Source organism: Dendropsophus ebraccatus, chromosome 2, assembly GCF_027789765.1.
Source record: "Dendropsophus ebraccatus isolate aDenEbr1 chromosome 2, aDenEbr1.pat, whole genome shotgun sequence".
Classification (NCBI taxonomy): domain Eukaryota; kingdom Metazoa; phylum Chordata; class Amphibia; order Anura; family Hylidae; genus Dendropsophus; species Dendropsophus ebraccatus.
Window position 1 is genome coordinate 167,648,426 of NC_091455.1, and position 576,716 is coordinate 168,225,141.

The following is a 576,716-nucleotide window of genomic DNA, read 5'->3' on the forward strand; positions in this document are numbered from 1 at the left end:
TGTTCTCAGATTGATTGTGGCATTAGAACTAAGCTGTAGTACCTTTAATGGAACTGGAATGCAAAACCATACCCAACTATTTTGGTTTACCTTTTAGTTATATGTTTTTTTTTTAACTATTTTACTATTTACTTTTATGTCCACATTTTTTATTACTCTCACATCAGCTAAAATCCAACATGGCTCACCCTCCCCTGCACTGACATTTTAGTAGAGGGTGTATAGACAACTTACTCATTAGCTAACCGGATAAAAATAAATCCTAAAATAAAAAATAATAATAAAAAAAAAAGGTATACTTTCTTTTTCTTTTATTAGTAAATGCCATATTTATAAGATTTACTCTTCATTCTGGGAAAGAATGGATTTTCAGCAGTAAAACCATAAAAATCCTTTTAGACATTTAGATTAGATTTCTCATTAAATGGGACAAGAGATCCAATTGCAAATTCAGCATTTGCTCTTAAATTCTTAAATTCATGTTATTATATTGTCAACATGTAAACAGTCCAGTCTAAATCAGAGGAATGTTCTTAGTTAAAACTATTAAGTATCAGGATATAAATAATGGTCTTTAACTCTTAGGGGTTTTAGGTCTTTTAATTTTAATGAGAAACTAAAATTGTTTTGTATCCTTTGATGTTTTATCCTGTTTCATCTCTCTCCACTGGTTGTTCATGTCTACATATTAGTTGGAAAGTGATAAATAAGCCTTCTTAATATGTATCCTTCATTCTACTTTGGTTCTACACTCTACAGATGTCTTGCTGCTTTTATCTGTTATCACATATAGAGGCAAGTACATATACTTTGATTTCAATACCACCATCTTTTTTAAGTTTCCCACACCGAATCCTCAGACTCCTTTCCCTCTGCCACAAGATGTTTTCCAGCTGTTATTTCTTCTATGTAAAGCATGCACTCTCGACCCCATCCCATCATCTCTAGAATTGTTTCTACACTCAACAATTCTAATCGCAGATTTGAAATATAAGTAGACAATATAAATTATTTTATAAAATTGATATTTACTAATTATATTTGCCTACTTAAAAAAAATATGCCGCGTGCTGTTTTCTAACATTTAGTAAAAAGTTAAACAGCATTTATTAAATGTTTTGTTTAACTTGAGTTTATATTTACTCATAATAAATATAATAAATAGTAAAATTTTATAATATAATAAAATAATCTAATTTGCAGTGTATAGAATTATGTACACATTGAGGCCATGTTCACACTACATTAAGATTGGCCGTTCCGTGACCAGGCCGGGTCACGGAACGGCCGGTCTCTGAAAAGATAATCCTGGCTGGTATGCAGTACCGCCCGGATGATCTTTAGCGTCGCTAAATTCTGATGCAGTCGCATCAATGTGTGCCTGCATCAGAACTTGCCACTGCACACAATGAAGCAAGTGGCTGGAGCCGCTCACTCCACTGTGCACACTGACAGGGTTTTCTGCGGCCGTTATTCAATAAATAGTGGCCGCAGAAAACTGACATGTCAGTTTTTTACACTCCAGGCGGGATGCCCTCAGAAGGCAGCAATACGTAAGTTCCGCGGGAATAACGGCCGTTGTAACAGCGGCCGTGATTCCCACAGAACTTACGTTGTGTGAACATAGCCTATAGTGATTAATCCTGCTGCCCTATTCTCTCTTTAATGTCCTCATTTTCTCTTAAATGTCCCACAGCAAGCTATTGTAACTGTGAAGATGCAACAGCATGAAGCAAGGGAGAAATAAGTAAAACATTGCTTAAGGCCATGTTCACACACTGTAGCACGTCCATTTTTGCACGTACGTTGTATTGCAATGAATGTAATCCCTACACATAGTATACGCACCGGCCATGATTCCATCTGGCCACAGGAAAAACTGATCGCAGAGAACCTGTCAGCTTACACAATGTAGTGTGCGGCGGCGAATTGGGATGTGGGCACACATTGGCCTACTAAAAAAAAAAAGTATGCCGCGTGCTGTTTTCTAACATTTAGTTATACAGCATTAAATGTTTTGTTTAACTTGAATTTATATTTATTCATAATAAATATAATAAATAGTAAAACTTTATAATATAATGAAATAATCTAATTTGCAGTTTCCAGAATTATGTATACATGTTCACACTACATTGAGAAAGTCCTGTTTCTGAAAAGATCATCCCGGCCGATACTGCAGTACCGCCCAGATGATCTTTAGAGCCGATAGGTTCTGATGCGGGTGCATTAATGTGCGCCCAAATCAGGTCTCGCCACTGCACACAATGAAGCGAGTGGCAATACAACATACGTTGTATTCCAATGAATGTAATCCCTACACATAGTATACGCACCGGCCAGTATACAAATAGTATATGTACCGGCCAGGCGATCTGCGGATTGGGCTCTGGCTTCTTTGTTAGGAATACAGCTGCTAGTATGACATCAGACCCATAAGAAGTAAGCATAGTCAACTTCGATGATCATCACCCTTTTAACACCTTAACGACATTGGACGTAAGTGTACGCCCCCGCAGCTTGGTACTTAACGCTAACGGGCGTACACTTACGCCCGATGTTTACTGGATTGCTGTGTGTAAACACACGGCGATCCGGTAACGATGGCTGCTGTAATACACAGCAGACCATCGTAGCTTGTCGGCACAGGGGGTGGATTACATTGCTGACGATCGCTGTAATTGGCTGATTTATTCAAATCAGCCAACTACAGCGATTTTCCGGTTCCTGGGTCATCGGTGACCTGGGGCCCCGGAAATCAATGGTGTTTGGTGCTGGAGACAGCACCAATCACCATTAGTGTGTATAGTGAATGGTGCCACCCTCCAGATCACCGCTATTGGCCGGCCAAGCCCGGCCGGCCAATAGCGGTGATCTAAGTAAAAATAAGTATTATTACTTTTCTCTGCACACCTCAGTGAGTTAGCTGAGGTGTGCAGAGAAGGTGTGTGTGGTGTGTGAGCACCATACTCACCAGATCCCGACGCTGGAGAGAAGATCTGCGGTTTCGCGGCGTCCACGTCATTCTCCGTCCTCTCCCCTCGTCTCCGCTCGTCTCCCGTCAGTTTTCGTTGGTTTTCTTCGTAGATCTTCGTCCAGGTACTTGTACTGCCCCCTAGCGGCTGATTAGTGTATATAATACACTAATCAGTGGCTTTGGGGTAAAGAGGTAGCTTTTTTTTTCTTTTTTTCTTGCGCCTTTCTGCCGCTGAGTGCTGATCAGCATCGCACGCAAGTGCGCCGCTGATCAGCAACTCCTCTTTTTTGGCATAGGGTTTTTTTTTCCCCTTTTCCTCCCCTTTTTTTTCTATATCCTACCACCACTGTCTGCTGATAAGTACTGCACATAAGTGCGGCATTTATCAGCAACTCCTTTTTTGGCGTAGGTTTTTTTCCCCCCTTACTGTCAAAAACACGCATAAAACACTACAATACACTACACTACCCCACATTACACATTACATTACTTGAAATAAAGTTTTACACTACACCACTACACTACATTACATTTACATACCCCCATACACCAATCCCCGAATAAAAATGTCCCAGAGAGTGTTTTCGGTGGAGGAGGCACACGCGCTTATTGCCTCTGACACCGAAACGGCCAGTGAGGATGAATGGGGGGATCCTTCTTTCCTCCATTCATCCTCATCATCATTATCATCATCACCATCCAGTGATGATGACTTTCCACCTAGGCGTCCAAGGAGCACGCCTCGGGCTGCCCGCCGGACACGTCATCCCATCCTGCCCCCTGCCCCCCAGACAGGTGACCCCATCCCGCCCCCTGCTCCCCAGACACGTCATCCCATCCCGCCCCCTGCCCCACAGACAGGTGACCCCATCCTGCCCCCTGCCCCCCAGATAGGTGACCCCATCTGGACCCCAGACCCCCAAAATTATCAGCCCCGGATTCCTGGCTTTATGGCAACGGCGGGAATCCAAATTAACCACAAAGGTCTCAGAGAAATAGACTTTTTCAAGCTCTATTTCTCTGATGACTATGCCAATTTGATGGTGGCGCAAACAAACCTGTACGCGCACCAATTTATAGCCCAAAACCCCTCCTCTTCTTTTGGTAGGCCCATGGCGTGGATCCCTACTGATGCAGCCGAAATGACAACATTTTGGGGGCTCCTGCTGCACATGGGCCTAGTAAAAAAAAACACAATTCGGCAATACTGGAGTGGGGATATTATGTATAATACCCCACTTTTCAGTATGGCCATGGGACGGTTTCGATCCAAAGCCCTCCTAAAATTCTTGCATTATAACGACAATGCAAGGTGCCCCCCGCGAGATGATCCCTCGTATGACCGACTGTACAAAGTACGGCTGTACATAGAGCACTTCTCAAATTTACTGAGATGTATATCCCAGAGAAATACATCTCAGTAGATGAGTCCCTCCTGAGCTTCAAAGGAAGACTCCATTTCCGCCAGTACCTTCCTAATAAAAGATCGCGGTATGGCGTGAAACTATACAAACTCTCTGAGAGTACCTCAGGGTACACTTACAGATTTAGAGTATATGAGGTTAGGGAAACCCAAATCCAGCCCCCAGAATGCCCCCCCATCCTCGGAGTTAGTGGGAAGATCGTTTGGGAACTGATCTTCCCATTGCTGGATAAAGGTTAGCACCTGTACGTTGATAACTTTTATACCAGCATCCCCCTGTTTCGGTCCATCGCTGCCCGAGCTACAGTAGCTTGCGGCACGATCCGAAAAAATCAAAGAGGCCTCCCAAGTCACCCTGTTAGACAACTGATGCAAAGGGGGGAGAGCAGGGCCTATGCCTATGAAAATATGTTGTTGGTCAAATATAAGGACAAAGGCGATGTCCTTATTTTGACCATAATTCACAGAAATAGCGCCACCCCTGTCACTGTACGTGGTACCACAAACGTGGTGAACAAACCTGATTGTGTTCTAGAGTACAATCAGTATATGGGAGGAGTTGATCTCTCAGATCAAGTCCTGAAACCATATAACGCCACAAGAAAAAATAGACGGTGGTATAAAAAGGTGGCCGTATATCTGGTACAGACAGCGATGTAAAACGCTTTTGTGCTGTACCGTATGTCGGCCACCCGGGGAAATTCCTTGAATTCCAGAAAGCAGTGATCAAAGCCCTGATATTCGGCAGCCACGGAGCGGGCCCCAGCGCTTCTGGATATGAAGGACCCCGTATCGTACAGGGACAACATTTTCCAGGTGAAGTCCCACACACTGGAAAAGAGGGGAGATCCCAAAAGAAGTGCAGAGTGTGCCGTAAAAGGGGGATCAGGAAGGACACCATTTACCAGTGTGACACCTGTCCTGATCATCCTGGCCTCTGCATAAAGGATTGCTTCAAGGCGTACCACACGTCATTGGAGTTCTAAATTTTCTAAATTCTTTCCCTTATTCCTATTTCAGGGGTCACGTTGATCCAGGGATTATTCTGATTGCCATTATGCAGTCGGGAAGGAATTTTTTCCATGTGTTGAGGCTACTGTCATCTGCCTCACGAGGGTTTTTTGCCTTCCTCTGGATCAACACAGGTTGAATTTGATGGACACCTGTCATTTTCAACTTTATAAACTAATAATTGGCGTAATACTCCCAAATAAATTGAAAATTGTCCCTTTTCCCCAGCTAAATAGGCATGGCCACCATTCCCATTAGAGACTTGGCATGATGCAATTACAAAGTAGAAACAGTAGAAACCACCCACAAGTGACCCCATTCTGGAAACTACACCCCATAAGGAATCTAACAAGGGGTGCAGTGGGGATATGGCCCCCTAGTGACAAGCACATTTGTGCCATGAAAATGAAAAAAATTGTATTTTTCATCTTCACAGCACATGTTCTACATATGTGCCTGTCACCAGTAGGGTCCATATGCTCACTGCACCCCTTGTTAGATTCCTTATGGGGTTTATTTTCCAAAATAGGGTCACTTGTGGGGGGTTTCTACTGTCCTGGCAGCACAGGAGCTTTGTAAATGTGACATGGCCTCCATCCTCCATTCCAGCCTCTAAATGGCGCTCTGTCACTCTGGTGGCTTGCCCTGTGCCCATATGGCACATTATGCCCACATATGGGGTATTTTCGTTCTCAGGGGAAATTACCCTACACGTTTTGCATTTATTTTCTCTTTTAACCCCTTGTGGAAATGAAAACAATTAAGGCTAGACCAACATTGAGTGTAAAAAAAAAAAAAAAAAAAAAAAAAATTTACACTAAATCATTGATCTATTCTTTATTTTTTCTTTTTCACAAGTGATTAAAAGATAAAAAAAACACTAAATGTGTAGCGCAATTTCCCCCAAGTATGAAAATACCCCACATGTGGACATAAAACGCCAGGCGGGTGCAGGGTAAGCCTCCGCAGGGAGGGAGCGCCATTTGGCTAAAATGGATGGTAAATTCCATGTCGCATTTACAAAGGCCCTGTGTTGCCAAGACACTGGAGGCCCCCCAAAAGTGACCCCATTCTGGAAACTGCACCCCTCAAGGAATCTAACAAGGGGTGCAATGAGGATAAGGACCGCTTGATGATGGGCACATTTGTGCTGTGAAAATGAAAAAAACTAAATTTTTCACTTTCATGTCACATTGTTCCCCATTTGTGCCCGTCACCAGTGGGGTCCATATGCTCACTGCACCCCTTGTTAGATTCCTTGAGGGGTGTAGTTTCCAGAAAGGGGTCATTTGTGGGGGTTAACCACTGTCCTGGTAGCATAGGGTCTTTGTAAATGCAACATGGCCCTTGAAACCATTCCAGCCAAATCCAGCATCCAAAAGCCAAATGGCGCTCCTTCCCTTTTGAGGCTCGTCTTGCAGCCGCATGGCGCTTTATGTCCACATGTGGGGTATTTTCGTACTCGGGACAAACTGCTCTACACGTTTTGTGTTTTTTTTTCTCTTTTAAACCCTTGTGAAAAGGAAAAATTCACAGCTAGGCCAATGTTTAAGTGTAAAAAATTTTATTTTTACACAACATTGATCCAGTCTTGACATTTCTCATTTGCACAAGGGGTTAAAAGAGAAGAAACAGAACAAAACATGTAGAGAAATTTCCACAGAGTACGGAAATACCCCACATGTGGACTTAAGGCGCTATGCGGGTGCAGGGTAAGCCTCCAATGGGAAGGAGCGCCATTTAGCTTTTTGGGGCTGGATTTGGGTAAGAATGGATTTCGAGGGCCATGTTACATTTAAAAACTCCCTGTGTTGCCAAAGCAGTGAAACCCCCCCACAAGTGACCCCATTATGGAAACTACACCCCTCAGGGAATGTAACAAGGGGTGTAGTGAGCATATGGACCCCACTGGTGAGGTCCATGATTAAGGGTATGTGACATACCAGAAACATGTTGGCGTGAGACTGTGAGAGCCTATGTATTGTCTCCGTTGCTTTCTAAGGATCACAGAATAAAGCTATCATTGAGCACTGCATCGCTGAGCCCAGGTGATTTTCTTTTGCAAATTTCCACAGAGTACGGAAATACCCCACATGTGGACTTAAGGCGCTATGCGGGTGCAGGGTAAGCCTCCAATGGGAAGGAGCGCCATTTAGCTTTTTGGGGCTGGATTTGGGTAAGAATGGATTTCGAGGGCCATGTTACATTTAAAAACTCCATGTGTTGCCAAAGCAGTGAAACCCCCCCCACAAGTGACCCCATTATGGAAACTACACCCCTCAGGGAATGTAACAAGGGGTGTAGTGAGCATATGGACCCCACTGGTGACGGGCACAAATGTGGAACAATGTGGCGTGAAAATGAAATATTACATGTTTTACATGTTACATGTTTTAAATTTTTTATAATGTTGGTTTAGCCTTAAATTTTTCATTTTCACAAGGGGTTAAAAGAGAAAAAAACACACAAAATGTGTATAGCAATTTCCCCGGAGTCCGTAAAGGGAAGGAGCGCCAATTGGCTTTTGGAAGCTGGATTTCACTGGAATGGATTTCATGGGCCATGTTGCATTTACAGAGCCGTCGTGCTGCCAAAACACTGGAAACCCCCCTCAAGTTACCCCATTCTGGAAACTACACCCCTCAAGGAACCTAACAAGTGGTGCAGTGAGGATATGGACCCCTTGATAACAGGCAAATTTGTGCCGTTAAAGTGAAAAAAATTAATTTTTTCACTTTCACGTCACATTGTTCCACATTTGTGCCCGTCACCAGTGGGGTTTCCAGAATGGGGTCCCTTGTGGGGGGTTTCCAGTGTTTTGGCAGCATGAGGGCTCTGTAAATGTGACATGGCTCATGAAATCCATTCCAGTGAAATCCAGCTTCCGAAAGCCAATTGGCGCTCCTTCTCTTTGGAGGCTTGTCCTGCGCCTGCTTAGCACTTTATGTCCACATGTGGGGTATTTCTGTATTCGGGAGAAACTGTGCTACATGTTTTATTCCTTGTATCCCTTTGTGTAAATGAAAAATTGAAGGCTAGAACAATGTTTCAGTGTAATTTTTTTTTTCTTTTTTCACGCCACCTTGTTCTGAAAATTTGTGAAACACCTGTGGGGTTTTAATGCTCACCGCACCCCTTGTTACATTCCTTAAGGGGTGTAGTTTCCAGAAAGGGGTCACTTGTGGGGGGTTTCCAGTATTTTGGCACCCCAGAGCCTCTGCCAACCTGAAGTGGTACGGTCAGAAATGGCCAAATATAACGGAGGCGTTGAAATTCTCTAGGCGCTCCTTTATATCTGAAGCTTGTGGTTGCGTCAAATAGCGCAATAGGACCACATATGGGGTATTTCTATAAACTGCAGCAATGGGCAATCAGTATTGGGGTGCATTTTTCTGGTAATGGGTTTATAATTATGAAAAATATTGGATTACAATAAAATCTCAGCACAGAAAAATGTAAAATTTCAAATTTCTTACACACATAGGGGGACATGTATTAAGGTGTGTATCGGCGGAAAGTGACGATTTTCGTATTATTTTATTCGCAAATGGCCGATTTGCAAATAAAATATTCGCATATCGGCACTTTCCGACGGGTACGCCAGGGGGGCGGGGTGGGGGTGTGGAGGGGGCGGGACAGGGGGCGCAGACTCAGAGTCCATTGCGATTTATCTTTTGCTCCGGCAGTACGACTCTACATAAATCTCCGTAGCACCGGAGATGCAGGGACATTTTTAAGTCCGGCGTAAAAAGCGTCGGACTTAATAAATGTCCCCCATAGCTTTTATTTCTGTGACTCCCCTAAAGGGTTAAAAAAACTTTCTGGATGTGCTTTTGCAGAGTGTGGGGGTTGCAGTTTCTGAAATGGGGTGCTTTGTGGGGCTTTCTAACATACAGTCCCCTCAAATACACTTTAAACCCGAACAGGTCCCTAAAAAAATCAGATTTTGAAATTTTGCTGAAAATTTGGAAAATTGCTGCTAATGTTTTAAGCTTTCTATTGTCTAAAAAAATGAAAGATAGTTTAATAAATGCTGCCAACATAAAGTAGACATGTTGCTAATGCTATTTAATATATAATTTATGTGGCATAACCATTTTCTGTATAAGCAGAAGAGTTTCAAAGTTGGAAAAATGCATTTTTTCACAATTTTTCACGTTATTTTGTTTTTTTTTTTCATAAAGATTCGTTATAAGTATCGACTCCAATTTACCAGAAATGTGAAGTACAATATGTCATGAAAAAACAATCTCAGAATCAGCCGGATAGGTGAAAGCATCCCGAAGTTAATAATAAATAAAGTGACACAGGTCATATTCATAAAATTTGTCTCTGTCCTTACGGCCATTTCAGGCTCTGTCCTTAAGGGGTTAAAGAGGCTTTACACTGTTTACCGGTTTTTCAGCAAAGGTCACACAAGTGATCATTCCATCATTTGTGCAGCCCTTTATTCACACTTATTTTATAACAATAATTTTATTAGCTACACAAAAGAGCCAACTATTAGGAACATGTGATCTTACAACAGCTTATCCAGCTGATAATAAGCCCATGTAAAAGAGCATTTAGATAATCCTGAGATTGCATTTTTAGCAATCTTCTATCTCTGTTTTTAGCAGTACCATGCACCGACCAGAACCTGGAAGTAAGTAATCTTGAATGGAACCAATGCTTATCTAACAGTTCACATTTATGTCTGACCTTAGAGAAATAAACTTTTGCAGAAAACAAAACTTTTTTTTTTTTATCAGCAACAGCTTTACAAAACAATAATTTCATAAGAATAGAGCTCACAATATCCTCACTGGTTCTCTCTACACCCTTATTCCACAATTTGGAGCTTTATGGTCCTGCCCTATACTTGTCACCCCTTTCCAGGCTATTCTTGTTCAATTTAGCCCTCCCTTTGACCACCTAGCACATGCAATGGTAAGACCTCACCAGATGTTACCAGTAAACACTTGCTCCTGCAAATCTCAACTGTTGATCTCATTAACAGCAATAGTGCAGCCATAGAACAATCTCAAGGCAAAAACTATTCATGTTGAATTCGAGAAGACGTGAAAAGCAAAGGGTATAGGATCCTATAGGTAAATATCATCTGTTGAGTCACTGTAACAAATCAGATACTGTACCATCTGTAACATTGTAATCAAGAAACTGAATGAAAGATATAATAACATAGGACAGAGGAAGGAAACAGTACAGATCTTATCAATGAGACGTGTTAACCTCTGTCAGCAGTGAAGGATAAAAACTGCTATCAATTCTTGTCTGTGTTCAAGAGGCATTTACACCACATATATTTTCCCTGGCTGGACAGATAACCACTAAAATGCTTTTATATTAAAACCTTGGACAAAGAGGAATGTGTCATCAGAAAATGACCCATTGCTTAAATCGGGCTTCTATGTTCAACATTTTAAGGACGCCCCAATTTTACTATCTAGAAAAAAAACCTTGAAATTTAGCAGTTTCAATTTTTCTGCCTGTGATGATAAAGAGGAGACTGCTAGAAAGTGATCTGTACATAAATACCAAGAAGAATGACATCAGTTGATAGAAATATAATGGTTGTCTGGAAAACATGGATATAGCCAATGACTACATCCATGTTTTCCACATAGCCTTAGGGCTTTATCCAACTTCAGCAGCCACCGCTAATCAAATGGCGAAAGTTCGGGCTCGGATAGACTCGAGCATGCTCGAGGTTCGCTCATCTCTAGTTACTATTAACAGACAGAAAAACATAGTCAACACTATTTTTGTGTCCATTAAAAAAACGCATTTGTTTCTATCCATTTTTTTTGCATCCGTTTTCCCCCCCATAAAAGGTATATGTTAAACAGATTACAAAAACGCAGTGTGAACCCAGCCTTACCCGTTTTATTTCTGTTCCTATTTGTTCTCTTATTTCCCTGCTTCCTTCCTCTTCTGTCGTCTCAATTCTTTCTTCCCAAACAATCATGTAAGAGACAATTTATTTAAAACATTACAAATTCAGGACTTGGAAGCCTATCTAATACATTCTAAAATTGTGCCCCAGAGGCAGGAATTGGAATGAAGTGACACTTCTAATATATACCCTGTGCCTCCCTGTAGCATTTGCTGGACTAATTGCTGTTACATGGTCCATCAAGCCCAGGAAGTTTCTCTTGCAGGCAAAATGGCTTATCCTGTAACATATCTATTCTCTATCTGCACTGAGTTAGGATCAGGGTATAAATGGCAAAATATTCCCTCTTTCGATTTTGATACCAGTTTAGAGAAAAGCAAAAGTATTTCACATCATTCACTATTTACCAATTTGTTCTTTGCGGGAAGCTTTCACTATGATAATAACAAGAAATACATCTTACCATTACTGGTTCTAAAAAAAAAAATAAACTGCTAGAAGGTCACTTCTTTTTTCACTTAAAAATTTATACTAGCACCTATCAATATACTGAAGGTAATGGCATAATGAGGAGTAAATGAGGGGTAAATTTGCATTTTAAACAGCTTCAATTCCAACAAAAATTCTCCAATACTTAAAAGCATCCAGTCCATTAGGGTGGAAAATGGTGTAAATCTAGACTGTACTTCGCTCATTGAAATAAAACTTCATATAATGGTGCATTTTACATATAAAACTACAAAATAAAGAGTCCATAAGCCCACAACTAATCATGTAAATTCCTTATATGACTTCAACCATGAAGAAAATGATCAAACATGACCAAATTATCCAGTTCCAAATTTAGTAGTCACTGATCTGAAATCTTCCAGCACCAACTGATGCTTGCCATTGACCTTATAATATCCTGCTTATTGATCATTGCTGAAATGTACTAATGGTCCTATATTTGGCCTGGCCTGTTGCATAATGGAAACTACCATGGGGATGGTAACCTAAACATTCAACTAGATAATTCTTTATTTTTATTTTTGTATGTGAATGTTAAAAGGTTGAGTGTGTGTGTGTGTGTGTGTGTGTTTGTGTGTGTGTATCTCTCCAATTATATCCAATTACTCCTCATGATGCACACACAGTTTAGAGTGTGTCGATGTAGAAGTGGAAGCCAATTTGGTAGCAGATACCACCCTCTGGTTCCAGGGAAACAACTGCCACTACAGGAGAAGATGAGACTGTGTATGCCAACTTGAGGACTGCCTACTGTCACGGCCGCGGCGGCGTCCTGTGCTCCGGGCCGCCGCCGCGATCTCTCCATGCAGCTACCGGGGTCCATGTGCAGGCGCTGCTACTAGTTCGGCCCCGGGGGGCGCCTTACCTCGCCCCGCTCCTGTCACCTGCTGTGACGGCAGGCATCTCAGATTTAAAGGGCCAGTCCGCCCATAATTGGAAGTTGCACTAATCATTTCCTATAAATTCCAGCCCTGCCCCACTACAGGTGTTGGAGCCTCTGAATGCTTCCCATAGCGTTTGGCCCAGCTCCCTGTTGTTCCTGACCTTAGTCCTTGTCCCTTGTTCCTGTCTTTAGTCCTTGTCCCTAGTCCTCTCCCGCTGCCTTCCCATTGTTCCTGAGTCCTGTCCGCCACCTGCGATCACGTCTACAGACCTCTGCCTGCACAGATCTCCTGCCTACTGCTCTTGCCACACCTCGCCTGCCGTCACTAGCAACCAAGCCAGGGGTAGGGACCTGGGGGTCGCCTGTCGCAGCAAGTCCATCCCGCCTTGCTGCGGGCTCTGGTGAAAACCAGCGGCCCCTTAGACTCCGCTCCCTGGTGAGGTTAGTGCCATTGCTAGTGACGGTCCAGTGGATCCACTACTCCAGGCATTACACCTATAAAGCAGGAAGTGAGATGGTGTGGGATTTGGGGACTGCTCCTAAAGCAGAAGGTGAGATGGTGTGTCTTGACTTTGGGTCTGCTACTGAAGCAGAAGGTGAGATGGTGTCTGCCCATTTGGGGACTGCCCCTGAAGCAGAAGGTGAGATGGTGTCTGCCCATTTGGGGACTGCCCCTAAAGCAAGAGGTGAGATGGTGTCTGCAGACTTCGGGGCTGCCCCTAAAGCCAAAACCAAAGGTTTCTGTTAATAAATACTGCTTGTTATGATATTATCCCGCTTGGAGATTCTCCTTTGTGGTGTATGATATACTGGATTTCCCTACTTCTGCACCAGGCTCGTTTGGAAGGTTCTTTCCTGTCCCAATTGGTTGCTGCTGGGAATTTGCTCTATTCCTAAAGCCAAAGGTTAGATAATGTCTGTAGACTTCGGAATTGCCCCAAAAGAAGACATAGGGGGACATGCGTGAAAAGGCGTAAATGCCTTTTTTAGGCACAGATGGGCAAATGAGCGTAAAAATATTCCCAAACAGTATTTCTGTGAATATTTTTTTGCATCTGCCCCATCTGCACCACCTTCACCTGTGGGGTGGAGAGGGGGGCGTTAAGGGGGGTGCGGCTGCACGCAGAGGGGACACGGCCTCTCCATGCGCTGTATTTATAATTTTTTCTGTGAAAAAATGATACTGAAACCTACACCAGCTCTTAGCTGGCGTAGGTTTCAAAATTTTTGCAAGGACTGGCTCAGTGCGATCAGAATTTATGTAGAGGAAATGCGCCTCCACATAGATCCCCTGAGCTCCGGAGCTGTGGGGACATTTGTAAGCCTCGCGTAAAAAACGTCGGACTTCATAAATGTCCCCCATAGTGTCTGCTCACTTAGGGACTGCCACTAGAGGAGAAGATAAGTTGGTGTCTTGTACAAGAAAAAAGTGATTCTGCATTTTTGTTGAGGTTATGCCGCAAAAGCGAATAGAGAGCACTCTAAATAGAAGCTTCCCCCATAGAAAACAAAGTGAAATTAAAAAGTACTTCTTTTCCTGCAAAAAAGTACCCTTTGTATGCGTTTTCCTTTGCAAAAGAGCCCAAATAGTCCCACTAGTGTAGCTGCCATAGTTTAGCTGTTTTAGTGTGGTTCGTTTTATGGCTTATTTCAGAAAACTGCGAACCATATGAACCAAATTTTTGAAAGGTTTGCTCATCTCTAGTCAAAATGTTGGGTATGGATTGGACTAGTTGCATATTATAGCTGACACCCTACTGCAAAGGAATGGGTCAGAGATTACTTTAATTTTGACCACTTAGACGCAGTGATCAATAGTGCCCGTGGCTTCTTATAAGTTAAATGGGGCTTTTAGTCAACCAATGACCCTCCTGTGACTTATGTAATACTAAATGATTGGCATGGCAACTGTGCTTAGTGAAGGCCTTGGATCTCTCATGTTGACTATTGCAGTACTGCAACTGTGAGCATGTCTCCTAGTGTTCAAAGTAAAAACATTTAAAAAAAGACTTATAAAAAGAACACTAACATCAACTTTACCAGAAAAACACATCCCTGAATTAAAAAATAAATAAAAAATTGAAGAACATAGCAAAAAACTATATACATTTAGCTTTGTAGTGTCCACACTGACCTGCAAAGTAAAGTTACAACGAACTTTTTAAAAATTATACCCCAAAACAATGGTGGAATTATGTTTTTTTTAAACACTTTCTATTATAAAAACTTAATTTTCAAGTCTCCCAATGTATATAAAAAGGCTGTGTTCATTTTTTTTTAAATAGCTGACACATATATTAAATTTGTATTGACTATATTGAAGTGACTCTGTTCCGACAATCTGACCCCCCCAAACCACTTGTACCTTCAGATAGCTGCTTTTAATCCAAGATCCGTCCTGGGGTCCATTCGGCAGGTGATGCAGTTATTGTCCTATTTAAACTTGCAGCCCCGTGCCTAACGGGTGTGGCCTAGAGTGACTATGCATTAGGCTGGTACAACCTTTCTGTCCCTCCTCCTCACCCTCCTCATCATTAGGAATGCTCCAGGCAGATTTTCTACTATTTCCCACATGTGTCAGCCCGGCACATGGGCTAGATCATTAAGGCACCTGTGCAATGTTCAGACAGGAGAAAATGTTTCAGTGGCATTTCTAATGATGAAGAGGGTGGGGAGGAGGGACAGAGGGGTGGGGCACAGATATTTGGGGCACAGATATTCTAAGCTACACCCGTTGGGCACGGGGCTGCAAGTTTAAAAGTTGTTTTTTTTAATGACAATAACTGCATCACCTGCCGAACGGACCCCAGGACAGATATCCGAAGGTACAAGTGGTTTGGGGGGGTCAGATTGAGGGTACAGAGTCGCTTTAAGCATTAACCATGTCATCTTAAACTTAAACATTGAAATTAACAGTAACTAAACTTGAATTACACAATTTCTGGAAAAGGGATTTTAATAACTATGTTCCATAACAATGCACATGCAAATGATGTCTTTCTATAAAATAGTATCAACCACATTTGCATGTGTGGAGCAGGTCATTTGCTTGTAGTGGTCAAGGTCCTTCCCCGTTCTCTGTCATAATGTAAGCATTTGGCTATTGTGCTGGATTTCTCTGTGGATTAAGCTGAGAATATTGCCAGTTGGCACTTCATTATAATATCTATAAGGGAAAGCTTAGTTATTTCACAGGTAGAATTGGGAACAATATTACAGAAATTTAGTATTCTCTGTATAATGCTACACATCATCCATTATCCAAAATAAAATGTAAAATAACAGTATGCTAATCCACCTAATCCATACACGTATCCACTATAACATGAAGAAATGTAGAAATCAGGAACATGAAGATAAAAAAAAAAGCTGCACAAATGACATGACCTTCACATTTTCATAAACTGCTCCAGATGGGGGGGAAAAAACAGACATGGAAATATATCACACACATGGCACATCAGATGTACTAGTAAAAAAAAGAGCTACACATGGCACATCAGAAGTACAATTATGGACAGAACAATGAAACAACAATGAATCGTAAAATAATAAAAACCACCTAGTAACTCACCATAAATACTAAAAGGATGAGATTGTTAATCACTGTTTATAATTAAATGCATCATTCAGCACAATATGTAAGTATATAGTGTACAGGAATGTCTAATGTATTACTGCCATGGAATATCATGGAAGGTATAAGTTTTCTACAACCAGTTTTTGATATACAATGTATTTCCCATTTTGGTGCTTGAATGCTACAGCTCATTGTCACTAAAGAGCAATTCATGCACATACTTTATAGTCTGATCACCTGCCAAAGTAACATAGTTTACTGAGAAAGGTCAAGAGTAGATACATGAAAAGGAACTTTCTTTAACCCCTTGCCGCAAAATGACGTTCCTGAAACGTCATGTAAAACAGGTAGTTCCCGCAACATGACGTTTCAGGAACGTCATGGCTTCCCTGCCTCCCCCCGCTGTCCCTATAGAAGATCGGGCAGCAGGAGGATGCTATGTCACACAGCATCCTCCTGCTGCCTCTGCCCGGAGGGGAGCCGCGCTCCCCCCGGGCAGTTAACCCCATAAATGCCGCGGTCAATGCGACCGCAGCGTCTATGGGGAGATCGGGCGATCGGGCGGCGGGGGGAGGCTGCAGCACGTTGCCTCCCCCCACCGCCACAACAAGTGTGTCCCTCGGCCCCCTCCCCTTGTCCCCCGATACCGGAGATCACCGCTATTACCGTTATAGCGGTGATCTCCGGTACCGGGAATTACCGGCGCCGCCGATAGCTTTCATCTCCCCCCACCGTGAATCCACGGTGGGGGGAGATGAAAAATGTCCCCTCAGACCCCAGATCAGCCCCCCTAGTAGGGCGATAACTAACCCGCTCCCTCCCCGGGCGGCCATCAGATCCAAGATGGCCGCCCCCATCCCTGCGAACAAACGATGTTTGTTCGCTGGGATGGAAATGAATAAATGACCAAAGCCCCATGCTCTCCGCCACCGGAGGTAGCGGAGAGCATGGGGCAGTGATCAGGGACCCCCCCGTTTGGTCCCGGAGCAGGCGATCGGCGGTATATACTATATACCGCTGATCGCCTGTTCTCAGTGCAAAGAAGCACTTTTTATCCCCTGTCACCATAAATCATTGGTGACAGGGGATAAAAAGTGTCAGTAAGTCGCCCCCCAAGTCGCCCCCCACCCCCCCTGTAACCCCCGTACCCCAGTCACCCCCCCTTCCCCATATACTCACCTGATCCTGGAGCTCCTTCCTCCTCGACGTCCTGGCTGGTTATGAAGTGCGCATGCGCTCCACAACCAGCCAACTCTGAAAATTTAAAGTGACAGAGACCAATTTGGTCTCTGTCACTGAACTATGATTACTGTGATAGAAAATATCACAGTAATCATAGTAATACAGTGAAAATGAATGTGTAAAAGTACAAAAAGTGACAAACATACAAAAAAATAAAACACACACTTTTTATTATAGTAATAATTGCAGTTTACTCCCAGATTACCCCTAACCCCCCCAGATTGCCCGTAACCACCGCACGTTGCCCGTAACCACCCCCGGTTGCCCATAACCACCCCCGGTTTCCCGTAATCGCGCCAGATTGCACGTAACCACCGCACGTTGCCCGTAACCACCGCACATTGACCGTAACCACCCCCGGTTTCCCGTAATCACGCCAGATTGCGCGTAACCACCGCACGTTGCCCGTAACCACCGCACATTGACCGTAACCACCCCCGGTTTCCCGTAATCGCGCCAGATTACACATTGCCACTGACCACCGCACGCTGCCACTGACCACCGCATGTTGCCACTGACCACCACATGTTACCTCTGACATCGCACACTGCCTCTAACCACCCCACACTGCCTCTAACCACCGCACACTGCCTCTAACCACCTCACACTGCCTCTAACCACCCCACACTGCCTCTAACCACCGCACACTGCCTCTAACCACCGCACACTGCCTCTAACCACCGCACACTGCCTCTAACCACCCCACACTGCCTCTAACCACCGCACACTGCCTCTAACCACAGAACACTGCCTCTAACCACCACACACTGCCTCTAACCACCGCACACTGCCTCTAACCACCGCACGTTGCCTCTAACCACCGCACGTTGCCTCTAACCACCGCACGTTGCCTCTAACCACCGCACGCTGCCTCTAACCACCACACACTGCCTCTAACCACCGCACGTTGTCTTTAACCACCGCACGTTGACTCTAACCACCACACACTGCCTCTAACCACCGCACGCTGCCTCTAACCACCGCACGCTGCCTCTAACCACCACACACTGCCTCTAACCACCGCACACTGCCTCTAACCACCGCACGTTGCCTCTAACCACTGCACGTTGCCTCTAACCACCGCATGTTGCCTCTAACCACCGCACGTTGCCTGTAACCAACCCAAATTGACAATGAGCCCCTCCAGATTGCCCGTAACCACGCCAGATTGCCATAACCAACCCAAATTACATATAAGCACTTTAGTTTATCCATAACAAACCCAGATTGTCCGTAACCCCCTCACGTTGACCGTAACCACAGCAGGTTGCCTGTAACCACTGCAGGTTGCCCGTGACCACCTCCAGATTACCCGTAACCACAGCAGGTTGCCCATAACCACCCCAGGTTGCCCGTAACCACAGCAGGTTGCCCGTAACCACAGCAGGTTGCCGATAACCACCCCAGACTGTCTGTAACCACTTCCAGATTACACGTAACCACAGTAGGTTGCCCATAACCACCCCAGACTGTCCGTAACCCCCCCGCATTACCTGTAATCTCATTTTTTTTATTGTATTTTAGTAACTGCGCTATTCTAATAACCATTACTAGCTGCGGTTTTGCTCCAGCAAATTGGCGCTCCCTTCCTTCTGAGCCCTGCTGTGTGCCCATAAAGTGGTTTATGCCCACATATGGGGTACCATTCTACTTAGGAGAACCTGCATTATAGATTTTGGGGTGAATTTTTTCTCCTGTTCCTCGTGAAATTTAGAAATTTTAAACTAAACCAACATATTATTGGAAAAATTCGAGTTTTTCATTTTTACTGTCTACTTTTGAATACTTTTCTCCAATACCTGTGGGGTCAAAATGCTCACCACACCACAAGATGAATTCTCTGAGGGGTGCACTTTCCAAAATGAGGTGACTTATGGCGAGATTTTACTCTGCTGGCACTACAGGGGCACTGCAAACGCACCTGGCGCTCAGAAACTTCTTCAGCAAAATCTGCACTGAAAATGCTAATTGGCGCTCCTTCCCTTCTGAGCCTCGCTGTGTGCCCATACAGTGGTTTATGCCCACATATGGGGTACCATTCTACTAAGGAGAACCTGCGTTACAGATTTTGGGGTGAATGTTCTCTCCTGTTCCTCGTGAAATTTAGAAATTTTTAACTAAACAAACATATTATTGGAAAATTTTGAGTTTTTCATTTTTACTCTCTACTTTTGAATACTTTCCTCTAATACCTGTGAGGTCAAAATGCTCACCACACCCCAAGATGAATTCTCTGAGGGGTGCACTTTCCAAAATGGGGTGACTTATGGCGAGATTTTACTCTGCTGGCACTACAGGGGCGCTGCAAACGCACCTGGCGTTCAGAAACTTATTCAGCAAAATCTGCACTGAAAATGCTAATTGGTGCTCCTTCCCTTCTGAGCCCCGCTGTGTGCCCATACTGAGGTTTATGCCCACATATGGGGTACCGTTGTATTCAGAAGAACCTGCGTTACAGATTTTTGGGTACTTTTTTTCTACTGTTCCTCGTGAAATTGAGAAATTTCAAACTAAACTAACATATTATTGGAAAAATTCAGGTTTTTCATTTTAACTGTCTAATTTTGAATACTTTCCTCTAATACCTGTGGGGTCAAAATGCTCACCACATCACAAAATGAATTCTTTGAGGGGTTTACTTTCCAAAATGGGGTGACTTATGGCGGTTTTTCTCTCTGCTGGCACTACAAACGCACCTGGCGCTCAGAAACTTTAATCTGCATTAAAAAAGCTAATTGGCGCTCCCTTCCTTCTGAGCCCCGCTGTGTGCCCATACAGTAGTTTACCCCCACATATGGGGTACTGTTGTACTCAGGAGAACCTGCGTTACAAATTTTGGCATGCTTTTTTTCTCATGTTCCTTTTGAAAATGAGAAACTTTAATCTAAACGTATATATTATTGGAAAATTTAAATTTTCCATTTTTTTTACGGCCTAATGGTGAACACTTTCCTCCAGCCCCTGTAGGGTTAAAATGCTCATTATACCCCTAGATTAATTCTTTAAGGTGTCTAGTTTCCAAAATGGGGTCACTTATGGGGGTTTCCAGTATACAAGCCTCCTAAATCCATTTAAAAAAAGAACTGGTCCCTAAAAAAAATCCATTTTGGAAATTTCCTGAAAATTTGAAAATTTGCTGATACATTTCTAAGCCCCGTAACACCCTAAAAAAGTAAAATATGTTTACCAAATTATGCCAGAATAAAGAAGACATATTGATAATGTGATTTAGTAACTAATTAATGTGATATGACTTCCTTTTTTAAGAAGCAGAGAATTTCAAAGTTCATAAAATGCAAATTTTTCTAATTTTTCCTGATATTTTGATGTTTTTCACAAAAAACAAAACAAAGTAGTGACCAAATTTTGCCACTAACATAAAGTGCCATATGTGATGAAAAAACAATCTCAGAATCGCTAGCATACGTTAAAGCATCACTGAGCTATAAGCGCATAAAGTGAGACAGGTCAGATTTTAAAAAATTAGCCTGGTCATTAAGGCCAAAACAGGCTTTAGAGGCAAGGGGTTAAAAGACGGAAGTACATAAAAAGTAGTGTTCCCAGCAATACACTGATGAGGTAATTCTGAAGAATCCCTAACATATTTCTGTAAGTCATACCAAAACAAAGAGGATTCTTGTATCTTGATAAAGTCAGATAAGAAATATCATTGATGTTTGTGTAGGTATAAAGTGATCCTGTACTTGTACATTGCAGTGATGGGGAACCTTTGACACCCCAGCTGTTGCCATCACTGCACTAGTTGATTAGCAATTATCATAGTTTTTTATTACTTTATTCACTATTAGTTCTTGTTCCCACATTCAGGACAATGATAAAGACCACTATGCCATGCTAAAGGAAAATGCAATGCATATCAATCACAGCAAGGTAAATCAAAAAATATATATATATTATTCCTGGTGACAAGGTGATTACATTGCCTTCGCTACGGTTAGTCTTGTTTACCCCCTTCAGGACACACAACTATTTCTCATTCTCTCCATTTCAGGGGTGGAACATAAACTCAGGTAATTGTCAGCAGTTCACACACCTGGGCTTCCTTTCCCTTAATTATCTGGCCAATAAAAGGACAGCACCTATTCAAAAGCCATTGTCCACTAAGATAAGCCATTACACAGTGCCAAAGAAAGTGCATTGAATTAAACAGGCTACATTGTGCTGGACAAAAGCTAAGACATAAGACAGAAAAAAATCATAATAATATATATGAAAATGCAAGCCTGTTTTAGGCTATGTTCCCACACAATATTTTTGCTCAGTATTTTTCAATCAAAACCAGGAGTGGATTGAAAACACAGAAAGGCTATGTTCTTACACTGTTGAAATTGAATGGATGGCCACCATTTAATGGCAAATAACAGCTGTTATTTCAAAACAATGATCATTATTTTAAAATAATGGACAGTGTGTAAACATAGCCTTTCTGTGTTTTCAATCCACTCCTGGTTTTGGTTGCAAAATACTGTATGGGAACATAGCCTTATTGTTTTTCTATATGGGCAATCCTATGCCTTCTTTGTGTTTATGGACAAAGAGTAATGCAATTTATAAGCTAAGGCTTTGGCACATTAGAGTAAGCTTTTCCTCATTTGGTTTTGGCAGATTTTCAGACACTATTTATACTTGTAGCACTTGTCTGGATTTTCTAACAAAAGGAAATAATATTCATTCTTGGAAAAGCTGATGATTTTCTTTAAATCTGAAATAATATTTGTTATTATGACTGTCAGTCATTACCTAGAGAATGGAAAGACACTGAGCATCACGACAGTAGATAAACCAGTTCATGGATGTAGTGCGGCTAATTTTTTGCAAAAGAAACAAAATACTGACACACAAGTCAAACCCATCTCCCTTTATTCTTGGAGAAGTTCCCACATTTTTCCCTTTTACTGTTGTAATCTCGAAAACATTAAAATAACTTCCACAGGGAGTATGAGCACTGAGATGGAACTTGGACAGACAGATAGCATGTTATAATAAAGCTTTCAGGTTTTAATGGTTCAACAGTTCATTTGACCCTTGTTGTTTAGGAGGATGAATGTAGACTCCATTTTACATCTTCCACAGGATATGTACTTATATTATACATGCTGTTTTCTAACAAAACTAAAAGCAATAATAATATTTTACAATAAACATTTCAGCAACAATTACTGGTGTAAAGCAACGTATACTGAATAATCTATAAAACTATGATTTTGCTTTTAGTGCTGCATGTTTCCACATTTACAGCAAGACACATGAAGTCATTTTAACCCCTTAAAGACAGAGCCAATTTCGATTTTTGCGTTTTCGTTTTTTCCTCCTTGTGCTTAAAAGGCCATAGCAGTTGCATTTTTCCACCTAGAGACCAACATGAGCCCTTATTTTTTGCGTCACTAATTGTACTTTGCAATGACAGGCTGAATTTTTGCATAAAGTACACTGCGAAACCAGAAAAAAATTCAAAGTGTGGTGAAATTGAAAAAAAAAAAATGCATTTTGTTTATTTGGGGGAAATGTGTTTTTACGCCATTTGCCCTGGGGTAAAACTGACTTGTTACACATGTTCCTCAAGTCGTTACAATTACAACGATATGTAACATGTATAACTTTTCTTGTATCTGATGGCCTGTAAAAAATTCAAACCATTGTCAACAAATATATGTCACTTAAAATCGCTCCATTCCCAGGCTTATTGCGCTTTTATCCTTTGGTCTATGGGGCTGTGTGAGGTGTCATTTTTTGCGCCATGATGTGTTCTTTCTATCGGTACCTTTATTGCGCATATTCGACTTTTTGATCGCTTTTTATGACAATTTTTCTGGATTTAATGCGACCAAAAATGCGCAATTTTGCACTTTGGGATTTTTTGGCGCCGACGCAGTTTACCGTGCGAGATCAGAAATGTGATTAATTAATAGTTCGAGCGATTACGCACGCGGTGATAGCAAACTTGTTTATTTATTTATTTATTTACTTTTATTTATAACCTGGGAAAAGAGGGGTGATTCTGACTTTTATTAGGGGAGGGGGATTTTTATTAATAATGACACTTTTTTTTTTTACTTTTACACTTATACTAGAAGCCCCCATGGGGGACTTCTAGTATAAGTGCTTTGATCTCTCATAGAGATCTCTGCAGCATAGATAGGCTGCTGCAGCCGGAAGTAAACGAGTGTCGAGCCGGGGACGGCGCCATCTTGGAGCGGTCCCCGGCCGGCTTCAGAAACGGAGATGTTATCCCGGAGGAGCGATCTCCTCCACTAGACACCAGGGATAAGCTGAATCCGGTAATCGGATGCAGCTGTCATGTTTGACAGCTGCATCTGATTACTGTATTAGCGGGCACGGCGGGCGCGGCGCCGCTCTGAACTCCCTTACCGGCAATAGGGCGTAAATATACGCCCTTTGTCGTTAAGGGGTTAAGGGGAATATAAAAGGGATGGATGCGAGTAAAACTAAGAAGACCACATTCTTATATTACTCCTTATTTTACTCCTTTAAGCTATGTTCACACTACGTAAAAGTGCGGCTGTTGTTGCCAGCGGCAACAACTGCCGTACTTTGTGCGGGTGAACAATGCCTATTGTTCTATGGGATCCTGGCCGGAGCGTATACACATCGTATACACTCCAGCCGGGATTCCATGTGGGGCCGCAAAGAACTGACATGTCAGTTTTCTGCGGCCGCAGCTCAATGAATTGCGGCCGGAGGAAACCCTGTCAGTTCACACAGTGAAGCGAGCGGCTCCGGACGCTCGCTTCACTGTGTGCTATGGGAAACTCTGATGCAGGCGTGCGCTGATGCGCCCGCATCAGAGCTCTGCGGCCGGGAAGATCATCTGGCCGGTACTTAAGTACTCAGCCGGGTCACAGAACGGCCGGTCTCTATACGTAGTGTGAACATAGCCTTAAAATATATGTTTATCCCATTGATGTTTAAAGTGATTACAATCTTTGCACAGTGCTATGGAATATGAACGCCAGTAAACTGCGATCACGAGTATGTGATGCACGAGAAGGGGTAGATTAATAGGAAAGATTCTGAGATTTAAGTGGCAGGTTTAAGGAGTGAGGTTTTAAATGCTAACAAGAAGAAAGCCCCACCCCCTTGTTCCTTTGTACTACTGATATTTAAACACAAACTGATGGGGGAACAGAGAGAATGGTGTTTAGACGCTGTTGACTAAAATATTTCTGGTTGGAAATTCTAGAATCAAGACATGATGAAAAGTTACTATATCTTTAAAGGGATTGTTCATCTTAATAATTTGTTGTGATAATTAAAGGGAACCAATCAGCCCAATTGGGCTGATTTGGTCCATTGGAGCACAGTATAAAGCTCCTGTGCAGCTCACATATTGGCTGCAGCAGTGGCTTGATACCCGAGGAAAGTAAGTTTAATTCCCCTCGCGTGCTGCAGGGAGGGGAGCAGCTGGTAGTCATTTGGGCAGCTCGCCGCTTGTGTCTAGTCACCACTCTCTGCCTGTCAGCACGCTCACCAGGGATAAGTGAAAGGCAGAGAGGCTCGTTACTGGTGCCTCTCCTTGTCAATCATCCTGAGCGCAGTGACAGAGAGAGAGAACAGTGACTAGGCACGGCCCAGATGACTACCTGCTGTGCCTCATTTTCTCGGGTATAAAGCTGCTTCTGCAGCAGATACATGCCACGAGCTGCACATCAGCTTTATACTGTTCTCCAGGGAACCAAATCAGCCCAGTTGGGCTGATTGGTTCCAATGCTGCTGGGGGAACACTACATGTTGTGGCATGGTGTAGCTTTTAGAGGCAGTACTGTGCCTCTGGAGTGGGGATTGTGGTTCAGGTGGAGCTCCTGGTTTATATGCTCCACTCCAACCTAAGAGCTGATGAGGCACTGAAACCCACCTGGTGGAGCTCTATTAGAAACTTTAGAGCTTCCCAGGTGATGGCTCCTAGGTGAAGACTCCCAGGGTGGGAGAACACAGGCAGTGCTAGGCCTGTGGGAGCTTCAGCCAAGAAGGTGAGACTAGTGGAACTGGTAATGTTGAGTAATAGACTCAGAAGTGACAGCTAGGGAAGCTGTGTTGTACAGTAGTAAGTAATGTAAACTTTGTGTTGCTGGGCAGTAGTACTCTAAGGGATCCTAATAAAAGGGGGAAAAAAACTAAGAGAAATAACAGCAAAAAGCAAAAAAAATTTTTTTGTATAAACTGCACAATATTACCGATGCTTAGTGGAGAACCCAACAATTAATTGAGGCAAAAGCCTAGCTCCACAAGCCAACATGGTTGCATCTATAGAAAGAAGAAGGAATGTTAACTACGAATGTTACATATTGCTTGTTAATATGTAAAAACTAGACATGAGTGAATTGTTCATCTAAACAAATCGAAGTGCTTCATTTCATCTGTGCTTCGCCCATCAAGCCGCCGGCCTTTCAGTGCTGCTCCGCTCTCTGCTGCTCCACCCTGGGTGCTAGGGAAAAGCTGGATCCAATCCTGGAAAACTGGAAGAAGTTTCCCTGGATTGGATCCAGCTTTTCCCGCCATCCTGAGAGGAGTGGCAGGGAGCGGAGCAGCACTGAAAGGCTGGCGGCTTGATGAGCAGAGCGCAGATCAAATGAAGCACTTTGCTTCGTTTAGATGAGGGATTCACTCATTTCTAGTAAAAAAACATATATAGAAAAGTATCCTTATTTAACAAAATATTATTTCTAATTCCGCCAGTGTTCCTCCAAACCTATTTTGCCCAAGTGTTTACATGTTAAGTGTCTTTAAATCGATCATACATAAAAGTAGCTGTTATTTCTCAACACTGGAAAAGCAAAGGGACCCGAATATGTTGTGATGCCTTGCTTAGATCTGTTTGTCCCCTCCAGTATTACCCTTAAGCCTGTTTGTAACAAAAAATAAATAAAACAAAGGAAAAAAAGTGATTTGATTTTTTGAGTTATTGTGTGTTCCATTTTATAACTGTTTGATGCATGTGCTCCCTATAATCTTCCTTCAGGGGCCATGTTTTAATTTTTAAGAATAGGTTAGCTGCAACATAAATAAAAATGCTGGGGCTTCTTTTCATTATGAAATATATTAGTTATAACATAATATATATAAATAATGTATTGAGAAATAAGAAATGTGTGAAGCTTTTCCCACATGTATTTCTCATATTACTGCAGGCATTTGTTATGCCTTGGCTTTAAAGAAGAGAAAAGATCATTAGCATTAAAGTAAATATATCACAAGTGTAGACAAGCTTTTTGAGATAGAGCTTCATTGCTATAACACAAAATAAACTTAAAGGGGAACTCCAGAGGCTAATATATATATATATATATATATATATATATATATATATATATATATATTTATATATATTTATATATATTGGAAATGCATTGCTTTAATAAAGTTATATAACTTTGTAACCTTATTAAAATAAATGTTTAGTTTTAATTTACCTATGTACTTCTGTTGACTGGCAGAAGTAAGGGGCGACACGGCCCCCTATGCTGCTGCCAAAGTTTGTGCCGGGAACTGCTATCTAAGCCCTGGTTTTACTGGACCCCTGGTGTATGCCATACAGCCCTAAACAGCACCATTTCCCCTCTATGTGCCTCTTTCTCAATAACAGTGCAAGAAGTAAGGGGTCATAGCAATCACTGCTTGCTGTGTAAAGTGGGGGTCCCTAACTGCTGGTCTGTGGGCAAGGAATGGGTCATGGACAGTTTAATTCCAGTCTGCGGCTTTGGCACATAGCTTTTAGGGGATCAACATTCTCCCCCCCCCCCCCCCCCCCCCCCCCCCCCCAAGAATGTAAAGTGATTGGCAATGCATACAGTGTATGTATCACCACATATTTTAAGGAGGTAAATCCCTGCTCATGTATGTCAGGGTGGTGCGCATCTTCCTCTTCAAGCCGCGGGACTCCAGCGCTGGAGTAAAAAGAAAAGGTGAGTCAGGTGTTAATAATTTTTTTTAGCCATGAACTGGGGCATTTTGAGGGGGAGAGAGGATAACTATAATACAAGGAGTATTTTGAAAGGGGTTCACTGCAATACTAGGGACTTCATGGGAGTTATCTGCAATACTAAGGGAAACATGGGGGGTTAACTCAAATACTAAGGGCACCATGGCAGGTTAACTTCAAAGCTAGTGTTATCGGGGGTGGGCACAATATATTTCCAACATTCACAATATAAATGATCTAATTGAATGATACAATATGCACTAAACACTAACTCCCATCCTAACCCTGCCCCCCATACAAGCAAAGCCCTATCCCTCGGGCCATGGAAAAATGGTCAGGCCTAAAGACGGTCCTTGGTGGAAAAAAAGGTTGGGGACCGCTGGTGTAGAGGATGCCGCATACAGTAATGCTAAACCCAGCCTCCCCTGGGTACTACATGAATATAAAGTACAAAGGGTGAACAAAACCCTGCTATGTATAGGGCTTAGATGAGGGATGGGGAACTTTCAGCCCTTTAGCTGTTGCAAAACTACAATTCCCATCATGCCTGGACAGCCAAGGCTGTCCAGGCATGATGGTAATTGCAGTTTTTAAACAGTTGAAGAGCCAAGGTTCCCCATCCCTGACCTAGACTGTCTTGCAGTTCCTGGCAGCAGAGGAGCCTTTGTCACCCCTTACTGCTGCCACTCAACAGACGTGCATATGTAGTTATAAAACTAAACATTTATCTTAATAAAGGTATATTACAAAGTAATATAACTTTATTAAAGCAATGTTTTAGCAAAAAAAAATAATTATATTAATAATAACAATCAATCTCTAGAGGAAATTAAAGTGATCCTCTAATAACAAGTAAAAATGTAAGTCATTTTTTCCCAAGTAAAGGCACCAAAGTTATACTTCCAGAGATCCACTGGGTCTTCACACAGACAGCTCCTTCACTGGTCTGCACATTGTGGTCTAAAGCAGCAGTCGACAAGAGCTACCTAGTAATCTGTACAGGTAATACATTTCTTTTTGGATCCTGAAAAAGTTATCTTTCTCCTGTATCATTCCTTGGGTTCTGAGGTCAAATGTATTGGTATGCCTTTGGATGTGACAAGTCGCCCTTTCTTCAGGTTATTTTTTTCTACTATATAACATGAAAAAGCAGCAAGATGTGTTCCTATGTGACTGTCATATTGATTTGCCATTGTGTTGCATCCATTGGTTGTGGTACAAAGAGTTTGTCAATGGGGTCACTACAGTTCATGACATTGCGCTGAAAAACATTGCATACCAACAAGCGTCACAGTGAAGCAGAAGATGACAAAGTCATTGGTTTTTGTAACTTTACCGCTTGTTTTTTTTTTTTTTTTTTTTAAACAATATTTTATTCAAAGTTTACAGCGATACAGTTATACAGTTTAGGAGACAGGCTAGGTCCATACCCTTGGAGTCGCTTTCAAGTGCGAAATCCTAATAACTTTTAGGTACACAATGTGTGGATCATGCATTCACGCGGCAGGTTGTACAAATAATGCCCGTATTGATCTGAAAATATGTCTTTACCCCGCCGGAGCTTCTCAGTCTCCTGCCTATATCATGCAGACATTGGAGTATCTTTAGCAGAAACACACAATATCAAAATAGTCAAACAAAAAAAGAAAAACATATCAAACAATACAAATCCCATATGAAATCATGGCATTCCCATGTGCGAGTCTCCAAGGCGAATACTGATATAAAACATGTACAGTTACGGCAAGAGAGTTGTTATATGTACCGTCAAGTCACCTTCCAATGAACATGAGTCGACACCCGCCCCTTTATTACGATAGGTAAGTAACCAGTAGGTAGTTTGGCGCACTGGAGGGAGGGAGAAGGTGGGATCATAATAGGAAAACCCTTAGGGTTCACTTCCTGGTCGGTGGACTTTAAGGATGCCTAGTGATCCTTGTATATCCTCTGTAAGGTACCAGGTAGATTGTGTGAAGGCTTGGATCTCAGTGTGTGAGAAGTATGTCTCAATGAAACGCCTCCATCTGCAGAAGAGCGGTTCAGTCAGTTTATCTTTTTCTCTCAAGGCAAGTCTGCGTTCCACATAAAAGAGATGTTGTAATCTCTCTATCACTATTGTGATAGTTGGTATGGTAGGTTTTATCCACTCCTTGAGAATGCTCAGTTTGGCTACCATTACTATGTAGTGGGCTAAAGTAGGGAGATAGGAGTAGGGTTCTCCCGAGTCCACCGGGTTTAGACTAATGTGGAACAGTGCTTCCATTGGAGTTAACCTGATAGTAGATGAAGTGACCCTGTGGATAAGGTGTGATACCTCCCTCCAGTACACCTCTAGGCGGGGGCAGTTCCAAATACCGTGGAACAAGTTAGTTTTAGGGGTATCACATTTTGGACAGGATGGTCTGCGTTCCGGAAGCGCTATAGATGGAGGAAACGTAAATGCATAGATGGCATTATGGATAAGCTTCAACTGCGTTTCCCTCCATTTCTCATTCACAATACGCTTACGGAAGGCAGTCATCCCAGTCTGGATGTGTTTAGACATATCAGGGATATTCAGCACTGTGCCCCAGTATTTACCTGGGGGTACACTTGAAGATGGTAGTAACCGCGGGAGCATTGTCTTATACAGTAGAGAGATGGAGTTCCCAGGGGGGTGTAGTAGCAAGGAATCAAAGTCATTTGGGCAGGCCTCTGATGCCACATCTCGTAGTCTGGAAGTGAAGTAGGACTTGATCTGGTAGTATGAAAGGAAGTCGGTAGATGATGTTTGGAATGCAGTTCCTATCTCTGGCAATGTGAGCCAGCGACGTTCAGCTGGGTGGAGTAGGTCTCCCAGGACCTTAATCCCCTTATTCCTCCATCTAGAGAGAAGCCCGCTATTATCTCCTGGAGAGAAGTCTGGCACGTTCCACAATGGGTAGTGTTTGGAACACTGGAAAGGCCTATTGTAGGACCGCCTGACTTGTTTCCAAGCCAATATGGTATCACGGATGACAATGGAGTGTTTCACTTCCGGGGGGAGCACAGAGAGAGGACCATGCAGAATAGCCATGAGATCCCAAGGTTTTGATAGCTGTCTCTCCAGACGTGTGTTGGAGTGGACGGTAGTGTTATGTTGCCAATCCAATATATGTCTGAAGAGGCATGCTAAGTTATATCCTCGGATGTTGGGGAAATTAACCCCCCCTTCACCCTTGGAGAGCATAAGTTTGGAGAGAGCGATCCTCGGCTTCTTGCCAGCCCAAATGAACCTAGTGAAAGTGGATTGCAAGGAAAGAACGTCTGAATGTTTGAGCAGCATGGGTATAGTTTGGAGTGGGTATAGGAGTTTGGAAAAGCCTGACATTTTAACTAAATGACACCTACCCAGCAGAGAAAGGGGGAGTGAGTGCCACCTATATAGGTCGGAGCGTATTTTAGCAAATAAAGGGGGGTAGTTCAGGTCGTATAGGGAGTGGGACGTTTTGCCTATCTTTATTCCTAAATATGTTATGGCGGATGTTGCCATGGTAAGACCCAGGCTGGCCAGATCATGAGCCTGCGTTCTCAGAGGCTGGAAAAGAGGGAGCAATTCCGACTTTCCTGTGTTGACCCTGTAACCCGAATAGCTGCCAAAATCCCTTAGCACCTGTATGATGTTGGGGACGTCATTTATGGGGTCGTTAGAAAAAAGGATGATATCATCCGCGAATAGGGCTGCACGTACCACCTCCTCACCGACCGGAATTCCGGAGAACACCGCCCCAGAGGTAAGATATCTGGATAGCGGTTCTAGAGCTAAGTTGAAGAGAAGGGGCGATAACGGGCAGCCCTGGCGCGTTCCCTTTTGTAGATGAATGACTGGGGAGAGGAATCCTGGCGTGTAAATTCGTGCTGTTGGTGAGGAGTAGATGTGGGATAGCAGAGCTCTAAAGGGTCCCGAGAACCCAAATGCATCTAGCACTGCCCCCAGCCAGGGCCATCGGACGTTGTCAAAAGCCTTTTCGGCATCTAGTGTGACAAGGGTAGGATGGGCCCCTGGCTGAGGGCGGAGCCGTACTCTATCTAACACCGCGATCACCGTCCGGATATTAGTGACGGCAGATCTATTTTTGATAAACCCTACTTGTTCTGCGGATATCAGGTCTGGCATGATAGTAGAGAGGCGGTCGGCCATGATTTTGGACAAGATTTTGGTGTCCACGTTAATGAGGGATATGGGCCGATATGAACCTGGTTGCAAGGGGTCCTTACCCGGTTTGGGCAAAAGTTTTATGTATGACATGTCTGCCGATGGGGGCAGGCCCTTGTCGGATAGAGCTCCATTATATAGTTCGGATAGGGGGGTAGAAATTTGGTCGCCTAGAATTTTAAAGAATTCCCCCGAGTATCCATCTGGTCCCGGGGCCTTAGAGGGTTTAAGTTGTTTAATGGTGTCCAGAACTAACTGAGGTGAGATAGGGGCATTCAGAAGGTCTAGGTGGTCAGGTGTCACTCTAGGAAGGGGAATTTTTTGGAGAAGAGTGTCGGATATCTGAGTTGTGTCGGAGTCAGTGTATATCTGTGAATAATATTGGGCTAGGTAGTCGCTAATGGCTTTTGGGCTGGCAAGGAGTCTATCACAGGAATCGCGGAGGGTGGTGATATGATGGACCGCCCTAGGGCCTCTAGCAAGGTTGGCAAGTAGCTTACCCGCCTTGTTGCCAAATTTATGTAGGGTGGTTTCGAATTCCGATCTGTAGAGGTCCTCCCTCTGTGCTGCCCAGTCATCAAATTGGCGTTTAGCTTGAGTCCAGGCTTCCTTGTTCAGTGGGGTGGGTGTCTGTAGAAAAAGATCATAGCAATTACGCAGATGTTCACTAGCCGTTTTAAATTTTTCCAGTGCTTCCTTCTTTTTCGCTGTAGTATATGCAATGATATGACCCCGTAGTACGGCTTTTGCCGTGTCCCAAAAAAGTGTCATATTGTCCCTATGAGCTGCGTTATCTGCGTTGTATGTGAGCCACCATCCCTTTAGGAGGGAGGTGAAGTTATCATCCTTGCTGAATGATTGCGGAAAGCGCCATAAAATATCAGTTCCTCTGGGGAATACCTCAGCCAGAGAAATCGATATCGGGGAATGATCCGATATTACCATTTGTTCAATTGATGCTTGTAGAACTTTAGGGAACAGGGATTGGGAGGTAAAAAGGTAGTCTATACGCGACCAGGTGGACCTCGGGGCCGAATAGAAAGTGTATTCTCGCTCTACCGGGTTATGTGCCCTCCAGGAGTCCACCAGGTCGGCATGGGACAATAGTGAGGGTAATGCTTTATCTCTGGCGGATACTACCGGGACACCTGTAGAGGCAGTTCCCGAAGACCTATCTGCTTGAGGTCGAACCACCGAGTTGAAATCGCCACCCACAATTTTGTAAGGGGCGGGGTCTGACAATATTTGTGACTCTAGGGATGAAAAAAAGGTTGCATTGCCATCACTAGGGGCATATACATTGTATATACTCAGGGTCCCACTAGGTGTTTCCAGAACCAAATTATTAATCCGTCCTGCCTTATCATGAGATGATTTGAGGACCTTATAGGATAGGTTCCTGTGCAGCAAAGTAATCACCCCCGCCTTCCCCTCCACTGAGGGGGACCCATAGATCTCCCCCACCCACAGTTTTTTCATTCTGAAGAATTCGTCCTGGGTCAGGTGAGATTCCTGAAGCAGGACGACATCCCCTTTCAGCTTTTTGAGGTGGCGTAGGACCATGGAGCGCTTATTCGGGGAGCGCAGCCCCTTCGTATTCCATGAAATTATACGCATTAAAATATGAAAGAGAAATATTTTGGCTATGCCAATGATTACTTACTGTACTTAAGTCAGTGTTCCTCACTGCCTTGTGGTTATTTTTGGACTCGCACATGGAAGATGCGTCAACATACATAAACATGAACTGAATAGAAATAACATACAACAACAGCATTATAACCAACTAAAATAAAGTAACAGCGCCAATAGGTGGCGAGATGGCTAGTGCAGGACTACTAGCCAAGTAGTGAGGCGCTCTTGACTTCCTTTTTTCAGGGGGAGAAGCAAACCTCCAAACCAAATATCCTCATAATCATGAGATTAGCCTGGGAGAGTGGGGGGGGGGGGTAAAGGCGAGGGAGGGGAAGAATCAGGGGGAAGAAGGGGTGGCACAAGGAAGGGAGGGGGGTAAGGAGGTGGGGGGGGGAGGAGAGGGAATGGTAGGGGAGGGATGGTCAGGGTGGGAAGGGGGGAGACAGAGAATACACGGTGTATCATGAGACTAAGGAGAGGAGTAACCCTCCGTGCATCATTTTACACAAGCCTCCCCGTGGAAATGGAGGGATGAAAGAGGAGACGTGTGTCTAGTGGAGGCCTGAGAAAATCCAAGAAAGCCTTGGAAAAGAAAGTCAAATTTAACCGGACCAAAAAAGAATTTCAAAACCTGTTCATCCCGTTAAATTTGGAGAGGGAGGGAGAGGGGGGGCAGTATACAAATCAGATGGTCACAGTGGTTCCCCCATTATCCTGTTGTACTCCATCTTTAGCCGAAGAATCAATCACGGGGGGGCTAGTTCCTCCTCCGGCGCCGGCAGATGGTTCTGTTTGCGGCGTTTCTTGCCCGGGCTTATCAGAAATAGATCCGCTGACGGCTCCTGGATCATGTCTTCCTGAAGGGGGGAAGATGTCGGGACAGGTCGCAAAAGAGGGCAGTGGGCCGCTTCCTCAGCTGAGGTGTATGATTGCAGACTGCCATCACTGTATATTATCTTCAGGGTCGCAGGGTACTGCAGGCGAAACTTTATACCTTTCCTGTACAGTTCAGAGCATACTGTACTGAACGCTCTGCGCTTGCGTGTGGTCTCTGCTGAATAATCTGCAAACAGGATTATTTTACTTTCATTAAGCATAAGGGGAGTGTTCCTGGATCTAAAGGCTTTGAGGACATCCTCTTTATCATTGAAATCCAGGTATCTCATGATGACCTGTCGCGGGCGTGTTTTCCCGATACCGTTATTGTCATCAAGGTTTGTAATGCCGGGCCCAACTCGGTGCGCGCGCTCCACTTTCTTGGGGAAGGGCAACCCCAGGGCCTCTGGTAATATAGTCTCACATACATGTTTAAGTTGCTGCGGTTTGACGGACTCCGGGAGGCCGATTAGTCGCAGATTGTTGCGACGCGCCCGGTTCTCCTGATCCTCAAGGCGGTCCCTAAGTATGGCGGTTTCTCTTGTGAGGTAGCGGACCTGGGCGACTGTGGAAGAGGAAACGTTTTCCGCCTGGTGTACTCTGTGTTCAATTTCATCCATGCGAACTGCATGTTTTTGTACTTCTAGTTGTAAGGCTTGCAGGGATGCCCCTATGGTAGTGACCAGAGTCTCTCTCAGGTCAGGCGCCAGGCGATCCGCCACCGCTATAGCCAGGTGTTTGTAATTGATAGGGATCATGGGTGACTGTGGCGCAGCTGCCAGCTCATGCGGGAGGGAGATCTGGGAGTCCTGAGATAATAGAATATAGTCCGAGTCGGGTGTACTTATCTGTTCTGGTATGCTTGCCGGGTCATCATGAGCCCTGGCGCCCGCTCTGGTTTGTGATGGCGCGGCTGTACATGTGGCGTCCGCCATCTTGGGAGCAGAAGAGGCTGCCTCCGTGCTGGTGCCGGCCGGACCGGCGGGGACTCTCAGCACAAACCGGTCCATGCGAGGGTGATCCGGAGCAGGTGAGGGGTCTCACGGTAATGTCCGTCCCCAACTGCGGCCAGTTTCGTCGCTGTGTATGCGGGTATATTGAGGTGGTCTGGAGGAGCTGCGTCCCGCACGTCCTCACATCCCTGCGCCGGAACCGGAAGTCTTACCGCTTGTTTTTATGATGACATAAGTATGATACCAGGAGATGCTTTTTATGTAGTCTGGATTTATCAGAAAACTAAATATCATCTTCGTCAGTTGGATGTAAAAGATCTCAGTGTTCTATTCATACATCTTTTTTATAGCTCTCCATGCCACACAAGGGGAACCTTGTCCAGTTTCAAAATAATTGAAGCTAATGCACCTGTAATAGTTTCCATTTTCTAAGAGGTGTCACTGAAAATATAAAAATCAACATCAATAAATGGTCACCTATATTACAGCTAAATCCATCAATGTCTGAGCCATAGCAAACATTGAAAGAGCGCTTTACTCATCAGAATTGTGCTCTGTTAACAATTACCATTTCTTCATTGATATAATTGTATAATTATTGCCTTTGTGTTTGATTTTCCATTAAATGTGAGCACATTTCTCCTATGATTTGCAGAGATTGCTTCCAACATTCCCCATGTGCTGTACAGCTGTTTGAAAGTCAGCTAGGTACCTTCTGCAAACACATCGCTCTTGTTTCTACTTTTGAACAAAGTCTCTTTCAATTATGGATTTTTACCTATTCACATAGGTAAAAGCCTGAACGCAGACTTTCCAAACAAACCGTTCACAATGAAAAGACTCCCTGCTTAAATTTGCTAGATAACGCTTTTGTTATAATATGGTATTACTTTTTAAATTTTTTTAGACTATACTGCTTTAGTTTTCTTCTCCGTTTGTAGTAGTTCACAGGGAAAACTGCGCATTACTACGAACAAAAAGATGTCCACACCCCACAAATGCAAAAAGAATGCAGAGTTAAATGATAAAATAGGAATGCTGCTGAAGTATACTTATGTTCTTATATAAATGTCAGCCGTATTTTTCACTATTGCTGTTGTTCGAATGCCATGACATTGCTTAGTGACATTGCTAACAACAGAGTATTGTGTGTACTGCACTTGCAAAAAATTGTTCCTAAGAGAAAAACATGATTTATTAAAGAAGTTTAGATTACATAATCAGGCTATACCTGAGATATTGAAGTCACTGGCTCCATAAGGTAAATTAAAGGGGTTTTCTTTAAACTTACTTCTTATTAAATTTACTTGTAAGAGATTGCAGGAGGTTCGACCTTCATGCCCACAGCGTCCAGATCAGCCTCTGGCTCTTTTGTTTTAAATATAACCTCTGGTTTGCACTTGACCCACAGCTCTATTCATCCTCTATAAGGCCAATGAAGAGAGGCAAGTATGGAACTCGGGTCTTTCCAGTGGCTCCATAGAGAATAAATAAAGCCATGGGTCACAGACACTCGGCTCTATTCAAGACAAAGGAGCCTGGGCCAATCTGAAGATTGGAGAGGGGGGAAGGAACACGGAGGCCCCCCCCCCCCAAACACACACACAATCTTCTACTTGTCCCCTATCATATGTATAGGGGAAACCCCTTTAAAGGGGTTGTTCATTCTTTAGTGATGAAAATCAAGTCTTTCCTTGGAAAGAAGCTGCCCAACCTACCCAAAAGTTTTATTTACCTGATACAACTATCTAGCTTGACCCTATCACATCTTGTTTCTGCATCTTAGGGCCCATTCACACTACAGGATTCTGCTTGGCACCACCGCCCGCAGACTCATTCACACTACAGGATTCTGCTTGGCACCACCGCCCGCCCACTCCCGACTGCTATCTCTTTCAATGGGAACCTAGTGCAGCTCTCCTCTCTTTGCCTCTCCACTCCACGCAGAGGCGCGCAAGGCCTCCCATTGAAATAGATAACGGAAGGGATTCGGTACAGAGTCCGCAGGTGGGGATGCTGAGCGAGATACTGTAAAGATGAGCAAATAGTGAAATATTCGAGAATTCTAAATTCGATTCGAATAGCCCCCGATATTCAAATATTCAATCAAATATCGAATTCCTTTATAGTCTATGGCAGAAAAATACTCGGGACTTGGAAATCAAGATCCGACCACTTGGAGGTTACGAAGTCCACAATGACACCTCAGGAAATAATGGCAAAACCTTTGGAATGCAACTAGGACGGCAGGGGAAGTATGCCTGAGTGCATCTAACACATACAGTCGCACTATTATGCCACTATCACAGCGTTTCTACAATACAATCCAAACACAATATAACCGCTATGCATAATGGAAAAAATACTTGAAAAACTTCTTTCCTCTACATTAGCATGGACAGAAAGCTAACTATTAAGCAAAAGAAACTTTATCATGCACCCCTTTAAATCACGTTGCCCATGACAACCGTAGACAGACGAGGGGGAAATTAAACAGCACCCACCCTTAATTGTCATTGTGTATGTATGTGTGTGATGTGGTGAGCCCTCCAAAAATTCCTTCAAATTCTTTATAGGACACACAGTGCGCAAATCAGTAGTACCAAGATAATAGTTTTTGTGGCACACTACCAGTATACAGCTGTATACCCTATCTCTACAGTAGATACACTACAGCCTATTGCTCACACTGCACTGCCTGCCTATCTGAACATACTGTCCCACTGAACACCTTCTAAATCTCTGCTTTTTATACTTTTAGCCCTAATAAAGGCTCTTGGGGGTCCCTTTCTACCTAACTTCACCTAAAAGCTCTCTCTCCCTGGTGTACAGTCTCTCCCTCTCTAGCTCCAACCAGCAAGTGACACAAATCTGAAATCCATTATTCGTATACTTAGGAGGTGACATAGTTTAGCCAGCCAATCACAGTTAAAGTTGTTTTTTTAAGTCCTGCCTATTCCTATTTCCTGTCCAATCGAATTTTAAATGTATTTTCAATTGAATATTTGATTGAAAACGAATAGTTCGAATAGTGTAGTATTAGATCGAATAGCTATTCGATTGAATACTATTCACTCATCACTAGTATAGTGTATATTCAGCTTTGTGTCTTACTTTAATAAACATAACTTTTACCTGCTACAACACACCACTGCTCACTTTAGAGTATCTCTTCTTTAGCATTGTACAATGCACAATTGTCTCTGTTTTTTTATATATTTTCTTTCCATCTCTCATTCTATTCAACTGTTAGGACTCGTTCGGCTCCTGGCACCGCCGATGCATGCAGTCAAAGCATACATGACCGCTCAGGCCGGTTGCTAGGGGCGCGACGACGGCGCTCATAGCAGCTGGACTGCTTCTTGTGTTTTTTACCTACTCGGCTCTGCTATTCTCTGTTGTAGCAGAGGCCAGGGTTCCACTGCCCTGGCTGAGCAGCATACGTGTTGTGTGTGTTAGCTGATTGTTGATTGACAGCTGACACTACCAATCAGCTGTCAGTAATCGTGAGTCTGGAACCTATAAGTATCCTCCCCAGTCTGCTATGCTTCGCCTGTGAAAGTCCCTGGCTTGCCTGGTGTTACTTGATCTAGCATTCCCTGCATTATATCCTGGTTACCTGACTTCAGCTTTGACTACTTGACTATTCTTTTGGACACGATTTGGTACTTGGTTGCTCGGCTGGTTTTGACTCTGACTTCTGACTTCCCTTTATTGTGTTGTGTATTGTCTTGTTTTGTTTTGTGTATTCACTGTAGTTAGATCAGGGACTGCCGTCCAGTTGTCCGTTTGCTATATTAGAGCATCTGAGGCAAGCAGGTAGGGGCAGTGGGGCGGGTGCTAGCTTCAGGATTCACGTGTCCTTGTGTCTCTCTGTCCTGATCCTAACATTTTCACAGGCCTTACCCACGTCAGCGATTCCGACGGTTCAGCATGTCTGTTGATCCGTCCATAGCTGACAGTTTACAAGACATTGCGACACGTATGGAAGGTATGGCGGGTTATATGGCACAGCTGACGCAGCGAGTAGACGGCTTAACCCCGTCGACTTTCCAGATGACTATGACGCCAGCTCCTGTGGTCTCTCAGACTTCCCGACCTAAGATGCTTATGCCCGACCGATTTGAGGGGAACCCGGACAAGTTCAGAACATTCAGGGAGTCCTGTAACTTATAATTTAAGTTTAACCCCTTCTCAGGAGATGCTGAAAGAGTTGCTATGGTAGTGTCTCTCCTTCAGGGGGCGCCCCAAGATTGGGCTCTGGCCCTACCTCCTGAAGCCCCTGAATGGAGTTCCCTGCAAAGGTTCTTTGGGTCCCTGGGACAAATTTATGATGACCCTAACCGCGCTGCCCTGGCCGAATCTCACCTGTTATCCATCCAGCAAGGTCGCCGTACCGCTGAGGATTATTCAGCTGAGTTTAGGCAGTGGAGCGCGGTAACAGGGTGGACAGATGCACCCCTTTAAACCTTATACCGACAAGGACTGTCAGACCACATAAAGGACGCTATGGTCAGCCACCCCTCTCCTGACTCCCTGAGTGAATTAATGACATTAGCCATCTCCATTGACAGGCGACTTAGGGAGAGGAAACGGGAGAAGCAGGGGGTGACAACAGTAGTTTCACATCAGGTAACCTCAAGGAAAGCAGTGGTTTTGTCTCCTACTTCGGCTACTGCTCCACTTCGGCTACTGCTCGCAGGAAACATCGCCTGGACAACTCCTTGTGCCTGTATTGTGGAAAACCGGGGCACTTCCTCAGAGAATGTCCGTTCCGGCCCGATCAAGTTCCGGGAAAACTCCAGTGCCTGAGTGATGATCTGGAGGGTCACTCAGGCACACAGGTACCTCCTAGAGTGTTTGACAAGTTGTTACTGCCAGTAAAATTGTCTTCTGGTGATACTAATTTTTCCTGCCAGGCCATGGTGGATTCAGGCGCTGCCCTAAGTTTTATTCGTACACCTGTTGCTTTGTCCTTAGGATTGAAGTTGATCCCGTTGTGCTATCCATTTTCTGTTTCAGGTGCCAATTCTGCTCCTTTAAGTGGGGGTAATATCAGGTTCCGTACCCCTGAGGTATCCATGGGGGTTGGTTGTCTCCACCAGGAACAGATATCCTTTTTTGTCATGGACAAGCTGGCCGCAGATATAATTCTTGGGTTGCCATGGTTGCGTCTCCACAATCCAGTGTTTAGTTGGAAAACCTCTGAGTTAGTTAAGTGGGGTAGTTCTTGTGAGTCTCATTTGGCTCAGGCTTGGCAGTCCTTGTGTTCTGTCACTGATATGCTGGTTCTGCCTGAATTTATTTCTGACTTCCAGGATGTGTTCGATGAGGCGGTTGCTGATGCCTTGCCTCCGCACCGTCCGTATGATTGCGCCATCGATCTTGTGTCCGGGGCCAGGTTTCCCAAGGGTCGGATCTTTAACCTGTCCCCCCGGAGCGGGAGTCGATGCGCCAGTACATACAGGACAGTTTAAGGAAGGGTCACATCCGCCCATCCGTGTCACCCATGGGTGCTGGGTTTTTCTTTGTGGAAAAGAAAGACGGTGGATTACGTCCCTGTATAGATTACAGGGCATTAAATAAAATAACCATTAAGGACCAGCATCCTCTTCCTCTGATCCCGGACCTTCTTAACCAGGTAGTGGGTGCCCGTTGGTTCTCAAAAATAGACCTTCGGGGGGCATATAACTTGATCCGGATCAGAGAAGGTGATGAATGGAAAACTGCTTTTAACACTCCAGAAGGGCATTTTGAATATCTTGTGATGCCCTTCGGGCTCAGTAACGCTCCGGCAGTTTTTCAAAGGTTTGTCAATGACATTTTCCGTGATTTGTTTGGTCAATTTGTCGTAGTGTACCTGGATGACATTCTCATTTGCTCACCAGACTGGCCCTCCCACCAGAAACACGTTCGTGAGGTGTTATCTAGGCTCAGAAAGAATCTCTTGTGTGCCAAATTTTCAAAGTGTCTTTTTGGGATAAAAGAAATTGGGTTTCTGGGATATATTCTTACTCCTGATGCGGTACAAATGGATCCTAGTAAAGTTACAGCGGTGCTAGAGTGGGCAAAACCTACAACTTTGAAAGAGGTCCAAAGATTCCTAGGTTTTGCCAATTTCTATAGGAAATTCATCCGTAATTTTTCTCTAGTGGTTAAGCCTCTGACTGAGTTGACTAAGAAAGGGGCGGACCCAGCTTCTTGGTCGCAAGAGGCCGAACAGGCCTTTACGCAGTTAAAGAAAAGTTTTTCTACATCCCCCGTCTTGGTACATCCTGACTTGGATGTTCCGTTTGTGGTGGAGGTGGATGTCTCAGAGTCCGGAGTTGGGGCGGTACTTTATACTAATCTGAGGCCTGTGGCATACTTCTCCAGGAGATTCTCCTCTTCCGAGGCCAATTACGATGTTGGCAACCGGGAACTGTTGGCTATTAAATGGGCCTTCGAGGAGTGGAGGCATTTCCTGGAAGGAGCGAGACATCAGATAACGGTTTTAACCGACCACAAAAACTTGTTATACCTAGACAATGCTAAGAGGTTAAATCCGCGTCAAGCACGCTGGGCATTGTTCTTTACCCGTTTTAACTTTATAGTGACATATCGTCCAGGGTCTAAGAATATCAAGGCTGACGCCTTGTCCCGAAGTTTTGGTGTTTGTGACATGCCTGAGGTTGAACCCGAAAAATTTTTACCTCCAGGCATTGTTCTTGCTAGTATCTCCATTGACTTAAAAAAAGAAATTTTGGGATCTCAAAATAACGCACCTGCTAACGTACCTCCAGATAAGTTGTTTGTGCCTGTACACCTTAGGTTAGCAGTGTTGAAAGAAATACATGCATCCGTACTGGCCGGTCACCCTGGCATTGCTGTGACCGGCTATCTATTGTCTCGCTCATGCTGGTGGCCTTCATGGCAGAGGGACGTTCGGGATTATGTTAAATCCTGTGAAACATGTGCCCGAGCCAAAACCCCAAGGTCTCTGCCTGAAGGTCTGCCCCAGCCATTACCACTGCCAGGTCTTCCGTGGTCCCATCTGTCGATGGACTTTATAACTGACCTTCCCCCCTCACAGGGGAAGACTGTGATCTGGGTAGTGGTTGATCGCTTTAGTAAAATGTGTCATTTAATTGCACTAAAGTAACTGCCTACTGCCAAAACTCTTGCTAAACTGTTTGTTCGTCACATCCTCCGGTTACACGGGTGCCTACCAACATTGTCTCTGACCGAGGGGTGCAATTTGTGTTCAAGTTTTTGGAGAGCTTTTTGTGAATTGTTAAAAATATCTTTGTCATTTTCCTCGGCATTTCACCCAGAAACTTATGGTCAAACGGAACGCACTAATCAATCTCTTGAGCAGTATTTAAGATGCTAGGTCTCTGATAACCAAGGTTTGAGTATTCGCCAATGGCTGAGTTTGTTTTAAACAATCACGTCAACGCCTCCACACAGCAAACTCCCTTCTATTGTAACTATGGTTATCATCCCCGGTTTTCTGCAGTCCCCAATCAGGAGTCACATTTCACTTCCATTGCAGAACTTACCAAAAAACTGTGCACAGTTTGGGCGGAGAGTCTTGCGACTCTAACGTATCCCAACAAAAACAAGTTCAATACGCTAATCGCAAACGCCGGCCCGGTCCCCAGTACCTTGTGGGAGAAAAAGTGTGGTTGTCTACTAAGAATTTACATCTCAGGGTCCCTTCAGTCAAATTTGCTCCCCGATATATTGGTCCATTCCCCATTATAGAAATTATCAACCCAGTCTCCTTTAAGTTGCAGCTACCCCTGTCATTAAAAGTCCATCCGGTATTCCATAAAAACCTCCTCAAGAAATACACTCCTCCTACAGTCACTTGTCCTCCTCCCCTTCCAGTTGTGGTCCAAGGTGAATTAGAGTATGAGATAGAAAGAATTTTAGACTCAAGAAAAATCCACAGGACCATTCAGTATCTGGTACACTGGAAGGGGTATGGCCCAGAAGAGCGCACATGGGATCTCCATGCCTCTGATCTAATTAAAAAATTTCATTTAGAACATCCAGCTAAGCCTGGAGGTCCTAGTGAGGGTCCGGAGGCCCCTCCTCAGGGGGGGGGGTTCTGTTAGGACTCGTTTGGCTCCTGGCACCGCCGATGCATGCAGTCAAAGCATACATGACCGCTCAGGCCGGTTGCTAGGGGTGCGACGACGGCGCTCATAGCAGCTGGACTGCTTCTTGTGTTTTTTACCTACTCCGCTCTGCTATTCTCTGTTGTAGCAGAGGCCAGGGTTCCACTGCCCTGGCTGAGCAGCATAGGTGTTGTGTGTATTAGCTGATTGTTGATTGACAGCTGAAACTACCAATCAGCTGTCAGTAATCTTGAGTCTGGAACCTATAAGTATCCTCCCCAGTCTGCTATGCTTCGCCTGTGAAAGTCCCTGGCTTGCCTGGTGTTACTTGATCTAGCATTCCCTGCATTATATCCTGGTTACCTGACTTCAGCTTTGACTACTTGACTATTCTTTTGGACACGATTTGGTACTTGGTTGCTCGGCTGGTTTTGACTCTGACTTCTGACTTCCCTTTATTGTGTTGTGTATTGTCTTGTTTTGTTTTGTGTATTCACTGTAGTTAGATCAGGGACTGCCGTCCAGTTGTCTGTTTGCTATATTAGAGCATCTGAGGCAAGCGCAGGTAGGGGCAGTGGGGCGGGTGCTAGCTTCAGGGTTCACCTGTCCTTGTGTCTCTCTGTCCTGATCCTAACATCAACATTCTCAAAAGTCATTTTACCACCAATGAGCTTTTTGTAGCATCTAAATATCCAATGCAAATTCTTTAGTAATTCACCAGAACTTGTTAAATTGTTAAAAGAACAAAATGAGCATGTAAAAAGTTGCTTATTATTATTATTTAAGGTATCGAAAAATGTTTGGGACTATGAATTGTTTAGGTCGTGTTATCAACTAGGAGTTTGTGACCTACCAATAGACCTTGGCTTTAGTTTTCTGTTTGTGTTGCAGTAAATGTGTTAGCCTTTTCACATGAAATGCTCATTGTATTACATGCTAGAAACTCACACATAAATTCAAAGCAATGAAGGGAGGAGGAGCATGATTATGTACTGTATGTAAAAGACATGGCTATAGTTAAATAGCTGTAACTAATATAACTTTTGTGGGGGCATGGTGCATAACTAGTGGGAAGCAACAATGGCATTTTTTCAAGGTTTCAAGTTACAAGGGAAGTGCCATCAAGACATTTTGCCTTGGCCTAAGGGGTCTAGATACAGGACTATGACAGCACACTAAGAAATTAAACTATTAAGAAACTAAATGTATTAGGTGATAGGCTAACCAAGTCAAGTATAGAAAGTTATGTATCATAAACATACTATCCAAAACCATAACATACCATACAAAAAAATTGGAATTCACCGGACAAAAAGCAGAGAACATCAAATAATGTGACATGTAACATTCCATTCCACAGTCAATGTTCACGCATAGTTCACACATAAATATTTTCGCCAATGTTATTATCAGTAATTTGGTCAGCACCTGTAGCTAAAATCAGCAGTGGAAATGACAAAGAAAAACTATAATGAAAAGATTTGCAAAGTTTCTGTGTTTTTACTCCACTCCTGGTTTTGGTTAAAAAGATATTGATCAAAATGCTTAAAGAAATACGGTGTGAACATAGCCCTAAAGATGCTTCATTTACCCCCTATACAAATGATTTTTTTCTGGATGAACACTAGAGAATAGATTATCCTTTCTGAAATCTCCTGCGCTTTATCCTACAGAGTAATTACATTAAATTGTGAACTTTGGGTTATATCTTTTCTAAAACCCGACCTAACACAACCTGAAAACGAAAAACAGCTGGCAATTGGTGGAGTAAATAAAACAGATCATCCTTCAATGCTAAAGTAAGACTGAATCGCAGTTTTGGTACCACTTAAATAGTATAAATACATTAGAAAGACTATATGACATAACTGTAATGAAAGCAACAGCACATATACTAATTTTACTTTATATGAAGTGATAATGTGTTAATTGAAGGTAAATTTTACCTGATCACCTGGACACTGCTCACAAAGACACCGGATGTGTAGGCAAGTCAATTAAAAAGATACCAATAGAAACTATAAAATCTATAAAATAACCGAGTTTCAAAAACTATTTGTGATATAAATATGCATTGTTTTGCAGATAAAATTAACCCAGTTGTCTTCAGGCGGTTGAATTTGTCTTATTTGTCTCTCTGTCTTATCATACTTACATAGTTACATAGTTAATACGGTTGAAAAAAGACACATGTCCATCAAGTTCAACTAAGGAGGGGATGGATATAGGGAAGGGGGAGGGGTGATAGGTTCTATACATATGCATTTATATTATTTTGCTCTAAGAACTTGTCTAACCCTGTTTTAAAGCCCTCTACTGTTTTAACTGTGACCAGATCCTGTGGTAGACTGTTCCACAGATTTACAGTTCTCATTGTCAAGAAGGTTTGTCGCCTCCGGAGATTGAACCTTTTTTTCTCCAGGCGGAGGCAGTGCCCTCTTGTCCTTTGAGGGGGTTTTACCTGGAACATCTTTTCCCCATATTTCTTGTAGGGGCCATTTATATATTTAAATAAATTAATCATATCTCCCCTTAAACGTCTCTTCTCCAGACTAAACAAATTTAATTCTTTTAATCTCTACTCATACTCTCATACTCTCATAATCTCTACTACTACTATAACTAAGATTCTCCATTCCCCTTATTAGTTTAGTTGCCCGTCTTTGTACCCTCTCCAGCTCTAGAACATCCTTTTTATGAATCGGATTCCAAAACTGGACAGCATACTCCAGATGAGGCCGCACCAAAGCTTTATAAAGCCGTAATATTATATCCCTGTCCCGAGAGTCCATGCCTGTTTTAATGCATGACAATATCCTGATGGCCTTAGAAGCAGCTGACTGACATTGTGTGCTGTTCTGTAGTCTATTATCTACAAGTATACCCAGATCCTTCTCCATCAGCGACTCTCCCAGAGTAACTCCCCCCAGGACATATGATGCATGCGGGTTATTAGTACCCAGGTGCATAACTTTACATTTATCCACATTGAACTTCATTTGCCAAGTGGACGCCCAAACACGCTTGGTGTCATCTGAAAAGATAGAAACATTGCTGTTAATTCCATTCTCAATATCATTAATAAACAAGTTAAACAGAAGAGGGCCCAGTACTGACTCTTGGAGTATACCACTTATTACCGGGGACCATTCGGAGTAGGAATCATTGACCACCACTCTCTGGGTACAATTATTAAGTCAGTTTTTAATCCAGTTACACATTAAACTTTCCAAACCGATAGACTTTAACTTACCCATCAGACGTCATGAGGAACTGTGTCAAACGCTTTTGCAAAATCCAGGTACATGATATAAACAGCCGCGCCACCATCCAGGCTTCTACTTACCTCCTCATAGAAACATAATAGGTTGGTTTGACAGCTTCTGTCCTTAGTAAAACCATGCTGGTTATCACTTATAATACTATTAGCCACTACATATTCCTGGATGTAGCCCCTTATAAGCCCCTCAAATAGTTTCCCCACAATGGACGTTAAGCTCATTCTACTGTTAATATGAGTCTTATGGTATCACCACAATAAGAGCTGCATGAATAATGAGGACTATTGCTGTTTTTAGAACATTCTGTCACGCAATGATGGCTGACATTTTCTAGAGGTATATACAGTTTTACCGTTGTTACTTTGTAATAACTGATTGACCTATATGAGCCTAATAGGTTTTCACATCTTTATTGAAAATTCTTCTGCCTCAGATCCCATAAAAAGAGAATACAAAACTGCATAGCTCATTATGTTATTTCGTATAATGCCAGTCACCGTGCAGAAAACCAAACAGACCCCATTAAAGTTCATTGGACTTTGCTCATGTCTGTAATTTGACAACTTTCCTTTTTTGTTGTTGTTCCGTTTCAATGAAAATACAACACAGAATGATAACCAAACGTATTAGACTAAAAAACTGGACATAAGATAACACAAAACAGTTGGCTTGACCGAGTGTTTATACACCTCTTCCCGAAAACCAAATGATCCCCATCCATCCCTTATCTGACATAATCTGTTGAGAGTTAAGAGGTCACCAAGCATATAATATACTCAGCCAAACCAGCTTAAAGGGGTATTCCAGGAAAAATTCACTTTAGGAGATTGTGGGGGGTCCAACCCCTGAAGCCCCGGTGATCTACGTATCAGACCCCACCAATTTTGTTATGAATAGAGCCCTGGATCGGCATGTTACCTGCGGCTCTATTCATTCCTATGGATCGATGGAAAGAGCAAAGTATGGCGCTGTACTCTTCTCTTTCTGTCGCTCCATAGGAATGAATAGAACTGCTGGTCACGTGCCGACCCGGGGCTCTATACATAACAGAGCCGGCAGATCTGCCTGCCCTCTAGCCCCCCTGCAGTGTAACACACCCGGCCATGCTCCTGGTCTTGCTCCCTGCCGCCGGGGCAAACGTCCCTGCCTCTCGGGGTGAATTTAAAGGGACAGTAAGTCCCTAACTGGTTGTGCACCTTATCACCTTCCCTATAAATTCCTGCCTTGATCCTAATGTAGGAGTCTCTGCATGGTTCCCATAAGTGTGTGGTCCTAATTCTACCATCATTCCTGCCCGTGGTTTCAGCCATTCTTGCTATCTGTGGTTCCTGTCTGTGACTTCTATCCCGGTCCCAGCCATGAGTCCTGAAGTTTTCCTGTCTGCCTGTCTACGTGTCTCCAGCTGCTCCTCACCCACCACCACTAACAGGCCAAGCCAGGGGTAGCGACCTAGGGATCGCCTGCCTAAGCAAGTCCGTCCCACCTTGCAGTTGGGACTTTTGAAGACCAGCGGCCCCTTAGACTCCACCCAGGGGCGGATTAAGGGTACCATGGGCCCCGGGCGGTTCAGAAATAGTGGGCCCCTTGCTAACCACACCCCCTCTAGCCCTGCCCCCATTCAATAACCACGCCCCAACTAACCCTGCCTGGGATTTTCTGTGGCCATTAACCATATAAATTACCACAGAAAAGCCTTACATAGCATCTAGAGGTCACATAGCCTGAGGACATGGTGTATAGCCCCCTCAGGCTTTGTGATCTGTAAATGATGACTAGGGCCGGGCTTTGCTGTAACCATGTTTTCTGTTTGTCCCCTCACAATTTGCTCAGGCTGGAACATTTTAGCCTGTGGGGCTAAGCACTGAGCAGTGGCCAATGAGTCAAATTTAAAACCAATTACATTGATTAAATCATCAAATCTGTAATGTATTCAGTAAGTTTGAACAGAGCATTAAGGAGAATCTGTGAGGTCCATACTAGGTGCACGGCTGCAGGTACAAGGTGACATTGGTTATGTCACTATATCTCTCTAACACTTGTCTGCTGGGACCTATAGTCCTCTACCTGGTACAGACCTCACAGACTTCCTTTAAAAAATATAAAGGACTGTTTTTACAAACAGAGCATTACATCCAGTGACTCACAGGAGGCGTCTTCTCTACACGAATTACAAGGGACATCTTCCTAATCGAAGTTGTTCGTTTTTCCTTTTCATCGCCATCTGGCTCAACTCATCATGAAGACTCCTCCCGCCATGACTCGCCCCCACAGGATCTGTCAGACAGGCATTTTAGGCTCTTTGCTCCAGCATCATCCTCATCTCATATACAAACTCTCCATCTGCTTCACACAGTAACCGTGCTCCCTCTGTGCCCCATAAAAGCAGTTAGCCCCAGTTTATGCCTCCAAATAGTAGTCTGTCCCTAATAAATAGCCTTTTCTTTGCTGTGTCCCCATATAGTATTAAGCAACTCTTTTTGGTTCCACTATAGTAGTTACCCCCCCCCACCATATAGAATAAGCCACCTCTGTGTAGCATCCCCTCTGTATAGTATAGCCCCCTCTGTATAGCATCCCCTCTATATAGAATAGCCCTCTCTGTGTAGCATCCCCTCTGTATTGAATAGCCCCCACTGTGTAGCATCTCCTCTTTATTGAATAGCCCCCTCTGTGTAACATCCTCTCTGTATAGAATAGCCCCCTCTGTGTAGCATCCCCTCTATATAGAATAGCCCTCTTTGTGTAGCATCCCCTATATAAAACAGCAACCTCTGTGTAGCATTCCCCATGACCAGTCCCCCCCTGTAGAATCCTCCATGACCAGCCTCCCTGGAAAATTCCCCATGACAGTCCCCCACCTGTAGAATACCCCATGACAGTCCCCCCCTGTAGAATCCACCATGACAGTCCCCCCCCATATAATCCCCCATGAATAGCCACCCTCCCGTAGAATCCCCCATGACAGTCCCCCCCCTGTAGAATCCCCCATGACAGCCCTCCCTGTAGAATCCCCAATGACAGTCCCCCCTGTAGAATCCCCCATGACAGCCCCCCCTGTATAATCCCTCATGACTAGTCTCCCTGTAGAATCCCCCTATGACAGCCCCCTAGTAGAATCCTCCATGACCAATCCCCCCTGTAGAATCCCCCATGACCAGCCCCCTCCCCCTGTAGAATCCCGCATGACCAGTCCCCCCCTGTAGAATCCCCCATAACCAGTCCCCCCTGTAGAATCCTGCATGACCAGTCCCCCCGTAGAATCCTGCATGAACAGTTCCCCCATAGAATCCTGCATGACCAGATCCCCCCCTGTAGAATCCCGCATGACCAGTTCCCCCCTGTAGAATCCCCCATGACCAGTCCCCCCTGTAGAATCCCCCATAACCAGTCCCCCTGTAGAATCCATCATGACCAGTCCCCCCTGTAGAATCCTGCATGACCAGTCCCCCCCGTAGAATCCCCCATGACCAGTACTCCCCTGTAGAATCCACCATGACAGTCCCCCCTGTATAATCCCCATGACTAGTCCCCCCTGTAGAATCCCCCATGACAGTCTCCCCTGTAGATTCCCCCATGACAGTCCCCCACCTGTAGAATCCCCTGACAGCCCCCCTGTAGAATCCCCAATGACAGTACCCCCTGTAGAATCCCCCATGACAGCCCCCCCTGTATAATCCCCCATGACTAGTCTCCTCCCTGTAGAATCCCCCATGACAGCCCCCTAGTAGAATCCTCCATGACCAATCCCCCCTGTAGAATCCCCCATGACCAGCCCCCCCTGTAGAATCCCGCATGACCAGTCCCCCCCTGTAGAATGCCCCATAACCAGTCCCCCCTGTAGAATCCCGCATGATCAGTCCCCCCCGTAGAATCCTGCATGACCAGTTCCCCCATAGAATCCTGCATGACCAGTTCCCCCCATGTAGAATCCCGCATGACCAGTTCCCCCCTGTAGAATCCCCCATGACCAGTCCCCCCTGTAGAATCCCCCATGACCAGTCCCCCTGTAGAATCCCCCATGACCAGTCCCCCCTGTAGAATCCTGCATGACCAGTCCCCCCCCTGTAGAATCCCCCATGACCAGTTCTCCCCTGTAGAATCCACCATTACAGTCCCCCCCCTGTATAATCCCCCATGACAGTCCCCCACCTGTAGAATGGCCCATGACAGTCCCCCCTGTAGAATCCACCATGACAATCCCCACTGTAGAATCCCCCATGACTAGTCCCCCCCTGTAGAATCCCCCATGACACCCCCCCTGTATAATCCCCATGACTAGTCCCCCCTGTAGAATCCCCCATGACAGTCTCCCCCCTGTAGAATCCCCCATGACAGTCCCCCACCTGTAGAATCCCCCATGACAGTCCCCCACCTGTAGAATCCCCCATGACAACCGCCCCTGTATAATCCCCCATGACTAGTCCCCGCTCTGTAGAATCCCCCATGACAGCCCCCCCTGTAGAATCCCTCATGACAGGCCCCCCTGTGGAATACCCCATGACAGTCCCCCTGTATAATCCCCCATGACTAGTCCCCCCTGTAGAATCCCCCATGACAGTCTCCCCCCTGTAGAATCCCCCTGACCAGTCCCCCCTGTAGAATCCCCCATGACCAGTCCCCCCCTGTAGAATTCCGCATGACCAGTCCCCCCCTGAAGAATCCCCCATGACCAGTCCCGCTCATGTTGAATCCCCCATGACCGGTACCCCCCCTGTAGAATCCTGTATAACCATTCCCCCCTGTAGAATCCCCCATGACCAGTCCCCCCTCTGTAGAATCCCCCATGACCAGTCCCCCCTCTGTAGAATCCCCCATGACCAGTCCCCCCCTGTAGAATCCTGCATGACCAGTCCCCCCCTGTAGAATCCCCCATGACTTGTTCCCCCCCTGTAGAATCCTGCATGACCAGTCCCCTCCCTGTAGAATCCCCCATGACCAGTCCCCCCCTGTAGATTCCCCCATGACTAGTCCCCTCATCTGTAGAATCCCCCATGACCAGTCCCCCCCTGTAGAATCCCCCATGACCAGTCCCCTCCTCTGTAGAATCCCCCATGACCAGTCCCATGTACAGAACAAAATAATAAAAATATACTCACCTGGCACATTGATTTCCAGCAGCAGCTCTCTCCTTCTGGAGCTCCGGTCATCCGATCATCCTGCTGCGACGTCCGGCTTCTCTCTTCTCCAGGCCGCAGCTCCTCGTTCCTCCGCTCCGGAAGTGACTTCACAGGATGCAGGTGTGCCTACGTGCGGCACGTCTGATCCAAATGGAGGATATTTTAAAGGGGCAGAGTGGCTCTGGTGCACAAGGGGACTGGTGGCCTAGGGGGCAGAGCAACACAGGGGCACAGGTATGCAGAGGTAAGATTGTAATGGGGGCAATCTCACTTGGCCCCCCGGAGCCTTGGGCCCCGGGCGGTTGCCTAGATTGCCCTCATTATAATCCGCCCCTGACTCCGACCCATGGTGTGGCTCACGCCATTGCTAGTGGTGCTACAGCGGATCCGCGACTCCAGTTATTACAAGACCCACATCTATCAGATGCTTATGGCATGTACAAATGTCTTAAAGGGGAATACCCATTTAAAGCTAAACTTCAGTCCTCAAAAGTATTATGCAATCTAAAAGATATCCCTTATAACCTTGGGATCATCAACCCCTCTGAAAAATGCTACATCTGTGTAAGTAAAATTCAGCCTAGGCTCCTGAAGTTGCATTTACAGACATTACCACAAGCTCTATGCTCTTGACAAGTTGATGCATCAAAACGCATAAGTAAAAGTGCACGAGAAAGCAAACATACTGTTCTAACCTTATGTAAAAGATAACCAATCAATAAATCGCTAACTCATACATCATTCTATATTAACTGTTATTTCAATTGCTTCTATTGTGCAATGTTCCTATCAGCTAATTGCATTATTTATCTTATCAACTTTCCCCTGAACACATTCCCAGCTGATCCGCAGCAACAGCGCTTGCATTGTCTGGAATAGTGGAAAAATAATAGTGCTGGCAAATGAGAACTAGGTTGATAAGATATATATATTTTTCCTAACTAAATAGCTTTATCTAAACAGGATATTATCACACCTCTAAGGAAAGAGCATGTGAAAAGCAAAGTGAGGAAAATCCTTCTGTAGTACTCTTAGAACTGATGTCACATACAAGGCAAGGACATCACAAGGAGGAGTCAGATTACTGTAAGAATGGGCAGTGCAGTGTGCAGGCAGAGTAAGTGCTAGATGAGACAGGGGATTGGAACAGGGATAAGACTGTGCAGCACAGCACTCATCCTAAACACAAGAAGCACTCATCATCACTGTTGCAGTACTGGTTTCATTTCCACCTATTGAAGAATGAGATCTCCCTGCTTCACATGACAAGCTTGTGCTGGAGTTAATGCAGAATACACAGCAGCAGGGTTGTGATTGGAATGAGAAACATTATGTATTTTGGTAAGTGCCTTATCCTCCTTGTGCTTTGACTTGTCCATGCAAGGCAGCTGTTTTGACATATGCATAATATATTCTTCCTCATACAGGTCTAATGCTTAGATTACCTTCTCTCTATCTTCTAAACATGAACTGATCTGCAGTGATTCCTCCTCAGCAGTCCCAATGACTGTTTCAATGAACTTAGACTACATTGTGTTTAACCCTAAAAAAGTTGTCATAGTTCAATGTTTCATTGGTTATTTGCCTTATGTTCCTTACATTCACTATATAATGCTGTGGAGGAATTGAGTTCTTTTAAGGAAGCACAGTCATAAAATACATTACTTGTTATAATAAGTCCTTAGAGGGTTTTCACAGTTTTTTCTATAATGTGCTTGGAAGGAGTTGGGTTTCATGTTAGTTCTGAAATAGCTTAACAGAAAGGAACTGTACCTGCTTAGAGACAGCATGCTGTCATTTACTGCTATAGTCTAGCTGTATTCTATTTTACTCAGGACCCTGCTCTGTGAACTGACATTTAATAATAGCCTCATACTACACTGCTCTCAGACAAGGCATCTGGATTAGCTTCTGATTATCTATCGATATGGTTCAAGTATCTCTAACCCTTGAGTGTCATCATATTTTTACTTGTTTTATTAATATTGCCCCTTTCATACCACGTTGAGGCTGAAAATATTTGTTTTCTATGAAAAACAGAACTTGGTTCTATGAAGCATGGTCATGTTTTCACTCAAGAAGCAACATATGGTGAACAGTGATTTATTTGTAAGCCACAAAGAAATGAATAGGAGCTCCTTGGAGCAGATACATAACATTTTAATATTAAAAAACACACAGAAAAAGTCAATACAAGACTTATTTACTAACATGATGGTGAAGCTTGATACAATGTATAGTTGGGAATTATGTATCAAATATTGTTTATTAAACTTGAAATGTTTATGGCAATTTGTGACTTTGTTACATGAAACCAAAGAAAAGATTTTAGTACCTGGTCAGTGACGTACATTTACGCCACTAATATAGTGTAAGTACCTGGTATATAGAGGTGATAATACTGTGTTATCATGTTAACTGATAAGTTCTGTCCCACTTCTTACTGAAAACCTTGTGGAGATTTTGGAATCCATATGATGTAATATGATGATAAATATACATATTTATATATACATCTAATAATACACACATATATATATATATATATATATATATATATATATATATATATATATTATATTTCAGATTCAGGCATGTCACCCCCCCTGCCCTATATATATAACTCGTATAGTTTATATTGTACAAATATAAGTGTATGTACGTTTCACCAGCTATGATAATTGATGAGAATACATGACATGGTTAAATGATTACAAGTGTCTAGGCTGAGATTAACTTGAGAGTATTCACTTTGAAAAGCTAGCATGAGTCAATTGTGCCACGCAGTGTCATACTTAACAATACTATTATATACCAGGCACTCTGAGCTTGTAAATTATCTAATTCAACAGCTGTAGCAATAGGCACACATTATACACCACTGAGAGGAACAATCAATGGCATCTTCTCTAGGAAAACATCATGTTCCTATAGTCTGCATTGTGTAGAATGTTACAGAAATGCCATGTCCTTTACAAGTATATGCCATTAAGAAATAATCCTTATTTATAATGACTCCAGCTACCTTCATGCATTACTTAGGAACTACAGAAAAACCATAAAGAGAGAGGGTGGTGATTTCTATTGACAAACAATAGCAGCGGAAGGTATATAGACAGAGTTTGAAATATGTTTATGATGGAATTTGGTTAATAGCATTATTGAATGTGAGTCACTGAAGGGCAAATGAAGGGTGTATTGAAACATTCATACCCTGCTGCCTGAGCCCATTGCATAAAGATCCATCATGAAGTACATATCTTCTAATTGTCAGATTTCACACTCTTCACTAGCATCCTAGAGCAATTATTTCTGAATGCTGTCAAGAACTATAGTATAGGTTCTATAAGACATGTATAAAGCGGAATGGATGGCATCTTTTGTAATTAACTAATGGTATGGGAGTTTTGCCAAAGTCATATACAGAAAATGCTGAATTGCACATCTTGAATCAATTCTCGGAATATTGGTTTCTTCTATTCAGATCTCTACACACATTGGATCAGCACTGCTTTAACCATTGATATGTATGATAGTTGTTGTCTATAAAAAATTTCAGTGTCAAAGATGATGCCTATATGATTGGAAACCAGGGTGAGCATAGTCTTGCTAACAAGTGCACCATAATAATCATATAACATGTGCCATACATTATAAATACCCAATAGCCCAAAATATAACTTGTATATTGTACCTTGTATCACTGTCATTGCTACAGTTCCCATAAAAGAAAACTAAAAGACAAGTCGGCGTAAACATTCTTAATAGAACAGTAAAACCAGCTTATGTTTTGCTGTCACAAGTCTTATAGCAGACATAAAGTGTAATTCCACTACCCACATTGTAGATTGTTCTTCTCGAAGTAATGGAACCACTAGGAAGATTCACATTTATGGTTTCATGGTGTACTGATTTATGGACAATAAGTGTTACACCTCTAAAAGCCAAGGTTTAAGTAAGGACACTTTATTAAAGTTGTCGGAGGGTGATAGACTCTGGATTCAACCAAGTAACTAGATCTCTGCATTTGTTGGTTGTTTTTCTTTTACCTGGGAGATAATACCGACATCACGACACACTTTGGTTTCATCATACATAAAATTCTGAGAACTTCTCTTCTTATCGCAGATGGGAGTTGTTTTTGTAGCGTTAATGATATATTGGTTACTGGAGGCCATAGGGAATGCTTGATAAATAGAAGATCTTGAGATTTGTAGAACTTCCTTGTCTGAGGTTTTTGCAGATTTTTGGAAATAAATAGCTTTCCTATAAAGGATGAAATCAAGGTTTTCTCATTTATATTACTTTTTTACAGTCTATAAAAAGAGAATTTTGAAATTCACAAGATTTGGATGTTTCATGGTAGATAAGGCTTTTCAAGGAACAGTTTCTAATCTATTTTGTATACATTACTACTTGAAAAATTAAATGCAGTTAAAGGGCTATTTCTATCTGGAGTAGGTGTGCCCTGTCCAGTGTAAGCACAGGATGAGGCATAACTAAGAGATCACGGGGTCTGACCAATGGGACTCCCTGAAATCTTGAGGGGACTTTGAAACCTCTGCAGAATACCCCTTTAATAATGTTTATTATAACCCATATAACCTATATTTTTTCTACAGTGAACAGATGCAGTTTGTTGTTGAGGTTGTTTCTTTCCCAGCAACAAAGCTACACAGTCTATAGGTTGTGTCTAGTCTTGCAGCTCAGCCTCATCCCCTTGAATAAAGCTGTGATGCAATGCCAGACTCCAGAATCTATGGAAAAGAGCAACACTGTTTCCATAAGAAAGAAATAAATAAAAAATCTAGATAACCCCCTTTCAACCCTGTAATAGAATGCCACTTTAAGCACTCCCACTTTCTTGCTCTCTCTTTTCAGCAAGCTGTTTCCATATCTCCCATAAATTTGAATTGAAAGAACTGCAGACTTGTATCTCTCCCCTGGCAGAACAGGGTTCGGGGCACCCTAGTGGTACAAATATAAGAAGGTCCCAGTGGTTAGATTCCCCCATATTATATATGTATCCTGTCAACATGCTATATATGGTGATAATACTCCTTTAAACTTTGTCTTTAAAAACCTTTGATGGACTTCTAATGGACTTCTCTCTTTGGTCAGTTATTAGATAGTCTAACAAGAATGTAGGTAATATCTGGAAATGAAGAATGAATCTCGTATGTGGATAGTAATAGCACAAATTTATTTTGACCAGTCTGTTTTAATCAAAATGACAAATGCTCTTATATGGGAAAGTTGCCCACTGGTATAAAATGGTAGATATTATAGTGAGTATAATGGCTTCCCCCCAATAGGAATGATCATTTTATTACAACGTATAAGAAAATGGCAAGTGAAATTTATAAGTTTTTTTTTTTTATTATTTTATTTTTTTGTTTCTGGCCAAAATGGAATGACTCTTCACTGCTTAGAACACTTGGCAGCACAATAGAATTGCAGCAGCTGTAATGAAGTTAAAGTATTTGGAATTTTTATTTTATCTTTTTACAAGCTTATCATAGACTCGTGTGCAGACATTATAATCTAAACAAAAAGAAGACGTAGCTACATTTTTGTACTTCACTTGGGAGAGTGCTAGAATAGGGTTACCGATTATGAAGATCCAATTAAAGGGGCATTCTGTCTTGAAACATGACCATTCCTTTCCTACTACTACCATACTACCATTTGCTATCACTTAACATCTGTCGGTTTAATAGCTTATGGGTCAGGTCTTTTAATTTGGGCTATTCAAGCAATTAGAAGACTGATCAGGAAAGTTCTGGCTATTGGATTATGCTGTCCCACAGTTTGTAATAAAAGAAAGCTGATGTCAGGACTGTGCCTTGGCGTTCCCCGGTTTGGGCAGTGCAGCTGAGAAGGCGCTGAGTTTGGTGTTTCTGTGCAGTGTCCTGGACCCTGTCTGAACATAGGTGTATCTTAGGTTTGTTTAGCCCCACCTGCCTTGCTTGTTATGCTTTTGGCAGTTTCAGGGTTAACCCTGCTGCTGCTCAGGTGAGCTGTGTTAAGGATCAGGAGTCCCTGATCCTCCATAAATAGTATTCAGCTCCAGCAATCCTTGCTGGCTAAGCGTTTCTCTGCTGTGACCTGTAGTTCTCTGACCCTTTGTTTGTTCTCTGACTTTCCTGTTTGCTGCCTGCCTTGATCGTATTGGCTGACCCTTGACTACCTGACTGCCTCCGATTTTGTACTTTTTCCGCCCACTGTTTCTGACTCGAATAGTCGACTAAGAATTATTGTGTTTGTTTGTCTCTCTGTGTTTTGTGTACCACCTATATCAGTGCAGGGACCATCCTCATGGTTGTCCAAAGTTGCCTAGGGCTGTCAGTGTCAAGTAGGCAGGGACCATGGTCAGGAACAGATGAGGGCTCAAGGTCCATGTCCTTGTCTTTCCCACGGGTTGTCCCTGAGCAAGCTAACAGCTTGACTGTGGTTAAAGACAAAGAAGTTTAGAGAAAATCACATTAAAGAGAATGTTCAGATGTGGCACCATATTTATCATGCCCCTCACACATTTCTTTTGGACATTTATGCATTTAGCAAATAAGCCATCACCATCACTTTCCTCACACGGTACAATCTGGCATGAATCTGTAGCTGAGCCATGTTTATCAGATAGCAGATTCCTCAACTACTCAGTGGTACAACAGTATTGATAAATATGCCACAACGTCATTTATTCACATTCACCAAGACAACATTATGAACTCTACAGGACCACGCCTAACAGTACACAGGGTGTAGAAAGTAGGTAGAAATCTGCAGCTTCCATGATGATACTCACAGGGAAGACTCTGCAAAGTGAGGGGCGTACCCAGGAGCAGCAGGCATCAAACTTCCATGCTGCCTTCACATAGGTAATCTCTTTATTTGTTCTCTGAAGGAGTGGGAGAGTAGCTACAGGTATCCACTCAGCATCCTGTAGATGTCAGCAGTTGGAAACACAGTTGGGGGGGGGGAGTGGCCCCAGCAGCAGGCAAACAGCCAATCAGGAATGTTCATACTTGGCTCTCCTGACATTTATTGTAATCATAACAGCCTGCATAAGTGGGTAAATCTGTGAACGTTTTCCCCTTTTCCATCTTTCTATTCCAACTGCTCAACTACCTCCCCCCCCCCATCACTGCTGTCTACAAAATGTGGATTTTCTATGGATATGGATCTATCTATCTCTTATCTATCTATCTATCTATCTATCTATCTATCTATCTATCTATCTCATATCTATCTATCTATCTATCTATCTCATATCTATCTATCTATCTATCTATCTCATATCTATCTATCTATCTATCTATCTATCTATCTATCTATCTATCTCATATCTATTTATCTATCTATCTATCTATCTATCTATCTATCTCATATCTATCTATCTATCTATCTATCTATCTATCTCATATCTATCTATCTATCTATCTATCTATCTATCTATCATCTGTCTATCTATCTATCTATCTATCTCATATCTATCTATCTATCTATCTATCTATCTATCTATCTATCTTTCTCCTATCTGTCTATCTATCTATCTATCTATCTCCTATCTATCTATGGCTATGTTCACACAATGTCCAAAAAAGGAAAAAGGCATCTGCTTTTTGTGTTTAAAAAAACGTCCATTGTATTGAATAACGGACGTCTTTTGAGGCGGACTCACTCAATACAATGTGTGAAAAAGACGTCTGTTATTCCATAGACTTCAGTGCATTTTAGTCAACCCACTTAAAATAATGCAATAATGGACGTCTTTTTAAACACAAAAACAGATGTTCTTTTTCCTTTTTTTGGACGTTGTGTGAACATAGCCTATCTATCTATCTATCTACAAAAAGAGAAAAAAAGCAGCACTGCTTCGATTTGTGCTAAGTTGGTGCCAACGGACCTAGGTCTTGACTCTTGACCGGATGCAGATAGTAGGTAGATAGTCCACGGCACTCAAAGGGTTAACGGTGCAAACCGTAGATTTATTTTTAATAAATCTACGTTTTGCACTGTTAACCCTTTGAGTGTCGTGGACTATCTACCTATCTATCTATCTATCCACTATAACATTCTTTCCTGTAAACCCATTGTGAGTAAATGGGATCTGTCCTCATCGGTCTCCCATAAGAATCATTATAGCCATCATGACTTCTGTTATTACAGGAGCCATGAAGGATATAACAAGCCCGGTGGGAACAAAGCCTTAGATTGTATTCACACTACATCTGGGACATACGCTTGAGTACATTTTATATCTTTTATTTCCTTTAACAATGTGTGCTCATCTGTATGCACAATCCGTATGCAACTGGATGCCAATTTCTTTGTGATTAAATGTATACCTTAAATCTAATTTTTGGAGTATGAAATATTTCTGTAGATTATGCTTTCCGATACTGCTAAGAAACAGTATCCAGATGTTAGGCTGTCAAACATATGCCGCAAGAAAACACTTGGCATAAGCTTGGACGATAGAAACTTGTGGGTACAGTACAGGATATGTTTGGATAGATTTTCTTGCTTAGTATTTAATAAGAAATATTGAGGAAGCTCTATCTCTAATTCTAAAACACTAATAGTCAATAAAAGAGGCGTTATGTTATGTATGGTTTCATTTTTTACATGTAATATTCAGTAGAGTTCTACAGAAACATTCTTTATGAGTAGTATATAAGTTTACATTATGAGTATGTTATGGTGACACTTTTTGTGTAATGCATAAAGCAGCACTATTTATGTGAACTGTATGTCTGGTGGTGCTATTCATGTATAGGTGGTGCTATACATGTATAGGTATGTTAACATTATGTTCGGCAATAATGTTATTATTGTGTACAGAGATGAGCGAATTTACATTAGAAATTAAGCGAATTGCTTTGTTTGCTTGGCAGTCGGCTTTTAAGTTGGCTGCCTTTGATCTCTGTGACGCTCCCAGCTGCTACACCCTGGGTGCCTGGAAAAGCTGGATCCACTCCTGGGAAACTTCTCCCAGTTTTCCAGGACTGGATCCAGCTTTTCCAGGCACCTGGGGGGGAGTGGCCGGGAGTGGCACAGAGATCAAAAGCAGCCAACTTATAAGCTGACTGTGAGCAAACAAAGTGATTTGCTTCATTTGTCATCTCTAATTGTGTATATGGCAGTTGTGTTATTTATGTGTATTAAATGGTGATACCATGTGTATGTACCACATCAAAGCTATTTATTTGTCTAAAAAGGAGAATGGAGCTCTTTGCATTCCTTAGAGTTTATATTTTTATGGGCATAGATGTTAACCTCTTCCCGACGTACAGCTGTATCATGGGTCAGGTGAAAGAGTATGACATGGGCTTAATTGCAATCGTGATATCTAAACGTTTTTTATCTGTGTCATCGGTGGTTCAGTGTATTGATCAGCATTAGAGATGAGCGAACCTCGAGCATGCTTGAGTCGATCCGAACCCGAAGTTTCGGCATTTGATTAGCGGTGGCTGCTGAACTTGAATAAAGCCCTAAGGCTATGTGGAAATCATGGATATGGCCATTGGCTGTATCCATATTTTCCAGACAACCTTAGAGCTTTATCCAACTTCAGCAGCCCCAGCTAATCAAATACCGAACGTTCGGGTTCGGATCGACTCGAACCCAAACCCGCTTCGCTCATCTCTAATCAGCATCCCTGCAATTTAAACACAGGGTGCTGAACAGTTGTCACAGCAACCCAAGGCCTCTAGTAGGCCTCGGTTCCTTCAATGACTGACCTGTACAAATGCAAAAGCACACTGTAGTACGAAAGGGAACTTGTAAATTATATTAAAATAGTGAGCCTATAATAGTACTATAGAGAGACTGAAAAAAGGTCCCTTTCTTGTTAAGAACTCAAATCACCACAATGTAACATTTTCAAAAAATAAAAAAAATGTAACTATAGTATTACATTTAACCATCAGATTGAAACACTGTAGCAACAGAGCAATCTTGGTCTTCATAGAGCCTTAATGCAGGTCCTGGGCTGCCATGATAGCAAATTGGATCACAGCCTTGCTATACCACCACCACCACAGATGCATGTTCACACAACATATTTTTTTGACAAAAACGGACGTTGTTTTCAATTAAAACAACCTCCATTCTTATCATATTGAAATGTGTTGCATTGAAGTCAATGCAAACAGCGGCCATTGTTTCACTACGGCCGTGGAAATAATTGACATATCAATTATTTTCGGACATTCTGAGTTGTATTTTCACTCCAACAATGGCTGTTGTTTGACTCTCAAGACAACGATCATTGTTTTCGAGTGCCAAACTACAGCCATTGTCCATACTGCGTGTGAACGTAGTCTTAAAGGATAACTCTTGTAAAATGTAAAAATCTTGAGCAGGCAGGAGGTGCAGAGGACATTATATAGAAGCTACTTACCTATCCCTACACCGCAGCAGCACCAGCTAAGTGACAGTCACCAGTCTCCATTTCTTTTGGTTTCCAGCATTGCCATGTCACAGCAGGAAATACCCACTCAGTCAGTCAGTGACTGCAGCGTTATTACAAGTATCCCACAGATCAATATAGTTTACTGCAGTGAGTGTGCGATATATGAAATGAGTACACTCACGTTTCAGTAGTCTTCATCTTGACTTCTTTATTGTATGCAATGGACAAGATTCGGCTGTGTGTAGTCAGAGCACTGGAGGTAGCTAGAGGTTAGGCGTCCTCTCCCTGCCGCGCGGCAGGGAGAGGACGCCTAACCTCTAGCTACCTCCAGTGCTCTGACTACACACAGCCGAATCTTGTCCATTGCATACAATAAAGAAGTCAAGATGAAGACTACTGAAACGTGAGTGTACTCATTTCATATATCGCACACTCACTGCAGTAAACTATATTGATCTGTGGGATACTTGTAATACTGGACTGCTACATGCCAAAGAAGTGGGAGTTGGCGGTATCCACGTTAATTGCTCGAGATTGAGCGATCCTGTGGTCCGAAGCCAGACATTGCGCTTTGTTTGAAGTGACTGCAGCGTTGTCTAGCCCCAGTCACTGACTGGCTGAGCGTGCATTTCAAAGTCTGGATCTGGTGTGGTATGCAATTAAGCTCCATTCACTTCAATGAAACTTAGTTTCAAAACCTACACCCAAACTGGAGACAAGAGTGGTGCCGTCTCTGGAAGAAAGTGGCCATGTTTTTCTAATGCTTGATAACCCCTTTAAAGGAGGATGGCAGCAGGAGGCAGCTCAAATATCTCCAAAGTCGATATTCTTTGTACCCCCTTGACCAAACTCAACAGTTCCTCCTAGAGGTGGACTGGCTTGTAAGGAGTTACATAACAATACACTGTAGCTCATTCAACATCAGCAAAAGACGGAAATCTGCCCACATCCCCCCACACCCAACATGTTTTTGTATTTTTCTGATCATTGGTCACTGCATTATGAAATTTGTGCCAATTGAGTGTACCCTCAGGGATGGCATGAAATGTGGATGTCTAAAAAACCCCAACCTTAGACCCGAAAAGCATAAGAAGACACATTGGGGAGCTATGTAAAACAAGTTCCACAAGTTTGTATGCTTTTTAAAGTAACTGCATAAGGTTTTATACTATCCACTGTTCTAATACAATGATTTCTTGACATGTTGTATAACCCCAGAAACGAGTATAGTGTGTGATACTTTAAAATTATAAAAGTGTCTGGAAAAGCATATGGCAAAAACGTGGTGTAAAATGAGCATATGACCTATCTGTTCATAAGGTCTCATACATGCAATCATGTTTATTTAAGCCTACAATATGGTACATAAAACCTAACCATATTGTTGGCTCTGCAGCATAGTTCTGCACACAAAGCCAAGTTTTCTCATAGAATTATATAAGACATTCAATGGCCAAAACTTCACACAAATATATATCTATATACCGTTTTATGGGTCTTGGATGCACCTGGATTGGTTGGGTCAGCCAGAATAGGACACACTTTTACTCCTTTGCTCTTTGTGCAAGCTTATAAGAAGTGGATCAGATGCTGCAATCACATAGTATAAATCTTTAAATATATTCTTAGTACGATACTAACTTTCCGAATTCTATATAATCTATAGTTGTTTTGGATCTGATGCAGCATAAAACCTTACATGTATTATTGTGTCTCATTGTAGATCTTGCTGCATTGTATACACATTGTCGTATATGTAATAGGACTAGGGATGGTCTGAACCTGGTTCGGGTTGGGTTCGTACGAACCTGAACTCTCGGCAATGATCCCCACTGTCTGCCCGCTCCGTGGAGAGGGTGGATACAGCCGGAGGACTGCCTGGAAAACTGTTTTTCCAGTTTTTCAGGTGGTTCCCCCTGCTGTATCCACCCGCTGCACAGAGCGGGCAGACATCGGGAATCTGATGCCGAGAGTTCAGGTTCATACGAACCCGAATCTCGCGGGTTCGGACCATCCCTAAATAGGACCTCTGTTAAGTACAGCAATGTTTATCCTTAGCTTTTTTGAATTAAAGTATCCCTGTCATTTGCTAAATCTTTTGACATGTCACAGAGACTTGTCAAAAAAGTTGGTCTTCAGGAAGTGTTTAGCGTTCTCCACCAATTTCTGCATTAAACTGAGAGAAGCGCATGGCTAAGTGCTTCTCTCTCCATCTCGTTGTGATCTATGTCTCACTGCAGGAGATACAGGAAAAAGACATAAAAATAATTGAGCTGGGGAGTAAAACATTTAGCTGTGATCTTCTTCTGGCTCATTGTATAGTTCAGTGGGGGTCTGAACACTCAGACCCCAATTAGTTAAAGTGATATTTCCATTTCTCAGCACCATTCTTAAGCTTATTTCATATCTTACCGTATAAAGGATTTCTTGGTGGTCTCTCCCCTCAAAAATGAATATTATTGTTGGTGAACAGTACTGTAGGGGCACCATAACCTTTGTGGCATCATCTGCGTCTAGGCCTTGCCCCCTCCACAGTCATTGGAATAGGCTGACATAGAGGCATTGCCTGATGAACAGGAGGGTGGCATCCTCAAAACAAAGACGTTTTTTCAGTGTCTGCATGTATGTCCCTCAAATGTCTGCATGAATTTTATCACACACTCCAAAACATTGTGAGTCCCATTGGGGACAGGGAGTAATATGAGTGACTGCAATCTCTGTACAGCATTGCAGAAAATTTGGAACTATATAAATAAAGGAAAAATACAGTTATTATTGTACTGTAAGGATCTTCAGTGGCTGGGCAGTGTAATATGGAGAGGAGAGATGCTACTTCACCTCATGTCAGTCATTATAGTCCTACAACAGCTGAAATGCTGCTCAGAAAGCACTTGTAGAAATTCCCCTGCCTATAGGTAGAGTAGGCGGAGCTATATTTAAAAGGAAGGGGTGGAGCTCACAGGCTTGCAGAGCTGTGATGTCACTGCTGACCCTTGTGACCTGGAAGTTCTTTATGTAAGCAAACCACAAATCCAAAAAGCAGCAACAGAGGTTGTCCAGAGCCACAGGGATGTAAAAGGTTAGAGAAAAATTTGATTATAAATTATTCGATTAAGCAACCTCTTTCATTGACCTTAGTTTGTGGTGACATTCAGTGTATTGATAATTGTAATAAGATTGTTTCGTACTGTTAAGGGCCTAAAAGCCAGGACTATATGGGATCTATGCCAGGGTTCTATTTTACTATATTGTGCTATAACTGTTTGCCAAGATTCTATTGTACTATGGGGGACTGTAATGTTTGTCTGTTTTCTAAAGAACTTATGTATCTGGTTACTATGAAGTCTCCTACTTTTAGAGTTTACCACTGTAATTAAATATGAGGCAGTATTTTAGAAACCTAAATCAATAATCCTAATGACTAGGTGAGGCTTAAATATGTTTCCTATTCACAACAGCTTAAGGTCTGTGGGGACCAGCTTAGTCCCTGTTCCTCAACTCTTCTTGCTGCTGCGTTTACACGGAACGATTATCGTGCAAATTTGGACAATAACAATTGAATTTGAATGATAATCGTACGTGTAAACGCAGTGAACGATCAAACAACGAGCGAGAAATCGTTCATTTTGATCTTTCAACAAGTTCTCAAATCGTGGCTGATCATTCGCAAAAAATTTGCAGATCGTTCCATGTGAACAGTCGTTTGCTGAATTAACCAATGTGTGAGATAGGCTTTAAGCGATCGCACAACAAATTTCCGGACGATATATCGTACCGTCTAAACGCTGATCGTTATGAAAAAAAAACATTACTCCAACATCGTTAATCGTACGATCGGGCGAATTATCTTTCCGAGTAAACGTAGCATTATGGTGCGTTTACACGAAACGATAATTGGCCCGATCGTACGATTAACGATGTCGGAGTAACAATTTTTTTCATAACGATCAGCGTTTACACGGTACGATATATTGTACGGTAAATTCGTTTTGCGATTGCTTAAGCCTATCTCACACATTGGTTAAATCGGTGAACAACTGTTCACACGGAACGATCTGCGAATTTTTTGCGAACGACGAACGACGATTTGATAACATGTTGATAGATCAAAATGAACGATTTCTCGTTCGTCGTTCGATCGTTCGCTGCGTTTACACGTACGATTATCTTTCGAATTCGATCGTTATCGCGCAAATTTGCATGATAATTGTTACGTGTAAATGCACCTTTACTCCTGCAAATCTTTTCTCATTCTGCACAGCACACCTGGTGAAAGTGCATAGTGAGCTTGACACTCTCTTATCTTGGCTGCACTTCCCTGTTTTCTCTGCATTTTGTCCTCAGCTGCATCACATGGTGTATAATAATAATAATAATAATAATAATAAGGCTATGTTCACACTACGATGGCAACAACGGCCGTAGTTTTTGTGCAGTGCAACACAGCCTATTGAGCAATGGCATCCCGGCCGGAGCGTATACGATGTGCGTACATAGTGTACAGGTTTTACGTAGTGTGAACTAAGCCTTACCTGTGCGGCCCCGCAAATAACTGACAGGCCAGTTCACACAGTGAAGCGAGCGGCTCCGCCCGCTCGCTTCACTGTGTGCTATGGTAAGCTCTGATGCGGGCGCACGCTGATGCGCCCGCATCAGAGCTCTGCGGCTGGAAAGATCATTCGGCCGCTACTTAAGTACCAGCCGAGATGATCCGGCCAGAGACCGGCCGTTCCGTGACCCAGCCGGGGTCACGGAACGGCCGGTCTCATACGTAGTGTGAACATAGCCTAATAATAATAATAATAATAATGCTTTTATTTGTGTATTGCTAATTTATTTTGCATTGCTTTACGTAGTTTGTCAATATTGGTCCCTGTCCCCATTAGGGCTCACAATTTAAATTCACCTATCTGTATATTTTGGGTGTGGAAGGAAACCAACGCAAACACAGCGAGACCATACAAGATCTTTGTAGATGTTGCCCTTTGGGATTTGTTACCCGTTGGGATTTGGACCCGAGCGCTGCAAGGCTATAGTGCTAACCACTGAGCCACCATGCCACCAATGGCAAACCTTTAACCACTTTTCAAACTCTGGCTGCTTCTCCATGTAAACATCAGTATGGAGGAGGCTAGTTTGTCCATCATCTATTATAACTAGTGTTGAGTGAGCATGCTCAGTCGAGCATAGTGCTCGATGAGCATTAATTGGTGCTCGATCAGGCATCGGTTAGTGCTCAGGGTGCTGTTTAAAGATGTACAGACACAGTGTATTAGTACAATAGCACAAATATGTAAAAAGTTTTGAAGCTCCCGGCATCATCATTCATTATGATACCGTGAGCTCCGAAACTAATTAAATACTAATTCTAATTTTTGTATATTTCATTTACACATCTCTTCAAGGGATGAAATATACAAACATTTTAATGAAAAAATGCAATACTGCAAGACACATTATAGCTCCAGCAATATGCTGTCAATTGGCATGACCACTGTGTAGTGCCTACTCTAGGTTGCTTCAGCTTAACTCCCATTCACTCCAATGACAGCTCAGCTGCTGTAACCTTGCATGGCCACTACCTAAAGGAATTATCTGTTTCTGTCTCTGTTCACAGTGTAGATGTTGGTGTCTTATCCCTGTTGACAAGATTTTTATGGCCTTTTTTGAGAATAGGCCATCAATATATATAACTGGGAAGCTCCTGAAACACAGATTTACTCCAACTTTAATGGCTACATTTTTTATTTTACACAAGCATAGAATACTGTCTGATCACTTCCTCTTAGACTATTCCTAAAGGTCCACCGGTTTCCTAGGATTGGAACAATAAGCCACCTACCAGGTAACTGGGCATAAAATCCTTTCCTTTGTGATGGTTACTCACAGACTCAGGGCTCAATCTCACAGTGTACAAGACATTTTCCCATGCTAACGTATGGCCTTTTCTCAGTGACACCACTTGTGATTACTGCACAGTAGAACATTTCTACTTACTGTATATTCTTCATCAGGAAACAAACATTGGGGGAGATTCATCAAACATGGTGTAAAGTGAAACTGTCTCAATTGCCCCTAGCAACCAATCAGATTCCACCTTTCATTTCCCAAAGAGTCTGTAAGAAAAGAAAAGGGGAATCTGATTGGTTGCTAGGGGCAACTGAGACAGTTTCACTTTACACCATGTTTGATAAATCTCCCCCATTGTCTCTATTAGGATTGTCTTCTGCACCCTTCTGTCATTGTTGTGCCCTGCTTTAACACCAAAACACTTCCTCCCTGTCTCCTTTCATGAGCACAACAGAGGGACTAACTTTACCTCATAGGCAACCTTGTCCAGTCAGAGGGAAAAGTGAGGGAGTGGAGAGTCAATGTGAGTCAATTAGATCAATACTCCCTCACTGTATAATGAAAAAGAAACGGGTCCTTTCACTACATATGGCTGCAACCCAGTGGCAGAACCACCACAGTAGCATCCGCTAAGGGGCACGCCACATTAAAGTGTCACTGTCGTGAAATTTTTTTTTGCAGAAATCAATAGTCCAGGCGATTTTAAGAAACTTTGTAATTGGGTTTATTATCCGAAAAATGCATTTTTATCATGAAAAAGCAGTTTGAAGCTCTCCCCCCTGTCTTCATTGTTCTCCTATGGAGAGAGCTAAAGAAAAGACCAAAACAGGACAACAAAGAGTTAATCTACAAATCCCTCACCCGTTATCTGTTCTGACCATCACCAGTGACCTGTCTGAGCTCAGATTACAGCTGTCACCCAGCTCCGTGCCTGTAATCCTCTGTTATCTGCTTTCTGCTGCCGGCTAACTCCCTCCTTCCTCCTCCCCCCTCCCCTCTCCCTAGAACAGACAGGGGACGACTCCTGCAACAAGTCACAATTTTCAGATTTTTCAGAGTGGATGAAAAAGAGGAAGGAGGGGGGGACCTGGGAAAAGGCTTTTTACATGCAGATAATGGCAGATTTGGCTAATAAACCCAATTACAAAGTTTCTTAAAATCGCCTGGACTATTGATTTCTACAAAAAAAAAAAATACGACAGTGACTCTTTAAGGGGCCTGGTGATCCGGTAAGCCAGTGTGATGTCCCCTGCTAAGCCATTCAGGATGTTTGTCCTGACAATAGCTATCAGAGGTATAGAAAGTAAAAGGTAAACTTTTATTCCAACATTTAAAACATAGTACAGATTAAAAACACACGCCAACACGTTTCAGGGTGAAACCCTTTAATCATGGCTTGACTAAAGTGGTTCACCCTGAAACGCATCGGCTTGTGTTATTAACCTATACTATGTTTTAAACATTGGAATAAAAGTTTTCCTTTTACTTTATCAGGAGCGGTGGATATCTTCCTATATGTCTGATTGCTTCATCGCCTGATGGCCTTGGGTGCCACAACCACCTTCTCCTAACTGGGAACCAGTGCTACACTGCTGAAAAAAGGCATCTCAAAATCCAGAGACAGGAACTCTGGATCAGCAGCAAATTCCCACAGAAAACCTCTCCTGCCGTGGACAATTCCTGTCTCGGACATAGATGTCAGCAGAGAGCCCTGTGTCAGGCTGAAAAGAATGCATCAATTCCTGCAGGACATACAGCAGCTGATACATATGGGAAGACTTGATATTTTTTAATAGAAGTAAATTACAAATTTAAATGGCTGCATCATTTAAGACTGAAGCAAGCTGAGTACTTCATCTTAGGCAACTCTCACCCCTGCCTGTTTGGGGGGGCATTTTGAACCTACTTAGCTCTACTTTCATGAGAAAGACACCTGCAATTGCATCCCCCATCCTGGTAATCCTATGGAGATTGAGTGAAGTGAAAGGTTCAAGGTTCAGTGTAATGTGTGATAGGAATATGGGGCTGATGATGTGTGTGAGGAGAATGGGTGTGCGAGAAGCTGTACTGGCAGGGGCCCCCCCATAAATGGGGGGACACACGGACTTGCGCCCCCCCCCCCCCTTTTTTCTATACACTTTTACTATGGGACACACTTGGTCTGTCCCGTTATGTGCTTTCTCCCCCCCCCTATTCTTCCTCACAGGTGGTAGCTACCTACCAGAAAGTTCGGTCCAGGCCATCAGCTGATTGGACCGTTGAAAAGTGCGGGAACTAGGAATACAGGAGAATTCGTCGCAGATTGGTCGCTGTCGGCTGAGCGGGAATCCGGATTTGAATTTAAGGAGTTGATTTCGGCTTCCAGCTCAGTCGCCGCGGATCATCTCGGAGGAAGAAGCTCCCGCCCTCCCTCCCTATTTTTTAAGATCTAGGAAACGTCGCGGACTTTATAGTGGGGGTTTAATCTCCCAGTTCACCCTGGGAGGATAGGATTTTATCTTGGACAATTTTTAATGAAAGTTTTAAGCTTGGTTTATTTAACTGCTTTTTATTTATTGTAACCCTTACAAAGTACCGCGGCCATAAATATTTGCAAAGTAAAAGGTCTCCGTGTTTTTATTGTTAGGTTAAGTTTTGGAGGTGGGGGCTTGCAATTCCGTGACCTGAGCTGTCACTGTGCCATTCTGTCTTTTTATTCCTCACCCAATATTATAATGAGAATTATAAAACAGTAAAGTGACTATAGTTTGCCCTGGTATTCAGAAAATAGAAGCTCTACTGCTGGCTGCCTGTAGAAATATAATTGTATTTTATTTTTAGTTGCATGAAATGAAAAAAATTCTAATATATATATATATATATATATATATATATATATATATATATATATATATGTATATATATATATATGTATGTATATATATAGAGAGAGAGAGAGCCGGCAATGAAAATTGAGTTAAAAAAATACTCTTTTCTTGTGGAAGTGTCCCTTTAAAGAGCCATTACACCACACAGAACACCAAACAGCTCTTTATGTACTTTAAATCACATACATTGCATATATGACTATTAATCACAGAATAACAGGGTAAGGAATATAAAGTTAATGATTTACACACAGGTAACATTTATTTCCTTCATACATGATCAAATCTCTCTCTCTCTCTCTCTCTCTCTCTCTCTCTATATATATATATATATATATATATATAATCTATCAAAGACTTTTCTGGCACCCAGTCTTGAAGTACAGTAATACCGCGGTATTCAAATGAAAATTTACCTGGAAGTAATGTAAAAAATTCAAACTTTGCAGTGTATCTGAACATTTCTGTGAGCGTGGTTGGTGGGTTGTATGTGGTGAGTTTAGCACTGGTGAGGCTTCTCATTCAGTACAGTACTGTATAAGACTGCTGGAGTGCATGTACAGTACAGTAGTAGTACAGTCAGTGCACCACCATCTCCCATCCTATACTGTATAAGACTGCTGGAGTGCATGTACAGTACAGTAGTAGTACAGTCAGTGCACCACCATCTCCCATCCTGTACTGTATAAGACTGCTGGAGTGCATATACAGTACAGTAGTAGTACAGTCAGTGCACCACCATCTCCCATCCTGTACTGTATAAGATTGCTGGAGTGCATATACAGTACAGTAGTAGTACAGTCAGTGCACCACCATCCCCCATCCTGTACTGTATAAGATTGCTGGAGTGCATATACAGTACAGTAGTAGTACTGTCAGTGCACCACCATCTCCCATCCTGTACTGTATAAGACTGCTGGAGTGCATATACAGTACAGTAGTAGTACAGTCAGTGCACCACCATCTCCCATCCTGTACTGTATAAGACTGCTGGGGTGCATATACAGTACAGTAGTAGTACTGTCAGTGCACCACCATCTCCCATCATGTACTGTATAAGGCTGCTGGAGTGCATATACAGTACAGTAATAGTACCGGCAGTGCACCACCATCTCCCATCCTGTACTGTATAAGACTGCTGGAGTGCATATACAGTACAGTAGTAGTACAGTTAGTGCACCACCATCTCCCATCCTGTACTGTATAAGACTGCTGGAGTGCATATACAGTACAGTAGAAGTACAGTCAGTGCACCACCATCTCCCATCCTGTAGTGTATAAGACTGCTGGAGTGCATATACAGTACAGTAGTAGTACAGTCAGTGCACCACCATCTCCCATCCTGTACTGTATTGTATAAGACTGCTGGAGTACATATACAGTACAGTAGTAGTACAGTCAGTGCACCACCATCTCCCATCCTGTACTGTATAAGGCTGCTGGAGTGCATATACAGTACAGAAGTAGTACAGTCAGTGCACCACCATCTCCCATCCTGTACTGTATAAGACTGCTGGAGTGTTTATACAGTACAGTAGTAGTACTGTCAGTGCACCACTATCTTCCATCCTGTAGTGTATAAGACTGCTGGAGTGCATATACAGTACAGTAGTAGTACAGTCAGTGCACCACCATCTCCCATCCTGTACTGTATAAGATTGCTGGAGTGCATATACAGTACAGTAGTAGTACAGTCAGTGCACCACCATCTCCCATCCTGTACTGTATAAGATTGCTGGAGTGCATATACAGTACAGTAGTAGTACAGTCAGTGCACCACCATCTCCCATCTTGTACTGTACTGTATAAGACTGCTGGGGTGCATATACAGTACAGTAGTAGTACAGTGAATGCACCACCATCTCCCATTCTGTACTGTATAAGACTGCTGGAATGCATATACAGTACAGTAGTAGTACAGTCAGTGCACCACCATCTCCCATCCTGTACTGTATAAGACTGCTGGAGTGCATATACAGTACAATAGAAGTACAGTCAGTGCACCACCATCTCCCATCCTGTAGTGTATAAGACTGCTGGAGTGCATATACAGTACAGTAGTAGTACAGTCAGTGCACCACCATCTCCCATCCTGTACTGTATTGTATAAGACTGCTGGAGTACATATACAGTACAGTAGTAGTACAGTCAGTGCACCACGATCTCCCATCCTGTACTGTATAAGGCTGCTGGAGTGCATATACAGTACAGAAGTAGTACAGTCAGTGCACCACCATCTCCCATCCTGTACTGTATTGTATAAGACTGCTGGAGTACATATACAGTACAGTAGTAGTACAGTCAGTGCACCACGATCTCCCATCCTGTACTGTATAAGGCTGCTGGAGTGCATATACAGTACAGAAGTAGTACAGTCAGTGCACCACCATCTCCCATCCTGTACTGTATAAGATTGCTGGAGTGCATATACAGTACAGTAGTAGTACTGTCAGTGCACCACCATCTCCCATCCTGTACTGTATAAGACTGCTGGGGTGCATGTACTGTACAGTAGTAGTACAGTCAGTGCACCACCATCTCCCATCCTGTACTGTATAAGACTGCTGGGGTGCATATACAGTACAGTAGTAGTACAGTCAGTGCACCACCATCTCCCATCCTGTACTATATAAGATTGCTGGAGTGCATATACAGTACAGTAGTAGTACAGTCAGTGCACCACCATCTCCCATCCTGTACTGTATAAGATTGCTGGGGTGCATGTACTGTACAGTAGTAGTACAGTCAGTTCACCACCATCTCCCATCCGGTACTGTATAAGACTGCTGGAGTGCATATACAGTGCAGTAGTAGTACAGTCAGTGCACCACCATCTCCCATCTGTTACAGTGCTGGTGTGTGTGTGTGTGGGGGGGCTCTATACAGTAAAGGATGAGTGAAGTGAGGAGTAAGTGACTGCTGTACTATAATTGCTGGTTTTGTTGAATGTTTCTTGTATATAATGTCCTGTAAAGTATAGTGTTGTTCTGTAATGTACTGTACAGTATATAGTGCTGCTCTGAAATGTACTATAGAGATTAAAATGGGCACTTTTCAATGTAATAAATGAGTATTTTAGGAAATTATTGGTTGGTGCTGGAACCAATTAAACAAACTATTTCCTAGGGCTCTCCTGAACCAACTAAGTTTGAGAACCGAGGTACCAACGTGTATGTTTGTGTGTGTGTGTGTGTGTATATATATATATATATATATATATATATATATATATATATATATATATATTTCTCCTCCCCCCCCTCATAGTACCGGAAGGTAAATGTGTTTGCATAAAAATATGGGTTATTTTTCAGTAAGGGGGGGGGGAGATAAACCCTTTAATCCATGCATATATTATTTTGTTTTGCTTTGCACCTTTGTACTTGTAAATCTCATGAGAGAACAGGAAGAATGAATCATTTAAGGAACTGCCAAACCTTAAAGTGGTCTCTAAGCTATTTGAAGCCTCATTCATTTTTTAAAATATGCTAATTACCTATCTTTCTTCAAGTCTCGCATATGTACTTTTAGGAAAATTGCTGACAAAAATACAAGTCAGTATGCAAGAGCATTCGTTCTAAGTCAGGATTCTGCTGTGTCTTTGTAATGCGGGATAACAAACTCATTCATGTGCATTTCTTACTGTTTCTTCCTGCTGGTATCTTGTTTGTGTTCCCTATTTCTCTGTACTGGTACATTTGGGTCAGTAACACCTCAAATATTTTGAAAGCCAATAACTTTTCACCACAGGAGCCTGTGAATGTGTTTAACTATGTGGACTATGGCAGATGGGAGACGGTTATAGATAAATGGGATATGGTGACCCACAGATATATTCTACTGTAACTGAGGTGGTAGACATCAAAATTGGCCGTATCCAGCGTGAACTTTGAAGATTTAATTGCATTGCAGAATCTTGGGATCAATGCGCAAAACATACAAATAGCTGAAATAAATTGTACTGGAATAAGCAAGGTGTTAAAAATTCATTACGCAGTGTGCATTCAGAGTACTTAGAGAAATGCAGAATCATGAATATTCTAATTGTGAAAAAAGTTTGCTATAATACATAAAAAAAAAAAAATTCTCAAAGAGTAAAAATAAATGCCTTTTCAACCAACTACATCCATATGCACTTCAGTCTGACTGACTAGTGCCCCACAAGCTGTAAACACAGCCCTGAGCCTGCCCTCTGCTGCCTGTTTCCCTGTAGTTCAGGCAGCATGAAGCAAATGACAGGTTCCTTTTTATGTTAACTCACTGCAATACAATGGCTGTTGTTTGACAAGGGCCGTTGTATTACAGCACAGCACCTGCCACATTTTTGTATGTTCCTGTGGCCAATATGGCAGTAACATTGCTGAATGGTTATTTGATTTGCGGGCACATTTGGGTGTCGCGGCAATTCAATTAACCATTGACTTCAATACAATCTACAGGTATGCATTGTGTGAACAGACTGTGAACAACAGCCGTTGTTTACAGTATGCCGTCCGGAATTTATTCGACGACCGTAAGGGAACAGCAAGGATTGAACATGGTGTATTTTTCTTTTTCACAAGAGCGGCTGTTATAATCGTTAACAATGGCCGTACTTATAAAAATAGAATACACTGTGTGAATATTGCCTAAAGCTCAAAACATGGGTTTTAAGAGACTAATTTCGAAGGTTGGGGATCTGATGCATCCTCAGGAAAGGATATTTGGGGAATTTCAAAATTTTCATGTGTTGGCCCGGGACACTTCTTATCTTACAAATAATTGCCTTTCTGACATTACACCTCCATGTTTGGACAAGAGAGCATTTTTCAACTATGTTTCATGACTTTTTGTTTTAATTGGAAGAGGGGGTTGGTCATTCTTTATCTGACCTACAGTCCAGAATTATGGATAATACTATAAAGAACACTTTGATGTTCCTGTTTAAATATTTGGAAGCCAAACTGCTAAGCTAAATTGCCCATATTGTGGATGGGTAGGGGTTTGTCCGTAGGGTGACTATTTGGAAAGAAATGGACAGAGACTCTTTAGTTCCTTAGAACACCTGAATGCATCTCTTTTTGTCATCTGTTGCATTTGTGGCATGGTCTTTTAACTTGCCCTCCAAGTCGGCCATTTTAAACTCTTATGGTAGACCCTCATCCCTCAATCTTGCTTCATATTTTTTTTTTCTTTACTGATACTTCTATGACTCCTGTAGACCATGTCTTACTTCTAAGGAATACAATTATGCTTCCTAGCTTGCTATAGGGTTGCAAGCCACTATCCCTTTTATTATGTTGGTTGTCAAGAAAATTCTAAGGATTGTTTTGTTTTGTTTTTGTTTTTTTGTTTTTTTTTATTAAAAGCCTTTATATGCACTTTTCTTGAGCATGGGGAAATCTTTGATTTAATTACTTATTGTTTGTTTTTTGTATGTTTTTTTTTTTTTTTAAATCTAACCTTCATGATTGAGGTCAAATTAATCCAATGTTCCTCTCCACCTTCTAAGAGCCATAGCGCTTTTATTCTTCTACCTACAGAGCTGGTTTGGGTGTCATTTTTTTGACCATGATCTCTAGTTTTTATTGGGATCATAAATTTTGATTGTTTTTATAATTTTTCCTAATATATGAATTAAAAAAATCAGCAATTCTGGTTTTCCGTTTTTCATTTACGCTGTTCATCGTGCGGCAACAATATTGTTATGTCATAACAGATTAGGATATGTTATTTGTTTATTTATTTTTTATATATATATATATATATATATATTTATATAAGAGGGTAATATAAATCCTTCTTTCCTTCACATTTTGTATTGCATATATAATTCCCTTAGGGGACTTATATATGCAATACTCTGATTGCATATACCGATGAATGCCATAGCGTAGCATTCATCAGTATTATCGGTGATCTGTACATAGAGTCTGCCTGATTTGGATCGCTGATCCAAAAGGGACTTACCCCCACCTGTCATTACTAGTAATCGGGTACAGATCAGTCAGTGACAGGTCCTTGTCCTGTCACTGACTACCTTAAACGCCACAATCGCTATGCAGAGCAGCATTTAAGGAGGTTAATTACAGGCAGCTGAGGAATTGCGGCTGCCAGTCATTACGGTTTCGGGGGACAGTAATGTGCGCAGAGCCAATCGCATTGAAATGGCCCTTCACAAATTTAAACCCCTTCACAGCCAGGTACATTTATATACATTCCTGCTGCACGGGGTGTGTGCAGCAGGAACGTATATAGCCATATGGCTGATGTGAAGGGGTTAATTGATCATCTATGAATTTACAATCTACACATAACTATACTAAGCCCCGATTCTCGTAGTAAAGAGGAAGCAGTTGTGATGACATATATACTTGCAGAAGAAAGCTGACAAGTTTTATTTTCTTTGGACCACTTTATTTTGAGTTTAGAATAGAAAGCTTTTGAATAAACAGTCCCTTTGGAGTAGAATAATACAATTTGCACACAGGTAAAATACTGTACATCATATTTTGTTTTGCTTGATTGTAATATAAATTATAAATGGAGGTGTTGAATTTCTTTGTAACTTTTCTTTCTGCTTCTAGACTGTACAATCACACTGTTCAACCCTTTTGACTTTAACCCCTTAACGACATCGGGCGTAAACTTACGCCCTCGCGCCCTGGTACTTGGCGCATCAGGGCGTAAATTTACGCCCGATGTTTCCCCGATCGCTGCGTGTTCACACACAGCGGTCGGGGAAGATGGCCTGCTATAAATCATAGCAGGCCATCTTAGCTTCACGGCACGGGGGGTGGTTAACACCCCCCGTGCTTACGATCGCTGCTATAGGCTGATCAATTCAGATCAGCCAATAGCGGCGATCGGAACCTTTCCGGGTCATCGGCGACCCGATGACCCGGAAAAAAATGGCGGTCGGTGCTGTCCGAGGACGGCACCGACCGCCATTACTGTAAAAAGTAATGGTGATCGCCGTGCCACCGGCCCGATCGCCGTGAACGGCCGGCCGGCCGTTCACGGCGATCGGGCAGGTGGCACGGCGATCAGAGTCCCACAAAATAGTAAATACCTGCCCTGGACCCCTCAGCTAGGTAGCCGAGGGGTCCAGAGCAGGTATTTGTACATTACTCACCTGTCCCGGGCTCCTGATCGGCGTCTTCCGGGTTCGCGGCGTTCTCGTCTTCGTTCGGGTCTTCGGCTTCTTCCGTGACGTCACGTTCGGCTTCTCTCGGCTATTTTCGGCTCCAGCGTCGGCTCTTTCCGTATTTTGCGCTCTGCTGCCCCCTAGCGGCTGATATGTGTAATACACTTATCAGCAGCTACAGGGATATTCAGAATGTAGAATTTTTTTTTTTTTTTTTTTTTCAATTTTTTTTTTTTGTATTTTCCGCACCCGATCGCCGCTGAGTGTTGATCAGCATCGCACGAAAGTGCGCTGCTAATCAGCAACTCCTCCTTTTTGGCGTAGGGTGTTTTTTTTCTATATCCTACTGCCACGGTCTGCTTATAAGTGCCGCACATAAGTGCGGCATTTAGCAGCAACTCCTTTGTTGGCGTAGGTTTTTTTTTTATACTTACTGTAAAAAAACACGTAAAAAACACTACATTACACCACACTACATTGAATAAAGTTTGACACTACACCACTATATACCCCATATACCAATCCCCGTATAAAGACGGCCCCCAGGGTGTTTTCGGCGTCAGAGGGATACGTTATTATTACCTCCGACACCGAAACAGCCAGTGAGGATGAATGGGGGGATCCTTCTTTCCTCCATTCATCCTCATCATCCTGTGACGTGTCTGGGGGGTAGCATAGCGTACGCTGCCCCCCAGACACGTCTTTTCCGCCAGAACCGTCCCAATAAGAGATGACGGTATGGTGTGAAATTCTACAAACTCTGTGAGAGTACCTCAGGGTACACTTACAGATTTAGGGTACGTGCACACTGCGGAATGGCGAAGGATAACCCTTTGTGCATTCCGCAGCTGGCACCCACCGGCGGACTGATGCGGGCGCATGTCTCCACCCGTGTCATAGACTCCATTCTATGCACGGGCGGAATCCGTCGTCCATCCAAAGAATGAACACATTGGACGGAGAGCGGAATCCGCCCGTGCATAGAATGGAGTCTATGACACGTGTGGAGACGTGCGCCTGCATCAGTCCGCCGGCGGGTGCCAACTGCGGAATGCACGAAGGGTTATCTGTCGCGATTCCGCAGTGTGCACGTACCCTTAGAGTGTATGTAGGAAGGGACACCCGAATCTAGCCCCCAGATGCCCACTCCCCCCCCCCATCCTCGGAGTTAGTGGGGACATCGTCCGGGAACTGATCTTCCCACTGCTGGATAAAGGTCACCACCACCTGTACGGGGATAACTCTTATACCAGCACCCCCTCTTCCGCTCCCTCGCTGCCCTGTAGCTTGCGGCACGATCCGAACATATCAGAAGTAGTAATAGCGCCCTAATATTTAGCAGCCATGGAGCGGCCCCAGCGCTTCTGGATATGAAGGACCCCGTATCGCACCAGGGCAACATTTTCCAGGTGACGTCCCCCACACTGGAGAAAGGGAGACCCCAGAAGAAGTGGAGAGTGTGGCGTAACAGGGGGATCAGGAAGGACACCATTTCCAGTGTGACGCCTGTCCTGATCACCCCGGCCTCTGCATACTGGATCGCTTCAAGGCGCACCACACGTCACTGGGGTTCTACATTATCTAAATTCTGTCCCTTATTCCTATTTCAGGGGTCACGTTGATCCAGGGATTATTCTGATCGCCATTATGGAGTCAGGAAGGAATTTTTCCCCTGTGATGATGCTACTGTCGTCTGCCTTACGAGGGTTTTTTTTTTGCCTTCCTCTGGATCAACACAGGTTGAATTTGATGGACACCTGTCATTTCCAACCTTATAAACTAATAATTGCCCTAATACCCCCAAATAAATTAGAATTGTCCCTTTTCCCCAGCTAAATAGGTATGGCCGCCATTCCCATTAGAGGATGCCATGATGCAATTACAAAGCCTCTGTGCGGCCAGGACAGTAGAAACCCCCCACAAGTGACCCCATTCTGGAAACTACACCCCATAAGGAATCTAACAAGGGGGGCAGCGGGGATATGGCCCCCTGGTGACGGCCACATTTGGGACGTGAAAATGAAAAAAATTGTATTTTTTATTTTCTCGGCACATGTTCTACGTAAGTGCCCGTCACCAGTGGGGTCCATATGCTCACTGCACCCCTTGTTAGATTCCTTATGGGGTGTAGTTTCCAGAATGGGGTCACTTGTCGGGGGTTTCTACTGTCCTGGCAGCACAGGAGCTTTGTAATTGCGACATGGCCTCCATCCTCCATTCCAGCCTCTAAATGGCGCTCTGTCCCTTTGGTGACTTGCCCTGTGCCCATATGGCACATTATGCCCACATGTGGGGTATTTTCGTACTCAGGGGACACTACCCTACACGTTTTGTGTTCATTTTCTTTTTTAACCCCTTGTGGAAATGGAAAAAAATCAAGGCTAGACCAACATTTAGTGTAATTTTTGTAAAATTTTTACTCTAAATCATTAATCTTGTCATGTTTTTTCATTTTCACAAGGGGTTAAAAGATAAAAAAAAACATTTAATGTGTAGAGCAATTTCCCCTGAGTACGGAAATACCCCACATGTGGACATAAAGCGCCATGCGGGTGCAGGGTAAGCCTCCAAAGGGAAGAAGCGCCATTTGGTTTTTGAAGGCTGGATTTGGATGGAATGGATTTCGAGGGGCCATGTTGCATTCAAAAGGCCCCTGTGTTGCCAAGACAGTTGAAACCCCCCACAAGTGACCCCATTATGGAAACTACACCCCTCAAGGAATGTAACAAGGGGTGTAGTGAGCATATGGACCCCACTGGTGACGGGCACAAATGTGGAACAATGTGGCGTGAAAATGAAATATTACATTTTTTACACTATAATGTTGGTTTAGCCTTGAATTTATCATTTTCACAAGGGGTTAAAAGAGAAAAAAACACACAATATGTGTAGAGCAATTTCCCCCGAGTCCGTAAATACCCCACATGTGGACATAAAGCGCCATGTGGGCGCAGGGCAAGCCTCCGAAGGGAAGGAGCGCCATTTGGATTTTGGAGGTTGGATTTGGCTAGAATGGATGATGAACGCCATGTCGCATTTACAGAGCCCTCGTGCTGCCAAAACACTGGAAACCCCCCACAAGTGACCCCATTCTGGAAACTACACCCCTCAAGGAATCTAACAAGGCGTGCAGTGAGGATATGGACCCCTTGATGACGGGCACATTTGTGCCATGAAAGTGAAAAAATGAAATTTTTCCCTTTCACGTCACATTGTTCCACATTTGTGCCCGTCACCAGTGGGGTCCATATGCTCACTGCACCCCTTGTTAGATTCCTTGAGGGGTGTAGTTTCCAGAATGGAATCACTTGTGGGGGGTTTCCAGTGTCTTGGCAGCACGAGGGCTCTGTAAATGCGACATGGCCCTTGAAATCCTTTTCAGTGAAATTCAGCTTCCAAAAGCCAATTGGCGCTCCTTCCCTTTGGAGGCTCGTCCTGCGCCCCCTTGGCACTCTATCGCCACATGTGGGGTATTTCTGTACTCGGGAGAAACTGCGCTACACATTTTTTGTCTTTTTTTGCCTCTTATCCCTTTAAGAAAATGAAAAATTGAAGGCTAGAACAACGTTTTAGTGTAAATAATAAATTTTTCTTTTTTCACGCCATATTGTTCGGAAAATCTGTGAAGCACCTGTGGGGTCCAGATGCTCACCGCACCCCTTGTTACATTCCTTGAGGGGTGTAGTTTTCTAAATGGTGTCACTTTAGGGGTGTTTTTTAGGTTTTGGCACCCCAGAGCCTCTGCCAACCTGAAGTGGTACAGTCAAAAATGACCAAATATAACGGAGGCGTTGAAATTCACTAGGCGCTCCCTTATATCTGAGGCTTGTGGTTGCGTCAAATAGCGCAATAGGGCCACATATGGGGTATTTCTATAAACTGCAGAAACGGGGCAATAATTATTGGGGTGCATTTCTCTGGTAATAGGTTTATAATTATGAAAAATATTGGATTACAATAAAATCTCTGCACAGAAAATTAAAATTTTCAAATTCCTTACACACTTAGCTTTTATTTCTGTGACTCCCCTAAAGGGTTAAAACACTTTCTGGATATGCTTTTGCAGAGTTTGGGGGGTGCAGTTTCTGAAATGGGGTGCTTTGTGGGGCTTTCTAACATACAGGCCCCTCAAATACACTTTAAACCTGAACAGGTCCCTAAAAATATCTGATTTTGAAATTTTACTGAAAATTTGGAAATTTGCTGCTAATGTTTTAAGCTTCCTATCGTCTAAAAAAAATGAAAGATAGTTTAATAAATGCCGCCAACATAAAGTAGACATGTTGCTAATGCTATTTAATATATAATTTATGTGGTATAACCACTTTCTGTATACGCAAAAAAGTTTCAAAGTTGGAAAAATGCATTTTTTCACATTTTTTCACATTATTTGGGTTTTTTTCATAAAGATTTGTTATGAGTATCGACTCCAATTTACCAGAAATGTAAAGTACAATATGTCACGAGAAAACAATCTCAGAATCAGCCGGATAGGTAAAAGCATCCCGAAGTTATTAATGACTAAAGTGACACTGGTCATATTCATAAAATTTGTCTCTGTCATTAAGGCCATTTCAGGCTCTGTCCTTAAGGGGTTAAATATTGGTATACAACAAAAAAAAAGGAATATTTTATTTATATAGATTCCTATTCTCTTATTGATATTTGGAGGTTAAACATCAAGACAGATTGCTGGAGCCTGTTATTATTTGTATGCATTTACAAACAGTTCAGGGAAATCATAGGTGGGTGGCAATTATCCGAGCTTTATGGAAAAGAAAGAAGAACATGTAGAACCGTAGCTGATTTAAAACAAAGCAATAAAAGCTCACAAAGCAAAAATAGCATTAGTGTGGGGGTTTATTCCATAGTATAAACCTAGCACTTGTTCTTAATTTGTTGCTTATGTTTGCCTTTGTTAGATTTTAAAAACATGTTTTTTGAGCCTTGTCGATACAAATGCTTGGCTTTTTCTTGTTCAATTCATAATTGTGCATAAATTGCCCACTTTTTGCATATATCGTTCACTTTATTTAAATGATTTGAATTTGTTTTCTGGGCCTTTTACGACTATTATCAGGTGAGGCCGCAAGTGTCTGGTTGGGTGCTGACACCAAGAATCCCCAATGATCCGCTGTTTAACAGAGCCACTGTACCCGAATGTATTCAGTAATCCATGAGTACAAAGTATTTAAAATATTCATTGTAAAATGACTAAAGATGAGCGAACCTTGAGCATGCTCGAGTTCATCGAACCCCAAGCTTTCGGCATTTGTTTAGCGGGGGCTGCTAAAGTTGGATAAAGCTCTAACATTGTCTGGAAAACATGGATACAGCCAATTACTATATCCCTGTTTTCCACATAGCCTTAGGGCTTTATCCAACTTCAGCATCCCTCAAATGCCGAACGCTCGGATTCGGATGAACTCAAGCATGCTCAAGGTTTGCACATCTCTAAAAGTGACCATACTGGGCTGCTGCAGGTCATCTCCTATTCAAGTGAATAATAGCTTAGCTTCAGTAACCTGGCATGGCTACTGCACAATGAACATCACTATGTTTTCCAGGCACCATTTAGCTGGCATTGTTGGTTGCCAGCACTCTACCGATCAGATATTAATGGGCTATCTATAGGATAGTTATTAATAAAGTCCTCAACCCCTTTATGCCAAAAGTCATTGAGGCATGGATGTCCGGGTCAAATTAAAGCAATGTTCCTCTTCGCCTTCTAAGAGCCATAGCTCTTTTATTTTTCCACCTACAGGGCCGGTTGGGGTGTCATTTTTGCGCCATGATCTCTTGCTTTATATATATATATATATATATATATATATATATATATATATATATATATATTATCTATATAATTTAAAAAAAATCAGCAATACTGTCGTTTTTTTTCCCTTTCTCATTCACTCGGTTCATAATTTGGGAACAATATTGTTATATTTTAATAGATCAGACAATTCTGCAAGCTACAATACATAATATGTTATTTTTTTTTATTTGTATAATGGGAGAGGAGGAAATATAAATGTTTCTTGGGGCTTAGTTTTATTAAATATGTTTTAAAAGTATTATTCATTTATTTTTTACACATTTTATATTGCATGTATAATCCCTTAGGTGCCTTCTATATGCAATGCACAGATTGCATAGTCTGATGAATGCTATGCCATAGCATTAATCAGTACTATTGGTTATCTGTGCATAGAGTCTGTCTGAGAGCAGACTCTATTCCCAGATTGCTGATCCGACTGGATAAAGGTAAGTGTTTTACCCAACCCCTCCCTGTCAGTGTAAGTGTTTGGGACTCCTGCAGCCATGCTTAGGTGCTTAGCCTGTCTCTGACTTCCTTAAATGCTGCAGTCGCTATGCATTGTGGTGTTTTAGGGCAAATTATTTACTGTATGTTTTTATTAGCAAAGTAATAAAATGGGATGTAAATGCAAGAAAGTAGAGATAAGAGTTGCATGGACTGTACAGAGGTGTCCTTTATCACTTTACTTCATGGTTTAACATCCCTAACAGTGTATGTGTTAGAAAATGACCAGCTTAGAAAAAAACATTGTTTTGTTTTGCCATGGACACAAAGATATGTCTATTTGAGACCACAAAAACTGTCCTTAAAAAAATCAAGGTAAGGGTGAACATATCCGTAGCTCCTCAATTCTAGGAAACATACTGTAGAAGCTAGGAAACAAACTACTTACTTAAATATTACTGGACTACTTGGCTAAAAGATCGATAAACCTGAGGGTTTTTTTGTGGGGGCGGGGACGTAAAGCGGAATGATGGAAATGTTCCAGGTGGAAAAGAGCAGGCAACAGATAAGAGAAACTAACTGAGATGGTGGCTCAAATTGTAACCAGAAGGTACAGGTTTACCTAAAAGTAACACTGGTGGATACCAGTATTAAGAATCCTGGCAGTCAAATTATATGCAAATAATAGTAAACTAATGGAACTTAGCAATGCAAACTCTGTCACAATTTGGACTTTGATCATTTAAGAGATTGTTACACGCATGGAACTGGTAATTGTAAATCATGATATTGGGAAAACTCCAACCAGTGACTTGGGAGCAACCCCTAGCATTTTGGCTAGCCATAGTAAAGCAGATCTGTGACCTTATACACTAGCTACAAAATGATTTTTCATACATCATAAATTGCACACAGTAAACACAGATTGGAAGCACTAACAAGCAGAACCCTTTCAATTCATTGTCAAGGTGTATTTGCATTCCTAAACTTAGGTTTTATATGTTTATTGCCTGCCTAATTGAAAAGCTTTGGGAAATACATTTGCATTATAGAGGTAAATGTAGTATATGTTATTATTACTACATTACATGCAAAGAAAAAAACACACAAACGGCGCTGCATGTGCAGGTCAAAACACACTTTGGAGAAACATGCATATGTGTGCAAATGCACGCTCACCTGAGTGGGTCGTACACAATTAGGCACGACTCTAATAAGCGCTCTGGATCAACGGGGGATGCTGCCTTCCACCTTCCGATTCTCCAAAGTGGATCCTCGGTGTCAGTCACAATAGTGGTAAACAGAAGAGGTTGGTGGGATTTGTCTGGCGCAACCACCCCTATTGGAACACCGGCCACGTTCCCCTGTAACTTCTCTGAATGAGGAGAACTCCTGGCACTGGTGTGAAGTCAAATTCAGGCTTTTATTTGATGCAACGCGTTTCAAGGGTGCAATCCCCTCTTCATCAGGCATCATGAATGAGGGGATTCATCAGGCCTGATGAAGAGGGGATTGCACCCTCGAAACGCGTTGCATCAAATAAAAGCCTGAATTTGACTTCACACCAGTGCCAGGAGTTCTCCTCATTCAGAGAAGTTACAGGGGAACGTGGCCGGTGTTCCAATAGGGGTGGTTGCGCCAGACAAATCCCACCAACCTCTTCTGTTTACCACTATTATTACTACATTAGTAAGTCTTAGATGCTGACAGAATAGCAAACATCTTGCTGCAGTTTAAGGGTATGTTTTCTTTTGGAATTTGAGAAAATTGGATCAATGTAGAAAATTAAATAACTTTGCAGATCCCTTTATTTTTCTCATGCTGATCTTTAGGGGTATCATGTAATATAGTTCAAAAGGCTTCAGAACAATCGCCACAAATAATGCTGTATTAGTTTTTGTATGGATGCTTTGGTGATTTTTGTCTATGGAAAGTACGTGTTTAAGAACGTACAAAGCTAAGGCTACATAGCCTCTTTGACCATGAGGCTATGTTCATACGCTGTAAGAGACCGGCCGTTCTAGTGTCTCTAGCGCCGCTGAGTTCTGATGCGGGCGGAGCTGCTCTCTTTGAGTAACGAACCCCATTGAAGTCAGTGGGAAACTCAACCATTTTTGCAGGTGGCCAAAGCTTTTCACAGGGAAGGTTGCCTGAAAACCTAGAAACCTCAGAAAATGATGGAAACAACATGGAAATGGATAGGAAACAGCAGGGGCAGCATGCATGGATGCTTCCGGGGCTGGCTAATCGCAAAATTATGCCAAATTAGGGGCAACAGTTGGGTGATGGCCCTCAATATAATTTTACTGACCAAGATGGGCAAGGCAAATGACACAGCACAGTGAGGATAGGTATAGCTAAACTACAGATCCCAGCCAGAAAAGATAATGTCAGCAACAGGACAAATTGACTACTGACAGCTGCGCTACAAGTCCAAGCCAACAGCCAAGAGTAGAAAAAAAAATGTTGAAAAATTTTAAGCCCTTAGAAGGACTCTTGGGTACTTCATGTCAGATTCCTGCCTAACTGCACACTAATTCCCTGCCTAACACTCTCCCTGACAGACAGCAGCTCTCTCCCTATGCTCACCCAGCCTGTGTCTGACGCGAGCATCGCAGGACCTGATTCTTATATGCCCAGGTTATCTGATCTGGCCAGCCAGTCGCTGCTATCGACATGTACGTGATGCTACGAGCTCCCAAGGACTCTCCTGCATGATGATTGGCTGAAAAAAAGCTGCCAAACATGCAGGAAGAGGAAGGTTTTATTGTCTTGAGTATTGGGAGATGCTTGTCCGAGTAACGAGTACCATCGAGTACCCTAATACCCGAATGAGTACCAAGCTCTGACGAGTGACTCGTGAAGAACAAACAATCTTTCTGGGAATATCTTTAGTTTTGAGATCAGGAGCTAGTAACTGATTAAATATAGAATAAGAAAACACTTTACTTTCTCTTACCTTCCCCTTACTTTTACCTAGTAGTATCTTTCTAAGTATAATTTATAGATCAATGTGTACTGTATTCTCTCTGTCCTCCCTCATCCTTGATCTGCCGCTGGTTTATAGGGCAGTAAAGCATTTTAATGAGAAAAGTAAACTTTTATTAACAAGCAGCAACTGTAATGGGTGCAGTCCTCCTCTGTGAGCAAACAGAATATTACTTATATTATTAAATAGCGCAAATCCTTTAAAGGACCCCAAATCCATTTATTTCTTGATGTAATATAGATGGCAGACTACCATTTAGCTTTTAGATTCTAACAGCTGAGTGAGACAATTAAACCTCTTCAGTTGTACCAGAACAGAGCATTTATGTATCATGTTAATGGCTAAAAAAATAAGTAATTATTATTATTATTATTATTATTATTATTATTATTATTATTATTATTATTGTTGTTGTTGTTATTGTTGTTGTTGTTGTTAATAATAATAATAATAATAATAATAATAATAATAATAATAATAATAATAATAATAAATGGCAGTCACTTAGTCACTAAGTGTCCCCAGACCATGTAAAAGTGCAAAACTTATATACTGTAGGTCGGAATCTATAGTGATGCATTATGTTAAATAAAAACATATTCCAAATTTAAAAGCATTTCTTAAAATTTATCTGCTGCCCTTGATAATGGCCCACCAGGCATCCACTTCCTTGGGATGCTCATGCTCAGTTCAATCCTAGTCACGTGATCTGTCTGATTAGTACTGGCAGTTGGTTTTCACTTTACGTGCAATGGGGGTTTGTGGGAAAGTGCCTGCACTGTTGCATCAGCAGGGTCACGGTTCAGAGAGGAAACCAGGAGCAAATGCATTGGGAAGAAAAAGAGTACAGGGATGTAAGCTTCTTTACTAAAAAATACTCCTTTACGTAAACATATGGGGCTCATATCTGATTTTACCTTCTTTGATTTGTGACACAAGCCTTTAATTCCTAATAATATATCTTATATGTATACCTTGCGGTGCTGGAGAACCTTTTTTGGGGAGGGTTTCTCAATGGAATACCGTAGAGGTCTGGACTATGTTATGCATAAGGTTGCTCAATGGAATAACGTAGAGGTCTGGACTATGCCAGCCAGCAGACCCCCTTTTATACATCACAAATGTAGGCCCAAATGACATACCTTTGGACTTCGTCAAGTATCTGTTAAGCCATAAACTGGGATTTGGCACAAATGTGGGTGTAGTATTAATATAGCCCTATTCACAAAATATAGGCAACACTTTGAATAAAGAAAATTAATTTCTGAAGAAAATGAGGCTGCAATCAAATAGTGGAAAGTTAAGATCCCAACAACCTGGGGCTGCTATAGAGGAAAACTTTATTACTCCTGGTTGAGTGCCACATTTTCATGCTAAGTAATAAAAAAACAAAGCTATACTCACCTGTACTGTATACAGGTCAGTGATTGGCTGCAGTGGTGACATGTGGTATGTTATTGCAGCAGCCATATAAATAAAGGCAGCTTTGTTTTATATCATTTGGAAATACCAAGAAAGCAGGAGCATAACTTTGCTGTGGTTGGGGGAAAAAAAAGTTTTAGTGAAAGCAACATCTAAGTTACAGGTAGAGATAAGCAGTGCCCTTGAAGTTATGCTCTCTGAGAAATTGTCAAATTCCGACATTAAAAATAAAAATGTTATTTACAGAGATGTCAAAGAAAAATTCTAAAACGTTGGTTATATTGGGTTATATAACCCATATTTAGAAAAATATGTATTTTAAGTTTCAAAATAGGATCACAGTGAAGGCTAATGGAAAGATCAGCCTGGATTCTTTATATACATTATTAGGACATGGTGTGGTGTATGATTCTCCCAGTTTTGTCACTAGGAATAGTCCAATACCCAAGGTATATTATCTTTTGGGGTCATGGGTATGTCCTCTTTAACCTCTGGGGATCAGTCACTGGAACCTACATCTGGACTCTCATTTTCCTTGCTTGTATTGGTGTGATATCACCAGCTGCCTTCCTGGTAAAGATATATAGTGTTATGATGGATTCCTTTTAAGATTTCCCACTGTTGTCTCGCATGTCTGACTGCAGAGTACAGCTGGTGTCAATGGACTCCAGACAGCACATTGTAGTAAAGGTGCCAGTCTTCTGATAGATTGTCATGACAAAATAATTTTTTGGATGCGAGTAGAGATAAAGTGAAAAATTGCAGTAATAAGGGCATATTAAAGAGTAGCTATTTAATATTCTCATAATTCTCAGAATGGTTAATTTTATAATACAATGTTTGTACTATAATAAAAAGTGCGCACTGATACAATGCCATAGTACCAATTTCTACTTGCTCTGGGGTGCATTGGCTTCTCGTAGCATAGTTTTTTTTCTGCCTGTGCGTTGAAACATGACAATATACTAATAGTTACTATTATAGCAAATTTATGTTTTTTATTTCATCAGAATTTGCCCAGGTTAGGACTGCAATTTAATCAATGTCCATAGTTTCTTAAATGCAGCATGAATTTAGTTTAAGCTAGCCTTGGAGGATCTCTTCTCTTTGCTTAACTCCTTCAGGACTTTCGGGACATTGGGTTCTGCCACTGAGGCCCTCATTGATTACAGAAAAACAAGAACAGAGGCCAGCAGTGTTCGTGTGTTGCCATCATTCCATTCCATTTCTATGGAACTTTAATACATTTGGTTTAGTAGATAGCCCATTTTTTGCAGTTCAAGTTATATGTTTATAAGAACCACTTTGGAATTAATATAAACTGTTTATAAACTTTTTTTAACTTAATTTTTTAAGGCAGGTTACTTTTTTTTACATCAATTGTTACATCATTGTTCAATTCAATGTTTAAAGTACATGTTAACTTACTGTTATCTCTTACTTTAGTTTAGCTTAAGAGCCTACAGTGTGTCTGAGGGAGTTTAAAAGTCTGATAACCCTATGTAGCTCTTCTTCCTTAGATTGGCTACCAGCAGATTGGTGCATTCAGAGCTGACATTCATGACAGCAGGGATAGAATGGTTATAAACTACAAGCAACTAAACCACTGGTGAGAAGAAAATATGATTCTCAGCTAACCACTGCACTTATAAGCAGAAACCTGCAGGGTTACTTGGATTACAAGATTTTAGCTAGTCTGATAGTGGTTAGTGGAGATGAGCGAACCGAACCCGTCAAACCTGGGCTCCTTTTGAACTTCCACCGAAGCAGTCAATACCATCTTCTACTGACAGCTTCACGGCTGTAACATGTGTCAGATGTGATGAAAGTTAAATATCCTGCTTGAGGACTGACATTTTTCGCACTATGAAAATTTCACTTTTTTCACTGTAATAGCTACTGCTGCCTCCCAAACCTATTCTCTGTAATACTACCACTAATATAGCTACAACAGTACAGCCATTATAATGAGGTTCCAACCTAAACAAACCTTGCTGTAAAGTTCGTTGAACCACATGAACCGAACTTTTCAAAAGTTCGCTCATTTCTAGTGGTCAGTGAGAATAGGTGATTTTGGTCTTGCAAATGATAGTTTGTGATTGCCATCAGCAGAATTATCTCTGCTTAGGGCCCTATTCCACGGGCTAATAAATAATGTAAACGAGCGCCGATCTGCTAGATCGGCACTCGTTTACTAGGCCTATTCCACGGCCGATGATCGTTTAGCGAGGGCTTCAGGGACATCGTTACCGATGTCCTTGCAGCCCTTGCAGCATACATTACCTAGCAGGGCTTCTCCTTTGCTCCGTCTTTATCCCGGTCCCGCTTGCAGCCTGTGATTGGCTGAGCGGTCTGACAGCTCAGTCAGGCAGCGCTTGGGACCGGGATGAAGATGGAGCGAAGGAGAAGCCCTGCTAGGTAATATATGCTGCTTGAATCGTCGGTCACCCACCGCGCATCGCTATTCAACGCAGCGATGCACGGTGGGTGACCGATGATTTTAGGCTTGGGCCTAAATAAACGATCAGCCGATGACACGATAATCGGCTGATCGTTTTCTCTATTCCACTGAGCAATAATCGTCCGAATCGGGCTGATTTGGCCGATTATCGCTCCGTGGAATAGGCCCCTTAAAGTGTGATCAGCCAAATCATTTGCCACTCTGCACAAGCTCACTTTGGTTTTTATTTGCAGTCATCTGCCAATTTGGTGTGCCATCTTGTTGGCACAATTGTTTATATGTATAATTCCTTAGGACTTTGGCTGGTCATGTGTTGTCAATAAAAGTCCCTGGTGTACAGCCAGACTTTTCTTCTGTAACTTACTATCATGATGACCTTTGACTTCTTTAATAGTCAAGTGTTAATAAGTTAATTAACTTGGGTGGGGATTATTTTTAGAGGGGATCATGAATAAGAGTCCTATTACATTCAGTGATCTTCGTCAGCGAGATCAGAGCTTGTTTGCAGTGCCTTCACAAAGCATGATTGTGCGGCTGGGCCCCATGAATGATCGGTTTACACAGGAGACATACAGCTGATAAATAATATATTTTTCCACAGGTCAAAAGATCCAATCAGCCGAAAGTATATGTTTTCCCGTTCCCCATTCATCAGCTATTCCCTGTCACTTTTACACTGGCCGATTATTGGTCAAAAAAGCACTAGAAATAGAAACACTAGTGTCATGTCTATCCTTAGTCAGACCTCGGCACAGTCCTCTGCTCATAAGGTACCGCCAGAACTGTGCTTTTAGCCATGAATTAGTGCTTGTAGTCTTATTTTGGCACCAGTCTGACTCCTGACCTCAAATTTATACTTCCTTGGTCTGTTAATCCTTTGCTAACTGTTAGTCTTACTTGAAAGCCTGCTCAGTGTTCATCTGTTGCTCTATTTTCTATATTGTTATATCTAGCTTTCCTGACCTCGGCTCTTGTATCCCTGACAACTCTTTTTGTTCCTGATTTTGTGCTGCATTGTCCATTTGGTTTGACCCCGGCCTGTACAACTATCCTTTGGTGTTTGTTTATCTTGTCTCTGTTCTCGGTTTTAATCATAACCTTTGGTAAGGGACCAACTCTGTGGTTGTCTCCAGTTGCTTAGGGCTGTTTGAGGCAAGTAGGCAGGGACAGTGGGCAGGAACAAGTTCAGGGTTCATAGTCTGCGTCCATCTTGTCCCATCCCTTGCTAAATTCTAACCATGGTTGTGTCAATAATTGGCCACTGTAAAAGGGATTTAAGTAATATTGGGAATCAGGAAGGAGATATGAACATACATTACATCTATTCACTATTTCATTGGAATTATAACTGACTGGGCATTTCCCCAAATGTTACAGTGTTCTTCTGAAGCACAGGTGCATTGCTCATGCTTTAAAAGAAGTGTAGTCAAAAATACCCAGGTGATGGAGATGGATGTGACCTTCCGGGCACTACACCACCAATGACAAGCGGGCAGAACGAGTTTGCATGCTGAGCATGTACTTAGCTGCCTATTCACCGATAACTTGCGATTGCTGGACATTGGTCTATTCCCATTTGAGCTATGCTTAATACGTCCTGTCACTGCTTTGCTTCATATATACAGCATGCACTGATTAGGCCAATATTATTACTGTGATACCAGCATATATATATGTTCGGACTACTTTTTCCCTGTGTGTATGCATAAATGTGCTCGCTCTGCCTCTGCTGCAATGCAGGTCCTGTTGCAGAAACCTCCGATACACAACAAACTAGACCGAGAGCCTCTGGGTCCTATGTACGTGCTGATTACTTTAAGAAACTTACCTTGTTATCCAATGCCATTAGCTCACTAACTTCACCTTGCTATATATGTAGCCGGGAACAGGGCAAAGTTCCCCAGGATCCCACTATAACTTAGTACAAGAGCGCCCCCCGCCCCCTGTACCATGCGTCACTGTCACATGATCGGCAATCCCGTACCAGCTGACGCTCTAGGTGGGCGGAGTCTGTGCCGCGCGCTTGCTATTTAAACCTGTACCAGAGGCACTAGTACATCTCCGCCATCAGAGCCATGCAGACACCACTCCACATCACTCCTAGCCACGTCCCTGATGAATGCCCTAGCAGGAAACGCGTTGGACGCAGGACATTAGTCCGCTGACTGATAACTCTGACCTGTGAGAGCTTCAGAATCACGGTAATCCTTTCGCTGCACACACATTGCATAACTCCCGGTGCATGGGAATACCGACGCTGTTGTGATAAGCAATCTGGGACTGCTGGATCTCCATGTTTGGTCACTAAATGTTATCTGACCATCTATTGGACTAAATACTGGTACAGTATGATACTTTGTTGTACCGATGTCACTGTAAATAAATGAGCACTTTTGCAATCATAAGTTTTCATGATCCACCGTCTTTACCTATCAGTCTGCTATAATACAGGGGTTTGAAGTGTGTCCATGTAATGGGCGATATATCCAGGTGAGGTATTATGACTGGAATGTTGTTACCATTTTAAATTTCCAGATTTTCTTCTCCCTGACAATCTTAAAATTATTGTTCTGTATTACCTTTCTGATCTTTTGATCTATCATATTGTATCCTGATCCAGAGAATATCCATGGATGTACAGCTGAAATTAATAGCCATGTTAATTAATTCCGGCTATAGGTGACGTTAAACAACGGCCATTGTTTATACAGCAAGGGGACATAGCATTATAATGAGACTTCTTAAGGCAATTTTTCAATGTCAAAAGTTATCCTCATCCACGTGACAGAGAATATCAAGGTCATTTTTTTGGTCCACATGCTGGGATTTTGACCATTTTTGACCCAAGGAATGGTGGAGCATAATGTGTGTGCATGGTCAGTAATCCATATTTGTTCCAAACCTCAGACCTGAGCACAGGAAAAAAATAATAATTTGGTGCTTTCGTCTTTATCCTTTTGTTGATCAAGGGACATGTTTTTATAAATTTAGGCTGGCCACACTTAAAAAATGCTCTACACAACTTTTTGAAGACTTCAGTTTACAGCTGTGGGCACATTTACAGTAAGCTTGTTATGCCTCAGTTGAAATTAAGCATGGCTTTGAGTGAACTGTCTTTAGCTATAATGGTGCTTCCCTTAGGACTGTCTATTTATTGTAGGAGGCACGTTAATTAAAAATTCATTCGAAAAGATGACCTCCTGTAATATTTATTGCAGTGATTTCTTTATGAAACACAACAGTAAAGAAAAGGTGTTAGAAACAATATTGCATTTATGTCTATGTCCACGCCCATGGTTAGGAAAATGGTTTATAGGGTTTCTTGAACTTTTAAAAATACAAAAAAAAAGCAATGTTCGACTTTTTTATTTTTTATGTTGCCAAGACTTTCTCTGAAAGGAATTACCAGTTTCCATGATTCATCATATTGTATTACAGATGGTTTTTACAAGGTATAAACTGTTGCTGAGATGACCCACTGTCTTCACTTCTAAGGCTATGTTCCCACAACATAACTTCCTTAGTAATCACAGCCATAGTTGCAATGGCCGTGATTAGTACAGAACTTAGGTTGTGCTAAAGACTGAGGGCAGGGGCGTAGCTAATGTCTCCTGGGCCCTGGTGTGAGAGGCCAACTTGGGCCCCTCCTTTCACGACCAAGTGATGCTATTGGTGTGTATATATATATATATATATATATATATATATATACACACACCAAGACAGATATTACCAATAACACCAGCATATTAGAAGAGAAAGTATTATCACCGTACATATTACTGCCATACTGTTACCGACCAAATCCTGTATACTGAGACCAATATTACCAGTAATACCAGTATATAGGAAGGAAACATTACCGCCACACCACAACCATCACCACCATATTGTTACTGACCAAATCCAGTATACTAAATCACCTCATCCAGTCATATAGAGGTGGCCCCAGCTCTACACAGGCTCTATACACCATATACATTACAGTGCAGTTATATCAGGTGACTCACAGGAGACATCTTTTCTGATCGGAGTTCTTTCCTTTTCATCTTCTCCATCCGTAATGGGCCGTTATGAGAACTTCTCCGAGCCACGAATCCACAGAATCTGCCAGACAGACATATTAGGCTCCTCACACTGGCACCATCCTCATCTCTATACACACTGCACATCTGTATTGGCCCCTTTACACCCTCATTTAGTGGGTAGCCCTGACTCTATGTGACCCCCTAATAATATATGCCCACCTCTGTGTATTCCCTCTCCCCCTATGTTGCCCCCCAAATAGATGGCCCCTCTCCCCCCATGCTGCCCTCCTTATAGATGGCCCCCTCTCCCTCCACCTCCCTTATAGATGGCCTCCTCTCCCACTCCATATAAATGGCCCCCTCTACCCCCTCCCTTATAGATGGCCTCCTCTCCCCCCTCCTTATAGATGGCCCCCTCTACCCCCTCCCTTATAGATGGCCCCCTCTCTCCTCACCCTCCCTTATGGATGGCCCCCTCTCCTCCCACCCTCCCTTATGGATGGCCCCCTCTCCCCCCACCCTCCCTTATAGATGACCCCCCCTCCTTTATAGATGCTCCCCTTTCCCCCCTCCCTTATAGATGGTCCCCTTCCCTCCCACCCTCATAGATGGCCCCCTCTTACCCCCCACCCTCATAGATGGTCCCATCTTTCCCCCCCCACCCTCATAGATGGCTCCTCTTTCCCCCCACCCTCATAGATGGTCCCCTTTCCCCCCACCCTCATAGATAGTCCCCTTTCCCCCCACCCTCATAGATGCCCCCCCTCTTCCCCCCCACCCTCATAGATGCCCCCCCCTCTTTCCCCCCACACTCATAGATGCCCCCCTCTTCCCCCCACCCTCATAGATGCCCCCTTCCTTCCCCCCACACTCATAGATGCCCCCCTCCTTCCCCCCACCCTCATAAATGCCCCCCTCTTTTCCCCCACCCTCATAAATGCCCCCCTCTTTCCCCCCACCCTGCAGGCTGATAAAAAAAAAACAAAACTTAACTCACCTGACAACGTGCTCCCACGTCTATCCTCACTCCTCCTGGTCTGTCCCCGGCTGCTGTGCGGCTGCCGGGGGTGTCGCTTCTTATCCCCAGCGGCGCGCGCATCCCAGAGCTCCCTGCACGCCGGAACCGGAAGTCAGGGCCCAAGGCGCGCAGGGAGCTCTGGGATGCGCGCGCTGCCGGGGATAAGACGAGACACCCCCGGCAGCCAAGCAGCAGCCGGGGGAAGACGGAGCTGGACTCTTGTGACCGCAAGCAAAACAATGCTTGCGGACTCACGAGTGATTGATTGGAAGGGCCTTCGTGGCGCGACCGCGGTAGTTACGCCACTGGCTGAGGGCATCCCGGCTGGAGTGTATACACATAGTATACACTCCAGCTGTGATCCCTAGTGGTCCCACAAGAAACTGTTTTCTGTGGCTGCTATTTAATGAATATTGGCTGCAGAAAACCTGCAGCAGTAAAGATTAGTGATGAGTGAATACTGTTTGATCGAATAGTAAGGTATTCGATCGTATCGAATATTATCGAATAGTTCACCAAATACTCGATAAGTATTCGATGAGCGTTCAAATCCCCCTTCTTCCCTGTTTTTTCCCTGTTTTTTTAGCCGATCAACATGCAGGGAGGCTGCCACAGCCCCTTGGTGTACGTAGCATCTCGAGAAACGAGAATAACAATGATTGGATTGCATAGTCACATGACCCAATAACATATATACATGTGTTCATCCAGTGCTACGTGCTGCTACGTCATACATAAATACAAAGGGTAGTGCAAGCACACTGCTCACCAAGTGCTTTGTGTTGCTGATACGTGCTAGACTGCTAGATCTAAAAAAAAAGAGTAGTACGTGTGTTCATCCAGTGCTACGTGCTGCTCTGTCATACATAAATACACATAAATACAAGCAGGCTGCTGTGCTACTATAAGGCACTCTGTGTACCAAGTGCTACATACTACATAATACAGCCGTCCAGCTTTACCTATAAAATATTCATACACCCTTTAATAACCAGGTAATTCACCTGTATAACATTGACTTTTTTCTTAGCGATTTTGCGGTGTCAGATGCTTCCCCTGCTGTTTCAGTTGCATTTTAGTGATGTTGGCATCATTTCCTGAGGTGTCATTGTGGACTTGGTGAACCTCCGAAGTGGTCGAATAGATGTTTTTCAATAAATAAATACTTGTTCCCATAGACTTTAATGGGATCGAATATTCGATCAGATAGTCGAATATTGGGGAGATATTCGAACGAATATCAAATATTCCAATATTTCACTATTTGCTCCTCACTAGTAAAGATCATCCAGTACCGGCCAGGATGATCTTTTCTGAGACCGGCCGTTCCGTGACTGCAAAATCCTATAGCCTAAGACTGCAAAATCTGCGGCCCTGTATGAACAACATGCCTCCAGAGTCAAAAATGGGGCTGAGCAAGGGAGAAGTGGAAAAAAGAGGCGTCAATTAAAAGTGTTTTCCTAGAACAAACCTTTATTTATTTATTTTTCTAGGAATGCTTCCAGGTGCGGTAAAAAAACTAAATGCGTATTAATGGCATATTCTACAATCTATATTGTTTAAAAAGCTCTGCCCTTATCTCTTGTGGAAGCACCAATTATACACATTAATGACCTGATTACCAAGCCCCCACCTCATCTTAGAATATGTCCTCTTTTCATCCCATAATGCAGTCATCTCTGTCTAGACAATTTCACTTCTAATCAACCTTCTTAAAACTTGAGGACTGAGAATATTTTAGTAGATATGTTTCCGTCTAACCTTCTGAGGTTAGGTTTCACTGGATTAGAGTTTGATTTGTTGATATTTGTTCTCATTTGACTTTTGTGGAGCTTAACCTGCAGATAGTCACGTAACTTTCAGAAGAGTGGATTGTCTCCTTTCATGCATTATCACGTATCAGAAAATAGCTTCTAGCAATTACAGTTCACTTTGCTACTTTAATCTTTATATATATATATATATATATATATATATTTTTTTTTTTTAATAGAAATTATAAATATTGACCTATTGTCTCCATTATTACAATATTAGTTCTTACTGTTGTTTAATTATTTAAACACAATTAAATCACAATCACTTTTAGAGATGAGCGTACCGGTTTGGCCAGTATGGGATCCGGTTCAGATTTTTCCAAAAGTCTGAGTCCAGTCAGATTCGGACTTTTGAAAGTCCGCTCCGATTTTTTTTTCTTGCTTTCTAAAATGGCAGCCACCATTTTAGAAAGCAGGAAGTGTTCTGGCGGGAAAAGCGCTTTCCTATGATGCCTGGAACACATCCAATCAGCATGAATGTTGCACTAGCCCACCCCCTGTGTTACATCAGTATTGCTTTAAGAGGAGCGGTCACATGACCGCATGACGCAGTCTGCACAGAGAGAGAAAGGAGACTGTTATCATTGCACAGAGCTCGTCAGTGATAAAACGCTGCTGCTGCTGTACTGAGAAGATATTGTAAAAAAGCAAAGACAAAAAGATTATTAGGAAAGTGGAGAGGAGAAACATATAGTGATTGAGAGAGAAAAATAGAGAGGGTGAAAGATAGGTAGATAGATTAGGAATAGGTGAGCAAAGGGTGCACAGAACAAAAACGTGCCATACAGATATACAAGTTGGACCCTTGGAAAAGTGTATATGACATAGTTGTTTTCAAACTTTTTTCAAACTTTTCAAAAAAATCTGGAAGTCCGGTCAGAAAAGTTTTGAAAAGTTCGCTCATCTGTGCCTTTATAGTAAAATTGTTCAGTGTACAGTTTACCCCATAGAGCTACAGTCAGTCTTCCCTCTTCCAGACTGTGCTGTCCTGCTCTCTGAAGAGTCTGCCCCAAAGATATCCGACATGGAGGACATTGTGACCATGCCCTCCCTCTGTGTCCTCCATAGGCATATGCAGGCTTAGTCACCCTCCCCCCTCCCGAAACAACTTTTTGTGTTTAATCTTCCTGTCTCCACTGTTGCTAAAATTTTAATTCCCCTAACAACAGGCAGTGAACAAGAAATTGCAGAGAAGTGGGAGATCTGGTGACTTTAGAGCTGTTATTTTGGTGTTAGGAGTAATTTTTGGTAAATGGAGTGATATACAGAAATGTTAATAATAATTCCTTTATTTTTATAGTGCCAATCTATTCCATAGCAATTTACATAGCTCAAATCAGTCCCTGTGTACATTAGGGGTCACAATATAAATTCCAAATTCATCTGTATATCTTAGAGTTAGGGAAGAAACCGGAGTACCTGTAGGAATCGTCCAAACATGGGGGGAATATACAGTACACACTCCTTACAGATGTCTTTGGTGGCATGTGAACGCAAGATATTAGGCTCCATGGCAACAGTGCTCACCACAGAGCCACTGTGTTAGAAATCATATTTACTATAAAATGAAGGATAGTTTTTTATATTACTATTTTACTTCTTAATTGTTTTTTTCCATTGTACATTAGTTGTGTTGTCTGTTTGTCTTGGACTTACAAATCCACTGAGTCAAATCAGTACATGGTCCAATAAATTGTCACGTAGGCTTATAATCTAAACACTTGAGGATATACCTGCTTTGTTTTGTACAAATTCATTGGGTGTGCATACTGTATGTCCTCTGCCCTGCCCAGAACTTGGACTCAGCATGGAGTTTTTCAGCATTGGTTCTATGAGTAAAATTCTTTGTCCATAGCTTGTACATCCAGAAACTACATAGGGTGTGTTAACACAGACAGATTTATCTGACAGATATCTAACAGATTATTGAAGCCAAAGCCACGAACAGACTATAAACAGAGAACAGGTCATAAAGGAAAGACTGAGATTTCTCCTCTTTTTAAATCCTTTCCTGACTTTCCTGATTGGCTTCAATAATCTGTCAGATAAATCTGTCTGCGTAAACACACCATAAGAATCTGCAGTAGGAAACCTCTGCTCATTCTTGTATTGGCTCTGTGACATAGGCCAATGTTGAGGAGGAATCGAGCTCCGACCTGTCAGATCAGTGCTCGCTTCCTCCTTGTTCCCCGTCCACTGTCTGTGCTATTACACGGGGAGGAGCAGCAAGACGCATTCCTATTACACCAAGCGACATGCAGCAGACCATCACTGATGGTAATGTCAGCTGATCGTGACCTTTTCGGCTTTTTTTTATTTGGCTTCTCTTGATTATTATTCTACAACACAGGTGTCGAACTCATGCCCTCCAGCTGTTATCAAAACTACATTTCTTATCATGCCTGAATAGCCAAAGCTTTAGCTTTGGCTGCTCAGGCATGATGGGGATTGTAGTTTTGCAACAGTTGGAGGGCATGAGTTTGACACCTGTGTTCCAGAACATGGGTACATGCACAATGCTAAATTTTAAAGCAAGTAAAAGTAACTTATAACTAAAAAAGAGGGACATGTCTGGGTCTGTTTATATGTAAGACACTCTATCAATGTTACAGTGAAGCACCATTCAGGGGGGCTTTAATTTAACACACTGCATATTAACTCCCTCTGGGAGTCCTCTTGGCTCAAAGGACATGCTTTGAAATTTCTTTGAACCTTCTTATCAGCTTGAATTGAGTCCTGGAACATGACAATAACCATATGTAGTGCATACTATTATGGCCCCTGATTGACCCTAAAGGAGCTGATTAGAGCATGCAATTGATATAAAAGGGTCTTTACTGGTGACAGTACTCCTGGAAATATACATTTTACTATGCACGTTGTCTGTAATTGTATCTTCCAGAGTCAGAGACTTTTCCCAAGTATACAGTCTTCAAAGAGCTCATATTCTAGAACACTGTCCCTTTCAATTAACAGTAATGATGACCAGATACTGGAAACTGAAGATCAATGGAAAGCTTCTCAGTGTTTTCCTATTGATATAGCAACATCCATTGAACAAACAGCCATTACTTTTTCACTAAAGAGAAGATCTTGATTTTATTATCTCTCCGTTGCATCTGACACCACTACAATAACCTTTTATGTAAATGTCACAGTGCAGAATTAGCCTGTGTGCGTTACACATCAGATGATGGAAGTCAATTTGTATCTAGTTTGCTGTATATTCAATAAATGAGCACTGTGCTTAAGAACCATTAGTTATCAGTCAATAGATAGACAAATTTGTTTTTGTCAGGCTGAGGTCTGATTTGCCACAATTGGATTCTGCGGAGACCATGGCACTGTGCATCCTTGTTTTGCTTTTATTACAGTTAAGTTGTTCTGCTGCAAATAGCAAGTTATTCAGCAGTAGTGGTTGAAAGGCGTACAGTAGCTTCCTCCAGCAGCACATGAAAGAAATAACAGCAATTTTGGCTTTGTGCTTGTGTCTTTGTTCCAACACGTTGAGTATACTGTCAAAACAAAAGATACCTTATTTATTATGAAACTACAAGAAAAGGCTCTTGCTATGTAAAGTTTGCAATTTTTCATTTTTTTTTTTTTACTTTATATTGCACATGGATTTCATGTACAATATATGCTTGTCATGTCAGAAATTCTTAAAGGAAAATACTGTTTAAATTTGCCCTTTCTATTGTACTTTACAGTCCATAAATTCTACGCAGAAATATTGAAAACCATAGCATAAATGACTACAGATGGCTGTTTATGGCAGTCTGTAAGTAGGATTTATGATATAGCATCTAGAAGATGGAATTCTTTGAACATCAATATATTACCAACATATACTAACTGCCTATAGGTACATTCCTAATATTTTATGTGGGACTTCCTAATATACATATTAGGAAGATATTTTACTATCCGTAAATATTGGTATACTAAAAACATTATTCCATTACCTAATACGTTTTGTGTATCAATTTTGTGTGGTTTACAGAACAACTGTTTGCTAGAATCTTTCCTGTTCTTGGGATTTTCCCAAAGGTATATTGTTTATAACTTATTGGAGCACTCTTGCAATAAGCCATACATATGTGTGAAACAAAGAGAAGGCTAAAAACATATGTATATCGTCATGATATTCACAAAATTGTGGCATAACCATAATCACGTTTATTGCTCTGAAGCAATAATTATCCCTACAATGGAAGGGTGTGATGGTAGTGGTGGGGTGGGCAACCAGGGCATGAAGAGGGAATGGGGGAAGCAAAAAGCCAAATTGCCTTGGCCTAGCTGCTTATGGCTTTATTACACGAAACTTACTTGGCTGATTACCGGCTGCACAGGCCGACAATGGTTTTGTGTAAAAGCGTATGTTGAAAGGCAATGAACAGCCAACATGCACAAAGGTCGTGGTCTTTTAACATGCTGAAATAGAATAGTCATGTCAGACGGTCTGCTGAGCCTCGCTCCATGTAATAGGGGTGGTAGAAGCAGACCAAACAATCTAAAGACCATTCAGGCAGCCCCTGCTGCTGCAACCCACTCCTCCCCGCTGCTCCCCACTCCTCCTTACTCCTCCCCTCTCCTCCCTGCTCGCTGTCTGCGTATGTAATAGGACTGGTGGCAGCAGATCGAACAATCTAAAGACTGTTCAGGCAGCCCCTCCAGCTGCTTTCCAGTCTTCCACGCTCCTCCCTTCTCCCTTTCTGTGCATGTAATAGCACAAGCAGCGAGTAGGGCAGGAGAAGGAAGCGAGTGTCGACCTGATTGGCTCTTACTTCTCCCCAGCAAATCGTGCCATGTAATACGACTTTTAGATATAGGATAAGCACAATGAAGTAAACCTTTGCCCTGGATATAAGGAAGCCAAGCCGTTGTTCTGCTACAACATGGAAAGGGGAAATCAGTACCTTCTTTATTTACAGATAACATAATACAGTAGTCAGTATTTGAATGTAACTTTGTTTTCATTTAGTGATTGTTTCTGTCCTAATCAGCACTTTGGTACTCAGACAACTGCAATGTAAAAATAAGATTTCACCTGCCCATCTAGGACTCTTCTACAGGTCTGTAGTTTAGGAGAATAGGCGGGGAGTAGGATGCAATATTGTGTGTGTATACATTTGTTGTTGTACGAGTTAATAACCCTGTTTATTATTATTATTGTTATTATTATTATTATTACTACCATTATTATGGAACTGTTGCTTAGCAAATTAGGAAAATGGCATCTACGGGTTTCCTTGCCACTAACTGTGCTATGCTAGGTAGGTGCTTATGGCATATGGCAACATATACCAAGAGGAAGGTATAAAGCTGATTCTGGAAAACTGCAAGAACATTGGGTAAAAATGGGACCCAGCTACCAGCAGTGGGAGAGGACTGTCCCCACAAGAGTGAAAGAAATTATTGGGGTAGTGCTACCTAATGGAAACCCCCAGTGAGAAAATGTCTCATAATGATGTATAGATATTAGCCAAAATACAGCACCAAATCAAACTATTGTGAATTGTACCAATTTCTGTGCCTTAATATATATAAAGGAATGAATATCATGCTGCAACTACTTCAGTAAACAAGTCTATGCATCAGCTTCACTTCTGTGGATTCTCTCTCCATCAACAAGGGACAACTCCTTGTATGACCTGACCTCCAGTCTTTGCTGATTATAAGCATTGGTTCACTCAGGTTATATATTGTAGTCCCATATAATTTAATAGAGAAATAACATGTAACTTCTAGTTGCAATGTAGATTTTTTCATAGGGGCCCTACATGTGCTATTAATAATACAGGTGTCTTCTTATGTGACAGAGAGACCTTTGGGCTATGTTCACACTACGCAAAATAACAGCCGTTGTCCGCGCCGCAAAACTGCAGCCATTGTTTTGAGGTTCCCTATAATGACTGCAATGCAATGTAACTATGGCCGTTGTATTCACACTTCGTATCAGATAACGGCTGTTGTTTATACGGTCCCGTGAAAAATGAAAATGTCGATTATTTCCGGCCGGTAATACTGCAACAACGACCGTGGATTTCAATGCGGCCGCGAACGTAAAACTTATATCTGCCGAATTAAACTTGATTTTGATGTAAAAAATTTTCTGAGTGGTTTCTCGGGCTGGGCGCAGTATTTAAAGTAAATGACCTGTTTCATTCATTTTATAATCAAGCTAGGAATCAAAGTTAAACAACGGCCGCAGTTTCGCGACTAGCCCGTATGATAGTAATTCTACGGCCATTGTTTTGGCCTCAAAAATAACGGCCGTTGAAAATAACGGATGTTATTTTATGCAGTGTGAACATAGCCTTGGGCTCTGATACTACATTTTTAGGACAGTGGGTCTACTGCCATTACATTCCCTATAAAGACATTCCTGTATTCAAAGTATAAGACCTCACACAATTGGGGTATGTTCACATAGAGTAAAACAGGCGGAATTTCGTGGCAGAACTTTCTCCCGCGAATCCCCCCTGTCTCAGTGTCCCGTAGCCCATCTATGGGAGAGCACGCGCTCCTCCGCACCCACCACTCTCTGCTCAAAAAGTGAGTGGGGAGTGGAGGCAGAGCAGGAGTGCGCGCCCTCTCATTCGCTGACAGCAGGACACTGAGCACGGTGGGATTCCGTGGCGGAGAGATCCGCCACAGAATTCTGCTGTATTTGCTCAGTGTGAACATACCCTTAAAAACTTCTGAGGAAATTGTCAGGTTTTTTTCTTTACTTCTGCCACAGTTACAAAGTAAGTGTCATACAGCTGTCTATAGAAGAACATTTTTTTTCTCTGGGCTGTGAAATGTGCCTTGTTTTTGCTCTGTTTATTCTTTTGTAAAATGCTTGCAGATTTCAGTGAGCAAGGTGTCCTGGCAGATAGTATGTTTCAATAAAAAAGATATACAATTATGAAAGCTGCAATAATAACAGTTATATGTCTCCAAGGACAGCTATATTCAATCCCTATACGCTATTTACCAGATGGTTAGGCAGCTTTTCAAAGCTTGTTAATGATTTGTGTGGGTTAGTGTTGTTACTTGAAACCTTTTATGTTTGTCAAGATATCACAATTGTTGTCCTTAATCAAGAAAATATTGTTCTCCAGAACTTTACCCAATTTAATTACTACATTACAAGATGATTTGATTTGTTTATTAATAATTGAATGGCTGAATTCTTTGAAGTGAACATTAATTTTTGCCATCTGTTTAGAAACTTAATTTTCCTAACGTCATAACTGCTTAATCATATAAATGTATTTACTGTGCCTGTTCAAAAATTAGGTTGTGTAAAGTGATCTTGGAAGAACATTCATGGACAACATCCATGAGGGCCATGTTCTACCATCTAGCTCCTTATCACATCCGTCTCTAAGCTTTGTATATTGTGTTAACACATGCTTTTAGCAATTGTTGGACATATTGAACATGATTTGACTGTTCAGACCCCAACTAATCAGGAAAACGAATGAAAAAAGAAGAGACCCAAATTCCCATGCGCCCCTTCCCTGCTCAGTGTGATCATAAATGTACATTATGCAGTCGTCTCAGTCATGTGACTCTACTCCTCTCAGCTCGTTCTCCTCATCACTCATAGGATGAACAATCAGACCCTGATTGATAAATACTTTTGTTTTTTCTCTAGTTTCTATATCGATTGTTTTTTTTTATTTCCATATACATGTTTATTGGTTTAACCAACCAAACTGTATGCTAGGCTTTGTTCCATGTTCACATTGTTTTTGAAATTTATTTTACAGAAAGAAAAAAATATATAACGTATTGATGTAGATTCTGTGTGATGCCTGGGTAACATGAATGATGTACTAGTTTTAATAGAGTTACTACTGTACTAGCACTAAAAGAGCAGGTTGCTGAGGGTTGGGGAAAAGATACATAATGATCAATTGATGCCAGGGCAGATTCACTCTCAGAGGTATTTGTCTAGTATGATCTCAATCCTTTGATATCATAAAGTTATGTTTTAATGATTATTGTTGATCTGTGTTTTTTTTCCTTTTTTTTGTAAAATATTCTATATAAGCACAGTGTCATAATCAGATAGAAGGTTATTTCTGTATTTTTGTACTGGTCACAGCTGTTTCTCCCAATGGTTTATGCTGTGAAGTAGCTCAGTGTAGGTGTCACTGAAGAGTAGATGACAGTTCTGTTATGGGGCAGTGCTGTGTTGCAAGATCACAGCATTCAGCATATCATTTTCACAAACACACATATGTATATAGTGTATGTGTAAAAACATTTTATTTTAGAATGCTGGTGGCAGTATATAATTATATACCACATGGATATTTTGGGCCTTGTTGTCAAAGCTATGTTATACAATGCTGGAGGCTTTTGCTGTGATCATCTAGCACAAACACAAGACATTCAAAGCAGAACCAGCAGATATACCGTGTATATTTCCGGAATCAAAACAAGAGGAATTTATTTATTTATTATATAACCTGCAATGAGGACAATTACTAGTATGAATGTAAAGTTGTATTGAATTACTGATAAAATAATAATATTTGGTGGAGTATAGTTTCATGGAATACATTGCATGTAGCCATACACACGTAACTAACACACAGGTACCAAAAAAATTTGTATACAACTCCTGGAAAATGCTTATGCAAAACGTGCATTGGAGGGAAGCATGCACACACTTCTACACCAGTTATATTTTTTATTTATGTTCCTGACCAAGGATGAGCGAACTTTTGAAAAGTTTGGTTTGGTTCGATCCAGAGAACTTTCGTGAAGTTCGGATTCGTCCGAACCGAAAACGAACCTTGCTCTAATGGCTGAATAATTGCTTACAATAGTGGGAGTGTGATAGGGTATAGTTTTGTTTAGTTGCAGTTTCTATTACAATGAAAAAAGTGGGGGGGGGGGGGAATGGGAAAAAATAATGAAAATAAAAAATAAAAATAATAATAATAATAATAAAAAAAATAATAATAATAATAGGAATACTAATAAAATATAGTGAATACAAGTGCAAAAATGGTGACAAAAAATATTGAAAAAAGTTTAGGAGGAGGATTCGGCAGCACTTGATTGCACACAGGCCAGTATTGTTGAGAAGAGACAAGTTGAGGAACAGGAGGAGGCATCAGTAGATTGCTCGCCTCTCTGGCCAGTATTGTTGAGAAGAGACAAGTTGAGGAACAGGAGGAGGCAGCAGTAGATTGCTCGCCTCTCAGGCCAATATTGTTGAGAAGAGACAAGTTGAGGAACAGGATGAGGCAGCAGTAGATTGCTCACCTCTCAGGCCAATATTGTTGAGAAGAGACAATTAGAGGAACAGGAGGAGGCAGCAGTAGATTGCTCAACTCTCAGGCCAGTATTGTTGAGAAGAGACAAGTTGAGGAGCAGGAGGATGCAGCAGTTGATTGCTTTCAGGCCAGTATTATTGAGGAGAGACAAGTTGAGGAGCAGGAGGAGGCAGCACTTGATTGCTTCCAGGCCAGTATTATTGAGGAGAGACAAGTTGAGGAGCAGGAGGAGGCAGCAGTTGATTGATTCCAGGCCAGTATTATTGAGGAGAGACAAGTTTAGGAGCAGGAGGAGGCAGCAGTTGATTGCTCTCAGGCCAGTATTATTGAGGAGAGACAAGTTGAGAAGCAGGAGGAGGCAGCACTTGATCGCTTCCAGGCCAGTATTATTGAGGAGAGACAAGTTAAGGAGCAGGAGGAGGCAGCAGTTGATTGCTCTCAGGCCAGTATTATTGAGGAGAGACAAGTTTGGGAGCAGGGGGAGGCAGCAGTTGATTGCTCTCAGGCCAGTATTATTGAGGAAAGACAAGTTGAGGAGCAGGAGGAGGCAGCACTTGATTTCTTCCAGGCCAGTATTATTAAAAACAGACAAGTTGAGGAGAAGGAGGAGGCAGCAGTTGATTGCTCTCAAGCCAGTATTTTTAAGGAGAGACTACTTGAGGACCAGGAGGAGGCAGCAGTTGATTTCTCTCAGGCCAGTATTATTGAGGAGAGACTACTTGAGGAGCAGGAGGAGGCAGCAGTTGACTGCTCTCAGGCCAGTTTTATTGAGGAGAGACTACTTGAGGAGCAGGAGGAGGTAACAGTTGATTTCTCTCAGGCCAGTATTATTGAGGAGAGACAAGTTGAGAAGCAGGAGGAGGCAGCACTTGATCGCTTCCAGGCCAGTATTATTGAGGAGAGACAAGTTGAGGAGCAGGAGGAGGCAGCAGTTGATTGCTCTCAGGCCAGTATTATTGAGGAAAGACAAGTTGAGGAGCAGGAGGAGGCAGCACTTGATTTCTTCCAGGCCAGTATTATTAAAAACAGACAAGTTGAGGAGAAGGAGGAGGCAGCAGTTGATTGATCTCAAGCCAGTATTTTTAAGGAGAGACTACTTGATAATAATAATAATAATAATAATAATAATTAAAAAAAAAAAAAATAATAATAATAATAATAATAATAATAATAATAATAATAGGAATACTAATAAAATATAGTGAATACAAGTGCAAAAATAGTGACAAAAAATATTGAAAAAAGTTTAGGAGGAGGATGCGGCAGCACTTGATTGCACACAGGCCACTATTAGTGAGAAGAGACAAGTTGAGGAACAGGAGGAGGCATCAGTAGATTGCTCGCCTCTCAGGCCAGTATTGTTGAGAAGAGACAAGTTGAGGAACAGGATGAGGCAGCAGTAGATTGCTCACCTCTCAGGCCAATATTGTTGAGAAGAGACAATTAGAGGAACAGGAGGAGGCAGCAGTAGATTGCTCACCTCTCAGGCCAGTATTGTTGAGAAGAGACAAGTTGAGGAGCAGGAGGATGCAGCAGTTGATTGCTTTCAGGCCAGTATTATTGAGGAGAGACAAGTTGAGGAGCAGGAGGAGGCAGCACTTGATTGCTTCCAGGCCAGTATTATTGAGGAGAGACTAGTTGAGGAGCAGGAGGAGGCAGCAGTTGATTGCTCTCAGGCCAGTATTATTGAGGAGAGAGAAGTTTAGGAGAAGGAGGAGGCAGCAGTTGATTGCTCTCAGGCCAGTATTATTGAGGAGAGACAAGTTGAGAAGCAGGAGGAGGCAGTACTTGATCGCTTCCAGGCCAGTATTATTGAGGAGAGACAAGTTGAGGAGCAGGAGGAGGCAGCAGTTGATTGCTCTCAAGCCAGTATTATTGAGGAGAGACAAGTTTGGGAGCAGGAGGAGGCAGCAGTTGATTGCTCTCAGGCCAGTATTATTGAGGAAAGACAAGTTGAGGAGCAGGAGGAGGCAGCACTTGATTTCTTCCAGGCCAGTATTATTAAAAACAGACAAGTTGAGGAGAAGGAGGAGGCAGCAGTTGATTGCTCTCAAGCCAGTATTTTTAAGGAGAGACTACTTGAGGAGCAGGAGGAGGCAGCAGTTGATTTCTCTCAGGCCAGTATTATTGAGGAGAGACTACTTGAGGAGCAGGAGGAGGTAGCAGTTGATTTCTCTCAGGCCAGTATTATTGAGGAGAGACTACTTGAGGAGCAGGAGGAGGCAGCAGTTGACTGCTTACAGGCCAGTATTATTAACCCTTTAAGGACATGGCCCATTTTCGTTTTTACGTTTTCGGTTTTTCCTCCTTGTGTTTAAAAGGTCATAGCACTTGCATTTTTCCACCTAGAAACCCACATGACCCCTTATTTTTTGCGTCACTGATTGTACTTTGCAATTAAGGGCTGAATTTTTGCATAAAGTACACTGCGAAACCAGAAAAAAATTCAAAGTGTGGTGAAATTGAAAAAAAAAAACGCATTTCTTTTATTTGGGGGAAATGTGTTTTTACGCCATTCACCCTGGGGTAAAACTGACTTGTTATGCATGTTCCTCAAGTCGTTACGATTAAAACGATATGTAACATGTATAACTTATATTGTATCTGATGGCCTGTAAAAAATTCAAACCGTTGTTAACCAATATACGTTCCTTAAAATCGCTCCATTCCCAGGCTTATAGCGCTTTTATCCTTTAATCTATGGGGCTGTGCGAGGTGTCATTTTTTGCGCCATGATTTGATCTTTCTATCGGTACCTTGATTGCCCATATACGTCTTTTTGATCGCTTTTTATTAAATTTTTTCTGGATTTGATGCGACCAAAAATGCGCAATTTTGCACTTTGGGATTTTTTTGCGCTGACGCCGTTTACCGTACGAGATCAGGAATGTGATTAATTAATAGTTCGGGCGATTACGCACGCGGCGATAGCAAACATGTTTATTTATTTATTTATTTGTTTACTTTTATTTAAAACCTGGGAAAAGGGGGGTGATTCAGACTTTTATTAGGGGAGGGGGCTTTTTACTATTAACAACACTTTTTTTTTTTTTTTTTACACATATACTAGAAGCCCCCCTGGGGGACTTCTAGTATATACACTTGGATCTCTCATTGAGATCTCTGCAGCATAGATATGCTGCAGAGATCCATGAGATCGGCACTCGTTTGCTTTCGGCTGCTGCAGCCGAAAACGAACGAGTGCCGAGCCGAGGACGGCGCCATCTTGGACGCGTCCCCGGCCGGCATCAGTAACGGAGATCGCTCCTCCGGGACAAGGTCCCGGAGGAGCGATCTCCCCCACTAGACACCAGGGAAACGTTGCCTCCGGTAATCGGAGGCAGCTGTCAACTTTGACAGCTGCCTCCGATTAGCTAATTAGCGGGCACGGCGATCAGACCGTGCCCGCTAATAGCAGCGGTCCCGGGCTACTCGCGGCACCCGGGATCGCGGCACTTCAAAGCGGGGCCGCCGCGCGTCCCCGCTTTGAAGTGCAAGTGAGGACATAGGACGTACCGGTACGTCCTATGTCCTTAAGAGGTTAAAAACAAACTTTTTTTATTTTATTTTTTGAAGTTTTTTTTTACTTTTTGGTTGCGGGCGTCTAGATGGGGTTGACGGCACCCAGCAGAGCAAAAACGGACAGCTTTTGTGGGGAGCTGACTTAGCGTCACCTATAACAGCTTATCACAAAAAAACAAGCAAACTTTTTTTTAAAAATGTTAAAGTTTTTTTTTTTCCTTTTTTGGTTGCGACTATACGCGGTTAACGGCACCCAGTAGAGCAGCTACGTCTAGTGTCTCCTCTCAGTCACGGAACAGTAGCTGGTTCAATGCTACGTGTCCTGAGTGACTCTTCTTACTTTTCTCTCCCTATTTCTTTTTTTTTGCTCCCTATCTCTCCCTAGATATCACATTTTTTTTTAGTTAGGTGCCTATCTCTCCCTCTCTCTACCTAACTCTTGATTTCTCAGCCTCTTTCCCTATGTATGGGCTTATCTTCTATATCAAGCTTTCCCTGGATCTTGCGATTTTTTTTTTTTATCTTCCTCTCTCCTGCTTCTCTCACAAACAATATATACTCCTTCTCTATCTCTCCCTGTACTTATCCAGTTGTTTGGCTATCTAATCTATGTGTTTTCGCTCTCTGCCTAACGTGGACCTCCTTTCTCTCTGCCGTCTGGAAACACAATGAGAAACTGCAGCCAGGCTCAAGCACTTCCTGTTCCTGGAGTGACATCACACACCTTGATATTCTCATAAAAACAGGATACAAAGGATTATAGGAGTAATAATCCCTTGTATCCTGTTCTATTTTCTGCTAAAAGTCCAGTTTTGCCACGCCGTTGTGATTTTAACGAGATTCGTAATGAACTTTCTCAAAGTTCGGTTCGGTACCAAACTGAACTTTTTGCAAAGTTCTTAACGGTTCAGTTCACTCATCTCTATTCCTGACCTCCTCTGGGTTACCTTTACACTAGTGGGGATACCATATGTAGTAGAGGGATACGGTCAGGTGATTGTTTTAGTGCAGTAGGATATATAAAGTTTACAGACTTCTGTGCAATAGATTGGTATCATATGGTTCCCCCTGTACATGAGTTGTGCAATTTTTTGGTACCTGTCAGGAATCGAGCCGCGCGCTCGGCTCCTGCCTCTGCCGAGGCGTGCGGCTCAGCTGGGAGAGATGCTGATGGCGTCCGTGGTTACGGGCAGAGCCGGTTGCTGAGGGCGCGCCAACGGCGTCCTTAGCAGCCACTCTGCTGTTTGTGCGCTGCGGCACTTTTTACCTTTAGTCTATTCCTGGTTTTGTTGCGTTCTTTGTTTATGTCTTCTGTGATCCACTCCATGTTTTTCAGTTCTCCCTGCATTTCTTACTGTGACTAATTCACTGATTGTTTCTGCTGTGACACCTGACACCTAGCCAGTTAGCTGTCAGCACATAGCTTCCTGTTCACTATAAATCCCAGCCCCTTCCCTCACTCCAGTGCCTGTGATAGCACATTCTGCCTTGATCTCGCTATTCCCTGACCATATTTGTTTAGTGATTCTGACCTTTGGATTTGTGACCTCAACTTCATTTTAGGATTACGATTTTGTACCTTCTTCTGCCCGATTGTTGCTGAATCTGACCCTTGGCCATTCCATTTTTATGTGAGTCTTGTCTTGTTTCGTGGTTTTCACTTGTAACATCATAGGGAACGCCGCCCAGTTGTCCGCAGCTGTTAAGAGCTGTCGCGGCAAGTAGGTAGGGCCAGCTGGGGCGGGTGCCAGTTGTAGGGCTGCACTCGTCTATGTCCTCACAAATCCCTACCTGACAGTACCTGTGTGTTAGATTGTCCTCTGTGTATAGCTACATGCAACTTTTGAATTCACACAATGTATAAGTTCATTAAACAAGGGCCGTAGTTGCAGGTTTGCAACCACAGCCGTTATCTAATGAATTTGCTGTTTGCTTCAAATGCTATGGAATCCCAGCCGGAGTGTATACAAACTTTATACACTCCGGTCAGGATTCCATGCGGCCTCTCAGAAAACCGACATGTCAGTTTTGTGCGGCTTCTGCATTCCTGCATTCCAATTAAAAGGAAATTAAGTTCATCCGACCGGTACTGCAGTACCGGAAGGGAAGAACTTCACAGACAGAACGGTAGCTGTTTTACAGTGTGTGAACCCAACCTTTAACTCCATGTAATCTTTGTAAAGTTTTTATCAGTAATTCAATAAATCTATACATTTAATTCTTCAGAAAAGACACAGTATCGACACTTCCTATAGTACAAAATACGATATGTGCACAGTGGATACAGACTTAGTTGTTACACTACGGGGTGCTACACTCAATAAATAATGTCCATATATGAATCTTTGAAGAAAGATGACAAGAGGCACTCACCGTTTAGTGTGTCATTTCTTTGTACTCCATAGAAAACAAACAGGTCATGTTAACAGACCACAAGGACACCAGACACCTCAGCCAATTGTGACAGACTCTCTCTCTGGAGAAGCATGTGATACATGTGAAACAGCTGTCACACCTGGGTAAGGTGTCTGGCGTCCTTGTGGTCTGCTAACATGGACTGTTTGTTTTCTATGGAGTACGAAGAAATTACATACTTAGCCGTGAGTGCCTCTCGTCATCTTTTTTCAAAGATACATTTAATTCATACTATTAGTTGTTGTTGTTGTAGATTATACTGTATTTTGGCTGTGGGCAAGCTGTTTGTGGTCTATTATAGGAGGGTGTTCTTTTTTGAAGCATAAAAAAACTGCTTCTAACTTCTCCTCCGGATCTTCAGCTCTTTATACAGAATATTAGGAAGCTACATTTGAATCATTTTTGTAATGTACTGTACATACATAGGTAGATATTAGTGATGAGCGAATAATGTTCGATCGAAAAGATATTTCATCGAATAGTGAGATATTCGAATATTCGATATTCGTACGAATATCCCGCGAATATTCGATAAATATTCGATAAGTGTTCAAATCCCCCAGCTTCCGGTTTCATCCTCCAAATGGTCAAATAGATGTTCTTCACTAATCGAATACTTGTTCCCATAGACTTTAATAGGATCGAATATTCGAACATTCGCGGGATATTCGTACGAATATCGAATATTCGAATATCTCACTATTCGCTCATCACTAGTAGATATTTTATACTTTACAAGAGCTTACAGTATATTAAGATCAGGAATACAGATTTTCAGCGGCTTCCCACCTTCCCCACTGACTACAGGTTGTAGTAAATTGACTACAGTAGTTGATGATCATCCAGCTTCAGAATCTGTTACATTTATGGCAGTCAGCAGCTGTGGAAGTTTTTAACCTCCTGCAATTTATATGCTTTGGCTGAGGTATGTTTAGTAGGACACTGGTATCTAGACATTTTTGTAATATTTATTAAAAAATTATACACTAAGACCTTTTGTATGCAAACCAATTACCTTCTAGTTTTGGAGTTGGCAGAGTGGACTGTATCAAGAATTCAACTCAAACAAGTATAATTATAGAGATCATTGATCTCAGTGGTGAGCATGTACCCACTAAAATATGCTGGGCTTACTTACAATACATGATGTTTTGGGTTTGTTATGTTATTCAACAGCTGCATAGGACACAGTTGAATGTGGACTGTAAAAATGTAATTGCTTCTACAATACTGTACAATGAAAGCAACTAACTGCAATAGAGCTTAAATGGATTTGCTGACATAGTGTATATGAGGCATAAACAACTTGTAAAGCCGGGCCACTCTTCTGCTTTGTGATTTTCTATGCTTGTCCATTGTATTTTCTGGGTTTTCAGTGCATGCGTTCCATTATTCTGGTACACTGACTTATGACAAGGCAAGAAAACAAGCTTCATGTAATGCTTCCGCCATCATTCAGAAAACAACGCACAGAACAAATGTATAAGGGATGCAGTATTTCAATAAAATGAGTGCATCCAGTCTTTTCTTTCTCAGTATTACTTCATGTCTCTCTGACAAAACTAACCAGTTTGAATTTATAACAAATGGAATTTATGCTAAAAAATTACTATTAGGTTCCTAATAGTGATAGCTCTCTGTTACAAAGTATTATTTTTAAAGGGTCTTCTAACCAAGTTGATATCTATTACAAATAGTCTACAACTAAGTACCTAAATATATTTAATCTGTTTATCTATCTATAGCTTATAAACCTATATTGCAAAAATTCTTATTGTGACCATTTCCTGGGGACAATATTTTATCGTTACACTTTAAATAATGTACCAATGGCCATCTTGCAATGATTGACGTCAAAGTATATAAAGAAAATGGCTGTTGTACTCAAAAATGGTTGTTATTTCGCATATCAAATGGTAGCATTCATATATGATAAACTACAAATAGGAATGCCATGTCAATCAGCTACTTTTATGCTCAGCAGGATGTAGTAAAACAGGCATGGACTCGGGATATAATCTTTCTGGTGCGGCCTCATCTGGAGTCCAGTTTTTGAACCAGATTCATAGAAATGATGTACTAGAGGTGGAAAGGGTGCAAAGACGGGCAACTAAACTAATAAGGGGAATGGAGCATCTTAGTTATGAGGATAGATTAAAGCGAATGTACCATCAGTACATAGGCTTTAGGTTTTGCACATGAATAGAACGGCGCAGTGAATAGAATACTGCAGTTCTTTTTTTGAGCAGTGGCCCAGTTCCTGCTCAAGGCACCGGTCTATAGCACCAGCCCAGGATGATTCTAATGGAGCCACTTCACAGAGGGAAAGGCGGTTTCCTCCCACTGGGGGTGGGTCAGGCCAGCTCCAGTGCTTCAGCTCGGGCCGGCTCTCGGTAATAGATCCGTAATAGATAAAAAAAAAAGGCTTGCGGCCCAGCTTCCCCATGACAGCACTGTTCTATTCATGTGCAAAGTTTAAAGTGAATGTACTGATGGTACATTTGCTTTAAGGGAGTTAAATTTGTTTACTCTTGAGAAGAGATGTTTAAGGGGTAATATGCTTAATTTATTTAAATATGTAAATGGACCCAAAAGAAATATGTGGAAAAAAATGTTCCAAGTATAAAAAAAAAAAACCTTAAAAGACAAGAGGGCACTGCCTCCGCCTGGGGAAAAAAGGTTCACTCTCCGTCACAGTCTACCCCAGGATCTGGTCACAGCAAAAAGGGCTTCAAATCAGGCTATGTTTACACAAAGTGTTTCGGTCAGTCTTTTGGTCAGTCTTTTTTCAACCAAAACCAGTATTGGAAGTGACAGGGCAAGGTTATAATGGAAAGATTTGCACAGTTTGGCTATGTTCACACAATGTCAAAAATTTAGAAAAGGCGCCCGATTTTGATATTTAAAAAACGTCAGTTTTTGCCGCAACTTAACTGACTACAATGGCAATGCATTGAAGTCAATGATAAGACGGACATCCAATGGGCACAATGCATTGAAAAGCGGAAGTTTTTACTGTGGACGTCAAAATAATGAACATGATCATTATTTTCGGACGTCTTTTGCAAACAGACGTTTTTATTAGCGTTTTACACACAGTTTTTCTTTTTCCACCGTTCCGTCTCCGTTTTTACTATGAAATTCAATAGACTTTTCAATTAAGCCACACCCAAAGGGCACTTAGTAACCCCAAACTAGAATAATGTACCAACAGCCGTCATTGCACTAAGGGAAGGCCAGACAGCTAAATAACGCCCATTATTTTAGACTCAAATAACGGATGTCATTTTAAACTGAGCTGAAAAAACATTGTGTATGTGCCTTTCTGTGTTTTCAACTTATTCCTGGTTTTGGTTGAAATAGGTTGACCAAGGCTATGTTCCCACAACGTCAAAAATAGAGAAAAGGCGGCCGATTTTGATATTTAAAATAACATCCGTATTTGCCGCAATTTAACTAACTGCAATGGCAATGCATTGAAGTCAATGGGAAGATGAACGTCCAATACACACAATGCATTAAATAACGGACGTTTTTTTCCACCGTTCTTTCTCCGTTTTTACTATTAAATTCAATGGACTTTTTAATTAAGCCGCACCCACAGGCCAATTAGAAACCCCAAACTAGAATAATGTACCAGCAGCCGTCATTGCACTAAGGGAAGGCTAGACAGCTAAATGACGTCCTTTATTTTAGGCTCACAACGGACGTCATTTTAAACGGAGCTGAAAAAAACATTGTGTGAACATAGCCCAAGACTGACAAAACCTAGCCTTTGACAAGTCTGCGCCGCAGGGCATGATATATTAAAATCATGTAGGTAGAGGGGAAACTGTTTGAATGTTTGAGCAGCTGTAATGACAAACATGAATTAAACCATGAATTGACAGGTACACCATAAGGCTGTGTTCACACTGTCTGTATTTCAAAACAACAACGGCCATTGCTATGAAATATGGTCATTGTTTTTACACAGTGTGAACATAACCTAAAGCTTTAGACAATGTTCTTCTTGGGTCCTGGCATTCATGTGGATGTTGCCTTGATATGTATTACCTGAACATTGTTGTAGATCAATTACACCTCTGCATGACAATGGTAATCTCTTAGTACAGGAACAGGATAATGTATCTTATCAAACTGTAAACATATTTGGCAATGGTTTGGCAAATATGACAAGAAATTAAAGTTATTAACTAAGTCTCCAAATCCCCAGATTTTTAATGATCAATCAACTATGGGAGGTGCTAGAAAAATAAGCCTTCTCCTTCTAAGTTACACAACTAAAAGGATCTGCTACTAATATCTTGCAGAATCCATGCTTTTGCTGATCAGAGCTGTTTTTGATGTCATGAGACTATGTTGCAGGTAGTTTAAGGGGGTTACCTTTGCTCTATGGTGTTCTGCGTCCTCCCTGTTATCACCCTCATGCAATGATTGTGATACAGTACTTGCCCAATATCTCTGAAGTTATACTTGTTAATTAACAGCAGGGCAGAAGTAGATAAGGAAAGGTAATACCCCTTTAAATTTTAGATATACATTTTCTATTTAATTCAATTTATCTGTGATCCTCTACTAAGAATTATACATAATTACATTGGAGTAAAAGGTGAATAGTACAGTGCCTAATGGAAATAATTATCAACTTTCAATATGTGTTGGGTGTCAAAGAGATTATTGTTTATAATTGTTCTATTATGTATTGTAGCACTTTGTAAATTTATACCATATGTATGTTCCTGCGGTACACAAGGTTAATGTGTGTCATTGTGAAACATTTAAAAATGCATTAACTTCATTAATACCACCATTAACATATTCATTGACCATAACAAATTAATAAGGTTAAAGTGATTATTAACCATATATCGGCCACGTCTAGCTGACTCTAAGTAAGAGGTTATTTCAGATAAACTGGAAGCAATTATTTATAAATGGCCGCTTGACATCTAACACCACATGTAAGCCTCTTGTGTTTTTCTTTGGTTCTATGCAAAGTAAGTCTTGTAGTAGAATAACAAGGAGCTAAATTTTGTTGGACCAAGACCTCAATCAAGATAGTTAATTGTATTTTGTTGCATTCCCTAGCTGAAATATGTGATGTCCTATGCATCCTGCTGAGTCACCAGAGGTGCTAAATTAATCTAAATGTGTTTGCTGTCTTAGCCATGGTGACCATGGGTCTTATAAATTGCTTCCTGATCCTTTTCACCTGCTTCAGCGGGCGAGTTATTTGAAACATGTTATGCTCTTCAACTAGGTGAATGTTGTAAGGAAATAAAAATTTTGCCTGATCAAGAAGTAAATCAAAATCTCCCAGTTTAACCATCTCATTAATTGCAATCTTACCATTAAGTTGTATAAATTTCAACGGGCTCTTTTTTAAAATTCTCTTCTATTTGTGGGATTTACCAAGACTTTGTATGGTAAGGCTATGTTCACACCTCGTAATGTTTTAGTAAAGAATGGACACTGATTGTAATAAAATGAGTGTCATATATATATATACACTACCGTTCAAAAGTTTGTGGTCACCCAAACAATTTTGTGTTTTCCATGAAAAGTCACACTTATTCACCACCATACGTTGTGAAATGAATAGAAAATTGAGTCAAGACATTGACAAGGTTAGAAATAATGATTTGTATTTGAAGTAACATTGTTTTTACATCAAACTTTGCTTTCGTCAAAGAATCCTCCTTTTTCAGCAATTACAGCATTGCATACCTTTGGCATTCTAGCTGTTAATCTGTTGAGGTAAGCTGGAGAAATTGCACCCCACGCTTCTAGAAGCAGCTCCCACAAGTTGGATTGGTTGGATGGGCACTTCTGGCGTACCATACGGTCAAGCTGCTCCCACAACAGCTCAATGGGGTTCAGATCTGGTGACTGCGCTGGCCACTCCATTACAGATAGAATATCAGCTGCCTGCTTCTGCTGTAAATAGTTCTTGCACAATTTGGAGGTGTGTTTAGGGTCATTGTCCTGTTGTAGGATGAAATTGGCTCCAATCAAGCGCTGTCCACTGGATATGGCATGGCGTTACAAAATTGAGTGATAGCCTTCCTTATTCAGAATCCCTTTTACCCTGTACAAATCTCCCACCTTACCAGCACCAAAGCAACCCCAGACCATCACATTACCTCCACCATGCTTAACAGATGGCATCAGGCATTCTTCCAGCATCTTTTCATTTGTTCTGTGTCTCACAAACGTTCTTCTTTGTGATCCAAACACCTCAAACTTGGATTCATCCGTCCACAACACTTTTTTCCAGTCTTCCTCTGTCCAATGTCTGAGTTCTTTTGCCCATCTTAATCTTTTTCTTTTATTGGCCAGTCTCAGATATGGCTTTTTCTTTGCCACTCTGCCCTGAAGCCCAAAATCCCGCAGCCACCTCTTCACTGTAGATGTTGACACTGGTGTTTTGCAGGTTCTATTTAATGAAGATGCCAGTTGGGGACCTGTGAGGCGTCTGTTTCTCAAACTAGAGACTCTAATGTGCTTATCTTCTTGCTTCTATCTTCTCCACTTCTTTCTCTACTCTGGTTAGAGCCTGGTTGTGCTGTCCTCTGAAGGGAGTAGTACACACTGTTGTAGGAAACTTCAATTTCTTAGCAATTTCTCACATGGAATAGCCTTCATTTCTAAGAACAAGATTAGACTGTCGAGTTTCAGATGAAAGTTCTCTTTTTCTGGCCATTTTGAGTGTTTAATTGATCCCACAAATGTGATGCTCCAGAAACACAATCAATCTGCTCAAAGGAAGGTCAGTTTTGTAGCTTCTGTAATGAGCTAGACTGTTTTCAGATGTGTGAACATGATTGCACAAGGGTTTTCTAATCATCAATTAGCCTTCTGAGCCAATGAGCAAACACATTGTGCCATTAGAACACTGGAGTGATAGTTACTGGAAATGGGCCTCTATACACCTATGTAGATATTGCACCAAAAACCAGACATTTGCAGCTAGAATAGTCATTTAGCAATGTATAGAGTGTATTTGTTTAAAGTTAGGGCTAGTTTAAAGTTATCTTCATTGAAAAGTACAGTGCTTTTCCTTCAAAAATAAGGACATTTCAATGTGACCCCAAACTTTTGAATGGTAGTGTATATATATGCTCGTTTATATACATATATAACGAGCATAATTCGTTCCGGGACGGTGCTTGTAATCCAAATCCACTCTTAAACCAAATCAAATTTTCCCATAAGAAATGATTAAAACTCAGACAATTGGTTCCACACCCCAAAAATAATGATTTATTATTTTGAATAACATGTAAAACAGATGAAACAAACATTCAGAAACAGCTGAATATGTGATATTATAAGTTACTGTACAGTAATGGAGAGGATGGGAAACACAAAGGCTGACAGACTTCAGGGAGCATGAAGGAATGACGAGGCATATGTGGGCAAATACATGTAGCACTCTCTGTCCGGGGAGAGAGGGGTTACAGCTATGAAGAGATTACCTCCACAGTCCTGTCACCTGATGTAAGCCCCAGCCTGAAGTGGATCTGCTATGATTTGGAAGGTGAAGGAGACTTCCTGGTAGACCAGTACAGTGCTGTAGACCCAACTATGCAGAACATGCCCCTCCCCAATTCACGCTCCCACTCGGTAGAGGGAGCTCTTAAACCATAGCATTGCTCCTAAACCAAGTCGTAATTTATGAAAAATGTGAGCTCTTAGACCAAAATACTAACCAAGTTACTCTTAAACCAAGGTACCACTGTGTATACATATATATATATGTATGGTTGTATGCACAGTCACATCCTTGTAATTTTTATAGATCACCTTCATTTTTATAGGCAAAAACAATATAAAATGGGAGGTAAACACTAGGTAATGAAAGCACAAGCACATAAATAAAGGACTATTTTATTTATTGCAAGGTTTTGTGTATAGTCCTTAGGGGCCCCATCAAAAACCTTTAATCTGTCTCCATGTAAAATGAGAGGCACATTAAGGTACTCTATGGGTCCATAAAATTACAGGACCTTACCACACACATCCATAATATGACACTGTGCATGAGCCCCCAAGGAATGCAGGCTTGATATCACATAATAAATACTCAATTTAAAAAAGCAAGTTACATTGAGCATTATCTTGTAAATGCCTAATGTCCTGCAGTCCCTTGTATAATCCTCAAGAGGTAAATATGAGTTGTTTGTTTCCATTCCTTTTTTCCTTTTGTATTAGTTTGCAATGACCTTTAAAACTTTAAGCACAATATCGAAAGCAATGGTAGTTGTTTAGAAAGAGTATAAGGGTACAAACCCACTTGACGTATTTGCTGCGTGAATCAGTCTTAAAAATAAGCAGGCAAAACGCAGGTTGGCTTTATACAATTGTTCTGTGTTAAAATACGCAGTTGCGTATTTTTGAAGCATGAAGCTACATGCGTTTTTCACACAGGTTGTTAACAACTGATGCTTTGCTAACAACAAGCTTCATGCTTCAAAAATACGCAATTGTGTATTTTAACGCAGAACAATCGTATAAAGCCAACCTGTGTTTTGCCTGCTTATTTTTAAGACTGATTCACGCAGCAAAAACGTCAAGTGGGTTTGTACCCTAAAGCAGAATTGAGTGAATGTAAAGGAAACAAAGCTTTCTTATGTGAGTTTTCTACTTTGTAAGAATATTTGGTAGCCCCAATGTGCTAGATTGTAATGCTTCAGAGAGAATTAGTTTGGAAAGTTCAGTAGAAAAGTAATTATAACTAGAGATTAGCAAACATTTCAAAAGTTCAGTTTGGTAGGTTCGCCAAACTATTATGTAAAGGTAGGGTTCATCCCAGACGGAGCAGGCTTTCACCACAGAAGATGCCGAGATGGGATCAGAGGACCAGGCAACACTGGGGGATCACGGACAGGTGAGAATGTTTTTTTTTTTCTCCCACATGACCGGTGCCATCTTCCCGAACCCCTCTGAACCTGGCATGAAGTTTGGTTCGGTAGTTAACTGAACTTTTTGCAAAGTTGAAAACAAATTTGGGTGGTTTGGTTTGGTTCTCTAATTATAACTAGAGAAGAGCGAACTGCTCGGACTATTGGTATGCGCAAGTATGCGGCCGGGATCAAAGGCATGATGAGAGAGCGCCGTCCGCTCATCTCTAATTATAACATAATATCACATTATGGACGTGATAACAGGACTTGTGCTTATCCTGTTTGGCCTATTATATGCAGTGTTGATCGAAACGAAGGTTAAAAAATAAATGAATGTTTCTAAATCTACGGAGGGAAGAAGCCAATTGAGGCCTGACTGATCAAAACTTTTGACATTTCTGTGTGATATATACTTTCTTTTCTTTCTTTTTAACCCTTAGAGGACCCGGCCAATTTCAATTTTTGCATTTTCGTTTTTTCCTCCTTGTGTTTAAAAGGCCATAGCACTTGCATTTTTTCACCTAGAAACCCACATGAGCCCTTATTTTTTGCACCACTAATTGTACTTTACAATGACTTTACAATTTTTTCATAAAGTACACTGCGAAACCAGAAAAAAATTCAAAGTGTGGTGAAATTGAAAAAAAAAAAACTCATTTCTTTTATTTGGGGGGTTTGTGTTTTTACGCCGTTTGCAAATATATGTTCCTTAAAATTGCTCTATTCCCAGGCTTATAGCGTTTTTATCCTTTGGTCTATGCGGCTGTATGAGGTGTCATTTTTTGCGCCATGTGTTCTTTCTATCGATACCTTGATTGCACATATACGACTTTTTGATCGCTTTTTATTACAATTTTTCTGGATTTGATGCGACCAAAAATGCGCAATTTTGCACTTTGGGATTTTTTTGCGCTTACGCCGTTTACCATGCGGGATCAGGAATGTGATTAATTAATAGTTTGGGCGATTACGGACGCGGCGATAGCAAACATGTTTATTTATTTATTTATTTGTTTATTTTTATTTATAACATGGGAAAAGGGGGGTGATTCTGACTTTTATTAGGGGAGGGGGCTTTTTACTTATAACATCACTTTTATTTTTATTTTTACACATATACTAAAAGCCCCCCCATTAGAATCTTTCATTGAGATCTTTGCTGTATATTTATACAGCAAAGATCAATGAGATCGGCACTCGTTTGCTTTCGGCTGCTGCAGCCAAACACAAACGAGTGCCGAGCCGGGGACGGCGCCATCTTGGAGCGGTCCCCGGCCAGCAGCAGGCACAGAGATCGCTCCTCCGGGACAACGTTCCGGAGGAGCGATCGCCCCACTATACCACCACCAATCATCTGCCTCCGATTACCTGATTAGCGGACACGGCGATCACACCGTGCCCGCTAATAGCCGCGATCCCGGGATCACGGCGGCTCAGAGCGCGGCCGCCATGTGGCCCCACTCTGAACGCAAGGACTGTCATTAACCCTTAGGTGACCCTGGGCATACCCAGGGTCGCCTAAGGGTTAATGACAGTGCTGCTTTGAATCATATGTTAAAAAGAGTAAACAATTAAAATCATAATATATTTTTAGCTTATACGGGGTTAAAACTTTTTTGATGTAGACAATTTGCATCAAAATCATGTGCAACACAACTGCAATAGTTATGGAACATATAGTGCAGTTAGGGGGGAGAAAAACATTTTTAACATCATTTGTCACCAGTATGAATTCTTGCTTTTCAGTGATCTTTAACGTTATTGGAAAAGGTTGGGTTGGTTTATATTACATCTCAAAAAGAAATCTTGATTACATTTTGATTAGTTGTTACCTACAAAATGATCAAATTGCCGCCTGCACATTTTCTACCGGACTGACTCTGAATCGCACCATTCTGTTATCTGACACCATGTGAATGTGCCCTGGAGAACCATAGAATTAAGTCATGTGATAAAATATTAAAGTTAAAGTTGCCAACATGAAGCATTTGTACTTTTCATTTTAAATCTCTTGCAAAATGGAAAATGTTATCAAGGAAAAAAGGTCTCCATATAATCATCCAAAGCAGTCAGTCAATGCATTTATATGCATGATGGTGTAAAAAGATAAAAACAAAGCTCTTTAACTCTAATGGGACCTTGGACATGACATGCTGGGGCCAGTGATTGGCTCAGGAGGCATTTTCTGTAGGATCAACATGTCTGAGGAAGCATGAAGCAGTAAAAGTTAGGGATACTATGCATTTTAATGCATTGGATTTACTTTTAGGTTATGTTCACACTCTGTTAAAACAACAGCCATTGTTTGAAAACGGCCACTGTTTAACATGTTCCTCCGACCGATACTGCATTATAGGCTGAAGGAACTGAAGGAACATTATTTAGAGCCCACTGAAAGCTGACAGCCATTTGGATGTGCCTGGAAATCAATTAACCATTGATTTCCATGCACAGTATGGCTGCCACGACAGCCACACAGTGTGTGACGTCAATTATTTCCATTTCCATTATTTCCATTGTTTAATACACTATGTGAACAACGGCCATTGTTTGCCGTTGCTTTACTCAAATTTTTTCTGACGCAAATACATAGTTCGAACATAGCCTTAAAATGTTTTCAGTATTGGAATGCCTCTTTTAAGTCCCAGCAAATTCCAAATCCTATCTACAATATGAAATATCTCAAATTGACAATTTTAAATGAACACCTGGAAAAAGTGTTATGATGTGATAGAAACTACGAGAATTTTTAATTTAGTTATATATTTTGTTTTTTATTTTTCAATGTTAACATAAAACCCCTGTTTTAGTTAACTTGTATAGACCAAGGTTGCATTCACAAGTCCCAAAAAATTGTTCGTGGTCGCCAATTTTAGGTACAATCAAAGTGAATGCAGCCATTCACATGACCGTGCCTTGACCCCACTGTGATCTGCGCCGCAAAAAAATAGGGCACTTCCTAGTGCGGAATGCGGCACTGATCTCTTCCGCGTTGCTGCCCAGCAGCAGAGATTATAGGAGCCCATAATGTGCGCTCCTGTCATCCAATCTGACTACTCACCTACTCCCTTGTGCCGGACAGCTTACATATTCACCAGAAGTGGCCTAGACTATGCTGCCTTCTCCCGGCAGCGTAGTCCAGCCCACTTCCAGTAAGCAGGTCTAGCCGGTCTGCACGGGGGAGTAGGTGAGTTGTCAGATGCGCGGACTGGAGTGCACATTATATGCTCCTGTTATCTCTGCTGCAGGCCGGTGGGGGGGATCCGTGTCGGGCAACAGGGGGGTTGGGGGGTTTTGCACTGCTAGGGGATTCGTGCCGATCACGGCATGCAGGGCCGTATTTACCACTAGGCACCTGTGGTCCGGTGCCTAAGGCAGCACTTTGCAGGGGGGCAACACCAGGAAGCAGGTGGGAAAAAAAAATATTTTTTTGTTTTTATTTTTTTAGTCTCTCTCCTGCCGGTCAGATTTTCCAGTAAATCTGTTGATTTTTGAGGGGGGTGGTGGTGGTGGTGGTGGGGGAGGTATGATTAGGTCTGGATATGGCCTGGGTATGATCAGGATATTGGTCAGGTCTGGTATGGCTGTGACGCCTGGAACTATTACCTACCAATCTACCAATCCTGTGGTGAGAATTCCTTCAGACAATATACAGACTGCTCTTATCATTCACTCAATGTGGAAATTTATGTTTTAACAATGAAAATGAGATTCAGACAATATTTCTATATGTAGAGAAATGCATGTGGCCGAAACGATGCGCCCAAAGATGAGGCGTCTTCAGGTTAAGTGCCTAGGGCAGCAGCAGCTGTTAATACAGCCCTGACGGCATGGATCGTGTGAATGAGGCCTAAGTGCACATTTATTAACTCTAGGTGTAAAACCAATAATAAATTACATTGGCTTTATTGTGTGTACCATAAACATAAAGCCTGTAATATACAAAGAGCTTAGCTCTTTTAAAATGTTCCATCTAATAAAAGTAAACTTTTCTTACGCGGAACTTGCCATTTAATTTAATAGGCTTGAGAAGATCACCAAACACCTATTTATTAAAGTTTGACTTTGTCAATGCAATCGTGTCTGAGAGCGGCATGACATTTCTTCAGATTTAAATCGAATGTGCTCAGCACTCTTCTAGGGATATCTCACTGACATAATGTTCTATGCTTCAAACTCCATTTTAACTCTTCTTCTCAGCTCAAGCAATGTGTTGAGAAATATAAGAGCATGTGTTGTAGTTAAATTGTAATGCATTGTAAAGTTTGTTGAAATTTTAGACATGAACCAAGATGAACTGAAATCTAAACAGATCTAATAGGAAGTGTGCATTCATGGACTGCTTATGAGTCATTTTAGTGTAAGTGCTAGATTAAAGGATAACATTAAGCTTGTCAAAAGATTGATGACCAAGTGTGGGAAAATAGCCCTATTGCCTTTCCTATGTTGGATAAAGTAGTATGGTCAGAGAATTATATACTTCAAGGGGAGGAAGGGCTTCTATGTACTACACAATACCCTAAGTTACTTCCTGCAGTAAGTTGTTGTTTGCTGATGGGTAATGCCACGAGAACATGCTTGTGTAGTTTGTTTGAAAGCATTTTACAAAATTACTATGTACAAATTACACTTGTAAGGTCAGAGGGTGGGACTCATTTGTTGTTCCTGTCTAGGAAAAAAAAAATGGAAACCTCTTCTTCAGTTAAAGAGGCACTGTCACAAAAATACTGCTTCCCTCAAAATAAGACATCCTCCGAAAATAAGGCATAGTAGAGGATTTACAGGATAGCTTAAAATAAGGAAATAAGGCATCCCCTAAAAATAAGGCTTCCTTCAAATCTAAGAAACCTGTCGTTTCCAGGGTTATGTCTGGTTATGCTGGTTTGTGATGACAACTACTGTACTGTATATAATAAATATTCATATGTTTTTTTTGTTCAACAATAAGTGTGAATTCTCCATGGAAAAATAAGACATTCCTTGAAAATAAGACATGGCACATCTTTTGGAGCAAAAATGTATATTTTTATGAATTTATATTTTTGGGAAAACATTTATCATGCCAGAGAGACGTGTCAAAAGTTTTGATCAGTGGGGGTCTGAGTGTTTAGACCGTGACCAATTGATTGAGCGAGGCAAGAAAAGCTCACACTTAGAGTTGTTCTATCTCAGCTCTGTCGCATGATAAGACGGCCACATAATGCAAGTGTATGGAGCACATCTCTTCACACTGACAAAGAGTGGGGCAAGGATTGCGCAGCAGTGTGGTTGTCTCCCTGCTCATTTCTCTGATCAGTCAGGGTCTGATCAATTAGACCCTCACTGATAAAAACTTTTGACATGTCTCCCTGATATACAAAAAATGACCAGCACTTCCAATGACACTATTCACACTAGATGCATGCTGCCATGGCTAAAGTACAATATTTGTACAATATATATGGTATTTCCCTATTTATGTTCCAATACTCGCAACCGAGTGGGACTTAAGGGACTATTTATCAGGAAGGTGTGGTGCTCTCCCCATCATGGAGGCATCCCGTGGCAACAGGCTAGAGATATCTGGCTATCCTGTGTTTTGAGACTCGCAACCGAGACTCCACGCATATTTAAATTTTGGGGGGCATCAGTGGAGACTCTTGATTGAGTACTTCATTGGAGTTTTTTTCACTGTTCTCCTTGAGTTCAATGATTACTGTGTTTTGTTGGTTGATTTGTCATTGCCCCAAGTAGCCAGAATCATACTCCACACAGACGAGGGGCAAATACCCCGAAACGGCTGTCTGTGGATGGAAGCCTGCCTTGGCAAGTCCTTGTCATGATCGCAATACTCGTACCTTGAGTAAGACATTGACAAAAAGGGGCCACCCTGGTATTTCCCTATTTATGTTCCAATACTCGCAACCGAGTGGGACTTAAGGGGCTATTTATCAGGAAGGTGTGGTGCTCTCCCCATCATGGAGGCACCCCGTGGCAACAGGCTAGAGATATCTGGCTATCCCGTGTTTTGAGATTCGCAACCGAGACTCCACGGACTCTTGTTTTGCATATTTAAATTTTGGGGGGCATCAGTGGAGACTCTTGATTGAGTACTTCATTGGAGTTTTTTTCACTGTTCTCCTTGAGTTCAGTGATTACTGTGTTTTGTTGTTTCATGGCTAAAGTACAGACACAAAAACAAAAGAGTGCAACAGCATACTGCAAATGCTAAGACATATGGTTAGCATAGGTATTTAGATTTGTAAAACTGCCATAAGGAAAAAAAAAGAAGAAAATGAGGATCTTAGCAAACAATTTGATCAAATAGAGTGTATTATCCCACCACGTTTTGGTGACCTTAGATGGAGAACCTGCACTGTATACTGGCCTCTCTGGGGCTAGTAGTAAAGGCTGTATTACACAGCCCAATGCGAGCGCTGAGTTAACAGGTCGTCATCCCCACTCGTTGCCTGTGCTATTACATGCACATGCAGCAAGTGGGGATCAGCCGGATGAGCCGTCCAAACGATCCTTAGATCGCTTTCCAGACTGCCGTTGGCAAAATTGTGATCTTTCCACATTTTGAAAGACCACGATCAACCAGCAATGTGCATGTCGGCTGTTCATTGCTTTTCAACATGCGCTATTACAGTGAACAATCATCGGCCTGGGCGGCTGGTAATTGGCCTAAACATTGGGCATGCCGGATCTAACTCATCTGATAATATAGATGGAGCTCAACTGCCTCTTCCTTTAACTGTCCCCTCAGTCCTTGGGGAATGGGAATTCTTAGAAGAATGACCCAGCCCAGGGTAAATTCTTTGTATTGACAATTCACAAAAGAATTGCATTTGTTCAATCAGTTTAAGGTGAGAACACTACAAAATCGAGCTGCAAGAGTGTCCACTCTGAAGTCTGATACCTATATTCAGGAAAATGTGATATTTCTGTCAGTGCTTTAAGGTACATAGTTGATAATTGAATAGGATTAATTACTCCACCCACAATGTTATTGTAATGATATTCAATGAAGTGTTAAATGCAGAACCAGTGTGGCTTTTTCACATAGTGTATTGTAAGACGTCCACCTCAAAAGACTTCCATCGTTCAATACATTGTGGGAAAAAGACGTCCATTATTCCATGGACTTCAATACAATTTATTGCAGTCAATAAAAATTATGTAATAATGGACGCTTTTTACAACAAAAAGCGGACATCTTTTTTTCTTTTTTGGACGTTGTGTGAACAAAATATTAGCCCACATTTAGGTTAGTCATGAATCATTGATGCACATACTTTCCACATATATATTTATCTTGCTGCCTCTAGACACACACTATTATTATTGTCATTCTGTAGTGAGTTCTTTTGTCCGCTTATCCCCTAGGCCAAGAATTGCCAATAACCATTTGGAAAGTGCCCATCTCCTCTGTATGTGTGGCCAACTTGCTAATTTTTCCATTAATTATTTCTTTCATAAACTAAAAAAAAAGCTTTATACCAATAAAAATATATTTAAAGTGGCGATAATCATGCAACCACAATGCAAGAGCCACATGTATGACCCTTGACAGCATCTTAGGGCTACACATTTCATACAGTTTCCTATGTACATCGTTCACTTAAGAGTGGAAGATGCCTATGCCTGTTCAATCTCTATTATGATTATTTCTTTTTTTCCATAGACAAACTTACAATTAACTCACAATCATTCTTAATAATAGACAATAAATTACATAGTCATTGTAAATAATATTTCTGCCCCATCCTTGCTGAGAGCGACATAAAAATATAAGGAGAGAACAAGATCCAATTAAAGAACTTAAAAAAAAACATTTTGATTCTGAGCAGATGTAGTTTTCTATATATAGTTTTTTTTTCCTGATGATTCAAATAAACCAATTTGTTTAATAAGACATTTTCCATAGCCTTGTTTTTCCATGTGTACAGTATTTAAGACATCTACCGTATTCTCCGGCGTATAAGACGACTTTTTAACCCCGAAAAATCTTCGGGGGTCGTCTTATACGCCGGGTATGGTCACCCCATAAGGTCGGGGGGCTCAAAAATGGCCGCATCCCCACTGTATGGGGCGACCATTTAAAAAAAAAAAAAACAGTTAACTCACCCTGGCCCTTCCCGGCCTCTGCATGTCTTTTTCTCGGCTCCCGTTCCCTGGCGGGCGCAGTGTGACGTACACTGGCTGCACCTGCCGGGGGTGTCCGAAGTCCTCCCAAGCAGCCGAGCGTACAATCTGAGACACTCGGCTGCTTGGGAGAGCTTCGGAAGAATGACAGAGGCTTTAGAAGGCTCCGGAAGTACCCGAAGCCTCTGTCATTCTTCCGAAGCTCTACCGAGCAGCAAAGCGTCTCCGATTAGATGCTCAGCTCCTCGGGAGGGCTTTGGGCATCCCTGGCGTAGCTAGTGTACGTCACACTGCCTGTGCCGGGGAACAGGAGCAGAGAAGAAGACGCGCGGAGGCCGGGAATGGGCCCGGGTGAGTTAACTTTAGTTATTTTATTCATTTAGCTGCAGTTAACTCCTGCCTTATCGTAGCAGCGCTGTGGTCAGGCAGGGGTTAACATTTTCTGGCGTATAAGGCGAACCCCTGACAATCTGATTGAAAATGAGGGGTCGTCTTATACGCCCAGTCGCCTTATACGCCGGAAAATTTGATAATTTACCTTCATTTACAATATTTATATATATATATATATGTATATATAAATCTCAGGGAGTGCTTACGTAGGGCCCCTTCACCTCTGCCAATGGGTCACCTTTTACCATGTGACATGGGGCCCTGCACATTTTAAATCTCTGGCCTCACTTAAAGGGATTCTGAATTGTAGCATTATTTAAAAAATGTGCTTAGCCTGCTCTATAATAATAATAATAATAATAATAATAATAATAATAATAATAATAATAATAATAATAATAATCTAACATCAAAGCTCTCACCACTTATCTGTCAGAGTTAGGCCCTTTCCACAGTGCCTTTTCTGTTTGGGGCCAGCACATGCAATGTCTGCTCAGCCAAACAGCATCTGAGGCAGAACCCCACTTAAGGCCCAATTGCACAAAGGGATTATCGGCCATGTATCAGTCATGCACAATATTGGCTGATCGTTGTTTTCAACAGGCTGAAATGGCAAAAATCAGCTTGGCAACGATCTGCTGCTGTCACCCCACGTAATAACGATATTACGATTGCCCGGGCAGCCCCCCCAAATTTCAATCACAATTGTTATTCTTTACGGAGGAACGTTGTATAATGGCATCTTTTGACAAAGGGAATAAAATGTGCCAATTTTATAATGTATCACCTATTATTTAAATATGCAGCATAACAGACTGTGAAATTGGTTATTATGATTGCTAATGGTTATTCAAATGAAGAGAAACCAAAATATATTGATGTTTACAAAATATCCTGATTTAGAAATTCCATGGCGTGATTCGTCTTCAACTTAAGCTACAAGATGTTCATTTTGATGAATTAATATATTATAGGCCAACATATTGTGTTATGAGATTGTCAACAAACCTGTTGTCAATGAGAGGAGACACTTGTGGAGATTGTTTTCGCTGCAATAATATTTACAACTAGCGTGGATGAGAACAGACAAGTGCTTCTTAAAAGCCAACTGTAAAATGTTTTCCCAGGTTATTTACTGTTCCGTGTTTGAAAATATACTGTACTTATTTGATTATTTAATGAATGTTTGGCATTGATTTCCAAGATTTGTTTATTTAAGACCTAAATCTTTAGCCACACGGAAAAGTAATACCATAAAGAAAAAATAAGTAAAAAACACTGAAAGTAGATATATAATAAGGTTATTAAATCACATTAGACAAGGGATGGAGACATTTGTGAAGAGAAAATGTAAGTGACTAAAAATCTTATAGTGCTTTCAGAAACTATCTCTCCTCTTCCCCTATACTCGGCTAATCATGTGTTCCCTATGGGAAAGGCAAAGCTACCACCAGACTGCTTATCACTCCAAGAACAAAAGGAACGGATGGCGTTTTCCATGTGTTTTTTTATTTTTGCCACTTTTCGGGTCGGCGTTTGTACCTAAACATGGACTTCCCCACAGAAGTCTGTGTTTGGATCAAAGTGCCGACCCAAATGCACTCTCTCCAGAAAGGAACACTTTAAGTGAACCATTCCTTGCTTAAGAGGGAGACAGTGTGCTTTATTGGGGGGGGGGGGTCATATAGCCCAGCGGGTGGAAGAATGCCACAGTCTGGTCCCCAGGGGATTAACTTATACCCCTGTGTGCCAAACTGTGATCTGTAGGGGGGTGGGAGGGGGTCCAAGGGGTGACAGTCTGGTCCCCAGGGGATTAAATTAACCCCCTGTGGGACAGACTGTGCTCTGTTATGGGGGCACAGTCAGAACAGGAAGACACATGGTAGTTTTCATATACCTGTGAATGTAGGATGTAGAAAATGAAGTGAAGTACACCAAGCTGTAACACTTCCTCCCTTCCCCTCCCATACCTGACCCTGCTTGGGATTTAACTTCCAGGTGTCAATAAAGCATGGAGGGGGGAGAGACTAGACATTCCAGCTTGCTCATATTCAGGAGCTTGGAAAAGCCTCTGACTCATTGTACCAGAGAATAAAATCATGTCTCTACATCCTGTAGCACAGCTGGATATAGGAAAGGTACCATGTGTCTCCTTGTCCTAACAGCTATATAACAGTGTCAGCAGTTTCGGGCTATGTTCACACTAAGTAAAATAAAGTAAAAAAAAAAAAAAGAGGCATCAGTTTTTCCCTTTAAAAATGCCGTCTGTTATTATTGCATTTTAAATCAACTCAATGGAATGCTTCAAAGTCAATGGAATGACAACCACCCAATGCACACAGTGTATTAAATGTTTGCATGGATGTTAAAATAATGTTTGTGACAATTATTCATGGATGTCTTTTGCAAACAACAGATGTTAATTTTTTTTTTTTAGTTGTTTACACACAGTTTTGAATTTTTTCGCCGTCCTTTGTCCATCTTTACTATAAAAGTTTATCTGTCGTTATAAAAAAAACTTTTGACATGTCATAGAGACATGTGAAAAGTTTGGATTGGTCCAGGTCTGAATGTTCAGACCCATACCGATTGGGAGATAGAGCGGACTTATAATGGGCTCCTATGGAGCCTGACTTTTTTTTTCACTCAACTGAGCACTCAGACCCAGACCAATCCAAACTTTTCCCATGCCTCTATGACATGTCAAAAGTCTCTTATAATGACAGGTACACTTTAAATTAAATAGTCTTTTCAATTAAAGACACACCCAAAGGGCAATCGGTCCACCTGAACTAAAATAATTTTTTAACAGCTGATATTGTAATGACGGGAGTACAAAACGTGAAATGACTGATGTAATTTAGAACTCAAAATGACGGACAACATTTAAAAAAAATGATAAACGGAAAGGAAAAATCATCATGGGAACATAGCCTGGAACATGAATTACAGCTGAAAGATTCCCTTTAACATTAACTGTGTTTAAAATTTAGCAGCTGTTTTAATATCACTTTTATATATTCATTGGTGACTTAATGTCCTCTTAAAATTCTATCTCCAGACGTTGTTTATTGCAGTTGTAAAACATTTATTGTTTCCTTTCAAATCTTTGAAAATAGTTTGTAAATGATGAATTCCATTGTATGGATAAGTGTGTGGTAGTCAGAATAGCTTACTTGACACCTGACAAAATAACGTGTTGTTAACATAAATGAATAGAAGACATACAGTAGACGTTTAGTCAAAGTTGTGACTAATCTGAAGTTACATGTCGAACATTTTGTTTAAAATTTATATTTTATTCAGTGTGAATTAAATGAAGAAATTCCTTACCAGTTTATATATATATTTTTTTTATTAGGTGGTACATGCCAGAGCCCAGCGCTCTCTGCGCTGATGCGTCCCCCGCTACCAACATTTCAACCACCACTGGATATTAAACAGTTCCTTCCATTTTCTTTGGAAGCTGCAGCGGCAATTAACCTCTTCCCAAACATAACTGCAGTAAGTATATAACAAATGTAGAATTTACAGTTTGAAATTAATTCTTGAAATGTTATTGGAATTTACTATGGATACCTATGGATTTTGACAAACTGTATGTTCCCTGTGCCATTCGGAGACAGATGCTAGGAGGGACACTCTAACCATTTGAGCATTAAAAATGTTGTGCCATAAAGCAAAGCTAGTAAAGTGCACCACATTCATATATGTAAAGGAATACAAATGCACTGCTTTTAGTAAAGAAACTCCTATCCAAGGGCTATGTTCATGCATACTATTGTCGTCAGTCTTTTGGTCAGTATTTTTTCAACCAAAACCAGGAGTAGATAAAAAAAAGAGAAACTGTGCAAATCTTTCCATGATATTTTTCCCACTCCTGATTTTGGCTACAAATACTGACAGAAATACAGGCCAAAATACTAGTTACGGGACATTTACTAAGGAGTCTAATGTGTGTGACTATTCTAATGAGGATTGGTGTGTATTTTGTTCCAATATCTTGTGACTGATTTATTAAAATGTAGCACTGCAATAGTGAATGTATGGCTATGTTCACACAATGTCAAAAATGGAGAAAAAGCACCCGATTTTGACATTTTAAAAAACGTCTGTTTTTGCCGCAATTTAATTCACTGCAATAGCAATGCATGGAAGTCAATGGGAAGACGGACGTCCGATGCACACAATGTATTGAATAACAGACGTTTTTGCTGCGGAAGTCAAAATAATGAACATGATCATTATTTTCGGACGTCTTTTGCAAAGAGCGGACGTTTTTTATTAGTAGTTCACACACAGTTTTTCTTTTGTCACTGTTCTTTCTCCGTTTTTTCTATCAAATTCAATGGACTTTTCAATTAAAATACACCCAAAGTCCAATTAGTAATCCCAAAGTAAAATAATGTACCAACAGCCAGACAGCTAAATGATGTCTGTTATTTTAGACTCAAAATAACGGACGTCATTTTAAACAGAGATGAAAAAATGTGTGAACATAGACTATCTAAGGAAAAAGTAGCAGAAAAAGTCACAAAAAAGCAGGCCTACTGACCAGACAAAGGCCTGCACCTGTTAGAGCAACTTTTTAAAAAGTTGCAAATGTTAAATTGGGCGCTAATCCCGGATTATGCAAACTTTTTGGTGAATACTCAAAACAGGCAGATTAAAAAAAAAAAAAAAAAGTTGCAACTAAAAAATATTTGCCCGTCGAATACTTGTTGATAAATAGAACTTAGACCAATAATTTACCTAAAAATAGGTGCATAGCCCTTATTCCCCCCTATGTGTGAACATAGTCCTGTACTGTTTTTGTCTCCCATTGATTTAATCCTGGTTTCTTCCCTGAATCGTAACCTTGCTGTCATGCCACAGTGCACATACTTCTCCACATACTTATCTCTAGGTTAGGGTATTTAGAACGACTTTAAAAAATTAAGCAACAGAGTATCTTTTCTAATAAAGCGTTTAATGTTCCTTTCTCACAAAACAACCTATAACCCATCAGATCTAACAACAGATGAGTGAGCTTAAGAGCTTTACCTCCCAATAAACTAAAACATACATGATGATCAAACAAGTATGTTACCAATACAGTTAAAAAGAGTAGAAGCTCCACCAATGTAGAGAAATCACCATAAAGATATTAAGGTCCAATATATTTCAGTTTTAACAATGTATATCAGAGACTCAGATAACTTGTTGCTCAAGTTGAGCATTTTTTAATGCTCAAGTACTCGACTCAAGTAACAAAGCCTCCTTAGGCCAAGCACATTACATTAATTAATATTAATTACTGTAACATTACGTAATTTCTCAGAGCTCTATTATATGTGTATTAGAGTAGTTACCACATACTAACAATAAATGGGCAGATGTAAAGCTACTTAAAATTAATGCGACTTAAAATAATCAAAATATCGAAAGGATCTCAGTGCTACAAGGCGATAGTGCAAAGCTTTGAGCAACCACATCACTAACTAACCATATAATAGTTACGATTGTATATTTTGTTCAGATACTAGAGTTTTGTACGTTGTGTTTTTACATTAACAGACATTGCAATTCAGGGATAGGCTATGTTCAAACAATGTTTTTTCAGCTCCTTTTAAAATGACGTCTGTTATTTTGAGTCTAAAATAACGGACGTCATTTAGCAGCCTTGCCTCCACTTAGTGCAATGACGGCTGCTGGTATATTATTTTAGTTTGGTTACTAATTGCCCTTTTTGCCCTAGTTGCGGCCTAATTGAAAAGTCCATTGAATTTAATAGTGAAAACTGAGACAGAACGGTGACAAAAGAAATACTGTGTATGAACAACTAATAAAAAACGTCCGCTGTTTGCAAAAGATGACCGAAAATAATGATCATGTTCATTATTTTGACAACTGTGGTAAAAACGTTATTCAATACATTGTGTGCTTTGGACGTCTGTCTTCCCATTGACTTCAATGCTTTGCCATTTAAATTTCAGAATCGTCCGCCTTTTCTCTATTTTTGATGTTGTGTGAACATAGCCATAGGCTATGTTTCCACTAAGTTTTTCTCTGGCTGTTATTTGACATCCAAAACAACAGCCATTGCTTTCGGTCGCAAAGAAACCTCCTTTTTTACATACTCTGGTGTCCACCATAAGGGCCAGTTCACACTGAGCAAGATCGTCGGAATTCTGCAGCGGAAATTTCCGCCGCGGAAACCCACCGTGCTCAGTGTGCTGCTGTAAGTGAATAGAGAGGACGCACGCTTGTCCGCTGCCGCCAACTCCGCTCGAGGAACAGTGAAAGTACAGCAAAAAATATGTGTGAATTACTAAAAATAATGTCTGTTGTTTACAAAATAACATTCTCAAACAATTGTAATAAACATTAATTTGATGAACAATGTCCTTTATTCAATACACTATGGGGGAGATTTATTAAACTGGTGTAAAGTACCAGTTCAAAGAATCTGTGAGGAATGAAAAGTGGAATCTGATTGGTTGCTAGGGGCAACTAAGACATTTCTACTTTACAATAGTTTGATAAATCTCCCCCATAGTGTATCGGGCGGCCGTCACTCAATGTACTTCAACGCATTTAATTGAGTTCAATGATATTTCAGTGGACATTCAGTGGACAAACTGCCTTTTTTTTTTTTACACAGTGTGAACATAGCCGTATGAAACATTGGCAGCCTATACAATGTGGTGTTTGAAGTATTGTAGTTATTTTCTTAAAAACAAAAAACAAAAAACAAACAAACTGGTTTTGAAGAGATATATTGATATCATTGTGACTTATTAATGTATCAGTATTGTATAATAGAAGCAACTCTAAGTTTAGGGTGAGGCAAAATTATATGTTTTCTCTTTAATTCTTTAATCATCTCACACTTCTCATTAGCTTTTTTTTTTTATATATCATTATTATATAATTAAAAACATGTCGGCATTCTAGTCACAAAGGCTTTTCTGGAAGTAATAACTGTGATCTGAATCTGCATCCCATAATGATTAACGTCTTTTAGAGATGAACTGTTGATGTAATAAATTATTGATTATTTTTTTTTAGTTCTTATCATGTGGCTAAGCATCTGATAACACATTCACATACTGTAGTTCATGTTACCACTTAAGGGATTGGGTTTAAAAGTTTAATTAAAGCAATACTATTACTCTTACACCGCCAGAATGTTGGAATGTTGAACAAAAGAATATTTGTCTTTGGTAGGCTGCTAGTATTGGGAAACAATTAAAATGCTGACTCCAAATGACCCCCCCCCCCCCCCCCCCCCCATCCTAGGAAAAGTGAATAGCCCCAGTAATCTTAAACTTTAATCTTATAGGGGCATTGATCAAGGTTTTTGCACCCATTTTTAGGTATATATAAAGTGTTTGTGACATTTTAAAAACATAGTGGTATTTACCAATGAGTATTCACTGGTCGAATATTTATTTTCTGCGATTATTTTACATTTGTCTATTTGTGCATAAAATGTAAAAAAAAAATCTATGTAGAAAAGACTACGTCTGTTCCAGCTAATAGACAAACAATAATTTTCCCCCTAAGTGTTTGTTGGCACATATATGATAGTATATTATTAGTCTCTATTCTTTGGATCCCCATGGAACCTCAGATTCTTCAATTAGGGAATGACATGTCATTTTTTCAGTCGCAAAGTACTTTACTTCAGAGATAACTATTCATACATTCACTATAGATGTTATAACGTCCGTTTTTCAAAAACGTCCGTTTTTCAATGCATGGTGTGCATTGGACGTTTGTCTTCCCATTGACTCCAATGCATTGCCATTGCAGTCAATTAAATTGCGGCAAAAACGGACGTTATTTTAAATAAGAAAATCGTCCGCCTTGTCTCTATTTTTGACGTTGTGGAAACATAGCCTAAAGGTGTTGTCCGACCAACAACACATCCTTTATCCACAGAAAAAGGGTTAAGTGTATGTGTGCTTGATACACAATTAATGGGAGAACACAATCAACTTGAGAACAGGGTTCCCATTGTAGTAGAGTGCTGATCACTCTGCTTCCACTCTATTTACTGCCAAAGGAAATTCTGGAAAAAAGCCATATACAAAACTCAGGGTATAGGGATCGACCCCACCAGTCATAAACTTAATGCATATCCTGTTAAGGGTATAAATATTCGTTGGACAACCTCTTCAAATAAGCACGTAATTACCGCCATGTACATTAGGTATTACTTTACACCTGGTTTGGTGAATATTTAACCAATCATTGCCCTTTGTAAACTACTTTTTTTTTTTATTTGCATATGTTGACATAAATTTAAATATACAGTTTTTATCAGGGCAAAGCTTTACCTTTACCCAGGAAGATTGGGTTTGGCTTTGAGTGAAGTATTGTTTGGATGTAGAGCTTAGATCTATGACAGAAATAGGCTGAATTTATCAGAATTGGAAACGAATGACTTAAATTACCACAATTACCGCACATAGTAGCAGAGACTGACAGAGATCGCTTCTGCAGACCTATAATTACAGCGAGGTATATAAATTACATAACATTGATTTTTTTTCCCCCCATTGTATTAGAATACACATATTTAGCTTTGATATTTTGTTGTGACACCTTATGTCTTCTGATCTAAACTCTTGATTTGTATCTCAAGTATTATACGATACAGTCTTGTCATCATTCCTGTATAATTATTGTTTGTTATTTTGTTTGTCCGTAAGAAGAATGGCATGTTAGATTAGCTATGATCAAATTACATGTTTTACAAGTAATAAAAAAAAAAAAAAAGAATAATAAAATCTCCAATGTACTGTCCCTTCTCAGGACTGAAACTGTATGTTTAGACAAAGCTTGGAAGCAATGTCTCCCGAGTTAATTCAAGGAGCATAGAATTACCAGTTCTTTGCATTGTACACATATCATGTCAGAAGCCTATTCTGTAAAATTAGACCTTGTACTTTACAACATTCTGTAAAAAGAGGATAGCGGCACTCACCACTCTTGTAGTAATTCCAAAGTTCCCACAGACCCACAGGGGGCTGTAGAAGTGCTGGGAGAGCTTGAAACAGCTGTAACCGGCATTTACTAAGGAGTCTAATAACTATTCTAATGGGGATTGGTGTGTATTTTGTTCTAATACCTTGTGACTGATTAATTAACATGTAGCACTGTCATAGTAAATGCATCTAAATAAAAAGGCGCAAAAAAGGCACAACTATGAAAAAATTGCGCAGTTTTATTCACTTGGTTCTGACCAGACGTAACCGTGCGTCTGTTTATGCGACTTTTTAACCCTTTCCCGCACGAGGACATAACTGTACGTCCTCATGCGGGTGCGAGCGTTCAGAGCGGGCGACCCCGCTTTGAACCGCCGCGATCCCGGGTGCCTCATGTAGCCCGGGATCGCGGCTATTAGCGGGCATGGTCCGATCACCGTGCCCGCTAAATAGATAATCGGAGGCAGCTGTCAAAGATGACAGCTGCCTCCGATTACCGGATTAAGCCGTTCCCTGATGTCTAGTGGTGAAGCCGGCCATCCCCTGCTCGGCACTCGTTTGTTTTCGGCTGCAGCAGCCAAAAGCAAACGAGTGCCGATCTCATTGATCTTTGCTGTATAACTATACAGCAAAGATCTCAATGAGAGATCAAAGTGTATATAGTAGAAGTCCCCCAGGGGGGGCTTCTAGTATATGTGTAAAAAAAATAAATAAAGTGTTGTTGTCAATAAAAAGCCCCCTCCCCTAATAAAAGTCTGAATCACCCCCCCTTTTCCCAGGTTATAAATAAATGTAAACAAATAAATAAATAAACAAACATGTTTGGTATCGCCGCGTGCGTAATCGCCCGAACTATTAATTAATCATATTCCTGATCTCGTACGGTAAACGGCGTAAGCACAAAAAATCCCAAAGTGCAAAATTGCGCATTTTTGGTCGTATCAAATCCAGAAAAATTGTAATAAAAAGCGATCAAAAAGTCGTATATGTGCCATCAAGGTACCGATAGAAAGAACACATCATGGCGCAAAAAAATGACTCCTCACACAGCCCCATAGACCAAAGGATAAAAGCGCTGTAAGCCTGGGAATGGTGTGATTTTAAGGAACATATATTTGTTAACAATGGTTTGAATTTTTTACAGGCCATCAGATAAAAGAAAAGTTATACATGTTATATATCATTTTAATTGTAACTACTTGAGGGACATATATAACAAGACAGTTTTTCCATAGGACACATGGCGTAAAAACACAATCCCCCCAAAGAAAAAGAATTGTGTTTCTTTTTTTCCATTTCACTGCGTATATAATTATTTTCTGGTTTCCCAGCATATTTTATGCAAAAGTTCAGCCTTTCATTGCAAAGTACAATTAGTGACGCAAAAAATAGGGGCTCATGTTGGTCTATAGGTGTAAAAATGCAAGTGCTATGGCCTTTTAAGCACAAGGAGGAAAAAACGAAAACGCAAAAACGAAATTTAGCCTGGTCCCGAAGGGGTTAAAAAGTCGCAAATGATAAATTGGGCGCTAATCCCGGGTTATGCAAACTTTTGGGTGAATACTTAAAACAGGCAGATTACAAAAAAGTTGCATCTAAATATATTCACCTGTCGAATACTTGACAGGTGTGAAAAATGCAATTATTCACCAAAAATTAGGCGCAAACCCCTTGATAAATGTCCCCCATTATTTTTCACTGGCGTCTCACCTGCTGTAATAATGTAATAATCTTTTTAACAAATAAAGGAACTTTGGAACTACTACAAGAGTGGTGAGTGCCCCTATCCTCTTATTACAGAATGTTGTGAAGTAAAAGCCTATACTTTACTAGCTGAGCACCTCACAAGAAGTTTGAACTGTTTTATACACTTGCAAATATTAACCCTTTGCATGCTAGCAAAGAGTAAATCTTCCTAGAAAGTAATCTCTGCTGTGCCGATACTTTGTCTTGTTATTGGAGACCTTGTACTTTAGATGACAGAATTTTCTGGCATTTGAAGAAATTGATTTTAAAATTCTAGATGCATTCAGAATGTTTTTTTTTTTATCAAACATCACCTTGTGTTGTTTACCGAAAAGACTTTAATTTTTACCATCTAATTTTGGCAACCCTAATGGTAGAAGAAAATGTCCTACAAAAATCAAAACACTTTTTCCCCTTTGTGTAATTGTTCACTATTGCTCAATGGACTTTCTTCTTTGTATGTTAACGTTAGGCTATGTTCACACTATGTATATTTCAGTCAGTATTGCTGTCCTCATATTGCAACCAAAACCAGGAGTGGATTGAAAACACAGAAAGGCTCTGTCCACACAATGTTGAAATTGAGTGGATGGCCGCCATATAACAGTAAATAACTGCCATTATTTCAATATAACAGCCGTTGTTTTAAAATAACATCAAATATTTGCCATTAAATGGCGGCCATCCACTCAATTTCAACATTGTGTGAACAGATCCTTTCTGTGTTTTTAATCCACTCCTGGTTTTGGTTGCAATATGAGGACCACAATACTGACTGAAATATACGTAGTGTGAACGCAGCCTAAACATGTACAAGAAATAAGGTTGATCCCACGATAATAAGGTAACATCCCACAATATATGAGTAGCTCACAAAATATTGCTCTAGAATAGGGGAGGCCAGATATTCAGTATAGGGTCTATTGATAATGAAGGTTATATCTAGACTGTTAGGGTAACATGCAGTAAGTGAAGATGCAGAAGAAGCAACTGCAGATTTTTGGCATGTACTTGTTTCAGGTTCTCAAATGTGCACATTATTATTGTATGGCACAACCTTGTCTTATTAATACATGACTTTATTGCTTTCACCATGTTCCTTTCTGTATACTAGTATGTATATTAGCCATCAGAAATTGGCCTATTAAAGCTAATCCTATGGATCAAAACTCATCTGATATGCTTTGCCTATGTAGCTTTGTTGGCCTCATAACAGATTCTACTTACCCCACACCATGAAGTCTATTAGTAGATATAGTTAAAGGAGTACTTTGTCAGAAAGAAAAGAACATTTCAAATAAACGGGGGTCAGAAAGTTATACAGATTTGTAAATGATTGTTATTTAAAAATCTCAAGTCTTCCAGTACTTATCAGCTGCTGTATGTCCTGCAAAAAGTGGTATATTCTCTCCAGTCTGACAATTCTATCTGTGACAGGAACTGTCCTATGCAGGCGATGTTTTCTAAGGGGATACGCTGCTGCTCTGGACAGTTTCTGCACCTAATTACCGGAAAGCTTGATATTTTTAAATAGAAGTAAATTACAAATCTATATAACTTTCTAAAACCAGTTAATTTTAAAAAGTTTATTTTTAGCTCGAGTACCACTTTAAAAACAAAACACTACTACACTAACATGGTCATGATTGCACCTGAACAGAGGTGGTCATGCATTTTTTTTTCAATACATAGGAATAACAAGCCTGTAAAGTCACAAAAGAATGGCCAATTTGGTAGACACATAATAGTGGCCAAAACCAATAGACTTTACGTTTGATTATTTTGCCGCCGATTCTAAAAAAAAATATTTAGGTTGGTTCTTTGGTATAGTGAAAGCAAAGGGCCAAGAGTTTGTTCTGTTAATCTTGGTGGTGTAAATATCATGTCAGTAATAATCTGTGCCCCATGTCTCTTCGATCCAACAATAAAAAGAACTAGAAGCAGCTTTGTAATATGCCAAATGAAGAATGGAGTTTATTCACCAATGTTTTCCTTCTAATGCTGCCTCCAGCACTTAATAATAATAATAATAATAATAATAATAATAATAATAATAATAATAATAATAATAATAATAATAATAAAAATGCTTTTATTTGCATTGCGCACACAGATTCCGCAGCACTTCACATAGGTTTTTTTTTGCCAATTATTGCTTCCTGTCCCCGATAGGGCTCACAATCTAAATTCACCTATCTGTATGTTTTTGGGTGTGGGAGGAAACTGGAGTACCCGGAGGCAACCCACACAAACACGGAGAGAACATACAAACTCTTTGCAGATGTTGCCCTTGGTGGGATTTGAACACAGGACCCCAGCACTTGTAAAGTCACCTATCCTACACCTTTTCTTCTAATCCTACATATGTTTTCACTTAAAGGACTACTCTAAGTCAAATTCAAACTTGGGAAGGTCTTCCCTTTTCACAGGTATCACCACTGCTTTCGAGAGGAGATTTGCCCTTTGGCAAGCATTATTGACAAATTTAATGTTTAATGTGGCATTAGAGATGAGCGAATCTCAGGCACACCTGAACCCGAACCCTCTGCATTTGATTACCAGTGACTGAAGGAGTTTGATGTAGCCCTAGGACTTTTTCAGGACTTCCTAGGGCTGTAACCAACTTTTTCAGCCACCGGTAATCAAATGCAGATAGTTTGGGTTTGGACAGACCCAATCATGTTCAAGGTTCACTCATCTGTAATGGCCACCATTAGGCTTATTCGGCCCCTAATATTTAACAATGAGTTTAAGCCTTTGGCTATGTTCACACAACGTCTTTTCCTCTCCTTTTAAAATGACGTCCGTCATTTTGAGTCTAAAATAACGGACGTTATTTAGCAGCCTGACCTCCCCTTAGTGCACTGACGGGTGTTTGTACATTATACTAGTTTAGAATTACTAATTGAACTGTGGCTGTGGCTTAATTGAAAAGTCCATTGAATTCAATAGTAAAAACGAAGACAGAACGGTGACAAAAGGAAAACTGTGTGTGAACTACAAATAAAAAAACGTCCGCTGTTTGCTAAAGACATCCGAAAATAATGATCATGTTCATTATTTTAACGTCCGCATTGTGCATTGGACGTCTGTCTTCCTATTGACTTCAATGCGTTGCATTGCAGTCACTTAAATCTCGGCAAAAAACGGACGTTATTTTAAATATGAAAATCGGACGCTTTTTAATATTTTTGACATTGCGCATTGTGTGAACATAGCCTTATAGTGATATGTAAGAAAATGTTATTTAGTTTTGTCCTGTACTTTGTACTGTAATTCATGGTAGTAAAATCATGGAGCAATAAATAGTTGGCCCAACTAATATCCTCTAGTTCAATGAAAATGTTCTTTCTTAGAGAAGTGTAAAGAACTAAATTTCAAGCTCTTAACAAAAGTCATTGGAGCATGGTGAGTTTTATGTTCGCATTTAATCTTGACTATGCTAATTTTGGAAGATTTTAGCAGTATAAATAATTACTGAATTACATTGAATCAAATGAGTGAGTTCCTGAGGGAATCACTTGGTAGAAAAGAGACACTTAAACTAAGCAAGTCTATTTTGTTAGCTTTGTTGTAGCTTCAGAAGAAAATAAAAAAAACGGTTCTAAGAAGATATTTATAAGCAAGATAACTTTGTTTTGTCTGGTAAGACATTTAGTTTACACATTTTTTAAGATATTTTTTTCCACAATTTTGCTCCTTATTAAAAATTCCAACGTTCCTAGCAGCTATAAAGAAAGCAATGTATAAGCAATGTATGAGTCCAAAACATTTGGAAAGGTATTATGACTTGTTATGATAACCCTCTTATAAAATGTTAAGGATCATGGCAGTGGGGACAGGGAAAACCATGGGTAGCTGGTGAAGTATTGATTGGTTGACTCTACCATTACCAGGGGAAGTCAACAGGTAGGGCTGCACGAACAAACACTGGAGCATTGATGCAGCCCTTCTATTGTCAGCCACATCCAACATACAAGTGGTACCTTAATTTAAGAGTAAATTGGGTTAAGGGCGTTTTGGTTTAAGAGCTCACAGTTTTTCAAAATTGTGACTTGGTTTAAGAGCATTGCTTTGGTTTAAGAGCTCCCTGTACTGGGTGGAAGCATGAGTGGAGAAAGGGCATGGTGGTCTACAGCTCCGTATTTAGACCCAGGAAGTCTCCTTCACCTTCCAAATCATAGCAGATCCACTTCAGGCTGGGGCTTGCATCGGGACAGGACTGTGGAGGTAATCTCTCCATAATTGTAACCCCTCTCTTCCCAGACAGCGAGTGCTGCATGTATGTGCCCACATCTGCCCTGCCCATTCCTTCATACTCCCTGCACTCTCTGTCAGCCCTTGTGTTTCCCATCCTCTCCATTATTGTACAGTAACTGATAATATCATATATTCTGCTGTTTCTGAATGTTTATGCTCGTAATCCAAGGCACCACTGTACTAGGTAATGAAACCTGATTAAAAGGTGTGATCAGCTGACAAATGGGCTTTTGCTAATTCTTTGACTGATTATTGTACCTACTATACAGGGCAATATTATCATGTCTGGCCGTTAAGCTCATAAGGCCTTAACATATGACTGCGGCATCAGACTGCATACAGATATGGCTGCCTTGGTTTACACAGAATGGCAGTGCAGGGCTAAAATGTCAGCCTAGGATGTATACAAAATGAGAAAAATCAGGATAGGATTTACTTAACACACACAACATATAAAAGAGAAGCCATTTTTAGGACATAGGAATACCCCTTTAATTCAAATAATTTATTTATATGATGCTCCTTTTACACCTATATTTTCTTCAATGTGTGTATCATTACATTACATAACATTATTTGCTGTTTTAGATACAGCAGAGTCTTGTTCTTAACAGACAAAAAAAGAGAAAAATGCAACAGCAACCTGCAAATGTCAGGACTTACTGTATATACTCCCTTCCGTCATACACATGATAAAAAACTGCTCTAGAGATTTTTTCAAAGACGAGGTTCTTAGCAAACCATTTGATCAAATAAAATGTACCATCTCACCATGTTAATGTGACCTCAGATAAGAGATGTTTCATACACTACACTGGCCTCTCTTAGGCTTACATTAAGCCTGCAGCTAGGCATGAAGAATCCAACTAAACACCCACAGGAGATGGGTGGAGTGCAAGCCAAAAGGAGGTAGCCATAACCCCCCACATATTTAAAAAAAAAAAAAGGCCAGAAGGGGAGTATATACAGTAAGTCACACTGTGTTTTTGCAATCCGTTTTTTTTTTTTTTGCCAAAAACGGATGTATTTGTGTGCATCAGTTTGATCCGTTTTTCCATTGACTTCCATTGTAAAAAAAAAAAAACGGATCAAAACGTATCCGTTTTTATTAATGGACACAAACGTAGCTGACATTACTTTTGTGTTCGTTAAGAAAATGGATCCATTTTGATCTGTTTTTTTTTTTTTTTTACAATGGAAGTCAATGGAAAAACGGATCAAAACGGATGCACACAAATGCATCCGTTTATTCATCCGTTTTTCATCAGTTTTTTGCAAAAAAAAAAAAAAAAAACGGATGTAAAAAAAGGATTGCAAAAACCCAGTGTGAACCTAGCCTTACTCTTGTATTTTTTTTTTAGTCTTTTCATTTGCCATAGCAGAGTGCAACCTGCACAGTGCGAACAGTGTTGTTGGAGTGCTGGCCTTTTTTTTTTTTTTTTTTTTTTATTATTATTGTGTTGTGTGTGTGTGTGTGTGTGTGTGTGTGTGAGAGAGAGAGAGAGAGAGAGGGGGGGGGGCTACCTCCTTTTGGCTTGCACTTCACCGATCTTCAGAGAGTGTTTTAAACAAAGTTTAGGCTTAATGTAAGTCAAAAAGTCATTGTGTAGGACTATTTCTTTTCTGAGGTCTCCTTAACACAGTGAAATAGTACACTCTATTTGATCAAATGGTTTAGTAAGAATCTATTTAAAAAAAAAAAAAAAAAGAGCAGTTTTTTATCATGTGTTCTCTGCCTCTGAGGGAGTATATAAGCCCTGCCCCATTTAGGTTGCTGTTTTATTTTTCTCTTTTTTACCTGTGTATTAGCCACAGCAATGTGCAACCTGCAAAGTGTGATCAGTGGTGTTGGACTGCTGGCTGTAGTTTGTTTTTATAATCTTGTCTGTAACAGACTGATCTGTGGTTCCAGACAGGAATACATATAGAAACCTCGTAAATAACCAGACAGTGAGACTCTAACCTATATCAAATACTGTTTCTTGATTTAGGGTGCTTTCACACGTACCGGATCCGCAGCAGATACAGTATGTGACCTGGCCCCTTTAACCCCCTGCCGCCCTCTGCCCGCAGCCCCGGGCCGAAGCATACATTACCTGCTCGGCGCCGCGGCTGTGTGAAGCTCCCAGCTCCCCTTGCTCCTCATCAGCCAATCAGTGCATGGCAAATCATGATAGGAATCCTTCACAACTCCAAATTAGTTATGTTGAATAAATCAAATAAAAAGGACCAGAACCCTGGTACACATAATTATATAACTAACCAACATCCTCATTCCAGAGTATCCAAGCTCCTATAAAAGAAAAACTTCAGTCAAGCTGATGGTGAAAACTTCTTTTCTTTTTAAAAAGTAGTTTATATAATAGTTTCTTTTTTTTTACTTATTTAGTTTCCCTTTGACTATAAATCTTATTTTTTGGGGGGGCCCTCCATTTATATAAGTGGTTGCTTTTCCCGCAGAACAAATTTTGACCAAGTATAACTCTAACTTCAGCACTGCCGAACGTTGTATTAAACAGGGACAGAGCTACAGGAGTGGTGCTTTTCCAGTTCTGGTCTGATGCATGTCATTGCTTCTCAGCACCGCTGTAGTGTAATCTTCAGGCAGGAATGACTAAAAAAGGAATCATCATATTGGTGTGAAATAGTTTTAGTTCCAAAAACACCACAATATTTGGCTTTGGGAGAGAAAAAGGAATATTACTTATTGGTGTATATGTGTACAGTTTGACTCTTGCAAAGAAAAACAGAATGATCCTGATCAGACCCCGACCAATCAATACTTTTGACATGTCTCTATGACCTGTCAAAAGATTTCTCTAATACTCTTTAATATTGCTATGCATAGTGATAATGTCAAAAAACAGTTATCTTGGTAAACTTGGAAATGTTGCTGGGTACCCACTATAGTTGCCTTTCTAAACCTATTCAAACCCTGAAAATGTCTTTTATCCACACTGAGGCTGGGTTCACACTACGTATATTTCAGTCAGTATTGTGGTCCTCATATTGCAACCAAAACCAGGAGTGGATTAAAAACACAGAAAAGCTCTGTCCACACAATGTTGAAATTGAGTGGATGGCCGCCATATAACAGCAAATAACTGCCATTATTTCAATACAACAGTCGTTGTTTTAAAATAACAGCAAATATTTGCCATTAAATGGCGGCCATCCACTCAATTTCATCATTGTGTGATCAGATCCTTTCTGTGTTTTTAATCCACTCCTGGTTTTGGTTGCAATATGAGGACCACAATACTGACTGAAATATACGTACAGTATACCTTAAACTGCAGATAGTTCTTTATGCATAGCGTAACTAGAATTTAAATAGAAAATACACACAATCATGTAAAAAGGTACCATATACAGTTATATGCCTTATTTGGCATATTTCCCCTGCACTATACCATAACCATTCTGTACTTGCAAAGTAGACAGTCACATTGCACCACCTCACCCTACTTGGGGAGCACATGACCATTATAGCCGAATTAAAAAAGCGGTTTGTTCAAAAAGAATTCAAAAAGCAATGGTTTAACTAATGCCCCCATATTATTTCTCTGTCCTGGTTATGATTAGGGATGAGTGAACCCTGACTGCATCTTCGCTCAATTAGTATGCCTGTGATGCCTGTGATCCTGGATGCATAGTTGCGCTCCCGGGAATCTGCGGGCAGGATCTTCCAGGGAATTCAAGATACCCGCAGATTCCCGCAGATTCCCGGAGCGCAACTATGCACCGGGGATTGCAGGCATCGCACTGGAGTGAGCGGCTTTCGGACCAAAAGTCCGAAAGTTCCGCTCATCTCTAGTTATGATCCTTTTACACATAAAAAGTTACATATTGTACTCCACTGACTTTCACTTATTCATGAAGAGAATTAAAACGCACCTATAAAAATTGCTATAAGGAAATAAATCTGCTCACTTGAACACCATTGTGTCTATTATTCTTTAGATTTATGAAAATTTTAATAAAAATTATGTAATATCTTTTCTTTTTACTGGCATTGACTTAAATATTCTGAATGCTTGTCAGTCATGCATTTCTCTCAACCCTGGACTGGTGCCCATTTTTCCATTTAGGCTCTTCAGTTAGAGGAACATCTTCATTTAACATTCATTATCTTAACTGCATGATAATATAGGATTAACAGGGGGAATATTCTTTTCTGCGTTAAGATAAGGAAAGTATCATACTGGTTAAATGCTCTAATGTAAATGTAGATGAGAGTGTCAGAGCAAATTTAGAAAGTTCTATTCTGCTGCTTTCGTTGACCAGAGCAGATAGGTTGTCCTGGTGCCCAGAGCATTAGCATATGCTTCACAGGCCTCCGTTCCTAAAGTTCCACATTCACAAAGCCATATGGTTTTGATACAGAAACCACGCAGATGTGTAGCATGGGGTGAAAAAGAGGTCACTCACATCCCAACCAATACTTACCTTTGTAAAGTCAACCCCCCAACTGAATTTCCTAAAAGACGCACGCCTCTTAGTAAATCTTGTGAGACCTGAGCCTGCCACAAGTTGGATGCAAAAAATCTACTAGGTGTAGATTCCTGTTATGGTTAACACCTTTTTCCAGGCATAAACCATGATAGATTAGACGCGAGAAGAGGCCATGCCCCCCCCCCCATGCTACGGAGAAATATCCGTGGAAATATAAGGCACAATATGAGCCCAAATATTTTTTAAAAGTGTGTGCATGAGGCTTCATGGCTACTTTGTAGTAACAAAACTATAAAATTATATAAATGTGTGTAAAATCCAGCAGATTATAAAGGTAACAAGTGACATATTAGTCAATTTAGTTTCCACAGTTGAACTGCTTAGAGCTAGATAAATAAAGCAGCGTGCAAAAGAATGTTTGTGTTGGCACTACCATCCTGAAATGAAAGTGTTAGATTACAAACAAATCAGGAGAAACATGCAGCAAGAACAGAAAAACACCACACACTAAACTAAGCTAAATGGCTTGAGTTTTCACAATGTTTCATAGAAAATAAGTAATAATAAATAAAATGATATTTTTTCAAGATACTCACAGTGGGTGTTTTAGATTTGTTCCGTGTCTGTAACAGTTTTCTTTAAAGCGGACACTGTCAAAGCAGTTTATAATCCCGATTATCACACACGTCCCTTTAAATGCCACACTATAGCGTCACATAAATACATTTAGCCATTAGATTTTTATATAACGTGCAAGGATTTATTCCCATCTGCATCTCCCTTCCCTTCTGTACCAGACTTGTACTGTGCCCACAGACCCAAATGACTTTTATGTGTCTTTATTGCCATCAAAAGTGACAGAACTATGACATACAAACGGAATCCTGAATAGTAGTGTGAATAGTTTCATGTCATTATCAAGGATAAACCTATTTTCCATGATGTATTCTGTCCCTTTAGCTGATGTGCTCACTCATTCATGTAAATAAGGCTTCTATGGTCACTGTGGTTTCAAGAAACTGTGCATAAATGAACAGTACACACGAGTGTAAGAAATTTTATCATATATCTTATTGGAGAAAAATGCCTCTTGCTCCACCTATCAAGTCTCCCCACCCAAAACTTCACTCTGAGAAATACACCATTCTATCTTGTGTCTGACAAAAGAAAGGACTGGCAGTTAGTTTACATGCTGTCCATATAAGTCTTTATGATGGACAAGTCTATATGATGGACAGAATAAAGCCCCTATTACATGGGGCGACTGGAGTAGCAAACGGGCGCTTTCAGTGCTCGTTTGCTCCCTGTTCCCCGCTCACTGCCGCCACTACTGCATACGGCAGCTAACGGGTAAGTGCAAGTGTAAGAGCTGCGGGGGGGCTGCTCGGGTGATTGCTAGATTGTCTGGGCAGCCCATAGCAGATGGCAATGGTCTGCTGCCGCCACTCAACATATTGAAAGACAAAGAACAGCAACGATCAGCCAACATTGTTCCTTCTATTACCTGGGAAGATTTTCAGCCATAACAGCCGATAGTCGATAATCATTCTGTATAATAGGTCCTTAAGGAGGGAGATGAGGGAGAGGGAGAGGAGAGGGGGTTAACAGAGCCAAAAGCTTCAGAGACTGCCAATAGACTACACAAGAATTTACTGTGAGTAATAGATCTCTGCCCACTGATTCCCAGCTTACATTGTTCACTACTGCCCTATAATGCCTTTCATGCTGGTTCTACTTGTATATAGTTGGTATAGAGGTACGGAAGTGCAGAATTCCCTCTTCCTCATGCGTAGTCTATGGGAGACATCATAGCAGCCACTCTAGCACCTACTAAATCAACTGAAAAGTGGTCAGTATTAGTGCTACTCCTCATACACATACACAATAAATATATTTATATACAGTATTTAATTTAAAAAAATATATGATAGCAAGATCTTAAACAAAAATAACAGGTGGATATACTGTATAGGGCCATAGGATGTGCAACTAATGGTCCTTTACAGGATTTTTGTGAGTTTTTTTTTTTTTTAAATACATTGCCAGGCCAGCCTGGGATATAAATCTTACAGTATTGTGATTTTTGTTGGATTCCAGGAATGATTAGCATTTCACTTTGTAGTCTAATTCAGTCAATTTGTATCAGCTTTAGGTTACATTTCATGATGAAAATAAGTCTATAGAATGTATATTACATACACCTTGTATCACTATTAACTTTTCTCTTAAGAAACTGGCAAACCGTACACGCTCTGAGCTATTTCAGTTTTTGGCGACAGCAGTTTCTGCTAATAGACTATCCCCAAAGGGTTTGGTTCACAGCAAGAAATAACTTGTATTGAATTGCAGTGATGTAAAGAAGTGAAGCATGTTTGGTCTGAAAGCATACATCCCGAAAAGTCATGAACTCATGTATTACACAGGTTAGAATTATGGGATTTTTTACTTATTACTGTATATCTAGCACAAAGAATGGAAGTGCTGAAGTCTCTTGGATTAGTAACAGAAAGTGCAGCTGTAACTATACTTAAATTACTTTTATTTTCAGACTATAAAAACCTTTTTTGGCCTTTTTTGAATGCTGAATATTTATTGTTTACTTGCACTTTTATCTGTATGTGCTTGGAAAAATAAATGGAACATACTGTATACTCAGGGGTTTAAAATACGTTGGGCTTACACCTATGGGCACATTGCCAACGTGTGGGCTGTGTTCCGCAAATGGACTGCACATTGGGTGTAAATTGAATTGGAACGGGGCTGTGTATCATGGTGACTGTTGATCCCTAAATGAATTAAATACAGTGAAGCCAAATGTTTAGGAAAGAACCATTCTGTGACAAAAGGACATAGTGTTTCTTAATAATGTTTTTTGTTTTCATCATAGACAAACTAGTACATGAAGCCAGTTTCCTTGTAATTACAGTACTGATCAGTACATTCTCTAAAATCAATTTAACCTAACCAAACCATAGGCTTATGGCCCTATTCCACGGGTCGTTTTAGAGAAGCAAACGAGCGCTATTAGCGCTCGTTTGCTCCTCGTTCCTCGCTCGCTGCCGCCGCTATTCAACGCGGCTGCAGCGAGCGGGTGAGTGCGGGAGGGGCGGCAGGGAGCTGCGGGGGGGCTGCCCGGGGGATCGCTGATCGTCCGGGCAGCCCATAGGATATAGCAGCGTCTGCTGCCGATGCTCCTATTCAACGGAGCGACGGCAGCAGATCGCTGCTATATCAGTCGCTTGTTTTTCAACATGTTGAAAAACAAGCGACTGCAACGATCAGCCGACATGAACGATGTCGGCTGATCGTTGCACTCTATTCCACGGAACGATTATCGTCCGTAGCGGTCGATATCGTCCGAAAACTAACGATAATCGTTCCGTGGAATAGGGCCATTAGGATATGTTCACGCAATGTTTGTTCTATGGCCATCCAAAAAGACAGCTGCAAAACGATGGTGTGTAAACATAGTCTTAAAGTGTCCCTGTCACTTACAAAAACTGATGAGATGTCACAGCAACATGTCAAAAGTTTTGGAAGGCTCAATATGTTTTAAATAGAAGTCATTTATAATTCTGTATAACTTTCTGACATCAGTTGATTAAAAAAAAAATTATCCAGAGTACCCCTTTAAGTCATACCAAGTGCCAAAACTGAGCACAAACAGAGATAGTAGTGCTTGCCAGAGTGTGGTGCCCCTTTCAAGCAGATGATTGACATTCCAATCTTATATTGATGACCTATCCATAGGATAAAGCATCAATTATGAACAGCCAGATAATCCCTTTGACGCAGAGATCATATAGAAAGCAAATGGCTTTAACAGTCAAAAAAGAAAAAAAGAAAAAACTAAGAGAATAGCAAACTATTGTATACTATCTGTTAAAAAAAAAAACAAGCAGAATAACAGGATCTACTTTATTGGGAACTTATTGTATTTGCTATTAGAAAAAAAAAATCTAATAGAAATAATATCGCAGTTTTTCTGTAAAAGCCACAGAACAACGTCCAGACAATTGTTAATAAGAGCCAGGGAGAGATACTCAAAATGATAGCAGAAGACAGTACAACTAAGCTTATCCTATGTATGGCAGAACACATGTTCCAGGTAAAGACAGATCTGCTCCATCCAGCCAAATCAATAAATCAAGTAAAGAACAGCACATACAATTGTAATTACACTCTTTGCTTTCAGATGGTCACAACAAGCTGGGTAGGAAACTACAAACCCACAGACTATTTGGGCTTTTTCTTGAGCAATGAGATAAATAATAGAAAAGGATGGCAAAATATAGAGAAAAAACAATACAAAGTCTTAGAACTCAAGAACATAGGGGAAAGTCTCCAGTACAATTGCAAACTTACTTATACATCACAATGGTTTAAACAAAGGTGCAAAATTCTAGAAATTACATCAACAACTGAAAACAATAAAGGATATAAAAATGAGACAACAGCGAATAGAGATATAAGATTGTGGCTTTGATTTTACTGTGCTGCACATTTACACCTGACCACTAAAAACTGCTGTTTTGCCCTTAATCTTACCCATAAGAAAGGTGGCCAGGGACTGATAGTCTGCAGATAGCTTTACATAACAAAACCTGTTATTGTTTCCTTTTTAATATGCTTTTTAACATGCTGCTGATCCTGCCTGGTCTCCATGTTGGGTACTGCTGCTCCTGCCTGGCCTCCATGTTGGCTACTGCTGATCCTGCCTGGCCTCCATGTTGACTACTGTTGCTCCTGCCTGGCCTCTATGTTGGCTACTGTTGCTCCTGCCTGGCCTCCATGTTGGCTACTGTTGCTCCTGCCTGGCCACCATGTTGGCTGCTGCTGCTCCTGCCTGGCCTCCATGTTGGCTACTGCTGATCCTGCCTGGCCTCCATGTTGGCCACTGCTGCTCCTGCCTGGCCTCCATGTTGGCTACTGATGCTCCTGCCTGCCCTCCATGCTGACTACTGTTGCTCCTGCCTGGCCTTCTTGTTGGCTACTGCTGATCCTGCCTGGCCTCCATGTTGGCTCCTGCTGCTCCATCCTGGCCTCCATGTTGGCTACTGCTGATCCTGCCTGCCCTCCATGTTGACTACTGTTGCTCCTGCTTGGCCTCCATGTTGGCTACTGCTGATCCTGCCTGCCCTCCATGTTGGCTACTGCTGCTCCTGCCTGGCCTCCATGTTGGCTACTGCTGATCCTACCTGGCCTCCATGTTGACTACTGCTGCTCCTGTACTGGCCTCAAATGACTATTGCTGGACCTCCACTGGCCTCCAATGACTACTGCTGCTCCTTCACTGCATTTGTGACCTTTTTCCTACATAGACCCTGTAATGGTGAATTTTCTGCATAAACCCTGTAATGGTGAATATTGAAGTCTAAAAAAAAATGACTTTAAGATATTGAAAAGATAATGATGTTACTGACATGTAGAGCCCTAAATTCAACCAAATACACTACCCCCATATCATATAGATGCTTTAAACTATGAAACTTTCCTGACTTTGGGGGCTGTATATGTGTACAGGACTGCTGCAGTGAGAGCAGTCCAGCACACATCAGTGTGGCTAGGGTCAGAGATAATGACAGGCAGCTGCGATCCCATTCCTGAATAACCTCTTAAAGAGCCAAATATATCAAATAACAGATAGTTAGGCTTTATGTATTGGTCATAAAGAGAAAAAAAACTAGGCAAAATGCTGGAAAACATGAAATAAGCGATAGTCTTTAGCATTAAAATTATTTGATTAGTTTACAATCTCTGCAATCCTTCCTTGGAGACCACTTGCTTCCTTATAATTTAGCAGGACATTTACAAACAATGAGGAAAACTCTGTATGAATGGAATATGATTTATTAGCGCTAATGGCCAGGTCTGGCACGAGGCCCTAAGGACATTTTATAGAACTGTAGAAACACAGATTAACCCCTTGCCTCTTCAGCCTGTTTTGGCCTTAATGCCCAGGGCCTATTTTTCAAATCTGACCTGTCTCTCTTTATGTAGTGATATCTCTGCGATGCTTTTAACTATCGCGGTTATTCTGAGATTGTTTTTTCGTGACATATTCTTCTTCATGTTTGTGGTATACTTTGGTTGATACACTCAGTAGTTTTTTGTAAATAACACAACATTTGCGCAAAAATTTGAAAAATTTACTATCCTTTATATTCAAAATTCTCTTTTTCTGAGAAAAATAGCCATGCCACATGAACTAATAATTAATGCAACATCTACAACATGTCTACTTTATGGTGACGTCATTTGGTGAACGTCCTTTTACTTGTTAGGATGTTAGAGGGCTTCGAAATTTTGCAGCGATTTTTCAAATTTTCAGGAAAATTTCAAATTCAGATTTTATTAGGGACCAGTTCAGTTCTGAAGTGGATTTGTGGGGCCTGTATGTTAGTTACCCCCATAAATCCCTCTACTATAAAAACTGCACCCCTCAAAGTATTCAAAGTAACATTTCATAAGTGTATTAACCCTTTAGGTGTTTCACAGAAATTTAAGCAAGTTGGTGGGGAAATTTAAAATTTTCATTTTTTTTGGCAGATATTCCATTTTAATCAATTTTTTCCCTCTAACACAGCAAATACTAACTGAGAAATACCACTCACTATTTATTCCCCTTATTCCAATGTTTCTATAAATCCCCCATATGTGGCTGCTGTGCGTCACCTGACTCAACCACAGGCCGCAGACATGACAGAAGCCCTGTGTATTTTTGGGGTCTTTTCTTATTTCAGGTTTTTTATAGCCATTATATCATGTCACAGAGGCCTTGCGGTGCCAAAATATTTGTGTAAGACAGGTTGATGTTTCCATCGATACCATTCTGGGGGACATGTGACACCCTCATCATTTTTTATTAAATTTTTTATGAGGTGGTACGAATAAAAAAAACACAATTTAGCAGCAGTTTTTCTCCATTTTTTTGCATGACGTTTACTATACATCACATATGACATGTTATAGTTGTCCGTCAGGTCGGTACGATTACATTGATATCCATTGTATATAGCTTTTGTTATAGTTTATGGCATTTATACTATATATACTGTTTGTGTCTTGCATATTGTAAGACCTGTATTATTAAACTTTTTTCACCAATGGAGTTATGTAAGGGCTTCTTTTTTGCGGCACAAGCTGACACTTTTAGTGGTAAACCTTTTGGGTAAATGTGTGCTATTGATAGCTTTTTTCTATATTTTTTAGGGGGCGGGATTAACAAAAAAATGTCATTTTGGTTAGTTTTTTATTTATTTTGTTAATGGCAATAATCGGGCGGTATAATTAACGTAACGGGTTAATAGACGGGGTGATTACGGCCGCGGCGATACCAAATATGTGTACTTTATTTATAGGGGATCATTTATAAAGGGGGATGGGGAATATGTATATTTATTTGTTTATTTTAATTATTTATTTATTTAATTCATGTAGTTAATTATTTATTTATTGGTTTAATTAATTAATTTATTAATGTATTTATGTTTCTGTGTGAGTTTTGTGTTTTTTACTTTTCAGGTACATATATACAGTATAATGCACTACAGCACGTGATGAGTGCTGTAATTCACTATACTGTATATTGAATGAATGAATGAATGAGCAGTCAGTGTTACACACTGACTACTCATTCAAACGATCAGACTCCTGCTACAGTGCAAGGGCCTGATCGTTATATATCATAGTAACCCAGACGCACCGGGAAGCGTCTGGGTTACTATGGTAACCCCTCCGAAGCCGTGCGATTGCTCGTGCGGCTCCGGGGGAGGGGGGGTTGCGGAGGAGTCTGAAGCCCACAGGAGGGCGATCAGTGCTGGAGGGACGGATCGGGGGTGGGGGGGGAACAGGCCGGGGAGAGGATCAGGGTCCAGATCGGAGGAGGGGACGGAGGAACACAGGGAAGGTGAGCACGGGGAGGACAAGGAGCACGGGGGAGGGGGGCTGGGTAATGCACATCCGGGGGGGGGGGAGTGATCCGGGGGGGTGAAACTGGCCGGGGGGAGAATCAGGCAGTGTCGGCAGGAGGAGGCAGCATGCCGCAGCCTCCTCCTGCCGCCCGATCTTTATATTAAGCCACAAATCTCCCCATAGACGCTGCGGTCACATCGACCGCGGCGTCTATGGGGTTAACTGCCCGGGGGGAGCGCGGCTTCCCTCCGGGCAGTGGTAGCAGGAGGAGGTTGTGTGACACAGCCTCCTCCTGCTGCCCGATCGCAATTAGGGACAGAGGGGGGAGGCAGGGAAGCCATGACGTTCCTGGAACGTCATGTTGCATTAACTACCTGCTTTACATGACGTTCCAGGAACGTCATTTTGCGGCAAGGGGTTAAATTATAGATCGTCGGGTTTCAAGCAGCTGACCCCAGTCTTTTCCATGAGTAAACCAAGTCAGCATATTCACAACCAATTAAACTGTAAAAATAAACCAAATGCGCTCCTTATGGTTTTAGTAATAAAATAAGCAATACTACAGATACAGATAGCCAATGAGTTGTTGTGAGTGCTGCTGTATGTAGATGAGATATCAGTGTCACTAAGTGGATAACCCTATATTATTATTATTATTATTATTATTATTATTATTATTTTATTTTTTGGAAAACAGAGAACAATGAACACTGGATAACATTGCCACACCAGACCTGACCAATACCGCCATACTGTGACTGGATAACACCGCCATATTAGACCTGACCAATACCGCCATACTGTGACTGGATAACACTGCCACACCAGACCTGACCAATACCGCCATACTGTGACTGGATAACACCGCAACACCAGACCTGACCAATACCGCCATACTGTGACTGGATAACACTGCCAAACCAGACCTGACCAATACCTTCATACTGTGACTGGATAACACTGTCATAACACACCTGACCAATACCACCATACTGTGACTGGATACCCACAAAGAGACAAAGAGCTAGACAAATATTAAGTGCACTCCACCATATAATAAATACATAAAGATATATGTCCAGAAAAATATATATGTAATTTTTATTAGTTGAAAATACTCATATAAGACACTCACAAAAAAAAAAAACCCACTACACAATACACTTAAAAACATTTAAAAATTCCAATAAGGAACATACAAGTCTACGGTCTACCCACACAATCAATAAAGGGTATCAGACCTACGGGGAGTAGCAAACAAATAATATTGTCAACATGACCCAAAAATGAATCAAAAATATCGGCAAAGCAACAAACCAAAATGCCAAACCATAAAAGATATATAGATGTATGAGGCTAAGAAATTTTTTTAAAAAATATATATCACCCAGCGCAACACAGGCAGAAAATGTATATATCTCGGTGCCTGGATGGATACAGGGTCATGGAGCTGCTACCCCCGGCAAAGAACCCCACGCGTATCGTCACCCTCCGGTGACTTCGTCAGGAGTAAATACTGTGTGTCACAGTGTCCTTAAATACTTTAGTGAAGCTGAGTGTATATGCAATACAGCTGCTAAATTAAATAATCGCGGCTACCTGGTGGTGTTGTGCTGTGTCGATGACCCGTCAGACATGGCCGCTCTTGGCGTCCTCAGGCGGCTAATGCGCATGTCCATGCGCTCAATATCATGTGTTCATGACGTCACCCGAGTCCGTCATGTGTTCATGACATGACCCGAGTCTGTAGGATCAGGGCATCACGTGACCTCCCATATGACAAGTCACGTGTCTCCCATGTGATACAATGTTTACAGAAATACAATGAATTAACCATCGTCATGCTATGACGTGACTCAAAACGTCAAATGACCCCCATAATAGAGACAATACGGCCAATATGTAACGTAGAGTTCACGCTAACAAAAAAACTTTTTGCAAGAAGAAAAATAAAGTAAAATAAAAGAAAAAGCTAGCTTATTTAAAATCACCAATATTAGCACCTTGGTGACCAGGTTCAAAGCACGGGTAAACATAAAAAATATAAATGAATATATAAATCACCCAATGTGAAGTGCTGATACATGACCTAACTAGTTATTAGTATTATAGAATGTGAACACCCAACCTACCCATGATTGTACTTGTATTGATATTGTTTTCAATAATCTGTTATTATTTTATTCTATTTTATATTTATTGTTATTTAATTATTTATTTTATTTTTTATATATATTTTATATTATTTTTTATTTTTTATTCTTTATTTTTTATTTTATATTTTTATATATATTTTTATTTATATTTAATATTGTTTATTCATTTATTTTTTATTTTTTATTTTTTATTATTATTTTATGTTATTTATTATTTATCATTTATTCCCTTATTATTGATTTATTTAGTGATTTATACCTATTGCTATCCCAATGTAGTTTATTTATGATAGCATGTGGTATCCTGTATATGAAATATAGTAAATTATTGATTATTATTTATTTATTTATATCACTATTCACAGAAATTGATTTATTATTTAGCATTTATTTATATAAATATAAAAGTGTAAACATAATTAAATAAACACATAAAAAACACAGTAAGATGAAATGACACAACACATATATAAATAACCCACCAAGTTGAAAATTCACCTGTTTAGTTAGAACCTGGCCACCGGTGAAAACAAAAATGATTAACTAAACCAGAATGGGTAGAGCATAATTAACCACAGAGAAAGAAGAAGGAAATACACATAGAGCCAAACTGGCCACAATATGTCTAGAATACGGAAGCATCAGATGGAGGATCATGCCAAAATACACATCATACGGCCAACAAAGGACCATACGGTCCTACAGAGTTGGAAGTCCCATTATCTTAGACATCAAAAAGGTCCATGTCTGCATGATCAGATAGATAAATCCAGTTCAATTGACTCAGTCCCTTCAAGAACCATTAAGAAGAAATCATAACTCAATAGGTAAGTAATTTCCTTGATTTTAGGGAATAGCGGAACAAACGATCTTGACGGGCCAGCGATGATTGGTGGATCCACGGGCAATCATTGTACAAGAATCAGGCATCCAAAGTTAGAATTCACAAGCACCTCCAAGCATCCCGGAACAATCCCCACACTAGATATAAAACAAAAGGTAAGTGCCATTTATAAAAAGCAAGAACGAGTTTCACACCGGTGGGGGAAGGGAAAAAGAGAGGGGAGGGGGGGAGAAAAAAAAAAAAAAAAAAAAAAAAAAAAGGGGGGGGGGAAAACCGTGTAATGCACACCCACACAAAACCAATCTGAACATAAAAATGAGTGAAAAAGTATCTGTCATGAATTAAGTAAAAATTCTAAATGCAAATTATGTGAAATAAACGTATTCCTTTCTAAAGTGAAATACTTAAACATTAATTATATAAGAAGCTGGCTGGCAAAGTGATGCCACCAGCTTAGATGTGAAACAAACTAATATGAAAATTAGATGGTATGAAAATTAGAAAATAAATAAGTGTAAACATTAAGTGTACAAACAACGTGTGTGTCGTGAAATAAGGCCAGTCAAAATGCATTGTGTTACCACATAAAATAAAAAGCCACATCACCAATCCCTACTCCTCCCCTGAATCCCATCCCCTCAAATTTACTCACCGAGGAATCCCGTAAACTGAAGTTCTTCATTTAGTCCATTTGGAGCAACAGATCTCAGATTAAATATCCACTTTGATTCCAACCTTAGTAGGGAGTCCTTGATTTCTCCGCCTCTGATATTTGTTTGTAGCTTCTCCAAGCCAAAGACTCTGGTACCGTCAATCCTCCCGTTATGCTGTTTCAGATAATGCGATGCCACCGAAGTCAAGAGTTTACCCAAGTTGGTATCCCTACGAGCCAGTGCAATATCAGAAGCATGCCTTTGGATCCTCTTTCGCAGTTGCTGGGTAGTCTGCCCAATATACACCTTCGAACATGGGCAGAGAATTGCATACACTACATTTTTCGTTTTGCAGTTAATATACTGCCTAAGATTGTAGCTCTCATTGGTGTATGGGTTAGAGAATGTTCTGGCAGGAACCATCAGGCGACAGGTGACACACTCGCCACAAGGGAAAGAACCACAGTACGGTTGTCCCCTCCCTAATTTTCTTGTCGGTCTCTGGAAATGGCTTCTTGTAAGCTTGTCCCTTAGCGTGGGTGCTCTCTTTGCCACCAGGAGAGGCCTAGCAGGTAACATGGTGGAGATTCTGTTATCCGTTTGTAATATCCCCCAGTTTCTTGTCAATATATTACGAACATCCGCCCATTGGTTGTTATATGTGGCAATAAATCTTAGTTGATCATCATTTTTTCTCGGATTAGGTTGCAGGAGCTCACTTCTGGATCTCCTTCTTGTTTTCTCAAAGGCAGTGGAGATCACTCTTTGGGGATAACCCCTATCTCTGAATCTCTTTGTCAGATCCATGGCTTGTTTCCGAAAGTCTCCAGATTCCGTACAATTTCTCTTCACCCGGTGGAATTGCCCCACTGGAATCCCCTTCAAAGTGTGTTTTGGATGGAAAGATGTATAATGAAGCAGATTATTCGTGGCTGTCTTCTTCCGATATAGATTCGTCAGAATGCGATTCCCCTGTAATCTCAATTCCAGGTCCAAGAAATCAACTGTGGATCGAGAGATGCAGGATGTCAAGTGAATATTCAAATTATTGCTATTAAGGCAAGATATAAATTCTTGACATTCCTCAACCGTCCCCGACCAAAAGAATATAACATCGTCGATGAAACGGTACCAACGTATCACTTTACTGAAATACGGCGAGGGGTACACGTGCTCCCGCTCCCACCAACCTAAAAATAGGTTGGCGTAGGACGGGGCGCACCGTGCACCCATCGCCGTACCAGAGACCTGAAGGAAAAATTGTCCATCAAACAAGAAAAAATTGTGCCTAAGTACAAAATTAAGCAGACAAAACAAGAACGAGTCCAGTCCCTCCTCTGACCCAACCCTGAGGCTCAGAAAATACTTTACTGCCTCCGTTCCTAAATCATGAGAGATATTGGAGTACAAAGACTCAACATCACATGTCACCATTAGAACTTGATCAGGTAGTGTGGTATCATCCAAAATTTGGATGAGATGGCTGGAATCTCTCAGGTAGGAGGGAAGTGTTGTGACTAGTGGTTGGAGAAAATAGTCCAAAAAAACACAAGCCTTCTCACACAGACTGCCTATGCCAGAAATAATTGGCCTACCCGGTGGATTAGAAATGTTTTTATGGACTTTAGGCAGCATGTAGAATGTGGGCGTGCGTGGACAAGGTACCTGCATGAAGTACTAATACTAATCCACCGGGTAGGCCAATTATTTCTGGCATAGGCAGTCTGTGTGAGAAGGCTTGTGTTTTTTTGGACTATTTTCTCCAACCACTAGTCACAACACTTCCCTCCTACCTGAGAGATTCCAGCCATCTCATCCAAATTTTGGATGATACCACACTACCTGATCAAGTTCTAATGGTGACATGTGATGTTGAGTCTTTGTACTCCAATATCTCTCATGATTTAGGAACGGAGGCAGTAAAGTATTTTCTGAGCCTCAGGGTTGGGTCAGAGGAGGGACTGGACTCGTTCTTGTTTTGTCTGCTTAATTTTGTACTTAGGCACAATTTTTTCTTGTTTGATGGACAATTTTTCCTTCAGGTCTCTGGTACGGCGATGGGTGCACGGTGCGCCCCGTCCTACGCCAACCTATTTTTAGGTTGGTGGGAGCGGGAGCACGTGTACCCCTCGCCGTATTTCAGTAAAGTGATACGTTGGTACCGTTTCATCGACGATGTTATATTCTTTTGGTCGGGGACGGTTGAGGAATGTCAAGAATTTATATCTTGCCTTAATAGCAATAATTTGAATATTCACTTGACATCCTGCATCTCTCGATCCACAGTTGATTTCTTGGACCTGGAATTGAGATTACAGGGGAATCGCATTCTGACGAATCTATATCGGAAGAAGACAGCCACGAATAATCTGCTTCATTATACATCTTTCCATCCAAAACACACTTTGAAGGGGATTCCAGTGGGGCAATTCCACCGGGTGAAGAGAAATTGTACGGAATCTGGAGACTTTCGGAAACAAGCCATGGATCTGACAAAGAGATTCAGAGATAGGGGTTATCCCCAAAGAGTGATCTCCACTGCCTTTGAGAAAACAAGAAGGAGATCCAGAAGTGAGCTCCTGCAACCTAATCCGAGAAAAAATGATGATCAACTAAGATTTATTGCCACATATAACAACCAATGGGCGGATGTTCGTAATATATTGACAAGAAACTGGGGGATATTACAAACGGATAACAGAATCTCCACCATGTTACCTGCTAGGCCTCTCCTGGTGGCAAAGAGAGCACCCACGCTAAGGGACAAGCTTACAAGAAGCCATTTCCAGAGACCGACAAGAAAATTAGGGAGGGGACAACCGTACTGTGGTTCTTTCCCTTGTGGCGAGTGTGTCACCTGTCGCCTGATGGTTCCTGCCAGAACATTCTCTAACCCATACACCAATGAGAGCTACAATCTTAGGCAGTATATTAACTGCAAAACGAAAAATGTAGTGTATGCAATTCTCTGCCCATGTTCGAAGGTGTATATTGGGCAGACTACCCAGCAACTGCGAAAGAGGATCCAAAGGCATGCTTCTGATATTGCACTGGCTCGTAGGGATACCAACTTGGGTAAACTCTTGACTTCGGTGGCATCGCATTATCTGAAACAGCATAACGGGAGGATTGACGGTACCAGAGTCTTTGGCTTGGAGAAGCTACAAACAAATATCAGAGGCGGAGAAATCAAGGACTCCCTACTAAGGTTGGAATCAAAGTGGATATTTAATCTGAGATCTGTTGCTCCAAATGGACTAAATGAAGAACTTCAGTTTACGGGATTCCTCGGTGAGTAAATTTGAGGGGATGGGATTCAGGGGAGGAGTAGGGATTGGTGATGTGGCTTTTTATTTTATGTGGTAACACAATGCATTTTGACTGGCCTTATTTCACGACACACACGTTGTTTGTACACTTAATGTTTACACTTATTTATTTTCTAATTTTCATACCATCTAATTTTCATATTAGTTTGTTTCACATCTAAGCTGGTGGCATCACTTTGCCAGCCAGCTTCTTATATAATTAATGTTTAAGTATTTCACTTTAGAAAGGAATACGTTTATTTCACATAATTTGCATTTAGAATTTTTACTTAATTCATGACAGATACTTTTTCACTCATTTTTATGTTCAGATTGGTTTTGTGTGGGTGTGCATTACCCGGTTTTCCCCCCCCCCCCCTTTTTTTTTTTTTTTTTTTTTTTTTTTTCTCCCCCCCTCCCCTCTCTTTTTCCCTTCCCCCACCGGTGTGAAACTCGTTCTTGCTTTTTATAAATGGCACTTACCTTTTGTTTTATATCTAGTGTGGGGATTGTTCCGGGATGCTTGGAGGTGCTTGTGAATTCTAACTTTGGATGCCTGATTCTTGTACAATGATTGCCCGTGGATCCACCAATCATCGCTGGCCCGTCAAGATCGTTTGTTCCGCTATTCCCTAAAATCAAGGAAATTACTTACCTATTGAGTTATGATTTCTTCTTAATGGTTCTTGAAGGGACTGAGTCAATTGAACTGGATTTATCTATCTGATCATGCAGACATGGACCTTTTTGATGTCTAAGATAATGGGACTTCCAACTCTGTAGGACCGTATGGTCCTTTGTTGGCCGTATGATGTGTATTTTGGCATGATCCTCCATCTGATGCTTCCGTATTCTAGACATATTGTGGCCAGTTTGGCTCTATGTGTATTTCCTTCTTCTTTCTCTGTGGTTAATTATGCTCTACCCATTCTGGTTTAGTTAATCATTTTTGTTTTCACCGGTGGCCAGGTTCTAACTAAACGGGTGAATTTTCAACTTGGTGGGTTATTTATATATGTGTTGTGTCATTTCATCTTACTGTGTTTTTTATGTGTTTATTTAATTATGTTTACACTTTTATATTTATATAAATAAATGCTAAATAATAAATCAATTTCTGTGAATAGTGATATAAATAAATAAATAATAATCAATAATTTACTATATTTCATATACAGGATACCACATGCTATCATAAATAAACTACATTGGGATAGCAATAGGTATAAATCACTAAATAAATCAATAATAAGGGAATAAATGATAAATAATAAATAACATAAAATAATAATAAAAAATAAAAAATAAATGAATAAACAATATTAAATATAAATAAAAATATATATAAAAATATAAAATAAAAAATAAAGAATAAAAAATAAAAAATAATATAAAATATATATAAAAAATAAAATAAATAATTAAATAACAATAAATATAAAATAGAATAAAATAATAACAGATTATTGAAAACAATATCAATACAAGTACAATCATGGGTAGGTTGGGTGTTCACATTCTATAATACTAATAACTAGTTAGGTCATGTATCAGCACTTCACATTGGGTGATTTATATATTCATTTATATTTTTTATGTTTACCCGTGCTTTGAACCTGGTCACCAAGGTGCTAATATTGGTGATTTTAAATAAGCTAGCTTTTTCTTTTATTTTACTTTATTTTTCTTCTTGCAAAAAGTTTTTTTGTTAGCGTGAACTCTACGTTACATATTGGCCGTATTGTCTCTATTATGGGGGTCATTTGACGTTTTGAGTCACGTCATAGCATGACGATGGTTAATTCATTGTATTTCTGTAAACATTGTATCACATGGGAGACATGTGACTTGTCATATGGGAGGTCACGTGATGCCCTGATCCTACAGACTCGGGTCATGTCATGAACACATGACGGACTCGGGTGACGTCATGAACACATGACATTGAGCGCATGGACATGCGCATTAGCCGCCTGAGGACGCCAAGAGCGGCCATGTCTGACGGGTCATCGACACAGCACAACACCACCAGGTAGCCGCGATTATTTAATTTAGCAGCTGTATTGCATATACACTCAGCTTCACTAAAGTATTTAAGGACACTGTGACACACAGTATTTACTCCTGACGAAGTCACCGGAGGGTGACGATACGCGTGGGGTTCTTTGCCGGGGGTAGCAGCTCCATGACCCTGTATCCATCCAGGCACCGAGATATATACATTTTCTGCCTGTGTTGCGCTGGGTGATATATATTTTTTAAAAAAATTTCTTAGCCTCATACATCTATATATCTTTTATGGTTTGGCATTTTGGTTTGTTGCTTTGCCGATATTTTTGATTCATTTTTGGGTCATGTTGACAATATTATTTGTTTGCTACTCCCCGTAGGTCTGATACCCTTTATTGATTGTGTGGGTAGACCGTAGACTTGTATGTTCCTTATTGGAATTTTTAAATGTTTTTAAGTGTATTGTGTAGTGGGTTTTTTTTTGTGAGTGTCTTATATGAGTATTTTCAACTAATAAAAATTACATATATATTTTTCTGGACATATATCTTTATGTATTTATTATATGGTGGAGTGCACTTAATATTTGTCTAGCTCTTTGTCTCTTTGTGGGTTAACATTATTGCTATCTAGACATTGAGTGGCACCCCCGTTATTTCACACAGTACTTGGTTGAGCCACCTGTTGTTTCTTATGCTCAATATACTGTGACTGGATAACACTGACATACCAGACCTGACCAATACCGCCATACTGTGACTGGGTAACACCTCCATACCAGACCGGACCAATACCACCATACTGTGACTGGATAACACCGCCATACCAGACCTGACCAATACCGCCATACTGTGACTGGGTAACACCTCCATACCAGACCTGACCAATACCCCCACACTGTGACTGGATAACACTGCCACACCAGACCTGACCAATACCGCCTTACTGTGACTGGATAACACTGTCATATCAGACCTGACCAATACCACCATACTGTGACTGGATAACACCGCCACACCAGACCTGACCAATAATACCATACTGTAACTGGATAACACTGCCATACCAGACCCGACCAATACCACCATACTGTGACTGGATAACACCGTCATACCATACCAAATAACACCGCCACACTAGACCTGACCAATACCGCCACACTGTGACTGGATAACACTGTCATATCAGACCTGACCAATACCGCAATACTGTGACTGGATAACACCGCCACACCAGACCTGACCAATACCACCATACTGTGACTGGATAACACCGCCCTACCACACCTGACCAATACCGCCACACTGTGACTGGATAACACTGCCATACCAGACCTTACCAATACCACCATACTGTGACTGGATAACACCGCCATACCACACCTGACCAATACTGCCACACTGTGACTGGATAACACTGCCATACCAGACCTGACTAATACCGCCATACTGTGACTGGATAACACTGCCAGACCTGACAAATACCACCATACTCTGACTGGATAACACTGCCACAGCACCTCCTTCAACTCTATACTACAGGTATACAGAACCCCAAACTATACACTACAGGTATTCAGGACACCAAAACTATACACTACAGGTATACAGGAACTCCACCAACTATATACTACAGGTATACAGGACCCTCAAACTATATACTTCAGGTATACAAGACCTCCACCAACTCTATACTACAGGTATACAGCACCTCCACCAACTCTATACTACAGGTATACAGGACCCCCTATACACACTGACACTTTATACCCAGGCATATCGTGGTAAATACTTGAAATCAAAGTATTTTAGGAGTGATACCTTTATTGGCCAACAAAAAGTTGTTAGAGCTGTGAGCTTTCGGGATTCACAAGATCCCTTCGTCAGACAAGTTCACAAATGAATAACTTACAGAAAAAGCACAACATTTTAGGGATGTTACAAGCAAGAAGGGAATTCCTCCTGGAATATAAGCAGAAGGAGGAGAACAGCCGGGTGCCATTGGTGGTCACTTATAACCCTAATATGAAGATCCTAAAAAAGATTGCTGCTGAACTACAACCAATATTCCAGAGGGACAACAGACTGAAAGAGATTTTCCCAGAATTACCACTTCTTTCATTCAAACAACCCCCGAATTTAAGAAACCTCCTTGTAAAAAGCGCTCTGACATCTACAACAGAGACTGGCACCTTCCCCTGCAACAACAGAAAATGCAGCACATGTCCCCACATATTGCAAACAAACACAATCCGCATCCCCAACACACAGCGAGACTACACAATCACCAATGGTTTCCTATGTACATCCTCCAATGTCGTCTACATGATAAAGTGTACACGATGCCCCACAGGGATTTACATTGGGGAAACAAAACAGAAACTACAAACTAGAATGAACTTACATAGACATACAATAAAAAGAAGTCTCAACACCCCTGTAGGCCAACATTTCTCAGGACTGGACCATAGAATAACAGATTTAAGGGTTATGGTCCTCAAAGGTCACTTCCAGAGTGACAGAGAGAGGAAAGTGTGGGAATTCAAATTGATAAAAACATTCCAGTCATTAACACATGGATTAAACCTGGCACCTGGATTTATGACCCACTACATGGAAACACTCCACAGATAAGACTGAACTGACCAACAATCTTGGACTTCCAAATAACCTTTAATTTACAACAAGTCCTTTTTATTGCCCTGGCTTATCTACGTGATGTATATACCCCCTCACCCCCCCCCCCCCATTCACAGATGTCTCTCCCTTCTTGCTTGTAACATCCCTAAAATGTTGTGCTGTTTCTGTAAGTCATTCATTTGTGAACTTGTCTGACGAAGGGATCTTGTGAATCCCGAAAGCTCACAGCTCGAACTATTTTTTGTTGGCCAATAAAGGTATCACTCCTAAAATACTTTGATTTCAAGTATTTACCACGATATTCTAGTTATCTAATAAAAGGGAGAGCAACTTTTTTTTAAGATAGCAATCTGCGCCTTTATCTTCAGGGCCCATGTATAGTGTTGCACACGGGAAATGTCTGATCCTGCATGAAACTACAGCAGTTAAGTTGATAGACAGACCTATACCTTTAAAGGTTATGTATTCTCAGGGGAGATTATGTGGGGGCTACTATCAAAACATCATATCAAACCTAAAGCAGAATTTTCTAAAACTAGTTTAAGGCGTGTGCTAAAGGCAGGTTGAGGTTCTGATTTAAGGGGCATTACTTCAGCCAGGGCTTCATTGTGCTATACTGTCCCTTTAAATAAGAATTCAAAGGGCAGAAAGAGAACTGAATCACTTATCTTTTCATTAACATAAACAACTCTATGAAACATACATCTAAAAACTCTACACTTTGTCTCAGGAAACAATGTTAGGCTATTTTCACACAACGTATGTGTTGTAGAAATCACGGCCGTTGTTGCAACACGTCCTATGTGAAAGTATAGAATCCAAGCCGGAGTGTATACACATAGGGAGACATTTATTAGGTCTGGCGTTTTCTGTGTCGGACTTAAAAATGTCCCCGCAGCTCCGACAGTACGGAGATTTATGTAGAGGTACACTGCCTCTACAAAAATCCTGTGCGGGCAAGTGTGCGCACCAGGAAGCCTACGCCAGCTCAGAGCTGGAGTAGCTATCCAGACTATTTTATTGCGAATAAATTGATGAATTGAGACGACTCTGAGTCCGCACCCCCCATTTATTAATTCAGCGGCCACAGCGGCCACAGAAATACCCGTCAGCTCACACAATGGAGCAGTGGGGAATTCTGATGCGGGCGCGCACTGATGCACCCGCATCAGGATACAGCGGCAGTAAAAATCATCCAGATGGTACTGCAGTACCGGCCAGGATGATCTTTTCTTACACTGGCTTTTCCGTGACGCGGCCGGTCTCATACAAAGTGTGAACATAGCCTTACTTTGTATTTTCCTACAGACATCCTCTTCAGATTCAGTATTCTCAAAAGAGCACTTGCTGGCTTCAAAAACTGCACATACAATCACTGTTATTTTAATTCACTTTTTACAAATTCTTATCTGCATTTAGATAAGAAAGAGTACTCTAAAATGTTTAACACTGCGTCTACAGAAATGGGATTTCTGACTCTCTTACTGTCTTATTATTACACGGCAGAGCTGTAGCGCAGTTTACATAATGCATATCTAGCTGATACAAATAAGCACAATAATTTGTCAGCCAATGCACATACATCTAAGATTATTCACTTGGGTCTTTCAAATTCTTATAAAAATGGAGATTACTTATTTTGATTCAAATTTCAGCCATTGCATAGAATGGAAGAAGCAGAAGCTGTAAATTGAAGCTATCTTTGTTCATTCAAATATGAATAGTTCCTATATATATTTCCTCTGCTGGTTTTAATTCTAGTTGTCTGTGTTGTCTTCAAACATTATTTTGCTTTGGCTTAGAGAAGTGCATTTAGAAACGTAAGCTGCTTATGCATAATAAAGTTTTCTTGGTTTTCTTATCATCTTCGTCAGGATGGGCTCACAATGTGATGTGTCTCCAATGACTTAGCATTCTTGGGGGAGTGGGAGGGTGAAAGATGGTCATTTTTGATGATTTATTATGGAGGACCACTTTATCTTCCTGGGGACATATGTTCTCAGTTGAGCACCCTCGATTATGGAGGATTGAAATGTGGGGATAGTTAAAGGGGATGGCTGTTTTATAGTAAAAAAAAAATTGTGTATTCACATTACTTACTGACAGCAGCTCCCTGTGTACCTCACAGAGCTAAAATCAGACTTCCCTCCTCCAGACTGTGCTGCCCTACTGTGGAGGTGCCCCGCTTCCAGTGTCCTCCATAGGCATATACAGGCTCAGCGGTGGACACTGGGGATGGGGCATGGTCACATGCTCCTCCATGTCGGCCATCTTATGGAAAAACTCCTTATAGAGAAGGGCAGTCCAGCCTGGAAGTGGGGAGGGGATTTTAGCTCTCTGAGGTACACAGGGAGCTGCTGTAAATACTTTGAGTACACTTACTAATGCTGTACACTAAACTATTTTATTATAAAGTGGCCAACAATAATTATCAGCTTTAGACATGTCATTTGCACAGTCTATAGCTCAATTCTTGCCTTAATGAGCGAATCATTAAGCCAAGATAAAAAAATTAAAAAAATTTACTGTTAAAAATATAACACAATGTAGGGAACAGTCAATGTGGTAAATGATGAATATTACAGAAAGCTAAAGACAAAAATGAGCCATAACATAAACATAGATGTTCTCTTATACATACTAAGGCTAGGTTCACACTACGTATATGTCCGGCCGTATATTTTTCGCGGCCGGACATATACGTATGAAACTCCGGCCGGGACTTTACGCAAGTTGCGGCCGGATACGTACGGACCGCGAACTTACGCCCGTAGCGTACTTACGCTTCCCGAGCGCTCTTCGTAGCGATCTAACAGCGGTCTTTTACTTGGAAATCTTCGCCTAGCCCCGGACACCCCACAGAACCTTTTGGATCGGAACAAAAAGCTGGCAAAATGAAGAAATCACCACTACGTACGGGACCGCATGTTACGATATGGGCGTAAGTTACGGCATTTCCGTCCGGAAACAATGGTCTGGTTAATTTTTTACGGCGCCGCACGATCCGGGCGTAAGTTCGTACGTAGTGTGAACTGTGCAGCCGTACATCGTATACTTTCCATTGTACGCAAAGTACGTAAGTTTCCGGCCGCTTATTCACGGAACGCGCTACGGCCGGAAACTTACATAGTGTGAACGTAGCCTATTAGTCTATCCTAAAGGCTAATCTTTTGTTTTATAGTTACAGTACTTAATTTTCCACATATTTTTTGTCTAAAAATCATGGACACTATAAAAAATAATTCCATAATAAATCACAACAATTATACTTTATGTAATCTATACCTTTTGCTAAGAATACCAATATAAATATACAAACTGAATTCACTGTGAAGTGCAAATGATGATAATTACACCTTATTTTTAGGGACTGAGTAGGAATTTATGAATGATTGACAATCATGCTGCTCATACAACCAGGCCTCAGTGAATATGGGCTTATGTAATGCACAGGAGTTGGAGTGTGATATTTTAAATACTCTAAAATAGCATGGGATATTGTAGCGATGTTATACTGCTACAGTAGTAGGATCTGCGTTTCAGGTTATGCTGATACCTGTAGTCAGCTAGAGTGTAAGAATCTGTGTATAAAAAAGTAAATGATTGCCTTCCTGTTAAGTAACTCCACTCGCTCTAGCAACACAATATACCACAAGGTGTGCTCACTGCCATTGACTCAATATGAAATCCCAGGTGAATATAATCCACTCACCCTCCACGATTATGTCCTTTTAGTCCTCATATGCAGACCAGTCTTGGCCCGCCATTGCAATATTCAAGTTGCAATGGGGGGGGGGGGGGGGGGGGGGGAAGGGGGCGGCGTCACCGGCCGGGACGTGTATCTATGGCAAGAAAGACATACCCACATAGGAAAAATGTGAAATTAGAATAGGGTACAAGCTGCATATCTAGGTACTCAATAAGCTCCTAAAATCTGGTTACAGATAGAATAATTGACCAATAGTAAAAATAATTAAATAATGGAATAATATCTGCATGGTTATGCAATAGATTTGGACAGGACAACAGCAATAAGGATTTCCTAAGAAATTAAACTAGAAAAAATAGATCAAAATTGTGTCTGAAGGTAAAATTTCTGGGGTATGGCCAATGACTGTGTCGAAGAATATATATGTCATGGATCTTTCATAAACCAGATATAGGCAGATTGGATCGCAGTTTATGGAGGGAAGGATTGTGAAAACTTTTCCACACTTTAAGGCTATGTTCACACTGCGTATGTTTCCGGCCATAGTGTGAACCGCGAATATACGCACATAGTTTTGAGGTTGATGCGTTTGCTTGAAAGTATACGATATACGCCCGCACAGTGCACACTACGTATGAGCTTATGACCGGATCGTATACGGTGCCGTGAAAAATGAACAAGACCATTGTTTGAGGGCGGAAATGTTGAAACTCACGGCCGTGGACTTCCACCCGTAAGGGTACTTATTTCAGCCAAATTGAACTTGAGTTTTCGATCCAAAAGGTTCTGTGTGGTTTACGGGGCTGGGCGAAGATTTCCAAGTAAATGACTTGTTTCAGATCGCTTCGAAACCAGCTAGGGAAGCATAACTGTACTACGGGCGTATGTTCGCGGTTCGTACGCATCCGGTCGCATATCTATTTTTCCCACGCCTGTAGTTTCAGCCGCACATGTACTGTGGCGTATGAAATGCGTCCGGACTCATACGCAGTGTGAACTTAGCCTTAATAAGTAATTCACACGTATCAGGTTTAAGATTTCCTTATGCTTAAATAACACTAATATATTTAGGATTATATGTGAAAAAGCTTATCATATTGCATTTTACAGTATAATGTAATATTATTCGACACCTTTGAGAGATTACAATAGAAAATTAGGCTGGGAAAGTATAGATGATATTTAATATTTAGATAAGTCTCATTTCCGATGTAACAGATGTGTTTCTTACGCATAAATGGGATTCACTTGTGGAAATTTGAGGAGGAAATGAAGTCTGCATTAATAATCGACAGTAGAGTGAATGGCAGGTGTCAGACAGTTGCTGAAAAGAATAGAAAGCTGGAATGCATAAAATCATAGCTGATCAAGATACAAGCATTGCTTTACCTCTGTGTAAGATAATATGCAGACTTCCCAATACGGGCTGTTGTTCAAAATGCCATAAAAGAAGTCCAGCCATTGAAAAACTTTCCCATGTTCCTAAATCCCCATGTGTAATATTTTGTGACATCTGGATATGCAAAGCCCAACGATATACTATTTATACTATTCTGCCTACTAAAGCACACACAGGAACTTTTTTTTCCCACAATAAAGATCTTGTAGAGTGGATTACATGGTTATATAACCCTCTTACCTTGCTGTCTTCTCTTAGTCTCTGTCTTAGTCTCTTAGTCTTAGTCTCTGTTAGTCTTCAATCCAGTTACTCTAGTTAGCAAAAAATAAATATTTCCAAATTACTGTATACATTGGAAACATACATTACTAAGATATTATTCAGCACAGAATTTAGTATTAAGTTACAAAAAATTCCCCACCTTGGTAGCCTTTATCCCGTTCATAGGAGATAGCATTTTGAGTTAAGAATACTACTTTAAAGTGTTACTGTCATTTCAAATGACTTGTGACATGTCATAAGACCTGTGGAAGGTTATTAATCTCAGTGGGTTTACCAACGAGGCCCACTCTCATCTGGAGATACTGTACAATGGGTTGACCAAAGATCCAATTGGCCAAGGATCTTACTTCGCTCCTTAGACTATAATATGGCAAAATAGTCAGATTTGATTGAAAGCTGGGGAGAGACGCATGCTGACCCGCTCTTTCCCCAGTTGTATCACAGGATCTCAGTGGGTCATAGCAGTGAGGCCCACCATTATTAACCCTTAGAGGACCAGGCCAATTAAAATTTTTGCGTTTTCGATTTTCCCTCCTTGTGCTTAAAAGGCCATAGCACTTGCATTTTTTCACCTAAAAACCCACATGAGTCCTTATTTTTTGCACCACTAATTATACTTTGCAATGACAGGCTGAATTTTTTCATAAAGTACACTGCGAAACCAGAAAGAAAATTCAATGTGTGGTGAAATTGAAAAAAAAAAAAGGCATTTCTTTTATTTGGGGGGTTTTCGTTTTAACGCCGTTCACCCTGGGCTAAAACTGACATGTGATATATGTTCCACAGGTCGTTACAATTACAATGATATGTAACATGTATAACTTTCATTGTATCTGATGGCCTGTAAAAAATTCAAACCATTGTTGACAAATATATATTCCTTAAAATCACTCCATTCCCAGGCTTATAGCGCTTTTATCCTTTGGTCTATGGGGCTGTGTGAGGTGTCACTTTTTGTGCCATGATGTGTTCTTTCTATTGGCACCTGGGATTTTTTTGCGCATGGGAAAAGGAGGGTGATTCTGACTTTTATTAGGTGAGGGGGCTTTTTATTATTTATTATTTTATTTTATTTTTTACACTTTTTTTTTCTTTTACACTTATACTAGAAGCCTCCATGGGGGACTTCTAGTATATACACTCTCATCTCTCATTGAGATCTATGCTGCATAGATATGCAGCATAGATCGATCAGATAGGCACATTGATTGCTTCCGGCTGCTGCAGCTGGAAGCAATCGAGTGCCAAGCAGGGATCAGCGCCATTACAGCGCTGACCCTGGAAGGAGTAAGATGTGTGGATCGCTCCTCTGATTCACCCCACTAGACGCCAGGGTACGGCTGCATCAAGTAATCGGATGCAGCTGTTAACTTTGACAGCTGCATCCGATTACTTTGTTAGCGGGCACGGCGATCGGACCATGCCCGCTAATAGCCGCGGTCCCGGGCTATGAGCGGCACCCAGGACCGCGGCGGTTCAGAGCGTGGCCGCCGCGCGGCCCCGCTCTGAACACATGGAGGTGGCCCTGGATGTACGGGTACGTCCAGGGTCGCCTAAGGGTTAATGTCTGATTATTACACATACTCAATCTGTTGCATATTTCACTCTGTAGAGTTGATGGTGATCATTGTATCTACGTAGATACAGTTAAATCCACAGCTTTAAATACTCAGAATTATATCTGTAGCAGATTACATACATATGAACTTACCCTAAAGGTGGACATTTACTTTAACCTGCATGTAACAATCATTGCACTATTGTAACATTTTTATGACATTGATTATTGGAAACTAAATAACAATAAACTTGCTGGAGAAAAAAACCTTAAAATAATTATATGTTTTCTGTTATTCTGGCTAGATCCAGACATTACAAAGAAACCTTCAACCATTATAATGCAAATACAGATGTATCCAAGATTACCAAATCTTGGATTAAGGATTACAATATCTCATGAAACAATTTCTCAATGTATAAAAGATGACATGCTAGCAAAACCCTCATCAGGCAGCTGTTCACCTCACAACCAGTGGGTGACTACTTGTAGATACATATAGTATACACATCTGCAGCAAGAGTATTGCAAAATCATGTTTTTTGTTAGTCATCTTATAACACACTTGATCTATAGGAGTGATGAAAAAAAATAAGAAAGATCACATCTGCATATAACTTGTATATTAGCTTTCCAGAACTGCAAAGAAGAGTTAGTTGGTTCTTTGAGATAAAAAGAGACAACCTCTTTAAAGTGAATGTACCACTGGTGGATCGCTTTTCTGATATTTACATGGATAGAGCGGCACCGGCACAGGGATGCTAATGCCGCTGTCCTTTTTTGTACCACCTGTCGGTTCCCGCATGTGGTGACGTTCTATTCACGGGCACCAGCCAGGGGTGAAGCACTGGAGGCAGGCCAGACCACCCCCAGTAAGAGGAAACCCCCACCTCTCTATGACGCGGTTCCATTAATTCTAATAGAGCTGCGTCATAGAGGAGCGGGGCTTTCCGCCCACTGAGGGCGGGCCTGTCCATTTCCAGTGCTTCACCCCTGGCTCGTGCCCAGGAACAGAATGGCATTGCATGTGGGAACCGGGTCGCGGTTCAAAAAAAGGACTGGCATCTCCGCACCGGCTCCGTTCTGTCCACATAAATAACAGAAAAGCGAAGTACCGGTGTAACATTTGCTTTAAGCTCAACCCAATATTTATATGTATTAATTGCTAATATGAAAGAAGAATGCGCTATAGATATTACAATGAAAGCAAATGTTAGGAAATTTAACCTGTTGTGAGGAATAGCTTGATCTGAGTAGACCCCAAAAGTACAATAAGTCTACATGCACCAGATGTGCTAGTGATCTTTCCTTGGGTTTAATATTGCTTTACGATTCATGTCATTAATTTTCTCATTTGTGTATAATTTCCAGACGTAAAATACACTTGTGTACTAAAGGATACACTGTAGTACTGTTTTCAAGATTTACAGTACCATTATGAGCCAGTTCATTCAGCTCCTGTTTATGTTTATGTTTATTCTTTCTTTTCTCATTATATGATATATGAAATCAAAATCTTTTATACTATAGCTTAACAAAATGTGTGTTTATTCACATTTATTGCACCTTAAATGCAAAAAAGAAATTTAGTCAAAATTATCATCTGACATATTATCTATACATGTGAGCATGGAACTCCTCTGATCTGAGATCTATCTCAGAACCTGCAGACCATTTGGCATTGCTTAGAGATTTCTGTTACTCAAAATTTAACTCAGAATTTTAAGTAAACTGTTTTGTCAGATTTCCAGTAATAAAATCTTGGGATGCAGTCATGTAGAAAATGTTTCATAAAATCTTATATTCTTCTTTATACTTTTTTACAAGAAATGAAATAGGCCATGTAACAGAAAGTCTTATTACTTTGTCAGATTCCAAGTATCTATATGTTAGTTGAAATAAACAAAAGAAACAACTGAGTTATTACAGTAAATGACTTATCAAAATTGAGAGCCTCCCCAAGGAAACAAAAGGATAACTGTTAAGGGAATCAGCTTAAACTGAAGCCCTATGTGAATAAAGAAGAGAGTAAGACAGTGGAAGTTGGAATAAGTACAGGACAGGTACTAGTGTTAGCGGATAGTACTATTTTTTGGTCCTAGTGGAAAGTTAGCAAACAAAAAGGATAGAAAAGGGACATTAGATTTATCTTTAAAAGAGAACTCAGGCCAAAGGGAAAAAAAAATCAGGGAGGGCAGGTGGCGGTGGGAACATACAGTAATCATTAAATAATACTTACCTGTCCCAGTGTTATCACAGCTCAGCACCACCTCTCACTGTCACCCTAATTTCCTGTGTTCCTCTGCTGTCATTCCCCACCAGGAACTACCCCCTCGGTGGGTCAGTGACTGCAGAGGTTTTGTTGAGTGAAGTTGTGATGTCACAGAACTGAGAGATCCAGGTGACTGGAAGGTGAGCAGTGGAGCTGCACTATGGGAGCACCAGAACAGGTAAGTATCACTTCACATTCTGCCCACCCTGGTTTTTAACTTTCCCTGGAGCAAAATGCTTTTCAGTAACTTTTTAATAGAAATAAACATTGTGAAGACTGTATCAAGAAACATATGGACAATTCAGAATATACTGTCCAGAACAAAAAGTCCTAGAGTCTTCACAAAGACCAGTTTATTGATATTCCCCGTTTCAGACTACTATGTTGGAACCCAAGGGTCTAAAGGTACTGGTTGACCTGTAGAGGTAACCTTGTGTCGCATCATAAACAAAAAAAGATTTTTCAACTTTTATACATCCACAAAAACAAAAACTTTTATTTAGTTGCCAGAAGTGTTTTCTCTCAAAAATGATCTTTACAGACTCTTGGGTATAAATATAATTTATTGTCTAATCTTCTAGTCAACGTAAATTCACAAGTAATTGATAAATTATGCTTATGCAAATGTCAATAAACTGTCTTATCATGAGAGATTAATTATGCATTGTAAAATCTTTCAAAGCAGAACTGTCATTTCCTTGGTAATAATAACCTATTAAGGACATCACTCCTCTTTCATATGTCTCCAGCTGTGTGTGTGTGTGTGTGTGTGTGTGTGTGCGTGTATATATATATATATATATATATATATTTTATTTTTTTTTCAGTTTGTGGGTGGCTAAATGCAAAAGTAATGCAAAGTAAAACAACTACAATAAGACAGAGAAGGAATGGGGGGACACAGACTGTGAGCCCTAAACTTGCCCCACCATCTGGCCCTGCCTACTTGCCTGAGACAGCCCTTGGTGGCTGCAAGCAACTGGTTGACAGTCCCTAGCCTGTAACCAAGGTGTAGAAAATAAAACGGAAAGAAAAAAAAGACAAACACTAATAGCTAGTCATAAGGGCCAGGGTTAATCCAAATGGGCAACGTGGTAGAAAGACAGGATCCAAATAGAGAGGTTAGAGCTACAAAAGCCAAGATCAGAAAAACAGCAAAAGGGCAACAGAAAATATTGAAGCAATGGTCACACTTATAAAAAGACTAATAGCCAGCATAGATCAGAGGGCAGACCAACACTTTATAGGAGATCAGGAGCCCGGTCCAGAACATGATTGCCCCCCTGATCTCCAACAAGACACCTGTGATCACACCATACTGACTGGCAGGGACACCTGTAAGTCAAGACTCTTATAGCAGCAGTATATCTGCATGTCAAGAGATGGACCCTCCCGCCGGTCAGGCGCACCTGCATCGCTCCAGGTTACTAGGAATGCCATTGGATATCCATGAGGTCATCAGGTGGGAAGTGCCATATAAAAGACACGGAGCGCGCTCCTGCGGCATGCCCATTGTGAAAAAATTGGTAAATGGGTCATCCCAAGAGCTTGGCACTCTTGAGAGTTCCAGCCAACCAACATCAGAAATTAGTATATAATTTGATCAAACCATATTGCTTCATGTACCACGTGCATGTCCTCTGATACACGAGTCCATATGCTAAACAACACTGTGCCGGTCAGCAGACGCCGACCCCGCAAAGCAAGCGCAAGCAGGGAAGGGAGGCCACAGAATTGCCCTGCAACCCAACTGTCACAGGATCTAACCCCAAAGGCCTCCCCAAACCCTGCAGGTGCCTCCGGTGGAGAAGGTGACTGCCAAGCAACACAAGTGTGAACAAGTGTGTAAAATTACATTTTTATCTTTTCATTTTTTTTTTTAGAAGTTTGTATGAAGTGAGGCTCCTTTATAGTCTTATTACAGACCAGATATGGTCTAGAGCTTGTACCTGTTTTATCTTGGTTTTTCAGTATTAGATGATTATTCTGCAATATTGTATGGACATTAAAGGTTGGCTTAAAAAATCATAGGGTGATGTCACACCACATTATCTTACTAAATTGATCCTACTTTTAAGCCAATTTGTCATTAGTAAAAACTTTTGACATGTCACAGAGACTGGGATCGGGGGTCTGAGTGATCAGACCCTTGCCGATGAGTAGACCAAGCCGGGAGAAGTCTGCATGCAGCATGTTCCCTCCCGACTGGGTATCATGTGACCGAGATGGCAGCATAATGTATGATTATGGAGCCATCTAGCTCACACAAACACAAAGCAGAGAGAGGAATGCATGCTGAACACTCAGACCCCGACTGATCAACCTTTTGACATGTCTCTGTGACACACTATACCAGAGGTCCAGCAGCACCAAATAAGTAGGTGTGGGATGTACACCAGAGAGTCTCCAAAACCAGAGTCCATACATAAAATGTGAAATACTCCAACAGCATCCAGTATTGTTAAGTTTATTCATCAGGCATAAACAGGAGCAATGTTTCGACCCAACAGCGTCTTTGTTAAGAGTGTATGGTGTTGGATTAATTCACATTTCAGGTCTCTGTCACATGTCAAATGTTTTTTTTTTCTAAGGACAGGTACACTTAAAGTGAATTATATTGTGGACATTAAATAGTAACAAAGATAGTTACTATTCCTATTAGCCCCTGTCTAATTTCTAAACACACACACACAATATATACCTATCAGATCATACAAATTCCAGGCAGATGTTTTTCTTGGTAAGCCTAAGTCTCAAACCCTAATTTTGCTAAGCAACAATGTTAACCACTAAGACTTTCTTTGTTAATTTTAGCTTAGCCTTAGTTAAAAGCTATGCTATAAATAATCATGTGGCTGAACTGAACAAATAGCAGGAATTGTGGTGAACGTAGTCATCAATGTAAAGGCAAGACAGGTTTTTGGTTTAAACAGACCGCAGCAAATTTAGAACAAAGTGCTGCATTTCTGTTGGCTAATTTAATTTGTCTTAGATGAGTTGCCATCTAAGACTAATGAGTCCCATTTGCCCAATTATGCTTAAAAAGAAAGACAAATGCATTACTAGTATAAGTGCTAAATCAAGACTCCAATTTAGGTGTAAGATATAAGCCCTCTTATCCATTGAATATTCAAAAACATTAGCTCTGCAAAGTCTTCTGCTGAATCAAATAAAGAATTTTAGATTATTGCTCTCATTGGGAACTATTATGCCTGTCAGTTTTGTAGTAATATTACTGTACGCGTGACCTTAGTAATCATTTCCTAGTACTACTGTATGTATGTAATTTTTTTTTTATTTCCCATTTGTGGTTAAAATGTGTACTTGAGTTAGGAGATACAAAATTTCCATTCCATTGTTGAATAATGGAGGAAAAGGAAGACAAAAATGGAGGCACTTTTTTCTAATTCCATCCTTAAGAAATGATCATAAAATATAATTAAAGACAAAAGAGTATTTTTTAATATCTCTATCTCTATTTTTAGACCCAAATGAACAGGCCTGTTTGAATTTTTAATAGGATTGTCCAGTCTTACCTGTTCTGCTCCACTTCTGTATCATGTATCATGTATTATCATGAAACTGCACAATGTTCAAAAGTTGCACAACTTCACCACAACAGTGCAGCTATTAGACATTGCTTATCGGTGTGGTTTTACCCAAACGCAGCGAAACCAACTTGGTTCTTGTTTTAGGAGATATGATTCTGAGATGTGCTGAGGTTAGAAGTGGAGTTTTGGGGAACAGAAGAGGCAAGACCATTTCTCTTCCCTCGACAAACCCTTTAAAGGTTTCCTTCCACTCTGCTTATGCTGCAGGCTGCTTTGTGAAAGCTCCGACAGGCAAGCAGTCGACAGAACTGCCGGAAGCATCTTAGACATGCATTGTAATACACTTCCAATGCTGTCTATGGCAATTCTGGCAGTCTTATCGACCACTCGCATCAAAAGTGGACTGCGTACCTGCTGGAGTTTTGACAAGTTAGCCTGCTAAACAAGTAGGATAGTAGTTATCCTTTTAAGCGGTTGTTAAGGGAGGAGAAAAGGTTTTTCTGTTCCTCAAAACTCAACTTCCACCAGCTCTCTTTTAACAATCCGTGTCAGGAATTGTTTCTGACACGGACAAATGTGGCAGCGGAGAGCACCGTGTTAGACTGGTAATAATACACCACTTCCTGCGCACCATGTCAGACTGGAAATAATAAACCACTTCCTGCGCAACATGATAAGTACTGGAGGATATGTTGTTGCTGTTTTTTTTTTTTTTTTTTTTAGATAGAAATCATTTTCAAATCTGTACAACTTTCTGACACCAGTTGCTTTGAAACCTTTTTTTCTCCCTCCGCATTACCCCTTTAAGATCAAGTATGTTATTTGTGTAACCTCAGACACAGCTTGGACCCACTGAAAAATCATTCGGTACATACAGTAGTTAGGAGTTGTAAACTTTATTATAAGCAAATTTTACTATGTATTCTCAGTTCATTGTCCTTTTTTAGTTTTCTGATTGTTGTATTTCGCTATTTGCTTTTAGCATGTATTCAGCAGTTTTTAGGCAGCAGTCAAAAGCAGGAACTTAGATCACTTCTTCAGTCTTGCTAATGCGCTTAAGCAGCCATTTTGTAAAATGGATTGAGAACGGTCATTAAAAAAAAAAAAATGTAGTTGCTTAATGATCTATTGGCTTCATTTTACCTGCTCATGGCATTCTCATCAGGTCCTTTAAAACGAGCTTTAAATCTGAAAACACATTTGCAATGAATGCATGCTACACTGCTACTTGTGTCGTCATTTAAAACCCTCTGCCCCTTTGTGCATAACATCTAGTTCTATCAGTGCGGTTTAATAGCTTGTTCTTCCCAACTCAACGTTTTTGTTAAAGTGGGTATTTAATTTAAATGGCATGCTTGTTACTATTAATTTGCTGCAGCATGAAACAAACGGCTTGACATTAAAGATTTTAGTGATTGTAGAACGAGAGTTCACTGATTGTAGTGCCAGCTGCCAGTCGCCTATTTACAGCTGTAATGACCCTAGCGTTGAGACTGGTGTTTGCATGACTGGCCTGTAATGATAATGCCTATTGCAAATCTTTAGTATTTTTATTCCATAGCTTTTTTTGTTTTTTTTGTTTAAATGACTCCTCTATAAAGAAATATGTTAATTAGTAACCAATAGATATAAAGATTGTCAGGGACAGTCCATTAATCCAATTTACCTCTAGAGTGTTGAGCTGAGTTTCCAGTAATGCAGCATTCAGGATAGATTATAAATGTAATTTTTTGCATCATTAACTTGCTTGATTAATCTGAAACAGTAAAAGCCAAATTAGAGAAAAGCATGGCTTGCAGACATTTCCAAAAGCCTTGTGTTTTTATCTAGTCGGGAAGCTCCGAATGAAACATAATGAATATGTACAGTACATTTCCCTGTTTATCTGAACAGTATGATATTTGTCATATCGCATGCTTTCTTCAAAAAAATTAGCTGTGCCCTGCTTCTTCCTATTTTATGTGTTTTATGTTTCCGTTTTGATTAGCGCAATTATAGAGTATTTGCATAGTAATTGGGCATCATTAGCACTGTTCGCATGCAGCTTATGGTGCATTAAAGTAAGTACTTTTTGTGATTTTGCCCTTCATCGAGCTGCATGCTTTTAAAGACTTGGCTCCTTTCGCTAGACTATGTAATTTGGATTTATAAAATCCTGGTTGAAAAGGTTGTTGTATTGAGCATCTATCAAGAACGGACACTCTCTGGGAAATTTTAGAATAGAAAATTGTTACTGGATTGTAACACAGCAATTTTTTTAAAATCATAGTTAGAGTATCTGTTTGTAATTGTAAAATCATTTAGCCACTTGATTTCCTTTCTGAGCCACAGTAAATTGTAGTATTATTTGTTGTTTTCTAGCTATACAAACTGGTGTTATATTCCAGGCTTTGAAAGTTGACAATACCGCAATCAAAGACTAAAAAGAAATAGTTATGTAAAGCTGGCAAAGTTCTCATAAATCTTCCGATAAACCTGAAGAATACAGATGTATGTATAAACCACTGTAGTTTTAAGGTTTAAAGTTCTATGTATACAATAATAATCCATAAGGAGTCTAGCAGTCACATTAATAATCTGAAACCATTCTATGTCAAAAGATGGAAATATAGCTTTCCTATGTTTTGTAAGGGGCACTAGGGGAACCATTAAGGTCATATTACACAGCCCAACCTCCACTTTTAGAAAGAGCTGATCTGGTAACTAAGCCAAACGATTCCAGACAACACTTCCATGCAGCACTTGGTAATGCTGCCTAGAATCTTTTTGCTGTTATTGGAGTGACTTTGGACCTAATCTTAGGGGCCCCAGGGCCTGGATCGTAGACAGGGACAGACAGACAGTGTGAGCCTTGAGCTAGGCTGTAAGCGACAACTTAACATCGGTCCCTATGCTGAGTAAGAATGAGAGGGACAAACACAATAAAGAATGGTCAGGCAGATATAGGTCAAATCTGAGATAGAAGAACAGGACAAAAACAATCGGCAAAAACAAAGGTTGGAAAGAAAGGCAAAAGAGGTTAGAATTCCAAGTAATCCAATCCAAAATAAACGCCAGTTCAAGCTATAAGAGGCTAGCACAAGCAAGGTCCCACAGCACAAGTAGACTTCTTATAAGATGCCAAGTCCCAGTCTAGAGTGTGGTTAGACCAGCCAAACAGCACTCAGACTGACAAGGAATAGAAATAAGTGGTGAAGCCAACTCTGCATCACCACTCATATTAAACTATCTGCAGCCTAGGACTAGGTTAGCAAAATCCTAGATGAGAGTGATAGAAACCTGTCAATCACCCTACAGCAAGAGCTAGAATAATGTTTCTAGTACATGGAGTGATAATCTGCCCGATCAAACCGATTCTTTAGATTAACAATCCATTTAATAAAGAAAAAGATCAGCCGAGGAGGTTAATGTTGGTCAATTGTTGTTTAAACCTGCTAAAAAAGCTTCATCTTCCGGCTGTGCATAGCTACGTGCAGTGGTGCGTGGCCGACGGTTCATTACACTGTAAAAAATAATAAAATTCATACTTACCTATTCTCCCCCAGTATCTTCCAGCTTTTCCCCACTCACTGATGCTTTTGGCATAGTCTCTCCAGTGACAGGCTGTTCAGCCAATCACTGGACATCAGTGGTGGCCCATCTTGTCCAGTGATTGGCTGAGCAGCCTGTCAATGAAGGGACAAGTAAGTTTAAACTTTATTTTTTTTATTAATAAAAAACAAACGCTGCAAGGACACCGCTAACAATGTCCATGAAGCCCTTGCTGCATCACGCCATGTATGGGCTTGGTAAGCGAGTACCGATCTAGAGTGCTGCTCGCTAAGTTGGAAAAGTGAGGCCATCTAATACAGCCCTAAGACAAAGGAAAACAAAAAAATTCTGTAACTGAGTCATGGCCAAAAGTGCAGTCTTGGCTTAATTTTAGGAGAAGAGGTCTGAGGTCTGAATAGGCACGGACATGACATCCAGGCCCTAGAGGGTGAACATTCTGATGTGACATACTGTATACATACCTTAACTGCTTTTAACTCATGTTTTTTTCAGTGATCTGCTTGATCAGTGCTTATTTTACCGAGCCTATTTCACGGATCGATAATCGTGCGGCCAAGGCTGCACAAACATCAATTGCGATGTTTATGCAGCCATTTTCTTTAATCAGCCTTTGGCTGCACATCTCTTGCATAGAGTGATATGCGGATGGTGGCAGCTTATTTTTTGAAATGCTTAAAGGCAAGTGTTTGCTTGCTCATTGGCTGATCGCTGTCTCTAATACACAGGAAGATATCAGCATAATTTCGAAGATCTCTCCGTGTAATAGGGCTGAATTGGCCAAAGATTTGAGAGGTTTGTCCACTTTTAAAGCGACTCTGTACCCACAATCTGTCCCCCCCAAACCACTTGTACCTCCGGATAGCTGCTTTTAATCCAAGATCTGTCCTGAGGTCCGTTCAGCAGGGGATGCAGTTATTGTCGTAAAAACAACTTTTAATCCAGCAGCGCTGTGTCTAACGGCCGGGGCTTACATTTGTATATGCATTAGGCTGGCACACCCTCTCTGTCCTTCCTTTCCACCCTCCTCAACATTTACTGCTGTTTGAGCTTTGCACAGGTGTATTAACGATCCAGCCCATGTTCATTATACAAACAGGTGGGGAATAGGGAGCAATCTGCCTGGAGCATTCTTAATGCTGAGGAGGGTGGGGAGGACAGACAGAGAGGGTGTGCCAGCCTAATGCATATACAAATGTAAGCCCCGGCCGTTAGACACAGCGCTGCTGGATTAAAAGTGATTTTATGACAATAACTGCATCCCCTGCTGAACGGACCCATGGACAGATCTTGGATTAAAAGCAGCTATCCGAAGGTACAAGTGGTTTGGAGGGGTCAGATTGTGGGTATAGGGTCTCTTTAACAAATTGTTTTTGTTTTGTTGTTTTGTAAAACTGCTGTAATCAAACCTTTGCTGCACAGTACAAACTTGGTAGACCCATGGCGCTCTCAAAATCCAGTAGAGAGAGCTTATACCTTTTATTCAGCGCAAAGAGACTCTTGGTCCCGCATAGACTATATCCTGGTGTCACAAAATCTGTATGCAAGAGTTGCACATGCAAACATAGAATCACTAGTGATCTCAGACCATTCTCCTGTAGAGCTAACGTTAGTAGAACAGTTCCCTAAAGGAACAGATATCCTGTGGCGCTTCCCCTCCTCGCTCAGCACGGACGAGTCCTTTGTCTCTTTCCTAAAGGGTTGGTGGATGTCATATGCTGCTGATAACAACACTCATAGAGATGACCCGGCCCTCTTTTGGGATACAGCAAAAGCGGTCATACGGGGAAATATTATAGCTTATATGACAGCCAAAAAAAAGGAGATACAGAAAAACTATGACAGTAATAGTACACTTCTCAGAACCTGTTATACTACTTTTTTACAGAACCCGAGCTCGGCCACCAAAGAGGCTTGGATACAGGCCAAGCGTGTCTTTGACGACTGGGCAGCGCGGAGGGAGAGCTTTTTCCAGTCCGAACTTGAAGCCACCCTACATAAATATGGGAACAAGGCGGGTAAGTTACTTGCCAATCTAGCCAAGGGTCGCACCCCACTTAAACACATCTCAGCCCTTAAAGACGATCACAACCGTATTCTTACCAGCCCAAAACTCATCAGTGATTATCTCGCCCAATACTACACTACTCTTTATTTAGATCCATCTAATTCAGATATGGCCAACACTCTTCTGTCGAAGGTTTCCCTCCCGACTATTTCCCAAGACCAGCTTGACCAACTCAATGCCCCTATTACCCCACAAGTTGTCGGAGAGGCAATTAAAACCCTTAAGAATTCCAAAGCCCCTGGCCCTGATGGGTATACCAGGGAATTTTTTAAGATATTAAATGAACAGATATCCACCACCCTGTCCGACGTATATACTGACACCTTATCTGATAAAGGCCTACCCTCTACCGCAGACATGTCATACGTCATACTATTACCCAAGCCGGGAAAGGATTCTCTCCTACCTGGATCCTACAGTCCTATCTCACTTATAAACGTCGATGCCAAACTAATCTCCAAAATAATGGCGGACAGGCTGTTGGATATCTTGCCTTCCCTTATCTCCTTTTAACAGGTGGGTTTAATCTGTAACCGCTCAGCTGTTACTAACCTCCATACTGTTCTTACGGTGCTCGATAGAGTGCGTCTCCTCCCCCAGCCAGGGGAAGGTATTAGACGCCATAGGTATCAGGGGGGCCTTTAGGAACCTATTTTTCTCATATTTATTCTGCTCCCAAAGCCAGGATATATACTCCAGGTTTTTTGTCCCCAGTCATACCACTGTGTAAAGGCACAAGACAGGGCTGTCTGCTCTTGCCACTGCTTTTTGACCTAGCTCTGGAGCCTCTTGCAAGGTACCTCAGTTCGGGAGCAGTCTTACCCGGCATTTCTGTAGGTGAAGTGGCGGCGCGGGCAGCCCTCTTTGCTGATGATATAATTCTTTTTTCTGACAACCCTGTCCGTGAAGTACTGAACCTGATTAAAACCTTGGACGACTTTGGAGCTTACTCTAGCTACAAAGTCAACATGGCCAAGTCGGAAATCCTCCCTCTCTTTAATCCCTCCCCCTCCCAAATGGCAAATCTAACACAATTGGGGGGTTAACGGTAGCTAAAAAGTCCATTACCTATCTAGGTATCACTATAGGCAAAGACCCCCACTCTCTATACTACCTTAATTATCCGCCTTTAATCTCCAAAATACAAGCAGATCTGTTTAGATGGATTTCCCTTCCTCTATCCCTCATGGGTAGATGTCATCTCATAAAAATGTCTTGTTTCTCCCGTTTACTTTATCCCCTACAAACAATCCCTATTCTTTTAAGACACTTAGATGTTAAAGTATTGACATCTTCCTTTACTAGATTTATTTGGGCTGGTAAGAAACCACGGATATCCCTGACTAGACTTCAACAGTCTAAGGATTTAGGCGGGGTAAACTTGCCAAACATAAGGGGCTATAACTTGGCTTGCTTATTTCGACACGTGCTAGATTGGCAACATAACACGGACACACTCTAATACACCTCTGGAACGACAATTGTTTGCTCCTTGGAATCCAATGGCTATTCTCCAATGCCCTCTCTCCGCGCTGCCAAGGGCTTTGAAGCTATCAATTGTGATAAGAGACACAGTCTTGGCCTGGAAGCACATCAGCCTGGCCTACAACAGGCCCTTTACATGCTCAAAACATTTTCCGCTATGGAATGCACCTGATTTTCCGCCTGGCGTTCATAGCAGACTTCTGGCTACCTGGAAAAGCAAGGGAATACGGGTCCTGAGTGACCTTCTTCACACAACAGAACATAGATGGCTAACTATAAATGAGCTGTCGGCTAAGTTTGACATCCCACCTACTGACTTCCTATCCTTCCAACAAATTAAATCTTATTACCGCGCTAAACTCATAAATACAAGAGTGGAAGCCCCCCAGAATGATTTTGATAACTTGTTGCTTAACCCCCCTGGTAACTCCATATCATGTCTCTATAAGAAATTGTTCCCATATCTGTCTCCTAATCCCAAATCCCCGTCTGGAAAGTACTGGAATCTCACATTACAGAACTAAAAATATCTTAGTAGGACTACAGGCCTTCCGCAAATGGATTGTGAACGAGCAATGGAGAGAGCTCCAGCTTAAGCTCATACATAATGCTATATATGCCTTCACTTTCCCACCCTCAGTTCTGCTACCTGATCGTAAACCAGTATGTCCCAAATGCTCAACTCCCAAAACTGACCTTTTTCATGGACTCTGGTCCTGTCCGCGATTGGAGGCATATTGGAGAGATGTATATAATCTTATACAAGAATTGACCCCTTCTACACACACAATGTCCCCAGTAGAGGCTCTTTTTCATGTTGGTTTAGCAGAGGATGGAGGCGAAGAATCCTACAAATATATTCCTCTATTCGCACACTATATCTTAATAGTAGCTAAGAGGTGTATAATGTTAGAGTGGATACGTTCATCCCCCCCAGTCATGTCATTAATAAACTATGTGACCTGTTCTATGTCGAACGTAGATTGGCTATGAGAAACAAAGAATCTCTCACAGGTCCTCTTTTCCGCAAATGGAAACCTTTCCTTACCAAATATATTTCCACAACTGAATTGCCCTCTATAATCACACCTTTCACCGAATCCACCTGGTATTTGACGGAGGATTTGAAGGGGACTTTGGGAATCCTTAAAATATGGGCTCCCACGGCCTCCCTCACTCCCTCCCTCCTTTACTCCCCCACCTGAGGGGCGCCTCCCTCCGCACTCATCATGACCAGCGTCAATTGCCATTGCAGGCTCACATAATGATTCTTCGGTGCTAACGCTTATGTCGTTGTGTATGTTAATAATCTAACCCCAGTGACTAGGACACAGGACACCACCAGGATGCTATTTGTTATGCAAGTTTATTGTTTATGTTTATTGTTTATTTTTTGGTTTTATTATTGCTGTAATTCTGCCTAATGTACATGCTCGTGATTGGGAGGTGATGGGCTACCACATTATACCTGCTGCTCTCTATCCATCATAACAGGACAGATAGCCTAATAGTCCACCGAGCTAGCGCCTGCTTCACTCTCTATGAACAGATGGACACTATTGTTCGCGACTATTGGGCTCTTGCTACTCACTCTCCTCTTGGTAAACTATGCTGGACTCATTGTACGGCGGGAAAGATTGTATCTGCATGTAGCCTTTATGCCCGTCCTCCCATTTTATTCTGTTTGAATTGCAGCTTTGGTTTGCTGCATACCTTCCTTTTCATTGTGTATGATTATAAAATTGAATAAATCGTTTACAAAAAAAAAACTGCTGTAATATGTCAGATGTGGTAGTGCCCAAGTCCCTATGTATCCAGAAGAGGGGAAATAAGGCATTACACAGTACCTATTAAAATCAATGGGCTGTAAAGCACAGATGTGCTGGGTCCTCAAGGGTGAGACATATCTGTTACTTTAGTAGTTACTTTATGTTCTTACTGATCGATGAAGACTTGCATCTATTAATTAAAAATGTTCTCCTTTTAATTACATGAAGGTTAGTATGTGTATTCCTATGTGTTCTCTTGAGATTCCTCTTGCGCAATAATATTAAAAGTAGGGCAGTTTTTTTTCCTTTAAAATCAGCCCCAAACTATATGATGTTTAGATTAGAGTTTAGAATCCTTTATTTAATATGTACACTGCCTTCAGAATAAGGTACAGGATCTGGAACTGATTTTCAAATACTTAAAGCAAATGCAATGCCCAAAAGACCTAAAAACAAAAATAACCAAATTGATTTGACTTCAAGAATAAATGCACATCTGCTTGTAAAACTTGTACATGACAAGATCCGATCAGCATGTTGACAGAAGAAGACATTGTTTCTTTGTACTGCTTCTTTATACAGATTCTTGTTTCATTGACGGATTCTTGTGATTTTTAACCTCTTGTAAAAAAAATTTATGTTGCATTCAGTTACATGTATTAGGTTTTCCCACTGGCAGCTGGAATTTGCACATACGCTACTATTTCCTGTTTTCTGCAGTTTACTCTTCATAGTTTTTATATAGTCTGGAATGGGATTGGGAGAATCTTCAGATTATTAGAAGGCAGGGGGTTTGAGTAATAGATGGCAGCCCTAATGTACTGTGAGAGGCCTAGGTAACAGATAAGGCTAGAAATGCATTTGCCCTTTCAGTGTCTAGAGAAAAGGACTGTAATCCATTACTTCCTTAAGAGAGGGGAAAGGGAATGATAAAAAGTAAGTAAAAAAAACTAACAACATATTTAACTTTCTTATGCTCCACCAATAGTATTATAGAGCCTGCTATGTGACCAAGACAGGAACTTTCCAGAGCAGGAGAGGTTTTCTATGGGGATTCATAGAAAATCGAGACAGAGTTCCTGTCTCTGCAAGAGATGTCAGCAGAGAGCACTGTGTCAGACTGAAAAGAAAACAACATTAACTGCATGACATGCAGCAGCTAATAAGTATGGGAAGACTTGAGATTTTTTTAATAGAAGGAAATCACAAATCTATATAACTTTTTTTTTTTATAATAAAAGTCAATGGAAAAACAGATCAAAATGGATGTACACAAATGTATATTTTTTTTTCCTTGCATAAAACGGATGGGAAAAAAAGATTGCAAAAACGCAGTGAGAACCCAGCCTTACAAAAAATATACTTTACAGTGCATTTGATAGCAATATTTTAAAAGAAAGCATTTTTTTTTTTTTTTACTTAAAGAAAACTTATTCGTGCCATGGAATAGAATTTGGACGATACCCTCAGCCATTACAAGACAAGCTGACGAATAGCAATATTCTCTGCTGAAGGTTACAGTGATACCTGAAGTCACTTGAGATGGATGTGGTCAGCACTAATCATGTGTTTACATGGTCAGAGCACAGAAAATGTAACTTCTAAAGTCCTTCTCCTGTATAAACTTGCTCTACTAACTCTATTAGAGATGTTAAAGAATGATAATAAGGTAGCTGTATCCTAGGTTAACACAAAGTTAAAACAGAAGGATTACCAAAACCTCACGTTAGTTAAAATTGAATGCAAATCATATTCAGATAAGCTGAAGTACATGCTGTTTGTAATCCTCTTCCTTTCTCTCTCACTAAAAAGCTTAATTTGAAATGCTCATTTTGCATTTCATTTACATGTAATTATGTTAGGAATCTGTCAGGCAGCCAAGAAAGACGATGATGACGATGATGATGATGATAATGAAGATATTAGCAATGACGATGACAGTGATAATGTGCGTGTACTAACATTTACTCTGTATTTACAGAGTTACATCTGTTATTGTAGAGAGGCAAATCTCTACTCTCTGAATATGATTTTGGTTAGTTGCCTCTATATAAGTATGGTGCCATCATTTCACTGGAAGACTCAAAGCTTCCTGCCACTTAAAGTAGCATTTTGGATAAAACTTACAGACTATGTTTTACAGTGTATATGGCCTGAGTGGCTGGTTCTCTTTATTTGGGCACTGTCATTTCAAGCTACTTCCCTCTATTTGATAGCTATTGTGAACCCTAACATATTTGTCAACAACTTCATTTATACGTGGGCACTAGGTGTCTCACTTCTCTGCAATCCAATGTCGACTATCTGTTGGCAGAGAAAATGCATCTCTAGTAACAGACAGAACAGGAGAAAACACAGGAAGTGGGGGAGGGTTTAGCATGTGCTATCAGAGGAGAGAGAGAGAAATCCTGAGAAACCCTGGCCTGTGTTCCTGCAAGCTAAGCTAGGTTGCCTGCTGAAGATTGTCCACATTGTTCCTCAACGGCATATCACAGTTTCCCGCTTATTTATAAATTACAAAGAGGGTATTTTACTCCGGAGGACCATGTTCTGCATTATATGCCCAACCTGTTGATGTGAATGGGCACTGTGTAATGCTTTGTTTTTTTCTATAGTGGTGCTGTTGTAAAAAGGTTTAATTAAAAAAAAAAAAAGGTATCCCACATAGCAGACAGGAATATATGCTTTGATTGGCCAGAGTACTGCTAGCAGACAGCCTAGCTTTGGTCCCAACACTTGAAATAAAGAGAATGATAAAGAGCTATGTACTATGGAGAGAACTCTCTGAACTTTTTTTAAAGAGCACTAAAATCACCATGTTTACCACTCTAAAGGGGTTAATCTCATAAAACTAGTTTTTAAAAATGTTTTTAAATAAGTGTATAAGTTGGGTTAAGGATGTTGATTTAAAGTTGTCCACTTTGAATGATTTAACCACAAGGAGAGCTGGGACCTCCAATGACCAATGACTAACCCATGGTATATAGTATTGTAACTTTTTCTTTATTCCTCTGTTAAAATATATATTTTTTTAATTCCCCTTTAAGACCACAAGTAGAGATTTACTGTTATAAAAAGATATATAAATCTCTCTGTATAATTTCTTTGAAGGTATAAATTGCACTTGACAGAACCATTTTTTGTTCACATGATATAAATTTAACTCAGTTGGAGTCAATATAAATTTGATCTCTTGCCTCCGAGTACATTATCATTCTCAGGATTCTGTGTTTCTTCTTTATGGGAAGAAGATAAACATTCTAATGAAATGATACTTCTTTTTAGATGGTTATATAACCTAATAGAAAAGGACATTTAGCTTTAATCATCGAGCTAGTGTGATCTTAATGGAACTAAATTGATTATCTGATTAAAGGGGTTGACATTACACACTATTAAAGGTAGTGCATAAAACTGGTATCGAGCATTTAAAATATGAGCTACAGCCAGATGATCAAATGAAATCCTATAATATTTTATGGTTATAGGAAAGAACTCAAAAATTTCCCTAAAGAACACAATATAATCCAAACTTTCTTCTGTAATTTGATCTTTAGCCCTATTATGCATTCCTTCAATTGGCATCGCAAATTTCAAAATCACACATCCTTTAGTCTAAAGCACAAAGGGGAAATTTTACATTAGGGCACATTAACACACAGTATTTTTGCTCAGTATTTTGCAACCAAAACCAGGAGTGCGTTGAAAACACAGAAAGGCTATGTTCACACACTGTTGAAATTTAGTGGCATCTAATGACAAATAATTACCATTATTTTTAAACAATGGCCACTGTTTTGAAAAAGAAAAACATTATTTATTGTTAAATGGCGGCCATCCACTAAATTTTAACAGTGTGTGAAAGTAGCCTTTCTGTGTTTTCAATCGATACCTGGTTTTGGTTGCAAAATACTGACCAAAATACCGATCCAAAATACTATGTGTGAATATAGCCTAAGGGAGAATTTGTGGCATACTCAGTAGATAAATCTTTATGTACATAAAGCAGTGAAAGAAATTGAAGCTTAAAGGGAAAAAGAAGAATCTAATCTGCTGATATGACCCTATAGCGCAAAGGGCACTGAGAATGAAGGTAATTTTTTTACCTTGATCCTCAGTGCCATTTTTGGAAAATTTGTGATTTATGCAATATGTAAATGAGGAAGTTTGGTGCACTGGTAGCGGGGCTATCGCCCTCAGTGCATTGATTCACCCTGGCCAGTCTACCTCTTTAAATGAATATTCATCTATTCCTTAAAAGGGGTGTACTAAGTGGGCCAGGGTGGAAGTCACTTCCCCAGTGCACCAAATTGCTTCATTTACATATCTAAGCTGGGTTCACACACTGTATACTTCAGGCAGTATTTGGTCCTCAAGTCAGGTCCTCATAGCAACCAAAACCAGGAGTGGATTGAAAACACAGAAAGGCTCTGTTCACACAATGTTGAAATTGAGTGGATGGCCGTCATATAACGGTAAATAACTGCCATTATTTCAATATAACAGCCGTTGTTTTAAAATAACAGCAAAAATTTGCCATTAAATGACGGCCATCCACTCAATTACAACATTATGTGAACATAGCCTTTCTGTGTTTTCAATCCACTCCTGGTTTTGGTTGCTATACAGCCTCACAAATACAGCCTCAAATATACATAGTGTGAACCCAGCCCTAAAGTGCAAAGTATCAGAAAACTGTGCCGAGGATCAAAGTAAAAAATTTACACTCATCTTTAACGTTGTGTGTGCTATGGAGGCATATCAGCAGCTTAGATGCTACCCTTTAGGCATCTTCATGGACATCTCCAGGGTACGTTTGTTCTATTAACAGTTGTATCACAAACTTTTTATGATAAATGTAGTTTTTTGTGACATTGTAAGAGCACTGGGAACTGTGGGAAGATACCAATAGCTTTTGTGTAGGTTATGATGTAAAATTATAAACGTTTTTGAGCAATCGCTTATCTGCTGAAAATGTTTTGACTTTTCCACTGCTTTGCACAAAAATGTGCGCGCTTTGTGCAAAAATTTACAATGTTGTCTAAAAATGAGCAACTTTTTACACTGGTTTTCTCATTATAACATTGATAACTTTACATCCAAATTGTCATTATATACAAAGACCAAAATTATTATGTTGTGTTAATATTGTGATGGCTATAAGGTAATATTATATTATTAATATCATATGTAATGATGATGCTTCACTTCCTAATACATGCATTGTAATTATATTATTTGGTTGGATTGTTTTACCTGATCAGTGTTGCATCTCAAGCAATGATCATTTCTTTCTTAATGAGCATAAATTACAATATGTTCCCTTGTTGTTCACAAAATAACAATTGAAAATAACTATTAAAAGGTTTAGTTAAAGCCAGCATTCGCATTAAATGTTTTCATTAGTTAACTAAATATAATAGGTATTAGAACGTGCTGCACAGCGTATCACTTTTCAGCAAAGTACAAAATCAACAGACAGAAACATAGATAGCCTAAAGGCTAAGTAAGAAACATTGTTACATTGGAGAATTCTCAAAGGTCAAATTGGGCTATTGCTAAGATAACTAAGTCTTATGTCTTGAATACAGTACACAAGTGTTTTAGTAAAGACCACCATATATAACTTCATACATCTTAAGCTATCTCAAAAAGTGGATCCTACCACTGATAATTATCATGTTTTGTTATTTGTTATGCACCATTTAACTCTTTTTTTCTGATTATATTTGAATTGTTGAATTGGGCAAAGCACAAAAAAAATAAAAAGATATTTTATTTTAAGTTAATTTCATGGCTGTAGCTAGTCCAAGTGGATGTCAAGAGCAAACACTAGAGTTTGTCCTGCAGTGGGCTGATTCATTAATAAATGCTAGACCTGGGGGGGGGGGGTATTAATAAGGACTGTGTGAGGGGCCAGTCTTGATAGATTCCCGCTATATATTTAAACAAATCTCGGTTTTAAATTGTATCCCAAAATCATCTAGATTTCCAGAAGCCACTTAGTATCGCCTAGCTGCAATGACATTCCATATACCACATGTGTTGTGCTTATGTGTTTATGTGCTTACGTGCACAATTTATCTCTGCTCTCCTTGGAACAAAACAGAAAGGTCTAAGAATTGTTGAAAATAATAGACTTAAAAAAAAATTATTTATTTATTTTTAGCCTATGCGACTCTGATATTTATACTTCAAATTGTTTTATAAGTTCAATTGAATGGTAAACTTTACAAAAATAACCTGCATTTTAAATTATATTTATTTTATTGAAAAAAGGTGAAATCTGATACAGTCTCATGTGTATGGAGTTGGAATATTGTGAGCAAATAAAGTCAGTTGATTTCAGTATGTCCAGTAACTTGATTAGATCAACATGTACAATAGTTCAATTATGTTTTCATTTGGAGACAAAACTTAAATTCTCAGAATAATTTCGTCATTTCAAAGAACAACAATCATTCCCAACCAAATTTTTCTTTGCTCTGTTCCTGGAAAACATTCAGCTATACATCTTCAGTTTTTTTTCTCGATGTTAACGGTTTTCTGACTTTCATGATCTATTTTTCACTTGAGTCTTTGTTTCTCTTTATGTCACATTACTTCTCAGCCCTTTATGGTGAAATGAAAAGTGCTCATGCTGAGCTGAGATGTGTGGAAGCAATTAGCTGGCATAACTACTTGATTTTTCAAGCATGGCCAAAGTTTTGGGGTTAATTTATGACTAAGCCTTCATGCTCTGTTACACGTGTCATTTTTTATATAATCTGTGTGAGTAGTAGAGTTTGACTTGTGTATGAGAATCTTCCCTATCAGCGCTTTACTAGTACGCATCATCCAAGTTCGGCTCTCTATCATCAGTCCTGTTCTTTGGCACCTCTTCGTCGCAGACAAATAGCCATTCAAAGTGATATGGGAGTTTTTATTGTCAAAATATACTTTATGGATTGATTTGTTACTAGAGATGACTAACTTTAGTGTCTGTTCTTTCAGCTGCATAATTTCAAAAGCTGTACCTGCTCCTTACTTTGTTGTGAAATAAAACTGCCTGACGTTAAATTATATAGCCATTAGTTGACATTCCTAAAAAAAATTTTCAAGGATTTATGTCTCTGTCTAAACATCTTAAGCTGTAAGGAAACTAATATAGCCGGCGGCAGTGACGAGAATATATATTAATGTGGTATATACAGTATAACAATATTTTCACTCAAGGCTTTGACTCTTTCTTGCTTTATTCTTCAGTTACATTAATTGCTAAGAGTTTCAATTATCGTTTAATCATTAATTTAAAAAAGTGTTACTTTTTTAATTGTATGTATACGTTCTTGCTGCAGATTCACCGACTGTGAGGGGCTTTAGAGGCACTGCAGTTTAAACGGTTCTGCACACATCAGTGTATCCATAGCTGACCATAATTGACAGGCACCTGTGATCCCACAGCTGCCTGTCATAAACCCCTTGATGACAGCACCTGTCTCTGACTGATCAGGACCCCTTCAGCCATGCTGCGGAGGTCCTGATCACTTGTACCAATGGGGGGTAAGGACACTTACCTCCGTTCTGTTGAATCAGCATTCTGTAGACAGAGTTTGCGCTCAGGCGGACTCTATGTACAGATCGCCAATAGTACTAATCTATGCTATGCTATGGCATAGCATAGATCAGTATATGCAATCTTATGATTGCATGTTTAATTGTAAAATAAAAGTGTAAAAAAAGTGTAATTAAAATAAAGTTTCTAAAAGTTTTTTTTTTTTTAAAAACCTTATAAATCCCTCAATAAAAGTTTAAAACACCTCCTTGACCATTATAAAAATAAAAATGTTTTTAAAAAAATAAACTAACATATTGCATATCCTAGCATGTGGAATTGTCAGATCTATGAAAATATAACAATATTGTTCCCGCACGGTGAACTGCGTCAATGGGAGGAAAAGAAAAACAGGATTTTATTTTTAAATTATATATCACAAAAAAGTATAAAGTGCGATCAAAATTTTTCTTTTACACCAATATGATACTAATAAAAACTAGAGATCATGGCGCAAAAAATAATACGTGGAAATAATAGGTGGAAAAATGACAGTGCTTTGACTCTTAGAAGCATTGCATTAATTAGACCCGGACACCAATGACCTCAGTCATGAAGGGGTTAAAGAAGTATTCAACTTTTTTTTATTTTATCAGTCTTGTTTCTTTTATTTCGTATTCTAACCCCCCAACCCACCCACCCTAATTTTGAAAACTGCAAAACTAATTATAAATCTAATCTGATAATTCAGTTATTATTTTGCTTATTTAGCCTAATTGTTAATAAATATCCATTGACAATATTCAGCACCAGATGGTCAGCTGAAATATAAAGCTTTTGCTTCAGTAATTTTTGATAAACTGCTTACTAATAAACAATTTATCTCTATTTTATCCAACAGTATACCTAGGCAAGCTGCACAGTAATGTTTTTCTACTAATCTTCTTTTTATCTTTTGTGCAGTAGAGCAATGAAGATTGTGTTTCTGATATGATTATCTACTTAGAGTATACTTGGCAAAAATACAGATAGCATTAATCAGCATAGAAGGATTACTTGGTATAGTTTTTAGTGGCTTACTGTTCTATTTACAGTGTGAAAGCAAATAAGCCTATTAGTGTATTTCTGTGTACATTTTTCAATTATACTAAACAACATTATGTGCCAGTTTTTTGTATTGTTTATTCGGTTGCCCATCAATTATACTATAAATCGTATGCAATTATTTAAATGTACTTTTGCTTCTGGTACATCATTCACCATATAGTAAATATTATTCTTTCACAATATTATTTGCCTAATTGGCTTTGTGTATCTGTAATTTCTGTGTAGCCGTCTATGTGTTTCAAACTTAACCATCTTACTATGTGTATCTAAACTATTTAAGATTGAAACTGGGAATTTTAATCTGTTTATGCCTAGCCCATTTTACTACATCACATAAAGGATAAAGAATAAGACTCCCTATAGTAAGCAAGTACAGATCTGTAAATTTCTATTCTTTATTTTAGATGGTTATTGTGTATTAAAGGGCAGAAAAAAATGTCCTAATGCTTTAAGCTGCAAATTCTCCTTGGTTCCATACATTTTAGAGCCAAGGAAGTAGCAGGTTTTAGTATGTAGTTGCTTTATCTCCTGTAAATAATCCAAACATGTGAAGCATGGCATACCCACGCTGACTTGTCCAGGCTACATGGACCCTTAAGGTCTCCATAGACTTTAGTTTTTGTTGGTAGAGATAAGAGATGGTGATGATGGTGGAGATAGAGGTTGGACATGGTGAGAAATCACTGCCTGACCCCCTTTGTACTAGGAGAGATAACAAACAGTGAGAGCTCTTTGGCTGCGATTTACCCCTCCTCTCCACACTGGAACACTGGACTGCTGATCGTTCCTGTGTATGGAGAGAATGGAAGAAGTAACTAACTGCTGGTGGATCACTTGGCCATTAGTTTGTAAAGGTGTACGGACAAATTTAGTCATATCACAGTGGTAATAATAACAAGTATTGATTGAAAGAATCTCAGGTCCAATCATCTGAGAGATCAGGCTATAGTTGTAGTGAAAAAGTCTGAGAATAAGAACAATTTCCCTCTAAGAGTAGCTGCATACACAACGGATTCGCAACGGATCCCGGTTGGATGTCCCACTCAGCCAATCAGAGCGCTGCGCCGCCGCAACGCACTGATTGGCTGAACGGGACGTCCAGACGCCAGGAGCCCCCGAAGCAAGCCAGAGTGTGGAGCAGGTACAGTAAGCTCTGGCCAGCGGGGGGTTAACAGGCGGCACTGCATGTTTTCTCATTCAAAATAAATGACAAGGGGTGTATATTCGCAGTGTAAAATTCACTGCAGATCTGTTACATGTGAAGCTACCCTTAAGCTATTAATGTAGATACATATGGCAAGATACAAAAACTTAAGTGCTGGATAATGACAATATTAATGTTTGAATACAGGGTAAATACCATTGTCATCAATAATAAAGAATCTTTAACATTAGTTGAACAAAGGAAACCATAGTGGATGTAAGCTATTACAATGTCACATCATAAAATATGTGTTTAGTTGTGAAGCAAGGGTCTAATTGCTTATTCCTACCTTGATTAATGCATGTATTATAGTGAAAGAGAGAGGGAGAGGCGCCTTCTGGTGTAGTATGTACAGTTACCGACAATCATACAGGAGATAGCACTCCGGAAGGTGATATACAATCACCTATTGTGGTTGTGCAAAATTATAGGCACAACACTATATCCAGCCTGTAAGTGAAGTCTTCCATCGCAGCTTGTCAGAGGGGTACCACCAAACTTGTGTAAGTGCAACAGACAAAATACGTTGGTCCGAATCTAATCAGCTTGAGAATTCTCTAATCAGCACAAGCACAGGAGGGAAAAAGGAAAATATGGTGTGACCGTGGCCACAGAGAACACCACAGGTAACATATAATGGTACTAACAATAAAATTATTTATTTTAAATCGCAATGCTTTTTGGCCCTTGCATAACAATAGAGCCCTTTCAAGCATACATCTTCATGTTCCAACCACCTTTAAATAATACAGCACCATATGACAAGCTGATCCCTGCCAGGTCAAAGTTCATACAACAGGTGCACACTAATTTTAAACAAAAGGAGTATCTTTTATTCCCAACGTGTTACCATCATAAACATTGCCTGTTCACATTGTGTGCAGTATTTTCTATGCAACATCTAAGTATTGCACTTACTATTAGTAACATATTCACACTCATAGGTCGCATCGTTCTAAATGAATCCACTAGGCTATTATGATTCTTATGATGCATGCATGAAAATGCCAGATAGATAGATAGATAGATAGGAGATAGATAGATATATAGGAGATAGATAGATAGATAGATAGATAGATAGATAGATAGGAGATAGATAGATAGATAGATAGATAGATAGATAGATAGATAGATAGATAGGAGATAGATAGGAGATAGGAGATAGATAGATAGATAGATAGATAGATAGATAGATAGATAGGAGATAGATAGATAGATAGATAGATAGATAGATAGATAGATAGATAGATAGGAGATAGATAGATAGATAGATAGATAGATAGATAGATAGATAGGAGATAGATAGATAGGAGATAGATAGATATATAGATAGATAGATAGATAGATAGATAGATAGATAGATAGATAATGCTCAGTTCAGGTGTGTTTCTCATCTTGAAGTATAAACTATAGAAGCAGCTTATGCTGCTTCAGGAATCATGTGATCCAGTGGTATAAAGGTGAGAGGAATTTAATCACTGACGGACTAAGTCTGATCTTTTAGCTCTTGGCAGAAAATAATTAGACGTCTTCATAACCCGATATGCCATGTGTGATGCGAATCTTTGCAGTCTAAAATAAAACACTAGTCCAGGTACTGTCAAATAATAACCCAACTCCATATGTGAATGCAAAAAAACTCTTGTAAAGGAGAAGGCAGAAGGCTGTTACATAAGCAAAATATAGGACGCAATGTATACTAAATCGATATTATTGTACAATTAAACATGTTATGGCTATGTTCACACAACGTCAACAGCGGATGTTTTTTTTTTTGTATTTCACACACAGTTTTCCTTTTGTCACTGTTCTGTCTCCGTTTTTGCTATTAAATTGAATGGACTTTTCAATTAAGCCGCATTCAACGGCCGATTAGTAACCAAACTAGAATAATGTACAAACACCCGTCAGTGCTGCTAAATAACATCCGTTATTTTAGACTCAAAATGACGGACGTCATTTTAAACGGTGATAAAAAGACGTTTTGTGTATATAGCCTATAATTGTTACAATGTTGTTGTTTTTTTTGTGTGAAATAAGCTCTAACAGTACAGTGTAATGCCTGTAAAATGCATTGCTCTAAACCCCATTCATGTGCAGAGAATAAGGCAGAAAATGCAATCTATAGCATACATTATCTGTTGTTTCCTGTCCCTGCAGGAATTGTTGACACATGGCATGCATGTCTATTTATAATGATATAGTCCTTAGCAATCGTTTTACAGCCTACAGTAAAAAGGGAATATTATTAACCTAAATAAAAGACATAAGGGTTAAAGAGGGCCTGTGGTCTGTATAATAAATTAAGTTATTGGGTGTATTTGGTTTATTATCTACAATAGTACTATCTTCTGGAATAGTCAAATGGAGAACTTCATTATATAAAGGGATGTGAATAAGGTTGTGGTGGTGGTGGGTGTTAAATGAAGCTGAGGGACACATATAAGGCTCAGGGCTGTACATACATGGTGAATAAAACACCCCCTAAACCTTGCATTTATATGAATCTGACTATTCATATAAAAAATATAGATAGTTAACCAAATAGTAAACCCTATATACTGTATCTCAGAAACGGGGGGTGGGGGGGGGATTTGGGAGTAGCAACAAAATAAAAACAGCATTGGAATCACAGCACAAAAAGATATACTGTCTCTTTAATGGCAATATAAAAAATATTTCTACTTCTGCAGTACTATTTCTATGTCTACTGCACTTTCCAAGTTCAGCAACTCTTACACTGACAATAGCAAACAACTGTGGACAGCTGGCAAAGTTAAATGTAGTGGGCAAGTTTGCTAGGAAAACTTGGTATTTTAACTTTCCATATCCAGATATATAGACTTGATATATGGTTGATAGTTTTACACACAATACTCTGATTTAGTGTTAGAGATGTAGCTGAAAGTATACCTGACATTTCAGTTTTCTTTTCTGTATCAGTTATGTGTGTATGTGAGGAGTGGCACTATTTGTGTCCAGTACAAAACTTGCAAATTGCATTTTCAACAGTTTTCCATTCTTCAGGCTTCATTTTTAATTTATACAGTAGTTGTCCCTCAGATTATGGGTGGAATCTAGCCTCTATGATGTCTCAAATACATTGCACATACTGTACATAAAAAAAGAGATCCTCACCTATTTCTATAGCACACCCTCAGAAGCAGTGTCTTTTAGGACATTACAGGGCAGAACTAAGCAGTTTAAGCTGTAAATAAAGCATTTAAAATAGCTGTAACATTTACTATTTTTTTCTGTGTTTGGCTATGTTCACACAACGTTTTTTTCAGCTCCATTTAAAATGACGTCAGCCATTTTGAGTCTAAACTAACGGACGTTATTTAGCTGTCTGGTCACCCCTTAGTGCAATGACTGGTGTTTGTACATTATTCTAGTTTGGGGTTACTAATTGGCCTTTGGGTGTGGCTTAATTGAAAAGTCCATTGAATTTAATAGTAAAAACGGAGAAGGAACGGTGGAAAAAGAAAAACTGGGTGTGAACAACTAATAAAAAAAGTCTGCTGTTTGTAAAATAACGTCCGAAAATAACGATCGTGTTCATTATTTTGACGTCCGCTGTAAAAATGTCGTTATTCAATGCATTGTGTGCATTGGAGGTCTGTCTTGCTATTGACTTCAATGCATTGCCATAGCAGTCAGTTATATTGCGGCAAAAACTGACTTTTTTTAAATATCAAAATCAGGCGCCTTTTCTCAATTTCCGACGTTGTGTGAACATAGCCTTTTTTCTTTTATCTTAGTGTCGTTAGCCTTTCCCCTTCTTTTGACTATCTGCTCCATAGAATTTTATGGGCAGCTGTAAACTGATATTTCAATAAACTGATCTGTCTTGAGACAAACTTTAGACATTTATGCAAAGTGAATGATGGATGAATTGTGGGGGTGGGCTAAGGAACCTGCTAAGTGGAGAAAGACATACATTATCTATATTTGCTTAAACTATTGATACAGTATATGTAAAGTTTTCCAAAACAGTATATGTTTAAAACTACTTGGTCCCATGTAGAAGATGTGTACCTTATGTCACACATCATTTATAGTACTTTACTAGGGATAGATAGATAGATAGATAGATAGATAGATAGATAGATAGATAGATAGATAGAAGAATTACCACAGCACCCCAAGAAAGTCAATTCAAATCAACTTGTTTATTTCCCCCAAAGAGAAAACGTGTTTGGGTGAAATAAACACGTTAATTTAAACTTACCTTCTTTGAGTGCTGTGGTAATTCTTCGCTTGGATATTACTACATATCGCTGGTCGCTGGTGTTTACCGCTTGGCACTGCTGCTTCATTACCTCTTGAATGCTGCATTTGCCTTATTCTACTAGATAGATAGTTAGAGAGAGAGAGAGAGAGAGAGAGAGAGAGAGAGAGAGACTCCAATGTGTTCTCGCTATATAAAAATATCAAGGTCAGATCAGTCATAATGATTTTAACAGAACAATTTACATGTGTTTAATACAGTTGTCTTGTTATAACAGATTGCTAACATCAGAAAAAAAAAGAAAACCTGAAAACATCAATTCACAGAAACATTAATTATCATCTTGGAACTTTGTATGATTTTTATTTGCTTTAGTTGTAAAGTGCGTCAGTAATTAAAACCACATTACCGTGATTAATAATTAGCGATCAAGCAATCGAGTAGATGCACCTCTTTAGACCTTGGGAGGCACGTATACAATTTACAAGGGTATGGTGCTTCCATTTAAATTCTGAAGCTGCTACAGACGTGAATGATGTCTCCACAAAGTAAAGGTGTTTAAAGATCAATGACTAATACGTATTATGCTTTGCATTTTATTAATATTTCGATTGAGTGCAGATTTTAATGAGCTCTACAGCGTTTGCTTCATTCTCTGTTGTCAGCCTCTCATGGGTGATATTCTAATGAAGTAATTAACCTCAATTTTAAAAATAGCCTACTATTTTTTTCTTGATCAAATACAGTACATCTTTCATGCTCGGTTGCCTAATATCTTTAGTCTCTCTTAAAAAAAAAAGCTTAAATTTATCTTAGTATAGCAACCCTGGGGATCACGGTACTGCAGTATGCTATTCGTTTTCTTTTCTTTTTTGAAAAAAAATTTCTGTGTGTTCCATGTTAGAAGCTGTATTGCGGTAAATAATACATTCAGTGTTAAATCTTGAAAAGCTTGGAAAGGACACATGGTCAAGTTCAACCACTTCACAATCTTGGAGAGCTTTTGTGTTAACCCCCTGCTTGATCCTACATCGTAGTCTTTCAAGTTTAAAAAGTTGTGAAAAGAATTAGAAATTTTTTTAAGCATTACATTGGAATGATAGTATCATTATGTGTTGCTTGTTAAAGTCCCCATACAACTTAGTAAAAAGACTATAAGATGCTCAATGTAAGTCTCATAGAGTGAAATTGGGAAAAAAAAAAAAAAAAAGAAAGAAAGAAAGAAAGGTTTCCAGTCCACACATTGCGGACTGTGTGAATCAGCTAGTTGCTTTAAGAGGAGCAAAACTGGAACAAACCTTCATCTCATCTGGAAATGGAGCTTCCCAGTATGAAGGGGAGTATGCCAATGGCAAAAAGGAAAAACAAACCTTTTTCTGGCCTACTTCCTGAGGCCAGGTTCACACAACGTAAGTTTTATTTAAACAACGGCCATTATTAAATAAAGTGGGCGTTTGCATTGAAGTCTTTTGAATCCAGGACGGAGTGTATACATTGAATATCGACTGCGCAAAGTTGACAGTTTGTTGACAGATCACGTTCGCTGACTGGCACAGTGTCGTTTATCGTAGGGACTCGTGTATCAGAAGACCTGCACATGCTACATGAGGCAATATGGTTTGATCAAATTTTATACTAATAGGCCATGTCACAAAAGGACCACTGTCATACATTGTATGAACCAGCCATAAAGTGTACCTCCAGCCCCCCAAAAAAGTGTGTAAAGTCTTCTTCTTCAAAATTTAGCCATCCAGTTCAATCACCTATTCTCCTTTCTCAGATTACAAACCCAAGGTATTAAATCAGCATTTTCCTTGAGCTGTATTTCCATCTTCCATTACTGTATGTCACCCATGTCAGTCACTATTACTGCCCATCCCACTCTCTTAAAGCAATTATGGTTTAGCAATTAGCAGTTCATTGATAATGCCCCACATTTATTAATCTCCCTGGAACCAAAACTGTCTGGCTTTGCCCAAAAGAACCAAATACAGTCAGCTCTCTCAATTTACCAGAGCTAAGATATAAAATGAGCTGTGAATGGTTTCTATATGAACTCTGATTGGTTTCTACAGTATATAAGCAGTGCTTGATTTCTATATGGGCTGTGATTGGTTGCTTTTATGAGTGATAATTGGCTATAGGCAATACCAGAGAGTTTTGGTGTCAGACAGATTAATGGATCTGGGACCATTATTTTAAGGGATAAGGCAATATTATGGCAACATGTGCATGTATACTTTTACATGATTTACAAAAAAACATTAGAGCTCAGCTCAGACTAATACACAGGTTATGCTGCATTTACACGTAACGATTATCGTGCGAATTTGCGCGATAACGGTCGAATTCGAACGATAATCGTACGTGTAAATGCAGCGAACGATCGAACGACGCACGATAAATCGTACATTTTGATCTTTCATCAGGTCATCAAATCGTCGTTCATCGTACGCAAAAAATTTGCAAATGTTTCCGTGTGAACAGTCGTTCGCCGATTTAACCAATGTGTGAGATAGGCTTAAACGATCGCAAAACAATCGCAGTGCGAATATTCGTACGATATATCATACCATCTAAACGCTGATCGTTATAAAAAAAAATCGTAAATCCGACATCGCTAATCGTACGATCGGGCCAATAATCGTTACATGTAAACGCAGCATTAGGCTCTGTTTTTTTTTTTCTCACTACGATATGTCCTTCAAAAAAAGGCAAAAGCAAAATGACCTAAAGTTGAAATTTTACTTAATCTAGATTTCTTAGATGTGTTAAATATATTTTCTCTTAAAAAACGTGGCATTGTTTAGCAGCAATCACTACAGAACCTAGGTAACATTGCTTCTCTACCGACCAGAACAAATAGACCCAGGGTAAGATGATAGAAGACTTTTAACTTTTTTGGAATAATAGGCTGGAAAGTGGAAGATTTGAAAAGATTTTGTATCTTTATTGGTATTACTAGCCCTGATATTGGATCTATACATTCACCCAGAAGAGTACCTACAGGAGGTACAAAGGTTGTACCTTTGCATTTATGTCTAAGAGGGTTTAAAAGCCCCCTCTGCCCTATAAGAATACATTAGTTTTATAAATGACACATAGCAGACCAGGGGCCATGTTACAGATTTGCTTTAGAAGAATTAAATTAAACATCTGCAATGTTGTTTTTAATAACTCAAAGCAGCAACATTTTAGTATAAACAGCACATAAATATATTGTTTAAGGCATGTTAATATATTGCCTTCCAAATGTGCTCAGTCATAAGGCTCACCACTGCTACCATCTTCATCATATGAAGATAATCTGGGTTAAACAAGACTTATTTCTGTCTTTCTATTGCAGATGGACCCAGTTCAAAAAGCAGTCATAAGTCACACATTTGGGGCTCCCTTACCACAGAGAAGGAAGCAAATCGCCCCCTGCAATATATGCCAACTGAAATTTAATTCGGAAGTAAGTTTATCATTTTCTAGTCCTGATAAACACTATATTGGCAATAGAAAAAAAATAGTAAAGGGCAATGTTTGTGTGATACAGGAGCAGAAGGCTTTTTGTTTGGTTAATCTTATGGTAATTATGTGATTATTATGATCATAGTCTTTTTTTTTATCAGGCACCACAAACAAATAATTAGACATTCTTTTTGGCTAGACTTAAATGAGGATAGAAAAAAATCCCTTTCGGGAACTGTGAAAAATACAAATAATTGCTGCACTGAGATTTAAATATTATACAACAAAAGGAGATATGGTCCAATTTGAACAGAGAAAATTTGACTGCACTTATAAATCTGAAATATTTAAAGACGTAGACTGAGTGCTGGCAGAGGTGATGGTGACATCTGTCCTGATCAGGTGTGAGACCATTGTATTCTGGTGAACCTTCCGTCTTAAAAACTGTGGTGCTAATGAATGACAGTCTTTCATTCTTGGCCAAAAAAGCTCTTCAGGATGTAAAATTCTATTTTTGTGACAGTAAAGCTTTTCTGTTTAGAAGCCATATACTGTAGGTATTGTATTTTAATGGCACATTGGTTGTTTGTTTCTTGGCCAAAAATGATAGTAACCACTTCTTCTTAAAATAAATATATATCTGTGTATTATTTTTTTTTTTTTTGCCATTAGTCTTGTCTGGTCATGGCAACTACAACTATTTGCATCCACTCTTTAGGTCATCATGAATAAGTTAAAGGGGTTATCGGGGTAAAAAAACAAAAACAATATTCCAAATGATCCCCCTTCCCAATACCACCATATGTCTAATTTACATGTATAACCTATCTTGACCCCTTTCACAGTTTTTTCCCCCTCATATTTACCCACTCTGGATGTCTAAAATCATCTTCTCTGTGTCCACTCTGACAACAGGCTGTTCCCTGTTTCCCCCACCCTTTGTTAGACACAGGACATGTGATCTCTCTGGGGCTTGGTTAGCTGTCTATTGACTTGGTAACCTGGCCCCTAGGAGACATCATCTGCACCTGATCACTGCTAGTGAAAGTGCTGCTTCCATAGAGCCTAGGTTTCTGTCATATGAAAACTTATAGTTCTATCTCTGCTTGCTGTCAGTGAACGCAGGCACAAGTGCCGGTCTTTGTGTCACAACTCTGTATATTGTAAGTGTTATGGATGTTCTTAAAGTGTCAATAGAACTAAAAAAATTTCATTCACAGTCAGCAAGCAGAAATTTAAACCTACAGTACACCCCCAGTAAACAGTTGCTCGTTATACAGCACATAACTACATCATGCGTGTGAGCTCTGCTACAACATCAGCTAGTATGGAATACATACTGGGGTGATGTGATAAGATCAGTAAGACCAGCTAGCATTTCATTTTTAGCTCTTAAATGGTCAGTTAATTTATTCAGATTTACTCAAACTGTCTGATTCTTTAGGTGGCCATATATCTTCAATATTGTTCAGCCATCAGTTATGTCTTCCATATTCAGCACATCCTCCCGACAGAGGAACGGCACAGCCGAGTGTTCCTGTATTCTCGAGGGGGAGGGGTAAGCTGCAGCCAGAGCGCTCTGAAAAACGTCCTCTGTCCATCAGCAAAAATACAAAATAGTAGACATCTGTTATACAGTAATTAAACATAGATCAAACGTCAGTCTGCATTGCAAAATATGTATATTTTTTTAATAAATCTGAACATCTGCTAGATTAATCAATCTTTGGTACAGAGGAGTTGGTGGTCAAATTTTTCTGAGTGGCTTAAAAGGCCATTTTGGTCAGTTTATATTGATGAATAATTTTTGGAAAAATCAATCTCTTTATCTGTTAGATGTATCGATCTTTCGTGCAGAGGAGTTCCCAAGTATTTTTCTCCCATAGACTATAATGGGATTCGATAGTCATCCAAATATACAAATGCCGGGATCTATTCAAATTGAAATTTAAATTATCGAATATTTCACTATTTGCTCATCTCTAGCAGTATTTTACCCCCCCAATGCAATGCATTGAAGTCAATGGGAAGAAAGACATCCGATGCACACAGTGTATTGAATAACAGACGTTTTTGCCGCGGGCGTCAAAATAATGAACATGATTATTATTTTCAGACGTCTTTTGCAAACAACGGACGTTTTTTTATTTGTAGCTCACACACAGTTTTCCTTTTGTCACCGTTCTGTCTCCGTTTTTACTATTAAATTCAATGGACTTTTCAATTAAGCCACAACCAAAGTCCAATTAGTAACCCCAAACTAGAATAATGTACATACACCCATCAGTGCACTAAGGGGAGGTCAGGCAGCTAAATAACGTCCATTATTTTAGACTCAAAATGATGGACGTAATTTTAAACGGAGATGAAAAAACGTTGAGTGAACATAGCCGAAAAGTTGTTGCATGTTTCCAGTTTACTCTTCTGGATGATAATTACAATTTTCCTACTACATATAGGTGTCACAATTAACCCGAACATCTCCCATTGACTTTAATGGGTTTAGAGTTCGAGTTTGAGTCAAACTTCGAACCAAACTTCACTACTGTTCGAGGTTCGACTCGAACTCGAACATTTTACTGTTTGATCATTACTACTCATAAACTGCTCCAATCTGAAATTGCCACCTATTTGGGAAACAAGGTGCAGACAGGTAAAGAGTCACAACATTTTTGGGGGGCTTTGCAACTTTCTACTTGTCTGCACTGCGTGCGGATCTTGATAGACGTCCATCTAAGTTTTATTTTTAATTGTTTGGGGTAAACATTTTTACATTATTCTCAAGTTACAATAGGAATCCTATAACGAGTATATTTAGTGACTTTAAAGACTATTTTTCAATAATTTTTAGAAAATAGTGTATGCAGATAAAATATATTTGTACTTTGGCATGTTACATAAAATGTGGCTATGCACATTAGGCAAGCAGGGAGCATTTTTCTGTTTTCACATGATGTCACTGTGTATTAAGAACCTTTGAAGGTTAGACATAATTATGTAGTCTTAATGCCTGCTTGTCTTATATGAATATATACAATGATTACTCAGAATGGAATAACAGTATTGTAAGTCCCTTAAAATATTTTTGTGAAATAAGTGTTCTACAGACGTTGCATTCCTTGTCTAAGAAAATTAGAAACAATGTAAGAAAAAGTAGCTGTTTTTATAATCAAAGTAATATGTAGCCACTTAGACAATATGGTGTAGCTGCAGGGTCCTCAGCATAGTGCTGATTTAGTCCATTACTTTTGATTTAGTTTTCAATTACACATCTTGTTGCGTATTACTCAGGGGGTGTAAATACAGATAAATAAGGACATCTTATTTAGAACTGTAAAAAATATGCTGTAACACCATAAGAGATGAAAATGTTAATGAGTTTGTCAATATACTTAATTTTAAGATTCCTTACCGTCCCTTTGTCACCAATCTGGTAACTCACCGCTACTATGTAAACACACTGGTGTGACATATCTTATGCACTTATGTGATGTGCCATACCTATGGATATATTTACAAAATGTTGTTTTTCAGTAAAGAATGGACACTGATTGCAATGGAATCAGCGTCCGTTTTTTTATTGCAGGGGTGGCATTTCATTGAAGTCAATGCAATGCCTTCCGCTGTGTTCTCACATTGTTATTTTAACACCTGTTCTTTAGAACAGGCATTAAAAAAATGTACCTGTCTATTATTTCCGGACGCTGTCCTTTGACAGCGTCCACCAAGGTATCGCCAAAAGAAAAAACACGGAAAATGCAACATCAGCCTATTGGTGCAAGCACTTAACCGTATACACACGATTAAAACCTGCTCTGTAGATATAAAAAAATGAGGATCTTAGCAAACTATTTGATCAAACAGAGTGTACCATGTCACCACGTTAAGGCGTCCCCAGAGACACGGTCCCTACTCTAGCATTTTCACACTAGTAATGGCCTCTATAACTGGGCAGATAGGATCCAAATAATTTTTTTTTATAGCAGCTTTGGGACATGGGTGGAGTGCAAGAGATTATTTGGATCTTATCTGGTCAGTTGTAGGCTTGTTCAGCACAGGAGAGGCCATTGCTAGTTTGAGAATGCTAGAGTAGGACCATGTCTCTGAGGACTCCTTAATGTGGTGACATGGTGCACTCTGTTTGATCAAATAGTTTAAAAAGATCCTCATTTTTTAATATCTACAGTGCAGGTTTTTATCATGCATACACCGGGGGAGTATATACAGTACGTGTTTGCACCTGTAGATTGCTGTTGCACTTCCTATTTTTTGGTCTGTACTTAAGCCACATGCAGCGTGCAACCTGCAGTGTGAACAGAGGGATAGAGGTACTGCTTTTTTCCCCTTTTTTCCTGATACAGAGGAATCAGCTAAAGGAACGCCCTGAATGCAGCCCGGCCACCGTCAGTTTAATAGCTTGGACTGTAATGCATTCCATTGAGGTCAATGAAAATGCAGTAATAATGGACCTAATTTTAAAAAGAAAAAGCAGATCTTCTCAAACAGTAGTACCACATATTTACTTTGTTTGCAAATTCCATCATTATACTATGCACTATGCACTATGAGATTTATCCAACATGGTGTAAAGTGAAACTGGCTCAGTTGCCACTAGCAACCAATCAGATTCCACTTTTCGTTCCTCACACACTCTTTGTAAAATGAAATCTGTGAAGTGGAATCTGATTGGTTGCTAGGGGCAACTGAGCCAGTTTCACTTTACACCACATTTGATAAACTTTCCCCATAGAGGCTATGTTCTTACGATAACAGTTGTTATTTGATGTTATTTGATTTCGTGAACATTATGTGGGGCCATTATTTATTCAAAAATTGTCATTCTTTGAAAAAAGTTTTTTTTTCCCCTAAAAAAAAAGGGCTTTAGGCTAATTGTAAAATGTAATGACCCAATAGCTGAGTAGCTAATTGGAGTCAACTTTCACGTTGCCTTTATCTATAACTCTTTTGACTCTTGTCAAAAGGCACCATCTTGTCAAAATTCCATTAGGTGCACACACTTGCTATATTAAATGTAAGCTAAGGCTAGGTTCACACTGCGTTTTCAGCATCCGTTTAACGGATCCGTTTTTTTAACGTCCAGAAAAATAGGGTCAGCAACGTTTTTTGGTCCGTTTTGGTCCGCCAAAAAAAACGGATCCGTTTTTTTTTATAATGGAAGTCAATGGAAAAACGGATGCACACAAATGAATCCGTTTTTTGCAATCCGTTTTTCATGCGTTTTTTGCAAAAAACGGATGCGTTAAACGGATGCTGAAAACGCAGTGTGAACCTAGCCTAAGCAGAAAGACATACAGTATATGCCTTGCTCCTTTGTAGACAGGAAATCCTGCCTTTGCTAAGAGTCTCTACTTCTTTATATACAGTACTTCCTGTGGTAATCTTCATTAATGGAGTTGGGCACCACAGAATTTGCTCAGAATAAATTAGAAATTTAGGAAAATTTCAGAGCAGGTATGACTCTATTATTAGTATTAAATGATTTTTTTAAACCCTGAACAACCATTAGGATATGATTATCATTTCTGATAATCCTTGCTGCCAATAAAGGGGAGTCATTACAACTGAGACTGAGATAGTGGGACTGCAGTGAAAACAGTCACAAAAAATGCATTCTTGTTGGACTTTTGGTCACAGGCCACATATTACTTTGTGTTTCTAGTTCTAAGAAACATAGATTGTCAGCAGAAAACTGGTTTATCTAGTCTGCCCTTTTAGTATTTGCCTTCTTATTATCTTAGGACATATACAGTATATGTTTATCCCAGGCAAGTGTAAAGTCAGTTATTGTATACGCTCCAGCCGGGATCCCGTGCGGCGCCGCAAATAACTGACATAGGAAACCCTGTCAGTTCACACAATGAAGCAAACGGCTCCGGCCACTTGCTTCATTGCGTGCTATGGGAGGTTCTGATGCGGGCACGCGCTGATGCGCCCGCATCAGAACCCTGCGGCTGGAAAGATCATCCGGCTGGTTTCATACGTAGTGTGAACATAGCCTAAAAGGGTTCGATCATGTCCCTCCTTTTCGTTCTTACCTCCAAACTATACAGATTTAGGTCCCTAAGTCTTTCCTTATTTATGCTTCAGAATGTACACTATTTTTGTGGCCAGTCTCTAGATCTCTGCTGTTTTATCAATATCCTTTTTGTAGGTGAGGTCTCCAGAACTGGGCACAGTATTCCAGATGTGATGTCACCAGAGCTCTATACAGCAGAATCACAATCTCCTCTTCCTAGTGGTTTTACCTCTAGTTATACAGTCCAGCATACGATTAGCTTTCCCTGCCACCTGGTTGCACTGGTGACTGATTTTAAAGCTGTCAGAAACCACTTAAAATACTTGACAGATAATGTATGTTCTATGTTTTTATTTAAAAGCTAAGCCCAGATAATTGTTAGGATGACTGTATCCATATACCAGTCATGTGCCACCTCCAGTTCCCCATAGCTCCTATACATTTCAGATCACTCTTAATACTTTTAAAAGCATCAAGCATATGAATATGTAAGTAACTTAGTTTTATTAGTAATTGCTTCAGCGTCACTTTCCATTTACATTTTATCTTAGGTTCCCTATCTAAGCTAAAACCCTCAATGATTACATTCCATCAATTCCATACTAACCTGATCTTTTTATTGATTCCTTTCTCCCTTTAAATGAAATCTATTCCCAGCTTTTTCCAAGTATACATGTTGAGTGGTTGGTCATTAAATTCCTTTCCTTTACAATTTTAAAGCAATATGACAAATTCATTTATATGTAGTTATGTTAGTGTCTTTTATTAAATTCGTTGCTTTTGTATGAATTAATGTGCACTTGTAATTTAAGATGACTTCAAAATAAGTTGTCTTTTGTGTTCATGAGAGATAATGGTATTTCTGACGGTTGTATAACGTGTGTGGCGTTTTCACCACTTTATTCCTCTGCAAGCTTTATATCTAATTGTCAGCTTTTCCTAAGCACAGCTTATGAGTGAGTGAATAAAGCTAAGCAGTTTTCATGTCTCCTATAACCAGCCCTAATAGACAAGAGGAGATCCTGCTCTCTGTAGCACCTCTGAGAAACAACAACAGGAAGCAACATTATAGAGTAGTACTGAGCAGTGTAGTGATGAATCCCACACTGGGTGGAGACTGGAGTCGTGGATCCGCTGTACCACCACTAGCGGTGACATAAGCCACACCAGGGAACGGAGTCTAAGGGGACGCTGGTCTTCACCAGGACCCGCCTCAAGGCGGGATCGACTTACTGTGACAGGCGACCCCCAGGTCGCTACCCCTGGCTTGGCTTGCTAGTGGTGTTGGGCGATCTGCAACTGGAGACAGGTAGGCAGGTAGGCTTGGGCTCAGCAGGACTCTCGGCTGGAACCAAAGCAGCAGTCAGATTTCTGGAACCAGGAATGTCTGGGACCAATGAGCAGAAAACACACTATGGGAAACATGCAGAGGATCCATCAGGGAATGTCAGGACAGGTGCCTTACTTACAGGTGATTTTTGCACTAACCAATTAGGTACGTACTGTCCCTTTAAATCTGTGACAGCCGGTACGCACACGCCCTAGGAGGTGGGGACACACGCGTCGGCCGGGAAAATGGGGAGCAGGACCGATGAGCGGTGAGGCGCCCCCAGGGGTTGAAGCATCAGCGCAGGGCCCCTCCATGTGGGCTCCAGCATCTGCAGTATGCCAACGCAGCCCTTTATATAGTAAGCCAGTAACATATTTGCATAATACTGCATTGGAAAGCCTGAGACACTACTTGGTCTGAGATTTTCTTGACTTTTCAGAGTTACAGCAAAGCACATTTATAAATGTCCACTGCTAATAAAAATACAATAATAATATGTAATGTAATAAACTAAGAGTATCATACATTAATATCAGCATTTAACATTAAGTTTTTACACTTTAGAGTCTTACTCCCAGGACCTTCACTTATGAAAAGAACAGGGCCCTCCTACGTGATATGCCATAAATATCTCAGAGGAGCATACCCTTATACTGGAATATTTCCATTTTTCATTTTCTTTATTTTATTGGGAATGTGTATGTTCTGTGAACCTTCTAGAATGAGTTGTTGTTTTACAGCAAATATTTACCCTGCACAATATAGTATATTCATAATATATGTGAAGATTAAAGGTTAAGCTACTTCCCAGATATTTGTTTCTGCCTTAACTCTAATGCTATCTTTTGTGCAATCATTATTCTCCATTACCTATGACATGTATTAAACACATATGCACATTTAGAAATACAAACACATGTGCAGTAAATACATCCTTATGTTTGATAGATGTTTTTTCAATTACTGTATATAGAGGATTTGGAGTGAGTTGAGTTATATAATCTTGGCTGCCTGCAACCACCACTAGAGGGAGCTAAATGTTTAAGCAGCATACAGCAAGTAATAAACTCAATGACAACAGTATAAATCCCTAGTGATCGCTGCTGGTAGCTACAATAACTGTTTTACGACAAACCCTAGAAGTTGGCTCCAAAGCCACCACTTAAAGCCTCTTTCAGGCATGGTTCCATGTTCTACTTACTTAGAACAGCTAACATTGAAGTGAGAAGTGCTCAGACTACCACTCAGCTGTTCCAGTTCATGAGAGAGATCACAGGAAAAGACTACCGCAGAGTCCACATAGGAACATTAGATTACTTCCCTTTGGTGGCTTACAAATAAAAGCTTCAGGAAGCGCTGTTAGAGATGATTGATTCCATATATCCCATATCTTTATAGGATTTGATTTTGGGATACTTTCTATGTAAATGGAATAGATGATTCCATTCCTGATACCTTAATTAAAACCATCTAGAGCAAAATGGAAAGAACGTGCTGCCACAAGAAATGTGGCTTGGTAGTAATCTCCAACTCTGGCCCACATAAGAGGTTCTGAGAGTAAAGACCCTGCTATGACACCCATATGATTTTTGACCCGATTTATGAAGCAACCACCACTCCGTTCTAAAAGCAGTGGTTTATATATATTTTATGTATAGTGTACATACTTAAAAATATACAGTACTAGAAAATGTACCCGGCGCTGCCCGGGTATAAAGTGTCAGTGTGTTAATTAGATTTGTTCTAAGGTGCCCAGGAGGCCAAGCTAAAGGTATTGTTTCATCTGAGTTAATCAGTGGAATTAGTGTATACCTGTAGTGCATAGTTGGAGGGGTTCTGTATACCTATAGTGTATAGTTGAGGGAGGTTCTGTATACCTGCAGTGTACAGTTGGTGAAGGTCCTGTATACCTAAACTGTATAGTTCGGGGGTCCTGTATACCTGTAGTATATAGTTGGTGCTGTATACCTGTAATGTATAGTTGGTGGAGGTCTTGTATACCTGTAGTTTATAGTTTTGAGGGTCCTGGATACCTGTAGTGTATAATTGGTGGAGGTCTTGTATACCTGTAGTATATAGTTCGGGGGTCCTGTATACCTGTAGTAAATAGTTTGAGGGTCCTGTATAATTATAGTATAGAGTTGGTGGAGGTCCTGTATAACTGTAGTGTATAGTTTGGGGTCCGATATACCTGTAGTATATAGCTGGTGGAGTTCCTGTATACCTATAGTATATTTGGGGTCCTGTATACTTGTAGTATAGAGTTGGTGAAGGTGCTGTATACCTGTATTATAGAGTTGGTGTAGGTCCTGTATACCTGTAGTGTATGGTTTTGAGGTCCTGTATACCTGTAGTGTATAGTTTGGGGTCCTATATACCTGTAGTATATAGTTGGTGGAGTTCCTGTATACCTGTAGTGTATAGTTTTGAAGTCCTGTATACCTGTAGTGTATAGTTTGGGGTCCTGTATACCTGTAGTATATAGTTGGTGGAGGTCCTGTATACCTGAAGTATATAGTTGGTGGAGGTCCTGTATACCTGTAGTATATAGTTTTGGGGTCCTGTATACCTGTAGTGTAAAGTTTGGGGTCCTGTATACCTGTAGTATATAGTTTTGTGGAGGTCCTGTGCACTTGTAGTGTATAGTTTTGGGGTCCTGTATACCTGTAGTGTCCTGTATACCTGCAGGGTTGTATTTACCCGTATGGCAGTGTTATTCAGTCACAGAGTGTCGGTATTGGTCATGTCTGGTATGGGGGTGTTATCCAGTCACAGTATGGCGGTATTGGTCAGGTCTGGTGTGGCGGTGTTATCCAGTCACGGTATGGTGGTATTGGTCAGGTCTGGTATAGCAGTGTTATCCAGTCACAGTATGGCAGTATCGGTCAGGTCTGATATGATGGTGTTATCCAGTCACAGTATGGTGGTATTGGTCAGGTCTGGTATGACAGTGTTATCCAGTCACAGTATGGCAGTATTGGTCAGGTCTGGTGTGGCAGTGTTATCCAGTCACAGTATGGCGGTATTGGTAAGGTCTGGTATGACAGTGTTATCCAGTCACAGTATGGCGGTATTGGTCAGGTCTGGTGTGGCGGTGTTATCCAGTCACAGTATGGCGGTATTGGTCAGGTCTGGTGTAGCAGTGTTACCCAGTCACAGTTTGGTATATCTGTTGTGCCCTGTATATACATGTACTGTATGGATGGAGTAGGGGGTCCTGTATATACATGTACTGTATAGATGGAGTAGGGGGCCCTGTATATACATGTACTGTATAGATGGAGTAGGGGGCCCTGTATATACATGTACTGTATAGATGGAGTAGGGGGCCCTGTATATACATGTACTGTATAGATGGAGTAGGGGGTCCTGTATATACATGTACTGTATAGATGGAGTAGGGGGTCCTGTATATACATGTACTGTATAGATGGAGTAGGGGGTCCTGTATATACATGTACTGTATAGATGGAGTAGGGGGTCCTGTATATACATGTACTGTATAGATGGAGTAGGGGGTCCTGTATATACATGTACTGTATAGATGGAGTAGGGGGTCCTGTATATACATGTACTGTGTAGATGGAGTAGGGGGTCCTGTATATACATGTACTGTATAGATGGAGTAGGGGGTCTACCAGTTAATACTGTGGATGTTGTGAGGCAGCTTCCCTAGCAACCATTGCTTCCTGTGAAAATGAAAGCAGTAATCCTATTGGTTGCTAAGGCTCCAACTGCCGTGTCTGCTGCAGCTAATTATATCACCTGTGTTTGCAGTGAGGAGATTTTCCCATTCATCTCTATGAGGCGCCTCTCTTTCCCCTCCCCCTCCCCTCCTGTACATCTGGCGGGGACGGGACCTTCGCAATAACCTTCCCGGGCACCCAATGTATCTGTGGGCCAAATTTGGGGTCAAACGGTTCAGGCGTTTGGAAGTCTATAGAGGACAGACAGACAGACAGACAGAAGGACAGACAGACAGACAGACAGACTTTGATTTTTATGATATAGATTTATGCACTTTTACACTTTGGCTATGTTCCCACTAGCTACCGGGCTTCATTTAGGACGTTCCTGCAGCTGATACCTCTGCATTGGTTCCAGGAACATTCTTTTCTTAACATTGACTTACAGGCACCGTTGGGTGTGCCCAAAAATCAATGCCGTTGCACGGTCCGGTGCCTCGTACATTACATTGTGTTAAAAGCTATTATTTCCAGATGCTGCTTGGTGAACAGCGTTTGGAAATAATAGTCAGGTCCATTTTTTTAATGTCCCTTTTTAAAGAACGGGCCTTAACATAACACTGTGTGAACACAGCAAGTGCCATTGCATCGATTTTAATGCAATGGTGCCCCTGCAGTAAAGAACGGACACTGATTCCATTGCAATCAGCGTCCCTTCTTCACCTAAAAAAGAACAATGTATGAACATAGCCTATCAGGAACATTTATTAAGACCAGCATGTTGGCCGTTCCTTAATAAAGCCCCATGCCCATGCATCCCACTTGATTTACTATGAGGCACTGTTAGTAAATTCAGCAGGACCAGTTGCAGAAATCCATACCTGTGCCACAGAAGGTGTAGATTTTTGTTATCTAAAAGCCAGACCACTGCTTTTAGAGCAGAGTGGGGATAGGTAACCTACAGTAGATAACAAGCTGTCAACAATAGGAAGGAAAGAACAGCATATCAGGAAAAGGAGGCAAGTTTGCTGAATGAATGTATTTGCTAAAATATATTAACTTGACATCCCCTATAAGTATAACTATATTAGCCTAGAAAGAATTAGCCCTTTAATGTACATGCCATAAAGCTATGATGGATGTGGGTTTGAGTAGTGATGTCTTCTTTGATCCTGCATCCGGGAATATTAATCCCTGTTTTTGTGCTAGACTACTCTCTTGAAACTAGACAGGTACACACAAAAAGGACTATTTGCAAAGTTGCTTCATATTTAGTTTAGATGCATTCTTTCAAGGGAGTTTCCTCAAATAACACAAAATGCAATTTTATGTGTGTTGTATGATATATTTACACACACATGTATTACTTTTTTTTTTTTTTTAAATAATTATTATTATTATGGAGACTCTACAAAAGTCTCAGGACCAGCATTGTTTGGTGAACAGCACTCAAGTAATTTTTCATCCTGTATTTGCTAGAGACAAATTGTCCCAGAGTAATTAAGATCAAATAGACTTCTGACCTGTCTATAGAAAACACATTGTTCATTTCTGTGACCCATGAACTTTATGAGGAAATGAGTATTTCGTAAGGTTACATTTGTTTTCAAGCCTATCCTGTGGGACCCAGCCTTTTCTATTCTGTTTAGAATAGAAAAACGATTTTAGATTTAAAACAGTACTCTTCCGAGATCTTATTCACATATGTCAGTGCTTGTTTTAAGTTAGGTATAAGGAACAGTCACCTTAACTCTAGGTGGTCTCAAGACTGTGGTTTGATCAATTCTTTAACTGTTAATAGTATACAGTATGTTAGCACTTGTGTTAGTTGGGATCTGTCAGGTTTTGATGCTCAGATACCATGGCATTGTTCAAAAAATGGCATTGTTCAAAAAATAATACTTGACAGGAACATTATGAATGGGAAGAATATTGTACAATGGGTTCACTACACAAATCGTAACAGATCTGTAATATTTGTCATGATCAAATAAAAACCAGAAGCTGACACCAATGTGAACAAAGCAAACATTTTTTTCCTGTTTGCTGTGTCTTATAATGGTGGACAAGGAATAGAATTATATCTATTTAAAAAAAAAAAATTAATATATTTAAGATGGGAACTGTTAGGATCCATGCTGTTGCTCGGCACCCCACACTGCCGGAGCACGCGGCCGACTCTCTGACAGTGCCAACGGCATCCCTGGTGACTGGCCTGGCCAGTTGCTAGAGGCGTGCCGACGGCATCTTTAGCAGCGGGCTGGGTTGCTGGGGATGCATCAGCACTTCTTTGTGATGTTGCCGCAGCTGGGGCTTCACCGCTCCTGGCCAATCGGCATTAGGTGAATAAAATTATTGACTGACTGACGGCAGACACCACCAGTCAGAAGTGTGTATTTGCCCTGGGACTCCAGGCTCCATAAGTATCTTCCCCTGCGGCCCATTACTTGCCTGCAATAGAGCCTATTTTACTAGTGTATCTTGACGTAGCGTTTTCTGCATTTCGTGTTTATCTGGTATTTCTGGCTTTTTGTGTATTTCTGGACTCTTGACTACTCTCTCGAAACCTGTTATTGTACTTTGCCAACCTCCTATTATTGACTTGGATCCCTGACTTTGATTTATTGGGGTTTGTCTTGTCCTTGTTCACACTATATAGGATAGGGTACCGCTGACCAGTTGTTCGCTGCCATTTAGGGCTGTTGGGGCAAGTAGGCAGAGACAGTGGGGTGGGTGCCAGTGTTAAGGCTGCACCTGTCCTTTGTCTTGATGGTCCCCTATATCCTGACAGGACCCTTGTTGTTATGTTCTGTCCATCATCCATCAGTTCTATCCATAATTTTTACTAACGTATATAGGGGCTTTAACCCCCACTTAACTGCAAGGGAACTATTTACTAACATGACTATTCAAATGGGTGTGTAAATAACTGTAACCTTTAGGAACAACCCTTCTAAAAATTATATCTTTTTGGATTGAAAGTTTTCATTTCAGCTGCCTTGCTAAGTCAAGATGGGAAAACCTCAGTTCCAGTCATCTTCGGCAAAACAGAAAATCTTTGCCTCTAAAAGTCCAAAGTTAAAGTTTAGCTGAAAAGGGAAATGAGATAGTATTTATCTATTAAATGATCACCCACTGTAAAAATCAAAGCTACAATAATATATTACTGAGAATACAAGGAACTGCTTGTACACCATAATTATAGAAGGACAACAATGTATTTGCATTAATGTGTACAATATAAGATTTTATGGTGAGTAAAGCCGCTACATAGTGATTGACAGTTCTAGTCTCCTGCTTTGTCCCATTTAATCCTTTGAACACTAAATACAATGCTATCAGCTTTATAAACCATCATTCACACATACTAGGTAGTACTGTATAATTACTCTTCTGATCTCAAGACTTACATTCTTTGATGCAGAAATCGTAGATGATTGCTGCTTATATGAGAAATTCATCAGTTTAGAACAGTTGGGGCTTCATGTAATAGATTGTATAAATGCAGCATTACCAAACCAATGTTCCTTTATGTAGTGGTGAAATATATACTGTATACAGCACACAGGAACTGTGTGGGTAATAGCTGTATGACCTAAAAAATACTTGTTAGTGCTAAAATGCAAAGTGATCATGTTTACCGGTGCAATGAGCAAATTTACAGTACGTTTGGGTTTGCAAAACCCCAATGCTTAATGGCTGTATTCATGTTTTCCAGGCATCCCTAGGGCTGTATCTATCTTCTCCAGCCACCATAAGTCAATGTCGAGCATTTAGGATTTCATGAACCTTAACTTCAGTAAATTAGTTTAAGTGTAATTAGAAGTTGACTAGTGATGAGCGAATACTGTTCGTTTGAATAGATATTCGATCGAATAGTAAGGTATTCGATCTATCGAATATTATCATATATTTCACTGAATATTCGATAAGCGTTCAAATCCCCCAGCTTCTGGATTTTACCTCCAAGTGGTCGAATAGATATTTTTTTCAATAATCGAATACTTGTTCCCATAGACTTCAATGGGATTGAATATTCGATCGAATTTTCGGGAGATATTCGTGCGAATATTGAATATTCGAATATTTCACTATGCACTCATCACTAGAGTTTACTTTTAAAGCTAGAGATGAGCGACTTTACAGTAGGAATGAAGTGAAGCGCTATCTGCATTCCATTCATCAGGCTGTGGCCTTTGAAGTCTGCTCTGCCCCATGCCGCTCCTTCCCAGGTTCTGGAAAGATGGATCCAGTCCTGGGAATCTGAAAGAAGTGGACTGAATCCATTTTTTCCCAACACCCGGGGAGGAGCGGCAGTGAGCGGAGCAGACTTTAAACCCTGCAGCCTGATGAGCGGAATGCAGATAGGAAAGAAGTTATTCACTTTGTTCCTACCGTAAATTCGTTCCTCACTATTTAAAACTTATGTCTGAAATTAGAACACAAATAAATTATGTCTAATGCATGAAATACTGTAACTATTGGCCAAACGCTATTCGCCCTACTCCACCAAAAACTTACATGCTATGTTTTCCCATGTGTGGATGTTTTTTTTTTCCAGTGGGCAGAGGGGAATAAGCCACTGCCAGGCCCATTTGACAATGATTTATCTCTAACGAGAACAAAAGATCTTGCATGCTGAAATCATGTCTAAACCTTAAGGCCCTTTTACACAAAGTGATCATTGTTTAAAAAATTGATATAACAATCGAAAATGAGAGATTGAAATGAAAAATAGTTCATTTTTGTTTTTCAACATATCAAAAAAATTATCGTTGGTAGTTCGCCGATCGTCGCACATCTGTTTGTGTGATAAGTCATACACCGATTAAAGAGAACCAATCACCTGAAATTAACTGTCCCTATAATAAAAGATTATCTCTCCCTAAATCTATTCCTGAAGATACAGACTGCCTGTGCAGTCTGTATCTTATGCTTTTACCTAATCCTACATAGCGGAGCAGTAAGGGCGGGGGCGGCCATCTTGATGACGTCACAGTGGTGTGTTCCAGCGCTGGAACACAAGGGACGTAATTAAGATGGCGCCCGGCTTTACTGCACCTCTACAGAGGACTGGGTAAAGTATAATATACAGACTGCAAAGGCAGTCTGTATCTTCATGAAGTTTATTTCTGAAGATACAGACTGCCTGTGCAGTCTGTATCTTATACTTTACCCAGTCCTCTGTAGCGGTGCAGTTAAGCCGGGCGCCATCTTGATTATGTCCCTTGTGTTCCAGCGCTGGAACGCACCAGTGACGTCATCAAGATGGCCGCCCCCGCCCTTACTGCTCCGCTATACAGGATTAGGTAAACGCATAAGATGCAGACTGCACAGGCAGTCTGTATCTTCAGGGACAGACTAATAGGCCCAGTTATAATAGACATACACAGCGATCTCGCGCTGTATAGCACGGCATCACTGTGTATTTACAGAGCGGCGGCAAAGGCTCATGGGAGCCCTTCCCGCCGCTCGGCATGCCGGGAGATTCCTGTCTCGCTCCGGCTCTTTTGAAAAGAGCCGGCGCAAGACAGGAAAAGAGAATGTGTATATTGTAAAAACGCGGGCATAAAATTAACTAATCCCAATTACAAATATTAATAAAATATTAATTTACAGCTAATTAGCAAAAAAATTTTTTTTTAATTTCGGCCATGATTGGTTCTCTTTAAACATGTTGTGTGGGTCGTCTTGATTAGCAACCGTTAAATGACTTAAAAATGATGGTTCAAAACAGTAATCTGTGAATGTAATAACCTCAGAATCGTTTGCTACTAAAATTGCTAGTTTTCACTAGCGATCGATTGTTATAGCTAATCTTTAAACAATAATTGCTAATACGGGCTTTAGAGCAGAGTAGTGGTCGGTAACCTGGACAACAAGCTATCAGCAATGGGAGGGTAAGAGCAGCATATCAGAAGAAAGAGGCAGTTTGCTAAATAAATGTATTGGCAAAACTACAAGTTTAAGTATGTTATTTGAGAAAGCAATACTCCTTTAATGTTATCATTAAAGTTCAATTGTTACCTCTCAGTCCATTATCTATACTGAATCCTATAATCTTTGGTAAGAAACGAGAAATTGTAAAATTGTGTCATATAGAAAAATGATCTTGACCTAGAGTTGCAGTATTTTGAGCTCCATCTGTGTTGGAATTCACATGAATAATATTTGTTCCATGCAATTTCTTCATTGGCCATATTCAGAAACAGTTTTAGTTCTTCAAGTATTGTAGACCAGCTGTTGTCAATAAACTGGAACCAGCAGAGATTAAGTATATGCTATTTACATTACACTGTAAAATCTGTTTTTAATTAAATCCATGCTAACAAACAAATGCCAATTGATGTCCCAGTGGTGAATATGAGGGGCTTTATTTTTCAGATAACATTCCTCCTATGAAGAACATTACATTTTACGGGATGCATTCTTTGGTCTCCGTGGTCTGTTCTTATGTCACAAATTGTTTCTCACTTTATTAACTACATTCTTTTTTTTTTAATATAACAACCACATTATTTTTTGTGCTGAGGTTAATAATCAGTAAAACAGTACTTATGGTACATATCTAGTTTAACGTTTATTGTTACGTTGCAAGGATAAATTCAATAATAAGTAATAGAAGCTGTAAAACCTTCATAAATGGGAGTGTTTCACTGGTTTCATCCAAATACCATGCTGACATTTCAAAACGAATTTTAAGAGAAAAAAGGAAAAAAAAACAGAGGTTTTACCAAAAGTTCAAAAAAGATAAAGGTTCAAGACTAGAGATGAGCGAACCTCGAGTATGCTCAAGTCCATCCGAACAAGATCGTTTGGCATTTGATTATCAGGGGCTGCTGAACTTGGATAAAGCCCTAAGGCTATGTAGAAAACATGGATATAGTCATTGGCTGTATCCATGTTTTCCAGACAACCTTAGAGCTTTATCCAACTTCAGCAGCCACCGCTAATCAAATGCCGAACGATCGGGTTTGGATGGACTTGAGCATGCTCGACGTTCGCTCATCTCTACTCAAGACATATGGTCCTGTACCCCTACTTACGCATATATGAAAAGTGAATACAATGCAGTTAAATCCAGTTACAAGAAATTTCTTCTTGAACGATAATATATCTTATACATAATAATTTTTTACATTTACGTGGTAGTCTGGGGCCAGACTACCATGGTAATGACTTACAGTCAAAACTAGTAGTAATAATAAAAGTGTCTCCTTTTGTTCACCATAACATAATAGTATCCCTATAGAGTAATAATTTCTCCTTTGTGCCCTACAGTAATAGTTTTGTTTATTATGTCCTCACACAGTAATAAAAGCCCCTTTCTGTCCTCAACAAAAGTAATAGTTGCCCCATAATAAAGATTCTTCTTTGGAATGGATCATGTAATATGGTTTGGAATGAGGTTAGGTAAGTTCATATTTTTTGGGGGTAGCCTTGCTATGCTTGAGAAAAGTCTTGATTGAAAGACTGAAACGTCGCATACCCTGTTCATGGATTGAATAAACCTCTGTTCACTTTTTTCATCACATTGGAGTGCTGCAGCAGTATTTAATTTATACATTTATACATTGAACACCGGGTGATCTCCGGCGTGCAGTTGGCACCCACCGACCTCCACGAGTGCCGCGTCAATATTGTATCTTGATATGACCTAAATATAGTTGAAAGTATACGTATGGTGAGAGTTCCGGCCGGCACTAACTACAAGGTACACCCAATGTGGGAAACCCGGGACTGGAGTATATAGCACACAGACTGTATCCAAACCGTGGAGCGGCGGTGCAGAGACAAAAAAGGCAGGATAAATGAACAAGGATCAAGAAACAGAGTCTCGCACTCACCGGACTGAAGATGCAAGTGGTTTATTTCCGATACATCAGAGTAGGCTAGGCGGGGAGAGGGGAGATGGTGAAGCAGGTGTGTTCAGCAGGAGCAACAAAATGTTTCACGCCTACAGAGGCGCTTCGCTACGTTCCTAGCCCGACGAAGCGCCTCTGTAGGCGTGAAACATTTTGTTGCTCCTGCTGAACACACCTGCTTCACCATCTCCCCTCTCCCCGCCTAGCCTACTCTGATGTATCGGAAATAAACCACTTGCATCTTCAGTCCGGTGAGTGCGAGACTCTGTTTCTTGATCCTTGTTCATAGTTGAAAGTATACTTTAAGAAGTTTAACTATAATAAAAACATATTGGATGAAAAAATAGATATTAAAGGGAAACTATGAGCAGGTTAGACGACTCTAACCAGCTGATATGTTTCTTTTGTGCATGGGGCTCTGAGAATGAAGATAAATCTCTTAACTTCATCCTCTGCATCATTCCCATGCAGTTAGTAATAAGATCCTTATGCCAATCAGGCAGTTTGAAGCACTGGGGGCGGGGCTGCCAACTACAGGGCACCAATCTGCCCCCGTCTGTAGCACCTCTTGGAATGAAAATCTACCTGCACATAAAAGATGCAGAGGATGAAGGAAAGAAACTTAATTTCATCCTCAGCATTCAGTACACAAAAGGGAAACATCAACAGGTTAGATATCCCTATCTAATTAATATTGTCTATTTTTTATTATTATTTTAGTAAATTAAGGTTTTTACATTGATTGAAAGATATACAGAGGTACAACAACAAAGGTATAGAAACAGATATCTCTCCCTCCTATAAGCAGAGCACTGCCTGTCTGTCAAGGTGTGAGAGGGCAGGGACTTCCTGCACAGAGGTGTTGGGGCCCAAGGGCACAGCAGACCTTAGCCCGCTCCTTTTTTACTCTTGTATGGCCCATAAAACTGTAAATTTTGGCAGAATACTGGCACAATTGATCTTTAAAGGGTATTTTTTAGAGGTATCATCCGTATAATTTGTTACATTTTAACAACGTCAATGGTTAAACATCAATTTTCCAGATGATAGATTTGCTTTCATGGTATCAAACATTATTATATACATTTAATGTGCTAATAATTATCTGGATAGAATTCTTTAGCCCATTCTATTTATCTTAGTAATGCTAACACATCCCAGTCACTCTCTCATGTACATTACTTTGTTAGAGCTGAGTTGTATGTATGTGAGTATCTCTCTAATAAATCATCTTTACATTCTGTTCAAGACAAATATGTACAATATTGCTGTACTGCATGTAGATTCTCATGATGTAGCTTGCTGTTTTTTGTCTAATCAAAATCATTATTGTTGCATAAGCTGCACATGGGCCCAAGAGACATACTCTACCTTTCTTTCTAAAAAAAATATTGAGTAAAAACAGAAAAGAAAAAAGTGCAAGAATTCTTGCACAGACCTAGAATATACCAATCTTTTTTTTTTTTTTTTCTGGTGGGAACTAAGAAGCTATAAACATATCTCTCCCAGTGCTATTTATGTTAATACTATGTAAAAGGTAATAGCACCACTTAATACTACATTTTTTTACAGAGACTGTGTTTATGGCCAAACAGCCCCAACTTATATACTTGTTGGATTTTTAAAAAAATAATCACAATTACTGCTGAAAAATGCCTCATGTGGTAACATTGGTGATGGGAGAGATAACCTATTAGCTCTTCTAAGCAGAATGCACTGAGTGCACTTGTGGTGCCCATTGGATATTCATTACTAGAAATTACTAAATCTCCTGAAATTCACTTTAGGTCTGAGTCCAGATTCAGATCCTGATTTGGTCTAAGAAGTGTCCCATAGGCATTGTAGTTACCAACTCATAGGGGGAGATTTATGAAAGGGTGTAAATATACACCTGGTGTAAACTGCCCACAGCAACCAATCCCAGCTCCTCTCATGCACGTTTGTTCTGAGGAAGGGAGAACCTACTCCTGAAACATGTTAACGCTGTGCTTTCAATAAAGGAAAACCTTTTTCACCTTACATCGCTTTGAAAGAAGAATCTTTCCAAAGGAGAATTTTTGCTGGGACAGCGCTGGTCAGTGCACATACCTTTTCTTTTTTCCTTTTTTATCCTCCTCCATTATTTGCGGGCTACCAATTCAGGAGCATCCGCCAACAAGGTATCACCAGCTTGCAGTCCCCCTTTTCTAGTCCCGGAGTGTGGATTATTGCACCATTGTACCCGTTTAGGGTGATATGCATCAAGCCCAAGTGGCTACAAGGTGAGCATTTACCTCGCCTTTACCTTTCTCTGTACCTTGGATAACGCACTAGGCGCCTGTGCCTTTCTTTTTGTTCTTTTTTTCCTTATATTTTACCAGAGCTGAAAGCTGAACTGTGATTGGTTGCTGTGGGCAGTTTGCACCAGGCGTATATTTACACCCTTTCATAAATCTCCCCCATAGTGTCCACAGGAGCAGGGATACCTGGCAAAAGCAGGAGTCCCTACTCCTCTACAGTGCATGGATTGATTAGGCCCGATACAGCAAATGTAGTAAAAAGAAGATGAAAAAAATCATAAAAAGGTCTGATATATATATATATATATATATATATATATATATATATATATATGCAAAAGTCTGTTTGTTGGTCAGCTCACCTGCTGTGGTATAGCCGTCGGTGCATGGTAAGACCCGGAGCCAGGGTCACAGCATACCAGAGAAAAAATTGGTTATATTCACTTCCCACTTTGAACTTACTCCTTAAGGGTTAACCTGCTTTCCAAGCCTGTGAAGTTTTTAACATGTGTTATATGGTTCTTAATTGGGGGTTAGTCATGTGATGTACAGCACTACCCTTTATATAGCAATATGAGCTTGTATGTATCATGCTTCAGTTGTGAACAAGGCTCGAGAAGCGCTGAAACGCGTAAACTTTTATTACTGTCCTATGTGAAGATTGTTTAATAAAGTATGGAATTTTAATGGTATATGCCGACCTGGTGCTGGACTTTTTTTTCTCTGATATATATATATATACATATATACTTTTTTTTTTTTATTGGGGCTGAATCTGTGTAATGCCAGATCTATCTATTACTTATCTCTATACATTGCACAACATGAAGAAATTCAGGCTTTATATACTGTATAGTGAGGCTTTAAAGCAGGGATGGGGAACCTTCTGCCCTCCAGCTGTTGCAAAACTACAATTCCCATCATGTCCGGTCAGCTAAAGCTAAAGCTTCGTCTGTCCTGGCATGATGGCAATTGTAGTTCTGCAACAGCTGGAGGGCTGAAGGTTCCCCATCCCTGCTTTAAAGTGATACTACAGAATCACAAAGAAGTTGTGAACTGGTTAAGAACAGACATGCTGGAGTGTTAAACTCAATGTCCTGACCATCATTTTATAAAAAAAAAAAAAAACAATAGATTTACATGTACAGTAAACATTGCTATTCTCAGCACTTTGGACAAATAAATATGATAAGTACCTCAATATGCATGGTGTTTTGCTTCTTCTGTTTAAATTGAGAAACTTCAAGGAGGTAAATAATTATGCATGTAACTATTTTATAATTAAAATTAAATATTTATTGCAGAATATGTAGATTAGTTAGATTAGTTTTGTGTTCTAACATTAACAAATATTTTTTGCTTGATCATCTTTTTAAAATAATTCAATCCATGATTTCCGGTATTATTGTTTTATAACAAAACATAAGAGTGAAAAGTGGGTGAACAGCAACTTATTAGCCAGGACGGTAATCAGTAAAATCCAATAAAGTACACCTATTTTTAAAATATGCCAATTATCATAATAGGTTACTGTGCAGAAACTGGCACAAAGTGGCTTTATGGGTATTTAGTTTAGATATGGCTCAGTTGAGATGCGGTCTGTGCAATTATAAATTATTTTAGGATAAGATATTTCCCAAGTGATACATAATGTAGTCATAGAATCACAGATTAAATAGAGCATCTCTACTAGCCAGCTCATTGCCCTACATATATTTAAAATATAAACCTTTGTGCTCAAACTAATTTAGTAAAGCCTAAATTGTGAATGTCAAAACTGGAGTATGCTCTGAAGATACTCTACTTCCTGAAATTTCAAGTAAATAAGAGAAAAATGGTCATACATGACAATGTTAATGTTTTAGCATAATAAAATATATTTTTTTTCACAGGAATACAATATTCCATTGTCCTAAAAAGGAAGAAGTAAATTATTATTGCAAATATGAGAGAATTGTTTTTGAAAATAAATAAATAAAAAATAAAGAGACAGCTTTAAAAAGACCTTTGAGGGATATATGGTACCCCAATGAACCCACTAGTATACCTTTATTAGTATACCTGATAAGGTTGTCTATGAAGAGGTTCACTTTCAAAGTTATATATGCTGGTAGATGCCACACATTTCCCCTGTATTACATACCAGCCTTGCAAAAGAATTACCATCCATGAATGCTCAGGGCCTGCTAGGGGAGTAATAGAACAGCATCCTATTCTTTTACATAGAAAGTGGTTTACCACCTTTATGATACCTATAGGGAGTAATAGCCAGGCAGCATCTTAATCAACTCCTTGGCCGGCTACTAGTTCTGATAATGTAGTTGCATAGACTTACATTGTGGGAATTGGCCACTATGAATATATTGCCCAAAAGGGGATTGCTCTTCTGCTGCTCTCCCTCCCTGGCTATACTGTATCTACTCATCACAGCGGGTCTCAGCAGCGAGATGTGATCAATAACTTTTGACATGCCTGATGATATGTGAAAAGTTATTTTTTTATGACAGTTACTCTTTAATAACTATGCAATATATAAATACTGTATTTTCCAGCGTATAAGACAACTGGTCATATAAGACAACCCCCAACTTTTCCAGTTAAAATATTGAGTTTGGGATATACTCACAGTATAAGACTACCCCTATTTCAATGCACAACAAATAACAATGAATAAAAAACATCAGACAGCTGTGAGAGCTGAGAGGCAGAGAAGGAGGTATAGTAATACCGGTAAGATACAAGGGCGGGCCAGACGGGTGATAGAGGTGTGTTTTTCCGGTCACAGAGCCACTCTACCGTATCTCTTTTTTAACATACCACCTGCATCTTGTGCTGCCCTCCATACAGTCCACCATATGCGGCGACCACAGATTCTCCAGTCTGGTTATGAGATTTCTCAGCACCCGCCCAATTAGACGATACCCAGCATATAAGACAACCCCTGACTTTTGAGAGGAGTTTACTGGGTTAAAAAGTAGTCTTATACGCAGGAAAATACTGTATATCAAAAGAAATCTCTCCTGTGATTTGGCTAAACACAAGACCATATATAACAAGGAGGCATCCTAATGTAGAGAGGTAGTCTTTTTGTAAATGCAGTGGGTGGCTATGTATACACTGTGTGCATTGGGCATTTTTACAGTGTGGGAACATAGCTTTAGCCTGCTTTTTTGTTCATTTTTAAAAGACGTGTATCTTTTTCACAGGCTTCCCCTTGTGTTAACATAGCCTAATAATGTCCCCCAAATGAAGTCACTATAAAATAGGGCAGCAGTGTCGTTAGTAACTTGCTAGTAATTGGTTTGTTAATTTTTAATCTGTTCACTTATTGTTTTTTTTTTTACTCAAAATTATGGTTATATTTAGCTTCTTATGTTAGTGTATGTGGACCTAGCTGTACAAAGTATTTTACTATGTTGTATTGTATGAAAATATACACTCTCCAGAGTGTTTTAAGCTGCTACATTTGGGAGAATTTCTACATAATAGCATGTAATAATTTGTATTATAGGGAACATAAGTAAATTTGACGATATGGAAGAAAAGGTTGTAAGTACATTTGATTATACAGAAGAATGTTGTTAACAAACGCTGGAAATAAATGATATTTATAGCAGTTATGCTCTTTTTTGTACTGTTGTGTTTGTTGACCATTTTCCATTACTATAGATTTGTTGAGCTTTTAAAGATATTTTACAACTAAATTGCACAAATTACAGTTCTAGGCTATGTTACCGTGCTGTACAAATATTGGCCCCTAATTCCAGGCGTAGGTGACGTTAAACAATGGGTGATGATGAGGAACAGCCATTATTTATGCAGCGTAGGAACATAGCATCAAGAAATGAAAAAAAAAATTGTATTGTATACAGAGATAAATATTAGAGATGAGCAAATCGAATCTGACGGATTCTAATTTGAAGAGAATCAGGTATTGAATTCACTTTCATGAATGCCCCAGAATCGCTTTACGAATTCGCTAAACATGGCCGCCACAATGGTGGCCACACATGTTAGCCTATAGTACTGTCTTTAGACGAGAGCAAGGGATTATCCATAATCCCAAGCACCTGTCCAGTCAGCTGCAAACCCCACTGTGATGTCAGCACCTCCCCCTCTATATAAGGTGATTGGCTTCTTGGAGGCGGCCAGTCGGCTGTGTATAGTGGAGATTAGGTTGCAGCAGGCAGGTAGAGCAGGAAGAGAAATACAGAGAGATAGGGACAGAGAGGAGAGGATAGAAAGGTGGATAGTGGGTGGTTTTCTGTGGGAGCAGTGAAGCCATAGTCCAGTATACCAAGTCACTGGGTGACTGTTGTTTATTATACCAAGTCACTGGTTGCTGAGTGTACATTATAGGAAGTCACAGTGAACACAGTTTCCATCTTAATATCTCACTGGGTGCTCATTTATTAATGCCCACTGCTGTCCTGGGAGAAAATTGATATGATGCCGCTGATCCAGAGCCACTTTAAGGAAATACTCTAATATGAGTATAAATTTGCTGTGTGTTTTAAGGTTGTACTAGCTTTCTTGTCATCCAATGCACAGACTGCTAGACAGCGTGATTTTGTTCTGTAATTATGCACCCATGCATAATGTCTGAATTTACTTTTATTCTTTTATTCCAAGGGGATCTATGTTAAGACATCACTATATTTGCAGTTCCCTACAATACACAGATAGGTTGCTATTTTGGCTTTTCGTGGCTTTGCATTACCTATGCCCCTATGTATTTGCATAGTTTGCATTCAGCAAACCTAGTCTATTTCACAAGGGAATCAAATCAAACAGCAACATCCTAATGTACTTCCACATTTGATTGATAGCTTTGTCAGAAAGAAAATGGGAATATTTCTGCAGTCAATTCCCTTATTCTTAATATTCTGAGCTCTGCTAACCTTAAACAAGACTGTTAAATGATCATCACTGTGGCTCATTTTCTTCAAGAATGTGACATTTAATTGCATCTTTTCTGTGTTTTGTGAAAATGGAAATGCCAGTATCTTCAAGAAACCCATTTAATTTCAGTCTGTTTCTCCATAGTTAACAGTATTTATAATCCACACGGAGTATTTGTTTGGGATTAAACTGCATAAAACAATTTCAGTAACCCTTATTACTTTGAGAATGCAAATGATACTGTAAATTATGTCTGATTTTGATGTGGTTATCTTTTTCTTTTTTTACTTTTTTTACTCTTGTAGTTAAAGTAGCTGTCTGAAACAACCCTTTTTATAGTTTTCTTTTTTATCATGTATTTCAAATTAACTCTTTTGTTACTACTGAATCTGGCAAATACAGTACACTCCAGGAATATTTCCTAGATTGAAGGAACACGGCTAAGTATCTTTCATAGAAAGGCTAGGTTCACACAACGTCAAAAAACGGCTGGTTTTAGATTAAAAAAAAGTGGCCGTTTTTGCCGCAATTTAACTGACTGCAATGGCAATGCATTGAAGTCAATGGGAGGATGAATGTCCAATGCACACAATGCATTGAAAAACTGCCTTTAAAAAAAAAAAAAAAATATATATATATATATATATATATATATATAAAAAATCAGACTTTTTTGACATTGTGTGAACCTAGCCATAAATCTACACGGCTAAGTATCGAGCAGCCATAGCCACATGAAGAATTGCTGGATCCTAGTGTGGCCCTATCCTTCTATCATTCATTAGCCACACATCCCTCTATTACATGGGAAAATGTCATAGATCAGACCAACTTTTATTTTTTATTTTTGTCAAAACCCTATGATCAGCTGACAAATGAGCATTTGCTAAGCTCATTACCTACGTCTATTTACCATGAGGATTATTGCCCTTTCTGACCAATAACCACCCCATGTTAAAGAGCCCTAAGAGATGATTAGAATAAGTGATTTCTCGAACAATACATATATGTGGAAAAATTATATAAACATTGTTGCAGAGTTGCAATACTTATCAAAGAAACACAAATAACAGAGGATAATGAAGATTAAATATTTTCACCTATGGTCTATTAGGCTGGACATGGGATGAATTAAACCAATTGACCCACATTGAGTAACTGGTAAAAAAAGCTAAACAATATGAAAATGCATAATGTGATTATTATACTGTGGGAGTCATGGAGCATCATTAGCAGCTGGAAAATCTAGCTTATAGTTCAAAGGTATTCTGTGTTACTACACTTTTACTGTGTGTTTGCACAATGTATTTTTTCAGACGTATTTTAGAAAGGCAGTTATTTTGATAATACAGCTGCATTTGCCTAACTACAGTTATTTAAGCAGGTGCTCCCTTTTCCGCAGAATGGACGGTATCTGGTTAACATGAAAGTGACAGTTTGGCCCCCAGGGGGGTCAATAAAAAAAACGGGTGTGATGAGATGAATGAATGTGGAACCCCCCCCCCCCCCAACACACACACACACACCCTTGCCGGACTGCCTTGCCCAGGTGGTGTGGCTTGAAGAAGAGGGTGGTGGAATTCAACCAGTGTTATTCGTTAGTTATTTATTATTTATTTATTTAATTATTATATTGTGTATATATAGAGACATTCATATGTTTTTTGTTGTTGTTTTTGTTTAATGTCGATTCCTTCATGCCTTTCCTAATGGAATTGTATAATCTTTTCTTTTTCTCAAGTCTTCTTTTGAAATCTTCTTTTTAATCCCCATAGTTGTAACTCTTAAATGTGTGGGGGTGTTGGAGGATGGTATAGATAAAGCTTCAGAACAGGAGGCTTGGGGGAAAGAGTATTTTTTCCCAGGGAAGGAAGTGCGTTGGGTAATACTTGGAGGGGAGGGAGGGGATGTAAATATAGTTCATTATCATGGTGGTTGGTTTTGTACTAAAAAGGTTGTTATTGTTTAATTCACATATAAATAAATAAATAATAATAATAATAATAATAATAATAGTAAATTAACCCACTAGGGCACAGAAGACTGTCCTCTGTAGGTGAAGAAGGGGAGTAGGGAAATTATACTTACCTCTCATTACTGCCGCTCAGCCAATCAGCATCTGAGGCGGGACACCACTGCAGTCACTGATTGGCTAAACAAAGTCCACTCCTGTTGTAAGTATACTTTCCCTGCTTCACCCATCCCCCCCATGTGGCTTAAAGAAGCATGATTGGATCTCCCAGATCAATGGTGAGATCCTCTGCTAATCCAAAGTGTCCGGTTACCATGGATACAGAGACACAGTCAGACAATAATGCATTATCATCTCATAGTGTCTCGGCATCCATGGAGTCCTGACCTTAAAGCGCAACTATAATTTCAGTAGCCAAAAAAATGAAATCCCTCAAATAAAAAGCCCTCGTGTTTCCCTTTAAAAAGAGCCCTGAACTGTGTTGATAGCATGTACGCTCACTGAGATATCACCAGCTGTTTGGCTCAGAGGAATAAATTAATTTTTCTTCTGGCTGAGACAAAGTGGGCGTGGCCTCTCCCTCCTCTCCCTGGCTGCGTCCCTCCATTCACTGACCAGCACCTTAGCAGATGTATCACACATAGCAGGATCAGATAGAGCCCCAGCAGATGGTATCACAATGTAAGATTAGATACAGAGCCCCAGCAGATGGTATCACACACAGTGGGATTAGATCCAGTCATCCGCTCTCATTACACTGTAGGATAATGTCAGCCATGGAGGTGGCGGCACCTGCTGCAGACATCTGATAGTGAGTGTGATATGTACTATGGAAGGACTACAGCTGTGTTGTGCGCCTTCCCTCAGTGATTCACCAACTCTCCCTCATGCAGCACATTGTCATGGTGACATGTGCCTCCTGGGTGAAGCACTGAGTACTTGTCCCTCCATCCAGCTCCTCCCCATGCGCTGCTCCTCACACACAACACCCTCAGCTCTGCTAAGTCACCTCTGTGAGGGGAGGGGGGAGAACCTGCTGCTAGGAGGGGGGAGAAGGTTTTGTTTATGTGTGTGTCAGGACTGTTATCTGATCCTCCTGTCAGAGTCCGTACACTCAGGACAGATCTGCAGGGAGGGGGCGTGTCCAGCAGGAATGCAGAAAAAAGTCAGAGCCAGAGAGGGCTATAAGGGCATAGTCAGCCTTAGGTATTTAAAAAACTGTTCATTTTAGGTTATTAATGTATATTGCAAAAATTCTTATCATGACCTAAGCTAACTAAAACTGAAAGGTCAAAATATTTTATAGTTACGCTTTAAGGAAAGTATCTTGCCACTGATCAAGTAGGCCCGATTGTGACAAGTACACTTTATTAATGCCTCATTCACAGTTACACAAAAATGTGTTCGGGATTGTGGACAAGTTTAGAACATATTGCTTTCAATAGGGACAAACACATGTCTGCATGTTTTGGCTCTGCATTTGTATGCTGATAAAAAAAGGACAGGTTGTAGTGCGGGCCGAAATTGTTTTCCTCTAGAAATCTATTAGATCCTCATCAATCAAACTGTCCGCAAAATGTAATGTCTGCAAATCTGAAAAAAATAATTATGCTGATCACAGCACAATTAATTAAACTTTATTAATTAAACACTGATTACTCTCTATAATTTCTCAATATTCACAAAAAACATGGATGCTATGAATGGGCACTACTGATGTCTTTTTGCAGATTGCAGATTCTAAAATGCAGACACAAAATTTAGTCTGCAAAATATAGTGACATGTGTGAATAAAGTCTAAGGCTGTGGAAATGCATTATGCAGAGCAGCACGCGGTACACACTCAAATATTGAGTACTTTGGAGTAGCCTGATACTCGTACAAATACTTTACTTGATAGAGAATGCTCATTCATTCATCATTCATCATGAATTATCAAAATACCACCTTATTTTTGCCTGAAAGTAAAAGCCATTATAAAGTACAGATGAAAAAAAAAAATGTGTGAACATACCTTTAGACTAAAGACTGAAAAACCAAATAGGGTTGCTTGGTAGAACAGGTTTTTACGGAAGCCAGGCTAGGTCACCATACAAAACTGTCCTTAGACAGTTCTTGGAAAGAATCAATGAAGTTCAGGTTCCATTGTATTGTTCGCCTCTAAAATCTTTTTCTCCAAGTTGATTGTTCTAGTTTTCATTGTAGGAAAACTCCAATCCTATTTATTAATCTACTGGCCCACCTTTGAACCCTGCCCAGTTTTCCTATATGTCTATACAATGTAAATTCAAAAATGAAATCCTGTATTGTAAGATATTTCTATCAAGGGATTTATTACTTTGGGATTACAGTTTTTTTTAATGGACACTGTTTGCATTTTAAGCTGCTTTTCTACAATAAACATTGCTACATAGCTTGTTTGTTACTAGTATACTGTACCTAGGTCCATGTCCTGTTCTGTTATTTCCAGTTATCTATTCAATGTATGGTAATACAGTAAATGAGGATTAGACTTACAATTGTCATCATATGAGGGGTTGCCCAGTCATTATTGATATTTTGTCCAAAAAAAAGTTCCAGCACTCACCAATCTTACTGAACCTCGAGGAATTTATTTACAGTGCATCTTAGGTTAGGTGGGCTTTTAAAGGGAATTTTTCAGCTCTCGGGCCCTACCTAAGGTGCTGACAGTATGCTGTAGCTGGCAGTCCCCTAGTGAGCATGGTGCTTTTTGGTAATATTCCATGCAGTGGATTATGCACAACCTCACGTCTCCTACTGTACTGAAGAGGCAAAGAGGAGTTTTTTTGTGCCACACTCTGGCACACCTCTCCACTCCTTTCTCCCCCCTCTCCTTCATGAATAATCAATGCTGCCTGGCCTCCTGCTTGCTCAGCTGTCAGCCATTGTCTCTGATTGCAGATCAGTCCTCTGTAGGCAGTTAATGTCCAAAAGAAACTGTGTTGGAGCTGTGGTCTAGGGGTCTAGTGACCTGCCAGCAGTTTGGTCTCTGGTTCAAATCCCCTGATGGACATGAAATAGAGCTCTTTGTTTTGTTTTTTTTCTAATAATTATTGTATCATTGTTAAGGCTATGTTCACACACGGTATTTTTGCTCAGTATTTTTGTCAGTATTTTGCAACCATAAAAAGTAGTTGATTGAAATCACAGAGAGACTTTGTTTACATGCTGATGAAATTGAGTGGATGGCAGCCACCTAATGGCAAATAATTACTGTTATTTTAAAACAATGGCCGATATTTTCCATTAAATGATGGCCATGCGTTCAATTTCAACAGTGTTTCTATAGCCTTTCTATGTTTTCAATCCAATCCTCTATTTCATTACAATTAGGGGATCTGAACCAGAGAATGAACTGGGGGCAGGTCTCTAGACAAAGGGTTTCTTTTAGACATAACCTGCCTACAGAGGACTGATCTGCAATCAGAGACACTGGCTGACAGCTGAGCAAGCAGAAGCTGGGCAGCATTGATTATTCATGAAGAAGAGGGAGAAGGAAGGAGTAGAGAGGTGCACCAGAGCGTAGCAGGAACAACTTTTCTTTCCCCCTTAAATACTGTCGGAGACGTGAGATTATGCATAATCCACTGCACAGAAAATTAACAAGAGGCACCATGCTCACTAGGGGACTGCCAGCTACAGCACACTGTCAGCACCTTAGGTAGGGCCCGGGAGCTTACAGATTCCCTTTAAACCTTTATCAGTTACCTCATACCTCATTGATAATTTAACATGCTGACAAAAACGTTTACTTACCCCTCCCTTTACCCAATGCAGACCAGGCTGTGCAGTGTCTGCTGCTGTCCTCTTCATCAAAGATATATAATATTGCATTGTATGTGAGTTAGTTTAGGAATTCTTCTAATCTTTCGAAGGTGTGCCTATTGATGAGCACAGGGTCATCTCTAGTTGTTTAGGGCCTTTGAGTAATGTCCCTTTTAGAAGGGTCGAGTTGATCCCAATTGTAATTGCGCTGTTAGGGCAGCATAAATGATCGCTGCATCATTTTTGTGGTCCTTGAATATCATAATTGTTAGCCACATATCTGATGATCATGATGATTTTAATGCCTACATAAACGATCCAATAAGCCAACAAACTAGTGTCATTCTTATCCATTAGCTGATCACTGGCCCTTTTACATGGAACAAGCATGGAACAAGCATTTCTGTAACTGCTCATTTGACCAATGTAAAGAAAACTTAGCAGGGTCACCATGGGCCCCTTAAGTCTAGCTAGCTCTGGCTTTGGCAGAGGTCTACTTTGTGCTGATGCTGATGAACATGACACTAGTATATTTATTTGAGTTCAATCTTTTTTTTATTAAAAACAATAATAATCTTGAAGAGATAAACAAAATTGTACTGTACAATAAAGACAACAATAACCTTGTCAGGCCAAGTGCATTTCCAAAAAGAGATGTCTCTCAAGGCAAGCAGTGCATTTCTTTACAGGAAAGCATAGTCATTTTCCATGTTACATTGTAGAAGAAAGAAACATGGTGGGCTGTAAAAGTTGCCGATAATGTTGCGAGAAAAAACAAAGATTAAGGAAGAAGAAGGAAAGGAAAAGCAAGATGAAGAAAGAGGGAAAGAGGGAAAACCGAAGGGAAAGGCAAAGGGAAGGGAAGGGATCTAGCCTATTCCGTGGAGCATGCAATCATTGCAGCCAACTCTTAAAGTCAGCAGACTCTCTGAATATGTCCCAGGCAAGCCAGGTTTGGGTAAAGGGGGTATGCTTTTCCATGTCAGCTGCCACCATCTCCAGCTTCCAGAATCACTGTATAACCACCCTGGCAGCTCTCATAAAGTGTCTCAGGAACCCTTTCTTAGCTTTAGGTTGAGGGCCGGGCAGGGCCGTTTTAATACATTGGTGGGCCCAGTGCACAGCCCTCAAGAGTGGGCCCCCCCTTCCCTTTCGGCACATTGTATAATGTACTGAATTTGCCCCCACACTGTATCAAGAGCCCCAATACATACAGTAGTTACCTTATAACACTATTTCCACCATACAGTGATTACATATTACATAAAAACTGCACTGAACAAAACAGAAAGATATCACCAATGATACCATTACATAATACCGCCACATCATGACCCCTAACACTACAACCCTATAACAGAGTGCAGTTACATCCAGTGACTCACCGGGGGCGTCTTCTCCGATCAGAGTCTGTCACCTTTTCTTTTTCTCTCCATCCAGCCTGGGCCACCTTGAAGTCTTCTCCTGGCTGTGAATCTTCTCTCCAGAATCTGCCAGACAAATATTTTAGGCTCCAACACATACAGTAGTTAGGTCCCTTGTACCCCTATACAGTAGTTACACCCCTCTGTGCCTCCATAGTTTTAAGGTGTCCCTGTAGTATATAGACCCTCATCTGCTCCTCCAGTTATATACAGCCCTCCTGTGCGCTCCCCCATTTTATATAGCCCCCCTGTGCACTCTCCCCAGTAGTATATAGCCCCCCCTGTGCTCTCCCACAATAGTATATAGCCCCCCTGTGCTCTCCCACAATAGTATATAGCCCCCCTGTGCTCTCCCCCAATAGTATATAGCCCCCCTGTGCTCTCCAATAGTATATAGACCCCTATGCTCTCCCACAATAGTATATAGCCCCCCTGTGCTCTCCCCCAATAGTATATAGCCCCCCTGTGCTCCCCCCAATAGTATATAGCCCCCTGTGCTCTCCCCAATAGTATATAGCCCCCCTGTGCTCTCCATAATATATAGCCCCCCTGTGCTCTCCCCCATAGTATATAGACCCCTGTGCTCTCCCACAATAGTATATAGCCCCCCTGTGCTCTCCCACAATAGTATATAGCCCCCCTGTGCTCTCCCCCAATAGTATATAGCCCCCCTGTGCTCTCCAATAGTATATAGACCCCTATGCTCTCCCACAATAGTATATAGCCCCCCTGTGCTCTCCCCCAATAGTATATAGCCCCCCTGTGCTCTCCCCCATAGTATATAGACCCCTGTGCTCCTCAATAGTATATAGCTCCCTGTGCTCCCCAATAGTATATAGCTCCCCTGTGCTCCCCAGTAGTATATAGCCCCCTGTGCTCCCCAGTAGTATATAGCTCCCCTGTGCTCCCCAGTAGTATATAGCCCCCCTGTGCTCTCCATAATATATAGCCCCCCTGTGCTCTCCCCCATAGTATATAGACCCCTGTGCTCCTCAATAGTATATAGCTCCCTGTGCTCCCCAATAGTATATAGCTCCCTGTGCTCCCCAATAGTATATAGCTCCCCTGTGCTCCCCCATAGTATATAGCTCCCCTGTGCTCCCCCATAGTATATAGCCCCTGTGCTCCCCAGTAGTATATAGCTCCCCTGTGCTCCCCCATAGTATATAGCCCCCTGTGCTCCCCAGTAGTATATAGTCCCCTGTGCTCCCCAGTAGTATATAGCTCCCCTGTGCTCCCCAGTAGTATATAGCTCCCCTGTGCTCCCCAGTAGTATATAGCTCCCCTGTGCTCCCCAGAAGTATATAGCTCCCCTGTGCTCCCCCATAGTATATAGCCCCCTGTGCTCCCCCATAGTATATAGCCCCCTGTGCTCCCCCATAGTATATAGCCCCCTGTGCTCCCCCATAGTATATCGCTCCCCTGTGTTCCCCCATAGTATATAGCCCCCCTGTGTTCCCCCATAGTATATAGCTCCCCTGTGTTCCCCCATAGTATATAGCCCCCTGTCCTCCCCCATAGTATATAGCCCCCTGTCCTCCCCCATAGTATATAGCCCCCCCTGTGTTCCCCCATAGTATATAGCTCCCCTGTGTTCCCCCATAGTATATAGCCCCCTGTCCTCCCCCATAGTATATAGCCCCCTGTCCTCCCCCATAGTATATAGCCCCCTGTGCCCCCCATAGTATATAGAACCCTGTGCCCCCCCCATAGTATATAGCCCCCTGTGCCCCCCCATAGTATATAGCTCCCCCTCCCATATAACATTGAAAAAAACAAACACTGTTACTCACCTCGGTCCACGCGTTCCTCTTCTCTTCCCTCTTGGGGCCGCACTTCCTGCGGTCACAAGAGGCTGCACTCCCCTTACCCTCGCGCCGACGCTCCAGTGACGTCGGGCGCTAGAGGGAGAGTGCGGCCTCTTGTGACCGCAGGAAGTGCGGCCACAAGAGTGACTGACAGGGAGGGAGCCAATGGCTCTCTCTCTCTGTCAGTGTCGCTGCTGCTGCAGAGCTGAAGCGCCGCAGCAGCAGCGGACGGGGGCAGCGGCGAACGCCGGGGGGGCCCTGCAGGGGGCGCCATGGAGGGGTAAGTAGATTACCCATCCATGGCGCTCCCCCCTGACAGGCTGGTGGCCGCAGCGCTGTGCGACCGCATTGGTCGCACATAGCAACGGCCGGCCTGCTCGGGGGGGCCCCTTTAACCAGTGGGCCCGGTGCACGTGCACCATGTGCCCTCTGGTTAAAGCGGCCCTGGGGCCGGGCATAAGAGACAGAAGGACAATTTCCAGAGTTGCAACCATTGAGGTTGAACATATCTAGTTATATAATTGACAGAGGCCCAGAATGGCTGAATAATGGAACAGTCCTACCAGGTATGAAGATATAAGCCAATAGCTCCACCAAACCTGCAGCATGTGGGGAAAGCAGATGGGAACATTGTGTGTACCCTTTCTGGGCATCTGTACCATCTACTAAAGACTTGAAAAATTATTTTTACTGTATCCTATGTGAGATGAATGCCTTATAAGTCATAAGGAAGATCTTTGATAAGTCTTGTTCTGAAAAGGTTTTATTATTGGCAAAAATCTTTTCATTTCACAAACTTTGTCTTTACTCTTCCTTTTTTTTTTTGTTAGAACATTTTGGGATGGAAGCGTATGCAAACATTTTGTTAAATTTTACCACTGCGCTGGCAGAGAGAATGATAAATTTTCCCCTAAGTTTCTAACCCAGAACAAAACAGATTGTAATCCTGTATTAATATTTTTATAGTTCCCAACACATATTTTTCTAAAATATGAATTTAGTGAACTGTAAAAGCCACATATGCCTTACATATGTTGTGCAGCTCTCTAATATCTACATTTACTAAGTATTTCACTTGTGCTTTTAACTTGTTGAACTTCATAGAAAGTAAAAAGAAAAAAAAAACTGTTTGCGTGGCTTACTAAATCTGTCCAAATGTAAACAGTAGGTTCTGATTATTATAAGTGAGCAAACTTGCAAGAAAACATTAGAAGACAACCACATCAAAAGAGTATTAATATTTAAGTGGATTTTGTATTACCGCTTTCACATATGTTTGAGAACATAAGTATCATTTTAGAAAGATATGTTGTCAATAAATGTGCTTATAATACAGAAACGTGCATGTAAACCTTTGTATCTTATTTCAGAAGAGGGCCATATGGTGGCATTGGCACATCAGTAAACATGCTTTCTTATCCTGACATGTTAAAAGGGGATGTAGTGCCTATATTGTTTTTTTTTTCTACTAATGAAAAAAAAAGATACTGACAAGTATTAATATTTCTTTATTTTTTGGGGAGTTCATATATTTTCTATTCTGTTGATTATAAGAGTCATCAACTTGCCTGAGCTGTTTCTTTGCTCTATGAAGAGACGTTTGTTTAACACATGAAAGTAAGAAATATCATGAATCATTGGCTTTTATGGTAGAGCCTTGAGTGCTAGCAGAGCTTACTATGCAGGTAGGGGAAGGAGGTAATCTGTGTTTATCACTTCTCAATGGTACTGGATATCCTGTGTTATCTGCTTTCAGCTTTATTATAGAGGTTTTACTTTTTCTTTTTTTCTTTTTTATCGTAACCCTGACTGTGATGATGATGCTAAAACTTGAAAGTGTCAGCCAGGTTGTAGGTGTGTGTCTGTGTGAAAATCGCAATATTTTCTAAAACAATAGTTTCTAAATATACATGCAAAACAGAAAATGAAAAATACAATGCTATGAAAGTTACACAGAAAATAGGTTTAAATAAGAAACTTCCCTTAAACAAATGGTAATTCTCTGACAACATATTGTTTGAGCCCTCCCCCCCCCCCAGCATCATCAACCCTATTGCAGTAAACTCTGTTTTCTGTAGAAACAAAATCTGAATCAAACTTTTATAAACAAAAATGTTATGTCATATAAATCATTCGTCACACCAACATATTTCGAGCACTGCTTGCTGTCTTATTCATAGCTACTATAATCACAGAATCACATATTAAAAAGCTTTTCTGCAAGAGCATTCTCTGAAGGCAGTGCTATGACATATATCAATGCCAGCATTGACAGAGAAACACATTCTAACCAATTTGCAAAGAATATGTTCTAATGGAAAATTAATAGTAAGTTTTCAATACTATAATGAAGTAGCTATCCGAGACCCAACCATAAGTCAACAATGATGCATGCTATCTTAACCATATTTCAGAGACAAATGAGTATTACGATTATTTAGCCAAATCTTCAGCAAGAATAAACATTACATATACTTATAATGCAACAAATGAAACATGACATATACCCCAGCAAATGGTACATTACCAGTACATAACAAATTATGATAAACCTCTTGTGATATGGTTATATTAAATCAGTCATGAAATATTACCTCCCTTTTGTGGTAATTTTGTTGTAATCTTTTTGGGTGTATAGTGTCCAGTTGTTCAGCTTAATCACTTAGTGACCTTGCATATATCTTTTTATGGCAAGTGGGTGGTCACCGCATATGGAGAGGGCTTTGCACTTTTTTTTTGCACATTCACTGTATGAAAACAGCATGGTGTGCCACTTAAGTTTCTTGAAAGGAGAAGTCCCATGGAACTAACAAATCTCTAGCAGACAGCGGAGGGTGGGAACATAATAAAAAATATATACTTTCCAGTCCCTGTGCCCCTTTGTATTTCCTTAATTGTGCTTCCTTAATCTGCCAGCTGCCAGCCTCCTGCAGCTTCCCCAGCTGCAATGTCAAGGACCAGCTGATGGATCATCCAATCAGCTAATCAGTGACTGAGGGGGGATACTGTTGCAATCACTAACTGGCTGAGCGTGCAGTCCATCATCCAGTCCATCAAATCCACTTCATCTACACAGATTTACCTAGGTACAGAAAAGCACTAGGTACACCTCACATGCTGTCAGACTTGAAGCTCTGGGAGCTGTTCCAAGGCCACACTGTGCAGGTTTCATACCCTCCTGTCCCCCTCCTCATGTGTCCCGACTGCCAGCAGCAGCACATAGAATAGATGGAGGCAGCCTGATAGGAAGAGGTGGGTAAGGGTACCAGGGAAAAGGAGAGGGTCTGCATGCTACATGCTGCTGCCTGTCACTCCCTGCCTATATATAAGATTAATTACCAGGTTACTATATAGAGGTAGTGAGTGACCAGGTGACATGCATGTTCAGCAGTGCTGGGAATTATATATCTTCCTGAAGCCACTAAACAAGGAGGTCCACCTCCTGCTCAGGGGCCCATCAAGGGCTATGGACTACCGGGGGATTCCTCTACTTCCCTGTGGTCTAGTCCGAGGCTGGAGAGGACTCACAAACTAAACTCACTCCATTTAAAGCAGGTGCTGACTGCATCTTAAAGCTGAAACATGCCAGGATCAGACTCTAGTCCAATCCCTGCAGTTTAACTCTTGAGATCCTGCAATGAATAGCGATTGTGGTGTGTAGAAGAAGACAGATGTGGCACCCGCCAAGTCTCCAATGGGCAACCCTACAATGTATATTTTGCATGCCACTTGATTGCTATGGCAGTCAGGGGTGTTTTTAAGACTTCTGTGTCTGCCTTATAGACTCTACTCATACAGTCTGCTACAGGCTGCACAGTAGGGCACCAATCTAACGGATCAATGTAACGCATTCATGTGTGTAAACAATCTAGTGATTGCTTGAAATTTTCAAGTGATTTAAAAAACAATGTGGTATCACTGCATGGGGAATCACCCAAACTACTAAAAATTAACATTATTGATCCTGCAGGGTGAAAATGTGATTAAAACTCCATGTCTACGAAAAATGGGTGCACATAGCTCTGTAGACAAAAGAAAAAACCTTTAGGGATTTAGGGAATGGGGCAATTCAAATCATTATATTTTAAACAAAACATAATTTTGAAATAAGTAGTGATAAAAATGATCAATACTTTGCTACTAATGAATTGCTATGAAATTGTATTTAGCCTGTGTGATGCCTTTACCTTTACCTTTTAGTTATCCAGGGTTTTTAAATACTTTAAGTGGTCCCATATCTTGTTCTTGCGGGAAGGAGGGGGGGACTCTCTCACTTGATAAATCTTCTGAGTCTGAATCTTCATACATGGTGTAAAACATCTAGGGGGAGGGGGGTCATATGCTTGCAGGCAGGTAGAAGCCATTTTGTATTGCAACAAACTAAGCCTGGCTTTAGTGACTGCCATTGTTTCTTCTATTATAATGGATAGATTTTCTACATAAAGTTATCCCCAAGCCTTTCCTTTAAATACACATAAGGAAAATACAGTCTTTGCCCAGACTTATGTACAGAGGTGATGTATTGTTACAGCTGATAAAACATCATTTGATGTATGTAAATATTGTCATCCCCATGAAAATAAATTATGAATACTATATAAATGATTAAGTTACTAAGAGGCAACAACATACAGTACAGTGATGACATTATCAATGCTGAGCATTTACATAGCTTTTTTTTTTACATAACATTATGGACTACACAGGTTATGCATGACCTAGCATTAGAGCTTGAAAAAAAATCTAACAACAGGATTTAAAGAAAAGGCGCGCCCACAGACCATATGACATAGGTCATATGGACAGAACAGTGAAATTATCTTTAACATAAACATTATGGGGGAGATTTATCAAAGGGTGTAAAATTTAGACTGGTGCAAACTGGTGAAAGGGAAGCTGAGCTGTGATTGGCTGCTGAGGGCAGTTTGCACCAGTCTAAATTTTACACCCTTTGATAAATCTACCCCTATGGGTAAATTTTTATTATTTTTCTAGTACTTTTAGATTTCCATCGATTACAATGTTGTTACTGCAAAAAGATTTGTGGCTCGTAACTACTATAGGAAATCATTTGGATTTCATGATTTCACAAGCAAAGTAATACTCTGTGCATTATTCACAAAACATCCTGTTGAAAATGATTTTTAAAGTAAAATGTTCGAAGTGACAAGACAAATCAACTTTCTGCCTGATTGCATAATTCATGTATTTTTGTTTCTATGACAACTCTTACTAAAATAGATTCTTACAATAATTACCATACCACTTTACTTTTTTTGTTTCATTCCTCAGAATTTCTAAAAAAAAAAGTGTGTAAATTTGTTATTTATAAATAGAAAAATACTAAGTCAGTGATGATTGGTTTCTAATTAGTCAGGTCTGTTAAAAAAAATTATATTCTTTTGGAATCTGACAAATATCCAATATAAATTTCTGACCTATAAAAATAATCAATTTTAATGTAACAATTTTAAAAATGAATATAACATTTAAAGATAATAAAAGTATATATATGTTTTCTCAGCAAAGTGTTAGTCTATAGAGGCAGTTTTTCAAGATAATATTACCAATAAACAACACATGCTATGACATTGCAAAAATGATCAGACCAACCCCTGCCTTGATCCATAAAGGTGCCCATACGCTTTCAGTAGCTGTTGATGAAGTGTTTGCATGGCTGACAGGTATCTCTTCCCATGGCCCCATACACATAAACATTTGGCTTGCCTGAATCTACCTGTGTTGTTAATAAGGAGGGGGGAGGTTATCTGCTGCCAGACGGCTTATCTTCTGGAACACAAACAGACCATGTTGTTAAACCCACCCAACCACTCACTCAGCATAGCATTATTTGTCAGTAGGGAGGCCCTCATACACATTAGAGAGTGGACAGTTGCAATTGGTGGGGTCAGACAACTTTTCAATTACTTGTATGACATGTAATAATAAGCCAGCTCGGCTGCAGGTGTGGGAAAGAAAGAAAGGGTTCGGAAAGCACATGGCATGATGGGAGCAAGTAGCATTCCAGTATTTTTAGTAAAATAATGTCAATTTATTCAGGTAGCACTTTGGATGGTCAAAAGCAATAATTTTGCTGGAAACTCTGAAGTTCCATTTGTTTACTGAAGTGTATTGGAATCTTAAAGCATTACTGTAATCACTCCTGAGACCCTCTGTGAGTCTGAAATATAGACAGGGGAATGCACAGCAGAATATCTGATTCTTGACCTTCATAAACTGTAATGGAGCTAAATCTGATTTGTTTGACAGCTGGGAAGAGTTGTGCAACTCACCCGGCTATATCTCAGGATCACAGCAGGTCTCAAGAGTGAAATCTGCTGCGATCAGTAACTTTTGACTGATGAGTCTGACTTGGTTCATATGTCATACATAATGTCCTGATAAGGGACTGACTGCAGAAAATCTACATTATGTTGACGTTTTGGCCCTTGTAAATTTGCAGTACATTCTACCAAAGTAGTGATGGTTTTGGTGAAGAGTTGAGTATTATAAGGGCGGTAGTCAGATAAATCTCTTAAATCTCTCTTGTTCCATCAATTTGAAGGCTGAAAAGGTAAGAGTGTAAGGTACAAGTATAAAACAAAGTATTATATATAAAACTGAACAGTGTTTACTTAATAAAAAATAAAGCTTTCAGTCCAGATAAATGATGCTCTCAAAAATGTTACAGTCAACACTTACAGTCAATAACATATTAAAATTCCCTTTGCTTTTGGCAGCTATCCTTTGCATTGGCAATGATTTACCCTTCCCTGTTTGCTCCACCAAGGGCATGATTGATGTATTTTGAAAAGAACAAGGAGATTTATGGCACTCATATCATCTTTATGTATTGAACAATATGTGTGTACAGTGAATTTAAAATAGAAATCTTATTGCATGTCATATTAAGGTGATTTATTTATTGTCTGTTATTTATATAAAATAGTCTAGAAGGATTGGGTAGACGAAGTGTAGGCAACCTAGACATCTTGCTGAAAAATAATAATAATAATAAACTGAAAAGGCCTGTGTTCAACATTGATTAATCCCTTAAGGACCACGGGCGTACATTTACGCCCCCGCTGCCTGGGCCTTAAGGCAGGAGGGCGTAAATGTACACTCACAAGCTGAGCTCACATATCTGCTGCCAGGCCCTCACCCTCAATGGCCATTAACCCCTTAAATGCCGGTCACTTACCAATCGCATTGCCTGACTGCCGGAGGTATACTCCTTATTGTCTTGTAGTCCGATCTTCTGATCGTCTGCCACAGGCCACAGGTAGGCACTATCAGAAGATCGCAGATTACACTTATCCCTACTATGCTATTGCATAGCAGTGATCAGTGTATGAAATCTAATGTAGTATGGTAAAAGTCCCCTAAGGGGACTTAAAATGTGTAAAAAAAAATCTATAAAAAAATATCCCAAAGCCCCTTCCCCAATAAAAGCGAAAATCCCCCCTCCCATATTTTACATAAAACACATAAATATAATAAAGTTCATTAACATGTAATATACTGTAGCATGCATTATCATCTGATCTATCAAGATAAAACAATATTGTTCCTGCACGGTTTACAGTTTGAACAAAAAGCAGTAAAAAAAATGCAGGAATTGCTTTTTTTTTTAAATTACTTTTTATGTTTAAAAAAATTTACAAAAAGTGATCAATATGTATGATCTAGAAAAAAAATGTTACTAGTAAAAACTAGAGATCATGGCGCAAAAAATGATGCCCCATATGACCCCATAGGGGAAAATATAAAACCGCTATAGGAGTCACAATAGGGCCATTTTAACATACCTATTTGCAAAACAAAAGTTTTACTGCTAATAAAAATAGTAAAACATTAGGAAACCTTGTAAGCTTGCATATAGCTGTGTTCAGACTGACCTATAGAATAAAGAAAAAATGGCAGTTTTACTGTAAAGTGCATTACGTAAACATGGAACCCCCCCCCCCCCCCAAAAAAAAAAATAAATAAATAAAAATAAAATTGCAGAATTTAAGTTTTTGACCCAAATTCGCACCATGAATGACATTTTGGAGGTTCCGTCATTCAGTTTATGGCAGTTTGAAAGATGGTATTTTAAACTACACCTGTTACTTAAAAAAACAAGCCCTCACATGGCCCTGAAGATGGAAAAATAAAAGAGTTATGGGTCTTATAAGGAAAGGAGGAAAAAACTAAACCGCAAAAGTGACAATTGGCCCGGTCCTTAAGGTCATGTCAGGCCCATTCCTTTATGTGTTAAAGACCAAATATTGCAAAAAATTAAAACAAACAAAAAAAGTAAAGCCTTTGGGGGAGATTTATCAAAGGGTGTAAAATTTAGACTGGTGCAAACTACCCACAGCAACCAATCACAGCTCAGCTTTGGGCAGTCCTGAAAGGAAAGCTGAGCTGTGATTGGTTGCTGTGGGCAGTTTGCACCAGTCTAAACCTTTGTTTTCTTTTTTTCCACAAACAATAAAAACAAAATTTTTTGATATTTTGAAAGTTTTGACTGGTTGGGGACTGAGTGTTCAGGCCATGACAGTTCAGGAGAACAAACTGGGAGAAGTATGCGTTTAGCGCATTCTCTCCTGATCCTTTGTCACATGATCTAGACAGACTCCCAATTCAAGTCTATAGGTGTTAGATAGAAAGCGGAGAGAGGAGTGATAGCAGTGTGGTCATTTCCCTGCACATTCTACTGATTGGTCAGGGTCTGAACATTTGACCGTGACCAATATAAGCATATTATATGTCTCTCTGAAATGTCAAAAGTTTTTATTTTTGGCAGACACTTTTTTAAAAAAATACATAAACTAATGTTTTGACCAAATGTATTGTACAATGAAAAATTAATTAAAGATGCATGTTCAAGCAAGCGAAAAAAGTAATGACAAAGTAACTGTAAAATCTGTTCTTACCCATAAACAGTTACAGATGCCTAGTTTATACGTATCAGTGGCTGCTGTAAAGCTATTTGCTGAACATCATAATTCCATAACTGTTGGAGAACCATCATAGTTTCCATTCTTTAAGCCGTAACCATATCCTGGTGTATGTAATAGAAAAATAAATAAAAAATTAGATTTTTTTTTCTATTAGACTTATGTGAAAACAAGTGGAAGCTGTCAGTTATGGACTGTTTGTTTTAGTAAAACTGACCAAATTGCTTCTTTGTTTGGAGTACCCCAAAAGCATCACAGCTGCTAAGCAACTGAAGCAATAGACAATGATAAATTGTCTAAAATCAGCTGCCAGGCTGGTTACTGCCTGTTACTGTGCAGCCCCTTCCATAGCTTATCCTTTGCAAATGATGTGTAACCATCATGCTGCTGATGTCATCTGGCTATTATGCAAGCCAAAGAAATTGTTTATTAGCCATACAAATATGGCCAGAGTTTCGAAGTAAAAAGAAATTCCTCTGGATCAAAATATAGCCAAAATAGTTCTACAAAGTTATTGGAAGAAAGTAACTTTCTTGTGTACAATAAAAATGAAATCTATAATATACCTATACAGTGCATGCAATGTAAATAGTCATGCTATAAAAAGTCTGAGAAATATTATACTAATTTTTCCCAGTTCCATTTCATACGATTAAAAGAAAATTGGATCCCACGGTTAGGAAAATATTGACTAGTGTTTCTGTTACTAAAACACAGCGCACATAGATTTAGTTGCTACAAAATTGAGTGCAGACACATATAAAGTGAATTATAAACTATGAGTACTGTGGGAAAGTATTTTCCCCTATCTAGATAGCTCTTGTTCTCGTATACTAATCACACAAAATTGTTTCTGAAATGTAAACAAGATGTAATATTAGACAAAGAGACCAGAATAGATATATTACTGTTGTATCATTGTAAGGTAGAACAATAACTGGTCTCTTAGTTATCAACCAATTAATTACAATTAAGTAACCATATTTATTTGCAGATTTTTTAGGTCACACTAAGGGTCCCTTTACACACACAGATTATCTGACAGATTTTTAGAGCCAAAGCCAGGAACAGACTTAAAACAGAGAACAGGTCATGAAAAGAAATCTTAGTTAGGAAGACTGAGATTTCTCTACTTTTAAAATCCATTCCTGGCTTTGGCTTTGAAAATCTGTCATATAATCTGTCAAGATTGTGTGTGTGTGTGTGTGTGTGTGTAAAAGGACTCTTAGGCTATGTTCGGACTGCAGATAGAACATAAAACACCCCCAAAAGTCAATGCAATACTAGTTTATTGAAAAGTCTATAAAAAGCCCCTTTAATCTGCCCAGTTAATAGAAATTAATACTTTTTCCTCCAGAAAAGGTGCAGACAGTTGATACAGAGACAAGTGCAGCCCTAACACTGTCCCTACCTACTTGCCTCAATGTGTCCTAGGTGACATAGGAAAACTTGGAGCTGTCCCATATGTTAATGTAGGTGGAACAGGACACAAAACACAGACAAGACAAATCTCTGACAATCACGAGACAAAGACAAATATACACAATGGCAGTGGTCAGCAAGCTAGGGTCAAACCAGGAAATTCAGATACCAGTACAAAGTCGCTAGGCAATAAACAGAGTCAATAAGGCAAACCAGAGCAAAAAAAAAACACAATGGACAAAAATACAGACCAAGTCAGGAGACAAACACGTAGTTAGGGACACAAGCCAAAGTCAGGTTACCAATATCAAGATAGTAAATTGCAGGGTAGAAAGTGAGAATAAACACGCTAAGTATATGGTATAGCAGGCATCAGACATAGTGAGTAACTGAGTTTTAAAATTCCTAGTCTCAGAGGTAATTGGAGCAGACAGAGAAGGACAGGAGGATCGGGCTATCAATCAATGGCAAGGCAAGGAGTTAACCATTTAGGTGCTGGTAGAAATCACTGTAGAAAATGCACAGGCATTAACCAGAATTAATTCAAGTAGCCCAAGGCAGAATCACCCGTGTTCACACTAGAAATATACAGAATGATCCTGGCTGTGCCGCCTGTAATTAAGGACACTGCTGGGGTGCATCCTGAAGAGGCACAGCACAGTGGCTGCTTACAGGTCTACCATAAACATGTTACCTTCATGGGCCATAAAATTAATAGTAAATTTCTATGTCCAGTAGCCATGACTCTTGTCTAACTGATAGGAGTCCATGCTTTTCAATATCACTTACCAGATCCTTGCTCCTGCCTGTGGCCAAGCATCTTCCTAATTGGCCTCCATTGTCTATTTAGTAGTCACTTCAGAGGACAAACCTGCAGCACTCTTGTGATCACTAAATGGTCACAGGAGTGGGGAGCAGGTGAATATTAATTTTGCATGTCTCTGAGGCTGTATGTCTAGGAATACAAGTTATGTCTGGCCACTTAGCAAATCCAGGGAGTAAATCATAAAATATTTTGAATTCTAATAAGAATATTAATTGTTTGTAAAATTTAAACACAATTGATGATTCACAATCAATTCCCTCATCACTTTTCATAACTGAAAATATATTAAAGCTTTTCTGTGTAGACTTTGACAGCGTAAACAGAGCAACAGAGAAATCCAATTTTTATTAGTAGACATTGTATTTAATGACAGATGGCAGCTGTATCTTACAATTGTACACACAAACAAGATCCCATTCATCTCCACTGTCACAACCTGTTCTGTAAGGGAGGGAAAAGTATTCTTTCTGGAGACTGTGTCAGATTATTAAAACTTTTCTGACCTGATTTTTTTTTCCTTCTCATTTTAAATTCTAAAACACCAATTACAGTTTGCAGTAAAAAAAAAAATGTTGTTTGTCCATGTTCTGTTTTAAAATGTGATGAAACTCTATGCAAATTGTATTGGAATGAGTGATGAATTATTAGTGAGTGTAAATGTCACTTAATTCACCAATCACTTAGACAATAGGACATAGCATAATGTAACTATCACTTTGCATCACAGCCGAAAAGGGTAATCAACTTGCTGCTGATGCTTGCTTAAAACAATTTACATTAATTTGTGCAAAAGACTGATAGATTACATTTTGATTACAGTTTGGAAATAATGAATACAGATTCACTCAGTGTAAGGTATATGTAGTACATGATTAATGATGAGCTTGCTTACTATGCAAGTGAGTTCCTGTTTTGTTCTAATCCACTAGCTATCATTTACATCTCATAAATAGGGATAACACAAACAGTTTTTACTGCAAAAAGTATGAAGGTTTTTCTTAATACCTTAAATAAAGCATCTAAAAATAGTACTTATGGAAATGTTTTTTACTTATTTCTATATTCTATTCCCAATTCCACCCTCACCCCCAAAAAAGGAGGTTTATGGTTAATAAGTAGAACTATGAAATCCATCCATCCTTCTATCACAAATCCTAAAGCATAAGATAAAGAACTGAAGAAGAAAAAAAGGCGAGCAATAAAAAATCTTGCAATTTCTAATCCTTCTCTATCCTAGTATCTTATTAAAGGTGGTGTTATATTGTACTTTAAAGGGCACCTGTTAGTAGTTTTATAGGTTGAATACGAGAATGTAGCTACATCTGCTGTTGCATAACATTTAGTACTGGGATTCCTAGTTGTTGTTTTTTTACTGTTTTGTTTTTTTACTTTTAATTTTGCTGTATTCAAAAGTGTATCTATCTATCTATCTATCTATAACAGTTTTTTGTTTATGTTTTTTTAATGAATGCTTCTATATGGAAAAAGTATAAAACAAAAACATTAAATGTGAACACAAACACACAGCAGGTGTTTAGGAGTTAAGCTCTTAGAGAAAGCTGTATTGAGCTTCCTAGCTCCTCCTCTACAAACTCTAGTGTCCAATCAGGAGGCAGAGCTGTTGATCAAAGCTCATGGAAGGGGCAGGGAAGTTTTGGCTCTTTTACGCTAAGGAGGGAAAAAAGAAAGCGGGTAATGGAAGTTTTTTTGTTCTTTTTCATCCCACTATAGAGCTATGTTCACACTGTGTAAAAAAGGTGTCCTTTTTCATTTAAAATAATGTCTGTTATTACCACATTTTAATTGAAGTCAATGAAATTCATTGAAGTTAAAAGAATGACAGCCTCCTAATATAGATAATGTATTCTATAAGGAACATTGCGCAGATTTTAAATGAATGGTTATGATAATTTTTTTTTTGCAAACAATTGATGCTATTTGTAGTTGTTCACACACATTTTTTCACCATCCATTCATCTTTCATCTTCTTTATTACTATATTCAATGAACCTTCAGAAAAGAACCACACCTGCAAAAAGCCTAAATTAGAATAATGTACAAACAACTGTCATTTTAATGTATTCAAAATGATGGATGTCACTTTCAGAAACCAAAAATCGACAAAAAAAGCTTCATGTGAAAACAGCCTATGCTATGTTCACACAATGTATTTTGGTCAGGATTTGTAGCCAAAATCAGGAGTGGAACTGACAGGGTAAAATCACAATGGAAAGATTAGCACAGTTTCTGTATTTTCAACCTACTCCTGGTTTTGGTTGAAAAAAGACTGACAGAGATACTATATGTGGACATAGCCATATACTGTGCTTCCTGGTTGTTTCCTTGTATACTATAGAACTTGGGTTTCCATGTCCTACACTGATGAGCAATAAAAATATATAGCAGCTGTATACAAAAAGTGTTATACAAAAGCTATTCTCAGCTTCAGCTTTGGATGGAAAGTTATAGCCACAGTTTCTAAAGAGAATAATTTGCTATAAGCGTTGTCCAATTAACTCACATGTTTTGAGTCTTGAATATCTTCTGCTCTGAGAAGGCAGTGTCTAAGAATTTCCAGTCTTTTATTGTCTTTTTATTGCACATACCATTGTCTTACTAATTAAGCTCCCCATAAATCATTATTTCTCCACATAACTAAGCTAAAAAAAAACCTTAGTTCTCTCCACATAACATTTTTTTTTCTACTTTTCTGCACTCCATCCCCATCATCCATGAAACAGCGCACTCCCATGAAAGTCACCTTCCATAACTGCTGCTGGCTTCATGGGTGGATCCTCCTGCCAGTCCTTTGCTTGACATATTTGGACTGGGTGATTCTGAGCAGTGGGAGGCATCTAGCAGTAAGAAGTGCCATCATGTTGCCCCCCCCCCCCCCCTTATTAGTAAATGTAGGCTTCAATAAGAATACAACTTCGCTCTAGTTTTAGTTAAAGGCACTTCCCTGTTGATACAATAAGGAATCAATATATTCTTCTGGAGCTGAATGCAAAGGTTATCCGGTTTTAGCATCCATTGAAAAATGAAAACGAGACCCACGCTATCACTGAATGGAAATCTTCACTATTTTTCTCCAAATAATGAAAATCTGTTTAGTTCATGAGATGCCCCCACAAGTGCATGACTCACTTCAAGAAAAAGCTCTGATAAATATACCAGATATATCATAAAGAACAAGCAAAGCACTTGTGTGATCATCACATAACTGGAACAGAATTCCATTGAGTACCTGCATGCATAGATATTGAATACTGTTATACAAAATGCATATTAGAAGTCTGTATAGCCTTTCATTATGTAATACCTAACCTTTATAGGTTTAATGAGCATGTTCCTTTAAAAGCTGTAGTCCACATTAATTCTCCAAATGTGAATTACTCTGATTTGCTTCAAATTGATTGATGGCGAATTAATTCTACCATCTCTAATTCCGACTCCTAAGAAGAGTTGATAATAATGTTGATGATGGCCTTGCAGTTTTTTCCTGTGCGTGCTAAGCAAGCTTTGACATGAGCAATATTATTCATGCATAAAATTGCTGCTCATGAGGGCATTTAGTCACTTGTCTTGCTTTATGTAAAACAGTTCTTGTAGAGATCTTTGACATTTGCAATAACCGAACCCGCTTTTTTAAAAATCAGTTTGTGTTGCTTTAATTTGTGAAATGTGCATGATTCCCATTTATGTTATTCTTAAATGTATTTTATTAACCATCCAGTGTTCTTTCAATAAGGGTACCTGCTTGATATGCAATTGTTTGTTGCCTATAAACTATTGTATCTTAATTTACATCATTGTACAGCGTATGGTAACACACATCAGCAACATATCTCTGATGAGAGTATTCTATGTATTATGTAAATATATTTGTTTTTACTGCTTCTTTTATGCCTTTTCCATATTCCATGTGGCCCGGTTTTTACTTTTCATTAGACAACCTAATTAAGCCTTAATAACATACAATACATATCTATAAATCAAACATATTGCTATGCTAGTATGTAAAAAGATATTATGCCTAATTAGAGGGAGGGGGTGAAAAAGGCCTAGACTCGATTCACACATCTGTAGAGCTGTCCGTACCCGCAAACGCGTAGCTATGGACAGCACTACGGCTGTCTATATTTGCGTTGACCCATTTCATAGGAGTATCCCTGTGGCAAACATGGCCCATGTAATGGCTTTACCGCTTTCATTGCATCATGGATTCTGGCCCCAACAAGGATATCTGAGTGTGTATATGGGGCTATAGTAATGAATCGGCACATATGGACAGAATAAACTGACATGTGAAAGGGGCCTTAAAAGATTCTTAGAGCAAATTAATTTGAAAAGTATAAAACTCTCATTTTATAGGTTTCCCCTTTATCCACATCTTCTTTTCTCCCTTTGTTGAAACTGACAAACATGTTTTTTTTTTTTTTTGCAATCATACTATGTAAATGTAATACATATGAATACATACAACATAAAATCAGCCCCTCTGTCATATAGGTGAAACACTGATGTGATGTGAGTTTATGATATAGAGATCAAACAACCCTAAATTTTACCATAATTATAACAATGTCTGACTCTTGATAATTTGAAGCAAAACATTTTCCTTACCTCCTCTACCAAAAAAGCTTACCCCCACCTGGAGATTAAGTGCTGATATCGTAGTGATCATTGAAGATAAAAATTTAATGTAAATCAATAGAACACCAAGACCAAGAAAATACATAGAACACAGCAACGCCCCAATTCAAGTTTTGATTGCATGTTATTACAGTTTTCAAAACTCTCTACTCATCTACATGTTAAAGCTAATCTGTACCCATATGGCACCCCTCCCCCTCCCAACCACTGGTACTGTTGCATAGCTGCCTTCAATCCATGTCCTGTTGCAGGGTCCGTTTGGCTGGTGATGTGGATATTTGCTTAAAAAAACATCTTTCACTCTGATGCAGTGTCAAAGAGGCGAGGCCTAGAGCCTCCATGCCCCTCTTCCTCCCCACCCCCCTACTCTCTAGCAATGCCCCAGGCAGGGTTCTCCTCTTTGACCTACAGCAAAGAGCCCGGCTGCATCAGTGTGTCTGTGCCGCTTCAGGTTGCATGGAATTAAGTTGGTGCCAGAGAGGTAATCCTGCCCAGGGGGCATCAAATGGACCCCAGGACAGGATATTGAAGATGGCTATGCAACAGTACCAGTGGTTTGGGTGGCTGACCAGGAGGACTCTGTTAGAGAGGGTGTTTAATATTTTACTTAGCCATAGCTTGTATCATGTGGTTAAAATATATTTTATTTTTCTTAGTAAAATATTTGCAAGAATAGGATTTTTTTTCCAAATGTAAACTGCAGAAGAACACTATGCCTATGCATCACTGCCCTTCTTTTCCTCAGATGCATCAATTATTGCATTCTTGTAACTGTCATAGGTATTTAAAGTAAGGGCATTCATGATATATTATTAATTAATATCATAGTGTATAAGCTAGATACCACCAGAGTGAGAGTGTACAATATAAGTGCACCCTTTAGCATGCATGTGTTAGTGATTCTCATAGATGCCCTTTTTGCAGGGGTGATGTATTTACCAAAACTCAAACGTCTATAAGTGTCACTGTCGTTAAAACTTTCAAATTCTAAATCAACAGTAGATGTGATATAAAGCAAGTTTGCAATATACAGTCATTATTTTTTTTGTTGTTATCATGCGGTAAAACAAAGCTATACTTACCAGAAATCCAGGTCCAGTCTCCAGAAGGAAGATTTTTAGACTGGTGCTGGTTGAAAAAACAGACTAAACACAGGAATTCCGCCCAGTACAGAGTGTCACAGCTGAATGTGTCCATCAATCACATGACTGACCTCTTTCTGTGAGCGCTCAGATGACCTGGGATATACAGGACTTCCTGTTTTCTGACTGTTTCCTGTTTTTTGAGAAAAACACATTCAGAAAACAGGAAGTTCCATGTTTTCCATAACTAAAAAAAATAAAATAATAAATGTAAACTGCAAAGTTGCTTTATATCACATCTACTGCTGATTTAGATTTTGAAAGTTATAATGACAGTGACAGTTTAGGAGATGTAATGATTCAGAATTTCTCATTTATTTTACCTACTGCCTGATTAAAAATGGTTTCATTCTATAGTATGAATGCAAACACGAAAAAAAATAATCCAAATGTTTTCATTTGTTTTTAAATATATTTCTATGATCTCACTACTTCATAAAGGATAGAAACTGGATAACCATACAGGTTTAATGTGTTTTCTGATCTGCTGCATATATATTATAAGGTACCCTTTATTGAAAGTGTGTCTGTATTTGTAATAATACAGCATTTGCAAGTTTAGAAATGAGCCTGATTGCATGGTTCATTTTGTTCTCCTTTGTAGAGCCAGGCTGCGGCCCACTACAAAGGCACTAAACATGCCAAGAAGCTCAAAGCACTGGAAGCCATGAAAATTAAGCAGAAATCTATTGCTACAAAGGACAACGCAAAGACTATCTTCACTTCCATCCCTACTAATACCATCAATGGCACTTCTGAGAAAACAGGTTAAGCAATAATCTCTCTTTGTTTGCTTGTTTGTTGACTGTTTAACTATATGGTTATGTGCCTCTTGTGCTCACATTCTGTTTGTCATTCCCTCTCCATTGATTTGTTTTACAATTTTCATATATATTTTAAGATGACTGTTAAGAGACATAATCTGTGTTAAATTAAATCCTTAAAGCTACAAATACCTTTGCACAGCATGCCCCCCACTGCCACATGCTCCTTACTCATATTTTAGTGGTCCTGGTTCATGCCATGTCCCTGGGGAGTACTGGCACTGTGTTCATTCTGTTAATTTAATATGCAGCACAGTGTATGATCATAGCCTTGGGGCCACTTTGACATAATTTGTTTGCATAGGGCATACTTGGCTTAGACAAGTGAAGAAACACTGGCATAAAGGACCTGACAGATTCGCTTTAAATCTATTACATTGATAAATTGGTTGTCATGTAAAAAAAAAAATACTGTAGGTGCAGACATGACACATGCATTGTATAGTAATGGAAGATTTGTCTATCCTCTTTTTTCCTTCTCTGCATCATTACTTACACCTATGTCATTGGAAGGGTTCATTTTCCACATTCTTGTGTACCAGTGCTTGTCAGTGATCATGCAGTGCACAAAAGTTACACCCACACAAACAACATTGGAAGACTTTTATAATGACAGCTGCCTTCTAACAATAATGGTAAGGTTTGGAAAAAAAAACTCCTAACTTGGCTGTACACAATGTGAACCATACCCCATGCTTACTTGAAGCTTTTGTTGGGTAACCCATTAGTATGTAAAACTCCACAAGACCTCTGAAAGTGTCCCGTTGTAACTTGTACAGTATATTAGCATCAGATCCTTTAAAATCCCATAGGTTGCACTTATTTATCAAACACATCCAACAAATACCCACCTGAAGTGGGGTTCTGAGAAATATGGGGACCAAACCAACATATTGATGGTCTCACATTCCTTAAACCATACCTCAACAGTTTTTTGTTTGTGAATTATCCCATTTAAAGTGGCCACTGCCATTAGGCAATAATGTTACCATCAAGGAGCATACTTGCTCTATAGCAAATTTTAAAGGGGTTGGCCACTTTACAGTAAAATAGTTCAGTGTAGAGTATTAGTAACCGTACTCACAGCACTTAGGGCCCTATTTCACGGGCCGATCAACGGGCCCGTGCTCCTATTCCTATTCCTATTCCACGGCCAGATGATCTTTCAGCAAAGGCTGCAGGGACATAGTTACTGATGTCCTTGCAGCCCTTGCAGCATACATTACCTAGCAGGGCTTCTCCTCCGCTCCGTCTTCCTCCCTGGGTCCCGCGGCACAGCATCAACTCTGGAGTGGCCTGACTGAGCTGTCATACCGCTCAGCAAATCACTGGCTGTGGCGGTCCCGGCCAATAATTGGCTGAGCGGTCTGACAGCTCAGTCAGGCTGCACGGAAGCTGATGCTGCGCCGCGGGACAGGGGAGGAAGACGGAGTGGTTGAGAAGCCCTGCTAGGTAATGTATGATGCTTCTCAAATCGTCGGTCGCCCGCCGTGCACCGCTATTCCACGCAGCGATGCACGGTGGGTGACCGATGATTATCGCTCCGTGGAATAGGCCCCTTACAGTAGCTCACTGTGTCCCTTATAGAGCTAAAATCAGACTACCCTTCTCCAGGCTGTGCTGCCCTGCTCTGTAGTGAGTCTGTCCATAAGATAGCCGACATGGAAGAACATGTGAGCATGCCCCACCTCCAGTGGTCTCCATAGGCATATACAGTGGTGGAAACTGGGGGCAGGGCATGGTCACATGATCCTCTCCTGGATCATTTGTAGAAGACACATGCTACTACTACATTGTATGGCTACCTAGAAAACCTGTACAAAGTCTACTCGTGTGAACCCAAACTTTCAGAAAGTTCGCTCATTTTTACTTTTTGCCCAACACAATTTAATCTGCCAAAGTCACATAGACCTTTGCCCATTTGCCCGACTTTCAACACATTAACTTCAAAAATGGACTTTTCACTTGCTGCTGAATATATCCCAGGCCTTAATAAGTTCTATTGTCACAAGAAAATCAATGTTATAGATTTCACCTGGTTCTATTGTTTTGGCTGGAATGTGCATATTACCTTAATTATAGGAAGGTTTATATCAAAGCTCCATTCCAGTGTAACCAGGTTTTCAGAGGTTCAAGTTCCATGTTGTTTGGAAATTTGTAATAAAATGGCAAATAACACATTTTTTCTAATACCTGCATTTAAAATGTAGCTCCTATACACTTCTGATATTGGTGCCGTAGGCCCTGTCTAAAAAGAAATATATAGTTGCCCACAAATGAGTCCATAGTAAATCATCCCAGGGGCTAAGCAAAATGAACATGTTACCAGTAATGTGAAAACTACCCGACATACAATATGCCATGCGACCCTTGGTATTCGGTTAACAGTGTCCAGGCTTCTTACAGGTGAATAGTAGTTTGCTGAGAAGCAGAATTACTGCCTACAGCAGGATCTCGGCATCACATCTGTCAGTGTCTGTGTAGCAGCAGCTTTTACATTCTTCTTCCTGTCTCCTCGGTGTGCTTCGTTTTTATCACATGGTTCACTTCATTAACCACTTGCCTACTACTGAATGAAGAAATATGAAAAATTATTTTAAAAAAGTAATTTTTGTGTCACCACCTTTTGAGACTCATAAATCGTTTCCTTTTCTACCAATATACATGTAGGGGCCTATTTTTATAGGATTGGTTGTAGTTTTTGCTGGTAGCATTTTGTGGTACATACAGTAGTTCCTTTATGCAAGCAATTTATAATATATCTATAATATTAAACCGGTTGTCCGGAGATAAAAATGGCTGTGGGTGGTATCTACCCCGATCTCCTGTTATAAAGGCTCTCTGCTCCATTCCATCATTGCTATTTTTTGTTTCCTGGTGATGCATCATCCCCGTAGGAATTTCTCCATTCAGCCAATCACTGGACACAGTGGTGTCATGGGAAGAAGAAAGCAGCTGTGATGAGCACTTACCAGAGGGATCGGGTATTACTTGTTTTAAATTTTTTCACCATCCACAGCCATATATAAAAAAAAATCCCCAAACAATCCTTTTAAGTCACTATGCATTCACCAGTCAAATGTCAAAATATTTTCTTTTAAACACAATAAAACAGCCCTTAAAGACTTAAAGCGAATGTACCATCAGTTACATCACTTTTTACATTACCCTGTTGGCGCTGATGCTGGGATCCTGGTGGTATGGTGGTATGGTGCTTTTTTCAAAACACTGCCTGGTTCTGGTGCTCGGCGCTCTTCTCTTCTCATGCACCAGCCTGGTTTTATGCACTGGAGAGGGGCCCAGCATCCCCTAGTGCGATGATATAGCCTTTGTGACAAGCCTCCATTAGAATCAACATTGCCTCATCACAGAGGACAGAAGATATTGTAACACTGGCTGGCGTTGGGTCGGCCTCCAGTGCATAAAACCAGGCTGGTGCATGAGAAGAGAACAGCGCCGAATGCCAGAACCAGGTTGTGTTTTGAAAAAAACTCCTCGGTTCTCAAACCTAATTGGTTCAGGAAGGCAGTTTAAGAACCGAGCGTTTTCCCATAGGAAATAATGTAAGTGTGTTTAATTGATTCCAGCACCAACCAATAATTACCTGCAAAACTCATTTATTACATTGAAAAGTGCCCAGTTTAATCATTACAGTACAGTAGGGAATATCATTATACTGTATAGTACATTTATAGTATTATTATAGTATAGTATACAATTATAGTACAGTAGTCACTAACTCCTCACTCCTCCTTTACTGTATAGAGTTCCCTCATCCCAGAACTGTAAAGGATGAGAGATGGTGGTGGACTGACTGTACTACTACTGTACTGTATATGCACTCCAGCAGATGGTCCTAGTACGAGGCCTCAGAGGCTTCACTGTCCTAAAACAAACACTGTCATATCCAATACCGGCATATACAGTTCTTCATTATCTGTCTGCAGAAGAACATATTTTAAAATGTTGGACTATTTTTAATGCAGAACGAGATAATCCTTCATCTGTACACGAGCAATGATTAAAGTAATATCAGCAATAATGGAATTTACGGAGAGATTTACAGTAGCATAAACCTTTCTGAACATACTACTTGCACAGTAATTTGCTGTTGCCATGGTAACCCTGCCATTTAGAAACAATTCCCTTTTTCCCGCTTACCACTCAAAATGTAAATGTTGAAAACTAAAATGACTTAGACTACAGGTTTCTAATCCAATATTGACAGCATGTACTTATTCTGGTCTGATGTTTGTTCTGTTGCTACCCTGACTTTTTTTTTGTACATTTTGAGATCTACTATTCATGCAGCTTTGTAGGTGGGTTCCATAACTTCAGTTTTACTGAGTGACATGGTAACTGCTTTTATATAAGAAACATAAGTTATATTGACTGAGATAAACCTATTGATAACTGTAGTAGACACAGTGATCAGCCATAGAACATATCTATTTATTGGCTGATCACATAGTTTTGACTGTTCAAAAATCCTGTTTCTTAAAAGGACGTGTGGCTGATAAATGAAAAAGGTAAAGGCCCCATGGTCCCCTTGATTGCTAAGCCATGTAATAGATTTGTCAATCGAGCCTTTTACATGGCTCAGTAATCATGCTGTACATCACACAGGAGTTTGCAGGTTTAATACCATTTTAAGGGTCACTAAACTAATTTCCCTTTCTTAAAGTGGCCCTGTCACCACCTTTTTGCATTATGACTTCTCTACATAGGTGTAAAGGTCAAATTTTGCAGTTTTCATACCTTATTTTATATCATATGTCATGGTGATATTTTACCATCTGCCGTTTGTGCTACCTGGACAGGGCTTCAAGGCCGCAATGCCACTTAACCCTGCCTATATCGCCACCGTAAGCCCCGTCACTCCGTGACATCATCGGCACATAGACAACACCCCTCAGTATAGGCTGACCTAGAGGGGTGGGGCCTAGACATTTAGCCTAGTCGGCTATAACTTCACCGAGGGGTGTGGTCTACAACGTCTTTGTGAGAGGCAATAAGTGGCACTTTAGCCGAGAAGCCACTCCCAGGTGGCACAATCCGCAGATGATAAAAGATTTTTAACTGGAACAAGCACCATAACGTATGATATAAAATAAGGTAAGAAAACTGCTAAATTTACCCTTTACACCTGTGTAGAGAAGTCATAAAGCATAAAGAGGGTGACAGTGTCATTTTAAACACACTGTCACGGCCGCGGCGACGTCCCGTGCTTTGGGCCGCCGCCGCGACCTTCCTCTGCCCCATGCAGCCGCCGGGGTCCTTGTGCAGGGACCCAGCGCTGCTACCTGTTCAGCCCCGGGGGGCGCCTTACCTCGCCCCGCTCCTGTCTCCGTCTGTGCCGGCCCAATTACTACCCAATTAGGGGCGGACTGGCCCTTTAAATCTGAGACAGCAGGCGCGCCCTAGGGGGCGGGGACGCGCGCGCCGGCTGTCTCAGATTTAAAGGGCCAGTCCGCCCCTAATTGGGTAGTTGCACTAATCACTTCCTATAAATTCCAGCCCTGCCCCACTACAGGTGTTGGAGCCTCTGCATGCTTCCCATAGTGTTTGGCCCAGTTCCCTGTTGTTCCTGACCTTAGTCCTTGTCCCTTGGTCCTGTCCGCAGTCCTTGTCCCTAGTCCTTGCCCGCTGCCTTCCCATTGTTCCTGAGTCCTGTCCGCCACCTGCAATCACGCCTACAGACCTCTGCCTGCACTATCTCCTGCCTACTGCTCCTGCCACACCTGCCGTCACTAGCAACCAAGCCAGGGGTAGCGACCTGGGGGTCGCCTGCCGCAGCAAGTCCATCCCGCCTTGCGGCGGGCTCTGGTGAAAACCAGCGGCCCCTTAGACTCCGCTCCCTGGTGAGGTTAGTGCCATCGCTAGTGACGGTCCAGTGGATCCACTACTCCAGGCGTTACACACACCCACTTAGAATAAATCCAAATAACCTATAGGCTCACACTATGGTATTTTTCATCCATCTTTGCCGACAGTTGTCAAAAAGACGTCCGATATTTGCTTGTGATGGTCTTCTATAATGATCATTATAGACAGCAGTTATTAGCAAATATTGCATAAATTTTTGATGCCTGTCGGCAGTGATGGCCATGGTAAAAACTTACGATGGGAGAGCATAAAATCTGTTTGCGGATGTTGTCCATAGTGGAAACTAAACACAGAATCTGCAGTGCTACAATACAACAACCGCGCTAACCATTGAGCTATTGTGTTTCCCAAAGCTTCCTTAGTGATGATTAGGCTCCACATCTGGTGTCTTGCGTGTAATTTCATTACTGTGACTCATACACAATCTTAATTTGTCTCAGAAGTTACGTGACAATTTCAAGAAAATCTGCATGTCATGAATGTCCTCCTAGTGAAGAGCTAAGGTAACAAGCAAGCAGCAGTAGTGTCACAAATTTTCCTGTGATTCTCATGAAACAAATTGAAGTGTTGTCCTAGCCTGAATGAGAAATCTTTTTTGGACGTTTTAAAGGCTGTTTTTTGTTTTGTTTTTGTTTTTTTTCAATGGACATCATTTTGCGGGGGGGATTTTTTTTTAACCTCTTAAGGACCCATAACTTACATGTATGCCATGGAATCCTGTCACTTAAGGACCCATGACTTAAATGTAAGTCATGGAGTCCGACGGCGCTTTGAAGTGTGTTCAGGAGCCGAGCTCACTTCAAAGCACATGGGAACCGGCTGCTATATGCAGCTAGGTCCTCACTGTTGACAGGTCACCGCGATCACGCGACGTCCCGCCATTAACGCCTGCAGTGCGGTAACTGACTGACGGAGGTCCTTTACCTTCTTCCTGGCAGTCAGATTGGCGATCCATGCATTGAGTCTTCCACAGGCAGGCTCTATGCAATGATCGCAGATAACACTGATCACTGCTATGCTATGATCAAAGCTATATAAAATGCATATCCCTGTATTGAGACAGTCCTATAGAATAAATATATCACATCAGTTTTACTGTAAATATGGTAGACAAAAAGGTGCCTTTACAAAATACACCTGTTCCTGCAAAAATCAAAGCCCTTTCATGGCCCAGTAGCCGGAAAAATAAAAGAGTTATAGCTCTTAGAGGGCGAGGAGGAAAAAATGAAACTGTAAAACTGAAAATTGGCCCGGTCCTTAATCCCTTTCCGCCATTAATACGTACATATATGTTCCTGACTTTAGGGGGTTTGATGTGTGCGGGACTGCTGCAGTGAGAGCGGCCCCGCGCACATTAGAGTCCAGGAAGCAGAAGGTAATGACAGGCAGCTGATCCTGCAGCTGCTTGCCATTAAGCCCTTAAGCTCCGTGATCTATAGCGATCGCAGCATTTAAGGTACTCAGAATCAAAACAACCTTCTGTCACTGAGTGATCGGGACCCCCGAGCCATGCTGGGGGGTCCCAATCGCTTGTGCCGATGGGCAGGGGTAAGTCACTTACCTCTGTCCTTTCGGATCATCCATCCATGCATAGAGTCTTCTCTTAGGCAGGCTCTATGCATAGATCACCGATAACACTGATCTATGCTATGCTATGGCATAGCATAGATCAGTATATGCAACCTAACAAGTGGGGGAAAAAAGTGTAAAAATAGTGTAATAATATTTTTTTTTAAGTATAAAAAACCTTATAAACCCCCCTCCCAATAAAAGTTTAAAATACCCCCTTGTCCATTATAAAAATAGAAATATTTTTTAAAAATAAATAAACATATATATCGTAGCGTGCGGAATTGTCCGAACTATTAAAATATAACATTATTGTTTCCACGCAGTGAACCGTGTAAATGAAAGAAAATTTTCTGTCACACCAATATGATATTACTAAAAACTAGAGATCAGGGCGCAAAAAGTGACACCTCAACTAGGTAGGTGGAAAAATAAAATCACTATGGCTTTTAGAAGGCAGGGTGGAACATTCGGGCATCAAAGGGCTCTGTCTTGAAGGGGTTAAGGCCATTTTGTCCTTTGTCCTTAAGGGGTTAAATTTCACAGCACAAATAATTTTTTTTCTCGGTTTTGCAGCATATTTTATGGAGAAATTAAGTCTGTCATTGCAAAGAACAATTGGTGTTGCAAAAAAAAAATGCAAGTCCTATGGCTTTTAAAGACAAGGAAAAAAGAAAATTGGCTTTGGATAAGGTCCTTTAAAGGCTCTAAAAGTTTTCTCTACAAATAGCTCTTGTTTCCCCAAATACTGAGGAAGGTGTCAACTTCAGTATCTTCAGTGTTTGGGGGCAAAAGGGATGGATGACATGTGTAGTACAGCTCTACTTCCTATTATACATTATTAAAGCCTTGTTCCTGTAGAGGCATATTTATATACTAGGTACTGCCCCTACTATCTTTGAGCACTGATACCAAAAGAGGAAGAGCTCTGCAGATCAGAAGTAAGAGGATAATAAAACTGGCCTCATGTACGGCACTTCCAAAAGCAGCATTTCCTTATTCCAGCCATTATAGAATCTTTTAGGTCTTTGATGCAGATTAGAGCGAGTGATAAAATATTCAAATTCGATTCACATAGACTATGATGCTCGGAAATTTGATTGAATATCGAAACCTATTGAAGTCAATGGGAGATAAATGCTTGTTTCTTCGAAACCTTAATTCAACCACTTAGAGGTCATCAAGTCCACAATCACACCTCAAACATTGATGCAAACATCTCTGGAATGCAACTGGGACAGCAGGGGAAGCATGCCTGGGTGTATCTTACATGGCCAAATCGCAGAGGTAAACCACTATCACAGTGTCATGATCGCGCCTGAAAAGATATCAGTGCCACCCTCTGCTGCGAAGATTCGACCTCTGCTCCAAAGACTGCGCTTTTGGCCATGATCCGTTCCTGGTTTTACTGTGTTCTCTGCTTATGTCATCTGTGTTCCGGTCCATGTTTTCTTAGTTCTCCCTGCACTTTCCTTGTTGTGGTCTGTTCACTAATTGTGTCTGCTGTGGTGTGATTGACAGGTCTCTTCTCCTCTGGTTTTCTGTGATTCTCTGGTGTGTTTCTTCTACTCAGCCTATCAGCTTGGAGTCCGGGACTTCTGATCCCTTATACCTGTGCCTCTCCCTTCACTCTGGGCTCTTGATAGCGATGTTCAGCTTGTCTGTCAGCTAGATTCAGCCTTTCTTTTGGTTCAGTGTTCCTTGCCTTGTCCTCTAGTTACCTGGTTATTGTCTCTGGTTTCTCTTTCACCGTGTACCTTGTTACTGTCTGTTATTGCGTTTAGTTCCTTGTACCTTTCCTTGTATCTCCGTTCCGTGTTTATTAGTGTTTCTGACCTGGATTTCGTGACCTCGACTTTGCTTGTAGATTCTGACTCTGTACTTCTGCTGCCCGTTGTTGCCAACCTTGCCCGCCGACTATTCTTCATTGTGTTAATTTGTCTCGTCTTGTTTTGTGTTTGCACTTACTGCAGTGTAGGGAACGCCGCCCAGTTGCGGACGGTCGTTTAGGGCCTGCTCTGCAAGTAGGTAGGGACAGTGTGGGGGTGTCTTAGCTATAGGGCCCACTTGTCCTGTGTGTCTGTCCCAGGGGCCCTAACACACAGGCTCTCCAACACTCTCTCCATACACTTGATACACACAAGATAACCTCTCTTTAAAGTGGGAAAAAATACAAGTAAACATTCTTTCCTCTACATTAGCATGGATAGAAAGCCAAATTGTAATCAAAAGAAAAATTTTCTTGCACCTCTTTAAACCACATTGCCTATGACAACCACAGGCAGTTTGTGTGTGGTCCGACATGTCCTACACATAAAGGGGTGTGGGTCTTATGGAAACTACGTAAAATTGAATTTGAGGCCTTTTAGGTGAGCCCTCCAAAAAATGTGTTAAACATATGGCGGCATGCGATACATAACAGATTTTTGTATTTCATTAAACCTTGTGCAGAGCACAATAAGCTGTCCTGCAACAATTTGTATGTAACAGGAACTCAAGTAAGCCAACACTGGCGTATATAGTATGCTTGTAAAGTTTTATGTATATAGCTGCAGGCTGTACGTAACAGATTTATTAATTTTTTGGGGCATAGCACAGAACCCATTAAGGTGTCCTGCGACAATTTGAATGTAACACGAAATATGCCACACATGTGTGTACAGGAGAGTTATAAACTGCCTGCCTGTCTAAGTAGCTGATGTCCTGGTAGCCTATGCACTGTATGGACGAAGCTGTGTTGTGCAGTGGCCCTAAAAAGGGTTTTTGGGGTCTTGTCTGCCTAAAATCTGTAAAAAAAACCCTTACTGTCCCTACTCCAAGATCTCTCCCTCAACTTGTCCTGCAACAATCAGAATGTAGGAGCAAATAGATCCAGTGAAGCCTATTTTTTACAATAAACAGCAGCTATCTGTCTGTGAGAGTAAGCAGCTGATGCGCTTGTAGCCGGACTATTCACTTTTTATATGCTGTGCTGTGTATAGTTGTAGCCATAAAAAGGGCTTTTGGGGTCTTGCTTGCCTAAAATCAGCTAAAATCCTCCCTGTCCCTACCCCAGGATCTCTCCCTTACTAGGTTCAAGATGGCATCTGATATTGAGCAGCAGGAGCTAAGTTCCTATAGTTTTAAGTCACATGAGTAAACCAGTCATTGATTATAGACGCTGTTCTCACAATGCCTGCGTGCTCCTAGGACCTGTCACACCCTCCCTGCATAGTTACTGTGTTTTCGCACGGATACTTAATAAAAAATGAATATGTCAAGTGCAATATTTGATCCAATAGCTACTCAATCAAGTACTACTCTCTCACCTCTAATGTAGATATTTGCAGCTAGAAGTCCCTGAAAGGAAAGTATTCAAATGCTGTATATCTGAATGCACCAGGGCTTGCCAATATCCCAGTGCTAGATTTATTTTATAATAATGTTTTGTCATTTATCCTGATTTACTATACCCATCTGTGCTCTGCAGTTTATGCAGCTCCAGTAATCCCTTAATCCCACCTAACACAGTAGATTAAATGATTTGAAAAAGTGACTTAAGTGTCCTCAGATCACAAGAATCAGTCTGAATAGCCTGTTTCCGCACAGCACATAACACAGTTATAGCACAGCACAGCGTTTTTACTATTACATTCCTTGAACTTTTAATTAAAGACACCCCCAAAGGTCAATTAGTCCACCTAAACTAGAATAATGTACTGACAGTTGTCATTGCACTGACTGGCAGCCAAACAATGACTTCATTTTGAACTCAAAATGATGGACATCATTTTTTCTTTTCAAAAACGGAGAGAAAACAACATAGTGTGGACATAGCCTTAGTGTGTAAAGTGATATTTTTTTCCCCTTATTTAACATTGAAAGTTTCCAAAATGACTGGTAACTGGGGTTGCAACTCCACTAAATCTGTACATTATATAGTAGTCCTTGTGGGTTCAGACCAGACAGGATAGCCTTTGCTCCCCACACACCTCAATGAATTTTGGACTTTCATGACTTCCAAGTTTGGTAGGTCCTAATCGCTGTGTATCAGGCTTCAACCACAAGACTTGACTATTAAGAGAGGCTCTGACCGTGCTCTTTAGTCATCACAATTGAGCTCTTGTCAACGTTACTCGTATCCTTGCACTTCCCTACTTCCCCTACCTCTAGCATATCAACTTTAGGAAACTTTTGTGCACCTGATGTCTAATGTACAGTATTCTAGTCTTTGACAGTCACCATTGTTACAAGATAATCAATATTATTCACTTTACCTGTTGTTTTTCCCCCCACAAATTCTTCTTTCCTTTTATTACTGTATTTTATACATTCAGAAACCTCAGCATGCTAGACTGGCTTTTCTAAGACAAAGAGAAAGTAATAATTTTCTTAAACTGCCGTATTTGACATTATCTTAAATGAACAGTGTGACTTCAGTTCAGAGAACAAAAATATAGAACACTGAATGTGTAAAATACAGTTTAAAAAAAAAAATAAAGAAAAAATCCATCAACAGTTAATCTGTTATATGGTTTTATTGATTTTCTCTGTATAACACAGAAAAAGAGAACACTAAAAATGTATCTTACTAGAAAACATTAAAGTATATATATATATATATATATATATATATATATATATATATATATGTACAGTATCAGGCTATGTTCACATAGCGTATTAGACAGGTCCGTACCGTGACCCGGCCAGGTCATGGAATGGCCGGTCTCTGAAAAGATCAACCCGATGATGATCTTTTCGGCCGCAATGTTCTGATGAGGGCGTATACATGTGGGCCCGCATCAGAACTCCCCACAGCCCACTATGGAGCGAGTGGCCGAAACCGCTTGCTCCATAGTGTGCACTGACATGTCAGATATTTGCAGTGCCGCGAGAGATTCGGGCCGGATGGTATACTATGTGTATACGCTCCGACCGGGATTCCTAGGCAACAATGGATGTATATTTCCATAGAAATCACGGCCGTTGTACAACGTCCCGTGGTTTTGCAAAAATATACAGTGTGTGAACATAGCCTTACTTTGTTTTCCTAAATTCTGTACAATGCTGTGTAATTTATAGTGTATCTTTATAAAGGCTAAACTCACACACATCCTCACATTCCTGACATGTATTTCAATCTCTGTTGGTGAATATTTTGGGTTTGGGTTTGGGCATGGACTAGTCCAATTTAGTGGGGTAAACCCTATTTGGCTACCCAATGCATTTTCAAAGCAGAAAACATTACATACTGCATTACTTAACAGCGCTTGTTTAAATGCACATTGGAAAAAATGCCACTGATCAAAGTGTGAACTACTGCACATATTTCCTTTGCAAAAACTGGAATATTTTGATGCATTCTGACATAGGCTTTAACCTAGGCTGGTGATTAGTTGGATTAAAAAAAAAAAAAAAAAAAAAAACATGACTAGAAATACACTTCCTCTACAGTGACCAAAGAAAGCTGGGGCTACACAGTGATTCCTAGTCACCGTGTTGCACTGCTTGGTGATGCAAATTCATCACATATATAAGTGAATGGGGATGTGTTGCAACTCACAAGCAGCTTTGGCCATGACCCGGCAGTTGCAAAATATTCAGATTGATATATCAATTAAGAGCAGTGAGGTAGGCAGAAGCTTCAGAGGACCAACCTGATGACTCAAGGATCAGGCAGCATAGGTAATGACAGGTTCCCTTTAAAGGGAGTATCCAAAGAGCAGAAAACCCCTTTTTTGCTCTTCGGTGTTCCACTTCCTCCATCTGCCAGTCCATGCTGATACTTCCATAGATAAGAGGGGGGCAGGAGCATGTTGCGGGCAGTGATTAATAGCTACCTGATGTTACTGATGTTGCAGCGACATCGGGCAGTTATGCACATTTGATGCAGGTGTAGGACCTTTCCTGCTATGTATATTCCCTTTGTAGTGGTCCTACAGAACTACCAAAGTGACTGCTTTTTGCTTTTTGGAAAAAACTTGCTTGACTTTCAGGCTACTTGTACTTTCCTGTTTGCAGCTGATGTTAGTTACTCCGTTAAAATACACTGTTTATAGCATGCGCACCCAGTGCAGTGAAATTATGTAGCTTTGAATGTGCTTTCTCATTCCACATAACATCTGTATGGAAACCTTCTAGGAAACTTGATGTACTTAAGTACCCAATTTGAGGCCTAATTGTTCATTATTTTGAATGCCTATACAGGACTGGCTATGATAATAGCTAATAAGGAAACAGAGAACATTGGTGAGTAAGTGATATTTACAGGACGTTAAAAAAAACAAAAAACTTCCAGGTCACCAGATCACATGACAAATTTGCATCACTTTACACTTTAGGGGGTGCATACAAGGACAAATTTAGAAATATCTAGAGATAAGCGAACCTCGAGCATGCTCGAGTCGATCTGAACCCGAGCTTTCGGTATTTGATTAGCTGGGGCTGCTGAAGTTGGATAAAGCCCTAAAGCCCCTATTCCATGGGTCGTTAAGAGAAGAAAACGAGCGCACTCAGCGCTCGTTTGCTCCTTGTTCCCCGCTTGCTGCCACCGCTATTCAACGCGGCTGCAGCAAGTGGGTGAGTGCGGGAGGGGCGGCGGGGAGCTGCGGGGGGGCTGCCTGGGTGATCGCTGATTGTCCGGGCAGCCAATAGGATATAGCAGTGTCTGCTGCCGATGCTCCTATTCAACGGAGCGACGGCAGCAGATTGCTGCTATATCAGTTGCTTGTTTTTCAACATGTTGAAAAACAAGTGACTGCAACGATCAGCCGATATGAATGATGTCGGCTGATCGTTGCACTCTATTCCACGAGACGATTATCGTCCGTAGCGGCGTGGAATAGGGCCTTTAGGCTATAAGGAAATCATGGATATAGTCATTGGCTGTATCCATGTTTTCCAGACAATCTTAGAGCTTTATCCAAGTTCAACAGCCCCAGCTTATCAAATACCGAACATTCGGGTTCGGATTGACTCGAACCTGAACCCGGTTCGCTCATCTCTAGAAATATCAGAGATACACACATAACCATTAAGTCAAACACGAGTGAGGACCCTGATCACAAGTGTTTACAAGCTGTCTTACAGTTAGGTTGTCTTAGTTGCCCATAACAACCAATCAGAATTTATTGTAATGGGATCTGATTTTTCAAATCACTCTATTAAAATGAAAACTGAAGTCCTGATAAATCTCCTCCCAAACAGTTCAGGTGTTTTGATGCCCATAGTCAACAGCCTGTGACAAGGGCCCATAACAGAAAACCACAGCGAACGACTGCTGTTTCTGTGTGGCAAGGTCTGAGTGGATACCAGCCTCAAGGGTCGTTTGCACTCAGAGTCCCCCAAGTTTTCTTCTCCTCGCTATTAGATGCCTATAGAAGACAGACTGTGATAATGACTGATAACAGAGAATGATCGTGTGTATGTGTTATACTTTCTGGAAGGTCAGAAGTCTTAGGACATTTCCTTGCATCCAATGTACCTACAAGCAAATGTGGGCTATGTTTACATTTGGTAAGAGACCGGCCGTTCAGTGACCCGGCCGTGTCACGAAATGGCCGGTCTCAGAAAAGATCATCCCGGCCTTTACTGCAGTACCTGGGTGGGTGGTCTTTAGCGCCGCTGAGTTCTGATGTGGGCGCTTCCGTGCGCGCCCACATCAGAACTTCCCACTGCACACAATAGAGCGTGCGGCTCCATTGTGTGGACTGACAGGGTTTTCTGCGGCCGCTATTCAGTAAATATCTGCAGAAAACTGATGTGTCAGTCTCTCGCGGTGCCACTAGGGATCCCGGCCGGAGTGTATAACATTTGTATACACTCCGACCAGGATTTGCTCAGCCTGCAGCACTACATATGTATCGCAGAAATCTGTTTCTGTGGAACTTACGTAGTGTGAACATAGCCTTAGGGGTAAAATAGTTGAGGCATTTGGACACACTATAAAGGATGGACACTCATTTTATAATGTAGATTTAACTTTATAGCTGTACTATTATTGATATTTTTATTGTAGCAGCCTTGTGAATTTTAAGTTTTAAATTAAACCATAAACTTTTTTAGACTAAATAATTAAAATAATGTTATGAACCAAATTCAGCATCGGCATTGCATCATTACAAGTGGATGACTATTATCCACAGAGTACCTGCACATACATTGTCCACTTCTGCAATGCATGACCATTTAATGTCAACAGAACCACTATGTTTCCAGAGGGTTGTTAATATTTCTTTTTCTGTATTTTCAGTGTACTGTGATTGTCATGATTTTCTCTTGCTTAGCAAACCATGAATAATTTGAAAGGTTTGCCAAGGAAAAATCTGTAAAGTTTACATTCGTTAATGAAACAGTTAAATCACTGAATGAGTGGTAATTTTAGTATTATAAACACAGTAACATATTAGATTAAATGAGTTAAATAAACAAACCAGGCAGCAGTCTGTTACCTGGCGCCTCTCAGCTCTTGTAGTCAAAGGAAGCACAAAGTGATCTAGGAGCCATAGACACTTACATACTCGCAGCAGGATGACAATCCCGATGCGAGTATGTAATCGCAGTGTAAATGACAGGAGAGGTATTCGCAGCGTATTTCGCTGCAAACTCGCAGCGTGAAATCGGCTGCGGATACATCCTGTGTGAACCTAGCCTTACTGTTAATAAAAATAGTAAAACATTAAAAAAGCTATGTAAACTAAATATAGCTATACTAATGCTGAGTGACCTATAGAATAAAGACGTGATGTCAGTTTTAACGTAAAGTGCATTACAAAAACACGGCCATGGCAACCTCAGTATAATTACTCATGGTATCTCTGCACAGATTGGTGCAAAGACCACCAACAGAGGGAACACACATCACTAGAGCAGAGAAAGATAAGTCCTGAGAATATATCAAGATACTTCCATAGCCTCCCAAAGAATGTCAAGCTTCTTGTGCTCACACCACCATATATAACTGCCCTTCTTCTTCTAACTCCACTACATGCCTTCTCGGCCCTAACCTCCATTAACATATATGGATTTCCCATGCGCTTTTAGATTTTATTTGTTCTGTTTTGCCTTTTCTGGAGGACACAAAATCACCAACAGAATATAATAAGCTAAATATCTGGGTCTCTAAAAAGTCCTAGAAGAACCAAAGAGCACATAATTTCCCTAGACCTGCTTTACTGGTCTCCAATGGGATGGGTCACAGTCTTTGGGACAATTTAAAGTGTGTGATACTTCCTGCCATACATTTGACTTGGGATACTTACTTGGCCTATAGTGTCCATACATTATCCACTAGTTGTACAAAAGAAGATCATTTTGTTACTCTTAAAAAGGGTTATTCTTGCCACAGCTTTGTTTCACTGAACCGTGGGAAACTGCTGTGCTATGAAGTGAATATGCATCTGTATCCAATTCTCATAGTTTGTTCCTGGAGGGAAGACATAACAAGTAGTATTTACTGTGATAACACGTTATGGCCTAGTCTTTACTCTAGCACAAAACTGCAGCATTGAAAGTTATATGTTTGAACTTAAATACTATACAAAGGGAAATGAAAATGAGTTTTGTGCATTGCTTGATGAATTCCCACTAAAAAGCATTATGCATATTTATGTTTTGTCATAATCATGTACTGATGCGTTTTTACATTAGAGATGGTAGTCAGCGACGTCTGAGCAGATGTGATCTAGAGCCCATGCAGGTAATATGAATATCGAAGGAGAGGATGTTTGCTAAGCTAACCATCATTTAATGTGTTTTACTAATGCATAGATTCTCTTGGCTTGCTGTAATTATATGAAATGTAAAACCAGGCACAATGTTTCTGCTGTGGACAAGCTGCTCGATTTGCATATCAAATTCTTCAGACAAATATGTTGGCACTGTCTATAGTGGAAAATGTATGCACTTTGAGAAAATTGAAATATTCTAATGAGAGACCTTTTACCACTAGCATTAAGTTACAGTGAAGATGTTAATTGTCTTAATTTTTTTGGGAAAAATTGAGAAGAGTAATTCGGTGTTTGCCATTAGGTAGACCAGAGACAAAGGACAGTTTGAATAGCTCAATAGAAATCAATGTTCCCGATTGCAGACAAAGTTTCGGAACACGTGAATGCAGCCTAAGGTTATGTTCACACAATGTTTAACAGTTTCTGTTGCATAGCAACGGACACTGTTAAAATGCCGCTGGCCTACTTAACATTGTGTGAACAGCTATTATTTCGGACACTGTTCGGTGAACAGCGTCCTAAAATAATAGGTATGCGTTAAAATAACAATGTGTGCATACAGCGGTTGGCATTACATTGACTACAACACAATTCCGCCCCTGCAGTAAAGAACGAACGCTGATTCTATTGCAACCAGCGTAAATTTTTTACTTTAAATTTTATGTTGTGTGAACATAGCCTAACCGTTCCAAGTATATGACTTACTCCAGAGAGTAATTCTTTAAAAAAAAAAAAATATATATATATATATATATATATATATATATATATATTAACGTTTTTTACTAAGTGTTCAATACCAATTGGCAGCAGTAAGGTGTGAAACAGGCTCTCTTTTTCTCTTTTTCCACCAAGGTTGTGTCGGGAACTACAGGCCTGTCCAAGCCCTGGTCCCAACTCCCCCTCGCTGATACAGTGCTGCCACACACAGCACTATTGACACCTAGCAGAGCAAATGTTGGTGATAGCAGAGATGCCGATATCGCCCCTTACTTTTGGAACTTAGTATTGAGTACTGAGTAAAAAATAGTAAAATAACTTTATAAAAGCAATATATATATATTTTTAAAAAAGGAAAAAAATCAATACAAGAATACAGGGGAATGAAAATAAAAAATATTACAGAATACCGATTGTACACACAGATCAATAAGGCAGCTACAGTATTGACTCATTCAAATGTAATTTGGACCATGATAATATTTCAGATTTATTTTTTATTAAATTTTAAGTGAAAACAAATAACAGACATCAGATGAACAGTTGCACATCACAATATTAGAAAAAAACTAATTTTACAAAAGGTGCCTCTCATAGTGATTTCTGACCTTATTGCCAATTAATTGACACAGAACAGGTAGTGTAGTCTTACCCCTATCAAAGGGGAGAAGAGGAAACCAAAAGGCTTAAATTGTATAAAGTAATAAATTATTATAGTGGATCCACATTGCATCACAATGCCATACAAACATCTAGTGGAGCATGTAGATTAAAGAGGGTTCTCTAAGTTACTTTTACTTGTCTCCTATCCTGAGTGCTGTACTTGGCTCTTTCCGGTGTCTCAATAGAGAATAAATGGAGTGGCTGGTCACACAAAACAAAGGAGTTGGGGAGCTGCTCTAGAGATCCTTGGGGGCACAGAGGTCAGACATCCCTCCCCCCAATCTTATATTTGTTCCCTATCATGTGGATAGGGGACAAGTAAAAATAACTCCAACAACCCCTTTCATGGAAATCTTTGTATAGAGTAACATGCTCCTATATAGATAGATATATATATATATATATATATATATATATATGTATCAAATATAATAAGTAATAATCTCTATTATTACTTTTCCCGAACACACTGTATAGCATCGTGCTTGGCAGAGTTTTAGCTGTAGGGTACAAGGAATATCTATGCCCAAACATGGGTAATATAAATCTTACAGTGAACGGGTTTAATATTTTGGTTTAATGAACAAAAATATTGTTTTAACATAAATAAACCATTTTTGACATTTTAAAGCCCTTAATTATAATTGGCTCCGTCTTACTGTTACTGGTGGGAATTTCTAGGAACTACATTAGGTTTCTTTTATTAGCTAAAGCCAAACCTTACCAGTTGGCAAAGAGCTGATACATTTCATGCTGCGACTATATTACTGAATTCCATTAGTTCAGCATTTGGATAAATATTTTACCTCTCCTCTTTTCCAATAGCAGATGTAATATGTTTAGACAAGTTCTGCAGGGTGGGGATTCATTAATCATCTATTTTTCAAAGCTTGTAGATATTTTAAGACATTGCAAATCAGGATGTTATGCAATAGTTGCCTTCCAGTATAAATTTAAGCATGCATGCATGTTTACAGCATTATAAAGACGTTAAGGTTACAAAATGTATTTCTCAAACCCTTATAAAAAGTTAAACATCTCATTTTTACCCTTGGTAGATAGGTTACATTGTTCCTCCCCATTGTCTTATCAACCTTTCTCCATCATATTGGGGGTCCGAGTTTTCCTAAATATATCCTAATAAAAATTAAATAAAAATTAAAAATAATGTGACTCATTCCTTCGATTATGTATAATGTGATCAAACACATGAGTGTAAAAGAAGTCAAAGAGTGACTATAATATATAGCATACAACAGTCAAATAGGCAAATACACTACATGAAAAACATAAAGTGATATTGTCACCTTCTTATTCCATGTGTGGCTCTCTGCACCATTCACAAGCTGAGATACTGCATATATACACTCACCGACCACTTTATTAGATACACCTGTCCAACTGCACGTTACCACTTAATTTCTAATCAGCCAATCACATGGCGGCAACTCAGTGCATTTAGGCATGTAGACATGGTCAAGACAATCTCCTGCAGTTCAAACCGAGCATCAGTATGGGGAAGAAAGGTGATTTGAGTGCCTTTGAACGTGGCATGGTTGTTGGTGCCAGAAGGGTTGGTCTGAGTATTTCAGAAACTGCTGATCTACTGGGATTTTCACGCACAACCATCTCTAGGGTGTACAGAGAATGGTCCGAAAAAGAAAAAACATCCAGTGAGCGGCAGTTCTGTGGGTGGAAATGCCTTGTTGATGCCAGAGGTCAGAGGAGAATGGGCAGACTGGTTCGAGCTGATAGAAAGGCAACAGTGACTCAAATAGCCAACCGTTACAACCAAGGTAGGCAGAAGATCATCTCTGAACGCAAAGTATGTCCAACTTTGAGGCAGATGGGCAACAGCAGCAGAAGACCACACCGGGTGCCACTACTTTCAGCTAAGAACAGGAAACTGAGGCTAGCATGGTGTACCTAATAAAGTGGCTGGTGAGGGTATATATATATATATATATATATATATATATATATATATCTTCATAACACTTGTCTATGTTTTCTTTCTGCTCTAAAATCGCTTCTTTGTATCGGTGGACTGTGGCACCTAGTTGGGACTTAACAGCACTTGGACTCCATCTCCCAGGTGAGTAGAGTGCCTAACTGCCGTAAAGCCCCACCTAGGTGCCACTGTACACTGATTAAATGAAGCAATTTTAGAGCAGAAAGGAGACAGAGAGCAGTTTTGTACATATATATATAAAATTTGCAGCATCTAAGCTTGTGGATGGTGCAGAGAACCACACATAGAGTAAGGGGGTGACAATATCATTTTAAGAGCTCAATATAGAAGGAAAGCCCTTTCCATTGGAACACAGAGACCCATATTTATCAAAGGATGTAAAACAGACACTGGTGTAAATTGCCCATGGCAACCGATCACAGCTCCGCTTTCAAATCTGTTATTGCTATGAACGGTCTACACCAGTTTCTATTTTACACACTTTAACACATCTGGGCCATAGTCTCAAAACATAGATGGTAAAACAAGTGTCTAAAATTTAATTAATCTGAGTTCAGTGATTGGTGTGTTTTGTTGGTCTATTTATCATTGCCCCAGTAGCCAGAATCCTGCTCCACACTGACGAGGGGCAAATACCCCGAAACTGCAGTCTGTGGATGGATGCCTAGCCTTGGTAACCCTTGTCTTATGTCGTTATACTCGCCACAGAGTTAGACTTTGACTCACAGGGGCCACCCTGGTGTTTCCCTATTTAGGTCCTAAAGCTCGCAACAGAGTGAGGACCTGAGGGACTACGTATCAGGCTGGTTTGGTGCTCTCCCCACTAGGAGGCACCCCTTGGCAATGGGCTTCCTTCTCTGGAGAGAGGGATATCTGGCTATTCCCGTGTTTTGAGACTCGTAACTTAGGCTCCACGGACCCCTTTTTTGCATATTTAAATTTTGTATGGGACAATCAATGGAGACTCGTAAATGAGTACTCCATTGGAATTTTTAGCTGTTCTCCCGGAGTTCAGTGATTGGTGTGTTTTGTTGGTATATATATATATATATATATATATATATATATATATATATATATATATATATCTTCATAACACTTGTCTATGTTTCCTTTCTGCTCTAAAATCGCTTCTTTGTATCGATGGACTGTGGCACCTAGTTGGGACTTAACAGCACTTGGACTCCATCTCCCAGGTGAGTAGAGTGCCTAACTGCCGTAAAGCCACTGTCCACTGATAAAATGAAGCCATTTTAGAGCAGAAAGGAGACAGAGAGCAGTTTTGTACATATATATATATATATACATATATAAAATTTGGAGCATCTAAGCTTGTGGATGGTGCAGAGAACCGCACATAGAGTAAGGGGGTGACAATATCATTTTAAGAGCTCAATATAGAAGGAAAGCCCTTTCCATTGGAACACAGAGACCCATATTTATCAAAGGATGTAAAACAGACACTGGTGTAAATTGCCCATGGCAACCGATCACAGCTCCGCTTTCAAATCTGTTATTGCTATGAACGGTCTACACCAGTTTCTATTTTACACACTTTAACACATCTGGGCCATAGTCTCAAAACATAGATGGTAAAACAAGTGTCTAAAATTTAATTAATCATGACCTGACTACTCAGATGTCATAGAGGCCCATAAAATAATGTGAATGCATGCTAATATTTTAGTTATCAAGGGAGCGTGTAAAAGAGTATTTACCATTCCATAACAGTCCATGCATGGTCTATGGGGTCTTTATAGTGAGAAGGTATAGTCTGAGCTGCTCTATTGCACTTGCTACTAGTTTGTGTGAACCTGTTAGTCTGAAAAACTGCATTATTAGAATACAGGGGATATAATAAACAATCACCAGGGCCTTCTGTGGGGATTCACAGATACTCAAAAAGGTTTTTTAAGATCTTCTCAACTTTGGCATAAAATACAATCTTGGATAATTTTAATCTATAACACTTACTATGTGTTTTAGATCCTATCCAAGAGTTAAAAGCAAAGAGTTGTGGCTTCACAGGAAAGGACCTGGCATGAAAGTCAACTGGAAGTTAGCATAACAAGTTTGACCAAAAACCTGCAGACCATGCAAACAAATGCATAGGAAAACAGGGATAACAGAAGTAACAAATACAGAGGGAACACACAGGGTTAAAATTAGAGAACATATTACCTGCCGGTCCAAGGGGGTGGTTTATTGCATTATATGTCCTTGTCACAAAATGTACATTGGCAGAACCAAAAGAGCCTTATACATAAGAATAAATGAACATGTTTATAATATCCAAAGAAAGTATGAAGGACACCCATTGTCAAATCATTATAAGGAAAAACATCAAGGGAAACTAGAGGGTTCAGAATTTTGTGCCATAGAAAAAGTGAACAGTGACTGGAGAAAAGGAGATTACATCAAAAAAATGTCAAGAGCTGAAAGTAAACATATATTCAACTTCAATACAATCACACCAGCAGGCCTAAACTCGGAAATAAAACCTTTTTGCATTTATATAAGGACTTTGAAAATGAAGCCTTTCAGGATCCAGGTCACCTATAAAAAGCAAGGGAAGGGCCAGATCTTCTTGACAAAGAGGGGCATATCCCTCGAAACATGTCGAAGGTTGTTTGACCATTCCAGGCTTCCTTAGGAGACGTGACGTCACGTTGGAATCTGAAGGACTCTATTTAAAGTTCTGCAGTGGGAGAAAGGAGTGTTACCGGACGGAACGCGACCCCCCCCCCCTTATACTATATTTTTGAGGACTCGACAGCCGAATACTACTCGGATATCCGGGAGCTGATTTCACCCAATATGGAGAACATTAAGACAAACCACACTGCTGGGTGAGTGATACCCATATATTGTATTATTTTTAAACACTGACCATCACTGCGTGGATACAAACAGGGCAGAGGAACGTTTTTGGACTGCTTGACAGTCCACTTGCATATATACCATCACATAACATAGGAAGAGGGCCAGCAAACATAGAGAGACATTAGTGTATACTAATACAACTGTTTGTTTCATCCGGCTAGACAGGGTATCCATCTAGCAGAGTAATCTATTTCTCTAGTTGCTGCACTCACACAGGAGCGCGATCAGCCACATTTTTATACAAGTTTGACCAAAAAGCTTAGGGTTCCCTTACGTGAAACAATATTCGGCCAAGCTTGGCTGCAACAGGCGCTAATCAACAAGGTCGGTGCTCCCTTGCAGTGCCTTTACAAGGCACAATTAATTGAGCAGCCAGGCCACACAAATGAACAGGATGGTGCATTAGGATGGTGCATTAGGATGGTGCAGCCGCACATCTCCTGTTAAGACAGAATGGTGTTTACGGCCACACAAAATATCAGATGACATGCGGGCGTTTGCTCATAGGCTGCATTCCTGTTTTTCAGGACTCCCTAGGTTTGCATCCAACTTTTTCAGCCATCAGTAATCAAATTCTGCAGCGTACTTGAAGTTTGCTTATCTCTATTAACCAGTATATAGCTTTGTTTTTGCTTGAGTTTTTGACCACGTTAGATGTATTTTTACAATGGAACATATGAAGAATATTACCTTACCTTAACTACTACTACTTGATGTTGATCACCACAGAATGCCGCCATTCGTCCCTTTCTAGATTACTGACACAACTAAAATATGAACACTAAAAGAAGCCATCGCAGTCTCACAGTAAATAAAACTAGAGATAGAAATCTTTTGCAAATCTCACATTTCATAGAAGTATGATTACATTGTAGAAATGTCATGTAAATTGGGAAGATGATGTGTGATCTGAATACATCATAGATACATTTCTAAAAGTAAAGGTCAGAGAATTATATTAGCTAAACTCAAACAAATTTTGCTTCCTAGAATGGCCGAATGAATTTGTCAGCCAATAGAACCTGTTCTGTTATGTGATACATTGCCAGTTTAATCAATGCGAAAATGTAGCCTTTCCAATTGTCATTTCCAAATCAGAAGAAGAGAATGACTGATCATATTTGGCAAATCGACTCAGAAATCAAATTCTGTAGATTCAATCACAATAAAATGCTTTGAGATGGAGGAAACCGAGCAGTTATTTTAATGTGTTCAAAACAGGTGAAGAAAATTACGAGAGGAAAGAAAAGAGACTGGAAGCAAAACAAGGGAAAGTAGAAAAGCTTTTAGATGTTTATAGATATTCAGAACACAATGAAAATATGTAAACTTTATCCATTTTGGTTTACAAGTTTAGGTCAATAAGGTACATACAGATTTTGATGTGTAGAAATGATTAAAAATGAAGCAATTTTAGGGTATGTTTACACAATTTTTTTTTATTATTTTTAACAGGCATCAATTTTAGGTGAAAATATGGACGCATTTTTGCTAATTATGGCATTAAATGGCATTAATTATGGCATTAATTATGGCTCTTTATTTAAAGCCGTATTGACAGCTGTCCAAACATACGACTAAAAAGAAAAACCATTGTGTGAGCATGTCTTTATTTTAAAAAAAAGTTAGATTGAATGTGGCCTCAGCATGATTCATGATTTAATGTCATTTTGCCTCATTCAGAAATATTCATGTTATTTTGTACAAGCTTTTTGGTCTACAGATAATTTTTGCTGTCATAATGACACAATGGGTATCTGTTTCTTCATTGCCTAAAGCACACACATTATTCTATAACAGTCATGTGAAAAAGTTTTTCATTATTTTTTTGGACAGTCTTATCAGTAATGGCTTGAAGGCAAGTGATGCAGACATGTTACATATAGCATAGTGACCAAATCATTTTTCTTCCAAGTTGCACAGGTACTTTGCAAAGAAGGTCATTTTCTGCCTGAGTAAGAAAGTTGAGACAACTGTAACAAATGGCTGCTCTAGCAGGTCTACCTGACCAGGAAGTCTCAAGCTTTGAATATTATTTTTCTTTTTCTCTTACAAAGTATAAGACCATATTGTTTTATTTATCTAGTGTGCCTGCATTTAGCATCCATTTTATATTTATCACCATTAGCCAGAAGGCATATATATATATGTGATTCCCTAATAATTAGTTTTGGTTCTAGTTCCATAAAAGCCATACATAATCCTTCACAACAGGACACAAAAATTACGTTTTAACGGTAATATTCCCACAACGTCTTTTTAGGCTAAATAAAGGCCAGTATTTTAATAATGATGGCCATAAATAAGGATTATGATCATTTATAATATCTGTCATTATAAAAAAAATAGATTCTTTTGACATGTGAACACAGCCTAAGGCTATGTTCACACAACGTAAAAAAAAAGAGAAAAGGCGTCCGCTTTTTCTACTTAGTGACTTTTCTACCCCTTTTCTACCCCTTAGTGACCGCCATGCTGCCTTTTCATGGCGGCCACTAATGGGCTTTATTCCGATGCGTACGCCTTTTAACGGCGGGCGCATAGGAATAAATTACCACCCGGCGGCGGCTGCAGGGCGGGTGATCAGCGGTCAGTGTGACCGCTGACACCCTCCTGTAACTGCCCGCAGCGGAGGATTCTCCGCTCCGGGCAGTTTAACCCGTTAAATGCCGCTGTCAAACCATGACAGCGGCATCTAACGGGTCCTGGTGGATCTCGGACGGCGCCGTGGGTCACTTACGTGATCGCGATGTCCCGCGGCGCCGTCCGGTCCTCCGATGTATCCATGGCGATCTCGGGGTCCTAATGAAGGTCCCCGGGGTCTCTATGGAGATGCCTGATGCTGACAGGGGTGGCCGTGGCTATTGCCTGTCAGCATGAGGTATGATACAATACATTGCAGTACATCAGGTACTGCAATGTATTGTTTCAATGATCTAAGTATTTTACACTAGTGTACAGTAATGTACACTAGTGTAAAATTAAAAAAAAAGTGAAAAAAAAATGTGCACCAAACACAACACAGCCCCCCCAGCCCCCCCAATAATAAAGATGCATTACATTCCCCATACCCAATAAAACATGACATAAAAGTGATCAAAAACACAAATCATATACATATTTGGTATATCAATAATTATATCGCACGACACACACTGTAAAATAAAAAAAAAAGTACCAGAATAGCTGTATTTTATCAATCCACTTTAGAAAATACGTCATAAAAGAGATCAAAAAGTCATATACATATAAAACTTGTTATCAATAGAAACTACAGATCTTCCCGCAAAAAATAAGCCCAAAACCAGCTCTGTCCCGCAAAAGATGAGAACGCTATGGATCTTGCAATGCGGCGACAGTTTTTGTGGGTTTTTGCTAGGAAGATAGTTTCTATTGCACCAAAGCGGTAATAGTTAAAAAAAACCTACACAAATGTGGTATCGCCGTAACCGTAGCGACCCAGAGAATACATGTATTATGTTATTAGTGACCGCCGATACGGATTTTTACGGCGATCACTAATGGGCTCTATTCTGCTGCCATCAGCTCTTTATGGCGATGGTGCAGAATAGTGCAGCGGCACCGGTAATGCCCGCAGCCCCCTCCTCTCAGCTATCGGAGGTAGCTGAGGGGTTGGGGCAGAGTGTGGGGTCAGTCCCAGCAAGTCCCCTCACCGACGATCGCCGTTATTATCAGTATAACGGCGGCCACCGGTAACAGACATTGCCAGCGCAGCTGAACGCTTTCATCTCTTCTCACTGTGAATCCACAGTGAGAGGAGATGAGAACATGTCCCCCCCTGTCCCCAGAATTAACCCTAGTGACCTGGTCACTGACCCTTCCCTCCCAAGATCCAAGATGGCTGCCGCCATTACTGTGAACAGACTCTGTTCACAGTGATGGATTCCTAAAGATGATCAAAGCTTCATTCTCTCCACCACCGGAGGTGGTGGAGAGCATGGGGCAATGATCGGTGACCACCCGGTGTGGTCCCAGTACAAGTGATCAGCGGTATATACTATATACCACTGATCGCTTGTTCCAAATGGTGCCGGCACTTTTTTACTCCTGTCACCAAAGTCAAGTGCCCTGGATTACCCGTAACCACCCTGGATTACTTGTAACCACCCTGGATTACTTGTAACCACCCCAGATTACCTGTAACCACCCCAGATTGCCCGTCATCACCCCAGATTGCCCGTCACCACCCCAGATTGCCTGTAATCTCCCCAGATTGTCTGTAATCTCCCCAGATTGCCCGTATTCACCCCAGATAGCCCATAACCATCCCAGACAGCCCATAACCATCCCAGACAGCCCATAACCACCCCAGATTGCCCATAACCACCCCAGATTGCCAGTCACCTCCCCAGATTGCCTGTCACTACCCCAGATTGCCCGTAATCTCCCCAGATTGCCCGTAATCTCCCCAGATTGCCCATAACTATTCCAGACAGCCCGTAACCACCACAGATTGCCCGTAACCACCCCAGATTGCTAGACTGCCTGTAACCACCCCAGATTGCTCGCAACCACCCCAGATTGCTCGTAACCACCCCAGATTGACCATCACCACCCCAGATTGCCCGATGCAACCCCAGATAGTCAGTGAACACCACCAGATTGCCCGTCACCAACCCAGATAGCCAGTGAACACCCCCAGATTGCCCATCACCACCCCAGATAGCCAGTAACCACCCCTAGATAGCCAGTAAACACCCCAAGATTGCCCATAACCACCCCATACAGCCAGTAAACACCCCCAGATTGCCCGTAACCACCCCAGATTGTTCGTGACCACCCCAGATTGGCACAGACTGCTCGTAACCACCCCAGATTGCCCATAACCCCACCAGATTGCCTGTTGCCACATCAGATAGCCAGTAAACACCCCGAGATTTTCCATTACCACCCCAGATAACCAGTAAACACCCACATATTGCCTGTAACTAAAATGACACTCCTTCCCTTCTGAGCCAGGCTGTGTGCCCATACAGTGGTTTATGCCCACATATGGGGTACTGTTCTACTCAGGAGAACATCTGTTACATATATTGGGGTGAGTTTTCTCCCCTGTTTCTCGTGAAATTGAGAAATTTTAAACTAAACAAACATGTTATTGGAAAAATTCTATTTTTTCATTTTTACTGTCTTCTTTTGAATGCTTTCCTCTAATACCTGTGGGGTCAAAATAGTCACCTAACCCCAAGATGAATTCTTTGAGGGGTGCAATTTCCAAAATGGGGTGACTTTTGGGGGGGTTCTATTCTGCTGACACTACAGGGGCACTGCAAACGCACCTGGCGCTCAGAAACTTCTTCAGAAAAATCATGCACTGAAAATGCTAATTAGCGCTCCCTTCCTTCTGAGGCCTGCTGTGTGCCCATACAGTGGTTTATGCCCACATATGGGGTACCGTTCTACTTAGGAGAACCTGCATTACATATATTTTGGTGAGTTTTCTCCCCTGTTTCTCGTGAAATTGAGAAATTTCAAACTAAACAAACATATTATTGGAAAAATTCTATTTTTTCATTTTTACTGTCTTCTTTTGAATACTTTCCTCTAATACCTGTGGGGTCAAAATGGTCACCACACCCCAAGATGTATTCTTTGAGGGGTGTATTTTCCAAAATGGGGTGACATTTGGGGGGTTCTATTCTGCTGACACTACAGGGGCTCTGCAAATGCACCTGGCGCTCAGAAACTTCTTCAGCAAAATCTGAACTGGAAATGCTAATAGGCGCTACTTCCCTTCTGAGCCCTGCTGTGTGCCTATACAGTGGTTTACACCCACATATGGGGTACCATTGTACTCAGGAGAACCTGCGTTACAAAATTTGGGGTGCATTTTCTCTCATGTTTATTATGAAAATGAGATACTTTAATCTTAACAAATATATTATTGGAAAATTTCTATTTTCCATTTTTTGCCGGCCTAATTGTGAATACTTTCCTCCAGCTCCTGTAGGGTTAAAATGCTCATTATACTCCTAGATAAATTTTTTAAGGTGTATAGTTTCCAAAATGGGGTCCCTCATGGGGGTTTCCAGTATACAAGCCTCGTAAATCAACTAAAAAAAAAAAAAACTGGTCCCTAAAAAAATCAGTTTTGGAAATTTCATGAAAATTTGATAATTTGCTGATACATTTCTAAGCCCCGTAACACCCTAAAACAGTGAAATCTGTTTACGAAATGAAGCCAGAATAAAGAGGACATATTCATAATGTGACTTACTAACTAATTTTTGTCATGTGCCTTTTTTTTTTAGAAGCAAAGAATTTTAACGTTCGTAAAGTGCAACATTTTCTAATTTTTCATTATATTTTGATGTTTTTCCACAAAAAATACACAAGACAGTGACCAAATTTTGCCACTAACATAAAGTACCATATGTTACGAAAAAACAATCTCAGAATCGCTAGCATACGTTAAAGCATCACTGAGCTATAAGCACATAAAGTGAGACAGGTCAGATTTTGAAAAATGAGCCTGGTCATTAAGGCCCAAACAGTTTTGGTCCCTAAGGGGTTAAAAAGACGTCCGTTATTGCCGCAATTTAACTGACTGCAATGCAATGCATTGAAATCAATGGAATGACGGATGTCCAATGCACGTCCTTTCTCCGTTTTTACTATTAAATTCAATGGACTTTTCAATTAAAGACACACCCAAAGGCCAAATAGTAACCCAAACTAGAATAACGTACCAACAGCCGTCATTGCACTGACAGGCAGCCAATCCTCATAGCCTAAGGGTGTGTTCACAACATGTTTTCTGAGGTGAAAATATAGCCGTATTTTAATAATTACAGTCGTACATAATGATCATTTCTTTATTCATGGCTATCATCAAAATATGATTTGAGTTGATGATATCAAGTCATCAGTGAATAGCGGTCGCACAAGATAGCCTATTCTTACAATGAAAAGTACGGCTCCCGGCTGTACTTTACATTGGTCTCTGTGGCTAATTGGAGTGCAGGCACCCCCTAATGTGCCTGAATTCCAATTAAAATAAAGTGATGTTCACGCAGCCATTACTGCAGTACCGGCCGGGTGAACATCTGAGACATCTGCCGTTGTTTGACATGTGAAACACCAGCCGATGTTCATACAGAATGTGAACATGGCCTAAAATAGCTATATGGGTACGAGGAATAAAAAGTTTGCCTCGATGGTCACTCGTTCTTACTCTATAGTTGCAAAATGTGTTTATAAAGAAATTACTAGAATGTTAGCAGATTAGTTCTAAATATATTCTCTATGCAAAAAAAAAATTCTATTTAGCTCATTGCAAACTTCTACACGATGATTGTGCTGGCAGTTTGGCATACGCAAATGTGTACTTTAATAAATAATTGCATGTTCTTTATCTTAACAATGTAATGTGAAAGCAGAGAAAAAACTGTAGCCAAAGACAAATGTTTTTAATACTCATAATTAAAGCGGCTACGTATCCTGTGCTGTACAGCTATATCATTCTAATGGCTGCATTTAACTTGCAGCACTTCACACAAGCAGTCTTCTAAGTACGATTATATTTAAAGTAATTAATATGTTGAATTCTGGACACTAATTAAAATACACTATAAGTTAGATAACAAGTCACATTAAGTCTGCTTTTAATTAAACACCACATTCCTTGTTTCTTTGTCTAAAGCCATTGCCATAGTATATTGCTATACCAATATCTAGTCCCTGGTCTAATAAAACAGATTTTGGTACATAATGTTGTTTTTAGAAGTTCACTTAAAGGGGTTTTTGAGGCTTAGAGAAACATGGATGCTTTCTTGCAGAAACAGGACTTTCTCCTGTTCTCAGTTTGGGTGTGGTTTTGCAGCTCAGTTCCATTGAAGTGAATAAAGATGATACTTAATACCAATCACAACCTGAGGACGGGAGGGGACGACATGTGTGTTTTTCCAATTCTGGATAACCCCTTTAACACATGGGGAAAATAGGTGCAAACCATAAGTATTATAGTTATAATTCTTTTACACAAAAATGTGCTTCCCATCTATTTTTTAAAGAAGCATTGTTACCAGAAAAAAACTTTTGACATGTCAGAGAGACATGACAAAAGTTTTGATCAGTTAAGGTCTGAATATTCGGACTGCGATCAATTGTGAGAATGATCCTGGAGAAATCACGCTCAAGACAGTCCTCTCCCAGCTCTGCGGCATGTGACAAGATGGCCACATAATGCAAGCCTATGGGGTATGTCTCCTCACTAGACACAGAGTGGGGAGAGGATAGAGCAGCAATCTACTGATCTACTAAGAAAATGCATGGATGTCTTAGAATATTCTATTCAACTGTCCTTGAAGAGTGGCCATAGCTTCTAGCTTTAGGAATTATTTTGCAAAATTGTTAAATATTTCATGTCATTTTTGTTGCCCAGAAAGACAACAAGGTGCATATATGTGGTCATATTGTGTGGTCAAAGTTTTTTTTTAATTAATATAAATACAACTTGGCAAATAGCATTGAACAAACTAGTAAAGGGGTTATCCATGATCAGAAAACATACCCACTTTCTTCCAGAAACAGCACCACTCTTGTCTTTAGGTTGTGTGTGGTTTTGCAGTTAGACTTTGAGGTAAACTGAGTTGAAAAACCCCACCCAAACTGGAGACAAGAGGGGTGCTATGTCTGGAAGAAAGCAGCCATGTTTACTAAGCCTGGAAAACCCATTTAACCCCTTCCTGCCCCATCACCTATCCCTATGTCCTGGGGTGGGTAGGAGGGTTTAGAGAGCGGTCACACTACTCTGAACCGCACAGTGGAACCAGCAGCCGGGGACTGCAGGTATTAGCTGACCACGGCATTTAAATGGCTCATCTGGGATCTAGTGGCGGGATCTCCCCCTCCCTCAGCGTGCAATGCGATCACAGAAGCAGTGATACATGCTTCTGGCTGGGCCCAGGCTCAGTTCCACAATTACGCTGATCCCAGCACGGTAATCGTTTACTATGGGCTCTAGCAGCTTATAGTTATTGAGCACTGATCTCATACATCGATGCAGTACATATCTACTACATTCATCTCTTTGAGACATCAGTGCAGTCATGAAAGAAGTCCTCTGGGGGACTTCAAGTTACTGTAAAAAAAAAAAAAAAAAAAGTTTTTTTTTGTTAATAAATAATCCCATCCCACAATAAATAAAAAAATAAACATATTTGATATTGATGAATGCAGAATCATCTTTGAAATGATTCCTGATCTTGCGTAAAGAACATAAGCATAAAACCCACCAAAGTGCAGAATTTATGATTTTTGGTCATATTACACCCAGAAAAATTGTGATAAAAAGTGAGCAAAAAGTTTGGACATAAGCTAGTTACCAATACAAAGTACAGATCATGGTACAAAAAAATTACACCTCACACAGACCCATAGACCCAAAAAATAACAGTGTTATAAGGATGGTAACAGAGTAAATTTGGGGGGGGGGGTTGTCTTGTTTTTTTTTTTAGGCTTTAAATTTTTAGTCAAACCAGTAAAATATAATAGCAAGATATATTCTAACACAAGCATTTGCCAATACCAGTCTTTTTTCTTTATACGGTGAAGAAATAACTCATGTCATATTTGATTCAAGCTAACATTTTGCTTTTGTTTATTTTCAGAATTTGCCACAGGAATTCCAGCAATATCCACCAGTACTACATTAGAAATCCGGAAAATCAGTGTTATGACAACAGAGACCACAGCGAAAGTTGACAAGAAAATCACTCTCATAACCAGCAGCAACATATGCCCTTCAGGAGAGACAGAAGAGGAAAAGGCTAAAAGACTTCTTTATTGTTCACTATGCAAAGTCGCTGTCAACTCTGCTTCTCAGCTGGAGGCACACAACAGTGGTAAGATGCTACAACTTTCCTGCTACGCTACTTCATCACATTGATATTATCAAATGATCTAGGTAGTAAAAGCCAAAGGTGACAAATTCCTGTAGTAAGAAAACAACTGAAACTAGCAACTGATAGAGAGTCTGCTAGTATAAATTACACATGAGAACCCTACATTATTGTATACACATCATACAAAATTTTTTAATAAAATTTACTCCTCTAGTGGACAAACAACAATTGCTGTCTGTAAGTCTGGGATCACACACTGTAAAATAAAAAAATAAAACAAAAATAAATAAAATAAACATTGACAGTCAAATAGGAATAAAAGGCTGTAAAAGGGATTAAAAAAAGTGTTGCAGTTTTGTTTTTGTTTGTTTTTCACTTTAATAATGTGTTCCTTTTAAGTTTATGGAAATTGTAATCTTCATCCATTTTTTTTTCCACCATATTTTTGAACGTCCGTCATTTTGAACCAAAAATATGGCCATATTTTTAATAATTGTGGCTGTAAATAATGTTCATGCTCTTTATGTACAACTGTAATGATCAAAATACGGCAGTGTTTTCACAGTAAAATTACTGCCGTCTGAAAATGGCTATAAAAAACAAAAACAAAAACGTGAACATAGCCTTAACGGAGAGGTGTCACTTATTTGTTTTGTATTAAAATATTAAATAAATGCTTACATTTTTTGTAAGTTTGAGGGGGAATTTATTTATTTTCTGGCAGGAAAAAAAAAATAGTTCACATTCGCCACTATTATCCAGCAGAGGGATAATGTGGTTAAGGAAAGCAACATATTCATAGTTGCTGCAAATCTGGCCTACCATTTTTCTCTGCTGGTGATTCAGCCCTCCCCTCCCCCAGTGTACAGCTCGTGTGCTTTCCATGACAACTGACATGGCACCCCCATTATCACCAACACTAGACTGTTTGCCTGCGCATTGAAGACCTGTCCTACTCTGTGCAGAGTACTGTACCTGTATTATACCTAAAAGAAAGAGAGCAAGAAAAAAAAAACACAGGCACCGGCGCCTCGTGTAACACCTTAGGATAAATGGGATAGTGGGTAGGGAGATGTTGCACTCACCTAAGAGCCACTTGGGCTTGATGCGTATCACCCAAAGAGGGTTAAGAAGTGTAGAAATGTCCAGATCCCGGTAGCTGCTAAGCTAGACGTACCAACGGACGGGATGCTCCCACCGGGGGCCCGTATAGAAATGATGCAGAGAAAGTGATAAAAAACACAGGTACAGTGACTCCAGCGCTGCTACCGTAGGACCATCACAGGATTCCGATAGTTAAGATATTAGAGGATTTATTTACAAAACAAAGCATGAGGTTAACATGTTTCGGGAAAAGACTATCCCTTCCTCAGAACCAGTATGCATGAGTGAGTAGAACACAGTCAGGTTTAAAAGGAGGTAAAAAGCCCGCCAATCCCGCCCCCAAAAGGGGCGGGAGGGGAGGGAAATTAAAAAAAAAAAAAAAACAGAACATGAACATAGATAGATTCTAAAAACCTCATAAATAGATGAGTAGAGTGTATAAATATTAGAATAAATGGGTAGAGGCACTGGCTAGTGGGAATTACTTGATAAACACTGATACAACATATATACATATATATATAGAGAGAGAAGAACTGATAGCGCATGTATACATAAACAATGAATATAATAAATAATTAAATGGGTAAATGAATGGATAAATAAAAAACATATTTATAGGTAAATAAATGAAGGAATGAATACCCACTTATATAGGCCCACACATAACTAAAGGGGGGATTCAGCGGAATGTACTGTATATTAAACAACAAATGACAATGTACAGTATATTGAGATGTAAATGGCCCACTAAGGTGGAATGAATATACACTTATATATGCCCACACAAAAACAGAGGGGGAATTAAACGGAATGTACAGTATATCGAGATGTAAACTATACTGTACAGTATATAGAGATGTACAGTATATAGAGATATAAATTAAAAACAAATGGCCCACTACGGTGGAAGCTAGATGATAAAAAAGACCAATGGATGAGGGATGGAGTGTAGGAATAAAAAAGGGGACGGGGGGAAGGAAGAGAATGGAGACATGGGAGGGGGGAGGGGGAAGACCTGTATGTACAGGTGGATACTACTAGTTATGCACATTCTCGATGTACTCATTGAGTCCTTGGGGGACCAAGGTTTTCAGTTTAAAAATCCAGAAGTTCTCACGTCTGCGTAATCTCTGGAATCTCTGGCCCCCACTTGTGACGGTCTCGATAGGTGTAATAGTGAAACCTGAGAAGTTACAATTACAGCAGGTTGCCGCGTGACGTGAAACACTGTGGAGCAGAAATCCTCTTTCGACATTGGATCGATGTTGATGCATACGGGCACGGAGCGGTTGGGTGGTGCGACCGACATATTGGATTCCACAGGAGCAGGTGAGTAGATAGATGACATAGGAAGTGCTACATGAGATGTAAGATTTAATCTGGAAATTGTCACCAGTGATAGTGGACTTAAAGTTTGCAGCTCTGTTGGTGATATTGAGACAACATTTGCACTTATTGATCCCGCATTTAAAGCTCCCTAGTGGTTTGGCCAAAAATGATGACGGATGGTTTGGTTGTTACTGCTCGTAATGCTCCTTAGTTTGCTGGGTGCTAAAATATTTTTAAGGGAACGTGCTCTTCTGAACGTGATGGCTGGACATGGGGGTAGGGTGTCTTTCAAGAATGGATCATTCTGGAGGATTTTCCAATGGTTTTTTAGAATGGTTTTGATGCCCTTATGGTCTGAAGAATAGGTCGTGATGAAATTCAACTGGAAGTCTTTCTTGGTGGTTAATTCGGAGAGTGCGGTGCTGTTCTTCCCTGGTTGGAGGCATTGCTGTTGATTCAAAAGTGCTGCTTTCTTCCGGGAATTGTAAATGAGGGAAGTGGGATACTTTTTGGCAAGAAAACGTTTTGTTATGGTTCTGCTTTGGATCCTAAAATCGCTGGCCCTGGTACAATTTCTGCGTATCCTGCGGAATTGGCCAAAGGGTATATTGTTGAGCCATTTGTTGTAATGGCCACTCTGATAGTGGAGGTAGCTGTTACCATCGACACTTTTGAAAAAGGTTTTAGTGAAAATACTGGTACCTTCGTGAAAGACCACTATATCAAGGAATTCCGCGTTGTTGTGGTAGATGTTGTGTGTAAATTCCAAGCCCCAGTTATTAGCATTAATGTCCTTTATGAAATCCGCTATCTCTGATTCGCTACCATCCCAGATGATGAATATGTCATTAATGTAACGACAGTAAAGCATACATTTATGAAATAACGGATGTTGGTAGATGATGTTGTCTTTGAAATCTCCCACAAATAGATTTGCAAAACTGGGCGCAAATGTACTGCCCATAGCGGTCCCACGGTTTTGTTTGTAAATCTTACTGTTAAATTGAAAAATATTGTGTTGTAGGATGAATTGAATGGCGTCTAGGATGAAATCTTTCTGGGCAGGTGGCATCTTAGGGTCCCGATTGAGAAATTCCCGAACTGAGTGACCTCCCAACTTATGGTTTATAACGGTGTATAATGATGAAATATCCATTGTGACAAACAGAAAATTATCTTGCCAGATGAATGAGGTGATTTGTTGAATGAAGTGGGAGGAGTCACGTGTATATGACTTGAGGGTTTGTACATGTCCTTGCAGAAAGGTGTCAACATAGCGGGATAAATTGGACGTGATGGAGTTTATACCCGAAATAATGGGTCGGCCTGGAGGTCTGGTGGTGTTTTTGTGGATTTTTGGCAAATAGTAAAAGGTCGCCAGTGTGGGTTCGATGATGTTGAGGAATTCATGTTCGGTTTTGGTGAGGACTCCTGCTGCGAGACCCTGTCAATGAATTGTCTATATTTGGTGGTATAGACTTGAAGTGGATTAGTTTCCAAGATGGTGTAGAATTGTGTGTCGGAAAGTAATCTGTTGGCTTCCTGGAGGTAGTCGTCTCTATTAAGGAGCACTATGCCTCCGCTTTTATCTGCTGGTTTAATGACCAGCGAAGTGTCTTTAGATAGGTTTTGTATTGTACCTAGCTCTACATCACCAGTAGAGTTTATCTCCTCTTGCAGATTACATCTATTACATCTACTATGGGAGAGTTTGCAAGGTTCTGATCTTGCAAGGGTTTAGCAACTTTTTAACAATTTAATTGGAAGACATACCAATCATGACAATGAGACACTCATTCATATAATGATGATCAGGTGTGCTCAGTCACCTTTTGGTATCATTTTATAACTTTACCCACTATATTCTTCTGTCCCTGTGAGCAGCTAAACCGCTCCCCTATCCACAATATGGCTTCGCATGGAGGAACATGTGATGGTACATGTAATTCTTTTACATAGGCACCCACATATGAAGTGGGGAGCTGCCTGGCTGCACATTGGGACAGAGGATAGATGGGGAGAAGAGCTACATAACTTTATTAAGTGAGTGTCTCATTGTCATAATTAGTATGCCTTTCCATACAGTTGTTAAAACCCTTTTAACTAGTAGCCTAGGTGCTATAATCACTGTCATGTCTTGCAACTTACTTCTAAGTTATTGGGTCCAGGGCCGGCCTTAGGGTAGATGGCGCCCTGTGCGAAGCTTTCTTTTGGCGCCCCCCCCCCCCGCCACTGTTGATACCACCTAATAGTTAGATAATAGAATGGAGATAGATAGATAGATAGATAGATAGATAGATAGATAGATAGATAAAATGCAAATAGTGTACACGGCACTCAGAGAAGAAAGTCGGGTGCCGGCAAGCATGCTGGGGGTCCACCAGGCAATGGTAAATATATCCTTCAAAAAGGCTGCAGCACTCTGGAGGTAGTGAAAAAATGGTGCAAAAATTTATTCACATCCCAAATCAATACAATGAAAGCTTTCATTGTATTGATTTGGGATGTGAATACATTTTTGAGGAGATAGATAGATAGATAGATAGATAGAAGATAGATAGATAGATAGATAATAGATAGATAGATAGATAGATAGGAGATAGATAGATAGATAATAGATAGATAGATAGATAGATAGATAGATAGATAGATAGATAGATAGATAGATAGATAGAATAAATAGATAGATAGATAGATAGATAGATAATAGATAGATAGATAGATATAATAAAAAGATAGATAGATAGATAGATGATAGATAGATAGATGATAGATAGATAGATAGATAGATAGATAGATAGATAGATAGATAGGAGATAGATAGATAGGAGATAGATAGGGGAGAGATAGATAAAAGAGATAGAGAGAGGTAGATGAGAGGGAGGATAAAGAGCTAGACAGAGGAGAGAGAAGCATCAGGCTTACAGCAGGGGCACAGCATGCTGGACACTGCAGGAATTGCTGGAGGGAGGAGGCACACGGGTGGGCAGAGGTGACAGGTCACCACACTGATGCTACTGTGCCACAGAGAACAGCTGACACACACAGCTGATGACACTGCAGTTCAGCATGCTGCATTGTGGCAAAGTATCCCACCCGCGGTGGGTGCCGGGGCTTATCGGCGGGGGGCGGAGCTTACCGGGATGTACCCGGAACGTTAATTTGCCAGGTCCCCAGTCCGTCTGGCTTTAGGAGGGCCCGAACCAACCCCTATGCAAAGAGGGCAGGCGGCCAGCTAGGGGGGCGCTCTGGCAGACAGACAGAATGTCTGTCTGCCAGACCAGTTATGTGTGCAGCTGTCTGCAGAGCGCCCCCCCAGCTGGCCAGGAGTGATGCGCCCTGTGCAAAGGCACAGGTCGCACACCCCAAAGGCCGGCCCTGATTGGGTCTTCCACATCTTAGAACTTTTTACCAAGGTGAAAATCATATCATTAAAATTTATCACTAGGCTAAAAGCCCCATGACTTGATAATACCATATATAATAAAAAGTTTTTCTAATAATATATGAGATTGGCACCTGCCACATTTTATTGTTGCCTACAACCGGCAATATTGTCATTTGCTGTAGAAAACTTTCTTGAAAAGTTGTAGCATCTAGCTTGTATTTGCACTTTGACGTTCTGTAATTGGTCTGGTCTGAGTTTTTGTCATCGTAAAGTTAGTGGGTTCTTTCAATCACCATTTGGAACTGTCCAACAGATCCCTTAATGCACAATGGATTATATCAGGGGTGGAGAACCTTCGGCCCTCCAAATGTGGCAAAACTACAGTTCCCATCATGCCTGAGCAGCTGAAGCTTTAGCTTCGGCTGTCGAGGAATGATGGAAATTGTAGTTTTGCAACAGCTGTAGGGCCGAAGGTTCCCCATCCCTGGTTTATATGATAAAAAGAAGCCCTTATGTAATTAATAACAGAACTGGAACATATTCCTATATTTATTTATTAAAAACAGATCTTCAAGCCTCGTATCCATTTCTCTAAAATAATCTTAATAATTTGCCATATGATGGCTGTAGCTTTCTGCTAGTTTATTGCCTCCATCTTTATATTCAACCTAAATACAGCTTGGCCAATGCTTGTAAACGCTGCATGTTTCATCATCTCAAAAGGAAGGAACATTATTGCTTTCAACATCTCAGAACACAAGGATTTGGATTGTGTTATCAAACACATCATTAATATCTCTAAATTCAGCTGGAAGCCTATTTAAGGAAAAAATGACACGGCCTTCTAGCCAAAAGTATTTTTCTCTGTCTTGCCAAAATTTCTGCCAAAGTGATAAAAACATTGCTATTTTTGTACTTAATATAGCAGTCAAATTACGGGATAACCGTCATATATTTGGAGACTTTCTGTTTATATATACTGTATATACACAACGATTAGCCAGAACATTAAGTAAAAGGTTAAACTGTCTGCCCCAGTTCTGAAACCACCAAAATTCATTGGTGTTGGAGGTCTTAGTGCTGTATTTCGTGGTTGTACTTCCTGCTTATTTCCCAAAACGCATTGCTTTCCCTCAGCTGTTCACCACAGACCTTCCATCCTGCCTACTCCCCTCCCACAGCACTCCTGCCAGCTCTCCACCCAAAGATGTTGCAGATCTTCTTTCACTGCAGACAATTGCACAGTTAGGTAGCAGCTGTCCCGGTCTATTCTTTCTTTCTATTCATCATAATGCAGCATGCTGTAGGCACACCTCATTATCCCTAAATGTTTCAGTAAACATGTATAAGTAATTGTGTATATGATAGGCAGATGTGATATAGGCTGGAAGGATTAGGCAAGGATGGTGACATCACAAGAAGGAGGGGATAGAGCTCAGAAAAGAAATTCCAGCCAAGCCTACTGTGACCTTATAGGATGATGCGTTATCTCCGGGTCACAGAATGGCCAGTGTCAGAGAAGATCATCCCGGCCGGTACTGCAGTACTGGCCAGATGATCTTCACTTCTGCTAAATTCGGGGTGCCCTTCCGAATTTCCCACTGCACAGAATGGAGCGTGCGGCCAGAGCCACACCCTCCATTGTGTTAACCGACATTAGCGGACAATAGCAGTCGCTATTCAATGAATAGCAGCCACAGAAAACTGACATGTCAGGTTTTTTTTTTTTTTTTTTGGGGGGGGGGGGGGGGGGGGTGGCGCTAGTGATTCCGGCCTGACTGTATACTATAGGGGAAATTTATCAAACATGGTGTAAAGTCAAACTGGCTCAGTTGCCCCATTTTCCAAAGAGTCTGTGAAAAATAAAAAGTGGAATCTGATTGGTTGCTACGGGCAACTAAGCCAGTTTCACTTTACACCATGTTCGATAAAACTCCCCCAATGTGTAATACCATAGACGGCAGCACAATTTAATTTCATATTTCATAGCAACAACTGCCATGATTAATAGGAAACTTACGTAGTGTGAACATAGCCTAAGATGTTTACTTGGCTTCCAAATTTCTCATTTTTAAGAAATTTTGATTGATGGTCTGTTCTCAGAATATGCTGGGGCTTCAGGTTCCATTTACATAGTATATCCTGGTGCATCAGCTCTGCCAAACAGCCAATCCATGGGGAGGGGGCATGCTGGCACCCACAGATCAGATACTTGTAGTCTATGCTGAAGATAGACCATCAATTAAAAAGTCTTTGAAATATGCTGGATAAACAAATCCACTCCATGGGGGCCCCTCTGCCACCTACAGGACTCAAAGGATCTGCTTCTAATATCTTGGTGACAGATACCACAGAAGACCTTTAGAGATCTTGAAAAGTCTATTTTTCCAGTGGGCCAGGGCTGTTCTGGCAGAACAAGTGAAAACTATACAATAGTGTATTTATGTATGCAGTAAAACTGTTGTAGTGTACCTCAGAGTTTAATTACACTCCAGTATTTATCCTGAGTGTTGTAATGTGCCAGGTTCAGTGTGGGAAGTAAGAATATAATTACAGCCTTTCTGCCGTATAAACAACTGTGTCAAATATTAAATCTCTCTATGTAATCCAATCTATTGCAGACCCGTGTTGTGATAAATAACTTGCCATTCGGTGCTTAATAAGATTTATTCTTTATATATTACTTGTTTATTCTGGTCTTCTGCAAGGGAGCTGCACATTATTTAAGTAATATGATTAATCCCTTTTCGGCACAGGTGTAGTATTTTAAACTTCAATGATCAAATCCATTGTTATTATATATAAAAAATATATATATTTAGCATGTTATGATAATGGGTAAGGACTGACAGGAACACTGACAAGTGAGCTCTGACTGGCACCCCACCCATGTCCCTGCCTGCTTAACAGAGATTGCCCTAGGTATCAGCGGGTAACTGGGTGACAGTCCCTATCCTGAATAGCTGCGAACACAAGACAAACAATTACACAATAAGGAAGCTCAACAATCCACATTATTCAATGACAGGTAGCAGAAGTCCCGGATCAGCATGCAAAGAAAAAGTAAAAAATAACAGGCAAAAAGGTCAGGGCAGGTGACAGACAAAGGGTTAACTGGGGGGTATTCAGAAAAGCCAGAAGTAGAATGTGAAGCAAAAGCCAGGCAATGCTAGCTAGAGCAAGCCCAATAGCCAGCAAACCAGTGAGTCTCAGCCAAATACTTATAGGGAACCAGGACACCAGCCCAAGCTATCAGTTGAAAAAGGAATTGCTATGATGAGCGTCTCCGGGTTGGTGATGCTGAGCAGCGGCCTCCCTGGTAATGAGGGAGGCAGATGGGTCTCCTTGATGTCACTCTGCCAGAGCACGCAGACCAGCCGTGTGAGAGGATGGCGCTGGATCCCAGTGAGGTATGTTTCTAAATTAGCACCAACATACTCAGTGTATATATACAGAGAAAATGAGGTAATACAAGGTAACAATCTAAGAGCATACAATCTATCAGGACATAGTACTGAAACTAAGGGTATAAGGTGCTTTATTACAATGGGGCAGCTATTTGTCATAAAAGAGGGTAGTGCACAAGCCAAGTGTATCTGGTTGTGTACAGGTACAACAAGCAAGTCATTGAATGGAGAACAGGAATCATGTTAAAAAGAGGAAGGGTTGGTAAAAGGAAAAAATACTTATTAGGGAATGTGGTAGATGTGCATAAAAAGATGCACGGGGCACACTTAAAATTATGGATGTTGGTAATTACTATAATTGTCCAGGGTATAGCATTCAAGATAAACTGGTGTAGCACTAGAAAAATCTAAGAGTGGGGTGGAGGATATGGATTCTAAAGTATTGTTAGGGTCCTATTCCATGGGCCAATGGGGGCCCGATCAATAATGTAAACAAGCACCGATCTGCTTGATCGGCGCTCATTTACTAGGCCTATTACACGGTCCGATAATTATTTAGCGAGGGCTGCAGGGACATCGTTACCAAAGTCCTTGCAGCCCTTGTTTAAAGACAATACTATACCTAAATATGTTCTCCTGCGTCTTCTCCTGCGCTCCTTCTTCCTCCTGGTCTCGTGTGCAGCAGCAGCTTCGATGAGGCCTGTCTGAGTTGACAGACTGCTTAGCCAATCACTGGCTGAGGCGGTCCTGGCCAGTGATTGGATAAGCCGTCTGTAGGCTCAGACAGGTCTCTCTGAAGCTGCTGCTGTGTGCGGCACCGGGAGGGAGAAGGAGCGCAGGAGAAGACCTGCAACATGTTTAGATAAAGTATGGTGCTTGTGGAATCGTTGTAACCCACCGTGCATGACTATTACACGCTGCAGTGCGCAGTCGATCCGCGATGATTTTAGGTTTGAACCTAAATAAACAACCTAATCTTTGTCTCTATTACACAGAGCGATTATCGCCCTGTGTAATATTGGGCTTAGATTACCAGCAGAAGAAATAGGAAGATATATAGAGAGGTATAGCATTGTGAAGAGCTTTGTGTGAGGGTGATGATTATTCTATAGTGGATAGACAACTGATGCAGTGATGCAGGTCCGTGTAGCAACTGGGGAGAGAAAATTATTCATGATAAATTTGAGAGGGGAGAGTTTGAAGATGGGGAAAAAAAATAAAAAAATTTGAATCAACTGGCATAACGTGCTACCTATATGTTATGGTAATATCACATGCTAAAATGTAAATCTCAGGTTTGTGGATGTGTAGGCTAGTAGATCTTGGAGAAAAAAAAAATAAAGGTTTTAAAATCTTTAGATTTTTCATAGAGAGGGAATTTTGTTACAAAGAGCAGACGCACAGTTACTTCTGTTTTGAACTAAAGAAGGAGTGATGTCACCAGAATGGGTGTACTATTGGGTGTCATCAGAATAGAGGTAGTACTGAAAGCCAAATCTCCTGGCAGGTTTTTTTTTTCAATAGGGGCTGTGTAGAGCGAAGAAGAGTGAACTTTCAATCCAACTTTATTCTCCCTTAATTTTATTGAAACGCGATGGACGCCTTTGGAAAATATTTTTTATTTTTGTTTTGTGCTTGTTGGGGGGACATTTATCAATGTTGCACCCCTAGCATATTCAATGGCGTAAGCCCAGCTCGCCTGATGGGTAGGCAGGAGGGGAGAAGAGGGGGAAGACAGAAAGGCAGATGTGGCCTCCTCCTATGCTTAACATCAGTTTTTCTGTCAAACAGAGACTTCCATTTTATTCACTTACATATATTTATATATAGTTGTTGAAAGCATAGTCAAGTACAGTGTTAAGGCAGCAGCATATTCATTGGGTTAGAAAGTTGTCTGACTTTATCAGACATTATCTGAATATGGAGAATCCTTACAGAACAAGCTTAGTTGCTTTTGTCATAACATGGAACATTCAAGCAATTTATTTGTAGTCACCAACACATATTTCAGCATGTATTTAATACCTTGATAAACTTTTGAACAGATTTATTGGCCGTCCTAAGGTAAGTTCATAGGCGACAGATTGGCTTAAAAATATGTATTTGCCTGAAAAATCTGTTTGATACATCTGGCATTGTTTTTGCAGCAAGTGCATAGATTTCTGCCAGCCTCATTTAGATAAATGGGACAATCCTGCTGCTGCTTGTAAAAAAAAATAAATCATTATCACGTTTAACTACAAATCAAACTATATAAAAATGGTTAAACCATACAGAGGACAGGTTTATACCGTCCAGTCTTTTTAAGCCAAAACAAAGATTGAATACAAAAAGAGGAAAATACATTTTTTCTACTCACGCTGTCCACTTTAACCCTTTGAGGACCAGGCCCAAAATGACCCAGTGGACCGCGCAAATTTTGATCTTAGTGTTTTCGTTTTTCCCTCCTCCCCTTCTAAGAGCTCTAGCACTCTCAGTTTTCTATCTACAGGGCCATGTAAGTGCTTGTTTTTTACAGGAATAGTTGTACTGTGTAATGGCGTCTTTCTTTCTACCATAACATGTATGATGGAATTCCAAATATATTATTTATGAAGATATAAATAGGTGAAATCGTAAGAAAGAATGCAATATGGTAACGTTTGGGGGGTTCCTGTGTCTACGTAATGCACTATATGGTAAAAGCGACATGATACAATTATTCTATAGGTCAGTCCAAACACAACCATATGCAGGTTACACAGATTCTCTAATGTTATATATATTTTTTTTTTATGAAATCCTTTTTTTTGGCAATTAAATATTAATAAAATGGGCCTATTGTGACGCTTATAATAGTTTTATTTTTTCACCTACGGGGCTGTATGGGGTGTCATTTTTTCCACCATGATCTCTAGTTTTTATTAATACCATATTTGTGAAGATTGGACGTTTTGATCACTTTTTATTGATTTTTTTAAAATATATAATGTAACATAAAATCGGTAATCTGCGCACTTTTTCCCCTCTTTTCGTGTACGCCGTTTACCGGTCGCAATGACGCTTGTTATATTTTAATAGATCGGACAATTACGCACGCTATGGTATATTATATGTTTATCTATTTATTCATTTTTATATGTTTTATTTATATAATGGGAAATGGGGGTGATTTAGACTTTTATTGGGGGAGGGGTTTTGGGGTAGTGTGTTAGTGTTTTTAACTTTTTTTTTTTTTACACATTTGAAGTCCCTTTGGGGGACTTGTACATACATTACTTTGATTTCTACACTGATGAATGCTATGCCATAGGCATAGCATTGATCAGTATTATCGGCGACCTGCTCATTGAGCCTGCCTGTGCAGGCTCAGTGTAGCAGATCGCCGATCGGACCGCACGGAGGCAGGTAAGAGACCTCCGGCAGTCCGTTTCAACGATCGGGACCCCCGCAGTCACACTGCGAGGGTCCCGATCGGTAAGTGACAGGGGACTCCCCCTGTCACTTACACTTAAACGCCGCGGCCGCGCGGCGTTTAAGGGGTTAATGACACGCGGCAGCGCGATCGCTGCAGCGTGTCATTACCGGTGAGGTCCCGGCTGCTGATTGCAGCCGGCCCCCACCTGCTATGAAGCGCGCTCCGCTCCGGAGCGCTCTTCATAGCGGGAAAAACACCCAGGACGTAAGGTTACGTCATGGGTCGTCTGGGGACAGACTTCCATGACGTAATCCTACGTCCAGGGTCGTCTAGGGGTTAAGGCTATGTTCACAAAGCGTAAGTAAAGTATTAAACACGCCCGTTGTTGCCAATTTGCAACACTGTTATGATTAATACTTAACCTACATTGTGCTGCAGCTGAGGGAATCCTGGATGGAATGTATACATATAGTATACACTCCAGCCGGGATCCCTAGCAGCGCCGCAAAAAACTGACATGTAAACCTGTCAGTTTACACAATGGAGCGTGCGGCTCCAGCCGCCTGCTCCATTGTGTGCAACAGGGAATTCAGATGCGGGCACACACGGGGGCACCCGCATCCGAATTGAGCAGAAATGAAGATCATCTGGCCGGTACTGCAGTATTGGGTGGAAAGATCTTCTCTAACACCGGCCATTCTGTGACCCTGTCATAGTACGGCGGGTGTCTTACACCATGTGAACATGGCCTAAAGGGTTATGCAGAATTAGTAAAAGCACAGCTACTTTCTTGCAAAAACAGCACCACCCCTGTCCCCAGGTTATGTGTGGTATTGCAGTTCAGCTACATCCACTTCAATGGAACCTAGCTGCAAAACCACACAACAAAACTGGACACCGGAGTGTTTTTTTGTTTTTTGGTTATGTTTTTCTGAGCCTGGATAAATCCTTTAAGATTAACTAAAAAAACAACCATAACTGTGTAAACATCAGTAGTACCTGAACAATAAATTGCGTCAGAATGGTAAATTGTGGCTGTTCAGATGTCATTTCATCAAAGAAACCAATTTTTTTATTAGGTACACCTTGTGAGCCCAGGATAAAATTGAATGTCTTTAACGCAAGTGTTTGTGACAGACATTTCTTTTTGTGTGTTTCAATAACTGCAGGTACAAAGCACAAAACAATGGTAGAGGCCAGGAATGGAAGCGGAACTATTAAAGCATTTCCTCGAGCGGGCGTAAAAGGCCGAGGACCTTTAACCAAGGGAAATACTGGTCTCCAGAACAAAACATTTCACTGTGAAATTTGTGATGTCCATGTTAACTCTGAGACACAGCTTAAACAGGTAACAGCTTATAGAATGTTGTTGACAACAAATCTGTTGCATGGATGAGCCTGGAGAAGACAGGACAGCTCTTTTAGAAATCCATTGAAGAGAACAATTGTATCCAGCAAGGCAGGAGTTGGCAATTAAATATAGTCTTTTTATATTATAGCAAAAAAAAATTAAAAAAAATCCCTATGGAACACCAACAATGTCTGACACATTTCAGATAATTAATCCTTAAGCCATGTTTACACATGGCAAAACAGAGGCCCTTGTGAAATGGCTGTGTCACAGAATGGCTGCTGTCTATGATGTTCACTCCAATTAGCACACAATGCAAAGTACAGCTGGGAGACGTACTTTACATTGTGTGCACACTTTAAAATGTGTTGATTCTCCAAATAATTTAAAGTGAAAAAAGTCCATCCTTCTTCTATCTGTGCATACAAACCATGTTAAGCATCTGATAACAGAAACAAATCATTTTTGACCTCTTTTTTTTTTTCAATTTTAGCAACCCTAAAAACTCACCAGTGCAATGTGTTTTATACAAAGTAATATTTACTACTGGGTATTTTCCATTTCCTTGTAGCCAGGAATATGACCAAAACTTGGAAAATAATTTTGCCTTCACAACAGCTCAAACAGTTTTAGGCAAATCCATTTACATGTCTTAAAAAGAGATTTTAGGGGTGCTCAGCTGCTTAGAACAAACAACTTCTGTCCAAAGTGGGTTGTTAAACTGGCCAAACAAAAATTTAAAAAGTTCACCCATCTTCAAAACTTAATGTACATATACCCTTTGATCTCTTTAGTAAGAACTGCACCCCCTGTTGACAAGTTGCATCTAAACCATCTCTGAAACTAACCATTGATCTGCTCTGTACTGAGGAGAGGCAAAAACAGTTGACTTTAAATTAAAGATTCTACCTCTGGGTTGGTTAATATGAAATAGTTTCCTTTCTTCTCAAGATAAGTTAATTTGCACAGGTTTTTTTTTCCTATATAATCATTTATGAAACACGTCACTGGGGCAACAATTTCCCACTTAACCCCTTCAAGACCAAGCCTATTTGCACCTAAAAGACCAGGCTCATTTTTTAAAATCTGACCTGTCTCTCTTATAGCTCAGTGATGCTTTAACGTATGCTAGCGATTCTGAGATTGTTTTTCAGCACATATGGCACTTTATATTAGTGGCAAACTTTGGTCACTACTTTGTGTGTTTTTTGTGAAAAACATTAAAATATCATGAAAATTTTTAAAAATTTGCATTTTATGAACTTTGAAATTCTCTGCTTCTAAAAAAAGAAAGTCGTATCACATAAATTAGTTACTAAGTCACATTACCGATGTGTCCTCTTTATTCTGGCTTCATTTCATAAACATATTTTACTTTTTTTAGGGTGTTACGGGACTTAGAAATTTATCAGCAAATTACCACATTTTCGTGAAAGTTTCCAAAACTGATTTTTTTAGGGACCAGTTCTTTTTTTAAGTTTATTTAGGAGGTTTGTATACTGGAAACCCCCATAAGTGACCCCATTTTGGAAACTACACACCTTAAAGAATTCATCTTGGGGTATAATGAGCATTTTAACCCTACAGGGGCTGGAGGAAAGTATTCACCATTAGGCCGTAAAAAAATAATATATACGTTTAGATTAAAGTTTCTCATTTTCAAAAGGAACATGAGAGAAAAAGCACCCCAAAATTTGTAATGTAGGTTCTCTTGAGTACTACGGTACCCCATATGTGGGCGTAAACCACTGTATGGGCACACAGCGGGGCTCAAAAGGAAGGGGGCGCCAATTAGCTTTTCCATTGCAGATTTTGCTAAAGATGTTTCCGAGTGCCAGGTGCATTTGCAGAGCCCCTGTAGTGTCAGCAGAGAGAAAACCCCCATAAGTCACCCCATTTTGGAAAGTAAACCCCTCAAAGAATTCATCTTGGGGTAGGATGAGCATTTTGATCCCACAGGTATTAGAAGAAAGTATTCAAAAGTAGACAGTAAAAATGAAAAATTCGAATTTTTCCAATAATATGTTCCTTTAGTTTGAAATTTCTCAATTTCACGAGGAACAAGAGAAAAAAAGTACCCCAAAATTTGCAACGCAGGTTCTCCTGAGTAAAAAGATACCTCACATGTCGGTATAAACCACTGTATGGGCACACAGTGGGGCTCAGAAGGAAAGGAGTGCCAATTAGCTTTTTCAATGCAGATTTTGCTGAAGAAGTTCCTGAGCGCCAGGTGCGTTTTCAGTGCCACTGTAGGGCCAGTGGAGTAAAATCTCGCCATAAGTCACCCCATTTTTAAAAGTACACCCCTCAAAATTGGCCAGTAAAAATGAAAAACTTGAATTTTTCCAATAATATATGTTATGTTTATATATTGTTATGTTACTTATGTTATGTCAATATAATATGTTGGTTTAGTTTGAAATTTCTAAATTTCACAAGGAACAGGAGAACAAATGTACCCCAAAATCTGTAACGCAGGTTCTCCTGAGTACAACGGTACCTCATATGTGGGCATAAACCACTGTATGGGCACACAGCAGGGCTCAGAAGGGAAGGAGCGCAAATTTGCTGGAGCAAAACCGCAGCTAGTAATAGTTATTAGAATAGTGTAGTTACTAAAATAAAATATTAAAATACTAAAATAGATTACAGGTAATGTGGGGTGGTTACGGACAGTCTGGGGTGGTTCCGAGTAATCTGGAGGTGGTTACGGGCAGTCTGAGGTGGTTACAGGTAATCTGGGGTGGTTTCGGGTAATCTGGGGTGGTTACGGTATTCTGGGGTGGTTACGGGTAATCTGGGGTGGATACGGTCAACATGGGGTGGTCACGGGCAACCTGCTGTGGTTACGGCAACCTGGGGTGGTTACAGGCAACCTGGGGTGGTTACGGGCAACGTGGGGTGGATATGGACAACCTGCTGTGGTTACAGACAATCTAGGGTGGTTACAGGCAACCTGCTGTGGTTACAGACAATCTGGGGGGTTACGGAGAATCTGGGGTGGTAACGGACAATCTGGGGTGGTTACAGACAATCTGGGGTGGTTACAGACAACCTGGGGTGGTTACAGGCAACCTGATGTGGTTACGGATAAACTGAAGTGCTAATAGGTAATCTGAGGTGGGTAACTGTAATCTGGCGTGGTTACGGGCAATCTGGAGGGGGTCACTGGCAATTTGTGGTGGTTAGAGGCAAGGTGCAGTGGTCAGAGGCAAGGTGCTGTGGTCAGTGGCAACGTGCGGTGGTCAGACGCAAGGTGCGGTGGTCAGAGGCGATGTGCGGTGGTCAGAGGCAGCCTGCGTTGTTTGCTTGCAATCGGGGGCAAGGTGCGGTAGTCAGTGGCAACGTGCGGTGGTCAGAGGCAAGGTGCGGTGGTAAGAGGCGACGTGCGGTGGTCAGAGGCGACGTGCGTTGGTTGCGTGTAATCGGGGGGGTTACATGTAATCTGGCATGATTACAGGCAACCTGGGGTGGTTATGCACAACCTGCGGTGGTTACGGGCAATCTGGGGTGATTACGGACAATCTGGAGGGGGTCCTGGCAACGTGCGGTGGTTACGGGCAACGTGCGGTGGTCAGTGGCAAGGTGCGGTGGTCAGAGGCAAGGTGCGGTGGTCAGAGGCGACGTGCGGTGGTCAGAGGCGACGTGCGGTGGTCAGAGGCGACGTGCGGTGGTCAGAGGCGACGTGCAGTGGTCAGAGGCAACCTGCGGTGGTTGCGTGCAATCGGGGGGGTTACATGTAATCTGGCATGATTACAGGCAACCTGGGGTGGTTATGCGGGCAACCTGGAGGGGTTACAGACAATCTAGAATTGTTACGGATAGACTGAAGTGCTTATAGGTAATCTGGGGTGGGTACATATAATTTGGGGTGGTTACAGGCAATATGGGGTGATTACGGACAATCTGGAGGGGGTTACGGGCAACGTGCGGTGGTTACGGGCAACTTGCGGTGGTTACAGGCAACGTGCGGTGGTTACGGGCAATGTGCGGTGGTTACGGGCAACGTGCGGTGGTTACGTGTAATCTGGAGGGTTACGTGCAGTCTGACGTGATTACGGACAACCTGGGGTGGTTACGGGCAACCTGCGGTGGTTACGGGTAATTTGGGGGGGTTAGGGGTAATTTGGGAGTAAACTGCAATTATTACTATAATAAAAAGTGTGTGTTTTATTTTTTTGTATGTTTGTCACTTTTTGTACTTTATACATTTATTTTCACTGTATTACTATGATTACTGTGATATTTTCTATCACAGTAATCATAGTTCAGTGACAGAGACCAAATTGGTCTCTGTCACTTAAAATTTTCAGAGTTGACTGGTTGTGGAGCACATGCGCACTTCATAACCAGCCAGGACGTCGAGGAGGTAGGAGCTCCAGGATCAGGTGAGTATATGGGCTAGGAGGGGTGACTGGGGGACGGGGGTGACTGGGGGGGTGGGGGGCGACTTGGGGGGGGGACACTATCACTTTTTATCCCCTGTCACCAATCATTTATGGTGACAGGGGATAAAAAGTGCCTGGAGCACATGGTACAAACGATCAGCGGTATATAGTATATACCGCTGATCGCTTGTACCGGGACCCCACAGTGGGGTCCCCGATCACTGCCCCATGCTCTGCGCTACCTCCGGTGGCGGAGAGCATGGGTGTTTCATTAATTTTTACTAGCTGATCACTGTGAATAGATATACTCTGTTCACAGTGATGGCGACGGCCATCTTGGATCTGATGGCCGCAGCTGGGAGGGGGGTTAGTTACCGGGGCACTAGGGGGGCTGATCTGGGGTCTGATTTTACTCATTTCATCTCCCCCCACAGTGGATTCAAGGAGGGGGGAGATGAAATACAGCGGCGGCACCGGCCCATTAGTGACCGCCATTTCGGCGGCCACTAAGGGGTTAATGGGGGTCAGCTGAGGGATCGCAGCTGATTCTTATTATCTCCGGTGCTGTACACAGATGAGAGCGGAATCGCTATCCCTGCAGCGATCCTGCTCTCATCATAAACCCCGTCAGTAACAGGAACGTATATATACATTCCTACTGCACGGGACATGTGCAATAGGAATGTGTATATACAGATTGCTGACGTGAAGGGGTTAAAATGGAATTTTTAAATACATAATTAAATTCTAGTTCTTAGAAGAAGTTCATTAGAACTGTAGCCAAACTGTTTACCCATCCTCTGCTATTAGCACAATACCAGTCCAAATAGGACCTGAATTGTGTTTGACTGTCTAGCTGAGAGGAATCCACTGCACATCAACCCTAGACTTCTTAGGTTTTAAGGAAGCACTTTCCTAATAACCAGACTTTCCAAGGCACCATTGGCACTAAACTGAAGACAGAAAATAGGCAAATGGTCTCCGCAGCCTTTTTTAATATATATTTTTTACTACAACGGTAAAAATATTTTTGTAAATAATATCTACGTTGGCGTGACCTAGGATTGCTATTAACCTAGGCCAGCATTAAGTACAGGCCATGTTCCTTTTACATAGATGTGAATAGAGATGATTGAACCTCAGGATTTAGCAGGTTCGATCGAACTCTAAAGTTCTCCAACCTGCAGCATTTGATTCCCGATGCCTTCCCGGTCCGTGAGGAAGGAGGAGACAGCCCGAGTACTGCCTGGAATTTCAGGATACAGCCTATTACCTAGGCTGTATCCTGGAATTCCAGGTGGTACTCGGCTGTCTCCTCCTTCCCCACGGACCGGGAAGGCATCGGGCATCAAATGCTGCAAAATGCCAAGCAACACTTTGAGCAGAAAGTAATTGTAAAATGAATTCTTAAAGACTTGTGATTGATGTTGGAGTTTTAGATTGTGGGAAAAGTTCACAGATCAAGCTGAGTTCTAAGAAACAAGTGAGGGAGGGGGGAGGGCAAGTGTTTCATAGTGGTTGTCAATCCATGTGTATAACAGCTGTGAATATTGTTATCTTATAACATGCAGCAGATGAGAAGGCTAAAATCATAGGGTGCCTCGGGGCTAAATATATCTCTCACTCAAACAGTTCCTTCTTACTGTTGAAATATTAATTTTTATTTACTGTACTGGAGAAAAAAGTTCGAATTTCAGGCTAAGCCTCTTATATTGACGAACTAAGCTCAACGTATGATAAATGCTGGGATGATGTTGGAAATTAAACAAAATTATTTTATTATATATTATCTATCAGATAGATAGATTGATAGAGATAATCAGTAGATAGATAATACTCAGATAGATAATAATCAGATAATGATCAGACCTGATCACACGTGTCTATTCCTCCAGTGTCCATGTTTTGTAGTCCTTCCAACATTGAACATACTGGTTGACATTTTATTATATCAACAAAGACTTGGTATTGTAGTTCTGCCATAGATATTATATGAGGGCGGTGTCCTTAATTAAAGGGGTTTTCCAGGCAAAACATACTAATGAGCTATCCACATCATAGCTCATCAGTCTCTAATCAAAGGGTTGGTGATCATCTGTTCAGTGCTAGCTCTATACAGTGAATGGGGCTAGAAGCAGCTGTCTTCATTCACTCTGTTGTGGCCAAATGTAGCATATTAGGATATTGTGCAAATGCAGCACAGCCAAGCAAAAGATGTACGTTAAACTTGCTCAGCTGCTACCAGATTTGACCCATTGTCATACACCAACCTGTTGGGCTTCGGGTCCAGCGTTTCCATCTGTCCAGCTTGTCTGTCTGCTGTTCTATCCCCGCCCACAGCACCTGGGTGGTGTGGGGTTTGCCTCACAGATAGATCAGTTTGAGCACACTTCTATCTAGCTGTGCAGAAATTGGTTGTGCTTGGCTACACTGGCCAAATGAGTAGGTGACTATAGAGGAAGCAGAGTAGGAGGCAACCAGGGGCAATGATTGACGTCCAGAAATCCTGGACGGGGGTAGCACGTGTGCCAAGACTGTTCCCGCATTAAGCCCAGCCTCCACTACATTAACCCAGTATCCAGTGTAGAGTAAGGGAGATGTAACATCCTTGGTCTTGCTTACTGGTCCACAAAATGGTAATAATGTGGACCTTGGCACTGGTGGTGTTGCACAGTGCACACCTTATCTTCTCCCCAACTTGGTGCAGATGAAGGTTTGCCCATCTAGAAAAGTAGTGGTAGCTAGGAATAAAGTACTGTTGGACAGTCATCGCCATCAATTTATTGAGACTGTCCGTCTCCACCTGCCTAAATTGGAGCATTTCAAATGACAGCAATTTTGCAATGCTCCCATTTAGATGCAGGGCTCGTGGGTGTGAAGGGTGGTATTTGCACTTTCTCCCCAGGCTTTGAGGGTAAGAAAGCTATACACTTCCCTGGGACAGGTGTGGACATGGCTGGTGATGCTGTTGGTGGTGCTGATGCTGCTGTGACATCCTCTGTTTGCCAAGAGAACCAAGAGAACTGAAGCAGGAGAGGGAGTAGAAGGAGTCTCAGATGTTTTATGGCTTTCTGATGTCTGATCCACTGCAGATTTTGATTTTCATTTAGGTGCTTTATAATGCAGGTGGTTATTCATATTTACTCCTCACTTAAGGCCCAGCACTTTTGCGGAAGATATGCCACATCAGAATGTGCCTCTGAACTGGTTTTTTTGGGCCATCTGCTGTGCTTTTACACCCTGCTCCCTCTTTACTCTGTTGGACTGGGTGATGACCACCTTTTCTCTGAGCTGTCATGGTCTTCAGACCCTATGGATTCTAGGAGCTTGTCATCACCCATTCCTTTTGGCTGACCTCCGTGGCTGTCTCCAAACTGCTGAAAGTCTCAGTAATTGGCATCGATGTCAGAGATGTCTTGAGATGGTCCCCTGGACATTTGCACTTCCCTTTCCATATCCTCATCCTCCATTAGTATTGGTTGAGCATCACTGCATACCAGGTCTTCAGCTGCAGCAGGTAGATGGTACACTAAATCAACGGCAGCAGAATTGTCAAATCTGATTAGCAGATTTGCAAGGGGGTGAAGTGGAGAGGTCTCTGCTTTCAGCAGTAGAGGATTGGGTGGAAGACAACTCCATGGAGCTGCAGACTCTCTCTGTCATGAAATCTACCAAAGCCTCCACGTGCTCTTTACTGAACATTCAGCAAGCAGTATTGGGTCCTAGTAAGAGACGCTGCAGACCTTGGCATCTGCTTGCACCAAAGGCATAGTAGACACAGATCTACCATATCCACTCCCTACAGCAGTAGCTCCATCACCATCAGGCACAGCACCATAACCAAGTTTCTTTTTTATATAGTTATTGTATACAAAACAACATATACTTAAAGATAAAGAGCCTCCGAAAAAGCGATCAGAGTTCGCCAGTTCTAGGGAGTCGGTCCACCTTCTTTATCAGGTGTCACACAAGTATTACACCCACAGCTAATAATTAGTAGATGTACTGGTCCCACAACTTCTAATACACAGATATACTGGACCATGGCAACTAGTAAAAAGATAGTAACATTTTCATGTCTCTCTACCCCTGGATTTGGGCACAGACCCAGACTTTATAGTCCGGGTCTGCCCTTGACGAATTATGTTTTAGTTTTTTTCTAGACGTGGAATTTGCAAATAAATCTGTATAAATATATATATATATAATATGCGCAGAGTTTTGCTATACGTAGCTATTGTAACTGCAGAGGGTTACCCATACTTCAAATTGTAATTAACCACCATTTACTCTTTATAGGTTTAATACCAGAATTCTGCAGGCACTACTAAATTCCGCTCTAAGGCAGAATGACAACGATCCTAATAATGTGAAACTGTTGGATATAAATCCTGTTGTTTTTTCTCACTGTAGACTAAGCTTGATATTCACATTATATTGTGCCTTTAGGCTCACCGAACCTGTCTTAAAACATGCAGGGGATTCTCTACATAAAATTTTTCTACAGAGATGTGTAGACACACGAAACTCTAAGGTTTTCATTAATTCATTGGAGGTATTGCCTCAGAAAAGATTTTTAATAATACAGATAGTGTAACTATTTTATGCCTGTATTTATCAGCGCATTGTGGTCGCCTATGAGAAATTTCATGTTTTATTATAAAATGCATGAAAATATACAATATATATATGAGTGGGAAGTGTAGCAGTGCTCTCTACTCCCAGGCCTGCCAAAGATCTGACTCTTTCCCTTCATGGATTATCATCTGTAGATCTGAAGATCTGTATTTGATTGACAGCTGTAGAGAGACCCACCCTTATTTACCCTGATTTAAAGGCAACCTTTTATTGGAGTGGTCTCCATTGCAGCAGTGCTCTCCACTCCCCAGCCATCCAAAGATCCAACTCTTTTGCTTCATCAACTCTCTATGATCAATCATTTTTGACACGTCAGATGATTTCAAAACAGAAGAAGTCCACCAGCATTCAAAGGTTAAACCAGTTTCTTCAAGCTTTATTGCATATCGAGTCCAATTGCTGCATCGTTTTTAATTATTCAGTCTTTTTATTGAGCATACAACATAAGGTCTATGTATAGGTACACATGCAGGTAGACCCCATTTTGTATGCTTAATAGAGACCGATAACTTTGAAACATTGCTGTCATTTTTGTACTTGATATTTAAAAAAGCTTGAAGAAACTGATTTAATATTGGATGCTGTTGGAATTTTTCTTCTGTTTTGATGTACTACTGGTCAGCATTTGGGACATTCTATTGTGCATCCACCTCTCCTCTACCTGCTGACTTGGACCTTGTTCCATAGTACTGTTGGACCCAGTTACTTCTTTTTAGGTGTAATGATATGTCACAAGTTATTACAAATGCTTTAATTTATCAAGTGTTGACCCTACAGGTAATATTATTGCTCGCACATTAAAATATATGTGTAAAGTTATTTGATTTGCCCTTCCTCATACCTGCGCTGTGTGCTTAGTTGCTATAGGCAACAGAGCAGAACGTTTTAGTAAAAAATAAACTAAGCAAAAACAGTCATTTTCTTCTTATTTCTTTCAGCACATAAGTAGTCGAAGGCACAAAGATAGAGCTGCTGGAAAACCACCCAAACCTAAATACAGCCCTTACAATAAAGTCCAGAAAACAGCCTCTCCACTTGGGGTAAGTTAACTAAACAAAATGTAGTAGAAACATGTAAATGGAATATGTTATCAATAGAGACTTAATAAACTAAGAATCCAAAATAACATGATCCTCCATGGTGCCATGTTTACCTGGGCTTCTCAAATGTTTTTATAAATCATTATGATACTATTTTTGGTGAACTTATCTATCAATAGATAGATAGATAGATAGATAGATAGATAGATAGATAGATCACATATATATTCTCTCCCTGCTCTGTGTCAGCTGAACAGGCACATATTGTAAGCATAAGAAACTGTTTAGCTCACACAGATACAGAGCAAGGAGAGGAACACACATCAGTTCTTCTGGTTCTTCTGATCAGTCACAATCTGAACACTTAGAATCCAATGAATCAAAACTTTTGACATAACATTGTAACATGTCAAATGTTTTCTTCTAATGACAGCTACTCTTTAAATCTGAATTTAATAACCAAAGCGCCCTTCATCACCTCTCCAGCTGTCCAATGCAAAACCTGAAAAAGCAAAGATAAGACAATAAAGCATAGAACAGATCAATATATTTTTTTAATCAAGAAGGTCTATAACATAGCTATAGAGTAGAAGATAATCAGAGTGAAAATTTTTGTTTGCTAGAGTGAAAGCAAATGTCCCACTTTTGACATTTAAAATATGTTGTATGTTCTTTTGTGATTAAATCCTGGGTCTCTGAGATTGGAAAATCATTGTATTGTATTTTGTAATTTACTTCTATTTAAAAAAAAAAAAAAAAAACTCAAGCCTTCCAGTACTTATCAGCTGTTGTATACCATGCTGCAAGTGATGTATTCTTTTAGGCCTGACAAAGTGCTCTCTGCTGCCTCCTCTGTCTGTGTCAGGAACTTTCCAGAGCAAGAGAGATTTTCTATGGGGATTTGTTAGTGGACAGTTCCTGACTCAGACAGAGATAGCAGCAGAGAGCACCTTTTCAGATTAGAAACCACTTCCTGTAGAGGCTGAGTTTTTAACATGTAGAGGCTGAGTTTTTAAATAGAAGTTATTTACAAATTTAAAAATAACTTTTCAGGTACAAATTAACTGAAAAACATTTTCCCCCTCTCAAATACACCTTTATTTATTTTATGGTTTCGACAACTTGTCAATGAACAAATATTATAGTGGTAAACTAACATAAGCGTTAGATCCCCATTATTATTCATTTATACATGTCCTTTACTCATAATCCAACTATATTTGAGTATTGCCTTATGTTTTTCTGATTAGCTTCCAACAGTGTCTTTGGTAAACTACACTTGAGTTTCTGTAATTGTTTGTAAGCTTGTCTTTTTCTTGAAATTAGCAACTCCTTTGATAGAAATTATTATCTTGAAAGAACATCTTTTCAATGTTCTCAGTCATTCCATGAAAGTACTGTAACTACAGCTATTAAAACATGCTGCATAGAAGAATGGATTTTGTCCTCCAGGGTGTTTCACTGTAAAATTGAGATAAGCTCTCTGTAAAACCATTTTCTCTTATCTAAATACAGCATGCCTGCTGCAAAAGAATAAACATATATATTTATATACATTATTATTGAATGTATTTATTTTAAATTATACATGTAACTTAATTAAACAATATAATAATGAAGACATTTCTATGGTTTCATAAATTTACCCATAACCAGGGACTTCCCAGTTTATACCTTCTCTTTTATTTTTTTCTTCATAGTGTTATACACTGTTCTTCTAAATTGTTCATTAATCTTAGAGAACATAAGAAATTTATCAAAGCCTTATTTCACCTCTGCGCTCTGAGTAAAGAACTAGATTTGTTGATAGCAGTCTAATATTACTTACCAACAGCTAAGGAAGTTTGTAGCCAGAATGAACTAATAGTATTATAATATAATTGGAGATGAGCGAAGCGAATCTGACGAATTCCGATTCACAGCAAATCGGGCATTAAATTTGTTTTGTAGTGATTCGCAAATACACCAAATTTGCTGCGCAAATTCGCTAAACATGGCCTAACCCCTAGTCGACCCATGACGTATGGGTACGGCATGGGCGCCTGTCACCAGATGACCAATGACGCAGGTGAGGGCCGGTGTTTTTAGCAACACTTCTGTTCGATAATCCGTCTGTGTAAAACACTTTAATGGTGCGTTCATACCTACAGGATCTGCAGCTGATTTTCTGCAGCAGATTTCATTTAAATAACTGAACACAGCATCAAATCTACAGCAGATCTGCTGCAGATCCTGTAGGTGTGAACGCAGCCTAAGGTGTCTTTTTGGGGAGAATGCTAATCTAGCATAATGGGTTTTAGAGCCAAGCAATGCCCCTTGGAAAAAAAAAAAACTTATGAAAAATAAGGCTCTACATCAATCTATTTATGTAAACTTGATTAGCATTGACATATTTTTATTCAATAATTTCTGCATAACAAACTATTAAACTGTATGTCCATTTCTTTCTACAGATCAAAGTAGCCTTTTCTAAACAACGTCTAAAGCCATTAACTACAAGGATATTACCAAATCCTCTGGCAGCAGCAGCCGCAGCTGCCGCAGTTGCTGTGAATTCACCCTTTAATCTCCGTACTACGCCAGCAGCTACACTATTTCAGACTTCAGCACTTCCTTCAGCACTTCTGCGGCCAGCTCCAGGGCCCATACGGACCACCCACACACCTGTTTTGTTTGCTCCTTATTGAACTTTAAGCAGGGATAGTCGTACTGCAATAATTTTTTTTTTTGCAAAAGAAAATTAAAAAAAAAAAAACACAAATAAAGAAATAAAAAAAGAACTATGCAGTGTTTATTTTTAGTTTGAGATAAACATAAGCCAGAATTTTTCATGGTTGAAACTGCTGGAGACAAACAAGAGAGGTTGTATTTTCATAACTAAGGTCATTACTTAATGTAGAGTTGTTCTGTAACTATATGCGACTGGACAGATCTATGCCATTTTGGTGGTAACATATAGAGGTTGGGAGGTAAGACAGATGTCTCACTGTGTGTCAGTGTTGATAAAATATCTGTCCATTAATGGCCATCCTATCCATTTCTGCCTTCCCAGACACCTAGGAATTAGTTCTTTTATGTTTGAAAACTCTTCAGAGTCACAAAAAAAGTAATCATTTGCTGATCAATTAAAAAAATAAAAAAATAATAATAATAATAATAAAAAGTAAATAAAAAAAAAAAAATATATATATATATATATATATATATATATATATATATATATATAAATTTCTTAGTACAGCTAGAATCTCCAAGAGTCTCCATCATTTTGTGGTTCAAATGACATAAGCAAAACTCCAGCGTTTCAGAAAAAGGACCCCATAATTTAAGGGCATTATGCATTTCAAGTGTATATACAAAACAATATTTTGTAGCGATTTTTGGTTAGGGTATGCTAAGAATAGCTTTTTAAGCTCCAATTTTCTCAACCTTTCCGGAGGTAGAATAGGATTATTGAAATTTCCATAGACAGTCAAAAATTAAAAAAATGTCACCAAATTCAAATATCACATCAGAAAACAAGCTTTCTAATTTAAAGGGATATCCAGGTAAGCATAAAAAGCAAGCCATTGTAGGGAGTTCAAAAGATTGAGAAGTCTCTTACCTTTATCCTCAGCGCCATTCCTGTGCAGTTCTAATGTAGTCCTCTGTCAGGTAAGACCGTTTGGAGCATTGCCCCACCCCCAGAGCACCTTAATATTCATACAGGAAGTACACAAGTGTACAATGACCCTACTCCTACATTCCCTCACAATTAATCCTTTTAGTATTGATTAATTAGTTATCTATGTACCCATAAAAAAGAGATACTGCTCACGTCAGGCGGCCTGCTCCACTTATAATCATTAAAAGAACTAGCCAAGGGCAGATCGGCACTCTGGGGGTGACGCAGGGCTCTAAATTGCCAAAACAGATAGAGGAATACATTAAATAGCAAAAAAAAAAAACATACCTTCATCCTCAGTGCCCCATGCAAAAAAGGGAGATATCAGCAGGTTAGATTCATCTATCCTGCTGACAGTTCCCCTTTAAAATCCACCTTGAAAATTGTTGTCAAAAGATGCTATGAGGGTGTTCAGAAGTGACATACCTCAGCATTTAGGTAAACAGCTATTTGGAACAAGCAATGGGCCTTTGAGATCACATAAGTTGTCAGCCCAATTTTGAGTTGGAGGATAACCATTACAAATAGTTTCACTTCCAGCAGTTGGAATATAGAAAATAAGCTCTCTATGAGTTATTAAAGTTTGCAAGTGATCAAAAGGTACTCAGCCTAACGTGAGCATAACTATGTGAGTTACGTGAGTAACTATAAGTAAGTAATCAATACCAAAAGGATTAATTGTGAGGGTATGTAGGAGTAGTGTAATTGCACACTTGTGTACATTCTGTAAGAGTACTTAATTGGGCTTTCACACAGGGAATGGATCCCGGCAGAGAGAAAAAAAAATGATCAATAAAATGTTAGTCTTTACCCTTAAAAATGGAGCTTAAAAATTCTAGCATATAGAATAGAATAAAATAGACAGCCATATAAGGTTCTAACATATTACAGTAAAGCAAGCTAAAGAAACCTCTGAGGTGCACAGCAGAAACACTGTGAATAATACCCTGCTCCATGTTCATACCAAACGCAAACTGAGTATTTGCAAATCATTTCATACTGTGGATATAATATAGCATCACATCAGACAAAGAAAATACATAGAACATGTTCATTACAATTGGTCTGCTTTTATTGTGGGATTTTTTTTTTTCACATTGATACAGCACATACTACAAACAATATTTTAAAAGGGAAATAAATTTAGTGTTTTCTCAGTATGTTTACTGCTGTATTATGGATTTTTGATGAACAATGAAATACAGTTTGTAATGTATTATATGTGCCATAAATGTATGGGTTAATGTAAAAACCTCTGTATGTGATTGTTCTCTGTTAACGCACAGACTTACTTCTGCTGCTCAGAATTTCTTGGAACAAGCTTCTAATGATTATGCTATGGGATTTAAAGCTGAAGAGTTGTTAAATTAGCTTTCCATAGTGGAAGATAATCAGGTCATTGTTAAAATATTCTTAACAGGGAAACTGTGCAATGTAATTGTCATAAGGGATATGTTTAAATGAAAATACATTCCATGTTTAAAGATATTCCTGTTATTTCAATATTATATAGATTTTTTTTTGCCTTTTAAAAATGGTTCCTTTCAATTTTCAATCTATTCGTCTAAAAATTGTTTTTTTAAGAAGATGATAAAAAGAGATAATTTATTGTAATAGAATAAAAATAAAAATATACAAGTGAAATCAATTATTATGCGTGTATTTATGAACCAGGGAATGAAATTACTAGAATATGTACATGTACTAAGATAAAAGTACATGTAATTTTACAAATAAAGGGGATTGTCAAACATTTTATTTGCTTTTTTTAAGTGGACAGGCTTAAAAAAAGTTTTAAAGAACTATACTCACCTGCTCAACTCTCTATGACTGATAGGCCATGTTCACACTACATTCCTTTTCAGTAAAGATATTACGCTGATTGCAATGGAATCAGCATCCGTTATTTACTGCAGAGGCGACATTGCATTGTAGTCTTTAGAACGGGCATTAAAATAATGTATATATGTATACCATGTTCACACAACGTTTTTTCAGTTCTGTTTAAAATAACGTCCGTCATTTTAAGTCTAAAAAATCAGACATAATTTAGCAGCCTAGCCTCCCTTTAGCACAATGACTGGTGTTTGCACATTATTTTAGTTTGGAGTTACTAATTGCCCCTTGGGTGCGGCTTAATTAAAAAGTCCATTGAATTTAATAGTAAAAACAGAAAGAACGGTGACAAAACAAAAATTGTGTGCGAACAACTAATAAAAAGCGTCCGCTGTTTGCAAAAGACGTCCGAAAATAATGATCATGTTTATTATTTTGACGTCCGCAGTAAAAACGTCTGTTATTCAATACATTGTGTGCATTGGACGTCCGTCTTTCCCTTGACTTTTAATGCATTGCCATTGCAGTCAGTTAAATCATAGCAATAACAGATTTTTTTTAAAATAGCAAAATCGGCCGCCTTTTCTCTATTTTTGACGTTGTGTGAACATAGCCCATGACTTTTATTTCCGGACGCTGTCCACAGAACAGCGTCCAGAAATAATAACTTTACAGATTGTAAAGTTAGCCGACAGACGTACTTTACATTGAAGTGAATGCTTACTTGATTTGCCGGCACACCCAACGGTGCCCGCAAGTCAATTGTTAAAAGAGAACATTCCTGCAGCCGATACAGAGGTCAGCAGTTTAACAGTGTCTGAACGCTGTTAAACGATACAGAATGCTGGCAGTTTAACAGTGTCCGAACGCTGTTAAATGTAGTGTGAACATATCCATTTTCTTCCCTGATGCTTACCACTTTCTACTTTTCAAAAAAACATAGAAAAATGGTTGTTCATTAAATTACTGTCTAAGTGGGTACTTCCTTGAGACAGGAGCCAGGAAGTGGTAATGGTGGATTGGCATCAAAATAGCAGTAATAGATTGAACAGCATTTTTTTTCTACCAGCCTGTTCACTTTTAAAAAGAAGGAGAAAATGGCCGGCAACCCCTTTGAAGCAGTTTCTTTTTCAAGAAGCAGTATATTTCCTAAGTATGGGCTGTGTCTGGTATTGCAGCTCATTCCCTTTCAAAACTAATTTTTCCACGCTTCATTTTAAAAATTTAAATGAAAATTAAATGCTCACCTGTCCATGCTCCTCCAATGTCCTTTTTCAGTGTCCCTGTGCCTCTAGTCCATTCATACAATTATTGACTGACACAGGACAGCTGATTGGGTGAGCGGGCTGTCACTCTGCAGACAAGTGTGAAAGCCTACTCAGCCAAACACTGGCTGCAGTGCTGTCCCATTTCAGTGAGTCACTGATTGAGCGGGATGTCACTCTCATCTCTGGAGTGACAGTCTGCTCATCCGATCTATACTACAGTTGTTAAGCTGTTTAAGGCTATGTTCACACGTTTTTTCAGCTCTGTTTTAAAAGGACGTCCGTCATTTTGAGTCTAAAATAACGGACGTTATTTAGCTGTCTAGGGAATCTTAGTGCAATGACGACTGTTGGTACATTATTCTAGTTTGAGATTACTAATTGGCCTTTGGGTGTGGCTTAATTGAAAAGTCCATTGAATTTAATAGTATAAACGGAGAAAGAATGGTGACAAAAGAAATACTGTGTGCGAACAACTAATAAAAAAACGTCCGCTGTTTGCAAAAGACTGACGAAAATAATGATCATGTTCATTATATTAACGTCCGTGGTAAAAACGTTATTCGATACATTGTGTGCATTTCACATCTGTCTTCCCATTGATTTCAATGCATTGCCATTGCAGTCAGTTAAATTGCAGCAACAAAAACTGAAGTTTTTTAAATAGCGAAACCGTCCGCCTTTTCTCTATTTTTGACGTTGTGTGAACATAGCCTTAGTGTAGTTTGTTAAGGTTTAGTTTGCAAGTTAGCAATTTTTGCAACAAAATTGCAAACTGGCAAACCAAATTTTTCTACAAAGCTACAATTCCTTATAAGTCTATGGACAAGAGGAATGCTGGGAAACAAAATAAAAGCTCTGTACTTAAGTGAGAAACAGAACCGGCACTACTTGTCGTCATGTGCTGTGTTCACATGGGGAGAAGCGATATCTTGGAAAAACTATTTGGGGTGCTACTGTCATAAAAAAAATAGTAGTCCATAAATAAAATTAGGAAAGAAGAGTAACAATAGGCACTCACCATCAAGTGTCATTTATTTTTCTTCCGCATACAGAGAAAAGTCCATGTGGTCTGCTACCATGGACTTTGCTCTGTATGCGGAAGAAAAATAAAAGACACTTGATGGTGAGTGCCTCTTGTTACTATTCTTTCCTGTTAAAGTAAAAGCTTTAATATCTAATTTTGAAGACACATGATATATTTGAATTCGGATTTTGACGATACTTCTGAAAAATTGTAGCTGGGTATTTTATAAAAGAAATGCTTCACACATTTAAAGCTAACCATACACAAGGCATTTTCTCCAACACAATCCTATACTTTATAAAACCATGTAAATACATTGCTTTACCTATGGTATGGATTTCAGGATCTAGCAATGAAATTCTTAAACATTCATAGTAGGATCAGTGTCTGTACAGAGCTTGTTCTGGTAATTTGCATTCTGGGAAACGAGTCTTTACATTGAACAATCTTACGTAGGAAACACAAAATGCTTCTCTGCATTATAGTGGCTTTGTTAAGCTCCCGGGGGGTGTCTGACGACAAGCTTGATGGCTTTTTCTTATGGCATTAAGCAGGCTGTAACTCAGGACTGATATAAAATAAGTAATGCAATGTATTTACACAGTGGCTCAGATTTGTAGGTAGATTTTTCCTACAGTATATAAAACTATAAAAATTTGTTCACAGGCAGACATAATCTTTATAAGACTTTCACTAGTACTTTTCATGAACAGTATCAGAACTTTTAAGAGATCTCTAGATGCACATTGCAACATCCAGTCAGCATTCAAACCTTTAAATTTGCCCCATGACAATTACTGTTCATGCATAAATTCAATTTGGTTCTGACAAAAAATTTTTTAAAGAGATTATTTTTATTTCGCCCAATTTCCCAACAAATTTTGTATTCAAAAATATTCTCTATATAGTTATAAAAATGCTTCTGTGTCATACTGTAGCTTTAAAGCGCTGATAGGAACATAGTAATGAAACAAAAATGGCTACAACTTTTACAAAAGAGAAACCCCATAGATTTAAACTTAATTAGACATAATTTATTTTGGATTTCAAATTACATAAAAAAAATACCTGTATATTGTGTAGTTTGTATTGTATTAAAACATCTATATTTCAAATCTTGGCTTGACTGTCATGTGAATATATAGAAAATCATTTATTATGAATTTATGTTGGTTAAGATATGACCTAATAAAAAGGTTAAAAGGTCAAAAGATGAAGGGATTCCAGATTATCAGAAAATTCCAAAAAGCCAAACAAATCTTGCTATCACAAAGTTTGTGTTCTTTTCTCTTTAGGGACAATTTAGGACAAGAATCCCCAACTAGCCATATAGTAGTCCCCAATTATACCTGTAATAATAGGAGACAAGTATGAGCTTGCAGGGGGTTCCACCTCTTACCTTTTCCCCTTCCCCCAGGGATCTTTGGAATGGCGCCCCTAACTCCTTTGTTTTGAATGGAGCCGCGGGTCAGCTCATGGCTTGCTGGTATTCATTCTCTTTGGAGATATCAGAGATATCTAAGTGCTATACTCGACTATGTTTGGCAGATCTGTAGAGAATGAAGGAGCGGAAGGTCACGTGCTGACCCGAGGCTCCATTCAAAACAAAGTACTCGGATGCCATTCTAGAGTTCCCAGAGTTCAGACCCCCATGATCTCATACTTGTCCTGTGAATAGGGGACAAGTAAAAATAACTCACAAAGCCCTTTATTAATAAGAATAACTGGGTACTGTGGTAACTGGGGTGGCAACCATTGTTCTGTTGCACAGGGCTACCTGGGTACGCTCTAAATGTGTCACGTGGTACAGTGGTATTCCTAGCCTAATGTCCCTAGTGTAATCCACTCACTTCATTAATGAGCTATTTCAGTGATGTAAAGTGCAGGAAAATAACTTCTGACACTAAGATTCTGTAAAACATTTAAAAAAAATTACTGGAAAGTTCTTGTGCAAAAGTCTGGCAATTATACACCACATAGAAACACACACAACGGACCTGCAGCAGAATTTTCTACAGGCAGACATACTCGCAGTGGGATTGACATCCTGCTGCGAGTATGTCGGAAGACAGCCCCCCCTCCCCCGCCGGGATGTCTAGCCGAGAACTCCCAAAGCAAGCCGGATCACGGAGCAGGTAATGTATATGCTCCGGCCAGCAGGGAGTTAACGGGGCAGTCTCCTGACATACTTGCAGCAGGATGTCAATCACGCCTCGAGTATGTCTGCCCATAGACATTACAGGGCAGGGATCTGTACCAGATTTCGTTGCGGATTAGCTGTGGATCCGTCGTGTGTGTTTGTACCTTAAAAGTAAGTTTGTCACTCTAATAACTGGAAACTTGGGCTCTAAGGCACTTTGGTATATACGTTGTTTAGGTGCTATGGGTTACGGATATACCTAAAAGGAATCCAGTCTATTTAGATTAGACTGTGCTTACAGGGATCTTCACAGCTCAGCTGACTATGGTAAAGTGAAAAAATTCATACTCACAGAAGAAGTCATTAGATCTGTCAAATGATATCAGGAGGGATGCATACAGGAGCATGATCAACAACATGGAAGATGATTAGCATCACCTTCAACCAGAGGCCTACTAAAAGATGGATAGATGTGAAAGATTATCTAATTGTGTACTAAAAGGTTGGACTGGGCATAGTGACTTGCATGTAGCAGCTTTATGAACTGCTGGAGTTGACTCTAAAAGGCAGTGCTAATTACTTGTAGCTTCTACTCATAGGAACTGTGGCTCACAGAGGTAAGGTCATTGCTGGTTACTTGTCTGTCTCACAAGCTCTTCAGGAACACCTGACGACTGGGATACCAAGTTCAGGGGTCTTGGAAGCAAAGTCTACAGACAAGAAGCTTAATTGGCAGGTGAAGCTCAAAGGTCATGTCAGGAGGCTGAACACTTTGGTTTTTAAACTTTCCCCTTATTCACTTGTCTTTTACTATCTATGGTTCTAATGATGTACACTTAATACTGTACACAGGATACTAAGAAAACTTAAGCTTAAAGCGTAACTGTCATTTCAGGGCCATTTTTTTCAAACATTAAATATCAACAGTTCAAGCGATTTTAAGAAACTCTGTGATAGGTTTTATAAACCAAAAGAGTTTCCTTCTGGACTGAAAAAGCAATCTCCCAGCCTCCCCCCTCACTGCAGAAGAAGCAGGATTTCTCTGTCCATTATGTGGCTATGGAGAGGGGAGGGGCTTTTAGGAGTGACTGAGCACGGAGCAGTCCTGCACAGCACAACATCCTGCAATCTTCTCTCAGTAAGTTCATAGATAAGCACTGACCTTTCTGACCCCAGAATCCTGCGGTTTAGGTGCCCAGACAGTCTACAAACAGCTGACCTTCATGTCACCTCTACCTGCTCCCTCATCTCCCTCGGCCCCTCCCCCCTCCATAAGGATAGAATGAAGAGAGCAGAGCCCGTCTTCACTATCTTCTCTGTAATGAAGACGTGTTTGCCTGATAATGCACAGATAAGAAGTCAGCGGGGGAGGCTGGGAGATTGCTTCTTGAGTACAGAAGGAGGCTTTTTTGGCTGATAAAACCTATTACAAAGTTTCTTAAAATCGCTTATACTACTGATTTCTGCAATAAAACAAAATATGACAGTTACGCTTTAATACTCACTAACTAGTCTGACTAGCAGGAGCTTAGATAGCAGGCATATGCTCTGGTCGAAGCCAGGCTCAAACTGGTTGAGGTCAACTACTTCCAGTTTAACCCTTAACGACCATCCGCTGTCTTTTGACGTAGGCGTTGCTGATCCTCAGTCTGCAGCGACATCATTTGGAGTTGCTGCATTAAAGGGGTGTTGCAGATCTAGGGCTGCTCCTGCTCTAAAAACGGAAACTGTCACATACAGCTCTGGTTCTTAGGCATCCCCTTTGTTTGTTGCAGTCCATGACCACGGCATTATCAAAGGGGTTCCCCGCTCTGATCGAGGCTGTAGGTTTCCCAAGTGACCCAATCAGACACCGGGAATATGCTTCACAGGCAGCCCTGGGGACCTAGAAAGGACTCAGTGGAAGTGTGGTGTATCTGACGGCTGGCATGCCAGTAGCCTTTTATGTGTGCTCTACCCTATGTTATCTACTGTAAGCAGGTGTAGATTTGGTATGCCGGAAGCAGGTTTGGGCACCCAGCCAGCAGGATTCACTAAGAAGTGTGCGTAAATTTGGACAGGGGGGAAAGGGGGTGGGGCTTAATTTAGGACTGTCTAATTTATGCCAGTCTTAATATACCCCCCCCCCCCCATAGTATTTGTGTCAGTCTTTTGGTCACTATTTTTTCAACCAAACCCAGGACAGGGTTGAAAACACAGAAACTGGGAAAATCTTTTCATTTAATTTTTGCCAGTTCTACACTTAATTTTGGTTGAAAAAACATTGACCAAAAGACTGGCAATATACTGCTATATAAACAAATATTGCTTCCAAGCACATCTTGTACCTGGGTCTCAGCACTCATGATGCTGCAGTACCATTGCTTGGTACAAAAAAATATCACAAGTTACACAGTTCATATAAATAACTTGATCTGATCTTCAATTGGCCTCCAAATTGTGCATGTCTAAATATAATGACGCATTTTTGGATGTGCCAGAAAAATAATCTTAATAGGTTTTTCTAATATAGACATTTGCGGCATGTGGAAAGGGGGGATCCATGATTCCTAGCTCTCATAGTAAGGTGACCACTGACTGAATCAAGTTGGAGTATGAATGGACAGGAAGATCTCCACCATTACAGATTTGGGAGTTATGGAAACTACCAAGCAGCCATGCATATCTGTGGCCATCTCTTCTCTCTTCATATTCTTCCTAGATGTAGTTGCAAGCATTTCACCAGGCTGGTTGAAAGCTGGAGATCCCTGTTCTTTACATAATGTAGGTGACATACCACTTTTGGAACCTGCAAATATTGGATATTTATTGCGTATCCTGTGGCAATATGACAAATGTCTGAATTGGAATTGGATTTGCTGCAATCATGATGGTGCCAGATAACACAGGATATCTCCAGAGGCAGCGTGCAGTCCATGCTTCAAAGGGTCAGAGCTGTTTTGATGGGCAATGAGCTATAAACATTTTGCTTGATCAGTGTACATATTGAAAGGGAATGCATTAAAGAGTGAATTTTATTAAATTTTATGCAGTGCAAAATGCACTGTACTAAGATGCCCCAAAGTATTAAGGGATGAATTCCTCTTTTTGGGGCATCTTTGTCTATTTTCTATTTATTATTTCTGTTGATTTATTTTAATTATGTGGCATGAACAGTAGTAAATTTGTCAGGTCATGGGAGGCAAAAACTCCTCCTGCTAAACCGCATCTATTTTTTTTAAAAATAGTTAAGAACTACTTAAAGTAGAAGTCCGACAGATTATAAAGTCTGGCAACCAGCAGGGGCAGGGGGAAAATGAATTACAAGCACTAACTTACCTCTCCCCGTGCCCATGGGTCCCCTGCTGGACTCCGGGATCTCTGGCGCTGACACATCACAACCCAGCTGATGGACTGGTCACTTAGCCAGTCAGTGACTAGGGCAGGCTGACGTTACAATCACTGATTGGCTGAGCTGTCAGTCTATGAGCTAACACAGGACTTTGTCCCCTGACTGACGTCATCACAACTCGGGGGAAAATGCCTTTTGGCAGAGGTACCGAGGCCTGTCTCACTGCACCGCACATGGAGAGGTAAGTTCGTACTTGTAATCCATTTCCTCCCTGACGGCTGTTGGGTTTTTTAAATGACCCAACTTCTTTTTTTAAAGATACCAATAATGCCTACTATGCCATGCACTGTTGGCTCTTTTACCAGCAGAATCATGCAGCCTTTGGCCACTGCCTGAAGCTGTGGTGTTATGTGCAAGCATAGCATTGTACCAAACTGTACTAGCATTTAAATGCTTGTTTAGTTTTTCTTTGTAAGAACTAGATTTAGTTTTCTGCATTTGTAAGTTAGATGGTTAATTATTTCATACATTTTTACATGAAAGTGTTTTTTTTTTTTAATACTAGTTTGATAGTTAGAGTCATTATTATAGCTCTTCAGAGGAGAAATCCCAAGAAATGTTATCCTCATGTCATAATAGTAAATCCTGAGGCCCTTGTAGTTGCCAGAAGCCAGCTGTCATGCTCAGTTCTTGGCACCTCCAGAGCGTATGGCTGGCCTCTTGAAGTGCCAATGCCAGAGCATACAGATGGCCTCCCGCAGGTTCCAACGCTGGAGAGCATGGATTGTTGCGGGGAGCAACCCAGCAAACCAGCCAGGCAGGTTGTAAGGGGCACAGTGGCAAAGGCGTCCGTTGTTCTTGCTGCGATTTACCACCCCCGGCTGACATTCAGGCTGACATTCAGTGTAATGTTATGCTCTGTGTATTGTTAGGGGCTGGAGTTTCTACCCCAATCATACCTGGGGCTGGGACTCCTGCGATAGAGCCTCTTTAGCGTGTGAATAAACTAGCGTTTTTTCCTGATTGCTATTCCCTGGTTTTTACGATTTTTGGCTTGACTGACTTCTCTCCCGACTATTGATTTTGTACCGCACTGAACGATTGTTACTGACCCGGCTTGTTCACTTAGAGACTATTGCTGCTATGGCAGTTATGACAGTAGTACTTTTATGTCAAGGTGTGAAAGGGGTTAACCCTAATGTTTCACCCATTGTGTTTTTTTTCCCAGCTATTACTTTTCCTTTTTCTGTTGATAGCCACATGAGGGGGCTTGTTTTTTTGTAGGACCAGTTGTACATTTGAATGGCATCTTTAATTGTATCATATCATATCATATCATGTAAAGTGGAACCAAAAAGAATCAAGTTGATAGGATAAGTTGAAGTGTGCCTGGTGTATCTCAGTTTTGGTGGGGGTATGAGAGAGCAAAAAAGATGAGCTGCTACGCTAGCACCTTGCCATATTGCAACATATTGAATAGCCACAAAGGCTTGGTGAGTGAGTGTCTCCCTCACTGTTAAAATTAGACACAAGAGGAGACCCACTCCAACTCAAGGGCCAATCTGGGGATTGACCTGTTCCCTTATTGGCCAGTCTATGCCTGCCTGTATTCACCAGGTATATCACCTGTACACTTCATAAAAGTGAAAAATATTTCATGTCTTCTCAACTCTTTACATTTTTGTGGTTCATGATTGTAAGTTTTAACCTAAATGTTGTATTATTTTCCATTTCTATTTTAATGTGGCTTGACTTATTAAATGTCAAAATTATCTAGAATATGATGTTTATCCAGAATGTCAGCCAATTTTCTCTCATCACTTTCTCCAGTATTCTTCTGTTTTTCAGACACTTCTCATCAACAAATGTTGGTTGCTAAGGCTTAACACGCATGTATCTTTTAGCTATATTTAATTATAAGTAATGAAGCAATTGACCACTTTTTGAGGGTAATTAAACAATATAATTAAGAGAAAGTTTGTAATCTTTGCAAAGACATGGTATAGCCTGACAAATAACAACACTCTTACTGAAAATAAATCTGATATATTGGCTCAACTCTATCTACTCCAAATAAATGACAACATAATTAAAACTGCATTTCTGTGTTGGCTGGAACAATATCCCTCAAGCACATGCTTAACTTTCTATATTCTTTTAAGGAGCTCTTTGTTTAAGATAATTTACTTAGTTAAATGTTGCTGGCATACAGTAAGCTGTAGAGTGGAAAAATATGTGTCTTAAGGTCATGTTATTGCAAGGCTATGAAGAACTGTAATATAATTGACTTTTTGAACAGTTTTTCACATAAAAGAAAGTGAAATATACAATGGAATGAATGATATTCTAAGATGTTTTCAGTGGGTACTACTTAACTCCTTATTATGTATTGCAGAAATTCTTCCATCATGTAATTTTCTTCTGCTTTTTTTATTTACTTTTTTTTTTTTTTTTGCCAGAGTAATGGATCCATGCCTGCCTAGCTTTTGTTTTGTTTGTCTAGGTATTAGTCTGGTTATATGGTTTGATATGGATTGATATTGTTTAGTTTTCATGAGTGCCATGTGTTGTGTATGTCATGTTCAGTCTGTCTCATGCTGGTTTTATTGATTTCATTAGTGCTTGGCTGCCATGTGCTATCTATTACAATTTGTTGGTTTTAGCATTTGATTTTCTCTGGGGTATTGCAGAGTTTTTTGGTTCTGTTGTTTTCGTTGTCAGGGGTTTTTTTTCAGTCTTGTCCTGTTGTTTGTTGTATACACCTTAAGCCATACTGCAAGACTACCACTCCCATCAGCCCCTGGCATCTTGCTTACTTTTGATGGTTTTCCTGCAGAATTTCTCATTGGTTCTATTATTCTGCCCTAACATAAGTCTTGGTGGTATCTGAAAACTGGAATCTATAGTTAGGACCCAAGCATGGCATCTGCTAAAAATGAAGACTGGTTGTGCAGTTTAAGGGTCCATCAGCATGAATGAGCCACTAAAGTTGTTGTGACTATAGAAAAATGTACAGTGATCACAAGGAATTACTATCCCCACCTTCTAGGCCATACCTAAGTATTAAAAGGGTTGGGGGGGGGGGGGCAGAAAGCAGCTGAAGCCTTCTACTTCCTGGTACTTACCAGCTGTCATTCTACATTGTGAAAGTATCCCCTCCAAGACATGGAGGGGTGAGTCTAAGTCCCTGGATGTTGTGGCAACACTGTACAGTTGTTGGACATTGTCGCAAATAATGATCGGGGCCTAGACATGCTCCTTTATGTCTCAGAAGGGGGGAACTGTAAAACGTTAAGAGCTGGGGAACAGAAGGTTTTAGCCATCTTCTGCGTCCAAGACATCTTCTTTAATGCCCTAATAATGCCCTTACTTTGACACCCTCTCAGTTGTAATGCCCATCTGTGCCCCAACTCAGTAGTAATGCCTTCATTGTGCCCCCCACTCAGCATTAATGTCCTTTAATGCTGCTACTATCATTATCTGTAAGTCAACAGTATTAGTTTCTGTTTTCTTTTTTAATAGCCAAACAAGTTATCATTTGTAAACTCTAAAAATTCCTGATTTTTGAAAGACAGGAATGTTTGTAAAATAAATTAGGTGGTATCTTCCCTGTCCAGAATCGACAGTCCCCAATTGTATATAAAGGGGGGGGAGCTAGATCATAAGCCTAGTGTCAGCAACGGCAAACACAACCAGACAGTGGGCCCTGATCTAATCCCACCCACTGTCCCTGCCTAATTGCCTCAGTCGACCCTAGGCGGTCGCGGACAACCACGAAGACGTTCCCTGTACTGAATACGTGGAACACAAAACACGACAGACGGACAAAACACAATAGAGAGTAGTCAACAAAGCCAGATCAAACCACACGGGCAACGCAGTACAGAATCGGCAAGCAAAGAATAGTCACAGGTCAGGCGGAGGGTCAAGAACACGAGAAGACAAGCAGAAAGGGATATAGGAAAGGGAACGCTGGGACGGAGCAGGGGAGCTGGGACTAGACGAACTAATAGCCAGCGATACCCTGCTGGCAATACAAACATTTTATACTGGACCAGGAGCCCGGACCAAAGGCTGATTGGTCCGGCCTCCTGAGTCCAGTCTCACTGCAGCTGGTGCACTGCAGGCTGAGCGGCCGGGCGACCTGTCACTCAGCCTGAGTGCAAGACACTTCAGCTGCGAGCCGGCCCGGCTGACGATCACGTGACACCACGGCGTCCCCGGTTGCTAGGGACGCCGTCGGGTCTCCGTGACGTCACTCGGCTCCGGCGGGCGGAGCAGCGGCGCGCTCCTGAGCCGTCAGCCGGAGCCGAGCTAGAGGAAGACGCCGCTGGATCCGGACAAGGTAAGTTCCTGACACTACCCCCCTTCTTATGAGGGGCCTCAGGACCCTTATCCATTGGCCCGGGCTTAGACGGATTTTGCGTATGGTATAGTCGGATCAGTCGAGGAGCGTGCACGTTCCTAAGTGCCACCCAAGTACGCTCCTCTGGTCCATAACCCCTCCAGTGGACCAAATACTGTAATGATCCCTGTACCCAACGTGAATCTAGAATTTTCTCCACCTCATACTCCAATTCACCCTGAACGACCACGGGGGCAGGAGGAGGTGATGGAAACACCGGCGGTACATATTTTTTTAACAGAGCTTTGTGAAATACAGAATGAATTCTAAGAGATGCAGGTAATTTAAGTCTGAAAGTAACTGGGTTAATGATTTCCACTATAGTATACGGCCCAAAGTATTTGGGCGCCAGTTTTCCCGATTGTACCCTTAATTTAAGATTCCGAGTAGAAAGCCAGACCTTATCACCTACTGCATATAGGTGGCCAGATATGCGTCTTTTGTTAGCGAATTTTTGGTAGGACTCTTGGGCTTTAACCAAGCTCTGATGAGCTTGGGCCCAAACTGTGCACAGTTTAGAAAAGATTGTCTCAGCTGAGGGATTGACAGACTCTGCAGAGTGAACGGACGAATACCTGGGATTGAAACCATAATTACAAAAAAACGGTGACATATTAGTAGAACGTTGTTCATGATTGTTGATAGCAAATTCGGCTAGAGGAATGAAATCTCGCCATTTATCCTGCGTATCAGCTATGAAACATCTCAGGAATTGTTCCAAAGACTGGTTGGTTCTCTCAGTTTGTCCATTCGTCTGAGGATGGAAAGCCGACGAGAAGGACAAAGAGATTCCCAGCTTCCCACAGAACTCCCTCCAGAATTTGGCCACAAACTGGACACCTCTGTCGGAAACAATATTCTCTGGGACACCATGTAACCGCAGAATATGACCGATAAACAACGTGGCCAATAAACGAGCACTAGGGAGTTTACGCAGGGGAACAAGGTGACACATTTTGGAAAATCGGTCCACCACTACCCAAATGACAGTTTTACCCCTAGATACTGGTAAGTCGGTAATAAAGTCCATAGATATATGTGTCCAAGGTCTCGTAGGGACCGGCAAGGGATGCAACAATCCCTCCGGTGGCCTACGGGGAACCTTGGACCTAGCACAGACCTCACATGCTTCCACAAACGATTTGACATCTCGGGCCCAAGATGGCCACCAGAAATGGCGCGAGAGCAAGTATTTAGTACCTGCTATCCCTGGATGACCTGCCAACACGGAACTATGGATCTCTTCCAGGACCCGGAGGCGAAGGTTCGGTGGCACAAATAGGAGGGAGTCAGGAGTGTTATGGGGGGCCAAATCCTGAGATTCAGCCACGAGAGTAACCAAGTCAGGTTGTAAGACAGACACCACAATCCCTGGTTTCAAGATCGTATCGACCTGTTTCTCAGGAATGTTCCCTGAATCAAAACTGCGAGAGAGGGCATCAGCCCTAATATTACGAGAGCCAGGTCGATATGTGATCTCAAAGTCAAACCTAGTAAAGAACAGGGCCCATCGGGCCTGACGTGGAGAGAGTCTTTTGGCAGTATCCAGATAAATGAGATTCTTATGATCTGTTAACACTGTGACTCTATGTTTGGCCCCTTCCAAGAAATGCCTCCACTCATCAAATGCCATTTTAATGGCCAATAATTCTCTATTCCCAATATCGTAGTTGCGTTCCGCTTGGGAGAACTTCCTCGAGAAGTACGCAACTGGCCGAAGCTGAGTAAGAGTGTCAGTTCCCTGAGATAGAACTGCTCCCACCCCCACCTCGGATGCGTCCACCTCAACAATAAAAGGGCGCTCGAAGTCGGGTTGGGCTAGTACTGGAGCTTCTGAAAAACATTGCCGAAGGGTGTCAAATGCCTGTATTGCCTCTGTGGACCAGTGTACCAGATCCGCCCCTTTCTTAGTAAGATCTGTGAGGGGTTTAGCTATAACTGAGAACCCCTTAATAAATTTCCGGTAATAATTAGCGAAACCTAAAAACCTTTGTAAGGCCTTCAGGTTATTAGGTCGTTCCCATTTTATGATGGCCGCTACTTTAAGGGGGTCCATACCAAAAGAATTGGGGGTGATTTTATAACCCAAAAACGAGACCTCCTGGATACCGAATTGGCACTTTGACACCTTGGCGTAAAGATTATTTTGTCTCAGAAGCTCCATTACCGTGCGGACTTGTTTTACGTGGGAAGACCAATCTGAGGAGAAAATCAAAATGTCATCGAGGTAGACAACTAGAAAACGTCCAAGGTGCTCACGGAAGATATCATTAACAAAGTGTTGGAAGACCGCCGGGGCATTGCATAACCCAAAGGGCATAACAAGATATTCGAAGTGGCCCTCTGGGGTATTGAATGCGGTCTTCCACTCGTCACCTTCCCTGATTCTGATTAAATTATAAGCCCCCCGTAAATCAACCTTGGAAAACCATTTAGCGCCCACAATTTGATTAAACAAGTCTGGAATCAACGGTAGGGGGTGTTGGTTTTTCACAGTGATCTTGTTCAGTTCCCGGTAGTCGATACAAGGCCGGAGACCCCCATCCTTTTTGCCTACAAAAAAGAAGCCAGCACCCATGGGAGAAGAAGAAGGACGTATGTGGCCTTTGCGTAAACTGTCCTTTATGTATTCTCGCATGGCTTCTCTTTCGGGGCAGGACAAATTGAATATTCGACCTCGGGGGTATCTGGAACCGGGAACTAAATCAATGGTGCAATCATACCGTCTATGAGGTGGCAACCCATCCACTGCTTGTTCATCATAAACATCGGAATAATCTAACAAAAATTCGGGAATCTCTCCCTCCGCCGGGGAACACCCAGCAAGGGAAACTGTGATACAATGTGATGCACACCCAGGCCCCCACCGCACAAGTTCCCTTTTGGACCAATCAAAAACCGGGTTATGGGCATCCAGCCAGGGTAACCCCAGGATAACATCAGACGACAGATTATGCATAACAAGAAAATCTAGGTTTTCAACATGGACAGACCCTACTTTAACTTCCATGGAAGAGGTCCTATAACGTACATCCTCCTGTGAAAAGGGAGCAGAGTCTGCTCCAGTGACACCAACTGGACGCTGGAGCAGCAAGGGACATACCTCTAAGCCTGAAAAAAACATGGGGTTAATGAAATTGGCTGAGGATCCAGAATCGATCTGGGCATACCCACTAATACATTTACCTCCCAACACCAAGGAAATGGGCAACAACAGTTTATTTTTGAAGGATACCTGAGCGCCTGAGAGACCCCCTCGATAATCTCTCAGGCGTTGAAGTTTTCCGACGAAGATCTTGGCTTGTTGGGACACTGCCGAACCTGGTGTCCTGTCTTTCCACAGTAGAAGCACAGCTTATTCTGCAGACGATGGGCTCTTCGGGCCTTGGCATCGGTGGAGTCTACCTGCATCGGCTCCTCGAAAGGGGGTGAGACAGAAAGGGGAGGTTTGGGGAACGGAACAGGAGAGATAGGGGTTTTGTGATGGTCAGGAGTACCCTTCTCCCTTTGTCGATCCCTTAGTCTACGGTCCACTCTGATCGCTAATGTCATGCTCTCTTCGAGCGAGTCGGGAGTGGGGTATGCTACTAGCATGTCCTTCAATCGGTCACTAAGACCCTCCCGAAACTGAAACCGGAGGGCTGGGTCGTTCCACGTGGAGAGACAGCTCCACTGCCTGAACTCAGAGCAGTACTCTTCCACTGGACGGCGACCCTGTCTCAACCCAGTCAACTGACGTTCGGCATTGGCTGCACAGTCTGGGTCATCATACAGCAACCCTAGTGAACCAAAGAACTGGTCGGTGGTCCTTAGGTTAGGAGAGTCAGGGGGTAGAGAAAAAGCCCATTCCTGCGGGGGTCCTTGGAGGAGGGACATGATGATACCCACTCTCTGGGTCTCATCTCCTGAGGAGCGTGGCCGTAACCTAAAAAACAATTTGCACCCCTCCCGAAAAGTACGGAATTTAGTACGGTCCCCCGAAAACTTATCAGGGAGCTGGACGGGTGGTTCGGGAGGTAATGGGGAGGTTACAGTGAGCTGTCGTGATGTCGTCTCCTGATCCTGGACTCTCATAGCAAGTTCTTGGACCATGGTATTAAGTTGCTGCATCTGGTCCACGATATTGGACATGGCGGTCCTGTCGTCCATGGGGCAATGGGCAGTATAGGGCTGGCTATTCTGTCAGCAACGGCAAACACAACCAGACAGTGGGCCCTGATCTAATCCCACTCACTGTCCCTGCCTAATTGCCTCAGTCGACCCTAGGCGGTCGCGGACAACCACGAAGACGTTCCCTGTACTGAATACGTGGAACACAAAACACGACAGACGGACAAAACACAATAGAGAGTAGTCAACAAAGCCAGATCAAACCACACGGGCAACGCAGTACAGAATCGGCAAGCAAAGAATAGTCACAGGTCAGGCGGAGGGTCAAGAACACGAGAAGACAAGCAGAAAGGGATATAGGAAAGGGAACGCTGGGACGGAGCAGGGGAGCTGGGACTAGACGAACTAATAGCCAGCGATACCCTGCTGGCAATACAAACATTTTATACTGGACCAGGAGCCCGGACCCAGGGGCGCCGCAATGATGAGGCGACCTGAATCGTCTGCCTCAGGCGGCGCCACCAGCTATCTTCATGGGGGCGGCATTCAGTGGCAGATTATAATATGAGCGGTTCGGGCGGCCGCCCACATTATAATCCGCCACTGACTGTACCCAGGGCCGCTTTAACCAGAGGGCACATGGTGCACGTGCACCGGGCCCACTGGTTAAAGGGGCCCCCCCCGAGCAGGCCGGCCGTTGCTATGTGCGACCAATGCGGTCGCACAGGGCTCCGGCCACCAGCCTGTCAGGGGGGAGCGCCATGGATGGGTAATCTACTTACCCCTCCATGGCGCCCCCTGCAGGGCCCCCCCGTCCGCCGCTGCCCCCGTCCGCTGCTGCTGCGGCGCTTCAGCGCTGCAGCAGCAGCGACACTGACAGAGAGAGAGCCATTGGCTCCCTCCCTGTCAGTCACTCACTCTTGTGGCCGCACTTCCTGCGGTCACAAGAGGCCGCACTCTCCCTCTAGCGGCCGACGTCACTGGAGCGTCGGCGCGAGGGTAAGGGGAGTGCAGCCTCTTGTGACCGCAGGAAGTGCGGCCACAGGAGGGAAGAGAAGAGGAACGCGTGGACCTAGGTGAGTAAAAGTGTTTGTTTTTTTCAATGTTATATAGCAGGGGGAGCTATATACTATGGGGGGGCACAGGGGGCTATATACTATGGGGGAGAACAGGGGGCTATATACTATGGGGGAGAACGGGGGCTATATACTATTGGGGAGCACAGGGGGCTATATACTATGGGGGAGAACAGGGGGCTATATACTATGGTGGAGAACGGGGGCTATATACTATTGGGGAGCACAGGGGGGCTATATACTATGGGGGAGCACACGGGGGCTATATACTATTGGGGAGCACAGGGGGGCTATATACTATGGGGGAGCACAGGGGAGCTATATACTATGGGGGAGCTATATACTATCAGGGAGCACAGGGGGGCTATATACTATGGGGGAGAATGGGGGCTATATACTATTGGGGAGCACAGGGGGCTATATACTATGGGGGAGAACGGGGGCTATATACTATTGGGGAGCACAGGGGGCTATATACTATGGGGGAGCACAGGGGGCTATATACTATGGGGGAGCACAGGGGGCTATATACTATGGGGGAGCACAGGGGAGCTATATACTATGGGGGAGCACAGGGGGCTATACACTATGGGGGAGCACAGGGGAGCTATATACTATTGGGGAGCACAGGGGAGCTATATACTATTGGGAAGCACAGGGGGCTATATACTATTGGGGAGCACAGGGGAGCTATATACTATGGGGGAGCACAGGGGAGCTATATACTTTGGGGGAGCACAGGGGGCTATATACTATGGGGGAGCACAGGGGGCTATATACTATGGGGGAGCACAGGGGGCTATATACTATGGGGGAGCACAGGGGAGCTATATACTATGGGGGAGCACAGGGGGCTATACACTATGGGGGAGAACGGGGGCTATATACTATTGGGGAGCACAGGGGGCTATATACTATGGGGGAGCACAGGGGGCTATATACTATGGGGGAGCACAGGGGGCTATACACTATGGGGGAGCACAGGGGGCTATACACTATGGGGGAGCACAGGGGAGCTATATACTATTGGGGAGCACAGGGGAGCTATATACTATTGGGAAGCACAGGGGGCTATATACAATGAGGGAGCACAGGGGGCTATATACTAGGGGGGAGCACAGGGGGCTATATACTATTGGGAAGCACAGGGGGCTATATACAATGAGGGAGCACAGGGGGCTATATACTATTGGGAAGCACAGGGGGCTATATACTATTGGGGAGCACAGGGGAGCTATATACTATGGGGGAGCACAGGGGAGCTTTATACTTTGGGGGAGCACAGGGGGCTATATACTATGGGGGAGCACAGGGGAGCTATATACTATGGAAGAGCACAGGGGAGCTATATACTATTGGGAAGCACAGGGGGCTATATACAATGAGGGAGCACAGGGGGCTATATACTATTGGGAAGCACAGGGGGCTATATACTATTGGGGAGCACAGGGGAGCTATATACTATGGGGGAGCACAGGGGAGCTATATACTTTGGGGGAGCACAGGGGGCTATATACTATGGGGGAGCACAGGGGAGCTATATACTATGGGGGAGCACAGGGGAGCTATATACTATGGGGAGCACAGGGGGCTATATACTACTGGGGAGCACAGGGGGCTATATACTATGGGGGAGCACAGGGGGCTATATACTATGGGGGAGCACAGGGGGTTATATACTATTGGGGAGCACAGGTTAGCTATATACTATTGGGGAGCACAGGGGCTATATACTATTGGGGAGCACAGGGGAGCTATATACTATTGGGGAGCACAGGGGTCTATATACTATGGGGGAGAGCACAGGGGGCTATATATTATGGAGAGCACAGGGGGCTATATATTATGGAGAGCACAGGGGGGCTATATACTATTGAGGGGGAGCACAGGGGGGCTATATACTATTGGGGGAGAGCACAGGGGGGCTATATACTATTGTGGGAGAGCACAGGGGGGCTATATACTATTGGGGGAGAGCACAGGGGGCTATATACTATTGTGGGAGAGCACAGGGGGGCTATATACTATTGTGGGAGAGCACAGGGGGGGCTATATACTATTGTGGGAGAGCATAGGGGGGCTATATACTATTGGGGGAGAGCACAGGGGGGCTATATACTATTGTGGGTGAGCACAGGGGGCTATATACTACTGGGGAGAGTGCACAGGGGGGCTATATACTAATGGGGGAGCGCACAGGAGGGCTGTATATAACTGGAGGAGCACATGAGGGTCTATATACTACAGGGACACCTTAAAACTATGGAGGCACAGAGGGGTGTAACTATGTAGGAGTACAGAGGGGTGTAACTACTGTATAGGGGTACAAGGGACCTAACCACTGTATGTGTTGGAGCCTAAAATATTTGTCTGGCAGATTCTGGAGAGAAGATTCACAGCCAGGAGAAGACTTCAAGGTGGCCCACGCTGGATGGAGAGAAAAAGAAAAGGTGACAGACTCTGATCGGAGAAGACGCCTCCGGTGAGTCACTGGATGTAACTTCACTCTGTTATAGGCTTGTACTGATAGGGGTCATGGTATGGCGGTATTATGTAATGGTATCAATGGTGATATCTTTCTGTTTTGTTTAGTGCAGTTTTTATGTAATATGTAATCACTGAATGGTGGAAATAGTGTTATAAGGTAACTACTGTATGTACTGGGGCTCTTGATACAGTGTGGGGGCAAATTCAGTACATTATACAATGTGCAGAAAGGTAAGGGGGGGCCCACTCTTGAGGGCTGTGCACTGGGCCCACCAATGTATTAAAACGGCCCTGACTGTACCATGTACTGGAGCCCCCCCGCCCCCGGGCAGTATCTGTAATGAGATGCTGTGAGCGGGGGAGACTGTATTCATAAGCGCCGCGCTGTACTAAATCAGCCGCGCGGTGCTGATACTACAGCGCGGCGCTTATGAATACAGTCTCCCCCGCTCACAGCATCTCATTACAGATACTTCCCGGGGGCGGGGGGGCTCCAGTACATGCATTCCACGTCCGTGATCCGTCAGGATCACGGAACGTGGGAATGCAGCCTTAGTCCCCCGGCTGATGTGCGGCTGCCCGGGGTGTCCCGTCCTGTCCCCGGCAGCGCGCGCATCAGAGAGCTCCCCGTGCGCCGGAAGTCACAGGCACAGGCGCACGGGGAGCTCTGTGATGCGCGCGCTGCCGGGGACAGGACGGGACACCCCGGGCAGCCGCACATCAGCCGGGACCAGACCAGAGAGGCTCGACGGGGGAACGGAGGGCAGGTGAGTTGTGTGCTGTTTTTTGTTTTTGTTTTATCTGCTGTGCAGGGGGGGGGGGGAGAGGGGGACCATCTATAAGGTAGGGGGGGGGAAGGGGGCCATCTATAAGGGAGGGGGGAAAGAGGGGGACGATCTATAAGGGAGGGGGGAAAGAGGGGGACGATCTATAAGGGAGGGGGAGAGGGAAGAGGGGGACCATCTATAGGGGGGGCCATCTATAAGGGAGGGGGGAAAGAGGGGGACCATCTATAAGGGGGGGGGGCCATCTATAAGGGAGGGGGGAAAGAGGGGGACCATCTATAAGGGGGGGACCATCTATAAGGGAGGGGCGGGAGGGGGACCGTCTATAAGGGGGGGGAAGAGGGGGACCATGTATGAGGGGGGAGAGGGGGACCATCTATAAGGGAGGGGGAAAGAGGGGGACCATCTATAAGGGGGCATCTATAAGGGAGGGGGGAGAGGGGGACCATGTATAAGGGGGGGAGGGGGACCATCTATAAGGGAAAGGGGACCATCTATAAGGGAGGGGGAGAGAGGGAAGAGGGGGACCATCTATAAGGGGGGGGAAAGAGGGGGACCATCTATAAGGGGGGGGGGGAGGAGGGGGACCATCTATAAGGGGGGAGAGAGGGAAGAGGGGGACCAACTATAAGGGGGGGGAAGAGGGGGACCATCTATAAGGGGGGAAGAGGGGGACCATCTATAAGGGAGGGGAAAGAGGGGGACCATCTATAAGGGAGGGGGGAGAGGGGGACCATCTATAAGGGAGGGGGGAGAGGGGGACCATCTATAAGGGGGGGAGAGGGGGACCATCTATAAGGGAGAGGGGACCATCTATAAGGGGGGGAAGAGGGGGACCATCTATAAGGGGGGAAGAGGGGGACCATCTCCTAAAAGATCAGCACCCTCCTCTCCTGACATCCTCTGTGCTGCTGGGACTTCTCCTATAGGATTAGCACCCTCCTCTCCTGACATCCTCTGTGCTGCTGGGACCTCTCCTATAGGATTAGCACCCTCATCTCCTGACATCCTCTGTGCTGCTGGGACCTCTCCTATAGGATTAGCCCCCTCCTCTCGTGACATCCTCTGTGCTGCTGGGACCTCTCCTATAAAGTCAGCCTCCTCCTCTCCTGACATCCTCTGTGCAGCAAGGGACCAAACATTATGTTTATTGGGGACAGCAGTGGGGGGGGGGCAGTAGTGGATTATAATGTGGGCGGATTGACGGGGGGGGGGGGGGGCGTCATTCTATAGTTCGCCTCGGGCAGCAGAGAGGCTAGAATCACCCCTGCCCGGACCAAAGGCTGATTGGTCCGGCCTCCTGAGTCCAGTCTCACTGCAGCTGGTGCACTGCAGGCTGAGCGGCCGGGCGACCTGTCACTCAGCCTGAGTGCAAGACACTTCAGCTGCGAGCCGGCCGGCTGACGATCACGTGACACCACGGCGTCCCCGGTTGCTAGGGACGCCGTCGGGTCTCCGTGACGTCACTCGGCTCCGGCGGGCGGAGCAGCGGCGCGCTCCTGAGCCGTCAGCCGGAGCCGAGCTAGAGGAAGACGCCGCTGGATCCGGACAAGGTAAGTTCCTGACACCTAGATGCCAGTCAATGTTGACCACAGTATCTAGTCACTCCAGGGTTTGATTGGTTGAGTGGTCATAGTGGGACATCTGCTGTTAGCTGCAGCTTAACATTTCAAAAGATGTTAATGTTTACTGGCCATCCATGTAATATACAGTATGTACTGTCTGGCTCCAACTAAGATGAAGTATTTGTTGGTGCCTCTACACTTATAGGAGGGGTTTGAGGCACCTAAACACCTAGTACTCGTTTTTATCAAGCTTTTTTTTAAATAAATACACAAATTTAAAAAAATATCATTGTTAAATATTATGAATAATGTATTTCATTATTACTGGAATAAATGTTATTCTATTAATTTCTATGTACTGAAATTGTATTTCTTATTTTGAACATATTGCTCTCTAAGCATTTTTAACAAAATAAAATCTATCATGGTTATTGTGAAAACCCATTAACTCCATGACAAGTATCATGTTAAAAGTAAACTGATTTATATAACTCAATAAGAACATCAATCATTGGTGATATTTGACTGAAAAGCAGAAAGCAGACTAAAAACACCAAACATCTATTCATTATAAAGCTGCTCATCCAAGCAGAATTCTAAAAGATCATTTTGGAAAACACAGACAAATTTTGCCTTAGGTAACCAAGGGCTTAATCCAAATGCCAAACAGTTTATATGTCACTCTATTGAATGTAAAGAACGTGTTAATTAGTTTTATTACTTGGGAGCTTTATAATGTGCTTGTTGGTGGAATACTTAATTTTCAAACGGACAATCCAAATATTAAAAAAAATTATAAAATATGATAATTATCCATTCTATAATTTATCATTAGCAAATGTATTAAACAGTTTGTCAAAATCTGCAGATGGTAATGGATACGTTGAATGTAACATGGATTATATAGCATGAACTAGATTTGTGTGACACTTGTTCATTGCATCCATCCAAAAGGAGATAAGCCAATATTAGTTGAGTTTGGTTGATTTGTCTGTCCTGTACTGTAATACAATACTGTAATGTACAGTTTCATGAAAATTCAGTGCTGCTGTGTGCTGAGAAATTTCTAGTTGTAGTTAAGTGTCTAAGGAAGATGCACTTATCATTTACAAACTGCTCCCTGTTTATACATCTTAATGTAGATAAACTGAAATAAAAGAAGAGAAAACAGAAGATTTGTGAGGGTCCATTTCTAAATGTACAAAAATTTGTCTTAGTTTCTCATGGGAACCAATTACAGTTTAGGTTTCACAGTTTAAAGCAGGCTTCACACTATGTAAGACACCAGCCATTCTTTGACTCGGCTGTGTCACAGAACGCCCGGTCTCAGTGAAGATCATCCCGGATGATACTGCAGTACCGGCCAGGTGATCTTTGCATCCCAGTTCACCATTGAACACAACTATTGAGCCAGAGCCGCACGTTCCATTGTGTTACCTTTCAGGGATGTGCGGCTGCTATTTAATGAATAGCGGCCACACAAAACTGACATGTCAGTTTCCTGTGCGTCCGCTAGCGATTCCGGCCACAGTGTATACTATGTGTATACACTCCAGCCGAGATTCCCTCAGCCTGCAGCACAATGTAAGTTTTGTATTACTAAACTTACATTGTGTGAACATAGCCTAAGGCCATATTTACACATCAGTATATTTTAAGGATAAAAGATGAAATTTGCGATCCGCAATAAATCATCCGTAGTGCATCCATAGTGTGCTCCATATTTTGTGGATCCACAAATTAAAGGTGTAGTTCTTTAAAAAAAAAAAAAAAAAAGGGACGGGAAGGCAAAAATGAGCTTGGTGATTTTACAAAAATGCAGATCAGCGATTGCAGATGGATTTGTGGATTACAATGTACTCCTAAATTTTGCAACAGGCTTTTATTGGAGTGTACCGCAATTGCTGACCGCATTACAACCTGTGTGTTTTTTTTGTTTTTGTTTTTTGCATTGCAGCTTGCAGATGTAGCACCATAGAAATTAATGGGTTGCAAAAGATCCCCTCAATAGCAATAAGAATAGTGAGAAGGAAAGTCCTAGTCAAACTGATGGCCTGAGAAAGAAATCAGGGAAATTATTTAAGCTATAAACCAGACAAGAAAACCAGACTGCATGCCTACTTGTAGGCTTAATATTAGCCCAGGAAGTCAGTGTACAGTATAAGTTTCATCCCCCTCAGGTCCCCTAAAAGGATAAGGCTGGCAATTTTTTTTTATTAAAGTCTTGTATTGCCCCCTAAAAGTTATACAAATCACCAATATACACCAATATACTTCCTGCATAAAATGGTGATGTCACGACCCAACTCCCAGAGCTGTGCTGACTGTGGCTGCTGGAGAGGATGATGGCAGAGGGATGCTCAGTGTCCTTCCAGTGCCCTGTGTCCCTCAGTGTCCCTCTAACATCATCCTCTCCAGCCTCTCCAGTCGGGTCGTGACATCACCATTTTATCCAGGAAGTGAAGCCTTGATGCAGTAGTAAGTGCAAGGGAAAAAAGCACTTTATTGGTGATTTGTATAATTTTGGGGGGGCCAATAAAATACTTTAATAAAAAATGTCGCCTGACTTCTTTAATGTGGCAGGATGGTGTGCCTTCTTTCTTTCCTTTTTTAACAGATATTTTGCAATTCTAAATGTCTATTTTAACCATATTTCTAGGCATTTGCAGCAAGCTATAAACCAGTCCATACACAAAAGAGTTGTGCCATCCCTTTGGGACAGATGTGGTTAGTGGTTATCCCCCTTATAGATGGTCCCCCCCTGTATCCCCTTATAGATGGTCCCCCCCTGTATCCCCCTTATAGATGGTTCCCCATGTATCCCCTTTATAGATGGTCCCCCATGTATCCCCCTTATAGATGGGTCCCCCCTGTATCCCCCTTATAGATGGGTCCCCCATGTATCCCCCTTATAGATGGTTCCCCATGTATCCCCCTTATAGATGGTCCCCCTGTATCCCCCTTATAGATGGTCCCCCCTGTATCTCCCTTATAGATGGTCCACCATGTATCCCCCTTATAGATGGGTCCCCCTCCTGTATCCCCCTTATAGATGGTCCCCCATGTATCCCCCTTATAGATGGTCCCCCCTGTATCCCCCTTATAGATGGTCCCCCATGTATCCCCTTATAGATGGTCCCCCCTGTATCCCCCTTATAGATGGCCCCCCTGTATCCCCCTTATAGATGGTCTCTCTCCTCCTGCAGTCCGGTCTGGCTGTCATCTGACACCCGGCTCCCGGCTCTGCACATTCCCGTCCCCGACAGCACATACATCAGTGAGATCTGTGCGCGCCGGGGATGTTACTTCCGGCACGGGGGTGCTTATTATCGACGCACCCTGCATCGGAAGTACTTCCCCAGCGCGCACAGAGATCACTGATGTATGTGCTGCTGGGGAGAGGAGCGTGCAGAGCCGGGAGCTGGCCGTCATCCCGGGGCCCGTCCCAGCCTCCCTCTTGTGATCGCAAGCAAAACTGCTTGCGGTCACAAGGGGGAATGGGAGGGCGGCCGTGCGGTGGCAAGGGGGGTCCTGCGGGCGGCGCAGTCACAGCCCGTAAGTGTGTGTTTGGGGTTTTTTTCCCTTTCTGCAGGGTAGGCGACTGCCACTGGTCCCCCCCATGAGTTATAGTCCCCCGGGCAGCCGCCTACCCTGCCCAATGGGAAAGACGGCCCTGGGTTGGGCCACAATCCTTGGTGTAGGCAGTGGCACTGTAAACTTACAGCAAAAAGGGAAAGAAATGTGTAAGACATGGATATAAAGTCCAGTTAGTATAGTTGTGTACCCAGTCTCACATGTAATCAGCATATCAAATAGATAGCCAGTTAGAAAAAGCACTGCAGCATAACAGTAATACCATGTCAATCTAGTAAAATATCATACATTATACAAATAGGACCCGATACTATGTACATTTGTTTGATAGTAAGTGGAGCCATGTGAGATCGCATATACAAATATGTAAATAATGAAAGGAATATAGTTACTAGTGTGTGCATCCAGCAGGAGAGGAGGAAACTTCCATGCAGAGCTGACGCTGATTGATGATCTGCCCACCCATCTTCCATTCCCTCACCCCACAGGTTGTGGTACTGTATATACCCTCATGGTATATCTATTTTTTTATTTTGACATATACCCATGGGACAAAACATTGCTGTTTTCTACCCTGCTATGTGAATAAATTCACTTACTGTTCATCACAGATGCTGTTGGATTTTCCTTTTTTGTGCACATAGAGTTGTCAAAGTTGTGAATTTTTTTTTTTTTTTTTACAAAATTGCATATTAACCTACTCACTGTCCTAGACTACCAACAGTTTTGTCATTAACTTTCTCTGTATTCTAGACCTTTAGCTATACTGACATTCCACTGTTAGGCCATAAAGGATCTTTATATGAACCCCTTCTGTGTCCTGGATCACCAAGGTCCTACAACACCAGTGATTCTAACAATAATCCCCACACTGCCCTAGACCATTGACTAGGTATAATTAACCCCTAAATGACGGATGATGGGTATAGCCGTCATGCTGCTGTTAAGGGTGATCAGAGAGGGCTCCCGGCGTGAGCCCTCTCTGCAGCCAGTGGTCCCAGGTTGCTATGTGCAGCCGGGGGCTGTGGTAATTAGCTGCCGCGGCCGATCCCCACGGCTGGCTAATTAACTATTCAAATGCATCTGTCAAAAATATACAACTGCAAAGTGCAAAATTGCACATTTTTGTTTACATCAAATCCAGAAAAAATGTAATAAAAATTGATCAAAAAGTTGTATATATGCAATCAAGGTACTGAAAGAAAAAACAGATAATGGCGCAAAAAAGACACCTTACACAGTCCCATAAACCAAACAATAAAAGCGTCATAAGGATGGGAATAGAGCAATTTTAAACACATTTAGTTGTTTTTTTTTTACAGGTTTTCATTTTTTAAAAGCCATCAAATAATATAACAGTTATGCAAGTTACATATCGTTGTAATCATACTGACTTGAGGAACATAGATAACATGTCAGTTTTACCATAGGGTGAACGGCATAAACAAGAAACTCAAAATAAAAGGAATTGCACCTTTTTTCCAATTTCACTGGACATATATTTTTTTTCTGGTTTTGCAGCATATTTTATAGAAAAATTATGTCTGTATTTGCAAAGTATAATTGGTGTCGCAAAAAGTAAGGGCTCATGTGGGTCTGTAGGGGAAAATTTGCAGGCGCAGTGGCCTTTTAAACATGAAGAGGAAAAAACTAAAGCGCAAAAATGAAAATTGACTCCGTCCTTAAAGGCTTAAAGGCTTAAAGACGGAGTGTTATCAGAAAATAACCTATTTTTTAAATAATGTTTTTATGTTAAATTTATTATTTAAGAATTTTTGTTGGTATTTTTTTTTTTACTAATTTTACTTTTTTCTATCTGTATCATAAAATAATCCTGATATCTTGCAGTTTTCATTCTCACCACTGGGACCAAAACTAAGCCGAGACTTCCTAGTCTCTCTGCGGTGATAAAAGAAGGCTGCTGTAAAGTAATCTGTACAGCATTGCAGCGACATGTGGCACTAGTGGATAAAGGAGACAATAGCAGCTCCCTGTGGAATGGCCTCTTCAAAGGTCAACCGGGTTCGGGTTCGAGTGCATCCGAACCCGAACGATCGACATTTGATTAGCTGGGGCTGCTGAAGTTGGAGAAAGCTCTAAGGTTGTCTGGAAAACATGGATACAGCCAATGACTATATCCATGTTTTCCACATAGCCTTAGGGCTTTATCCAACTTCAGCAGCCACCGCTAATCAAATGCCGAAAGTTCGGGTTCGGATGGACTCGAGCATGCTCAAGGTTCGCTCATCTCTATTAGTAATGTTTCACATTCATCCAAAGGGGACAGACTTTGTCTATATGTCCATGAATCTTGCTGTAAAGCATGTCTTTAAATGGTGTTAAGAACAGCCCATGCAAGATGGCAGCCCCCATAACAATGTTCAAAAAGTGAATAAAAAAAATCACAGTCAGAAACAGATTGGAATAAAATAACATTTTTTTTGTATCTGACGCTAATCAGTTAAACTAAAATGCAGGCAACTTATTCCTTTAAATTAACCTTTCACTGGCCCTAACAGCAATGCAAATGAAAGTTTTAGGTAGCCAGTGGCTGTGAGGAGAAGTTGCCTGGTGGGAGGACTGAAGCTGAACTTTTGCGCCAATGCCTTTAGTTACTCTTCTGACGTCTTGCTATAAAAAGTCATTAATTGCAGCAGAGATGCAGTTAATACTTACAATATCACAATAGCAATTACAAAGATTTTTTTTAATTCATAGTAATCATTTAAGCAATTTATTGTTCAGTGAAAGATATAATTACTAGAGAAAAGAAGAGAACTTCCTGAAGCCAAAGAATATGTACTGACAGCATGTGACATTCTTCAACTATTATGTAACCATGACCCAGAGCATGTCATTAAATTATTTGGATCTCATCCAAAAAATAATTTAGGACAACTATTTAAATGCATGCAGTAACATTCGTATGTAATCTTTCTAATGTATTTTCTTTTTTTTATGTGAGCTTAAAACGGTAAAAGTTGGGTATAATTTTGAGTGTTGTTGATGAAAAACTGGTGGCACTGCTTTGTTGGATATTAGGTCATGAAGCGGAGACTCTAATTGTTCCAGATGTACTGTAAGCTCTGCAACTAGTTTACGATCCCTGAAACTTTATGTTGATTCTACAATGTCAACCTTGGCATGTAAAATTCTGTAGAGTAAAAGAGGAAAGCAATGAGCTGCAATTTACTTTTACCAATTTTCTTAATAAAAAAAATACATTACATCAGAGAGGTTTAAACATGTATTCTTATGTAATGTATTTTTATTCCAAAAACGTATTTGTATTTTTGTTTCTGTTCCCTGATCTGTGAATTGACATGTGAGCAAATTTATCCAGTATAAACGATTTCACATTTCAAAGGTAATACTAGCTAAGAGGCTGCAAAAGGTTTTAAACATATTAGCGTGTTTTCCTAGGAGTTATTTTACTAGTTAGCAAGCTGTTATGTGAATTTTCAAGAAAAAAAAGAATGAAAAAAAAAAAAAAAAAGCCTTTAAGTTATGTTCCCTTTAATAGACCTCTTCTAAAAGAACCTTTACAGAGAGGACAAGTAAATATTGAATGCAACTTATGAGCTCTACCAGGATTTAGTTACCACCTGCCCCAAGGGGAAAAGAGATAATAGCATCACAAACAGTTAGAGTATATGCACATGCACCCCCAAAGGGCCATCAGTCCAGACAGTAGACAATGTACCAGTCTAGGGGAGTGTGGGAGGCTAGTGGAGCCACTGAAGTTGTTGTGACTATAGAGAAATGTACAGTGATCAAAAGGAATTACTATCCCAACCTTCTAAGTCATGCCTCAGCATTAAAAGGGTTGTGGGGGGGGGGGGGGGGGGCAGAAAGCAGCTGAAGCCTTCTAATTCCTGGTACTTACCAGCTGTCATTCTACATTGTGGAAGTATCCCTTCCAAGACAGTGGCAAGTCTAAGTCCTGGGATGTTGTGGCAACACTGTGTAGTTATTGAACATTGCCACACATAATGATCGGGACCTAGACATGCTCCATTATGTCTCAGAAGGGGGGAACTGTAAAACTTTAAGAGCTGGGAAACAAAAGGTTTTAGCCATCCTCTGATTCCAAGACAACTTCTTTAATGCCTAATAATGCCCTTCCTTTGACACCCTCTCAGTTGTAATGCCCATCTGTGCCCCTACTCAGTAATAATGCCTTCACTGTGCCCCCCACTCAGCATTAATGTCCTTTAGTGCCCCAAATGAGTAGTAGTTCCCTTACTGTGCTCTTACTGTGCCCACTCACTGCCCCAACCAATATTATTGCTCGCTCAGTGCAACCACGTAAAACTGGGCCTTTCCACTCGGCATTAAAGCTTATACTGTACCCCCACAGGCTATTAATGCCCCTCTGTGCCCCACACTCAGTATAACTGCTGCCTAGTGCCCCCACATTGTAACAATGCTCCAACTGTGCTCAAGCTCAGTATCAATGCCAACCTGTATCCTACTGTGGCTTAAAAAAAAGAGTGTCTATCTTTGGGCTGTTTTATATATTATACATAAACACATCGTTACTAGAGATGAGCAAGCAGTACTCAATCGAGAAGCTGTTCGATCAAGTATTGCACTACTCAATAGATTCGTTTTCAATCGAGTATCCAATCGAAAATTCTAATCTAAACAAACTTATAGCCTGTTGGGGGCTATAATGGAATAGACAGAATGGCCTTAAATTGATTAACTGTATATTTAATTAAAACAGCAAAGTTTGTTCTAATTTTGCTATTGTAAACTAAAAATATTGATATTAGAACAGACATTTGCTATTTTAATTAAATCTAAACTTTTACAGGGAGCGATATTTAGCCATATTAATGGTCCCTGGCAGTAATACCACTCCCTGTAATAGTTAATATTTAAGTAAAAAAATAAATGTTAGTTCTAATATTGATATTTTTCGTTTACAATAGCAAAACTGAAACAAAAAAATGCTGCTTCTATTAAATATACTGTAAATAAATAAATAAATAAATAAATAAATAATATATTTATTTATTAACAGTATATTTAATTGAAACACTGGCTCTGTTTTTTACATATACATGATTCCTGAGATGAGTCCATCCAGGAAGTGGGGGTGGCCACAGCCAGCGGGGGTACCTGGAGATACAACAGGAAGACACTGGGGGAACGCGGAGAGGTAAGCATAGGCTCTTTGTTATTTTCTATATACTTTTAACAATCTGTAAAAACTTTTCCTTTGCTGGGTAACCCCTTTAACAATAAAACTTTAAGAATTTTTACCCTATCTGAAACATGATTATTAATTATAAAGGAGTAAAGGTCCAGGTTCTCCAGTTGCACCCCTAGGTTCCATAACTGACCTAACTGAGCATCAGAACAGCTGTTGCAAATCCAGTGGAAGTTAGGCTATTGCAGAAGAGGTACAGAGGTACTTGTTTTAAATAGTATTGCCCTTCACGTATTAAGACATTTCACAAACCCTGAACACCGGCCACCTCATCAATACAGTGACTGCTCTACTGGTGAATGGAATCATGTTACAAGGTAGAGTGGTTGCTATACATTTTTTTTAAACACAGTGCTAAAAAGTTATTCCAGATAATAATAATAATATCCTTATTTAACTTGTGGTTCACTTAAATACTGTACATAGAAAGTTACCATCTACCTTATTGGTGATCATTTTGACAACTCTACACTAATTCAAGGAAAAATAAATGAAATCATCTATAAGCTTTAAATAAAATTGTGTGCATGTGTATGTCTTTAATAATTTATCAGAAATAAGACATGCCAGAACAAACTTCGGCTTGTAGTGGAAGACCTCTGGATGCTTAACAAAACCATAATCCTTAGTGATTACTCCATTTCACAAGCAATCATAAAAAGAGTTCAGTGGTTAATGTGGTTTTCTGTGTACCCTTAGGATTTTCATCCTCAGTTTAGTTTTCTTTTTCTTACAATTCTTTTTATTAATATATGTTATTATATGTAAAGTGTGGGCATATTTAATTGTCATGTAATACCTGTATACTATCTTCGGGGAAAAAAAGTGCCAATATATCAAATATATGGCATCTCCAATGACAGAGTGTAATATACTCTGTATGCATTCTAATAGTAGGATCACATGGCAAGAAAATGTTACATGTCAGAAAATAATATCAATATGATGTTCAGAAACTAGAAAATCATGATGCTAATTGGTGAGTGAAGATGGGGCGTCTGGAGGTTTAGTACCTAGGGCAGCAACAGCTGTTAATATGGCCCTGCTCATACGCATGCACAAGTCCCATCACCTGATATATCAGAGCACGAAGCGCCTGTCATTCCTTCATTGAACAGGAGAAAGTGTGTGCAGCACAGAAGCGCCTGTCATTGTTACACCTAGCAGGAGAGAGCACGGCTACAGCAAGGGGCGGTTGAGCAGTGGCGTCCGGCCACAGTACTGTTTCTAATTTACTAATTGGGGCTGTGGATTTGGTACAAATCTATTTATTACATGGCTAATCAGTTGCAACTGAGCGTAACAGACTTACAACAGTAAACTGCCAAGTTTGCAATCTAATCTTGGGGAACACTTCTCTATATCCCGTATGGACGTAAAGCATTACACTAAGCAACCCTCTATATTTTTATTTATATCTGTCATGTCATGTTTATTCCATTTTTAGTGTTTTTTTCCCCTACCATAAGGGTTTCTTCCATCCCCTTCTTTAAACCCCTTAGCGACCCATGACGTATCTGATACGTCATGGTGCCACGGGGGGTGTTCAGAGCAGGGTCCCGCATCAGAGCTCCATGGAGGAAAGATCATCCGGCCGGTACTTAAGTACCGGCCGTGATGATCCGGGCTGAGACCGGCCGTTCCGTGACCCGGCCGGAGTCACCGAACGGCCGGTCAAATACGTAGTGTGAACATAGCCTTAAAGTTTGACCCAATGTGTAGGTGTTATTTTATGAGGTGAGTCTATCATGACATACATTTTAAGGCCATGTTCACAAAGTATGTGTTGTAGAAATCATGGCTGTTGTTGCAATTTGCAACAATGGCCGTGATTTGTGCAGCACACATGTTGTATGTGAATGCATGGAATCCCGGACGGAGTGTATACACATAGTATACACCCCGTCCAGGATCCCTAGCGGCACTGAAAAAAACTGACATGTCAGTTTTCTGCAGCCGCTTCATTGTGTGAAGCGGGGAATTTGGATCTGAATTCAGAAGCAGTGAAGATCATCCAGCTGGTACTGCAGTACTTCTCTGACACCGGCTGGGTCACGGTGTCTTACAAAGTGGCAACATAGCCTAATACAACATACATCATTATTTCATTTACTTTCATGGTTGTGGTAGTCTCCTATCCGGTGGTTGGTTGTCATGTTGCCAAAAAAAGGCTTCAGCTTCCGTCTAGTGGAGGACTTTGGAAAGATCCAGAACTTCATGGCACTGGCCAAAAATCAATCAAATGTTCCTAAAGTTGCTTGCTTTGACTAAAGTCATTGTAAAATTTTAATTGAAATTTAGTCTACTACTAACTCTACTACCTCCCGCTGTATTGTTTTGCAATTAATTATATTAATTAATTAATTAATTAATTGAATCAATGAAAAACAAATCATTATAATGGCATTTTTATACAGAACTTGGGTGGATATTTACTAAAGATAAGAAATGTTAATGCAAACAATATGTTCAAATACAAAAATAGAGATGAAAACAAACTGGAAACATTTCTAGGTAAATTTACATGCTATGTAGTGACAGCCACTCTGGTGTAAGTTGTTCCTTTTATACTTTTGGATCCTAGTATAATTGATTACAACTAGTAATATAAAAGATCTGTTTTTGACAATTTGACAATTTTGACAATTATTTGAATCTATACCCGACAGTTTGTCTTATGCACAATTGATTATTTTGGTTTTAGTTAATTGAATTTATGACATGTTATCTTTAGTATATAGCAACGGTAACATTACATAACCCAAGGAATAAATATCAAAGTATAATGGACTCCAAGTTTATTCCATAAGAGCTGTAATTTAAGCCATTCTAGGTTTTCATCCATATAAATGTTTGGATTTCATTCAGGATAAAATATTTTTCTTGGGTGTTCTCCTTATTAGTCTTATATAATGTGAACTACATGGTTTTGCTAAAATTAAACTTTAAAAGCCTTGTAAAAAAAACTTACCTACATGTAGACTGACTTTGTTGAGTATTCCAGGTTTTCCCAGTTATTATTTCACAGGAATACTTTTAGGCTACAGCTACACAGAAACTGATTTAACCTTTGTGGCCGCTGCAATCCACACAATTCAATATATTCCTTTGGATTGTAGTTGTATCTCAATGGGCAAAATAAATCAGCATAACTGTAAAAAGTCTCAGTATAGCGCTGACATTACCCATGTAATGTGTTTTGGACCCCACTCCATGGGGTGATACTAGAGTTTATGTACCTTAGTTTCGTTAACTTTTTGACTTATTTACTTCTTTCATAAGCATATATATGCACATTGTGTATTGCACTTTGTTGATTACAGGCACTTGCACTTTAATATTATGAGCTATTGGTTTCTTTTGTGTCTCTTGTATCATTTGTTATTTATTTGTGGAGTGTGAGTTTATATATATTGGAACTGAGTGTGGGGAGGTAGGGACCCCATGTATTGGTTCAGGGTCCCTCCTGGATATTTCTTTGGTTATTTTAAGTGTTTTTAATGTTTTTGGGTTTGGGTAGGGTTGTTTTCTGTATGTACTAATATATTAATAAAGATGATGTTTATATATTTTTTAACATATAGTTGTGTGCCTGGTGATTTATGACATACACCTTTTCTCTCTTTTTATGCAACCATGTAATAAATTGCAATCAAAAAGATATCAGATGCCATTCACTTTTTATGGTTTATGCACCTAGCCAAAATATATAGAATAAGGTCCAGGTGACATATTTATACATATGAAGCCGTTCGGTCAGGGAAGAGATGTGGTGGACACAGACTGCAAACCCTGAACTCGTCTCTGCCCACTGTACCTGTCTACTTGTCCTGGACAGCCCTAGGTGACTGTGCGACATGTTTCCTCCCGCAACAGAAAATCAATAAACAATATTTGTGTGTTGTCTACACAATGCCTTAGCATGTAAAGTAGCTGCGACACCAGGTGGTGACCTATCTCCACCCCAGCAATATTGTATTTACCTTTCACCCAGGTTTAAATTGAACAAAAAACACACCTCAATGTAGAGCCAACAATGTTATCATCTACTGTAACTTCAAGGGGTTGATCTATCTCCACTTCACAAGCCTCCTCAAGTCCATCTTGCACTCACTTTCTGATTAGGTGGCACACTCCATAACATACTTATCTCAACGCTGCCACCATTTAGATAATGAATCACAAGTCATAGTTGCATCCGTTTTTGGTTACTCCACATATAATCCTAGACTATCAATATAAAAGGGTTCTCTGCATCTGAATTTACATTAATATACACCTAAGACTATGGGCCCTAAATGAAAAATGTGAACCCAGCAACCAGTGTACATGGAATCTAGACAATTGGGGCCACTACCTGTCCATTAGTTCAAGGGAAGAGAGAATCCTCATGCATAAAGTTATATCCAGACACACATCTTGATATATATTATAGAACACTTGCTTTTTAGATTTCTCAAAAATCTTATTACTAGTGATGAGCGAATAGTGAAATATTTGAAAATTCGATATTCGTACGAATATCTCCCGAATATTCGAATATTCGATCCCATTTAATTCAATGGTAACAAGTATTCGATTATTGAAAAACATCTATTCGACCACTTGGGGGTAAAAACCGGAAGCTTTGGGATTTGAACGCTTATCAAATATTTTTCGAATATTCGGCAAGCTATTCGATAATACTCCTTAGATCGAATACCTTACTATTCGATCGAACAGTATTTGCTCATCACTACTTATTACATCAAGGTATTAGTAATTGCAGAAATGTATCCTATGATAAACTCTTAAAAACATATTTTATAATAAATCATATTTAACAAAACAGAATATGGGCCAATTGGAAGACATGAGACCAAATGTACATGTCAGAATGGAAGTTGTCAGTGGTCATAGGTAGAGATGATCAAACACTGATCTTCAGGTTCGTACGAACTCGGACCATCGGCATTTGACTCCAGCTGCCTTCTCATTCCCTGGGGAAGGTGGAGACAGCCCGAGTCCCACCTGGAAAACAGTAATACAACCTATGGCCCAGGCTGTATTCCTGTTTTCTAGATGGGACTCGGGCTGTCTCCACCTTCCCCACAGAACGAGAAGGCAGCGGGAGTCAAATGCCCATGGTTCGAGTTCTTATGAACCTGAACATCAGCACTGTTTGATCATCTCTAGTCATAGGAATTATTTTACCCTAGTCAGGTGTCAATAAGAGAACTAAGAAAAGGCACAGGAAATATTTGATTCTAACAGAGATTTAAGAGACATGAGCAGAGTATGTGTATATACCACAATATATTGTCCCTAGCAATATTTTAATAAATGAAAACCCAAAAGCCTAGTTTTATTACAATATGAAATATACTTCATGCTACTTGGCTCCATCAGAAAGCATACATTAATAATATATATCATTTTTAGGGACTGAGAATGAAAATGACTTCCCTGTAAGTGTGATGTAAATGGACCGGTTTGATTTCATCCATGACTATGGGTATCTGAAGTCTTTTGTACACAAACTGAGCTCAGAAATGAAAGAGTTTGTCAAACATCTGAAGTCGATCTCTAGGAAGTATATGTTGCAAATCCTTTCCTTTGCACATAATTGTACATTCCAGATGAAGAGCTGAAATAAAGTGAACCAGCCACAACTTCATGAATCATTAACATTACACATTTAAACATCATAAACAGAGAAAACAGCCAACTTTATTTTCCAATAAACAGCCTGCATATAATGTTTGTCAGGATTTAGAAAAATACTATATTCAGAAATTCTTAGGTAATAGAGAGATCTCACTTTCTGGACTCTTATCTCTTAGCCACAGTTCAAAATGGCTACAAGAGTAATTTATTAAGCATTTTAAATGCTGGTCTTAAAAGATGAAGATGTTGCCTGTGCACCAGAAAAGCAAAACTATGCCTCATGTGAGCTGGATTGTTTCACTTTCTGGCATCAATAGAGTTAAGCAGGACAAGAGTCATGCAGAAGGCAGGGGGGAGTCCTGGGCACTGTGCAGCTTCAAGAGGCTGACGCGATGTTGGTATGAGGTGTACGCAGCAGCTGCTGCCATAGGCACTAGACTCACTACTTCAGGGAGATCCTCAGGCTTGGGCTCTCAAAATCCCTCCTAAGGCAGAGGAATGGAGTAGCTTGGAGAAATTCTTTTTGTCCCTGGGTACTATATATGCTCAACCAGATCACATGGCATTGGCAGAGAATAATCTACTCTCTCTCCGTCAGGGGAAGCGACCAGCAGAGGAATATTGCTCTGAGTTTAGAAAATTTTGTGTGGTGACTGCTTGGTGTGAACCAGATTTAAAGGCTTTATTTAAGCAAGGATTGGCAGAGGGCATTAAGGATGCCTGGGTAGGTCACCCCGATCCACCAACCCTTAAAGAGACCATGGCCTTGGCCATTAGTATTGACCGCAGACTCCGTGACAGAAAGAGGGCAAAAGCAAACTCTGACCTCTTCAAACCTTCCGCTTCTTTTCCTGCTGAAAAACCTTTATCCTCCCCTGACGTCTCAGAGGAGGAACCTATGCAGCTGGGAGTATTGAATGTCAGAACCAGACAAGAATTCCAGAGACATAATGGCCTGTGCTTTTACTGCGGGAACAGTGATCACTACATCAGCCATTGCCCCATCCGTCCCCAGCGATCAGAACATCATCAGCGTCCAGATGACTACCAGGAAGGTCATCTGGGCGCACAGGTAACCATTGGTGAAATGGGCATACATTGTTCCTTTGATAAACCTGCCATACCTGTGCCTGATGTGAATGAAAATCGTGGTGATGATAACTCTGTCTGTAACTAATCTGTCTCTATCTCAGAGTCCTCCGCTGACGAGTGGGAGATGGATAGTGATATTGCTAGTGACATTCAAACCTGTGTGGTGAGAGGTAATTTTCCGCCTACACCTGATTTATCAAGTGAGGGTCCGGAGGCCCCTCATAAAAGGGGGGGTACTGTCATGAATGTGCCTGTGCTGTACTCCGTGCGCCCCTTGGCTCATGCTGCGCGCCTGAGATGGCGCTGATATTCAGTGTTTTTGTATGTTTGTGCGGTGTCCTGGGCCTTGTCTGAACACTGGCCTTTTTCCTTCTGTGTTTGTTCAGACACACCCGCTTTGCCTGAGATACTCCTGGCCACTCCGGAGTTAACTCTGATGCTGGTTAGCTTGTCTGGTCAGGTTGCTCTTGCCCCAGGTGTTCTGAGGAGATCAGGGGTCTGGTCCAATCAGCTCCTGCACTGGACTTCTGGTCTCCTATATAGTGTCTGCCAGCCTGCCTCTCACTGCCGGATATTGAGCTTGACTCTGCCTGCTTGTGTTCTGATTTATTCTGTCTTTACTCTGACCCCCTTTGCCTGTATATCTGACCATTCCTGCTTGCTGCCTGCCCCTGACCATATTGCCTGTTTATTGACCTTGCTTTTTGGATTGTGTTTTTGTACTGCGCTGCCCGATTGTTGTGACCCGGACTGTCGACTATTCTTTATTGTGTTTTGTCTGTCTTGTCTTTGTGTCCCACCAATCCAGTACAGGGATCGCCGCCAAGTTGCAGGCCACCATCTTAGGGTGGATTGCGGCAAGCAGGTAGGGGCAGTGGGCGGGGTTCAGCGTCAGGGCTCACTGTCTTGTATTGTCTTGCTGTCCGGTTCCTGACAGCACCTCTGTGCACCTAACGGGGTAGGAATTATTTGCAAGTGTGAAGAGCTGGACTGGACTGGGCCTTTATTGAATAACGGTCCTCCAGATGAGAGGAGCTATTATTAATATAACAAAAGTACAATTAATATAACAGCAGTACAAAACATAAGCAATGTAGATATGGGTGCACAACAAACCATACCCAGGCCTGGAGACAATCCAAAAAATAAAGTATGTGTAGACAACATTACCAAAGTAATGTGGGTTTAATGCACACAAGTGCGTGACATTTCAACTCAATTGTAGCCTTTTTCAAGCAGGTGATGGTGATGCTATGTATTATTAATATAAAGCATCAGGCGTTGCCATGCTCGGAGCACAAAGTGAGCGGCATCCTATCTGTCAAGTCTGACCTCTACATACATACTGCAGTTTCACACTATTTGTGTCCGGTGATTTTATTTGTTTCCCACAGTGAATTTCTGGCATCAGTCATGTTAATTTTTTTGGTCCATAGGCACGTCAGACACTATCAAGATTGTGCAGTAACCTGGTGTGAACTGGGCCTGTTTTTAATTCTATGTGCCACACCCGCTTGCTTCTCAGCTATCTGGCAATGCGGTAGTTAAACTGATTTACTGGGAGACTTGATTTTTCCAGCTGAGTAGGTCTTTAGACTGACTGGCTTCTCTGCCTATCTGGAACCTGGAAGATCTGAGCGCCGATCCAATGGGGATTCGGACCGGGCTCTGGTTCAGCATAAAAGAAAGCTAAGGGTGGTATTACACAGGCCGACCAGGGCCAGATCAACGATGTTAACTAGCCCCGATCTGCTAGATCGACGCTAGTTTACTGGGCCTATTACACGGCCCGATAATTGTTTAACAAGGGCTGCAAGGACATTGTTACCGATGTTCTTGCAGCCCTTGCTTAAACTATATACTTTACCTATCCACGCTTCAGGGTTGCTCCTGCGGTCCGCTTCTCCCCCGATCCCGCGCACTCTAGCTTCAGAGCGGCCTGTCAAGTGACAGGTCGCTCAGCCAATCACAGGCCGCGGCTGTCCCGGCCTGTGATTGGCTGAGCAGCCTGTCAGCTGACAGGCCACTTTGAAGCTAGAGCGCACGGGACCCAGGGAGAAGCAGACTGCAGGAGCAACCCTGAAGCGTGGATAGGTAATGTATATTGTCAGTCGCCGGTCGCCACTATTACACGTTAACCCCTCAGCAGAAGCTATTTTTTCGAAACTGTGCACAGTTTGGGCCCAGGCTCATCAGAGCCTGGTTAAAGCCCAAGACCTTTTTCAGAAATATGCTAATAAAAGACGCATACCTGGCCATCAATATGTAGTAGGGGTAAAGGTTTGGCTCTCTACTAAAAACCTAGGGTTACGGGTACAGTCTGGCAAACTGGCACCCAAGTATATCGGTCCGTACACTATTGTGGAGATCATAAATCCTGTTACATCTAAATTGAAATTGCCTGCTTCATTTCGCAATCATAATGTGTTTCGTAAAGCACTCCTGAAAAGATACGTTCCTCCTTTGTCTCCATCTACTCCTCCTGCTCCACTGGTCATTCATTCTATGTGCCACACCCGCTTGCTTCTCAGCTATCTGGCAATGCAGGAGTTGAACTGATTTACTGGGAGACTTGATTTTTCCAGCTGAGTAGGTCTTTAGACTGACTGGTTTCTCTGGAACCTGGAAGATCTGAGCACCGGTCCAATGGGGATTCCGACCGGACTCTTGTTCACCATAAAAGAAAGTTAAGGCAGAGTCCCAGCACTGGCTATTAGATTAATACCCTGATCCCAGCTCCCCCCTGTCTATTTCTGTGCTCCCCTTTCCTAACTCCCTCTGCTTGCTTTACTTTGTTACCTGCCCTCTGGCTTGACTTTTTGACTATTCGATTGTAACCTGATTTTGTACTACGCTGCCCGTTTGGTTCTGACCTTGCTTGTTTGACTATCTGCTTGTTTGTCTGCCTAGGGCAGTTTGAGGCAAGTAGGTAGGGACAGTTAGTGGGTTCAGCATCAGGGCTCACTGTCGAGTCTTGTCCCTACCTCCCCTGTCCTGACAGACACTTTTTTCTTAAAATTTCCAAAAATTTATATGGAGGCACATAAAGAAAAAAATGTTAACGGGGGTTATGTAGGACTCCAAAAACCATGGCTGCCTTCTCTCAAAAAAAAAAACTGTCCTTAGGTTGTCTGTGGAATTACAACTTTGGCTCGATCTATTCTTTTTTTTTTTTTTTTAAATCTGTATTTATTAAGTTTTTTTTTTTTTTTTTTAAAAGGACAGAGCAGAGACACAAGTCTCTAAGAAAATAAACCACATAGTATCGAAACATCATAACAAAACCCTGAATTAATTCTTCGTGTTGCCACTAATCTGTGCCTTTTTTCTGTATATATACATACAATATATATTTCTATCTATTTTCCTTTACTAATTGGTCTATTGGAACAGTCAACCCCTGGTGAACCGCTCTTATCAGCTATAATATGGGAAAACAAAACGCGTTGGGTAGTTCCAGTTGCAATACGTAGTTTTATTTTAATATACATTGTTTACACTGTGGGTCAATATAGTGTTTAGCCTGTATTTGGCCATAATAGAACCCGGTTACACTAGGAGAGCAATTGGCTGACCTTGATGCTACTAAATGTACTGTGGCATTTTTAAACTTTTTTTTTAACAAATATAAAGGTTACATTTTAGTTGTGGTACACCTCTGTGATAGCTGCTTTTACTGTGGCCGGTTGGACTCCTCTTACTTCTATGAATGTATCTTTTGTATTAATCACGGCCATTGTTGCAAATCATCAACAACGGCCATGATTAATACAAGAGATATGTTGTGTGAACATGGCCTTAAAGTGGTATGGAAAAAAAAAATTTTAATTCCAATTTACAATGAAAAAAAAAAAAAACACCAAAGGAAGCAATGCTTTTTCAAGGTACTGTACATACTGGCATATAATGTATGATTTAACCTTGTTTAATTTATATAAGGATACCCTCTCTTTAATTCCATGCTGGCTTTGTAAATTCTCCAAAAAACTGATAATTGCTATATTCTGTGAATGCATTATCAATGGTCATGCTTAGTGTGGTAGTAAGTGTACTGGCACTGTAACTCTCATATCAATTCGTCTAACACAGTTTTTTTTTAAATCAAAACATATTAACATAATATTACCATAAATTGCTGCTTGTATCGTTTGCAATTAGATATTGCTATTAGAAGAGCCCATCTGTTCAGACTTTGACCTGGGAAAGAGGTGGATTATACCTTCAAAGTTTATTTTCTCTTTCATGAAACTCATTGAAATATTGATCTCTACAGTTGACATTATTAAAATGTCCCATTTGGTTACGATACCTATACTATTAAATATTTTTATAGTAGATTAATTAAAACTTGCTTATTTACCAACAGTTGCATTAATAATGATTTTTTTTTTTTGCCCACTGGGAGTCCCGGACCTCCATCACCACCGGCGAGTGGTCCGAAATGACCAGATCGCCAATGTCAATCGAGGATATACGAGTTAGCAGAGGCTTAGAAGCCAGCATGTAGTCGATACAAGACCAGGACTGATGCGCCCAAGAGAAGTGGGTATATTCCCTCCCGTCAGGGTTACGGGCCCTCCATACGTCTGTTAGTTGAGAAGCTGTCAGGAAAGCAGGTAAAGGAGTGTGTTTCCTTCTCGGGTCGAAGTTAACGGTGGTGGTATAACGATTATCTTCCACCGGGTTCCCTACCATGTTTAGATCTCCGCCCACTATTTTCATAGGAGTGGTGTCTGATAGGATACGGTCTCTAATGGCGTCCAGAAAAACTTTCTGTCTATCATTAGGCGCGTACACACTATAGATACTGATAGGGAGGGGATGACCCTGTAACTGTATGTTTGTCCATCTACCTTCATTGTCTCGAGCGACAGTCACTACCTGCGTGGTCATACGTCTGTGTAGTAGAATGAGGGTACCTGCTTTACCACGTACTGCTGGCGAACCAACCACTTTGCCTACCCATAGTCTCTGCATTCGGATGAAGTCTGCCTCCTTGAGATGGGTCTCCTGCAAGAGAGCAATGTTAGTTTTTAGGCGTTTCAGGTGTCGTAGAACCATTAAGCGTTTTTGGGGAGATTTCAATCCCTTAACATTCCAAGTTGTGATTCGCATAAAATGTACAGTGTCATCTTATTGCCTGGAGTGTTGCACCTGCGGAGACCCCTTCCCCCCCCCCGCCCCCCTAACCCCAACCAAAACAAAACATCAAACAATAGAAGTATAACCATAATTGACTCCCTTTTTTCTGCCATGACAGGCGAGATGCCTGAATAGGACATGTGAAGGTAACTCTACAACCTACTAATCTTAGTTTACTTCTCAGACAAGTAAACGTACTACTCAAGAGAAAAACAAAAAGGGATTAACATACTTCACCCCTATGTATCATGGTAAAATTTAAAAAAGATATTACGGCAAATTATCAATGTGGTGTTAAGATGAAAAAGAAAAAGAGTAACAGTAAGATTATTATCATCTAATTCCCCCTACCACTCATGTATGCTATGGCAGAAAATAACATTTTGACTCAAAGATTAAGACCACTTGGCCACTCCAGTAGCTAGTTCACTACCCATTACCACCGCTCATAGATAAGTCAGTGGCCGACGCCACTCTCCTGGGAACCCTACTTCGTTGCTATTTGGGTGGTAATTTCGTAGAGTGAGACTCATCGCCAGAGAGGGATTGTAAGTGATCCCAGGATGATCTTCTCTGTCGAGGTCCCTCACGGCGAGGCGAAGGCTTCGTTTTTGACGGTGGAGATGGAGGGCCAAAGCCAAGGGAGTTTGCTGCAACCAAGGGGTCCTGGAAAGTCATAGTTATGCCATCAGGATGAAAGACTTTCAGCGTCGCCGAGTATATTAGGGCAAATTTCATTTGTTTCCTATGCAGTGCCGAGCATAAAGGGGAAAAAGTCTTGCGCTTTCTCGAAACTTCGGCCGAATAGTCTGCAAATATCAGTAATCTTTGACCTTTATAATGCAAGGGTTGATTCTGTTGCTTAAAGGCACGGAGTATAGCAGTTTTATCTGTGTAGTCCAGATACTTTACTATCACTTGCCGAGGGCGGTTGGTAGGAGGTACCTGGGTGGAGAAGGTATCTTCGGCTGAGCGTAGGTCAGGTCCTATGCGGTGTGCTCTCTCAGCCTTACAGGTTCTCTGGATACCTAGCAAATCTGGAAGCTCAGATTCACAAAGTGTCCTCAGGTCTGTTTTCCAGGTCTTCCACTCTGTCCCATAATTTTTTATTCTCTTGTTGGAGTTCCTGGAGACCAGCAAATGAGGAATCCATATCATTTTCTAATGTGAGCAGTCTTTGATCAAGATCATCGATGCGCTCGTCATGAAGCGCCACAGTTTGTTGTAATTGCGAGTGTGCTATTGTAGTCGCCAGTGTTTCCTGTATGTCAGGCGCCAGGTGTCTGGCCACTTCTTCCGCCAGACGTTTATAATCTATTGATGTGTCCTGTGAGAGGAGTTCTGTTTCCTGCCCTCCTGGCGACGGTGGGTGACCCGACACATCAGGACAGCTTGAGTTGGATACAGAGTCCTCTGGGGCCAACTCTCACTGGAAGGGTTCTGTTTATTAGTTTTCACCCCTTTTCCTTTATTTTTGATGCCCATTTTAACAATATACTGATCCATCAACGTCCAATAGGGGAGTTAGGGTACAACAACCGCCACCAGGTATAATAATGGTATATATCTGAGCCACCCGGTTGGGCCCGAACCACAGTCTTAGCAATAGAGAATGTGAATACGTGCTGTTTATCAAGAGTCTTTTATAGACCTCTGTAGTGCAAGCTCCCCCATGAATGTATACGGATATATATATATATATATGGCCCAATAACAGAGTTCTCGGGGGGGCAGAGCTCTCCAGTGGATGTGGTGAGATGAAGTCCGCTGTATACAGAGTTCTGTGGCCTTGTGCTCTGACAGTATCTGTATCAGGGGCAGCAAGCCTGTGAGGCAGTACCTGGAATCCTGTACGGTGCTAATGGAAGACACGCGGTTTCAAGATGGCGGCCGTCCGCCTCAGGGCAGCTCCGTCACAGTTAAGGCAGCGCCTCCTGGTTATCCCCTTCTCCCATCTGTGCCGGTTGGGCCCTGTTTGGCAGTGCCGCGGCAGTGCGCGGGCCCGTCGCCGGGTGGTGTGCACCACTGCTGTGTGCGGCCGGTCTGGAGGTCCCAGCAGCCGGGCAAGATGGCGCCGCGCTTCCCTGTCTGTGGAAGATGAGCCGATGCGTGGCTCTGTTGCCTGCAGCACCCGGCACGGTATGGAGCCTCTCTTACTCCCGGCACTTGGTCCCGACTGCGCCTGTGTCAGGATATGCAGTGGAGGGGGAGAAAATGCCTGCTGTCGGGGTGAAGATGCGGAGCTCCCTCTCTACCCGTCCTTACATGGCGGCGGCGGAACCGGAAGTCTGATTTTTTTTTTTTAATGCTTAGAGAGGTATGAATTTTACTAAGAAAATCCTCAGATTGAAGTTTTCTGAAAGGTGTCCATTAGCAGATTTTGATGGGAAAACTTAAATGTAGAACAGAATTATTAGACATGATTAAATATAGTGAGACAAGTAAGAGATCTGGACTGGCAGATATGGCTGATATGGGTAGCTGATTAAAAGTTGGGGCAAGTAGGTGGAGCCAGTCGTGAATAGAGAGAACACAATCCGGAGCAAATCTTTTAAATAGCAGAAACTCAGAGAACCTAATGAGCCGGTTGAAATCATATTCTGTGATTTTTTTTTAATTGGTTTAAAATATATAGAAAGAATGCTACTGAAAAACAAAATATTCTCTATACTCCTGCAATCTTCACTGCTCTGGGGAGCCTCAACGCTTCCTTGAACTTAATTCTCAGGAGCTTTCTCAAAAAGGTCATCCAAATCCAGTGTCTCAGGGTTTAGTAAAGCTGCTAGGCTCAACAAGACCTTTCTTGCTGACAGCACTGGTTATTGGGTCTCAGACAACCAATCACCACTCCTACGACTCTGTCTTACACTAGCACCACCCTATGTGCCACCTTTTTTAGACACTTGGAAATACTTTTTGTTTTCCAAATTTTAGTAGGAGCAAAATTAATTTTATTGAATAGGGATAGTGCCACTGGTTTAAGAGTACCCACTTACTGACAATAGGAACTGTTTACAGTGCCCAGTGAGTTAATAATATAACCTTTGTCCCTTTGTCTTCGCTGCTCCCACGGACTTCGTATAATGCACAACAGGCACCAGATTACTTGGTAAACTGGATAGTTGGCCAATAGTTCTCACAGAAAATAACCCAGAATCTACCCCAAATCAGCCCACAATCCACCCTGTCCCTATCTCTCTCTTCATCTCCCTGGTCTGCACCTATGCCTGATGGGATCCTACTCTCCACTACACACACAGCCGACACAGTTCCTATACCATAGTTCCCCAATTTTTTTGTTCATTTTTTACAAAATGTATATGCAATGATACAAAGCTGTGAATAATATACAAGGTTTATGCACTTGTTCACATTTAATGCTTAAATTATGTGAGTCACAATGGATTAAATCTACACCTCAAAATAGATGTCTCTTGTCTGAACTGGCCAGATTCACCTGCCAAATATCTGTATTTGTCAAGTCAAACAACCCCAATACATCACATTCCAAATCTTCCAGATGTCAAGTATTTGGATCATTATAAACTGGGCCACTCTCGCCAAGAAGAAACTTAATGTGCTCAAATCATCATCCAGCTGTTCAATTGCCAACAGTCTTCATTCTTAATTACTCCACCTCCAAGCCAACACCCTAATGGGGCATCCTGTTCAACAATAACTTGGCAGCAATCAAAAGTGCCAATGGCAAGAACGGATAGGGAACATTTAGATAGCAATGGTCATATTGTAACTGTGAGATCCTGACAATAAATAAAATAAAAGTTTTACAGTGTAACAACATGAGAAAATGACATTAAAGGAATGTAAAATAAATTAAAGTATCTGGGGGAAATGTTAAAGGAATAACAACCAACCATTATTCACCCATCAAATGCAGAGCTGCTCCAGAGCCTATCCTCCAGTGGTCCCTATCCCCACCATTCCAATAAAATCAATCTCTGGCCCTAGCAGTTGCATGATGTATATGCTAGCCTTACTGCTGAGGCAAGTGATTGGTAACTATGATCATATGTGTTTATAACAAATCTTTGTTTTAAGTAATGTAAACAAAAACTGTCAGGGACCACTGAAGGATCAATGCTGGGATGGTATTCGTTTTGAAAGGTGATTAAATTTGATAACATTTTCTGCAGGTATATTAATTTACATCCAGTACTATTGGATAACCACTTTAATACTGGATTTACTCTCAAAAACATTCCTCATTATAAGTTTATGTAGCCAAACGGCTGCTATCGATGACATAGGGCAGCCAGGCATAGAATAAAGGGCTTGGCCACACATATTTCCCAGCTATATAACTTATGATCACAGAAGGTCTTAGCACTGAGACCCGATGCATCTAAACTTTTAACTTGTCAAAAATTATTGTTCAAAGTGTCGATTTCTTTTGAAAAACTTTTCACATGTCATAGACATGTCAAAAGTTTTGACATATGTTCAGACTAGTGATGAACAAACATGCTCATAAATGTTCATATGTTCGTGCAAACATGACTGAATTGTTTGTGTTCGCTGATCACGAACAATTTGTTCGATGATCGGAATGGTTATAACAATCATTTTCAAACATATTCGAACTTATAAACATACGATTTGCACTTCATAATCTGTACGCATGTGCGTAGACCAAAATGTGTGCTTCTACTGTATGTTCATTGTATGTTTGGTGAACAAAAACACGAACCGATCACAATCACTTTTTTTTTTTTGTGTGTTTGGGATCCAGACTGAGCATTGGGGTGTTTGCTCATCACTAGTTTGTATCCGTACCAATTGGACGAATGTACTGAAAGAGGACGGCACTGCAGAGAGAAAAAAAAGTCTGGCTCCATGTACTTACACTATGAGCCATCACGTCATCACGTGACGTGGAGCCAGGAGAGAACCACACTTAGCACTGTCTTCTCCTGCCTCAATCTCCCAATTGGTACAGATCTGGACACGCAGGCAGTGACCGATCAAAACTTTACAGACAGCAGTGACACGTTAAGGATGAAATTGTCTGTTCTGAATGGAAAAGTAAGACAATACACATACTTATACTAACCACTGACTAAATAACTATTTATATCTCATTTTATACAACTGTCAGCCAGACATTACAGCAAATCCCATTAGAGGAAACTAGAGCAGGATGCATCTGCATATCTGTAATATATTTAAACGTAAGCTAACAAGGTAAATTATGCTGGTTGGAAAAATTTCTAGACCATCTGTGTCTGTATTGTTATATATAAGTTTAGATTATTTTAATAAAATATTCTGAAAGCGGAGCAATGACTACAAACAACAATAACAATCATGCGTAGAAATAAAACCAGTCATTAAATTTAATGCCTCTGATATGGTTGTTCTACAGTAGTAAACTTTGTGATGTGTTTGCTATTAGAAAAATGTATTGACCTTTAAGAGAACAGAAAGTGTGTATTATTTAGCACATGCAATTGAAGGGAATCTGCGTATAGAGGGAATTGAAAAGACCTCACACTATAAAGATAGACTTTATTGTCCCACAAGCATCACAGCTAGCTAAATAAAAGTTGTTGGTGTCTGGCGTCATAACAAATGGTGAGCAATGCATGCCGATTTTATTAAATATCCATAGAAGGATTGCATTAATTATTCACATGAGCCAATTTGTGAGACAACTTTGTAGAGGGAGAAGAGCAATTATGCTTGCCTAATATAGCGCAGATGTGGCAACTGGCATGACGTTTTTTCCACATATTAGTCACACTGCCAAGAACCAAATCCTAATTTACATTCTGTAAACTGGTTTGGGGTCACCTATTGCAAAAAATTTAAAATGTGGTCAATGTAGAGAATAACTATACCTGAAATAATAGTAAAATAATAATAGGTAAAATATAATATAGTAATAGTAATATGATACTACATTAGGAGGCTTATATGATTTGTCATAATTCAATGATAAAAAGTTCTAAAATATTTAAACAGATCTGTAGATACATTCAAATTAGATTCCTGACTTCTTTAAATAATAAAATATTACGCTGAGCGTATACACATAGGGGGAGATTTTTCAAAGGGTGTAAAATTTAGACTGGTGCAAACTGCCCACAGCAACCAATCACAGCTCAGCTTTAGGCAGTGCTGAAAGGAAAGAGGAGCTGTGATTGGTTGCTGTGGGCAGTTTGCACCAGTCTAAATTTTACACCCTTTGATAAATCTCCCCCATAGTATACTTTATGGCCGTGATCCCAAGCGGCGCCGCAAATAACTGACATGTCATTGAATAGCGGCCGTAGGAAACCATGTCAGTGCACACTTCATAGTGTGCTGTGGGAAATTCTGATGTGGCCATGCGCCGATGCGCCTGCATCAGAACTCTATGGCCATAAAGATCATCCATCCAGTACTGCAGTACCGGCCGGGATGATCTTTGCAGAGACGGAACGGCTGGTACAATACGCAATGTGAACAAAGCCTTAAAAAACTGTGACAGCTTATTTTAATATATTTAAAACCACCAACATTCTGTCCTCATAGCATAAAATAACAAAAAATAATAAATAGAACAGAATGTTTAAAAAAAATTAAACCATGTTAAATGCTTAGAACAAAGAATGCATCAATTAATTTTTATTAAGATTTATATGTTTAGTTCATCCGTCTGTTAAGCATTTTCTATGGCTCGACTGGGATGTAGACTGAATGAGACTTGTTCAGCATCAGCAGATTTATTTATCTGAATGTCTAGACATAAAGTTTAGTTTCAAGTCTCTTTCACCAGAAAGAATTAAAATTTGCTTTTGCCAAAACAAAAAATTTATACAAAAAAGAAACAAGTTTACAGTTAACATATACAGCTGATACTATTTACCTCTATAAGTTCTATATTTTTCTTACTTAAAGAAAATGTGTTTATGAATTTGCTATATCACAAGAGATGTTGAAATGAATAGGGGCTTTATTTTCTTTCAAATAAAATTGCAAATTTGCTAATACTGGAGCATGAAAACCTGAAGATGCATTAAAATATTGAATTTTTCATAAGCTTTAGGAGTGCAAGGGTACCTTTAGGTAAGATTGCTGTTCAATGTATGCGAATGTTTGCAAATTGTTTCATATTGTCATTTTGAAGGCTACTATTCTATGAGCAGTAATGTCACATGAAATTTTAATGATGAATAAAATTTTACGCGTCAACACTTGGGTGTTACTAACAATAGGGTATATGAATAATGTTTGACGTTTTTCAAACTAAAAGATGTACAATGTATATTTAATGTGTATAGTTTGTTTTTAGAGATGGAGGTTAATAAAGGAAAAATAAACAAAAAAACCACAAAACTAAATCAAATCCCTACAATTTCTCCCTTAATATATATATACAATACTAAAGGGCAGCTCATTGGGTCTGTACTGCTCTGGGGTATTTGAATCTAACCAAGGGCAACAACTCAATAGAGCTTATATGTATTTTCTATGTTTACACGAGTTTACCTGGGGGGGGGGAGGTGGTTGGGGGAGGGGAATAATTGTAGACATGAGAAAACTTCCCAGAATTCTTTTTGGGTTGTCGCTCTAATCAGCCCTTGTAGAGTATATGCTACCCCACTCAGGCAACACTCGTAGAATGTAGTCAGTCAGCAAGCGGCAATAAATTCATTATTGCTTACCTCCCGGTAGCTGCACACATTCACAGCTCAGTTCAAATTCATATGTGTCTGTCTGCCAGGGGGTAAGTGGCAATACTAAATATAATTTTGGCCATGTGAATGTTAGTGGAGTAGTTAGACAGGGGCTCACGCAACTCTATGCAATTTTAACAGACACTGACATAGTGGCAAGAATGAAACACGACTAAGATACATAGAGACTTTCTACACAACTAAACATACTAAACAAAAAATTTACTGGTCTCTGCTGCTGACAGCAGATGGTAGGGTCAGATTTTAGTTTAAACCACACAAATCCATCAATCCTTCCTGCTTCATATCAATGGCTTAGAGTAATGGTATAATGATATATTAACGGCAGAAGTGTTATTCATTATGGTCAAATCCAAATAGCTAATTTCAGCAGGTTAATGCACCATGTCACAAGCACTTAAATCTCAAGCTGTTTATTCCATGGATATGACAATAAGTTCATTGTACTTGAATGGCCTGCACAGTTATCAAATCTTAACCCAAAACAGCACCTACGGTAGCTGATAGAACAAGAGATTCACAACATCATTGTATGATAGTCAAATCCCTGTGCACATACGAAAACAACCATTTTCCTAATAAACAGGAGGTCCTCCTGAATGTGTCCTGTGGTATATGGCTCCAAGACATTAGCATCAGGTAAAGGGAAATTTGTCATTAGTAGATGACCTATTTAAAGCCTAAGTATAAAATATTTTGACCATTCAGTTTTAGTTAGCTTAGGTTATGATGAGAATTTTTGCAATATACATTAATAAGCTAAAATGAACAGTTTTTTAAATACATGAAGCTGAATGTCCTGTAAGCTCTCTGCTTCTTTATTTCTGCAATCCTGCTGGACACGCCCCCTCCCTGGAAATACGTAAAGAGTGTACGGACTCTGACAGCAGCATCAGATAACAGCCCTGACACAAACAGAAACAAAACCTCCTCCCCCACCTCCTTCACTCTCCCCCCTCCCCTCTTAGAGGTCACTAAGCAGAGTTGATGTCCCGGGTGTTGTGTGTGAGGAGCAGCGCAGGGGAGGATCTGGATGGAGGGACAAGTGCCCAGTGCTTCACCCAGGGGGGACATGCCAGCCATAACTCCAATGTACTGCATGAGGGAGAGTAGATGAGTCACTGAGGGAAGGACTACAAGTCCCAGCACAACACAGCTGTAGTCCTTCCATAGTACATATAACATTCACTATCAGATGTCTGCAGCAGGTACTCCAACCTCCATGGCTGACATTATCCTACAGTGTTATGAAAGCAGATGACTGTATCTAACTGTGTGTGATACCATCTGCTGGGGCTCTGTATCTAATCTTACTGTGTCATATTGTATGCTGGGGCACTGTATCTGATCCCACTGTGTGTGATACCATCTGCTAAAGTGCTGGTCAGTAAATGGAGGGACGCAGCCAGGGAGATGAGGGATAGGCCACGCCCAATTTCAGGCAGCCAGGAGAAAATTTAATTTATTCTTCTGAGCCAAACAACTGGGGATATCTCAGCGAGCGTACACACTATCAACGCAGTTTAGGGCTCTTTTTAAAGGGTAACATGTAGGCTTTTTGTTTGAGGAATTTCATTTTTTGGCTACTTAAATTATAGTTACGCTTTAAATGAAGTGTTATGTTAAATATGTTTTGTTAGAATTTTTGATGATCTTTCTAATTTTCCATTTTACTCTCTACATTTTAAAATAATCTTGAAATCTTGCAGTTTTCATCCTTGTAATTGGGTCTAAAACTAAGCTGACACTTCATTGATCTCTCTATGGTGATAAGAGGAGAACGCTGTAAAGTGATCTGTACAGCATAAGCCATGTTCACACAACAAATCTTTTGTATTAATCACAGCAATTTGCAACAACAGCCATGATGAATTTCAAAACTACTTTCAATTGAAAATGAATGGGATCCCGGCTGGAGTGTATACACATAGTATACGCTCCAGCCAGGATCCCAACTAGCAGCACAAAAACTGACATGTCAGCTTTGTGCGGCCTCTATTCATTGAATAGCGGCCGCACAAGCCTGATAGGTCACACAATGAAGAGTGCGGCTCTGTCTAAGTCACACTCTCCATTGTCGGCTATGGTGAATTGGGTTGCGGGCGCACACGGATGTACTGCAGTACCGGCTGGGATGAATTTACTGACACCTGCTCTTCTGTGACTCGGCCTCACAGTGAAAGGTGACACCAGTAGATAGATTGCACCAGTAAAGGTCAATAGCAGCCCTATGTGGAATGACCTTTTCAAAGGTTCCAGAGTACACTCATTAATGTTTCACATTCATCTCAGTCAGGGTCTGTCTACCATCGTCTATGTCCATGAGGCTTGCTGTAAAGCATGCCACTAAATGCTGTTTAAACTTATAGTCAGAAAATAAAAACAGATTATAAAATAAGAGCATGTTTTAGTATTTGAATCTAATCAGTAAAAGAAATCTAGGCGACACATTCCCTTGAAGTCCTATGAGCTGTATGATGGGCCTACGTTGATCAGCAGGATGTGGGTGTAAGCACTGAATGTAATTGTTTTCATCCACCATTTCACCCCTCATAGTGATGACACTGGCACTGCTTTTGTCAGGGGCGTAGCAAGGGGGGAGCAGGGGGGGCAGAGACCAGGGGGGCGCCAGCAAACCCCTGAAGTTACATGATAGAGCTTCCCACTGCAGTCATTAGTTTTATAGACAGAGGGATCAGCTCATCAGAGGGATCCCTCTGCCTGTAAAACAAGCTTCCTCCTCCAGCAGCCGGGACAGAGTGGAGGAGGGAGGAGGGGTAAGAGGACTCACCCCACGGCAGAGGAGACCCCTGACCTCTGCTACAGCATGAAATCTCTCCTCATAGCAGAAAGGACACAGAACCTCCCCCGACCCGGCCTGCAGAGAGCTGTTACAGGTAATCTCTCTGCTCGTGGAGGGGGAGGGTCTCTGTTCAGTGACAATTAGTTACTGCAAAAAAGTCACTAGATTTAACCCTTTCAGTAGTGATGAGTGAATACTGTTCGATCGAATAGATATTCGATCGAATAGTAAAGTATTTGATCTATCGAATATTATTGAATAGTTCGCAGAATATTTGATAAATATTCGATAAGCGTTCAAATCCCCCAGCTTCCGGTTTTTACGTCCAAGTGGTCGAATAGATGTTTTTCAATAATCGAATACTTGTTCCCATAGACTTTAATGGGATCGAATATTCGATCAAATATTCGAATATTTGGGAGATATTTGTACGAATATTGAATATTCGAATATTTCACTATTCGCTCATCACTTCCCTTCACTTCCCTCCTACAGCTAATGGAGCAGTAATTTCTGCAGGAGGGCAGTGTAAGGGTTAAATCTAGTGACTTTTTACTGCACTAAATATAAATATATGTCACTGATAGTAGACGTTGGCAGCCAGAGAGGGGAGAGTGTAGGGAAGCCACACTATGTGCCCTGTATTTGGGCTGTCCACATAACATGTCAGCATGACAAAAGTTGGCAAAGGCAAGGATGCATGCTTTTTTATTTTTTGCTTTTTATTACATAGTTACATAGTTAATACGGTTGAAAAAAGACACATGTCCATCAAGTTCAACCAAGCAGGGGATGGATACAGGGAAGGGGGAGAAGTTATAGGTTCTATACATATGCATTTATATTATTTTGGTCTAAGAACATGTCTAGGCCGGTTTTGAAGCCCTCTACTGTTTTTGTTGTGACCAGATCCTGAGGTAGACTGTTCCACAGATTCACAGTTCTCATGGTAAAGAAGGCTTGTCGCCTTTTTTTCTCCAGTCCGAGGCCCCCTTGTCCTATGAGGGGGTTTTACCTGGAACATCTTTTCCCCATATTTCTTGTAGGGGCCATTTATATATTTAAATAAATTAATCATATCTCCCCTTAAATGTCTCTTCTCCAGACTAAACATATTTAATTCTTTTAATCTCTCCTCATAACTAAGATGCTCTATTCCCCTTATTAGTTTAGTTGCCCGTCTTTGTACCCTCTCCAGCTCTAGAACATCCTTTTTATGAATCAGGTTCCAAAACTGGACGGCATACTCCAGATGAGGCCGCACCAAAGCTTTATAAAGCGGTAATATTATATCCCTGTCCCGAGAGTCCATGCCTGTTTTAATGCATGACAATATCCTGCTGGTCTTAGAAGCAGCTGACTGACATAAGAAGCAGCTGACTGACATAAGAAGCAGCTGACTGACATAAGAAGCAGCTGACTGACATGCTTCAAACTTTTATTGATTAAAATGTTTTTGTTTGTTTTTTGGTTTTGTTTTGTTCTTTTGGATTACAAAACAGGAAATAGCTGCAAAAAAGAGAAGGAACAGTGCACGGCGCACATAGCGGGATACTGCAGAGCTGGATTTGTGCGTATCTATGAATAGGTGTTGCTCACCTTGGGGGGTCACGCTACGAGCCCGACACCGCCTGATGCTTTGTAGAAGTTTTGTTCTTTCCGCTCGCTGTCCGTCCGAGGATCCGAAGAAATCGGTCAAGAAATCAAAGAAAAGATTCACTCATCGGAGGCAGGATGTTTGGTGTACTCGGACGCCTGGCCCAGAACGGCTTGTTAACAGAGTTCAAGATGAAGGATATGAGTTATAGTACAAGATTCTCCCACCTCTTTATTGTAATGACGTAAAATGACGTTTTTTACGTCATTACAATAAAGAAGTGGAAGAATCTTGTACTATAACTCCTATCCTTCATCTTGAACTCTGTGAACAAGCCGCTCTGGCCAGGCGTCCAAGTACTTCACACATCCTGCCTCCGATGAGTGAATCTTTTCTTTGAAAACAGGAAATAGACAATTCATATACTTTTGTATACAAACAGTAAGCATGGCTCATTTATGTAGTACAGTATATACAACATATGAAAAGAGAAGGAAGAACAAGATCCAACAACAAATATGTCAGTTAAGGTATGGGAATATGATTTTAGAAGTATAGTGATATAGCATTGATGGAGTACAGCATCAGAGTGAGAAAGATCAGTGTCTTTAGCATATATTAATATGATGATGATGATGAGGCATCAGCATGGGTAGGTTGTCAAGGAAAGGTCGCTGAACTGAGTTTTTTTAGCAGTCCCATAGTGAGTAAATTTAAGTGTAGAGCTAAAAGAATAATTAAAATATATCATGTGAATCAATGTACAAGTGGAATACAAAGGATACACAAAGATCGTAAGAAAACACCAAGGAAACAGAATAAGACCAGGAAAGGGTAAAAATATTACCACAGCTACGCATAAAGTAAGTAGGGATAATTGATTTTCTGGCTTATTCTTGTAAGTATGGATTTTGTTTTAACCAAATAGTACATACAGATAGCTTAATGAAGCAAAATTGGCAACATGCTCTAGAGGCTTGATTGGCTTTACTTGCTTTAAGTTTTGAAAAATTGAGCTCTGTAGATCCTCTTTATTCAGTGTATGTAATTATATTACTACAATGACAAACATCTTTTTTTCCCAAAAACGGAAACTTAACTCTAGAACAATGTGGTGATTATTATTTAAATGTTTATTATCTCAAAATTAGGATCTCTATTTCATGTATTTTAGAATATTTTTATTATGTTTCCAAATGTTAAAGGAGGAAAAAGAAAATTGATGTACTGTTCTTTTTTGTAGATGAAGGCATATCTAATGAGGTTGGGAAGATGAAAGACATAGGATGCATAAAGGCTCAATAACAATAATTTCATGCAATTGTAACAGAGAACATAAGTTGGGTTAGATCTATATCTCTGAAAAGATTTCTGATTACATTAGCATCTCTAAACTTAGAATTTGCCATTGTTGGGGTGTTAAAAAAAAAATTGTGATTTTCTTCTCTTTTTTTTTAAGAGCAACTATGATTGCCCTGCTTCATAAATATTAAAATGTACCTTTGACCTTTTTTTGGTGTTCAAAAGATTTCATACTCAACATTAAACTATATATATATATATATATATATATATATATATATATATATATATATACACATATATTCCTTTTTAATTATATTTCATAAGCAGCAGCTATCACTGCCAGCTTTAGATTAGGATGTCTTTTTTATTTGCAATAAAATAGAAACATTACCAGGTCAGAAGCCAGCATTAAATAATAGATACATTCATATAATATACATTCATAAATCTGCTATCAAAAATATTATAAGAGCCACATTTATTCAAAATAATGTATCAAATTAAACACCAAAAGCTCTAAATCCCATTCATTCTAATTGTTATTCATATAACTATAGACACTACAAGGAAGGAGCTATTTTTTTCTTTATTTCTCAAAGTAGAATAGGTAGAGAATAGTAACAGCCAAGAATAGCTGTTACCAAGAATAGAATTACCTTGGTGACATCTAAAATCATATGTTTACCTTTCTGTTAAGAAGAGATGAGCTGACACTGCCAAAAATAGTGCAATATGTCCACATAGTTGTTTTTTTTTTTTTTTTTTTTTTTTTTCCATTTAGGACATTCTCGTTAAAACTACTGAAGATATTTTCCCAGAGGAATATTATAGGTATAATATGTTCTAATACATAGTTTCTACCTATTTTAAAGGGGAACTATCATCAGGTTAGATGCATCAGGTTAGATGTCCTTACTGCATAGAAGCACTGAGGAGGAAGGTATGTCTCTTACCTTCCTCCTTGGTGCCGTTCCGATGCAGTTAGTTATTTTTCTCCCCTGTCTGGTAAAACCTTAGGAGCACTGCCCGCTCCCATAGCTCCAACCCCCCCCCCCCCCTTTCTAATGATAATGAATGAAGCAGGCCGGTGAATCAGCAATATGGAGGTTGGCAGTGCTTCTAATGGTCTCACCAGACCATAGAGCACACAGATAACTACACTGGAACAGCGTCAAGGAGGAGGGTAAGAAGCATACCTTCCTCCTCAGCACCTCCTGTGCAGTTAGGACATATTAGCAGGTTAGTGTCATGAATGTGCCTGTGCTGAACTCTGTGCGCCCCTCAGCTCGCGCTGCGCGGCTGAGATGGCGCTGATATTCTGTGTTTTTGTATGTTTGTGCAGTGTCCTGAACCTTGTCTGAACACTGGCCTATTTCCTCTGTTTTTGTTCAGCCACACCCGCTTTGCATGAGATACTCCTGGCAACTCCGGAGTTAACTCTGATGCTGGTTAGCTAGTCTGATAGACTGTTCTCCCTGCCAGTCAGGTTGCTCTTGCCCCAGGTGTTCTGAGGAGATCAGGGGTCTGGTCCAATCAGCTTCTGCACTGGACCGCTGGTCTCCTATATAGTGTGTGCCAGCCTGCCTCTCACTGCCGGATATTGAGCTTGTCTCTGCCTGGTTCTGTTTCTGCTACTCTTGCTATATTTATTTTGACCCTTTTGCCTGTATTTGTGACCATCACTGCTAGTTGCCTGCCCCTGACCATATTGCCTGTTTATTGACTTTGCTTTTTGGATTGTGATTTTGTACTGTGCTGCCCGTTTGTTGTGACCCGGACTGTGGACTACTCTTTATTGTGTTTTGTATGTCTCTCTTGTCTTTGTGTCCCACCAAGCCAGTACAGGGACCGCCGCCAAGTTGCCCGCCGCCATCTTAGGGCGGATTGCGGCAAGCAGGTAGGGACTGTGGGCGGGGTTCAGCGTCAGGGCTCACTGTCTTGTATTGTCCGGTTCCTGACAGTTGGATTCGTCTAGCCTGCTGATATTTTCCCTTTAAAGAAATCAATACATTCCTAGTAATCTGTGACTTCAGAATTACTTTGCCAAGTTTTTTTGTTGGCAAAAAATATCCAGATGTTAAACAAACTTCTAAATCTAAGTTATGGAAATATACTTTTTAGAAGAGAGAAATATATTGGATGACCTTTATTAGGGTATTATCAATTATATGGAATAAGTAAAATTCTATAACATGTCTATATTGTATCCATCCATATTACATAAAAAATAAACACATTTCTTGAAGAAATATTGTATATAGCACAATGACGTCCCATTTTAAAGTAGACATCAGTAGCTGATGTTTTTTGATTGCAGCCCATACACATTCAACATTCTCAACTGTTTTGCTTGTCACAGGCCTTCCAGGACATTAATCACTTTCAACAGATTCTTGGCCATCTTTGAAGCATTTTTGCCACACTTTTATTTACCCTACACACAGTCTGTAATGCCCCAAAGCCATCTGAATCATCCAAATAGCTTATGCAAAAAAAATGTTCAAGCAACATTTTTATACAGATTTGTTGCCCCACTAGCTCTTTCAATTCGAATGCAATGAAACCTTGAGCACGCTCTGGTTCCCCCAAACCTGAACACTATGCATTGAGTATCAGTGGCTGGAGAAGTTAAGTGCAGCCCTAGGGCTACCTTGGAAAACATGAATTCAAATATAGGCTGCTTTATGCCTGTGACGTCCAACACTACACCAGGAGTACGGGAGGTCAGCTGGGTATTGATTTACACCGCCACCCTGTCCACGTGGGCACAGGAAGACTGGTAAAGCTGCCACCAGCTTCTCGTTAAGATATAATAATACTATATCGGGCCAGAAGCCAGCCCCGAGGGGATATCGTTAGCTTACGAACACGGGTGTGTGGGTACGTTGATCGTGACAAAAGAACAGTCACAGATTAAATAGGATATTTAAATGCCTTAAGAGCGCACTAAACAACACACAATATACACGGAATAGTATATACAGTGGTCAGAGACAAAGTACAGGTTGTAGCGCAGACAGTTTTGGCAATCGGTTGTTACTGTAATTTGTGGGTCTGGGTGGTAAAGAGAAGCATGGGAGGAGTGTGCCTGCTGTGCTAATTTTCAGGAATTTCTCTGACCTATAGTCATGGCCTCCCCGGACAAAGAACAATGGATCCTGCCTAGCCCCGGTATACATATGCCTGGCCGACACGCCCCTCTCCAGGTGTGGGCTGGTCTCAGCTACTCCCCCTTGAGCTTATAGCCCAAAACCCCTATAACCCCAAAGTGGGTCATATCTTCCTAACACTGGGTCATAGGGAGATGGTTCTGGTACCATTGGGTACGGCTGGGCCCCTAGAACGTTTGGAGACCAAACACGACTCCTCTATCCAGCTCGGTCTATCAGTTCTCTGTATCTCCCTATCCTGGGGTCTCAGAGAGGAGCGGGACCCGGGAGGACATTCGGGTGGGTCAGACGATTCAGAAGATATACTTTTCATATGGCTAGGCCGCACCATAATTCCAAATCGTTATGGAATTATGGTGCCACACAGTCTGGAGATATTTGCTCTGATCTGGATAGGGGAATTTGTTATCAGTGTTTTGTACGCCTGTTGGTCTAGTGGGAGTTTTCACACTTAAGGACCTGGAGAGCTATGGACGCTAGGCCACCCTGCTGAGTATGGCTTCCTGGCAGATGGTGAGCTCTGGGCAATGACTGCCCCTTATATCTCCAATATATATAGTTATATGGATACACCTCCCTCTCTCTCTCTCTCTCTCTCTCTATATATATATATATATATATATATATATATATATATATAATCGGCGAACCACACTTCCTTTTCTTCACAATGCCTTTCACATTTATTATTAGTAGATTCTACAAAGAGGCTAGATTTTGGTGCATATTCCCATTATACTCCCATATGTCATACCAACTGCTTTTGCCCAGGAAACTCTGTAACTGCAAGCAGAGACTACACTGGACCAAGAAAAGGTAATGTCAAGAAAGCACAGACAGAAACAGTACGAGACAGTGGGCCCTGAAGCTAAACCCACTCACTATCCCTGCCTACTTGCCACGGACGGCCCTAAACGGCCGCGGACAATCACAGATTTGGACACTACTCTGAATATGTGTAACACAAAACGCAGACAGGCGAACAAACACAATAAAGCAGACTAAACAAGCCAAGGCAACAACATGCAGCAAAGTACAAAATCAGTAAGATAGTGAATAGTCGGTGGTCAGGCAGAAGGTCAGGTAACAGGCAGAACAATAGCAATAGCAAGGAAGGTTAGGACAGGAAACGCAGGAATAGGAGACAAGGGGAGCTGGGAGTAGTTTTACCTAATAGCCAGCACTTAAAGGCTTCCTCAGCTTTGTCTTATGCTGTTTAAGAGCCCCGTCCAGATCCTCATTGGACCGGTGCTCTGATCTCCCAAGCTTCAGACAGGCAGAGGAATCTGTCAGTCAAAGAACACTGCTCAGCTGCAGCAATCAAGGCCAGTAGTGAGCAGTGTAACCCTTGCACTGCCAGGAGGGTGAAATGAAAGCAGAACAAAGCGCAATGTCTGGTTTCGGACCACAGCTCCGCTCAATGTTGAGCAATCAACGTGGATACAGCCAATTCCCACCTCCTTGGCATGCAACAATGTGATAGTTCATGTATCCTATCGTCCACTTTATTTAACCTTCTGCAGTGAGTGTGCGATATAAGAGAAAAGTACACTCACGTTTCAGTAGTCTTCATCTTGACTTTATTTTCGCAGTAGTATATTTGTTTCGGCTGTGTGTAGTCAGAGCACTGGAGATAGCTAGAGGTTTGGCGTCCTCTCCCTGCCGCGCGGCAGCTATCTCCAGTGCTCTGACTACAAACAGCCGAACCAAATATACTACTGCGAAAATAAAGTCAAGATGAAGACTACTGAAACGTGAGTGTACTTTTCTCTTATATCGCACACTCACTGCAGAAGGTTAAATAAAGTGGACGATAGGATACATGAACTATCACATTGAAATGAAAGCAGGTCTTTCAGACAGAAGGCAAAACAGGCCCAGTTCACACCAGGCTCAGTGCACACTCCAGACAGGAAAGTTTCACTTTTTTTGTAATGTTTACTCTTTTTTCTTTTCTTGTTTTGTTTACTGATTCCCAACAGTGTTTCTAATAAGTGTTTAATAAGATAAGATAAACCTTTAATAGTCCCACCATGGGGAAATTCAGTGTGTTAAAGCAGCAAGGATAGTAAAAACACAAAAATTCTCTCAATAGCTCGGCTGTATGCCCCTTCGTTCTAGCTATCGGTGGGATTCTTAGCAGCCAAACCCTGACAGATATACACTTCTGACATATCGCTATGACATGTCAGAAGTTTTTTAAAATGGTGTTTACGCTTTAATATTTGTGCAGTAATATTAGTTTCATTGCAGTACTGCAGCACTCTGTGTGGTGTTACAGGTGGAGAATTTAGCGTGCTGTGTGGTGTTACAGGTAGAGAATACAGCGTGCTGTGTGGAGTTACAAGTAGAGAATACAGCGTGCTATGTGGTGTTACATGTAGAGAATACAGCGTGCTGTGTGGTGTTACAGGTAGAGAATACAGCGTGCTGTGTGGTGTTACAGGTAGAGAATACAGCGTGCTCTGTGGTGTTACAGGTAGAGAATGCAGTGTGGTGTTACAGGTAGAGAATACAGCGTGCTATGTGGTGTTACAGGTAGAGAATACAGCGTGCTGTGTGGTGTTACAGGTAGAGAATACAGTGTGCTGTGTGGTGTTACAGGTAGAGAATACAGCATGCGGTGTGGTGTTACAGGTAGAGAATACAGTGCTGTGTGGTATTACAGGTAGAGAATACAGCGTGCTGTGTGGTGTTACAGGTAGAGAATACAGTGTGCTGTGTGGTGTTACAGGTAGAGAATACAGCATGCTGTGTGGTGTTACAGGTAGAGAATACAGCGTGCTGTGTGGTGTTACAGGTAGAGAATACAGCGTGCTGTGTGGTGTTACAGGTAGAGAATGCAGTGTGGTGTTACAGGTAGAGAACACAGCGTGCTATGTGGTGTTACAGGTAGAGAACACAGCGTGCTATGTGGTGTTACAGGTAGAGAATACAGCGTGCTGTGTGGTGTTACAGGTAGAGAATACAGTGTGCTGTGTGGTGTTACAGGTAGAGAATACAGCATGCTGTGGGGTGTTACAGGTAGAGAATACAGCGTGCTGTGTGGTGTTACAGGTAGAGAATACAGTGTGCTGTGTGGTGTTACAGGTAGAGAATACAGCATGCTGTGGGGTGTTACAGGTAGAGAATACAGCGTGCTGTGTGGTGTTACAGGTAGAGAATACAGTGTGCTGTGTGGTGTTACAGGTAGAGAATACAGCGTGCTGTGTGGTGTTACAGGTAGAGAATACAGTGTGCTGTGTGGTGTTACAGGTAGAGAATACAGCATGCTGTGGGGTGTTACAGGTAGAGAATACAGCGTGCTGTGTGGTGTTGCAGGTAGAGAATACAGTGTGCTGTGTGGTGTTACAGGTAGAGAATACAGCATGCTGTGTGATGTTACAGGTAGAGAATACAGCGTGCTGTGTGGTGTTACAGGTAGAGAATACAGTGTGCTGTGTGGTGTTACAGGTAGAGAATACAGCGTGCTGTGTGGTGTTACAGGTAGAGAATACAGCGTGCTGTGTGGTGTTACAGGTAGAGAATACAGCGTGCTGTGTGGTGTTACAGGTAGAGAATACAGGGTGCTGTGTGGTGTTACAGGTAGAGAATACAGCGTGCTGTGTGGTGTTACAGGTAGAGAATACAGCGTGCTGTGTGGTGTTACAGGTAGAGAATACAGCGTGCTGTGTGGTGTTACAGGTAGAGAATACAGCGTGCTGTGTGGTGTTACAGGTAGAGAATACAGCGTGCTGTGTGGTGTTACAGGTAGAGAATACAGCGTGCTGTGTGGTGTTACAGGTAGAGAATACAGCGTGCTATGTGGTGTTACAGGTAGAGAATACAGCGTGCTGTGTGATGTTACAGGTAGAGAATACAGTGTGCTGTGTGGTGTTACAGGTAGAGAATACAGCGTGCTGTGTGGTGTTACAGGTAGAGAATACAGCGTGCTGTGTGGTGTTACAGGTAGAGAATACAGCGTGCTATGTGGTGTTACAGGTAGAGAATACAGCGTGCTGTGTGATGTTACAGGTAGAGAATACAGTGTGCTGTGTGGTGGTACAGGTTACTAAATTAAATAATTCAGTAACCTAATGAAAATGCAATGTGTGAAAAAGCAATGCAGTCTGGAACTTGTAGTACTGAGCAACTTCTCTCAACCAAGTACAGCCACAAAATACAGAACTAAGTTTTCTGTGTGTTTAGCAGAAAGCAGCAGGCTCAGAACTGGGGGAAGGAGACTTAAAAGGTAATGACATCCATGGAATGAATTGGTAATCTCCAGGAGGGGGGATGAGTGTAATGCCCCTTTAAAAAGCACATCATTAGACTGCAAATACAGCCACATTTTAGGCTATGTTCACACATATAGTATTTTGTTCAACATTTGCAGCCAAAATCAGGAGTGGAACTGATAGGAAAAAAAAATCATGGCAGAAATTTACACCTGCTCAGGAGTTAAGGCCGTTAACTGAATCCTGCAGGGTAATTGGGGGCAGGGCCTAATTTAAGGTCTTCTTAAATGTCCCCGAAAGAATTTCCTTCTTTTTTTAACCAAAACTAGTATTGGAACTCACAGGGCAAAATTATTTATGAATTACACTTTTCGACCCACTTCTGGTTTTGGTAAAAAACAAGACTTATTAAAAGACTAACAGAAATACTATATGTGAACATAACCTTTCTGTGTTTTCAAGCCACTTCTGGTTTTGGTAGGAAAAAAAAAACTCACTTAAATGCAATGTGTGAACATAGCCTATTTTTTTTTAAACCAAAACCAGAAAAGGAACTGACAGGGCAAAATTATAGCAGAAAGATTTTCACAGTTTGGCTATTTTCTTGGCTATTTCTTTAGAACGGGCATTAAAATATTGTACTTGCCTATTATTTCCGGACGCTGTCTACTGAACAGCATCTAGAAATAATAGTTGTTCACACAATGTTATGTGCAGCGGCAGCCGCACTTTGCGTTGAAATGAATGGATAATTGATTTGCAGGCACATCTGATGGTGCCCGCAAGTCAATTATAGAAAAGAAACAGAGGTATTGGCTGCAGGAACGTCCTGAATGCAATGCGGCAGATGGCAGTTTAAACGTAGTGTGAACATAGCCTGTGTTTTCATTCCTGGTTTTGTTTGGAAAAAAAACTGACCAAAAGACTGACAGAAACACTATGGGGGAGATTTATCAAACTGGTGTGAAGTAGAATTGTCTTAATTGCCCCTAGCAACCAATCAGATTCCACTTTTCATTCCTTACAGATTCTTTGAAAAATGAAAGATGGAATGTGATTGGTTGCAAGGGTCAACTAAGACAATTCTACTTTACACCAGCTTGATAAATTTACCCCTGTGTGTGAACATACCTTTTTACATAAATCATTGTGATCATTAACAGCACTATTAGGTTATGTTCACACAAGGTCTTTTTATTAAAGGGGTACTCTGGCCCGGGGGAATTTTTAAGCTTTGGCCGGGTGGTTATGGGCAGCGGAGGTCACTTACCTCCCCGGTTCCAGCGCTGGGTCCTGGATCGCCCGTCCCGCGGCCACTTCCTGGTGTGAGCTGCCGCATGAGACGTGACGTCTCAAGGCAGCTCAGCCATTCAGCAGCTGAGGCGCGACTTCTCTATGGCTGTTGAATGGCTGAGCTGCCTTGAGATGTCACGTATTGGGCGGCGCAATCCGGGACCCGGAGCTGTAACTGTAGGTGACCTCCACCGTCCATAACCACCCCCTCCCTGGTAAAAATACCCCCGGGCCGGAGAACCCCTTTAAAAGTAACAGTCATTGATTTAAAAATAACGACTATCATTTTACAATGAACATCCATCAATAATGATCATTTTTTTATGGCTGTCTTTATCAAACAACGGCCATATTATTTTGCCTTTATAGGCTATGTTCCTACACCATCTCTTATGGCCTCTTAACGGTTGTCTATTCAAATGTTCATAATTTCGACAAAAAATATAGAACTATGCAAATTACAGCTGTAATTTTGTCTCGCAATGACAGCAACCAAAAAAAGATGCCAAAGGAACATAACCTTATTGTTACAACAAGACATTTCACTGTTACATTCTGTGATGTACATCATTTTTTATTATTGTACTACATAAAACTAGTGTGATTTCAACTTGATAAATTCTGTGCAATTGGACAAAAGCAAAAGTGAAAAGGTTAAAATAAAATTTTATATTGATGTCATATCTAAAAATATGTTTATGTGCTTTTTAAATTTAGGTACTTTCTGGTATAGTATTAATAGAATGTATTTCTTTGGCTTTAGATCAGTTTTCTACACTAGTCAAAGAACTCCACATGTTCTGAAACTTGGCTTTAGTCACTAGAACGTTTTTGACAGTACAGAAATTATTAAAAGGCAAGAACATCTTTCACATTAACAGACAATAGATTGTATATAATTACCAGCATCTAGCAACTTTAATATAAAATACTTTTTATTCTTTAGCATGTATTATATATCATTTATTTGTATTTGTTATATGTATGTTTTACTAGGCACGTATACTTCATAGCTATATCTATTACTCATGCTTTGGCCCCAATTCCTTGGCGGAAAGTAGAGTTATTATTAGAACCATAGAACTCAAAAATGTTAATGTCTTTTAGCAATAAATGACTAAATTAAAGGAGACAATCTTTTTTTTACTTTTATAAAGCTTTACATCCATGGACCAAATTTACTTTAAGTTATATCAGCACAATTGTGCCTAGGAAACGTAAAACCGTTTTACATAAACATGTATATGGCAATTCTATGTTATGAATCTTACTGCGACTGTGTAGGATTTATTTTAAATATAGAAAATAAAGAACAGCTTTTGTAAAAGCAGCTTCTGTCCAAATTGGCTTTCTTCATGTTTTGTGTAAAAACGTTGACTTTTTTTCATCTTAACCTTCCAAAAGCAGTCACTTTTTCCCTTTGATGTAACTATCAGGCGTCATATTTTTTAGAGGGATGAATTATATTTTGATTGGTTGATTAAGGCTTTGTTCACACAATGTTTTTGAGGCTAAAATACAGCCAATAATGAGTAATAATCATGCTATTTATTTGTAGCTGTAAATATCACAATTAGGCCATATTTTTGCCTTAAAAAACATGTGAACATAGTGTTCTAACAGGTGCCCATCCCAATCAGGCCTACTTGCAAGGTTGAAGGTAGCCAAAATTGTAAAAACAGCCATATGGTTGTTTACCACAGTTTACATTAGTCCTAAATACCATATTGGAACATGCCTGAACACCATAGCAGTATAGGCCCTATAAGCTACAGTGAGAGGTCAGTTTGTGGTGCCACTCTCACAATAATGTCTATGAAAGTTACACAAAATGTGTAAAAACAGCCTTCATGGCTGTTTTCAGCTTCATAGTTCCATTGTACTGACCTGCAGAGTAATGTAACAGGCTATTTCTATCACATGGGAAAGTCCAATAAAAATATTTCTAAAAGAATCATGGCCCAGTTGAGTTTTTGCTTTTCAATACCACAAGTATAATTCCATTAGTTAGATGTCAAACGTGACTCCCCCACAACACGAAGGAAAGCTGATCCATTGTTAGGGCAGCCCGAGACATCTACTAGTCCGATATGGCTTCCATCACACAGCAATTGATATAGCTGCCTGTACCAATGGAGTGCCAAGATAATGGATCAATGTAGTACATAGTTCTCTAAAAGAACTACGAAAATGTTTAAAAAATATTTTTAAACATAAATCATAATAAAAATATAACTACCCCTATTTTTCCATTTTTCGAATAAAAAGGGTAAAAAGGACTCGCCACTTTACAAGTGAAAATGTCTGATCTATTCCTACATTATGTTATCAAAAGAACGAGGTGAATGGTATAAATGTAAAAGAAATGGCAGTATTTAGTCCCATCTAAGTCTAATCTATGTAAACATGATACCAATAAAAACTACTGATTAACCCCTTGCCTCTTTAGCCTGTTTTGGCCTTAATGCCCAGGGCCTATTTTTCAAATCTGACCTGTCTCTCTTTATGTAGTGATATCTCTGCGATGCTTTTAACTATCGCGGTTATTCTGAGATTGTTTTTTCGTGACATATTCTTCTTCATGTTTGTGGTATACTTTGGTTGATACACTCAGTAGTTTTTTGTAAATAACACAACATTTGCGCAAAAATTTGAAAAATTTACTATCCTTTATATTCAAAATTCTCTTTTTCTGAGAAAAATAGCCATGCCACATGAACTAATAATTAATGCAACATCTACAACATGTCTACTTTATGGTGAGGTCATTTGGTGAACGTCCTTTTACTTGTTAGGATGTTAGAGGGCTTCGAAATTTTGCAGCGATTTTTCAAATTTTCAGGAAAATTTCAAATTCAGATTTTATTAGGGACCAGTTCAGTTCTGAAGTGGATTTGTGGGGCCTGTATGTTAGTTACCCCCATAAATCCCTCTACTATAAAAACTGCACCCCTCAAAGTATTCAAAGTAACATTTCATAAGTGTATTAACCCTTTAGGTGTTTCACAGAAATTTAAGCAAGTTGGTGGGGAAATTTAAAATTTTCATTTTTTTTGGCAGATATTCCATTTTAATCATTTTTTTCCCTCTAACACAGCAAATACTAACTGAGAAATACCACTCACTATTTATTCCCCTTATTCCAATGTTTCTATAAATCCCCCATATGTGGCTGCTGTGCGTCACCTGACTCAACCACAGGCCGCAGACATGACAGAAGCCCTGTGTATTTTTGGGGTCTTTTCTTATTTCAGGTTTTTTATAGCCATTATATCATGTCACAGAGGCCTTGCGGTGCCAAAATATTTGTGTAAGACAGGTTGATGTTTCCATCGATACCATTCTGGGGGACATGTGACACCCTCATCATTTTTTATTAAATTTTTTATGAGGTGGTACGAATAAAAAAACACAATTTAGCAGCAGTTTTTCTCCATTTGTTTGCATGACGTTTACTATACATCACATATGACATGTTATAGTTGTCCGTCAGGTCGGTACGATTACATTGATATCCATTGTATATAGCTTTTGTTATAGTTTATGGCATTTATACTATATATACTGTTTGTATCTTGCATATTGTAAGACCTGTATTATTAAACTTTTTTCACCAATGGAGTTATGTAAGGGCTTCTTTTTTGCGGCACAAGCTGACACTTTTAGTGGTAAACCTTTTGGGTAAATGTGTGCTATTGATAGCTTTTTTCTATATTTTTTAGGGGGCGGGATTAACAAAAAAATTTCATTTTGGTTAGTTTTTTATTTATTTTGTTAATGGCAATAATCGGGCGGTATAATTAACGTAACGGGTTAATAGACGGGGTGATTACGGCCGCGGCGATACCAAATATGTGTACTTTATTTATAGGGGATCATTTATAAAGGGGGATGGGGAATATGTATATTTATTTGTTTATTTTAATTATTTATTTATTTAATTCATGTAGTTAATTATTTATTTATTGGTTTAATTAATTTATTTATTAATGTATTTATGTTTGTGTGTGTGTTTTGTGTTTTTTACTTTTCAGGTACATATATACAGTATAATGCACTACAGCACGTGATGAGTGCTGTAATTCACTATACTGTATATTGAATGAATGAATGAATGAATGAATGAGCAGTCAGTGTTACACACTGACTACTCATTCAAACGATCAGACTCCTGCTACAGTGCAAGGGCCTGATCGTTATATATCATAGTAACCCAGACGCACCGGGAAGCGTCTGGGTTACTATGGTAACCCCTCCGAAGCCGTGCGATTGCTCGTGCGGCTCCGGGGGAGGGGGGGGTTGCGGAGGAGTCTGAAGCCCACAGGAGGGCGATCAGTGCTGGGGGGACGGATCGGGGGTGGGGGGGAACAGGCCGGGGAGAGGATCAGGGTCCAGATCGGAGGAGGGGACGGAGGAACACAGGGAAGGGGAGGACAAGGAGCACGGGGGAGGGGGGGCTGGGTAATGCACATCCGGGGGGGGGGGGAGTGATCCGGGGGGGTGAAACTGGCCGGGGGGAGAATCAGGCAGTGTCGGCAGGAGGAGGCAGCATGCCGCAGCCTCCTCCTGCCGCCCGATCTTTATATTAAGCCACAAATCTCCCCATAGACGCTGCGGTCACATCGACCGCGGCGTCTATGGGGTTAACTGCCCGGGGGGAGAGCGGCTTCCCTCCGGGCAGTGGTAGCAGGAGGAGGTTGTGTGACACAGCCTCCTCCTGCTGCCCGATCTCACTTAGGGACAGAGGGGGGAGGCAGGGAAGCCATGACGTTCCTGGAACGTCATGTTGCATTAACTACCTGCTTTACATGACGTTCCAGGAACGTCATTTTGCGGCAAGGGGTTAAAATGTAAAAAATAAACCTCAATACAGTATATAGATAGGTAATCCAAAAAGTTACAAGGGTCAAAGTTTTTCACTTACATGCACTCCAAAAATTAGCAAAATTGTCTTTTCTTTTTCAATCCCACCTTGCAAACAATATAATAAAATGAAGGGTGCTGTTACAAAGCACATTTCGTCCCACAAAAAATAAGCTTTTATATGGCTTTGTAGATGGAAAAATAAGAGTTATGGTTTTTAACAAAAATGCAAAAAATTAATTTTCAAGGTTTAAGAGTTATCAACAAAAAAGTGCACTTTTCCTGTAAAGCTAACAAAAAAGTTGATACGGCAGTGCTGAGCCGCAGCAGCTGTGGTTTTGTGGCCTTACACCAGAACAGTAGCGTACAACCTCAATATATCCCCCCCACCCTTTGAATCCCGCCTTATCACATCTTGGTACATAATTAGCAGATACTTTTAAATTTCCACTAAAAACTGTTTAAAAGTTTGGCCAATTATCCTTACTGTCTTATTTAAAAAAAAAAAAAAAAAAGATTCCAGTTTGAATTGTTTCATTATTACAGTTTTTTCCACTTTGCATATTACTTTCAGTACTATTAGTGGTGCTGTTAGCAGTAGTAGTATTGCTTCCCATTTTCATAATTTTCTGTTTATGCATGAGAGTCAGATATTTCCATAAACTGTTTTTATAGGAGAAGTACAATTAGTGCTGACATTTCATTATGTGCTATTAAGTTAGTAGTAACGCTAACTTTCTGTCAGTTATGTAACTGCTTTTTTTTTTTTCTATTTTGTGTAATGGGGACTGGAGTAATTATCTATTTAGGTTTCCCTGAGGTGGATGGTCTGGTACTTTTAACTCAGTTCACTGATTTGGTCTCTTAGGAATCTTCTATATGCAGCTGCCATATGTTTTGCACTGCAGGAACCTATTGAAGAACAAAGCTACATCTTCGCTGACATTTTTACAGACACTAGATAAATGCTAATCTTCTCTTCTTATAAAAGTTTACTCAAGTCATTTTCGGAACTATTTTTGAATCAACTTGGGTATTTTGTGTCTTACACAATCTATGATTCCTTCTTTTATACAAATATCATTATAAAAAATTCCACGATTATATTTACATGTAGTCTTTTGTTATCTCACTCTCTAGCTATGCCTTTATAGAATATTGTTTTTATAGGATATAATCATCAACTTTACCTTTCCTGATATCTGGTGATTTTTCACTGTATAATTTAACCAACATCAATCAAAACATCAAAAAGCTGCATAAACAATTAACCTTGACTTTAACCCCTCTCGTGCATTTGGACACCATACATATATGCCCAAATGCACCCGAAGGCACCACTAAGCTGCCTGAGAGTTTACTTGTGGTTTTGCAGCTGTGACCCAAAAATACAATTCCAAGGTGACAGCTGGCATCAGAACATGAGCACAGCACATACGGAGATAGCATTCTCTATCTATTAAGTAATCTCAAGATCACAGAGTGCTGATGGGTTGACAGGGCAGCAAAAAATCACTATATAAGCATTATCCAAGGCTGGGAAGGGTAAACTGCTACCCTGAACCTCCTGCTTATGTTCTGTTTTTCCAACACATGGCCATTTCTGATCCTTGCTTCTTCCGAGTTGGACTAGATGATTCACACTAGGGTTTGTCTTTGGACTGGAAGTCCCTTTTCTAATGTAATTCTGTGAGCATATCATACACTTACATGAAGAAATAGGGATTTATTTCTTCTCTGCTTTAATTCTGGTTTTAATGGCGATTTACAATTTACAAATTTACAATTTACAATTTGCAATTTACAGACAGTATTTGGCGAAACTAAATAATAACAAAATTTCAGTAGAAGCGTACGCATCAAGTGCAAGGTGTAAATTACATCAGCTCAGCCAATCACAGACCAGGACCACCGCAGCCAGTGATTGGCTGAGCGGCCTGTCAGCTGAGACAGGCCGCTCTGGAGCTGCAGCGTGCGGGACCCAGGGAGAAGCAGAGCATAAGAGGAGCTCGCAAAGTGTATACATTACCCATCCATGGTCCAGGGCTCCCCTGCAGTCCGCTTCTCCTCGGATCCTGTGCACTGCAGCTTCAGATCGGCCTGTCTCACTGTCAATCACTGGCTAGGACCGGCACGGCCAGTGATTGGCTGAGGGGCCTCTCAGCCGCTCTTAAGATGCAGTGCGTGGGACCGCGGAGAAGCGCACCGCAAGGGGAGCCCTGGACCATGGACAAGTAATTTATGCAGTTTAAGCAAGGGCTGCAAGGATACCGGTAGCGATGTCCATGCAGCCCTTGTTAAACGATTATTGGGCCGTGTAATAGGCCCAGTAAACGAGCGCCGATCTAGCAGATCGACGCTCGTTTACAGTTATTATCGGGCCACGTAATAGTACCCGTACAAAGAGAAGAAATTATTGTAAAGAATTATGGGTCAATGGTCAGAAGGACAATAGATATCATCACAAAGCAGAGCGGAGTAAATCATGCCATATTAAAAGAAAGTTATCCCTAATCCAACATAAAATGAAGAACATGTGCGAGAGGGTAGAAACACCTTACTATCACCTATCACCAGAATTTTTCCTTCTGGTCTGATTCACTCAGATTGGCTGTTGGGTTCAATTCTAACTTGGAATTTGAGAATACATAGAGGAGCGGAGCTGAGTGGAGAGACATGAACTGAACATGAACAAAGTAAAAGTGGCCCTATATGGCCCTATATGTAGTTTCCATGGCTCTATAAATGAACAAAGTTAAAGTGGCCCTATATGGCACTATATGTAGTTTCCATGGCACCTATACTATTAGCACAGGACACAATGCAATGTGTCTGAAACAAATCCTATTAAAAAAAAAAGAAAAAAAAATGGATTCAGACATATCAGTATTTGGGGGGAATTTAAAGATAATTCTATTTGTTCATGAATGGACTTGTCTCTACTGATTGTTTTCCTCACCACTAAATGTCCACATCTTCTCCTCTTGTGTTGTTTGTACTTCAAGCCCCAGGTCTTTCTCCCATAAATGGGTCTTTTTGAAGCATGAAATAAAGCTATTTTTGCAAAACAAAAAAAATTTCTATTTTCCATAAATGCTTGTCATCTTCTTGGATCTTGGATATTTGTAAGAAAGGTTTGGACAGTTCCTTAGATAGCCTTGCATCAGATAAAAGTGATCTGTTTAGGTTCTACTGCATTTTCTCTTACCATGTGCACCCTAGCTTTTAGTATCTCATTTTTTTCTATAAACATCTTCTATGTTATCTCTACTTCAATTGTTTAAAATGCATACAAATGTCTCTGATTACCCCGGATGCGCATAAGCCAACATATCACTTCTAGTTCTCTGATGTCATATATTTTGTTATGTCGCTTGTTATGAGACCTTGAATCTTTGCACCCTGAGGTAATGGTCTACCATTTAGACTGATTGAATCTGTTTTTAGAAAACTGCATCTATTCCAAGAACGAACTGCATAGAAGAGGCTTCTTATAAATCCATATTCCATCAAAATGAAAGGAAGTATTAAAGTATATTCTATAATAAAACTTAACAGATGGATGACACTAGGTTTGAAAGGATGGCACAATAAAGATTAAAGACATTTTTTCCAAGCGAGCTTTATCTCAAACATTCCATAAAAAGGCAACAAAAAATAAGGTCTATATCTTCTTTATGTCCCCTGATTTCCTCTTTGCTCTATAACAGGGTAAGGGCGCCTTGGCTCTCCAGCTGTTGCAAAACTACAACTCTTATCATTAGACATGAGCAAACTTTTCAAAAGTTCGTTCCAACCGGAATTCCGGATTTTTTTAAAAAGTTCGGTTCGACTGAATTTCAAATTTCTTCAGATTTCATAGTTTAAAGCATCTATATGATATGGGGGTAGTGTATTTGGTTGAATTTAGGGCTCTACATGTCAGTAACATCATTACCTTTTCAATATCTCAAAGGTTTTTTTTTTAGACTTCAATATTCACCATTACAGGGTCTATGCAGGAAATTCACCATTACAGGGTCTATGCAGGAAAAAGGTCACAAATGCAGTGAAGGAGCAGCCGTAGTCATTGGAGGCCAGTGGAGGTCCAGCAATAGTCATTTGAGGCCAGTACAGAAGCAGCAGTAGTCATTGGAGGCCAGTGGAGGTCCAGCAATAGTCATTTGAGGCCATTACAGGAGCAGCAGTAGTGAACATGGAGGCCGCTCCTCTTAAAGCTATACCGACGTGACACCGGGGGTGGGCTAGTGCAACATCCCTGCTGGTTGGAAGTGTTCCAGGCATCATGGGAAAGCGCTTTTCCCGCCCGGAACACTTTTTGCTTTCTAAAATGGTGGCTGCCATTTTAGAAAGCAAGAAAAAAAAAATTCGGAGCGGACTTCCAAATATCCAAATCCGACCGGACTCGGACTTTTGGGAAAATCCGACCCGGATCCCATACTGGACAAACCGGTTCGCTCATCTCTACTTATCATGCACGGATAGCCAACGCTTCATCTTTGGCTGTCCAGGCATGATGGGATTTTTAGTTTTGCCACAGCTGGAGAGCCAAGGTTCCCTACCCCTGCTTTCTTGTAATAAATATTGCTTGTGGTAATACAAGAGAGAGAGAGAGATCTTTTAAACATTCTCCATAGACGTCAATGGATGGCTTTCAGAAATGAGCAACTTATAGTAAGTTCTGGTTCACACAAAACCAAATACTCAGTATTTAAACACCAGTGGCTGGAGAATAGGGCTGCCTGAAAAATATGGATACAGCCACCGGGATTCAAATACTGAGCGTTAGGATTCACGTGAACCCAAAGTTACTGTAAGTTCGCAGGTCCATGGCTATGGAGAGGTGTATGGATGTTTGAATCAGGCCTTAGACTTTGGCTTTGATCACTTAACGTATCTTTTGTATTAATCACAGCCATTTTTGCAAATTGCAGCAGCGACCGGGATTAATACAAAAGACAGATTGCCATAGAAGTCAAAGGGAATCCCGGCTAGAGTGTATACACATTGTATACACTCTGGCCGGGATTCCAACCAGCCGCACAGAAAACTGACATGTCAATTTTGTGCGGCTAATATTCATTGAATAGCGGTCGCACAGACATGTCAGTTTACACAATGAAGAGTGCGGCTCTGGACACACTCTCCATTGTATGCTATGGTGAATTCGTTTGCGCCCGCATCACGATTCAGTGCAAATAAAGTTTTCCCGGATGACACTGCGGTACCAGCTGGGATGATCTTCACTGACCCCGGCCGTTCTGTGACACGGCCGGGTCACAGAATGGCCGGTGTCATATGTAGTGTGAACCCAGCCTCAAAGTGCATTTTCCACATTTTAAACAGGAAAACTATTTTGCATAACCTCAAAAGTTTCAGTCATGTCTTTGATGTTTAAATAATAATTGACAGATGGTTTTTGAATTAGCCCCTAGCCTTTACTTCATAGAGAAATGAAAACAAAAATGTTATTGCTCCCTTGAGAAATTCTTAAATGCCTGCATCTAATCTTTCTTAAGGATAAGGTTTTTCTCTCATTACAAATTAATACTAATAAATAGACAAAATGAATGAAAAAAATATTAAAAACTGACAAATCATTTTTAGGGATTTATAGTAAGCATAATGAATCAGTTTTTAGCTATGCCTTGTAGCTCTGGGTACCTGGGTTCAATTCTGAAAAACTATGTTGTTGTTTTTTAATTGTTGTATACATTTTCTCCTATGCTTAAATTTAAGAAAAAAAAAGATAAAGATTTTTATTATATTTCTGGGGGTTCAGGGAAAATTTTTTACCAAGTTCCTTTTAGTTCCTGTGATGTGATGTGCAGTCAGGACCTACTTGTACAGCCAGTCACTTTGCTGGTAGCTCCTGTTTACATGGCACATAACAGGAATCACAAAGAAGAAGACCACAGCAGAGAAAAAGTGCAGTGGCAAGAGAACAGGTTGGGTAAGTGTGCCCCCCTGCAGCCCCAGCAACATATCAAAAAACCCTTCCTGCCCAGAAAACCCAGAAAAGTACTTCTTTTGAAATCTGTAATAGTTAGAGATTAGACCTCACAAATGTTGTTTCAAGCTGCACTCACTGATATGTTACTTCTGGAGGGATCTATTAAAGCGCATACTAGCCTGAAACAAGCCTGTTACCCGCATAACCTGAATACCCTGTTACCCTGAATACAAGGGGCTGCTGATAAGTCTTTGGCTTTACCCAGAAAGAAATGAGATAGGAAGATGAAACTTTACATTATTCCACATGCTTTCCACTGATGTCAACACTTGTCTTACATAGTTATTCCAGGTTTGGTAAGCCTTGCAAAAAAAAAAAAGGATTTCGGTTGTGCCCTAAACCAGTCATCCTTAGCAGACATGGTATCAGAAATGGTGTGAAATTTGGTTCCCTTGAGATGTTTCTTCAGGTTCGGAAACAGATGATAGTCGAAGAGAGCTAGATCTGGTAAATAAGGTAGGTAGGTGGTCAACCAGCTGAAAGCCTAGCTCCACCAGTTTTGATTGATGGAATCAAATGATTCCTTTGAACAGCTTGCCATGTCTTTTGGACTTCAGAGCTGCCTTTAATTGGTCCAAAAGTTCAATGTAATACCTTGCATTGATGGTGGAACCATTTTGAAGTTAGTCCACTAGCAGCATACCCTCCTTATCCCAGAACACAGATGCCATCAACTTAGTGGCTGATTTTTGCACCCTGAAATTCTTTGGACCAGGAGAACCACTGTGCCTCCACTCTTTTGACTGCTCCTTTATTTCAGGGTCATACAAATAAATCCAGGTCTCATGCATACTAACCAGTCAATCCAGGAAGTTCTTATCAGTCTGGAAACACTGACAAATGGACCAGGAGGTTGTCACTCACATGCTTTTCTGATCTGTTGTCAAGCATTAACAGACCCATTTTGCAGATAGCTTCTTCATGTTCAAATGTTCGTGGATAATGACACAAACACACTCACAAGAAATCCCCATGATGTCTAATATTGTTGTAGACAAAATTTGAGGATGCTCCAGTATGAGATTATGCAGCATCGACAATCTTCGGAACAACCAGCACTCTCGGTGGTCCAGGACGTTCCTCATCATTGGTGCTGAAGTGACCTGTTTTAAATTTGGCAACCCAGCTCTTAACTGTACAATATGACGGGCATTGATCCCCCAATCTCTGCAGCATATCACCATGAATAGCCTTCGCGGACTTTCCTTGCAGAATTTTATCAACCCTCTTTTATCATTTGCTGTGAATATCGCCTTAGACTCTACCATTTTGTTTTTCTGTGTGCCTAGAAAACTGTTGCCATAAGCTACATACACAAATTTTTTAAAACATATATTGGGCACATAAGACTTTCATGTGAAGTAACATTCGTTACCATAGAAACAAAAAAAGAACACAAAGCCAAAGACTTATCAGCAGCCTTTCCTTTTTGATATCTGAAGACTTTTCATAGTGAGCGCCTCCAGATTTCCATTCATTCCATTCCCCATTGGAGATAAGGACTAATAAGAAAGAATACTGTTTTGGCATTGTTTTGACTAATGATAGTAATAAGCATATAGGACTAGATAAAGACTGTACGTGTGCACAATTCCCCAAAATATATATTTAACATACAGGCAAAAAAAAAAAAAAAAGATGAAAAAAAAGTAATCAAAATAAACAATACATACTTCAGCCTTATTACATAAGAAATCTCTCAATGCCTTTTATTTGTTTTCTTTAAAAAATTCTCCAGTTCTTTTTTAAGTTTACTTCTATGATGTTTGCTCTTCTAAAGGAACCTTTCCAATACAGACATAAAATCACAGCATGATAAAGGAACAGCACATTTATGGAGGAAGTGCTGTGAAATCTTAGTCTTAATGGGAATCAAAAGCAAGGTATTGTTTCACTCAGAATGAGCATGAAAGGCCTACAGAGAAAACAAATTGTTGGGGCACAGTATGAAGGCTCAGCGAAAACACACTTTATGTGCATATATTCTCATTCATGTTAGCACAGATTGAGATAATAAGTGAGAGGAAGTCTGACTACGGTAAATGGAATATGAGCAGGAGGAGAAGAGGAAATTCAAGTTGCAGTTGATATTCACAAATATAAATAACAATAAAAATGTTGCAGATAATTAAATAGTCCTTAAAAACGTAGCATGAAAATTTTTTACAGGATTAAATTTCAGCAATTATGTTCTCCTTTGACATAGCATGCTATATGTTTGGCAGCTGCACATTGCTTACAAAAGCTTCATATGTGTGCAGCGTGGGCTTATTGTTTTTTGTTTTATGTGGCTTTTTGTAACTGATATCATACATAGACAAACTAAAGAAGAAGTAAACTCTTGAACATTAGTTAGAAAAAGAGGAACACAAAGTTTAAAAAAGAAAAAGAAAAAATTAACCCTATTTTAGCAATTATAAATTAAGAACTCCCATGAAGTCCCCAAAAAGGTATGCAGGGGAGTGCAGGAAAATGATAAAGTAAACTTACCTATCATTGTGCCCCATAGCGCCGGTCCTGGGTCCCGTTGACAGCCATCAGTGTCCTGCAGCTCTTTCAGCTGCAACATCACGTACTTGGCTGAGAGATTGCCCGTTAAGCCAATCACTGACTGGGGCGGGACACTGCCCCAGTCACTGACTGGCTGAGTGGGAAGTTGCCATGACTTTGCACCATGATGTTCCCGGATCCCAGCCGAAGATGACAGCCCCTGCTGGAGTTCCCCATTAGGGCTATGTTCACACTACGTAAAACTACGGACATTGTTGCCGAAGGCAACAATAGGCATAGTTTTAGTGCACCGGAACACAGCCTATTAAGCTATGGGATCCCGGCCGGAGTGTACACACATCAAACACTCTCCGGCCGGGATCCCATACGCCGCCGCAAACAACTGACATGTCAGTTTTCTGCGGCCGGAATTCAGTGAATTCCGGCCGCAGAAAGACCTGTCAATTAACACAGTGAAGCGAGCGGCTCCAGTCGCTTGCTTCACTGTGAGCTATGGGAGGTTCTGATGCGCCCGCGGCCGAAAGATCATCCGGCCGGTACTTGAGATGATCCGGCCAGAGACCGGCCATTCCGTGACCTGGCCGGGGTCACGGAACGGCCGGTCTCTTATGTAGTGTGAACATAGCCTAAAAAGGTACACCGGAGGAAAAAAAGGTTTTAAATCAACTGGTGTTGCAAACTTGTAAATTCTATTTTTTTTTTAAACCTAAATGGGCGCTATCGTTAGAACTTTCAAAATCTATAGGGTATGTGATATAAAGCATGTTTGCAATGTACATTAATTATTTTTTTTGTCATCATGATTTAAAACAAAGCTATACTTACTTGTATTCCGGTACACTCACCTGAATGCAGCTTTTTAGTCTTGTTCTGGATGGGAAAAAAGAGAATAAATACAGGAAGTTCCAGTCATCTGGGTTCAGTTATAATGTGCCTATTTAAGTCTTCCAGTACTTATCTGCTGCTGTATGCCCTGCAGGGAGTGGTGTATTCTTTACAGTCTGACACAGTGCTCTCTGCTGCCACCTGTGTCCTTGACAGGAACTGGCCAGAGAATAAGAAAAATCCCCTTAGAAAACCAACTGTTTTGAAAAGTTTCTAACATGGGCAGCAAAGAGCACTGCATCAGACTGGAAAGAATGTACCCCTTCCTGCAGGGCATACAGCAGCTGATAAGTACTGGAAGGTTTGACATTTTTATAGAAGTCATTTAGAAATCTGTATCACTTTCTGACACCAGCTGATTTGCAAAAAAAATAATAATAATAAATAAATAAATAAATAAAGGGGTATTCTTCCATTTTTGACAGTTCATTGTCTTGGCTACCTCTATCGCTATCTCTAAAAGCAGTGGTTGAGCAGATATATACATAGTAGAGATGAGCGAACCTCGAGCATGCTCGAATCGATCCGAACCCGAACTTTCGGCATTTGATTAGCTGTGGCTGCTGAACTTGGATAAAGCCCTAAGGCTATGTGGAAAGCATGGATATAGTCATTGGCTGTATCCATGTTTTCCAGACAACCTTAGAGCTTTATCCAAGTTCAGCAGCCCCGGCTAATCAAATACCGAACGTTTGGGTTCGGATCGACTCGAACCCGAACCCGGTTTGCTCATCTCTAATACATAGACATAATCAAACATAGTGTAAAGTGAAACTGGCTCAGTTGCCCCTAGCATCCAATCAGATTCCACCTTTCATTCCTCCCAGACTCTTTGGAAAATGAAAGGTGGAATCTGATTGGTTGCTAGGGGCAACTGAGCCAGTTTTACTTTACACTATGTTTGATAAATCTCCCTCTACGTGTATACAGTGTATATAAACTGTATAATATATCTATACTAGTCAGACCACTGCTTTTAGAGCAGTAGGGGTAACTTAGACAATGAGCTGTCAGCAGACATATCAGGAGAAGGAGGCAAGTTTGTTAAATAAATGTATTAGTAAAATTGTTGAACTTGACAGGCCTTACAAGAGTAACAAGATGGGAATCCCACTTTCAGTACAAATTATATTAAGATAGAGTGACCACTGCTATCTCACATATTCTAGTTTGAGTGTTTAGAAAGCACAAATGTTAGTGTAAGAAGCAACATTAAGATTCGGGAGGACGAAATCCTTTCTGAAGTCCACTGTTAGTGAAATGAGTCAAGAAGGCATTACTGAGCAATGTGTTTGTAGTCCAATACACCAGTGAATAGAAACTAGTAATAGATTGTGCTTGAATTATGGGCAGCACCTGATAATCCATGGTTTGGAAAAGTCACCTTCAAGCCAATGGTTCTTTTACATTATGTTTTATATCCCTGGACACTGCAAATATATATTTTTCATTCGTCTGCCTAGGTTACACCACTGATGTGTATAATGTTCAGTCAGTGGCTAAATAGCATACTGTAATTGTTTTATAAAAAAAAATATATGAGTCTATCCAAACAGGATTCACTTGGTCAGATATATCTATAAATTACTGCCAAGAATGTAACCCTGTAATATAACAGCTCCTTTCTTTATCTTCAGTGTTCTACACCACTGCAATGGAGCACGGATGAGTGATATGTAGTTGAAAAGGTCAAAGCTGAGCTCCTTCTTCAGATTTGAAATGTAGTTTAGGCTTTAAGGTGATTCATCAATAGTAACCATGGCAAAATTAGAATTTTTTTTTAAACTCTTTAACCAATAAATTAACACATAGCTGATATATGGATTAAGAAATTACTATAAATAGTTTCTATATTTTACTTTCTGTGTTAAATGCTGGTAGAGCGTGAACTCTACGATGGTGGAGTCAACTGCAAAAGACAATGGTCAGAATTACAGATCGGAAAATACATCTGAGGTCAATTACTGGTGTCCCTACTACTACTACATGGTGACTGATTGCATTCTTGTATACAAGACTGATTGCGTGTGGAAATGTTGATTAGATGAAAATGTTCCTAAAGCAAAAAAAGCTAGACATAATTCTCATTATCTGTAGGACCATTGTTGATAGTTACATCTATGGAACTATATTAACTAGTTTTAATGATTTTTTTTTTGGCCTCCAATCTGAATATTATTAATACCATGTTCTGGTCTAGTTATTTGGATAGAGAGACATTTTGATCAAATAGAATTAATTTTCTCGGCAAAAATTAAACCTTCCTATGTGCAGCATTAGAATTTTCACTGGGCCTATGGGACATAAATACACATGCTGCTCTTACTTTATGGGAAGTGTTTCTGAAAGTAAGTTTATGAAGAATCGGGAAAAGATGCTACTGTAATTACTGATGCAGTTAAACACACTGGTGTTAGTATTGTAAAAAGGCTCTGCTGAGACTCCTTTGAGAGAGGAGGTGCACAGACTTAGGGTCCTATTCCGCGGGCCGACGGGGGCCCGATCAATTATGTAAACGAGCGCTGATCTGCTACATCGGCGCTCGTTTACTAGGCCTATTGCACGGCCCTGATGATCGTTAAGCGAGGGCTGCAGGGACATCGTTACCGATGTCCTTGCAGCCCTTGCACCATACATTACCTGTCTGGGCTGCAGGTCTTCCCCTTCTCCCGGGGTCCCGCGCGCAGCTTCGGAGCACGGCTGTCAGAAATGACAGACCGCCAGTGATTGGCTGAGCGGTCTGTCAGTTCAGACAGCCCAGCTCCGAAGCTGCTGCGCAGGGGACCCCGGGAGAGAAGGAGAAGACCTGCAGCCCGGACAGGTAATGTATGGTGCTGCTAAAATTGTCGGTCGCTGCCGCGCTATTCCACCATAGCGATGCGCTGGTGGCGAACGATGATTTTTAGGTCTGAACCTAAATGAACAATCAGCCGATGACACGATCATCGTCTGATTGTTCTCTCTATTTCACGGAGTGATAATCAGCTGAATTGAGCCGATTCGGCCGATTATCGCTCCGATTCGGCTCATTATCGCTCCGTGGAATCGGCCCTATTACACGGGCCGATTATCGTGCGAAAAATCGTTAAATTGTTCGAATTTAAACGATAATCGTTCTGTGTAATTGCAGGCAACGATGGAAAAATCATTCGTATGTCGTAGATCGTTGATTTAGATCTGATCCTAAAATTATTGTTAATCGCTCGTTAATCGATTGCTGTAATTCCACGTTCGTTCGCTCAAGTTCTGCATTTTTTCAGTAATTGTTCAGTGTAATTGCACATTGTTCATTGTTTTTCTGGGATCAGAAGGAAAAAATGATCATAGTAACGATAACAATAACGATCATAGTAATGATCCTAACTAACGATTATTGTTCTGTGTAATATGGTGAACGATTTTAGGTTAACGATAAACAAACTCGTTTGCGATCATTAATTGTTAGTCGTTAGTCGTTAATCATTAATAATCGTTAATAATCGCCCAGTGTAATAGGACTCGTTAGAGGCCTGATCGTTATAAATTATAGCAACCCAGGCGCACTGGGCAGCGTCTGGGTTGCTATGGTTACCACCAGGGATTTCATGATGCAGAATGGCACTGCTTTTGATGACGTCTCTCGACGTCATTTTAGGAGAACGGCTTAAATGGTCACTATGTTTGCATACTATTTAACCCTTAGCCGCCCACAGGTGTTCAGAGCGGGGCCGCGCGGCGGATGCGCTCTGAACCACCGCGGTCCCGGGTGCCCCATGTAGCCTGAGACCGCGGCTATTAGCAGGCACGGTTCGATCGCTGTGCCCGCTAATTAGATAATCAGATGCAGCTGTCAAAGATGAAAGCTGCATCTGATTACCTGATGCAACCGTTCCCTGGTGTCTAGTGGCGGAGATCGCCCCCCCCCCCCCCCCCCCGGGATGTTGTCTGTTACCCGCCGGAGTCTCTGCCAAGATGGGGCTTATCCCGGCTCGGCATTCGGTTGCTTCCGGCTGCAGCAGCTGGAAGCAATCGAGTGCCTATCTCATCGATCTATGCTGCATATCTTTGCAGCATAGATCTGTATGACAGATCAGTATACTTACACTAGAAGTCCCCCATGGGGGCTTCTAGTATAAGTGTAAAAGTTAAAAAAGAAGTGTTATTATTAGTAAAAAGCCCCCTCCCCTAATAAAAGTGTGAATCACCCCCCTTTTCCCATGTTATAAATAAAAATGAATAAATAAATAAATAAAGGGTTAAAGGGGTATTCCCGAAAAAACAAAAAACAAAAAGAACTTTTTTTTCCTATCCATAGGTTAGGGGGAAAATAGGAGATCGCCGGGGGACTGACCTCCGTACCTCTTACATCTCTGTATCAGGCCCCGCTGGCTCTGTTACCAACGGCTTTATTCATTCCTATGGAGCAACGGAATAAATAGAGCTGCGGGTCGCACGTCGTACCTATGGCTCCATTCATAATAAACTTGTTGGGGCCCGAAAGGGAGATCAGTGGGGAGTATGGGAGTACGAAGGTCTGACCTTCCACGAAAAAAGTTATTTTCTTTCCTGACATATCCTTTTAAGTTTATTTAATAATATATGTGAGCAGTATCCAAAGTGCAATTTACTTCCATGACTTTGTTTTTATTCTTTTTGCATTACAAAATGTGCCTAATCAGCCACTACAATCTTTCTTCCACCAAATTTTTTTTCACTGTGGTTTGTTAGGTTCAAGCCGTCTCTAATAACAGAGAACATTGAGACAAAATAGAGGATGTGTGTTCAGGCATCTGGTCTGTCTCTATGCTGTTTTTGTGCTGCAAGAGGGCAGGAGACTAGGAGATGGAAGAGAAGGCATGTACTGCACCCTGTCTCCATATGCCTCTATAGCTTTATTCACACATCATCTTTTTTAGATGAAAAAAATTGTGTTTTTTTTATGACTGCCATTAATAATGAATGTTATTTACCTCTGTCATTAAAAAAGAACCGCCGTTATTTCGCCTAAAAAGATGTTGTAAGAACAAAGCCATATACTGCATCATGCCCCATATATATTTATGTACTGCGCCCCTAATATATATTATTCCTAATCTTTGCACAAAAGGATAAGATGAAGTGCGGCAGCTCACCAAAATCGGTTAAAAGATGCTTTATTTGGACATAGAAGGCATCAATAGCAGGTACTATCCACAAATAAACAGAGCAACGGCCGTTTCACGGTGAGCCGAGAAGAATCATTTTACACGTGAAACGGCCGTCGCTCTGTTTATTTGTGGATAGTACCTGCTATTGATGCCTTCTATGTCCAAAGCACTGAGTATTGATGAGTATTGATGAGTATTAATAAGTTTTGACAGCTGCTTTTAAATGGTTAATGAGCTGGGCACGGCGATTGGCTCATGCCCATTAATAGCCGTGGTCTCCGGCTGGCTGATATCAGCCATGAGCAGCATGATTTAGAGTGGAATCACGACATGACCTCTCTCTGAATCCTACTTGTGGCGCCATGACGTACGGGTACGTCATAGGACCTCAAGGAGTTAACCAAGACAAGAAATATGTGGATGAACATAAGGGCTATGGATAACTAAAACTTTCTTTACTTTCATATAGAGTACAATAAGAAACCCATAAGGCATCCTAATCTTGAGCTGTAATCAGACTGGATCAACATTCGAAAGACAAATTTTACATCAGTGCTGATGTTACATTGTCCTGGATAAGTTATTCACTAAAATCTTCAACGGTTCCTTATTTACATTGTTCCAGTGATTACATCACTTTGACACATGACCATGTCAACCAATTCAGATTTGATAAATAAGTGCAACTTTTTTCTTTAATTTAAACTCATATTTGATGATTTAACAAAATGTAACCTAAAATATAAAAAATATTCATAAAACATTCATATTAAATTACAAATTAATAAAAAGCATTCATATTTTATATGGCATTTGACCTTATTAACTTTTTTTTACATTTTCTTTTCCGTTTTCCGCTTTAGGAAAGATGTTCTTGCATCATCAACTCATGCAATCTATTTCTTACAATATGCAATCATATTCAAGATTGAAATTGAAATTATTTGAGAAAACACTGCCAATTTATTTCCTGTCAAGAGACTTAGAGTAACAGTGAATGTATACTTGGTTTGTAGTGAAGGCTCGGAAAAGTGATTTTGTTAAAGCTTGATGAAGTCGTGAATTTTAATAAGTGTCGTGATTATCTTTTGTGACAGCATTTCTGTTTATTGACAAATTAAAGTATTATATGAACAGTGTGATGATCTGAGGGTATGATTACCTTTTCACCAAAGGAAGCTGACATCTTTATATTGCATTCAAGTTGAAGATGCAAATCACTGATGTACAACACAGATCCAGACTCCAGTCATCTATTACTTATGGCAGTATTAAAGGGGTATATTTGTTTTTAAATGAACTGGTGTAAGAAAATTATACAGATACATTGTACTTTACTTGTATTTAACCCCTTCAGAACCAGTCCAGATAGTGCCTTGAGGACCAGAGCCCATTTTTAAAATCTGACCAGTCTCACTTTATGTAGGTATACCTCCGCGATATTATAACTTATCCCAGCAATTCTGAGATTGTTTTCTTGTGACATATTGTACTTTATATTAGTGGTAAAATTTGGTCGATATCCATACAATTTGGGTGAGAAAAATGCCCACATTTCATGAAAAAATGACAAAATTAGTGATTTTCAAATTTTTTTTTTCTTGCGGTCACCGTGCGGATTTAGGTATGTGATAGTTTTATTGCCAGCACCATTACGCACGTGGCAATACTGAATGTATACTTTTTATGTTTCTGTTTTTTTTTTTTTTTTTTTTACATTTATTATTGCATTGGGGGCTATGGGGATTTTATGTGTGTTGCACTTTATTTATTTATTTATTTATTTATTTGTGTGCGTGTTTTGTATACTGTTTTACTTTATTTTATTGTCCCACCATGGGGACATCACTTTTTGATTGCCTGATCTACAGATCTACATTGCATTATAATGTGCCTGTCAAACAGGCAAAGCTGAACAGGTGTCATAGTAAAAAAAAATCTTGAGACTTTTAATATTTATCAGCTGCTGTATGTCCAATTGAAGCAAATCCCATATAAATCCTTTCCTGCTTTGGACAGTTCCTGTCACAGACAGAGGTAACAGTAGAGAGTACTGTGTAAGACTGGAAAGAAAAGATTGCTTCCTGCAAGGTATTCGGCAGCTGTCAAGTACAGGAAGGTTTGAGATATAGAAGTAATTTACAAATCTGTATAACTTTCTGGCACCAGTTGGTTTATCAATTTATTTTTAAAGTCTTTTAAAATCACAGGTTTATGTATTGCTGTTTACATCAATTCCTTTGTAGAATGCTCTGAATAGAAATTAATACAGGGAAATAAGCAAAAGAAGAGGAGGGTATATTTGCATAAATCAGGATGACTTTTCATAGCCTTTATTCTAAAAGAGGTTCAACCCCTTTGCGTCAGCAATACGTATATATACCTTCCTGCTGCCAATACCCTGTGCAGAAGGAACGTATATATACATTCCTGACTGTTAGAGGGTTGTGATGTGTGCAGGACAGCTGCAGTGTGAGCGGCCCTGCACACATCAGTGTCTCCGGAGCCGAGGATATTGACAGGCAGCTGCAATCCCGCAGCTGCTTGTCATTAACCTCTTGCATATCAGAGAAGTCATTGACAGGTTAAGCACCTGTCTGACTTATCGGGACCCCAGCAGCCGTCCCGATCACTTGTATCAACAGGCATGGGTAAACCACTTATCTCTTTCCTGTTGGATGGGCAATCTATCTATAGAGTCTGCTCTCAGGCAGACTCTATATATGGATCGCCAATAGTACTGATCTATGCTATGTTATGGTCAGTATATGCAATCTAATAATTGCATGTTTTACAATAAAATACGAGTGTAAAAAAGTGTATTTAATAGTATTTAAAAAAAAACCTTATAAACCCTTCAATAAAAGTTTAAAATAACTCCTTTATCCATTATAAAAATATGTAAAATAAATAAACATGTTATATATTGTAGCGTGCAGAATTGTCCAATCTAACAAAATATACCATTATTGTTCCCCCGTAAGTGAACTGTGTAAATGAAAAAAAAATAAATAAATAACAATACCAGGATTGCTGATTTTTATGTTATATATCAGAAAAAAAATGTATAAAAAACGATCAAAGTTTTCTTTTAGACCAATATAATACTAATAAAAACAAGAGATCATGGCAATATGATCCAAAATTTACACTCTAACCATTTACTTAACATTTCACTTAGCTTAGCTGTCAAATATGGCTTCCTGTGCCATAAAGTTACTTTATGGTGATGGAAAGGGTTAAAAAAAATACGTCCAGGAAGAATTATATCATGAAAGCATATAAAATGATGCAATACTTTATCCAGATTGATGTTGCATTACGTTATTGAGAAATATAACAAATAAGTGATTTAAATTGACGGGACACATGCTCGCCTGTTCCTTTACGGTTTGCATTTTCTTTCATATATTCCTCTTTGTCTTTATAAAAGGCTCGCCATTGTGAAATGAGCCATGCTTTGATGGAAAACATGAAAACACCTATTATTTTTTTACTTTATCTTATTTTTTGCTAAGAGCATACTTCAAAACCCAATTTTGTGCCATTTTCCTAAATTTCTTTAGCACAACATTAACAAAGTGGTTTTCCAACTAATAAAAAGAGAAAAAAGAATAATCACAAATATTTGAATTAATTTCTGCTCATCTCACTGAAATGAAATTCTTTACTCCAAATCAATTTTTAAAGAAAATATTCATCAATCCCTGTATCCAAGATAAACTAAATTTCCCTACTGCAAATGTGTCAGTTCCAAAACTCAGAAAAAAACTGCTATGCTATCCAAAGTAATTGTATGTGATACTGACTCTAATTTGTCCAATATTACCTTAACTTAACATCTGCATCAAATTTCAGTAGGTTCCTGAAAATATTTATGTAGACAATATATAATTCTGATCAGCCGTAAAATTAAAACCATTGACAGGTGAAAGGCATAAAAATTATTTTGTAGCAATGGATCATGGTCCCTGTGATGGAGTGGCATACTGTGCATTAGACAGAAAGTGCAAAGTAAGTTCTTGAAATTAATATTGAAATATAGAAGATTGTTGGTATAAAAAGTTAACTTGATCCATTTAGTCTGCCCTTTTAGTATTCATATATTTTAGTATAGTATATTTAGCAGTAAATATTTTTAGTAGTAATATATTGAAAGCAAGAAAAATGGGCAAGTGTTAGGATCTTAGCAACATTAACAAGTGCTAAACTATGATAGCTAAATGGGTTACATAGTTATATAGTACGGTTGAAAAAGGACACATGTCCATCAAGCTCTCCCGACATCATATTGATACATGACACCGGGATATCTGTCCAATGTGCAGCTTCCCGCTCTGTAACCTCTGTAGATTAGGAAGTAGTGATAAGCAAACATCCCGATGTTCATTTCGGATCCCGAACACAAACATAAAAAAAAAAAAAATACAAAGTCAGGTAGGTCGGCACCACAAAAACCACAAGTCATGCAGGCTCCGCTGGGAGTGTTGGGACTAGTGGTGCAGGCTTTACAGGAAAGACTTGCAAACCAATATATTATGAAGAGAGGTAAAAAAGCGGCATTCACCATTAGTCGTATTCCAATCTTTATTTCACGATGACGCCAGACAGGTAAGGTTACAGCCAGTTTTACACTATCGCGCTTCTACGGACCACCCACAATACGCACGTCATCACGCATTAAATACCTATGCAGGTGAACTGACGGCATCTAGATCATGTGACACATAAATTACTATATACAAAATCAATTAAATACATATAAAATTAAAAACATCCTGTAGCAAAACCTTAGCTGCAGTCCACTCTGTCATTCAGCCTGTGTACGCAGTATCCATTGAGTCTCACTTCTCATTAGCATGCAATGTTTGTCCTGACCTCTCACAAAATGCACCCTTTAAATGCTGGCGAATCTTATGATTGTGGTATCACCTTGATGCATATCTCTAATATGTTGAATGAAATTTGGCGCTCCCGACCCCATTTTGATGGAAAAAAGGTGTTCCCTAATACGTGTGTGCAGGGCTCGTTTTGTTTTGCCCACGTACAAACGACCACATGGGCAAAACATAGTGTACACTACATGATTTGTTTTACAACATATGAAATAATTAATGGGAATAAGAACACCATTCAGGGTCAGGCAAGTATATTTGAATAAATGGTTAAACAAGTTACAATTACCATAACCAAAGTTTCCCTTTAGATAATTTCTAAGCCAGTTCTTATCTCTTTTATGTCTATTTTCAAATTTACTATGCACTAATAAATACTTTATACTGACACTATGTCTAAATGCAATAAATGGCTTCTGTTCAACATAGGATTCCAAAGCTGCATCATTTTCCAGTAAGTACCAATATTTGGAAACAGTATTGTGAATCTGTGTAGCCATAGAAGAGAGCTTAAAGGAGAAAGCAAAGCGATTATTCTCTGTCTTAGTCCTTCTACATTTGGTGGCTTTTGACAATGAGCTATTTCTGTCTAGGTCTAAACAGGCCTCCGGATACCCTCTCTGCAGGAGGCGGATTTTTAAATCCTGTGCCTACCGCATGAAGGAATCTAGAAAACTATTAATGCCCCTCAGTCTAACAAACTGACCATATGGCACAGCTTTTTTGATAGCTAGTATAGTGCAACAGCGTATTAGACGCTGTGGGCTTCCTGAAGCCCTCTGTAGACAATATACCCTTTTCTTTCCTAACCAAAACGTCCAAAAATTCAAGTTTTTCTGTCTCTATTTTGGATGTAAAAAGCATGTTCATCATATTTGTGGAATTTAAATGGACAACAAACTCATTAGTGATATGCCTCAAGGTGATACCACAATCATAAAATTCGCCGACATTGAGAGGGTACATTTTGTGAGAGGGCAGGACAGACATTGCATGCTTACGAGAAGTGAGACTCAATGGATAGGTTTTGCTACAGGATGTTTTTAATTTTATATGTATTTAATTGTTTTTTTATATAGTAATTTATGTGTCACATGATCTAGATGCCGTCAGTTCACCTGCATAGGTATTTAATGCGTGATGACGTGCGTATTGTGGGTGGTCTGTAGAAGCGTGATAGCGTGAAAAAGGCTATAACCTTACCTGTCTGGTGTCTGACGATATTTTGTCCTCAATGTGTCTTTTGTCTTTCATCGTGGAATAAAGATTGGAATATGACTAATGGTGAGTGCGGCTTTTTCACCTCTCTTCATAATATATAAAATGAAAAATATTGTGATTGGTTTGTGTTCGCTGGACATTCACGAACAAATAACGAACGTACAGTAGAAGCGTACATTTCGGTCTACGCACATGAATACAGATTATCAGGTGCAAAGTGTCAGTTATGCAGTTGCGTACACATTTTCATAGGTATTTGTGTACACAGTTGGGTACAGATTGCATACGATTCGGTGTAGACTATCTAAAGATCTTCCAGGGAGCCCTTTCCTGCCTCCTCGCGGCCCCCTGCTCTTACCTGCTCGCTGTAATATTGCCATTGCCATGCCATTACATGTAATATTGCCAGCAATGAGCAGGGAATGAGGAGCAAGCGAGCACTGTTGTGACAGGTCCCCCTCCCCCTGTGCACTACACCAGATTTACTAGGGCTTGTTGTAAATTCAAACAGCCTGGGACGGGCGCAAAATTCTTTAGAGCAAAATTCTCCAGAGCATTTGTTGATTTTACCCATGATTTATGCCTGCTAGCAGGCTGGAATCATAAATTAGGTGCATGAAGAAGCCATGCCACCTCCCCACCTTGCCGCATACCACTCTTAAGCCAGGCACAGGCATAATAAATCTCTTCCATGGTGTTGTCTTCCAGAAACTGCACTGTTCCTATTCTCAGTTTGGTAGTAGGTTTTACAGCGTACCACATTTTTTTAGGGATGTCAAGTGACAAAATGTAATCAATTCTGGAATTAATTATTTGTTTGGTTTTCCTCTATTTCATGTAGGAGGTCCAATGTATGGGGCCAGTAAAATTTATGTCAATAGGTTGGATAACTTCACACTCAACAGTATGCATGCATTTAAGACTTTTTAATATGGATTAAAGGGGGTCAAGGTGTAGGTGTGTTTTTTTCATTTAAAAAACAAAGCATTCATTTTTTTTCTTTTGTAACGCTTTTTAATTCCCCTTTTCTACTTAATCTGCCTAAGACCTTAAGAAGGTCTCTGATTGCCATATTAACAGATCAGCTCCCTGCGATTGAATTGCAGGGATTCCGTTTGGAGGTCTGACAGGTTGGAGAACTGTCAGACTACCTCCTAAATGCAATGTGCCATGATCTCAGCATTTTAGGGGATTAAATGACTTTCTTCGGCATGATCACTGTTGTCAGTCATTACCTGTGGAAATCTTCTGCAGATAGCACATGGTACCTGCTGTGTATGAAGCAGGATCAGTTCATATGCATGTTCCAACCACCAACTTATATAGCCCTTGTGTATCAAGTATATCATGTATTTATATACTTGTGTGTTTAGTATATAATGGTAATTGTGGTTAATTTTTACATAATCTGAACCAAGATACACATGATAGCATTCTCAGACAAAAATAAACAGTAAGATTTTAGGGGGGGGGGGACTGTAATTTTAGACCAACTTGAAATCGGTTGTCTTTTCCTCTACTGTAATGTCAAGTAATCTACATCTAACATGTTTTTCCCACTTTCCCACCAAAGCACCCACTTCTCTGCCTTCAGACAGGAAATTACGAAAAAGACGACATTTAAAAAAATGTGGGTGCAATTGAGTACATTCGGCACCCGTTGTGGGATGATAGAGATTTTGTGTCATATTCCCGCTTAGGTCGGTCTCTTAAATAGGTATAAGTTGCAATGCCACACAGAGCCCTTTATTGAATATGGTTGCTGCACCCTACCAATAATAATTATATGTGACAAGTATGTAGTAATTCACAGATCATACTAAAATGTATGTAATTTATGACAAGACCTTTATTGCTATTGTATGTGTTATTATTCCATAAAAAAGAACAGAAAAGTATTCAATAAATGAGTTATAGTCTACCCCTCATTATCTAAAATGTGTTGAAGGAGCTTCTGATATGAAATCTGTTCAAAAACGCTGAGCCCTAGCTCATTTGCCGCACCAGTAGTCTTTATTGAAAAACAATACGGCTGTACATCAATAGATTTTGCTTTATTATTCTGTATATTGCTGAATGATATTGTAGACCTGGCAGTCAGTAGACATAAAATTTGCTGCAGCTGTTCCAAGTTTCACGGCTCAAGGGATCATGAACTTAAAATGGGTACTCAGTATATTATATTGCTTGCAATTATAGCTAGGTGTAGTTCCCTGGGCTGAAATAGACAAATCGAACAGATTAAGTAATAGGAGTTTAAGAACTACAAATCTTCATTCACATTTGTTTATTAGTGATAGGAGGCATGTCGTCTTCACCGCCATGCCCATATAGGATTTTTATTTGCAAAGAAAATTCAATACATCTTTTTAAGTCATGGATTTACAGTACAACTGATGCTACCTGTATTAGTAAGTAGTATGCTTTCTATTAGTAAATTTGACAGTTTACTTTGATTTTTCTCCATTAACTTTAATAAGGAAATCAAAATCAGTTTTGTGAACTTTGCTGTAAAAACAATGTGGATTGTATTTCCACTGTGCGTTACCATAACCTATTGACTAAAGTAACATAGTGAAATGGTTAAAAAGTCACACAAAAAAATTACTTTTGACATGTCATCAGGCATGTCAAAAGTAATTGATTGCAGTGGGTCTCACTGCTGAGACCCCCTGCGATCAGAATCTACAGCCTGGGATAGAAAGCGACAGCAATGCCATCCACTCCCCAGCTGTAATTCCGGTTTGACCAATTCTGGCAATGTAAGGGTGCGTTTACACAGAAAGATTTATCTGACAGATATTGGAAGTCAAAGCCAGGAATGGATTTGAAAAGAGGATAGATCCCAGTCTTTCCTTTATGACCTGATCCCTGTTTATAGTCTGTTCCTGGTTTTTGCTTCAAAGATCTGTCGGATAAATCTGTCTGTGTAAACGCACCATAAGTCTATGACGCTGTATTGTTGCAATTAGTGAGCGTCATGGAAGTGGATGGCACAGCTGCCGTTCTCTCTCTCTCCCAAGCTATATCTCCTGATCGCAGTGGGTCTCAGCAGTGAGACCTGCTGCAATCAATAAATTTTGACATGCCTGATGACATGTCAAAAGTAATTTTTAATGACAGGCACTCTTTAAATTTGATCTGTGGTCAATCTTTCCTTTCAAATTTTTTCCTAGAGGAAAAATGTTTTATGCATGCCACTATTGCAAAATTAGGACTTTTCTGAAATGATGGTGAAAGTCATGTAATGCAGTTCTTGTACAATATGTAATGTGTTTAGTAAAAATGGCAATGGCTGCTGTAAAGAAGCATAGGGCTTATTTTTCTCCCCTTAAAATCCTCTTAGTGGGCCAGATAGTGTATAATATTCCCATCCCAACAATTTAAGTGTTTTGCAACACAATTAGTTCCCTTGAGCCAAAATCTTAGCAAATTGAGAAACTTTACAAGTAGAAACTTGAACTACCCCAAACATAGTAATCTTCACCTGGTAAAGTGGGCATCTCTTCTATGATCCAGTTATACCCAAGATGACAAGCCACCTGTTTGGCAACTAGCATTGTTGTTGTTTATGTCTAGAATAGTGACATTTTCGTTACATAATGTTTTTTTAACCCTTTGAGGATCAAGCCCAAAATGACCCAGTGGACCACGCATTTTCATTTTTGTGTTCTCGTTTTTTCCTCTTACACATATTTTCTAATTTTATTAAAAAAAATTATGAAATCCTTTTTTTTGGCAATTAATTATTAAGAAAATGGGCCTATTGCTTATAACAGTTATATTTTTTCACCTATGGGGCTGTATGGGGTGTCATTTTTTCCGCCTCTAGTTTTTATTAATACTATATTTGTGAAGATTTTTATTATTTTTTTATATATATAATGTAACAAAAATCGGTTGCGCTGTGGCGTTTAAGGGGTTAATGACATGCTGCAGCGCAATCACTGCAGCCTGTCATTAACGGTGAGGGCCCGGCTCACTGCAGTCGGCCCCCACATGCTATGAAGCGTGCTCTGCTCCAGAACGCACTTCATAGCTCAGGATGTACTGGTACGCCCAGGGTCGTCTGGGGACAGACTTCCAGGGCGTACCGGTATGTCCTTAGTCGTCTAGGGGTTAAAAGTTAACAAAACAAAAACAAAAAGCAAGTCTAGCCTAATCCATTAAGTTGTATACTTAAAAATTATGAGCATAGATATCCATAAAATAATTAATTTTATTGAATAATAGTTATCATTAACACAGATTAAAAACAAGGAGAGAAAAAATGTCCAAAATGCAACATGACAGGACAACGACACAGCACAGGCATAGAAATTGTAAACGTATATCACTAAATTCCTCTGCCCACTGTGTAAACAGATACGGCAGACACTAATATAAAATAATAAATAAAATGCTTAATGTATTATTGTACTACTCATTTATGTAGCCAACCCAAGTCCCCATTACTTATACCTACTACTATCACTATACACTGTCTGCACATATCAATTAGGGAACCAGAATTCACTATGTCTCAGAATCTGTAAAACAACTCACCCATACTACTGTGATTGTCCTGATGCCAACACCGCCATACTTTTCACCGATGTAGCTTTATCAAGGGACGTATACCTTAAGGCTATGTTGGCTCTATATATATGATGAAGTCCCTAATCATGTATTAGCAAACTTCCGGAACGCCGATGCATGTGTCACATCTGCCCCGGCAGCTAATCCATTAAGTGCAGATGTTTAGTTTTTATCTCTTTCTGATGAAATGTGTATAACATTGAAGTTTCTATTAATAAGAAAATGTTCTGCATTCATGGGCTTATGTAATCTAAGAAGGATCAATATGGCTAATTTTCATCATTGTTTTGCTGTTTTCTACTTTACAATTAAAAGGGCAAAATAATTTTTTTTAATTTGAGACGAGAACAAATAGATCTGATTTGATTGTGTCATCTGGGACGGAAAGGTGAATCACATTTTGTCTAATTTTTGCAAAGCGGCTACTTTTGCTTTTTTGTAGGTATCTAAAAGTAGTTGTATAATTGTTTTAAACAAAGAAATACAAACATATTTGAAGCTGTAAAGCCGCAATACCAACCATTTTGGATTAACTGTGTTCCGTGAAGCACTTGTGGCAATCAAGTGGAACACGTAATTGAATCTAAGCTCCTGGGATAGAACCTGTGTGCAGGGTAAAACAGCTTGCTGCAAACTGTGATCCAAATTTCCCAGCTCTCGAGAGACTATTTGATCTCCTTGCAAAATTGCATTAACCGTGCTCACCATGAACAACTGTAAGCATGGAATTTAGTTTCAAACAGAAATAAAAACGTAATACAAGTGAACGAAAAAGTAATTTACAACTCAGCTTTAGGGAAAGATAGATAGATAGATAGATAGATAGATAGATAGATAGATAGATAGATAGATAGATAGATAGATAGATAGATGTGTGTGGTCCATTGGATTGTCTAAAATAAGCTCATAATGTATGTATCAAGTTATATCTGGCCTAATATTGACCTGTGACAAGCTGAAGTTAAAGGGGTACTGCAGCAAATATCTTCTTTTTTTTTTTCTTTTTTCAAATCACCTTGAGCCAGAAAGTTCCTGAGATTTTTAACTGCTATTAAAAAATATGCAGTCTTTCAGTACTTATCAGCTGCTGTATGTCCTGCATGAATTGGTGTATTTTTTCCAGTCTGGTGGCCAGGAGAGGATTTCTATGGGGATATGCTACTGCTCTCGACAGTTCCTGTAATGGACAGAGAGGGCAGCAGAGAACCTTGAGTCAGACTGGAAAGAATTCACCACTCCCTATAGAACATAAAGCATAAGTATATAAGTACTGGAAGACTGGGGATTTTTTATTAGAAGTAAAATACAAATCTCTGGCACTTCCTGACATGAGCTGATTTGAAATAATTTTTTTCCTTAATTTGTGTGGAGATGTGTTGTTTTTCTACTATGTTGCCATTGCTGGATATTGGAGGTTAAAGTGATCTGTCCTTTGGGGTACACATTGCGGTTAAGAACCTGGGCTGTGACCAGGTGATATAAATAATCAATATGTAGGTTGGTTTAGGGCAATTTTTTGGTAGACTCTTATGCTAAGTTTACATGAGGCGATTATTGGCCCGATTGTACGATTAACGATTTCGAAGTAACGATTTTTTTTTTAATAACGATCAGCGTTTAGACGGTACGATATATCGTACGGAAAAATCGTTTTGCGATCGTGCGCCCGCCCGCAGCCCGCCCCCCGGCTCAACTGCAGCCCCCTGCGCCGCCCCGATCGCCACCCCTGCCGCTCCAATGGCCCCCGCCGGACTATCGCGCGACGACTGTTTACACGGAACGATCGGCGAATTTTTTGCGATCGGCGAACGACGATTTATGAACATGTTAAAAGATCAAAATGAACGATTTTTCGATCGTTCGCCGCGTTTACACGTATGATTATCGTTCGAATTCGATCGTTATCGTGAAAATTCGCCCGATAATCGTTTCATGTAAACGTAGCATTATGGTGTGTTTACACAGGCAGATTTATCTGACCAATTTTGGAAGCCAAAGTCAGGAATGGACTTGAAAAGACAGGGAATTTCAGTCTTTCCTTTATGACATGCACCCTGTTTATAGTCTGTTCCTGGCTTTGGCTTCAAAAATCTGTCAGATAAATCTCTCTGTGTAAATGCACCATGAGGAACCCTGGAAGTACAGGGAAAGATCACACAGAGTGGTTAGTTCAATAGATATACAGTATGAAAGAAAATGTGTGTCTCCTTACCTTAACAACTTAAAATGCCTTTTTTAGCCGCAGATGGGCCCGATCGGTATAAAAATATTCGCAAATGGTCTATTTGTGAATATTTTATTCGCATTGTGCCCATCTGCGCCTCTTGCACTAGTGGGGGGAAGAGGGGCGTCACAGGCGGCACCATGCAAAGGGGCCACGGCCTCTGTGTGCACCGCATTTATAATTTTTGGGGAAAAACTGGGGACAAATTATAGTAAAACCTACGCCAGCTCTGAGCTGGTGTAGGTTTTAATTTCTTTGCATGAAAGGGCTCTGTGTGCATGAAAGGGCTCTGCGTCTCTACACAAATCCTCTAAGCTCCCAGTGAGTTCATCAGCAGCTTGACTCCAGATGAACCCTCCCAGCATTTGAAAGAAGCTTAAAAGTTGCAGATAAAGTCTGCCAGGGACTTATTTACATCAGCTGTCTCGGAAGGGAGGGGGGAGGAGAGAAAAGCTCACACAGTGTTTTGTGATGTCAGCAGAAAGCAGCAGCTGGAGGAAGGAGACTGAATAGATAATAAGTATGGAATGAATTGTTAGTGTCACCATGGGCACCATATGGTTGAGCACTTGCCATTCCGAAGTAATGAGCCAAGTCTTTATTGCATGATATTTATAATGCGGGGAGGGGAGAAGATGCAGAAGTGCTTCCTCGGCGATGATTGTTTTAGGCAATATGCCTTCCCTCTGTCAAGAAACACACGTCAATGGTGGGGAGGTGCAAGAAATACACAGATAACTGCACGTGACAACAAACACACCAATTATAGATAAACCTATAGCCACTGAGGTCATTTCACTTGTTTAACCCTATCGGCCTAGTGGCCTTGAGTTCAGATACCCAGGCAGACTGCCTTCTTAATAGAAGCTGATTCCTGTCACAAGCACAAGAATTTGAGTAATTTCACATCCCTATTATGTACTGTGCGGACATACTCAATCTGGGGACTCCCTTCCCCTATTGCACTGGCAGTAGCAGTGTTCTTTAAACTGCTGCTAGAGTGACCTTTTGGTCTTGCCGATATAAAAATGCCTGCAAAGGCCGGATGACAGCGTATACAGTATATACGGTTTTACAAGAGATGAAATGACTAATCTAACAGTCCTTTCCTACTAGATTAAGAAACAATACAGTAATCATTTGCTCACAGTAGTTACACTGACTGTAATTACGATTACCTTGCAGCAGTGTTTGTGACATCCAATTCCTAGACTTACCCTGCTCATTATTTTGAATTATAGTCCCTATTGTTTTATTTGCAACTCTTCCCCTTCCCGCATCATGAATATCATGCAATAAAGACTTAGCTCAAGACTTCCAAATAGTGACTGCTCAACCCTAAGTCTCCTCTTCAACCCCTTAACGATGCAACACGGGTGTACCCGTCATTGCAGCCGTTAGGGTAAACAGAGAGGGCTCCCGGCGTGAGCCCTCTCTGCAGCCCACGGTCCCCGGTTGCTATGTGCAGCCAGGGACCGCAGGTATTAGCCTCCGTGGCCAATCGCCCCGGCCGGCTAATTAACTATTCAAATGCAGCTGTCAAAGCTGACAGCTGCCTTTGGATAGTGACTGTGCCCCCTCTCCCTCGTGTCTAGTGGGGGATCTCCCCTCCGCAATGTGATCGCGGAGGGGAGATCCGTTCTAATGAGCCGGCCGGTGCTCAGCGTCGGAATGACGCTAATCACGGCTCGGCAATCTATTCAGGTGGTCTGCAGCAGACCATTATAATAGAGCACCGATCTGATGGATCGGTGCTCTATTATATACACAGCATTGATCTCAATGGGAGAAGTGTTTATAGTGTGAGTGTTTATAGAAGTCCCCCAGGGGGCTTCTAATTACTGTATGAGAAAAAAGAATAAAGTGTTTTTATTAATAAATAACCCCCTCCCCTAATAAAAGTCCAAATCACCCCCCTTTTCCCATGTTATAAATAAAAATAAATAAACATGTTTGGTATCGCTGCATGCGTAATCGCCCAAAATATTAATTTATTTAATTCATGATCCCTCATGGTAAACGGCGTAAGCGCCAAAAAAATTCCAAAGTGCAAAATTGCGCATTTTTGGTCTCATCAAGTTCAGAAAAATTGTAATAAAAAGTGATCAAAAGAACACATCATGGCCCCATAGACCAAAGGATAAAAGCACTATAAGCATGGGAAAAGAGCGATTTTAAGGGTACAAACACACACGGCGTATACGCTGCGTATTTATTGCTGCGATACGCAGCAGATACGCAGCAGATACGCAGCAGATTAGATCTAAATAACTGAACACAGTATCAAATCTGCACCACCAAATCTGCTGCGTATCTGCTGCGTATCTGCTGTGTGTGTTTGTACCCTAAGGAATGTTTATTTTCTGTAAAAGGTTTTAATTTTTTACGAGCCATCAATTAATATAAAAGTTATACAAGTTGCATATCGTTTTAACATATATAAAAAGTCAGTTTTTCTATAGGACAAATGGTGTAAGAACAAAGCCCTCCCAAAGAAAAAGAATTCAGTTTTTTCTTTCAATTTCACTGCGCATATAATTTTTTTCTGGTTTTTCAGCATATTTTATGCAAAAATTCAGCCTGTCATTGCAAAGTACAATTAGTGACTCAAAAAATAAGGGCTTATATTGGTCCGTAGGTGTAAAAATGCAACTGCTATGGCCTTATATACACGAAAAACGAAAATTAGCCCGGTCCTTAAGGGGTTAAACAATTACAAGTCTTTTCTGTCTAGTGTTTTGAAAATCCCATAGAGCCCCATAGATCCCAGGGATATATATCCTAGTACTCCAGATTGTGGACTGTCAGGTGTGAGTGGTGCCAGCCAACTGTGTCCAAATGTGCTAAAATAACGCATGTTCTAGCAAGCCAATCCTGATGCTATTCCCATAATAGGATCAAGATACCTTTATTTACTTGCTCATTATCCAGGCACAAATTCGTTTCCACTCTCAAAAAGGGATATTTTTTTTACTGCTTATAAAGGCTTTTGCTTTTTAATACCTTCACATTTTAGGGTGCCTTCACACAGCACTTTTTTGGTGGTTTTTACGCCATAAAAAAAAGCCATAAAAAATGTTGTGCATGGTGGGGTTTTTTTTCATGTGGTTGCGGGGGGTTTTTTGCGTTTTTTTGTGGTGTTTTTGCGTTTATGTGTTAACGTCTCTTTTGTACTTTGGGCAATTTTCGTGCTGGTGTTTTTTCTCGAATATGGACTATACTGCTCAGTGGGGGCACAGATAGCTCATTTAAAATATCCTTGAATAGATTTTAGTGAATTCCATCTAGTGGGGAATATATCATCTGTTAAGTCACACATTTATAAATGTTGATTTTTTTTTAAATCTGAGTTCCATAAATCTGATTTATTTCCCATTATGTCATTTCTACCAGTAGATGAGAGCTGAGGAATTGCCTCTGCTGGAAACATGCTATTTGTATTTACAAGTAAAAATCAATGCAGAAGATTAGATGGATGCACTCTTTACATAGAATTTAATGTCAATAGTTCATTATAGAGATGTTCCTTTGAACATGAGGGGTACTATGCAGTTTATGACATAGAAATTACAAACATAATTTGTACGTTGTTATAGAGTGGAAGAGCAAACTGAAAAACTGTCAAAGATGACAACACAATGAAAACCTATTACCAGCAAGCATGTGAGTGAATGCAAATATATCCCATTCAAATAAAGCAATGATGTACTGAGTGGATTTCAGTCCTATTACATTTTCTTTGTTTTTCTTGGTCTTAAAAGTGTCAATTAATAATTAAATATCAAAATCTGACTACATGTTTTTTTTTAGCATGACAATTATTTTGAAGCCTATGTATAAATTAATACAAACAAATAAAATGTTTGATAAGGACACTCTATTAAATTTAAAATTTGGGGACATACAGAGGTGGAAAATGTTAAAGCTCAATTCTCCAGTCTTAATTTTTAAAGTACACATAATAAGTGTACTCTTGATGCACAGAATGGCCCTGGTTTACTACTGTCAATCTAACTGTAAACATTTAGTAGTTGCACCTAAATTTTATTGTAAGGTGACTGAGCTACATTTTGTGACAGCATTGCATCAGATTAACAAGAAAACTTACCTTACTTACTGTGTTGATCTAGAAAAAGGCAAAAACCCTTATGAGGCAGATGCCATCACAGGGAGAAATATTCCTTCCTGACTCAAAAATGGCAATCAGAATAAATCCCTGGATCAACATCAAATTACATTAAATCTTGTGCCCATAATTTGTAATATTATATTTTCCAAGAAAAACATCCAGGCCTCCCTAGAACATATTTAATGAATCAGCCATGACAACATGTGGCAGAGAGTTTCATAGTCTCGCTGCTCTTACAGTAAAGAATCCCTGTCTGTGCTAGTTGTGAAACCTTCTTTCCTCTAGATGTAGATGATGCCCCTTTGTCATGGTTACAGTAAATAGATAACTAGAAAGATCTCTGAACTGTCCATTCATATATTTGTACATTGTGATCAGATCACCCCTAGATGATGTTTGGATGTGTGATACTCACAGTTACCATGTGAGAAGGGTTGTAAGGGTGTGAGGGTGCTTTGCTGGATGCAATATTTTTTCTCTCAGCTGTATCTTCTTAAAAAAACACACAGCAATTATGTGACAATTTTGTAACAAATTCATTAAATATAAATAAACCCATATACAGATTAATGATACATTCAAACATAAAAAAGGGAATCTCAGGAAAAAGGCACTTTTCCCTTAAAAAGTAGGAGATTGCGGGGGTCCTACCTCTGTCATTCCCCAATCTTTGCAAAATCGCCAGCTTTGTCTATTCATTCCTATGGAACAGCAATAAGAGCCGAGTACGCCAGAAGAGTGATGTACTTATCTCTTTCCGTCAACTTCATAGGAATGCATAGAGCTGCGGGTACAGAGATCGGCCAGGGATACAAAGGTTTGCCCCCCCCCCCCCCCCCAATGTTTTACGTTTAAAAAAGTAAATTTTTCCTGGAAAAAAATGCTTCAAAAAAAGTATGACTATTAAGGTGTGACCAGGTCAGTGTTATTGCTCAACTAGACATAAAGACAAAAAGAGTGCAACAGCATGCTGCAATTGCTATAATTAATTTGGCATGCCTGATGACACTGACTCTTTCACTTCTAGAGCTTTGATTGTGGCTCTTTGCATTGAGGAGTAGGCTGTGTCAGAAACAAAGCTCAATTTTTTTTTGTTAGTAATTAACTAAAATGAATTAATATAATGTGAGTGACTATACAAACATAAAAACATAATTACAACCTGCTGAAAAATACAAATCTCTTGAAAACTGTAAATTGCTAGCATGACCTGTTGTACTTCAATATAAAAATAAATTATGCCGGATTCAAACAAATACACAAGACATGTTGTCTTTACAGAATGGAACTTAAATTTAGGGTACAAACCCACTTGCCGGATCTGCAGCGAGTCTCCTTGCTGCGTTTTTGCAGCGAGACTCGCTGCAGATCCTGGCCCTATACTTTCAATAGCAGAGAAACTCGCAGCAGGGATGTACATCCCTGCTGCGATTTTGTCTGCAGCCCGCACCATTAACCCCCCGGCCGCCGGACATTATACATTACCGGGTCCCCGTTCCTGCTTGCTTCGGGGCTCCCGGTGTCTTCACGGCCCGCCCGGCCAATCAGTGCGCTGCGGCAGGGCAGCGCACTGATTGGCCGGGCAGAACGTGCCGGGAGCCGCCGAAGCAAGCAGGAGCGGGGACCTGGTAATGTATATCCTGCCCGCAGCCCCGGCCGCCCCCCCCCGCAGCCCCGGCCGCCCGATCGCCCCCCCGCAGACCCGGCCGCCCCCCCGCAGCCACGGCCACCCGATCGCAGCCCCGCAGCCCCGCAGCCCCGGCCGCCCGATCGTCCCCCCGCAGCCCCGGCCGCCCAATCGCCCGTCCCCCCGCAGCACTGATCGCTTACACGCCCCCCTGCAGCCCCGGCGATCGGGCGGCCGGGGCTGCGGGGGGACGATCGGGCGGCCGGGGCTGCGGGGGGGACGATCGGGCGGCCGGGGCTGCGGGGGGACGATCGGGCGGCCGGGGCTGCGGGGGGACGATCGGGCGGCCGGGGCTGCGGGGGGACGATCGGGCGGCCGGGGCTGCGGGGGGACGATCGGGCGGCCGGGGCTGCGGGGGGACGATCGGGCGGCCGGGGCTGCGGGGGGACGATCGGGCGGCCGGGGCTGCGGGGCTGCGGGGCTGCGATCGGGTGGCCGTGGCTGCGGGGGGGCGGCCGGGTCTGCGGGGGGGCGATCGGGCGGCCGGGGCTGCGGGCAGGATATACATTACCAGGTCCCCGCTCCTGCTTGCTTCGGCGGCTCCCGGCACGTTCTGCCCGGCCAATCAGTGCGCTGCCCTGCCGCAGCGCACTGATTGGCCGGGCGGGCCGTGAAGACACCGGGAGCCCCGAAGCAAGCAGGAACGGGGACCCGGTAATGTATAATGTCCGGCGGCCGGGGGGTTAATGGGGCGGGCTGCAGACAAAATCGCAGCAGGGATGTAAATCCCTGCTGCGAGTTTCTCTGCTATTGAAAGTATAGGGCCAGGATCTGCAGCGAGTCTCGCTGCAAAAACGCAGCAAGGAGACTCGCTGCAGATCCGGCAAGTGGGTTTGTACCCTAAAGGTTTTTTTCTTTTCAATAGAATGGTAAAAATGGAAGACGAAAATCAACTTCTCTACTTTAAATCCTCCATTACTTTGTGGCAGAGTTCACAATAAGGTCTGAAAACAAGAAAAAAAAAAGTATTGGAAAGCTGAAAATTGCTATTAAAGTACAATATACTGTCTGTGTGGGTAGAGCCCATAGGTTGCACTGCTATCAAAGATAAAAGCCTTTGCTTATGTTGCTCAAAAAGCTTTTGTAAAAAAAAAAATGTATGAAAGCGGTTTGTATGAAAGATTTTCTTCTACGGCATTCAGTAACAACAATCATCTTATATACAATAAAACAGAAAAACATAAACCATGTTTTCATTAATATTTAAAATGAATCTGTCATTTGTAATTCACATTTTAATCTGCTGACACTGTTAGATTGCTGTTAGGTCAAGGAGACACATGGTACCTTTCAGTTATATGTCTGTGTTTCCAGAACATAGAAAAACTTTTATTCTTTAGTGCCAATACATGGTGGGCTATTCGTCAAAACATCCTGCTTCTCTCAGTCCAATGATGTTCCCCTCTCTAAGGGTATGTCCCCACTACGGAATGCCGGCAGATTAACCGCTGCAGATTCTGCAGCTCATCCCCCACTTGCAGCCACTCACATCTCCGCTGGTCCCATAGGCTTCATTCTGTGGTTTGGCAGATTCCGCCGTCCGTCGGTGAAATTTGCCAAACCGTAGAAAGAAGCCCATGGGATCAGTGGAGATGTGCACGGCTGCAAGCGGGGACAAGCTGTGGAATCCGCGGAGGGTGATCCACCGGGATTCCGTTGTGTGGACATACCCAAAGTCTGTTAACTGCAAAATATCTTTAAGTGCATCGTAGAGGCATGTTTAGCAATGAATCCTCTCTTACCAAAAGGTACTCCACCCAAAAGTAGGCTCTGAATGACTTTTTATAGGGCAGTAAGAAAAAGCACTTTTATGCCCTCTTGTGGCAAGACCTCAGACCACACCTGTAACCATTTACATATCTTCCCGAGATAACTGCGTGATATGTTTAACAGCAATACAGCATTTCTATCTAGATGGCTATAAGATGGCTACTGGTTACTAGTTTATGAATATTTTACTTTTAACAAATAAGACCGAAGTCTCACACATCCTTTTATGCATTTATTATTTGGAACAAATGCAAACTAGAGTCTAAAAATATTAGACAATGTAATCATATTTTTTAGTTTTGTGCACAAAGTATGGCTAAGTTTACATCTAGAAGTATAGAAACAATTTGGTGAACACTGCTTTTTTAAACAAAATAACTAGACAAAGTAACTGGTTTTTGTTGATACTCTGCAAATTTTTCAAGTTTTCCCACCTACAAAGAAGAAAGAGGTCTGTGATTTTTTTTTTAGTACATACACAAAAGATCACACAGTTTGATTTAATTTTTTTTTTTATTATTTTGCATTTTATTGAATAAAATAAGTATTTGATACAATAAAAAAACTGAACTTAATATTTGGTACAAAAACCAATGTTTGCAATTACAGAGGTCAGATGTTTCAGGCAGTTCTTGACCAAGTTTGCACACATTGCAGCTGGGATTTTGCGGCTCTCCAGATCTTTTAGGTTTTGGGGCTGTTGCTTGAAAACATTGATTTTCAGTTCCCTCCAAAGATTTCCTATTGGGTTCAGGTCTGAAGACTGACTAGGTCACTCCAGGACCTTGAAATGCTTGTTATGGAGCCACTCCTTAGATGCCCTGGCTGTGTGTTTTGGGTCTTTGTCATGCTGGAAGACCCAGCCATGACCCATCATCATTACTGAGGGAAGGAGGTTGTTGGCCAAAATCTTGTGATCCATCCATGTTTCCATTCATCCTCCCTTCAACTTAATGGAACTTAAAACAGACCTGGACATGTGCTTGTATGAGCCCTTGCATTCCCTGAAGGATTTTATTTCATGAAAGTGTTGTGTGTTACTATTGGTAATTTTTGAGACTGTGGTCCCAGCTTTCTAAAGGTCATTGACCAGGTCCTCCCTTGTAGTTCTAGACTGGTTCCTGACCTAACAGTTGTTGCCTTCTCAATAAGCTACCTGCTTATTGACCAGTAGCCATTCTAGCCTTCTGCAGGTCTACAATTTTGTCTTTTTGGTCTTAGTCATGGTGGGAAGGTTGAAATGTGACTGAGTGGACAGGTTTTTGTTTGTTTTTTGTTTGTTTGTTTTTTTACAGGTAATAGGTGCAACTAATACAGGTCTGTGATGGAATTCATGCTGGTTCATAGGTGATCAAAAATACTTATTTCATGGAATGGAATGGAAAATATTTATTAATCATACTATGTTATTTTCAGAAATCATTTTTTTAATAGATTCTGTCTCCCACTGTTGAAGTGTACCTACAATAAAAATTACACACCTCTGCATTCTTTGCAGGTGGGCAAACTTGCAAAATTTGCAGTGTAATAAATACAAATTTTCCCCACTGTAGCTACAACTATCAACATACATACAATAAATGACTATTAACCCCTTAACGGCCGTGGGCATATATTTACGCCCTGCAGTCGCCTTGGGGAATTCAGAGCGGGGCCGGGTGCCGCATGTAGCCCAGGGCCGCAGCTATTAGCGGGCATGGTCCGATCGCCGTGCCCGCTTTTAAGGATTTAGATGCAGCTGTCAAAGTTGACAGCTGCATCAGAATCCTTTATGCAGCCTCATCCCTGGTGTCTAGTGGGGTGGATCGCGTTGTCCCGGAGGAGCGATCCACACATCCGGCTCGGGCCGGGGTCTGCGCTGTAATGGAGCTGATCCCAACTCGGCACTCAACTGCTTCTGGCTGCAGCAGCCGGGAAGCAATCCAGTGCCTATCTCATTGATCTACAGTATGCTGTATATCTATGCAGCATAGATCTCAATGAGAGATCAGTGTACTTATACTAGAAGTCCCCCAGGGTGGCCTCTAGTATAAGTGTCATTATTAATAAAAAGCCCCCTCCCCTAATAAAAGTTTGAATCACCCCCCTTTTCCCATGTTATGAATAAAAATAAATAAATAAACATGTTTTGTATCGCCGCGTGCGTAATCGCCCGAAATATTAATTTATCACATACCTGATCTCGCACAGTAAACAGCGTAAGCGTAAAAAAATCCCAAAGTGGAAAATTGTGCATTTTTGGTCACATCAAATCCAGAAAAATTGGAATAAAAAGCAGTCAAAAAGTCGCATATATGTGCAATCAAGGTACCGATAGAAAGAACACATCATGGCACAAAAATGACATCTCAAACAGCCCCATAGACCAAAGGATAAAAGCGCTGTAAGAATGGGAATGGAGCAATTTTATGGAACACATATTTGTTAACCATGGTTAGCATGTTATATATCGTTGCAATCGTAACGACTTGAGGAACATATATCAGTTTTACCCCAGGGCGAACGGCGTAAAAACAAATACCGCCCAAATAAACAGAATGTATTTTTTTGTTTGTTTTTTTCAAATTCACCACACATTAAATTTTTTTTCTGATGTCGCAGTGTACTTTATGAAAAAATTCAGCCTGTCATTGCAAAGTACAATTAGTGGCGCAAAGAATAAGGGCTCATGTGGGTTTCTAGGTGAAAAAATACAACTGCTATGGCCTTCTAAGCACAAGGAGGAAAAAACAGAAGTGCAAAAATCAAAATTGGACCGATCCTTAAGGGGTTAAACCCTTCAGGACTCGGCTGATTTTGGCTTTCAGGACCAGAGCCCATTTTTTAAATTCAACCTGTCTTATTGGCTATTGGTAATTTTTTTTTTTGTAAATCTGATTTTATCGATTTTTGTATAGAAATAACAAAGAATACAAAGAAAATGTGTACAAAAAGAAAGTACATACATAGATTAAGAAATTCCTTACATCCAAAAGAAATGTCCAATAACAACCAAGAATAACAGGTTTTCAATCCCTCAAAAACACGCTGCATAGTTACCATCCCCACACCAACGTAAAATGGCGAATGCAACATGGTAACGCGCCGAGATGGGCGAAAAGAACAAGGCTTGGTCAGCTAATACATGAAAGATACAGTCAGTTAACCGGATCATCGCAAGCCATCAGATGACCGGAAAGAACACAGAACATAGAAGTTAGACATAACAGAGAGAGAGAAAGTGAGTCCCAGAGGGTGGGACCAGGACCAACCAGATACTGACGGATAGGGTAAGAAAGGAAAGGAAAAGAAGGTAGGAAAGGGGAACCAGAAAGGGCAAGTCAGGGGGGCTGCACTAAAGGGTTAACCACTCAGCGAATAATGGGCCCTCTTTATAGGTCGTCCTGGCCAACCACAACCGATCTACCTTGGTCCCTCTCGAGTGTTCCTCTGCCGTCAGAGACTCCATACGGTAAAGAAGGTCCATCTCCATCACCCATTCCGAAAGGGATAGGGGAGATTTGGATTTCCAATGTTTAGGGATCACAGTTCTGGCTGCAGTAAGAAAGTGGCGCAGGAGGCCCTTCTTGACGGTGGAGGGAGAAACTTCTGTTTCACAGCGCCAACACAGGTCCGACACCTCGGGGTAAAATTGGTGTAAAAGCTGTGGGTATCTGTACCAGTGAGTCAAAATCTTAAAATTTTTCTCCTTTGCAAGACAGGCCATGGGCATTTTGTGCTTGAGAGTGAACATTTTTTGCTTATCGGAGGCTGAAAAGGTAACTTCCAGCTCAGTTTCCCAAGTGCGCAAATAGGAGGGTTCGGGATCAGCATCTGCTACCAGTAGAACACGGTACAATCGGGAGAGCACCTTCAGCGGTGGGGAGGGCTCCAGAAGGAGTGCTTCTAGATCAGTAGGAGAAGTCACGGGGATTCCCTGCGGGAAAGAGGCGCGTGGATAAGCTTTCAATTGCTCGTATTCCAGCCATGATAGGTTCCTCTCCAGGCAGGTCTCCTGTAGCGTCCGAAGCGGTCCCAGGGTCTTGTGAGACCCCAAAATCTGTCCTATCCTGGCACCCCCTAGCGACGTTCAACCCAGAAAAGACTCTCGACCACAGGCCGGCGGAAAGGCAGGGTTGTCAAAGAGAGGACTCATTATTCCTGTGCGATGAGAGATGCCGTGGGAGAGGAGCAGTCTGTCCCATGACTTCAAGAACCATCTAGTCAGGTGTGGGAAAGTGTCTAGCGGTGGATGGTGGATCGGGAACACCCATGGAAGGGACCGTAGAGCAATAGGAGACTGTGTGTTCTTTAGAATGACCCATTGTTTATACGCGGCATTATGAAGCCAGTCAACCACTCTCAGTAGGACCGAGGCTTTGTAGTATAGAGAAAAATCGGGGAGTCCCGCTCCACCGTCCAGCTTGTGTCTTGTGAGGGTTTTGTACTTAATGCGCGGCCTGACTGGGCCCCAGAAAAATTTGGTCAAACTAGGGCAAAGCTGCTGGAGGTAAGAGGCAGGTATAGGTATGGGGAGCGCTTGACAGGAGTACAGGAACCGGGGTAGGACGTCCATTTTGATGACATTTATACGTCCAAACCAGGACAACTGGGATTTATCATAAGAGACTAAGTCGGATTTGGTACGTGCCAATAATGGCAAAAAATTTAATGAAAATAGTGTGGACAGGTCTATGGGGACCCAGACCCCCAAATACTTAATGGGGTTTGCCATTTAAAGGGAAAGGACTCCTATAGTCGGTTCACAAGAGGCCTTGGCAGGGAGACATTAAGGATTTCTGTCTTGGTGTAATTAACTTTAAAGTTGCTTACGCCGCTAAATTTGTCAAATTCCCTAAGAATAGCTGGAAAGGAAGTGAGGGGATCAGTTACATAGAGTAAAAGGTCATCGGCATATAAAGTCAATTTATAGTGTGTGTTGGCCAGGGTGATGCCAGAGATGTCAGGGGCACGCCACAGCTAAATGCTCCATTACCAGAACATAAAGCATCAGCGACAGGGGGCAACCCTGTCTCGTGCCATTCGCAACTGCAATGGGCGTAGAAAGCATGCCATTGACCCTCACTCGTGCTGTGGGGTTCAGGTACAGTGATGCGATCTTATCCCGCAGGGCTCTCCCCATTCCTATTTGTTCTGGAGTAGTCTGCAGAAAGGTCCAGTGGACCTCTGTGCATGGGACTGCAAAAAGAAGGGTTTTGTTCAGGTTGTCTCTTGCTTCCCTACGTGGGACAAAGCCCACTTGATCCGTGTGTATGAGCCCTGGCAAGAGGGGCCCTATCCGGTTGGCTATTTTTTTTTAGAGAACATTTTGACGTCCACATTTATCAATGAGATGGGCCGGTAGTTAGCGCAGGCGGAGGTATATTTCCCTGACTATGGTGGCCATGAGGGCTTGAGTGGGGAATGGGCAAGAGGGGGAGACTGCATTAAAGGCCTGCGTCATGAAGGGGGATAGTTGCGGGGCGAACAATTTATAAAATGCCTCCGTGAACCCGTCAGGGCCAGAGCTTTTGCCACTGGACGTGTTCTTAATAACCTGCAGCAGCTCCTGGTATGAGAAAGGGGCCTCTAAGTCATCCACAGCCTCAGCTGATAGCGTTGGGAGAGGGGTGGACTCTATGTATTGTGCCACCTTTGCGACAAATGTATCTGAGGGCATATCAGCTAGTGGGCCTCTAAGATTGTACAAGTTATGATAATAGTGTCGGAAAGTGCCGACGATATCTGACGGAGAGTGACAAATTCCCTTCTGGGAGGAGACAATAGAGGGAACAAATGTTTGCGTTGATCTCGGGTGTATGAAACGTGCGAGGGGGGCTCCGCATTTGTTGGAATACTCAAAGTAAAAGCGTTTAATTCGCTCTTTATATCGAGGGTGTCTCTGATCTATCAGTTTTTGTAACTGACCCCTCAGGTCCATTAGGGACGCTACCATTTGCGGGTCTTAGGATTGTTTATGTGACACTTCTGCCGTATGGATCTTGGTAAGGAGTTTTTTTTTCAAGCGCGCCCCACACCGTATAAGAACCCCTCTGAGGACACATTTAAGAGCCTCCCATTGCGGTCTCATCATTTGCATGATTCTGTAGGAACTCCACAATAGCATTCCGAATATCAGCCTGACAACTAACGTCTCTAAGCAAATTTGGGTTGAGTCGCCAGTTCCACTCCTTAGGGGCGGAATCCGGGAGAGTCAACACGAGTGTGACCGGGGCATGATCAGCCCACGTCATGGGGTCAATGGTCGTCCAGGGGTGCCAGGAGAGTAAGTGGTGGCTGATTAGGAACATACAGTATCTAGCCTGCTATATGTATTGTGCACTGAGGAGTAAAAGGTATAGTTTCTCACCCCTGGGTGCTGGATCCTCTAAACATCCACCAGCTTGAGTCGTTTCTTAAGGGAACGCGCCTGTGATTAGGAGATGGAAGACCTGCCCGCAGAGGAATCCAAGGCTCTGTCAACTACCAGGTTAAAGTCCCCGGCTGTAATGATGACGCCCTCCGCGAACCTCCCCAATGCCTTGAGGTAACCAATCCTGATCCGGACCTGATTGTGATTAGGAAGATATACATTAGCAATAGTATACACTTTGGTAGCAATACGCATTTTAAGAAATATGTAGCGACCATAAGGGTCGATCTCGGTGCCCATGACTGTTGCAGGCAGAGATTTATGCAGAGATATGCTCACACCTTTGGTTTTTGCCTCCGGGTTTGTGCTGTGAAACCATTGAGTATAATAGCGAGTTGGCATAGATGGCACATGTCCCGTTCTAAAGTGTGTCTCTTGGAGTAATACTATATGAGTACGTTGTTTGTGCAAGTGGTACAGGACCTGTGAACGCTGTTTAGGCTTGTTAAAGCCTCTTATGTTCAGGGAGGTCTGTTTTTTTAAGGAGGCCATCTGTGTATAGTATAGATAGCCCTGTAAAGAAGGTAAAGGGAAGAGAGGACCGGAGCAAGGGTGGGGAGGAATAAGGGCGGTAGTAGAAGGAAGTATCCGTTAGTGTGTGGTAGAGGAGAAAGCAGAAAGACAGACAAGAAAAAGAACAAACAGCTAAAGAACAAACAAGACAAACAATCAGGAACTAAAGTACAGGACAGATCTGGAGAAGAGCTCTCCTCCACTACCCACTAAGGATAGAGGGGAGAACTACAATACGAGTATCGTGTTAAAATCTACACGTTCAATAACTAAGTGGGAGGTGTCTGGAGAGAAAAAGAGAGCAACAAGCTAACTCCAGTGTCTCCCCCTGCATGAGATATTCTATGCCAGATGAAGAACTAACGAGGGGAACAGCATAACACAAATATAACAATACCACTAAGATGGCACAATAGCTGAATAGCTGTGGCAGCCTGCAATGAGGTGTCTGAAGTACAACCAGTAAAGGGTCCCAAGACCCGGGGTCAGCTGAGCAGCCAAAGAGGTTAACATCACCAGAGACATCGGTGACCGGTAGCTATAGTGAAGCTAAGAAAAACTTGCCCAGCTGACCCTAGGTGGGGGAGCAATCGTAAACATCATTGATCAAGGAAGTCTTAACTGGGAAAAGTCGCATTGTGACCCCAACTAATAAAAATAACACCGCACAGTAAACAGAAACAACATGGGGCTTGAACACTTAGCTGCTTAAAAGTGAAGGCCGACAGGTCTGGCGGAGTGTCCAGGGTGTGGAGAGATATACCATGGCAACCGGTTATAAGCAGCCCTCTGACAGTAGTATTAGTATGGACACCAAAAGGCCAACGGTGTCACCGTGTTGTCGCAGCATAATAGGGAAGGTATGTCTGGCGGCCTACGTGGCCAGTCGTCTGCTCAAGATCCAGAGGGACTAAGTAATGGCGATGGCCTTGGGTAACAAAGGGGTATGTGATGATGCAACGCTAAAACGTCAACTCAACAAGGGGTGGGTAGATGTTGGCAGTCGCATAAACAAACCCAAGTCCAGGTTGAGGCAACCTGAGAAGAAGAGAGTGAATGGGTCTGAGTTCTCCGACGGTGCACTCCCATGACCATGACAACACATCTATGTTGAAACGAACAGGGAACATATGGAGACAGAATGGAGAAACAAAGTACCGCAATAAGCTCACTGTTCAGCCTGCATTGGCTCAGGGGTGCGTCTACGTCGTCTGCTGCTCCGTGGTGGTCTCGGGGTCAAAGGGGTGGCTCGTAAGGAACGTTGTAGCGGTAATGGCAAATACGGCCACTCAGTAAGGGTGACTGGGGGCAGATCCAGTGCGGTTAAAAAGTCTGGAAGATCATCAGGGGTGCACAGGTGGTATGCTCTATTCCCATGCCGGACCTGTAGTTGAAAAGGGTAGCCCCATGAGTACATAATATGCTTCTCTCTCAGGACGTTCAGTAAAGGCCTCAGTGCTCTCCGTTTGGCCAAGGTAGTCTGGGACAGGTCTGTCAGGAGCTGTATCTGTGCCCCATCAAAGTCAGTGGTGCCCATCTCCCTGGCCTTGCACATTATGTCCTCTGTGATGAGAAAATAGTGTATGCGGCATACCACATCTCTAGGGCGTGACAAGTCTGTGCTAGGAGGACCCAGGGTCCTGTGTGCCCAGTCAATCACTATAGGCTCAGTGGGGGGCTTATTTAGAAGAATATTAAAGATTCCCTGCAAGGTGGGCATGAGGTCTTGCTGTTGCACTGCTTCAGGGATACCCCGGAGGTTTCTGTTTTCCGCATCGTCCACCATGTCATAAAGCTGCTGTGTGTGCAGGTCTATTTACTGTCTGCTGCTCAGTTTGCAGGTGTGTGGTATTTTGTTCTAACGATTGTACTGTGGAGGTTAGAGACACAAGGTCAGTGCAAAGAGACCGTATTTCAGATTTACAGACTGCCTCCATCCTGTTCATGTAAGCCTCCATATCATGCTTGGTAGGGATTGTCGCCATTTGCTACCTTAGCGCCAAAATGTTTGCCCCTGAGATGGAAGGCAATGTGCCAGTACTCACGGTCCCCAGCAGAGGGGTTGTGGCCATGTCCTGTGGATCCTGCTCTCTGAGCAAGGGAGGGTAGTCTGGGGCAGGGCAGCTTGCTTGGTGCGCGGCAGTGCAGACCAGGCGGCCATTTTAGGTGTGGAATAGCGGGGACCCGCTGGCATATTCTTTGGGAAGAAGCGTTGGATCCTGCTTCTATTCCGCCTTGGGGTCACTATAGGCTGCTATAGCTGCTATAGGACTTCGGCTTGCTGTTCCGGGCATCAAGGCTGTCACAGGCTGCGGTAAGACGCTATAGAGCAGGGGGAATGGAGGCTACACGGAGCTCTCACACAGTGCGGCCGCTCGGCGCCATGTCCAAACCATGCCCCGGATTATTGGTAAATTTTGTCCGATATGCAAAAACAATTTGAGAAAAATGCAATTTTTTAATGAAAAAATTACAAAATTAGCATTTTTCTCATTTAAAATTTTCTGCGATCACCGCACAGGTTTAATCATGTAACAATTTTATTACCAGTGTCATTACCCACACAGTGATACTAAATATGTGTACTTTTTTCCCCCAACATTTAATATTGAATTGGGGGCTATGGGGATTATATGTGAATTTTACTTTATTATTAATATTTTTTGTATGTGTTTTTTTTTTACACTTTATTTTATTGTCCCACTATGGGGACTTCATTGTGCAGTTGCCTGTTATAGGCAAAGCTGATCAGCCTTAGGCTGAGCCTGAACAGCTACCGTAGCTGTGACACAGAAGGCTTCAGGGAAGCCTCCTGACATGACAGCAAACATCGAGGCTGTGAAATTGCACCGCACAGCCCCAATAGGGAATGAAGAGAGGATTCTCCCTTCCTGCAGCACTATAGGGGCTGCGAACGCACTGATCGCAGCACTTATAGGGTTAACTGCCAAGATCGAGGCTCGGCCCGAATCTCGGCAGTTGCGGATGACACGTCCATGTCATCCCTGCGCCCATGTCATCCCTGTGATGTACCGACACATCCATCTGCTGGAATGCAATGCAGAATAGGACATGCGGGTATGTGATTCGGTGGGAAAGGGTTAAGAAGTAGGATTTAATTCAATATAGTGTAAATCATTAGATTTTACTGAGACTGTACAGTAAAAAAAAAAAATCTTCAATTACAGAAGAAAAGTTGATCATTTCTGTGAATAATTCTCCTGAATAATAATTAAATGAAGTTAATTGTATTAAACAGGAGCTCATATTTAACATGCCATTTCTTCTATTTATGTTGGAAATAACTCTAATAAACTGCCCCTTTTGCTCAATGTAATTTTATGAAACACACAAATCATAGATCATAAATTTCCAATTAAATCAAAACAATGTAGGAGCATAAAGGCCCATAACGTCCAGAAAGCAAATGGCCCGAAATTGTAATATAGCAATCCACCTTCTTTAGACCTCATTTACTTTGCTTACGGGAAATGATTGTGACTTCTAAGCCAAATACACTGTATAATTTTTAACCAGATGTCTTTAAAACGTTGTGATCACAATAGGATAAATATGCAGAAATAAACTAATTGAAAGGATAAATAAATGTGTATATATATATATATATATATATATATATATATATATATATATATATATATATGTTTGTCTATCTATCTATCTTTCTATCTATCTATCTATCTATCTATCTATCTATCTATCTATCTACAGTATATCTGTGTATATATACAGTTCATGCAATGAAGAAATAATGATTGTAATTTCCTAAGCATTTTTATAGTTTTTATTGCTATTTTGGATAAAAGGACCCCTGGGTAAAATGATTGTTAAACCCAATATAATCTCTGAAACGAAAGGAATTACTTTTATATTACTTTTAAATTAAATATAACTCTAAAATATGATATAATCCAGCCATAAAAAATAATGGCATATAAATATATAGTTAATTTTTCTTGTCTACAGTGAATCTTAGAAAGAGAAACTGGACAGAGGCACAGGTCCCATTCTCAAGGGATCCAACCTGGGGGTTACAAACTGTGGATTTTTGGCCTGGTGCCCTAGGTAAGTCCACTTTCCATCATTAGGACATAAATACATTTGAAACCTAAAGCTATGTTCAAACTATGTTCAAAAAAGAAAAAAGGCAACCTTTTTTTTCAATTTAAAAAGACGTTTTTGCTGCAATTTAATTGACTTTACTGTGATGCATTAAAGTCAATGGAGTGACGAACGTCCAATGCACACAGTGTATTAAATGGCGGACGTTGTCTGCGTGGACGTCAAAATAATGATCATGACAATTCTTTTTTCAACATTTTTTGCAAACAACGGACATTATTTTTGGTTGTTCAAACTCCGTTTATCTTTTTTTCACCGTCCTTTTACCATCTTCATCATTAAATTCAATAGACTTTTCAATTAAAGACACATCCAAAGGCCAATTAGTAAACCCAAACTAGAATAATTTACCAACAGCTATCATTGCACTGATGGGCGGCCAAACAGAGAAATGATGGACGTCATTTTGAACTCAAAATGATGGACATCATTTTTTTCTTTTCAAAAACTGAGAGGAAAAAATGTAGTGGGGACATAGCCTATCGCAGACCAGGAAGCTTTCCACCCTGCAATCCTCAAGGCCACGGGCCGTTGTAGCCTGTGTTCACAGAGGTGGTAAAATCACTCAGAGGACATCAGCTTCTGAATGAAGACAGCATGATAACAATACCGCATGTGTAACGCTGGGAGTTGTGGTTCCCCTGTGCCACCACTAGCGATGACGTAAGCCGCACCAGGGAGCAGAGTCTAAGGGGCCGCTGGTCTTCACCAGAGCCCGCCGCAAGGCAGGATGGATTTGCTGCGGCAGGCGACCCCCAGGTCACTACCCCTGGCTTGGCTTGCTAGTGGTGGTGTCAAGGTGACGCAGGAGACAAGTAGGCAGATAGGCTGGAACCACTTGACAGGATACAAGAGCAGGATACACCGGCAGGAGTATACAGCTAGGACACACAGGCTGGATACAGGAGAGCTGGGACTACACACTAAGGAAAGCATGCAGAGGCTCCAACACCTGTGGTGGGGCAGGGCTGCAATTTATAGGAGAGTCTCAGAGCAGAGCAGCAGTCAATTAAAGGCACAGTGACCCTTTAAGTTACAGCAGAGCCCAGGACAGGGATGCGCCCGTCGAGCTGACAGGGAGCTGGAGGAGGAGGAACCCCGGCACAGAGCAGGAGATGGGTCAGCAGTGGCGCGCCGAGAGGTATGTGCCGGATGTGACAGCATGACTGTGCCTGTGCTAGTCCTTTGTCCACAGAGTAAAATAGAGCACTGTTTGCTACTAGGTGGTCATTGTTGCCTATTATGGTGCACCATTTCCAATAAGGAGGCACAACTATAAGCGTTTTGTTGCTTGTTATTTTGGTTTGGGGGCATGAATGGGAATTTATTGTAATACTTTCTTTCTGTACAAAAACAGTAATAAGTCCTTGTGCACCTGTACATTAAAATGCACACCCATATTGTGTTTTGGGGAGAATTGAGCACTCCTAGCTTGTAGGGAGCATACAATATTGGCCTTGTTTTGTTGTAGGCAAAATAAGGGATTGTCAAAAGGAACAATATTACAGAGTAGAAGGGACAACTGTAGGTATCAATACTGTGTAATGGTACTGTGTAAGGCATTAAGAGGAGTATCCTTACCGTACAGGGCCTAAATATGGCACTAGTCTTTTGGTGACCAATGAGATCCCCATTTCTGTGTGTGGGGGAAGTATTACTATGTGGGACACAGAAGGGGTTGTCTGGGGCACAGTTTTTTTTGACATGTTATTTATTTGATCCTATTGTTCTTAGGAGTGCTGTCTGTGCAAGCTTTTTTGAGGGTAATTATAGTTCTAATACCATTAAGCTAAATACTAGACAGAGAGGGGAAAAACTTGCACAGAAATGGCAATGAGCATGATGACTTTGCATATAACAAATGCCAACTGTGGATGTGGACTTACCAGGATAACAGGTCTGGTGTAGGGCTAAATCAGGTAGATAAACCTGAGGAATTGTACATTTTCCCCACTTGAGGCTATGTTCATACAACGTGAGAGACTGGCCGTTCTGATGCGGGAGCATCTGTGGGCGCCCGCATCAGAACTCCCCACTGCCCACTATGGATCTAGCAGCTGCAGCTATGGAGCTAGTTTTCTGCGGCCGCTATTTATTGATATGTCAATTTTCTGCGGCCGGATGGAATCCCGGCCGGAGTGTATACAATGTGTATACGCTCCAGCCGGGATTCCATAGGCGGCAACAGCACGTATGTTTTCGTATAAAACATGGCTGTTGTTGCAATCAGCAATAATGGCCGTAGTTAAACGAAAACATACATAGTGTGAACATAGCCTAATGGTGCATGCACACTACGGAATCTGCGCTTACGACCTGCCATGGATTCCGTCGCTCATACCCGCTCGCGACGGAGCGTATCTCCGCCCGTGCCATAAACACGATTTTATGCCAATTCCACCATCCGCCGAAGGAATTGCCATGTCAATTCTTTCAACAGACTGTGGAATCCATCTGTGCCTAGAATGGAGTCTATGGCACAGGCGGAGATGCCCACACCCACAAGCAGGGGCCAGCAACGGAATCTACAGCGGCCTTTCCGTGCACATTCCGTAGTGTGCATGCATCCTTACCCTCCCAGGATAAATCCAGGATTATCCCAGGATAAAATAATGAATACATAATAGGATGAAGTACCTAGCTGGCAATCAGAAATCATATGCAGAACCTGTACAAGTCAAAACTGGTCATAGACTATACAGTTAACAGGCAGAGGACAGGACAGGCAGCAGACCATGACACAAAGTGACCATGGAATTAAGAACACTGTATCAGACAGCAGAAACAAAACCCCTTTTTATTCAGGTTGACTAAAGGGAGGTGTCTTTTATAAAATCTAAGGTAGCAGCTTCTGATATCAGCAGCTGGTTTAACTTGCCATTTAAAAGGAATTTAGCATGAAGTCTTGGCAAACTCACTTGCCGGAATGGTGACGTAACTCATGTCACCCGGATCAAAACACTTTCTTCTGTCTCCAGAAATATTGCTCCAATCCTGAGATACAGACAGAGAATTTGATTATGCATGTTCTAGTTTTGTACACTTGGGGTGATCCAGACCCCCTAGGTACACCACTTTGCCCACTCACCAGCTCCATAAAGAATACCCCTCTTTGAATATTTGGATATTAATATTCTTTCTATTGATATGGCAGCACTTGGCTCTGAAATCATGCACAGTGGCACCGAAACTTCAGAGCCAAGTGCTGCTGAATTAATATTGAAAGGGTGAGCTGCTGGACGGGCAACGCAGTGCTGTGGACCACCCCAGTCGCTAAGCCAGGAAATTTGCATCTTCTTATTTTTGCCCATATCTTGAGAATGGTACAACAGATTGGGAAATGGAAGAGAGCATTTTGATAAGGGGAACCTTGGCTACTTTACCATACCAGCAGCTTAGTATGCTCAGACCTCATGCTATATTCCCTTCAAAAGAGACAAGAAAGTTTGCATTGTGTTGAACTTACATCTAACACTATATGGTCACAGTATGGTAGCAACATTCTTCTTTACAAAGTGTTTTTATTCGATAACAATACTGAGTCACTGTTGATTTGTGGTAGTTAAGGTGTAGCAATATTATTTGGACCTTGCACGTTTTTGGTTTTTTTTGTTCTTCATATTGTAACTGTAAATATAGTGTATGCTATGCAGCATATATAGTGTATATATATATATATATATATATATATATATATATATATATATATGTATATGTATATATATATATATATATATATATATATATATATATAGTGAATATATACTACATCTGCGGTATTGGTACAATAGTTCGGCTGTGGCTAAAAAAAAGTGGCTCACCCCTTTGAGGCCTTTGGAAAACCAAATAAATGTATTCTTCCCTAACACCCAGGTATTAAAGACGTTTTCAACCCCCTATTCAATGAGCCCTTTAGTAAACTAGACCTAAGCCTTCTTATGGTCCATTATTTGTTCCCACTGAATATATATATATATATATATATATATATATATATATATAAAAAACATATCATGATATTATACATTGGAAAATCAAGTAAATGCCCTTTCAGCACTCGCAAATAGGAAATGCAAGCCAACAGCAACCTCCTGGCCATGTACTAAAATTTTTAATTGCCATATCAATTAATGTTTGGTCACATTTCTTACAGATTGGGCTCATATAAGCTCCATAACCAGTTGCCAATATTTACTATTTGAGTACTTTTTGCTGCTAATTAATGCACATCATACAGATGGATCATGATTACTATAGCAAAAAATGGTGATTGGAGACCTGTTATGTAAAATAAGCTTAATTCAGGGATTCCAGCCTTACCATGCTCATATTAAATATTATAGAAGTGGCTCGGGTTCATAAAGTTTTACTAGCCAATGCATGTCAATAAATCACAGTTTAGAATGAGAGTTTTAGGAGTAGATTCTGTACCACAAGAATTACCAATCGCAACACACTGAAAACTTTCAGTATACCTGGGGCTTAAATAAACTTTAGATACTGAATGTCTCAAAGATATATTAAATGTTGCTCCACTCTCTATGGGACCAAGAAGGTTCCACAGACTTGCTTTATGAAATTATCTTGGTCACATGATACAGAGCCAGGAAAGAGCACCATTCATACACACTTCTATTAAAAAAAAAAATCACAGGACACAAGCTTTTGGTCCCCAATAAACTGCAAAATGCAATAACAAATTACACTAAATAAGTCTACTTTTATTAGGCCCTATTCACACATCCTGTTCCTGTCCGCAATTGCGGATCCGCAGAAAAATAGGACCAATGTATTTCAATGGACCCATACACATCCGTGTTGTGTACTGGGCTGCAATCCGTTCCGCAAAAAAAAAGGACAGGCCCTAGTACGGACAGTAACTGACACACCCAATACAACTCTATGGGGTCCTATTTTACGGATGCAATACGGATGCAATACGGATGAAAATTTGCGGATTGCTTACGGATTCAAAATTGTGGATTGGAAAATATACTGACGTGTGAATAGACCCTAAAGCACAAAAATAGCTAATAAAAACAATTGAAATCATATGAATATGGACGAAGGAAGAAACATGGAGGATGACACAGGTGACACAAGTACAAACGGAAAAATGCAGCATGAACAACATATAATCAAATACAAAAATAGCAGCTACCAAGAGATTAAGTGCAAAGTGCCAGTGTGACTAGCTGCCATACAAACTGACTCGTGGACTGTGTACTTTAGCTCATAGTGTTCTAGATGCAAATAATTAATTGTACAGAACAAAAAGTCATAATGATATTTCCTTTGATTCCACACAACGATTGTATTTTAAACATTTTATTTTATTTTTTTAAACTTTCAAGCGTTAATTGCCCATGAAAGTGAAATGTACGGTTGGTTCTTACCTTCTCTTCAGTTAACACTGGGAAATAATAATCCCTTGCATAACTGATGTTTGTATATATCAATGATAATTAAATATACCACCCAAGTGTTTCATGAACAAATGTGTTTCAGCTTAATTTAATAACATCAGATGAAAAGAAGGCTGTCCTTGTTTAATTATAAGGAGTTCTGCATAAGCATTTTCTTCTTCATTTTGTGAGCAGGTCATTAGGGATTTTTACACAGACAAAATGAAATTATGCCTGCTGCAATGCTCAGGCCTTTAGAAATATGTTGCCAGCAACACATTTGGTGCCAGAAAGTGAAATGAAGCTTGATGCTTTCTATTGCAAATTTGTAATTAAGTCCAGAATATTCTGCTGAACCAATAATATCAAAGCACTGAAAATACTAAAGCTGTTTGCATCAACAATCCCGTCTTCAATAGCGTCCTGAGTTGCCAGCTTTGGAGTTTGAGGTCAGTTGTAGTGAATGTATTTTATTAGAAAATATATAGGGAAACATTTATAGATATCTATAAATCATTGTAGTAAAATACAAAGGTTTACCATCATTCATGGGCTAGGTAGGTATAATGGATTGGCTCCCTGAAGTTATCTCTTACAATAATAGGAAAATCATCAGCTGGAGGAGCATACATTTTATAGCAAATACAAGATGTGCTAGAATATTTTCTTAAAAAAAAAAAAAAAAAGTAAATATTAATGGAGAGGATACTAGATTAGCTGAAGTATTGCAAAACCATTGATCTGTATTATTACAAAGACATACCTATTATTATTGAGGTACAACATGTTTAATATAACTCTTTATGGTGGCTGCATGAAAAGCATGTCACGAGCATATGTATACATGCTGGCCTTTCTATCGAAGCTTAACATTAGAGAGCAAATGATGATGATGCAAAGTTAAAGGAGAAGTCTTATACAAATCACAAATATACACTTATCATGGGAAATGCTTATAAAGTGCTTTTTTCCCTGCACTTACTACTGCATCAAGGCTTTACTTCCTGGATAAAATGGTGATGTCACGACCCGACTCCCAGAGCTGTGTGGGCTGTGGCTGCTGGAGAGGATGATGGCAGAGGGACACTGAGGGACACAGGGCACTGGAGGGACACTGAGCATCCCTCTGCCATCATCCTCTCCACCAGCCACAGCCCGCACAGCTCTGGGAGTCGGGTCGTGACATCACCATTTTATCCAGGAAGTGAAGCCTTGATGCAGAAGTGCAGTGAAAAAAGCACTTCATGTGCATTTCCTGTAATAAGTGTATATTGGTGATTTATATAACTTTGGGGGGGCAATAGTTTAATAAAAATGTTAACAATTTTTAAAATTTTAACAGTTTAACAATATTTTGCTGGACTTCTCCTTTAACCCCTTTCCAGAAAATGTATGTTATAGAATAGTTACACTTCTGTGGTCTCTGTGAAGGCCCAGTGATAACTAACAGCCAAATTTTGAGGAAAACCCTCTGATCCTAGACATTTAGCATCCTAAATGGTGCAGACAGCCGTGAATGTAGCACCTATGGTTTTTGGCATTAGTGCCCTGTATTGTTGTTTGGATTTCCATTGCATGCCAGGAAATAATAAATGTCCTTAGGTCTCCCATGGCTGTGTGCCTATGAAAACTGCTAAATACATGACTTAAAGTGAGTGTATTACTAGGTACATTGCTTTGTGCTTTTTACATGAACAGAACCCTTCCCCTCTGCCGCTCCTTTAGAATCAATGGAGCCTAGTCACAGAGGGGTGATCGCCACACTGGGGGCCGACGGGCCTTAACCCATGCTTTATGCCGGGCCAGGAATAGACCAGTGTTGGGTGTCGGAATCGGGCGGCAGTTCAAAAAAAGACCGCGGCACCAGCATCCCCCCACTGGCGCCAGTCTGTTCATGTAAAAAACACAAAGCGATGTACCTAGTGGTACATTTGCTTCAATCACTTGGCAACATAAAGTTGTGGTTTAGCAGCTCAGTTCCATTGATGTGAATGGAGCTTGATTGCAACAACCCAATTTGGAGACAATAGTTGTGCTCTTTAAGGAAGAAAATGGTCATGTTTTTCTAATCCTGGCTAACCACTTTAAAGAGAATCTATAAGCAGCAATTCACTTTTCAATCTATCAACACTGTTAGATAGCCATTGTAGCAAGGGGGACACATGGTACCTTTTATATATCCATCTTTACTTTAACTTCCTGGAGAACTAACCACAGACAATCTCTGAATGTCGCTGCTTAATCTTTCATGAAACCCCAGACAAACTTGATGATGTTGCTGTCAGGCTTTGTAATGTTACACAATCACTTCCAGCACTCCATATTCTTCTTTATGTTAAAGAAACAATAGTCATTAATAACATTGGCTGCGTTCAACATTTTTTCCCCACCTGCCTAAAACTGTATCATGGTTTCCAAGTGGCAGCAACAGAAGGCTAAGATTTTAATATCTTGTTTCTCCCAAAATAAGCCCTACCCCAAAAAATTGCCAGAGTTTGTGTTTTTAGAGTAGGCTTAAAAAAATATGAGCACCAAAAATAATCCCTAGTTACAGTCAGTGCCTCCAGCGTTAGGTTACATCATGGGACATCACAGAGATGAGAATAGGCATACCATAGTTCTCAACCGTTCTGGAGAAGTGCCTTGCTACCTCACAACAGGGCAAAATCCAGTGTCCCATCTCCTGCCGTCTGATTCCACAGATTCAGGCTGAAATCTGCAAATAGATTAGCTTACCTCTAACTGGTAGACTGTATAGGTAACTGTACACTTTTACCCCAAGACAATATGAGTTAAAAAAGAAAAAGCTACTCCATGGAGTACAAGAAAGAAGTTATGGAGGACTCACAGGACAAAAAAAAAATCTTACTGCTTTCTGTATTTGAATAAATGTTGATTTTTTTTTGTTCAAGCATAAATGTGTGATTGATGTGTGATTGTCATTTATGGGGAAAAATAAAACCTACCGAGAAAATAAGCCCTAGACCTTTTTTTTTTTACAAACAAAAAAATTATATAAGGCCCTATCTTATATTCAGAGAAACACGGTATGTACGTATGAGGCAACAGAAGCAGTATATAAGGAAACTGTAAACAATAGTATGTGCCAATTTGTCAAAGTAATAAATTATAACAATGGAAAGATTTTAAGGTTATACTATATCCTGTCACACCTTGAACGGCTGACTACATCATGTTTGGTTTTAACTTCTGTGTTATCAGATTGTCTGGAACAAATAACAATATCGGAGCATTGCTACTTATTGCTATAAATTGTAATTAAACGATTAGCTGGGATGACCCTTCTTTTAATTGCCATTTTTCTTTTCTCCCGCACATTGCAATATGTTTGTGTTCATGTTAAATTGAGTATCAACCTTTTTATCTTGCATCAGAAGAATCATTCCCACTTTAATCCCTAGCTAGAAATAAGAAGATTAATGAAAAATGTCACAGTGATACATGGCACGCTTAGAATACAATAATTGTTTTTAATCAGCCAGACGTTATTTGAAACATTGAATCATAACTTTTTGCTGGAATCTCAAGGACACGGCGACCTTACGAGGCTGTAGTAACAAACTTCAAATCCGGTGCTGGTTATAGTGATTTACACCTATTGTTCTCTTCTTTATTTTTCAGGGCTCATGTTGTTCCTTTCTCTCTTGCACAAAGTGCTATTATGGATTTTAATTACATGCCCTGAAAACCAGTCTGTTAACAACAACCTTTTATGATTGCATGAATCATTCAGCTGAGATAAGCATCAGATGGAGATAACAGAGAAATACTTTTAGTCACCAAAATTACCTTTAACTTACATTGTTCTAAGAGTGTTTCATGTAAAAAAACTGAACCCTAAAAACTTTATTTGAAGTAATGTTCAAAAAGCTTTAGAAAACAAGAGTACAGTATAAGTAGTTGACAGAATAAAGATCCTGATGAAAGCAAAGGCAATTTTCACTACAGCCCTCAGAATTCATCTGATGATTATGATAATGTTGGATATGGTATGGGTACGATTGAGCGAAGTTTGCAAAAATTCACTTTGTTGACAAAATTTTGTTTTAAAAATGTGTAAAATAAAAAAAGTATGCTCCTGTCTGAACTTCCTTGGTTCTCTTCTGTCTCCCATGACTTCAGTCACCTCCAGCCCACTCAGCCAATTACTGACTGAGACGGGACAGCACCACAGCCAGTAATTGGCTGAGCTGGCTTTCACTTTCCTGGCAAGTGAAAGCCTGCTCAGTCAATTGCTGGCCACGGTGCTATCCAGTCTAAGCCAGTCACTGATTGGCGTAGCGGGATGTCACTTTTGTCTGGAGAGTGACAGCTCACTCAGCCAATCACTGGCTGTGGCGCTGTCCCGCTTCAGTCAGTAATTGGCTGAGCAAGCTAGAGGTGGCTGAAGACACGGGAAACACAGAATAGGACACTGGGGCGGCGCACACAAGTAAGTATGGCAGCAAATCTGCACCAATTGTATAGTTGTGCAGTGAGCAGTGAGACTATGGAGCTCTCTGCTAAATGATGTTGTCATGGCCAATGCATTAAATAAGTAAGGGAGGTGTGGATGCTTTTCTTGAAAAAATGTGTTATTACAGGTTATAGTCATCTGGCGATACGTTGATCCAGGGATTATTCTGATTGCCATTAGAGTCCGGAAAGAATTTTCTCCCTGTGATGGGGCAATTGTCATCTGCCTCATAGGGGTTTATGCCTTTCTCTGGATCAACACAGTAGGGTTTCTCTACGTTGAGCCTGATAAACTCTTGTATTTTTTTCAACCTTATTAACTACATTACTATGTTACAAAGTTAAGGTTCGGTTCACAAGTTGGAAGAAATTGCCAACCTGGTGAATCGAATCTTGGACTCCTCTAGCTTTTACAAAGTGTACAGCAAAAACCATCCACATTAATTATGATCATTCGAGGTGTCCATAGTCAGGTGACAACCTTTTATCCAGTCAGAAAATCCAGTACATAAAAAATCTGGAACTCCACTACTAAAAATTACTATATTATTTTTATTTTTACTATTTATTTTTAACCCCTTAAGGACAAGCCAATTTTTATTTTTGCACTTCTGTTTTTCTCCCTTGTGTTTAAAAAGCCATAGCACTTGCATTTTCTCACCTACAGATCCATATAAGCTCTTACTTTTTGCAACACCAATTTTACGTTGCAGTGCCACACTTACTTTTTCCATAAAATATGCAGCGACACCTAACAAAAAATATTTGCACCGTGAAGTTGGAGGGAAAAAGGCAATCTTTTATTTTAAAAAAATTCAGGGAAGTTTAAAAAAAAAAATTAAAAAAAAAAAAGAATAATAAATAAAAATAAAAGTAATTGTATTTAAAATTGCTCTATTTTGATTCCCTATTCTATTTTGATTCCTATTTTGAACACTTTTATTTTTTTGATCTATGGAACTATTTAAGACGTAATTTTTTCTGCTGTGATTCATACTTTTTATTGATATCTTGCTTGTGCATATGTGACTTTTTGATAATTTTTTATTCAAATATGTGACCAAAAATCTTCAGTTTTGCATTTTATTGTTTTTTTTGCTCTTATGTTCTTTAACATGCAAGATTTAATAGTTCGGGTGATTCCACAGTCGGCGATAGCTAATATGTTTATTTTTTTATTCTATTATTCTTATTTTTTAAAAATGAGAAGGGGGGTGGTGATTTAAACTATTATTATTGGATCAGATTGCATTTTGAGAACCCAATCTGCCACTAGGCCACCACGGATTGACTTTTTTAAATGGTCAATTAGTCAGTGCGACCAAACAGGCAATGCCAGCTAGTAGCTGCGCTGCCTGACTGTTAATAGCAGCCAGAAGCTGTGTTCCATGAGCCCTCTCATTACCCCCCTAGCGGCACCATGGTGTACCTAAGGAGTTAATCCTCGCCCGGCATCCAATTTTTCAACACTGAGGGGCGCTACGGGGATTTATGTAGAGGCGGACTGCCTCTACATAAATCCTGTGCGCTCCAGTGCGCACGGTCGAAAACCTACGCCAGATTAGGACTGGAGTAGGTTTTCGGCGTATCTTTTGGCGGAACGGATGGTGAATCGTGCGGACTCTGAGTCCGCGCCCTCCGTTCCACCCCCTTCACACCCCCTCCCCGCCCCCCGGCGTACTCGGTGGAAAGTGCCGATTTGCGAATATTTATTCGCAGATCGGCCATTTGCGAATAAAATAATGCCGAAAATCATCCGTACGCCGGATGATACATGTCCCCCTATATCTCAAGGCAACAGACACCACACTACATCGACATATGGAGTGAGGTAGAATAGAATAGCAGAGCAGTAGCTGTCCCCTCACTTTTCCACTATTCACTGTCACAGTTTACAAGACACAGAGGGCATTATTACAGAATGGGAACACAGGCGGAAGGACATCCTTGTGCTCTGAGTCTATTTAAATCCCAGCAAAACCCCTGACATCTACAAATCTACAGGAGTTTTTAAGAATTGCACTCCAAATCCATAGGCATTAATATTATGGGGATCCCCCTTTCTAGTTAGAACAGCTTCCACTCTAGAAAGACTTCCTAAATGAGTATTTTTTATTCTTTTAAAGGTATTGGTGTGCTGAAGCATTAAGATTTCTCCATCGCGATTTCCCTAAGTAAGAGACTTAGGAAAACCACAAAAAAATTTCCTCATAGCATTATTGCTCCTCCTCCAAACTTTATAGTTGGAAAAATGCATTCAGGTAGGTAACATTTTCCTGGCATTCACCCAACCCAGACTCTTCCATCAGTCTGCCAGATCGGTGACTAATCACTCCACAGGACATGTTTTCATTGCTAGCATCAGCCTGCTTTACACCACTCTATCTGACACTTGGCATTGTGCTTGGTGATGTAAAGCTGGCATGCTCAGCCATAGGAACCAATGCCATGAAGCTCCCGGCGCACAGTTTCCGTGCTAAATTTAATTTCAGATGAGGTTTGTAGCTCAGCAGCCTCATGCGTGCCAAAATAAATGGTCAGCCACTTCACGGGTTAGTTGCTGTGGTCCCTAAATGCTTCTAGATTTCAAAAATAACACAGTTGTTCATAGAGGAAAGAACTGTCACAAACTGATATACAGTGGTAGCATCCTATTACAGTACCACCATGGAATTCAGTGAGCTCCTTAGAACTCCTTAGCACTTCACTGGAAATCCAGACTGAATAAAACACCTTAAGGGTGCCTTCACACCTAGCGACTCGCAGCGTAATTTACATAATTCAGTCAATAAAATTTGTGACCCACTACTTTTGTCCATAAAATAAATGTTTTGGATCTAAATAGGACTGTGTTAAAAGACGAAGTTTCCTGACTTTGAAGTTCTTCTTAACATTCTTTTAAACATTTATATAGCAGGATGGCTTGCTACAACTAGAACAAATAGACGACCTTCATCCAGTAGCCTTAACTGTGTTTTGTTGTTTAGGCATCATGTAATAGTGCATTTTATCATTTTAAGGGCGGGTTCACACTACATGAGACATCGGCCATTCTGTGACCCGGCCATGTCACAGAATGGCCGCTGTCAGGGAAGATCATCCTGATTCATTTAGATGAACTTCATTTGTGCTGAATTGGGATGCAGCCGCACTTTCCATTGTGTGAGGTGACACTGTTGTGCGGCCACTATTCAATGAGTAGCGGCCGTACAAAACTGACATTTCAGTTTTTCCTTCCGCCGCTAGGGATCCCGGACGGAGTGTATACTATGTGTATACACTCCAGCCGGGATTCCTTCTGACTGCAGTGCAATATAACTTTTATTTTAATCACAGCCATTGTTGCAAATTGGCACCAACGGCCATTAATAATTGAAAAATCATGTTGTGTGAACATAGCACAATACTGCAGCCACTGCCACTAGTAAATGGGACAACATGTAGCAGATTTTATGCTGTGTGACTCAGTATAAATAAAGAGATAAACACAGCATAAAATCTTTAGCGTATACAAATTTTTGCAACAGTCACATGCAAACATCACATGCAGCTGCTGTATTCATGGCCTGTCTGCTCCTCTGCCAGTGGTACCCCCTTCCCCAGCTCAAAGAAGAGACAAGATTGAGCCAAGTCTCCTAAAACAGCAAAAAATGGTGTTGTCTTGGAGAGGGAGGAGCCAGGGAGCTGTTGAGACACTATGTAACCATGTCTTGAGGTGTGAATTTTATTTATTTAAATGCTATATTCTGATACTGGAATACAGGGAAGTAGGGGTGTTAACTACTTTTTCTATGTTTACCATTTATTTAATTTCAACATAAGAAAACAGTAAACCCAAATTACTAAATATATATATTTATATACTTATATACTGGAATGAAGACTGTGATGTTTATAACACTGGAACAGACAGCTTTTTTTCTTCTTAATACCATTGTGGTGCTTTTTTAGCTAATATAAAGTATTGTGGACATTTTTATTAGCATTTAATACATTTTAAATTTATGCCCTGAAAATAGGTATGGAAGTTCATATTGCAGTAAATTTATTTTGAGGACGATGCTCCACAGGCTTAATTCAAAAATTTCCATTAATGTTCCTATACTTAGCTCATTCATTGAAGTGTATATACATTGACATCAATTTCCTGTCCTTCTGATCAACTCGCTCTAATATCAAACTAAAATTACTTTCTACAAATTCACTGGCAAGCTAAATTGAGTTATTCAAATATCCTAGGGTCAGATGAAAAACCAAAATTAAATATCATTTTCTTTCTATTTCCTCACACTTCAGTAAACTATTTAGATTCAGAATTCAAGTCATTCAAAAGTAGATAAAGAATTCAACTGATTCAGAACCCAACATGTAAGGGATTTTACAGAAAGGTTTGAAATGCAACCTGTATAAAGTTATTCCAGCTGTGAATTTACATAAAACTTTTAGTTTCCACCCAAAATGTAGAAATTGCCATATACAGTTTTTGTAAATCCGTTAAAGAGATGGCTACATTTGATTAATACATTCGCTTTATTTATTTCAGTTGTATTGTTTTATTTATTTATTTATTTTTTATCCATATCCATTTTTGCACATTTTTGGGAACCTATGAATTTGCTACTCTATTGTGACTGTATTTTTTTTTTTTTTTTTTTCAGTAAATCCAGCACCTTTGTCTCTTATTATTCCTCATGGATGTAGGAAACCAATGTACGGAAGTGGCTTTTTTATTCTATGGAATTAAATTCTTGCCTCCATTTGACTTCTGCCTAACTCTTCTGGATATGATGTCTGGTCGTGTGTCTGTCTGCCAGCTCAATGTCTACAATCTTGATCTCATCTGTTCCATGTCTACACCCTTTAGTCATGTGTCCACATCCACCAGCCCTGTGTCATATTTTCTTTTCTCGCCTGGCACTGGTTCTACAAGTTAACATCTATATCTCCTAGTTCTGTTCCAGCCCTGCTGCATTGATCTTATTTTCAGTCCTGCTCCACAGTCTGTGCTCCTGCTGATTCTTGCTCAATGTTTCTAGTGTATCATTCTCTATGGTCTATATCCTAATGAATTCTGCTCCACTGCCTGTGTTCTTAGCAATTCCTTCTGCACAATCCTTCCTGGTGTCCCTGCTGTGCCTGCTTCCCTATTGGTCTCTATTAAAGGGATTGAGGCCTGGGGCTAATAAATCATACTTTTCTTGTATGGTCAATGCCAAACCAGTAGGAGCCCCAAGTACTCTGATATAGATATTTTGTTTACGGCTGTGTTTGTGCAGAACATGAAGTATTTGTTTATTGAAGGGGCTCAATGGACATTAAAAGTGAGATATTTCTAGATAGATAGATAGATAGATAGATAGATAGATAGATAGATAGAGCCATACACAGTGAGGTGCATTATTTCTCACTTTTTTCTTGGCATTTTTAACTGTGTTTTATTGCATATTTTGCAATGCCACAGAAGAAGAATTCAAGCATACAGAATTAATTTAAGGCTATGTTCACACATTTTTTAGAGGAAAATTACAGCTGTATTTTCACCTCAAAAAACGTTGTGGGAACATAGCCTAAAGGTAAAGGTCCCTCAGTAATGTAAGCCCCTAGTAATGTAAGAATTGGGTTACTATTAATTGCTTTATCAAGCTTAGATCCAATTTAAATGATGACCTCTTTCCAAAAAAATTAAACAATGTTACATTCCCAGATGGTAAAAGTTGAATTTGGGGCAGTTAGAGTTACACCTTTAACCAATACAATATAAGCTCATAGTGTAACAATACGTTCTTTAGATTAATCTTAATTGAATTAACTTATGTCAGCTACTGTAGTAATTAACAAAATCTTAACATTCTGCAAAATACGATCCCTGGACCACTCCAATTTTTTCTTTAGACCAAACATAGAGCATTATATTTGTTTCTTGTATAATTAATTCTTATATTATCCCAACTGCTGTTTTTAGAAATTCTAGAGTCAAACATTTTGGAGCTTCAGCTGTGTTTTAGGGTCTGTGGCATCTGTATTACAAAACACAGCATACTCTGGATTGGGTGTTTTTCTCTCTTATTTCCATAGACTACTTTATAGGACTTTAAAAATTAATATTAGAAAATGAAAAAAATAAAAATGTCACCAAAAGGCTTGGGACTATGGTGTTATTTTATAAAGAAAAAAGAAAATGTGTGGAGCATCCTTATAATTTAGCATTGTATGCTTTCTTCTTTAGTGCTTTATGTTTTTATCCTATACTTTACTTGATTTATAATACAGAAATAGATTTGGTATCACTACATTCTTTCATACGTGCCATATATTAAAAAAAGGTCAGCCTTTCCTTAAGAAGAAGTTACTTTTGGCTTCACTAATAACAAGTCTGAAAATATTCAATAAGGAAAGAAATTGAGTTATCTTAGAAATTCTTTTTCTAAGGATAATAAATGACTATTAATGAACTTGGTGTTAAAGTTGACTAGATTAGGCTTTTTCATGTCATAAGACTAATAGTGCTTTCAAAATTATCAAATCGGTAGGTACATTTTAGCTTGTAAAATAAGTGGCATGTATGGTATAATTCATAGATCCATTCATCTTCGCAAAATGACCTTGATCTTGTGTCAACCTTATCCCTAAATAAGGAACAATGATCTGCTTTGAAAGTGTGTTAATTGCTTGTTCTTAAATTGTTTTCCAGTTGGACATAGGATGTAGTTTGTCTTTTAGACATTTCCGAGTCACTTAAAGGGAATCCACACAATACTGTTAAATGTTTAATGTTAAACTGGGTTACAGAGAACGTAAGGTTTATATTTTGCCCAATATAATTTTTCCACTGACAGCTGCTACATGCTTGTGAATGAAGAAAGGAAACAGACAAGATACAGAATTGCCTGTGTGATCAGGTGCTGGAACTTACCCACATGGTATGGAAAGGAATCAGTTACTAAATGTCAGCTGTCCGAAATCATGGTAGCTGCTATTGCTATAAATTAATTTTATCCTTCCTTTCTCTAAATGGGTGGTGCAAATGTCAAAAGAGTTTCATTAGAATCTAATACTTGCCACTAGAGATGAGCGAATAAGCTTGACATTTGCTTCGCGAGCTTCACAACTTTTCGGTCAAACTCGTTAAGATTTGCAAATTTGAATCTTAACTAATTTCATTAAAGCAGCCAAAACCATAGTAGCTACAATACTGGGACTATTACAGAAGGGCAAATTTGTTAAAGCATGTTGTTGTAAAAGTGTAAAAAATTGGAAAATCACAATTTAAATAAAATGTCAGCCAGTCAATCATCCTTTTTCCCCCATTCCTCTCCTCTCTGTCCCTATATTACTCTGTTAGTCTCTCCCTGCTCTGTTTTAACTGCCTGCTGCCATCCTACTCTCTCCTCCACACACAGCCGGCTGGCCACCTCCGTTAACAAACCACCTTACATAGAGGGGGAGGTGCTGACATCACCCACAATCAGGCCTCCTATTTTCTCCTCTCTGTCCCTAATTCCCTCAGTTAGTCTCTCCCTGCTCTGCTCTAACTGCCTGCTGCCATCCTGCTCTCTCCTCCACACACAGCCAACTGGCCACCTCAGTTAATGAACCGCCTTAGAAGGTGAGGTGGAGGTGCTGACATCACAGAGGAGCCTGCAGCTGATTGGATGGGCGCTAGGGATCATGGTTAATCCTTTTCTCCCTCCCAGTGTCACTCCAGACAGCATGAGCTTGTGCCATTTTGTTTTTTTTTTTGTGAATTTCCTTAACAAATCAGCAGGAATGTACTTCACAGTGCAAAACAAATTGACAGCCCAATTCACAGTGAATCTTGATTCGCCAGATTTGCATCGCTCAACTCTACGTTAAAGATTAGTAGTAATTAGTAGTATAAATTTACAGAAAATGTATACTTGCGTAAAACCATTCAAATGTCCTTATCAAAGATGACCGCAACTTGAATGCTCGAGTGCAATCATTCACCATGCAGAGAGGCTGCATTCAACTTCCTTAGCCACCAGTGTTCAAATGGCGAACAATCGGACTAGAGTATGCTCAAGTTGCACTCATCTCTAGTTCTTATGCCTTAAAAGGGAACATGCCATGTTGAAAATGTAAACCACACCATAGTCAGTAGGGAGTAGGGAGACCTAAGCAGACTCACATACATATCTGTGGAAATAGATTCAGTATACCTAATAATTTATTCATCAAAACCTCTGCTTACACTGGGCTTAGGAGCCCAGTGGGCGGTCCTATGGTCCTACTCATCCATCGTAAGGATACAAACCTAACTGTCAATCATTGATTAAGAGGTTTATAGGAATAAATTACTAGTTATACTAATTTGGTTCTAAAAATATGTAAATCAATCTATTCACCTGTTTCTGCTCTGTAACATGATTCCTGCAGATGCAGCTGCATTTTTCCCTGTAATAGGTCATATGAAAGGAATTGTTTTTATGAGACAACACATTTAATTTAAGCTTTAGCGTCAATTTAGCCAATGTGGTGATATAGTAATATTTCCAACATCAACATTGAGTATTTTTTCATTCCCTTACAGTATTCTTGTACCCTTATTATAATATAAAGTATCAGAACTATAATATTGACCTGTTTTACTATATACTGAATATTTGTTAGCTTTACTAAATTTAGAATTATTTTCTACACAAAAAATACTATTCAGTTGATGTAGATCATGGGCACTATAGGACTTAGTGAAATATCCATAACATCATGTCAAAAGCACTGAGCCAGAACACTCTTTAGAAAGGGCATTTAACATAAAATAATAATGCAAGGGAGAGATTGAGTAATTTATGCTTCTAAAGCCACTCACTGTGACAAGCAATCTGTCAGAAAATTAGAAGTGATAGAAGATGAGCTCCAGGATAGATGTGTTGGCATCTGTTGTCACTGTACAATTTAGATAGATACAGAGAACAACTGAGATAGATACATGCTATCAGAGAATGAGGTAGACTACAGACAACAACAACGGTTTATAGTGATACTCAGAAGATGCCATATTCTGTCTTTAAAGGGTTTGTGACTACATAGTTACATTAAAAAAAAAATGTAAAGGAATACTAAAAAAAAAAAACACTCAGAATGAGTTCTGCATTTTGCAGGTAATACTAAAAATTATACAATACTCACTGGAGGAAATAAGCCTTTAAAAATTAAAAGACTAATATTTCCATTTGTCTTTTTAACCTCTGAGACAAAAGATAGTTTTGTATTTCACGTTCAGAAATACTATAGATGACTCTAAGCTCTAAACATCAGTAGCTTAAAAAACTTACAGTGTATGGCTATGTTCACACAACATTTTTTCTGCTTCGTTTAAAATGACGTCCGTTATTTTGAGTTTAAAATAACGGATGTCATTTAGTGGTATGGCCTCTACTTAGTGCAATGACGGCTGCTGGTACATTATTCTACTTTGGGATTACTAATTGGCCTTTGGATACGGCTTAATTGAAAAGTCCATTAAATTTAATAGTAAAACGGAGTAAGAACGGTGACAAAAGAAAAGCTGTGTGTGAACAACTAATAAAAAATGACCGCTGTTTGCAAAAGATGTCCGAAAATAATTGTGATGATCATTATTTTGACGTTTGTGGCAATAATGTCCGTTATTGAATACATTGTGTGCATTGGACGTCCATCTTTCCATTGACTGCAATGCATTGCATTGCAGTCAGTTAAATCACTGCAATAACAGACGTTTTTTAAATAGCAAAAGCAGCCGCCTTTTCTCTATGTTTTGACGTTGTGTAAACATAGCCTTTTTCTTAGCTGTTACATGCTGGCATTTTACTACGCTTACTAGCTAGTACAACATGAGATGTTTGATACTATATTTTATTCCAGCATGTTTTTTTTATGCCTGCTAATATAGTGAAAATCAGAGAGCATCAAAGACCGAGCAGCGTCAAAACGGCAAAGGTGAGTATAGCAGCTTTTTTGTTTTCTCTGCATTGGGAGGCATTCAATAAAAAAAAAAAACCTCCCTGCTCATTTGTACCTGGAGAAGGTAAACACTGGCTCTATTTCTGTTATACCTGTCATATCCAGGTAGTGAAACATTATCTATTCATTTCAATAATTAGCATGTTTTCTTTTACTATGCATAAGTTGGTGCAGCAAGAGTTGTTCCATTCAACCTATCATTTACTCACTTGAAGCCTGATTTGAAATCTGCTGCAAACACTGTCTCTCCTTTTAGCATACCTATGCTATCCAGGTACTACACAGTTGGCCGTTTATTATTATTATTATTATTATTATTATTTTATTTATTTATAAAGCACCCTTAATTCCAGAACGTTTATTTGAATAATCAACATGTTTCCTACCTACAATCGTACATGTTATGCTACATTTGTGAAGAAAGCCCTGCAATGACCAGTTGATCAGTTAAAGGGGTATTCCCATCGCAACCAAGATAGTTATACTTGTAGGACTTTAACCCTTTAAGGTCTGAGCCAATTTTTAGTTTTGCGCTCTCATTTTTTCCTCCTAGTGTTTAAAAGGCCATAGCACTTTTTAATTTTTTCATCTACAGACCCACATGGATCCTTATTTTTTGTTTCACTAATCGTACTTTGCAATGACAGACTTAATTTTTGCATAAAATATGCTGTGAAAAACATTTATAGATGTGCAATTAAAAATAATACGCATTTTTTTTTAATTTGGGGGGGTTGGTGTTTATACCATTCACTCTATGGTTAAACTGACATGTTATATATGTTCCTCAAGTTGTTACCATTACAATGACATGTAATTTGCATAACTTTTATTTTATCTGACAGCTTTTAAAAAATTTAAATTATTAATAAAAAAAAAAAAAAAAAAAACTAAATGTTCCCTAAAATTGCTCTATTACCATCCTTATAACGCTTTTGTCCTTTGGTCTATGGGGCTGTGTGCAGTGTCATTTTTTGTGCCATGATGTGTACTTTCTACTGGTACCTTACTTGCGTATTTGCTACTTTTTGATGACTTTTAATTACAATTTTTCTGGATTTAATGCGACCAAAAATGCGCAATTTTGCACTTTGGAATTTTCTGGTGCTTACACCGTTTACAGTGTGAGATCAGGAATGTGGTAATTTAATAGATCAGGCAATTATGCATGCAGCGATACCAAATATATTTCTTTATTTTTTTTTATTTATTATATGGGGAAAGGGGTGATTCAACCTTTTATTAACAACACTTTTTTTTTTTAACATACACATTAATTAGAAGTCCCACTGGGGGACTTCTACTACAATTACACTGATCTCTCATAGAGATCAGTGTAGTATACTTAATATAGCACCATTCCATTAGATCGGTGCTGTATTGCTCTTGTCTGCTGCAGACCAGATGCATGGATTGCCTAACCGGGATCAGTGTCAGTCTAACGCTGAGCCCCGGCCGGCTCATCACGGAGGGTAGATCCTGCCACTGAACACCAGGGATGCACTTTGCAGGGCATTTAAATACATCTGTCATGTCTGACAGCTGCATTTAAATGTCCTTATTAGCAGCTGCGGTCCTGGGCTGCAGAGAGCAGCCAGAATCGTGGCGTTCAGAGCAGGGTCACAGGGCAGCCTCTCTCTGAACCCCCCTAATGGCGCAATGACGTAGATACATCATGGGTTAATATTTTTAGAGATGTCATGGGTTGTTGAGGGGTTAATATTTTCAGTAAGTTTTGCAAAGTTCTATATTTTTGCAAATACATTCATTTAGCAGACTTGCCTTCTGATTGCCTCCTTCTCCTGATATGCTTCTCTTTCCCATTGTTTGCAGCTCATTGTTTAGGTTAGTATTAGTAACCAACACTTTGATCTGAAAGCAGTGGTCTAGCTGCTGTCTATATAACCTTTCTGTAGCTGTTTCGACATTTAGGGGGAGATTTATCAAACTGGTGTAAAGTAGAATTGTCTCAGTTGCCCCTAGCAACCAATCAGATTCCACCTTTAATTCCTCACAGATTCTTTGAAAAATAAAAGCTTGAATCTGATTGGTTGCTAGGGGCAAGTAAGACAATTCTACTTTACACCAGTTTAAAAAAATCTCCCAAGTGATTTTAAAGCATGGATGGGGAACCCTTAGCCCCCAGCTGTTGCTAAACTACAATATCCATGATGCCTGGAAACCCAAAGCTTTTAAGAAATGTGGGATTTTTTAGGTCTAAAATTATGCACTGTTTGATTTATTTTATATACCTTTAGAACAAAACTGGTCAGCCAATACAGAACTTCTATTTCATTGTTTGGATATACGACAGCATACAAATATGGGAATTAGAATTTCCACAGTATATAGTAAATCCACTACAGTTGTGGCTGCAGTGAAGCAGAATTATAAATGTTAACTGGTTATGTGTATGATCTGATCTGTATCAGAAAAACCAGAGCTTCAACTTTAAATTAAGAAATTAATCTGCACAGAATTTGAATTTATTAAGATGGAACAAGATAGTATTCAAGGATGGTCAATCACTTATTGAAAATATAATTATAATGATACAGTGAGGGGGGGGGAGTAGACCTCAATTGTGAGAGACAAAATGAGAAAACAAATCCAGAAAATTACATTGTCTGATTTGAAAAGATTTTTTTTTGCAAATTATGGTGGGAAAAAAGTATTTGATCAATTACAAAAGTTAATCTCAATACTTTGTTACTGTATATATCCTTAGTTGGCAATGACAGACCTTAAACATTTTCTGTAAGTCTTGAAAAGGTTGGCACACACTGTTGCTGGTATGTTGGCCTATTCCTCCATACAGATCTCCTCTAGAGCAGTGATGTTTCGGAGCTGTTGCTAGGCAACACAGACTTTCAACTCCCTCCAAAGGTTTACTAAAGGGTTGTGATCTGGAGATTGGCTGGGACCTTGAAATATTTCTTATAAAGCCACTCCTTCATTGCCCTGGCAGGGTGCTTGGGATCATTGTCATGCTTAACCCCTTAAAGACCGGACCAATTTCGATTTTTGCACTTCTGTTTTTTTCCTCCTTGTGCTTAAAAGGCCATAGTTGCATTTTTTCACCTAGAAACCCACATGAGCCCTTATTTTTTGCGCAACTATTTGTACTTTGCAATGGCAGGATGAATTTTTTTATAAAGTACACTACAAAACCAGAAAAAAGATGGTGTGCTGTGGTGAAATTGGGGGGGAAAAAAAAACAAAAAAAACGCATTCTGTTTATTTGGGGGGTATTTGTTTTTACCCCGTTTGCCCTGTAGTAAAACTGTCTTGTTATAGATGTTCCTCAAGTTGTTAATGATGACAACGATATTTTAACATATATAACTTTTCTTTTATCTAATGGCTTGCAAAAAATTCAAACCATTATTAACAAATATATGTTTCTTAAAATCGCTCCATTCCCAGGCTTATAGCACTTTTATCCTTTGGTCTATGGGGCTGTGTGAGGTGTCATTTTTTGCGCCATGATGTGTTCTTTCTATCGGTACCTTGATTGCGCATATGCAACTTTTGGATCGCTTTATTACAATTTTTCTAGATTTGATGCGACCAAAAATGCTCAATTTTGCATTTTGGGATTTTTTTTACACTTACACCATTCACCGTTCGAGATCAAGAATAAAATAAATTAATAATTCGGGCGATTACACACGTGCCGATACCAAACATGTTTACTAATTTATTTATTTATTTATTTTTATTTCTAACATGGGAAAAGGGGGGTGATTGAAACTTTTATTAGGGGAGGGGGCTTTTTATTAATAATAAAACTATTTATTTATTTTACACTTATACTAGAAGCCTCCCTGGGGGACTTCTAGAATATGCACACTGATCTCTCATTGAGATCTATGCTGTATAGTTATACATCATAGATCAATGAGATATGCACAGATATGTCGGGGGAGCCTCTTAAAAAAGAAGTTACAGGTCTGTGAGAGCCAGAAAACTTGCTTGTTTGTAGGTGATCAAATACTTATTTTCCACCATAATTTGCACATAAATTCTTTCCAAATGAGACAATGTGATTTTCTGGATTTTTCTAATTTTGTATCTCATAGTTGAGGTTTACTTATGATGTCAATTACTGGCCTCTCTTATCTTTTTAAGTGGGAGAACTTGCACAATTGGCAGCAGACTAAATACTTTTTCCCCGCTGTATATTGTATCAGCTTCCTTAATTTATATACATAATTGTCCGAACCCGAGCCTGGATCATTTGATTACCAGTGGCTGAGGAAGTTGGATGCAGCCCTAGAGAGTCCTGGAAAACATGGATACAGCCTATCCATGTTTCCCAGGCAACCTTCTTCTTCCAGGCAGCCTTTTTCTTTACAATCATCCAACTTCTTCAGCCATTGGTAATCAAATGCTGCACACCAGTCCAGACATGTTTGAGGTTAACTCATCCCTAATCTCCACCCATCATATAACCCAGAATTAGAATAATAAAATCTTCTAGCAACAAATTTCATACCTATATTTAATGGCTACAACTTTAAATTACTAGTTAAGACCTACTGTAAATTCATTTAAAATAAAAAGCCTTCAGCGGTCTTTAGATTGTTCAAGAACACTTGCAATTTTACTGCCAATACCCAGAGGTAGAATTCTGAATATTACAAATTGGTCACTTCATTTTTATCTCTCTATAAAATATTGCCCTGAATAATATTCGGAGAAGTTTCACAAGTCACGCATAAAGCACTATTATTGACGAACACTGTGAATATTTCAGAATATTTTAGAATGTTATGACAGGAACATTTACAATGTTTATTGATTTATTTTTGTAAGAAATTTGTCCCAGTAGATGATTTTCACAAAGCAGAAGCCGTGTAGTTTGGTGCACATCTACTTGTGTCCCATTATCATGGGTCCCAATATAAACCCACAGAATTAGAGAAGTGGGACACCATAAAAGTGGCTGAAGTGATTAGCCTTGTTGTCTTGCTACAATGGTCTCTTGTAGATTGAACCACAAATATTTACAATTTAAAGGAGGTATTTGTCTTTATGGATACATAGACATGTATATTGCATTAATATGATCACTTTACCTCTGTATACCCCCAGGGCAACAAAACTGGATACTTAATTAATTAACCCTTTAAGGACAGAGCCTGAAATGGCCTTAATGACAGAGACAAATTTTATGAATATGACCAGTGTCACTTTATTCATTAATAACTTTGGGATGCTTTTACCTATCCGGCTGATTCTGAGATTGTTTTCCTGTGACATATTGTACTTTACATTTCTGTTAAATTGGAGTCGATACTCATAACAAATCTTTATGAAAAAACCCCAAATAATGTGAAAAAATTTGAAAAAATGCATTTTTCCAACTTTGAAACTTTTTTGCTTATACAGAAAGTGGTTATACCACATAAATTATATATTAAATAGCATAAGTAACGTGTCTAATTTATGTTGGCAGCATTTATTAAACGATCTTTCATTTTTTTTAGACAATAGGAAGCTTAAAACATTAGCAGCAAATTTCCAAATTTTCAGTAAAATTTCAAAATCAGATATTTTTAGGGACCTGTTCAGGTTTAAAGTGTATTTGAGGGGCCTGTATGTTAGAAAGCCCCACAAAGCACCCCATTTCAGAAACTGCACCCCCCACACTCTGCAAAAGCATATCCAGAAAGTGTTTTAACCCTTTAGGGGAGTCACAGAAATAAAAGCCAAGTGTGTAAGAAATTTGAAAATTGTAATTTTTTGTGCAGAGATTTTATTGTAATCCAATATTTTTCATAATTATAAACCTATTACCAGAGAAATTCACCCCAATAATTATTATATAAATACCCCATATGTGGCCCTATTGCGCTATTTGACGCAACCACAAGCCTCAGATATAAATGAGCGCCTAGTAAATTTCAATGCCTCCGTTATATTTGGTCATTTTTGACTGTACCACTTCAGGTTGGCAGAGGCTCTGGGGTGCCAAAACCTAAAAAATGCGGTGGGCATTTGGACCCCACAGGTGCTTCACAGATTTTCCGAACAATATGGCGTGAAAAAAGAAAAATTTATTTTTTACACTAAAACGTTGTTCTAGCCTTCAATTTTTCATTTTCTTAAAGGGATAAGAGGAAAAAAAAGACACAAAATGTGTAGCACAGTTTCTCCCGAGTACGGAAATACCCCACATGTGGCGATAAAGTGCCAAGGGGGCGCAGGACGAGCCTCCAAAGGGAAGGAGCGCCAATTGGCTTTTGGAAGCTAAATTTCACTGGAATGGATTTCAAGGGCCATGTCGCATTTACAGAGCCCTCGTGCTGCCAAGACACTGGAAACCCCCCACAAGTGACCCCATTCTGGAAACTATACCCCTCAAGGAATCTAACAAGGGGTGCAGTGAGCATATGGACCCCACTGGTGACGGGCACAAATGTGGAACAATGTGACGTGAAAGGGAAAATTTTCATTTTTTCACTTTCATGGCACAAATGTGCCCGTCATCAAGGGGTCCATATCCTCACTGAACCCCTTGTTAGATTCCATGAGGGGTGCAGTTTCCAGAATGGGGTCACTTGTGGGGGGTTTCCAGTGTTTTGGCAGCACGAGGGCTCTGTAAATGCGACATGGCGTTCATCATCTATTCTGGCCAAATCCAACCTCCAAAATCCAAATGGCGCTCCTTCCCTTCGGAGGCTTGCCCTGCACCCACATGGCGCTTTATGTCCAGATGTGGGGTATTTACGGACTCGGGGGAAATTGCTCTACACATTTTGTTTTTTTTTTCCTCTTTTAACCCCTTGTGAAAATGATAAATTCAAGGCTAAACCAACATTATAGTGTAAAAAATGTAATATTTCATTTTCATGCAACATTGTTCCACATTTGTGCCCTGACGAAGTCGCACTGTGCGATGCAACGCGTTGGGCGTTTCTTTTCCATTGTCCACTCGGTATTGGCTGCGGTACAGGTTGTATTCTTTAGTCCCTTTTTCACTGGGGCTGGTGTATGTTTGTACTTGAGCCTGTCTGTCTATAGAGGAAAGTGGCAGTCTATCATGCATTTGTGATACTTTATTTTGCACTACCTGCACTTTGCCTCTATACACAGCAAGTGATCATCCCCCTTTTCCCTTATTGTGGGATCTGGGCAGCTTATCTGCTGCCTTTTTGTGGACAATGGTTTTAGTGCAACTTATTATGGAATGCACTATATGTATTTGTTTTTAAATGCTTTTATGTTTGTGTCTGTACTTCAATAAACTTACATTATTTTGATATATTACATTGGGTGTGCTGGCTCAGTACTTTCTTTCCTTTTTTTCTATATCCACATTTGTGCCCGTCACCAGTGGGGTCCATATGCCCACTACACCCCTTGTTACATTCCCTGAGGGGTTTAGTTTCCATAAAGGGGTCACTTGTGGGGGGTTTCAACTGTCTTGGCAACACAGGGGCCTTTTGAATGCAACATGGCCCCTCGAAATCCATTCCATCCAAATCCAGCCTTCAAAAACCAAATGGCGCTCCTTCCCTTTGGAGGCTTACCCTGCACCCGAATGGCGCTTTATGTCCACATGTGGGGTATTTCCGTACTCAGGGGAAATTGCGCTACACATTTAGTGTTTTTTTTAATCTTTTAGCCCCTTGTGAAAATAAAAAAATCATGACAAGATTAATGATTTAGAGTTGTTGGTCTAGCCTTGATTTTTTCCATTTCCACAAGGGGTTAAAAAAGAAAATGAACACAAAACGTGTAGGGTAGTTTCCTCTAAGTAAGAAAATACCCCACATGTGGGCATAATGTGCCATATGGGCACAGGGCAAGCCACCAAAGGCTGGAATAGAGGATGGAGGCCATGTCGCATTTACAAAGCTCCTGTGCTGCCAGGACAGTAGAAACCCCCCACAAGTGACCCCATTCTGGAAAGTACACCCCATAAGGAATCTAACAAGGGGTGCAGTGAGGATATGGACTTCACTGGTGACGGGCACTTACGTAGAACATGTGCCGAGAAAATAAAAAATACAATTTTTTTCATTTTCACGTCCCAAATGTGGCCGTCACCAGGGGGCCATATCCTTGCTGCCCTCCTTGTTAGATTTCTTATCGGGTGTAGTTTCTATAATGGGGTCACTTGTGGGGGGTTTCTACTGTCCTGGCCGCACAGAGGCTTTGTAATTGCATCATGGCATCCTCTAATGGGAATGGCTGCCATACCTACTTAGCTGGGGAAAAGGGACAATTCTAATTTATTTGGGGGTATTAGGCCAATTATTGGTTTATAAGGTTGAAAATGACAGGTGTCCATCAAATTCAACATGTGTTGACCCAGAGGAAGGCAAAAAACCCTTGTGAGGCAGACAACAGTAGCCTCATCACAGGGGAAAAATTCCTTCCCGGCTCCATAATGGCGATCAGAATAATCCCTGGATCAACGTGACCCCTGAAATAGGAATAAGGGACATTAGAAAATGTAGAACCCCAATGACGTGTAGTGCGCCTTGAAGCGATCCAGTATGCAGAGGCCGGGGTAATCAGGACAGGTGTCACACGGGAAAATGGTGTCCTTCCTGATCCCCCTGTTACCCCACACTCTGCACTTCTTCTGGGGTCTCCTGTTTTCCAGTGTGGGGGACGTCACCTGGAAAATGTTGCCCTGGTGCGATACGGAGTCCCTCACATCCAGAAGCGCTGGGTCCGCTCCATGGCTGCTAAATATTAGGGCTCTATTACTGCTTCTGATATGTTCGGATCGTGCCGCAAGCTACAGGGCAGCGAGGGACCGGAAGAGGGGGTGCTGGTATAAAAGTTATCCCCGTACAGGTGGTAACCTTTATCCAGCAGTGGGAAGATCAGTTCCCGAACGATCTTCCCACTTGTTCCGAGGATGGGGGGGAGGGGGCATCTGGGGGCTGGATTCGGGTGTCCCTTCCTACATACACTCTAAGGGTACGTGCACACTGCGGAATCGCGACAGATAACCCTTCGTGCATTCCGCAGTTGGCACCCGCCGGCGGAGTGATGCAGGCGTGCGTCTCCACACGTGTCATAGACTCCACTCCATGCACGGGCGGATTCGGGTAGAGACATGCGCCCGCATCAGTCCACCGGCGGGTGCCAGCTGCGGAATGCACAAAGGGTTATCCTTCGCCATTCCGCAGTGTGCACATACCCTAAATCTGTAAATCCCAGAGGTACACTCACAGAGTTTGTAGAATTTCACACCATACTGTCATCTCTTATTGGGACGGTACTGGCGGAAAAGACAGTAATGGCGGTCGGTGCTGTCCTCGGACAGCACCGACCGCCATTTTTTTCCGGGTCATCGGGTCACCGATGACCCGGAAAGGTTCCGATCGCCGCTATTGGCTGATCTGAATTGATCAGCCAATAGCGGCGATCCTAAGCACGGCGGGTGTTAACCACCCCCCGTGCTGAGAAGCTAAGATGGCCTGCTATGATTTATAGCAGGCCATCTTCCCCGATCGCTGTGTGCGATTACGCTGTTCCCCGATTACGCCCTGATGCGTTAAGTACCAGGGTGCGAGGGCGTAAATTTACGCCCGATGTCGTTAAGGGGTTAAGAGACCATGGGGGAAATTTATCAAGGGCGTTGCACCTATTTTTAGGTGAATAATTGGATTTTTAGCCCAGTTTTGGTCTAAGTTCTATTTATGAACCAGTATTCGACAAGCAAATGTTTTTTAGATTTGACTTTTTTTTAATCTGCCTGTTTTGAGTATTCACCCAAAAGTTCGCATAATCCGGGATTAGTGCCCAAACTAAAAGTCGCACAAACAGGTGCAGGCTTACGTCTGGTCAGTACCAGGTGACTATGCTTGCGCAATTTTGCTTTTTTTGCGACTTTTTGTGCAACTTTTTACTTAGATACATTTACTATGGCAGTGCTACATGTTAATAAATCAGTCACAAGATATTGGAACAAAATACACACCAATCCCCATTAGAATAGTTGCACACATTAGACTTCCTCGAAAATGTCCCTCTAAAAATAAAGGTGCACCTACACCATGTTAACCTGAGTACATATGGCTGTCTGCACCTAGCATGCCTATGTCAGGATGCTGAGATATACAACTACAGGTCCTATTCTCCATGTGGCTATTTTATACTCAACTTGAAGAACACTGACTGCATGCCTATTTGATATGTCCACTCCAGATGATGTGCCTTGTACACTTGTACCTTCATGCTTTCTGGTACCATGGACCACAGGATGTTCATAAAGTCTGGGCTCTCCTCGCACCTACTAAACAGCACTAATGGGGAACAATTTGGATGCGGGCGCATCCATGCGAGCCCACATGTGAATTCTCCTCTGCACACAATGGAGCGTGGGGCCTCTATTCATTGAATAATGGCCACAGAAAAATGACATATCAGTTTCTTGTGGAACCGCTAGGGATCCCGAACGGAGTGTATACTATATGTATACACTCTGGCCGGGATTTCTTAGAAAGCAGCACTATGTAAGTACTGTAGAAATCACGGCCAATGATCATATGAGTTGTCCTCTTTTTTTTCTTCTCTATCTGGCTTAGACCACCATGGTGACTTTTCTAAGCCATAACTTCTCTTCAGCATCTGCCATACAAATATCTTAGGTTGCGCATTTTTCTAGAACCCTCCCAAGCTCTACACTGAACCCATCTATAGGCAGGTAAGTTTTTAATTCTTCTTGATAGTCAACCCCCTTCCCCAGTAAGTAAGCAAGTATGTTCTTAGGTAGTCCCCTTCAGTTGGAAGGTAGTCCCAATTTTTGCTAGAATAAGAAAAGTTAAACTAAAAAATACACCTCCTTTCCCATGCTAAGGTCACCCATTTATCTCCACAATGTGACAGTGTTGGAGATCAGCATGTGCAGTCAGTGTCAGTCACAGGTCTAATGCTGCCTGCCGCTTACATTGACCAGTTTTAACTGTATAAGCGTATGTGCAAACAGTTTAATGTGGCATTAACTCAATCAGTATCTTGGAGTGTTAATCATACTAGGGACTACTACTAATGTAAATAAGAAAAGCTTAGTTTGCAAATTGCCTAAAAAGGAACAGTGCTGAGCATCTGCCTTTCATTCTATTTAATTTTGTAACATATATTCAACTTTCTTGGCATTAACTGATCACTTAAAGGCTATGTTCACTCAATTTCAACATTGTGTGAACAGAGCCTTTCTGTGTTTTCAATCCACTCCTGGTTTTGGTTGCAATATGAGGACCACAATACTGACTGAAATATACGTAGTGTGAACCAAGCCTAACACAGTAACGATGAGAACACAGCGGGCGGCATTGCATTGACTTCAGTATAATACCGCCCCTGCAGTAAAGAACGGACGCTGAGGCAATTGCAATCAGCATCCGTTCTTTACTTAAAAAGAACGTTGTGTGAACCTAGCCTAAGGATAGGTTCACACAACGTTTAACAGCGTCCATTGCATAGCAATGGACGCTGTTAAGCAGCCGGCCGTTAGGCTGCACTCAGCCTGTTCCTGCAGCTGATACCTCTGTATCGGCTGCAGGCACATTCTTTTTTTACAATTGATTTGCGGGCATCGGTGGCTGTGCCCTCAAATCAATTAGCCATTCCCACCAATGCAATGTGCGGCCACGCTGCACATTGCTTTGTGTGAACAGCTGATGTTTAGTGAACAGCGTACAGAAATAATTGAAAGGCACATTATTCTAAAGATTAGGCGTTAGAACAGGGGTCCCCAAACTACAGCCCACGGGCCGCATGCGGCCCCCCGAGGCTATTTATCCAGCCCCCACCGCACTTCCACACTGCTGCCTATCCCTGCCCTTTGCCCCGCATCCACACCGCCGCCATCCCTGGGCAGGCCGGGCCCTTTGCACTCTTGGAATCTCTCCGGTCAGTCGCCGGAGGGATCCCCAGCAGGTGCAGCGACGTCATCACTGCCCCTGCCGGAGGATCCCTCAGAAATCATTTCCAGGTTACATCAGGGGCGGGGGGGTCGGTAGTTCGTGCGGCGCCGAGGAGGCAGGCTGCAGGGTAGACATCTCACACTGCTCCGGGATCTGCGGTCCGTCGCACCACCCTCCGGGGGGGGGGGGGAGATGTGCAACGGACCGCAAATCCCGGAGCAGTGTGAGATGTCTGCCCTGCCGTCTGCCTCCTCGGTGCCGCACAGACCACTGACCGCCCCCCCCCCCCCGCCCCGGATGTAACCTGGAAATGATCTCTGAGGGGTCGCTGCACCTGCTGGGGGATCCCTCCTGCGACTGATCGGCTGAAGAGGAGAGGCCAGAAGAGATGAAGACAGTATTAGGTGAGAATAATTATAAAAAAATTTTGTAGCAATGCAGTGGGGCATTATAAGTATATGGGGGACATTGCAGGGGAACAATATAACTATATGGGGGACATTGCAGGGGGACAATATAACTATATGGGGGACATTGCAGGGGGACAATATAACTATATGGGGGACATTGCAGGGGGACAATAAAACTATATGGGGGACAATATAACTATATGGGGGACATTGCAGGGGGACATTATTAGTATATGGGGGCACAACAGGGGATCCTACATACAGGGGGTAACCCACATACTTGCTTGAGTGCTGCTTGAGGGGGTGAAGGTGAAGTGGGGGGAGTTGAAAGTGGGTTGAGGGGGCTGGTTAAGGGTGTGAAGGGGGAGTTAGGGGGGTTGGTTGAGGGTGTGAATGGGGAGTAAGGGGGCTGGTTGAGGGGATGAAGGGGGAGTGAGGGGAGGCTGGTTGAGGGGGGAGTGAGGGGTTGAGTGGGGGCTGGGTGAGGGGTGGAAAGAAAGAGGGATGCTTTTACTTTGGGGGGCGGGGGGTTGTGGCATTTTGCACTAGGATTTGATTATAGTTAGTTTTTTTATAGTCCGGCCCTTCGATGGTCTTAGGGACAGTGAACTGGCCCCCTGTGTGAAAAGTTTGGGGACCCCTGCGTTAGAGTAACGATGTGAGAACACAGCGGGCGGCATTGCATTGACTTCAATGCAATGCCGCTCATGCAGTAAAGAACGGACGCTTAGGCCATTGCAATCAGCGTCCTTTTTTACTTAAAAAGAATGTTATGTGAACATAGCCAAAAGCTGATTCTGGCAAAGGGTAGTATTCTTCTGCTATATTTCCAGCATCATAATACACAACATAGCACCAAAAAATATGAAACATTTCTTACCAGCATATGCATATAAAATGTCAAAGAGAAAGAGTGGGATACTGGTGGTTCATTCCATTCCTAATGGATACGCCCTAAAAATTTCTATGTAACACTACATCGTGGTCATCAGCAAAAAGTTAAACTAATACTGTTCCATTGAGCTCATTAATTTCGAAATATTATTACAATTACACTTTCTATAGAGAAGAAATGTTTGCTGTGGATAATTTCTAAATTGAACCCAGTGATGGAAATAACATAACAGTATTAGAAATCTGACAGCATTTTAAGTGACACAATGTAACTGAAAGAAGTGAATCACAAAATATAAACCTCATTTTATTTTCTGCACATGAGATATGTACAGATCTATTGTTTATGCTGCAGGGAGGTTGAAATTAATTACTGAAGATGTAGGGCATGCTTGGTGAGCTTGGAAAAAAAATCTCTTTATATTCACTATGTCTGATCTTGGAATAGGAAGGATAGTATGCAAGATTGTCACCGATGTATTAAGTCATAGCAAATGTCCAAATTAATGTATATCATAAAAAGTATAAAGAGGTTGTTGCAAGATAACTTTTATGACTTGTCCCCAAAGGGCAGCTATGTCAAAATCAAGGCGCCCCAAGCCCACTGCTTATGACTGCCAAGGGTGGTCAGGAGGCTGAAAATAGCTGTTTTCACAGGTTATTGGGAGTTTCATAAACAGTGTAGCACAGCTAGCTATAATGTTTCCCTAATGGCTTATTCCCATGTCCCGTATTTTATGGATGCTACACAGGGCTGTATTTATTTACCACTATGCACCCGTGGTCTGGTGCCTAGGGCAGCACCTTGCAGGGGGGCAGCACCAGGGAGCAGGGAGAAGAAAACACCTTCCCCCCCCCCCTTTTTTTTTGTAGTTTCCCACCTTCTGTTTAGACTTTCTAGTAAATCTGGTGTCTTTGGGGGAGGGGGGCCTAATGGGGATATTGATCAGGTCTGGTATGGCTGTGTTAAATGTGACGCCTGGAGCTATTGTCTACCAATCTATCAATCCTGTGGTGGGTCATCTTCAAGTTTAGTGTCAAGAGCAGCAGCAGCTGTTAATACGGCCCTGATGCTAAAGATGGGGAAGCTCTGTACTGGAGGGTTTATCACCCCAGCATGATGTATAATTATCATTACAGGAGCAGGAAAACTGTTTAAATCTCTGCGGCACTATAATGACAGAGCCACACAGCTGTGAATAACGTAAAAAATTTAATCACACAATAGTACACGGCCACAGCCACACTTATGTCCCTGAACCACCTATTTCAATCCTAAGCATCAAGCTGTGTCTCTCACCTGTGTCCTCTCCCTGATTGCTTTCCTCCAGCTGATGCACATTTCTACCTCCTAGGGCGTGACCCCCCCACCCAGCTCAGTTAGATTTATAGGCCCAGTGCACTCCATATTGGGCGTTGGTATTTGACCTCAGATTTTTAGCCAGCCCCTTCCTGTGGTCCCCTGCCGGATCTTTTGTGTCCTTGCCTTAAGAGAAAATGTTCCTGACTCCTTGTTCCTGACTACATTGGCCTGCCACCTGCCCCGACTTTCTTATCTATCCCTGACTAGGGATGATCGAACAGCGGAAAATGCTAGGTTCTATCTAACTCGAAATTTGCCGAACCTCCCGCATTTGATTCCTGATGCCTTCCTGGGGAAGGAGAAGACAGCCCGAGAACCAACTGGAATTCTGGGATACAGCCTATTACCTACCCTGAATCCAGACGGTCCCTGGGCTGTATCCTCCTTCCCCACGGACCGGGAAAGCATCAGGAATCAAATGCGGAAGGTTCGGCTAGGTTTGATAGACGCCATGCTCCTGAACCATAAGCGACTGCATAGTGGGAACTGGAGAGGCAAAATACCAACAGCAATGTAAAAGCCAAGAGGGTACATGTTACATAAGTACATGTTATTTTTTTTCAGTCACCCCCTCCCCAAGCATACAGCTAACAGTTACACCTGCACAGACAACCTCTTTAATATAATTTGCTATACCACTTACAGTATGTAAATTTTTTGAGAAAAGGAGAGTAATTAAAAAAAAAGTGTACTTTTATTTTTGTTGATCATGACACCCCCACGTACCTTCAGGAAACAACCAAAAAGAACATTTGTTTGCCAGTGCTTTGGCTACCACTCTAACTGATCAGCACACTTTGACAACATTAAACCAAACCTCCCTCCTTAAAAAGATGTCCTCAATGCACCTTCAACCTCATTACAATTTTAGAAAAATGATGACATTAGTTCTGCTCCTTTCCTGCTGGGGCACAGCAGGAGTCTCATTAATATGCTAGAATACAGCTTCCTCTTTGATACTAGCATTATTATAGACTGTTACCAGTAAATATTTAATTCACAATATGTCATCTAAAATCATTATTTGTGATTGTCTACAAGGGCTGCATATGGTACAATAGTACAATTAACTTTAACCAATTGTAGACTGCAAAGATGGAAAGAGCTAAAAAAAGAGAGAAAAATCAAGAAGATAGATAAATAATTAGATTTTATTTTTCAGAGATTCGATATAATTATCCTAAAAATGTATCACAAACTATTTTTACTGTATGAAGTCCAGCAAGGCGAACAGGGCCATAAAGCTATAGGAGGTAAAGCTAACAAATGTTGGAAAAGATCTATGATTATCTGGCACCAGAGAGCAGGGGATTTCCGCTGCACGTATGGTAATACTCCTGGCCCGAAATCACGCAGCAGATGTACAACACATGCAAAGAAGACTTTATTCTTCAACTTTAAAAATTAAATAAACTTTCAGGAACTTAATTAGAAATTAATACAGGGCACTTGTTAAAACAGCAATAAGTCAAACAAATTGTGGAGCCGCACACATAATAATAGCAGTGAACTGGATATAATTTCATGTGTGTGGCTATGGGCATACAAGAACAACCACACCTGGGACATGGTAGGTGGGGGAATCGTGACAGATTTTATTCTAGGGTCCAGGATATTCTGTGCTGCAAGATTCCTCTATTTTCTATGGAATTGAATGAACCTCTTTTCCTTTCAAAGAGCATTAAATTTTCATTTAGTATCACTATTGAACGGTCATAAGAAGGGCATGCTCTCGGGGAATATCACTTGTTCACTGCCCTTTCACAACAACTATGCATTTGATAACAAGTGCATTCAACGTCAAAAATAGCATTTACAGCTAAGAAAATCTTCAGCAAGCACCACAAAAGTGACCTTCCAAAGCTCCTTTGTCTGGATGAGCTCTATCCCAAGCAGGCAGGCAGTGACTTTCTGTTCAATGATCCTTGGTACTTCCCCACATGCAGCTGCAAATGACTAGAGATCCCTGAGCTTTTAACTAAAGGAGAGTTAATTTCATTTATATTTTTATCTCATTCGGGTGTCAGTGAATTAATAGAAATTTTACGGTGAAATGCAAATTAAAGTTCAATATGGTTAATGAGATGAGGCCTTTTTGTCAGATAAATTTTTCAGAAGTGCTCTGTGGTACACCTGGAGGGCATCTGCTTGATTCCAGCCAGTACAGAATGGAAAGAAAGCGATTTAAAGGGAGGAAAGGGACTAAAGCAGTTCCTGTGCTGTCTCCGAGGTTTAACAGGGGCGATTTGCATGACTAATAGGCTACTGCTGCTATGATTCATTTCCTAACAATTGGTTATGATAGAAAATAATTTATAGTCTTTAGAGAGGACATGAAAAAAATAGCAGAGAAGAATGTGTGTGATTTACAGCAAACGTAGTGATGAAATAATAAAAACTTTAAATCCAAATGTAGAATGCAGAAAAAAAAAAAACTTCTTTTATGATTGAAATACTGTGTGTTGTCTTAACCTATTATGGACAGTCCTGAAGAATTGCTCAATCAGTGAAGGTCGGAATAACCTCTGACTTCTAGTTTATCCCATACACAGTGAAATCAATACTGATTGCTCTGCACAACAAAGCCCTCCCCCCTTTCCTCTATTAGAGTCTGCATTGCTTGGTATTTAGGTCCTAATCGGGCAGATATGGCACAGTGATCAGTTGAAGTATTAGCAATCATTAGCTAATCAGGTGATCTTTGTCTTTTGACAAGTTTAACTCCTTTAAGCGACTCTGTACCCACAATCTGACCCCCCCCCCCCCCAAACCCTTTTTTACCTTCGGATAGCTGCTTTTAATCCAAGATCTTTCCTGGGGTCCATTCGGCAGGTGATGCAGTTATTGTCCTAAAAAAACAACTTTTAATCTTGCAGCCCCGTGCCCAACGGCCGGGGCTTAGAGTATCTGTGCCCTAACTTTGCACCACCTCTCCGTCCCTCATCCCCACCCTCTTCATCATTAGGAATGCCACTGGAACATTTTCTCCTGTCTGAACATTGCACAGGTGCCTTAACATTTAAGCCTCTGTTCACACTGAGGAGACAATCTGCCTGGAGCATTCCTAATAATGAGGGGGGGTGCGGAGGAGGGTCAGTGAGGGTGTGCAAGCCTGATGCATACACAATCTAAGCCCCAACCATTGGGCATGGGGCTGCAAGTTTAAAACTTGTTTTTTAGGACAATAACTGCATCACCTGCCAAACAGACCCCAAGACAGATCTTGGATTAAAAGCAGTTATCCAAAGCTACAAGCGGTTTGGGAGGGTCAGATTGGGGGTACAGAGTCGCTTTAACTGATATGGCTTTCTAAGGTGGACACTAATGAGCCTTATTCTGATCACTTCAGCTTTTTACAGTGGGATCAGAATAAGTGTTTGCCACGCTCCTACACCAGCATCACAGTTTAACCCATTATATGCTGCTGTCAAATCATGACCGCAGCATGGAATGGGTTCCAGTGGGGTGAGCAGATATATTCACCTGATCAGAAGTCCAGCAATGTTGTCTGGATTCTGATCAGTCTTCATGGAAGTCCTGATGGCCTTCTGACGACCCATGAGCCTGCCATGAATATGCCTCTACACAGCCATGTCAGATGCATGGCTGTGTAGATGGCCTGTCAGTATAATGTTAACATATACAATACAATGCACTACAGTAGTAGTGCAGTGTATTGTAACAGTGACTGACAGTTACCCACTGGTTAATGTACACTAGTGTAAAAGTGAAAAAATGTTTAAAAAAACACACACACAAAAACTATACTTGTTTGGTATCACTATGTCAATAACGACCCAAGCTCAAAACTATAATATTATTTATAATAAACAATGCACGCTGTGAAAAAAATATAAAAAAGCACCCTATTCCCAGAACGTTTTTTCTTGTCCGTTTATAATTTTTAAAATGACGTCCATTATTTTGAGGACTCCGGAGCAGGTTTAAATGTTTTCCAGGTTCATCGAGACACCTCTTTCCCACCTTGCTGCTCCACCCTGACCACCCATCAAGCAATAATCAACAATTGGCGCCTTCTCCATGCTCAACTTACTTTCCTGTTGCAGCAGATTTCACTAAAAGAGCAGAAACATGGACAGAATCAGAACCAATACAAAACCAGAAGACATATGGTAGTTAACAGAAGAGGTAGCACAAAACAAAATCAAAAGAATCAAGGGTCAGGGAGCAAGTCAAAGTCAGTACAAACCAGTACAAATCCAATAGTAAAAAAGCATGAGTAAGGTGCACAAAAACACATAAAAACGCCACAAAACACTGTATTAATCCAACCAATGGCTATGTTCCCACTACGTGTTCATAACGGGGTGTAAGGTGTACGTATCATAATGTTGCTGGCCGCATATAATAATTTTGATCTTTATTTGCGACTATCAATATGACAGGACAGCCACCTTTCTCCCCAATGATGCTGTAGTAGGAATATAGCCTAAGGCTATGTTCCCACACAGTATTTGTGCTCAGTATTTTGGTCAGTACAGCAGCTGTTTTAAAAGTAACTTCAATTATTTGCCATTAAATGATGGCCATCCACTCAATTTTAACAGTGTGTGGACATAGCCTTTCAAAACTAATGTGTGGGAACATAGCCTAAGGGTGTAGCTGGTACAGTAAAAACACAGGTGTTTTTTAGCAATTTTTTAAGAAATACACATTCTGTTTCACTATGTGAATACACCCTTATTCATCACATATTTTTGCTTTCACCGGAGATAGCCTTCACTACAAAAGGCTCTACTTGTAATGATGTTTTCAGAAATACCTTAGATATATTTTAAAGAAACTATTATATGCATTTAAAATTTATAATGTAAGAATGTAATACAAAAATGTAATACATTTTTTCACTGCAATCTTTTTTTTCTCTCAGTATGAAGATGCCGATTTGTTTGAAACGTAAGTACCAAATATCAAAAGTTCCATCTGACATCTCAGTGACAAGTTGACAGGGAATGATTACAAGCTAATATGCATTAGCAAAAATTTCAGACTTCACATCTGGCAAATGTTCTAATGATCAAGCTTTTAAGCTGCAGCCTAATGAATTATGAATTTAAGGTTTTCTATATATACTGAAAAGCAGCAGTTAAAGTGTTTCTCCCAGAGTCTGAGAGAGGCAATTCTCAATGTATTGAGATAAAATAAATAAGTAAAATCTATATGGTATCATCCAACAGTTTTGGTGTATAGGTCACAGCTAATATAGTTAGGCCTGAGCAGAGCTCATTATGTTCATGTGGGCACCGACACTATTACCACACAAAGAAGCAACAGGAGCCTGATAATACATAGCTGGGACCTTGCTGCAAGCGGTGGGATCAGAGATGAGACTTAGGGTACTATTACACCAAGCAAAACGACTAACGATTAACGATAAACGATCTTAAACGACCACTAAGGCAAACGACCCAAAATCGTTCGCCCAAGTACACGAAACGATGATCGTTATTTATGATTGTTCTTGCGGTCGTTTAGTCGTCGCTATTGCGTACGTTTCAGCTGTGAATTCTTATTCCACCAAACAATATGCGAACGATGTGCGAACGATGTGCGAACGATAAGCGAACGATCAAACGATAAAAATAGGTTCGGATCCTATTAAACGATCAACGATTTCTCGTTGGTCGTTTAATCGTTGCCTGCTATTACACGAAAAGATTATCGTTCAAATCCGAACGATTTAACGATTTTTCGAACGATAATCGTTTCATGTAATACCACCCTTACTGTAAAAGGACTGGGCCCTGGGAAAATGATTTATTGTTTAAATAATGTTATCTTGGCATAACATTATGCCCAAGATAGTATATCTTGGGCATAATGTTATGCCAAGATAACATTATTTAAACAAACTAAGCTCAGTCTTTCTGTTTGTGGTGATATGAGGTGCCTACTATAAAGGGATCTGTAGAGCATTGCAGCAGCATGTGACACCACTAGATAGATAGTATTATTATAAGACAATAGCAGCTTTCTGTGGAATGTCCTCTTCAGAGGTCAAAGAATACACTAACTAATGTTTCACATGTATCTCAAGAATAGTAGGGTGTCGAGTCCCTACAATTGGCAGTGGTTGATGTGGTTAAAACCTTGACAGGTCAAGGTTTCATCTGCTTCCACCGCTGCCAATTGTGAGGACTCAACACCCCACCATTCTGCGTATACTGCCGGGACCCAGTGGCTCAGGATCCCAGCAATCTAGAAACCTGTGGCTGCTCCGACCTACATCACTTTCTCCACTGAGAGTGTTTTTAAATGTTGTGTTCTGAGTACAACATCATAAGGTGAGCAAAACCAAGTACCTTTGTTTTCACCACCTTTCTATTGGATTTCACCCTATGGCGTCTGCATATCTCTTTTAGCTTTCCACTACATGTATCTCAAGGGGACAGACTGTGCCTATTGTTGTCTATGTCCATGAGTCTTGCTGTAAAGCATGTCAATAAATGCGGTTAAAAATAGTTCAGGCAAGGTGGCAGCCTCAATAGCAATAAACAAAAAGTAAAATAAATGTAAAAAAAACAGAAGTCAGAAAACAGAAAGAGATTAGAATAAAATAACAACTTTTAGTATATGTGACTCTATTCAGTGAGAGAAATATAGGTAATACATGCCTTTTAACCCGGCAGTTTATGGCAATGTTAACACATAGATTTAGTGTCATAAAAATGAATGTTTTACAGCTCAAAAACAAAAAGAAAAACTCTTGGGGCTGTGTTTGTTGAAACACATACTAATTTTGTAACCATAATTGTTATGAGTAAAAAATAAATAAGGAACAAACTCCACAAATGTAAGATGAACAGCTGACTGCAGTATCACCCCTCAGTAAGTGATTCGCTGAGAGGCAAATCCTTGTGAGATATCTTAGCTCAGAATCTGGAACAAGGAGTAAATAGTAGGGGATTGGAAGGTGAAGGTAAGAAGAGTGTTATGAATGCACGTGATGGAACTTTGGCGCAGTCCTCGGTGAGTAAGGTACGACCGAGACTGCGCTTTTGGCCATAACCTTCAACCTATTCTGTGTTTTGTTTGCCTTTGTTTGTGCCCAGTCTGAACTCTGTCTTATGCCTTTTGTTCTGATAATTGTTTTCCCTGCCCCACTCGTGTCTGTTCTGCTAGTTTCCTCTGGTCAAGCTATAGTTTACCTGATTTTGTCTCAGTGATTGACAGCTGGTCCCTCCAATCACTTTCTGGACCTGCTTTCTGGTCTCCTATTTAAGTTCTCTGTGTCTGCCTGTGCCTTGCCGGTTATTAAGTTAGTCTCTGCCCGCTTGTGGGTTCTCTTTCTGTGTATATTCTGATTTTTGCTTTGTATCTTTGATCTCCCTTACTTGCTGCCTGCCCCTGACTACGCTTTTGGATCCGATTTTGTACTTTTGCTGCCCAACCGTTGTGACCCGGATTGCTGACAGTTCTTATTGTGTTTGTTCGTCTTGTCTTTTGTTTCACGTATCAAGGCCAGGGACCACCGCCAAGTTGCCCACTGCCATTTTAGGGCAGATAGCGGAAAATAGGCAGGGACAGTAGGTGGGGCTAAGCTTAGGGGACACTGTCCGTGTCTCTCCTGCATCTCTCTGTAAACCTGAGTAGTGATAATGAGTATATATTATTTCTTTATTTTAAAGAAAAAGATTTATGGTACTTGTGCTTCTGCTTACTCCTGTAGGTAAGGTAAGCTGTAGGTAAGCTCAGTATGTAAAGATTTTTTATCCTGCTCATGTGTAACCAAGTTTTATTTCCTTTACAGATAATGTTACAGACATACTCCCCTATCACAGTTCCAAAAGAATATTTTTAAATATGTTTGATATGTATTATGAATACTTTTAAGTATGTTTGAAAACTGGGAAAGCTCCCAATGTACAGACTAAGCACATCCATAGGGATTGATACTGTACTTTGAGTCTACCTGTCGTTTTAAGTTATGAAATCTAAATAAGTAGATGTGAAATAAAGCAAGTTTGTAACTTATGTTCTTTTTTTTTTGTGATAATGGAAAACACAGTACTTCCTGTGTTCTGACTTTTTTTTTCCAGCGAGTCTAAGGGCAGCAATCCAGTGTTTCCCAGGTCATCTGAGCGCTCAAAGAGAAGGCAGTCATGTGATTGATGGACACATTGAGCCAAGACTCTGTATCCATGTTTTTCTGCCAGTCCTAGGGGTGCATCCATCTTGTCTAGACTGCGAGAGTCAAATGACGATCGTTTGGGTTTGGACAAACGCTTGTCAAGTTCACTTAACATTAATGCATGCCACTAATAATTTTTATGCTGAGTATCAAATAGAAATGTCCAATGTAATGATTTTATAATTAATAAAATAAAAATAAAATTATACTTTTTTGTCAAGCCCAGTCTTTCATGATTTTTATGTCAGGAGCTTGTGTATTTTACACGTTTACTTTCAGTATTTTGCATAGGCTGCAGCACACCTTGTCAAAGAACCAACAAGTTAGGAAAGCAATCTAGGGCAAAGCAATTTTACAGTATATTGTATTCTGTAAACAAAAAAGAAGGGTGCTTACCTGACTTTTAATACTACTGCCCAGAAGGTGAGCTATAATTACAGATAAGGGTGTAATGGTGGGGGGTGGGGAGCTTAGCTTTTCTAATATTTATATAGATGCCGATGGGGTGTCCTTTATATAGGTTTAATGATGGATACAGAACGTAAGTTTGTACAAAAGGTGCATTGATGCTAGAATACTTATCTGAGATCAACCAACCAAAAATCTCCATTGTTTTATTTTCTCATGTGAATGGTATAGTATCCTTCTCAACTACTCAACTAGAAGAGAAAACTAATGTTCCATTTGGACACTTTTAATGGAGTAAACATAACTGGATTGACACTTTAGCACCCGCAGTCCCAAACCGCACTACGAATGTTCTTCATGGAGCACTACTTTGCCACTTCATTAGCATTGCGATCCATACTGCAAATTACGGTCCATGTTACAGCAGGTCCTATTTTTTGGCGGCCCCGTACCCACACACGGGCGTGTGAATGGGGTCATTGGTCCTATGCTCTGTCTGCAATTGCAGACAAAACAACAGATGTGTGAATGTGGCCTAAGGTGAAATTAAGAAAGGAGGATAAGGCTATCATATGAATCTCTTAAAAGCAACATATAGACATGCCAGCTCATGGACCCAGAGGAAGACAGACCTACAAACTGGCAACATAATTCTGTTACTAGACCATCATTCATACAAGAACATAAAGAAAATTCCTTTTTATTGAGTGATCTCAAAGACCATATTCCAAAGAACACAAGACTCACTTTTAGGAAGGTTAAAACTTTAGTGAGTTAGCCCCCAGTAAACTCTGGTCCGGCCTAGTAAAGCACTAAAAACAACATGCATCAAGATCCTGAGTGGTGCTGTAGTTAGTTGTGCATGCAATCATCTTTGATGCATGTTATCCAACAATACAGTACAACAAAATACATAAGAGGGATATGTACATTTGATCTATACTTAGATATACTTACTGTTTTATTCTGGCACAGATAAATTAATAAATCTGTCTCCAATTAGATTCTGTCCAATGTGTCTGAAATTTGACCGCCGTACGACTTTTTTTGCCACACTTTAAGCCTAGAATGTGTCTGAAAGCTATTGATAAATTTCCCCTAGTGATTCCCGAATCTCACAGTGAAATGGGAGTTAGTCATTTTGTCCTTCCTAAACTATTTTTTAAATCTGTTCTGTTTTCCTAAGTGCTCACATCTGCTTTATAATATTGGTAAAACCGCAATGTAACATGTCAAACACAGCGGCCAGATAAACTATTGTATATTGCAAATGCACCAGAATTCTGGCATAATTTGTAAAAAAAAAAAAAAAAAAACTTTACTTCTCATCATAGTATATAGCCTTGATAATAGAGGAATGGCTTCTGTAAAATATGTAACACAATGGGGGATAATTTATCGAACTGGTGTAAAGTAGAATTGTCCTAGTTGCCCCTAGCAACCAATCAGATTCCACTTTTCATTCCTCACAGATTCTTTGAAAAATGAAAGGTGGAATCTGATTGGTTGCTAGGGGCAACTAAGACAATTCTACTTTACACCAGTTCGATAAATCTTCCCCCATGTGTTAAATAGGTACCAGAATTCCAGTGCAGTTTAAGCATAATAAAAGTTGTTCTAAACTTATACATGCTGATGTGTCACTAGGGCACTATTGCGTTGTGGCATGGATGTGATGCCAAAACATGGGTGCATCATCACTGAGGACGTCTTAGACATGTCGTAAATAACATGGCTCCAATGAAAATAAGTACGGAGGGAATAAATAAAGCACATAAACACAGGATTACTAGAAAGGAGGGGAGAAGCACCATATGCTAAAGTACGGATTGGACACATCCATTGACTATCATTCTGTATGAACAAATGATCTAGGTAATTTATTATACCAATATGGAGTATGTCAGTTGGCCACACATTATGGGTTAGATTGAGGACTTGATGGGGAGAATTTGTGGGGTTGGCCTTTTAAGGGTGAGTGATCCGCTAAGGGGCAAGTCTAGGGAAGGTAGATAGGGATAAGGTAATAGGATAACTTGATGGTTTCCCAAAGGTCCAGCCTAAGGGTTGTGCAGCCAGGAACCAGCAGAAGCTAGGTAAGTATGAGTGTCTTGTTTTTTTGGCACAGTGGGGGCCTAAAACGTTATGGGACTGCAGGGAGGAGGGTGATACAAAACGTTTTGGGGACAAATACTAAATGGTGGCTGTAGGGAAGATGAATAAATGGAGACTGGGGTGGAACTGATTAAATGGGGAATGGGAGGATTGATATTATATGGGGGCTGCAGGGGTACTGATAATAAATGGGAGCCACAGGAGGGGGCTGATGTTAAATGGTGGCTGCAGGGGGGTGGGGGCTTATACTATATAGGGCTGCAGGGGGATCTCATACTATATGAGGGCTCCATTTGGGGAACTTATTCAATATTGGGGTCTGCAAAGGGCAATATGTTATCACTGCAGGGTGGTAATATTTATTAGCATCATTAATTATGTACAAATTGGGGCACTTGATCCTGTGTGGATACAGTTTAAGGCTAGGTTCACACTATGTATCTTTGCGGCTGTATTGCGGGCGGTAAATCATCGGCCGGATTTTTCCAGTTCATGCGTACGCTGGAAAGTATACGATATACGGCTGCACAGTGCACACTATGTATGAATCTACGGCCCTATCGTAAACGGACCCGTAAAAAATGAACAAGACCATTGTTTGCGGCTGGAAATGTGCAAATTCTTGGCCGTTGATTGAAAGGCAATGATGTCGAATGCCGATGCCTCTAATAGTTAATATATTAAATTAATCAAACACATTTTCTTTGTAATAAAGTCCCTTTCGTTGTTCAATAATTTAATTCTAACGAATCCATCATTGTGCAATTAAATATACTGTTAAAATAAATATATATAAATAAATGTATATTTATATATATATTTATTTTTTGACAGTATATTTAATTGCACAATGATGGATTTGTTTAAATTAAATTATTGAACAACGAAACTGATTTTATTACAACGAAAATGTGTTTTATTAATTAAATATTAATTAGTACAGGAAGCTCCAGTAAGCCGTTAATTCATATTCCCGGTAAAAGAGCATTCTGTACTAATCATCACTTTACTTTAATTAAAACATCAAATGTTTCTTCTAATTATGTTATCACAATAGCATTATTAGAAGAAACATTTAGAATTATATGTGCGCTCAGCTGATTGGCTGATCGGCTGAGCGCATATATAAAGAGCCGGTCCGCAGCACAGTGACTTCATTATGTAAAATTGGGGCACTTGATCCCCCAACGGGTTAAGGGGGATGCAATACATCCTCGCTTAACCCCTTGGGGGCCAGACTGTAAGCAGCGATCTGTAAAGATGCTGCATACTGTAAGGTGCACAACACCGCTCACAATGATGGGTGTTGTGCTCCTGTTTGTGTGTTTTTTGTGTGTTTCTCCCTTTTTGTTTTTCAGATATTGGTATCCTGTGGATTAAGTCGGATTACGTAGACTACGTCGATGACCAGCGGTTGTTTGGTGTTTTTTTTTTTATAAAATGGTCAATGAGGGGTGTGGGGGTGTTTTTATTTGAATAAAAAAAAATTTCACTTGTCTGTTGTCTTTATTTCTTTACTTTATAGACTTAGTAGTGGAAGCCATCTAATAGACGGAATCCATTACTAAGTCGGGGCCTAGTGTTAGCCGGTATAAAATGGCTAACACTAACCCCCCATTATTACCCCAGTACCCAATGCCACCAGGGGTACTGGGAAGAGCCGGGTGCCAGTGGTCCCGGAGCGTCAAAATTGCCGCTCCTGGACTGAGGCGGCAGCAGGCTGGTAAGATTTAGGCTGGGGAGGGCCTAAACCAATGGCTCTTCCCATCCTGGTGTTACCAGGCTGCTGTCACTTGGTTTTTAACCTGGCTGCTTATAAAAATGGGGGGGACCCTATGCGTTTTTTAAAAATTATTTATTTATTTAAAAAAAAACCCGCATAGGGTCCCCCCTATTTTTATAACCAGCCGGATTAAAAACCAAATGACAGCAGCCTGGTAACACCAGGGTGGGAAGAGCCATTGTTTTAGGCCCTCCCCAGCCTAAATCTTACCAGCCTGCTGCCGCCCGGTCCAGAAACGCCAATTTTGACGCTCCGGGACCACTGGCACCCGGCTCTTCCCAGTACCCCTGGTGGCATTGGGTACTGGGGTAATAATTGGGGGTTAGTGTTAGCCATTTTATACCGGCTAACACTAGGCCCCGACTTAGTAATAGATTCCATCTATTAGACGGCTTCCACTACTAAGTCTATAAAGTAAAGAAATAAAGACAACACACAAGTGAAATTTTTTTTTTTATTTAAATAAAAACACCCCCACACCCCTCATTGACCATTCTATAAAAAAAAAAAAAAAAAAAAAACAACCGCTGGTCATCGACGTAGTCCACGTAATCCGACGTAATCCACAGGATACAGATATCTGAAAAACAAAAAGGGAGAAACACACAAAAAAAACACAAACAGGAGCACAACACCCATCATTGTGAGCGGTGTTGTGCTCCTTACAGTATGCAGCATCTTTACAGATTGCTGCTTACAGTCTGGCCCCCAAGGGGTTAAGGGGGATGCAATACTTCCTCCCTTAACCCCTTGGGGGCCAGACTGATGTCAGACTGCACCCATCCCAGCAAGGAAGGGGTTAATTGACCCCCCTTCCTTGCTGGGAGGGGTGCAGTGCAGGGGAGGGGGTGGGGAGAGCTCTATACTCACCCCGATGTTGTCTCTTCGCTGGTCCGCAGCACAATGAAGTGACTGTACTGCGGACCGGCTCTTTATATGTGCGCTCAGCCGATCAGCCAATCAGCTGAGCGCACATATAATTCTAAATGTTTCTTCTAATAATGCTATTGTGATAACATAATTAGAAGAAACATTTGATGTTTTAATTAAAGTAAAGTGATGATTAGTACAGAATGCTCTATTGCCGGCAATATGAATTAACGGCTTAATGGAGCTTCCTGTACTAATTAATATTTAATTAATAAAACACATTTTCGTTGTAATAAAATCAGTTTCGTTGTTCAATTATTTAATTTAAACGAATCCATTATTGTGCAATTAAATATACTGTCAAAAAATAAATATATATATAAATATACATTTATTTATATATATATTTATTTGAACAGTATATTTAATTGCAAAATGATGGATTAGTTTAAATTTAATTATTGAACAATGAAAGGGATTTTATTACAACGAAAATGTGTTTTATTAATTAAATATATTAACCATGAGAGGCATCGGCATTACTGCCGATCGCAAACCCCGGTAATAGCGACTCATGTAAACTGTTTCCCTGCTTTCCCAGATGCATCCAGAGGTGTTTGCATCACTTTCTAAAGATCTTATTTCTTATTTTTAGTTGAACCAGATTTCCAAGTAAATGACCGTATGTTTTCAGCCGCATGTCTATTTTTTCCCACGGCCGTAGGTTCAGCCGCACATTTCCAGCCGCATAAAAAATACAGCCGCACACATACATAGTGTGAACATAGCCTAAAGCAAACTAGAATAAAAGTTATATTATAGAGGTATAATTCTATATGGTATAGTAATTGTTCTAAACTTAGACTAGACGATCTAGGACTTTAACTGATTTATTAAATAGCATTCCTAGGCAGTCTAGTATACGTTTAAACTGTCTAAGAATTAGACATTTTTAATAAATCTGGGCCAGTGTATCCCGACATGCAGCCCTTTTAATTCTAGTCATTTTAAAGGTTTCCTTATTGAACAGGTTCTGGCTAAGAAGTCAGAATAAGTTTGAGCAACTCAAAAGATGAATACCCAGATGCCTCTAGGGCTAAGTAAATCAGTAGAAATTATATGTGATTTATAGCCATTCAGGTTTTAATGGCAACCCAGATATCATCTTGTAAAGTTTTCTCTGTAGCTCATTTTTAGGTTCTTTATAGTCACGGCATCTTACTTAAGGTATTTGACACATATGCTATCACTTATTTATAATCATTCTCTTATATGCTCATGGTATGTATATCCGATGTATTCTATAAGCAATCTTTCTCTATATACTTTCAGTATATTTGTGTGGCCTGTGTTTGGGCATCATTGTTTTTTTTCTGCCATTCAATGTTAAACTTTCTGAAATTAGATTGTATCATCAAAAGAAGTCTTGTATTTTGTTAGATCCATTTTATTACCAGTTCTAATGTGTATTGAATGTTTTAGTGGTACATTTCTCTATGTTTAAAATCATGTGTTCTGTGTTTTGTCTTTATTTTTCTGTGTTCTGTGTTAGTTCTTTATTTATTTTATTTATTTAATCGTCTTACATCTCAATGTAAAAAGTATTTACAGTTTCCAGATCGGAAGCATACTATTCCATCAACAATTTCCATAGCAATATATATAGCATATACGTATAGAATAATATATAACAAGTACATTTAGCATTTATATGGGCATTTTTCAGCTTTTACATAATAATTTGATAAGGAAAGGGCCACTTATGGCCCAGACAAAATCCTGTGTTCAGTGTATGTGTATACATCTGCCTCTCTGAATGAAGGATTAATATTGAACAAATAAAATACTATCTTCCTTACAGGGGTATCCCATATCCACAGGATAAGAGAGCTACCAGATCCCATGTGCAGGTTCCCATCACTCAAATCCCTGCTCCATTCATAGCAAGCACTTGGAGCCCCATTTTGAAATTCACCAGAGTCCCAGCACTCGTACCCCATGCAATCTGACACTTATCACCTATACTGTAGGTGGGAATAAGATTTTTTATTTGGAATTCCCCTTTAAGTTATTTCTGCACATCAATAAAGGAGAGCATTACCCTGGTATTTTTCAGCACATTTGTGGAACTAAACCCCATAATATATTTACTACCTCTACTACTTCACATATTTAGGGTATGTTCACACGTCATATGACAACGGCCGTTTTGTGACCCGGCCGTGTCACAGAACGGCCAGTGTCAGTTAAGATCATCCCATCTGGTACTGGCGTGATGATGTTCACTTCGAAAGAATTGGGATGTGGGCGCATCCGTACGCTCCTGCATCCCAATTCACCGCTGCACACAATGAAGTGTGCGACTGGAGCCACGCGCTCCACTGTGTGAACTGACAGGTTCTCTACAGCCGCTATTCAGTGTCAGTTTTTTTGCGGAAGCGCTATCGATCCTGGCCAGAGTGTATACTATGGGCCACATGTATCATCCTGCGAACGGATGACTTTCGGCGGAAAGTGGCGATTTGCGTATTATTTTATAAAATATAAAATATAAAATATTCGCAAATCGGCACTTTCCGCCGAGTACGCCAGGGGGGCGGAAAGGGGGCGTGTAGTGGGCGGAACGGAGGGCGCGGACTCAGAGTCCGCGCGATTTACCATCCGTTCCGCCCAAATATACGCCGAAAACCTACTCCAGTCCTCAGCTGGCGTAGGTTTTCGGCGGTGCGCACCGGCGCGCACGGGATTTATGTAGAGGCAGTCCGCCTCTACATAAATCTCCGTAGCGCCGGAGCTGCGGGGGCATTTTTAAGTCCGGCGTAAAAAACGCCGGACTTAATAAATGCCCCCCTATGTGTATACACTCCAGCCGGGATTTCCTCAGCACATAGGTTGTGTATTAATCACAGCCGTTGTTGCACATCGTCAACAATGGCCCTGATTAATACATAACTTACCTTGTGTGAACACGGCCTCGCAGTGTAAATATGGACAATGCTTTATCTTTTTTTTTTTTTTTTTTATGGAGACATAATTTTTCCTCAACCATCGAATCTAGTGAATTATTCAATTTAAACCAAGAGCTGATGTTTTAGAGTTTTTGCCATCTTCCTCAAAAGGAAGGTTTGCTGTTGTTTCCTGTATATTCTGGCCAGGGGTGGATTAACTTTACCATGGGCCCAGAGCTGTTCAGTAAGCCTGGGTCCCCCCCCCCATCCCACTGTACCTATGGCAACACTAGCGTGGTGTTCATAGTACAGGCGATATAATGTCATGATGCCCTGATTTGTGCAAAATTGCAGTAAGAAAGCAGCAATTTTTTGCAAAACATGGCAAAACTAGAGCCAGGAGACAATACCCTATTGAAAGTAAAAAATCTTTTTAGGTGGCAATGGGCCCCCCAAGAGCTTAGGGCCCCGAGCTACCACCCAAAACTGACCTATTATAATACGCTACTAATTCTGGCCATGTCAGAGTTGTCATAAAAAGTTGAACATTTAGATTGTTAGGACTGGGGCCGTGCGTTTGGCTCGGTGTCCATAGCAGCCAGACTGCATGTCAGGTTTTGCTCTGCTCTGCAATTCCTGGTTATAGCAGTGGCCAGTATTCACTCCCTGGCAGATCAGCATAGGTGTAGTGAGTTCACTGATTATGGACTGATAGCTGACTCACTAGTCAGCTGTCAGTATCTGGGCAGGACCTGGAGCTTCAGCCCCAATCATGCCGGGGGGCAGGTACTACAGGTCCCATAAGTATCATCCCCTGTCTCAGTACCTTGCCTGTGACAAAGCCTCAGTAGTGAGTGTTGTCTTGACCTAGCATTTGTTCTGACTGATTCTCTTGGCAAACGGATTTCTGGCTTGAACTTCGACTATTCTCTGGACTCTGTTTCTGTACTTCGCTGATCGGCTGTTTTTTTTTTACTTTGACCACTGACCACCCCCTTATTGTGTTTGTTCGTCTTGTCTTCGTTTTGTGTCACACTTTGATTAAGTTAGGGAATGCCGCCCAGTTCTCCCCAGCTATCTAGGGCAGTCAGGGCAAGTAGGCAGGGACAGTTGGGGTGGGTGCCAGTACCAGAGCAGCACTTGTCTGGTGTTTTCCATTCCTCACCTTACAGTCCGTGACATAGATGCTACCATACAAAGGCATCTAGCTTTCAAATAAATGGCGACTAGTCAGGAACAGTAATATATAGATGCCTATCATTCTTAAAGTGTACCTGCCTCTCCCCATTCTCATGATCTGAGTCCGGAACGATCAAAACTTTTGATATGTCTCTATGACATGTCAAAAGTGTTTTTGTGTGTGTGTGTGTGTGATGTGTGTGTGTGTGTGTGTGTGTGTGATGCTACACTTAAAGATGAGAGAAAGAGACCCTTTTAAATTCAACTTCAGTCATTTTGATTTCCTTTTGATTGTTGTTCATTATGCGTTGTATGGGAACAGATTGCCTATTTCATTTGTTTGCTACAGTAACCATGGAAGGTCTGTCCTATACTGTAGCTTAAATTACTAAGGGCATTCATAAAGGTCAGTATATTTTGACCTCCCACTTGCCATCTGGCTAATAATCTAAAGCATGGTATGATTGTTATATCTAAAAGGAAATCTTGATTTCTCCGCTAACTAAAGTTTAGGAAAGTCATTTTTTAAAATCAGTTACAAAATAATCCTTTGAGCTGTAATGTGAGTGAAGGGTACGGTCTATATCAACACCTTTTGTCATCTGTAATTGAACTACATTTACAATATCTAATGAAGGATATTTCTTTTTAGCCAAATAATAGACAGAATTCAAAATTTTAATTAGTCATTGATATATGTGATTAATTTGGTCTTGATGCCAGATTTTGAAGTGTTTTCTTCAGAACCAATTTTAAGATTTTACAAGCTTTCAGATGTGCTAATTATGATTTTAGCTTTTGGATCTTATTGGGCCATTAACCTCTTAATAACAAATGCTGCACATGTAAGGCACAGCTGTCTGGGTTTTATGGATAAGTGCTATACCTGTATGGCACATTTATGTTATTATACTATTAAGTGAGCCCAGGAGCTCAGTTAGCAGTAGCTAACACAATAGCTCTCAGTGACTTAACCCCTTAAGGACAGAGCCTGAAATGGCCTTAATGACAGAGACAAATTTTATGAATATGACCAGTGTCACTTTATTTATTAATAACTTCGGGATGCTTTTACCTATCCGGCTGATTCTGAGATTGTTTTCTCGTGACATATTGTACTTTACATTTCTGGTAAATTGGAGTCGATACTCATAACAAATCTTTATGAAAAAAAAACAAATAATGTGAAAAAATGTGAAAAAATGCATTTTTCCAACTTTGAAACTTTTTTGCGTATATAGAAAGTGGTTATACCACATAAATTATATATTAAATAGCATTAGCAACATGTCTACTTTATGTTGGCGGCATTTATTAAACTATCTTTCATTTTTTTTAGACAATAGGGAGCTTAAAACATTAGCAGCAAATTTCCAAATTTTCAGTAAAATTTCAAAATCAGATATTTTTAGGGACCTGTTCAGGTTTAAAGTGTATTTGAGGGGCCTGTATGTTAGAAAGCCCCACAAAGCACCCCATTTCAGAAACTGCACCCCCCAAACTCTGCAAAAGCACATCCATAAAATGTTTTAACCCTTTAGGGGAGTCACAGAAATAAAAGCTAAATGTGTAAGGAATTTGAAAATTTTAATTTTCTGTGTAGAGATTTTATTGTAATCCAATATTTTTCATAATTATAAACCTATTACCAGAGAAATGCACCACAATAATTATTGTCCCGTTTCTGCAGTTTATAGAAATACCCCATATGTGACCCTATTGCGCTATTTGACGCAACCACAAACCTCAGATATAAGGGAGCGCCTAGTGAATTTCAACGCCTCCGTTATATTTGGTCATTTCTGACTGTACCACTTCAGGTTGGCAGAGGCTCTGGGGTGCCAAAACCTAAAAAACACCCCTAAAGGGACACCATTTAGAAAACTACACCCCTCAAGGAATGTAACAATGGGTGCGGTGAGCATCTGGACCCCACAGGTGCTTCACAGATTTTCAGAACAATATGGCTTGAAAAAAGAAAAAAAAAATTTTTACACTAAAATGTTGTTCTAGCCTTCAATTTTTCATTTTCTTAAAGGGATAAGAGGGAAAAAAAGACAAATAATGTGTAGCGCAGTTTCTCCCGAGTACGGAAATACCCCACATGTGGCGATAAAGTGCCAAGGGGGCGCAGGACGAACCTCCAAAGGGAAGGAGCGCCAATTGGCTTTTGGAAGCTAAATTTCACTGAAAAGGATTTCAAGGGCCATGTCGCATTTACAGAGCCCTCGTGCTGCCAAGACACTGGAAACCCCCCACAAGTGACTCCATTCTGGAAACTACACCCCTCAAGGAATCTAACAAGGGGTTCAGTGAGCATATGGACCCCACTGGTGACGGGCACAAATGTGGAACAATGTGATGTGAAAGGGAAAAATTTCATTTTTTCACTTTCATGGCACAAATGTGCCCGTCATCAAGGGGTCCATATCCTCACTGCACCCCTTGTTAGATTCCCTGAGGGGTGCAGTTTCCAGAATGGGGTCACTTGTGGGGGGTTTCCAGTGTTTTGGCAGCACGAGGGCTCTGTAAATGCGACATGGCGTTCATCATCCATTCTAGCCAAATCCAACCTCCAAAATCCAAATGGCGCTCCTTCCCTTCGGAGGCTTGCCCTGCGCCCACATGGCGCTTTATGTCCACATGTGGGGTATTTACAGACTCGGGGGAAATTGCTCTACACATTTTGTTTTTTTTTCCTCTTTTAACCCCTTGTGAAAATGATAAATTTAAGGCTAAACCAACATTATAGTGTAAAAAATTTAATATTTCATTTTCACGCCACATTGTTCCACATTTGTGTCCATCACCAGTGGGGTCCATATGCTCACTACACCCCTTGTTACATTCCTTGAGGGGTGCAGTTTCCATAATGGGGTCACTTGGGGGGGGTTCAACTGTCTTGGCAACACAGGGGCCTTTTGAATGCAACATGGCCCCTCGAAATCCATTCCATCCAAATCCAGCCTTCAAAAACCAAATGGCGCTCCTTCCCTTCGGAGGCTTACCCTGGACCCGCATGGCGCTTTATGTCCACATGTGGGGTATTTCCGTACTCAGGGGAAATTGCGCTACACATTAAATGTTTTTTTTTTATCTTTTAACCCCTTGTGAAAATGAAAAAATCATGACAAGATTAATGATTTAGAGTAAAAATTTTACAAAAATTACACTAAATGTTGGTCTAGCCTTGATTTTTTTCCATTTCCACAAGGGGTTAAAAAAGAAAATGAACACAAAACGTGTAGGGTAGTTTCCCCTGAGTACGAAAATACCCAACATGTGGGTATAATGTGCTATATGGGCACAGGGCAAGCCACCAAAGGGACAGAGTGCCATTTAGAGGCTGGAATGGAGGATGGAGGCCATGTCGCAATTACAAAGCTCCTGTGCTGCCAGGTCAGTAGAAACCCCTGACAAGTGACCCCATTCTGGAAACTACACCCCATAAGGAATCTAACAAGGGGTGCAGTGAGCATATGGACCCCACTGGTGACGGGCACTTACGTAGAACATGTGCCGAGAAAATAAAAAATACAATTTTTTTCATTTTCACGTTCCAAAGGTAGCCGTCACCAGGGGGCCATATCCCCGCTGCCCCACTTGTTAGATTCCTTATCGGGTGTAGTTTCCAGAATGGGGTCACTTGTGGGGGGTTTCTACTGTCCTGGCCGCACAGAGGCTTTGTAATTGCATCATGGCATCCTCTAATGGGAATGGCGGCCATACCTACTTAGCTGGGGAAAAAGGGACAATTCTAATTTATTTGGGGGTATTAGGCCAATTATTGGTTTATAAGGTTGGAAATGACAGGTGTCCATCAAATTCAACCTGTGTTGATCCAGAGGAAGGCAAAAACCCCTCGTGAGGCAGACGACAGTAGCCTCATCACAGGGGAAAAATTCCTTCCCGACTCCATAATGGCGATCAGAATAGTCCCTGGATGAACGTGACCCCTGAAATAGGAATAAGGGACAGAATATAGATAATGTAGAACTTCGATGACGTGTGGTGCCTTGGAGCGATCCAGTATGCAGAGGCCGGGGTGATCAGGACAGGTGTCACACTGGAAAATGGTGTCCTTCCGGATCCCCCTGTTACGCCACACTCTGCACTTCTTCTGGGGTCTCCCTTTCTCCAGTGTGGGGGACGTCACCTGGAAAATGTTGTCCTGGTGCGATACGGGGTCCTTCATATCCAGAAGCGCTGGGTCCGCTCCATGGCTGCTAAAAATAAAGGCGCTATTACTGCTTCTGATATGTTCGGATCGTGCCGCAAGCTACAGGGCAGCGAGGGACTGGAAGAGGGGGTGCTGGTATAAAAGTTATCCCCGTACAGGTGGTGACCTTTATCCAGCAGTGGGAAGATCAGTTCCCGGACGATCTTCCCACTTGTTCCGAGGATGGGGGGGGGGGGCATCTGGGAGCTGGATTTGGGTGTCCCTTCCTACATACACTCTAAGGGTACGTGCACACTGCGGAATCGCGACAGATAACCCTTCGTGCATTCCACAGCTGGCACCCACCGGCGGACTGATGCAGGCGCACGACTCCATTCTATGCACGGGCGGATTCCGCTCTCTGTCCAACGTATTCATTCTTTGGACGGACGATGGAATCCGCCCGTGCATAACATGGAGTCTATGACACGGGTAGAGACATGCGCCCGCATCAGTCCGCCGGCGGGTGCCAGCTGCGGAATGCACAAAGGGTTATCCTTTGCCATTCCGCAGTGTGCACGTACCCTAAATCTGTAAGAGTACCCTGAGGTACTGCCACAGAGTTTGTAGAATTTCACACCATACCAACATCTCTTATTGGGACGGTACTGGCGGAAAAGACGTGTCTGGGGGGCAGCGTACGCTACGCTACCCCCCAGACATGTCACTGGATGATGAGGATGATGATGAGGATGAATGGAGGAAAGAAGGATCCCCCCATTCATCCTCACTGGCTGTTTTGGTGTCGGAGGCAATAATAACGTATCCCTCTGACGCCGAAAACACCCTGGGGGCCATCTTTATATGGGGATTGGTATATGGGGTATGTAGTGGTGTAGTGTCAAACTTTATTCAATGTAGTGTGGTGTAATGTAGTGTTTTTTACGTGTTTTTTTACAGTAAGTATAAAAAAAAACCTACGCCAACAAAGGAGTTGCTGATAAATGCCGCACTTATGTGCGGCACTTATCAGCAGACCGTGGCAGTAGAATATTTAAAAAAAAACACCCTACGCCAAAAAGGAGGAGTTGCTGATTAGCAGCGCACTTTCGTGCATGCTGATCAACACTCAGCGGCGATAGGGTGCGGAAAATAGAAAAAAAAAATTTGAAAAAAAATAAAATAAAAAACTTTCTACATTCTGAACATCCCTGTAGCTGCTGATAAGTGTATTACACATATCAGCCGATAGAGGGCAGCAGAGCGCGAAATACGGAAAAAGCCGACGCTGGAGCCGAAAATAGCCGAGAGAAGCCGAACGTGACGTCATGGAGGAAGCCGAAGACCCGAACGAAGACGAGGACGCCGCGAACCCGGAAGACGCCGATCAGGAGCCCGGGACAGGTGAGTAATGTACAAATACCTGCTCTGGACCCCTCGGCTACCTAGCTGAGGGGTCCAGGGCAGGTATTTACTATTTTGTGGGACTCTGATCACCGTGCCACCGGCCCGATCACCGTGAACGATAATGGACAGCACCGACCGCCATTTTTTTCCGGGTCATCGGGTCGCCGATGACCCGGAAAGGTTCCGATCGCCGCTATTGGCTGATCTGAATTGATCAGCCTATAGCGGCGATCGTAAGCACGGGGGGTGTTAACCACCCCCGTGCCGTGAAGCTAAGATGGCCTGCTATGATTTATAGCAGGCCATCTTCCCCGATCGCTGTGTGCGAACACGCAGCGATCGGGGAAAAATCGGGCGTAAATTTACGCCCTGATGCGCCAAGTACCAGGGTGCGAGGGCGTAAGTTTACGCCCGATGTCGTTAAGGGGTTAAAGGGGTTATCCAGCGCTACAAAAACATGGCCACTTTTCCCCCTACTGTTGTCTCCAGTTCAGGTGCAGTTTGCAATTAAGCTCCATTTATTTCAATGGAACTGAGTTTCAAAACCCCACCCAAACTGGAGACAACAGTAGGGGGAAAGTGGCCATGTTTTTTTTAGCGCTGGATAACCCCTTTAAAGGCAAATAATTCCCTAACCATTTATTCCGTTTATTTTTAAACAATTTTTATTAATAAAAATTTTCATTATATTCTGTGCTGATTTTCTTAGTATCAAGGAATGTGTACTTTTTGTGTACTATAGGCGGAGGCTTTGCCTTGGCAAGGTTATTCGGACACAGTTCTCAGACAGCCAATGGGCAAAAAAACTGCTTTATATAGCAGGAAGCAATGATATAGATTTATTTGCACTTTTTGTTTGGAACAAATTTAAGAGATGATACAAAAAAGATGAGACATATACAGTACTTATTTACTTAGTTTTTGCATTTCCCCTTTCAGTTTTGAGTTCAAAGACTGCATTAACATGTACATCAAAAACTGCATGTGTAACTTTAGCCTTATATGACACTGCCACTCCCTTTTGCATTATGACTTTTCTACACAGGTGTAAAGGGTAAATTTTGCAGTTTTCGTACCTTATTTTATATCATACGTCATGGTTCTTGTTCCAGTAAAAAGTGATCTTTTATCATGTGTGGATTGTGCAACCACTTAGCCCCGCCCACATCTCCACTTAGCCCCGTACCTCTATGATATCATTGGTGCATAGGCCCCCTCAACCGCCATTGGTGTGGGACGGCCTAGTGGGGGTGGGGCCTAGACCTTTAGGCTGCCTGTTCCAATGGCCAACGAGGGGTGGAGCCTATCAGCTGATGACATCACAGAGGGGAGGGGCTATGGTGACTATTTAGGTGGGGCTAAGTGGCACTGCAGCCGCGAAGTCCCGCCCAGGTAGTACAATCCACAGAGGATAAAAGATCACTTTTTACTGGAACAAGCACCATAACGTATGATATAAAATAAGGTATGAAAATTGCTAAATTTACCCTTTACACCTGTGTAAAGAAGTCATAATGCAAAAAGGGGTGTTAGTGTTACTTTAACCCTTAGACGACCCAGGGCGTATAGTTACGCCATGGAAGTCTGTCCCCAGACGACCTAGGGCGTAACTGTACGCCCTGGGTGTTATTCCCGCTATGAAGCGCGCTCCGGAGCGGAGCGCGCTTCATAGGAGGTGGGGGCCGGCTGCAGTGAGCAGCCGGGACCTCACCGGCAATGACACGCTGCAGCGATCGCGCTGCCGCGTGTCATTAACCCCTTAAACGCCGCGATCGCGGCGCGACCGCGGCGTTTAAGTGTAAGTGACAGGGGGAGTCCCCTGTCACTTACCGATCGGGACCCCCGCAGTGTGACTGCGGGGGTCCCGATCGGTAAAACGGACTGCAGGAGGTCTCTCACCTGCCTCCATGCGGTCCGATCGGCGCTCTGCTACTCTAAGCCTGCACAGGCAGGCTCAATGAGCAGAGCGCCGATAACACTGATCAATGCTATGCCTATGGCATAGCATTCATCAGTGTAGAAATCCAAGTAATGTATGTAAAAGTCCCCCAAAGGGGCTTCAAAAGTGTAAAAAAAAAAAAGTTAAAAACACCAACACACTACCCCAAAACCCCTCCCCCAATAAAAGTTGAAATCACCCCCCTATCCTATTATATAAATAAAACATATAAAAATAAATAAATAGATAAACATATAATATACCGTAGCGTGCGTAATTGTCCGATCTATTAAAATATAACAAGTGTCATTGCGAACGGTAAACGGCGTACACGAAAAGAGGGGAAAAAGTGCGCGGATTACCGATTTTATGTTACATTATATATATAAAAAAATTAATAAAAAGTGATCAAAACGTCCGATCTTCACAAATATGGTATTAATAAAAACTAGAGATCATGGCGGAAAAAATGACACCCCATACAGCCCCATAGGTGAAAAAATAAAACCGTTATAAGCGTCACAATAGTCCCATTTTATTTATAATTAATTGCCAAAAAAAAGGATTTCATTAAAAAATACATATATAACATTAGAGAATCTGTGTAACCTGCATATGGTTGTGTTCGGACTGACCTATAGAATAATTGTATCATGTCGCTGTTACCATATAGTGCATAACGTAGACACAGGAACCCCCCAAACGTTACCATATTGCATTCTTTTTTGCGATTTCACCAATTTATATCTTCATAAATAATATATTTGGAATTCCATCATACATGTTATGGTAAAATGAATGACGCCATTACAAAGTACAACTATTCCTGTAACAAATAAGCCCTTACATGGCCTGTAGATAAAAAACTGAAAGTGCTAGAGCTCTTAGAAGGGGAGGAGGGAAAAACGGAAACACTAAGATCAAAATTTGCGCGGTCCACTGGGTCATTTTGGGCCTGGTCCTCAAAGGGTTAAAGAGGACCTGTCAACAGGAAAACAAAGGTGTAAATAAGCCCACTGCTTGACAGGGCTTTTTAAGCATTTTATATCTTTACAGTCTTTTTCAGTGCCAAGATATAAGCCTGTTTTTATTATGCAAATGAGGCTCAAAAGCCCAAGGGGCATTACCCAGCTTGGTAAAAGCCCAGGTAATTCCAGTCCATGTCATGTCCTCTCTTTTACCGACTCTGAGCTGCCTTGAGTTAAAGCTTCTCTATTTGATGGACAGCAAGTAGATATAGAGGAAATGTGCTTATCTTTTCTGGACTTTTGCCCTATGGGAAATACCCCCTGGGCTTTTGAGCCTCATTTACATATAAAAAAGGCTTCTATCTAAAGTCATTGATATAGATGAAAAAAGGCATACTCTAATCCAGCTAAACAAAAAAAACAAAAAATATTGAACAAACCCCCTCACCCCCCCCCCCCCCTTTTAACTTCCTTGACAAATTTACTAGACTTGTTTGTTGCTCCATGAAATTATAACTTCTCTGTAGCAGTAAATTAGGCACATATACATTTTCCCATCAACCATTTAATCCATATTTAATTCAAACTACATACTAAGAATCACAAGGAATACGAAAATGAAAATAATAATGTTACTCCTACCCAAATTAACTTCAACAGAGAGGCATTTTACACTAAATTTATTATCATTATGTTGCTGGTTTAAATGTCTTTTCTTTTCTTTCAGACACTTTAATAAAAAAAAAAAAGAAAATATGACAAAAATTGAAATTTCATTCATAAGAAAATCCAATTTAACAGAAGAGGCAAGTGAACAAACTGCTCTTATCTCATATTCCTCTAATAATTGAATATTGTATGGTTATTTATTTCTTCACTAAGAAAACAGCTCTACACATTGCTGAAATATTGCTGCGCAAAGAACAAGTAGATTGACTGGTACACTTGTACTTAGATTTAGACTCTTGTGTGATAAATGTAAAAAAACATTTCACGGCTAACCACGGCTAACCATTATGATGCAACCTTCATCTGAGCTACTTAAAATAAATAAATTGTCCATTTTCACAAAATCAACCTGACATTTCTATATTTTAATATAGAAAGACCTGATTGGATTAGATCTCAATGAATGGAATATTTAAAAAAAAAAAAAAAAAACTGCTGTTGAACAATGAATAATATTTAATTATGGCAAGTAAATGTGAATACAGAATCACATGTCCATATTTTTTCAGATAGCTAACCTAAAATGTCAAGAAATGGAAATATACAACAGGGAAGAATACATCATGCGCTCCTGTCATCTCTGCAGCGGGGGGGGGGCACCCTGCGAGGCGGCGGGGGGGGGGCGCTCCAGTTAGGGGATCCGTGCCACGTTCCTGGATCGTGTGAATGCAGCCTTAGTAATAGTTTCCTATTTTTATATGGAGCCAAAAAGGTTTATAGGTTGAACGTAAACATAACAAAATGTTTGTCCAGGGGTCAACATTTTTAGGGTGCTATAGATATATAAAGGAATTGTGGTCCCTGATACTCTCGGCTACCTCCAGGTTAGTGATGACAAATGATTCCCACAGAAACTTCCCCATTCAGCCAGTAAGTGTGACACATCATTCACCCAGGAACATGTTCAGTTGCCGAAACGTTGTAGCACTTCTGTCTGTGGCTGAGGGGGGCAGTATCTGCTATAAACAATGCATTATCAGGAACCTGGAATTATCCAAATGGATTATTGACTGGAAACATTTAGGATAATCATTATCACTTGGTATAATTTGTTAATTACTGTATACACCTGACTATAACCCTACAAAATCCTTGCCTAGCAAATATAAGCTACATCATTTGAATGAATCGTGTCTGTGCCTAAGTAGAGAAACAGTACAGTGTTTATTAGTTACTCAGACATATATACTCCTGGACAACCCTTTTAACCCTTTGATGACCAGGCCAATTTATTACAAATTTTCCAGATTTGATGGGACCAAAAATCAGCAATTTTGCACTTCAGCTGTTTTTGGCGCTTGCGCCATTTACCGTGCGGGATCAGGAATGCGATAATTTAATAGGTTGGGAGATATCACACACGGTGATAGCACATATGTATATTTATTTTTTTATTTATAAAATAGGAAAAGGGAGGTGAGTTAAACTTTCATTATGGGATGGGGTTTTTTATTAATGAAAAAACGTTTTCTTTTTTTAACACTGGGGGACTTCAATAATCACTGCACTGATCTATCATAGCATGGATTACCCCTCTGAGTTCACAATGGGGGGATCCGCCCACTAGACCACCATGGATGGGGCTTTAATAACATTTAAAGTGACACTGTCTAGCCCTTTTTGCATTCTGACTTCTCTACACAGGTTTAAAAGGTAAATTTAGCAGTTTTCATATCTCATTTTATATCATACGTCATGGTGATTGTTCAACTAAAAATGGATCAACTGCAGATTGTGGGTGGGGCTTAACGGTAACAGTGCCACTTACCCCCACCCACAGTGTTGTCGTTGGCCGGCCCCTCCATGAAGTCATATACACATAGGCTCCACCTTTTAATCGGCCATTGGAACAGGCTGATCTAATGATCTAGGCCGCACTCCCTCTAGGTTGGCCCATACCAATGGGTGTCGTGGGGGCGGGGGATGTGTGCCGATGACATCACAGAGGGGCTGGGCTAAAGGTGGCGGTGTGGACGAGGCTAAGTGGCCCACTTAGCACAATCAGCAGTTGATAAAAGATCACTTTTTAGTTGAACAATCACCATGACGTATGATATAAAATGAGATATGAAAACTGCTAAATTTACCTTTTAAACCTGTGTAGAGAAGTCAGAATGCAAAATGGGGGTGGCAGTGTCACTTTAAATGCAGCTGTCAGTTTTTCCAGGACAGTGTTTCACAATAAATGATGGCTCCATTCACTTGTACCTAACCACGATCTGAGTTTCCTGGTAATGGTGACACAGTGTGAAGAGGGGGACACACTAAAAAATATATGTCATGGGACTGCAGGGTGTAAACTGTGTCCCAAGCAGCAGAGCAGGGAATCTGTACTTTCTATTTTATGTGCAGTGATTGTGACCTCCCTGACCTCATCCCTCTTTGACCTCCCTGACACGGTCATGAACACTCACCACACAGCGGCCTCTGGAGCGAGAACCAGCCCAGGATTACATCAGTATTAGCAGTGTGGTCAGTAAGAGGGAGGGGGACATCAGCAAGTCCGCTCTGCACTGTAAGGAACATCCTGACATGTCAGGAACTCGACCCGATCGCCCAGTAAACACAGCCCCAACCACAAATCAGCTTCAGGACCTGTGTGTGGCACTTACACTGCACACACAAGTCCTGAACTTTATTATTCTAAGCACAGGGGTGGCTGGGGCAGGGAGGAAGAAGAGCACATGCTACATAGATAGAGAGGCTGCCGTTCCACTGCACACACTGGGGGTTCTCAAAGGAACATTGAGTGAGTTGGTCTTACTGACTTCTGTAAAAATGTCGGCCACAGTTCCCGCCCCCTTAGACACCTGAAAATCCGCCGCCTTAGGCCAAGTGTTCACTTCGCCTCATGGCAGAAGCGGCCCTATTAGCCATAGTGTCCGGATGCATCCAGGAGCATCCACTCTCTGAACCCTCCGTAAGGTTACCAATGGGTTGTCAAGGGGTTAAAAACACTCACAAACAGCTTTGTGAATCAGAAGACATAAATACTACATTTCAGGAGATGCAATGCACAATAACAAAAATAAGAAGAATAAAAACATCAAATACATGATTATAGCATTTTGGTTGTGGTTTAGTGTATATTATTTTGCTAAAGAAAAATGAAATACTATTATCTAAATGGTCTGAAAAAATCAATGAGAGCTATTGGATAGAAAGATTACTCATAGGTCTAAAACAAGACCCCTATATAGTCTCCACAGGATAGAGTTGTACTTATTTTATGACTTCCATTCAATACCTGTCAGTTTCTTAACATGATCTCCTTTCCCAAAACATACAGTATACGTTTCCAGGCAAGACTCCGCAAAAACATGTATTTCTCCTAAGGCTATTACACATATTGCATTTTTGATGGATTTTTGATGGAATGATGCAGAAATTTTGCCACTATGTCAGCACAATGTTATAAAAATTGTGTTATTCTACCACAATTGCACAAACTACTGTATAATACAAGATGTAAGCCTGCACCAGTTTTTGAGACTTTTTGAAAAGTTGCAAATGATAGATTGGCTGCAAATCCCAGATTATGCAAATTTTGGGGTGAATACTTAAAATAGGCAGGTTAAAAAAAAAGTTGCATCCAAAATATATTTCTTTGTTGAATACTGGTTCATAAATAGACTTTAGAACAAAAATATGCGAAAAATCCAATTATTCACCTAAAAATAGGCGCAAAGCCCTTGATAAATTTCCCCCATAGACTATATTATAAAGTGTAAGTTCATGTGATTAACAAAATTTTGATTCACTGGCACTAAAAAAAAAAAATAGTAAATGGTTAAGTACTTTATATTTGTTTTCTTGTTTTTGACTAAAAGTATATATAAGCATTAAAGTTCATCATTATGACCTCGCTTAAAGCAAGCCAAGTTATCAATAGCCCATGGGTATAAACCTTGCTGCTTTTGATGTGGTCAGCAATGGCATTATGAGAAATTTCATGCTACATAACTTTGGAACCCTCTAGGGATTGGTGGACAATTTTCTTCCTTGGAAAGAATGTAAGATTGACCCTTCGGCATGAAAGCTCACAAATAAATGTAAGCCTCATGTCTTCTCTCTATATAGGCAATGTTCCTAAATAGAATGTGCAGCTTGCTGTAATAAAATAAACTCAATGATAAAAAAAAGTTGTATTAAATCACTAAAATAGCCTCATGGGTAACTATGTATTTAATTATTAGAGGTAGAGATGAGCAAAGCAGGTGGAAATTGTTTCACAAGCTTCACAAATTTTCTGTCAACCTCGTAGAAATTTGAGAATGGTATCTTAACGAATTTCATTAAAACAGCCAAGACTATAGTAGCTACAATACTGGGACTATTACAGGAGGGCAAATATGTTAAAGCATGTTGTTGTAAAAGTGTCAAAAATCGAAGTCAATCAGCCAGTCAATGATCCAATTTCTGCCATTACTCTCTTCTCTGTCCCTATATCCTTCTCTCTCTGCTCTGCTGTAACTGTCTGCTGCCATCCTGCTCTCTCCTCCACACACAGCCGACTGGCCACCATCTAACGAACCACCTTATATAGAGGGGGAGGTGCTGACATCACAGAGGGGCCTGCAGCTGATTGGGTGAGCGCTATGGATTATGATTAATTCCTTTCTCCTGCCCAGTAACGCTCCAGACAGCATGTGCACCCGCCATTTTGTTTTTTTGCGACTTTCCTTAACAAATTGCTGGGAATTTGCTTAGCTCATCTCTGTTAGAGGCTTAACAGGGAATATTGTGGTTGCTAAACAAAAGGAATATGTAAAAAAGAAGGTATTCAGTAAAAGTATACAGAAAAGATAGATAGATAGATAGATAGATAGATAGATAGATAGATAGATAGATAGATAGTAGGGAAGCGCAAATTTACAGTAGTAGCAAAGCAAAACGCTTCGCTAGGCTCAGCAGTCAGCTTATCAGACATCTGCCTTGGAATACCGTGAAGCCCCATGCTGATATGCTCTTGGTCCCTGGAAAAGCTTGATCCAGTCCTGGGTAACTTTAAAGGCAGCAGGCTGAGCCTAGCAAAACGATTCCCTTTGCTATTTATGTAATTTTGCTCATCCCCGATAGATAGATAGATAGATAGATAGATAGATAGATAGATAGATAGATACAGTAGATAGACAGATTCCATGACCACACATTACTATCTACTGAAAATGATTCAAGCAGTATTTTAACAAATATTTACAAACAGGGAATTTAATTTACAATTCATTATATAAAAATGCAGTTGATAAGAAGTTTACGTATTTAGTTGACCATGGTTTTAAGCAGTTAGACCGATCTGAGAAACATCTGACAAATTGACATATGTAAAAAGCAAACTTGTACCTGTGGCAGGTTTTTATGGTCTACTCTTTAATGCTTCTTTGCTTGGCATCCTCAGAAATAAAAAAAAACAAAACACGCAAGACATTAAAAATAACTGTGAACTTCCACAATCCTCGTACATCCATGGCAGCAATTTCCAAATGCCTGAAGGTACCATGTTCATCTGTTTGCACATAAAGACCATTATTATGTGTAAAGGGAAAAAGAGGCTTATAAGCCAAAGAACGCCATCTTAATGCAGAAGCAGGGGGTGGTAGCATCATGTTGTGGAAATGCTTCTTTGCAGAAGGAACATGAACATCACAAAATGGAATGCATTATAAGAAAGGAAAATTGTGAAGAGTTATTGAAGTATCATCTCAATTAGACATAATAGTATAGCTAATCTTGGCATTAAATGGATTCAACATAAATTTCTCAAAATATTAAAATTTCAGCGAAGCAGGTTAAATATTCCAAATGGCAGCTGCAATTTACATGTGATGATGATGATAATGCCATGCATTCAACCCTGACCAAGTTAGCATGAAGAATCCAAAAAGAAGAAAACTCTTGGTACTTGGATACTGATTTGCAATCAGAATGTGAATGTATACACACAATTTGCAGGCATAGGCCGGGTTCACTCTACGTATAAGACCAGCCGTTTTTTGACCAGGTGGGTCACAGAATGGCCAGTGTTACTGAAGATCATCCCAGACGGTACTGCAGTACTGGCCAGATGATCTTCATTTCTGGTGAATTCTGATGCAGCACGCCACACGCTCCATTGTGTGAACTGACAGGATCTCTGCAGCCGCTATTTAATGAATAGTGGCCACAGAAAACTAACGTCAGTTTTTCATGTGGCCAGATGAAATCCTGGCCGAAATGTATGCTATATGTATACGCTCTGGTCGGGATTCCATTCATTCAAATGCAACATATATTTTGCATAAATCACGACCATTGTTGCAAATTGCAACGTTGTGTGAACATAGACATACACTGGAGGAGTACAGACCAGATCACAGGTATGGAAAAATTACTTGTGGTGTAAGAATTTGACACTAATACAAACACCAAGAGAAATCATACGGACTGATGTCAAATCCAAATAAGTAATGTGGTACAAAAACTGAATCCAAGAATAAGGTCAGTAGGTACAAAAGCCAAAGTCAAGTAAGTACAGTCATGGCCAAAAGTTTTGAGAATGACACAAATATTATATTTTCACATGATTTGCTGCCCTCTGGTTTTTATGTGTGTTTGTCAGATGTTTTTATCACATACACAAATATAATTGCAATCATATTATGAGTAATAAAAGCTTATATTGACAGTTAGAATGAGTTAATGTTAGTCCATTCTTGCACAATCAATGCTTACATTTTGTCAGAATTCATTGTTTTTTGTTTGTCCACCCATCTCTTGATGATTGACCACAAGTTCTCAATGGGATTAAGATCTGGGGAGTTTCCAGGCCATGGACCCAAAATCTCTATGTTTTGTTCCCTGAGCCATTTAGTTATTACCTTTGCTTTATGGCAAGGTGCTCCATCATGCTGGAAAAGGCATTGTTGATCGCCAAACTGCTCTTGGACGGTTGGGAGAAGTTGCTCTTGGAGGAAATTCTGGTACCATTCTTTATTCATGGCTGTGTTTTTAGGCAAGACTGTGAGAGAGCCGATTCCATTGGCTGAGAAGCAACCCCACGCATGAATGGTTTCAGGATGCTTTACAGTTGGCATGAGACAAGACTGGTGGTAGCACTTACTTCTTTTCCGAATAAGCTGTTTCCCAGATGTCCCAAACAAACGGAAAGGGGATTCATCAGAGAAAATGACTTAACCCCAGTCCTCAGCAGTCCACTCCCTGTACCTTTTGCAGAATATCACTCTGTCCCTGATGTTTTTTCTGAAGAGAAGTGGCTTCTTTGCTGCCCTCCTTGAGACCAGACCTTGCTCCAAGAGTCTCTGCCTCACAGTGCGTTCAGATGCACTCACACCTGCCTGCTGCCATTCCTGAGCAAGCTCTGCACTGCTGGTAGCCCGATCCCGCAGCTGAAACTCTTTTAAGAGACGGTCCTGGCGCTTGCTGGTCTTTCTTGGTCTTCCTTGTTAGGCCATTTTTGTGCAGTGCAATGATGACTGCGCGTTTTTATTTAGAGATAACCATGGTTAACAGAAGAGAAACAATGATGTCAAGCACCAGCCTCCTTTTAAAGTGTCCAGTGGTGTCATTCTTACTTAATCATGACACGTTGATCTCAAGCCCTGTCCTCATCAACACCCACACCTGTGTTAATGGAGCAATCACTGAAACGATGTTAGCTGGTCCTTTTAAGGCAGGGCTGCAATGATGTTGAAATGTTTTTTTGGGGGATAAAGTTCATTTTATTGACTTTGCAAGCAATTGCTGTTAAGCTGATCACTCTTTATAACATTCTGGAGTATATGCAAATTGCCATTTTAAAAACGGAAGCAGTAGACTTTGTAAAAATTAATATTTGTATCATTCTCTAAACTTTTGGCCATGACTGTAGATATAGCAAGATAGAGTGTACAAATGCAGGAGAGACACTAGCACGTTTTCAAGAAAGTCTAATAGCTAGCAAAGAGGTAACTGAACAAAGAAGTATATATAGGAGATCACCACGTCATTGAACCAGAGATCCAGAATCCAAACCGAAGCAAAGGATGAGTGGAAAAAGTAGAGTGCCAATAAAAAGCAAAACAAAGGTTAACTGTGAAATGCCCAGAAGGAACTTAACAGAAAGGAGATGGGTGTGGTGCAATATAAATAAAAGAGCAGAAGCATTTGAGCTGTGTTCACACTGGAGCAAATGAAACACAGACACAGAATAAGCATCAATTGATGGGCAAAAGCTTAGTCACAGTCGTACCTTAGGAGCAGAGGACCGTGCCAAGGTCTGACTAAGCACAGACAAGACAGTAGCCTAATAGTTATGTACAATCTATTTAAAGTGCATAACTGGTTGAACAACTCCCGTGGACATCCAGTCAAGGCTTCAGCCAATTCTGTTCTTGGCCTTTTGGCCACTGTACTAAAAAAAAGTATTAACACCTTAAGTTAAAGGAACAAAATCATTCCTATAGATGTAGGTGACTTTTTTTTTTTTTTTTTGGAGGGGGGAGGAATACACACGGGATCTCCACACTGGCACTGACTAGGTAATGTAAAAAAAAAAAAAAAATCTGTAAGCTAATTGGTACATTTGCTTTTAAAAAAAAATGGCATTGATTTATCAACAACACTTTTTGTGTATGGGCAATCTGATGAATTTTCAGGCTACTTTAATTATGGTCTCGAATAAACTTAAATTTACAATGACAGATAGATAAAGTGGCTGGAAGTGGCTGGCCCCTGTAGTAAATTTCTTGCAGGAGTGTTGTAATCAGAGATAAATTATGTGACCTACGGGAGAAATTTTTTAAAAAGATGGTTATCCAGAAAACTTTTAAAGAGGCCGACAGTGAGATGAACAAGATGAGAAGTCCTACTAATGAATTACCTTATATATTACCTTATATTTAGGTAAAATTGGCATATTTTATGTGATAATTATCTAAATGTAGAGGAATTCAAACAACACTCCTTGATGTACAATAATAAATGCACCTAGCTTGAGAAACAGATTAGTCAAGTCTGATCAGGGAGGTTCTAAAGGATAGAGGAAAAACAACTGTTATCCAATAAAAAAAAAAAAGCTTCACCCCAGTACAGTAAATGCTCTGTATACCGCAGGAGCAGAGGATCAGGAGCTGCAGGGCTTAGCTTGCCTTGCAGTTCCGGACACAAATGTTGGTGGAAGCAGAGGGGACCTTGTTAACAGAAGTGCATTTATAGATGTAAAAAAAAAACTATACATTTATTTGGAGAAAGTTACTGTATTTTTTGCTTTATAAGACGCACCCGATGATAAGACACATCCAGATTTTAGAGGGGGAAAGTATTTTGAACCAAAAGTAGGGATGTCAGCATTATTTTGGACTTTTATTTTTTCACGTATAACACTGTATAGACCATTAGGCTATCCCTCTATATAACACTGTAAACATCTATCAGGCTATTCTCTCTACATAACAATGTATATGCCCATCAGGCTATTCTCTCTATGTATAAATCTGTATACACCTATCAGGCTGTTCGCTCTATATAAGGGTATATGCGGAAGGGTATATGCGGTCTGTGCGGAATCCGCTGCTCACCCCCGCATGCTCCCATTTCCCTCTCCACAATCTCCATAGGCTCCATTATGCTTTGAGCGGACAGCGGAATCCACCCAAGCATATAATGGAGCCTATGGAGAAGGCAGAGAGATGCCGGGGATGAGGGCAGAGCAGCCTATACTTACCATTACCAGGCACTAAGGAGGGACAACACTTACCTTGCATATGGATCACCCTGGCAATGTCAGGAGAAGGGGACACTTACAGCTTAAGATCTGGTAAGTATCATCTTCTATGTTCACTTTATAAGATACAATAACTTTTTCCTACCACTTTTGGAGGGAAAAAAAGTGCGTCTTATAAAGCAAAAAATATGATATATTGCAAAGTAATGTAACTTTATTAAGGCAATGCATTTAAAATATATTTTTAGTTTTCAAAATACCTTCTCAATATAAAGGAGGGCCAATAATGTTGGCCAATGCATCAACACACACTACAACACATCTTCCAACACGATGCTATTCACTATAAGGCTATGTTCACACAACGTATCAGACCGGCCGTTCCGTGACCCCGGCCGGGTCAGAGAATGGCCGGTCTGTGCCCGGATCATCGCGGCCAGTACTTAGGTACTGGCCGGATGATCCGTCCGGCCGCAGAGTTCTGATGCGAGCTTCCCATAGCGCATAGCTCCGCCCGCTCACTTCACTGTGTGAACTGACAGGTCTTTCTGCGGCCGGAGCCCCGTATGGGATCCCGGCCGGAGCGTATACAAAGTGTATACGCTCTGGACGGGATCCCATATCAGATAAGGTTATGTTGCGCTCCACAAAAAGTACGGACGTTGTTAGCGATGGCAACAACGGACGTACTTTTATGTAGTGTGAACATAGCCTAAATTTGCATAATATTTACATGGCATATTCACCCATTAGTGCAATGTCGATAAAGTTCAGATGCAATACATTCTGAGTGCCCCTCTCTTTGTCAAACATGCTTGACAAAGAGAGGGAACTCTCGAAACGTCGCAGACAAGCAGCGTTTTCTAACTCTGACGCCATCGGTGAACAGCCGCATGTGAAGCTCATCTTGAATCAAAGAGACCGTGCTACCTCGTATTGCATGTAAACTTTATGGACATTGCACTAATGGGTGAATATGGCTTGTAAATATTGTGCAAATTTAAAGTAAATAGCATTGTGTAGAAAAACGGGTTGTGGCATGTGTTGATGGATTGGACTATTGTCTAGAATTGACAAGCTTCTAGCTATACACCAGATCGAGGACTAGCACCAGGCAATTGATGATATATACCCAATAATATTGACCACAACTTTTTGCAAGGAAACAGAAACAGGATCAGTTTCCCACAGCAGCCAATCAGATTGCTTTTTTCATTTTTTAAAAAGATGACTGAAAAATGAAAGCTGGAATCTGATTGGCTTGTAAGGGCATCTGCTCCCCTGTTTCTGTGCACAATGTTTGATAAATCTTCCCCAGTGTGTTCATATATTCCCACCCATGTGTGTATGTGCATATATATCAGCAGCCTGAAGGCAGAACATCATATCTAGGGAATAAATCTCAGCTGTACTCTTGTTCTAAAACTCTTTTGAGTTATCAGAATTCTTATCCAGCAATATTATTTGATCTCTATGTTTCTTAGCAATTACATCCCCCTCCACATGAAACCAATTCCATTTAGAAGGATTTACTTCTTTATTTAAGTCGCTATACCTAGAGAGAGTCTATTCCTTATCTTGCTTATTGTACATTTCTTTTTTATTACCTTACTTTCAGAGTAGATGAATCAGTCATCCTATGACTTTATTGCCGGAAAAAAAGGACAGCCCAATTTGTTTCAGCGATTGCTCTTCATTGATATAACTTTCTGAACCTTTAAAATTATACCAATAGACAGTTCTATTTTGAAAGAAGGCATTGAAAATCTGCCAGTGGGAATAGCCATCCTTATTTTACACATTTTTCAATAAGATTAAAGAAATAGATCCATTTCTTAATACTGTCGTTCCCATAAGTGATTGTGAATCACAATAAACAACGCCAAGAAATAAACGCAGAATATCTTAGATCAGATACTGTAGAAAGTGTATAATACCTAAAGTGCAGAACATGTACTTTGCCTCCTATACAGTTATCAAAAGCTTCTCTTTATCCATGCCCCAACGTCTACTAGAGAGTTGTACTCAACCAAGTGTTGCCAGAAGTAGCAGATACCAGTCTTTTCTCATCCATAATAATTTTCAAAGTTTTCCTGTAAAGTAAAATGTATACGTACACCACAATCAGGCCTCTGTCAGTTCAATAGCGGCCTGTGGCTATGTTTGGCATATATACTGGGAGCTTACTCGTTGCAGTGGCTGAACATGATGTGATCACAGCCTAATCTGTATTTGTGCTGCATAAAGCTCCACCTAATTCATTCCTATAACAGGAAAAAATACCAAGTAAAGCTTTATATAGAGCTTAGCATAGCAGTGTAATACATATATATATATATATATATATATATATATATATATATATACTGTACATTGTACATCAGAACACTGTCCAGTTGCATGCACTATTAATATATTACATGTTGTTTAAAAAAAACTATGCACTTTTTTAGCATGTTTAGGCTAAGTTCACACAATGTATAAATTCATTAAATAACGGCCGTAGTTGCAGTTCTGTGCGGCTGCTATTCATTGAATAGCGGCTGCATGAATCCGACAGCTCCGGCTGAACTTTACATTGTCTGCTACGGGTAATTGGAATGCAGGCACACCCGACTGTACCCGCATTCCGATTAAAAAAAATTAAAGGACAACTCCGGCGTCACCAAAAAAAACCCCAAAAAAACAATAAGACACAGATCCTATACTCACCACCCCTCCTAAGTCGATCGCCATTCGAAAATCTTCTTCCTCCCTTCCATGGTCCCATGGCATGAATGAGAGCGACCCCGTCTTCTTTTCCCGCCGCCATTTTGTGCCGATGTCATCACAAGCGGGTGGGGGGCCTGGTCATCCTCTTCTTCACGTCTTCCTTTATAATAAATGGAAGCGAAAAGGCATGTGCGCACCAGCATCCTTTTCATCGGCTGGATTGCATCACATGGCTTCCAACTTGCTCAGCTAATCAGAGCTGAGCAAGCTGGATGCCATGTGATGCATTCCAGCCAATGAAAAGGCTGCTGGTGTGCACACTCGACAGAAAATGCTTAAGTATGTTTTTCTTTACTTCCTGGAGGGCATTCGGAGGGGAAAGAGGCGGAACGGCTCCAGGCAGGGGACCAACACACATTACAAAGTTATATAAGTTTGTAATGTGTTGATTCAGGGGTGGCATTGCTGCAGCAGAACACTGCCTCTGAAAGCCAGGGGGGTGTCTGCTCCAGTAAGGTGGGAAATAGGAGTGCAGGGCAGGCCAGGCAGGTACTGGTAGTGGGGGACTCAATTATTAGGGGGACAAACAGGGCAATCTGTCACAAAGACCAGGATCATCCAACAGTGTGTTGCCTACCTGGCGCTTGAGTTCGGCACATCGCGGATCGGGTTGACAGATTAATGGGTGGCGCTGGCGATGACCCAGCAGTCATGGTGCACATTGGCACCAATGATAAAGTTACAGGTATGTGGAGGGTCCTAAAAAACTACTTCAGGGACTTAAGCAGGAAGCTTAAGACAAGGACCTCCAAGGTGATATTTTCTGAAATTTTACCTGTACCACGAGCCACACCTGAGAGACAGCGAGAGATTAGGGAGGTAAATAAGTGGCTCAAAAGCTGGTGTAGGATAGAGGGATTTGGGTTCATGGAGAACTGTGCCGACTTCTCTGTCGGTTACAGGCTCTACAGTAGGGATGGGCTGCATCTTAATAGGGAGGGTGCAGTAGTTTTGGGGTAGAAGATGGCTAAGTGGTTGGAGGAGTGTTTGAACTAGGGACCGGGGGGAGGGCAACTACAATATAATAAGTGAAGACAGAGTAGATGGAGAGCTGGGCCTAGATTGTGGAACTAGGGGTGGAACAGTGGGAGGGGATAGAACAGTCACTAGTGATAAGAGGAAAGGAAATATGGACAAACATATTAAATGTATGTATACAAATGCTCGAAGCCTCACTAATAAAGCTGAAGAAATAGAGCTTATAATGGTGGAAGAGAAATATGATATAGTGGGGATAAGCGAGACATGGGTGGATGAGAGCTATGACTGGGCTGTTAATATCTAGGGTTATAGTCTATTCAGAAATGGCTAAAAATAAGAAAGGGGGAAAAGGTCTGCCTATATGTTAAATCCTGCCTTAAGCCCATTATGTGGGAGAATATAAGTGATGAAAATGTGGAGTCTCTTTGGGTAGAAATAAGGGGAGGGAAGAAGAAGAATAAAAATCTTATAGGAGTGAGTTATAAATCTCCAAGTCCAGTGGAAGAATTTGAAAATCTTCTTATAAGACAAATAGATGCGGCAGCGAAGCAGGGGGAAGTCATTATTATGGGGGACTTTAACTACCCAAATATAAACTGGAAAGCAGAAACCTGCAGCTCCAGCAAGGGAAGAGGGTTTTTGGAAATAGTAAAAGATAACCTTTCCCAACTAGTACAGGAATCAGCAAGAGGGGGGGGCACTGCTGGATCTGATCCTAACCAATAGGCCAGACAGAATATCAAAAATAGAGGTGGGGGGATCACCTAGGTAATAGTAACCATAACATAATAAGTTTTTAATTATTCTTCAATAAAATGTTTAGTAGAGGGGCTATGAACACATAAAATTTCCGGAAGGCTAATTTCCAAAAACTAAGAGAGGACCTTGGGGACATTGACTGGGACAATCCCTTCAGAAATAAAAGTACAAAAGAGAAATTTTAATTTTTATGTTTTCGCTTTTTCCTCCTTGTGCTTAAAAGGCCATAGGATTTTTTTCACCTAGACAACCACATGAGCCCTTTTTTTTGCGCCACTAATTGTACTTTGCAATGACATACTGAATTTTATTATTAAGTACACTGCAAAAGCAGAAAAAAATTAAATGTGTGGTGAAATTGAAAAAATAAAACACACTTTTTTTATTTTTTATTTTTTTTGTTTTTACGCTGTTCATGCGCGACACGGATCAGGTAATGTATAATGCACCAACACTTCCGGGTACACGTGCGGGGTTGGTGGGACACGGGAAGGGGGTGATTCACAGACATAACATATATTACGAGGCTATGTTCACACTATGTATCTGTGCGGCTGTATTTTTTACGCGGCTGGAAATGTGCGGCTGAAATTACGGCCGTGGGAAAAAATAGACATGCGGCTGAAAACATACGGTCATTTACTTGGAAATCTGGTTCAACTAAAAATAACAAATAAAATCTTTAGAAAGTGATGCAAACACCTCTGGATGCATCTGGGAAAGCAGGGAAACAGTTTACATGAATCGCTATTACCGGGGTTTGCAATCCTCTGCAGTAATGCCGATGCCTCTCATGGTTAATATATTTAATTAATAAAATACATTTTCGTTGTAATAAAGTCCCTTTCGTTGTTCAATAATTAAATTTAAAAGAATTCATCATTTTGCAATTAAATATACTGTTAAAATAAATATATATATATATATAAATAAATGTATATTTATATATATATATATTTTTTTTTTTTTTTTGACAGTATATTTAATTGCACAATGATGGATTCGTTTAAATTAAATTATTGAACAACGAAACTGATTTTGTTACAACAAAAATTTCAAAAGAAAAGAACAAATGCTGATTTTCATAGCAAAAACTCTTGTATCTTTATTGAATATATATATTTTAAAACAATTAATAAAAAGAGAGACAAACCAAACATTAAAAGAACGGTGGCTATCCTGGAGGTGTTCTTAATATAGCACAATCACATAGGCAAGGATCCCTGACCAACAACCTACATCAAAGTAAAGGGGGATGTATTCTCAATGACAGGCAGTAGGACAATATATAGATAATATAATAAAATAAAGTGCTAGTGCATGCAAATCATAAAATAGTCCGACGCTTAAATAAATAAGTTACTTATCCGCCCCTCATCCACTATTATTTGCCCCACAACATCTAGAGATCCAGCCAATTCAATACCTTTTATGGTCAATTACAGTGTCTATCCTCCAGGACGCCACCACCTCGACGTGCGTTTCGTTGCCTTCGTCCGGGGGACCCCCGGATAATAATTATTTTATATAATAATAATATAATAATAATTTTAAAAAAACGCATAGGGTCCCCCCTATTTTTATGACTCTTTTTTGCCATGATTATGGGGTTCTAACCCTGCAATGCGTAAGCGTGTTTTTATCTTTTATTATTATATTTTTTTTGTTTTCTTTTTTGTGATGACCCAATAAAGCTACCATAATTTTATTGAAGCCGTGGATGGAATTTTTCGTTTCATGGACTATGTTACTTAACCCTCAGTCCCCCACGCCTCCACCTCAGCAAACTTCCCTTTATGGTCCTCCAATCTTCTGTCTTCTTCTTTTTTCAGAGATGAGCACTCAAAGCAGTTTCAGTCCACTCACCCAATCACTGTCCACAGCTGTGTTCCATCTTAACCAGTGCTTGGCTGTACAGGTAGGTCTAAGCACTCGTTTCAGAAGCAGGAAGAAGACAGAAGATCAGGCCTGGAATAGAAGGAGAAGAGTAGGGAGCAGCATTTTATTTTTTACACACCTCTGGAATACCTCTTTAAAGAGCATTACGTAAGTGAAGTTCCCAATGTACTGATGTATACAAAGAGATACCATAAACACAATGCATTTAAAACATTTAAAAGAACACTAAGGTTTTCTTTCTTTTGCTTCAAGTTTATTAAAGGAGAAGTCCAGCCAGACCCATTTTTTAGCAATTGCTGGGGAGGTGGAGAATAAAAGAAATAAAGTGCTTTTACCTCCCCCGCTCCATCGATGGTGGCCGCATACTGCTGCTCTGGTTCCAGGGTCCCCAGCCGCTTCCTAGTCTGAACGGGGACCCGGGTGGTGACATGTTAGGTCTGCTCAGCCAGTCAGCAGCGAGACCCCGCTACAGACTTCTCCTTTAAGTAATTTCGTATAAAATGTATGTAATGTTTCTTAACTCCTTTATATATGCAATGGTTCCTTCATATTCAGATGTGTTACCTAAGAGTTAATCCATGACATTGGGAAAGCAAGTCACACAATGTGCAGTGTTTAAAATCAATTAAAGTGTACTGAGGCAGAACAGAAAATGATTACAAAATGTCACAGAAACAAAAGTTTGAAATACGACCAGGGGTGTTCAAAATGTATCAAGTGAAATATATGAAAAGGTCTCCATTTCAGACTTAATCCTGTGGTCCTAAATTAAAGTGCAAACCCTATATGTCCCCCTTTATGGTATTTTACTATTTGCCAGTAAAACTACAGTAACAGTTTTTGGATACTTTAGTTAGTCATTGATAACAAAGTCCATTTTCACATTTCTGTTCCATGTTTACAGGCTGATAGGACAGACTGTTTTTCCTATAAGTAACTTTAGATCATATATAATGGTTGATTACAATAATATGAGTTAAGGTCGGTAATAGACAAACTTTTAGTGTAGGATATAATTTTTGTACAGTCTGATTTGGCAAGGAACAAAGGACAGGCACGCATTTTGTGATTTGTGCTTTAAACTGTATACATGCTCTTTTTTTAAATGTCTTTGTCCCCTCTAATAGTAATATTGGCTACAGTTTTGAAGATATTAAAGCAGAGACCTAATCTATGGTGTCACAGCTGCGTCCGCGCTGTGCTGTGTTTCCCAGCTACGGCTGCTCCTCTGTCCCCCGCTGTGCCCACATCCTCCCTCCGGCAGTCCAGCGGGCTCTGGCTCCTTCTCCCCTCTCAGCCGGCCCACGTGTCCCTGTTTCCTAAGACGCGTCCCTGTCTCCTAGCCTCTGCATGCTTCCTATAGTGTGTGGTCCAAGCTCACTGTGTTTCCTGCCTGCGTTTCCACGTGGTTCTTGCCTGTGGTTCCTGACCGTGGTTCCTGCCCTTTGGTCCCAGCCATTCCTGGTTCCAACTATCTGTCTGCTGTCCTGGTTTCAGCCCAGAATCCTGCTGAGCCCCAGCCTACCTTTCTCCTGCTGCTCCTTGGCCACCGCCACTAGCAGGTCTAGCCAGGGGTAGCGACCTTGGGGTCGCCTGCCACAGCAATTCCGCTCTGCCTTGCAGCAGGTCCTGGTGAAGACCAGCGATCCCTTAGACTCCGTTCCCTGGTGCAGCTTACATCATCACTAGTGGTGGTACAGTGGAACCATGACTCCAGTAGTTACACATGGATCCCTGGTGCATCACCTGGTAGGCTTGGTCCATACTAGCAAAGCACACAGGTTTCCACAATGGGTGTCAGTTACAGTACTCGGTCAACAAAGTAAGGCTACATTCACAAGTCCACAGGGCTGTCCATAGCCATGGACCCGTAGCTAAGGACAACACTACAGATGTACATCCGGAGCTATTCATAATCCATGGACCCATTCAATTGCGACCCCTACTAGGACCTGTCAGGTATTTTTTTTAAGGTACAGATCACATGGCCATTTAAATGTATGGGTCTGTAGTCTGTACGCAAGAGTCCCAAGCAGGGTCAGGTGAGGGAGTAAGGAGGTGTTACAGATGGTCCACTTCAGGAGCTCAGGAAAGCCTCTTTGACTTTTTTGTCTATAGACAAAAAACGGATATATGAAAGGCACCACGTGTCTCAGTGACCTAAAAGCTATCTAAAAGTGTAAGCAGTTTGGATTGTGAATTGCAGCTGACAGATTCCCTTTAAGAATCAGATCCAATTTTCAAAATTGAACTTATCCGAGTGATTATGAAATAAATTTTGTCCAATGTTCTTGTGAAAAATGGCAACATTTCATGGAAAATTTGCAAAAGTAACGTTTTTCTAGCTTCAAAATTCTGTGTTGACGGTGTGTGTTAAATCATGTGATCATTTTTTGTCAGTGTTGTTGAAGGCATGTCAAATATGCATACTTCTTTTTTTCTACATTGATTACATGAGACAATATGTGTAATGATGGATCTTTTATTTTTTTATTTTTTTTCATTTTTTTTTTTTCCTTACTATCATGCCTGTCAGTGTTACCCTGATCTGCTTCCATAGACAGGACATTGGAAGCCTCAGTGTGGCCTCTTGTTGCCCTGGCTACCATTACGACTCTGCGGAGAATTTGCAGAGCTCAATTGTGAAAAGAAGATTTCTCCCCATGTAGCCCTAATAGGTGTTCTTATCCCAAATTATATATGAATCTGTGAGGGACTCCTCCACCCCACCCCCCATTTCAACATTTAAAATCAGATGTAGCCAGTACAGACTGAGCCTGTAGACATCTATAGACACTGCAGTATAGAGATTTATACTATTTAACCCCTTCGTGCTGCAGCTAGTTTGGGCCTTAATGACCAGGCTAATTTTTCAAAATCTGACCTGTCTCACTTTATGCTCTTATAGCTCAGTGATGCTTTAACGTATGCTAGCGATTCTGAGATTGTTTTTTCGTAACATATGGCACTTTATGTTAGTGGCAAAATTTGGTCACTACTTTGTGTGTTTTTTGTGAAAAACATCAAAATATCATGAAAAATTTAAAAAATTTGCATTTTATGAACTTTGAAATTCTCTGCTTCTAAAAAAAGAAAGTCGTAGCACATAAATTAGTTACTAAGTCACATTACCAATATGTCTTCTTTACTCTGGCATAATTTGGTAAACATATTTTACTTTTTTAGGGTGTTATGGGGCTTAGAAATGTATCAGCAAATTATCACATTTTCGTCAAAATGATTTTTTTAGGGACCAGTTCTTTTTTTAAATGGATTTAGAAGTCTGGTATCCTGAAAACCCCCATAAGTGACCCCATTTTGGAAACTACACACCTTAAAGAATTAATCTAGGGGTATAATGAGCATTTTAACCCTACAGGGGCTGGAGGAAAGTATTCACAATTCGGCAGTAAAAAAATTGAAAATTTTAATTTTCCAATAATATATACGTTTAGATTAAAGTTTCTCATTTTCAAAAGGAATATGAGACAAAAAGCACCCCAAAATTTGTAATGCAGGTTCTCTTGAGTACAATGGTACCCCATATGTGGGCGTAAACCACTGTATGGGCACACAGCAGGGCTCAGAAGGAAGGGAGCGCCAATTAGCTTTTCCAATGCAAATTTTGCTGAAGAAGTTTCTGAGCGCCAGGTGCGTTTGCAGTGCCCCTGTAGTGTCAGCAGAGAGAAAACCCCCCATAAGTCACCCCATTTTGGAAAGTACACCCCTCAAAGAATTCATCTTGGTGTGTGGTGACCATTTTGACCCCACAGGTATTACAGGAAAGTATTCAAAAGAAGACAGTAAAAATGAAAAACTCGAATTCTTCCAATAATATGTTCCTTTAGTTTGAAATTTCTCAATTTCATGAGGAACAAGAGGAAAAAAGTACCCCAAAATTTGTAAAGCAGGTTCTCCTGAGTACAATGGTACCCCATATGTGGGCATAAACCACTGCATGGGCACACAGGAGGGCTCAGAAGGGAAGGAGCGCCAATTAGCTTTTTCAATGCAGATTTTGCTGCAGAAGTTTCCGAGCGCCAGGTGCGTTTGCAGTGCCCCTGTAACGCCAGCGGAGTAAAATCTCGCCATAAGTCACTCCATTTTGGAAAGTGCACCCCTCAAAGTATTCATCTTGGTGTGTGGTGACCATTTTGACCCCACAGGTATTAGAGGAAAGTATTCAAAAGTAGACAGTAAAAATGAAAAACTCAAATTTTTCCAATATTATGTTCTTTTAGTTTGAAATTTCTCAATTTTATGAGGAACAAGAGGAAAAACGTACCCCAAAATTTGTAAAGCAGGTTCTCCTGAGTACAATGGTACCCCATATGTGGGCATAAACCACTGCATGGGCACACAGGAGGGCTCAGAAGGGAAGGAGCGCCAATTAGCTTTTTCAATGCAGATTTTGCTGCAGAAGTTTCCGAGCGCCAGGTGCGTTTGCAGTGCCCCTGTAGTGCCAGCGGAGTAAAATCTCGCCATAAGTCACCCCATTTTGGAAAGTGCACCCCTCAAAGAATTCATCTTGGGGTGTGGTGACCATTTTTACCCCACAGGTATTAGAGGAAAGTATTCAAAATTGGCCAGTAAAAATGAAAAACTCGAATTTTTCCAATAATATGTTGGTTTAGTTTGAAATTTCTCAATTTGACGAAAAACAGGAGAGAAAACGTACCCCAAAATCTGTTACGCAGGTTCTCCTGAGTACAACGGTACCCCATATGTGGGCATAAACCACTGTATGGGCACACAGCAGGGCTCAGAAGGGAAGGAGCGCCAATTTACAAGAGCAAAACCGCAGCTAGTAATAGTTATTAGAATAGCGCAGTTACTAAAATAAAATAAAAAAAATTAGATTACAGGTAATGTGGGGTGGTTACGGGCAACCAGGGGTGGTTATGGGCAACCTGAGGTGGTTACAGGTAATCTGGGGTGGTTACGGACAACATGGGGTGGTCACGGGCAACCTGCTGTGGTTACGGCAACGTGGGGTGGTTACGGGCAACAAGGGGTGGTTATGGGCAACGTGTGGTTGTCACGGGCAACCTGCTGTGGTTACAGGCAACGTGGGCTGGTTACAGGCAACGTGGGCTGGTTACAGGCAACGTGGGCTGGTTACGGGCAATCTGCTGTGCTTACAGACAATCTGGGATGGTTACGGGAAACGTGGGGTGGTTACGTGCAACCTGCAGTGCTTACAGACAATCTGGGGTGGATACGGGCAACGTGGGGTGGTTACGGGCAACCTGCAGTGCTTACAGACAATCTGGGGTGGTTACGGGCAACGTGGAGTGGTTACGGGCAACCTGCAGTGCTTACAGACAATCTGGGGTGGTTACGGGCAACGTGGGGTGGTTACGGGCAACCTGCAGTGCTTACTGACAATCTGGGGTGGTTTCGGGCAACGTGGGGTGGTTACGGGCAATGTGGGGTGGTTACGGATAAACTGAAGTTCTTATAGGCAATCTGGGGTGGATACCTGTAATCTGGCATGGGCACCGCAATCTGGAGGGGGTCATTGGCAATTTGGGGTGGTCAGAGGCGACGTGCGGTGGTCAGAGGCGACGTGCGGTGGTCAGAGGCGACGTGCGGTGGTCAGAGGCATCGTGGCGTGGTCAGAGGCATTGTGGCGTGGTCAGAGGCAACGCGCGGTGGTTACGTGCAATCTGGGGGGGGTTACATGTAATCTGGCATGATTACGGGGAACCTGGGGGGGTTATGTGCAACCTGGAAGGGTTACAGACAATCTGGGATTGTTACTGATAAACTGAAGTGCTTATAGGTAATCTGGGGTGGGTACATGTAATTTGGGGTGGTTACGGGCAATCGGGAGGGGGTCACTGGCAATTTGTGGTGGTTACGGGCAACATGCGGTGGTTACGGGTAATCTGGGGAGGGGTTAGGGGTAATTTGGGAGTAAACTGCAATTATTACTATAATAAAAAGTGTGTGTTTTATTTTTTTGTATGTTTGTCACTTTTTGTACTTTACATATTCATTTTCACTGTATTACTATGATTACTGTGATATTTTCTATCTCAGTAATCATAGTTCAGTGACAGAGACCAAATTGGTCTCTGTCACTTTAAATTTTCAGAGTTGGCTGGTTGTGAAGCGCATGCGCACTTCATAACCAGCCAGGACGTCGAGGAGGAGGGAGCTCCAGGAGCAGGTGAGTATATGGGGAAGGGGGGGTGACTGGGGGACGGGGGTGACAGGGGGGGTGGGGGGCGACTTGGGGGGTGGGGGGGACATCACTTTTTATCCCCTGTCACCAATCATTCATGGTGACAGGGGATAAAAAGTGCCTGGATGCACATGGTACAAGCGATCAGCGGTATATAGTATATACCGCTGATCGCTTGTACCGGGACCCAACAGGGGGGTCCCCGATGACTGCCCCATGCTCTCCGCTACCTCCGGTGGCAGAGAGCATGGGGCTTTCATTCATTTTAACTTTTCCATCTCTGTGAACCGACATTAGTCGGTTCACAGCGATGGCGGCGGCCATCTTGGAAATGATGGCCGCCGGGGGAGGGGGGTTAGTGATCGCCCTACTAGGGGGGGCTGATATGAGGTCTGGGGGACACTTATTTCATCTCCCCCCGCCGTAGATTCACGGCGGGGGGAGATGAAAGGCGGCGGCAGCACCGGTAATCTCCTTTACCGACGGCCGCCGCTATAACGTTAATAGCGGCGATCGTCGGTAAGGGGGGGGGCGGGACGGACCCCACACACTGCCCCAACCCCTCAGCTACCTCCGGTAGCCGGGGGGATGGGGTGGGGGCCGTCCCGGCCCCGTAGCCTTATTCTCTGCCATCGCCGTAAAAAGCTGATGGCAGCAGAATAAGGACCCTTAGTGACCGCCGTAAAAAGCCGTATCGGCGGTCACTAAGGGGTTAACCCATACTGCTATTAAAATGTGACTTTGACTTCCCAGTTTTCTAAAACATTTATCAGTACTAGATTAAATACTAAACTATAAAAATCAAAGGTATAAGAGGGATTCATTTAGTGCCACAAAATATGTGTGCTATATTATGTAAGCTCATGCATGCGAGCAGGGACCTCACTCCTCATGTATGGATAATTATATGTATCTCTGTAATGTTGATTTTTTGTCTATGTATGTACCTCCAGAATTGTAAAGTGCTGCGGAATCTGTTGGCGCTATATAAATAAAAATTATTATTATTATTATTATTATTAAAATTATTATTGACTAGAAAATAAAAATTTCATTTTTCCCTAAATTTTATATTGTTCTTAAAAATCTGCAAATAAAACCATAAAAAAGATGATTAAAATGATTGTGGTCCCCTGCATTGTGTCAATTACTTTCAACAGGTCTGAATGTGTGAGCCGTTTGTCTGTGTCACTGTCATGTTGCAAAGCAGTTAAGGCAGCTACATCAGTCATGTGCAGCAGTGATGACAGAGGCTGCAAATAAAGGGAAACTGCATTAACTGCCAAGGCCTCCAAGACAAGGGAAAGCATTTAACAAATGTGGCTTATTAACCTATTTTCTCACGGTCATTCATTTTGTCCCAAATACGCTCTGCAAGAGGAGGTTTTGTGCATTTTATGCTTAACATGTTTGCAATTATGGCCATATTATAATAATTAAAATGGGTGTACCCTTGTGAATTAACAATTACGGTAATAGATTCTGCAATGGACAGGATTGTCACTTCACATCAATCTATACTAGTGGATTTAAAACATCACGTAAAGTTTTGCCTGGTTGGCTCTATATTATAAGCACAAAGTCACCTTTACCTTCCAAATCTTTGAAAAAAATATAGCAGCAGGGGCTTGTCTACTTTATCCCTAAAATATTTATGGTTCTGTTAGTCAAGAACATTCCTATGTAAAGACAAGATCAACATGGCCTTGGTTTGGTGAGTAAAGACTATAGACTTTAAGAAGTTGGTTGCTTTTTAAGAACTCTATGGGAAGGTGTTATGACTGCACCTGTTGGGACCTGTTGGGCGCGGTCCTCAGTTTATGAGATGTGACAGAGACTGCGCTTGTTGCCATGACCTTGTGTTTGTTCTGTGCGTAATTTGCATTCTGAGCCCCGTTTGAACACTGTCTTACGCCTTCTGTTTAGTTAATTGATTCTTCTGACACACCTGTCTCTCCTCTGCTCAATTCTTTCTGGCCACTTCATGGTTAACTCTATTTTGCTAGGTGATTTACATTTGGCTCCCCCATTCACCCTTGCTGTTCCTGTTTCCGTGTGTGTGTGATCCAATCATCTTCTCAGGCGGGTCCCTTGTCTCCTATAAAGTGTGTCAGTTACCAGAGGTAGATGCTGGATATTAAGTCTAGGTTCCCTAAAAAGCTTGGTATGCTTCCCCTGCTATCTGCTTTCTTTTCTATCTTGCTTTTCTGATCCCTTGCTGGAACCCTTGTTTTCTGCCTGCCCTGATCTTTTGGCTAGTGACCTGACTGACTCTTTTAGATTACATATATGTACGTCCACCACCTAATCACTGTGACCTCGGACTGTTGACCCCGCTCCATTGTGTTTAACTGTCTTGTCTACGTTAAGTGTGCTATCGTACCTAAGTCAGGGACTGTCATCCAGTTGTCTGCAACCACCTAGGGCTGATTGTGGCAAGTAAGCAGGGGGAGTGAGCGGGGACTAGTGCCGGGACCACTGTCAATGTCTTCCTCGTCCCTTTCGAGGCACCACTGCCCGTTACAGAAGGCACACTAATCATGAAATTAAGGCACTCTAAAGTGTGTACTAATGCTCCAGTGCAGCCCTGTTCAGTAAAATTATGTAGATCCGCCCTCTGCTGATCCTCTGTCCTGGTGTCTGGTAAGGTAGCTCCACCCTCCCCTCCGCACAGTTTTAAAACTGTAGTAGTCTATAAAAAAAAAATTGCTAATCTATGTCTCCACTCTATATCTAGGTTCTATCTATCTATCTATCTATCTATCTATCTATCTATCTTTCTTTCTGCTCCATCCATACATTGTTCTGTTATTCTGTTAATCCATAACTGGTTAGTTCCCACATAACGTCAACATTAGAAATTCGAAACTTTCTGTCCGGAATGATGTAAAGTTCAAAATCAATTCTGAATGGGTAAAAAATGATTTTGGATAAAAAAATAAACATGCTGAATCTGGACTTTGCTTCTTTTCTATTACAATGTTAATCACCCTCAAGGCAAACTGAATTGTGGATCAAGAAAAACACTTGTTCTGGCACACATGCATTCAAGATGCAATAAAAGCAGTGGATTTTGAACACCTCAGTAATAGCTATTGTTAGCCCCGGGCTCTTATGAGACAACCTTCTGCTAGTGATTTCTGCAGATCAAACAAACATTTCAGCCTTAGCATTCTGCAAGGCAATTTACAGTTTACCATAGGGAAGTAGGCAAATACCATTTTATCGAAAAAAGATAGACTGATATTTTTCATGAAAGGCATAAATCGTGTTCTTTTAAAATGTACTACGCATGATAGGGATAGATAACAAGATGCCAGAGCTTAACGTGACTTACTTTACACTTAAAGGGCACGCTTCCAAGAATATTAGCAGAGATTGCCTTTGAAAAATCTATAGTGTGAATTGATTTAAAATGCATGTAAAGAACTAAAGCAAGCTGTTTGTCAAACCGATTTGTCATTTAGGCTGTCGGATCCCACAGCAATGTTTGACTTAGTATGTAGTATATTAAAATCAGAAAGACATGGAGACATATGACTGTAAAAAACCAAAGGTAGGAATAGGTCTGATTGATGTACCATGGTAACATTTGGTGTGGAGATGTTCTAATAATCTGCAAGATGTGCTTTCTATTGGCAATGGGATCGAAAAGAATTTTCGACTGAACAGCCGGGATATATTAAAATTAGCTTTACATTTTAAATCATCTGAATGGCCTTGTTGTGGCCTCTAAATCTGAACTCCGTGTCATTTTCATATTTCAGGATACAAATTTACCTGGGCCAAATCCTAATATTTCACACAATGTTTCGGATACAGTGGTATCTGCTGTAGTAGATGATTCAGCAGAGGAAAATCTAAATCCTGGAAACAAAACTGTGATCTGTACTCTAGCATGGAGTATTCATCTGGTCTTAGAAAATATGGTCTAGGGACTTCATCTTTATTCTTGGGAAGTCCCAAGATTAGATTGTTACTAATAAAACATCCTCCTTCAGAATAAGAGTTAGTAAAATAAAAAGAAAGAAAATGACTGTACCATGTGCTTTGTCCCTGCTTCAGAAATATGGATAAAATTTTCTATTATTGCCATTGTAGCCGCCCCACCCTACTTAAAATATAAATGGGAGCAAATGTAGCATGATATTTAATTATTACTGAATTAATTGGAACATACCTATTTAATGGGATATATATTATGTTACAGGCAAGTGTAAGAGTTTACTAATAAAATTCTGTGTGTCTTCAGTGACCACTTTGGGGAGCTTGGGTGTTAAGTTAGGTACATGCAGATTTAGTATATAGTTTAAAGCCAATCTAGCACCACCTATCCCCAAAAGAACCAGATATTGAGCAGATAATTGCGGGTCCCTGAGGTGGGACCCCCGTCTAGGGGACGCTTTTGGAATATCATGTGTCCCATAAGAGTTTACCCCTTTAAGTAAAACATAGAAATATACAAAACTGTCAGCAGAAAAGGGCCACCTGGTAACAATCAGTTGTTATTTTCATTATTTATTTAAACCTTAGGCTAGGTATATGATTATCTTAAGCATGTTAAAAAAAAATAAAAAATATATATACTGTATTTATACAGTATATTTATTATATATACAGTTGTTCCTCGGTTTAAGAGTAACTTGGATTAAGAGCGTTTTGCAATAAGCGCTCACAGTTTTTCAAAATTGTAACTTGGTTTAAGAGCATTGCTTTGGTTTAAGAGCTCCCTGAACTGGGTGGGAGGGGGAGTGGGGAAGGGGCATAGTATGCATAGCGTGATCTACAGCACTGTACCCTGACCCTGGAAGTGTCCCTCACCTTCCAAATCATAGCAAGTACAGTTCAGGCTGGGGCTTACATCAGGGGACAGGACTGTGGAGGTAATTTCTCCCTAGCTGTAACCCCTCTCTCCCCGGACAGAGAGTGCTGCTATACTGTGCCCACATCTGCCCTGCTCACTCTTTCATGCTCCCTGCAGTCTCTGTCAGCCCTTGTGTTTTCCATCCTCTCCATTCCTGTTATAATGTGCCTGCAGTTACATTCAGCCATTCACATTGCTACTATAATGTGCCTGCACTTACACTCAGCTATACACACTACTGCTGCTGCTATAATATGCCTGCGCTTACACTCAGCCATTCACACTGCTGTATAGAAAAGTTTCTCACTGTTCTCCTACACAGCTCTGTGATTCCCCCTTCCCCATTGGTCCATGCTGAACACCCCCCCTTCTCCATTGCTGTCATGTGACCACACAGACCTCTGACAGCAGCCCTGCTTCTCTATTCTACCCTGTTGTACTATGCTACAGTATTATGGGGATCTGCAGTTCCATCCTGTATCTATAAACTGATACTGTGCTTTCATTCTTCTGCACTTACTATACATTAGACTCCACATGCTGATGGCTATACTGTACAGTAACTTATAATATCACATATTCAGCTGTTTCTAAATGTTAGTTTCATCTGTTTTACATGTTATTCAGAATTTTAACCCCTAGACGACCCTGGACGTAGGGTTACGTCATGGAAGTCTGTCCCCAGACGACCCATGACGTAACCTTACGTCATGGGCGGTATTCCCGCTATGAAGCGCGCTCCGGAGCGGAGCGCGCTTCATAGGAGGTGGGGGCCGGCTGCAGTGAGCAGCCGGGACCTCACCGGTAATGACACGCTGCAGCGATCGCGCTGCCGCGTGTCATTAACCCCTTAAACGCCGCGATCGCGGCGCGACCGCAGCGTTTAAGTGTAAGTGACAGGGGGAGTCCCCTGTCACTTACCGATCGGGACCCCCGCAGTGTGACTGCGGGGGTCCCGATCGTTGAAACGGACTGCCGGAGGTCTCTTACCTGCCTCCGTGCGGTCCGATCGGCGATCTGCTACACTGAGCCTGCACAGGCAGGCTCAATGAGCAGAGCACCGATAACACTGATCAATGCTATGCCTATGGCATAGCATTCATCAGTGTATAAATCAAACTAATGTATGTACAAGTCCCCCAAAGGGACTTCAAAAGTGTAAAAAAAAAAAGTTCAAAACACACACACACAACCCCAAAACCCCTCCCCCAATAAAAGTCTAAATCACCCCCCTTTCCCATTATATAAATAAAACATATAAAAATAAATAAATAGATAAACATATAATATACTGTAGCGTGCGTAATTGTCCGATCTATTAAAATATAACAAGCGTCATTGCGAACGGTGAACGGCGTACACGAAAAGAGGGGAAAAAGTGCGCAGATTACCGATTTTATGTTACATTATATATTAAAAAAAATCAATAAAAAGTGATCAAAACGTCCGATCTTCACAAATATGGTATTAATAAAAACTAGAGATCATGGCGGAAAAAATGACACCCCATACAGCCCCATAGGTGAAAAAATAAAACCGTTATAAGCGTCACAATAGGCCCATTTTATTAATATTTAATTTCCAAAAAAAAGGATTTCATAAAAAAAAATATATATAACATTAGAGAATCTGTGTAACCTGCATATGGTTGTGTTCGGACTGACCTATAGAGTAATAGTGTCATGTCGCTGTTACCATATAGTGCATTACGTAGACACAGGAACCCCCCAAACGTTACCATATTGCATTCTTTCTTACGATTTCACCTATTTATATCTTCATAAATAATATATTTGGAATTCCATCATACATGTTATGGTAAAATGAATGACGCCATTACACAGTACAACTATTCCTGTAAAAAACAAGCACTTACATGGCTTGTAGATAGAAAACTGAGAGTGCTGGAGCTCTTAGAAGGGGAGGAGGGAAAAACGAAAGCACTAAGATCAAAATTTGCGCGGTCCACTGGGTCATTTTGGGCCTGGTCCTCAAAGGGTTAAAAAAAAATCATTATTTTTAGGGTTTCTGCATTTCAATGATTCCTTACAGGAAATTTACTTTTGTTGGTTTAAGAATGATTTGGACTGCGAACTCAATCTGCTCCTATTAGATTTTGGTGTATATCTAGTGCTGCAACTTGGTTCCATAAATGTGAGTGGAATTGAGTAGAGATGAGTGAACCTGCCGGATTTCTGGTTAGTACGAAACAGAAATCTCTGCATCTGACTCCCGCTGTCTGCCAACTCCGTGCAGCGGGTGGATACAGCATAAGAAACGCCTAGAAAACTGGGATACAGCCTATGGCATAGGCTGTATCCCAGTTTTCTAGGCGTTCCTTACACTGTATCCACCTGCTGCACGTAGCCGGCAGACAGCGGGAGTCAGATGCCGAGATTTCTGGTTTGTACAAACCAGAAATCCGTCAGGTTAGCTCATCTCTAGAATTGAGTTGTAATATCAGGTACAACTTGAGCACAATGTGCACTGTTTTTGAAAGATAGCTTCTATTTTTTTCTATCCGTGGGAAACCCTTTAAACTGCACATGTATATGTTGCCCCAAGCCCACCAGCACCAAAGAAACCCACCATAGTACTGGACTGTCTCTGTAGAAGAAATCTCATTTATCTCAGAAGCACACAAAAATAACAAAAATGTAAAGAAGTAGTGTCTATGGCACTAAAATCAATGCACAGTTGTACAATTCAGTAAATATACAAATTGTGAGCTTATATTCTACAATAGGGCTGGGTGATTAATCGAATTAATTCGATTAATTCGCCCAGAAAGTTAGAATCGATTTGATTTTTTGTGAAAATCGTAAATTCAATTGTGCCGGGTCCGGAAAGTGTCAGGGCCAGCAGTCAGGAGAGATGTGGCACCCGCGGCTCCAGCCTCTCCACAGAGCCGCGGCTGACCTGTCCCCGCCCCTAACATGGCAGAGCCGCGTTGACCTGCGTTCCCTTCCTGTCACACGTGCAGGTCCCCGGTCTGTGGAGGAGCCGGCACGGATTGCAGCAGAAGGAGATAGTGTCGCTGCCGGCTGTACAGCCCGTAGCGATGCTGTCTCCTTCTGCTGCAGTCCGTACCGGCTCCTCCACAGACTGGGGACCTGCACGTGTGACAGGAAGGGAACCGGACGCAGGTCAGCGCGGCTCTGCCATGTAAGGTCAGTCGCGGCTCTGTGGAGAGGCTGGAGCCGCTGGTACCACATCTCTCCTGACTGCCGGCCCTGCACCTCAACGCGCCGGACCTGACACTTTACCGCGCCTGCCTTAGTCCCCCTCAGCTGCCCCACACACCCTCAGTGACCTCCAGTCTGCCCCACACACCCTCAGTGACCCCCAGTCTGCCCCATACCCCCTCAGTGACCCCAGTCTGCCCCACACACCCTCAGTGACCCCCAGTCTGCCCCATACCCCCTCAGTTACCCCCAGTCTGCCCCATACCCCCTCAGTGACCCCCAGCCTGCCCCATACCCCCTCAGTGACCCCCAGCCTGCCCCATACCCCTCAGTGACCCCCAGTCTGCATCACACACCCTCAGTGACCCCCAGTGACCCCCAGTCTGTCCCACACACCCTCAGTGACCCCCAGTCTGCCCCATACCCCCTCAGTGACCCCCAGCCTGCCCTATACCCCCTCAGTGACCCCCAGTCTGCCCCACACACCCTCAGTGACCCCCAATCTGCCCCACACACCCTCAGTGACCCCCAGCCTGCCCCATACCCCCTCAGGGACCCCCAGCCTGCCCTATACCCCTCAGTGACCCCCAGTCTGCCTCACACACCCTCAGTAACCCGCAGTCGGCTCCATACCCCCTCAGTGACCCCCAGTATGCTCCATACCCTCTCAGTGACCCCCAGTCTGCTCCATGCCCCCTCAGTGACCCCCAATCTGCTCCATACCCCCTCAGTGACCCCAAGTCTGTCCCATACCTCCTCAGTGACCCCCAGTCTGTCCCATACCCCCCAGTGACTCCCAGTCGGCCCCATACCTCCTCAGTCTGCCCCATACCCCCTCAGTGACCCCCAGTCAGTCCCATACCTCCTCAGTCTGCCCCATACCCCCTCAGTGACCCCCAGTCTGCCCCATACCCCCTCAGTGACCCCCAGTCTTCCCCATACACCCTCAGTGACCCCCAGCTTGCCCCATACCCCTCAGTGACCCCCAGCCTGCCCCATACCCCCTCAGTGACCGCAGCCTGCCCCATACCCCCTCAGTGACCCCCAATCTGTCCCATACCTCCTCAGTCTGCCCCATACTCTCCAGTGACCTCCAGTCTGCCCCATACCTCCTCAGTCTGCCCCACACACCCCAGTGACCCCCAGTCTGTCCCATACCCACTTAGTTACCCCCAGTCTGCCCCATACCCCCCAGTGACCCCAGTCTGCCCCTTACCCCCCAGTCTGCCCCATACCCCCTCAGTGACCCCCAGTCTGCCCCATACCCCCTCAGTCACACCCAGTCTGCCTCATACCCCCTCAGTCACCCCCAGTCCGCCCCATACCCCCTCAGTCACCCCCAGCCTGCCCCATACCCCCTCAGTCACCCCCAGTCTGCCCCATACCCCCTCAGTGACCCCCAGCCTGCCCCATACCCCTCAGTGACCCCCAGCCTTCCCCATACCCCCTTAGTGACCCCCAGCCTGCCCCATACCCCCTCAGTGACCCCCAGCCTGCACCATACCCCCTCAGTGACCCCAGTCTGCTCTATACCCCTCAGTGACCCCCAGTCTGTCTCACACCCCCTCAGTGACCCCCAGCCTGCCCCATACCCCTCAGTGACCCCCAGTCCGCCCCATACCCCCTCAGTCACCCCCAGTCCACCCCATACCCCCTCAGTCACCCCCAGTTTGCCCCAGACCCCCTGTCACCCCCAGTCTGCCCCATACCTCCTCATTCTTCCCCATACCCCCCATTAACCCTAGTCTTCCCCATACATCCCAGTGACCCCCAGTCTACCCCATACCCCCTGTCACCCCCAGTCTGCCCCATTCCTCCTCAGTCTGCCCCATACCCACCAGTTACCCCAGTCTGCCCCTTACCCCCCAGTGACCCCAGTCTTCCCCATACCCCCCAGTTTGCCCCATACCCCCTTAGTCACCCCCAGCCTGCCCCATACCCCCTCAGTGACCCCAGCCTGCCCCATACCCCCTCAGTGACCCCCAATCTGTCCCATATCTCCTCAGCCTGCCCCATACTCCCCAGTGACCCCCAGTCTGCTTCACACCCCCCAGTGACCCCCAGTCTGCCCCATACCCACTTAGTTACCCCCAGTCTGCCCCATACCCCCTGTCACCCCCAGTCTGCCCCATACCCCCCAGTGACCCCAGTCTGCCCCTTACCCCCCAGTCTGCCCTATACCCCCTCAGTGACCCCCAGTCTGCCCCATACCCCCTCAGTCACACCCAGTCCACCCCATACCCCCTCAGTCACACCCAGTCCGCCCCATACCCCCTCAGTCACCCCCAGTCCACCCCATACCCCCTCAGTCACCCCCAGTCTGCCCCATACCCCCTCAATCACCCCCAGTTTGCCCCAGACCCCTGTCACCCCCAGTCTACCCCATACCTCCTCAGTCTGCCCCTTACCCCCCAGTGACCCCAGTCTGCCCCATACCCCCCAGTCCACCCCACACCCCCTCAGTCACCCCCAGTCCACCCCATACCCCCTCAGTCACCCCCAGTCCGCCCCATACCCCCTCAGTTACCCCCAGTCCGCCCCATACCCCCTCAGTCACCCCCAGTTCGCCCCATACCCCCTCAGTGACCCTTAGCTGCCACAGCTGCCCCAGTCCCCCTAATCTATTCCTGTACTACTACCACACCCCTCATCTTTACCTGTACTTTGACACCCCTTATTCACTATACCCCCACTATTACACCCTACCTAGATGGAGGCACATAGAAGATCTCCTAAACTATATGGGGGCACAGAGTACATAGGGCACATATTTGGGAAAACTACTTATATGGGGCTTGTCTACTACATGGGGCACAGGGGAAGCACTGTTACATTGGGAAGCAATACAGTTGTCTCAAACGTTAATAAAATAGTATCTGATGCTGCGGGGAAAGAAATGTACTGTTTATTTAGCAAAAAGAAAAAAAATCGAGATTTAAATCGAGAATTGTCCAAAATTTTTTTAAAAATCGAGATTTTATTTTTTGCCCATATCGCCCAGCCCTATTCTACAACTCCGTAAAAGATGTCCATTATAGTAAATTATACCTTTAGGAAAACGAAAAGTATCTATTTAGAGCATACAGAGAGAAAGAGACTTTGTACATATCTATAGTTAATAGATTTAATATCTAATATTAATAATATATTTGCTGTAGAGATGGTTACAATTAATAGTGATGATTTTTTTTGTTGTTTGTTCTTTTCACTGAATACAACTCTTTGACCTTTCTGTCTTCCTTTAATGAAAAACAGAATGAAAGTTTCAAAGCTTTTACTTGTAATTCTTGGCTTTTATTCTGTCGGTTTTCCTTATAGTCTCTGAACTTTTTCCAGGCTAGATATACTATGTTTACTGTAAATCAGAACAAGGCCCAATACTAAGGATGATGTCAAACTATCAACATGGATGCTGTGACATTTCTTTCATCAGGACTTTAATATTTTATGGCCCCAGTCCTTTTTATAAACTTTATTCATTAAAATTACTACCCGTCATTATCCTTTCTTAATGCCATGGCACTATTAGATCATTCTGCAGCATGCAGTAACAGTTAAGTAATAAACTCTTAAAAGGTTATATTCCAAGCCATTAAGGGCACCGGTAACCTTCATCAGACCTTTACAATACTATTTTTTTCTCCCATTCCTGTATTTCAAATTGGAACAAAGATACTTTGTGTAACATTCTGTATAGGCATTTGAAAGCTTGAGCCTAATGACTACAAGCATAAATTCTAAAAATAATAACAATAAATAATAATAATAATAATAATAAATAATAATAATAAAATAGCAAACACAATAATAACAAAAATACAGGTTCTACATGTTTTTTGCTTCAACACAATACACCATAATCCATTACCTTTTTTTATAATATCTATCACAGCTAAATTTCTTTACCATTTATTCTCTTATCCTGGGTTCTATATATAGATTACAGGGTATATGTGATGGGCCGAAAAATTAATACATATTACTATTAATACTAATAATACTTGTTTAGGTTTCATACTAACTTGGGCCCTGGAGACCTGTCCAGCTTCTCTTCCCACGGCGGTGCGATGCTAAGATGTAGAGTAATGGCAGCATCCAGAATCCATAGAACAGATAGAAGCGGCACTCAGTGGTCACAGGTGCTCACAGGGCCATCTTAACAGCATCATGGGCCCCTGGGCAGAGCTGCAAACTGGGCCACCCACACACACACTACTTTTGTGGATCCGGCTGCCGCACACACAATGATTGTAATGATGTAATTTTGGGTCAGTCTCGCAGGGATTTGTGAAGCACAGCCTCTATTAGAGGATAGAGACAGAGGAGCGAATGGTCTTTGTCAGAGTCCATTTTTCTAAGTGATCTAAGGGCCCTATTCCACCGGACGATTATCATTTGCATAGTCGTTAACGATTAACGATCTCGAACGACCGCTATTGCGAAAGACCTGGAAACGTTCACTCATTTCCATGGAACGATAATCGTTACAAATGATCGTAATTGCGATAGCTTTTTCTTCTCTATTTCTTTGCTATTGCGTTCGTATCTATTGCGAACGACCGAACGATGTCTTATTCAATGCGAATGATTTGCGAAAGTTTTGCGAACGAGCAACAATAAAAATAGGTCCAGGTCTTATAAAGCGACCAACAATTTCTCGTTTGGTCGGTATTCGTTAACTGCATTCCAACCGAACGATTATCATTTAGATTCGAACGATTTAACGATAATCTGAATAATAATCGTCCGGTGGAATAGGGCCCTAAGACTGATGTACTGTGGATGGTGGAGCTAATTGCTATACAACTGGGGGGTGTAATTGCTATACAACTGGGGGGTGTAGACTGGGGGGGGGGTGCAATTAATTTTCCTATGGGGCCAGATGCAGAATTGGAACCATTTTTGAGGGCCAGACTAAAACACTGTTGGGGGTGGGGGGCTTGTATCATTTGGGGGTGGTAAAAATGATTCAAATGGGTACAATTGTTCCCGAAAATGAGCCCTTATCGGATTACCTTGCCCATAGTGCCCGCACATTACCCATACAAGAATTAATGTCTTCCTGCGCTCCCCAGATCCCCCATTCAACATTACCATGCCTCAACTGAATATTATCTTGTGACCTGAGAGAACTAGGAAGAGAGTCTTATTCTGTTCGTATTCTGTTGGGACCTCAGAACAGTAGACCAGGGAAGAACATTCAGGGCAGGCATACCGCTAAGCACAGTGCAGTTGCAGCACTTGTGGGACAGAACTTAAGATAATAGCAAGCTGCTGGTGACTGAATTATTTTAGGGTCACTTTGAGCGACCACAGGCCCCCAGAGAGCCCCAAACGCCATTATAATAATCTGCCACTGCTGCTGACCTCAGACCTTCGCACAGTGCAGGAGCCATAGAAGTAGTGGTCTGCTCTGCAGGATGCAGTGATGCAGAGAATTACTCTACTCCCAAAGGAAAAAACATATAAAGGTGCTCCTAACCTGCAGCACCAGGGCTTGGGGTTACAGCTAGGGTGAGCAGCTACCAGAGTCCTTGATCTCAGCACAAAGATGGATCAGACTGTCTAGCAGGGAATAGTGGAAAAATCATCAAGAACCCTTTACTGAGAGAGCAAGACACGTTTCACACTAGAGAGCATGAAATGCTTGTTGCTCTCTCAGTGAAGCGTACTTACTGTATTTCCCACTATTCCCTGAAAAAAAAGCATTGTGTGCACCTGTGACCAGTGAGTGCCACTTCCATCTGTTCTATGGATTCCACTTGCTCAGGTTTGTATTAATGAGTAAAGCAAAGACCCCTGTTGTCTCTCCAACACCAAGGATCCTCCATTAATCTTTAGGGCAGCACAATGGCTTAGTAGTAAACATTGCAGCACTGGAGTCCTGAGTTCAAATCCCACCAAGGGCAACACCTGCAAAAAGTTTGTATGTTCTCTGTGTTTACGTAGGTTTTCTCCCTCACCCAAAACATACAGATAGGTGAATTTAGATTGTGAGCCCTAATAGGGACAGGGACCAATAATTGGCAAAATTATGTAAAGTGCTGCGGAATCTGTGTGTGCTTTACAAATAAAATCATTATTACTCTCTTTAAAGTGTACCACTTACAATCTAAAAAAAATTTTTTATATCACATGGTTGGCAGTGGAGCAGAGATGCGGTCCATTTTTCAAATTACTGCCCGTTTCCCGGCCATCTGCACCGGTTTCTTCGTATGCAAACAGGGCTGCTCTATGCAATAGAGGTGGGCCCGGTGCTACCACTGCCCTGTGCGCGACCTCTCCAATGTGAGCAGATCCGCACAAGCTGAGGAGATCTTCTCATCTCTTTCTGTCCAATCGGCAATGTTCTGAAACAGGCTGCCCACAGAAAGGCTCTATTAAACGATCGCCGATGGCACTGATCAATTCTATGCTATGGCATAGCATTAATCAGCAATATGCAATCCAATGATTAAATATGTAACTGTTTACAAAAAGTCTAAAAAAAAATTAAAAAAGTTTTAGGTTATGTTCACACTACGTATATGTCCGGCCGCATATTATTCACGGCCGGACATATACGTGTAAAACTCCGGCCGGGATTTACACAAGTTGGGGCCGGCTACGTACGATCCGTGAACTTACACCCGTAAGCTACGTACACTTCCCGAGCGGCGTACGTAGCGATCTGACAGCGGTATTTTACTTGGATATCTTCGGCTAGCCCCGGACACCCCACAGAAACTTTTGGATCCGCAAATCAAAGTGTAAAAAAGGAGAAATCACCACTCTGTACGGGACCGCATGTTACGCTACGGGCGTAAGTTAAAGCATTTCCGTCCCGAAACAATGGTCTGGTTCATTTCTTACGGCGCCGCATACGATCCGGCCGTAAGTTCTTGAGTAGTGTGAACTGTGCAGCCGTAGATCCTATACTTTCCATTGTACGCAAACTACGTAAATCTCCAGCCGCTTATTCACAGAGCGCGCTACGGCCGGAAACTTACGTAGTGTGAACCTAGCCTTAAAAAATTATAAAAATAAAAAAAAGCTTATAAAATAGATCCCAATAAAAGTTTAAATAACCTCCTTTCCCATTATAAAAATTTAAATATGTAAAAATAATTATTTTATATATTTGTAGCATGCATGTGCATGTAGCATGTAGAATTGTCTGATCTATTAAAATATTACAATATTGTTCCTGAACAGTAAATAGTCTAAATGAAAAGAGGGGAAAAAAAGGATTGTTTAATCAGCAAAAAATTTTATAAAAGCGATAAACATTTTTCTTGTACACCAATATGATACCAATAAAAACTAGAGATCATGGCACAAAAAAATTTCACCCCAACCAGCCCTGTAGGTGGAAAAGTAAAAGCATTATGGTAAAGAGAAAGATTGCTTCAATTTGATCTGGACATCTGTGCATCAATGACCTTCGTTCATTTAAGGGTTAATATATTTAGTAAGAGTCAAGTAAAGACTCTTACTTAATTTATTAAAAATTAAGCATTTCCATTATTTTATTGCCACATTTACAATATAAAACAGGGCACGGTCACAACCAGATTTGTCTATATTTAATGTTCTAATGTCATCTTTTCGAATTGCAAATTATTGTATATATACTGTATACTGTATATACTGTATTTATAATTATTCATAAACATTTTCACTTTTTCAGTATAATTCTATGACGAATATAATTCTTCTAACATAATTTGCTTATTCCAAGAATTGTTCTTTTTGCAGTTCACAAAACGCCACTTCAGTCAACAGGCGCCATTGGATGTATTTCAATGAAAGGATATGTGTACTCAAATATTTTCTGCTTCTTTTATCTCTAGCTCTTTAATTCTTGTTTTCTTTGCTCAAACTGCTTTTGACAGCTTGAAATCACTTGAGAGGCATGCCATTGTTTTTGTTTCATGATAATTCTTTGATATATTTTTCTTTGCAACTTCAATGAAGCCGGACAATTACATTATTGGATATGATGAATTACTTACTGTATATTGTAGTAGCTCTACTATGATACCATTTTGCAATATTTTACATTGTCATATAGCAATTTTAAAGTCCCAAGAATATGTAGATAAAGCTGCCAAAGGCAGAATCCAGTTTAGGAGGCTGCTAAAAAAAAATAAGAGTAATCAACATTAAAGACCCCTTTTTTGGAGTATTCTGAAGAAAATAAATTGTTTTCGAATTGAATGGTGCCAGAAACTTAAATAAAGTAGTAAAATCTTGGTTTACAGTATACTCTTTATTGGGAACATTTATGAAAGTCCTGTCTGACGCTACGACAGAGAGAAGGCACAGATTCGCTCCTTCTCCCTGGTGTATGCCAGCCATATCCCCCGCTCAACAGATGGGAGGGCAGGGGAGGCTCTGGGGAAGGGGAGGCAAGGTGGGGAGGCTCACAAGCATAAATCATGATCCAAATCTACAGGTGTAGACTTGGTATGCTGTGCGCAGGTTTGGGAGCCCAGCCCACCACGTTCACTAAGAGGCATGTGTCTCTTAGTAAATCTGGCCATGGGAAAGAGGACGTGGCCTTTAAGTACGCCGGTCTTCATAAATCATAAATAAAGGTCATGTAGTTCTTTCCAATCTGACATGGTGCTCCCTGCTGCCACCTCTGTCCATGTCAAAAACTGCCCAAAGCAGAATCAAACCCCCATATCAAGTCTCTCCTGCTCCGGACTGTTTCTGACATGTACAGAAGTGGCAGCAGGGAACACTGTATCAGACTGGAAAGAACTATATAACGTACTCTCACATATAGTAGAGCTTTTTTAAATATAGGTAATTTACAAATTTGTGTACATTTTTGGCACCAGTTGATTTAATAATATTCTTTATTTCTGGAATTTTCCTTTAAAATCCCCATACATCTGTTTCTTAGTTAAAAGACAACTCAGGCACATAGAAAATAAAAAATAATAATAAAAAAAGCTCCCAAAGCTAATTTCATGTTCTGTGCTATGCCATGTTTATTTCTTGCCTACTTCCTGGGTCGGCAAGCTATGCTCTTTCGCTTATGTCCCACTCAGTCCATTTCAAATCTCCCACCCCTCTATTCTATCCGATGGCTTCTAGCTTGCTCAGCCAATTGTGGCTGAGTGAGTCATTGGGTGAAGCACTGTGGAGGGGGGCTGGCTTGACTGAGGGCCAGAACAGTTAAGCCAGCCTCCTGGCTGCATCGACACAAAATGGCACAGAAGAAGACCTGATTGACAGTAATTAGGTAAGTATACATTATTACACTTCCGGGGGGTGTAATATGGAGAAGGGTGCCAGACAAATATTTAACATGCATTACAAAGTTATATAGATCTAAGGGTAGTATATTGTAATTTGTTTTTGTGACCACCCCCTTAACCCCCCCAGCTGATACATACATTACCTGCTCCGCACTCCGGCTTGCTTCGGGGGGCTCCTGGCGTTTTGACATCACCCTCAGCCAATCAGTGTGCTGCCCTGCCGCAGTCACTGATTGGCTGAGCGGGACGCCAGGTGCCGGGAACCCCCAAAACAAGCCAGAGTGCATAGCAAGTAATATATGTACCAGTCGGTGGGGGGTTGAGAGGACTGTCACTTACATACTTACAGCAGGATGTCAATCCCGCTGCGAGTATGTATTCTCATTAAAAATGACAGGCAAGGATCTGTAGCGGATTTTGCTGAAGATTTGCAGCGTGAAATCCGCTGCAGATCCAGTGTGTATCTTTCTACCCTTTAGGCCACTTTCACACAAAGTATAATTTGATTAACAGTTTTCAACAACAGCTCTTATTTAATCACCGTGGCCGATCAATTTACTAACTATGGAATCCTGGCCGTAGCACATACACTCTGTATACAATGCGCCCCGGGATTTCATGTGGCTGCACAGAAAACTGACATGAATAGCGGCCGCACGAAATTGACAGGGCAGACAATGTAAAGTCCAGCTTTGGCTGCACTTTACATTGTCTGCTATGGGTAATTGGAATGTGGGCACACCCGAATATGCCCGCATTCCAATTAAAAATAAATAAAGTTCATCTAGACGGTTCTATCGTAACAGGCCGAGGTGAACTTCACTGACAGCAGACGCTTAGTGACTCGCAGCTGTGATACCTTGTGTGAACCTGGCCTTAAGACAGTCTTGAAATTTTATTACATGTTTTCTTTTCTTCCTAATATGTTTTTTAAATCCAACAAGAAAACTTTAACCACGACATAATGGCCACAAATACACAGCCTTACCGGCTTACTTGGATTATTGATAGGTGAACAAGGTCGCAAAATGAATTAATCAGAGTGCTGTTTATAGAAACACTTGTAAATTTAGCCTTTACCGGATAACTATTTTTCAAATATCCTGTTTAGTCAGCACAGTGGGAGGACTGACTGTTTAGTCACATCTACTTCTTATGTCATTGAATATGCACTTCAGCACCAAAATGTGTATCTTCTTAATTAGGTTTCCTGGGGTAGTTGATAGATGGATGTGTAACATAATAAACAAAAATGCTATGTTAGTTCTTTGAAGTTTGTCAATCTAAAAAACATGTAATTCAGAATATGAAAATGTCATAATGTGATTTACACTGAAAATGTTCCTTCTTTAAAGGTCCAAAATAAATCACCAAATGCTTTCAAAGCTGACATTTAATCCATGAATTCAAATCATTTCCGAGATTTATGATCTATTATGCAGACAGATTCAATTTTCCTTGCCCTTGTGAGGTTTTAATGTATGGCACAAGCAAGTGCGTTTAATGTAGATTATAAAAACAAGCACTTATTGGGAGTCTTTTTTTCCTCTTGTTGGAGGTAATGAGGCTGGACCTTATTTGTTTACCTGTAAGTAAGCACACAGTTCTAAAGAAAATTCTTTAAAAAAGTCACAGAAAGTCTTGAGTCAGAAAGTCAGAACTCTGATTACACATCTAAAAAGTTTATATTTTAGTTAAAAAATATGAGTCACTGAATTGAGAAACCTGTCTCATATTTTGTATACTTACTTAGCTGCCCGTCAAGAAATAAGCCTTATAAAACACCATCTTCTTTTGATGATAAAAATATTACATCTTTATTAGATCAAGCAAAACATAACTTTCATTTGAAATCATTATAAGGCTATGTTCACACTACGAAAAAGTACGGCCGTTGTTGCCATCGTTAACAACAGCCGTACTTTGTACGGTGTGGAACACTGCCTTCACTGCTATTGGATGCCGGCCGGAGTGTATACACATAGTATACGCTCCGGCCGGGATCCCATGCGGCGCCACAAAGAACTGACATGTCAGTTTTCTGCGGCCTCAATTCAGTGAATTGCGCCCGAAGAAAGCCCTGTCTGTTCACACAATGAAGCGAGCGGCTCCGGCCGCTTGCTTCATTGTGTGCTATGGGAAGTTTTGATGCGGGTGCGCACTGATGCACCCATATCAGAACACTGCAGCCGGAAAGATCATCAGGCCGGTACTTAAGTACCGGCCTGAATGATCTTTGCAGAGACTGGCCGTTCCATGACCCGGCCGGGTCCCGGAACGGCCAGTCTCTCACGTAGTGATTCAGGGAAGGGCAGGGCATGAGACGGAAGCTGGTATATGTTGGTCTCACAACGAGATCAGAGGATGGTGAGAGCACAATGCGCCCGCTCCTTCCCATACAAGAATCTTATTAGTGCCCCCAGGAGATAAAAAGGGCCTTGTAATGGCCCTGCTGTCTGATGCCTGATAGCCCCCCCAACCCCCCCCCCATCCCTTGCCGTGGGCTTCCTGCCCTTGGTGGCTGACTGGAAGTGCGGGCTGTACAGCGATAAAGACCAGATGAGAACTCTGATGTGATTAGAGGGAGGATGCGCTGATGTTAATAAGAGAGCACATGTGAATCCCTGCAAGCAGTACAAGATAATGCCTGCGCCCTGCGCCGCTGTGCTGCCGGCCCCCCACGCCGCCACAGCTATACTGCTTCTTGATGCCACCACAGGGTGGCTGCTTCTGGGACTCTACACACTCTGTGCCTCTCTACACCCTAGTCTCCACTACACCAGTGTAGAGCCCCAGTAGCGGCCACCCTGCTAGTGGCATTGCAATGAAGTAGAGCCGTGGCGGTGTGGCGGTGTGCCAGTGCAGTGGTGTGGGGTGCGGGCATGGTACTTCCTCTGTACTGCTGCAGGGATGTGCTGTCATATTACCCTGAGATTGTCCTCCCTCTAATAACACAGAAGTTTTCATCAGGTCTTTAGCGCTGCATAGCCCGCACCTCCTGGACTTACAGCGTGCCAGGGACAGGGGGAAGAGCCATGCTTCAGCCAGGCTTACTCCTCTTGGTGGTCTCCTGGAGCATGGCTCTTCCTCCTGTATCTGCCATGCTGTAGGATCCCAGCAGGTGCCATACCTGTGATGTCACACCTGTCTGCACATAATGTAAGGAGTTTTAGGCCCAGTTCCCACATTCTCCATGGATATTTGTGAATGTGACACCAATACAATGCACTCTTTCTGTGTAAATCTTTTATATTCAATGAAGTGTAGGGTACAAAATGTGGAATAAAAGGGGAGCAATACCATAAAGAAACGATGGCATACTTGGTTAGGCTATGTTCACACTACGTAAGTTTCCGGCCGTAGTGCGCTCCGTGAATAAGCGGCCGGAGATTTACGTAGTTTGCGTAAAATGCAAAGTATACGATCTATAGCTGCACAGTTCACACTACGTACGAACTTACGCCCGGATCGTATGCGGCGCCGTAAAAAATGAACCAGACCATTGTTTCGGGACGGAAATGCTGTAACTTACGCCCGTAGCGTAACATGCGGTCCCGTATGGAGTGGTGATTTCTTCTTTTTTCCACTTTGATTTGCCGATCCAAAAGGTTCTGTGGGGTGTCCGGGGCTAGGCAAACATTTCCAAGTAAAATACCGCTTCCAAGTAAAATACCGCTTCCCGAGCGGCGTACGTAGCTTACAGGCGTAAGTTCGCGGACCGTACGTAGCCGGCCGCAACTTGCGTAAATTCCGGCCAGAGTTTTACACGTATATGTCCGGCCGCGAAAAATATGCGGCCGGACATATACGTAGTGTGAACATAGCCTCATATGGCTCTATGTTTACTGGAAAAGTTGGGGGTCATCTTATATGCCCAGTCGTCTTATATGCTGGAAAATATCATACTTGTTATGGAAACCTTTCTGTCCTTAGATTCCCTCCCATTCTACCTAATGCGCCCAGTGTAAAGAAGCGGCTTTTGGTGTATCAATTCCTATTGGGTGGCCACAATTTTAGGAATCCCTCCATTGCCTATTTACAATAAAAGGGTGGGACTGAGCTAATGAGTATGTGTGTCCACTGACACTGCATACATTAGGTGGACATTCTGAGATGGAATCAAAGAGAGGGCCATAACAAATATGTCTAGACACAAAACACTTCACTTAAAAAAATATATTTCTAGACACAGAACATTCCAGTTTAGAAACATATGTTTTATTACCATTTACCAGAAATTTTATATTGTACATCATAAGATGTCCAGTTATGAACCGTCAGGACAAACAGGAACACTGAGAAGTGAGTCCTGGCGGCACCCACCCATGTCCTTACCTGCTTACCTCAGACTGTCCTTGGTAGCAGTAGGTAACTGGTCGACAGTCCCTACACTGAATAGGTGATACAAAAGATGATACAAGACAGAAAAGAATACAATAAAGCAGTCCAACGGTCTGGGTCATACACTGACAGGTAGCAGAGGTAATGAATATTAAAACAAAAAGCCTAGTCATAGAGAATAGCAAAAATGTCAAGGCAGGCGGCAAACAGGAAAGGGCCAATAAACACAGCAGGGTCAGAAGAACAAGGAAATAAAAAAGAGATATAAGCAGGCAGAAGACTAGCGCGGTAGCTCAATAACCAGGAATACAGTCTCATCAACACACTTATAAGGAACAAGGAGACTGTCCCAGTCCCTATTGGACTGGGCTCCTGGTTCCAAACAGAATCACCTATGAGCCAGAACTGGCAGCAATTTTAACTCCAAGATTGCCAGAGCACACAGCAAGCGGGTGGGGCTGATCATCCAGACAGAAACAGGCAAGTGTTGAGACTGGGCTATAAACACTGCCAAAAAACAAAAAAATCATCGCCTTCTCTGCCACACAGCACGAGCTGAGGGCTGCACTTGGTTCCACAAAGGTACAGTCCTGACATCAGTGTATTCATTCGTAGAGACAATGCTTCTAGGTAAGAATACTTTCATTATTCGACCTATCTACACTTAAGGGGTTTTCAGGGGGGGGGGGGTGAATCTTTGACAAGGTTAAGATGGTGTAAAAATAATAAACAAACTACACTCACCTACCAGACCCCACCATCTGCCAAACCAAAACTCCCAGTCCCAGGCTGGTCACCGCTTATTCATGGTTCTTGTGACATGCTGACCCTAAGGGAACAGCTCTGTGCAACCAATAAATGACTGCTGGTGGGCACCAAAGTAGTTACTGATTGATAGCCTTGTAAAAATATTTTTCTTTAACAATACAGATATTGTTATAGAACATTTTCTATATAGTCATACCATGTTGTTTCTAAGGTAGGTTTAAAAATTTAAGTGAACTGATACTTTTACGATAGATACTATTTCACTTTTTATCTGATTTTCCTTTTGTACATGAGGTCAAAAATGTCAGTAAGTAAGGGACAAGCATTTGCACCCAAATAATGAAATATGATGTTTACACGCTATGAGGTATCTTGAAGTATACTTTGTGAGGTTATTAACAATTGGAATCAATGTTTAAAATAGCCATGTTTTTCTTGATAGTGGACTAGAGGGCCATAAACTATTGGAAAGTACAGTTTATAGCTTGCTGAGGGAATTTCAGGCCAACTGTCTGCCCTACTTTGTTTACAGATATGATGTCTGTTGATAGCAATATATGAACAGAATAAAACTTCAGCAATTTGTAAATCTTTTATAAAAACTGCTTCCAAACAGATGTACTTAAAGAAGGAAAATCTATTTTTCAGTCTCTAGGTTCTATTTCCATTAATTTTAATGAACTCGATTGATGTAGCAAGAGATGAGCAAATCAAACTTCCCAAACCAACATTTGTTACAAACTTTGCAAAAAGTTTGGTTTGAGGATGTACCACATTTTTTTAAAACTTTGCAAAATAGTTACTGCACATTGCACATTACGTCAAAAGCCCAGGTAAGAGAGTTTATCCATAATCCCTTGTAGCTGAGTGATCGGCTGCAAGGCACCCACACACGCACACACACACACAAAATCACACTCCTTCTCCTCACTCCTATAAATATATATCTCCTACACAGTGAACTGAACACATACTTTTACACTGACTACATAGGTAGAGACAGGGTTAAAGAGGGTTATAGAAGGCTGATTAGGAATTAGGGACATATAGAGGATAGTGTGAGAGTGTTATTCTAAGTTGTGTAGCCGTCAAATTTCTCCTGTCCTGTCACTTTGTAAGTCAGTCCACACTGTCCACCACTCTCCTGGGTGAAGTTAACCCAGTAAGTTACCTGTCAGGCTACTTCAGGTGGCCTGTCCTAAAACTGTGTGAGTCATTGTATGCCAGTGATCCACCGATTTCCACAGCTCTCCTGGGTGAAGTTAACCCTGTTAATAAGAAGAGAGTATGTTGAAGCAATAATAAAGTCTTGTCACAGACCAATTCCTATAACTCTCTCCTGAGGAGGTCTGCCACAGAGGTTAAGGGTATTATTACACGGAACGATAATTGGCCGAATTGGCCCTATCCGGCCAACTATCACCCCGTGTAATAAATACAATGATCAGCCGATGGCAACGATCATTGGCTGATCGTTGGTATAGGTTTGGACCTATAACAGTCGGGCGCCGACCGTGCATCGCTATGTGTAATAGGGGTGTGTGGCCTGCGACTGACGATTTCCACACTGTATACATTACCTGTCCATGCTGCAGGGCTCCTCTTGCACTTTGCTTCTCCCCAGGTCCTGCGCGCTCCAGCTTCAGAGCGGCCTGTCTAAGCAGACAGACCGCTCAGCCAATCACAGGCCAGAACCACCACAGCTAGTGATTGGCTGAGGGGCCTCTCAGCTGAGACAGGCCGCTCTGAAGCTGGAGTGCGCAGGACCCGGGGAGAAGCAGAGCGCAAGAGGAGCCCTGCAACATGGACAGGTAATGTATACAGTTTAAGTAAGGGCTGCAAGGACATCGGTAATGATGTCCATGCAGCCCTTGTTAAATGATTATCGGGCCGTGTAATATGCCCAGTAAACGAGCGCTGACCTAGCAGATCGGCGCTTGTTTACAGTTATTATTGGGCCCCCATTGGCCCATATAATACTACCCTAAAGGACCTTCAAAATGGCTGCAGGCCAGAGATACGTAACTTAAGATAAGTGTAAATTGTGTACATTTTTCTCTCAAATACAACACATTTACCTCCTATGCAATATAATAGTAGCAAAGGTGAACATTTACAAATAAAGTGCAATAGCCATAAGTATCATAATATATAGAAACATAACTTAGAAAGTATGATGGCCTTCTGCCCAATGGGAAACACTCTTGTCCTTGATAAGGCACTGGTGAACAGCACTTGTAATCAGTGTCCATTATAGTTCAAAGTACCCGTTTAACGTTTAAGAGCCACTTGACACAGCGGGCATATTAAATTTATAATATAAAGAGTCTGGTGATTGCCATAGTGGTAACAAGATAAAATAACACCTCTGCCACTGTAAGGCCATGTTTCCACTTCGTATAACAAAGGCAGTTTTATGACTCAGCCAGGTCACAGAACGGCCGGTGTTACTGAAGATCATCCCGGCCGGTACTGCTGTATAAGCCGGATGATCTTCATTTTTGGTGAATTCGGATGCGGGCGCGCATGTGTGCACCCGCATCCTAATTCATCATTGCTCACAATGGAGTGTGTGAACTGACATGTCTGTGTGGCCACTATTCAATGAATAGTGGCCGCAGAAAACTGACATGTCAGTTTTTCGTTCGGCCAGATGGAATCCTGGCTTGAGCATATACTGTGTGTATAAGCTCCGGCCAAGATTCCATTCATTCAAATACAATGTATGTTTAGCATAAATCACGGCCGTTGTTGCAATTTCCTTTATGCTAAACATACGTTGTGTGAACATGGCCTAAATCTGGATATTGTCCTCTGAATAAGAAGTCCCTTTTTTGTAAATCCTCTAGCACATAGCAAGAAGTGTCCATTAGAGTCTCCACCTAAAATACAAACATCATTTATAAATAAATTGCAGTAGCGACCCCAGTGGTAACATGTTTTAAAAAACTAAACTTAATAATAGGAAAGAAATAATATAATAATATATGTGGTCTAAAGACCAGGCACATTTCTTAAAAGCTAAATCATGGCTTGTAGGAGGTGCTGGAGAGGTTGAAATGGCCGCTGCTGTGATGTTTTCTGCTCCTGGGACTTAGCTTCCTAATTGTGTTCTCAGGTGCAAGCCCTCAAGCGTGTCAAAGAGGGCTTGAGATGATTGCTGTGAATCATCTTCCCACTCCTCCGACATGGGGATAGAGGAAGGCTCTGGTGGCAACACACCTGGTCGGATTATTGGGGTATATTCTACCTCCTCACCAGGTTTTTGTTTACACATGAACTCCGGTAGTCCCTTTTTATAAAGCTTCTGCCAATGAATAGGGTACAGTCATGTAGTAGGTCTCTCAAAAAGCCATACCCTTAACTTTGGTAAATTCCTGGACAATCGCTTCCTCCATTCAGGACATGCGTCATCTGGGTCTGGGTGCTCCAGATGTCTGTTGATATCCCACTTCTACTCCTTCTTCTCTTTAAACCATTTACAAACAGGGGTGGAGTAGAAGGCGATCATGCTGGTGCAGGAGATGGTGATTGTCCCCTTTCTAGGCCACTAAGGGTTCTTGGAGAAGGTCCAGGAAAGCATGACTGTCTCAGTAGGACTGCTGCCTTCTCACAGCTTGAGAGTCTCAGTGGGACTCTTGCATGCTTATCGTATGACAGCTCCAGTAAGACTTCTGCACGCTCATTGCATGACGGCCTTAGTGTACTGCTGTACCCTGGCTGCATGGAGCATCCCTTACAATAGTGTCCATGATCCTTGTTGCCTCCCAATATAATGGAGGAGGATCCATTGGAACTGCCTCCTTAACCTGGGTTAATAGACTCTATAGCCTCCCTGTAGCTAAGCAGTGGTGGAAAGGGAGCCGCTTGCCATTAATACAAATATTCCTCATCCTCCTCGGGCCACCCTTAAAGAACTTGTGGGAGCTAGGACTCTAAGTAAGGAACTCACTCACAAGCACCTGCACCATACTGCCAACTGATCACCATAATTTCTTGGAGTCTAGTTTCACTTTCATGCAGGGGCGGAAACACAGGGGCAGAGATGTAGCGTCCTAGGGGCAGAAACACAAGAATTGAGACATTACTTGGTATTGGTACAGTATTTAGCAGACTTTTCTTAAGCCGGTTTGGGGGGGGGGGAGGGTTATGCTCGGGATAAATGACAGTAGTCGATGCTCGAACGAATACTGTGCAGGGCATAAATAAAATTGATAGTCTCCTCCTTGCATATTTGCTGGCTTTAATTAGCCAATAAATATGTGGGGAAGGGACTGGCACGTCCTACTATGCCACAGCCATAGTGGCTGCTCGTACAGCAGTTATTGTACCCAGCTGTATCAGGTGACCTGGGTGCATATAGACTCAGGTCTCCTGATGCTCCATTCACTTGCGGTCTGTTAGCTGACAGAGAGAGATGCTGGATCATTGAAAGAGGTAGGCAATTAGGTTTAAAAAATACCCAACTGATCTTTTAAGGACTAGTAGTCTTTCAGAATTCCATACAATGTAGCAGTATTCTACAAAACTGTATACTGGTATATAGCTAGTTATAGTCAGTAATCCACAACTATCCAAAAGTCTTTTTTAGGAATAGAAAAAAAACATCTGCCATACAGTATAGTAATAGTATTATACAGTCTAACAAGTGTCATAGTGCAACAGTCTAGTGGTGGTGACTGAGTATATTCCATTGTATACTGTGCTTCACTGCAGCATAAGCAGGACTTGACATGGATAACAAATAACGCGGCCAGTAAGTTTGCCACCACGCAGTCTGAAATTATGGTTCAGGAGGCACTGGAGAAGATCATGTCCACCAATCCCCAAAGTGTTCAACTTCCCCTGTCTTAGGGTATTGAAGAGGGGTTGGACAACAAAGCAACTGGTCCAACTGGTGAACCAACTGGACACAGCATATCAGAGGGGAAGGGATTTGCACCATCGGCTGCGAGAGGCAGTGGTGTGACCAGAAAGAGCAGGCGGGCCATACCAATTGGTCCCAAAAGTGTTCCCTGGGGCATCTACTCACAGAGAGGGAGGTCTTCTACAATCTAGAATTATTTTGACAGTGCGGAACACAAACAATTTGTTTTATGCAAATTCTGCCATGCAAAGATCAGCAGAGGAGCCACCACTATCAGGCTGACCACCATCAGCACACCAGTATGCAACGGCACATGTCAGCAAAGCACCCAAATAGCTGGAATGAAGGCTATGCTCATCATTAAGTACCTGCAGCACACACCACTGCCTAACACCTTGCACTAGCCCCCCCCCCCCACACACACCCACACACCCACACACACCCACACACAATTTTTTGAATGGATGACACCAGACTCTAACCCTTAAATTTTTTTGAGAGGATGACAACAGGCTTTTGCCTTCAAAATGTGTGAGAAGGTCACATCAGGCTCTCGCCCCAAAAAATATTTTAAAGGATCCAAACAGGCTCTGACCCAATTTTTTTTTAAAGAGGTGACAACAGGCTCTTACCCACAGTTGTAAAAAGGGTCACAACAGGCTCTTATCCACAATTATAAGGAGAGTTACAACAGGCTATCATCCACATTTTTTAACAGGGTCAGACCAGGCACTTACACACAATTATTAGGAGGGTCACAACAGGCTTTCCCCAAGTATAAGGAGGGTCACAACAGGCTCTTGTCCACAATTTTTAACAGTGTCAAACCAGACACTTATCCACAATTATAAGGATTGTAACAACAGGCTCTTGTCCACAATTTTTCTGGGGGTTACCACCAGGCCCTTGCATAAAAATGCTTGAGTCTCCCATTGACTTTAATGGGGTCCGTTACTCAAACTGAGCGCTCGAGTATCCGAAACTCAAACACTTAACAAACTAAATGGGTAAGGGGTAACCATCTATTCACAATTAGTCAAAAAACCCTTGGGCCCAAGCCCAGGGCACTAAACCCCTATTATTGCAGTAACCTCACCACTAAAATATAACTTTTAATAAGTGACTAATAAAAGCAGTATAGAAATTTAAAAGCCAAATTTCAGGTGAGTAGTATCAACAGAAACATAAAAAGTGCAACAGCAACCCACAGGTGCAAGGGCTTACCGTATACACTCCTCCCAATGTACACACGATAAAAACCTGCCCTGTACATATTGAAAAATGAGGATCTTAGCAAACTATTTGATCAAACAGAGTGTACCATGTCACCACGTTAAGGTGTCCTCAGAGATATGGTCCCTACTGTAGCATTTTCACATTAGCAATGGCCTCTCCTGCGCTTAACAAGCCTACAACTGGACAGAAAGGATCCAAATGATCTCTTTTTATAGCACCCTTGGGACATGGGAGGAGTGCAGCACCTCTATGCCTCTGTTCACACTGCAGGTTGCACGCCCAGGAGGGACCATGTCTCTGAGGAGACCTTAACGTGGTGACATGGTACACTCTGTTTAATCAAATAGTTTGCTAAGATCCTCATTTTTCAATATCTACGGGGCAGGTTTTTATCATGTGTACACTGAGAGGAGTGTATATGGTAAGATCTTGAACCTGTGGGTTGCTGTTGAACTTTTTGTATTTTTGTTTGTACTTAGGCCACAAGCAGCGTGCAACCTGCAGTAAACAGAGGCATAGAGGTGCTGCCATTTTTTTCTTTTTTTTAGGTGAGTAGTATCTATCACTGGTCCTAAACGGTCCCTCAGAATACCCAGGCTGCAGCACTGGGAAATTTCACAGCCTGACAATTGCTATCTAAAAACTTCAACATGTTCTGCCGCTAGGTGACATCATCAGGAAGATATGGCATTGAACTCAAATACTTGACTCACGTAACAAGCATTCAAGTATTTTAGTACTCGCTCATTTCAACATTACCTTTCTTGGCATCCTGTCAATTTTTTCTTTGTCCATGGGTTGTATTGACATATTAGAATATCAGAGGGCCTTGGCCCTAACACGATAAAGAGCCCCAGAGATCTTTGCATACCTGATCTGGATGTTTACTAAATTGAATGTGGATGTTATGTACCACCAAGGCCCTAGTGCTTTCTGTCAAGTAGTTATAGAGTATACAGCAAACTTGTAAAAAATATAGAAACCCTGTTATCTTTCAGCTCTACAAAGCAACAAACTAGAAGATGTTTATTTATTTTGGCATTTTCTAGTGAAGTTGCTGTGAACTGAAACTGCATGGTAACTTTATAATGTGTATGCACCTTTAGCGATCTCACTGCTGTGACACCGGTCTAAACCTCTTTTATATATTCACATTCATCATTCTTCCTGTTAGAAAATACAGGTCATAGGATGGATGTTAAGAGGTTTGGAGGACAGAGTACAGATATTTGGATGAGTCAGAATGATTTGTTTAGAAGAGCTAAGACAGATGAAAGAGGTTTATCGTATAAATCAACTCCTCCAATCATTCACTTTCCTAAACCACTTTAGTTTTGTTGTACATAACACTTTTAGGGAGACACCAATACAAATCCATCAAATCCATCAAAGCTGCAAAAATGTAATCATTCTCTTACATTAATAGTCTATGACACATTATATATTACACAAGCACAACTTTGTTACAGACATCATACATGTATTATGGTTAAAGAAGTCATCTCACAAAGACACTGGTCTATATTCCCTATTAGGGGGTATGGACATCATAGAGAGGGGTCACCTGCTCAGGAGCCTCCCTGTGAGCCACAGAGAATTTATCCTTGTTTTACATTTCCTTACACTCATACTTCATAACTTTTTTCCAATAACCTGTGCCAGGGCTTGTTATTTTGGATGAGCTGATGATGAAGATATATATATATATATATATATATATATATATATATATATATATATATATAAAGAGAGAGAGAGAGAGAGAGAGATAACCATTTTTTTTTAAATTCTTTCTATTTATTCAAGAATTACCAACATGGCAGATCTGAGGGCATCACCTGGCAACTGAATAGCCTTAGTGAGAAATACTGAGCGGACTTGCTAAACTCTAAATGTTGCTAAATGTTCGGAAACATTCTGAATTCTATGCATTTGACTACTACCGACTAGAGAAGTCGGATGCTACCCTAGGACTGCTAGTAAAACATATATGGCCTATATCCATGTCTTCCATGACTCCATAGGGTGGTATACAACTTCTCCAGCTACCAGGAGTTAAATGTTGAGCAGTTCAGCAAATCCACTCAGCAGTAAGGGTATGTTCACACTGAGCAAATTTGGAGGAATTCCGTGGCAGAATCCCGACTGCATCTCTATGGGAGGGCTCTGCTCTGCGCTCACATGTTTTTGCATGGGTTTCCTCCCACACCCAAAACATACAGATCGGTGAATTTAGTTTGGGAGCCCTAATAGGGACAGGGACCAAAATTGGCAAAAACTATGTAAAGTGCTGCAGAATCAGTTGGTGCTGCACAAATTATTATTATTATCATCATCATCATCATCATCATCATCATCATCATCATCATCATCATCATCATTATTATTATTATTATTATTATTAACCCCTTAGGGACCAAGCCTATTTGGGCCTTAATGACCAGGCTCATTTTTCAAAATCTCACCTGTCTCACTTTAGGCGCTTATAGCTCAGTGATGCTTTAACGTATGCTAGAGATTATGAGATTGTTTTTTCGTCACATATGGCACTTTGTGTTAGTGGCAAAATTTGGTCACTATCTTGTGTTTTTTGTGAAAAACATAAAAATATGAAAAATGTGCACTTTACAAACTTTGAAATTCTCTGCTTCTAAAAAAAGAAAGTTGTATGACATAAATTAGTTACTAGGTCACATTACCAATATGTCCTCTTTATTCTGACTTCTTTTCGTAAACATATTTTACTTTTCTTGGGTGTTACAGGGCTTAGAAATGTATTAGCAAATTATCAAGTTTTCATGATATTTCCAAAACTGATTTTTTTTAGGGACCAGTTGTTTTAGGAGGCTTGTATACTGGAAACCCCCATAAGTGACCCCATTTTGGAAACTAGACACCTTATAGAATTAATCTAGGGGTATAATGAGCATTTTAACCCTACAGGGGATGGAGGAAAGTATTCACAATTAGGGCGGAAAAAAATGGAAAATAGACATTTTCAAATAATATGTTTGTTCAGATTAAAGTATCTCATTTTCACAAACAACAGGAGAGAAAAAGCACCCCAAAATTTGTAACGCAGGTTCTCCTCGGTACAATGGTACCCCATATGTGGCCGTAAACCACTGTATGGGCACAAAGCTGGGCTCAGAAGGTACAAGTTTTCAGGCGCCAGCTGCGTTTGCAGTGCCCCTGTAGTGCCAGCGAAGTGAAACCCCCCCATAATTCACCCCATTTTGGAAATTACACCCCTCAAAGAATACATCTTGGTGAGCGGTGAGCATTTTGACCCCACAGGTATTAGAGGAAAGTATTCAAAATTAGACAGTAAAGATGAAAAACTAGAATTTTTCCAATAATATGTTTGTTTAGTTTGAAATTTCTCAATTTCACAAGGAACAGGGGAGAAAAAGCACCCCAAATGGTGGAGGGTGTGAGGCATAAAACATATCAGGAAAGAGTTAAAGGAGTACTCCAGTAGGCCAACTTAAAAAATAAAAAACACAGACACACGCAGATTTTACACTTACCATCCCTTCGGTGACGATTGCCGCTTGAATCTCCTGCTGGCCGCGTCCCCTCATCTCTGGACGCCTTCCTCAGAGCTCCCTCACTTCCGGGTTGCAGAGCAGTGAATGGGAGAGAAAAGGCTGCTGGTACGCGTGCGCACCGGCAGCCTTACCGGCAGTAATCTGTAATGCAGGTTCTCACGAGTAGAAAGGTAACCCATATGTGGGCATAAACCACTGTATGGGCACACAGCGGGCTCAGAAGGAAGGGAGCGCCAATTAGAATTTTCAGTGTAGATTTTGCTGTAGAAGTTTCTGAGTGCCAGGTGCGTTTGCAGTGTCCCTGTAGTCTCAGTGAAGTGAACCCCCCCAAAAAAGTCACCCCATTTTGGAAAGTACACCCCTCAATGAATACATCTTGGTGTGCGGTGAAATTTCTCAACTTCACAAGAAATGGGAGAGAAAAGGCACCCCAAAATCTGTAAAGCAGGTTCTCCTGAGTACAACGGTACCCCAACGATAAACCACTGGGCACACAGCAGGGCTCAGAAGGGAAGGAGCGTCATTTTGCTGGAGCAAAACCGCAGCTAGTATTGGTTATTAGAATAGCGCAGTTGCTAAAAAAAATTTTTTAAATGAGATTACAGGTAATCTGGGGTGGTGACGGGCAACCTGGGAGTGTTTACTGGCTATCTGGGGTGGTGACGGGCAATCTGGGGTGGTGACGAGCAATCTGGGGTGGTACGGGCAGTCTGTGGCAATCTTGGGTGTTTATGGGCAATCTGGGGGTGTTTACTGACTATCTGGGGTGGTTACGGGCAATCTGGGGGTATTTACTGGCTATCTAGGGGTGTTTACTGGCTATCTGGGGGTGTTTACTGGTTATCTGGGGTGGTAATGGACAATCTGGGGGTGTTTACTGTCTATCTGGGGTGGTGATGGGCAATTTGGGGGGGTCACAGGCAAACTGGGGTGGTGATGGGCAATCTGGGGGAGGAGTGACAGGCAATTTGGGGTGGTTATGGGAAATCTGGGGTGGTTACGGGCAACCTGGGGTGGTTACGGGCAACCTGGGGCAATCTGTAGTGGTTATGGGCAGCCTGTTGCAATCAGGGGTGGTTACAGGTAATCTGAGTGGTTAAAGGTAAACTGGAGTGGTTATGAATAATCTGGGGTGGTTACAGGTAATCTGGGGTGGTTACAGGTAGTCCGAGGTGGTTACAGGTAATCCGGGGTGGTTACAGGTAATCTGGGGTGGTTACTGGTAATGTGGGTTGGTTACAGGTAATGCGTGGTCGTTACAGGTAATCCGGGGTCCTCACAGGTAATCCGGGGTCATTACAGGTAATCTGGAGTGGTTACAGGTAATGCGGGGTGGTTACAGGTAATCCGAGCACTTGACTTTTTATCCAGTCACCAATGATTTATGGTGACAGGGGATAAAATTGCCGACAGCATTTGGAACAAGTGATCAGTGGTATATAGTATATACCGCTGATCACTTGTACCAGGAACACATCGGCTAGCCCCGATCATTGCCCCATGCTCTCCGCCACCTCTGGTGGTGGAGAGAATGAGAGTTTGATCTTTTTTTAAGGCTACAAACACACTTGCTGTATCCACAGCGAGACTCGCTGTGGATCCCGGCCCTGTGTACTCAATGGCAGACAAACTCGCAGCAGGGATGTACATCCCGACTGCGAGTTTGTCTGCTGCCCGCCCCGTTAACCCCCTGGCCCCCGCAGACTATACATCACCTGATCCAGGCTTCTGCAGTACAGTGTATTGTATCATGTGACCATCCTGCTGACTGGCAATAGCCACAGCCACCCCTGTCAGCAGGATGGCATATCCATGGTAAGCCCGGGGGCCTTCATTAGGCCCCTGGAGTTACCATGGAGACATCGGGAGACCGAGCGGCACCGCGGGATGCCGCAATCACATATATGACCGTGTATGAGTATGACCGTGGCACCGACCAGGACCCACCGGAACCCGTGGTTAACTGCCCGCTGATCCCCTGCTCTGCTGCCGCCGCCGCCCGGTAATTTATTCCGATGCGTCCGCCGTTAAAAGGCGTACGCATCAGAATAAAGCCCATTAGTGGCCGCCGTTAAAATACGTGTGGCGGTCACTAAGGGGTTAATAAAAAGTGGTCTTCACAGGAGGTCTCACTATATTACACATTACACTGACACTATCAGGCCTGGGACAGAAGCAGGATATACTGTAAGATCAGAAAGAAGTGCACAGTGCATGTGCAGTGCAGCATGTATGAAAAAACAAAATGTGAATTGACTAAGGGCTTGGAAGGGTTACCAAATTAATTTTAAGCTGGAGTTGGAACACCCCTGTGAGGCCTAACAACTAAATCTGTAAGTAAAGCAAAATAATCAAAGAGTACCTGTTATGAAAAATTACTTTTCACATGTCTTCAGGGCAAGTCAAAAGTTATTGATCACAGCTGGTCTCAGCAGAGAATGTATGTGACCAGGTGATTTAGCTGGGGAAAGAGCATGGAAGCAGTGCAATCCACTCCCTGGCCAGTTACTAAATCCAACAAAGTAGTCCCATAGACCTACATTTTCAGAATTGGCCATTGCAGACATATGGCTGGGGAGTGGATCAGCAGTGAGACCAACTGTGATTAGAGACGAGCAAACCTGGAGCATGCTCGAGTCGATCCGAACCCAAACTTTCGGCATTTGATTAGTAGTGACTAATGAACTTGGATAAAGCCCTAAGGCTATGTGGAAAACATGGATATAGTCATTGGCTGTATCCATGTTTTCCAGACAACCTTAGAGCTTTATCCAACTTCAGCAGTCCCAGCTAATCAAATACCGAACGTTCGGATCGACTCGAACCCGAACCCGGTTCGCTCACCTCTAACTGTGTTCAATAACTTTTGATATGCCTGATGACATGTCAAAAGTTATTTTTCATAACATGTGTTTAATCTTCTATCCCTACTTGTGCTTCCTTTAGATTTAGAGTTTTTGGTGATTCCCCCCCCCCCCTGCTTTTTGGGTGTTGTTTTGCAACACTGAGATAATGACTTTGTCCCTTGTTTTGGCACAAATTTGGAGTTTTTTATTTTAGAGAGAGGAAAAAGTTTGAACAGGCAGAAATTAACAAAGCGTGAAGTCACTTCTTTTTGCAGCAAAGCTATAACAAAAACACTTCATTTGGAACATGCACAGTTGTTTCTTCTTCCATTAAAATCTAAAGTTGTTGGTTAAGTTGTACCACCAGCATTGCCCTTCCACCTATTCTGGTAAGTTTGTCATGGGGAGACACAACCCTCAATGGTCAGTCAGGTTGCCATAGCTTCCATATAAAGCCCAGTGAGTTTAGCATGTAAGACCTTTTCCTTTTTCTAATTTAAGGGATACTCCAAAGGGGAAAAATTGTTGTGTGCCAAAAAGTTATACAGCTTTGTAAATTACTTCTATAAAAAAAATTAAAAAACTCAAGCCTTCCAGTACTTATCAGCTATTGTATGTCCTAGGAGGTGGAGCCTGACTTATTGCTTTCTTCTGCCACTTTGGCCTGTGTCAGGATCAAGCAGAAGAGGTCAGAGGTGGCAGCAGAGAGCACTGTGTCAGACTTGAAAGACTACACTTCTTGCAGGACATACAGCAGCTTATAATTACTGGAAAGCTTGAGTTTTTTTAAATATAATTTATAAATCGTTATATCTTTCTGTCACTGGTTGATTTAAAAACACTCTCCGGAGAACCCCTTTAATTAAACTTGTGACCATCTCAACTCTTTAGCCTCTGCAAAACACTGTATTGCTGCCCATTTGTTGTTGTTTGTGTTTGTTTTTTTGGATAGCCATCATTTTGAGGTCAAATAACCATTATTACATAATGACGGTAGTTATTTGTCCAATTACGACCGTCATTATAAAACAAATGGTCCAAAACGGTGACCGTCCTATGAGACGGACGTTAAACAGCCAATAAAAGAGCATGTGGGAACATCGCCTAAATATTTAAATCACTTGTTTTTGGAGGCAAAAAAACGATGTGAAACAAAACGTAAATGTGAAATCAAACCCTAACATTGCAGTGCTGTCCCAGATGCCTCCTTTTATTGTTTCTTTCTGTATATTGCTCTTAATTGCTCTTTTCAGGTAAGGCACGCTGACCCTTCCTGACCCTCTTTTCTACCTACAGCCCTTTCATCTCAAAGGTGATATTACCAACTTTACCTTACCTTACATGATATTCTGCACAGCAGGCAACAGTCCTAAATGAAACACAGCCAGCAAATCACATGTACTATAATGTATAGAATCAGGACATTTTTAGGAAACTTTATAAAATTACACTCAAAAGTGATAAAATACACAGCAGGTAAACTCAACAATATTTTAAACAAGTCTGCTTTTAAATTAAAACAATATGGTGGGTTAACCCCAAACCACAGCACAAATTAATTCCTATACCATACACAAGTCATATGGACTCAATTACTAGTCATTGAGGTTTTTTACAAAGTCGAGTTAGTTTATTATGTGAAACATGTAAAGGTCAGGGTCACTGGGTGATCCATGTTTTGCAGATTTGACTTCCAGCCATCTTGTTTTTATGCCAGACATGGTAACATTCTGAGACTTATGCTGTTCAAGTTTTTTTATTATTATTTTGAGGCTAAATTTTAATTACTTGTTTGTGTTTATTAGTTAGTATGGTTTTAGTGTTTTGTCCTATAAGTATCATTTATATATGAGCAAGTATGAGTAATATATATATATATATATATATATATATATATATATGGATAGTTATTTTGCTTTACTTTTCAAACTAAATCTGCATTATAATACGCAAATTTACGGTTTTGTGGTTGACTTGATTATTTCATTATGTAAATTTGATTTATTCTATCCCGAGTTCTATTATGTATTGAGTTCTTTTGTTGTGATGCCTGGTATTTTTGTAGAGCCAAACTATGATTATAGCATCTAAATTGAATCCAGAATAATAACTGTAAGGTTTAGGAGAGAAGTTTACATTATAGTTTGGAACTAACCACCAGATTGGTTTATAGAAAAACACTCTAACCACAGAATGATTCTTATTCCCCGGAGTGCTTAAGGTAATTGGAAACAAAGCTGCTACATTTATTGCCATATCATGTTAGCTCATGTAATAATTCAAACCAAAGAAATAAAGGAATAGAATTTTAGAAGGAAAAACTTTTCAAAGTTGTTGCCATAAATCTACAGAGCAAATAGGACAAATATCTACATAGGCAATAGTCAAGTATGTGCTATCAATTGTACAGCTTTGTAACAGAGAGTCCTTTTAAATTGTTAATAAAATCTTAAAAATAAAATGCTATAAAAGGTCAACTAGTACAAAATATTTATTGCATCATGGCTGGACAGATACCAGGAACATGGCAGCTTATGCATCTGGAATGTTGTTGTTTGTTCAAGGCTATGGAAGTTCTTGTTGGTTGTCCAAAATAATCCAGCTGCCTGGGGTGGCCTCACTGACTTAATATTTCTACAGAAATTTGTACTAATTAGCCCTCATTTGTACTCACTTCAAAAAAGTAATTAACATTAGGGTCCTTCACATAGACTATTATCAGCTGGATAGGTCAATTATTGCCTCATGTAAAAGAAAAAGTGATCAGCCAAATAAGCAATCGCTTGGTCATGGGCTGAGCAGTGGGACTGTGTAGTGCTAAAAATTATTGTTGATCAGCCATACATCTGCAGGAGATGGTTGACCAACAGTGATGTACCAATGGTCCCACTAACAATCCAGTCATTGTCTTTGCCTCTTAAAATGAAGAAGCTACAGGAATCAACTGGTCTAGATTTTTTTAACCTTTGACCATTGTGTGATCTTTTTGCCTGAACAGGCACTATGTAATGCATGGTTGATATACGTGCCTCCCCTGGTCTGTCTAGGAGTTCTCTTGACATGTCTAATCTTTGAAGCAGGAATAGGTAGTAAAGTGGAGGGGAAGAGCAGCCATGTAGCTGCGGGAGTTTAGTTGGGCAAGTACACTGGGAACAGGATGGAGGGACAGTCTCCAAGCCTTTCTGTCTTGACCATGAAATTTGGATACAACATTAGGGCAATTATCTGAAATATCTAGCTATACCTCTGTAATTATGAATCAACCCTAAAAGCTACAAAACTAAAGAAATGATTTGATAAACACACCACTATATTTAAAACACTTGAAAAAGTGCATAAGCTGAAAATGTTCTGTTTTATAATCTTGAAGGGAATATGTTAGGTCTCGGGACTGAAGTGTGAGGCCCCAGACACCTGACAGTTTTCTTTTAACAACAATAAGGTTGGTTAATACTTGTCCAACTACACTTAAGAACCTACACTAGAAATAATTACAGAAAAATACTTCTCCATTTCATAATTCAATACCATTTTAGCAGAATATTTCATGTCTCTCAGAATTTAAACCCTGTGGAAATACGTGAGGTAAAATTGGATAACTATATCCATCACATATTTGTGTACATCTAAAATGATTCCCTTAAGTGCTGCTAAGTGGTCCCAGAATAGGTAGAAAAGAAAAGAAAAATCTCTTAACAAAGCTGATTCTTTTTAACACACTGAGAATGTACTGCTCAAGAGCTTATGCATAGAAACATGCCCCTATTTGATGCCAATAGAAGACAAAGTTCTACTTGTCCATAGAATTTGTTGATTTATGGCATAATCTGTTTTGCTGTCATTGCACATTTAGTTTGAAATATTTAAATGCTTACAATTTCTCAATGTATAAGATTAGAAGATGACATTTTTTGATAAAAACAAAGAAAATGAAAATAGTTATGAAAGTGATTATTATCCTCCATGCCTCAAAGCAAAAGCTAAAAAGCTTTCTGAATGAAACCATTTATTCATGTTTATTTTAATGCCAGATAAAGTTTACTGTCCATCTAGAAACTTTAGACTAACAAGTAGCAAGGTTTGGTGGCAGTAAATTGTGAACATAAGTTTGGCTGGAAAAAAAACTGGTAAATTTAGGGTGCACCCAGCTTTTGAAAGACATATATATGAGGCTGATGAAGAGGGAAATAACTCTTCAAAATGTGTTGCCCTGAATTTCAATAATAAAATCTTGCCTGTATGTGTCATTCTTAAGGGCTCTATCTCTGGGATCAGTGTGCGCCCGAAAACCCACCAGTTTTTTTTTTCCAGTTGCGCAGAATCTTTTATCAATTTGACACCGGGTGGAGGAAGCAGCTTGATATACATTTATGCTACTGGCAGTTCTGTAGCTGGAGCACAACCACTCCAGGTAAGAGTCCACATATAACACTACTGAAACTTCTATGGTATCCACCAAAGATAACGTCACATGTAGCTCCCGTCTTGGTTATTTTTCTTTTATTTCACAACATAAGCAGTATATTCTAGTTATGTGTCTGATTTTATTTATAATGGTTACAAAAACAATGTATTCCAGTGATAGTAAATGGAGAACGGTTGTCCCACCCTCAACACGTTCTAAATCCACAGCACATGAAATAGGTGTATGATTCCCGGAGAAGATCCATTGCTTAGACCTCTATACCCATACCTTCATCATACCTCAGTAATGTTTAAATGTGTGTTTTGTGGGGCTACTAATATCTTGCTGAAAAATAGTACTAATTGATTCACAAACTGACTGGTGCAATCTGTCAATGGCTGGGTGCCTGCCACAGTCAAACTCAAAAAGTGAGCCCAATGTGAAGACCCTGTCAAACATGTTTTCTCTTCTCCTGCTCACAAAAAAAACACTGACTGACAAATTACTTCACTGCACCATCTATATTTATTTTTGTAATATCTCTCACTAGCCCTGTCTAACAAGTTCTCCCTCCAATTTTTTCATACAATTTTCAACGTTTCACCCAAAACAAATCTCAAACTGTTCATATTTATATAAATTTGATGTTTAGGACCACAGGTTAAACCTATTTTGTAATTAAATGTTTGGCTCCCTTCTATTTGTTAACCCATCATAATATAATCTATCCCTTTATCTATGGCCTTAACAACTCTAAACTTAAGGAGAAGCCTGGCCACGGGAAAAAAGTTTTAAACAGCAGTGGCAGGGGGGAACATAAAAACCATACTAACTCCCCTCTCCATGTGCCTCTCCAGTGCTGAATTGCCACTTTGGGACCCCTGCAAGGCTTTGGGATCTCCATTAGAGCCAACATCAAGACTGGGGGGGGGGGGGGTAATTGCCCAGCCAGTGACTGGGACGGGACTCTGCTCCAGTCACAGATTGGCTGAGCTGGCTATTCATCAACTGGGATGGGCAATTTTCCCCCCAAGTCATGACATAATGACATGAGGGAAATACCTTCCAGTGGGGGTCCTGGGACTAATTATACGATGCATCACGGGCACGGGGAGAGGTAAGTAATGCTTGCTTGTTATTTTCTCCCCTGCCCCTGCCACCTGAACCTGTCACATTTTTAAAGTGGCCGGACTTCTCCTTTAAAGCAGCATCTGTTTGCTTAGTAATATTAACAGTGATGTAGAACTTGAATTCCAGCCAGTTAGAATAGTCACCAGAGGTTAGTGTCTCCTTCGTGCATTATGTGTAGGTCACTAGACATTGCTCCTGGCCATTTGTATGTTATTATTTTTATCATAAATTCCTTTTATGCCTGTTACCAAGTCATAAATTACATTCTAAATAACTAATCTGCAATGCCAAAAATATGTCCATTAAAATTAGCTCAAAAACAGCCCAAAGCACAGACAAACAAGAAAAATCATTGTACGCATACAGCAAAGGTCACACAAATACAAACTGTATTGACAAGGCTATTTCAAAAACGTCTTACCTTCTCATGTCATTGAACAGTCCAACGATATCTATAGCAAACCGATAGTTTTATGTCTCGCAAGTGAATTTTCGTAGTAAGAGACTGTGCGTTCATCGTATACACTGACACCACTTTTAGGGTAAAAAGCTGTATTAATCTGCATCACATTCACGTATTTGAGGGCTGCCCTTCAGATACTGAGTTCATTATGGTGACACTTTGCAAAGTTAATCATGAACGGTCTCTTGTCTCCAGAATTAGCTGCCAATAGCCAAAGTGCTTGAAGTCAGAATAAAACAATAAAGCTTCCATAAAGGGCAAGCTGTAGTCATTTTAAACTGTAAAATTGCCCTATCTGCAGATCACACTATGCTGTCACTTGTCCCTGAGAATGTCATATGCAATGTTGTACAGCAATACGAGGAACAAATAATTTCGCAAGAACAATGGCATCCTAATTTTTCAGCGTGTCTCTTCTGCCAAAAGCAATCAGGAAACACAACTGCACCAAAAGAATATCAGCTCGACTTTACGGTGAATGTCTCCTGCCTTTAATCTGTCCCTGATTAACTCTGACACCCAAGGTTTCATACTAGAGGCCTGTAACAATGTTTCTGTATAAAATCTGAATATCTCCAAACTATGAGTTGGATCACTGTGAGCAGAAATTTCAATACAAAGGTATAGCATTAAAGGGGCGTTCCAGTCTCAAGAAGTTGTTTCCTATGCATAACAAGCTGAATAGTAGGAGTCCAAAGACTAGGATCTCCACCAACCCTAGAACATGAAGAAAATGAATAGAGCAGACTCCCTAACTTGCACTTATTCTCTATTAGCCTTCCGGGCATTGCCAAGCTAAGTGCTCTGCAATTGTCCAGAGTTCAAAAAATAGTTGAAGTCCTTACCAAGCACTCTGCTCATTCTGGGAGTTATTCCAACTCTGTTCTCTTGATTGGTGATTAGTCTTAGTGGATAGACTCCCACTACTCTGCTTGATATCCCCATATCTTGTGGATGGAGGATAATGTTTTTAGGTGGTGATACCCCTTTTAACTCATCAAGGATATAGCCCAGTTTGCGTTTTAAGGCTATGTTTACACTACGTATATTTCAGTCAGTATTGTGGTTCTCATATTGCAACCAAAACCAGGAGTGGATTAAAAACACAGAAAGGCTCTGTCCACACAATGTTGAAATTGAGTGGATGGCCGCCATATAACAGTAAATAACTGCCATTATTTCAATATAACAGCCGTTGTTTTAAAATAAGAGCAAATATTTGCCATTAAATGGCGGCCATCCACTCAATTTCAACATTGTGTGAACAGAGCCTTTCTGTGGTTTTAATCCACTCCTGGTTTTGGTTGCAATATGAGAACCACAATACTGACTGAAATATACGTAGTGTGAACCCAGCCTAAAGGAGAACTCCACATAAGGAAAACTGTTTTTCTCTTAAAGGTACATTAAAAGTTATAAAGATGTGTCTATGTAATGTATTACCATATCTGTACGGTTCTGTCACACTGGTAGCTGATTGACATCCAGGAAGTGAAGAAAAATGGCATCTGTGCCAATCCACATTGTCTCCTGCTCCCACTGCTCTCCCACCTTAGGAGACAAATCTTCCATGCCTCTGTCACACATTGTGTGTGTTTGCTGAGCACAGGCTGTTGATGCAGACAAAGGGCAGCGCATGATGTCACAGGAGGCTTGGCTGGATCCCCCAATCGCCTGAGTGATTCACCATCTCTGAGCAGCCTCTTTAGCCTCTAGTCTAAATCTGAGCAGCTGCTGCAACTTCACTGATTGTGCAAAAGTCTGCAGTGAAATTAGGGCTATGTTCACACATGTTTCATTGCAGTACTGCAGCGTCTTCACAGAAATGATGCAGTAACACAATTAAATGATGTTAAATGGCACAGAGGATCAGAGCTGACACTGCCAATCCCACCTGGACAAAAAAACGTGTCATAAACAGTATATCCATGTAAGATAATATCGGATAAAGTCCTTATTGTGGGGCTCAACTTCAAAGATAAAAGATGCTTGAGCATAATGTGTGCATGGAGATGAGAAGAAAAAAAAATCAAAAAGTTCTTTACTCCATTTTAGGTAGTAACAATGTGCTGTGTGTGTGGGGGGGGGGACACAATGCAATGATAAAGTACTGCAATTAATTCAGTAACACAATGAAACTGCAATGATTGAACACAGCCTAGATGTTCTGCGACAGATTTGGGTGGGGAATGGGCAGGGTGGAGGACTGTGATGAACAGCAGATGGAAAGCATTGCATTCTGGAACCTGTAGTACTGTGTACAACTGCTCAACTAGGAAGTGCAGCCACACAATACAAAACAAAACCCCCAAAGCAAATGGATTTTTTGTAGCTTCAAAACTGGGTTAGACAGGTAAGAAATGCCACATGCTTCTGCAGAAGGTTGTTTTTTTACCTCTACCTGGAGTTCCCCTTTAAGCAAGCAGCAATGCTTGCTGTTTTTTCATCAATGCATTCCAAAGAAAAAACATTTTCTGTTACTTTTTTCATCAAAGCCAGTGTATCAGTAACCACTTATCCCACCAAAAGACAACTTTGGTACTGTGCTGTGTAAATTATCTCTCAGTATACTGTCCTGTTTACCAGCATAGTAAAAAGGAGTATGTGCTTTGCTTAGTCAGAGAAGTAAGAGAAAGAAACTGTCCGTTTACACAATGGAAAGTGCGGCTCCGGTGTGTTATGGTGAATTGGGATGCGGACACACACGGATGCGCCCGCATCCCAATATAGCACAAATGAAGTTCATCCGGCTCGTACTGCAGTACCGGCCAGGATGATCTTCACTGACACCGGACGTTATGAGACCTGGCTGGGTCACAGAACGGTTAGTGCTTTACAGCGTGTGAACCCGGCCTTATAGTACAACCACAAAATACTTGTCATGTGCATGCGTTCTGATTGGTGGGGGTCTCAGCAGTAAGACCCCACTGATTAAAACTTTGAACATGTCCCTATGACTTTTGCTTTACTAAGTTAAAAAAAAGAAATACATTTTATATGAAGCTTAGTTATTTGCTTAGCAAAGATGGGCCAAGGGCGATATATTGGACAGGACATAGCCAACAGCAGGAGAACTGGCCAGGGGATGGGTTTAGAGGGACAATAGTTTTAATGCTAGAAACCATTCTACACTTTGACAAATTGTCATTCTTTTTGAGTTGTTAACATGAAAAAGTAAACATTTCTAAAAATACAACTTCCTGCCATGTCTGCAGCTGGGAAACCTTTGTTTATTTATTTAACACTTTATCTGTCTGTCTTCTTGTGAGTTTCTGTTGAAAGGAGTCTTGGGAATAAGCAGGGAAACAAAGAACCATTTTTAAGGTGTCAGTCATTCTTGAAATAAGACAGGATTGGAGACCTGACATAAGATTTCTTCGCAGATTACCCTGGAGTATATATTGAAAAGAGCTTGGTTATACTTGTGGTAGATTTTGTTTGTCTTCTCCTTCTGGAGCTTTCTTACATATGACTTAGGATTTCAAGTACAAACCATATAATTAAGATATCTAGAATTTTAACGTATATTTACTTAGACCATATTTGTCTACTTGAGGGATGACAAACTGATAAAAAGTTTTGTACCATCCAAGAGTGAGCTCCCTATTAGAACACATTCAGGGCTGATTCTAGGTTTTCTGCCTGAAGCGAATCCTGTAATGGCGCAATTCTTCAATGCTCATTGCTTCTCCAAGATCAAAAGCCCCTGACATATACTGTATATGAGTCACTGCATTTTGACTACTCATGGATCTTTTTCATTGTCATACTACCATTATACCCTGGCCAAATTTAGTATTTGGGTAAGTATTTTGCATTGGCGTTCGTAAATCAAAACCAGAAACAGAAAAAAGTATCATTGCACTACTTTTATGTTTTGGGCTATCTTCTAGCTTTCCGACATACTGATTTAAATACTGTCAAGTAGAAGTGGCCTTAAAGCAAATGTACCAGCAGTACATTCGCTTTAACATTTTCACATGGATAGAACATGGCATGGCGCTGGGAAGCCAATGCCGTCGGCCGTTTTTTGAACAGTGTCCCAGTTCCCACGTATGGCACCATTCTATTCATGGGCACCGGCCGGGGGTGAAGCACTAGAGGCGGGCCGGTCCGCCCCCCAGTGGGAAAAAATCCTGCCCCTCTATGATGCGGCCCCATTTATTCTGCCTGGTAATAGAATGGCGCTGTACACGGGAACCAGGCCTTGGTTCAAAAAATGGACTGGCGCCAGCCTATCCATGTGAAAATAGTACTGCTGGTACATTCACTTTAAGATAAGTTTTTCACAGCTGTAATGCAGCTGCTTGTTTTAGATGTACACCAAACCACATATAGTTCTGTTAAAGCAAACTGAAATTCTATAAATTCATAAACCATAGAATCCCTGAGTCCTGCAGCTGTAATATGAAAGCTGTAATAAATAACCCCATGAATCAGGCCTTAAAAAGATTTTCTAAGTTATTGAAATTGTGCCCTTCACTAGGAGTTGTGATAAAACAAAAATAACAAAATGAAGGTACAGATGTGTAATTTCTTAACTTATCCCTCCCTACATCTCTGAGATGGTGGGAAAGACTGTTCTTTACTTGCTGTGCTGAGTGCACTGTGCCCACCCACTATAAATGAAAACATTCTAGTTCCATCATACATAACACTTACAATATTACAGAAACCTAGGCTCAGGGACACATGTAAACCTATGGAAGCAGCACAGGTGCACAGAGATGATGCAGACAATGTCTCCTGGGGTTTGGGTTACCAACCCAGCCCCCAGAGATGAGATCACATGTCCTGTGTCTACAAAGGGAGGGGGGAAGAGGGAGATCAGCGAGGTCAGAATGGACCCAGAGTAGAGGATTTTAGACATCCAAGCAGATAAGAATGAGAAAAAAAAAACAGGGAAAGGGTGCAAGGTTATACATGTATATAAGATATAAACTGGTATTAAGAATTGTTTAAAATATTATTTTTGCTACCCGGATTACCCCTTTAAGGCTGGTGTCACATACATAATTTTTTTGGAAAATTAACACTGCACTGTTTTGGAGGCAAAGCCCCGAAGGAAGAGTGATACATCTTCCTTCATATTTGTATCCACTCCTGTGTTTGGTAGTTAAAGTACCAGCAAAACTGCCACAAATACTCCATGTGTGATTCCAGCATAAGATATAAGATTCCAATGTGTCAGTCTTCATAATACTAACAAATATAATACAAATCTTCAGTCTCCATAATACTAGCTGTTGCTTGGGCACTGTAATGTATGATAATACAATTGTTTTCACTGCAGCATTGGCTCCATAAAGTAATGAATAGTATTTTGTTTGTTGAGAAGAATCTGAATAATACATAGATAAGATGATTTTCTTATACAGGGAGAGAAGACTTTTTTATGCACATATGGAATCCAGAGCAGTATTACAGAACAGAATGATCTATGGTTTGTCATGTAGCCGCGTAAGATCATAGATCAACTCATTTGTGCTTCTGACCTTTAGGGGAAAAAATCAATATTAGGAATGATAATGTTTTTTTCTGAGCTGTGATTCAACCTGCAGCTTTCTGACAATGTGGGAATGTAGCAGCTTTGTGACTGATGTGCTTTGAGCAGTTGCATGGTAATTGATCCAATATTCACAGTTAAATAGAGAAATAAAATCGATGCTTTAGTATTTTTACCCATCACTACTAATCGTTGTTAACTCCGTCTAAACCTGTTACTGTATACACCTAGGAGACATTATAGAGTATAACCCCCAATAGTCTGGGATCCAGTAATCCAGAAAATCTAATATTTAGCATTACATTAACCCTTTGGATTTAAGAAAATTGCTACATTCACATACTGTGCAGTGGAAAATGAGCCAGCTGTCAATCATTCCCTGGGGAGGCGGCATGGTGATGGAGCCATAGTCCGAGAGTAAGGTCTGTGATTGCCTTGTGCTGAATAGTGCAGCAGGCGCAATCCTACTGCGCTTTAGTCTTGAGTCAAATGAGATGTTCTGCAACAGCTTTGAGTGGGGAAATGGCATAAGTGCTATGGGAGGGGAGTAGGTAGAGTACCCACAATCTGACCCCCCAGACCACTTGTACCTTCAGATAGCTGCTTTTAATCCAAGATCTGTCCTGGGTTCCATTTGGCAGGTGATGCAGTTATTGTCCTAAAAAAACAACTTTTAAACTTGCAGCCCGTGCTAAACAGGAGTATCTGTGCCCTAACTTTGCACCACCCCTCCGTCCCTCCTTCCCACCCTCTTCATCATTAGGAATGCCACTGGAACATTTTCTACATGCTGAACACTGCACAGGTGCTTAATGATTCAGCCCATGTGCCCGGCTGACACAGGTGGGGAATAGGAGGCAATCTGCCTGGAGCATTCCTAATGATGAAGAGGGTCGGGGAGGAGGGACACAGGGGTGGTGCAAAGTTAGGGCACAGATACTCCCATTTGGCACAGGCTTCAAAATTAAAAGTTGTCATATTGTGGGTACAGAGCCGTTTTAATTTTTCAAGGAATCTGTGAGGAATGAAAGGTGGAATCTGATTGGTTGCTAGGGGCAACTAAGACAATTCTACTTTACACCAGTTTGATAAATCTCCCCCCATGTGTCAATAAGTAAAAAATAGCTTTTTTGGTAAATAATAAGAATATTAATTATTTGTAAGGTCAAAATCAATTACAGATGCTTTACTAAACTGTGTGTGCACTGACGGCCAGTGTGTAAACCATAGCTTTTATGTGAACTAAGATAAGAGTGCTGGGAATGGTTTTATGTGTCTGCTGGAGTTTCTTTTTAATAATTCATGCCAGACTTCAACTTCATATATATCTCAGTTTCTCATATATCACTGTATAATATTAGACAATAAAAAGCTTTAGTCTTATGCCTACTTTACATAAAATGACTTTTCTGCAATTTCTTCAAGTAAAAGGGTGGCAATGGATACATAATATATGTAACTTTTATGTCCGTTACCATTGATATTTCACAATAATCCTTCATTAAATGCTGTTTTGATGGTAATTGCAGTCCATCATTCTCAACTATTAGATTCACCCACAGAAAGGTAATACTAAAATAGCTGTTTTTTCAAAGTAATAATGTGCTCCATTGAGGTCTATGGACGATTTGCCATCAGTGCATACGCAGTAGAGAGAAACAGCCATAATAGATTATGGGAGTAAAAATAATAAACATACCATTTAAAGTGTTAGATAAAAAACGATAAATCACTGGAGAAAGTGACAAAAATACTAATATAAATTACAACTGTTTTTACAGTTGAATAATACTGCAAAAAAACACATGTTTTTTTTTTACAATGTTTGCATAGGGTCCTGTTTTTCTGTGGACTTTAAAGAGGCTATTCAGGCTTAGAAAAACATGGCAGCGTTCTTCTAGAATTAGCATTAGTTAGGTGAGCGATGGGGACAATTGAAATGCAATATCGACAGGCCCTGACCAAACAACATCTTCTTCTTTTTTTTTTCTCTCTGTGGCTATGCAAAATTTGTTTCTTAGGGAATCCTCGCTCTTTTGTCCAGTTTGGGTGTGGTTGTGCAGCCCAGTGCAGCCCTGTGCTTACATCTACTCTTTCTATGTTTAGACATTGTGCAGCTATTGGCCACCATGTTTTGATGTCAGTAACCCCTATGATCTGTCAGAAGTTTGCTGAAAATGTACTTCAACAAGCACTAATTTAATTTGAATATCTGCCTCATCTCATCTGCCCTCTACCCAGTCCTTTTAGGTTTGTAATTGTATTCTGATTAATTTTATATTATATCCTTAGGCCATGTTCACACATGGTATAACACCTGCATTGAAATACAACAAAGAAAGAGGGAGCTCCACCAAATGGGGGTGCAGCTTGGTGTCCAAATATAACAGACCACAAAAAGAAGAAAAAAGCTGAACACCACAACAGCGCACACCTCAAAAATAGAATATATAATCAAATTTTATTAATACATGATTTCAAAAAACACCAAAAACAAAAAAGAAACACCATGGCAGACATGATTAAAAACAATTAAAAAACCATATAGGTATATAAACAGTCCAAAGAGTGAGAGGATATGATAGCCCTCTCACTAACTCAGGAAAACACTGGAACAAACTATCTCATCTCATGGTCAAACCAACATATATGGAAAATTTAACTTATGATGCAATATAACCTAGCGTCACATAATTCATATAGTATAATATTGACAACCGTGTAATAACAGAACCCAAATATCACAAGTGATTGAATGAAACCCTCAATTGGTGTAACAAATCTGTCACAAAAATATAAAGTGCTATCCTATAAAGTGCTTAAGTGCCAAAAAGAAAAAATCTAAAAAAGATTATAATTATCATAATACGCCAGATAAATACACAGATCACAAAAACAATTTTGGTCTGATCACCCTATGACCATGAGAACCAGTGTCCTGACTGAGACCCAACGCGTGTCGTCACCGTAGTGACTTCATCAGGGGACCCCTGATGAAGTCACTACGGTGACGACACGCGTTGGGTCTCAGTCAGGACACTGGTTCTCATGGTCATAGGGTGATCAGACCAAAATTGTTTTTGTGATCTGTGTATTTATCTGGCGTATTATGATAATTATAATCTTTTTTAGATTTTTTCTTTTTGGCACTTAAGCACTTTATAGGATAGCACTTTATATTTTTGTGACAGATTTGTTACACCAATTGAGGGTTTCATTCAATCACTTGTGATATTTGGGTTCTGTTATTACACGGTTGTCAATATTATACTATATGAATTATGTGACGCTAGGTTATATTGCATCATAAGTTAAATTTTCCATATATGTTGGTTTGACCATGAGATGAGATAGTTTGTTCCAGTGTTTTCCTGAGTTAGTGAGAGGGCTATCATATCCTCTCACTCTTTGGACTGTTTATATACCTATATGGTTTTTTAATTGTTTTTAATCATGTCTGCCATGGTGTTTCTTTTTTGTTTTTGGTGTTTTTTGAAATCATGTATTAATAAAATTTGATTATATATTCTATTTTTGAGGTGTGCGCTGTTGTGGTGTTCAGCTTTTTTCTTCTTTTTGTGACATGGTATAACACCGGCCATTCTGTGACTTGGCTTGTGTTACTGAAGATCATCCCGGCCGGATGATCTTCACTTCTGGTGAAATTGGATGCGGGCACACCCGTGTGCACCACATAAGAATTCACTGATGCACACAATGGAGCGTGCGGTCGGAGCCGCATGATCCATCTTGTGAACTGACATGTCTTCTGTAGACGCTATTCAATGAATACCGGCCACGGAAAACTGACATGTCACTTTTCCATGAGGCCGGATTGAATCCTGGCCGGAATGTATACTATGCGTATACACTCCGTCCGGGATTCCATGCTTCACATACACGGTATGTGTTGTATACATCACGGTTGTTGTTGCAAATTACAACAATGGCCGTGATTTATACAACACATACATTGTGTGAACATGGCCTTAGGCTGTGTTCACACACATTGCAGTTTCATTGCAGAACTGTCACGGTACTGTAGTGTTTGCACTGAAGTTACACAGTACCGTAACAGTACTGTAATGCAACTGCAATGTCTAAACACAGTCTAAGGCTATGTTCCAACACAGTATTTATGGTCAGTATTTTGCAACCAAAACCGGGAGTGGATTTAAAACACAGAAAGGCTATGTTCACACACTGTTGAAATTTAGTGGATGGCCGCCATTTAACCCCTTAGTGACCGCCATGCTGCCTTTTCACGGCGGCCACTAATGGGCTTTATTCCGATGCGTACGCCTTTTAACGGCGGGCGCATCGGAATAAATCACCGCCCGGCGGCGTCAGCAGAGCGGGTGATCAGCGGTCAGTGTGACCGCTGACACCCTTCTGTAACTGCCCGGAGCGGAGGATTCTCCGCTCCAGGCAGTTTAACCCATTAAATGCATCTAAAGGGTCCCGGTGGATCCCGGACGGCGCCGTGGGTCACTTACGTGATCGCGATGTCCCGCGGCGCCGTCCGGTCCTCCGATGTCTCCATGGTGATCCCGGGGTCCTAATGAAGGTCCCCGGGGTCACCATGGAGATGCCTCATGCTGACAGGAGTGGCTGTGGCTATTGCCTGTCAGCATGAGGCATGATACAATACATTGCAGTACATCAGGTACTGCAATGTATTGTATTAGTGATCTAAGTATTTTACACTAGTGTACAGTAATGTACACTAGTGTAAAAGTAAAAAAATGTGCACCAAACACAACACAGCCCCCCCCAGCCCCCCCCCCCTCAATAATAAAGATGCATTACATTCCCTATAACCAATAAAACGTGACATAAAAGTGATCAAAAACACAAATCCTATACATATTTGGTATCGATACGTCCGTAACTACCCAATCTATAAAACTATATCAATAATTATATCGCATGACACAAACTGTAAAAAAATTTTAAAAAAACTGTACCAGAATAGCTGTATTTTATCAATCCACTTTAGAAAATACATCATAAAAGAGATAAAAAAGTCATATACATATAAAACTTGGTATCAATAGAAACTACAGATCTTCCCGCAAAAAATAAGCCCAAAACCAGCTCTGTCGTGCAAAACATGTGAACGCTATGGATCTTGCAATGAGGCAACAGTTTTTGTGGGTTTTTGTGTAGTTTTGTGTAGGCAACAGTTTTTGTGTAGTTTCTATTGCGCCAAAGTGATAATAGTTAAAAAAAACCTATACAAATGTGGTATCGCCGTAACAGTAGTGACCCAGAGAATACATGTATTATGTTATTAGTGACCGCCGATACGGATTTTTACGGCGATCACTAATGGGCTCTTTTCTGCTGCCATCAGCTCTTTATGGCGATGGTGCAGAATAGTGCAGCGGCGCCGGTAATGCCCGCAGCCCCCTCCAGAGTGGGGCAGAGTGTGGGGTCAGTCCTGGCAAGTCCCCTCACCGGCGATTTGCCAGCGCAGCTGAACGCTTTCATCTCTTCTCACCATGAATCCACAGTGAGAGGAGATGAGAAGATGTCCCCCCCTGTCCCCAGAATTAACCCTAGTGACCTGGTCACTGACCCTCCCCTCCCAGGGCAGCCATCTGATCCAAGATGGCCGCCGCCATCTCTGTGAACACACTCTGTTCACAGTGATGGATTCCTAAAAATGATTAAAGCTTCATTCTCTCCACCACCGGAGGTGGCGGAGAGCATGGGGCAATGATTGGTGACCACCCGGTGTGGTCCCAGTACAAGTGATCAGCGGTATATACTATATACCACTAATCGCTTGTTCCAAATGGTGTCGGCACTTTTTTACGCCTGTCACCAAAGTCAAGTGCCCTGGATTACCTGTAACCACCCTGGATTACCTGTAACCACCCCAGATTACCCATAACCACCCCAGATTGCCCGTCACCACCCCAGATTGCCCGTCACCACCCCAGATTGCCTGTCACCACCCTAGATTGCCTGTAATCTCCCCAGATTGTCTGTAATCTCCCCAGATTGCCCGTATACACCCCAGATTGCCGGTATCCACCCCAGATAGCCCATAACCATCCCAGACAGCCCATAACCATCCCAGACAGCCCATAACCACCCCAGATTGCCTGTCACTACCCCAGATTGCCCTTATCCCCCCAGATAGCCCATAACCATTCCAGACAGCCAATAACCACCACAGATTGCCCGTAACCACCCCAGATTGCCACAGACTGCCTGTAACTACCCCAAATTGCCTGTAACCACCCCAGATTGCTTGCAACCACCCCAGATTGCTCGCAACCACCCCAGATTGCCCGTCTCCACCCCTGATTTCCCGTCACCACCCCAGATTGCCTGTTGCAACCCCAGATAGTCAGTGAACACCACCAGATTGCCCGTCACCAAACAAGATAGCCAGTGAACACCCCCAGATTGCCCATCACCACCCCAGATAGCCAGTAAACACCCCAAGATTGCCCATCACCACCCCAGATAGCCAGTAAACACCCCAAGATTGCTCATAACCACCCCATACAGCCAGTAAACACCCCTAAATTGCCCGTAACCACCCCAGATTGCCCGTGACCACCCCAGATTGACCGTAACCACCCCAGATTGGCACAG

The 576,716-nt window shown here is 40.9% G+C and overlaps 1 protein-coding gene across 2 annotated transcripts; it reads left to right on the forward strand.

Moving 5' to 3' along the window:
• The first annotated feature begins 52,666 nt into the window (after positions 1-52,666).
• On the forward strand, positions 52,667-321,997 carry ZNF385D (zinc finger protein 385D). 2 transcript variants are annotated; one of them, XM_069960422.1, is made up of 8 exons: positions 52,667-52,962; positions 133,893-134,035; positions 208,556-208,666; positions 261,350-261,512; positions 294,605-294,838; positions 308,636-308,814; positions 318,782-318,883; positions 321,337-321,997. In XM_069960422.1, exons 1-8 carry the CDS (start codon positions 52,941-52,943, stop codon positions 321,568-321,570), a joined length of 1,188 nt encoding a protein of 395 aa, XP_069816523.1. In that variant the 5' UTR covers positions 52,667-52,940; the 3' UTR covers positions 321,571-321,997. The 2 variants fall into 2 exon arrangements, with proteins under 2 accessions (XP_069816523.1, XP_069816524.1); XM_069960423.1 differs by lacking the exon at positions 208,556-208,666 and having other exon boundaries at positions 52,669-52,962; positions 321,337-321,996.
• The last annotated feature ends 254,719 nt before the right edge of the window (positions 321,998-576,716 follow it).

Excerpts from the sequence above, each read along its gene's own strand:
- ZNF385D (XM_069960422.1), top strand. The coding sequence starts at position 52,941 with ATGAGAAACATTATGTATTTTG. Across the intron at positions 294,839-308,635 it reads GCTGGAGGCACACAACAGTG|GTACAAAGCACAAAACAATG; the intron begins GTAAGATGCTAC and ends CAATAACTGCAG. Across the intron at positions 318,884-321,336 it reads AAACAGCCTCTCCACTTGGG|ATCAAAGTAGCCTTTTCTAA; the intron begins GTAAGTTAACTA and ends TTCTTTCTACAG.